This window comes from Scyliorhinus canicula, chromosome 6 (genome assembly GCF_902713615.1).
Source record: "Scyliorhinus canicula chromosome 6, sScyCan1.1, whole genome shotgun sequence".
NCBI lineage: Eukaryota > Metazoa > Chordata > Chondrichthyes > Carcharhiniformes > Scyliorhinidae > Scyliorhinus > Scyliorhinus canicula.
Window position 1 is genome coordinate 65,634,683 of NC_052151.1, and position 514,105 is coordinate 66,148,787.

Consider the following 514,105-nt stretch of genomic DNA (forward strand, 5'->3'; position numbering starts at 1 on the left):
TGACCCCATAGCGGTGTGTATTCACATGGGTGGGTGTGGGGTAATGCCCATGTGTGTGGGGGTGACATTGCCCGTGTGTGGGGGACCCACAAGCTCACTTAGAGATCGTGGCACCTTTTCAAAATGGTGGACCGATCTCCATTCAGCTCCCCATGCTGAAAAGATTTTTAAATGTGGGCTAAACCGGTGAAAAATTCCCCAGGATCCAAAAAAGTGACTTGCGTGTCATTGAATAGCAGTGGGGAACTCGGCGGCAGAGCCGGCAGGAAATACCCTGAAAAATCCACCCCAAATGAACATAGGAATCTTTCCAGTAAATTCCGCCCTATGACTTTTCAGTTTTTGCTTTTATTAAGCCAACTACTTTGATTCTAATTATATACGCATAAATCACCTCCATAAATCCTGAGCCAGGAAGCAGGATGAGAGGGACTTCATTGTCTTCAGGAGAACACGGAGAATTTGGGTTAGCACTACAAAGTACTTAACAGATTTTCATATTTTAAGTTGTACAAACTTACTGTGCTTTAAGAGTTCATTTCTTCTTGCTCTTAGCTAGTTTAATGTCCTTTGTTTTTGCTTTTCTTGTTATATATAAATTACTTGTACTTGGGTATGGAGAGGCCTACTTTGAAGTTTGTGAAGTATACAAAATTGACAATGTACTAAGTAGTGAGCAAGGTGGTCAGACGTCAGAGGGCATTTGATGAAATGGCAGATGCAATTTAATGCGGATCAGTGTGTAGTGATGTATTTTGGGCAAAAAAGCGGGCTGAATTCTCAGCTTCGTGGCTCAGGCAGTGAGAATCACGATCAGGCAGAGAATCGCACTAAATTTTTTAACATCAGTTTTGCGGCCAGCGGCGATTCCAATCCTGTACTCTGGTCCCTCACTAGTGTCGTTATCAAAGTTTGCACCCAGCACTGGTGGGTTCATGCAAAACCTTAATTTGCATGGACTTAAATTCAATTTGCGGCTTGGACACTTCATGCTCCAGGTGCCCCCCCCCCCCCCCCCCCCCCCCCCCCCCGTGATGCTCTGCCCTTCTAAGGCAGAAGTCTTGTGGATGGGAAAAGTATAATTACAAACAGGGAATGGGCACCATGGCTGCGGAGGGCAAGCAAGAGGCTTAAAAGAAATCTCTGAAAAAGCCTCAAACATTGCTGGGAGGGGAAGGGGCTGCCCCGCCCAGTAGCGGGGAACGACTTGGTGGAACATAAAGGAACAACAGTTGCTAAAGGTCAGCAGTTGTAAAGTCAGAACTGGCACTGCAAAGTTGAAACAATATCAATTTAATTTTTTGAAGTATTTTTATTCAAATTTTTAACATTCGAAATACATTACATCAGAAAAACCAACCCAACACAAAACCTCATCCCCAGTTCTCTTCTTCTCCCCCCCACCACAAATTGTCATGTGTACCGAGGTTAAAAAGTATTGTTCTGCGTACAGTCCAGGCAGATCATTCCACACATGACATAACAATAAATACACAATGTAAATACATAGACATCAGGTAAAGCACACGGAGTATAATGCGAGCCGTTCCACCTCGTGTGGAACCCCTCATTCAGCCCTCTTGGGACAAATTTCACCACCTCTAAATGCAGGGACTCCATTAGGTCTTGCAGCCACACCGAGGCACAGGGTGGAGAAGCTGACCTCCACCCTAACAAAACCTGCCTGTGAGTGATCAGCAAGGTGAAGATTAAAATATCTGCCCTCGCTCCCATCTGAAACTCCTGTAGGTCTCACACCCTGAATATGGCCCCCAGGTGACGAGACTCCAAGTCCAAATGCAAGTTGTCAAAATGGTGCTGAAAAACAACCTCCAGAATTTCCCCAACTTCGGGCAGGACCAGAACAGGATTAGATGGACCTCACCCACACCGTTCACAAATATCGTCTAACCCCTTAAACAGCCGCCTCATCCTTGACTTAATCAGGTGCACCCTTTAGCTTATCAACGCCAGCCTCACACATGAGATTGAAGCATTTACCCTCCGCAGCACCTCGCACCACAATTCCTCCTAGCACCACCCCAGCTCCTCCTCCCACTGGACCTTAACCCCCTCCAGAGACACCCTATCTTCCTCCAAAATCCTCCCATAAATTGTCGAGACAACCCCACCCTCCGACCCCATCACCGACAACACCTCAAAGAACAAAGAAAATTACAGCACAGGAACTGCTTCGGCCCTCCCAGCCTGCGCCGATCCAGACCCTTTATCTAAACCTGTCGCCTATTTTCCAAGGATCTACTTCCCTCTGTTCCCCACCCATTCATATATCTGTCCAGATGCATCTTCAATTATGCTATCGTGCCTGCCTCTACCACCTCCGCTGGCAAAGCGTTCCAGGCACCCACCACCCTCTGCGTAAAAAAAAAAAACTTTCCACGCACATCTCCCTTAAACTTTCCCCCTCTCACCTTGAAATCGTGACCCCTTGTAATTGACACCCCCACTCTTGGAAAAAGCTTGTTGCTATCCACCCTGTCCATACCTCTCATAATATTGTAGACCTCAATGAGGTCCCCCCTCAACCTCCGTCTTTCCAACGGAAACAATCCTAATCTACTCAACCTTTCTTCATAGCTAGCACCCTCCATACCAGGCAACATCCTGGTGAAACTCCTCTGCACCCACTCCAAGGCATCCACATCCTTCTGGTAATGTGGCGACAAGAACTGCACGCAGTATTCCAAATGTGGCCTAACCAAAGTCCTATACAACTGTAACATGACCTGCCGACTCTTGTACTCAATACCCCGTCCGATGAAGGCAAGCATGCTGTATGCCTTCTTGACCACTCTTATCGACCTGCACAGCCACCTTCAGGGTACAATGGACCTGAACTCCCAGATCTCTCTGTACATCAATTTTCCCCAGGGTTCTTTCATTGACCGTTTAGTCCGCTCTTGAATTGGATCTTCCAAAATGCATCACTTCGCATTTGCCTGGATTGAACTCCCAACTCTCATTTCTCTGCCCAACTCTCCAATCTATCTATATTTTACTGTATTCTGACAGTCCCCCTCACTATCTGTAACTCTGGCAATCTTAGTATCATCTGCAAACTTGCTAATCAGACCACCTATACCTTCGTCCAGATCATTTATGTATATCACAAACAACAGTGGTCCGAACACGGATCCCTATGGAACACCACTAGTCACCTTTCTCCATTTTGAGACACTCCCTTCCACCACTACTCTGTCTCCTGGTGCCCAGCCAGTTCTTTATCCATCCGGCTAGTACACCCTGAACCCTATGCGACTTCACTTTTTCCATCAACCTGCCATGGGAAACTTTATCAAACGCCTTATTGAAGTCCATGTATATGACATCTACAGCCCTTCCCTCATCAATTAACTTTGTCACTTCCTCAAAGAATTTTATTAGGTTTGTAAGACCTCCAGCAACAAGGAGGAAGGTGCTAACAAAAGTCGGAAAGGCCTTTTTCGCAAAGTCCCAAACTTGTATGTATCTAAAGCCCTCCCCCATGGGAACTCGAACTTCACCCCAAACTCCCCCAAATGTGCGAACCGCCGTTCCAATAACAAATCCTTCATCTCCATCACCCCCTTTCCTCCCGTCCCTGAAATCTCACATCCTGCCTCCCAGGCTAAAACCCATGATTCCCTCAGGTCAGCATCAATTCCAACCCTGCACCCAAAGTGCTGCCAAAATTGCCTCCATATTTTCAGCATGGCCACCACCACAAGACTCCCTGACACCTACCTGGGGTAAATGGGAGCGGCACCATTGCCAGCCTTGTAACCCCGACCCCCGACACGAACCTGACTCCATCCTCATCCACAAAGCCTCTGCCTTCCTACTACAACCCCACACCTCCGCATTTAAGAACATAAGAACTAGGAGCAGGAGTAGGCCACCTGGCCCCTCGAGCCTGCACCGCCATTCAATAAAATCATGGCTGATCTTTTTGTGGACTCAGTTCCACTAACCCGCCTGCTCACCATAATCTTTCATTCCTTTATTGTCCAGAAATCTATCTACTTTTGCCTTAAAACATTTAACAAGGTAGCCTCAACTACTTCATTGGGCAGCGAATTCCACAGATTTATGACCCTTTGGGTGAAGAAGTTCCTCCTCAACTCTGTCCTAAACCTGCTCCACCTTGTTCTGAGGCTATGCCCCCTGGTTCTAGTTTCACCCGCCAGTGGAAACAACTCCCTGTTTCTATCCTTACTATTCCCTTCATAATTTTATATGTTTCTATAAGATGCTCCCTCATTCTTCTAAATTTGCCGCTCAGTAATAGTTCGGAAGGCCCATGCCCATGACTGCCGCCCTCTCTGAAGTACCGTCTTCCTAATTGTAGCCATCTTACCTGCCCGGACAAATGACAAAATCAGCCTATGCACCTCCTTAAAGAACGTCTTCGGCAAAAAGACTGGCAGGCACTGAAATAAAAATAAAAACTGCAGCAAAATATTAATCTTCACCACCTGCACCTGATTGGCCAACGACAGGGGAAGACTATCCCACCTGAGTAGGTCTGCCTTAACTCTATTTACCAGACTAATGATGTCAATTTATAAAGGTTATCAGTGCCGTTTGTTGTAACTAGAATGTCGTAAAGTAAAGGACTGCCTGCATTCACAAATCTTTGAAGGTGGCAGGGCAATTGAGAAGGCAATTAAGAAAGCGTATGAGGGAGGACATCTGGTGGCGACAGGTGGAGGGGAAGTCGCATGCTTCTTGGCTCCTGCTTGAGGCATGCTTTTAGAAGTTTTAAAGTCTGGCCCTGGGGGCAATTTGCGAATGATTGATTGAAAGAATATACAAGGAAGGCAAAGGATGTCAAAAGGATTAAGAAAAATAGCTGTGAAGAAGGGAGGGAGTGAGTACTCGCCGTCGGGTGAGGGCCAGCCAGGGAGCTGACCAGACGGCAGAGGCTGGGCTGCTGGGTGGGGCCGCACTGTCACAGCAGAGAGGATGACTGAGGTGATGTCTTTGGAGCTGGAGAAACAGTTTGCGAAACACATGGAGGCGTAGAGGAAGGAGATGGGGATGGCTTTGAAAAGATTTTTTTTTTAAATTTAGAGTACCCAATTATTATTTTTCCAATTAAGGGGCAATTTAGCGTGGCCAATTCACCTAATCTGCACATCTTTGGGTTGTGGGGGTGAAACCCACGCAGGCACGGGGAGAATGTGCAAACTCCACACGGACAGTGACCCAGGGCCGGGATTCGAACCTGGGTCCTCAGCGCCGTAGGCAGCAATGCTAACCACTGTGCCACGTGCCGCCCTTGGCTTTGATAAAATGATGGTGGAGGAGGCAGTCGCCCAGGTGAGAGCTGTGGTGAAGACATCGGCCGAGGTGAGGGAGCAGAGCGAAAGGATGAAGGGAGTGCCATGTTGCAGCACAGTGATCTGCTCACCTTGATGGGGGATGAGCTGCGGAGGGTGGTTGAGGCCAAAAGGGGCTTCGAGAAAAGCTGGAGGACCTGGAGAATCACTCGAGAATCACTTTTGACGGACCTAAGAGGTGTGAAGGGGGGGGGGGGGGGGGGGGGGGGGGATCGATACTGGGTGAGGGTTTTTCGGGAGGAAGTGCAGGGGGGGATTCTGGGAGGGGGGGAAGGGGTTTGATATTAATAATGGATAGTGGTGGGTCAGGCTCATGGGGCTGGGCCCAGTGTTAGGACGATGGTGGATAAGAAGTGGGGGGGGGTTGTTGAGAGCCCCCGGTTAGGATAGTTACATGGAAGATGAGGGGGTTGGGTGGCCCAGTCAAGAGTTCAAGGGTGCTGGTGCACCTGAAAGGTTTGACGGCCGATGTGGTGATGCTGCAGGAGACTCACTTAAGGGTGAAGGACCAGGTGAGGTTTAGGAAGGGCTGGGTCAGCCAGGCATTTCATTTGGGATATGATGGTAGGGCTCGAGGGGTAGCGATCCTGATTAGCAAAAGAGTACGGTTCCAGATGGAGAAAGCAGTTGAAGACCAGGGAGGCAGGTATGTGATAGTGACAGGGGCATTGGAGGGGAGGCTAGTGGCGCTGGTAAGCGTGTATGGTCCCAACTGGGATGTTGTAGGATTTGTGAAGAAGGTGTGTGGGCCCACGCTGATTTAGATTCACACGAATTAATAGTGGGTGGAGACTGGAACTTGGTGCAGGAGGTAAAATTGGACAGGTCACGGCCGCGCTCACTTGTCTCATCAAGCTGGGCGAAGGCATGGCTGAACTAATGGTGCAAATGGGAGGGGTGGACCCTTGGAGGTTCCTACAAGTGGGATTACTCTCTTCTCCTCGGTCCGCAAGGTTTATTCGCGAATTGCCTTTTTTGTGGTGGGGAAGACGCTGTTGGCAGAGTTTTAAGGGGTCGGAATATTCGGCAATTGTGATATAGGATGATGTGCCGCATTGGGTGGATATGGCGTTGGAGAGGGGGCAGTACAGAGACGAGGGTGGAGATTAGATGTGGGGCTTTTGGGGGACCGAGGGTTCTGTGATAAGATTGGGAAAGTAATTGAGGAGTACCTGGTGTTTAACTGTACGGGGGAGGTTTCGCAGGCGGTGGTTTGGGAAGCTCTAAAGGCGGTGGTGAGGGGGTAGGTGATCTTGTTTAAGGCAAAGGTGGATAAGGAGGAGAGGGTGAGGCGACAAAGGGTAATAGATGAGATGCTGGAGGTAGACAGGAGGTATGCAGAAGACGGAAATCCAGCGAAGTTGGAAAGGAGGAAGGAGCTACAGGCGAGTTTTGACCGGCTGTCCACAAGGAAAGCGGTGCGCCAACTGAGGCGGGCAAGGGGAGCGGTTTACGAATATGGAAGGAAGGCAGGGCACATGTTGGCAGGTCAGCTTCGGAGGGAGGCAGCGGCGAGGGAAATTGTCCAGGTGCGGGATAGGGCAGGGAAGTTGGTGGTGGCTCGGATTAGATTAATGGAGTGTTTGAGGAGTTCTACGAGAGATTGTATGTCGGAGCCACCGGTGGTGGGGGTGGGTGGGTGGGGGGAGGGGGGGGAAGAGAACCACCGGTGTGCGGGGGAGAGAGAGAGAGAGAGGGGATCGGGAGATGCAGGAATTCCTGGATAGTTTGGAATACCCAAGGTTGGGGGGGAGGATAGGGACATATTGGAGAGGGTGATAGCGGAGCAGGAGATAAAAGATTGTGATTGGGAGAATGCAGCTGAGGAAGGTAGCCGGGCCAGATGGGTTCCAGATGGAGTATTAAACGAAATTTGAAGATAAGTTGGCCGCTAATGGTGGGGATGTTTGAGGAGGCGATAGGGAAGCGGGTGTTGCCACAGACTTTGGGGCCAGCATCGATCTCCCTATTACTCAAGAAGGATAAGGATCCGACATAATGTGGGTCGTATAGGCCCAGATCACTTTGGAATGTGGGCGCAAAGGTGTTGGCGAAGGTATTAGCGGGTAGGTTGGAGGAGTGCCTCCCAAAGGTGATGGGCGAAGATCAATCAGAGTTTGTGAAGGGGAGGCAGCTCTTTTCGAATATTAGGAGGGTATTGAACGTGGTTATGGCACCGGCGGAGGGCAGGGAGACAGAGGTGGAAGTGGCGTTGGATGCCGAGAAGGCGTTTGACCGAGTAGAGTGGGGGTATTTGATGGCCGTTCTGGAGCGGTTTGGGATTGGGCCACGATTTGTAGATTCGGTAAGGCTGCAGTACAGAGAGCCGAGGGCCAGTGTCAGCACGAATAACATGAATTCAGGATATTTTGCTCTGCACTGAGGGACCAGGCAGGGATGCCCTATGTCTCTCCTGTTGCTGGTGCTTGCGGTTGAGCCGTTGGTCATCGCGTTGAGTTTGGAGGTGTGGAAACGGATAGAGCAGGGGGAGGGGTGCGGGGAGGGTGGTGGTAGAGCATAGAATATCTTTTTATGCAGACCACTTGCTGTTGTATGTATTGGAACCGAGTGGTTCGATGGGGGCCATATTGAAGTTGCTTCGACTATTTGGGTCTTTTTCGGGATATAATAGAGGAAAGTGAATATTTTGTCGTGTCTCAGGCTGGGGTGTGGGGCGGGGGGTGGGGGGGCTACCATTCCGTATGGTGGGGACTCACTTTAGATATCTGGGGGTGCAGGTGGCACGGGATTGGGGGGGGGGCACTCTGGAGGTACAACATAACTAGTTTGGTGGGGAGGGTAAAAACAGATCCGACAAGGTGGGATGGTCTCCCTCTGTCGCTGGCAGGTTGGGTACAGGCAATTAAAATGAATATGTTGCCGCAATTTTTGTTTACTTTTCAATGCCTGCCAATGTTCCAGCCGGAGGCATTTTTTAAGGAGGTTGAAAAGATGATTACCTTGTTTATATGGGGGGGGGGGGGGGGGGGGGGGGGGGGGGGGGGGAAGGTGGCCAGGATTAGAATGGTGCTGTTACAGAGAGGACGGTAGTCAAGGGGATTGGGGTCTTCCGAATTTACTATATTATTACTGGGAGACGAACGTGGAGAAGGTGAGCGGCTGGGTTAGAGGGGGGGGGGACTTGCAGTGGGTTAGAATGGAGGAGAGTCTGTGCAGGGGTTGGGGCTGAGGGCGTTGGCAACAGCGCCACTCTCTATGACCCCGGGGTAATACTCAAGGAGTCCGGTAATAGTAGCGACATAAAAAATCTGGAGGCAGTTGCACCAACACTTTAAGCTGGGGGCGGGGTCAAGGGAAATGCCAATTTGGGGGAATCACAGATTTGAGCCAGGGAAGTGGGATGGGTGTTTTCAGAGATGGGAGGAGAAGGGGGTTAGGGCACTAAAGGATTTGTTTATAGCGGGGCCGGTTTGCGGGACTGGAGGAGCTGGGGGCAAAATATGGGTTGGGGCAGGGGGAGATGTTTAGGTATATGCAGGTCTGGGATTTTGCTAAAATGGAGATACAGAGCTTTCCGGTGGTGCCAGTCCCCACACTGCTGGAAGAGGTACTGACGACAGGGGGAATGGCGAAGGCGGTAGTGTCAGCGAATTATGGGGCGATTCTGGGAGAAGAGAAGACATCGCTGGAGGAGGATTAAGATAAAGTTGGAGGAGGAGTTGGGACAGGGTATGGAGGAAGAGTTGTGGTGTGAGGTGTTCCGGAGGGTGAACGCCTCCACTTCGTGCGCGAGGTTGGGGCTGATGCAACTGAAGGTGGTGTATAGAGCGCACCTCACAAAGGCGTGGATGAGCTGACTCTTTGAGGGGGTAGAGGATGTTTGTGAACGTTGCGGACGTTCATATGTTTTTGTCCTGTCCAAAGCAGGAAGGGTATTGGAGGGAGGTTTTCAGGGTAATTCCGAAGGTGGTACATGTGAGGCTTGTGCTGGGCCCTCTGGAGGCCATATTCGGGCTATCGGATCGGCCGGGTTTGGAAGCGGATGTGGAGGCAGATGTTGTAGCCTTCACCTCGCTGATGGCCCGAGGCGGATCCTGTTGGGGTGGAGGTCAGTCTCTCCACCCTGTGCCCTGGCGTGGTGGGGGGATCTCTTGGAGTTTTTAACACTCGAGAAGGTGAATTTGAGTTGAGGGGAAGAATGGAAGAGTTCTACAATTCATGGGCTTTGTTCATTTATGCACTTTCAAGAATTGAATGACATCGAACATGGGGGGTTTGGACTGTGTATGTTGTTGATGAATATGTAAGGGTGGATGGTGGATTCCTGATTCTTTTTCTTTGATGTTTGTATTTAAAATGTTGGGGGCTGTTTGGGGGTTGCTGGGAGGAGGGGACTGTTGGGCAGGGGATTGTCATTGTATTTGTTATTGTTGATGGTGGGTTTAAATTTGGATGAAAATATGAAAAAAGAGAATAAAAATTTCTTTAAAAAAAAGAAAGCATATGAGGGAGGGACACGGTGGCACACTGCTGCATCTGCACCGAGGACCTGGGCTCGATTCCGGCCCTGAGTCACTATCAATGTGGAGTTTGCACATTCTCCCCGTGTCGGCGTGGGTCTCACCCCCACAACCCAAAGATGTGCAGGGTAGGTCGTTTGGCCACGCTAAATTGCCCCTTCATTTGGGGAAAAAAATGGAAGCGTATGAGATACTTGGATTTGTAACCAGTGGCATTAAGTACAAAAAATAAAGAATTCATGCTAAACCTTTATGAACCTGCCTTCAAAGCAGCATTGTGACACCACACTTTCGGAATCATGTCAAGACCCTGGTATAAGACTTGATTGGGGTAACGTTACTCAAGGAGTCGCAAGCAGTTCAAGTTAAAGCAGAAACAACAGTTAAAAGTACAACATCTAACCAGAACAGACAAAAACATATGATGACCGTTGACAGGTAAGAAGGTTTATCTTTCTCCAGATTGGACAGATGAAACAGCCTGGACCCTGCAGCCCAATCTAACGACCTGAAATGAACACACTCGACAATCAACGTTCATTCTTTCATGAATTTCTCAAACTTCCACAAATTCACACACTTTTACATAACAAGTTTTACTTTTACTTGAATTTGAATGTTTTAATTTTCTCTGTACAGAAGCTAACAGTATTTTTAATTAAGCTCCCAATTGTTTTTAATTTGTTAACTTCCTCAAACTGATATTTCAATTTCTGATGTTTGCAGTCAACATCCTCCATTAACAATGGCTCAATAGTGCCTGGAACAAATGGAGCTTCCGAACTCCCCAGTGCTGCGGAATCCCCCTCAGATATTTACAAGTAAGGGTTTGCACGGCAATTGTCCAGAAGTGCAAGCTTCCTCTGGCTGGAACCATCTGAAAATGCAATTTAAATAGTAAACTTCAGATGGTTCCATAAGACGATAAGACATAGGAGCAGAATTAGGCCACTCGGCCCATCGAGTCTGCTCCGCCATTCAATCATGGCTGATATTTTTCTCATCCCCATTCTCCTGCCTTCTCTCCATAATCCCTGATCCCCTTATTAATCAAGAACCTATCTATCTCTGTCTTAAATACACTCGGTGATTTGGCCTCCACAGCCTTCTGTGGCAAAGAGTTCCACAGATTCACCACCCTCTGTCTGAAGGAATTCCTCCTCATCTCTGTTTTAAATGGTCGTCCCTTTACTCTGAGATGGTGTCCTCTGGTTCTAGTTTTTCCAACAAGTGGAAACATCCTCTCCACATCTACTCTATCCAGGCCTCGCAGTATCCGGTAAGTTTCAATAAGATTCTATCTCATCCTTCTAAACTCCAACAAGCACAGACCCAGAGTCCTCAACCATTCCTCATACGACAAGTTCTTCATTCCAGGGATCATTCTTGTGAAGCTCCTCTGGATACTTTCTAAGGCCAGCACATCCTTAGATACGGGGCCCAAAACTGCTCACAATACTCCAAATAAGGTCTGACCAGAGCCCTATATATTTTTTTTTAAATTTAGAGTACCCAATAATTTTTTCCAATTAAGGGAAAATTTAGCATGGCCAATCCACCCATCCTGCACATCTTTGGGTTGTGGGGGTGAAACCCACGCAGACACGGGGAGAATGTGCAAACTCCACACGGACAGTGACCCAGGGCCGGGATTCGAACCCGGGTCCTGAGCACCGTAGGCAGCAATGCTAACCACTGTGCCACCGTGCTGCCCTCCAGAGCCTTATACAGCCTCCGAAGTACATCCCTGGTCTTGTATTCCAGCCCTCTCAACATGAATGCTAAAATTGCATTTATTATTGCTTCTTAACTGCCGACTGAACCTAGGGTTACACCAATACTTACTTCCAAAAATGTTAAAAGAATAAAAACATCTTATAACTTCTGGGTAACCATTGTAAACATTTGTAAACACCCACTGATGACCCTCATGGGACTCCGTGCACTCCGACCCTCCCACGTGACTTCACCCCTGACTACCCCCTTGCCATGTTTTTCCTCACCACCCCTACCTGGCTGGCGTAGACCCTCTCCCTGGCACATTTCTCCCCCCCCCCCCCCCCCCCCCCCCCCCCTCCCAGACTCGACCCGTTGGCACAACTTGACCCCGCCCCACCCCCCATCCCATCCACTTATCTAAGACATGTAACTTCTCCCTGGCCTGTCAATTTCACTGGGCTCTTTAAACATAGCTACCTTGTGGCAGCTAAGGCAGTAACAAAGCGTGTGACCTCCTTGAATCTGATGCAGCTGGACCACACTGGGGCCTGCGAGGAGTCTTTCAATGCAGGACCCAAGCAGCTCCAGCTATTGGAAGTTGCAGCGCAGTTTTCAAGAACAGGTTGTGGTAGCGTAGCCCCTTTAAGGGCCGATCCTTCACAGGCCACGTGACTGGCCCGGAGGCTATGGGGATGGAGCGCACTAACATTAGCCTATCAGGCCTTTAGGCGTGGACTTGGGTGTTGGTATCGTCGGGGTACGCTCGGGGGTTGAGAGGACTGGACCTGAGGTAGTTATATTGTTCTGTATTTAAAGTTCTACTTAGTTAAATAAATCACTGTTGTGATTTTACACTGCCACACCACTTGCGACCAATGTGGCTTTAATATTTTAATACTTTTTCACTGCCAATGAAATCACGGTAGAAGATAAACAGAAAGTAATATTACTTAGTCTGCGGCCCACAAATATATAACCTCGTACAAAGCTGAGCATCTCTGGAGACTCTGGACTTTTAAGTCCTTTGATCAATTGGTGCAACTATTGAGGGACCATTGCAACTCCCAACCCTCCCATCATTATGCAGTGCTACAAATTCCATACAGCCGTTAAGAGGCCCTGGGAAAAATTGGAGGGGGATCCGAAGGGGAGGTAGAGAGCACAGAGTCTCACTCTATGCGGATGATCTGCTCCTCTATATCTCGGACCCACAAAGCAGCATGGACGGAATCATAGCGCTCCTGAAAGAGTTTGGAGCCTTCTCGGGCTACAAACTCAACATGAGCAAAAGTGAGATCTTCCCAGTACACCCGCAGGGGGGGGGGGGGGGGGGCCAGCACTAAAGGGCCTGCCGTTCAAACAAGCCCGACATAAATTCCGCTACCTGGGGATCCAAATAGCCCATGACTGGAAAGGGATCCACAAATGGAACCTCACCAGCCTGACGGAGGAAGTTAAAAAGGACCTGCAAAGATGGAACACACTCCCGCTCTCCCTCGCGGGGAGAGTCCAGACGATCAAAATGAACGTACTGCCCAGGTTCCTTTTCCTGTTTAGATCCATTCCGATCTACATCCCCAAGGCCTTTTTCAAAGCGCTGGACAAACATATCATGGCGTTCGTATGGGGGGGTAAAAATGCTAGGATCCCAAAGAAGGTCATACAAAAAACAAAATCCAGGGGGGGGCTAGCCCTCCCGAATCTACAATTCTACCACTGGGCGGCAACAGCCGAGCGAGTAAGGGGATGGATCCAGGAGCCAGAAGCCGAGTGGGTGCGTGCGGAGGAGGCCTCCTGCAAGGGAACCTCCCTCCGGGCCCTCGCCACGGCAGCACTCCCATCCCCACCCAAAAAACACTCCACCAGCCCAGTGGTGACAGCCACCCTCCAATCCTGGAACCAACTGCGGCAGCAATTTGGCCTGTATAAAATGTCGGACAAGGCTCCCATCTGCAACAACCATAGGTTCAAACCAGCACTGACTGACGCCACCTTCAAAAGGTGGAGGCAGGACGGGGGGACACTGACAGTCAGGGACCTATACACGGACGACAGGATCGCAACACTGGACGAACTGACAGAGAAATTTCAGCTAGCTGGGGGGAACGAGCTACGGTACCTGCAGCTCAAAAACTTCCTACGAAAGGAGACAAGGACGTACCCACAACCGCCACGACAGACACTATTGGAAGACCTACTGGACGCAAGTATCCTAGAGAAAGAGAACTGTAGTGACATGTATGACCGACTGGTAGACAGGGACGACACCGTACTGGACGCAACAAGAAGGAAATGGGAGGACGACCTGGGGATGGAGATAGGGTGGGGACTCTGGAGCGAAGCACTGCATAGGGTCAACTCCACCTCCACGTGCGCAAGGCTCAGCCTGACGCAACTAAAAGTGGTACATAGAGCCCACTTAACGAGAAACCGTATGAGTAGGTTCTTCCCGGAGGTGGAGGACAAATGTGAGCGGTGCCAGAGAGGCCCGGCCAACCACGCCCACATGTTCTGGTCTTGCCCCAGACTTGTGGAGTACTGGACAGCCTTCTTCGAGGCTATGTCCAAAGTGGTGGGGGTGAGGGTGGAGCCATGCCCGATAGTGGCGGTCTTCGGGGTTTCAGACCAGCCAGATCTATTCCTGGGGAGGAGGGCGGACGCCCTTGCCTTTGCCTCCCTGATTGCCCGCCGTAGAATCCTGTTTGGCTGGCGGTCAGCAACACCACCCAGAGCTGCAGACTGGCTGTCCGACCTCTCGGAATCTCTCCAAATGGAGAAAATCAAATTCGCCATCCGAGGGTCGGACGACGGCTTCCACAGAACGTGGGAGCCATTCATGCAACTGTTCCGGGACCTGTTTGTGGCCAACGTACATGAGGAAGAATAGTCGGGTGGCCAAGAACCAGGGGAAAATGGGCGGGAATCGGGGGGAAGGTAGCCGGGGGGAGGGGGGGGGGGGGATACGGGCTCGGTATGGGGGTTTGATGGCAAGCCAAGGCCCAAAACCAAACTATAAATAAATGCCTATAAACATGTGCCTCGGCCATATTGGGGAATGTAAAATATGTATGCTGGCTAAAGGGGGCGGCCACAATTATTGTTATGAAGATGCTTACCTGTAAATATTCATGTAAAATTTTTGTGTTTTCCTTTTTTTTTCTCTCTCTCTAATAACTTGTAATTTGTCATATATAAAATATGAAAACTCAATAAAAAAACATTTATAAAGAGGCCCTGGGGAAACCGTATCCACCTTTGTAGCCAGAATTCGACAGATGTTGGAACATTGTGAATTCGGTACTTTTCTCAATGATATTCTGTGTGACGGGTGGTCTGTGGGATCAACAACTTAAATATTCACAAGAAGTTGTTGGTAGAAACCAAGATATCCTTGGACAAAGCGGCTGAGTTTGCTTAACCAACTGAAAGGGCTGAACAAAGGTGAATTGCAAAGTGGGTGAACCAGTTATGGTGGGAAGTAGCAGCTTTCTCGAGGTTCCCGAAGCAAGGGAGCAGCAGAGTCAGAGAAGAGGAAAAGTGACTGGCAGTCACAAGTGTTACAGGCTTGTTACCATTGTGGGGTAAAGCATTCCCAAGTGTACGGAATTAATCTGTTTCAGAATGAATAAAAAGGCCATATACAAACCAGATGCAGAGTCAGACAATTTACTCCCCAAGTTCCCCTAAAAACGTTGGGATCTCCAGTGAACAAGCTTGCAGAAGACGCTGAAGAAAAATCAGGAAGTATGCAAGTTTAACATGGTGAGATTAAGTAAAACATCCCCATTGAGATTGCCCTTGTCATCAATGACCATCCGCTAAAGATAAAGGTTGATACCAGGGCGGCTGCCACAGTACTGGGTGAGCAAACGTTTAAATATCTGCAGGGAGGGCTGCAGCTTGTGAATCTCGGCAGTACATCAGTCACCTATACTGGGGAGGCATTGAAGATATTGGGGACGACACTCATACCAGTTTTGTAACTGCAGGAGTCAGTCCAGTTTCCATTAATCGTAATGAAAGGACAAATGCCAAGTTTCATGGCGTGGGATTGGCTGAAGAAAATTAAGTAAGTTGGCTAGAAATGTTCAGCATCATTATGAGGTTTCAAGGAACTTGTACAGAAATACCACAAGGTCTTCCAGAGAGAGTTAGGACGCATCAAAGGAGTGAAAGCAAAGATCTACATAGAGCCAGAAACAACACCCAGCTCTATAGATCCATCTTGAAATGAAAATCGCTTATTGTCACAAGTAGGCTTCAAATGAAGTTACTGTGACAAGCCCCTAGTCGCCACATTCAGACGCCTGTTTGGGGAGGCCGGTACGAGAATTGAACCGTGCTGCTGGCCTGCTTTTTAGCCTTAGCCAGCTTTTTAGCCTGAAACAGCCCCAATACCTTATTAACATCTGGGGGCTTGTGTCAAAATTTGGAGAGCTATTCCACAGACTGGTCAAGAAACTGACATAGTCATATTCACAGAATCATATCTTTCAGACACCACAATCACCATCCCTACGTAAGTCCTGTCCCATCGACAGGACAGACCCACCAGAGGTGGCGGCACAGTGGGTTTGGAGTCAGGAGGGAGTTGCCCTGGGAGTTCTCAACATAAACTCTGGACCCCATGAAATCTCATGGTAGGAGGTCAAACATGAGCAAACATCCTGCTGATTACCAGCTATCACCACACTGCCCCCCCCCCCCCCCCCCCCCCCCCCCCCCCCCCCCCCCACATGCCACACATAGCCTCGATGAGGGTGCAGCGTTGGGCCTTGTTGGCGGTATTAAGTCACCTGCCCCTACCTAAGAGCATTCCACTACCACCTGAAAGTCAGGAGATCATTCTAGCTTTAAACTTCCTGGACACCGTGTCAGTGTCTGTGGGGCCCAAACACAGCTGGGCCCAAAGCCACCCTATTTTTTTCAAAGTATACAGTCTGGCTGGCATTACGAAAAGTCTGAACAGCTGAGATCCTACTTCACTTGTCAGGCTGCATTGGCGTATGAAGACAGCATGATTCAGTGATCTTCTCACCTTGGGCCAGGGCCCCCTCCATCAAGAGCTACATAGCACCCACCCAGGGGAGACAAAGATGAAGATGTTGGCATGCATGGAGAAAACCATTGACGAACTAGGGGCAGCACGGTAGCATGGTGGTTAGCACAATTGCTTCACAGCTCCAGGGTCCCAGGTTCGATTCCGGCTTGGGTCACTGTCTGTGCGCAGTCTGCACATCCTCCCCGTGTGTGCGTGGGTTTCCTCCGGGTGCTCCGGTTTCCTCCCACAGTTACAAAGATGTGCAGGTTAGGTGGATTGGCCATGATAAATTGCCCTTAGTGTCCAAAAGTGTCCGTACCCATATGCAGAAAGACCCGGACAATATCTACGCCTGGGAAGATCAGTGCAAAATAACATTCCCGCTACACAAGTGCCGGGCAATGACCATCTCCAACAAGAGAGAATCAAACTAACTCCCTATGACATTCAAAGCCATCATAAACATTCTGGGTATTAGCATTAACCAGAACCTGAACTGAACTAACCATAGGAATACTGTGGCTTCACGAGCAGGTCAGAGACTAGGAATTCTGAGGCGAGTAGCCCATTTACTCCCTAAAGCCTGGACATCATGTTAGCCCAGGGGCTGTTTAGCACAGGGCTAAATTGCTGGCTTTGAAAGCAGACCCAGCAGGCCAGCAGCACGGTTCGATTCCCATAACAGCCTCCCCGAACAGGTGCCGGAATGTGGCGACTAGGGGCTTTTCACAGTAATTTCATTTGAAGCCTACTCGTGACAATAAGCAATTTTCATTTTCATTTGAATCAGTAACAGGAAAAGAGCAACCATGATGACATTTCGTCAAATGTTTCTGATTGCCATTTGATATAACAGGCATGATCGAACAGCCATGGTTGACCCGAAAAGCAGCTCACCGTGGCTCAGTGTGGCCGATAGAAGCCAGGAGATCCTGCTCCCAGGATCTAACTGGCTCACAATGCCTCATGGGATCTAACACGATCTCGTTAGACGTTGTGATATGAATCACTTTTTGGCAAATCTGCATATTAGAGCGAGGCTAGTATTACTTTAAAAGCAGTTTCCAGAGTCATGCGAGGTATTGGGATTTATCCCATTCACCTCCAAGACCTCAGACAAGCGTTGTTTAGTACTGGTCTCCACAAATGGGGTTCAGTCAGATTGGCATTTGTGGGGGTCTTTCAGGGGATTGGAGGCCCTGGTGCATGCCCTCTGGGCAAGGTGGTATCCTGGCACTGTTGGTGTCACCTTGGCACTGGCACCCTGGCAGTGCCACCTGGGTGCCAGCTTGGCAGTGTCAATGTGCTCAAGTGGCACTGCCACCTGGCAGGGGCATTGACAAGGTATCAGGTTGGCACTGCCAAGGTATCAAACTGGCATTTTCTGCACAATTTTCTGGCAATCGGGCCAGTGGTGCCCTACGCGGGTTTTGGGGGGTGCGATGACCTTCCCATAGTGCTTGGGGGAGGGCCGGGGTTGTTTCGGGGACTCCAGAGATCCGGATGCCATTTAAAAATGATGTCCCAATCTCTCGCTACACTGAGGAGTTCTGGCGAGCGGAGTTCCTCTATGCGTTTACCCCGCTGTGACGCCGCATCTGACCTGGCTGGCAATTTACAACGTTGTGTTTCTCGGCGTTGCGATTGTCAGGAAACACTTTGAGTTAAATCCCGTCCAACAGATATTTGAACATTGACTTTTTGTCCATGCAGTTTAGCCTGTGTCTTGTCTGCTTCCATTTCACCAATTTTCTCTTGTTAATGCCACAATCTCCCATTTTCTTCTCTTGTGTTGTCATCAGCGCTGTCTAGCACACGTTGGATACTCATTGACAATGAGATAAGTTGCACTAAAAGTACAGAAAGTGCCATTAATTCAATGTCAGGGAGGGATACTTAAGATTCTTTAATCCATATTGTTGTGAGTAAATTGAATCATTCTAAAGACATAGTCTACTATGACATTTGTTGATGCTTTTACAGTGGAACATGCTGGCTGTTGCAACACCATAGATACTGTGGATTTCTGATGCAATACAAACTTCCTGGTGTAGTTGAGAAACTAATCTTGACTAAATATGATACTGTCCATTTAATGAAGATTTTTAGAAGTCTATTTTAAGAATGTGAATACATTCCAGCTGGATTAACTACCTGTATTTAGATGTCAGAATCCAGATAGCAGAATGCAAAGACTCCATTTAGTCCACGTTATTGATTGTCGCAAAAAACCCAGCTGGTTCACTAATGTCCTATAGGGAAGGAAATCTGACCTCCTTCCTTGCCTGGCCTACATGTGACTCCCAGACCCACAGCAGTGTGGTTGTCACTTAAATGCCCTCCAAAGTGGTCGAGCAAGCCATTCAGTTGTATCAAAACCGCTGCAAAGTCGATAAAAAGGGAAAGAAACCAGACGGACCACCCAGGAAAGACCAAAGGAACTGGGTACTGCAAAGGCTATGGGCCCTGACAGTATTCTGGCAATAGTACTGAAGACTTGTGCTCCAGAACTTGCCGCATCCCCAGCCAAGCTGTTCCAGTACAGCTACAACACTGGGATCTATCCGGGGACATGTAAAATTTATGTTCTGTCCACAAATAGCAGAACAAATCCAACCTAGCGAATTACCGCCTTATCAGTCCACTCTCAAGCATCAATACAGTGATGGAAGGGGTCACCAACAGTACTATCAAGCGGTACTTATTCAGCAATAACCTGCTTCCTGACGCTCAGTTTGGGTTCCGCAAGGGTCACTCAGCTCCTGATCTCATTACAGCCTTGGTTCAAACATGGACAAAAGAGCTGAACTCCAGAAGTGAGGTGAGAGTGACTGCCCTTGACATCAAGGCAGCATTTCATCGAGTATGGCATCATGCAACCCTGGAGAAACTGGAGTTAACGGGAAACGGGGAAAACTGCCCACTGGTTGGAGTCACACTGCGCACAAAGGAAGATGGATACGGTTATTGGAGGTAAATCAGCTCAGTCCTGGGACATCATTGCAGGAGTTCCTCAGGGTCCTAGGCCGATCCATCTTCAGCTACATCATCAACGACCTTCCTTCTAACATAAGGTCAGATGTGGGAATATTCGCTGATGATTGCGCAATGTTCAGCACCATTCGTGATTCCTCAGACACCGAAGCAGTCCACATGCAAATGCACCTGGCCAATAGCCAAGCTTGAATTGACAAGTAGTAAGTAACATTCACGCCACACAAGTGCCAGGCAATGACCATATGCAATAAGAGAGAATCACACATTGCCCTTGACATTGAATGGCATTGCTATCACTGAATCCCCCACTGTCAACATCCTGCGGGTTATCATTGACCAGAAACTGAATTAGACTAGCCATATAATTACTGTGGCTACAAGAGCAGGTCAGAAGCTAGGGATCCTGCAAAGGGTAACTCACCTCCTGACTCCTCAAACCCTGTCCACCACCTATCAAGGCACAAGTCAGGCTTGTGATAGCCTACTCCCCACTTGCCTGGATGAGTAAAGCTCCAACAACACTGAAGAAGCTTGACACCATCCAGGACAAAGCAGCCCGCTTGATTGCTCCCCTTCCACAATCATTCAATCCCTCCACCACCGATGCACAGTAGCAGGAATCTCCAAGGCTGTTAGGCAGCAACTTCCAACCCATGACCACTACCATCTAGAAGGCCAAGGGCAGCAGATACCTGCTGACACCACCACATGGAGATTCCCCTCCAAGTCACTCACCACCCTGACTTGGAAATATGTTGTTCCTTCGCTGTCACTGGGTCAAAATCCTGGAATTCCTTCTCGAACAGTATACTTTCTACAGATGTCCAGGAAGGCAGCACACCGCCACCTTCTCAAGGACAATGAGGGATGGGTAACAAGTGCTGGTCTAGACAGCGAAGCCCACATCCCGTAAAAAATAATTTAAAAAGTACTTCATACCTTCTCCCTAACTAGCTTCTTTGTAAATGTAATGACGTTGCCACAGCTGTGATGAACAAACTTTTGTAAAAAAAGGAACCACTTTGAAGCAAACAACTCCTCCTGGTACAGTGCTCATGCCAGGCATTGCACAAATAAAAGTTAGCATGCCTCGTGTAACTGTACCTTTTCAGGAAGATGAGCATTAAAAGGAATTGAATGATAAAGCAAACTGCTGCCACCTGTAATCTACAAAATGTTTTACAAAAATTTGAAATGATCATTTGTTAATCGGCTTTAAGCTTCAAATGAAAACCTGACATTCTTCAGACAATGGAGTGGAACGGTCAGATATAGCTTTGCAAAAAAAAAACCTTTTGAATTGTTGACTGTTCTCAACTGTGAAGAGTCTTCGGTAATCTAGGTTTTGTGCAATGTGCCTCAATGTGCGGCTGACCCCTTGGGAGTTGAGGCGGAAACAGGTCTTGCATTTGTAAATGTTAAAGCACTACAGTGATTCCTCAAACATCTGTATCCAGAAGTTCTAATCATCTGTTCGAGCATAATTTCTATCTGCTAAGGAAATAACTTACCAGTGTGGGTTTAAGACACAGGTGCATTGCATCCTCTTGTTTATATTCCATCCTAGACTCAGTCCCAACAGACTGAAAGAGCCACTCTATGGTATCTGCAATCTACCAAGCAAATAGAATTTGCACTTATGTTTCCTTTTTAGTGTGCATCAGTTTGGTGCTATATATATTATATATAATCCCTTAATTGAGTAGAGTAAATGTTTGTTTTCTGGTCAGGCAAATGAAACATAATGACATTATGTTCAATCCACCTTACCTACACTATTACCTACTTAGTTTCAAACCAGTACAAGCACTTTCACTGTAAATTTCCTTGTGGGTTTATCACATCTCCATATAAAGTGAAAAAGAATGTTCATTTGGCCAGCATTGTAGCAACCACATGCTATATATTCGGAACAAACCAAACTGGGTGTTTCAGTTTGCCTGACCTGTCATATAAAAATTAATTGCAGGATGTTGCGAAAATGGCTTGGCTCCAAGTATTTCATGTGACATTCTATTGAGCTTAGTTTCCCCATTTCTAAATTTGCGAACTTTAAGATCACCAAGTGGTTAACAACTGTGCAACAAAGCATTTTATGATCTTCCTCACGAATCACATTTAAATATTACATTTCTCTTAAGAAAAATACAAACACTTTCTTGGCGAACCTCTGTTTATTTCCAATTAAAGTGCTCTGTTAATTTCCACTTTTAGTTGGGTCAGTCGTAGCTAATTCATTGGTATTGTAATGACTTATAATAGTATTTCTGCAGTGGAATGTGATAAAGAATTGTGATGTTCCCGATGCAAGCTGTTTAATTTCACTGGTTTGCTGTTCCATTGTAATTCAGGAAAGAGCAGTCCATTATTTAGTTACACAATGCCAGATGGAGAGTTTTTGGATGACTACTGACATGTGCCAAGCATGTTGTCTGCCTGTTGCTGTGCAAGGCTCCACTTCAGAATCTCCAGGGGGCATATTATTCTCTGCTCTGAAAATGGTCTGTGCAAGGCACTCTGTAGCACTTGCAGACAAAATAAAGAAGGCAAGTTCAAGTTGTGTGTCCCTAGGAAGTTAGCAAATAATTCCAAACGTATATGAGCTCATCCTTGTAAATAATATGATATAGGCACCATTAAATAATAAAAACATGTATTCACATTTGTGCACTTCATAGTTTAAACATCTTTCATCACAATTACTATACTGCAGTTAAACAATAAAATCAATTAAAGATGTATTCTTTAAGGTGGCAGCAGTAGTGATTCAATCTTCACACTTCAGTCTCCGTGTGGGCTTTAAAGATAGTGATGAACTAGTATTATATTTATTTCCTTAAATCTTTTTAAAATCTCTAAATTTGGCCATGGATTCACTAAAGCCAGAGAGGGAAATACAAATCTGTTCTAGCTTCTAGTGTGAGTATGATTGATACTTAACAGATTTTGGCATCCTCTTTTTAAGCATTGAGATATCGATCCCTTGTAGTAATGTTTAAACTGGACACCTAGCAATAACTAGGTTTGATTTTCTGTGTACTGCACAATTCAGCAGGAAAACAAAAATAAACAAAGGGCGCGATTCTGTTGCCTCGTTGCGCCCGGAGCTGATTCCGCTATTCACAGTGAATAGCAGGAGGGCCCCTAAATGGGTTTCGTGCCAGGCGCTGAGCCGATCACTATGCTCCTGACCCGTAGCACCAGATGTGATCTGGATCACACACTCGCTGGCCGTTAGAAGCCGGAGACCCACCGCTTCCAGGATTCACCTGCCTCACCTGCGCAACTTGTGACGGCGCAAATCAGTACTGATTTCCAAAAATGAGATGTGATGGCCATTCTGGGAAGGCTCGGAGACCATTGGAGCCCTGGGTGGTCGGGGATAGGGCAGTGGCCCAGTGCTAACCAGGTTGGCACTGCTGGGTTGGTGCCAGGGTGCCAACAGGCACTGCCAAGGGGCAGGACCTGAGGTGCGCCATGACCAGGAAAGGGGAGGGTGAAGGAGGATTCATAAAGTGGGGGTCTGAAGGGGGTGTAGTGGGGGTCTGAAGGGGGTGTAGTGGGGGTCTGAAGGGGGTGTATGTAGGGTGGGAGCGTGAATGGGTTTTTAAAAAAAAAAATCCATTTACAGGAGCGGGCGTCACTGGTGAGACCAGCATTTATTGCCCATCCCTAGCTGCCGTTCAGACATTGGTGGTGAGCTGCCTTCTTGAACTGCTGCAGAGCCTGAGGTGTAGGTACACCCACTGTGCTGTTAGGGAGGAAGTTCCAGGATTTTGATCCAGCGATAATGAAGGAATGGATTTCCAGGTCAGGGTGGTGAATGAATTGGAGGGGAACCTCCAGATGGTGGGGTTCCCAGGTATCTGCTGCTCTTGTCCTTCTAGATGGTGGTGGTTGTGGGTTGGGAAGGTGCTGCCGAAGGAACCATGGTGAGTTATTGAAGTACATCTTGTAGACGGTACACATGGTTGCCACTATTTGTCAGTGGTGGAGGGATTAAATGTTTATGGAAGCAATCAACTGGGGTGCTTTGTCCTGGGTGGTGTCAAGCTTCTTGAATGTTGTTTGTGCAAGTGGAAATTATTCCGTTACAATCTTGACTTGTACCTTTTATATAATGGAGGCTTTGGTGGGTCAGGAGGTGAATTATTCACCGTAGGACTCCTAGCCTTTGACCTACTCTGGTAGCCATAGTATTTATATGGCTAGTGCAGTTCAGTTTCTAACCACCAGGATGTTGATTGTGGGGGATTCAATGACGGTAATGCCATTGAATGTACAGGGCCGATAGTTAGATCCTCTTTTGTAGGAGATGGTCATTGCCTGGCACTTGTATGGCGTGAATATAATTTGCCACTTGTCAGCCCAAGCCTGGATATTGTCCAGGTCTTGCTGCATTTGGATGTGGACTGTTTCATTATCTAAGGAGTCACAAATCATGCTGAACATTGTGCAGTCATCTGTGAACATCCCCACTTCTGATCTTATGATGGAAGGAAGGTCATTGATGAAGCAGCTGAAGATAGTTGGACCTAGGACACTACCCTGAGGAACTCCTGTAGTGATGTCCTAGAACTGAGATTATTGACCTCCAACCACCACAACCATCTTCCTTTGTGCCAGGTACACCTCCAACCAGCAGAGCTTTCCCCCTAAATTCCACTGATTCCAGTTTTGCTGGGTCTCCTTGATGCTGTACTTAGTCAAATGCTGCCTTGATGTCAAGGGCAGTCACTCTCCCCTATTCTCTGACATTCAGCTCTTTTGTCCATGTTTGAACCAAGGCTGTAATGAAGTCAAGAGCTGAGTGACTCTGGCGGAACCCAAACTGAACGTTCATAGCAGGTTATTGCTGAGAAGTGCCGCTTGACAGCACTGTTAATGACTCCTTCCATCACTTTACTAATGGTGGAAAGCAGACTGATAGGACGGTATTTGGCTGGATTGGATTTGTTGTGTTGTGTACAGGACGTACCTGGGCAGTTTTCTACATTGCTGGGTCGATGCCAGGTGTTGTAACTGTACTGGAACAGCTTGGCGAACGGTACAGCAAATTCTGGAGTACGGTAGTACAGTGGCTAGCACAGTTGCTTCACAGCTCCAGGGTCCCAGGTTCGATTCGCAGCTTGGGTCACTGTCTGTGCGGAGTCTGCATGTTCTCCCCGTGTCTGCGTGGGTTTCCTCCGGGTGCTCCAAAGATGAGCAGGTTAGGTGGATTGGCCATGATAAATTGCCCTGAATGTCCAAAAAGGTTAGGTGGGGTTGCTGGGTTACGGGGTTAGGTAGGGTGCTCTTTCCATGGGCCGTTTCAGACTCGATGGGCTGAATGGCCTCTTCTGCATTGTAAATTCTATGACTCTATGACTATGTACTGTTGCCAGAATATTGTCAGGACCCATAGTCTTTGTATTATCCAGTCCCTTCAGCCATTTCTTGATATCACATGGAGTCATATTGGCTGAAGACTGACATCTGTGTTGCTGGGGACTTCTGGAAGAGACCGAGATGGATTATCCACCTGACAGTTCTGGCTGAAAATTGTTGCAAATGTTTTAGCCTTGTCTTTGACACAGATGTGTGGGCTCCTTCCTCCTTCATTGAGGATGGGGATATTTGTGGAGCCACCTCCTCCAGTGAGTTGTTTGTCCATCACCATTCACGACTGGATGTGGCAGGACTGCAGAGCTTAGATCTGATGCATTGGCTGTGGAATCACTTAGCTCTGTCTATTACTTGCTGTTTATGTTGTTTGGCACACAAGTAATTCTGTGTTGTAGCTTCACCAGGTTGACACCTCATTTTTAGGTATACCTGGTGTTGCTCCTGGCATGCTCTCCTGCACTCTTCAGGTTGACTCCCTGGATTGGTGGTAATGATAGAGTGGAGGATATGCTGGGCCATGAGGTTGAGTACAATTCTGCTGCTGTTGATGGCCCACAGAGCCTCATGGATGCCCAGTCTTGAGTTGCTAGATCTGTTCGAAGCCTATCCCATTTACCACGGTGGTAGCCACACAACACGATGGAGGGTATCCTCAATGTGAAGACAGGACTGTGCGGTGGTCATTTCTACCGATACTGTCATAGAATCACAGAATTTAGAGTGCAGGAGGAGGCCATTCGGCCCATCGAGTCTGCACCGGCTCTTGGAAAGAGCATCCTATTCAAGCCCATGCCTCCACCCTATCCCCGTAACCCCACTTAACCTTTTTTTTTTGGACACTAAGGGCAATTTAGCATGGCCAATCCACCTAACCTGCACATCTTTGGACTGGGAGGAAACCGGAGCACCCGGAGGAAACCCACGCAGACATGGGGAGAATGTGCAGACTCCGCACAGGCAGTGACCCAGCTGGGAATCGAACCTGGGACCCTGGAGCTGTGAAGCAATTGTGCTAACCACTGTGCTGCCCTTTCATGGACAGATGCATCTGCAGCAGGCAGTTTGGTGAGTATGTTTTTCCCTCTTGTTGGTTCCGTCACCACCTGTTGCAGTCCCAGGCTAGCAGCTATGTCCTTTTGGACCCAGCCAGCTCGGCCTGTGGTGGTACTACTGAGCAACATTTGGTGATCCGCCACCCAGAGAATATTCTGCCCCCCTTGCCGCCCTCAGTCCTTCCACCAAGTGCTATTCAACATGGAGGAGGACTCATGGAGGATTCCTTACCCATGTTTAACCTGAAGCCATGAGACTTCATGGGGTCCAGACTCGATGTTAATTCCCAGGGCAACTCCCTCCTGACTATATGCCACTGTGCTGCCACCTGCTCTGTCTGTCCTGCCGGTGAGACAGGCTATCCCCAGGAATGGTGATAGTGGTGTCTGGGGACATTGTCTATAAGGTATGATTCTGTGAGTATGACTATGTCAGGCTGTAGCTTGACTGTTCTGTGAGACGGCTCTCCCAACTTTGGCACATGCCCCCAGATGTTAGCAAGGAGGACTTTGCAGGGTTGAAATTGTCATTTCCGCTGCCTGGGTCGGTGCCAGGTGGTCCATCAGGTTTCATTCCTTTTTCATATTTACATAACTGTTAAATACAACTGAATGGCTGGTTTGCCCATTTCAAAGGGCATTAAGAGTCAACAACATTGCTGTGGGTGTGAAGTAACATGTAGGCCAGACAAGGTAAAGACGGCAGATTTCCTTCCCTAATGAACATGGGTTTTTACAACAATCTGCAATGGTTTCATGGACATCATTAGACTTTTAATTCCGGATATTTTATTGAGCCATGATGGGATTCAAATGTGGATCCCAGATTATTATCCTGGTTCTCTGGATTACTCGTCCAGCAACAATACTACGCCACCGCCTCCCTGCTATGAAGGGGGTATGAGGGTGGGGGTTATGAAAGTTGGGGCCTGGAGTTGGGGCTTGAAAGGGAGGGCGTAGCCTTGTATGTGGGGAGCCCTCAGCATCCGTCTAGTGGGGTATGCTCACTTTGGGGGGGGGGGGGGGCGGTAGGGCGATGATGTAGACATTTAGCGATGAGGAGGAGGCGGGGGGAGGTTCCCCCACAGGGGTATCGGGTTGAGGGTGTTGTCTATGTCTGTGGAAGTTGCCATGTTTGTTGGTGGGGGTGCAGGAGACCTTCAACTTAACAGGAGCCGGGCCTGCCAGAATCTTTAGTTCTCCAGAAAATATATAAGTGAGATTTTTGACTGGCAGTCTCCCCATGCTTGAAAAAAAATCTGTGTGCCATTGGTCGGGAGTCACCTCTGGGTTGGGGGGGGGGATTAGCGGCTCAGTGGCTGCATGTCCTAAATGCCATTCTCCAGTATTGTGTATACCCATAACAGGGGCAACTACAGCTGCTGCCTGTCCTACCAAACACTTCCAGGACAGAGCATTGTTCCTGGTTATATGCTGAAGGTCACCTTAACTCCCTGTAACAGTGAGCAACCTCTAGCTTCACAGCTGAAGGCTATTTAGAATAAGGAATTGGCATTGTTAGTTATGTGAGCACTTCGTAGCTCTCCAACGGTATGTTTGCTGATATTTCCTGCTGGTAGCTGCAGATGCCTGAAGGTGGTGTGTTTGTTTGCTGCTGCCTCTTTTGCTTCTGCGTCTTCTGCTTCTATGGCCTGAAGTAAGGAAAGGGAGGATGTAAGATGACCTGCTGCCAGTGCAGGAGAATGGAAAGGGATATCTTTCGCTCTTCTGACGGGCTCTGCGTTGGTGCGACTTTCTGATGCATTGTTACACTGCCCCTGAGCAACATTCCACTGATGCGAGTCTACTGCTGGGAACTGCGGAAGGGGGAAGAGCGTGACTGGTTGATTTGAATGCTGGTGACTTTATTGTACTATTGATTGTTTCGTGTTCAAAGTGCGTTTGGTTTTCCTGGTATAAGTGCACTGTTGTAATTTTGTATTTGTGCTGATGTTTTGTAGCAAAGAGGTGTGGCGCAGTGCCTTTTCCTTGTCGATTAATGGTTTGTGTAATTACTGGTTTGTGTGATATATGGACTCGTTTGTTTTCATCTTTTTGTATGAATGTACTGTTGACCATTTCTGCCACTTCTGCTGCTTCTGTGGCCTGGAGTGGGGAAAGGGAGGATGTTAAATAATTAGGGGCAGCAGGGTAGCATGGTGGTTAGCATAAATGCTTCACAGCTCCAGGGTCCCAGGTTCGATTCCCGGCTGGGTCACTGCCTGTGCGGAGTCTGCACGTCCTCCCCCTGTGTGCGTGGGTTTCCTCCGGGTGCTCCGGTTTCCTCCCACAGTCCAAAGATGTGCGGGTTAGGTGGATTGGCCATGCTAAATTGCCCGTAGTGTCCTAATAAAAGTAAGGTTAAGGGGGGGTTGTTGGGTTTCGGGTATAGGGTGGATACGTGGGTTTGAGTGGGGTGATCATGGCTCGGCACAACATTGAGGGCCGAAGGGCCTGTTCTGTGCTGTACTGTTCTATGTTCTATGTTCTATGCTACCAGTGCTGGAGAGGGGGAAGACAAGTTCTTTTTCTCTTCTGCGGTACTCTGCGTGGTGTGACTTTCCAGTTTATTCTCACAGTATTTCCCAGCGACTTTCCCTTGTTGAAAGTATACTGCTAGAGGCTGCAGGAGAGAGAGGGGTGCATTGATCCAAATGGGCAAGCTGACGAAGGTGGGAAGAAACACTTTTGCAGATTGCTGGTGACTTTATTGTATTGTTGTTTACTGTTTGATCTTTGCAGTATGTCTGGTTTTGTTTGTACAAATGTAATGTTGTAGCTTTGTGTTTGTCTTGATATTCTGTAGTGAAAAGCTATGGTGCAGTGCATTTTCCTTGTTAGATATATGGACTGTTGAGTAGTTTGTGTTCATTTTTTGTATGAAGGTACTGTTTTTTAAGCAAAATATTCTCCTACAGGTTGTGTTTCATGTTTGGTACTGCTTGTGGCTGCAAATGCCTGGAGGCTGCTGCTGTTTCCTTCTTTTTCTGTACCTTGGAGTAAGGAAAGGGAGGGGGGGGGGGGTGGTGGTGAGGTTTTTGTCTCTTCTGGAGTGCTGTGGTCAGTGTGACTTACCATTGCTTGAGGTGTCTCCTGCTGGGAGCTGCATGAGGGGGGGAGGGGGAGAGAGAAGCAGGTTGATCCAACTGAGCAACTTGATGAAGGTATTGAAGAAATGCCTTTGCAGATTACTGGTGATTTTACTGTGAGGTGTGGTAGCTCCTCCATGATGACGAGCACATTGCCGCGGGTCAAACACGCTGGATGTCGAGGCTGTTTTACTGCACATTGAACGCCAGTGGAACATGTGGATACCAGCCTTTGGCCGTATAAGAAGGGCTGTACAATGGAGGCTAATGGACCATAAACAACCAACAGCAAGGATCCTCTATTCTGTTGAGAACCTGCGAGGGTGGATACAGTGTGCTTGAACTGTTGTAGCTTTGTGTTTGTATCGATATTCTTCAGCCGAAAGATACGTGTGTGTGTGTGTGTGTATGGAATGGTGCCTTTTCCTTGTTGATTCATGGTTGGACTGTTAAGTAGTTGGTTTTTATCTCTTTGACCGTTTAATAAACAAAATATTCTCAAGTGGATACTTGTGGGTGCACGTGCCACGTCTCGGACATGTTTTATTGCATAGCATTCCAATCACGCTGTGAGGCCTGGAAACTTTGCCTGAACCGTGGGTGCATCAACACCACAGAGGCAGCAGCCAACGATCAAACACCCAAGAGCTGGGCTTCAGCACTGGGGATATCCCCACAACCAGAGGGTGAGTGTGAGGATCAGGGGAGGGCACCTGAGCAAGGTTCCCCCGAGTGTTCCTGGCAGGGTCTAGAGTCTAGGGGCTCCTGATGTGGCTGGGGTGGAGTGTGCATGGCGGGGTCTGTCATGATATGCAGACAGGCAGCTAATGAACACAGAGAACAGGTCATGACCAATGAGCAGGCAGGACACTCTGGTGGTATCTCACTATAAAAGGCACGAGGCGCTCACACTCCGCCTCTTTCCACTGATGAACATCTACAGTGTGAGGGTGTATGTACAGTATCGCACCTCCAGCACGTGGCTAAGAGCTAGTCTGGTTCAGTCAGACAGAGTAACCACACTTAGGTTAGCAGAGTCAAACTCATCGAGAACTGTGCTAATTATGCTACTGGTTCATTAAATCAGATTGAACTAACTTCAAGGTCTGGAGTATCTTTTGGTTAAAGCTGCATCCAATTGCAGCCTGTGTTATCCTGATAACACACCAGCGTCCTCCAGCACAACTGGCTTGGATGATGGCACTCTGAGAGAAGGCGGGACATGTGAGGGTTGTGATTTGAGAGTCCCAGAGTGCAAGGCCCAACTAGTTGTGGGACTCTCTCTCCTTCTCTAATTCCTTACAGCAACCAAGATAAATGGTGGTGTTGGCCCGACAGCAGCAGTGCTTGCAGTGCATCAGGGTCCAGGCAAATCGTTTCTGGCACTAACTGCAATTAAATCTGTCTCGCCACCTCAGCCGTCAGGAAGCACCCGGGAAGCCATGCTCAATACAACTTTTAGTACTTTTCCCACTAAATTACACCCAGTATATCTTAGCAGATATATAAGAAGCTGACTATAAATACTGTTAAAATTCCCAAATAATTTCTGAGTATTTTTTATTTTGGCCATGAAGATAACCATTAATTTAATACCCGAACCATTTATTGTATGTGAACAACAATAAGATCATCAGTAAACAAACGTTTTCAAATTATTAAAGCGCTCACTAATTTTTGCAATTCCGATACTTTATGAGCAGCAACTGTTAGTCGGAAGCTTATTAACCAACTGACGAAGAATGGAACCATCATCTGATTTAAAAGCTAAACCCTCTAGAGCTGGTATAATCATAGTGGCACTGCATGGACAGGAGGAGGAAAATTGTAAACATATATTTCAAATTCTTTCCATCGACATTGTATTTATTAAACACGTGTTTTTGCTTTTCCTCATTCTTGCTTTGTACAAAGTATACTCCATTCACCTGGGGAATTAGAGCAGAAGGAAGTAATGAATGTAGTACCTCATTAGTGACTCTGCATCTCCAGCCTCTGCAGAAAGGCCAACAGCCCAGCCATTTTTCACTGCTGTCTGTGCAGGACCATTGTTCACTCTAAGTGATCCTGACGTTCAATTACCAGGAAACAATTATGGCTGGTCTGCCGTTTTAGGCCACTTGTCAGCAAGGACTTTCTGCTGTCATGCCTTCTTGTGTTCTCCAATCAGTCCCGACTTGGGTGTGATCCACCCATATTAATTTCTCCATCTTTTAAACAGTTTCAGCAGCCCTGCAAGATAATGCCCCACAGAGTTTCTCCAGATAATTCTGCATAACAATTCACCAAAAATGTTTTGGGGCTAAGGCTCCGATCAAGACAAGGGGCTGAACTATCACTCAAGTTAGGAGCTGAGTCAGGAAAAATACCGACTCCACAAACCCGACTCAGGAGAAAGTCTCTCACGTTATCTGGGTGGGGGAGGGAGGTAGCGTGCCAGGCCCACCACCCTGGAAAAAAATCGCTGTTTGGAGCAGAGGCAGGCTGATTAAAAGTCTCGCTTTGAAACTCTGGGATATGTAGGAAAAAGTCTAAAACAAAAGATAGCCCTCATCCCTCACACCCAATCCCAATCATGTGCTCTCCATGCCCTCTCAAGTGCCCCCCCCATGGCCCCTCACAATTCCTCGGCATACATTTGCATATCTACCCACTCCCATTTCCCTTTCTGGCCTCCCTTCTAACCTATCCCCCTCTATTCACACCCCATGGCTCTTTCCAACCTCTATGCCATTATGTCCATCTACCACCCTATAGTCTTTTATAGCTCCTATGCCATGTTAGTGGCAACTCGTGCCAACCCATGACCCCCACCCTTTTCCTTTACATCCCCTATGACAACTTACCTTGTGTCCACCATTGGCAGATGTCAAGATCCATGCTGAGAGGAAACAAACTAATGTTCTAAGAATCTTCATTATATAAAAGTTCAATAAAAAACACTATTTAAATTCCTTCAACTACCTAATCCCTCACAAAAGCAAACATTTCCTTTCAGTATTTAATCCTCTGCAAAAGAAGCATTTGTACTCATTGCCCCACAGCAAAGACTTGGGCAGCATTTTACGGCTGTTGGGAGTCGCTTTCCCTGCCAGCAGCGCACCCCTGACCGCAGATTCCCCAATGGAAAATCCCACTGACAAGCTGCTGGAGTAGAGAATCCCGTTGACAGCGAACAACGCACTGCTGAGAAACATCTGGCTGGGATCTGGGGAATCCTGCCCTTGATAACCAGTTGGAGCAGTCAATAAAACTGTGAACTGACAGGCGCCTCACTGTAATCCTAGGTTGTGAAATCAGACATGCAGCACAAATCCTGTAACAATAATTGTCAGGTTTATGCCAACAGATCAAGTGAAATGGCAAGCACAGATTTTTAAAAAAACTGCAGACTTTAAAAGAAATTTCAATAGGGTATGACAGTTAAATGTCTTGACAGCGCCAACATGTTTATCCACTTTTTATTCACATTCATACCTATTTTTAATAATCCAAAAATAACTTGACCTCTTCCAAAGAGCACCTTAACTCTTCTGAAAGGTCCCTGAACATAGGCAAAGAGCTGCCAGCCTCTCCAAAGAGGTTGACTACCTTTCCAAAAGATGACCTGACCTCACTCTCCAAAAGGTTACCCTATATTTCCAAAAGGGTACCTTGTATCTCCAAAGAGGGAATCTCTGGGTTTAATACTCTCAGTAATAGTCACATTTGTTTAATACTCTATTACTAGCAATCACTTTTGTTTAATATCCTTTCACCAGCAGGCACAATCACTTAATATGGGCGGCACGGCGACACAGTGGTTAGCACTGTTGCCTCAAGGTGCCGAGGACCTCGATTCGTTTCTGGCCCCAGGTCACTGTCCGTGTGGAGTTTGCACCTTCTCCCCATGTCTGCATGAGTCTCACCCCAACACCCCAAACATCTGCAGGGTAGGTGGATTGGCCATGTTAAATAGACCCTTAATTGAAAACAAACATTTACTTAATACTCTCATTAGCAGTTACATTTGCTTAACATACTTTCACGAGTAGACACATTTGTTTATTACTCTATCACTAGCAGTCACATTTCATAAAATAGAATCCCTACAATGCAGAAGGAGGCCATTTGGCCCATTGGGTCTGCACCGACCCTCTCAAAGAACACCCTACCTAGGACCACAACCCACCCTACCCCCGTAACCCAATAATCCCACCTAACCTTGCGAACATTAAGGGGTAATTTATCGGTTTGTTTTACCATGTTAATGTCATTGTTTTTGTTACTGTTATAAAAATTTTCAAATACCTTAATAAAATATTATTTTTAAAAAAAAGGTAATTTATCATGGCCAATCCACCTAACCTGAGCATCTTTGGACTGTGGGAGGAAAGCGGAGCACTCGGAGGAAACACACACAGGCACGGGGAGAAAGCGCAAACTCCATACAGACAGTGACCCAAGGCACGAATTGAACCTGGGTTCCTGGTGCTGTGATGCAGCAGTGCTAACCACTGTGCCACCCCAAAATTTGTTTAATACTCTTTCACTAGCAGTCACATTTATTTAATACTTTTTCACTGGCAGTCACATTTGTTTGGTTACTCTTTCATACTTTTAGTCTTTATCTCGCAGTTACATTTGTTTCTTAGTCTTTCAATGACAGACACATTTGTTTACCCACTCACTAGCAATCACATTGTTTTTTACTCTTTTCACTGGTAGTCACGTCTGTTTTACTCCCTTTCACTCATAGTTAATGCAGAGTGTACAGTCAAGCAAAGTGTGTCATATTTCCCCCTGAGATGATTAAAAGAATGGTACCTGCCAAATATTTTCGGCAGAAACAGTAAAAACAATCAATCAATTTAGATTACAATATAAAGCATTTGAAACACGCTTCCTAGGAATGAAAACTCAAACGCATTGATATAGGTGACTTATAGTAATGATGTAAATAAAAAGTAGTGACTGGAAATCCTAAAGCATTTCAAGATATTATTTAGGATTCGACGAAAGCTATACTTTACTGTGTTGAATGGGTTTCTCCTTTTGCTTACCTACTTTGGAAAAACTGCCGTCAATATGATTATAAAATTCATATACAAAATAACGCAAGTAAATTGTACTATTCACAAGACCTTTTTATTATTTGTTCATGAAATGTGGGTGTTGCTGGCCAGTCCAGCATGTTGCCCATCACTAACTGCCCTTGAGAAGGTGGTGGTGAGCTGCCTTCTTGAACCGCTACAGTCCATGTGGTGTAGCTACACCCACAGGGCTGTTAGGGAGGGAGTTCCAAGATTTTGACACAGTGACAGTGAAGGAACGGCGATATATTTCCAGTCAGAATGAAGTGCGGCTTGGAGGGGAACTTGTAGGTTCTGGTGTTCCCATATATTAGTTGCCAGTCCTCCAAGGTGGTAGAGGTTGAGGGTTTGGAATGTGTAAGATGTTTTGTTGAGTTCCTGCAGTCGATGGTACCCTTTGCTGTCACTGTATGTTGGTAGTGGAGGGAATGCATGTTGAAGATGGTGGATGGGATGCCAATCAAGCGGGCTGCTTTGCCCTGGATGGTGTCAAGCTTCTTCAATGTTGTTGGTGCTGCACTCAACCAGGCAAGTGGAGAGGATTCCATCACACTCTTGACTAGTATCTTGTAGATGGTGGACATGTGTTGGGGGTCAGACGATGTTACCCGTTGCAGGATTCCTAGCCTCTGACCTGCTCTTATAACCACAATTAGATATGTGTTCAATTTCTGGTCAATGATAACCCACCAGGATATGGGGATTCAGTGATGGTAATAGCATTTAATGTCAAGGGGCAATGGTTCGCTTCTCTCTCCAAGTAAAACCTTCATCAAATATTTAGCATGTGCATAAGTATTATAACTTTAAAGGCAGAATGCCTGTGATTCAAGGATTTCCATCAAATACCACAGCAACATAATCTGCTTTGCAGTGCCAGGGACCCGGGTGACTGGCTTTGTGGAGTTTGCAGTTCCTCCTGTGTCTCTGTGGGTTTCCCCTGACATGCTGAGGTTTCCTCCCACAGTCCAAAGATATGGAGCTTATGTGGATTAGCCATGATAAATTGCCCTTAGTGTCCAAAGATGTACAGGTTAGGTGGGATTATGGGAAGAGGGCAGGGAAGTGGGCCCAGGTAGGGAGATCATTCAGAGGCTTGGTGCAGACTCAATGGACCAAATGGCTCCCTTCTGCACTGTAGAAATTCTATGCTTTTAATAAGTATAAAAGTGTCAGGAAAAATGTTTGAATATTATATCTTGAGCTGGTTCTGTTCAGATCAGATAGCATCTCGGGTTAATCAAGCTCTTTCACTTACATCAACATTTCTGCCAAAGATTTGAAATGACTTTCAAGAGCCTGAACAAGGGTAAATTAACAAGACAATGGCTGGGATTCTCCAAGCCTGCCGTGGCTCAGGGAATCGGAGTTGACGCCGAGGCGGCCCGCAACGCTGGTCTGATGCCGGGAAGCGATTCTCCGGTGACTGGAGGATCGCCGGCGGCTGTGTGGTCGACGTGGCGCCGGTCAGGGGCCGTTGAGAGGCCCATGTGGCGATTCTCCGCCGTCGACCGGCCGAGTTCCCGCTGGCGTGGTTCTAACATGGTTCCACCCAGCGGGAGCTCAGACCCGCGGCTACCATGGGGGGGGGGGGGGGGGGGGGGGGGGCTCCACGATGGCCAGGCCCGCGATCTGGGGCTACCGATTGGCGGGGGTGGGGGGGGGGGGGGGGCTAACCTTCTCCTGCACTTGCCCGCTGTGTGGCTCCGTCATATAGCATGGGAGCGGAATCGCTGGGCCGGGAGGCCCGCTGATGCCGACGTCAACACTTAACTGTGGTCTTAGAGGATATCGGCCAATATCTTTGTTAAACACTATAGCAAAACATGGTAGCTTTTTGTCACCTCTCCCTTTTTCGATTGCACCTCTGCGAAGCACCATGAAAAGTTTTCCTACATTCAAGTTGCTATGTAAATGCAAGTTGTTGTTGGTTTGTAAAATGGAGCACGTAGCCCCCGCCCCGTTTTACCTGACTTGTCCCTTTATTTTCCCCCATAATCTGTCCTATTTACAAGGGATGGTGCGGGTGTCAGATAGTCCACTTGCCCTTGGGCCTATCGCGACCCTTAATTTGACCCTCGGGCCTATTGCGACCCTTAATTTGACAATGTGACAATAAAAGATTACTATTATTATTATTAATTTCCAATTAACTGCTTTATTCTGCTTTTGCTGCTACCTTACCTGCAGCATGGGGAGGTCTATGTCAGATGGGTAACAGGGAATCTTTAACTGCAAGAGAGGGGGTCCTTTGGCCTCCGTTATCTGCATTAGAGGCACATTCCTAATAAACTTACACCCTCCCATTAACCCTCTCCCCCTCATTCTCATTCTGGGGCCTGCCAGCCAGGGCCCTATATCCAAGTCATACCTGAAACTTGGCCTCCATTAGCTCCTCTGATTCAGGGACCGTCTGTAGTCCCAGCAGTGGCCAGCACTGGAATATGGTGCTGCTGAGACTAAAGAGCTGCCAACCAATTGGAGTGGCCAGCAAATCTATAAGATGTCATTTTCTCCCCAGATAGGGGCAGAAATCTTACTCTTGTCTCCCCATCTAGTGTTAAATGGCTGCGGCAATCAGTGATGATGCGTTCCCTGTCGATTGTTCAGGTGGCAGGGTGGGAAACCTGCAAACCAAAAAATCCTGCCCCTAAATTTATTCTGCTTTGTTCCTGAGGCAGGCAGAAAATGATTGATCCCCATTGGCAACACTGGAGAATTCATCCACTTCCTTTGTGTCTTAATTAAGCAAAACAGAAAAGTTAAATTTTGATTGGGCACAAAGCAAAATAACGAAGCACCAGATTCATAATAAAATATATATTGCTTAAAGCATGTTCATTTTTTACTGAAAAAGATAAATAAAAGACATACAGGTATTAATACAGTGCCCACAATGTGGCAAGGGTTTCAAAAATATTTGATCGTGTACATGTGACATCATTCTTTAGCTGATATTAAGGCTAAAATGGTATTGTTTTTTCGAATAGTTACATCAAACAAAAAAAATATTAATAAATATGAAAATGAGTTTGTGATAGGTGAAAATTTTCACTCTCAGTCTTCTGAAAAGTAAATCTTAATTTATGAAAAAGTATATTCTAAGTAAATTTTAAATAACTTCCTCCAAAGATAGGTCAGTTTGTTTAAACAGAAACTGAAATTGCCATGATGTTGGAAAATCACAAATTGTCGTTATTTTATATTAAGTTACAGGGCGGCGCAGTGATTAGCACTGCTGCTTCACGGTGCCGAGGACCCGGGTTCAATCCCGGTCCCGGGTTACTGTTCATGTGGAGTTTTCAAATTCTCCCTGTGTCTGCGTGGGTCTCACCCCCACAACCCAAAAAGATATGTTGGTAGGTCAATTGGCCACGCTAAATTGTTGCTTAATTGGAAAAAAAAGAATTGGGTACTCTAAATGTATTTAAAAAAAATTATATTAAGTTATTTTAGAAGAATGAGAGCTGAAAGGAAACTCGACATATGAAATTTGCCATTGTAAAACTATTATGATGCTTTTAAAAACTGTTTATATAAATTATTCTATATCCATTGAATTTCCTGCATTACTATGAACTAGAATATAAATATTAAAACAAAGACGACCTTCAAACTGAAACACACAGAATTTAATTTAACTTCAAACACCGGAACTAAGAAATCATGAAACAAACATTAATTATGTTTGGTAAGAAGGCTTATTTAAATATAATATATACAAGATAGGCATTACCTTTATTCTGATACCAAAGGCTTATTTAAATATAATATTTTGTTTTCATTGAATAACTTCACTGCAGCTGATGCAAGCACAATACACAGTAAATGTGCTTTCCTTCAATTAAATTATCAGTCCTCCCCATAATAAACCTACTATTTTGGTATAGTATTGTTCAAGCGTTTCTTCAAGAAAATATTTACTTTATTTGGTGCTGTTAAGATCACCTCTATTAAGCTAGTACCAGCTGTGAACCAGTCAACATTTTTTGTGTTGTAAAAAGTTATTGCAACTTAGTGTAAAAGTTATAGACAGATCCATTGTTTTCAACCATGTAATTACTTTTGCAATTTGTGACATTGCTTTATTGAGGTGCTGTTCTAGTTCAGCTCAAAAGCATAATTAGTTCCTCCACTTGAACTGTGGTCTTTAACAGCTTTCTTCTTCTTTTTCTTAGATGTGGTCCTTGCATCAATTTTAGGCTCACTTTCAATGAGTATTGAAGTGGATTCAGAAGCTGTCACGCTTGATATCTGAGAGGCTACTTTCTTCTTCTTTTTCTTTTTCTGCAATGTGCTGGAAAAGAAGGCAAGTATTATTTATTAAACTTTGAGGTTTGATTTGTATATTTAGGCTGCAGGGTTTAATTTGGTTTGCGGTGTATGACAGAATTTCACAAAAATCTTTAAAAGGTGTATCAGTAAAAATAATATCCATGATTTTTGCCTTCATAATAGCCTATCATGTAAATACATTAAAAGGGCCAGGCATGGACATGGGTTCCGCCACAGCAGGCAGCCTTTACCGAGGTAAAGAAACAGCTCTCGTCTTCACGACTGCTTACCCACTTTGACCCTGCCAAACTGCTGATAGTCACCTGTGATACCTCGCCTTACAGCATCAGAGCAGTTTTGGCTCACTGAATGGACGAGGGCACGGAACGACCCATTGCCCCTTGGACTCCCGCCAGACTGAGCGAAATTATGCCCAAATCGCGAAGGAGGGTTTCACGATATTAACGGATCACAAACCCTAGGTAGAATGGGCTTTACTGTTGGTGGCTTATGGGCATGTGTTGGAACGCTGCCCTGGGATAAAGATCCCTCATGCGGACGCTCTGACTCAGCTTCCCTTGCTGACTACCTGTGAAACCTGCTTGCGCCAACATTTTATGGACATGTTGCCCATCACAGCATCCCAAATCCATGCTTGGAGCCAGGTGGACCCCCAGGTAGCCATTGTCTGGTACATAATTTTGTACAGGGCCGACCACCGCGTATTGCCTGCGTCCTGAATGTCTTCACGATGAAGATCACGGATCTCAGTGGACACGGTGGAAGAGGGACACCTGTCGTGGTCCTGACGGAGTTTTGAGGCCCCATTTTGCGGGATCTCCATAACGATCACCCTGGGGTGTCTAAAATGAAAATGGTGGCCAGGCATCGAAACCGGTATCGAAAAGCTCGCCCAGCAATGCAGCCTGTACCAGGAACACCAGACGCTTTCACCGGCTGCACGCCTCCACCGTTGGGGATGGCCATGGTGACCTTGGTTTCGGCTTCACATCGATTTTGCTGGCTCTTTCCAGGGATCGATGTTCCTGATCCCAGTTGACGCCCACTCAAAATGGATTGACGTTCACTGAATGCTTTCCACGACCTCTAAGGTCATGGTCAAATGGCTCCGACAGACGTTTAGTACACAAGGCATACCAGAGGTCCGTGTCTCAGACAATCAGATGCCGTTCAAGAGCACTGAATTTGGGATCTTTTTATAGACTAACAGGATTTGCCAAGTTTACACTACACCATATCACCCGGCATCAAATGCGTTTGCCAAGCGGGCGGTCCAGACATTCAAGCGGGGGATGCAGAAGCAGACTACGCTTTCTTTGAGATGTGCGTGGCCCGTTTCTTCTTCTGTTACAGGACTACACCGCATGCCACCATAGAGGTGGCGTCATCAGAGTTGCTCATGGGCCGGTGCCTATGCACTCGCCTGAACTTTGTGTTGCCGGATATTGGCTGGAAGTTCCGCAGTGGTCAGAATTGGATTTAGGCAGGCATACGCTCATTTGGCGTTTTTTGCCTGGCAACGCGGTGCATGTCTGAAATTTCGGTGACTCCAGCCATGGGGCAAGAATATTCTGGATCGTCGACATCGCAGAGTGTTGTGCATAGCAGGTGGAAAGGTTCAAGTACCGATGAAAGGTGTCCATTCCCTTTGGCCTGATTGAATCACTTGAGTTTCATTCAGCAGCACCTTTCAGTTCTTCAGTAAAGATAAGTTTGTCATTTAACAGGCCCTCACATGGATGCAAAAGGCAGCTTGGGGCCCATCTGAAATCAGACCCAGCATAATACTGCTCAAATGGTTAATATGATCTGAACAACATTCTTCTAATTTTGAAGTAATTCAAGGAAACTGCCTATATTTCTTAGTAAAACTGAAAGCTCTTAAGATTTGATGTGTGTTGATTTAAACTGGTGCTACTTACGGTTTCACAGGTGACTCTGTATCTGTGTCATGCTCAGAGATTAACTTGAGTTCCCCCGACTTACTGATGACTGCTGACATCTGTAGGAGAATAAGATGAGCATAAGATGTAAGAAATGAAGGGGAGGGGTACTCTTGCTGCTTTGTCTCAGCACATATGCAAAGCCACAGGCTTCCTGTACTTGGAATGTATGCAGCTTGTTTGAAAATGCTAAACCTGTCTGCCCTGATCTATCTACCCATGTGTGGTTACAATCTGTCGACCAACAGGAAAAAAAAAGAGGCCTTCTACCATTCCCATGATAGAGGAGATACCACTTTACACACTGAGGTAAAACAAACTAGTTTGTAGAGTTGCTAAGTAAACCTGAGGCCATATTCTATTTTGTGTGTGTGTGTAGATCTTCTTAACTTTTTAATGACTGGAATGGAATTTCTGTGCACAGATCAAAATGGTAAGATTTAATTTGTTTCTATTGTTTATGTTAATAAAACAAAAATTAATATCCTATGGGATTGGGCAGTTCTGTACTCCTTTTTAAAAAAATGTTTTTATTCTCCATTTTCACATTTTCCTTCAAAATTTATACCCCACCCACAGACAGTAAACGGTAACAAATACAAAATCAATCCCCTGAACAATAACAACGATCCCACCCTCCCACCACCCCAAACAACGGCCCACCTGTCAATATATGCATCCAATAAAACAAACCCTCCCACGGGAGAAATAGAAAAAGGAGTCCGGGATCGCCCATGGTCACCATAGAGTCCACTCCCCCCCCCCCCCCCCCCCCCCCCCCCCCCACCCCCCCCCCCCCCCCACCCCCCCCCCCCCGCCCCACACTCAACGCCATCCAACCTCTGAAAGAGTACCGTACATGATACCCAAGAGTTGTAAACACTCCCCTCCCCTCTCCAACTCCTCCCGTCCACTGCCTCTTGTAAAACTCATCCCACCAACCTCGGTTCATTCCCCCCAACTTTCTACCCCGGCTAGACCACTCGGACCCTATTCTGCCAGGCTCCGATGGCCGCAGCCCCTCCCCCCACCTCACTCCCGTTCACCGACCGGCTTAAACCGGCCAGCGTGGAGGCCCCCGCCCGGGTCCCTTTTGTACTCATTTCTTTTTTATATAATTCAGGCCATTCTACTTTTGAAAACAAATGTCTCTGAAATGGCCTAGCATGCCAGTCTCAAGGGCAACTATGGATGGGCGATAAATGCTGGCCTAGTCAATGGCCACCACATCCTGTAAATAAATTAAAAAGAAAATCTAAAACTAGGTGTGATAGAAACAAAAGATGCTGGAAATACTCGTCCATCTGAGAGCAGGGCAGCACGGTGGCTCAGTGGTTAGCACTGCTGCCAACGGCACTAAGGACCCGGGGGTCGATCCCGGCCCTGGGTCACTGTCCATATGGAGTTTGCACATTCTTCCCGTGTCTGTATGGGTCTCACCCCCACAACCCAAAGATGTGCAGGTTAGGTGGATTGGCCACAATAAATTTCCCCTTTATTGGAAAAAAAATAATTGGGTATTCTAAATTTATTTTAGATTTTAAAAAAAAAATTAGTCTGAGAGCATTTGTGGAGAGTAACAGGGCTGGGACCCTGTGAAACAATAGTGCTAGCCACTGCGCTACTATACACCCCAGGTTTGATTCCCAGCTTGGGTCATTGTGTGGATTCTGCACGTTCTCCCTGTGTTTGTGTGGGTTTCCTCCGGGATGGACCTCAACTCCAATGTTATAGGCATTGCTGGGATCCTTCATTGGCTGGGGTGGGGAGGGCGGGGAACACTATGACCTGCCTCCAGGAGACCTCCCTTCTCAGGGAGTTGGGGGCCAGGTCCTCGTGCACCCACAGGGAAGAGGGCCAGCAGCTGGATAGCCTGGGGCCACCCAGCCAGGTGACTCAAAACAAGTCCAGCAATTCACAATCCTCTCTGCCTGTGACCCCATCACTTCCAGCTGTATAGGGCACAGCAGGACACCCAAAGCAAGCTTGGACCCTCCAGGTCTCAGACCCTCTTGAGGATGCCAGCTATAATCAAAGATAACAGGGCCTAGCAGTCAGCAGGCTGCCTCTACCTCTGATGTCAGGAATGCACCAAGATGTAGTAATAGGGTTGGGTTGGAAAAAGGATGAAACTTTGACATCTTGGTTGTTCAATTGTTATATATATCATGCACCTTTGTAAATACATTTGACGCTCATGAGATTGGTCTTGTCATTTGAAAGCATCGTACATAGGCGTCTATGTGCCCTCTTATTGAGAAGAGAGCCAAGCTCCCACTCGGGGTTTGTCGCCCATTGTGAGACTCACATTCATGTGAGTTGTAGCTGACTTGTGATACTAATTTTACCCGTGTGGTACATCAGGGAGATAAGTCAAACCCTTTACTGAATACGTTAGTAATCTCCACTCCTTAGAAGATTGTATGGAGGTAGGCATCCTCACTAGCCTTGGAGTAGCTGCAATTGTGCCTCAAAATGAGAAAGCTGGTAGTACCACAGCACAAGACCTGCGGCCATGACAGTCTCCCCAACCATGAACGCATTTCAGTCTCCACTAAAAGTTGCTCATCAAGGTGGCGACTACTGCGTCAAGACTTTGCGCTGCTGTGTCGATTTTCACTTGCCAGATTGCACAGATACAGGATTTGCTGGTGACCTTTCCAAAGATTAAGGCCTGGTGAATAATGAGGGTTGAAGATACAAGTCTGAATTCTGAACTTACTCTTGATGTCACTGGTTGTAAAGCCTTTCAGTCCACTGGCTTGGCACTAAGGGACAGAAAGAATGTGGTTCTGTCCTGCTTCCTGCACCTTACTTCTCCTTATGGCTATCAGTGTGGCATGGCATGTCTTCCACGTCGTGGTTCTTCAATAGTCTCCTCACATGGAAGCTGATCCTCATCTCCCAATTCACTTTACTGCCCTTCCTGTTCTTTATTTTCCAAGGAGCTCTCGGCCTCCTCCATGCCTCCGTCTGATAAGGGATCCTCCTTTTGAGGTGCCAGGTTGTGAAGGGCACAATAAGTCATCGTTTGAGTGGGTACATTTTATCCTCAAGTAGCTATCCGTATAATTGCTGAGGCCGTTGAAATATATGAGGTACCTGGGAGTGATGGGAACTCCCAACATGCTTCTGATGATCACATACCAGCTGAACTTTGATGGAGTGGAACCCTTTACTATTAATGGATGTTAGAGGCTGTGCCATGGAGCTCTTAAAATCACATGTGTGCAACTGATTGCAGCCTATACTCTAGGGAAGCCTGAGATAGCCACAAATCCAAAAAATCTAGTAGCCTGGCGAGCTTCATCAAGTGTGAAGTCTTACGGTGAAGAGATTCTTTCACGTCCTTGATACAGTTATGTTCTGAGGTCTGTGAGATGATGCATTAGTCCTCTGTAGATTCCAGGAATGATCCACAGGCAAAACAATTGAGCATAGCGATGATCTTCAGGGACACCGACATGGAATACCCCCCCCAATCCATGGGGCATTACCTCCTCCAACAAAATGTGGCAGGTGTGACCACTACCTCTCTTGACAAGCATAGACATGTGTGGCATTGCCTATTGCTCACCTCCAGATAGGAAAGCTTTCTTTGGTAGGCCCTTGGTTGGGCGAGTTACATCCGTGGAATGGGTCTAACCTCCTCATCCTCTGGGTCTTGCTGGGGCTTCCCTGAACCATGGACCTGAGGCTGGCCTCCTCTCAAAGCTGTGCGAGGCAGCCCCTGGCATTTTTACTTCTTAATCAGATGACTGCCATCAAGAAGGCAGCATAGATTGCAAGCCCCATTGTTCAATCCTCCTTTTACCTATGGACCGATAGATACCACAGCTGAACGAATACTGGGAAAATGCACTCTACCTCCCACTCACAAAGTCACTGTCATGCCCTAGAGCTGCGTCTGCATGTCAAGCTTCTTGCTGATACAGCCTTGCAGCTGGGGTGCAAATACAGATCTAGATGATCAAGATGCCAACCCCGATGCTTGACATCTCAATCCTACAGAGTTTGGATGATTTATGAAATGTGCCACTTTACCAAAGGCACTCCTGCAATCTCTGATGTGGTATGCTGATCAGCTCAACTTGCACTTCAGCAATGACTGGATGTCCTTCAGCCCACTCTCCATGCCAATTGGAGAAAGCTTAGACGAGGCTTTCATTGATGATCTGTCAGACATGCAGCAGCTATGCTTCCTTTACAGCAGCCAGCATTTTCCATTTTCACATAGTTCTCTGTTAAAACTCAAATAGACAGGCTTGTGAAGTCAATGGCTCCAAATGCACCTTCTAAAGAAAGTTTCCTATTTTCTCTCAGCTCGGACTCTATTTCAATGTTGCAACTCTAAGCAATTGGAGAGGTGCCCCTTAAAAGGGCCCCTTAGTCCACCTGTGGGCTCCTCCCACACAGCCTCAGACGCCTGCTGTGCAGATAATTTTCCAGTTTTTATTTCAAACTGTGCAACAACTTTGGGGTTTCAAGATGGTGGTGCTGTATTTTTATTTTGAGACGATCCTCAACCCTTCCTGTCCCTCCAATCTTCCTGGAATATCACAACGAGCAGGTAGAGCTCCCTCCCATTATTCTCCAGCTCACCCCAGTAACCTTGGATCCCATTGTAATTGTGGTGGACATTCCAGCCCTCCTCACTGAACCCATCACTGTCCCATGTGGACCTCATCCCATCCCTTCTCAAGGCTATGTGCACAGTCACATTCAGAGGAGAACCCCACCCCATGAGAGCTTCAAACTCCCTACCCTTATTACGTTTTCCCCATTTACAGGTTGCAGGTGTCTTTCCAGGCCATGGCCAACCCATCTGTAGTCTGGTACAGAGCCAGACCAGCTCATCATCACCAACTGTAAAGCCATTAACATGTTCTGCACACCAACCTGTAACTTAGCCCAATTGAACACACGGCCCTTGACCCTCCTTGGAACAGGATTATGATGTGCGTGTCATGCATTGACCTGTAGCATCACCTGCAAAACCCCAGGATTGCCTTTAGTCTCTCACCCTGACTGAGGTGCACAAAGCCCCAGGACTACCTTTAATCTCTCTCACCTGACCTCCTGACCCCAACAATGCTATCTTTTAATGAGCTCTCCAGTTCCTTCATGACCGATCATTACACAATCTCCGCCAACCTCCCCATGAGTCGCTGTGCAACCCCGACCCTAATGTGCAAGCCTTTGCCCACCCCCACCTCCATGAATCTCTGTGCAACACATCCTTCTTTGCCACTCTAACACTCCACCCATGTACTCCAGAGTGTGCATCACTTCCCATTCAAACATTCCGATCAACGCCCTTCTATGTCTGCCCTCTGGTTTTTCACATTGAGCTCCTGCTTACCCACCTTTGGTCTTCACTCTGCCTGTCATCGTTCTCCCCTCCTCCAACCCCATCATCGTCAATTGACCTCCATGTCTTCATTATCCTACCCTCCTCCAACCCCACATCACTTATTGTGAATAAGCCCTGTCTAATTTCAACTGACGTGACACATAATTGGGAGAACGTGATTCTGGCGAGTAGCCTTGTTAATGAGTATCCATGACATGGTAATGTAGTCAAATGGTGTTCCCGACATTAATCAACAGGAAACCTGACTCGCCATCATCCCCCCCCATGAAAGTGGTGATGGGAAAATTCCAAAATGATTTCCTGTTGGCGAGATTCCAACGTTTGGCTTCTCTCTCGACTTTTCTGTCCCCATCCGCCACAAAACCCGCCAGAAAATTCCACCCAATGCTTCAGGTCGATGACCATTCATCTGTGCGGAGTCTGCACGTTCTCCCCATGTCTGTGTGGGTTTCCTCCCACAGTCCAAAGACATACAGGTTAGACGGATTGGCCATGATAAATTGCCCTTCGTGACCAAAAAAGGTTAGGATGGGTTATTGGGATAGGGTGGAACTGAGGGCTTAAGTAGGTCGGTGCAGACTCGATGGGCCAAATGGCTTCCTTCTGCACTGTATGTTCTATGTTCTAATTGGGAAAAGTCATTTTAGTAGCTTGCAAGGAAGTGAGAGCAGGGAAGGGAGGAAAAAAAACAAAAGGGTTGATGATGCAAGGCCAAAGAGAGCAATTTTAGGGGATACCTTTTCCCCACTCCCCAGGCTACAATGTCAGGGGGAATCCACCCACATTGCTGCCTGTTGCCCAGAACAATTTAATGCCGGGTGCATACTAATTGCTCTAAGACTCGAATTTTGTACCATTTTTTGGGAAGAATTCTAGGCTTCGAGAACTTCCAGCCATTGCAGTCCCTGCAACATCACTGTGAGTGCTGTATCGGCAGTTCCACCACACCAAGGACGCCAGCTAAGTCCAGGGTTTGTGCTCTCAGTAAGGGAGGGCAAGTGGTGAGAGGGTAAAGAACTTGAGATGGATGGACCTCGAATGGACCCAGGGTGCCCGCAATGGAAGATCCCATTGCACGACACCAGCCCTCGCAGCTAAAGCTACCGAGATTCCTCCATGTGGGCCCCCACTTGGGCAGGTAAAATGCTAGAGGCTGAAGGCTGAGGCCCTTAGCCACTAATTGGTCATTTATGTGTCTCAAAAGGTTCAAGGAGGGAACAGTGCTGTAAAAATGTTTTGAGATGTTGGTGGGGGACGGAGTCGTCGATTGTCCTCCTGAAGTGGAACGAGCACACAAGCCGTTGAGGAGGAAGCTGAAAGCGGGAGAGCTGCCAACGGCAATCATTGTGTGGCAGGGATAAGGAGAGGATTCTGAAGTGGGCGAAGGAGATGCGCAAGTGCATTTGGGAAGGACATACGGTCGGTATCTTCAAGTGGTGGACTGGGTTTAATAGGGTCAATGCAACCATATTCAAGAACAAGGTATGATTTGGTTGCTGTACCCTGCTCATCTGTGGGTCACGTATGGGGGGGGGGAGGAGGCAGGAGCATTACTTCGACACACCAGAGAAGGCGAGCCACGGTGGGGAGATTCGGGATGTGTTGGTTGTCTTTTGTTTGTGGCTTGGGTCTGGTTGGTAAGCCTGGATAGGCAGGGCTTTTTGTGTTTGGGATGGGGAAGGGGGAGTTACTGACGTTGAAGGGAATGTTGTGGATCAGTTGGCTCGGTGGGGGATGGTGGCGGCCATCTTGAGGCGACCCATGAGGTGGGCGGGACATGGACCTGGAGGAGCTCATTGAAATGTGGATATGGAAATGTGGAAGAGAAAAGAGTGTGGCGTTCCAAGAGCCCTCCGACCAGCCTGGTCTCTTGGAACATAATAATAATAATCGCTTATTGTCACAAGTAGGCTTTAATAAAGTTACTGTGAAAAGCCTCCAGTCGTCACATTCCGGCGCCTGGTCTCTTGGAATGTTAGGGGACTGAATGGGCCGATCATGAGGTCCCGGGTTTTCGCTCATTTGAAGAGTTTGATGGCAGATGTGGTGTTTATGCATGAGATGCATCTGAAGGTTGTGATCAGACGAGATTGAGTAAAGGGTGGGTGGGGCAGGTGTTTCATTCAGGGTTAGATATGAAGGCGGGTGTTGCGTGCTGATTTATAAGAAGGTAGCTTTTTCGGCTAGCAGCCAGGGCCGGCCCAAGGTACCGGCAACTCGGGCAGTCGCCCGGGGCGCCATGTGTTCGGGGGCGCCAGAGACTCGGGTCCCGCGCATGCGCAGTTGGGCCGGTGCCAACCAGCGCATGCGCGGTGGCCGCCCTCCCCAGGGCGCGCCCCTCCGTCCGCCCCTCCCTCCCGCGCCTCGGCCCCGCCTCGCCCCCCCCCCCCCATGGGCACTGAAATTCAGCTTGCCCGGGGCGCCAGCAACCCTAGGGCCGGCGCTGCTAGCAGCATGGTGGGTGAACAAGGGGTAGGTATGTGATGGTGAGTGAGAGGCTGGAGAGTGTGCCTGTGGTGATGGTGAACATTTATGCCCCAACTGGGATGATGTAGATTTTATGAAGAGGGTGCTGACGAAGGTTGCGGACTTTGACACGCACCGGTTGATTATGCGGGGAGATTTTAATACTGTTCTTAATCGTAGGTTGGATTGGTCATGTCCCAAGTCCTTGAAGGTGTCAACGATGGCGAGGGATTGTTGGGGGATAATGGAACGGGTGGGTTGTGTGGACCAATGACAGTTTGTGTAGGCCGAGGGTGAAGGAATTTTCATTCTTTTCATCGGGTGTATTCCCGGATCGATTGTTCTATCATGGACAAGACATTGTTGGCAGGGGTGGTTGGGATGGAGTACTCGGCGATTGTGATGTTGGATCATGCATTGCAGCTTGTGGATCTATATGTGGAGAAGTGGGGTTCCCAGTGGCTGCAGTGGAGGCTGGATGTGGGGTTGTTGGCCGATAAGGAGATTTGTGAAAAGATAGGGGTGGCCATACGAAATTATGTAGAGCTCAATAAAACTGAGTTGGTCTCTTCCACCGTGCTGTGGGAGGCGCTGAGGGCGGTAATTGGCGGGGGCGGGGGGGGGGGGGGGGGGGGGGGAGAGAGAGATCTGGACATGAGGCGGATGCTGGATGGCCTGGACGTTTTGGTGATGGAGGAGGGGAAAGGTGCAGAGATTGGGTGCCCCGATTGTCCTGGGGGAATTGATAGGGCTCATGGGTTCAATGCAGTCTGGGAACCGGCTGGGTTCCCAGCGGAATTATATAAAATGTTATAGAACTGGGGCTCCTTTTAGTGGAGAAGTTTAAAAACGCTGTTCCCTGCGATTATGCTGTCCTCGGTTGGGGGGGGGGGGGGGGGGGGGGGGGGGGGGGTTGGGTGGGGGGGGGGGGGGGGGTTGGGTGGGTGGGGTGGGGTGGGGGGTCAAGAAATTGAGATGATAGTGTCTATAGACGTGGCATTTGACTGGAATTATTTGTTCTGAGTTGCTTGGGTTTGGATTGGGCAGGGATCTGTGGATTGGATTCCGTTGCTATAAAGGGATAAAGGGTCCCCACAGTGAGTGTTCGCTCAAATAATATTAGCTTGGGGTATTTTCGCCTGCACCGGGGAACGTGGCAGGGGTGTCCTTTGTCTCCGTGGCTTTTTGCGCTGGCGACCGAGCCTTCAGCAAGGACGCTATGGGCTTCGGGGAGGTGTATTGAGAGGGAAAGTGATGGAGCTCTGGGTTTCCCTGGATGTGGGCAACCTGTTGTTTAATGTCAAGGATCTGGTAGAGCTCATGGATAGGATTATGGGGATATTGACGGAGTTGGGTCATTTTCTGGGTACAAGCTCAATATCGGAAAGAGCGAGGTTTTCCTGGTCACTGTTGGATGCAGAGAAGGGGATTGAAGAAGTTGTTTCAGCTGGTCAAGTCGCATTTCAATATTTGGGTGGTGCACAGTTGGGGTCAGTTACGTAAATTGAATTTGGCGAAGGAGGATTTTAAGAGGTGGATGTCCAACCGTTTTCGCTGGCTGGGAGGGTCCAGACAGTAAAGATGACTATTTTGCCAAAGGTTTTGTTTATTTTCCAGAACCGCCCGATTTTTGTGCCCAAATCTTGCTTTAGAAGGATGAAAAGGATGCTTTCAGAGTTTATATGAGCGGATAAGGTACCCCAGATTAGGAGGGTGTTTTTGGAGACAGACAGGCAGAAACGTGGGAGGGGGGTTGGCGCTGCTGAGCTTGCTGAATTATTACTGGGCGGCGAATGTTGAAAAGTGGGCTGTGGAGGAGAGGTCAGTGTGGGATGGATGGAGGAGGCCTAGTGTAGAGGGACAAGCTTGAGGGTACTGTTACTGGAACCTCTTCTGTTCACGCCAGCTAGGTATTCCACAAGCCCGCGGGTGGTTTCATCGCTCAGAGTGAGGAATCACTGCAGGCAATATTTTAAGATGGAGGGTATGTCATTGTCAGTACCGATCCACAGCAATCATAGATTTATACCGGCAGGGCTGGATTCCACGTTCAGGGTGTGGGAGCAAGTGGGACAGAGTGTTTTAGGGACTTGTTCTTGGGAGGTATGTTTGTGGAGTTGGGAGAGTTGGAGGAGGAGTTCCAGCTGCCGAGTGATAATGGGTTCCGTTACTTGCAGGTCAGGGGTTTTGTGAGATAGGAGTTGGTCATGTTACCGAAGTTACCACCCCTGCCGTTGGACAAAATAATTGTGTCTGAGGACGAGATAGGGGAGGTAGGATCCTGGACATATACGGGGGGTTGATGGAAAGGGAGAAGTCCTTGGTGGAAGATATAAAGTGGAAGGAGGAGCTGAGGGGTGATATTTGAGCAGGTTATAAAGTGAAGACCTGCGTAGGGCAACTTTGACATCGTGTGCGAGGGTAAGGTTCATTTAGTTTAAAGTCGTGCACAGAGTACACATGACAGTGTCGCAGATTAGATTTATTCCGGGGGAGGGGAGAAGGATTGATGCGGCAGTGCTCAAGGGATCTGGCTGATCACACTCATATTCTGGGCCTGCCTGAAGTTGGAGAAATTCTGGAAGTCCTTTACGGGAACGATATCTGAGATTCTGGGGGTAAGGGTGGCTCTGAGCCTCTGGGTGGTGATATTTGAGGTTTCGGAGGATCTGGGAGTGTAAATGGGGAGGGAAGCTGACGTGTTGGCCTTTGCCTCTCTGCTAGCCCGGAGGTGGATCTTGTTAGGGTGGCGGGGTGGGTGAGTGACTTGGTTGAATTGCTTCATTTCAAAAAGATCAAATTTGCCATTAGGGGGGGCAGAGGAGGGGTTCTTTTCAAGGTGGAGGTTGTTCATCGCTTTCTTTAAGGAATGGTAAATGTCAGCTGGAGGGGGGTAGTTGGTGCTGTTTTGTTGTGTTGTGGGTTATTTTTTTTGATATATTTGTAAAGTGGATCGGGTTGGGACATGGAAGGGCATTAGGACTATGGTTTGTGGAAAATGGTTACTTGTGTTCAGTTCTTTGTAAATAATTTGAAAATGTCTTGAATAATAAAAAATATTTTAAAAAAAAGGTAAGATGGTAGAACAGCGTGACAAACGTTTAAGATATGTCATGACTCTCAATAAAGAGATATTCCACTGAGAAAGACAAACCCTATAAGAAGGTTGAACCATCCATGGCTAACTGGAGCATAAGAACTAGGAGCAGGAGCAGACAATTCAGCCCATGGAGCCAGCTCCACCATTCAATACGATCATGGCTAATCTTTATCTCCAAGTAAATTCAAGATGGTATCAAAAGGCTCACAAAGATCAGAAGTAGGGGAGAAGATTGGTAATCTTTTAGAAACCATCAAAGGATGACTAATAAAATATTAAAGCAGGAGAAAATAGATTGTGAGTTAACTAGCAAGAAATATAAACAGACAGTAAGAACTTCTACAAGCTATAAAAAGGAAGAGAGTAGCTGAGGTAAATGTCAGCCTCTTAGAAGATGAGACTGGGAAATTAATAATTAGAGACAAGGAACTGGCAGAGACTTTGAACAAATATTTTGTACCTGTCTTTGTGGTTGATAGCCCTAAACACACCCCAACAACTGTCGAAGATCAGGAGGCAAAAGAGTAAATCAAATATGTGTGGGATTTTCCGGTTGTGCCCACCTCAAGACCAGAAATTCCCATTTGAGGTCAATGGATCTTTAAATGGTCTGCCAAATTTACTGTCCCGCTTGTGATGATTCCTGTAGTGGGCAGTACCAGAACTTGTGGATCGACAAAACGCACCAGGCAAACAAATGGGACCAAAGGCTGACTGACTAATCTGCTGGATCAGATGACCTGCATCCAAGGAGCATTAAATAAGTGGTTGCATAGATAGTGGATGTATTGGTTGTAATCTTCCAAAATTCCCTCAATTCGAATAGGTCCCTCCAGATTGGAAAACTGCAAATGGAACACCTTATCAAGAAAAAGAATGAGACAGAAAGCAGGAAACTATAGGCCAGTTAGTCTAATCATCTGACACTGGGAATATGCTGCAATCTATTATTAAGGAAGTAGTAGCAGACATTTATAAAATCATAATGCAATCAATCAAAGAGTCAACATGGTTTTGTGTAGCATTTGACAAATGTATTGGAGATCTTTGAGGATGCATCCAGCATCACTGTTTGTGGGACTTTGCTGCGTGAAAACTAGTTTCACGGTTCTCACCATTATCATGGTGACAAATGTTTCAAAAGTATTTCATTGACTTGTGCTTTGGGACATTCCAAGGCTGTGAAAGGCACTATATAAATGCAAGCTTTTTTAAAATACAGTCTTCTTGGGCAGTCCCTCAGAGTCGAGGATGACTTGCTTTCATTCTGGGGAGGTGGGTTCTGCGGTGGCTGAAATAGTCGAATCCTGGATCCACGGACTCTGCCGCAGGTTTGGCAGGTGGTGTTTGATGAGGCGAGTGGGTGGAACTCTTTGGGTACTGCGCACTCTTTCTGCTGTTTCCACTTGGTCTCTGTGCTCCACTAGAGGTGCTTGGTGCATTCGCGAAGTTGGTACGTTCCAAGGCAAGCGATTCCCACATGTCGGTGGGGATATTGAGTTTATTTAAGGAGGCTTTCAGAGTGTCCTTGTAGCATTTCCTTGCCATTGTGGAGCTCGGAGTAGAGCATTTGTTTTGGGAGTCTTGTGTTGGACACATGGGCAATGTGGCCTGTCCATCCCAGGTGGTCTAGCGTGACCAACTGGGGATATCGGCCTGGGAGAGGACGCTCACGTTGGTTTGCCTATCCTATCAGTGGATTTGCAGGATTTTGTAGAGGCAACGTTGGTGATATCTCTCCAGGGTTTGGGGTGACTGCTATACATTGTCCCGGTTTCTTATGCATACAGGAGAGCGGGGACCACGGCTGCTCTGTAGACCATGAGTTTGATGCTGGATTTGAGGTCTCTGTCTTCGAAATACTCTGTTCCTCAAGCGCACTGGCGCATTGGAGTCGATGTTGGATTTCGTCGTCAATGTCTGCTCGCACTGAGAGGAGGCTCCTGAGGTATGGGAAATGATCCACATTGTCCAAGGGCTCACCGTGGATCTTGATGGTCGGAGGACAGTTTTGTGTGGCAGGAGCGGGCTGGTAGAGAAACTTTGTTTTATAGATGTTTAGTCTGAAGCCCATTCTTTCATATGCCTCGGTGAATGCGTGAACGATGGTTTGTAGCTCGGCCTCTGAATATGCGCACGCACACACGTGTCATCAGCGTACTGCAGCTCAATGACAGAGGTTGGGGTGGTCTTGGTTCTGGCTTGGTGGCATCGGAGGTTGAACAGTTCCCAGCTTGTCCGGTAGGTTAGCTCCACTCCAGGGGGGTGCTTCAGGTTGTTGAGGTGCAGTCTTGCTGTGAGGAAGATGGAGAAAAGCGTTGGTGTAATGACGCAGTTTATGCACATACTGGGCAGTTAGTAAGGATCATGGCTTCCATATCACCATGGAGCAGGTGATGAATTTCTGTGGGCAACCGAATTGGAGGATGATGTTCCCACAATCCCTCACGGTTTATAGAGTCCAAGCTTTTGCGAGAGAGAAGACAGCCATGTACAGAGGGTGATGCTGCTCGCTGCACTTTTCCTGGATTTGTCGTGCATTGACGTTCATACCAGGGATCTGGGCTCGATTCCCGGCTTGGGTCACTGTCTGTGCGGAGTCTGCACGTTCTCCCTGTGTCTGTGTGGGTTTCCTCCGGGTGCTCCGGCTTCCTCCCACAAGTCCCGAAAGATGCGCTTGAAGGTGATTTAGAAATTCTGAATTCTCCCTCCGTGTACCCGAACAGGTGCCGGAGTGTGGCCTGGGGATTTTCACAGTAACTTCATTGCAATGTTAACGTAAGCCTATTTGTGACACTAATAAAGATTATTATGTCCATTGAGCCTCTTAATGGGTGGAAGCCGCACTGAGACTCGGGAAGGAGCATTTCAGTCACAGGAGGAGGCAGTTGAGGAAGATTATCTCGATGCCTATACTGTTTGGTGAGTTCCACAGCAGTGTTTGCTCCAAACATACAGTTAAAGCCAAATCACATGTCACCAGTTTTGGTAGGGCCTTTTCTGCCATTAGGGAAGGTCCAGAGATATGCCACGATGAACGTGCATTTCCAACTTGCCAGAGGTGGGATTTACAGGCCAAGTTTTCTGCAGTCAAATGTGGAATGGTAATATTATCCATGTGCCCTTGATAACACTTTGTGGTTGTAGATAATCTAAGAAACTCCACTTCAAGTGAATATTGATGCTTCTAATGGGAAAGGAATCCCTTTATTCTTTAAAACATAACCTGATAAAATGCTATTTTTTTGAGAAAACCCAGGAAAATAAATGGATGGATTAATTCAAAAAATGACAATCTTCAAGGTTAAGGATTGGTTTGAAGAGAAATAGTATATCCATGTAAGAGTTCAATGTGAATGAGTCCATAGATAAATGACAAGTCCTACTCAGCTCAACATAGCACAATGGAAAACATTGTTGGAATTGAGAAAATAATCTGGATTGTGCTAACAACAAAAGGATGAAGAAAATTGGTGAGTTTTTTAAAAACTCAAATGCAAGTTACAAGGCTCAGATTGTGTTTTCGGGATCCTTAAGGGGGAGGGGGAGCAGCCCCAAGTCGTGGTCCACATAGGTATCAATGACATAGGTAGGAAAAGGGATAGGGATGTAAGGCAGGAATTCAGGGAGCTAGGGTGGAAACTTAGAGCTAGAACAAACAGAGTTATTATCTCTGGGTTGTTACCCGTGCCACGTGCTAGCAAGTCGAGGAATAGGGAGAGAGAGCAGTTGAACACGTGGCTGCAGGGATGGTGCAGGAGGGAGGGTTTCAGATTCCTGGACAATTGGGGCTCATTTTGGGGTAGGTGGGACCTCTACAAACGGGATGGTCTACACCTGGACCAGAGGGGTACTAATATCCTCGGGGGGAGGTTTGCTAATGCTCTTCGGGAGGGTTTAAACTAGTTCAGCAGGGGATTGGGAACCTGAATTGTAGCTCCAGTATACAAGAAGCTGAGAGTAGTGAGGTCATGAGTAAGGTTTCAAAGTTGCAGGGGTGTACCGGCAGGAAGGAAGGTGGTCTAAAGTGCGTCTACTTCAATGCCAGGAGCATCCGGAATAAGGTGGGTGAGCTTGCGGCATGGGTTAGTACCTGGGACTTCGATGTTGTGGCCATTTCGGAGACATGGATAGAGCAGGGCGAGGAATGGTTGTTGCCGGGGTTTAGATATTTCAGTAAGTTCAGGGAAGGTGGTAAGACAGGGGGAGGGGTGGCATTGTTAGTCAAGGACAGTATTACGGTGGCTGAGAGGACATTTGATGAGGACTCGAATTCTGAGGTAATATGGGCTGAGTTAGGAAACAGGAAAGGAGAGGTCACTCTGTTAGGGGTTTTCTATAGGCCTCCGAAAAGTTCCAGAGATGTAGAGGAAAGGATTGCAAAGATGATTCTGGATAGGAGTGAAAATAACAGAGTAGTTGTTATGGGGGACTTTAACTTTCCAAATATTGACTGGAAACACTATAGTTCGAGTACTTTAGATGGATCCATTTTTGTCCAATGTGTGCAGGAGGGTTTCCTGATGCAGTATGTAGATAGGCCAACATGAGGCGAGGCCATATTGGATTTGGTACTGGGTAATGAACCAGGACAGGTGTTAGATTTGGAGGTAGGTGAGCATTTTGGTGATAGTGACCACAATTCGATTACGTTTACTTTAGTGACGGATAGGTATAAACCGCAGGGCAAGAGGTATTGCTGGGGGAAAGGCAATTATGTTGCGATGAGGCAAGACTTAGGATGCATCGCCTGGAGAGGAAAACTGCAGGAGATGGACACAGTGGAAATGTGGAGCATGTTCAAGGAACAGCTACTGCGTGTCCTTGATAAGTATGTACCTGTTAGGCAGGGAGGAAGTGGTCGAGTGAGGGAACCATGGGTTACTAAAGCAGTTGAATCATTTCTCAAGAGGAAGAAGGAGGCTTATGTGAAGATGAGACGTGATGGTTCAGTTGGGGTCGCTTGAGAGTTACAAGTTAGCTAGGAAGGCTCTAAAGAGAGAGCTAAGAAGAGCCAAGCGAGGACATGAGAAGTCTTTGGCAGGTAGGATCAAGGATAACCCTAAAGCTTTCTATAGGTATGTCAGGAATAAAAGAATGACTAAGGTAAGAGTAGGGCCAGTCAAGGACAGTGGTGGGAAGTTGTGCGTAGAGTCCGAGGAGACAGGAGAGGTGCTAAATGAGTATTTTTCGTCAGTATTCACACAGGAAAAAGACAAAGTTGTCGAGGAGAATACTGAGATACAGGCTATTAGACTAGAAAGGCTTGAGGTTCATAAGGAGGAGGTGTTAGCGATTCTGGAAAGTGTGAAAATAGATAAGTCCCCTGGGCCGGATGGGATTTATCCTAGGATTCTCTGGGAAGCTAGGGAGGAGATTGCTGAGCCTTTGGCTTTGATCTTTAAGTCATCTTTGTCTACAGGAATAGTGCCAGAGGACTGGAGGATAGCAAATGTTGTCCCCTTGTACAAGAAGGGGAGTAGAAATAACCCCGGTAACTATAGGCCAGTGAGCCTTACTTCTGTTGTGGGAAAAGTCTTGGAAAGGTTTATAAGAGATAGGATGTATAATCATCTGGAAAGGAATAATTTGATTAGAGATAGTCAACATGGTTTGTGAAGGGTAGGTCGTGCCTCACAAACCTCATTGAGTTCTTCGAGAAGGTGACCAAACAGGTGGATGAGGGTAAAGCAGTTGATGTGGTGTATATGGATTTCAGTAAAGCATTTGATAAGGTTCCCCACGGTAGGCTATTGCAGAAAATGCAGAAGCATGGGATTCAGGGTGATTTAGCAGTTTGGATCAGAAATTGGCTAGCTGATAGAAGACAAAGAGTGGTGGTTGATGGGAAATGCTCTGACTGGTGTCCAGTTACTAGTAGTGTGCCACAAGGATCTGTTTTGGGGCCGTTGCTGTTTGTCATTTTTATAAATGACCTGGAGGAGGGCGTAGAAGGATGGGTGAGTAAATTTGCAGATGACACTAAAGTCGGTGGAGTTGTGGACAGTGCAGAAGGATGTTACAAGTTACAGAGGGACATAGATAAGCTGCAGAGCTGGGCTGACAGGTGGCAAATGGAGTTTAATGCAGAAAAGTGTGAGGTGATTCATTTTGGAAGGAATAACAGAAAGGCAGAGTACTGGGCTAATGGTAAGATTCTTGGTAGTGTGGACGAGCAGAGAGATCTCGGTGTCCATGTCCATAGATCCCTGAAAGTTGCCACCCAGGTTGAGAGGGTTGTTAAGAAGACGTACGGTGTGTTAGCTTTTATTGGTAGAGGAATTGAGTTTCGGAGCCATGAGGTCATGTTGGAGTTGTACAAAACTCTGGTGTGGCCGCATTTGGAGTATTGTGTGCAGTTCTGGTCGCCACATTATAGGAAGGATGTGGAAGCATTGGAAAGGGTACAGAGGAGATTTACAAGAATGTTGCCTGGTATGGAGGGAAGATCATATGAGGAAAGGCTGAAGGACTTGAGGCTGTTTTCGTTAGAGAGAAGAAGGTTAAGAGGTGACTTAATTGAGGCATACAAGATGATCAGAGGATTAGATAGAGTGGACAGTGAGAGCCTTTTTCCTCTGATGGTGATGTCCAGCACGAGGGGAGATGGATAGAGAAATACAGCACAGAACAGGCCCTTCGACCCACGATGTTGTGCCTAACTTTTGTCCTAGGCTAATCATAGAATTTTGGACAATTTTTCATGGCCAATCCACCCAACCTGCACATCTTTGGACTGTGGGAGGAAACCGGAGTACTCGGAGGAAACCCACGCAGTCACGGGGAGGATGTGCAGACTGCACACAGACAGCGACCCAAGTCGAAATCGAACTTGGGACCCTGGAGCTGTGAAGCAATTGTGCTATCCACAATGCTACCCGTGCTGCCCTTAAGAAGTTAACCTACACTCCATTATTCTACCCTAATCCATGTACCTATCCAATAGCCGCTTGAAGGTCCCTAACGTTTCCGACTCAACTACTTCCACAGGCAGTGCATTCCATGCCCCCACTACTCTCTGGGTAAAGAACCTACCTCTGACAGCCCCTCTATATCTTCCACCATTTATCTTAAATTTATGTCCTCTTGTAATGGTGTGTTCCACCGGGGGAAAAAGTCTCTGACTGTCTACTCTATCTATTCCCCTAATCATCTTATAAACCTCTATCAAGTCGCCCCTCATCCTTCTCCGTTCTAATGAGAAAAGGCCTAGCACCCTCAACCTTTCCTCGTATGACCTACTCTCCATCCCAGGCAACATCCTGGTAAATCTCCTTTGTACCTTTTCCAAAGCTTCCACATCCTTCCTAAAATGAGGTGACCAGAACTGCACACAGTACTCCAAATGTGGCCTGACCAAGGTTTTGTACAGCTGCATCATCACCTCACGGCTCTTAAATTCAATCCCTCTGCTAATGAATGCTAGCACACCATAGGCCTTCTTCACAGCTCTATCCACTTGAGTGGCAACTTTCAAAGATCTATGAACATAGACCCCAAGATCTCTCTGCTCCTCCACATTGCCAAGAACCCTACCATTAACCCTATATTCCGCATTCATATTTGTCCTTCCAAAATGGACAACCTCACACTTGTCAGAGTTAAACTCCATCTGCCACTTCTCAGCCCAGCTCTGCATTCTATCTATGTCTCTTTGAAGCCGACAACAGCCCTCCTCACTATCCACAACTCCACCAATCTTCGTATCGTCTGCAAATTTACTGACCCACCCTTCAACTCCCTCATCCAAGTCGTTAATGAAAATCACAAACAGCAGAGGACCCAGAACTGATCCCTGCGGTACGCCACTGATAACTGGGCTCCAGGCTGAATATTTGCCATCCACCACCACTCTGTCTTCTATCGGTTAGCCAGTTTGTTATCCAACTGGCCAAAATTCCCACTATCCCATGCCTCCTTACTTTCTGCATAAGCCTACCATGGAGAACCTTATCAAATGCCTTACTAAAATCCATGTACACTACATCCACTGCTTTACCTTCATCCACATGCTTGGTCACCTCCTCAAAGAAGTCAATAAGACTTGTAAGGCAAGACCTACCCCTCACAAATCCGTGCTGACTATCCCTAATCAAGCAATGCCTTTCCAGATGCTCAGAAATCCTATCCCTCAGTACCCTTTCCATTACTTTGCCTACCACCGAAGTAAGACTAACTGGCCTGTAATTCCCAGGGTTATCCCTATTCCCTTTTTTGAACAGGGGCACGACATTCGCCACTCTCCAATCCTCTGGTACCACCCCTGTTGACAGCGAGGACGAAAAGATCATTGCCAACGGCTCTGCAATTTCATTTCTTGCTTCCCATAGAATCCTTGGATATATCCCGTCAGGCCCGGGGGACTTGTCTATCCTCAAGTTTTTCAAAACGCGCAACACATCTTCCTTCCTGACAAGTATCCCCTCAAGCTTATCAGTCTGCTTCACGCTGTCCTCTCCAACAATATGGCCCCTCTCGTTTGTAAATACTGAAGAAAAATACTTGTTCAAGACCTCTCCTATCTCTTCAGACTCAATACACAATCTCCCGCTACTGTCCTTAATCGGACCTACCCTCTCTCTAGTCATTCTCATATTTCTCACATATGTGTAAAAGGCCTTGGGGTTTTCCTTGATCCTACCCGCCAAAGATTTTTCATGCCCTCTCTTAGCTCTCCTAATCCCTTTCTTCAGTTCCCTCCTGGCTATCTTGTATCCCCCCAGCGCCCTGTCTGAACCTTGTTTCTTCAGCCTTACATAAGTCTCCTTCTTCCTCTTAACAAGGCATTCAACCTCTCTTGTCAACCAGGGTTCCCTCACTCGACCATCTCTTCCCTGCCTGACAGGGACATACATATCCAAGACACGCAGTACCTGTTCCTTGAACAAGTTCCACATTTCACTTGTGTCCTTCCCTGACAGCCTATGTTCCCAACTTCTGCACTTCAATTCTTGTCTGACAGCATTGTATTTACCCTTCCCCCAATTATAAACCTTGCCCTGTTGCACGCACCTATCCCTCTCCATAGCTTTAGATTGAGGGGAGATAGATATAGGACAGATGTCAGAGGTAGGTTCTTTACTCAGAGAGTAGTAAGGGCGTGGAATGCCCTGCCTGCAACAGTAGTGGACTCGCCAACACTAAACGCATTCAAATGGTCATTGGATAGGCATATGGACGATAAGGGAATAGTGTAGAGGGACTTTAGAGGGGTTTCACAGGACGGCGCAACATCGTGGGCCAAAGGGCCTGTACTGCGCTGTAATGTTCTATGTTCTAATGGGTTGGGATTTTCTGAAGTCCGATGCCAGAACCAGGAAACACAATTGGGCGCAGAATTGCGTGTCAGCTGAAAATAGTGGCCAGTGGCGGGTGCCAAACATAATGCCATGCCCCTCGACAGCGGCGTGAATGTGTTTACGTCGCATGCCGATGTGGTCATGCAAACGCCGTTGGCATATCATTAATGGGCACACCCCGGTTTTTTTCCGGGCCTCCCATGACTTTCTCCCACCAGGAGAAATTACCGATGGCAAAGTTCACTGGTGGTATATAAAATCGGGAAGCAGGCACGTAGCTGCTGAGGGGGAGGAGGTAGGACATGTTCTCAAAGGCGTAACTGTAGGCTGCCAGCGCTGCCAATGACTGGGGGAGACGGGGACATCTACCAGGGATGGGGTGTAGCGAGGTCTGTCCCCAGGGCCAGGATGCCGAGGCAAGGGCCATCATTGCCGTGGCCTGCAAGGCAGCCATCTTGCTGTCTACCCCACTGACCAGCCACCTTGGCCCATGGTTGTGCGGAGCAATAACGGTCGTATGTGTGCCCCCTACATGGCTGGCACAAGGAGGACGCTAGACAGGGGCCCCAGAGCATATTGCTAACACGTGGCAGGGACTGATGCTGGGGTTAGACCCCCCTCCCCCCGCATCGTTGCCAGGCACTGATGTGGCCAGCTCGACGACTGCCCACTCTCCGGCCCCACCGACCAGGTTCAACACCTTCCGTTCAGCAGCGGTCAAGGGCTGCAAGTCTGACGCCCCTCCGGACTGCTGTCTCTTCGGTTGTAGGCTGCCTTCTCCTGGAGGACAGAGGATGCAGAGTGCAAGACACTCAGATGGGGGCCATACAGGGAATCTACGGCTGATGGCCTGTGTGTGCAGAGCACCTGGCCATGGCGGCGGGTATGGCTTTTGGCATGTGGCGGGGCTATGGGTGTGGGACAGGGGTGCTGCCAGTGTTGCTGGGCTGGTTACTCATCCTGGATGTCCTGACAAGTGTGTGCAGCTTCTTGCGACACTGCTGGCCAATCATGGTGGTGGGGTCCACGGCGCCCATGGCTTCTGCCACCAGGCTGGGTTGACATCTGCGGGTGGCATCCACCTTCCTACCCTGGGAACAAGGTGCCCCGCCTCTCCTCCATGGCATCCAGCAGGGTCTCAAGCTCTGCATCGGCAAAACAGGATGCTGCTCTTCAGGGTGCCATCTTGTTGGCTGGAATGAGTGTGTGGGGAGAGTGGAGTGATTATATGCGGCTGCAGCTTGTCAGCCTCTAGAGTGCCAATCCCAGCCCTGGCAAATCAGATGCCTTCATGCATTTGAATTGCACTGGTTCCACGTGGTCCTGGTGCTTGCCCATTAATGGGTTCTGAATTGCTCCGGGACCGGCGCTGCTTTTGCCAATATAGAACACTTGCGATTCAGTCCTGGTGTCAGCACTTAGTCTCTAAATGGAGAATTCAGCTGGTGGTATCTGGAAGCTAAAAGACTATTTGATAAGCTAATTCAGAACAAACTTACATGGAAAATAGAAGCCCGTGATATTAAAGGGGCAGAGGTAACTTGTGAGGCGTGAGTAGTGGTGAACAGATGTTTTACTGACTGCAGAGGAGTATGTCTGTGGTGCCCAGGGTCGGGGTTAGAACCATTGTTTCTCTTGTTATATAAAATTGACCTGAATTATAATTTTGCAGTTTGACATCCCTAATTGCCCTTGAGGGAGCAGTTAAGAGTCAACCACATTGCTGTGGGTCTGGAGTCACATGTAGGCCAGATAAGGTAAGGATGGCAGATTTCCTTCCCTAAAGGAACCAGATGTGTTTTTATGACAATCGACAATGGTTTTATAGTCATCATTAGACTTTTAGATATTTTACTGAGTTTAAATTCCATCACCTGCCGTGGTATTAAATTCAAATTTCACCATTACATAGAACATAGAACAGTACAGCACAGAACAGGCCCTTCGCCCTCAATGTTGTGCCGAGCCATGATCACCCTACTCAAACCCACGTATCCAACCTATACCCGTACCCAACAACACCCCCCCCCCCCCCCCCCCCCCCAACCTTACTTTTTAGGACACTACGGGCAATTTAGCATGGTCAATCCACCTAACCCGCACATCTTTGGACTGTGGGAGGAAACCGGAGCACCCGGAGGAAACCCACGCACACACGGGGAGGACGTGCAGACTCCGCACAGACAGTGACCCAGCCGGGAATCGAACCTGGGACCCTGGAGCTGTGAAGCATTTATGCTAACCACCATGCTACCGTGCTGCCCCCCAACTTGCAGCCTGGATCCCCAGAGCTTTCTGAGTCCAGTGACAATACCATTACGCCACTGCCTCCCTTATAGTACTGGCTAATACAAATACCTAACTATTTTCTAATCTCTTGCTCGTCATTTATAGCAGTTATGACATTGCACTACATTAACAAAATATTATTTGAACGTTTAAAGTCATAAAAAGCTAAAATAAACTTAGAAAGCATTTTTCTAATTCATTATATGTCCATAAAATGAAAAAAATAGAAATTATTGTCCAATTACCCAGAGAGCACCAAGGTTCTGTAGTGTAGAACTGAGAGTTCCAGAATTTTAGATTACCCAATTATTTTTTCCAATTAAGGGGCAATTTAGCGTGGCCAATCCACCTACTCTGCACATTTGTGGGTTGTGGGGGCGAAACCCACGCAGACACGGGGAGAATATGCAAACTCCACACGGACAGTGACCCAGAGCCGGGATCGAACCTGGGACCTCAGCGCCGTGAGGCGGTTGTGCTAACCACTAGGCCACCGTGCTGCCCTGAGTTCCAGAATTTTAAAGCAAAATGAAGATTAAGTGAATTTTTAAATTCTAGGGTACCCAGACTATTTAAGTGCTGACAATTTCTTTCAGATATTCTTCCACCGATGTGAAAGATGTAAACACTATTGTAACATAAAAAATACAAATATAAGAGGAGTTGTGCCGAGGAGCAGTACTTACAGGGTGTGCTAGTCAGAAAATTGTGGACCCGCAGTCATTAATTTTCCATTTATCTTAATGGGTAGAAAATGTGCGGGGTTCAGATGTGCACTTTCCATGGGAGCTCTGCTCCTTAACGCGAGTGGAGAATATTATGAAACAACAGTATAGAATGGATAATTCAGTGGTTATGATCTGAAATTGTTGAACCTAATATTGACATGCAGCCAGTAAGCTGTCAAGTGCATAATTGAAAGACAAAGCTTCCGTTGAACTTCACTGGAACAATGCCTAGGTTAGAGAGGGACAGGAATTAATGCTCCTATTTTTTACTTAAAGACAGCTGGTGCTGGTAATGATACTGCTATTGTCACCTTTTGATGCTTTACTTGCCATGTTACTACCACCTTTTGTCTTGTACCACTTAATCTCCTGTTTTCCACCCTACCAGGGGCTGGTTTAGCACACTGGGCTAAATTGCTGGCTTTTAAAGCAGACCAAGGCAGGCCAGCAGCACAGTTCAATTCCCGTACCAGCCTCCCCGAACAGGCGCCGGAATGTGGCGACTAGGGGCTTTTCACAGTAACTTAATTTGAAGCCTACTCGTGACAATAAGCGATTTTCATTTCATTTTTTTTCATATCACAGGTCACCCCTCATTTTTCCCTCCCCTTCACCCTTTCCCTGATTTGAAAATTATTACACCCACTGATGCTGCCTGAACTGTTAGGTATTTAAGATTTCCAGCATTGGTGGAATTTTGTTTTTACATAACTATATTTTCTCTTTCTAAATCGCTCTATTTCAACCTCTGCTTCTACCTGGGTAGGGGTTGGGGATTTCACTTCTGTCTCTCCATCTTCAGATATGGACATAGGACTGATGACTTGTTGATGCTGCTTTACTTCTTCAGGTATTCCTGTTAAAATGGCATATATTTACAACATAATTAAGTTCCTCTTTTTAAAAGAGAGTAGGAAAAAAATCTTTTGTTATCTGTTACAGACATATTAATGAAGGAGGAAGGGTGAAAGCCAACTTACTTTCATTAGCCACATAATTTGCTGGAAAGTAGCCCTGTTTTCCATTGGCTAGGCAACCAAACCACCAGCTCGCATTATCTTTGTACAGCACTTGGATAATGTCATAACGCTGGATGGTTAGCTCATCTGATCGATTCGCTGTGTAGTCATAAAGAGCTACGACCTAAAGGAGAGATAAGACGGCCACAGTTTTATCACAACTCTGCCACAGAGAGAAACCCCTAAGACTAACTTCCTCCTGCAGCAGGGCAGCTGAAACCAAAGCTGCACTATGGTAAGACTTGAGGCTGTCTCAGGGTTTTGATGATGGGATCAGAGGTGGTGGGAACGTAGCAGGAGTTATAAGATAAAGGACTGTGGGATTCAAGAGATGGTTAAACCATTCAACACTGCAAAGATTAGTGTATAGCAGCTGCTGTTGTATTATGATCATATTAAACAATGATTGTAGCTTCACCTGCACATGTTGAGAATTTTAGCGCCAGAACTCTTGAGCCTAAAACCAACCTGCATTTTTACTACTAAATGTTTTTACATAATACCGCAGACATTTTAAATGACAAACCATATTCTCAAATTTAAAAGCACTGTTGAGAAAAAAACTGTTGTAATATGCTGGAACAGATGTCGTCATTTTCCACTGTTACTGATCAAACTGCTTTGATCAAAATATAAGAAGTTAACTCTTTGAAGATTACGGTGACATGAAATTTTAAAAACATCTTTATTTAACTTTTTCAGAGAACATCATTAAGTTAGTTTTGTGATTCTATTTGATTTATCCAACTCTACATTTCTTTAAATGTATAATTTCCTTTGCAGATGCGACCAAGTTAAAAGAAAGTGTACACTGAAAGCTGCAAAAACCATTCAGTACTCAAGTTAATTTCCAATCATAAACTGATACATTTTGGAAAGTTTGACTGGGTTTTTTTTCTGCTATTAATATCTTGTGAAGACAAGTTTGTGGCAGCTGTACATTAAATTATAAATGTGAGGAAACACTGTCATATTGAAAGTATCTGCAATATAAAAATCAGCACAATACCAAATTATCTGGAAATAGGAGGCACTTCTGACTTCAATACACAATATATTTTTTAATTTTCTTTATTTTAGTTTTAGAAAGTTCTTCTCCCACCCTCTTTCCGCACCCACAGAGTTCAAGTTATTTTCTCTTTAAGGTTCTCCCAAAACAAGCTGAGGATAGGCTGGGTACGTTGCGAATTCTCTCACGTCCGTGCCAATGCTGCTCTTAAGCTGGCTGCTTTGCGCTGTGCAGGAAAGAGGCCCATCTTTGTCGGGGAGGGGGCGACTATCTTCCAACCTCTGCCTCTTTCAACAGTAAAACCAAAATTATGTATTTATCACGAGAAAACGTGGTTTCTATTACCAGTGGCACAGGTTATTTGAAGCTAGTGGGATTAGGTAGGCAGGTCAGGTGCCCTTCATGCATCGGTGCACTTGATGGGACGAAGGGCCTCTTCTGCACTGTATTATTCTGTGATTCTATAAATAATGCACTGTCATTGTTTTTTTTTACTTTCAAAATAAATGGTTAGTAATTAACAATAGTTGAGTGGAATTCCCCTGCCGCAATCACAATTACCTTAACCACACAATACTTCTGGTAAGTAAACAAAAGCTAAATGGGAAGGTTTATTTTGGTACATTTGTTGACAAGCATTACAACTATCTAGACTATGAAAGTACTTATGTTTCTTGTTTCGGCAATTACAGTAAAAACATAAATACCAAAATTTAGTGTTTTGTGCTGACAGTATTTGGGCCCCTATCAACATAGAATCATAGAATTTACAGTGCAGAAGGGGCCATTCAGCCCATCGGGCCTGCACCGGCCCTTGGAAAAAGCACCCTTCTTAAGCCCACACCTCCACCCGTACACCCTGTAACCCCCCCCCAAACTTTTTGGGCACTAAGGGCAATTTAGCATGGCCAATCCACCTAACCGGCACATCTTTGGTCTGTAGGAGGAAACCTGAGCACCCGGAGGAAACCCATGCAGACAGGGGGGAACATGCAGATTCCACAGTGTCTCAAACCGGGAATCGAACCTGGGACCCTGGGGCTGTGAAGCAGCAGTGCTAACCACTGTGCTACTGTGCCGCCCATGACAGCATGACAAAGTTTACTAAAATTCAGCACCGACCCCACCTTTATCCACTCAGCGGTGTTCCTACTGCGAATGGAAGTGGCAGATAGGAATTCCTGAGAGAACCAGGAATAGTGTGCAGTGGCTGAAATAACTCAGCAGCAATGTTCAGAGTAGAAAGGAGGACAGAAAAAGAGGGCAAATGGATAGCGAAAGGAAGCAGATGGATGCAAGGAATGGGGCTTTAGGGTTGATCGATTTCTACTGCACAGCAAAATAATTTTGAAAGTAGAAAATGGCAACTTCAAATTTCCAGCATTTTGGAGCTGACAGGACAAAAATATCAGATCAATTAAAGTATGTTTCCATATTTTGAAATCATATCATGTCTGAAAAGGTTAAGGCAGCACGGTGGCGCAGTGAGTTAGCCCTGCAACCTCGCGGCGCCGAGGTCCCAGGTTCGATCTCGGCTCTGGGTCACTGTCCATGTGGAGTTTGCGCATTCTCCCGTGTCTGCATGGGTTTCGCCCCCACAACCCAAAAATGTGCAGGATAGGTGGATTGGCCACACTAAATTGCCCCTTAATTGGAAAAAATGAATTGGGTACTCTAAATTTATTTTTAAAAATGTCTGAAAAGGTTAATATTATGAGCGGCAATACTTGTAACATTGTTATGGTCAAATGTTATTTAAAAAATTTATTTATTAGCGGGCAGCACAGCAGGTTAGCCCTGCTGCCTCACGGCACCGAGGTCCCAGGTTCGATCCCGGCTCTGGGTCACTGTCCGTGTGGAGTTTGCGTGGGTTTCGCCCCCCTGGCCCAAAGATGTCCAGGGTAGGTGGATTGAACATGCTAAATTGCCCCTTATTGGTAAACATGAATTGGGTACTCTTAAATTTATATTTAAAAAAATGTATTTATCACATTGCCAGTTTCCCAATTAATTAACAAACTTCTGAAATCAAACAGAAAATGATAGAGACACACAATAGGCTGGCCAGCATCTATGGAGAGAGAACACATGGATTAACATTGTACTATCTGTCCTCAAGGTTACTTATCTCATTTAAATGAATGTCAGCAGTTCTCAGTCAGCGTTCCGAAACTCACACTGTGCATATATTCATTCATGAACTGCGTACATATACACTGGCTCCAAAAGCAAATTTGATTATAAGTGGGGAAACATTATCCCTCACATAACCTCACAGATGCCCGCAATGTGACAATACATTATTTCTTCATTCTTATCCTCTCTAACGTTTTGTTGTTTTCTCCCTTCACAGCCATTTCACTGGAATTAAAAAAAATAAATTTAGAGTACCCAATTAATTTTTTCTAATTAAGGGGCAATTTAGCATGGCCAATCCACCTAGATTGCATATTTTTGGGTTGTGGGAGCGAAACCCAAGCAAACATGGGGAGAATGTGTAAACTTCACACGGACAGTGACCCAGAGCCGGGATCGAACCTTGGACTTCGGTGCCATGAGGCCACAGTGTTAACCCACTGCGCCATCGTGCTGCCCCATTTCACTGGAATGTTGACCAACAACAAAAATTATCCCAGAATTCATAGCAGGAAAGACTCCTTTGCTAAATCTATATTGATACTACCTTACTTTCATAACTATCATAACACTTTTCAGCAGGAGAATACAGTAGTAGCGCAGGCGTAGTGATGTCCCAGTGATAATGAATGCATCTACTAGCTTCTGTCTGAGATTCCCAACTATTGCAGAATATGTAAGTTTGCTTCATAATGCAGCATTACGAGATCAGAAAATGTCTTATCTCAGAGGGAAAACCTGATACTGTCAATTTTCTCTGCCTGATTTAGTGTTCCAATTGAAACATCACACTGCAGCAATCCAGCTGAGTAATGTGTGTCAAGCCAAATACCAATGTGTTCACTTTCCGCAGGAAAATGCATGAGCCAGATTCACCGATTCTAAGGCCAAGTGGCGTTTTACATGGAAGGATTGGCGGTGCCCCCTCACCGATGCTGCGATCGGTGAGGGGCTAGCAACCGCGGCATGTAAAACTCCCGGTCTCCACAAAATAAACGGCTGGAGGATTGCATGCGCACAGCGACGGCAGTCGCGCCATAAAACATGGCGCCGGCTGTGCTTGGAGCCAACCTGCCAGAGTTTGTCTTCCTGGATACCATCTGGCCACTCCTCCCTCCCCCACAGAAGTCCAACCCCCCCCCGGCCAGCAGCATGGCTCCCACCCGACTGTGGCGGCACTGGACACAGTCCGCAGCCGCCACGCTGGCTTCATGTATGGCTGGGACCAGAAGTGAATCGTGCCTTTGTGAACTCGACCCATCTGGGGCAGAGTATCGGGGGAGGGCATTCAGGTGATATGCTGAGGTTGATCCAATGGCGCTCGCGCTGCGATGACACTGTTTCAGAGGGGACAGAGCATATAAAATTTGCGTCAAACAGGCATTGTCCCTGATTTTGTCGTAAAAAGGGATTTAAAATGTGATGGCATCGGAGACTCTCCGTTATAGTGGCACTTACGAGGCCTTGATTTCCATTCTTGGCTTGGGTGCATGGAGAAGGGAGAATTCCCAACTCTGGAAATTAGACCTTTAAAAATGGCTGCATGGACTTTAGGGGCGGAATTCTCCGCTCCCGCGATAAATCGGGAAGGCCGTCGTGAACTCGGCCGAGTTTCACGACGGCCGCTCCTAGCACCTAATTCACCCCCACCCGGGGGGCTAGGAGCGGCGCTCCGTAAATCACGGCCGACGGGTCTTGATGCTTGCGTCAAGGCGGCGCGCCGAGAATGACGTGACGGCAGCGCCTATGTGATGTCAGTCGCGCATGCGCAGGTTGGCCGGCTCCAGCCCGCGCATGCAAGGCTGATGTCACGACGGCTCCAACCCGTGCATGCGCGGTTGCCGTCTTCCCTTCCGCTGCCCCGCAAGACGTGGCGGCTTGATCTTGCGGGGCGGTGGAGGAGAAAGAGTGCGTCGCTTTGAGACGCCGGCCCGACGATCGGTGGGCACCGATCGCGGGCCAGTCCCCTCCCGAGCACGGCCGTGGTGCTCACTCTCCTCTCCGCCCCCCACAAGCTTCAAACGAGCATTTGCCGCCCATGTTCACGACGGCAGCGACCAGGTGTGGTTTCCGCCGTCGTGAACCGGTCGGGAACGGCAGGCCGCTCGGCCCATTCGGGCCGGAGAATCGCCGGTCGCCGGGAAAAACGGCGAGCGGCGATTCTTCCGAGCCGGGGGGGGGGGGGGGGGGGGGGGGGGGGGGGGGGGGGGGGGGGGGGTGGGAGGGAGAGAATCGCGGGGGCCGCGAGGGGGGGGCGTGTTGTGAGTCGCCCGGCCCTCCCACTATTCTCCCACCCGGCGTGGGGAGCGGAGAATTCCGTCCTAGATTTTTTGGTCTGGGGGAGAGCTAGGATTACAAATTGGGGCAGATGACCCCAGAAGAACGGAGGAGGCTGTTGGGTTTAGAAGCAGGCTAGGTGGAAGGCCTGTATGTTGGATTTGTTTATTGTCACGTGTACCGAGGTATAGTGAAAATAATTTTTCTGCGAGCAGCTCAACAGATCATTAAGTACATGGGAAGAAAAGGGAATAAAAGAAAATACATAATAGGGTAACACAAGATATACAATGTAACTGTAGAAGTGTTCAAAATCCTGAGGGGGCTGGACAGAGTTATTAAGGAAAAACTGCTTCAATTAAAAAAGGATCAAGAACAAAACGGCACATATCTAAAGTTATTTGAAAAAGAAGCAAATGTGATGTGAGAAAAAAACTTTTTGACACAATGAATGATTTGGGTCTGGAATGCACTGCCTGGATGTGTGGTAGAGGCAGGTTCAGTCTAGCTACTCAAGGGGCTTTAGATGATTATTTGAATAGAAACAATGTGCAGAGTTGCAGGGAAAAGGCAGAAGAATATCACACAGCTACAATGCTCATTCAGAGAGTTGGTGCTGACATGATGAGCCAAATGGGCTCCTTCTGCACTGTAACAATTTTTTGATTCTGTAACTCTACGCTGGGGATCCAGCAGTGTCTCAAGTTTTTGGGGGGAAATTGTTTATTGAAGTTTTCACATTTTATACACTGTACATTCTACAAGGGTATAAGCATCGGTTACAATATATAAGTCATTTCCCCCTGTATCGATCCATGCATTCCCCACCTCCTTAACTGCACCCCCATCCCCTCCTTTTGTTGTTTCAGGGTCCTTTCCTGGGTCGCTTAATATACAATAGACAGTTATCTTTTATTTACATGTGTGTAGTGTTTTCTCCTCCCTTCCCCCTTTCTGTCAATTGGCCTCACCCCCTTCTTCTCTCTCTCTCTCTCTCCCCCCCCCCCCCCTCCCCCTCCCCCCTTCCCCATCTTATTTTCAGTGCTTCCTGGGGGGGGGGGAGGGTTCCATTTCTTGTGGCCTTGTTCTAGGCCTGATTTCTGTATTGGCTGTATTCCAGCCTCCCCCACACTCCCTTGTCTGTTTCCTGCAGTCTCTTAGGCTCCCGTGTCCCCCCCCCCCCTCGCTCAATTAGCTGTTGGCCTCGAATGGGCCCTGGAACCAGTTGGTGAATGGCCTCCACGTTTTTGTGGAAGCCATCCTCTGACCCTAGGATAGCGAATTTGATCTTCTCCAGGTGGAGAAATTCCGACAGGTCTGAGAGTCATTCTGCAGCTGTGGGTGGTGCTGCTGATCACCAGCTAAGCTCGATTCTCTGGCCGGCAATTCGGGAAGCAAAGGGAAGGGCATCAGCCTTCTTCCCCATCTGGCTGGTCTGATATCCCGAAGACTGCAACTCTTGGGCAAGGCTCCACCCTCACCCCCCACAACCTTGTACTCTTAGACATTGCCTCGAAGAAGGCCATCCAAAACCCAACAAGTCTGGGGCATTCCCTAAACATGTGGGTGAGGTTGGTCTCGCCTCCCTGGCACTGCTCGCATTTGTTCTCCACCTCTGGGAGAACCTGCTCATTTGGGTTCTTGTCAGGTGTGCCCTGTGCACCACTTTCAGCTGGATGAGGCTTAGCCTTGTGCATGAGGTGGAGTTGGCCCTGCTCAGTGCTTCGCTCCAGAGTCTCCACCCTATTTCCATCCCTAGCTCTTCCTCCCATTTTTCCTGTCTTTTGTCCAGAGAGAAGCGTGCCCTTTCTAATAGTCATCGGTGCATGTCCCCGCAGTTTCCCCTACCCAGACTGTTGGTGTCCAGTAGCTCATTGTGCTTCGAGGATCGTGGGCAAGCTGTCATCTCCTTGTGGTGGAAGTTCTTCACCTGCAGGTGTCGGAGTTTGTTTCCCTTAGGTAGCTCCAGTCCTCCATCAGTTCCTCTAGGGTCACTAGTCTGTCCTCAGTGTAAAAGTCTCTGACCATCAGTCTCCCTCCGTCCTGTCTCCACCTCTTAAAAGTGGTGTCAAGCATAGCTGATGTGAACCTATGTTTTCCGCAGATGGGGACCATGGTGGACATTTCTATCAAACCAAAGTGCTGCCTCATCTGGTTCCAAGTCTGAGGGTAGCTACCACCACTGAGCTTTTTGACTGTTTTGTTGGCAGGGATGGGACCACTATCGTGGCGAGGCCCCAGAAGGTCATTCCTGTACAGGTGGTCTCCTCCATCCTCACCCATTCTGTGTCTGGGTCTTTCACCCAACCCCCCACTCCTTCTGCCGTGGCTGCCCACTGGTAGGTTCGGGAGGGCCAGGCCCCCATGTTTCTTCTTTTCTGTAAGACTTGCTTGCGGAGCCTTTGATACTTTACCCCCCAGACAAACGCCAAAAACATTTTGTCTATTGAGTTGAAAAAGGCCTTGGTATGTAGATCGGCATGGCTCTGAAAAGGACGATGAACATGGGCAGTACATTAATCTTGATCTTTTGTACCGTCCCCGCCAGGGACAGCGGGAGTCTATCCCATCTCTGTAGGTCCTTTTATTACTTCCTCTGCCAGACTGGTCAGGTTCCACTTGTGGATCCGTGTCCAGTCATCCCCAGAAAGCAGAATTTGATTTGGGCTAGTTTAAATGGTAGTCCCTCCAGCTGTACCCCTCCCCCTCTCAGGTTCACAGGAATGCTTCGCTCTTGCTCAGGTTGAGTTTGTAGTTTGAGAAGGCTCCAAACTCCCTGCTTCATGATTCCTTCCATGCCCTTTGCGGGTTTGAGATGTAGAGGAGGTCATCCGCATAGAGCGAGACCCTGTGCTTTCTGACTCCTCTTTGGATTTCCTTCCAGCTTCTCGCCCCTCTGAGGGAAATCAGCAGCAGCTTGATTGCCATTGCAAATAAGAGCAGGGGACAGCTGGCATCCCTGCCTTGCGTCTCTGTGCAGCTGCAAGTATTCAGAGCTGGTGGCGTTGGTCCCAACGCTCACCTTGGGGGCAGTGTACAGGGCTTTCAAACGAGGGGAACCCCGTCCCCAGCCCAAGCCGCCCTAGTACCTCAATGAAGTATGTCCGCTTGACTTGTCAAAGGCCTTTTCTGCGTCCAGGGAGATGATCAGCTCTGATGTTCTCTCCCTGGATGGGGTCATTATCACATTCAGCAGTCATCCGATGTTCGCCATTAGCTGTCTACCTTTAACAAAGACCGTCTGGTACTCTGGTATGCAGTTCTCGAGCCGCTAAAGCAGGGCTTTTGCGAGCATTTTTGTGTCAACATTGAGCAGTGAAATGGGTCTGTATCATCCGCATTCTGTTGGGTCTTTGTCCTTTTTGGGTATCAGCGATATGATGGCTTGCGTTACATTGGAGGCAGGGTGCCCCTCACTACCAAGTCTGCGAACATCTCCCGTATGTGTGGAGTCAGTGCCGTTGCAAATGTTCTGTAGAAGTCCACAGGGAACCTGTTGGGTCCTGGCGTCTTCTCCACCTGCATGGAGTTGATGCTGTCCATGGCCTCTCCCAGTTCTAGTGGTGCTTCCAGCCCTTTCCATCTATCGTCCCCCACGACTGGCAAATCCAGTCTGTCGAGGAACTGTTTCATCCCCGGGTTCCTGTCGGTGGGCTCAGAAGTGTACAGCCTCTGGTAGGGGGCCTCAAATGTTTCATTAATCTTTTTTGGTTCGGCTACCAGTCCGCCTCTGCTATCCTTCACTTGTGCTGTTTCACTTGTGGCTGCCTGCTTTCTCAGCCGGAGAGCCAGCAGGCGGCTAGCCTTGTCTCTGTGTTCACAGAAGGTCCCCCGTTTCTGGCAGTTGGTGCACTGCCTTCCTTAGTGAATAGCAGGTTAAAGTCCATTTGTAGCTTTTTCCTCTCCTCCAGAAGCTCTACGGTCGGGGATTGAATATCTTCTGTCGGCCTCCAGGATGGAGTCAATCAGTTGTTGCCCAGCCGCCCTCTCTTTCCTATCTCTGCGTGCCTTATACGCAATAATTTCTCCACTAATCACAGCTTTCAGTGCCTCCCAGAACGTGGAAGGTGAGACTTTCCCATTCTGGTTGTTAGTAATGTACTCGCCTATGACCTGTGATGTTTTCTGTTTTCTGGCAGAAGACCTAGTCGGCCAGGAGGGCCGTGTCCAATTACCATGTGGGGCGCTGGGCACGGCCCCACCTCCAACCTCATATCCATGTAATGAGGAGGGTGGTCGGAGATTACTATCGCGGAATATTCCACTCTGACTACCTCTGGAAGCACTGATTTCCCACTACAAAGAAGTCGATCCGGGTGTAGACCCTTTGTATACTGGCGAGAAAAATGAGAATTCCTTCTCCTCAGCGGGCATGAACCGCCATGGGTCCACTGCCCCATCTCTTCAGAAATGTTTCCAGTTCTCTGGCCACGCCTGTCGTTTTCCTCGTTCTGGGGTTTAATTTGTCCGTCAGTGGGTCTTGTACACAGTTAAAAGTCGCCCCTCATGATCAGTCCGGGATTTGCCTTTGTTTAGGGACCCTCCAAAGTGGCTGCTCGCAGTGCCATCTTCCATGTTTGAGTCCTCCCCCCCCCCCCCCCCTTGCCGTTTTGTCCTTCCAGCGGTTTTGTTTCCCCTCCCCTCACTTCCCCCCCCCCGCCCCCCGTATTCCACCATTTCTGTCTACCCCTCTGCCTCTCTCCCACTCTCTCTCCGGTGGGAGATGTGCTGCAACCCCTCAGTCTCACCCATACCTCCTGGGGCTAGCTTTTCCGCTAGAGTGGTGACCCACTCTCCCAGGGTCAATATGAACCACCCCCTACGGCCGCTCTGCTGGTATCCCTGCTATCTACTCCTCACCCTCTCCTGCGCTATGCTTCCTCCTTTCTAGAAGCTCGTTTCCCTGCCTTGGACTTTGGTCGGAGTGACCTGTGAGGGAGCCCGGTTGATCTCCAGCTGTTTGGGGACACTGTCCCTCCCCCTAGGTTGTCCATCCATTGCCTGGTGGGGTTCGCTTTTCGGGTTGCTTGTTCTTCCCGTGGGTGTTGTTTCTCTCTTTCCCCCCCCCCCCCCCCCCCCCCCCCCCAGTGCCTCCCAATGTATCCCCCAACTTGTCTGCCCCTCCCCCACAGCTAGACACTCTCTCCCTGTTGGGAGATGCGATGCAACACCCCTCTCATTCATACCTCCTGGGGCTAGCTTTCCCGTTAGTGTGGTGGCCCCCTCTCCCAGGGTCGATATGACCCCCTCCTATAGCCGCTCTGCTGGTGTCCCTACTATCTCCTCATCACCCTCTCCTGCTCTCTGGCTTCCTCCTTTCAAGGGGCTGGTTCCCCTGTTCATAGTGAGGCGATGCAGTCTGACGCAAAATGGTCCATTGATTTCCTCCACCTCCACCTCTTCGCTGCCTCTCCAAACCGTTCTTATGGATGAACCCATCAGCCTCTGCAGGGGCCATAAAATAATGTTCCCTGCCCTGATATGTTACCCAGTGCCTGGTTAGGTACAGCATCCCAAATCGGATTTTGTTTTTATATAGGACCGACTTTGTCTGGTTAAATTCCACCCTGAGCTTTGGCAGGACCGCCACAATGTCCAGGTAGACTCTAATTTGATGTCCCTCCCAGTTGCATGCCTTTGTCTGTTTGGCCCAGCGAAGGATCCTTTCCCCGTCCTGATAATTGTGCAGCTTGGCTATGACTGCTCTCGGCTCTTCCCCGCCTTGGATTTTGGTCGGAGTGACCTGTGAGGGAGCCCTGTCAATCTCTGGCAGTTTGGGGAAGCTGTCCCTCCCCACTAGGTTACCCAGCATTTGGGCCACATAGTCAGTCGGGTCCCTGCCCTTGATTCCCTCTAGCAGGCCCATTATTCAAATGTTCTGACGCCTCGACCGATTTTCTTGGTCCTCGACCTTCCCTTTCAGGCTCCCCTGGGGCGCCATCATCCCTCATCACCTTCAGTTCCTTGGTGAGGAACGTTGTCCATCCATCGCCTGGCGGGGCTCGCTTTTCAGGTTGCCGGTCTCCCTCTCTCGGGTGTGGCCACTGAGCCGCTTGCTCATCACTCTTGCCCCTTATCGCAATTCTTGCTGTCCCTGCGGCCTCTTGAGCTGCTGTTTCCTGATATTTTTCACTGTATATCTTATCGTTGAGGGTGAGGGGATGTTTTAGTCAGATTTTGCGGGCTAATTTTGGTCAAATGTTTTGTTGTCTTACGGAGGAGGGGCACCTGATGTGCAACTACTCAGCACATCCCCGTCACCAGAAGTCATTGTGTCTCAAGTTTAAAAATAAAGAACAAAACATGAAACCTAGCTTGAGCCATCAGTCATCCCCATGCCCCAATTATATGAAAGCTCCAAAACCTAGGACTTGGCTCCTCCCTCTGCAACTGGATTCTCAATTTTCTGACCCATTGACCACAATCAGTAAGAATAAACAACAACACCTTCTCCTCCTGGTCCACCCATGTCGATACTACGATCAAGAAAGCACAACAGCACCTGTACTTCCTCCGGAAACTAAGGAAATTTGGCATGTACACTGACTTTTACCAACTTTTATAGATGCACCATTGAAAGCATCCTATCTGGCTGCATCATAGCCTGGCATGGCAATTGCTCGGCCCAACACTACAAGAAACTTCAGAGAGTCGTGAACACAGCCCAGTCTATCACGAACCTACCTCCCATCCATTGACTCGATCTACACCTCCCGCTGCCTGGGGAAAGCGGGCAGCATAATCAAAGACCCCTCCCACCCGGTTTACTCACTCTTTCAACATCTTCCATCGGGCAGGCGATACAAAAGTCTGAGAACACGCACAAACAGATTCAAAAACAGCTTTTTCCCCACTGTTACCAGACTCCTAAACGACCCTCCTTTGGACTGACCTGATTAATACTACACTCCATCTGATGCCAGTGTCTGTGCATTTACATTGTGTACCCTGTGTTGCCCTATTATGTATTTTCCTTTCTTTCCATGTACTAAATGATCTGTTTGAGCTGCTCACAGAAGAATACTTTTCACTGTACTTCGGTACACGTGACAATAAACAAATCCAATCATGCCAACCAATAGCCCCTCATGCCCCATGCCAAGCTATTCCCAAGTAATCCCTATGGCCCCTCCACCTACCCCCATGTCCCCTCATAACCTTCATACTAACATATGCTCCTCCATCCCCCCATGACCCATCATATCCTCTATGCCAACTTAGTATCTAATCATGCCAAGCCAAACCCCTCCACCCTTTGGCCGAGCACTGCCATGCCAACTCATCTCGTATCCACCTCACAGGCCTCAGGGCCCATGCAGAGATTAGATAAAATAAAGTTCCACAAAATCGAAAAAATCATTCTCATTCATAAAAAGCCATTCACTACATACATTTCTTCAATTAAATAAAGCCTTATAATAAACATTTCATTAAGTGCGCAACCCCTTATAGCACTGGAATTCACAGACCTACATCAAAGAGTCTATGACCATTTGCAGCCATCAATCTAACTTACTGTGATAATAGATGGCTGTGAAATCAGTTTTGCACTATTATGGATGCACTTAGGCTTATGTTAACAGAGTGAGATAGCAAGCAATCATTTCTTTAAAATTTAAAGGCCAGGATATTTAAATGCCTTGACAGCTCATTCTCATTGGTCCCCTGAACAGGTGTTTCTGCCAGTTTTGGCAACTGATCTTGTCACATCTATGGACAGTTCTAGTGACAATAATGAATTTATGTATATTTATGCCTCCTTTGAATAATTTCAAAGGACTTGACCAACCCCAAATGGCACATGATCTCCACCAAAGGGCATCATAACCCCACCAAAGGTGTCCTGAGAGCAAATGCAAAGGGGTACTGTACCTCTCCTAAAGGGGCACCCTGGCTATTCAAATGAATCACAAAATCAAACCTCTTACCAGGTCTAAATTATACACTGTGGTTTAACATTCCAAGGCCACCAAAATCTCACTTCAGAGCAGGCACTTCAGAAAGGCCAGCTTCCTCCGTAAAACATGCAGGTGTGAAATGTGTCCTTCCACATTCCCCCCCCCCCCCCCCCCCCCCCCCCCCCCCCAACCCCACCATGAGAATGGGCTTTTCGGGGGCAGAATATACAATTTTTGGACAGTTCTGTTATTTTTCCCACAATGGAGTGGCTGTCTTATTATTTGCCCCCAAAAGTTGTATATAAACGACTAAGATAGAAACATGTGGTTTGTAAACACTTTCAATTTACTCAGGGGATCTTCAGGGACATATCCAGTTGTCTTATTTGAAGGATTCCTTACTCAGGGCTGGTTACATCTGCTTTTTTGAGATAAGGCAGATCTATCCATTAACTGACATCTTGTATCGTCAGTTTTACATTATAAAAATTATGGTCTTTTGGATTTTTACTATAGGATGCTATTTGCATATGTGGATACCGGCTATTGGCCTATTTACGGGCAAGTTCCATAACTTTGAAAGCTGTTGGTTAATTTGTGTATAAATGGAGGAGGCTCCTTTGTTACTGTGCAGCAGCTAGGAAGAGATTGCATGATATTTATTGGTCAACATTCACACAGAAAATGGGAAGAGTGACTTTATTAATCCATAAAGGATTGCAGTTATGAGGCCTGAGACAGTCAGGTCCAATTGATGGCACAAGCAGTAATAGCCTTGTGACTGGACAAAAGAATAGGCATTAAAAAAAAGTGCATTATGATTTTTATTCATAATACAAAAGATTATTGATGGTGATAAGAGACAAAGGAATGTTTTATGAGCAGGTATGAACTTGTCTGCTATTAGTAATAGTAAATTGTGGCCTTCATTTTGAAAGCAGAAAGGGCATAATTTTTCTGCAGGCTTTGGGACCCTGAGGCCAGGACCAAATGGGGGTCCTAAGCACACGTCAGGAACCAAACGAGGGGAGCTAATTAGCCACCTCTGGCTCACCATCAAATTAAGGACGGCAGGCAGGCTCCCCAGTGCTGCAGGCCCAGACTCTCAGGAGTCCCAAAGGGAGAAGTGGGTGAAACTGAGGCAAGCAGGACATCTCAAAATAGAGTTGCCCTTGTAGGCACAAATTTAAACTACAAATTCAGTGTAGTCAAACAGGCATGCCCCTCATAGTAGAGGGGAAACAGGTTCAGCATTTGATAATGATGGTCCCCTCTTTGGGGGCTGGAATGGTCCCCAGTGTCCTGCAGGAGGCCACCTCCAATAATGCCATTCCGTTGCTGCCAAAATGCCAGTGGGCCCTGTAAACTGCTGCTAATTGGAGCTTTAATTAATCCAACTCTGGGAAACTTCCCAGAAAACAGGAATGGGTCAGGATGCAGTCCCAACATGTTTCCCCTCTATTTTCCCAGTGGTACAATTCCAGTTTATGTTGGAACTGGATGGGAAGATCACAGAAAGGAACCATAGCTAAAAAGACAAACGTTTTGAATAATATCGGAAGGAACAGAGTCACAGGACTGCTAATTAATTTTAAGAAAAAACATCAGTTAAACATGAAAAAATTAGACTGTTATACAATACGCTTGTACTCTCCCCTTAATTTAACACATACACACTGATTTTGAGATTAACAGGGATTACAAAGTACATTTTAAGATACAATGGTCCCATTAACACAAAGTCCCTTTTAAGTACACCGATTGGCTGTGGTCAAATACACGCACTCTACCCTGAACCCAAGTTAGTGTCTGTGGTTTTCTCCTCAGAATCCCCAACTCCACTCCCAAAAGCACACTTTAAAATGTTCTCTCATAATAATACTGCTTTCCCTTAAGTGGTTTGCGTTCCAAAATCTAGTCCAGGTTTTCAAAAGGACAGCTTTAAACAAAGCTTCCACTCCACTTTTAACAGCATTTTACACTAACTCATGTTAGGATTTCCTTGTCTTAACAGCTGTACAAGCTAATCATAATTGCTTTAACTCTCAATTCCCAGACTGTATTAAAATTAAATCAAAAGTTTCATCTACCTCTGAAGTCTGCTATGCCACTTCAAGTCTCATTACTGCAATTGTCTCCTTCACTCTGAACAATCCCCTAGCCTCTGTTCTTTTAACTTCAAATGTCTTCAATGCTCTTTCTGTCACAATTTCCTGGTTATCTGGATTGTATCTTGTTCCTTGGGAAGCTTACATCTTTGCAACCCCCTTGTCCCTATAGGAGTGGTATGGCAGCACAGTGGTTACTACTGTTGCTTCACAGCACCAGGGACCTGGGTTCGATTCCCGGCTTGGGTCACTGTCTGGATGTTCTCTCCGTGTCTGCGTGTGTTTTCTCGGAATGCTCCAGTTTCCTCCCACAAGTCCTGAAAGTAGAGCTGTTAGGTGAATTGGAAATTCTGAATTCTCCCTCAGTGTACCCAAACAGGTGCCGTAGCGTGGCGACTAGGGAATTTTCACAATAACTTCACTGCATTGTTAATGTAAGCTCGCGTGTAACACTAATAAAGATTATTATTGTCCTGTTCAGCTTCTCCTGGCACTGTTTAGAGCTGTGATTCCCCAATGTCCTGTCTCCAGCTGCTCTGGCATCCAGTTAAAACGAAGAACAAAGAAAAGCCCTTTCCTCCAGAAAGTGGCCTCCTGTTGCTAAGCACCGACTTATTTCTATTTACCCTTCATGCCGTAACCCTCTCTAAGCACAATAGACAGTTGGAACTTAAACAACCCCAACATATACAAACACCTTTGGTTCAACATGAATCTAACTATAGGGTTTACCCTTCTAGGTACACAAACATTAAATTAAATGGACTTAAAACTATCCCTTATTTCTAATATTTACCAATACAAATATTTGTTTTCCTAACACCCAGCAACTCTCTCTCCTCCCACATCAGGCTGCACCTTTCTTTGGAATTCTGACCTAATATTTTGTGGGTGAGAATCCTGGGGCGGAATTCACCACCCCCGCCGTGGCCGGAATTCTCCGCCACCCGGGAATCGGCGGGAGCGGGTATCACGATCGGCGTGCCCCCCGCGGCGATTCTCCGGCCTGCGATGGGCCGAAGTCCCGCCGCTGCCAGACCTCTCCCGCCGGCGGGAATTAGAGCGCCTCTGGTGCCGGGGGAGTGGCGGCGCGAGTGGGCCCCCGGGGTCCTGGGGGGCGCGTGCGGGGCGATCGGACCCTGGGGGGTGCCCCCACGGTGGCCTGGCCCGCGATCAGGGCCCACCGATCGGCGGGCGGGCCAGTGCCATGGGGGCACTCTTTTTCTTCGGCCGCCGCCACGGCCTCCACCACAGCGGAGGCTGAAGAGACCCTCCCCCCCCCACCGCGCATGCGCCGGTGATGACGTCAGCGGCTGCTGACGCACCGGCGCAAGCGTGAACCGGCGAAGGCCTTTCGGCCGGCGTCAAAGGCCGTTGGCGCCATTTTTGCCGCCAGTCGCGGTGGCGCCAACCACTCAGCGCGGGCCTAGCCCCTAAAGGCGCGGAGAATTCCGCACCTTTGGGGAGGCCCGACGCCGGAGTGGTTGGTGCCACTCCGCTACACCGGGACCCCCCGCCCCGCTGGGTAGGGGAGAATCCCGGCCCTGATTCCTATTACCCTTATCTCTTCTGAAGCAACTTAAAAATAAAACAAAATTGACTTAAAACGATTAGCAATTGAATCAAATATAAGGGGAAAATGCCTCGAGATTTCCTAGAAAATAAATCCTTCAATAACTGCTGTTGGGCATATTTGCAAAACTGTACATCTATGTACCTTATACGTTTTATTTCAAAAGTGATAGAATGTTTGGTAAATCTGCTGTTTAAGTTTCAACATGAAGACCCATTATATCTTTCATATGCCTGCTTGTTTTCACATGCTGTAGGCATATTTTTTACAGTTGTTTGAATTGGCAACCTTTTAGGGTTGTGCTCCCTTTTTGAAGCAGTCGGGACAGTTTCTGGGTTAGCATACTAGACTTACCTGGTTAAAGGATAATACTAATAATAAAGTAATTTTTTTAAAGATCGTGCATCAGTAGTGCATGTCATAGAACTAGGCAATTAAGTATGTTCCTTGATCAGACAGGTACTTGTCAATGTTAATGATTACATAGTAAACTAATGATTTAGGGGAAAGTCCAACGGTAGAAAGACAAAAAAAAATCCCCGTAAGTGGCAAATGCTTACTTACAGTTTCTTCCACTGGTGCATTAGAATCAGCTTCCACTCTGATTGATGGGTTTGCACATGTCTAAAGAAAAAGAAAATTACATTAAAAAGTTGAATGCACATTGAAGCATATCACATAACTAATTTCTGGTTATCCCAGTATAATATCCTTCCTGCATTTTATAGATCATCTTCACTTTTTGGTGACTGTTTTAGCTTATTGAATGTGTTTCAATTAATCTTTTGTGCTGGAAATAATATCGCAGGATCTGATAATGCCATTAAAACATTTACTTTGTAATTAATAACATCAAAAAAACTTTTTATCCATTTTTATTCAATCATTGAATGAGAATTGTCCCTATTAATCTGGATTAAACTTTACCACTATCATCCACGCATACAAGATAGTTAATTAGAATCCTCCCCCTTCAGTCCAGAGCTGTATATAGCACATTATACATGGTGACAGTTAGAATAATTGAATTGCTGCAGCACAGGAGGTCATTTGGCCCATCATTTCGGCACTACCTCTCAATATCCCAAGGTAGAGCAAGCCTGGTAAAAGTGTCTTTACAATCCCAAGCGAGTTCTCTCTGTATCAAGTTAATGCCTGGTTTTATAGTTAGCTGTCCTGAGTTTTGTTGATTTTTTCCTTCTTCCACGACTGCTCCTTCCATGGCCTTAGCCACCTTTATATCAGCCAATAAAATGGCTAGTCATATACGGCAGGAGCGTTTTATGGATTCCTGAACCCATGCAATAGAACGTTGGCACTCACAGCCACCAGACATAGGTATTCCGGAATAGCTCTCCAACCTTTGGTTGCTGCAAGTAGGGCTTGAACCCTGTATTTTCTTAGTCAGAGGCACAATGGTGCCAAGTGTAGCCACCTGGGGTGGCCACGTCCCGATTCCAAAATGGATGCCCGCAAAGAGTACAGGGAAAATTGGCCAGCCACAGGGAAAACAAGCAGGTGCAAGGTTTCCTGTGTATTAAGATTTGCAGAACCCAGACAGAACCGAAACCAATAGCCATCTACATACTAATGAGCGATCCCCAGAAACAATCAGAAACATTGAATCAATCGGGACCAAACCAGACTCCCCGGCGCCAGCGTGAGCTAGGACAAAGGCAGGCAACGGACACATAGGGCCTGCCCAACGATCAGGGAACAGCTCCAGTATTGAAGAAATCGATAAAAACGATTGGGACATGGTCCAATTAATTGGGACCAAGTCCGGGGTCCGCCCAAAAGGGCGCAAAACCCCTGGGGACTATAAAGTAGAGTCCCCAAGTTCAGTTCGCTCTCTTGGCAGCTCTCAAAGAACTCTTGACCGTGACTCTCAGCAAGGAGAGACCTGCCTAGCAGCTTCACCAACCAAGTAAGTCTCCAGTCAACGCACGCTACGAGATAGACGCTCCTAGCTACTATTCCATGCTAGTTTGAAGCCAGCAGATTCAGAAACAGACAAAGGCCATTGTTCCTCTGACCTGGTGGGCCATTTGAAAGCTAAGTATAGGGCTTTAGTAGCAGTGATAGTTTAGTAAGTAGAGTTTTATGCACGAGTAGTGATTGACTGTGTGTATAATAAATGTGTTTTGGTTTGAAACTTACTAACTGGTGTATTGAGTTATTGATCAGCACTTGGCTTTGAACCTCGTGGTGGTATCAGAAAGATACCTGGCTAGAGCAAAGGTTATTAAAACAGAGCAATTAAGTAAAAGCATAATGAGCAACACCACTGAGTTAAATATAATAATAATCTTTATTGTTGTCACAAGTAGGCTTACAATAACACTGCAATGAAGTTCCTGCTCGTTCCTATTTGCAAGGTTCGTGAAGGAGGTGAGTAATGTTAAGCTTTGATTAATAAATAAATTCTGAGGTTTTTAGGAAGACTGCCCCTTCCACACTCAGCATGTTAGGATTAATGTTCATGTAGCTAACTGAAATCTGACTTTGAACCAGATGGAAGCTTTGTTGACTGCAGGGATGACATCCAGGGAACACCACTAAGCTAAGCAAGAGACAAAGTACAAGACAAATTGGTTTGATTTCCACTATAAACACCATGTGGGTCAGAATTGCTGCAGTGGGGTAGAGCAAGCAGCATCAGAAGATAGCAGTAAATCGAGCCGCAGCTCCACAGCGGACAAATAAATTTGTAGGAAGAATTGAGCGCCGGGAGCTATGTTTTTTTGGGGCTTGGATAACTAATCGATAAGGAGGGTAAAAAAGGTATTAAATGGAATGCATAAGGGAGTTTCTGTTGATATTCATGTGGGGGACAAATACTACATACAAATGGAGAAAGGTCTGAAATCATCAAGTGAAGTTATTACAAAAATAACATAACTTTCAGATCTCCTAGCACCCATGAAGGATGTTGCTGATAGGACTAGTAGCAATGAATGCTCCCAATTCTTGATCAGCTTCCATTCCTGGCTATTCATTCCTGCTCGGTCACACTTGTGCAGCTTTTCATTCTTGTGAATATCCTTTGCTTGACTTTCCCTCTTTGGTTTCCTTTTGTTTCTCTCTCTGTTCGTCTTTTCACTCCACCTGCCACATCACCTCCCTTTCTCTCTTTAATACATTTCCTTTCTCTCTCTGCTACTTCTTGAGAAACATTTTCATCATAGGTGCATTATTCCAGGAATCCCCCTAGAAGTGGAAGTGCTTACTCACAGAATGTACTATCACTGAAACTAAATTGAGCAGTTTCAGCTGAGAGAGAGCGAGTACGTGCCTGACTTAGCAAATGTGATATGACTCACTCCCCAAGAACAAACAGACTGATGTTGTACAACCTTAGGTTTAAGCAGTGATGGATGAGGTGGCAGCAAGCGTTTTTAACCACGTTAGATCGCATGCAATGACATGGCTAAAACCGATGATACAACACTGGCCACAAACATCCTCGGTGGTTCTTATTTTCCACACAAGTTTGTACTTCAAATGATTAATATAGAAATTCTTAAAAATATTATGTTGCAGTTACAAAAAGTAATGAAAAACGGGTTTCTTCATGTAATAGCTCAGACATGTGCCAGAGATATTCACCTTGGAGGCTCTAGATCCTGAGGAGGGGAACATGGAGCATAAGGATGCCAGTGGGGTGCAGCACAATCAGACTGAAATCCGTGAGCAACATCAAATATTGGTTTCTGGGTGTACAATCTAGGGATTTCTCTCGGGCTCAGCTTATAAAAGAAGAATGTTTGCAGAGTGTGCCATCTATGTGAACGAACGGTGGGTAGATTACCAGAGTACAAAGCAATTTCCTGGCAACCTAGTGTTCATGGCCTCGGACCTTAGAGAATTATCTAATGGCCTTGCAAATTATCCAGGAGTGTGTCAACCTCAGAAAGCTAAAATAGTCATAATTGCTCAGGCCATTGAAGCAAGCCATATTTTTCACTGATAGATTTGTGGGGTTGTGGAACATCACTGTGTTCCAGCAGCTGTATTCTCTCTGTCTGGCGGTGGGATTCTCTCTTCACGCAGCTTGTCAATGACATTTCCCATTGAAGCTACCCTAGGCCGCCGGGAAACCCGTGGGCGGAGGTGCTGCCAGCGGGAAAAGAGAATTCCAACGGCCGGAGAATTCCGGTCAGCATCTGTAAAGCCACGTGCAGTTAATGGTACCCGACACAATGGGTAAACCTACTATCTTGTCAAAGTTACGTGAGCAAGCTGCCTACTTCTCTCTGGCTTGAGAGAATACAATATAATTCCCTTCTTCTGTTGTACGGATCATCAGTCACTTCTACAAGAATTAGGAGCAGGATTAGGCCATTTGGCCCTTGAGACTTCTCTACCATTCAAGACCTGATCGTGGCCTCAACTCCACTTTCCTGCCTGTCCCCATACCCCTTAGTTCCGTTGTCAATCAATAATTTATCTAACGCAGCCTTGAATATATTCAATGACTGAGCTCCATTGCTCTCTGGGGAAGCGAATTCCACAATCTAATGACCCTCTGAGGGCAAAATGTTCTCCTCACCTGAGTCTTAATTGGGAGACCCCTAATTTTTAAATTGCGTCCTCTAGTTCGAGACTCCCTCCACCACACAAAAGGGAAACATTCTCTGAGCTTTCCCCTTGTAATGTCTCATTAGTGGGTGTCAGACTAGTAAATGTTAAAGATGTCGTCTATGCCAGTCTGGTTGGATCCCAACACAAATAACCTTACAGCCAATGATAGCTGCATCCTTTCCGTGCTCTGAACCTGCAAGAGGTTGCGGACTTCATATAACGATGTCACACACACTGTTTCTCCTAAGGTTGAGATACGGTTGCTTCCTGAAGATCCCGGGCGGTCCTGTGAGCAGCTTGTCCTCTATTGTGCTGTCACTCCTGAATCTCCCTGTCATGCTGCTGGCCAAGGAAGATGGTCACTGCAGCACCCATGAACCAAGGCTTTCGCCACACATGAAATATGACACCAGTTACAGAAAGTTAACATGAAGGTATAGCAAGCAATTAGGGAGCCTCTTGATGTGCTAATCTTTCTGACAAACAGCTGGAAGTGTTGCTATTACAAGAGGCTTTGGTCACACTACATGCAGTGTACTCTTTACTGAAGGAAAGTAATGCTAGCCTTATTTAAATCTGTTTATGGGATATGGGTGCCACTGTCAAGACCAGCATTTATTGCTCATTCCTATTGCCTTCGAGAGGTGGTGGTGGTGACCCACGCTCTTGAATCCTGAGGTGTTGTTATTTCCACAGTGCTGTTAGAGAGGGAGCTCCAGGATTTTGATCCATCTACAGTGACGGCATGTGGGGATATATTTCCAAGTCAGGATGGTGTGCGGCTTGGAGGGGAACTGCAGGTGGTGATGTTCCCATGCACCTGCTGTCCTTGGCTTTTGAGGTGGTGGAAGTAATGGGCTTGAAATGTGCTGATGAAGGAATATACTTGCCTTAAAGGGGATACAATGAAGATTCATTATATTGATTCCTTGGATTGAAGGCTGACCTTTAAGATTGAATAATTTGACCCTTCATTTCTGGAGTTTAGAAGAATGAGATGTGATCTCATTGAAATGTCTGCAGGTTTTGGCAGTACTTGTCCAAATAGATACTCAGAGGTCGTTTCTCCTGGCTTGAATCAAGACCTAAATTTCACAGTCTCAGGTTAAGGAGTCAGCTATTTAGGGCTGAGATGATAAATGTCTTTAGCAGGTTCTGATTCTTTGAAATTCTCTACCCCAGAGGACTGTGGATGCTCAGTTGGTATATTTAAGATTGAGAGCAATAAATATTTGTACATTGAGGAAAGGAGGTGAATTAGCGGTAGGGTGGGAAAGTGGAGTTGATGAGTTTTGCCATGATCTTACTGAATGGTGGAGCAGTCTTAATGGGCCTTATAGTTTACTCCTGTTCCTATTTTTTATGTTCTTATTGGAAGTGCTGTAGGGGTTACAGTGGCTGGTCGCAGATCCTGCTGCAGCCGTTTATGTAGCTGCTGTAAAGCTTCTTTAACTAGCGGGCTGGAGTTTGGGTTGCCAACTTCAGCAGGATATATTCTGGGGGTTGTCGGCAGAAAGTGTAGTGTGCCGTGGGTTGCTGAGTCCGGCACGGGGGACGGGGGGGGGGGCACAAAGTCCAAAACACCGGACACTAGATGCCGGGTGCTGACAAGCAGCTGCCTCGGATCCTGCTCTCTGGCTGCAGTCGGGCTGATTTGCTGGTTGCATTAACAGACTTTCATGTTACATCCCTGGGACCATGGCCTTGTGTCCCATACCTACTTCCTGCAGAAGTGCCAGATAACACCGCATTCACCTCGGTGCCGGGGGTAAAAAAAAACGGCATTGCAGCAAACAGCAGCGCCGAGGAGCTTAACACGTCTGTGGCCATGATGTAATGTGCTATGTCATTTAATAATAATAATAATTTTAATAATCACTTGTTGCCACAAGTAGGCTTCAATGAAGTTACTGTGAAAAGCCCCTAGTCACCACATTCCGGCGCTGTTCGGGGAGGTCAGTATGGGAATTGAACCCGTGCTGCTGCCTTGTTCTGCATTACATTACAAGCCAGCTATTTAGCCCAGTATGCTAAACCAGCCCCTCTGCTGGCCATCATGCTGGCTCTGCCGGCAGGGGAGTGCTGCCCACCTGCCTGTAAAAATATACTCTGGGTGCCGGCACGAGAGCCAATCGACTAATGGGGAATTCAATCATTTAAAATCTCCTGGACTGCTTTCAATAGCTGCCAGGAGATTGGGGCCAATACTGGGAGTCTCACGGCCATTCGTGTAGGATTGACAACCCTAGCGGGAGGGAACGCGCACACCAAGTCGAAGTGTGAGAAATAAAATCAGCAGGTAATATGGGCAGGGTTCAGAATTATGTACACAAATGCATACAGAATTAAAAAGTACAGTAAGTGACTTAAGAAGCACAAATTCATCTCAAGAACAGAAGAAATAAGAGTAGGCCTGCTCCGCCATTCAATATGAGCATGACTGATCTGATTGTAGCCTTAAGTCCACTTTCCTGCCGGTCCACTATTCGCCTCGACTTCCTTGTCAATCAAAAATCCATCTAACTGCCTTGAAAAAATGTGATGACTCAGCAGCCACTGTTCACTGAGCAAGACAATTCCAAATATTAACAACCCTCAGAGAAGAAAAGGGTATAAACAGGTTAAATGAGTGGGTAGGAAGAATAAAGGAGCTGAATATTATTTAAATGGAGAAAGACTGCAGAAAGCTGCAGCACAGAGGGATCGGGAGGTCCTCATGCATAAATCACAAAAAGTTAGCATGCAAGTTCAGCAGGTAATTGTGAAGGCAAATGGAATGTTGGATTTTGTTTCAAAGGGAATGGAGCACAAAAATAGGGGAAGCCTTGCTAAAACTACAAGGCACTAGTTAGATTTCATCTTCAATACTGTGATCAATTTTTGTCCGCCTATTTGAGGAAAGATATATTGGCATTGGAAATAGTCCGGAGAAAGTTTACCAGACTGATTCTGGGTATGGAGGGATTTTCTTATGAGGAGAGGTTAAATAGGTTGGGTCTGTGCTCATTGGAGTTTCGAAGAATGGGGTGATCTTATTTAGGCAGACAGGGTTCTCAGGGGGCTTCACACGGTAGCCGCTGAGAGGTTCCCCTTGTGGAAGGGTCTAGGACTAGAGGGCATAATCTTAGAGAAGGGGTTGCCCATTTAAGATAGAGTTGAGGAGGAGTTTCTTTACTCAGAGGGTGGTGAATGTGTACCAAGAACAAAGAACATGTATACGTACATGAATACAGCACAGGAACAGGCCCCTCCAAGCCTGCGCTGATCACATGTCCTATCTATCTAGACCAACCGCCTGTATCCTTCTATACACCGTGTGTTCATGTGCATATCCAGATAAGTCTTAAAGCTTGCTAACACATGCTTCAACCATCTCATTTGGCAGTGCATTCCAAGCCATTACCACACTCTCTGTAAAAAAGCTTCCCCCGCACATCTCCACTGAACCTTTCCCGCCTCGCCTTGAACTTGTGCCCCCTTGTAGTTGTCATTTCCGCCCTGGGAAAAAGCTTCCAACTGTTCACCCTATCTATACTCCTAATAATTTTATAAACTTCTATCAGGTCACCCCTCAGCCTCCGTCTCTATGGAGAACCATTCCAGTGTATTCAATCTCTCCTCATGGCTCAAACCCTTCATACCAGGCAACATCCTGGTAAACCTTTTCTGTACTCTCTCCAAAGCCCTTCTGGTAGTGTGGTGACCAGAATTGGACACAGTATTCCAACTGTGGCCAAACCAATCTATATAATTGTAACATAATTTTTGAGCTTTTTTATGCAATACTGCATCCTATGAAGGCAAGCATGCCATACGCTTTCTTTGCCACCATTTCCATCTGTGCTGCCACTTTTAAAGATCTGTGGACCTGCACACCCAGATCTCTCTGAGTCTCTATGCTCCTGATGGTGCTACCATTTATTTTATAGCTCCTACCTGAATTGGATCTACCAAAATGCATCACCTCGCATTTGTCCGGGTTAAATTCCAACTGCCATTTCTTTGCCCAATTTTGCAGCCTATCTATATCCTGCTGTATTCTCTGACAATCTTCATCACTATCTGCAACTCCTGAAATCTTAGTATCATCCGCAAACTTGCTTATCAGACCCACGACGTTTTCTTCCAAGTCATTTATATATATTACAAAGAGCAGATATCCCAGAACTGATCCCTCTGGAACACCACTAGTTACAGACCTCCATTTGGAAAAACACCCTTCCACTGCTACCCTCTGTCTTCTATGGCTAAGCTAGTTCTGGATCCATCCAGCTAGTTCACCCTTGACCCAGCCTGCCATGAGAGACCTTATCCAAATGCTTTACTAAAGTCCATGTAGACAACATCCATAGCCTTTTCCTCATCAATCATTTTTGTCACCTCCTCAAAAAATTCCATCAAATTAGTGAGACATGACCTCCCTCATACAAAACCATGCTGTCTGTCGCTAACACTTCCAAATATGCATAATCATATCTGACAATCTTTTCCAACAATTTCACGATCACTGATGTCAAGCTCACTGGCCTATAATTACCCAGATTATCCTTGCAACCCTTCTTAAATAACGCTACAACATTGGTTATCTTCCAATCCTCTGGGATCTCACCTGTGGCCAATGAGGACAGAAAGATTTCTGTCAGAGGCCCAGTGATTTCATCTCTTCCTTCCCTCAGTAATCTGGCATAGATGCCATCTGGCCTCAAGGATTTGTCTGCCTTAATGCTTTTTAACACACCTAACACTTCCTCCCAAGTGTTTATGGAGTTTAATGCGGAAAAGTGTGAGGTGGTTCACTTTGGAAGGAGTAACAGGAATGCAGAGTACTGGGCTAATGGCAAGATTCTTGGTAGTGTAGATGAACAGAGAGATCTCGGCATCCAGGTACATGAATCCCTGAAAGTTGCCACCCAGGTTAATAGGACTGTTAAGAAGGCATATGGTGTGCTAGCCTTTATAAGCAGGGGGATTGAGTTTCGGAACCACAAGGTCATGCTGCAGCTGTACATAACTCTGGTGCGGCCGCACCTGGAGTACTGCGTGCAGTTCTGGTCACCACATTATAGGAAGGATGTGGAAGCTTTGGAAAGGGTTCAGAGGAGATTTACTAGGATGTTGCCTGGTATGGAGGGAAGGTCTTACGAGGAAAGGCTCAGGGAATTGAGGTTGTTTTCGTTAGAGAGGAGAAGGCTGAGAGGTGACTTAATAGAGACATATAAGATAGTCAGAGGGTTAGATAGGGTTGACAGTGAGAGTCTTTTTCCTCGGATGGTGATGACCAACACGAGGGGACATAGCTTTAAATTGAGGGGTGATAGATATAAGACAGATATCAGAGGCAGTTTCTTTACTCGGAGAGTAGTCGGGGTGTGGAACGCCCTGCCTGCAACAGTAGTAGACTCGCCAACTTTAAGGGCATTTAAGTGGTCACTGGATAGACATATGGATGAAAATGGAATAGTGTAGGTCAGATAGGCTTCAGATGGTTTCACAGGTCGGCGCAACATCGAGGGCCGAAGGGCCCGTACTGCGCTGTAGCGTTCTATGTTCTATGTTTACACATCCCTCTGAGACACCACCAATCAACGTGTCCCTCTCCTTTGTGAATACCGATGCAAAATACTCATTAAGGACCTCACCTACTTCCTCTGGTTCTATACATAATTTCCCTTCTTTGTCCTCGAGTGGACCAACTCTTTCTTTTGTTCCTAACATACATACAAAATGCCTTGGGATTCTCCTTAATCCTGTCTGCCAAGGACATTTTGTGACCCTTTTTGCCCTCCTAACTACTTGCTTGTGCTCTTTTCTACTTTCCTTGTATTCCTCAAGTGCTTATCTGTTTTTAGTTGTCTGTACCTCACATATGCATCTTTTTTCTTTTTGGCAATATTCTCAATTTCCTTGGTCATCCATGGTTCCCGAATCCTGCCTTTCCTGTCCTTCCTTTTTACTGGCACATGCCTGTCCTGCATTCCCATCAACTGCTCCTTAAAAGACCCCCACATGCCAAATGTGGATTTACCCTCAAACAGCCTCTCCCAAACACCAGCCCCCAAATCCTACCTAATCTGGTTGTAGTTAACCTTCCCCCAATTTAGCACCTTAACCATAGGACAACACTCATCCTTTTCCACGAGTATCCGAAAGCTTACGGAATTGTGGTCACTGTTCACCACATGTTCTCCCACTACAACGTTGATGACCTGGCCGGGCTCGTTCCCTAGCTAGGTCCAATCTAGTCCCCTCTCTAGTAGGACTATCCCCATATTGTTCCAAAAAAACTTTCTGGACACACATAACAAATTCCTAACCTAGCCCTAAGGGATTTCCAGTCAATACGAGGAAAATTAAAGTATCCCACTACAACAACCCTATTATTTCCACATCTATCCAGAATCTGCTTACACATCTGTTCCTCAACTTTCCGTGGGCTGTTCGGAGGCCTGTAGTACACCCCATCATTGTAACTGCCCCCTTCCTGTTTCCGAGCTCTACCCACAGTGCCTTGTTACTTGATTCTTCCATGGTGTCTGCGCTCAGTACAGCTGTAATATGTTCCCTAACCAGTATTGCAACTCTCCCCTCCTCTTTTACCTTCCTCCTTGTCTCGCCTCAAACATCTATATCCTGGAATATTTAGCTGCCAGTCCTGTCCCTTTTTTAACCAAGTCTCCGTTACAGCAACCACATCCACATTCCACGCATGAATCAAGGTTTTAAGTTCATCTGTCTTACCTGTTATACTCCATACATTGAAGCAGATACACTCCAGACCTCCAGTCCCACTCCAGACCTCCAGTCCCACTGAGTTCGACCACCCCAGCCTACCCTTCCTCTTAGCCAGCCTGACCCGGGTACCATGCTCATCCCCAGTCTCTATATTTGCTGGTTTACTGTTCTGATTCCCACCCCCCTGCCAAATTAGTTTGAACCCTCCAGAACCATATTAGCAAACCTCCCAGCCAGGATATTGGTGCTCCTCCAATTTAGGTGTAACCAGTCCTTCTTGTACAGGCCCCGTCTTCCCTGGAAGACTTCCCAGTGATCCAAAAAACTGAAGCCCTCCATTCTGCAGCAGGTCTTTAGCCACGTGTTCAACTGCACTATATCCCTGTTGCTAGCCTCGCTAGCACATGACACGGGGAGTAATCCTGAGATTACTACCCTCGAGGTCTTGCTTTTTAATCTTCTACCTAGCTCCCTAAATTGCCGTTGCAGGACCTCGCTACTCTTTTTACTTATGTCATTTGTACCAATGTGGACAATGACCTCTGTCTGATTTCCCTCTCATTTTAGGATGCTTTGTACCCGCTCAGAGACATCCAGAACCCTGGAGTCCTTTACTGCAGAGGGTTGTAAAGGCTGGATCGTTAAGTGTGTTCAAGGCTGAGATAGACAGATTTTTCCTCAGTAAGAGAATCAAGGATTATGGGGATAAGGTGAGAAAGTGTAGTTGAGGATTATCATTTCAGATCAGTTGTGATCTCCTTGAATTGTGGAGCAGACACGATGAGCCAAATGACCTACTTCTGTTCCTATGTCATATAATCTATTACAGTATTGTTTGCCTTTTTTTTTCAATTTGATACCATCCTTAACTTTCTTAGTCATTCACAAATCTTTCTGGTGGTGTCTTCCTTCCTCAATGGAATGTATTTTTGTTGAAATATCTCCTTAAATGTCTCACTGTTTCTCTACCTAATTAGCCTATTTACCCAGTACACTTTAACCAATGCTGTTTTTATACCCTTATAATTGTTTTTAATTAAATTCAATACATGAGTCTTAGACTCATACTCCTCACTCTCAATCTGAATGTGAAATGTTATCATATTTCCCTATGAGGTCTTTAATCAATCCTGTTTCGTTACTCATGACTAGGTCCAAAACAACCTTTTCCCTGTAGCTTCTAGAGCCTATAGTTCCAAGAAACTCTCCCAAATACAGTCAATGAAGTCATCCCCAAGCCACCTTTGCCAATTTGACTTTTCCCACTCGATGTGAAGATTAAAGCTGCTCACGATAATTGCAGTACCTTTCTTGAACTCCCTTCATTATTTCTTGACATAGGTTTGGTCCAACTGTGTAGCTACAGCTTGGGAGTTTATAAACTCCTCCCACAGGTGACTTTTTTCCTTTTCTATTTATTGACACCCAAATCTTGATCTTTCTGGACTGATATATTTTATTAACTAAACTAAAGCATCTTCTTTTCCTTTCTTCCTGTCCTTTTGAAATATCTAATACCTTAAATATTCGGGTCTCATTCCTGGTCACCTTGCAATTGCATCTCTCCAACGGGTATCATATTGAACTCAGTTATTTCTATTTGCAGCAACAAATTATCCATCCATGGGTACAGTGTAGGAGCCATTAGACAGAAGTTAGACACAATTGGGCTTTCAATATTCCATTCTTCAGACAAGTCCGGGAAATGGAGGAAAGACAGAAAGGAGGGATTTCAGTAAGAGCGATCACGCAATGGTAAACTATGTAAAGCTGGGTTCTGATCTGGGGAGTGTGCAAAGGCCATAAGTCCAGGTTGAAACAAGATATTTTCCCACCTGCATTTCATGCCTCCAAGTAGTCCAACGCGTTATGATGCACACCTGCACAATGTAACCTGAAATCCACAATTTAAAGGGCCAATGCAGAAATTGAATCTGGAAGAGTGATGGGGTGTTGAGGTTGGATAGAGAGCAATGGCAGCACCCAGGTTAATGCTGCTTCCCTGAGTGCAGTCAAGCATATGAGGAGCATACTTTTTCCCAGCCAAGGGAAAAAGAAACCGGTCAAGAAATCATCAAGAAAATATGCTTTGAGGTGGTTGAGAAGAGCAGCAAAAGAATACTATGCAGGAAGTGGTTTAATCGCTTAACTCTGTCAGAGAAAGTGAATACATTTGTTGGTTCATCAACATCCTGTGGTGTAACCCCACCCCTTTCACTCCGTTTGATCAAGCGCCACTCCTCATACCTACTTCAGTTTCAGCAGCATCTATCCGTCTCGCTCTATTGCGTTTCTTCACCACCTCATGATTCCATCACTGTCACTCACCCAAATTTTATGCAACGTGATCCATCTACCTCACAATCATTCACCTAAAATGCATCAGTCAGGTGAAGACATGATCATCTCTAACCCATACATACGTTTAATTACGCTTGTAGGAGAAGGGAGCATTAAACACAAGGGAGAGAACTGGAGGTGACCCCCACAAATTTACAGATGCGTAGGTGTCGGCCATGGTGGTAAGTGGCACATCTTGTATTCCTCTCAACTGGGGATGGGGAGACCGGGAACTTGCAGATGCCTGGTGAAGGATTAATAATATCTCTGATGCACATGCTAATTTTACTCTGCCAATTACTGAATTATGAGTAGACTGATTATGGTAATTGCCAGTATCAACAGTTTGCTTGTTTTGAATAATTGATATCACTTTCTTTTCTCTTCGAGAGTTTTGCCAGAGACATAGGAGGATGATTCCTTGGAGGATCCCATTTTTTCTGAAGGTGCATTGTCACAGGACATATCAGCAGGCACCAATGCAAATACTTGCAGTTTGGTGGATCCAGTTAGTTAGTTATGATTTCACCTGGTGCTTCACAATTCATAAATGAGCATGAAGAGACAGCCTAACAGTCATGGAGTATCCACTTGGGTGGCCAAATGAGTCCAGGCTGGTCTTAACTACTGCCATGCATCACTGATCATCAACGTGCTGTGCTGCAGCAGTGGTAGGAGTAATGTGGCACTGGCAAAGGACATGGATGATGGTGAAAGGGAACGCGAAAGTGAAAACTCCACTTGGAAGTCTCCCACTTGTTACTCCTGCGGCCCTCCATCTTGCAACTTACCAGTGCTACCTACCTCCCAAAGAATCACAAATGTCCTTCAGGGAAGGAAATTTGGTATCTTTACTCGGTCTGGCTTATATGTCACTTCACACCCACAGCAATGTGGTGACTTTTAGCTCCCCTCTGAAATTGCCTAGCAAGCCACTCAGTTTGAGGACAATTAGGGATAAGGAAACAAATGCTGCCTAGCCAGGGATGCACACGTCCATTATTTAATTAAAAAGTGATCCGAAGCATACATTAAAGCAATTGTCATGTGGGAATGCATAAGGATATTTGACAAGATATTAAATTTCCCTATTTTAAAAATATTTTTTCAAATTTACTGCAGTGTCTTTCAAACTTTTTTGCCCAGGACCCATTTTTGCCAACCAGCCATCCTTCGGATCTCACACCAGCCGACTTTCGTGACCCACGCCGGCCGACCTTTGTGACCCACGGTGACTGACCTCTACGACCCACACTGGTTGACCTTTGTGACCCATGCCGTCTGACCTTTACGCCTCACAATTTTTACTGACCTTAAATGTGACAGATGAGCCTGCTTGTTGCTCATGATGTCACTTGCTTTGTTATTCAATGCTACATTTCTGATAATGACGTCAGCTGATGATTTACTGCATCCGTTGAAAAAAAAGAGGTTTGCCCTCGAACTCGTCATGTTTAGTCTTCAAATATCTTTGAAGTTTTTGAGGGTTTTAAACTTTCATTTGTCAGTGCCTCCCTGCACATGAACTTTGAATTCTCATTTGCAGTGGAACAATTAATAAACCCACATCTCAAGTAATCAGCTTTATGCTGCTTTGTTCCTGTTTCCAGCTTCTTCATGGGTTGTTCAGCAAAGGCCCAGGAGTTCACACCGGCACTGCTGGCAGCTGCAAAATGGAGGAATCTCTCTTGCGCCCAGAAAACATGACGTCAGCGCATGGGGAGCGTGACCTGCTCTCTGCCGCCGCTTTTGGTGGGAGGACTCAATCGTTTTCTGAAACAAACTGGCCTAGACAGCACGCTGACGTCCGGACTGTCCACCCTGCTGGGCTCTGGGCCTGTGCACTGCTTGATCCGGCACGCACGCATCCGTCCCGGCCGGCAATCTCAAAAGTCTGTTGCTGCCAGCATTTTTAAAGGCTGGTCGCGGCAGTTGGCCGTTCCTCCCACGATCGGGAACGTCGCGGCTCCCTCCCGAAACCTGCGGGTCATGAGCCTGAGTTTGAAAATCCCTCATTTACTGCACAACACCAATTCACATTAGATCCATCATATCCAGAGTCCCAACTTCCCCTTTCACTAGCTTCACGGTGACTGTCGACACATGATGGGACCCACTGGGCAACTTGATGATTCCAACACACTACTGGCCAGCCTCCCATCTTCCAAGCCCTATAGACTCAAAACTCTGTACCCTATCTTGCACCAAGTCACCTTCACCCATCACCTCTCTGCTTGCTCCAGGTTGAGCAACAGTTCAATTTTAAAATTCTCGGTCTTATTTTTGAATCCCTCCGTGGTCTCAGCCATTCTTGTCTCTATAATCTTCAGATCTATATTTCCCTGACATCTGTGCTCTGCCAGTTCTGGTCTCTTGCACATCCCCAATATTAACTGCTCAAACCACAGGTGGCCATGGCTTCAGTTGCTAAGGCCGAAGCTCTGGAATTCCCTCCTAAATCTCTCTGCCTCCACCTTACTTTACTCCTTTACAATGTGCCTTTAAATTGAAGCCAGACTTCAGGAGTCATATCTGGATGCTTTATTTCATACAAGATGTGGTGAATGCTGTGTCCACTGAAAGTTTCAATGTTGAGATCAATATACATTGTCAGGTATTAGGATCATGGAAAAGGGTTGAAGCACAGTTAGTCTTATCTAATAGCGTAACAGGTTCGAGGGGATCGAATGGCCGACTCCTCTCCTGTGAAATTCCAGCCTCTGAACACACAGCTCCGGCAATGGTGAAAGCAGGTCCATTAAGGTCTGTTGTTCATATATTTTGGATATTTCAGCCTGACGGGTGTGGGGGGAGCGGGGGAAACAGTACAATTTGAGCTCTATCTGTCCTCCACCTGATGCTCCTTGTTAATCTCTTCCATTATAACAAAGAAAGATGAGTCTCCAGAGAAGGTCCCAAATAGGGAATGCCTCAACTAATTTAATCAATGCTTTCATTTAGAATACTCCAATGCTATCTAATCTCTTTCCAATACTATTGTGACAAATTAAGTCACTGCCACCCTTGATGATTCTGTCTCAAGAGTGCGCTATATAACAATGCTTCCAGTCAGCAACCAACAGGTGTGCAATACAGAGAAACTGATATAGGAAATCATTGTCATCACTGCTCAATTTGCATGGTATTAGCTGTAAAGACACAGGCACTTTCTGTGCCCAATGCTAGTGGAAAACCCAGAGCGATATATCCAATGTGCAAAAATATTTTTACTTATGAAACTTGGACTTAACAATGCTCCTGCAACCCAGGTTGTCAGCAGCAGCTAGTGAGAAAGGTAGTTGCAGTTGCCAAATTTGTTTTTCCAAGAACACGTTCTGCCTAATGGCACTGCTACAGTTGATTTGTTGGCTTATAGCTTCCCAGTCATCTACCCACCAACAGACCAAAGAAAGAAAGCTAAAAGCATCAACAACCATGTGGTCCCCGTTATAACCTGCCTGCTTACCACTGGCTTGGGACTAATGGCAATCCCACAATCCTTAGGGAGTATGAACTTCCCCAATGAGGGAGGCAGAGAAATCATTAGCAGAATCCCTGGCCAGTATGGAACCAGCTAGAGAGGAATGAGCAGCAAGAGAGTACTGTTGTGTATATATATATGTAATTGTAAATAAATGTTATTTCTTTCTGTTCTACAAACTCATGCTGGATTCTTCGTGGCCCTCACAAAACTGGTGACGAGGGTAAAGTGGATAGCTGTCTACGCTGCTGAAGCCACCTCCTGGACTTTTGTTGGATACAGGTTAGAAGTTTTCTTTCTGTTACACCATGCCTCTGTATGGACATTTGGATGTCTTTGATGCTGCACTGAAAAGTTGGAACCAGTACGCACAACAGATGCGTTACTATTTCCGGGCAAAGAAAATCACCGAAAACGAGTGGCAGGTGGTCAGTTTGCTCACCGCCTGTGGCCTGCATACATTTGGGGTGAATAGGTCCCTTACGTTCCCAGCTGCGGCGGACACCAAGATGTTTGATGAACTTGTGACCTTAGTGGGGCGACATTTTAACCCAACTCCATACAATATAGTCCAGCGTTACCGGATTAATACCGCTGAGAGGATCCCAGGAGAATCCCTTGCAGAGTTTCTATCCAGGCAACGCAAGATTACGGAGTACTGTGACTATGGTGAGACCTTGTCAGAAATGTTACACAAACGTTTGGTTTGCGGTATTAACAAAGCGGCCACCCAGAGAAAGTTGTTAGCCGAGCCAACATTCACTTTTCAACAGGCCATTCAAATAGTATTGTCCTGAGAGTGTGCAGAACGAGGAGTGCAGGAGCTACAGGGAATGGAGGTGCACGCCTTGGGGCGCAACCCCTTCTGTCCAAAAGCATCTCCCCGCACCCCTGCGGTACCTTGGGCAAGGCGACGTCCGGATCGACGCCAGTTGCTGCTGGACGTTCCTCCCCGAAGGGAGCCTTCTCCAGAACCGATAGATGAGGAGCTATGTCAGTGTTGGACTTGTGGGCATCGACCTCGTCGCTTACGCCGTTTCTGGGGGCGCCAGCGGCACCGTCGTTCCGACAGAAACTGGGGCCAACCGAGGGCCGTACCTTCCATTTGGATGAACCTGCGACGACTATTCCCTACGACGTGGAGACGGAGGACAACTGCCTGCAGCTGCATTGTGTTGTAGCTCCCTGTGTGGCCCCCATTAAGGTGACAGTACGAGTCAATGGTCACCTGCTCGAGATGGATTTGGACACTGACGCAGCGGTCTCCGTGATAGCCCAGAGGACGTTCGACCACATCAAGCAGGGTATATAGACTCTTACATTAACCGACACACAGGCCAAGTTGGCCACCTACATGGGGGAACCATTGGACATTATAGGAACTACGATGACCCCTGTTGTTTATGGACGCCAGGAGGGCGTTTCCCACTTATCATGGTGCGCGGCCACGGGCCCAGCCTGTTGGGTTGGGACTGGTTGCACCATTTGCGACTGCATTGGCAGCACTTCGTCCAAACAGTTTCTGGAGGGTTGACGGAGGTACTAGGATGGTTCCCAGATGTATTCCAGTCCAGTTTGGGGAAAATAAAAGGGGCCGTAGCCCGTATCCAAGTCGAACCGGAGCCACGCCGCACTATTTCTGGGCGCACCCTGTGCCTTACGCCTTGCTCGAGAAGGTAGAAGGGGAGAACACTCGTTTGGAGTCCTTGGGTATTATCAGGCCCGTCCGTTTCGTTAACTGGACAGTGCTAATTGTACCTGTAATGAAGCCAGATGCCACAGTTCACTTGTGCGACTATAAACTTAGTGAATACGGCTTCCCGGCTCGACCAATATCCAATGCCTCGCGTAGAGGATCTCTACGCAAAGCTTGCAGGTGGACTGTCTTTCCCGAAATTAGATATGAGTCACGCCGACCTACAGTTGGAGCTGGACCCTGCCTCCCGGCCATATGTAACTATTAATACACACCGGGAACTGTATGAATATACACGTTTGCCCTTTGGGGTATCCTCTGCCTGCGCTATCTTTCAACGCGTCATGGAGGGACCTTGAGAGGTTTACCGCGTGTTGCTGTCGACTTAGATGACGTTTTAATTGCAGGGACATCGGAGCAGGAACATTTGGAAAATTTGGAGGCTGTACTTAGACGCTTTTCAGAGGCTGGAGTCCGTTTACATCGTACAAAATGCGTCTTTCAGGCGAAGGAAGTAGTCTACTACCTGGGTTATCGGGTGGACCGCGAAGGTTTGCACCCCGTCGCAAAGACGGTGCGCAATTCAACAGGCCCTCGCCCCGACTGACATTTTGCATCTTCGCTCTTTTCTCGGCTTCGTAAACTATTACGGGAAGTTCCTCCCCAATCTGGCAAGTACGCTGGCCCAGTTGCACCTTCTGCTAAAGAAGAATCACACCTGGGTTTGGGGTCAGCCGCAAGAAACCGCTTTCCGGCGGGTAAAACAGCTATTGTCGTCGTCTGGGTTACTAACCCACTATGATCCTGGAAAGACTTTGTTCGTCACGTGTGATGCATCCCCGTATAGTATTGGGGCCATCCTGTCCCACAAGATGGAGAACGGGGCCGAGTGGCCGATAGCTTCTGCCTCCCGCACATTGACTGCAGGGGAAAAGAAGTACGTGTAGATCGAGAAGGACGGCCTGAAGGTGGTCTTTGCGGTGAAACGCTTCCAAAGTGCTGGGCTTTGTTGCTCGCTGCTTACGAGTATTCTCTGGAGCATAAACCAGGGACCCAGATAGCAAAGGCCGAACCATTGAGCCGATTGGCTTTGTCGACCGGCCCCATGTCGACCCCCACGACCAATGAAGTGGTTGCAACCCTAAATATTATGGATTCCTTGCCTGTCACGGCATCACAGATCAGTGAGTGGACCCAGACAGAGCCAATCCTGTCAAAGGTTCGGCACATAGTCCTGTATGGTGGGCAACATAGACAGTTCTCAGGCAAGTTGCGGGCATTTTCCTCTAAGCTGTCAGAGTTTAGCATGGAAACATCGAGGGCCGAAGGGCCTGTTCTGTGCTGTACTGTTCTATGTTCTATGTTAAGACGGTATCCTCTTGTAGGGCACGCGCGTGATTGTCCTGGAAAAAGGACAGGAGCTGATCCTAAGGGACTTGCACAATGGGCATCTGGGTGTGACCAAAATGAAAATGTTGACCGGGAGTTATGTCTGGTGGCCAGGCCTCGACACCGACATTGAGAAGGTGGCCCAAAACTGCTCCATTTGCCAGGAGCATCAGAAGCTTCTGCCGGCCGCGCCCCTACATCACTGGGATTGGCCAGGGTGGTCGAGGGTGCACTTGTATGCGGATTTCGCCGGCTCTTTTGACTGGGGTAGCTCCTGCGGAACTCCTAATGGGCCAAGACTTTGTACGCCGCACTCAAGAACGGCAGGGACGTGGCCTTTGTTGGCATCGGCCGATTCGGCAGTTTGCGCCCGATGACCCAGTGTTCATTCAAAATTTTGCTGGTGGTGCCCAGTGGGTCCCTGGCGTTATCTTTCGCTGAACGGGCCCTATCCCATACCAGGTGCAATCCCAGGGTCGTCTCCAGCACAAGCATCTAGACCATGTTCGGTCCAGAAGACCGTTTCCTCCAAAGATTCGTGCCCCCGGAGATCACTTCTACAGCCGCAGAGACCAGACCCAATGGAGAGTATTCCTCACGAACTTCCTTTGGCGCCGCACTCAAAGCCTGCGCAGGTCGTTGCAGAACCACGTGGAGATAGGGGCGCTGAGATTATCTTCATAAACTGTTAATAGCAAGCATTTAAACTCATTCCATATGCTGTATGCAACAGATTAAGGAGCTCTTCTTTTCCGTTAGAGAAAGGAAACTAGGAGGCTGCATTGATATTCATTTTGTGGCAATGCCGGCGTTGGACTGGGGTGAGCACAGTAAGTCTTACAACACCAGGTTGAAGTCCAACAGGTTTGTTTCAAACACTAGCTTTCGGAGCACTGCTCCTTCCTCAGGTGAATGGAGAGGTATGTTCAAGAAACATTTATTTATTTATTTATTTATTTTAAAATTTAGATTACCCAATTATTTTTTCCAATTAAGGGGCAATTTAGCGTGGCCAATCCACCTACTCTGCACATTTTTTTGGGTTGTGGGGGCGAAACCCACGCAGACACGGGGAGAATGTGCAAACTCCACACGGACAGTGACCCAGAGTCGGGATCGAACCTGGTACCTCAGCGCTGTGAGGCGGTTCTGCTAACCACTAGGCCACTGTGTCAAGAAACATTTATAATGACAAAGTCAGAGATGCCAGACAATGCTCGGAATGCGAGCATTTGCGGGTAATCAAATCATTACAGATCCAGAGATAGGGGTAACCCCAGGTTAAAGAGGTGTGAATTGTCTCAAGCCAGGACAGTTGGTAGGATTTTGCAAGTCCAGGCCAGATGGTGGGGGGTGAATGTAATGCGACATGAATCCAAGATCTCGGTTGAGGCCGCACTCATGCGTGCGGAACTTAGCTGTAAGTTTTTGCGTTGTCGCGTGTCCTGAAGACCGCCTTGGAGAACGCTTACCCAGAGATCAGAGGCTGAATGCCCTTGACTGCTGAAGTGTTCCCCGACTGGAAGGGAACATGCCTGCCTGGCGATTGTCACACGATGCCTGTTCATTCGTTGTCGCAGTGTCTGCATGGTCTCGCCAATGTGCCACGCTTCGGGACATCCTTTCCTGCAGCTTATGAGGTAGACTACATTGGTCGAGTCGCACGAGTGTGTGCCGCGTACCTGGTGGGTGGTGTTTCCACGTGTAATGGTGGTATCCATGTCGATGATCTGGCATGTCTTGCAGAGATTGCCCTGACAGGGTTGTGTGGTGTCGTGGTCGCTGTTCTGAAGGCTGGGTAATTTGGTGCAAACAATGGTTTGTTTGAGGTTGCGCGGTTGTTTGTAGGCAAGTAGTGGGGGTGTGGGGATGACTTTGGCAAGATGTTCATCTTCATTGATGATGTGTTGAAGGCTGCGAAGAAGATGTGGTAGTTTCTCCGCCCCAGGAAAGTACTGGACGACGAAGGGTACTCTGTCAGTTGTGTCCCGTGTTTGTCTTCTGAGGAGGTCGGTGCGGTTTTTTGCTGTGGCGCGTTGGAACTGTCGATCGATGAGTCGAGCGCCATATCCCGTTCGTACGAGGGCATCTTTCAGCATCTGTAGGTGTCTGTTACGCTCCTCCTCGTCTGAGCAGATCCTGTGTATACGGAGGTCTTGTCCATAGGGGATGGCTTCTTTAATGTGTTTCGGGTGAAAGCTGGAGAAGTGGAGCATAGTGAGGTTATCGTGAGGGGCGGAGAAACTACGACATCATCTTCGCAGCCTTCAACATATCATCAATGAAGATAGCTTTCTGTGGCCCCAACAAGAAAATTACTCCAATTCCTTCTGAGACAGTAAGCCCTGGAGATTTGTTATCAATGTGTTGGAAATAAGTATTTTCTGTGCTACTTCATTCTAAGTTGTTGCAATCAAAGCTTCTCCCATTTCCACAGCCTCCTCTTTCAAGACAAAGGCAGAGAAGGAGATTGAGAAATCCTTTCCTCCAATGCAAAAGTTATCTTTTTGCAATAACTATTTTAAATGGCACGAAAAGGCTCAGAGATGCTCTGGAACAACAAACTACAAAAATCTACATCCAGACAAAAATTATCTTCAAAATGGGGGAATATCACAGAGATTTTAGCCACACAAATCTGTGTAAAATTCTGGTCAACAAGTTTTAGCTATAACACTCCCATTTTAGTTTAAAAAAATGTAAATACTGTGGCTATCAGAGCAGAGTAGAGGTAGCAAATTCAATGGGGAATAATTCACCCGCTTACTTCCCCAAAGTCTGCCTGACACCTACAAGGCTCAAGTCAGAGATTGCATGGCGTATTTTGCACTTTGCTGGATCATACAAGAGGTTGCCACTATCCAGGGCAAAGCAGTATGCTCAATTAGCACCTAACAACCACTTTAAACATGCACTCCTTCCACCATCAGTGCACAGTTGCAGCAGTATGTACCATCTACAAGATAATATTGCAGCAACTCTCCAAGGCTTCTTTCACAGCGCCTCCCAAACCTACAAGCTCGGACATCTAGAAGGCATCATCACCTTCCCGTCCCCTCCATGACACATACCATCCTGACTTTGAAACATATTGCTGTTTCTTCATTGTTGTTGGGCGAAAATCCTGGAACTCCCTCACTAACAGCACTGTGGGTGCACAAGGACTACAGCGACTCACCACAACCTTCCCAAGGACAATTATGGGTGGGTAATAAATGCTGTGCTTATGTCCCATTAACAGAAAAAAAACTAATGCTTCAAAAACACCGAAATCAGACAGTTTTAGGAAGAAAAATTCAAATCCAAATGTCCACCTCCAATTACACCATCTTGCATTCCACCCTTGCTGCAAGGGCTGATGTTTAGAGGGCTGGTGTTCAAAGGGCTGATGTTTAAATAATATATCAAATAAAGCCACATATTTAGTTTTTTTTAAAACAACACAGTAGAAATCAATCCATGCGGAATCAGTAAAAATCTAAAATATCGCATTTAATAGTAATTAAATTTGATTTATGCATCACCTTGTATTTGTGGTCCTAACGTTATCCCCTATATGGCAGTATCATGTCTGTTGCATGTCAGGAACAAAAGAATGACTCGAGTAAGATTAGGGCCAATCAAGGATAGTAGTGGAAAGTTGTGTGTGGAATCAGAGGAGATAGGGGAAGCATTAAATGGATATTTTTCGTCAGTGTTTACACTGGAGAAAGACAATGTTGTCGAGGAGAACACTCAGGTTCAGTCGACCAGGCTAGATGGAATTGAGGTTCAAAAGGAGGAGGTGTTAGCAATTTTAGAAAATGTCAAAATAGATAAGTCCCCTGGGCCAGATGGGATTTATCCTAGGATTCTCTGGGAAGCCAGGGAGGAGATTGCTGAGCCTTTGTCCTTGATCTTTATGTCGTCTTTGTCGACAGGAATAGTGCCGGAAGACTGGAGGATAGCAAATGTTGTCCCCTTGTTCAAGAAGGGGAGTAGAGACAACCCTAGTAATTATAGACCTGTGAGCCTTACTTCGGTTGTGGGTAAAATGTTGGAAAAGGTTATAAGAGATAGGGTTTATAATCATCTTGAAAAGAACAAGTTGATTAGCGATACTCAACACGGTTTTGTGAAGGGTAGGTCATGTCTCACAAACCTTATTGAGTTTTTTGAGAAGGTGACCAAACAGGTGGATCAGGGTAAAGCTGTTGATGTGGTGTATATGGATTTCAGTAAGGCGTTTGATAAGGTTCCCCACGGTAGGCTATTGCAGAAAATAAGGAAGTATGGAATTGAAGGTGATTTAGCGGTTTGGATCAGTAATTGGCTAGCTGAAAGAAGACAGAGGGTGGTGGTTGATGGCAAATGTTCATCCTGGAGTTCAGTTACTAGTGGTGTACCGCAAGGATCTGTTTTGGGGCCACTGCTGTTTGTCATTTTTATAAATGACCTGGAAGAGGGTGTAGAAGGATGGGTTAGTAAATTTGCAGATGACACGAAGGTCGGTGGAGTTGTGGATAGTGCTGAAGGATGTTATAGGATACAGAGGGACATAGATAAGCTGCAGAGCTGGGCTGAGAGGTGGCAGATGGAGTTTAATGCGGAAAAGTGTGAGGTGGTTCACTTTGGAAGGAGTAACAGGAATGCAGAGTACTGGGCTAATGGCAAGATTCTTGGTAGTGTAGATGAACAGAGAGATCTCGGCATCCAGGTACATAAATCCCTGAAAGTTGCCACCCAGGTTAATAGGGCTGTTAAGAAGGCATATGGTGTGCTAGCCTTTATAAGCAGGGGGATTGAGTTTCGGAACCACAAGGTCATGCTGCAGCTGTACATAACTCTGGTGCGGCCACACCTGGAGTACTGCGTGCAGTTCTGGTCACCACATTATAGGAAGGATGTGGAAGCTTTGGAAAGGGTTCAGAGGAGATTTACTAGGATGTTGCCTGGTATGGAGGGAAGGTCTTACGAGGAAAGGCTCAGGGAATTGAGGTTGTTTTCGTTAGAGAGGAGAAGGCTGAGAGGTGACTTAATAGAGACATATAAGATAGTCAGAGGGTTAGATAGGGTGGACAGTGAGAGTCTTTTTCCTCGGATGGTGATGACCAACACGAGGGGACATAGCTTTAAATTGAGGGGTGAGAGATATAGGACAGATGTCAGAGGCAGTTTCTTTACTCAGAGTAGTAGGGGTGTGGAACGCCCTGCCTGCAATAGTAGTAGACTCGCCAACTTTAAGGGTATTTAAGTGGTCACTGGATAGACATATGGATGAAAATGGAATAGTGTAGGTCAGATAGGCTTCAGATGGTTTCACAGGTCGGCGCAACATCGAGGGCCGAAGGGCCCGTACTGCGCTGTAGTGTTCTATGTTCTATAAAGCAGTGCATCCTCAAACTCCCCAAAAAGCAATGAAATCTGCTGCCTCCTATATATTTTCAATGCCCTTTCTCTTTCATCTTACACTGCACAATAATCATCATTCAAACAATCTGTGCAGCCCAGCTGCAGTCTTCCACCCATGTTGCTCAATAGCCGCTAGATAAGGCTGACAAACTAATTTTCTTTGATTTTTACTACATATTTCAGTGGTGTGCATCACCTTTTCTTGATAGCCCCCATCAAAAATAAAGAATTCAAGATACAGAATGTTAATCTAAATCACACGACAGCACGGTAACATGGTGGTTAGCACAATAGCTTCACAGCTCCAGGGTCCCAGGTTCGATTCCCGGCTTGGTTCACTGTCTGTGCAGAGTCTGCACGTTCTCCCAGTGTGTGCGTGGGTTTCCTCCGGGTGCTCCGGTTTCCTCCCACAGTCCAAAGATGTGCAGGTTAGGTGGATTGGCCAGGCTAAATTGCCCTTAGTGTTGGGTGGGGTTACTGGGTTATGGGGATAGGGTGGATGTGTGGGGTTGGGTAGGGTGCTCTTTCAAAGAGCCGGTGCAGACTCAATGGGCTGAATGGCCTCCTTCTGCACTGTAAATTCTATGAAAATATGTAATTATTGTGTTGTCAAGGTTGACAGCTAGAAACCTATTAATCCCTGTTCCCATGTTTAAACACTTGCGGTTTTGACACATGATTGAATGAACAAAGAAAAGGAATATAAACTCAAATGGATAATGAAAAGTTGTGTGCTGGGACAGCGTGTATCCATAAATCTGGCTCACTCCGAGGCTCAGGGTTCTCATTCACCCTCACCCACTCACACTGCCATGCATCTCACAGCAGGTAAGGGTGAGTGAGTGAGCACCCTGACTGTGGGAGTAAGTTGAACTCACACAATCTCACCCTTTTATGGCCTCATACTCATCTTTATTTAATACTCATTATTTTTTCTGCTCAGTAAGTTGTTTATTTTCAGAACTCTTTCTTAAATTCATGTAAGGCCATGTCAAACTTTATTTTTCTGACATTTGCTCATTGGCCCATTGAGTGAGAAAATGTTTTAAATGTGCCCCCCCTCCCCCCGACACCACACATGGCGAAAATGCTGGATAGGCCTGCTAAGGAACGCAGCAGAACCAAGTCCATGCTACCAGAATTGGTTCAGCTGTACAAGGGGGTAGGAGGAAGATTGCAAAAGCATCCACCATAGAAGATTTTATAGTTAGGGAAAGAGAAATATGTTTCTCTGGTTGAAGATGTCACTCCAGGATGGTATGTTGCTTGATTGGTATCAGGTTCAAGGATGCATCGCACTCTGAGGGGTGAAGGTGAACACAAGAGGTTGTGGTCCATATTGGTATCTATGGCATGAGTTGAGGTACCAAATGAATACTTTACATCTGTCTTTATCAAGGGAGGTACTACTAAAGTCTAATGAAACAGGAAGTAGTTGAGATACTGAATAGGCTAAAAGTTGATAAAAAGGATTAAAGTACGTAAATTTTGATGAGCCTTTGCAAAACACAGGTTTGGCTCAACTGAATTTTGGCTACCACAATTTAAAGAAATAAGGTACAGGATTTCACGGTTCAGGGATGACAGTCTTCAGTTACATGGGCAAATTGGAGAAGTTGGGGTTGTTCTTAAAAGGAAATTTGATAGAGGAATTCAAAATCATGATGGGGTCCGCAGAGTACCTTGGGAGCAACTGTTCTCATTGGTGGAAGGGTTGAGAACTAGAGGGCATTGATTGGTGACTGACAGAAGAACCTGAAGCAAAACGAGGGCTTAGGATCTGGAAAGCATTGTCTGAGGATGGTGGAAGCAGATTCCATTGTGACTTTCAGAAAGACCATAAGATATAGGAGCAGAATTAGGCCACTCGGCCAATCGAATCTGCTCCGCCATTCAATCATGGCTGATACTCTTCTCATCCCCATTCTCCTGCCTTCTCCCCATAACCCCTGATCCCCTTATCAATCAAGAGCCTACCTATCTCTGTTTTAAAGACACTCAGTGAATTGGCCTCCACAGCTTTCTGTGGCAGAGTTCCACAGATTCACCACCCTCTGGCTGAAGAAATTCCTCCTCATCTCTGCTTCAAAGGATCATCCCTTTAGTCTGGGATGGTGTCCTCTGGTTCTAGTTTTACATACAAGTGGAAACATCCTCTCCACGCCCACTCTTGCCAGGCCATGCAGTATCCTGTAAGTTTCAATAAGATCCCTCCTCATCCTTCCAAACTCCAACGAGTACAGACTCAGAGTCCTCAATCGTTCCTCATACGACAAACTTCATTTCAGGGACCATTCTTGTGAACCTCCTCTGGACCCTTTCCAAGGCCAGCACATCCTTCCTTAGATACGGGGCCCAAAACTGCTCACTATACTCCAAATGGGGTCTGACCAGAGCCTTTTATTGCCTCAGAAGTAAATCTCTGCTCTTGTATTCTAGCCCTCTCAAGATGAATTGGAAAACACCTCAAGAGAAAAAAATCAGAGACCTAGAAGATGGATGGAAGTCTGTTTCTGAGCTGTAACCATTCCATGATGCTGTGAGATGAAATTATGAGATTACTCAGTGGCAAATTTGGAAATTAACAGAATTATAGTTCATACCTTCTCTAGCTTGACTGATGGAGGTCTGCTAATACGATGTCCTACAGGACTGAATCCACCTAACAAAGGAAAGATTGAAAACAGTCATGCATTTTGGTGAGAAGAATAAACTTCTGTGTTTCATCATTCTTTTCCCTGTTAATTAAACAGACTTTCAATATAGTCAAAAATCAATCAATCCTTTAGTAGAAGAACACTTGGATCATACTCTTGAATCCAGAGATGTTGCACTTTGGGTCAGAGCAGCAAGAAATTAAATGCACCAGATGCTTTTCCATAACCTAGTTCAGTGTTGCAGCAATACCTGAAGTGGTTTTTGAAATAACTATGCTAATCAGAATTTTAGCACATAAAGCATTTTTCTCACCACACATTTGAGAACACTAAAAGTGTTTTTACCAGAACTTGAAGAAAATGTAAAATGCACAAATTAGAGGCAAACTTCTCGTCAATGGAAGAGTTAATCAGATAATCTGAATTTTTGATCAGCCTGATTGTTAACTCTCAAAACTCTTGCTTATTTTATGATGGGATGTTGGGCAAAATCCAATCAGATTAGATAAAATCTATAATGATGAAAGAGCTTATTTTTTCAAACAAAATTATAAACAGAAAGCCTCAGTGCAACCAGTTCATAGCCTAGTTGATGCACAATAACTGATTAACATTGGCAGCATTTATCGTCAGTGCTCCTGACATAATGGAATGGAAGAACACAGAATTGCACCTGCAATTTCCACTTATCCAGTTCCTGCCTATAGGCACCTCAGCTGTTTTGAAGAAGGGCAGGGGGTACAGGTGGAGGTCAGGTAAGAGGTAAAGAACTGCAGAGACAGAATGGTCAGAAGTTTTGGGGGGGTGGGGGGGAGAAGATGATGTTGGGGGATCAATTGGAGTCAACTCTGTCATTTTTACCACTCTTTGTAGTAAGCTTAAAAACAGACTGGCAGAGTTGCCAGAACAATTTTCCTGGTTGCCCATCTACTGCATATCGTATAGAAAACAAATAACATAAAATAACATAAAAGAGCAAAGAAAAAGAATGCCATTCCCAAGGGGGGAATTCATAGATACATACAAATTAAAAGATTAGGCCATTTGGCCTGCTCCGTTATTTGATAAGACCTTGGATGATCAGATTGTGGCCTTTCCTGTCTGTACCCTATAAAACGTACCCTTTGACCTCTTTGTCAATCAAGAATCTAACTCAGCCTTAAAAATATTAAATGCAGCTGCCAGCACTGAAGGAGACTCTATCACCACTTGGAGAGACAAGGCTTGATCAGGGTTAGTGAGCATGACTTTGTCGCAGAAGGTCATGCCCAACAAGTGTGTTGATGAGGATAGTGCAGTTGATGTATTTTATATGGATTTCGGCAAAGCCTTTGACAAGGTACCACATAGGAGACTTATAAAGAAGCCAAATGCACATGGGATTCAGGATAATTTGATAAGATAGATTCAAAATTGGCTTAGGTGTAGGAGACAGATGGCTGCTTTAATGACTGGATGACAGTGACCAGTGACGTACCACAGAGATCTGTGCTAGTTCCCCTATTATTTGCCATTTATATCAAACACATAGATGACTATGTGGGGGGTAGGATCAGTAAGTTTGCGGATGACATAAAGATTGGCCTGGTGGTTAGTAGTGCGGTTGAGTAGCTTGGGTTGCAGGAAGATGTAGATGGGATGGTCAAATGGCTAGATCAGTGGCAGATGGGATTTGACACTGAAAATGAGAGGTGATACACTTTGGAAGGAGTATTTTGACAAGGAAGTATTCAATGAACTGTATAATACCAGGAAGTTTTGAGGAATAAAGAGACCTTGGCGTGTGCATCCACAGATCTTTGAAGGCAGAAGGGCAGGTTAGTAAGGTGGTGAAAAAGACATATAGGACACTGCCTTTATCAATCAAAGCATAGGTTACAAAAGCAGGGAGGTCATGATGGAGTTGTATAGAACTTGTGAGGTCACAGCAAGAGTATTGTGTGGAATTCTGGTCGTCACATTATAGGAAGGATGTGATTGCACTGGAGGGGTGCAGAGGAGATTCACCAGGATGTTGCCTGGGATGAACATTTAAAGAGAGGTTGGATAGGCTTTTGTTGTTTTTGTTGGAGTAGCGAAAACTAAGGGGCCACGTGATCGAGGTGTACAAGATTATGAGGGGCATGGACAGGGTGGATATGGAGCAGTTGTTTCCCCTAGATGAAAGGTTAGTCATGAGGCGACACAATTTTAAGGTGAGGGGCCGGGGGTTTAAGGCGGAGTGGAGGAAAAATGTTGTTACCCAGAGGGTGGTGACGATCTGGAATGCACTATGTGGAAGAGGTTGTCTCACATCTTTTAAAAAGTACCTGGAGGAGCATTTTGCATGTCATGACATTCAAGGCTATGGACAAGGGCCGGTGAATGGAATTAAAATAAAAAAAAATAAAATAAAATTGCTTATTGTCACAAGTAGGCTTCAAATGAAATTTACTGTGAAAAGCCCCAAGTCGCCACATTCCGGCGCCTGTTCGGGGAGGCTGGTACGGGAATTGAACCGTGCTGCTGGTCTACCTTGGTCTGCTTTCAAAGCCAGCTAGGTAGGTCAGATGGTTTTCAAGTGTCAGTGCAGACTCGATGGGTCATAGGATCTCTTCTGCATTGTGTGATTCTGCACTGTTCTCTGGGAGAAGGGAATTCCACAGACTCCAATCAAAACACAGCTTTAAATGATGCTTTAATAATACAGGGAAAAAATAGCCATCCAAATATAAATAGTGACAATACAAACAATACTGAACATTAGATTTGCTTTGAAGTACAAATAGTCATTACTTGAACCACTGCCAGAAATATATTTAAAATACAAGCTATAAATGTTTTGGTTGTACCGAGGAAACACCATGCTGGATAATGCTTACTTTAGCTGATACCATTCTCAATAGCTAGCTTGAAAATCTTTTTAAAAAACTGCCTTGGGGAAAGCTGTCATGAGTCCTTACTGGGATTGAAAATTTTCAGCTGCATATCCGATACATAGGTCGATGGATGAATCAGCATTGAGGACTATAAAATGGGCTGATTTGCACAGAATGCATTCCCAGATGGCTGGAGATCACTCACCGAATCTCATCCAGCAGGTTTTTCTTCAAACAGAGAAACGCAACATGGCACATTTTCTCAAAGTGTTTTGTTTTTGCACACAGAACAATGCATGTTTTAACTTGTCGTCCTATGCAGAATACATTATAGGTTGAACATTTGTTAATTTCCCCCCTTCTCCTTATCGCTTCAACTTTTCCCAACGAGAGGATAGAATTGCCTGTAAAGCAACTGATTAGCTGATCAAAACCAACTCAATGTCATTAAATACAATGGGTGCGATTTTCCCATAAGGGAACCAAGTCCCATAGCGAATGCGTTTAGCCGAGGCCCCACATAGCCCGTTTTGTACAATGGGGAGCTCCGCTTGCTTGAAGTAGCGAGAGATCGGAATGCCATTTTTAAATGGCGTCCCGATCGCCAAGGCTGCTAAAATGATCCCTGAACTTCCTACCAGCCCAAACACACTATGGGAGGGTTCCAGGCCTCCTCCACAACGTTCCCCCCACAACATCCACGCAATTAATGCCAGTTTGGCAGTGCCAAGGCACCCTGGCATTGCTCCTGCTAGCTGCAGTGCTACCAGGGCACATTGGCTGTGCCAGACTGGCACTAAGATGCCCATGTGACACTACCAGGGTGCCCAGGTGGCACTAGCATTGCCAGGGCACCACCCGGGGGTCACAAATCCCCTGGGAGACTCCCACAAGTGCTGTTCTGTCTGGTCCCCATTTGTGGGGGACCAGTGCTGTACGGCGCCTGCCCAAGATCTCTGACGCAAAGGCGATGAACCCCAAAGCCTCAGCTACCTTGGGAATCTGCACATTAGTCAGACTAGCTGTCGCGCTTTAATATGCAGATTTGCCAAAAAGTTAATTTACATTGCAACATCTTGTGAGATCGCATTGGATGTCACGAGGCGGTGTGAGCCGGGTAGATCCTGGGAGTGGGGTCTCCCAGCTTTTATCAGCCATGATATGCCGTGGAGAGCAGCTTTTCTGGTGTCTCGTAGCCATTGGATCGCACCCAATTTAAATCTTCTGATGTAAATTGGGTAATTACTATCCTCGTTTAAAAATAACCAACAAAGGAACAACAAAACTACTACTATTTTTCCTGCCATGTGGTGCTGATTCACCATGTGCAGAGCCAAATGCCAAAACTGGAGGTTGGTGAAGAGTGGAAGATAAAAATCCTAACGGCAAAAAGAAATATTTTATATGCACACTAAACAAGAGTTGGCTTAGATAGTGGCCCACAAAGTAATGGCACAATATATGGTTGAGATGAAGTTTTGAAACCTTTTGTGGTTCATGATGTAATCAAGCTTCTTGAACTGCCCTACAACTCTAACATATTTCAAGTCAACTATTCAACTTGCTACAACCGAAATACACTTTAAAGTATTAAAGCAAGATAAATGTTAAAAAATACTGGAAAATGAAAATAAATTATTCTGAAAATAATTTATTTTGCCACTAATGTTATCTGACAAGCTTTCTATGGTAATATGGTGGAAAATTGGTCTAAATACCGTGGCTACAGGAGTCGATAAGAGACTGAGAATTCTGTGGCGAGTCACTCACCTCCTGACTCCCCAAAGTGCAAGTCAGGAATGTGATAGAATACTCTCCACTAGCCTGTGTGAGTTCAACACCAAAACTCAAGGAGCTCGACCACCATCCAGGACAAAGCAGCCAGCTTGATTGGCACCACATCTAGTACTTTAAGCATTCAGTTCCCTCCACCACCATTGTGAAATTGCATCTACAAGATGCACTGCAACAACCTGCCAAGGTTTCATTTAAAGCATCTTCCAAACTCATGATTTTTACTGCATAGAAGGGCAGTAGGCACATAGGAGCGGATTTTCTTAAAATTGGGAAGACTGCAGGTGTTTGAAAATGGCAAGCAGGACCCAGACACAGGTGCTGGCTCCCCATTTCTAACAGATCAGATTTTTTGCCGGCACGGGGAAGGGACAGGGTATAATTCACATAAGTGATAAACCCAAACTCAGCAGGACCACTTGGTAGTGATTTTAAACAGACCCCATTTTGGCTGTTACAAGGGCCTTAACCCACATTGTTGGACTGATCAAGTTTCTTGAAGGATGGATAAGGTCTGCTTAAGTGTCACAGACTGAAGTTTTTAAATGTCCTGCTCATTAAACTTAAAGAAATACAAGCCGAAGTTGTCACCGAGAATGAAAAAAAACCTCTACAGGACTACTTTGATTCAACGGCCATCTGGTATAGATTAGAAAGAGAATTGCCACCTGGTCCTGCAATTCCAATAGAATTCCTTGTTGACATTTCCCCAGAGGCTATTACGTAATTATGAATGTTTGGCCGTGTTTCAAAAGATGCAGTTCTCTCAGCATGGGGTTCTGAATCTGTTTTGATTGACAGTTTAAAGAGACTATTGAAGATTAGCGGGCTTGGATGTGTGTTCTGAATAGAACCATGCTCGAGATTTCAGGTTTAGAAGCTTTGAATGGCTTTATTGAAAGTGGAAACATTTCCCAACCAAGTGTGTAGGAGTAAGATCTGCATTAGATTCTTACAAGTTTATTTTGTTCACCTCCACATGGTTCCTGAAGTCTGCCTATGGTGGATACTGGCTAATGACTATGAAGGTGGAATAAAACTGGAGATGTTAAGATTCAAAACAGAGGTAAAAAAGCCAACATAAGTGTACTTTACCTGAATGCTCGTAGTATTCGGAATAAAGTAAATGAGTTGATGGCACAAATCATCGTAAATGACTATGATTTAGTGGCCATTTCTGAAACATGGTTAAAGGATGGTCACGACTGGGAGTTAAATATCCGAGGGTATCAAACGATTCGGAAGGACAGAGTGGATGGTAAGGGAGGTGGTGTTGCTCTGTTATTTAAGGATGACATCCAGGGCAATAGTAAGGGATGACATCGGTGCTATGGAGGATAAGGTTGAATCCATTTGGGTGGAAATCAGGAATAGTAAGGCGAAAAAGTCACTGATAGGAGTAGTCTATCGGCCACCAAATAGTAACGTTATGGTGGGGCAGGCAATAAACAAAGAAATAACTGATGCATGTAGAAATGGTACAGCAGTTATCATGGGGGATTTTAATCTACGTCGATTGGTTTAACCAGGTCGGTCAAGGCAACCTTGAGGAGGAGTTTATAGAATGTATCCACAATAGTTTCCTAGAACAGTATGTAATGGAACCTACGAGGGAACAAGCGGTCCTAGATCTTGTCCTGTGTAATGAGACAGGATTGATTCATGATCTCATAGTTAGGGATCCTCTCGGAAGGAGCGATCACAATATGGTGGAATTTAAAATACAGATGGAGGGTGAGAAAGTAAAATCAAATACTAGTGTTTTGTGTTTAAACAAAGGAGATTACAAGGGGATGAGAGAAGAACTAGCTAAGGTAGACTAGGAGCTAAGACTTTATGGTGGAACAGTTGAGGAACAGTGGAGAACCTTCCAAGCGATTTTTCACAGTGCTCAGCAAAGGTTTATACCAACAAAAAGGAAGGACGGTAGAAAGAGGGAAAATCGACCGTGGATATCTAAGGAAATAAGGGAGTGTATCAAATTGAAGGAAAAAGCATATAAAGTGGCAAAGATTGCTGGGAGATTAGAGGACTGGGAAATATTTAGGGGGCAACAGAAAGCTACTAAAAAAGCTATAAAGAAGAGTAAGATAGAGTATGAGAGTAAACTTGCTCAGAATATAAAAACAGACAGTAAAAGTTTTTACAAATATATAAAACAAAAAAGAGTGGCTAAGGTAAATATTGGTCCTTTAGAGGATGAGAAGGGAGTTTTAATAATGGGAAATGAGGAAATGGCTGAGGAACTGAACAGGTTTTTTGGGTCGGTCTTCACAGTGGAAGACACAAATAACATGCCAGCGACTGATAGAAATGAGGCTATGACAGGTGAGGACCTTGAGAGGATTGTTATCACTAAGGAGGTAGTGATGGGCAAGCTAATGGGGCTAAAGGTAGACAAATCTCCTGGCCCTGATGGAATGCATTCCAGAGTGCTAAAAGAGATGGCTAGGGAAATTGCAGATGCACTAGTGATAATTTACCGAAATTCACTAGACTCTGGGGTGGTCCCGGTGGATTGGAAATTAGCAAACGTGACACCACTGTTTAAAAAAGGAGGTAGGCAGAAAGCAGGAAATTATAGGCCAGTGAGCTTAACTTCGGTAGTAGGGAAGATGCTGGAATCTATCATCAAGGAAGAAATAGCGAGGCATCTGGATAGAAATTGTCCCATTGGGCAGACGCAGCATGGGTTCATAAAGGGCAGGTCATGCCTAACTAATTTAGTGGAATTTTTTGAGGACATTACCAGTGCAGTAGATAACGGGGAGCCGATGGATGTGGTATATCTGGATTTCCAGAAAGCCTTTGACAAGGTGCCACACAAAAGGTTGCTGCATAAGATGCATGGCATTAAGGGTAAAGTAGTAGCATGGATAGAGGATTGGTTAATTAATAGAAAGCAAAGAGTGGGGATTAATGGGTGTTTCTCTGGTTGGCAATCAGTAGCTAGTGGTGTCCCTCAGGGATCCGTGTTGGGCCCACAATTGTTCACAATTTACATAGATGATTTGGAGTTGGGGACCAAGGGCAATGTGTCCAATTTTGCAGATGACACTAAGATGAGTGGTAAAGCGAAAAGTGCAGAGGATACTGGAAGTCTGCAGAGGGATTTGGATAGGTTAAGTGAATGGGCTAGGGTCTGGCAGATGGAATACAATGTTGACAAATGTGAGGTTATCCATTTTGGTAGGAATAACAGCAAACGGGATTATTATTTAAACGATAAAATATTAAAGCATGCCGCTGTGCAGAGAGACTTGGGTGTGCTAGTGCATGAGTCACAGAAGGTTGGTTTACAGGTGCAACAGGTGATTAAGAAGGCAAATGGAATTTTGTCCTTCATTGCTAGAGGGATGGAGTTTAAGACTAGGGAGGTTATGTTGAAATTGTATAAGGTGTTAGTGAGGCCACACCTGGAGTATTGTGTTCAGTTTTGGTCGCCTTACTTGAGAAAGGACGTACTGGCACTGGAGAGTGTGCAGAGGAGATTCACTAGGTTCATCCCAGAGCTGAAGGGGTTGGATTATGAGGAGAGGTTGAGTAGACTGGGACTGTACTCATTGGAATTTAGAAGGATGAGGGGGGATCTTATAGAAACATTTAAAATTATGAAGGGAATAGATAGGATAGATGCGGCAGGTTGTTTCCACTGGCGGGTGACAGCAGAACTAGGGGACATAGCCTCAAAATAAGGGGAAGTAGATTTAGGACTGAGTTTAGGAAGAACTTCTTCACCCAAAGGGTTGTGAATCTATGGAACTCCTTGCCCAGTGAAGCAGTTGAGGCTCCTTCATTACATGTTTTTAAGGTAAAGATAGATAGTTTTTTGACGAATAAAGGGTTTAAGGGTTCTGGTGTTCGGGCCGGAAAGTGGAGCTGAGTCCACAAAAGATCAGCCATGATCTCATTGAATGGCGGAGCAGGCTCGAGGGGCCAGATGGCCTACTCCTGCTCCTAGTTCTTATAGGCAGACATGAGGCAGAGTGGTGGATGAGCAGCATGAGAGGGTGTGGAGGGCAGGTGTGGGATACGAATTGGCATGGAGACGGCATGAAGAGTTTGAGGGGCTGAGTGCTGGAGGATCTAGCAGCTTCTAAAACAATTGGGATAAAGTTCAAGAGAACCAAAACAGGCCTTTTAATAGCCCGCCTCGGTACTTATCCCTGGCTGCCCAGGATTTGCTCCTGGGATATCCCACCCTGCCTTTCCAGAGATAACTTTGGATCTAATGGGGCCTCTTATAAGAGGCTACCCACCTCAGTCGTGAAATCCGGTCTATGGGATCATGAACACCTATACATTCCCCTCCAAGATACTTACCTTCTTGGCTTGGAAATATATTGTGGTTCTTTCATCATTGCAGGAATTCCCTACCTAACACCAGTGTGGGTATACCTCACTCACATGAACTGCAACATTTCAGAAGTCGACTCACCACGAATGTCTCAAGGGCAATGAGAGGTGGGAAATCAATGGCACTCTTGCCAGCGTCATGATCACAGGAATGAATTTTTAAAAGTGCAGCAAATCTTTCAATAGCATCACAATGTATTTATATGCTTCTTGATAGATTTTAAAAGTTTATTCCATAATTTCCTTAATAAGCATAACATACCGTACCATGTTTACCTGTATTCTTCCACAAGGAATATTTCCAGTTATTGAACAGTTTATTATAAAGCTTTGCATTTTACTACAAAGAAAGAAATGCACTTTCTACAAACTACTTAGAATAAAATATTTGCCATTCACATTATAATTAATGTTGGACAACGATTTACATGCTATTGATAGGTTTGATATTTCTTGTGCTTTTGAACTATATTAAGTTTTTATTACACTATATAGGCAAGTTATTTTCTGTTTCCAATATGTATAAATTTCATTTATTTTTGCCCTTTCACTCATTTTACCTGGTGTTTCTTATTTGCATTGGCAAACTTGTTTTTGTCTCAGTTAAGGTTAACATGTTTGAAATGACATGTTGCATAACACCTTCGTTTGTTTTGTAAAAACGTTTTTGTTCGTTGTACCAAAATGATGAACATCATCTTTTGCATCAACGAGAACGGCGAGCACGGATTTCAGTTCTACCTTAAGAATTTGTTGGTCAGATGCCAATTAGTTTCCCAATTGGCGGAAGTGAAAAACTGCAATCAGAAAAAGCACAGGCCAGGTATTGAAATATTTAAATAACATAAGAAATAATAAACACAATTCTCTTTCCTTATACATAAGTAGCATAATCAGAAATCCTGTGGCAATTTCACAATTGCTTCAACAGTGGAACCAAATGATTATGAATTGATCTTGGATAGAGCACCTTCAGGGATTGTAATACATCGTACATTGCAATCAATGTTGGCCCTTGCATCAAAAATAAAATATATAAAAGTGAACTGCCAAACCCTTTGGGAAGTTTCCATAAAAGAGGTAAGGCACAAGGAACAATTAGGTGCATTTCTATTGAGAAAGAGGCGAAGGAGGAGGGAAATAATTGGGAGCTGATATTTTCCCCCGCCGGCTGCTCCTGTCACTTATCAAATTCAGAACATAAAATCACCCATCCAGCTTCTTAGTAGATAAAATGTAGACTTGGGGGGAGGGGGGGGGGGAAGAAGGAAAGGGGCGGCATGGTTAGCACTGCTGCCTCACAGCTCTAGGGACCCGGGTTCAATTATTGCCTCGGATTATTGTCTGCGTGGAGTCTGCACGTTCTCCCAGTGTGTGCGGGGTTTCCTCCGGGTGCTTCGGTTCCCTCCCACAGTCCAAAGATGTGCAGGTTAGGTGGATTGGCCATGATAAATTGCCCTTAGTGTCCAAAAAGGTGAGGTGGGGTTACGGGGATAGGGTGGAGGTGTGGGCTTAATTAGGTTGCTCTTTCCAAGGGCTGGTGCAGACTTGATGGGCCGAATGGCCTCCTCCAGCACTGTAAATTCTATGATTCTATGAACAAGAAAGGATAGAGAAAAAACTTTTAAACAAGAACATTTCAATCTTTAAATTTAAGAACTTAAGACACAGGGAACTGAGTAACAGAGTGGGTAAGAACACTTGTTCTTTTATATCTGACAGCAAAATTCAGAATTAGGTTTTGTTAACAGGTGAATGATTTTTCCTCTCAATTATTCTGTGTTTCTGTGAAAGGGTTCAAAATGAGGTTTTAGAATCTTGACTCTGATTACGAGTTGGTAAGATCCAGAGTTCAAAACTGTAATTTGATCTTAAAGGTGCAGTTCCATTCTGATAGCCAAAATAATAATTTGTGGAACAACATGTAGAAAAATAGAATATTTCTTGCGGTCTTCCTAAGTAAATACAGATATTTCAAATACCAGCCTATATCCTTATAATCCAATCTCGAATACTTCATTCACATTGCTAGCAAGCCTATGTTGTATTTTCTCTCTATATCTGTCAATTTTCTTCTTGCGCATTGGTTAAGCTCAACAGTGTAATTAATATATATTAATTATCGCAGTTTCATAGAGTTTACAGTACAGAACGAGGCCATTCAGCCCATCAAGTCTGCACCGGCCCTTGGAAAGAGCACCCCACGCCTCCACCCCACCATCCCCTTAACCCAGTAACCCCAATTAACCTTTTGGACACTAAGGGGCAATTTAGCATGGCCAATCCACCTAACCTGTACATCTTTGGACTGTGGGAGGAAACCGGAGCACCCGGAGGAAACCCACGCACACATGGGGAGAACATGGGCAGACTCCGCACAGACAGTGACCCAAGCCGCAAATCAAACCTGGGACCCTGAAGCGGTGAAGCAATTGTGCTAACCACTATGCTGCTGTGCTGGCCATTTAATGCTTTAAGTGATTTAATGCATATGCAGAAGCCACAAACCTCCTCAGTCTTGCGAGTAAGAAAGCATGTGGACTCAGCTACTTTGGTTCATTGTATATGACATTAAGCGCTAAGTGATGACAAACTGCAAAAGTGTTTGTAAACATACCAACAATGATATTCAAGAACAGCACCCAAACTAACCGCCCCCTAGCCAAGTTGTCCCAGTGCTGAAATGACACTAGCATACACCCCACAATGTGGAAATTTGATTGGCATGGCTTGGTCACAAATAAATAGGATAAATGGAATCAGGCCAATTACTCCCTATTGGCTTCCTTCTAACCCTCAGCAAAGTGATGGAAAAAACATGAATACTGTCAGACAGCACTTAATTACCAATAAGTAATTCACTGGTGATCAATTTGGGATCTGCCAGAAAAACCCAATTCACCATAGCTTTAACTCAGGCATGGATCAAAGTTGAATGCCAGGGGAGAGGTGAAATAGGATAAGTTGCTTCCCTTGACATCAAGTCAGTCAGTCATTGCAGACTCAGGACATCACTACAGAGATTCCTCAGGAAATAATCTTTGGCCTAGCTATATTCAGCAGTTTCATCAATGATCATTCCGCCAGCATAAGATCAAGAATGGGCCTATTTGTTAATGATCCCATAGTGTGCAATTCTGTTCACAACTCATTCAACAACAGCCCCTTCTGTTCATGGCTCACTCTATATGGCATTAAGGAAACATGAGGGGGTCAGTACAAAATGCCTCTGGTGCAGCTGGACCTGCCTGGTGTTAACCTGTTAGCCCTCTTCTTACTAAGAACATAAGAACTAGGAGCAGGAGTGGGCCATCTGGCCCCTCAAGCCTGCTCCGCCATTCAATAAGATCATGGCTGATCTTTTTATGGACTCAGCTCCACTTACTGTTCAAAAATCTATCTACCTTTGCCTTAAAAACATTTAACGGGATAGCCTCAACTACTTCACTGGGCAGGGAATTCCACAGATTCACGACCCTTTGGGTGAAGACGTTTGTCCTTAACTGAGTCCTAAATCTGCTTCCCCTTATTTTGAGGCTATGCCGCCTAGTTCTAGTTTCACACGCCAGTAGAACTAACCTCCCTGCTTCTATCCTATCTATTCACTTCATAATTTTATATGTTTCTATAAGATCCCCCTCATTCTTCTAAATTCCAATGAGTATAGTCCCAGCCTACTCAGTCTCTCCTCATAAGCCAATTCTCTCAACTCCGGAATCAACCCAGTGAATGTTGTCTGCACACCCTCCAGTGCCAGTACATCCTTTCTCGAGTAAGGAGACCAAAACTGCACACAGTACCCCAGGCGTAGCCTCACCAGCACCCTATACAGCTGCAACATAACCTCTCTGCTTTTAAACGCCATCCCTCTAACAATGAAGGACAAAATTCTATTTGCCTTCTTAATTACTTGCTGCACCTGAAAAAACAACTTTTTGCAATTCATGCACAAGGGCACCCAAGTCCCTCTGCACAGCAGCATGCTGCAATTTTTTAACCATTTAAATAATAGTCCATTTTGCTGTTATTCCTACCAAAATGGACAAATGGATGGCCTCACAATTACCAACATTGTTCTCCATCTTCCAAACCCGTGCCAACTCACTTAAACTATCTATATCCATCCCTCTGCAGACTTTCAGTGTCCTCTGCACACTTGGCTCTACCACTCATCTCAGTGTCATCTGCGAACTTTGACAGGCTACACTTGGCCTCCAACTCCAGATCATCTATGTAAATTGTAAACACTTGCAGAGCCAACACTGATCCCCGAGGCATAGCACTAGCCACTGATCGCCAACCAGAAAAATACCCATTTATCCCCACTCTTTGCTTCCTGTCAGTTATCCATTGCTCTATCAATGTTAATACATTACCTGTAACACCACGCACCTTTACCTTATGCAGCAGCCTTCCGTGCAGCACCTTGTCGAATGCCTTCTGGACATTCAGATCTACCACATTCACCGGTTCCCCATTGTCCACCGTGCTCAATGTCCTCAAAGAATTCCACTAAATTAGTCAAACATGATCTGTCTTTCATGAACCCATGCTGTGTCTGCCCAATGGGACAATTTCAATCCAGAAGTCTCGCTATTTCTTCCTTAATGGTAGATTTAAGCATTTTCCCCACTACAGGAGTTAAGCTCACCGGTCCATAGTTTCCCGCCTTTTGTCCACCTTTTTTCCCAATCTGCCGGAACCGCCCCAGAGTCCAACAAATGTTGGTAAATTACCACAAGTGCATTTGCTCTTTCCCCCGCCACCTCTTTTAGTACCCTGCGATGTATTCCTTCAGGACAGGAGACTTGTCTACCTTTAGCCCACCTTGCTCAACACTACCCCCTCAGTGATAATCATCATTACTAGGTCTTCATCTGCCATAGCTTCCTTGCCAACAATTATTGACATGTTATTTGTGTCTTCCACCATGAAGACCGACACAAAATACCTGTTCAATGTCTCAGCCATTTCCTCACTTCCCATTATTAAATCCCTTTCCCATCCTCTAAAGGACCAATGTTTACCTTAGCTACTCTTTTTCATTTTATATATATGTAGAAACTTGTGCTATTTGTTTTCATATTCTGAGCTAGTTTACTCTCATAATTTCTTATTTTTCTTTATATTTTTTTCGTGGATTCCTTTAAATATTTCCCAATCCTTTAATATACCACTAATCTTTGATACTTTGTATGCATTGTCTTTCAATTTGATACCTTCCTTTATTTTCTTAGATATCCATGGCTGATTATCCCTTTTCCTGCAGTCCTTTCTTTTCACTGGTACATACTTTTTCTGAGCACTATGAAAAATCATTTTGAAAGTCCTCCACTGTGACTCAATTGCTCCCAATCTACACTAGTTAACTCCTAACCCATTCCATTGTAGTCTCTTTTGTTTAAGCACAGGACACCGTTATTGGATTTTACCTTCTCACAGCTCCATCTGTATGTTAAATTTAACCATAAACGTTTGTAGTATATATAAATGCTTTGGAGGAAAATGTAACTGGTCTGATTAGTAAGTTTGCGGTTAATGGTCGCTCCTTCCGAGAGGATCCTTAACTATGAGATCATTAATTATTCCTGTCTCATTACACAGGACCACATCTCGTAGGTTTCATTACATTCCAGTCCCGGAGGACTGGAGAATAGCTAATGTTGTTCCTTTGTTTAAGAAGTGTACCAAGGATAATCCAGGGAACCATAGGCCAGTGAGCCTTACGTCAGTGGTAGGGAAATTACTGGAGAGAATTCTTCGAGACAGGATCTACTCCCAATTGGAAGCAAGTGGACGTATTAGTGAGAAGCAGCACGGTTTTGTGAAGGGGAGGTCGTGTCTCACTAACTTGATAGAGTTTTTCAATGAGGTTACAAAGATGAGTGATGCAGGTCGGGCAGTGGATGTTGTCTATATGGACTTCAGTCAGGCCTTTGACAAGGTCCCTCATGGCAGACTGGTAGAAAAGGTGAAGTCTCACGGGATCAGAGATGAGCTGGCAAGATTGATACAGAACTGGCTCGGTCATAGAAGGCAGAGAGTAGCAATTGAAGGGTGCTTTTCTAATTGGAGGGCTGTGACTAGTGGTGTTCCACAGGGTTCAGTGCTGGGACCGTCGCTGTTTGTAGTATATATAAATGCTTTGGAGGAAAATGTAACTGGTCTGATTAGTAAGTTTGCGGACGACACAAAGGTTGGTAGAATTGCGGATAACGATGAAGTCTGTCAGAGGATACAGCAGGATTTATATCATTTGGAGGCTTGGGCGGAGAGATGGCAGATGGAGTTTAATCCGGACAAATGTGAGGTAACTCATTTTGGAAGGTCTAATGCAGGTAAGGAATATACAGTGAATCCTGGAACCCTCAAGAGTATTGAAAGTCAGAGATCTAGGTGCACAGGTCCACAGGTCACTGAAAGTGGCAACACAGATGGAGAAGGTAGCCAAGAAGGCATACGGCATACTTGCCTTCATTGGCCGGGGCATTGAGTATAAAAATTAGCAAGTCATGTTGCAGCTGTATAGAACCTTAGTTAGGCCACCCTTGGAGTATAGTGTTCAATTCTGGTTGCCATACTACCAGAAGGATGTGGAGGCTTTAGAGAGGGTGCAGAAGAGATTTACCAGGATATTGCCTGGTATGGAGGGCATTAGCTGTCAGGAGAGGTTGAATAAACTTGGTTTGTTCTCACTGGAATGACGGAGGTTGAGGGGTGACCTGATCGAGGTCTACAAAATCATGAGGGGCATAGATAGAGTGGATAGTCAGAGACCGTTTCCCAGGGTAGAGGGGTCAATTACTAGTGCCATAGATTTGAGGTGCGAGGGGCAAGGTTTCGAGGAGATGTACAAGGCAAGTTTTTTTACACAGTGGGTAGTGGGTGCCTGGAACTCGCTGCGGGTGGAAGCAGGGACGATGGTGACGTTTATGCGGCATCTCGACAAATACATGAATAGGATGGGAATAGAGGGATACAGATCCCGGAAGTGTAGAAGATTTTAGTTTAGATGGGCAGCTTGGTCGGCGCAGGCTTGGCAGGCCGAAGGGCCTGCTCCTGTGCTGTACCGTTCTTTTTTCTTTGTACATACTGTTTGAGGAAACTATCGCGGATATATTCTATGAACTCCTAAAAAGCTGCCCTCGCTGAACTGGTTTGACCAAATCGACATGTAGATTAAAATCCCCCATGATAATTGCTGCACCATTTTTGCATGCATCAGTTATTTCTTTGTTTATTGCCTGTCCCACCATGATGTATTATTTGGTGGCCTATAGACTACACCTATCAGTGACCTTTTCTCTTTACTACTTCTAATTTCCACCCAAATGGATTCAACCTTTTTCACCATAGAACCTATATTATCTCTCACTACCGCCCTGATATCATCCATAAATATCAGTGATACATTTCCGTCTGTCCTTCCGAATAGTCTGATACCCCTGGATATTTAACTTCAAGTTGTGACCAACCTTCAATCACGTCTCTGTAATGGCCACTAAATCATACTCATTTGCGATCATTGTGCCGTCAACTCATTTATCTTGTTTCAAATACTACAAGCAGGTAAAGTGCCTTTATGCTAGTTTTTATATCTTCTTTTTGAATCCTACCACCTCCATTAATAACATATCCTGAGTTCTTCTTCCCTTTATCTTTTTTCAGAACTTCCCCTATTGTTGAACCCATCTTCCAACCTGCTAATCTGCTGCTTTGCTTGCCATTAACCATTTCAATTCCCGTAGTGTTACCCTTCCCTTCCCCCCCACTTGGTCGTTTGAAGTCCTTGTGACCACCTATTTCTCCTTTCCGCTAGAACACTGGTCCCAGATTGGTTCAGGTGAAGACCGCCCTATTGGTACAGCTCCCTCCTGTTCCAATACTGATGCCAATGCCCCATGAAATGAAACCCCTCTTTCCCGCACCACTCCTTTAGCCACGTGTTTACTTCTCTAATTTTCTCATCTCTGCCAATTCGCAGGTGGCTCGAATAATAATCCAGAGATTATGATCCTTGAGAACCTGCTTTTTAATTTAGTTCCTAGTGCCTGATAATCCCCCAACAGGTCCTCTTTCCTAGTCTTGCCCATATTGTTTCTCCCAACGTAGACCACAACAACTGGATCTTCCCCCTCCCACTATCTTTCAAGCAGGTCACCCTGGCACCGGGCAGGCAACATACCATGCGGGACTCTCAATACTGCTTACAAAGGATGCTATCTAAACCCCCTAATTATAGAATCCCGACAACTATGTGCCCTTTTGCTCCCTGGAAACAAGGCCGTGAATCCCCAAGGTAAGTTACTTTATACTCACCGCTCCGGCCACCGGGACTACTCCCTGGAAACAAGGCTGTGAATCCCCAAGGTAAGTTACTTTATACTCACTGCTCCGCCCTTCGAGACATGCTACTTGGAAACAAGGCCACAAATCCCCGAAGTAAGTTACTCAAACGCACCGCTCCGCCCTCTGAGACTATTCCCTGAAAACAAGGCCTTGAATCCCCTAGGTAAGTTACTTTATACTCACCACTCCGCTTTCTGAGACTCTTGCCTGGAAACAAGGCCGCGAATGCCCGAAGTAAGTTACTTTATACGCAGCCATCCGCCCTCCAAGACTGCTCCCTGGAAACAAGGCCATGAACCCTGAAGTAAGTTACTTTCTCCTCACCCCTCCACCCTCCGAGACTGCTCCTTGGAAACAAGGCCACCAATCCCCAAAGTAAGTTACTTTATACTCACCGCTCCGTCCTCCAAGACTGCTCCCTGGAAACAAGGCCCCGAATCCCAGAAGTAAGTTACTTTATTGTCATGCGAGAATACCTTTAAGAAATGGGTGTTTATAAATGGGTGTTTAAGAAATGTACCTTTAAGAAATGGGCCTGTATATAAATATCTTTAGTGAGAGTACCTTTAAGAAATGGGTGTTTATGACTGCAGTGGGTGGAGCTGGGTTGTCTGTCAGCTTTTTACTTTTGTTTTAGGCTGTTTGCTGCAGGGTGTGTTTTAGTTTAGTTTTCAGAGCTGGTTAGCTGCAGCCACAGCCAGAATGTGCATTAGTCTCCCTCTCTGTAATCTAAAGACTGTAAATCGATCCTGGTGATTTAAAACTAATAACTGCGCTCAGTAGTGACTTTAACCTGACTTTTTAAAAAGTCTTACGGATGATAAAAGGACAGCTTAAGGATTACTTAGTGTTCTATTCTTTGGGGATGGTATTTGAATGAATCGTTGCTAAGATGTTCACTGTATGTTATAAAAAGGTTAACTTGAGTTCATAGAATAAACATTGTTTTGCTTCAAAAAAATACTTTTCCATTTCTGCTGTATCACACAAGTACAGTGGGCCATGTGCTCCCCATACCACAATCTAGTAAAAGTTGTGGTCAGGTGAACTCCATGATACACTTCGGGGTTCTCTAAACCCTGGCCCATAACATTGTACTCCCTGCTCCGTCTTCGGAGACTGCCCCCTGGAAACAGGGCCGCGAATCCCCGAAGTAAGTTACTTGATACTCACCGCTCTGCCCGCCGAGACTGCTCCCTGGAAACAAGGCCGTGAATCCCTGAGATAAGTTACTTTATACTCACCGCTCCGTCCTCCAAGACTTGGCAGTGCTAGGGTGTCAGGCTGACACTGCAAAGGTGCCAGGCTGGCACCAGAAGTGCCAGGACACCACCCTGCCCCTCCTGCTGGGGGCCTCCAATTCCCTTGGAGACCCTCACGAGTGCCGTTATGTCTGGTCCCGTTTGTGGGGACCAGTACTCAACGGCACTCCAAGGTGAAGGGTTTGAATCCCAAATCCTCATACCATAAGACCATAAGACATAGGAGTGGAAGTAAGGCCATTCGGCCCATCGAGTCCGCTCCACCATTCAATCATGGTTGATATGTGGAGATCTGCGCATTAGAGGAAGGATACTGCCTTGCTCTATTATGCAGATTTGCCAAAAAGTGATGCCGCCCATTGTGGACGGGATTCTTCTTGCAACATCTAGCGAGATTGCGTTGAATCTCATGAGGTGTTGCGAGCCGGGTGGATCACAGGAGCGGGGTCTCCCGGCTTTCACGGGCCTCGCTGCGCGCAGTGAGATGCTTTTCCGGCGCAACGTGGCCGGAAGATCGCGCCCATTGTTACTTTTCAAAAATAAAACTAACAGCACTTAAACCTAGATACCACTTAATTATATCATGCACATGAAACAACGGCCAGAATTCTCCTAAGCGGGTGGGTTCGGTGGCGGTGATTGGGGGTGTGGTGGAGGGGGTGGGGGAAGAAAGAGAATCAGGTGGAAAGTTCAAAAATTTGTTTCACGCCAAAGTTAATTTACAGCGGGACCTTCCACTGGTGCCTGCCATGGCGGGTTGGAAAACCTGCCAAAGGCCAGCTTGAGCCTTGTTTGCATCCAAACATCTTTGGAACATGACTTCCGGTGGCAGCCATGAGTTAATCGGTCACACACAAGCTGGCTCCTACTTGGACGGTTCATCTTGACCTTTTCTACCCAATTAATGGGCGATCTTTGTGCAAAAGGCACCATGAATGGACGGTGTTGGTTTTTCCCCCAGAATGGACTGTCGACAGGGTATCACACCTGGAAAAAGTCGGTAAAAGCCCGAGCTCTGGAGTTAGAGGACAAACATGCTTGGGACAAAGTGGTGTGCAGATGTTGGAATAATGCCTGGGGCTGTCTGTGGAGTTCTACATGAAGGCCATGCGCAACCCTGCAGTGGGTTGGGTGTTCATCTGCAGGCGGATGTTCCAGATTAGATGTTCTGGAGGGAGTCACTCCTCCAGCCTCAATGTTCCTGAAGATTCTTCATCTTTCTCATGGGGTCAGATTGCTCCTGGAGACTATTTTCGTTTTGAGGAGGTCCATCTTTTCCTTCAATAGTGGGTGAAGAAGGCACCGGATAGGATGGCAGACTACAGTCCTGTCTTGTCACCGATTATGGTCAGGTGCCTAATTAATGATGTTGGGGCTCAGAAGATTTGGGCATGTTTTTTTTGCTAGCCACCGCAGCAGGAAAGGCTCCATGTTCCTGCCCCCACCACGGAACTTAATCTCAAAATGGGAGGAATCCACTTAATGTGATGCTAATAAAAATGCTAGGAAATCATGGTCATTTTGGCATGCGGTCATTCTGATCCACCCAATGACTCACGCATGCTTCTGGCTGTCATGAAGCGCAGTGTTGGCAAATTGGATGCAACTTTATAAATGGGCACTGAACAAGTCCATTTTCCTGTTAGTTTAATTCACAGAACAACTATTTATTAATCAAAATTTATTGGAAAATCGGAAATACAGTATAAGTGTCAAAGTGAAATGATGAGTGTCAATTGAAAAATAAGTGTGAGCGCGCGCAATGTTGCAACTTGCTTTTGGTATGTTGCCAGCCATCAGGCATCTTCCTTCCTCTAAATACTGTATTTTCTTACTTTTAGCACACACGTGGTAAATAAAGTACAGCAGATTTTGAGTCCAAAATCCTAGCTGCAGGCTGGGACCCATGTTGATAACCAAGAACCTGTTTAGAATAATAATAATCTTTATCACAAGTAGGCTTACATTAACACTGCTATGAAGTTACTGTGAAAATCACTTGTCGCCACACTCCAGCGCATGTTAAGGTACAGAGAGGGAGAACTCAAAATGTCAGGATTTCCTAACAGCACGTCGATTCTAATGCACTCCTGGCCCTGCCTCCCAACTCTGCTTTCCATAAACTTGAGAGCGCCCAAATTTCTGCTGCCCATCTCACACCAAATCCCAATCCTTACATATTGCCTTTTTCTCACTGATCTACATTGGCTTCCAATTAAGCAATGCTCAATTTAAATTTCTTGTTCTCAAATCCCTCTATCTTTATCTCTTACAGCACTACGAATCTCCAAAGTATATGAAGTCCTCCAATTCCATTGATGACTCTGCCTTTCATTGCCAAGGCCCAAGCTCTGAAATTTCCTCCCTAATCCTCCATACCGCTCTCTCACACTTTTAAAATGCTCCTTAAAACCCACCTCTTTATCCAAGTTTCTGGTGACCTGTCCTGGTGCCTCCTGGTATCACTCAAAGAAAAAAATGTGTATAATGATGCTTCTGAGAAGCATCTGAGATACTATTGAGATCATTGTATAAATATTATGGTAGTACAGTGGTTAGCACTGTTGCTTCACAGCGCCAGGGTCCCAGGATCGATTCCTGGCTGGCTTGGGTCACTGTCTGTGTGGAGTCTGCACGTTCTCCTTGTGGCTGCGTGGGTTTCCTCTGGGTGCTCCGGTTTCCTCCCACAAGTCCCGAAAGACGTGCTGTTAGACAATCTGGACATTCTGAATTCTCTCCTTGCAAACCTGAACAGGTGCCGGAATGTGGCGACTGGGATATTTTCACAGTAACTTCATTTATCTTTGATAAAGATTATCAAAATTTAAATTAAAATGTAACTGTGACCATGGGAAACCATCCTTCACAGTCAGGAGAAACCTTTGACATAGTTTACCATACAATCCGCATCCAAATCCTCTCCTGTCACCAGTTGGATGGGACTGTCCTTGCCTAGTTCAAATCTAGTCAGAGTCAGAGAATCACTTGCATTAGCTTAACTCCCATTTTTCCCATCATTACCTCTGGAGTCCCACAAAAATCAACCTTGGTCCACTTCAATTTCTCAACTACATATTGTTACTCGATGACACCATCCACAAACGCAATGGCAGATTGCATATTTATGCTGATGACCGTCCCCTCCACCTCACTATCACATCTTACAAATTTTTCAGCATCTTTGATTTGTCACATTGCTGGATGAATAGAAATTTCCTCCAATTAAATATTGAGAAGACAAAGCCATTAGGCTGGATTCTCAGTTTCAGCGGCTAAATGCCGGCTCAGACGGAGAATTGCGGGGCGTTTTACGACTTGAAATCGGCGCAAACCCTCAACGATTTTGGACACTGCCGGAGAATGGCCGGGTCCCTGGCCGCGCATGCGCACAGCGACGACCTGCAGCGGTTGTGCCGTACACCATGGCGCCGGCCGTGCGCAGACCCGACCCGGAATTCCCGACCTCACAGGCCAAGCACCATCCGCCCCCCCAGCCCTCACGGAAGCCCCCAACCAGCGGAACGGATCCCAGCCAAGTGTGGCGGCGCTGGACACAATCTGCAGCCGCCACGCCAGGTTCCCGACTGCTGAGATCACGTGTCCCCCGCGTGGCCCATTGGGGGCAGAACATTATGGGAGGGCCTGCAGATGACATACCAACGGCGTGCGACGCGTTTACACCACTTCAGAGTGGGCGTGCATGGCTGACTGGCGTCCAACCGGTGCCAGCCCCAATTTGGGCACCGGAGTAGATTCTCCGCCCGATCTCCGATTACGATATCGGCATTGGGCAACAGAGAATCCCACCCATTGACTTTAGTTCCCACTACAAATGTTGTCGTTGAGCCAATAACATCACTCCTCTCCTTGGCAACTGTTTGAGGCTGAACTACACTGTTCTTAATTTTGGTGCTGCTATTTTGATCCTGAAACGAGCATCCAACCAGCTAACCATTCCAACACCCAGAGCTTCTTCCACCTCCGTAATATTGCCTGACTTCACATTGCTTATGCATATCTCCTACTGAAATCCTCCCTCATCCATGCCTTTGTGATCTTTAGATTTGCCTTTTCCAGTGTCCTAGTCCTAGCTAGCCTCCCACCTTCTATCTTTGTTTAATTTGAGCTCATCCAAAACTCTGCTGCACATCAACAGAATCTAACCATCTTTCCTCGACATTTATTGGCATTACCATTACTGAATTCCCCACTATCAACACCTCAGGGGTTACCATTGACCAAAAATTGAACTGGACCAGCCATATAAATAGTGTGGCCATAAGAGATTAGGACTAGGAACTCGGAGGTGAGAAACTCACCTCCTGATTCCTCAAAGTCTGTCTACCATCTACAGGGCACAAGTCAGGACTATGATGGAATACTCTCCACTTGCCTGGATGAGTGCAGCTCCAACAACACTCAAGAAGCTCAACACCATCTGGAACAAAGTAGCTCCCTTGATCAGCACCCCATCCTCCAACTTAAATACTTACTCCCTTCACCACTGACGCACAGTTGCAGCAGTGTCTACCATATACAAGATGCACTGCAGTAACTTACCAAGGCTCTTCAACAGCACCGTCTAAACCCATGACCACTACCACCGAAAAGGACAAGGGCAGCAGATGCATGGGAACACCACCAACTGCAAGTTCTCCTGCATGTCACACGCCATCCTGCCTTGAAATTATATCTCAATTCCTGCAATGTCACTGAACGAAAATCCTGGAAAACACTTCCTCACAGCACTATTCCTGTACCTACACCATATGGGAGGCAGTGGTTCACGAGCTTCTCAAGGGCAATTAAGGAATAGGTTTTAAATGCTGGCCTTGCCAGCAATGCCCACATCCCATGAAAGATAGGCAGGATTCTCCATGTGAGAGACTAAGTGCAGGCGCTGGGGCTGAATGACGAGTGTTCCACGGTCCCGATGGCGTCGCCGTTCCAAGAGCAATTCAGAAACATGCTAATGGGCCAGCCCCACGCCACGTCAACTAGTGCAATTCCAACAGACGGCGACATCGTATTCTCTGCGGTTGGGTTTGGCACTGGAGAGTCTGACAAGCATGGAGCTGCATATAAGCACTCCACCCCCCAAACAGCCAAGAAGATGCAACCACGGAGAGTGGCCCCAGATTCATGGATGCCGAGATTGAGATACTGCTGGATGCCATGGAGGATAGGGGATAGTCGGCACACCCGGTTTCCCGGGGTGAGAATGAGGCTGTGAGCACCATGGGCCCCATCACAAGGACTGGGCAATACTGTTGGGAAAAGCTGCATAACCTCCTCAGGGCGACCCGGGTGAGCCACAACCTCTGTGCCCCTGAAACTACCCCCGTCCCTACACCCTGTTTAAGCTTGTGGGTTGCTGTAGAGTAACAAGAAGACAATAGTTCTGCTTCTCCACAAAACACCTTTATTTATTTGATCCAACGTCACACACAATCTCCACAAACAAATACTGTAACCCCTTTATACATCAGTGACTTGTATTGGATAATTGACATTAAATTAGTATTCAATTGGAATCCATTCCTAACACACCCCACCCGCCGGCAGCCCCATCACACCCCACCCTGTATCAGATGCCAACACCTACTGCCCGCAATAGATGGGTGACCCGCGCACACAGGCCACCAGCTAGGTACCCCCTACGCTGCTGGTCCGGTGTCTCACACTGTGCATTAGTCCAGGAGAAGGCGGCCCACAGCAGCAAAGAGAGGGAAATGTCCGGGGGTTGGGGGGCAGGGCCACTGGACCTGCGGCCCCTCATCGTTGCAGAGCAGAGGGCGTTGGACCTAGTCTGTGGGGTGGGTGAGCGGGCAGCTGCAGTCGCAGAGGACGGCGTGGGACAACCAAGTGAGCCACCAATGCGTGGCGATATCGCAATGGCACGTGAGTCACTCCTCACCCCCGCACCACGCCTTACCCATGATGTCACCATGCATCTTGTCTTTTGTCTTGTAGGATCACCACCAGACAATGTGGAACCGGCTGGTGCTGACCAGTCCCCAGCAGCAACCCCCAACTCATCGGCAACGAGACGGGCTGTCCAGAATCCCACGCTCCTAGGAGTGGATGCCGATCAAGCATGCCACTCAGACCAAAACTGAACAGATAGCGTCCGCGGCGGAGGCCTTGGGTGTGAACATATCAGCTGTGGGTCAGGATTTCCAAGGCTTGGGGTACTCTGTGGGTTGTGGTTGAGGCACAGGACAGGCAGCCATGTAACAGGTAGCCATGTACTATGGCCACATGGACATTGCTGTGGCGCTCCAGAGCATGCCCCAGTCACAACGGGCCATGGCTTCGGGCGTCGAGAGCATTGGCCTGGCGCTGGCTGACCTGAGCCAGACACAGAGGGATCATCTAGCTCAGTGTTCTTCAAATTTGGGGGTGCGACCCGCGGGTGGGTCGTGGGCGGGTGTCAGGAGGGTCGCGGAGCTGTTGTTCGCGGCACTCCCGATCTCGCAAATCCCTGCGCAGCAGCCGGCTTTTCATAACGCTGGCTGCAAGCAGCCAGGAACATGTTAAAAAAAATTTGGCGGAAGTGCGCACGATGATTGGTGCGCATGCACAAATCGGGCACAATTGCGCAGTGCGACCGCTATTTTTTTTAAAAAACGGTTGTAGCTTTTTGTTTTACAAGTTCTGTAGTGGTTTTTATTCATTTATTTTATTAATTTAATTTTTATTTTTTTCATATATTTTATTCATTTTATTTTTTTTACAAGTTTGCAGGGAGGCTTATTCAATTTTTTCATTTATTTTATTCATTTTATCTTTTTACAAGTTAGGGGCGGGGGGGGGGGGGGTTATTTGATAAAACTTTACAGGAAAAAAATTCTGAACTTTGGACAATACTTTCCGACACCGGAAGGCTTCACCTTCATCCAACAGGTTCCATTGGAGGAGCGTGTACGAGGGCCAAAGGGACCCAAAACCATTTCCTCCACTTTTCTCAGCAGCAAACAAGGTAAGAGAAAATGGTGGGTCACGCAGGTCGGCCGGTGTGGGTCGCGAAGGTCGGCTGGGTTGGGTCCCGACCAGTTAGTAAAAATGGGTGCATGGAAAAAAAGTTTGAAGAACACTGATCTAGCTGCACCCTCGACTCACTGGCGACGAGGCGGGGCCGTCCAGGCCTGCCTCATCTGGCTATGATTGACAGCTCCTGACCAATTCTAAAGCAGATAAGTTCTTTCCGCAGAGAAACAGAGGAAGTGAAAGGACTATTAGCTATTTATAAACATTGAGGTTAGGTTCAAAGCAGGATGCATTCAAGTCTGAAGCGAAATTGCAAAGAACAATCCCGAACCCGGCTGTCTGGAACTATTATCCTGTCGATTTCAACTTACTAAAAGCTTTTTCTCTTTGAAAATGAATAAAATCCTTGCAGATCAAAGGATTTGAGGGGGTTTAAAACCTTGTGATGTGGCTTTGGTTTTCTATGAAGGAACAGTTGCTGCTTTCTATACCTCTGGCTGAGGCAACAGGTCTAACAGACTGGTGAGTGGAAAAGCAGTGATTTTTCACTGTTTCTGCCTGGACAGCTCTTTAGCTTCCAGGCAGGGATGACTGATGGGGGATGGTCCCTGCTCTGGAGGAGGATGTCAACTGGATGGAGGGGGAGGGGATCTCTGGCAGAGGGGGGGATCTCTGGCAGAGGGGGGGATCTCTGGCAGAGGGGGGGAATCTCTGGCAGAGGGGGGGAATCTCTGGCAGAGGGGGGAAGCTCTGGCGGAGGGGGGGAATCGGAGCGGGGGACTCTCTGGTGGAGGGGGATCTCTGGCAGAGGGGGGAATCTCTGGCGGGGGGGGAATCTCTGGCGGGGGGGGAATCTCTGGCGGGGGGGGGAATCTCTGGCGGGGGGGGAATCTCTGGCAGAGGGGGAAATCTCTGGCGGAGGGGGGGAAATCTCTGGCGGAGGGGGGGAAATCTCTGGCGGAGGGGGGGGATCTCTGGCAGAGGGGGATCTCTGGCGGAGGGGGATCTCTGGCGGAGGGGGATCTCTGGCGGAGGGGGATCTCTGGCGGAGGGGGATCTCTGGCGGAGGGGGATCTCTGGCGGAGGGGGATCTCTGGCGGAGGGGGATCTCTGGCGGAGGGGGATCTCTGGCGGAGGGGGATCTCTGGCGGAGGGGGATCTCTGGCGGAGGGGGATCTCTGGCGGAGGGGGATCTCTGGCGGAGGGGGATCTCTGGCGGAGGGGGATCTCTGGCGGAGGGGGATCTCTGGCGGAGGGGGATCTCTGGCGGAGGGGGATCTCTGGTGGGGATGCATCGGTTCACCCTCATAAATGCGCGTGTGTGTGTGTGGGTGGGGGGGGGGGGTTGAGAGGGGGACAGGATGAGATGTCGGGGAGTAGGGTTGTTTGCTGCCAAACCTTGCTATCGGGCCACCTACTCAAAATGTATGCCATATAGAATCATGCAACGTTTACAGCACAGGAAGAGGTCAATTGAACCAGCCTGTCTGCGCTGGCCAAAAAGTGAACCATCCACCTAATCCCACATATCGGTTGATTTTCATGCAGTAAGCTTAACAGGCTGTTGTTGTACATGCTTAAATTTTTGAAAAAACACTTTCAATATTCTCTTTCCATTCATCTACAAAGTCGAATTGTTCAAGATATTGGCATCTCTTAACTACTCGAAGCAATCATAGTTCCACTGCATGCCAGAACTAATCTAGCAAATATTTTATCAATACTATATAACATTCGCCATCATTTAGTCTAATGTTCATAATTACAGTATTGTGACACACACTGTCTAGCAACAAACACAACTAGACAGATGAACTGTGCTTACGATCCAGTTGCTATCATTCAACATTCTTCATATGCATTTAGAAATTTGCAATGCAAAAACACTTCAAGCTACAGAAAATGACCAGTCATTGCTTGCATCTTAGCAGCACTTGAGTTTCAAAATATGTCATCCGTCTGTGACTAACAGTATTAAGTTTTAAAAGAAAAAAAAAATCCCTTGTTACATTCATCTAAAATATAAATTACTATGTTTCCAACGTGATCATATTTCATCTGGCAGAAAACTTGGAACATTAGGTTTTTCGAGTTTAAAGAGGGGGTAAAATACTTTAGTTTAAAACTCTAATTTAAAGTTGCACTTCATTGCAACCACTGCCTGTTATGTTTAATTCATTCTCCTTTGAGTTAGCACTTTCAGATTGTAATGACTATTCATTTGTTGATAAGACTGCCAGGAAACTACTGAGTATCAACAACCAAGAATGCCAACAGAACGTTATTTAGTTACGACAAAAGATCGGAGGAAAAAACATGCTTCGGTGTGCATGTTGTCGGGGTGCTTATTGATGATCCTTATTTTGTGTTCCATTGCAATTTTAGTTTGCAATTTCTGGAAACATGATAAACACTGCAAAGTATTGGTTAAATATTCCCACTGCTCCTCACGTTTTCACAAAATAGATTAATATTGTAATTCACTATAGGTTTAAAAATAGAAAATATTTCAAACTACCTCCCAACTGAGATGATGTGTTGGAAAGATAACCTTAGTACAGAACTACTGCATCATTTGCATCTGCAGTACAATATATTTTTGCTCTCCTTGTTAGGATATACTTATTGCTGAGTCTACTTTCATTTTGACTAAAACTGATCTGCTTCATAAAAATTCTCTGCAACAAGGATGCATATGATTCAGAGAAATCTGCTTGAAACAAAAAAGGTAAGAAATTGGCAAAAAGTGTTTCAATTCAAAACAAAACAGAAACCCACAAAAAAATGCTCTTCAGATTCACTCCAAATGCCATTTACCATGAAACCTTAAGGACAAAGCAAGTTTAAAACCCACAAACAGTTCAACTTAAGGCAAAGAGTAATACACTGCTGTCAGATAGACACTCTAGAAACAACTGAAATCCATTATGATCAGTAAAAAGCAATTGCTTTATGTTAACCCTGCAGAGACCAGCTTTGAATTTCTGATATTTGTTTCTATTTTTGCCTGCTGCACACCCATGTACTCACTTCTACCAGCTTCACAACAGCCATTTAAATACACTCTCTCAACAAGTGGATGCACCAGAACTTTCGGTGAATTTTGTCAAGTCTAATGTCTATTCAGCTCCTTAATAAACTCTCAGGCTCTTGGTCTGATGCATTCAGACTCAGGAGCTTAATGGGAATTGAGCTTTAAAACACTACATCCCATCCATTACCAAAAACAGTCTATCTCCACAACTATTCAATCAACGATTCCACTTCTACCTCATTGTCATGGGTGCTGAAATATTCAGTCATGTTTCCATGTCATTTTCAATTTATTCAACAATTTCCTTGCTGGCTTATCCACCTTCAGTCTTGCACAAACTCTAACTTGCCTAAGCCTCTGTTGCGTGTCGAGTCCCCTGTCAACCAATGCATTCAATTCATTGATAAATTCTCCACGGTTGCATCACCCATACCTCTACATTCTCCTTTATATTCTGCAGTCCTCGTTTTTCTTAAGTATCCCATTCCTGTTGTTCCACATTTGGTCGTAGAACCATGAGCTACTTTTGCCCTTTACAGGTCGCAAGATAAATAACTCCCCTACTTTTTAAAGCCTTCACAATAGCTGTATTTTCAAACATGTTTTCTATTAGTAATCTGAACTCTGCTAATATGTGTGGCTGTTCCCCTTTATGAGGTATCGTTACGGATTGATGATGTTTAAGGAGTCCTAGAAATGCAAGGTGCTGCTATTGATGAGAATATACATATTTTAACACCGATATTTTTTGATCCTCCCTTAGAACGGGAATGTGCAGAGCCACAAAATGTCATTGTTGTTCTTTCTATTCTGAGCACTATAATGGACTTTCAGAAAGGTAATCTGTGCCATCATTGACATTCAATGACCCATATGATAGGAGGCAAAATTTTGAGGGATAGATTAGTCAGAATTGAAAGAAAATTATGTGGCCACATGGGAGGGTAGATTTTTTAATTTCAAAAATGATCACTGCTTTAAAACATTTTGTCAGCCTTTTCAAAGACTGTAGGGAAAGTACAAAGCTAAGCAAAAAAGTCACGAAGTTAAGGCATTAGAACATAGAACAGTACAGCACAGAACAGGCCCTTCGGCCCTCGATGTTGTGCCGAGCAATGATCACCCTACTCAAACCCACGTGTACACCCTATACCCGTAACCCAACAACCCCCCTCCCTTAACCTCACTTTTTTTTAGGACACTACGGGCAATTTAGCATGGCCAATCCACCTAACCCGCACATCTTTGGACTGTGGGAGGAAACCCACGCACACACGGGGAGGACGTGCAGACTCCGCACAGACAGCGACCCAGCCGGGAACCGAACCTGGGACCCTGGAGCTGTGAAGCATTTATGCTAACCACCATGCTACCGTGCTGCATTAAAACATGTTCTGCTAGCAAGTGATGAAGGGATACTTATTGTTGGATTGTTGGATGACAATGTAAATGCTTTCCTCCATGAGGCAAATGTGTGGAAGCCATTACCTTACATCCTTCCCCATAAAACAGCAAGACATCACATTTGCAGAAAGTTATAGAAAGGTTGAATACTGCATGGTGTCTGCTGGACCCAGATATAAATGTAGGAGAAGATGGCATAATATAAAGATTCTAGGAACAATCGTATCAAATTGCAAGTTGATGACAGGACCAAAAGCAGGTCATTCTGCCTATTGACCCTACTCACTATTCGATTGAATCAGGACTGAGCTGCACTCAATTAACCTTCTTTTGTCCTATATCCATTGATATCTTTAAGTCTATATTTATCTCTTTCTTCAAAATATGAAATGACCCAGCATCTCAAGCCATGGGGCTGGTTTAGCTCACTGGGCTAAATCACTGGCTTTGAAAGCAGACTAAGGCAGGCCAGCAGCACGGTTCGATTCCCGTACCAGCCTCCCCGGACAGGTGCCGGAATGTGGCGACTAGGGGCTTTTCACAGTAACTTCATTTGAAGTCTACTTGTGACAATAAGCGATTTTCATTTTTCATTTGGGTGAGTTCCAGTTTTGCAGTATCCTTTGCGTAGAAAGAGGTTTCCTAATTTCTCTCCTAAATGGCCGCTTGGCCCACATTCCCTCACCATAATTTCCGTATCTTCGCCATGAATCCATCTATCTTGTTAAACACCTGATTAGATCACCCTTCAAACTTCTACATTCAAGGAAACAGAAGGTAAGTTTACCCAACCTTGAAAACTATGACAAATTCAGTGACTTGTGTGCACTATCCCTTCCAAGGCCAATATATCTTCCCTGAGTTTGGCGCCTAAAACTGAACACAGTACTCTAGATGGGGTTGAATTATTGCTTTGTGGGTGGGAAACAGGTGCCAGATTTGTTTCTGGATCCCAAAACATTGGGATTTCGGCTGGGGCACCCATTTAATTGGCATGGAGATTGTTCCCTTTACAATTAAGGGCGACAGGTGGGCACTCTAAGCTGGAGGGTTAGAGGCCTTCCAGCTTTAGAGCAGCACCTGCTGCAGTGAGTGGCAAGTAACTGAGAGGGTGTTTCATATGAAGGTGCTCTCTATCAATTAAAAAAAAATAATAATTAAAAAATAAGGAAAGCAACCAGGAGGGGAGGAGGATTGAGAAGATTCATCCAAGGGTAATCTTTGGCTGTACCCACTCGGATAGGAAGGGAAGGGCTAGAGTGCTGGTACCCCAGCGTGTTGCTGGATACCCACCTCCAAGCAGTTAATTTGCCCTATCGCATTGGTAAATTGGAGTCTGACTAGAAAATCTCAGTCAGCCTCCTTAACCTAATTAGTTTCCTGCCTGGTGGATGGCACAGAGAAGTGATCGAGTACCGGCATGTCTTATTTCCGGGCCTTGTTTGCCTTCATTCCCAACCTCAAAGATCCTATCCATGGTGACTGGTAAAGGTAAAGCTCATTTTTGAGTTGCAACTGCATTGCCTTAGCCTTTCTTGATTATTCGTACCTGTGCACAAGCTCGAGTAATTTGCATCTAAAACCCTTTATGCCTCCATAGCACACAGACGCATATCATTAAGAAAATATCGGATTTATTTTTCTCAGGTCCAAAGTGGAAATACAACCTGACACTTGTCCACCTTGAAATCCATCTGCCAGTTTTTTCCTACTCATTTAATCAAAAATGTTCCTTTTTCAAGATAAGATTCATGCTGCAAAATGCTGCAATTCAAACCCATACTATTTGTCCACCTCAAACTTTGCTGCTCTTTCATTGCACCTTGAATATCCCATATTTTTCAAAGTTGAAGCTGTAACTTACAAGGGAAAGCCTCGAGATCCTTTGGGGTATGAATTCAGTTGTCATTACTACTCTCAAATCCTATTTCCTAAACATGCTGAACAAAAGGCACAACTAATCATCAATATGATGCATTGGACAATAGTTGAGTTAGAAATAGAGCACATGGTTTTGGGTAGTTGACATGCTGTGAACCTCTACCCTTGCCACATGTTCTATATGCTACTCGAGTAACAAATGCTTCATACAAGGTCCTCAAAAAATAAATTGATCAACTTCTCTCAGAATCTAAGTAATAACAAATCACCTCTCCTAATTATTAATTGATTCTGGCAGATATTATTGGTGATACGAATGAAGATTGTTGGGATAGACCACAGAATTGTTATTAGATAACTGATAAACCACAGCGCAAGTAAAAGTATGAGCGACTTCACAAATCCCAGCAGCTCAACCCATTGAAAGTCTAACATGACAACTTTGCCTTCATTGTTCTAAAAGCCATATTTTGAATGTGATAGACATAGAATAATTAGAATTCTTCCCTAAGGTAATTTTATTTCAATGGCTGGCAATGGATTTACCAAAACCATTGACAGTAAAGACAGCAAAGTTCATACATAAAATTGTTCAAATAATGGAGTCCACGTAGCTTATACAAAATTCTTTCAAAAATGCTTTACAACTTACAGTACCTAGCTGAAACACTATTGTTCTTAGTTAAAGAAGGTGCTTTGACATCATGAAAATTGACATTTTCACTGTCTCTAAACCTTTTTCATCAATGTGATAGTAGTCAGACTACTATACTTCTGGAAGAATGCCTGTTTGGTGCGAAAGGTGTCAGAGTAGTGATTAGATTCTGGTACGATTCAACATACATTGTATTCTGGTATGATTGAACATACATTGTTAGAAACGTGAGCATCAAAAGAAACTTACAAAATAAATATGATCTGATTATCAAAAATGTTTACACAATGCAATGATATTAAAACCATTAACTGCAGTGAAGCTTTATTAAATTTACATGTGAGGGATGCAAATTATTCCATTGTCCCCATCTCTCATGAAGCAAACAAAACATCTACATGAAAGTTTTGAAAGGTACGTATTAATCTTCCGGCTGTATTCAATTTCATAACATTAATTCAATTTTTGTAAAAGACTACTATGTCATTGTGAAATGTGTATGGACAACATTCAATAAAGCATGATTCATAATTACAATACCAGAACTTTAATTTTAACAAGGCTGACTCATACAGATTTATATTTATTGTGAATTACATTACTCCTTTCTAAGCTGCTTTCTTTATTAATTAAAATAAAATCAGAATGCAAAAGCAGTGGGGCTGCATTTCATGTGCCCCCGCCAGGCATGTGTTTGGCAGGGAGGGGGGTGCGTAAAATAGTGCAGGTGACCATTAGGTCACCTTCTCACCCACCTCGAGCTCATCCCCCAGAATATGGAGAGGTGGTTGGGAGTAGAAAGCAACACTCCACCTGCCATATTTAAATAAATAATCAAGCGTCAATTGAGCTGGTTAACAAGCCAATTGATCCCAATAATACTCTGCTTACACCATAACATGGTTGGTGTGGGCAGTTTAAAAAAATCTTTTTCAAGGAGTGGGAAGAGCGTACTATCTTCTAGGATTGTCCTTTGCGCATTGGAGGGTAGCTCCGCAAGATGGCACTCCCCTTTTCTTCCTACCGCCTGCTCAACCCACATCTCCCTAAACTGCCCAAACCCTCGCTGCTCAAGATCCCTGACTTATCTGGCTCATAGACCAATGGGCCGCTTTCTAGGGGATTCTTGTAGTTCTGGCAGTGCCCACCGATGAGCTTGTGGTTCTGCTGAGACTGATGGAGCTGCTGACCAGTCGGATTTACAGGCAATTCCCGAGGGTATGACTTCCTCCCAGTAAGCGGTGGGCAGCACAGTGGGTAGCACTATTGCTTCACAGCGGCAGGGTCCCAGGTTTGATTACGGGCTTGGGTCACTGTTGCGTGGTGTCTGCATGTTCTCCCCATGTGTGCGTGGGTTTCTTCTGGGTGCTCCAGTTCCCACAAGTCCCGAAAGACACACGGTTAGGTAATTTGGACATTCTGAATTCTCCCTGTGTACCCGAGCAGGCGTCGGAATGTGGCGACGAGGGAATTTTCACAGTAACTTCATTACAGTGTTAATATAAGCCTACTTGTGACAGTAAAGATTATTATTAAGTTTCACCGTGCTCCAATTTAGCCTGCTGTAAGTATATTATGTCTAAGGAGCAAGCTGGCATGTTGCAGGTTCGTGTTTGCTTTGTTATCCAGTGGTGGGGGGAGGTGGGCAGATACTTGTAGCTGCAAATAAACTTAAACTGATACCAACTGTTATCACCATATAATTTTTGATTAATTTGCGTTTTTCTCCTCACCAGCAAAAGTTGGTCTGTGGTATGAAACATATTCTATATTTTGTTTTCTCCAAAATCGCAACACAAGAGCATTATGAAGAATGTATAATCTTTTAAGTTGAATATATACATCTATATATATTTATATATAGTTCTGTGTAAAGAAAGGTAATATGGTTTCAGTTTCATATTAGGTTGTTTTTTAAGTCTTGGTGCCTGGGAGTCTGGATAGATTTCTGTCTAAAAGGTCAAGAGTACAATTCACCCATCCTACCTGTGATGGCTTTGGTGGCTGGCGGAAGTGCAAAATCTAGCAGGAGCAACAAAGACAAAAACATGCCGGCACAAAATTACATTGCAATTCTTCTAATGATGGGTTGGTCATCCTGCTGGCTGGTGGTGCGAACTCCATTTGCATCTCATGAATGCTCATTAAAACAGGTGCCTGCCAGTATCACATCAATCCTTTCAATCTTGAATCATGCCAGAATAATATCGTGTCACTCTAAAACCCAATTGTTCAACCCTCCAAGCCATAGTGTTGCGTTGTCGCCTGCTGAAAGTAAGCGGGCAGGTACAGCAAGCAGTAAAGAAGGCAAATGGTGTGTTGGCCTTCATAGCGAGAGAATTTGAGTATAGGAATATGATGTTTTTTTTTTTTTCTTTTTTTAATACATTTTTTCCAATTAAGGAGCAATTTAGCGTGACTAATCCACCTATCCTGCACATCTTTGGGTTGTGGGGGTGAAACCCACGCAGACAAGGGGAGAATGTGCAAACTCCACACGGACAGTGACCCAGGGCCGGGATTCGAACCCGGGTCCTCAGCGCCGTAGGCAGAAATGTTAACCACTGTGCCGTGCTGCCCTGGAATAGGGATGTGTATAGGGCATTGGTGAGGCCACACCTGGAGTATTGTGTGTAGTTTTGGTGTCCTTATCCGAGGAAGGATGCCCTTGCTATGGAGGGAGTGCAACAAAGGTTTACCGGGCTAATTCCTGGGATGAATCAGCCCGGGATGAACTGACGTATGAGGAGAGAATAAATCAGTTAGGATTATAATCATCGAAGTTCAGAAGAGTTAGAGGGGATCTCATAGAAATGTATAAAATTCTAACAGGATCAGACAAAGTAGATTCAGAAAGAATGTTCCCAATGGTGCGAGTCCAGAACTAGGGTTGTATAGTTTGAGGATTGAGGCGAGGAGAAATTTCTTGGTGAATCTGTGGAATTCACTACCACAGAAAGTAGTGGAGGCCAAAACGTTGTGTAATTTCAAGAAAGAATTAGATATAGCTCGAGGCTACAGAAATCATGCAAAATTATTACTTGGGGTTCCACGACTTGGTCACCACATGCACACAAAATGCTGAAATTGCAATCTGATCCTCTTTTTATCCATCTTTATTTTCGCAGGAATTGAAATTTCTAATTTCTAGTAAGAGTTTAAGCTAAAGTTTTAAAATTTAAAATGACAGTATCAGAATACAATGGCTGAATAGATATTTGTGTCTTTTAAAATATGGGCTTACACTTCATATTTTTGACCAGATTTGTGACTTTATCAGCTGAATTTTGTATTGTGCAGCTTGACCATTTGCAGTGGCGTAATTTCTCAGAATGACTCACTATGAATCAGCTGTAGTGTAGGAATATTTTAATTTAGTTACGCATAAAACATTAAGAGGAGATATTCTATTCACCTGGTTTCGCATCTGACAATAAAGCTGTTTTAAAAGCTTATCTTTAACCTTATCAACAGAGGTCTGGAGTGCAAAGGCATTACAATTATCCAACCTTTACAATCATCACTGGTTTGGCCTTAACCGTAGAATTGTGCAGAATTCTTTAATAGCCCATATTTTAAAAGACACAAATATAATTCACTCCCACCACCACTGGAGCACACTGGCAGCCGTGTGCGCCATTTGCCAGATTTATCGCAGCAACATATTAAACAGCTTCTTCCAAACCATGACCCCTACCTAGAAGGACAAGGGCAGCAGGTGCGTAGGAACCCCAGCATCTGCAAGTTCCCTCCAAGTAATAATAATAATAGTCACTGATTGTCACAAGTAGGCTTCAATGTAGTTACTGTGAAAAGCCCCTAGTTGCCACATTCCGGCACCTGTTCGGGGAGGCTGGTACGGGAATTGAACCTTGCTGCTGGTCTTGTTCTGCATTCCAAGCCAGCTGTTTAGCCCGCTGTGCTAAACCAGCCCCATATACTTTATTCTGAAGTGAAACTATATAATTTCACTGTTGCTGTGTGAAAATCTTGGAACGAACTACAACAATGTAGTACAAGGGTCTAACACAGAAACTGTTAATGAGGAAGTACAGTACTACCCACATAGTGATGTAAGAAAGCACATGACCCAGTCCCAGGGTCGGTGTGGTGCTGGGAAGATATGTTAAGACCGAGACAAGCTTCTAGCTTGCACCCTTTACTTTATTTATGTATATAGTTACAAGTAATTAATAAAGACTTGCTGTTAACATACAGAAGGCTATGAAGATTTCTTTAACAGACACATTCCATAACCAACACTGAGTGTGACACCATAAGGACTACAGCAGTTGAAAGTAGGTGGTTCACCACCACCATCTTCTGAAGGGTAATTATATGTGGACATACATACCAGTGAAACCCACACCCACGAACAAATAAAAGGTGTGTGGCAGTAAAAAAATAAATCAAACAGTACATCCAGAATAGATCAGTTTCAGACATGAGAACTTGGCCAGCCTTCAATGACCATTCGAAATGGGTGACAGGCATCACTGTCTGCATGTGTGAGGTTGCAAAGCAGGAAAATTGCAGCATTCAGCATGAAGCAGTGATGAGGAGATCTGCCGTAAAAATATTGCACAGCACTACTGACCAAGAATCAAGGTCAGAATTTTATGTGGATGAAAATGTCGAAGCTAAATTTTAATATTTAGATCAATGTGCTAATAACTACTGTTAATCTAATATGCCTTTAAAATTACTACACATCCGTGGAACCAAGCACAGCTAGGCTGGTTGCAATTGCTGTGCCTTCAGCCTCATTGCTATGTGATAAGAAAGGCCGTTTGTGATTTTCAAACTTCCTGAAATGAAAAGGAAATGGGCAAACAACCTGAAAAGTACACATGGAGGACACAAGATATGAACCAGCGTTTTGATTATATCAGATAAATAGTGCCACAAATGTTTTATGAATTAAATCATTGGTCTGGGACGAAAGGTTTGGGGGAAAAACTGTAACTGAATAATGGGCTAACTTAAAAAAAAATGGTTGGAATACACTCAAGATATGTTCCCTCAAAAGGAAAGATAGGACAAACAAATCCATGGATGAAAAAAGGAGATAGAAATTAAAATGAAGAATGTGCTAATGATGTCAGGTGAAAAATGCCATTGAGAATCCAGAATAAATCAGAACATATTGCGGCATGGTGGTACAGTGGTTAGCACTGCTGCTTTACAGTGCCAGGGACCCGTGTTCAAGTCCAACCGTGGGTGACTGTGACCCTGAGTGTCCAGGGGTGTGCAAATTAGGTGGGGCTATGGGGTTGCGGGGACAGGGCAGGGGATTGGGGCTAGGTAGGATGCTCTTTCAGAGGGTCGGTACAGACTCGATGGGCTGAATGACCTCCTTCTGCACTGTGAGGATTCTATAATTCCAACAGAGCAAGGAAAGCCAGTTTCAGTAATTAGACAGAACTTTTTCAGCAACATAATCATCCTAAGCAGCTGATGTTTAAATATCAATCACAATTGTTGGCTAAGGTCAAAAATAATAAGGGTTAAGTAGATAGATGAGCTGGATTTTCCTCTGTTATACTGCCAGAAAATGAGATAGAAAAGCCTACGTTGCAGTTCTGCCCTGGTCTTGGCTTCCCTCCGTCTGTCTCAGCAGAGTAGTTTCCTGGTGACCCACTCACTATCCCATTACATGTAAACGAGGACAGAGAGGGAGGGTCAAGAGACATAGCTGATTTCATTATTCTCTGCCACTGATGAAGCAGCCTGTAGGTGGCAGTAGTCCCCGGGGGAGCGTTAGAATGTTTATTTTAGGAGGGTCCCAAAAGTCAGCCCTACTCTCTCTCTCTCTCCGCAGGCTCCAAACTCAAGTGTTTATCGACCATGGTACCCCCAATTTCTTTTATTAACCTACTTAACATTGATGATCTTTTGCCTTCTTGAAACGTGCTTCTTTTCGCTGGTGCTGTAGTGGGTGCCTTGCTACCTGCAATTCCATCATTGGCAGTGATGAGTTCTCACCTGACAATCCTGCTCCAGAAGACTACAAGATACAGGAGCAGAATTAGGCCATTTAGCTCATCGAGACTGCTCTGCTACTCAATCATAGTTGATATGTTTCTCATCGCCATTCTTCTGCCTTCTCACCATAACCCCGATTCCCTTTCTAAAGGGCTTTGAGCCCAAGCTCCAACTCAGGAAGCTGGATTAGATCATGATAGGATTAAAATGACAAGTCGGAGTTCTACGGTGACCAATGATGCCCATATTGCCGACTTCTGCTAATTTAAAACCACTGCTTTCTTTAAAAAAAAATCAGTCATTCAAATAGACTGTAATTTAAATGAATACAATTTTAATTAAGCAACTTTAAATCAAAAAGTACATTTTGCAAACAAACAAAAAGCAAGAGGATCTAAGAGTATTACTCAGTTCACAGCATAAATGGTAAGAAAGCAATAGGAATGGTAGTAGTAATTAAAACAACAGTAATTTTATAACTAAATAAACACACCTGCAATTTAATTCCTGAGGAGTGTTAGGAAATAGAGACAGATTAAAGTAATTTATAGTTGTTTTTGTGGGTATTAGAAGTAAGGTAAAGCTTTAGGTTTAAGCTTAATTTGTGTTTCTATATTTGTGTTTAGAGGACGGCACGATAGCACAGTGGTTAGCACTGTTGCTTCACAGCACCAGGGTTAACATAGAACATTACAGCGCAGTTCAGGCCCTTCAGCCCTCTATGTTGCCAGATTTGAATCCCAGCTTGGGTCACTGTCTGTGGCAAGTCTGCATGTTCTCCCTGTGTCTGCGTTGGTTTCCTCTGGGTGCTCCGGTTTCCTTCCACAAGTCCTGAAAGATGTGCTGTTGGATAATTTGGGCATTCTGAATTCTCCCTGTGTAACCGAACAGGCGCTGGAATGTGGCGACTAGAGGCTTTTCACAGTAATATCATTGCAGTGTAAGCCTACTTGTGACAATAAAGATTTTTTTTTTAAATTAAGTGTTAAAACCTCAGTTTAAGCTTGATGAAACTACAAGTATGCAGGTTAATTTAGATGCCTGCATTGTAATGAGGATTTTATGCCATGAAAACAAATAGATTTAATAGAAAATCTAGGCTGGTACTTAGCAACCAGTGTCATAGAGGGACAGCAAGAACTTTTGAGTTAGTGCAAGCTAGTGCCAGGAGTAGCTGGACACAAACAGGGAACTGTAGAGAGCAGATCTCCCAAAAGAACAAAGTCCCAGAAATCAGGGAGTGGGGCAACACAATGTTCCAAGAAGACAATTAAGTCAAATAACAAAGAACAGAAATCTAGTTCCTGTTCAAGAAAATTAAAGTAAAGAGCAGCGAAAGAGCTCCAAATTAAAGATACAGCTCCACAAAGTAGATTTTAAAGTCAGCTTGCATGAAGCCAGATATATAAGTTTCATCAGAAACTTGGTGACTCCTTATTGCAGGCCTATAGTTATCACAATTTTTCTAATACTTCCTTTAGTACTGGAATTGAAATAGACATTATATAATAAGTTACCCATTTCACCAATTGACTTGTAGTGGCGTGTCAATTGAAACACGCAAAGTGTTTTCTTCAAACATTTTCAACCATCACTTTTCTTTTAAAAACTAAAAGTGCAAAAGTTAACATATTTCATAGTAACAAGTTTACATATTGACAGGATTCTCCGGCCCGTGATCGCGGTCCGATAGGACGGAGATCGGGTGTCGGGGAAAAATCAGGATCAGTGCCCTCAGACGCTCTGTGGGTAGCGTGAACGATGTGTGCCGGCTTGGTGGGGGGGGGGGGGGGATGTAAATAAATGCAAATGAGTCTTAATTTCCAATTTGCATTTAGTTAGCGCTCTATGCTCTGGCCTTCCGTGATTCTCCAGTCACCGCAGCTGGGAATCACGTGGGCACAGATCATTTGTGGTCTCTGCCAGCATGGCCCTGGCTGCCCTCTTGGACTGCTACAAGGTCCATCATGAGAAGGCCACCCTGGTAGAGAACATCCGAGGGCCAACCCCTCCTCCCAACAATTCACTGCCTGCTCACGCCTCCTCTACCAGACTGACACCCCCACCCCCCCCCCCTCCCCCTCCCCCCCACAACACCCTCAGGGACCCCTGTAATAAGGGGTCCATCGAAGGATCACTGTAAAAGGGAGATCTCCCCTAGGGACCCCTGTAACTGGAAGACTGTTTCCTACTGAGCTCCCCTCCCAGAAAAGAGACCACGATCCTGAAGCTAGAGAGCAGTTCAGGCAGGGGCAGTGAGAGAAACTACAGCTTACCTTGAAGCTCTACATGTCCATTCCTCCAATGGGAATAGCTGTGATCTTCCTCTGGTCCCCACAGATCCATTAGCTGCAAGTCATCATAGCTTTCTAGTAGTGGTCTGCCATTGACAGCTTCTACAAACCATCTGCAGCTTTGATTCATTCATCTCCCTTCATGGTTCAGTGGCCTAAGTGGTGAAACCCCAATGTTTGTAAACATTGACCATATCAAGGAAAGGTAAGTGCAGTGAAATCACATGCTTAAGTGTTTGGAAAGCACTTAGTGCTTGGAATGGTTTGTAGAAGCTGTCAATTACACACCACTACTAGAAAGCTATGAATGGCTTGCAGCTATGGATCTGTGGAAACCAGATGCAGATCATAGCTGCTCTCCTTGGAGGAATGGACAAGTGGAGCTTCAAGGTAAGTGTTACAGTTGTAATTCCTCTCTCTGCCCGTTTGGACTGTTCTCTATCGTCTACAGAGGTCTCTTTTCTGGGTGAGGTGGGGTGGAAGGATGTCCATGTGGGGGGGTCCCCCAATTCCAGAGGTCCCTGTGAGGGGGTTTCTGTGCATATGGTGGGGGGGGGGGGGGGGGGGAAGAAGAGGTTCAGGGTTGATTTGCGGTGCAGAGTGCTTGCCGGCAACGGAAACTTGCTATCGGGTCTCCTGCTCAAAATGGTAGGCCGATAGTGGGATTCCCGCGTATTCCACACCATGCATAAATTTGCATGACATGGAACATTAGGTTGCTTACCGCTTTGAGCTCCCAGGGGGATCCTAAACCCGTTGCAAGTCAGCTCCGGCAGGAGAACATTTTAGTCTCCCAAACGAAGAATCCAGCCCATAATGTCCATTAGAAGTAGACAGAGCGTGGAACCCTGACTTAACACCAGTGGTGCCATTTTGAACATTAATGCACCAAGCAACACAATCTTTACCTCACACACATGCTCAGCATCAAGAAGGACCCTCACAAACTCTATTTAAGGGGTCACCAATACTATTCCCCCTAAGGCATGCAGTACATGCAAAATCTGGAACATACATTTAGAGAACAAAAGGGCTGCATGTAAACAATGCTTCCTTTAAGATGCTTTCATGCGCAGCAAGCTGAAAGAGACCTGATGTACAACCAACAGGCCACACACAGCAAACAGAAATTCAAAGGGGTTGCTAACTACTCACAGGTTGGTTGCTGGCTGATTTCTTCTGGTTGTTGCTGTTCCATTTCTTTAAGTAATTGTTGCTTTCTGTAGGTGCCCCCCAGGTCCGATTCACTTTCTGCACAACTGCTGGCAATGCAACTCACCTTTAAGACGGGCAGGCTGGCTTAAATCTGTGCTCGCAAGTTACAATATTGACTTCCTAATGTGTGCAGCCAACCAACAGTGCAGTTCCCACCGGTTGCAGGCAGGAATCATTCAAGTGAAGACAGCGTTCTGCCTGCATTCCAAAGAGCAATACAGCACAGGAATAGGCCCTTCGGCCCCCCCCAAGCCTGTACCGGTCATGATACCACCCTTCGTCAAAACCCGAAAGAACAAAGAACAATACAGCACAGGAACAGGAATTCATCCCAATCCCTACACTCATTAAAAAAAAACATTTTATTTAAGGCACTTTAAATAAACCTCTTAATAACAAAGCTAACTGCGACAACAGGTAACAACATCTCCCCCACCCTGCATCCCCACCCACCAACTGCCCCCACTCATCTCGCTGCCTCCCCGGTATCCTCCCTTCTTTTCCAACTTATTGTCCCCTCCTCCCTCCGTTGATGACTCAACACATCGCTTTTCTCAATATTTAGCTTGTATCCCCGAAAAGCGGGCAAACTCACCCAGAATCCCCATCATCATATGGGGGCCTAAATATACAACAGGAGGTCATCTGCCTAAAAAGGAACTCGGTGCCCCCCCCTCCCCCCCTGACAATCCCCCTCCAACCCCTAAGTGCCATTGCCAACGGCTCTATCACTAAGCCAAAGAGCAGCGGGGAGAGGGGCACCCCAACCTCATCCCCCGGTGTAACCCAAAGTAATCTGAACTAACCTTGATTGTCCAAATGCTCGCCTTAGGTGCCTTGGACAGAAGTCAAACCCAATCCATAAATCCCTGCCAAACCCGAACCAACCCAACACCTCAAATAGATAGGGCCATTCAACCCGATTAAACGCTTTCTCCGCGTCCATTACCAGCATTTCCACTTCTCAGAGGTCATCATAATAACATTTGGCAGCTTCTGTACATTCGACGACACCCTTTGTTGCTCGTTCTGGGTGAGTGTGCTTTACACTCAATTGGCTCTGTTTTATTCCTTAGCTCTAGAGTCGCCAGGTATCCTTATGATACCGCCATGAGGTTCAAGTTCAAGTTCAGATCAATGACTCAATACACCAGTTAGTAAGTTCAAACAAGACACGTTTATTATTACACAGTTATTTACTACTCATGCACATAATACTAAGACTAAACTGTTCCTACTACTACTAGGCCAATACTTATCTGGAATAAGGGAACTGCCGGATCAGGGAACAATGGCCTCTTGCTTTGTCCTGGATCCGCAGGCTTCCAGTTGGTGTGGACGAAAGGGGTCAGGGATGTCTATTCTCGTAGTGTGCGTTGTATGACACTTACTTGTCGGTGTAGCAATTGGCCAGGCCTCTCCTTCTCATGTCCAAGTTCCTGGAGAGCTGCTGCAAAGGTGTTCTGCTGGGAGGGCCGGCTAAGAGAGAGAGCTGGGGTCGGGGTCTCTGTCTTATACTGTTTTGTGTTTCGCGCCCATCTGGGCGGATCCTCTATAAACTTGAAATCGATTGGGTCTCTTCCTAATCGATTGATTTGAATTTCCCCAATAACGGGGCTGTTCCTCGATCACTGGGCGGTTCTTGGGGCTGTTTGTATCTTATTGTCCGGGACTCCTGCTGGCTCCGAAGAGTCTAGCTTGGCCTTTGTTATTCTTAATTGTGTCCATTGTGCCCGGGAATCACCGGGAATCGCTCAATTAATATGCGCAGCTTGTTAGTTTCTATGCTGTCTGGTTTCTTCACAGACAGAATCTACAGAGAGGTTCTGCAACCTGCTTGCCTCTCTGACGTTGTCCAATTTTCCCTGCATGCAACTCGATGTTCCATTTTATGTTGGGAAGTGGCCAGCTTCGGTGGTGACACCTTCATGAACCCCGTCTGGTCCCTGATCCTCTCCTCTCACCCTGGGCATGCAATCTTCTATCTGCGATGCCAGCACTTTGCCAACAATTTTGCATCTACGTTCAACAGCGACATTGGGTGGTTTGATCCACACTGCTCCGGGTCTCTGTCATTCTTCAAAATGAGTGACGGAGGCCTGTGACTGCTTGGTGGTGGGGGTGGTGGTTTGGGGGGGAAAAGAGAGGAACTCCCCCTCGTCATCGACTCATTATACATCCCAATTTTCAGGGGCCCCAGCTCCAACCCAAACTTTTTCTGGGAACCCATCCGGCCCCGGGGCCTTCCCCACCTGCATCACCCCGACGTAATCCATCACGTCCCTCAGCCCCATTGAATTCCAACCAATCCAAAAACCATCTCATTACCCCACCGGAGACTCAGAGTTATACAGCCTCAGTTAGACGGCCTCAAATATCCATTCACCCCCTCTGGCTCCGATACCGCTGTGCCCCTCTCATCCCTCACCCTTCCAATCTCGCTTGCTGCCGACTGCTTCCTCAACTGATGCGCATGCATCCTACTCACTTTCTCCCCATACTCATAAACTGCCCCTCTGCTCTATGCAGTTGCCAGTGGCGACCAGCCCAAACTCCATCTGGAGCCTATGCCTTTCCTTTAGTAATGCCTCATCAGGCATCACCAAATATCTTCGGTTCACTCAGAATGTCATCCACCAGCCACAGCCTCTTGGCCTGCTTCCCTCTCTCCATGTGCACCTAAATTGATATCAATTCCCTCCTTACTGCTGCTTTCAGCGTGGAGGCAGAAATCTCCCCCGAATTATTCAGTTCCACATAATTTTGGATGGCCACCCTCTCACAGAACCCCTTTTCCACCAGTAACCCCACATCCAATCTCCACTGCAGCCACTGAGCCTCCCCCTGCGCCATCTACAATCCACTCAGTGCGGCACATGGTCAGAGACCACAATCGCCGAATACTCCAATCCAACCACCCCTGCCAACAATGCCTCGTCTAAAACAAAGAAATCAATCCGGGAGTACACCTGGTGCATGTGCCGGAAGTTCGAAAACTCTTTTACCCTCGATCTCTCAAACGACAAAGAGTCCCCAGCCCCCCACCCCCACTCCATAAACCCCAAGAACCCCCTCACCGTACCCAAAACCTTTAGGGACCAAAGGGCACAACCGATCCAACCTAGGATCCAAAACCATATTTAAATCTCCCCCGATAATTAGCCGATGCGTGTCCAGGTATAGAATCTTCCCTAGAACCCACCTCAAGAGATCCACACCATCCTAATTTGGGGCATATACATTCACTATCACCCCCTCTAGCTTCCCTTTAATCATCACACAAAGTCCATCTTCAAACTCCTTAAATCTGCAAAAATGTGCAACCTTTTGACAGGGCCATTTAAACCCCGAATGTTCGACGTAAGCAACCAGCTCGAGGGGCACTCCCTGCCCAACCCCCTCGCCATCAGCCATACCCCCTCTTTAGCCAGCTGCCCCAGGTCCACACCTCGGGCCCACCCTAAGATGTCCGCCGCCATCTCCGCTTAACCAACTGGGCCACATCAACACCACCCATGTTGGCATCCCTCCCCAAACCCCCTCCCCCTCTAAATCGGATGGGAAAGGACCAAGAAATTCGACCTTGAGCGGGAGCCACCAAATATGCGATCGCTCATTCCATGGCCGCAACCGGAAGTTCCCTACACTTATTTTTGATGCCGTTCCAATTTAGCCCAGTACACATCCGAAAATGTAGCCACAGCTCAGTCGTCTGTTGAAGTATCAGTGACCAAATTGTCGACCAGGGCTTGAAATTATGATCTTTTGACTCTGAGGTGCAGTCACTGAGCTAAACTTCATTCATGAGGAAACAACTAATGAAATTTCTCAAATCTGGCCAACCAAAATTGCTCTCAAAATCATTGATCCTGATTATTTTTTTCAGTAATTGAAATTTAATTTGCACCAGGAAAAGTGTCCTGTGTCCTTGCATACCATTAGGATAAACCCCAGGATAGTATCAGTAACCTGCAGCAATCTGTCTAAATACTTTGCTAAATAAGTTTGTCTATAACATCTTTCTTTTGAGCACACTACATTTGGAATTAAAAACAGGTTGAATCCTTGAAAATCATCCTGTTTGTTTTGAAACACAATGTAGATATTATATACTATCACATCCCAGAGCAGAGCCATGGGTGCCGGGTGGAGTGGGGAGAGGTGCAAGTACACGGGAGTATTCTGATGCTCCTGTTGAATTAAAGCCTGCACTCCTGAGTGGCTTTACGCTCATGAGTCGCAGTTCTAAATAAATCAATGTAAATTAGCAGGACTGTCAGCATGAGTACTACTGGACCATTTTGCAGACCAAAATCTGCAACTTCTGGATTTGACCACAAGATCCACGCAATTCTGTCAGGTCTGAGTGAGGGACCATCATTCAACTCACACAAAAACTTCTTATAAGTTTTACCTATATTTATATTTGATTGGCAGCTCTCAATTTTATTTGTTCCAGTCATTGAAAATAATGTAATTCTTATCCTGTCATGTTTATTTTGAGCTGCATAGTCTTAGATAGGCAAAAGGATAACCGTGAATGGTCGATAACTTGGAATCGTACATCTGTCTCAATTTATTTTGCAACTTAGTGGAGTTGATTGAACTGATGGTTACTTTCTGTCTTGCACAAAGGCTTTAAGCTTGAAACTAATGAAAATTTACACTGGTTCATTGTTTCATGCTACTTATCTAGTTATTAGTTAACATTTGTTTGGCAGTATAACATGCAGTCTAAAAGAAGCAAAATACATGAACATTGTTTGATACATTGGCTGTCGACAAATTACCTTGATATTGGGTAGGTAACAGAACACACTACATTTTGTAGAGAAAGATTTTTTATTCTTTAATGGGACGTGGGTGACGCTGGTTGGGTTAGTATTTTTTGCCTATCCTACGTGCCCTTGAACTGAGTGGCTTGCTCGACATTTCAGAATAGTTAAGGGCCAACCACAGTGCTTTGGGTCTGGGGTCACACGGAGGCTACACTGGGTAAGAATGGAAGACATCCTTCCCCAAAAGGACATCAGTGGACCAGATGGATTTTTTACAACAATCGATGAAGACCAACATTCCTAATTTTCAATTCCACTAATAAATCTGAAATATACGTTTCACCAGCTGTCAAGCGTTATTTGGCCTCTGGATTACTAGTCCAGTGACATTACCACTCCATCACATTTCCACTCAAAGCTTGCCTTGGGGATGAACTTGAAATACTGAACCTGTGGAAATATCTAAAGATTGAAAGCAATCAACAAAACCAAAATCCTGCAGGTACTGACAATCTCAAATTAAAACAAAAAAATGCTAGAAATATTTAGCACATCTGTTATGGGAGAGGTGTTTTCACCAAAATGTATCATGGAGTTCAACCAACCCCCCCCCCCCCCCCCCCCCCCCGTTAATGGATTGTTGCTTTTGAAGCACACTGCTTGTTCCCTAGGTGTGGTATTACAATTATAGACACGTGGTTTTTAAAACAAAACCATGTTTATTCCATGAACTCAACTTAACCTTTTAAAATAAACATTGGATCTCTTAACACCCCTTACTTCAAAGATAACCCTGAAAATAATACAACACTACCCAATCTTGCAAACTGTTCTTTTAAACATCCAAAAGACTTCAACCCTTCAAAAATAGGAGCACAACAGGTTACATTCAATATATTTATAGTCTTTGGATTTGCAGAAATCACCAGACCAGCTCTTTTCCTTCCTGCAGCTCTCATCAAAAACACAGACACTCCCAGCTGCTCTCTCAAACTAAAAACTTCAAAATGGCTGAGCTAAAGCCCAGCTCCGCCCACACTCTGACATCACTTCATTTCTTAAAGGTACATTGCTTAAACATCCATTTCTTAAAGGCGCTCTCACATGACACCTTCCCCCCTCAAGAAAAAAAAAACCCATCAACTTCAAGATGGTTTCATTTTTCCCTTTTGCACCATCCACGAGAAATGCACACAGTAAATATACATTTTCATTTAAAGAAAACAACACAGTCAAACAGGCATAATAATAAAGTCCATTTTTCCTGTTCTTCTTCCTCCAACCGAAAACCTTCTCGATTGACAGTCTCTTTGAAGAAGAAAGTCTCTGCACGACCCATCCATTCCTCTACTCCTCCGCATTTCTCTTTTGAACCAGATACTTTAGTTCAATCTGACCACAGAGCCCCTTGCAATTCTCCAATACAGGAGTATTGGTGATCACAGCTTTCAGGCAGTCAAATGCCTGTTGAAAGTCCCCTGTCCATTGAAATTTTTTACGTTTCTTCAGCAATTCCATTAGTGGAGCAACCACTTAACAAATCTTTTGCACAAAGGTTCGATCAAATTCATTCATGCTAAGAGTTCGGATTATTTCCCTTCGTCTTGAGGGTATCTGAAATTCCACAAGGAAAGTGATTTGGGCTTCTCCAAATTCACTTTCGGCTAGGTTCATCACCAAACCCGCTTCTTGAAGTCGATTGAAGAACTCCATACGAAGTTGGAAATAAAAGCAGATTGTCCCACTTTCTCAATGCAATCCTTCAAAAGTGGGATAGGGTAAGAGTCCGTTCTTGTAACTGCATTCACCTTTCGATAGTCCACACACAACCGTTGGGTACCGTCTGGTTTAGGTACCATCACTATGCAGCTCCATTGGCTGCAACCCACTTCAATTATGCCTTTTTAAACATACTCTCAATCCCTTTGTGAACCTGTGCCAATTTTAAAGGATTAAGTCGATATGGATGTTGTTTGATCGGAACAGCATTTCCCACATCTACATCATGTACAGCCATTTTAGGTGTTCCCAATTTATCTCTACAAACTTGCCCATGTGATATCAATAACTCTTTCAGATCAGTTTGTTTTTCCTCTGGAAGGTAACTTAACAATTCATCCCAATTTTTAAGAACGTTCTCATTTTACAATTTAATTTGAGGTATCTGACATTCATAGTCATCTGGATTTGGTTCGTCACTTTGAGTTAGAATCATTAAAACCTCCTTTTTCTCTCCTTCCCTTTCAAAGTACCTTTTAAGCATATTCACATGACACACTCGGTGAGTCTTCCTTCTATCTGGTGTTTTTACCACATAATTCATTTCACTTAATTTCCTTTCAATCTGACACAAAACCTAGCTTTTAAAGGTTCACCTACCACTGGTAACAACACTAAAACCTCATCCCCACTGGCAAAACTACGAACTTTGGATTTCTTGTCTGCTACCCGTTTCATCACATTTTGTGCAACTTTCAAATATTGTCTAGCCAATTCACCTGCTCTATTTAATCATTCCCTAAAATTTGACACTTAATCCAATAGAGTAATTAACAATTTCTCACCCACCAATTTTTCCTTAATCAATTAAAGTGGTCCTCTTACCTCATGACCAAAAATTAGTTCAAAAGGACTAAATTTGGTAGACTCATTAGGTGCATCCCTAATTGTAAACAATACGAATGGGTTTCCTTTATCCCAATCCTCTGGATAATCTTGACAGTATGCCCTCAACATTGTCTTTAATGTCTGATGCCACCTTTCTAACGCTCCCTGCGATTCTGGATGGCACGCAGTTGAATAACTTTGAAGTAAAATTTGATCCTTGATCCGATTGAATTTCTGTGGGTAGTCCATATCCAGTAAAGAATTGAAATAACTCCTTCATAATCCTTTTAGCTGTAATATTACATACTGGAGTGGCCTCTGGAAACCTAGTAGACACATCCATTATAGTCAAAAGATATTGATTCCCACTTTTTGTTTTAGGAAGCGGTCCTACACAATCAATTGGGACCCTCGTAAAACGTTCCTCAAATGCTGGAATGGGTATTAAGGGCGCTGGTTTTATCACTGCTTAAGATTTCACTATCACTTGATATGTGTGACATGATTAACAAAATTTAACTACATCTTTATGTAGTCCAAGCCAATACAAATGTTTCTGGATTTTAGCTCGAGCTTTCCTTAGTCCCAAATGACCTCCCACTGGTAATGCATGTGCAACTCGCAACACCTCCTTTCTATACCCTACCGGCAATATTACTTGATGAACTTCTGCCCACTTTTCATCCGCCTGTATGTGTAAAGGTCTCCATTTTCTCATCAAGACATCACTTTTACAGTAATAACACTGTTCAGATTCCTCTTCCGTATATGCTTTCTGATATATCCGTTTTATTTCTACATCTTTCTGTTGTAACTCCGCCAATTTTCCTGAGCTAAAAATATCCGCCTCATCCTCCACCTGTTCTTGTTCTTTTTCAACCATCTGATCAAAAATAGTTTCTGATAATTGCACTTCAACTTCATCCTCACTCTTTGATTTCTCCTCTTGTCTTAACCTGTGACTTTGCGACCTTGTTACTACACAATCCGGAAAAATCCCAGGATATTCGTCCTTTAACACTTCAGTTGTCTGATTTTCCACTGGCTTATCAACCACAGTAGGCATCACTCCCACCTGCGATCCAGCTATATCATTACCCAAGATAAACTGTATTCCTGGACAAGATAGTTTCTCTATTACTCCTACTACCACTTCACCATTCTTCACTGGACTTTCCAACCGTACCTTATATAATGGAACGCTACTTCTCTCACCCTGAATTCCACATATCACCATCTTTTCTGGCAACATTCTAATCTCTTACCATTAAAGATTGACTAGCCCCTGTATCTCTTAAAATTGTGACTTCTTTACCTGCTCCTCCTGATACACATGAGTAAACTTTACCCACACAAGTAAATTCTTTAAAGACATCTGGCACCTTCTTAACAATGACTTCTTGAACAGGCTGTACAATCGTTTGCACCTCCTTCGTTTCCATTGGGCTTTCCTTTACCACTCTAACAAATCCCACTGTCTTATCCTGTTTTACCACATCAGCTTTTCCAGTGCTTTTCTTCAACCACCAAAACTGTGATTTTACATGGACTAGTTTATTACAGTGAAAACATTTGAAACTTTTCATTTCTTTTCCACCCTCCTGGATTTCTTTTTTAATCTGAGGTACACTCTCTTTATTGTCTCCCATCAGATCACCTTTACCGTTACCACTTGAGTATTTCTCATGTCTGCAGTTTCTATCCCTCACCGGCTGAAACTGATGTTGGAAACCAATCTTTGATTTATGAACTAATTCATAATCATCTGCTATTTCTGCTGCTAATCTTGCAGTTTTGACCCTCTGTTCTTCCACATGAGTTCTCACTACATCAGGAATTGAATTTTTAAACTCCTCAAAAGTACAATTTCTCGGAGAGCTTCGTACGTTTGATCTATTTTCAAAGCCCTTATCCACCTATCACAATTACTCTGTTTGAGCCTTTCAAACTCCATGTATGTTTGACCAAATTCTTTCCTTAAATTTCTAAACCTTTGTCTGTAAGCTTCAGGCACTAGCTCATATGCACTTAAGATGGATTTCTTTACCTCCTCATACGTTCCAGATACCTCCTCCGGTAGTGATGCAAACACTTCACAAGCTCTATCTACCAGCTTTGTTTTAATCAGTAATACACGCATGTCCTGTGGCCATTTCATTTGTTTAGCTACCTTCTCGTCAAACTTTGGCAATGCTTGGACATATTTAAATAGATTCCCACCAAGCCTTTGACTATGATGCTCTTTTCACTATCCTCATAACTAACATCCAACTGCACGTTTCCCTTTACGTCTGCCAATTTTAACTGATTGTCATGTTTCATGGCCATTTTCTGAAGTTCAAACTCCCTCTCTTTATCTTTTTCCCTGATCTGTATCTCCCTTTCTTTTTCTTCTGCCAGGGTTATTTCTTTTCTCCTTTCGTCTCTCTCCTTTTCTTTTTGTCTCTCTCTTTCCTCTCTCTCTCATATTCAAGCCGCTTTAAATCTTTCTCATGTTCCATTTGTTTAATTTGTAACTGAATTTTTGCCATTTCCAATGAGTCAAACTCTATCTCAGGCAACTTTAAATGCTTAACCACCGCCATAATTCCCTCATCTTTTTGCATTTTGTCAGGTAATGTTAACTGCAATGTTTTTGCCAAACCTAACAGTCTGCTTTTAGTCTCTGTCCGTAAGGTACTGCGTGTGACCATCTCCACCCACAAAAACTTCTGAGCCTTTGAAAGAGCCATTGTTCACAACGCACTCCCCACTTAAGCTAAAATACTACACCGGAAAAGCAACAATCCTTCACTGTCTTTAAGTTCACAAAAGCCAATCCAATAGATAGGCTTTTATCCCCCTCGAGCCCCAATTGTTATGGGAGAGGTGTTTTCAGAACACCAAAATGTATCATGGAGTTCAACCCCCCTTAATGGATTCTTGCTTTTGAAGCAAACGGCTTGTTCCCTAGGTGTGGTATAACAATAATGGACATGTGGTTTTTAAAACAAAATAATGTTTATTCCATGAACTCAACTTAACCTTTTAAAATAAACACTGGATCTCTTAACACGCCTTACTTCAAAGATAACCCCGAAAATAATACAACACTACCCAATCCTGCAAACTGTTCTTTTAAACATACAAAAGACTTCAACCCTTCAAAAATATGAGCACAACAGGTTACATTCAATATATTTATAGTCTTTGGATTTGCAGAAATCACCAGACCAGCTCTTTTCCTTTCTGCAGCTCTCAGCAAAAAACACAGACATTCCCAGCTGCTCTCTCAAACTCAAACTAAAAACTTCAAAATGGCTGAGCTAAAGCCCAGCTCCACCCACACTCTGACATCACTACATTTCTTAAAGGTACATTGCTTAAACATCCATTTCTTAAAGGAACTTTCACATGACACATCAGACAACAAAGAGAAGCAGGGTTGCCACTTCTGGTCAATGACGTTTCATCAAAACCCAAAATGCAATGTTATCAAAACAAAACGCATTGTATTGTTAGAGCCTCAATAAAAAGCAATGCGCTGTTGAATTACGCTCTGCTCCTTGCACCCAAACGTTCTCTCCGGCTTGCCCAGTGTGGGGCTGATGAAAATCATGGCAAATAATTCTGTACAGTATTATAGTGGTTGCAAATCAGGGCCAAATATCACTCATAAAAATGTAGCGCTCCAGCTCCATGACCTGCTGCATTTTACAAAGAGTTAGATTTATAATGCAGGACAAATACCAAACTTTCAGAAGGGAACTGTAAATTCTCAACAATGTAGTAACAAATGCAATCTTTTTCTTGTCTTTAAGATTAATTTAATAATCCAGAGTTCAGTACAAGCTTCTGCTTTGGAGTTTTTCCATCCCTTAGTATATCTATTTTAATTTACCACTAGAGTTGACAATTTAACCATTGTCACTATATATTTTAAGTAGCTGTACGTAAAACCTAATCTATAAATTTTAGGGGAGTGTGTCCTTTACCATAGTACTATACTGAAATAGAAACAAGAGTGAGCCATGTAGCTCAGAAAGCCAGTTCCGCCATGTAACTGGATCGTGGCCAATCTGTAACTTGACACATTATGTCCATCTCTGCTCCATCTCCCTTAAAGGCTTTGTGTAGCAAAAATACATCAGTTTCAGATTTAAAATCAACCTAGCATCGCCGGCCATTTGTGGAAGAGTTCCAAATTTCTACAACCCTTGGACAGTATTTTCTAATTTCAATCCTTGCTGTATGTCCCTTAGATCTTCACACAAGCACTTCCTCTTTGCAGTGGACCTGCAATAATGCACCCCTATGCATGCCTGCACTACTCAAATTAGGCGCAAATAGAAAAGTGAGCTCTATATATCATGCTCTTAGTAGAGCAAATTTTCAATACGTTCAGTCAAACTGTCTCCCCAACACATCAGTCAAAAAATAAAGGGTAAAACGTTCACCACTACTGCAACTGGCAGGTCTTTTGAGGATATAATTATCATGTTTTTCACTCAACAAGCTGAAGGTTCTAGTACTACTGCACTTTCCAATTTTGGTCCCCAATGTCATAATCAGGCACTGAAAACAGATTATAATATACCCACTTGCAGAATAAGGTGCCTTCTGCCTGATGTAATAAGATCTCTCACCTCTAGTTTCAGAGGGGTATCTCTACTACACCAGCGTCACAACTTACATTTTTCACAACAGACAGTCACTGAATTAGACTGATGGTTCCGCACAAATTTAAAGGTTTGAGCTGCGGAAACCACTGCATGAGGATCAAGTCATTACTTATTTTCCCCAGGCAATAACAGGTACAGTCATAATATTAAATGTTAAACACCAAACGTTGGGGGTAGTGATTAAATGTGTACAAACGTCGAATGTCACTTTTCATCTAAAGCGTATAACTTGCATAGGAATGGGTAGCATGGACTGAAAAGTTATTGATGAAAACAATGTGAAGGATGATCATGGGATGTGTGTTCAAATTAAGGGTCCCACCCAAAATATTGATCACCCTTAGTTTTAGATGCTGAATTACTTGCTTTATGTTTCCACAATTTTATGTGTTTGCTTCAGATTCCTATGATTAATGTTTTTGTTTAAATAATCAAGTACTGCTGTTGAATTATTGGTCAAACTACAGCTTTAATTGCGTGTAGTGTGCCATGTTAGGCACTAATTGTTCAAGGTGACATTAATATATATAGATTTTTTCTGTTATTTTAAAAATAAATTTAGAGTACCCAATTCTTTTTTGTGATCAAGGGGCAATTGTAGGATGGGTGCAGCACCCACATGAAATTTATATCTCAGCTGAACGTCCAAACATAGAATGACTCAATATACAAGTTGCACACTTAGTTAATGTGGATGATAGCTGCTTGTACCTTTAACAGAATGTATAGAGGTATTGACACGAAAAGCCCAGAACTAAAGAAGAATAGTCTGAGAGGGGCATAGGTTACAGAAAGAATGTCCTGACTCAAGTAATCAAGTACTCATATCAAGTTAGGATAATTTGCGTTGGTTTTACTTACTTGAATTACTGAAAACTAGTTGTGAAATTAAAACCTGCAAATAGTACAGCATGGGATTATATAAGTGTTCCTTATGCAGATTTTCTAGTGTTTTCAGAAAGGCAAGTAAGATGTCCAACAAGTGTTCAAAAAAATTATTTTAATTTGAACAATTTGCTGTCTCATTCCCAGGATTTCCACTGAAATTTTGACACCATGATGTCTAGTTCCTCATTTCATATATTAATAATTCCGGCCATATATTCTGCTACTGATTGCAGTATCATGTCTAAAATTTCATTTTTGAAGCCACGTTCTACAACACAAATATACCAGTATTGAATGCGATTACTTCAGTCAGCTGTTACAAACTGGGCAGTGACTGGCAAACTCTTTTACACCCCTTAATTATTCAATCCGGGATTCTTTACATAAAATTAGATTATATCACTATAAATGATTACACCCTGTATACAATTAATTTCAGAGTCAAAAGGCATGTTTTGAAATTAAACAGTTCTTGCTCAGTGTATAGCATTGTAACTTTTTAAAAAATGCTATCTTTATTATATAAACATCTACAGGCACATCTTCTTCACATCTAAATTTGAAACAGTGAAAAGCATGACCTGAAGGTCATATGAACTATTACTTTGGTATTTTGTACAGATAATTTTATCAGAAATAATATACATCATCAAAATTAATTATATTCTTAAAGGGACAGGATCTTGTAAATATTCCGATTTACTCGAGAGTAGTTTTTGGTATGTGACCTGAATATTTTCTATCCCAGGCAAGACAAGTGCATGTTTTATTTACAAAATACGTAATAAGCTATCATCAGTGGTCTGTTCAATTTCTAAGAGAAAAGCAGGCAAAAACCTGAAACTACAACCAAATTAGAAACAATACTCACCAGCCTGTGAGGTCAGCGGCTGCTGTGACAACAGTTGAGCACCCACAGTAGTTGGGAGCCTCAACTTGGAGTGTGGCGACAGTAGTGATGGTGCAGGAAGAAAGAGATTTGACCTGGCCTGCAATAGGAAAGGCAAATCAGAAACCAAAGCGCAATTTCCTGGGTTACTCGCTGACGTAATGCCTTCTGTCAGTAAATAACACCCCACTAATTCAGATTATGCCTACAGATTTGTTTCTGCTTTTTGTAAAGTTATATGCATTAGGAATTACTTTGAAATAAAAAAAACACTGATAATGAGCCACTTTCCTGACTTGATCAAAAAGCTTAAAGCTATTTTTTCCTTTCTTGATAAATGAAAATAGTTCAGGAAAGAAATTACGCACAGTCCTACACAAAGTAACATTAAATGCACTTATACAGATCAAGGATTAGGAGTGTAGCTATGCATTGATATATTTTCTTAGTGGTAACAGTCTGAATAGCAAAACTCCCACAGAAAAAAAACACTTTCTCTAAAGGAAGTCTACTGGATGCACAATCATTTTCATATCAGAGTAGATTCAGTCTGTAGAGTTACAGTAACCATGGAGAATTTTTGCATAAAGGCCCTGTAATTGTTTCTTTTATCAAACATCATCCCAACTACAATGCTCCAGTTAGCAGAAAGTATATCTCTAAACATAATTATAGATAAACAGTTAGGGATGAATACAAAATTAATCTCTATTTTGCTCCTTTCTGTTCAATTAAGTTTGGCATTACAGTTTCCTTTGAAACACGTGGACATTTAATCACAATTTTGTAAATTCACTCAAATTGTGTGAATTGCATCAAAGCAATTTCTATGCCTCACTATATGCCTTGATAAAGTCAATGTTTTTAATGTGGATTTTATACAAGTAGGAGAAATTCTGAACTTCAGAGTGTAAGTCAAACCTAACATGATACCTTATTAACAAAGTGTGGTAATACTGAAGTTCAAATGTACACCACACTAGTGATGTAAAAATATGGAAGATCCCTATAAATACACATATTAAAATAGCGTTTTTCAAACTTTTTTTTCCAGGGACCCATTTTTACCAATCGGCCCACCTTCGCGACCCACGCTGCCCGAACTTTGTGACCCACCATTTTTGCTTATCTTTAGTATAAAAATCTTTATAACATAATAATCTTTATTGTCACAAGTAGGCTTACATTAATACTGCAATGAAGTTACTGTCAAAAGCCTCCAGTCGCCACATTCCGGCGCCTGTTTGGGTACACAGGGAGAATTCAGAATGTCCAAATTGCCTGACAGTGCGACGGGTGAGCCTACTTGGTCCTCACAATCTCACTTGTTTTGTCATTCAATGTTACATTTCTGTATGGTGTCATAATATGCACACAAGTATGTGATGGTGCACAGACAGACATTGATTGACACACAGGATGACCAATGAACACACAGAACACAGCAGCCAATCACCAGGCAGGACACGGCCACTATAAAGCCAGAGGGCACTAGTTTTCCCGCTCTTCTTGGGATCCAGCCTCTGAGACAGTCAGAGCCTGTGAGCAACAACTAGAACATCCACCATGTGGTAGTAAGAAAGTCTGGTCAGGTTAGCCTCAGGTCTCCAATCAACTCAGCATAGTGTCAACCCACAGTTAAAGTATGTTTAATAGTTAAGAGTTCAATAAAATAGAGTTGCATTTATTCAAGTGTTGGAAGCCTGTCGCTCTCACTGCTATAGTAAACGTAGTCCTCGGAGATCCGGCATACCCAACACATCATATGGGTTGTTCGTCAGAGCGGGATGGCCGGCATTCTTGAAAGCCAGTCACGGCCGGTATTATTAAAAGCCGCTGACGGCCGTCGGGCACTTCCTCCAGCCACTGGGAATGCCACAACCGATCGGTCCGCGACCCTCCCGACAACCATCTGCAACCACCCATGGGTTCCGACCCTGACTTTGAAAATGACTGCTTTAGTTGGTGTGAAGATCTTTCAGAATCAAAGTGTTCTAGGGCAGCATTGTGGCGCAGTGGTTAGCACGGCTGCCTCACAGCGCTGAGGTCCCAGGTTCGATCCCGGCCCTGGGTCACTGTCTATGTCGTGTTTGGACATTCTCCCTGTGTTTGTGTGTGTTTGCCCCCACAACCCAAAGACGTGCAGGGTAAGTGGATTGGCCACGCTACATTGCCCCTTACGTGGAATAAATGAATTGGGCACTCTAAATTTATAAAAAAAAGAAACTAAGTATTCTTGTGAAGCTGCAAATCCTCCAGTAGCAAATAGTCACAAGATGGATTCTCAGGTGGACTTGGAAGATGGAATGAGTACAGTACTTTGGCTGCATTAGAAGACTTCTAGCAATGAACGTTCAGCTGTTTCTGGGGCTGGATGCTCCGCACCCACGAGCCGAAATCGCTGCTGGCGTGGGGGCGGAGACTCCATGTTCCCGCAAGAAATTGGGACTGGCGCCGGTTCACCCATCCTGCGGGCCCCGAAAAGTGGGACCTACCTGGGGCCATTGCCAGAGGCCCGCTCAGCCGTCCTCTGCCCCGACCAGCTGAAGTCCCGACGGCGTGGAACCAATGTGCTCCAGCCGGTCGGGATACTTGCGTGGCGGCCGCAGACTGGGGTGGGCGGATCGGAGGCCGGGGGCCTTATAGGTGGCCGGGGAGTGCTTGTGTGGGTGTTGAGGGTGGGGCACGCGGCCGATCAGGGCTCTTTTATGGGTTTAGTTCCGCGCTCCGAGTCCACTATGGAGCATGGTGCGGCCGCTGGAGGCTGCCGCCATGTGCATGTGCGGCTTCCGACCCGGATACTGGGTGACGACCAGTTTAGAAATCTCATAGCTGGTTCATCCTTAAAGAATGAGATACTGTGTAAACTTCACAGTTGGTTGTGAAGTACCCTTATTTCAGTCCATGCTTAACAACATATTGGCCACAGAATCGAACACTGTCCACAGTCATATGAAAGATTTTACCCACCTTAACAGGTTTTGTGGTCACTTTCACAAAATATGATCTTAATAATAATATTATAGTACAATATTACATTATACCCAAAGTCCTCATGCTTGTATTGAACATGACAACACTAAAGAATTGTAACTGAGGGCACTTTTCTTCACTGCATTAAAATAAAACTCACATTCCTCAACTGCCACGATCCATTATTCTGAATAACCAATTACTCTGTGTTTCAGGGCAAATCATCAACTTTCAATCAACAAAGGAAACTATTTTTGGACCTAAACCTGGACAAAATAGGTTGCTATCTAGAATTTTGCTCAAATGACAAAAAAAGCACAAACACAGAATCAAGTTTACCGGTATTACTAACTATAACAACACCAGGTTACCAGATTATTAGATCAATCTCTGAAATGGTGTACATAGTGCTATTATTGAACACAGTGCTGTAATTTCCTGTGAAACAGCAATAATGAATTGGGATTTCCAAACACTATCCTATCAAGTGATGGGTCAACACCTGTTAAAGACCATTTTTATCACACCGGATGAGGGCTTTCTGTTCTCTCCGTTCACAGTCCAGATCGGGTATTTTTCTTTGTTTGGACGTCTTGCAACATGCGAGATTGCATGCTACTTCCCAGTTCTTAGCCGATGGCATACATTTATAGACTGAAGAACCCACTCTGACCACAGACATTGGCACTGGGACAACAAATAGTTCCCTTCTGAGCAGCAATGGATCAATTTGTGTAAGAGAACAAATGCTGTCACCAAAAAATTGTGACAAACAAAAAGACAATGGATGGAACTTTCCGTTTTCCCCCAGCAGTGGGAATCAGGGCAGGTGGGGGCACAAAATTTGTGGATGATGGCAAAAGTCAGTTTCCTGCGAGCAGGATATTAGTTTGGAATTTATGTTCTCCTGACTTTGATAGCGGGTAAAGAAGCGGGTTTCTTGTTGATCTTGCCGAGAACTACATTTGCATCTCGTGGATGCTCATAAAAAGGGTCAACCCAGAGGAATTACATTCCCTTTTCTGAATAAGCACCCTGCCAGCGAATAATTCCAATGGTTCGTTTCCAACCATATACACGTGCCGTGCAATGGTAAGCTTCAGTTCACCAACCACTTGCGGTACGTAGATGCTTCTGGGACTTAGGGGCATGGCATTGTGTGGCAGATGGCACAGTCACCGTCAGGGTAGGTAATTGCCAGTCGTTGAAAAGTCATTGGGAAGGGATTGTGTTGGATGGTCTCAAGGGAGGGAGGGAGGGAGGGGTACTCAGATAGTCAGAGTGTATGTGACCTTGAGAAAGGGGGGGGGGGGGGCGGGGAGGAAAGAGTCATGACGACAAAGGGCACGGGGAAATCAACATTAAAGAGTTCAGGACAGAGGACAGGAATATCAAGATACACAGGAATAATGGGAAGTTGGATCATAACAGAAGGAAGGACTGAGAATTAGGAGGTGGTAACTTTGGAGGAGGTTGGAAGGAACTGGTGGGTGATAGGGAGAGACTGGAAGCTGATCACATTAATCTGATCAGCACCATGATTGCCTTCAGTGGTCAATGACACAGGTGGAAAAACAAGCTTAAAGAAAGTGATATGGGAAGGTCTCAAGACATCTAGGAGGAGTTGTGCACAACTATTTTGGGCTGATCGAGGAGGCACCTTTGATGCGAATGAGGGGAAGAAGGTCAATCACCTTTTGACACAGCTCAGGGAAGATCATCACTCTGAGGAACAAAAGCCGGGAGGGCCCCAGGACGATTCAAATGCTGACAAGGAGGCACCAAATCCACAAACATTTGAGGTGATCAAGAGTCTACAGAAGATGCTGCTCATACATGGAGATGAGTTAAAGACAGTGCCGCAGAGGCCTTTTACTTCTTTAGGGATGCGGTAGCTCATATTTGCCACGTTATCCATGAGGATCTTACACCACATGGAATGGGAGGGAATTCAATGCCGTTTGCACCCAAGATTACCACCGCACTCAACATTTTTGCCAGCAGATCTTTCCAGAGTTCCACTAGGGATCTCTATGGAATCTCTTAATAGAAAATGCATGAATACATAAGGACCAGTGCCCTTTTCCATAAATCTCACCATCACGTGCAGTTCCTCATGGATGAAGCAGCCAGGCTGCCAGAGCTTTGGAACTGTCAGGTTTTTCAGCAAGTGCAAGGTGCCATCAGCTGCACCTATGGCTCAGCACTTCCTGGCAGCAGCCTGTGAGACGAGTGAAGTGAAAAGGGTATCACTCTCTAATGTCCAACTAATCTGCGATCGCAGCAGAAAGCAGATCATGCATTTTTGTGCTCAGCACCTAGGGAGCTCTCACAGCACTTAGAACTTGAGTCACTCTGAGGGCCCTCGAGATACAGAAGGTAAGCTCCTTGATGAGAAGGGGTATTTCCTACAGAAGTGGCTAATGATATCCGTTTATCATCCACAGAGGGATACATGGAGGAGTCACACATGTCATTGGACAAGGAGGATGTGAAAGGTGATGAATTTGAAGAGGATTCAGACAAGCCTCATGAGGATGCCACTGCAGGTGCACAGCACAAAAGACATGTCTGTGACATCCTCGTAGCTACATGATTTCAGGAGGAATAAATTGAAGACAAGTTTATAGGAGTGCCATTCTCCTCAAGCTTCAACGTAAGGGAGGCAATAAAACCTTCATTGTTTTTCTCAATATCTCATGAAATGTCATCAATCTCAAAATGAGTACTCGAGAGGCATGTTACCCTCAACACCAATGATGGGGGCACCCCTAGAAGGCGCATTACTTTAGGGAGCATGGGCACTCTTGGTAATGGGATAAGCACTCCACCAGCACTTACTCTTAAGCACCATAGTGCAGTCTTTTCAGCCATGGCACAAAAAGAATGATGGGCATGGCAACCTTCAAGAGACAGAAACCTTATTATACACATCGATCCATTCATGCAAGTGTGACTGGAGCTTACCAAGGTGACTGTAAAAGGAAAACATTTGTTAATGGCTACTGCTTGACCATCTGACGATGGTACTCCAGTCGGACAGCTCCATCTCTCCAAACACCAGCTCCCACGCATGATTAATAAAGAGGACATATCCTGATACCGCGTCCCAGGGTGTCATTGGTCCAAAGATATGCAGGTTAGGTGGTTGGCCATGATAATAATAATAATCTTTATTAGTGTCACAAGTAGGCTTACATTAATACTGCAGTGAAGTTACTGTGAAAAGCCCTGAGTCATCACACTCCAGCGCCTGTGCGGGTAGACGGAGGGAGAGTTCAGAATGTCCAATTCACCTAACAGCACGTCTTTCGGGACTTGTGGGAGGAAACCAGAGCACACGTAGGAAACCCATGCAGACACGGGAGAATGGGCAGACTCTGCACAGACAGTGACCAAAGCCGGGAATCAAACCTGAGTCCCTGGCACTGTGAAGCAAGAGTGTTAACCATTGTACTACCGCGCCGCTCTTTAATAATAATAATCTTTATTGTCACAAGTAGGCTTGCATTAACACTGCGATGAAGTTATTTTGAAAAATTGCCCCGAGATGGGGTTACAGGGATAGGGCGGGATATTGGGCTTAGGTGGGGTGTGAAGGTCAGTGCAAACTCGACAGGCCGAATGCCCTCCTTCTGCACTGTAGGGATTCTATGATCAGGACACAGCAATCTGTCACATAACAGCATGAATGCAAAGCTGCAAGTTAGGGTAGCAACGTACTCACGGAGATGAATCATAATTTGATTCTTGTCAAACACTCGTGACCTTGCATTTGTTGGAAGCTTACCAAGTTTATGTCCTGCATTGCCTTGGCATCCAGGAAAGATGTGGCCCAGTTTTGACATAGCAGTTAATAATAACTTATTCCCAACTTAGATATTCATGAGCACTCACGAGATGTGCTGGACCATCATTTTCGTACGATTACATCCTTGATCTTGTCCACCTCACAAAGATCAATCCTTGCTATGAATCCTAAGACACTGATTGCACAGTCATGTAAAAAAATCCCATACTGATTGGAGTGGTTACCCCAAAGAGGGATTCCGACAAGCAATGCTAGGCTAGGCAGCAAAGTAACATTCTCATAGGTAACTCAATGGCTTTATCAGGATGAGCACACAATTCTGACATCATGCACTTACGATTCTCTAGTAAACATTTCAAACGTCACCGAGTAGAACCAACCTCCATCACTTAGTGTCAGCACGTGGAGCATCATAGAATCCACAGTGCAGAAGGAGGTCATTCGGTCCATCGAGTCTGCACCGGTCCCTAGAAAGAGCACCCTACCTAAATCCACACCTCCACCCCATCTCCGCAGCCCAGTAACTCCGCTTTATCTTTTTGGACACCAAGGGCAATTTAGCATGGCCAATCCACCTACCCTGCGCATCTTTGAACTATGGGAGGAAACCAGAACACCCTGGAGGAAACCCATGCAGACACAGGGAGAATGTGCAGACTCCGCACAGACAATGACCCAAGCCGGGAATTGTACCTGGGACCCTGGAGCGGTGAAGCAATGGTGCTAACCACTGTGAAACTAATAAAAGAGTCATGTTAAGCCTTAAAAAGCAGAGATAAATAATGGTGCAGGGACGTTATGATGCTTGACTAATACTTTTACCAAAATCTCTCAGTGATAAAACAAAGACCATTGCAAAGTGCACTTGGAGGAAAAGTCTTAAATGTGGGTTGCGATACATAGTTACAACATCCACAAAACAGACTTACCTGTGGCATCACGAGAATAATCACTGAACTTCCCATGAACAATTCTCATGAGGTCCATAATGTGAGCTGCAGATGCAAGACTTACATGTACTTGGTTCATATAGGAACTGCCTTTGTTCATGCTGCTTATGTGCAACTAAATGCAATTGACTGAGATGAGAGTGAGTGACACCTCATGGAATCGAGGACAAGATGGGAGATAATTGGGGAACAGACATAGCATCACATCCGTGAGTCAATCTGTGAAACTTAGTGTGGTATAATAGTAAAATATATTTACCAAAGTCAAGAGTACATACAATGGTTGAACACCCATGCCACTGTTGTGCATTCACAATTTCTTGATTTACTGTACACTATCGTTATGCTCAGGTACAGTCCTGACATCCCCAGCAGAAATGGAGGCAGCCTGCTAACTGCTATGTCCTGAGAGGATTTTGGCGGGGTTCCTCTGAGGGCCAGAGGCCTGAAGAGCCCCGGCCTCCGAAGAATCATCTGCTCCAGGGCAGCTGAACCTTCTTTGGCTTCACTTGCTGGGGTTCATGGTGTCATAAATGGAGGGGATTTGAATGGCAGGGCATCCTTGGAGACTCTTGGGTAAATGACCCCAGGCTGTCTGGCTGATTCTCCTTGTCCTTTTGGGTGTCCGAGGACCCCTCCCAGGCTGCTTGAGTGAGGTCGAAGTGCCCCCCCCCCCTCGCAACCCCTGTCGCTGAGCCACTACGGGAACACACACATTGCTAGAGGGATCGAGTGCAGGTTCAAGCACATATCCAACAGAAACTGCGTTCTGCTGGACCTGGATCTCCAAGATTTACCAAAGTCAAGAGTACATACAATGGTTGAATACCCATGCCACGTTGTGCATTCACAATTTCTTGATTTACCGTACACTACTGTTATGCTCAGGTACAGCCCTGACATCCCCAGCAGAAGTGGAGGCAGCCTGTCTCAATGCGCTCGTATGCTGGAGCCATGACATCAGACAGAGCAGGTGAAACAGAGCTGGGTGCCGGCTGCATCATGAGGAACCTGCAATGTTAATTTAGTGATGCCGCTCGGGAGCAACATTTAGGTGAGTAATAGGAGGTTGCTAAGGAGAGATCACTGTGGGACACCACAGGTAACGGTGGGGGAACAGGACAAGAAGCAGGCAAATACAGTCCCACCCAGCTGGACAATAGTGAATGGTGTATGAATAATTCACCTATTGGTCTGTAAATAATATGCATCAGAGAAAAAGACAGGAAAATAAGGAAATTAAGTCTTTGAAAACTAGAATGCTGAATTAAAACAGAAAATGCTGGTATGGCACAGCACGTCAGTCAGCATATGTGAAGAAACGTCAAACCAATATTATGGTTCAGGGCCTTCCTTGGAACTGTAGGTTGAAAGCTGAGTGAACACGATGATACACTACGATAATAGCACAGCGCAAAAGTGAAAGAAAAGCAGGAAATTTTGATGCATAAAGCGGAGACAACAGGGACGAGTTAAGAAAATTAAAGACAATTATTAAGGGCTGCTCAACCGTCTCTAAATTGTGAGACTACATGTTAAACTTCCTACTCTGGATGAGTAGAAATTTTGTCCAACAAAAATATAGGAAAGATGAAAGCTACTACAAACACCAGCCACCAACACAATATTTTTCTCTAGGAACGGTCTTCGATTGAACCAGACCTTTCACACTCGGTGTCATATTCTGACCACGGATAAATGCGACGAGAGGGAACAACAGACTATTCCTTTAATCCTTAACATGTCAGCCATGTCTCATTTGGTCACACTCCACTTCTGGAGTCAGAAGGTTGTGACCAATGGCAGAAGCAGGGTTCAGACGGGAAATTGGAGATCAATAAACACAAGTGGGGTGCGGGTGGTGCGAGGACCTGGACCACACTTCTCTGCTGAGTCATTATGAGGAAGACCACAGGAGGAATAGAAATATATTTTTAATTGCATGACTATGAAAGGATTACTTAAAACCTGAATAGGAATCTAACAGTGAAATTTTGAACAATATCAAAAAGACAAAAGGGCGGGATTCTCCATCCTGCCACACCAGCCGGCCAATGGGATTTCCCATTGTGGGTAGTCCCATACCGTCGGGAAATCTTCCAGCGTAGGTGCGCTGCCGGCACAATGGAGAATCCGGCCAGCGGAGAATCCAGCCCAAGATCTCTGAAAGGTAATAAAAGAAAGACATGTGTGTCATGCCCCAGTGTACTCTGAATTTTAAACCTGACCAAAATGGCTGCAAAAGATAGCTGCCCGAATGTCATCTAATTACGCTTGCAGAATGAAACCTTATCAAGAGGAAACAAGAGGAACATTCCAGACTAATGCTGAATCAATGCCTTTTCCTGAAACTAATCCAAAAACGTATTAACAAATTGAAGGATTATTCAAAGACCCCGACTGTCTCAAACTCACAACACACCAAGTGTGTTCAATATAACCGCCCACCACCATATTTGGTAAAGGACTTTGAACTTGTAAAAGGCCACATAATTAGACCACCGTGTTTTCCGTCTGCTTTACAAAGAACAAAGAAAAGTACAGCACAGGAACAGGCCCTTCGGCCCTCCAAGCCTGTGTGCCGACCATGTTGCCCATCTAAACTAAAATCTTTTACACTTCCGGGGTTTGTATCCCTCTATTCCCATCCTATTCATGTATTTGTCAAGATGCCCCTTAAACATCACTATCGTCCCTGCTTCAACCACCTCCTCCGTTAGCGAGTTCCAGGCACCCACTACTCTCTGTGTAAAAAAAAAACTTGCCTCGTACATCTCCTCTAAACCTTGCCCCTCGCACCTTAAAATTATGCCCCCTAGTAATTGACCCCTCCACCCTGGGAAAAAAAAGTCTGACCACCCACTCTGTCTATGCCCCCATTAATTTTGTAGACCTCCAGCAGGTCGCCACTCAACCTCCGTTGTTCCAGTGAGAACAAACCAAGTTTATTCAACCTCTCCTCATAGCTTATGCCCTCCATACCAGGCAACATCCTGGTAAATCTCTTCTGCACCCTCTCTAAAGCCTCCACATCCTTCTGGTAGTGTGGCGACCAGAATTGAACACTATACTCCAAGTGTGGCCTAACTAAGGTTCTATACAGCTGCAACATGACTTGCTAATTTTTATACTCAATGCCCCGGCCAATGAAGGCAAGCATGCCGTATGCCTTCTTGACTACCGTCTCCACCTGTGTTGCCCCTTTCAGTGACCTGTGGACCTGTACACCTAGACCTCTCTGACTGTCAATACTCGAGGGTTCTACCATTCACTGTATATTCCCTATCTATATTAGGCCTTCCAAAATGCATTACCTCACGTTTGTCCAGATTAAACTCCATCTGCCATCTCTCCGCCCAAGTCTCCAAATGATCCACATCCTGCTGTATCCTCTGACAGTCCTCATCACTATCCGCAATTCCACAAACCTTTGTGTCGTCCGCAAACTTACTAATCAAACTTTAAAAATCAGATGGCAGACAGGACCACAAGCCATTGAATTGGCTGCAAGCCATCAAGCCATACCTTGCAAATGGGGAATTCCAAGAGAAATACCTCCCAACCTGCTCCAATTTTGAGTTCACCTGAGAAGCACACTCATAGAAATTCAAGTATAAGAAATTTTACAACCTGCTGAGAAACCTTCACTTTAACTTAAAGACTGACTTCATCTCAGAAACTACATTCCTGCCATGAAAGATACTGAGATGATTATAAATTGGCATCTAATCATCGGCATCTAATCATTACCAGTAAAGGGAAAATATTAAACTCTCTGATACTGGTTTTAATATAGTTACTTCTAATCATTTGGCAAGAGTATTGCTGAAAAAAGAGATATCAAAGCTTTTTGTCTTGCGCTCAGCAAGAATAAGAGGAAAACAACAATTTGTACTGTATGAGAAGAGAATGCTGATTGGTGGGTAAGTGGACTCTGATTGGTGGGTAAGTGGACTCTGATTGGTGGGTAAGTGGACTCTGATTGGTGGGTAAGTGGACTCTGATTGGTGGGTAAGTGGACTCTGATTGGTGGGTAAGTGGACTCTGATTGGTGGGTAAGTGGACTCTGATTGGTGGGTAAGTGGACTCTGATTGGTGGGTAAGTGGACACTGATTGGTGGGTAAGTGGACACTGATTGGTGGGTAAGTGGACACTGATTGGTGGGTAAGTGGACACTGATTGGTGGGTAAGTGGACACTGATTGGTGGGTAAGTGGACACTGATTGGTGGGTAAGTGGACACTGATCGATTGGTTGGTAAATGGACTCTGATTGGTTGGTTGGTAAGTGGACTCTGATTGGTTGGTTGGCAAGTGGACTCTGATTGGTTGGTTGGTAAGTGGACTCTGATTGGTTGGTTGGTAAGTGGACTCTGATTGGTTGGTTGGTAAGTGGACTCCGATTGGTTGACATGATGTGGAGATGCTGGCGTTGGACTGGGGTGAGCACAGCAATAAATCTTACAACACCAGGTTAAAGTCCAACAGGTTTGTTTCAAACACTAGCTTTTGGAGCACTGCTCCTTCCTCAGGTGAATGAAGAGGTATGTTCCAGAAACACAGATATAGACAAATTCAAAGATGCCAGACAATGCTTAGAATGTGAGCATTTGCAGGTAATGAAGTCTTTACAGATCCAGAGATAGGGGTAACCCCAGGTTAAAGAGGTGTGAATTGTCTCGAGCCAGGACAGTTGTAGGATTTCGCAAGCCCATGCAGATGGTGGGGGATGAATGTAATGCAACATGAATCCCAGGTCCCGGTTGAGGCTGTATGCATGTTTGCGGAACTTGGCTATACATTTCTGCTCGGCGATTCTGCGTTGTCGCACGTCCTGAAGGCCGCCTTGGAGAACGCTTACCGGAGATCAGAGACTGAATGCCCTTGACTGCTGAAGTGTTCCCCGACTGGAAAGGAACATTCCTGCCTGGTGATTGTCGCGCGATGTCCGTTCATTCGTTGTCGCAGTGTCTGCATGGTCTCGTCAATGTACCACGCTTCGGGACATCCTTTCCTGCAGCGTATGAGGTAGACTGATTGGTTGGTAAGTGGACCCCGATTGGTTAGTAAGTGGACTCCAATTGGTTGGTAAGTGGACTGGGGTGAGCACAGTAAGAAGTCTTACAACACCAGGTTAAAGTCCAACAGGTTTATTTCGAATCACTAGCTTTCAGAGCACTGCTCCTTCCTCAGGTGAATGAAGAGGTAGGTATTCAAAGTATCGTCTCGCATCTTTGAATTTAACTATACGCATTCAAAGTATTGTCTTGCATCTTTGACTTTGTCTATACGCATTAAAAGTATCGTCTTGCATCTTTGACTTAGTCTATCTATATATATATATATATATATATATATAATATATATATATGTTTCTGGAACCTACCTCTTCATTCACCTGAGGAAGGAGCAGTGCTCCGAAAGCTAGTGATTTGAAACAAACCTGTTGGACTTTAACCTGGTGTTGCAAGACTTCTTACTTTGGTTGGTAAGTGGACTCTGATTGGTTGGTAAGTGGACTCTGATTGGTAGGTAAGTGGACTCTGATTGGTAGGTAAGTGGACCTGATTGGTAGATGCGTACCATGGGGAATACACCAGTTGATGGTGAATGACGCATAACTGCCAAGAATTATTTGAAAGTTTTAAAAAAAATAATTTTTATTGGAATTTTTTGAAAAATATATATCAACAGAACAATAATAATAATAAACACCCCCCTGCACCCGTAACAACGCATATAACAAACCCCCCCACCAAACCCAATAAACAACAAAATAAATTAACAATAAGCAAATTAACTTAAACACTATCCCCCTAAACCCCCCCCCCCCCCGGCGCTCGCACCCCCCCGTTCCCCCCCTCGCCCCCCCCTTGGTTCCCCCCCCCCCCCAACGCGGTCTCACATCTTTCCACTGCAGCAAGATCCTCCGCCGGGCTACTAGGGACGCAAAGGCCAATACATCGGCCTCATTCACCTCCTGCACTCCCGGCTCCACCCCAACCCCAAATATCGCGAGTCCCCAGCCTGGCTTGACCCTGGATCCCACCACCCTCAACACTGTCCTCGCCACCCCCTTCCAGAACTCCTCCAGTGCCGGGCATGCCCAGAACATATGGGCATGGTTCGCTGGACTCCCCGAACACCTGACGCACCTGCCTTCGCCCCCAAAGAACCTACTCATCCTGGATCCGGACATGTGGAACCGGTGCAGCACCTTAAACTGGATGAGACTAAGCCTCGCACATGAAGATGAGGAGTTCACCCTCTCCAGGGCATCCGCCCATGTCCCCTCCTCAATCTGCTCCCCCAGCTCCACCTCCCACAGCCTTCAGCTCCTCTACCGACGCCTCCCCCACCTCCTGCATTACCTGGTAGATGTCAGACACCTTCCCAACCCCAACTCACCCCCCCGAACGCACCCTATCCCTTACCCCCCGCGGGGGCAGCAAAGGGAACCCCTCCACCTGTCGCCTAGCAAACGCCTTGACCTGAAGGTAACTAAACATATTCCCCGGGGGGAGCTCAAACTTCTCCTCCAGTTCACCAAGGCTCGCGAACCTCCCGTCAATAAACAGGTCTCCCAACTTCCTAATGCCCGCCCTGTGCCACCCCAGGAACCCGCCATCCATGTTCCCTGGGACAAACCGGTAGTTCCCCCGCAGCGGGGCCTCCACCGAGCCCCCCACTTACCCCCTGTGTCGCCTTCACTGCCCCCAAATTTTGAGGGTAGCCGCCACCACCGGGCTCGTAGTGTACCTCGTTGGAGGGAGCGGCAGCGGCGCCATTACCAGTGCCTTCAGGCTCGTGCCTCCACAGGACGCCATCTCCATCTGTTTCCATGCTGCCCCCTCCCCATCCATTACCCACTTACGTACCATCGAGACGTTAGCCGCCCAATAGTACCCAGAGAGGTTGGGCAACGCCAGCCCCCCTTGAATTATTTGAAAGTTAAACCAACAAGCTTGATCCTGACTGGTCAAAGCATAGCCCTGGGAAATGAATTAGAGAATGGCACTGAAACAGGTGGAAAGAGTGAACGTTTCTTCTGTCCGCAAAGAGTAGAGTCTTATAGAACATAGAACAGTACAGCACATAACAGGCCCTTCGGCCCTCGATGTTGTGCCGAGCAATGATCACCCTACTTAAACCCACGTAACCCGTATACCCGTAACCCAACAATCCCCCCATTAACCTTACACTATGGGCAATTTAGCATGGCCAATCCACCTAACCCGCACATCTTTGGACTGTGGGAGGAAACCGGAGCACCCGGAGGAAACCCACGCACACACGGGGAGGACGTGCAGACTCCACACAGACAGTGACCCAGCCGGGAATCGAACCTGGGACCCTGGAGCTGTGAAGCATTGATGCTAACCACCATGCTACCGTGAGGCCCCCCCATGCTACCGTGAGGCCCCCTGCTACCGTGAGGCCCCCAATTATGTATTAATATATGCAACTTCCAGTACACACAAATGTGCCACATTGTGAACCTGACTGACAATCTTAAATTGGCTGTGAGTGTAACTATTAGCACACTGAGGATTATTCAGCAAATGTTGTACAATTGCAGAATGACATCCAATGTTAGACACTTGGTTTTTGACCATGGCTGTTTGGGCATGGTGTATATTTTGCCATTGTGAATAGCAGGAGGGACATGCAGCCTAGATACCTCGCATCATTATTGGCATGAAATTCATATACCACAATCCTCATTTGTGTGATAGGTAATAAAATATCTGAATTAAAAGTCTAATGATGACCATTGTCGATTGTCAGAAAAACCCATCTGGTTCAATAATGTCCTTTAGGGAAGGAAATCTGCCATCCCTACCTGGTCTGGCCTACATGTGACTCCAGACCCACAGCAATGTGGTTGACTCTTAAATGCACTCTGAAATGGCTCAGCAAGCCACTCAGTTGTATTCAACCGCCACAAAAACACAATAAAGGAATTGAACCGGACGTACCACCCAGCATCGAACCAGGCACCCGAAACAACGACGGCAAACCCAGCCCTGTCGACCCTGAAAAGTCCTCCTTATTAACATCTGGGGGCTTGTGCCAAAGTTGGGAGAGCCGTCTCACAGACCAGTCAAGCTACAGCCTGACATAGTCATACTCACAGTATCATATCTTATAGACAATGTCTCAGACACCACTATCACCATTCCTGTGTTATGCCCTGTCTCACCGGCAGGACAGACCCAACAGAGGTGGGAGCACAGTGGTATAGTCGCGAGTGAGTTGCCCTGGGAGTTAACATTGACTTTGGACCCCATGAAGTCTCATGGCTTCAAGTTAAACATAGACCTCCTGCTCATTACCATGTACTGGCCACCATCAGTTGATGAATCAACACCCCTCCATGTTGAACAGCAATTGGAGGAAGCATCGAGGGTGGCAAGGGTGCAGAATGTGCTCTGATGGACATCAATGTCCATCACCAAGAGTGGCTTGGTAGTCCCTCCACAGACTTAGCTGGCCGGGTCCTAGGGTCATAAAGGACATAACATACTTGATCTCATCCTCACCAACCTGCCTGCTGCAGATGCATCTGTCCATAACAGTTTCGGTAGAAGTAACCCGCCAAGTCCTTGAAGAGACAAAGTCCTATCTCCACATTGAGAATACCCTCCATCTGCTAAATGGGAGCACCTATCATTCTAATCCCATTTTCTAGCACTTGGTCCGTAGCCATGTATGCTATGGCATTTCAAGTGCTCATCTAAATACTTCTTGAGTGTTGAAGGTTCTCACCTCTACCACCCTTTCAGACAGTGAGTTTCAGATTCCTGCCACCCTCTGGGTGGAAATACTTTTCCTCATGTACCCTCTAAATCTCCTGGCCCTTACCTTAAATCTATGTCCGCTGGCTATGGACCCCTCTACTAAGAGGAAATATTTCTTCCTATCTACCTTTTCTATGTCCCTCACAATCTTGCACACCTCAATCATGTCCCACTCCAGCCTTCTCCAAGGAAAACGACAGCCTAACCAGCGTCTCTTCATTGCTGAAACATTCCACCCCAGGAAACATCCTGGCGAATCCCCTTTGCACCCAGTCTAGTGCAATCACATCCTTCCTATAGTGTGGCAACCAAAACTGCACAGAGTACTCTGGCTGTGACCGAACAGTGCTTTATACAATTGCATCATAACTTCCCTACTCTTATATTTTATGCCTCGGCTAATAAAGGCAAATATCCCATATGCCTTCTTAATCATCTTATCTACCTGTCTTGCTGCCTTCACAGTTCTTTGGACATATACCTCAAGGTTCCTCAGACTTCCTAGCATCCTATCAGGCATTAGTATTCCCTTGCGCTGTTACTCCTCTCAAAATGCATCACCTCACACTTTCCAGGCTTAAATTCCATTTGCCACTCTTCTGCCCACCTGACCAGCCTATCTATATCGTCCTGTAATGTAAGACTTTCCTCCTCGCCACTTACACCACTAATTTTCATGTTATCTGCAAACTTCCAGATCATACCTCCCACATTCATGCCTACACCATTTATGTACACTACAAACATCAAGGGACCCAGCACCAATCATTGTAGTCGCCCACTGGATACATCCTTCCAATCACAAAAACAACCTTGCACTTCAAGGACAATCAGAGATCGACTGGGCACTTCTCAGGGCCAAAAGTAGTGGCTTTGGGCCCATACGTGAGTTTTCTTGTTGTATGCACAAAATCATCTGATCAGGGCAGCTATTAAGATGCCTTAAAATGAAAATATCATATGGCTTTTCTTCATCTTACAGTTGTTACTACATTAAATATTCTCATCTAAACCTTCGAGTTTCATGTTATGCAAGTTTATCTTGGCACAGATTAAAGAAAATGAAGTAATCATTACACTAGAGAAAAAAAATTGCATAACTGATCACACATAAAATTTGGTGGCTGTATTAAAGGCAACCAACACTTGGGTATTTTTCACAGCGTTCCATATCACTGTCAGTAAATAAGTCACAATTTAACAAAACTACTTTCAATACAGGTCCTGGGTTGTGTAATAGTACAGATGTAAATTGTCTGTATTAGGCAAAAGGAACAAACGTTCAAAAATAGGTGCCAAGTTCTATACAGAATGTTTTGCATTTCATATTTATGTAATGCAAATGATATAAATGGCATGGATTTCCAGAAATGTAAAATTTCCATACTGAAACAATTAAGTTTGAAATCTGACAAAAAAAAACAAGATTACTACCTTTCTAAAAAAGATCACATCTGTGCTTCACCAGATCAACTGCAAACATTTGACCTTCAAGAGCTAATACTAATTTGCATAAACTTGCAAGTCAAATTTTCTGCCATTCTTTACCTATTAGCAGAGCACTGCGTTCTACTATTAGTCTTCTTACAGTTGACATTCATTGCCTGAGGGCAATACTCTTGTCTGCTCATTCAAATTATCCTGTTAATTATACTTCATAAACTTTTATAGACTGCAATTCATATAGGCCTATTATGAGAAAAACATTTCTTCGTAAAAGATATCCAAAAACAAGGTTGAACACCCAATAAAATATCATATTTCAATTACACCATTGAAACTCTAAGCCAACCATTCTAAATACATCACCTAAAGAATTTAATTCCCACATATATTAATCTTATTACCATATACATATAAATCCTTAACACACACACACATACATTTTTGAAATAAGGGCACCAATTCAAATATCAGACAATGGACTTTGGAATCCAACCAGAAATGGTGGCCGTCATCCTGGCCACCGCAGCCCTGGGGGGTGTACTGAGACTGAACGAGCAGTAGCTGCTCGGGGAGGAACCTGTAGCAGTTGAGCCTGTCCCAGAAGAACAGGAGGCAGCCGATTTGGACAGAGAACTGGCTACCTAACAATTCGAGGAGGAGGTGGGAAGGAGGTGCCGTATGAGCTCCACTGTGTACCGGCAGCGCCCGTCATTCAAGGACCTGCCGGTCCAACCATGATGTCAGAGACGCCGGCTGAGCAGGGGGACAGTGCGACATATCTCCCGGATCATGGCGCTCCTGAAACCACGGGTGTAGGTGAGAGGACACCCGCTCCCAGTGGCCGTCAAGGTGATGATCGCCATGACCTTTTACGCCATGGGGTCCTTCCAGCTACCTAGTTGGGACCTATGCAGAATCTCAGAGACTTCGGTGAACAGGTGCATCCATGCCATCATGGCTGATATACATGCCTGTTCGGCACAATATATCAAATTCAATGTGGACCTAGCCCACCACGAAGCCCGGGCAGCAGAGTTCGCCGTCATCGCCAAGATGCCCCGGGTCTAGGGGGAGAATGATGTGAAACCTATCCCCCAAGAGCACCGGCTCATGACAGGCTGGTCTTCACAAACCAAAGGGGTTCCATTCGCTGGTGTGTGACCGACACCCAGGCAGTGTGCGTGACCCCTTCATTATGGCACACTGGACGGATTCTGACACCTTCGAGGTGCATCCTCCAAGTGAGGTTTGTCTCTTGGACGATAGGGGTTATCTGCTGCAGTCGTGGCTGATTATGCCTATCCGAAGGCCACAAACCGATGCGGAGACCCGCTACAACGATGCCCATGCGGGACCAGGGGTGCGATCAAGTGGTGATTCGGCAACCTGAAGATGCAGTTCAGGTGACGGACAGGATGCAATTGGAGCAAACTCTTGGGGCTACCCCGCCACCTGGTGCTGCCAGTCTGGAGGCTCGCTTTCGTCTCAACATGGGTCTCCATGCTCGAGGCCATGGAGCACAGGGACTGCGCCACGTCCCTCCGTGACTGGCTCAGGTCAGCCAGCTCCCAGGCAATGCTGCCGATGTCCTTAGCCATAACCTGTTGTGATTAGACCAAGCTTTGGTGTGCCGGCTGCAATGCCCAGGTGGCCTGGTACATGGCTGCCTACGATCAGGCCACCCTGTCTTGGGGCTCAGCCTCCACCCGTAGGCCTTGGACATCCTGACCCATGGTCGATCCTTCGCCCCAAGGCCCCACCACAGACACCATCCGTTCGGTGTTGGCCTGGGTGGCACGCATTGTCGGCACCACCTCTTGTCCCTGCAAGTGGTTCCAGCTACACCTGCAGGCGCTGCACTGTTGCTGACAGCCCCTCAGGTAGTCCCCAGCTCTGTGTTTGCATCTCCATTATCAATGGAGCGCCCTTTCCAGAAGCCCGAGACCCGTTTGGACGGCAGCTCGTTCCTGGAGTCTGGCCGCTCTCCGGCCCCCAGGCGTTCCTTTGTCCGCAGCACGTACCTCAGCATTTAAGGCAGCATAGTAGCATGGTGGTTAGCATTATTGCTTCACAGCTCCAGGGTCCCAGGTTCGATTCCTGGCTGGGTCACTGTCTGTGCGGAGTCTGCACGTCCTCCCCGTGTGTGCGTGGGTTTCCTCCGGGTGCTCCGGTTTCCTCCCACAGTCCAAAGATGTGCGGGTTAGGTGGATTGGCCATGCTAAATTGCCCGTAGTGTCCTGAAAAATAAGGTTAAGGGGGGGTTGTTGGGTTATGGGTATAGGGTGGATACGTGGGTTTGAGTAGGGTGATCATTGCTCGGCACAACATCGAGGGCCGAAGGGCCTGTTCTGTGCTGTACTGTTCTATATTCTATGTGTGTGGTGTGCACCAGAATTGATTTTGATGATTTTTGATGTTTTGTCACGTGTATTGAGGCACTGCATACTGTCCAGATTGTTCCATGCATAAAAAAACCAGCACATACACAATGTAAATACATAGACACAGACATTGGATGAAGCAAAGGGAGTGCAACACTACTCAATAGAGGAGATGTGTGAAGAGATCATTTCAGTCCATAAGAGGATCATTCAGGAGTCTTGCGGGGACTAAGCTGTTTTTGAACCTGTTAGTGCGTGTTCTCGGACTTTTGTTACTCCTGCCCAATGGAAGAAATTAGAAGGGAGAATAAGTCGGATGGGAGGGACCTTTGATTATGCTGCCCGCTTTCCCAAGTCAGCGGGAAATGTAAACAGAATCAATAGATGAGAGGCAGGTTGGCGTGATGGACTGGGCTATATTCATGACTCTGTAGTTTCGTGCGGTCCTGGGCCGAGCAGTTGCCATACCAGGCTGCGATGCAACCAGATAGGATGCTTTCTATGGTGCATCTGTAAAAATTGGTAAGAGTTAATGTGGTCATGCCAAATTTCTTTTCCTGAGGAAGTATGGGCACTGTTGTGCTTTCTTGGTCGTAGTGTCGATGTGGGTGGACCAGGACAGATTGTTGGTGATGTGCACACCTTTGGAATTTGAAGCGTCAATCATCTCCACCTCAGAACTATTGTTGCAGACAGGAGTATGTACGATACTTCGCTTCCTGAAGTCAATGACTAGCTCCTTAGTTTTGCTGACATTGAGGGAGAGATTGTTGCCGTTACATGACACCACAAGGTTCTCTATCTCCCTCCTGTACTGTGACTCATCTATGATTGAGATCTGGCCCACTGGTGGAGATGGAATTGAGCCAAATTTTGCCACACAGTCATGTGTGTATAGGAAGTACAGCAGAGGGCTGAGTACCCAGCCTTGCTGGGCCCCGGTATTGAGGACTATCGTGGAGGAGGTGCTGTTTATCCTTAATAGTTGTGGTCTATGGGTCAGGAAGCCGAGTATCCAGTTGCAGAGGAGGAACCAAGTCTTAGGATTCCATGTTGTTGGGATGCTCCAGGAATGAGTGTAGAGCCAGGAAATTGGCGTCTGCTGTGGAGCGGTTGTAGCAGTGTACAAATTGCAATGGATTAAGGCATTCTGGGAGTATGGAGTTGACCAACCTCTCAGATCAATTCATAAAGATAGATGTCAAGGCCACTGCCAACGTTGGCTGCCTGGTTCTTCTTTGGCACCGGTATGATGTGCAGCACGGTAGCACAAGTGGCTAGCACTGTGGCTTCACAGCGCCAGGGTCACCGGTTCGATTCCCCGCTGGGTCACTGTCTGTGAGGAGTCTGCACGTTCTCCCTGTGTCTGCGTGGGTTTCCTCCAGGTGCTCCAGTTTCCTCCCACAGTACAAAGACGCGCAGGTTAGGTGGATTGGCCATGCTAAATTGCCTTTAGTGTCCAAAATGGTTAGGAGGGGTTATTGGGTTACGGGAGTAGGGTGGAAGTGAGGGCTTAAGTGGGTTGGTGCAGACTCGATGGGCCAAATGGCCTCCTTCTGCACTGTATGTTCTATGTCTATCTATCACCATACTATTTTATTCCCTTGCACTTTTTTTTAATTCATTCATGTGATTTTCACAGAAACGTCATTGCAGTGTTAATGTAGGCCTACATGTGACACTAATAAAGATTATGTGGGTGGTCACTAGCTGGGTCAGCATTTACTGCCCATCCCAATTTGCCCTTAAACTGCTCGGCCATTTCAGTGGGCATTTACAAGCCAATCACATTTGCTGTGTGTCTGGAGTCACAGGTAAGGACAGCAGATTTCCAGACATTAGTGAACCAGATGAATTTTTAAACAGTCAACTAGGGTTTCATGGTCATCATTAGATTTTTAATTCCAGTCTTTTATTGACCATCATCAGTCATGGGGAAATTTGATCTTGGGTCCCGAGAACAATCTCTGGATTGCTAGTCCAGCGACAATACCACCATGACACTGTCTAGAAAGCATTAGACATGATGCTGTGTATCTGGGAACAAATGTCGGAGTGATTTTTTCTTTGAGAAAACGATTCCCCGATGGTCAATACATGACCTGGTACCTATAGAAACTGTAAATGCATTGCTTATGGGCGGCATGGTAGCACAATGGGTAGCACTATTGCTTCACAGCTCCAGTATCCCAGATTAGATTCCCGGCTTGGGTCGCTGTCTGTGTGGAGTCTGCATGTTTCTCCCCGTATCTGTGTGGGTTTCCTTCGGGTGATCCGGTTTCCTCCCACAAGTCCCGAAAGATGTGGGGCGCGATTCTCCGCTTGCCACGCCGGGTGGGAGCATCGCGGGAAGGCCGGGCGACTCACGACACGCCGCCCTGGCACTCACCGCTCGGAGAATCGCCGCTCACCGTTTTTCACGGCGAGCAGTGATTCTCCGGCCCAGATGAGCCAACCGGCCTGACGTTCCCGACCTGTTCACGCCGGCGGCAACCACACCTGGTCGCTGCCGTCGTGACCATGGCGCCAAAGGTTCGTTTGTGGCTTGTGGGGGGCGGAGAGGAGAGTGAGCACCACGGCCGTGCTTGGGAGGGGACTGGTCCGCGATCGGTGACGACCGATCGTCGGGCCGACGTCTCCAAGGGACGCACTCTTTCCCCTCCGCCGCCCCGCAAGATCAAGCCGCCACATCTTGCGGGGCAGCGGAGGGGAAGACGGAGGGGGAGCCAGCCAACCTGCGCATGCGCGGCTGACGTCACTTAGGTGCCGCCGTCGCACCATTCTCGGCACGCTGCTTTGAAGAAAGCGTCAAGGCCCGGCGGCCGAGGTTCTCACAACGGCGCTCCTAGCCCCCTTGGGGGTGGGTGAATAGGGTGCGAGGAGCGGCCTCCGACGCCATCGTGAAACTCGGCCGAGTTCACGACGGCATTCCCAATGCCGCGCGGGAGCGGTGAATCGCGCCCGTGCGGTTAGGTGAATTGGATCTTCTGAATTCTCCCTCTGTGTACCCGAACAGGTGCTGAAATATGGTGACTAGGGGCTTTTCACAGTAACTTCATTGTTAATGTAAGCCTACTTGTGACAATAAAGATTATTATTATTATTGTCAGCACAGTGCGACCAATTAATATCAATACAACATACTGGAACTACATCAACTAACAATTATCTAAGCATTGTAACTGGGAGCCGGTGCAGACTCGATGGGCCGAATGGCCTCCTTCTGCACTAAATTCTATTCTATGATCTATGACTGCAGATGACTTTGGAGGATGATCTCAAGCGGCTCGTGGCTTTAACAGTTTCAGATGCGGATTTCACCGGCTTGGCATGGGTGGCAGATGTCTGGGTTGGCAGGTAATAGCAAGTGTCAGAGAAGGCAGGAAGAATATATCTGCCTGAAAAAGGACACAGATTTGTGTTCCATGGAACCCCCACAATTTTAATAATCTGTTGAAGCACTAATTCTTGGACAACCTGCAAGTCCCTTTGCTTACTGTAATCCACAGCCACGATGGCAACCGTTTGAGCTTGAAAAGCTTGTCCTTGTACGACTGGCAGTATAAGTTTCCATTGTAGCACTCAAAGTGAATGGTCGGTGCTGCAATGGAAGCTGCAACATCAGTCAACAGCTGCTGCACTATGGTTGAGCCCACAAGTGTGAGAATAGGCTGCCCACCACTTCTACATTGTAAAGAACAGGGTCGAAGCACTGTGCAAAGCACTGTACCAAGTTGTTACCACAAACCTTCCGATTCCTTGATATTGATTGTAAGCTTTTCAGCAGGCTTCACAACGCACTATACATTTTGTTGTATGCTCTCGGAGTCAGAAGGTTTTGGTTCCAAGTCCCACTCCAGAGATTTGAATACAAAATCTAAACTGATACTCGAGTGCAGTATGGAGCGAATACTGCACTGACAGAGGTGCTGTCTTTAAATTAGACTTTAAGCTGAGACTCTGATGTAATATCCCATGGCATATTCTGAAGAAGAGCAGGGGAGTTATTGCCAGTATCCTAGCCAGTATTTATCCTCTGTCAACATCATAACAACAGATTATTTGGTCATTACCACATTGGAACCTCGTTGCTGCTGTTTCTACATTCCAAGACTTCAAAGAACTTCACTAGTTGTAAAACACCTTGGGATGTTTGGAGGTTGTGAAACACACTATATAAATTCAAATGGTCTGTTTTTCTCCTGTAGACTTCCCCATCAAACTACTCACCTGAGTTCTCTGCAGCACACCCAGTGTGCAACCTCACTCTCTTGGAAGTTGGCAACGACACTATCCTTGCCCCCTGTGCAGTGTGCAGGCCACTTGCGCTCGGTGTCCAACAAACCTCTATGCCACCCTCGATGCAGTTCAGTATCTGCGGTAGTGGCTGAGTGTGAGGAACTGAGTGATGTTTTGATTAACAATTTCTTGCTGTTCCTCTATTGTCTGGCCATGTTGCAATTCCTGGATCTCCAGAAAGAGAAAGGTACAAGTCTAAGGTTGTGGTGCAGGAGGGGGGGAAAAGGGAGTAAGAGGCGCATGCTTCAAACAACTGCAATTTGGAAATCAGAAGAGTGTGGGATGAAGGGCAGGCGGGATGTTAAATGGAGGATTGTATATAAGACCATCATCTTTGATGGCTTCAATCCCATCGCTGGATGTAGCTTCTGCAATGTCTGTCCCATCAATGGCCAGCACCATCTCCTCCACTGGGGTTGAGATAAGCATGTGCACCTGTTTCCCACCATTGGACCACTGGAACCTGCTGGCTTCAGTTGTCCTGCAAGACACAGCATGTTATTGAGTGCCACAAATCTGTTTGTGTGTTGTGGCTGTCATGGTTGAAAACTAGCAATGTTTGCAAGTTGAGATCTGGGTGTGAGGCTTGCAGCAGTGATAAGTGGGTGAGGGTGCGGTGAATGTTATGAATTCAGATACAGGTTCTGATTGATAGAAATTGTTGGTAGGTGAATGATGGGGCTGTGGGAAATTGAGCAGTGGCTGAGGCTATTCTTGCAATTGGTAAGATATGGCACTTGAAAACATATTCATTGAGCTGTATCTCTTGCTTAAGGTCACTGAGCACCTTGTGACACTGCATCCAGGACCTTGGGAATAACCCCTGGCTTTGATCTCCATTGCTATTTTCTCCATTGCCTTTTGACATGTTTAACGGGCCTCCTGGTTTTCTTCCAGTACAGGACATCTCTCTGCTTTCCACCCACAGCACCAGTCTCCAGTGTAGCATCTGAAAACCTTGGGAGTCTGCTCCCTCTCCTCTCCTGCCATTCTTCACTGTTCCTTGGGTCAGATTCACTTCCTGCACAATGGCTAGCACCTGCTCCAAACACAATACACCTCCTTTTTAAGAGGTGCAGGTTAACTATTTAAGCACTCACAATACTCGTCCCCTGCTGATATATGCAGCTGAATGAACAGTTAGAACTGGCTGGATGCTGAAATAATTGAAATGAGCAAGCAGCTTGAAGTTACCGTGCCGCCTGCATTGCATTCAATGGGGTGCAGGTTAGTCACTCTTTATTGATTGCTATGGAATTTAGCCCCCAAAATACGTTTACACTGCAGTCTGTTCAAACAGCTTCTAATGGACGGTTGTGCAGCATAGAAATCATCATTCACTACTGAAAGTTCCATAGTTTAACAGCTGTGCAAAACTTATCATCAGTACTTACACTGTTGAAGTAGTAACTGTCCATTGAATGAAAAGTAGAATCCCATTTCATACCCAATGACATCATGGGAACCATACCTATTGAAGAACAAATGGATAAAGATGTGTTTAAAGAAGTCTGTTGTAAGGAAGTACAACACAACAGCATTGTTCTGAATAGGAGTCAGTGGGACTCGAAACATTAAAACTCGGTTTCTCTTTACATAGAATCATAGGATTTACAGTAGAGAAGGAGGCCATTCGGCTCATCGAGTCTGTACCCAAGCCCACACCCCCACCCCACCCCATCCCCACAACCCAGTAACCCCATCCAATTCTAAGGGCAATTTTGGACACCAAGGGCAATTTAGCTTGACCAATCCACCTAACCTGCACATCTTTGGACTGTGGGAGGAAACCGGAGACCCGGAGGAAACCCACGCACACACGGGGAGAACGTGCAGACTCCACAGACAGTGACCCAAGCTGGGAATCGAACCTGGGACCCTGGAGCTGTAAAGCAATTGTGCTAACCACTATGCTACCATGCTGCTCCTGACATAGATGCTGTCAGACCTGCTGAGTCTTTCTAGCGCTTTGTTTTCATTTCTCATCTCCAGCATCTGAAGTATTTTGCTATTGTTGGTCATTTGTTCTTGCAATTTGTAAACTTAAATTTAGATTCCTGCATAGAAAAATAAACTCTAGATTTCTTGACCCAGCTGTACATTCTTTCGATCTTTCACACTGCAACATTTTGATCAAGTACTGGAAATAATGCAGCCACTCAGTTGTCACTTTTATTACTCTAATTAAATAAGATGATATAGATGTTGTAACATGAAAACAGGCTATTCGGCCCACCAGTCCATAAAGACAAAATTATTTTAAATACAAATTTCAATTGCTATTTCTAGTCATCACCTTCCCTTTAATTGTTAGGCTATCTTCTTGTAATTCACTCACTCTTTTATTTTTATCTTAGCTTTTAAAAATTGCAGGTTCTATATTTTCTATAGCCTATTCCTTTAAAATAGCCGGTTTTCTTACTTTCATTTCTGTCTCCAGGACCTTCATAATATCCAAAAAGCTGGCCTCTGATTGGCCTAATAAAATGCCTCTCAAGAATAGTGTTTTCTAATTGAACAGTGAAGTGTGATTCTGATGTTAGCACACTCTTTTTAACACACTCATCTAGCACCAGTGTTGCACAAGTTGTTACATCTGTGCCAAAAGTAGACTGATCTCACCTGAATCTGACAACCTGCTCAAGGGTACTTGCAAGGGTTTAAAAATTACTGCAGCCAAAGATCACGGGGGCGGGGCGGGGGGGAGGAGAGAGGAGACACACAACTGCAAAGGCTGAAAAAATATGATTTAAAAATTCTGGAAACAAATAATAGGTGAGTCAACATCTGTACATTTACATACCTGGCTGAGAAAAATAGTGATCCATTTCTGAAGTATCCTGCTGTACTGAGTCCTAAAATAAATTAAATTCAGATTTCAATGCGGAGAAATATTTTGATATTAAATAATCATGTCAATCTATTATCATTAACAGTGCTGCATTTAATGTGAGCTTGCCACACTTTAAAAAGGAGAACTTATCTTATGCATCTATGCCCTCTGCGTATCATGTAACTGTCAAAGTATGCATTAAATTGGCAAAGTATGTATTACATTGCGTGTCCTACTTCCTTGAGTGGTTGGAATATATTCATAATCATTCTGGGGAGATGGAACTGTAATAGAAGAGTAACTGAACCAGTAATCCAGAGGCCCAGATTAATACATGGGTTCAAATCCCATCAGGGCAGCTGGTGGAATTTAAATTCCATTAGCAATTTCAATTGAGTAATTTAAAAAATCTCGAATTATAATTGATTTGTCATTAAATCCCATCTGATTCACTAATGTCCTTGAGGGAAGGAAATCAGCCATACTTACCTGGTCTGGCCCACAGCAATGTTGTTCATTCTTAAAGGCCCTCTGAAATAGCCCAGCAAGCTACTAGGTTGTCCCAAACTGCACCTGGCATTGACTTAGGCATGGGAAAAAACAAGAACCAGCCTGTTCGAAACCACAAAGTGCTCCTTATTAAGTACTGGATGCTGTCCCACAGATTAGTCAAGCAACAACCTGACAGTCATACTTAGCAGGCAATGTCCCAGACACCACCATCACCGGGTTTGTCCTGTCCTACCGGTAGGACAGGCCCAACAGTGGCGACACCATGATATACAGTCATGTGTCCTCAACATTAACTCTGCATCCCATGAAGTGACATGGTATCAGGTCAAATATAGGCAAAGAGACCTCTTGCTGATTACCACCTACCGCTCTCCCTCAACTGATGAATCAGTATTCCTCCATGTTGACTCCACTTGGAGGAAGCACCGAGAGTGACAAGGGCACAGAATGTACTCTGGTGGGAGATGTTAAGGTCCATCACCAACAGTGGCTGGCTGGCACCACTACTGACTAAGTTAATCAAGTCCTGAAGAACATATCTGACTGGACTTTTGGCGGTTGGGGAAGCAACCAATGAAAGGGAAAGAAACCTACTGAGCCTTGTTAAGAGCATAAGAAATGGGAGCAGAATTAGGCCACTCGGTCCATTGAGTCTGCTCCGCCATTCAATCATGGCTGATATTTTTCTCGTCCCCATTCTCCTGCCTTCTTCCCATAACTGGTAGATTGTTCTCAGCAATCTACCTGTTGTTGGTACATCGGTCCATGATAACATAGGTAGGAGTCTGTGTGCAAGCAAGTCCCAACTTTACACTAGGCATTGGTTCCACTGTGTTGTGTATCACTATCAATGATGGGGGAATCCAGCATATCAATGCAAAAGATAAGCATTTTCAGCTAGAAGTGCACCTTCTCATGTCCCAGATCACAGATGTCAATCTTCAGCCAATTTGGTTTAACGCCACATGATATCAAGAAACGACCGACTACAACGTAAAATATATGGGCCCTGACAACAACTTCCCGGCAATGAAAGAATGGAAAAAGCAAAATTCATTGCCTACAATATTCCTGAACAGAAAAGCCAATATATGAATAAACAGTTATGAAGTTAAAAAGTTCCCAATGTAGTAACAACCCCAATAAACAAATAATAAGGAGGCAAACAAAAAACAAGAAAATCATTCTAAAGCATTTTGAAAGTTCTTTCAGGCACCTATGTGTTTTCTCAGTTCTCCTGTGATGCGCGATGAATAAGCACAGAAACGAAGGAGTCGTCCGAATCGAAGGCTTTAAGAAGTGTGCCCAGCAGCTTGAGTACAGAAATAACATGTTGAGAAGACGGGGGGGACGGGGGGGGGGGGGGACGACGACGACAAGATTCTTGTTCATATGACTAGTGATATGGGATTATACCTCTCCAACGGCAGCTGCCCACTGGCCCGTAACTATATACAGAGATGTGTAATCACACGGCAAATTATTTACAGAGTCGTGAAAAAAAAAGGTTCATTAAAATTTCATATCAACTCGATCATCCGATCGGGGCCCTTGGACATCCTCTGCGACCTGCGGAGCTTTGTCGGAGATGTTGGAGATGCGGGCATCCATGACACCGGGAGTGATGATCCGGTCCTCGTGGAGGTTTCCACACCCCAAGACGGAGCTGGTGAGGGGGCTGTGGGGGGGGGGGGTCTAGTCCTCCAGGTGTCTCGGATGAGGGGGTTGGCGCACCAGGGAGGGGAGTGCCTGCGGGGAGCAGTTGCAGTTGGAGGGGGGTGGGTAGGGCTGGTGCCGGGGGCGATGGCAGGGATCCGGCAGGCGCTAGGTTCCGTAGGGAGACCGTGTCCTGTCGGCCATCAGGGTACTCCACATACGCGTATTGCGGGTTAGCGTGGAGCAGCTGGACCCTCTCGACCAACGGGTCCGATTTGTGCATCCGCACGTGTTTCCGGAGCAGGATAGGCCCGGGGGCAGCCTGCCAGGTTGGGAGCGGGGTCCCTGAGGAAGACTTCCTGGGGAAGAGAAGAAGACGTTCATGAGGCGTTTGATTGGTAGACGTGCAAAGTAGCGAGCGGATTGAGTGGAGGGTGTCTGGGAGGCCCTCCTGCCAGCGGGAGACTGGCAGGTTTCTGGACCGTAGGGCCAGCAGGACGGTCTTCCAGTCCGTACCGTTCTCCCTCTCGACCTGTCCGTTACCCCGGGGGTTGTAACTGGTCGTCCTGCTTGAGGCAATGCCCTTGCTGAGCAGGAATTGACGCAGTTCGTCGCTCATAAAGGAGGACCCACTATCGCTATGTATGTAAGCAGGGAATCCGAACAGGGAGAAAATGCTGTGGAGGGCTTTTATGATGGCGGTTGTGGTCATGTCAGGGCAGGAGATGGAGAACGGGAAGCGGGAGTACTCGCCAATCACGTCGAGGAAGTACGTGTTGCGGTTGGTAGAGGGGAGGGGACCTTTGTAGTCCATGCTGAGGCTTTCAAAGGGACGGGAAGCCTTTATCAGATGCGCTTTTTCGGGGCGGTAGAAGTGCGGCTTGCACTCCGCGCAGATGTGGCAGTTCCTCGTGACTGTCCTGACCTCCTCGATGGAGTAGGGCAGGTTGCGGGTCTTCACAAAATGAAAGAAGTGGGTGACCCCCAGGTGGCAGAGGTCCACGTGGAGGGCTCGGAGGCGGTCCACTTGTGCGTTGGCACAGGGGCCGCGGGACAGGGCATCGGGAGGCTCGTCGAGCTTCCCAGGACAATACAAGATGCCGTAGTTGTAGGTGGATAATTCGATCCTCCACCGCAAGATCTTGTCGTTTTTATCTTGCCCCCTCTGTGCATTGTCAAACTTGAAAGCCACCGACCGTTGGTCTGTGAGGAGGGTAAACCTCCAGCCGGCCAGATAATGCCTCCAGTGTTGCACAGCTTCTACTATGGCCTCTGCTTCCTTCTCGACCGAGGAGTGGCGGATTTCGGAAGCATGGAGGGTACGGGAGAAGAAGACCATGGGTCTGTCCGCTTGGTTGAGGGTGGCTGCCAGAGCTACATCAGACGCATCGCTCTCGACCTGGTAGGGGAGGGACTCGTCGATAGCGCGCATCGTGGCCTTTGCGATATCCGCTATGATGCGGCTGAAGGCCTGGCGGGCCTCCGTCGACTGAGGGAACATGGCTGTTTCGATGAGGGTATGGGCTTTGTCGGCGTAGTTGGGGACCCACTGGCCGTAATATGAGAAGAAGCCGAGGCAGCGCTTCAGGGCCTTGGGGCAGTGGGGGAGGGGGAGCTCCATCAGGGGGCGCATGTGTTCCGGGTCGGGGCCTATCACTCTATTTCGCACTACGTAGCCAAGGATGGCTAGGCGGTCAGTGCTGAACACGTATTTGTCCTTGTTGCAAGTCAAATTCAGGAGTTTTGCGGTTTGGAGGAATTTGCGGAGTTTGGTGTCGTGGTCCTGCTGATTGTGGCCGCAGATGGTGACATTATCGAAATACGGGAAAGTTGCCCGTAAACCGTATTGGTTGACCATTCGGTCCATCTCTCTTTGGAAGACCGAGACCCTGTTTGTGACACCGAAGGGAACCCTTAAAAGTGGTAGAGCCGCCCGTCCGCTTCGAACGCAGTGTATTTGCGATCGCTCGCGCGGATGGGGATGGGCTGGTGGTAGGCGGACTTGAGGTCCACTGTGGAGAAGACCTTGTACTGTGCGATCCTGTTGAACAGGTCGGATATACGGGGGAAGAGGGTACGCGTCCAGCTGCATAAACCTGTTGATGGTCTGACTGTAGTCTATGACCATCATATTCCTCTCCCCGGTCTTTACCACCAGCACTTGTGCTCGCCAGGGGCCGTTGCTAGCCTCGATGGCCCTTTCCTTCATAAGCCAATGGACCTCGGACCTGATGAAGATCCAGTCCTGGGCACTGTACCGTCTGCTCCTGGTGGCAAGAGGTTTGCAATCCGGGGTGAGGTTTGCAAACAAGGAGGGGGGATCGACCTTGAGAGTCGCGAGGCTGCAGACAGTGAGGGGAGGCATAGGGCCGCCAAATTTAAATGTTAGGCTCTGGAGGTTACACTGAAAGTCTAACCCCAGGCGTGCGGCCGCGCAGAGGTGGGAGAGGACGTAGAGTCTGTAATTTTAAAACTCCCTCCCCTGGACCGTGAGGTCCGCTATACAACACCCCGTGATCTCCACTGAATGGGATCCAGAGGCCAGGGCGATTTTTTGATTGACCGGGTAGACAGGGAAAGCGCAGCGTCTTACCGTGGTAGCGTGTACAAAACTCTCGGTGCTCCCGGAGTCCAGTAGGCAGGTCGTTTCATGCCCGTTGAGCAGGACCTTCGTTGTTGCCGTAGAGAGGGTGCGTGGTCGGGACTGGTCCAGAGTGACTTAAGCGAGTTGTGGCAGATAGTCGGAGTCTTCATCGGGCAGTGCGTAGTCACCCGCGGGGTCCTCTGAGCCGATCCAAGATGGCGGCGCCCATCGGTCGCACTTGGTGGGGGGTGGACAAAATGGCGGCGCCCGTCCCCCGCGCGTGGCATCGGAAGCACAAAATGGTGGCGCCCGGAGGTCGCACGTGGCGTTGGGGGATGGGGCAGCGAGGTTCGCGGGCCGCACGGGGCCCCTGGAGAGAGAGATGGGAGAGTCCCGCGGTCGCTGCCCGGGACCGCAGCGACCACCTTGGCCTGGCAGATGGACAAAAAGTGGCCTTTCTTCCCGCAGCCCTTGCAAGTTGCAGATCGGGCTGGGCAGTTGTCGGGGGTGTTTCGCCTGGCTGCAAAAAGCAGCAGGGCCCTGTGGGTTTTTTGGGGCGCCCTGCAGCGCAGGCCTGGGGGGAGTCCGAGTCCGTGGGGGAGAGAGAGGCTGAACTCCATGCTGCCCAGGGGGCCGCCGGGTGGTCGGGGGCGTATGAGCGGGCGTTTCTGTTTGCGACATCTAGGGAGGTAGTGAGGGACCGTGCCAACGTGATGCTCAAGGTTTCCCTTTCTAATAGTCTCTGGCGGATCTGTGAGGACTGCATGCCTGCAACAAAGATGTCTCGATGAGGAGTTCAGTGTGCTCAGCAGCAGACACTTGTGGGCAGCCGCATTTCCTCCCCAGTACGAGGAGGACACGGTAAAAATCGTCCAACGACTCACCAGGGATCTGCTGCCTTGTGGCCAGTAAGTGCCGAGCGTAAACCTGATTTACCGGCCGGATGAAGTGTCCTTCGAGCAGTTCCATGGCCGCGTCGTAGTCGGTCGTGTCCTCGATGAGCGTGTGGATGGTGGTGCCAACGCACGAGTGGAGGATGTGTAGCTTCTGCTCCCTCGTCGGTACGTTTTCCGCCGTACTAAGGTAGCTGTTGAAACAAGCCAGCCAGTGCTTGAATGTAGCTGCTGCATTCGCTGCGTGGGGCTGAGACGTAGACACTCCGGCTTGATGCCGAGCTCCATCCTTCAAAATCTTGTAGATTAAATTGATGCGCGATCAATAAGCACAGACACGAAGGAGTCGTCCGAATCGAAGGCTTTAACCTACAAGAAGTGTGCTCAGCAGCTTGACTACAGAAAGAACGATGGCTGTTGGGAAACACGGGTTCTTATACTCCGCCTCGTGAGCGGAGCTACCTTCATCTCGACCAATGGGAAAGCAACACTTGGGCCAATGGGCAGCGAGCCTTCTCCACCAATAGCAGCTCACACTCCCAGGTATCGTAGTACCTCTAGTCATACTATCACATCCTGGAACCACTAACAGATAGATGAAAAGTCAAAAAGGAGGCCAAGAATAAAAGAATGTGCAGGTCATATGTTGGTATTTGTGTAAATTGTCACGAGTCTGTGCTGTATTTGCAATGTAACTGGTGCATCAAGAAACTCCTTTTAAATCTGGGATGGGTGTCCAAGTTGAGAGATTTGACTCACAGACCAATTAGGGAAAAGCTTGACAGCCAATATCTCAGACTCATCCATCACCATTCTGGGAAGGAGGGACTCATCAGAGTGGGAGAAGCGTTATAGGGAGTCAACAACGATGACTTGGGGCATCGAATGTCTCGACTTCAGGGTAAGAAACACGTTGGGGATAATTTGTTACAAACTATTGTTCCTTAAACACGACTTGGAGGAGGCACAGTCGAAATCAAAGAGGCAGAATATATAAAGGGGAGGCGCCGACACAACTGTCCAGGAGGTCCTCTGTATTGAATGCTTCCACAGGCTTGCTATCATATTACCAAACGTGAATGGCCTTCAGAGGCGGCTGGCCTAATCAGAGGGCCTGCTGTAATTTCAGGTCAACAGCCTCACCAGGTGAGGCGGGTGCTGCCGAGGCAGACAACATGGATATCCTCAACTACCTGTGCAGAAGTAAACAATAAGATCTCTGAAGCCTGTAGGGCCATTGAAGTCGAGGTGGTAGAGGTGTAACCCCTCCAAAGGACTGTTAATTGACAGAACAGCAGCCTTTCACCTTCTGGCTCCAATGAGCACGGGTTCAATGGTCGCCTAGATTGAGCTGACATATGACGGGGCAACACTTGGAGGTCAGTAAAATAGTGGACCAGTGCAAAATGGCCCAAAATAGGGCCTTAATTGCATTTTAAGTCTGCGTTTCTGTATGGAGCTGACAGCTGACCCAGTTTCCAATTTGCCTTGGGAAAGTCCTGACATGGTTCCCCATCTGCCTCCAACCTTAGATTAGATTATATGGCCCACTGGGCATAGTTTCAGCAGAGTAGGGTACATAAAATATAATGGGTCGCTAGCTTCTTGCACACCCCAGACTTGTCCCCGTAATGCATCTAATGTTCGAAAAAGGGCAGGAAGGAAAGGGGTATATCCTTTGGGAGTTCCTTGTGCGTATCAGGGCAAGATCATACACCCATTTATGTGCCACCCCACCTGGTCTCCAAAATCTACCGCCCATCCCTCTTGTCCCCATCCCTATCCCAGGTGATTTTATAGAGGTGGAAGCAGGTAGCCTTTGTCATGGTATGGATCCGAAATCAAGGATAGATTCCAATAACAGGTCTTGAATTATCAGTCTTGACCAAATCTGAAATTGGTATTTATTGGTCAGGTTCAAAGAAGGGAAGTTGAAAGCCTCAAATGAAGCAATTTGGCCAATGACACTGAAGTCTGACTTCACACTGTCATGCTGGCAGTGTGGTTGCAGAAAATAGTGAAAACTATATTTAAATAAATTAGATACACAAATGAGTTAAAAATCTCTGGCATGAAATTCCTATTTTTCCATCACAATAAATGTATCACCACTCACACATTAAAACAATTGTTCTCTAAATGTATACATGTCTAACAATCTTAAGCTTCAATGTACTCGAGGTGACAATATTCCAAGACCACATCTGCTTGCATAAATCTTAATAGCCTCTGTCAATTGACACCCCCTCCCCTCCACACACACAAACAGGTGCACCATCCACAGATATTTCTGCTAATAGCACCAGCACACACGGTAATTCTCCATCTTGTTGCCCCCATAGCCTTGTTAACAATTGCTTCTATTGAAAATGTAATGCTAATTTTTTTTATGGAAAGTGGTTCATCTTGGCAGGATTCCCTGTATTACACCCACAGGGTGAATGCACCTGGGCAAAGACTTTACAAATCAGGAACACCTGGCTTTCATGAGCTTCAAAACAACAAATTCTATTAAAAATAAGAATGGCCTATTCTTCAGTATTTATGTCAGTGCTGAATAATTAAACAATTCTGCTTACTATACAACAGTGCTTCTGGTGAAATAATTAACCAGACAGCTGAAGAGCACACAGGTCTCCAATCAAGCACATTATAAATTAAAACCCCAAAATATATTTTTTTAAATGTATTATTTAATTCAAGTTCTTTTTCCTAAATCCTGTAGCACTAATTTGTCTACAACTATTACACCTTTAACCACTCCTAACTTTCTTGCTCAGTAACTTTCTTGCTCACTCTGACAGTATTTTCATTGTTTTCTTTAAACGCTTATCCAAAAGGTTACCTGCTTATTCCAATTCTTTACAACAGTACCATTACTGGAAAGTGCTTTCCAGCCTGCAAGTCAATATTCTTTTAATAATAACATTTTTAACAATAACAGTAATCTTTATTTTCACGAGTAGGCTTACATTAACACTGCAATGAAGTTACTGTAAAAATCCCCGAGTCGCCACATTCCAGCGCCTGTTCGGGTACACTGAGGGAGAATTCAGAATGTCCCAATTACCTAAAAGCACGTCATTCGGGACTTGTGGGAGGAAACCGGAGCACCCGGAGGAAATCCATGCAGACACAGGGAGAACATGCAGACTCCGCACACAGTGGCCCAAGTCGGTAATCGAACCTGGGACCCTGGCGCTGTGTAGCAACAGTGCTAACCACTGTGCTACCGTGCTGGCAGATATATAAATTACAGGCAATGATACAATATAAAATATTGCAAAATTTGTTCAATAAGCATCAGTGCTTTGTAAAACATTTTTATGCAAGCAAAATTTTCATTATAACAAACCCAACAACCAAACAACCCCAACCTATTCCCAAAATGCACCCACCGAATCCCCCCATAAATAAAACAAAACCTTAACGTAACTAAAAAGACAAACCTCCTCCCTTCCCCCCCCCCCAACAGCTGACAATAAATAGCCAGTTCCCTGAAACGATAAAAGACTGCCACCTCAAAAAGAACCCGTGCACCGACCCCCTTATGGCATACTTCATCTTCTCTTGGTGTAAAATTTCCATCAGGTCCCACAACCAAATCGAGGCCTTAGGCGGCACCGGAAACCTCCACCCACGCAGAATTAATCTCCAGGCTATTAGCGAGGCAATGGCTAAGATATCTATGCCTTATATATATATAATGGTCAACAACAGACATGGCTCTCGCTGAACACCCAAAATCCCTGACGTTGTATCAAAAAAGGAGTCCCAGAAACTAATAAGTTGGGGCGACCAAAATTCGTGTGTGTGTTAGTGTGTGATTCACCGGCCCCCTGGAGCACCGCTCACACTATCATCCACTCCAGAGAAGAATCCAGTCATATGCTCCCTAGTCAGGTGTGCCCTGTGCACCACCTTGAACTGGATCAGGCTTAATATCGCACATGAGGATGTGAAGTTGATCCTATGCAAGGCCTCATTCTACATCTCCTCCTCAAAGACCAAACCAAATTCATCCTTCCACTTCCTCTTTATCTTGTTTAGCACACTGGGCTAAATAGCTGGCTTTTAAAGGAGACCAAGGCAGGCCAGCAGCACGGTTCAATTCCCGTACAAGCCTCCCCGAACAGGCGCCGGAATGCGGCGATTAGGTGCTTTTCACAGGAACTTCATTTGAAGCCTACTTGTGACAATAAGCGATTTTTATTTCATTCATTTCATTTCACCTCTTCCAACGATCCCTGCTCCCTCGCCAACATCTACCCATAGACCTCGGCAATCTTACCCTCCCTGATTCATCCATGGACAGGACCGTGTCCAAAGCGAGAGCGACGGTTCCAGAGGCAATGAAGACAGTTCCTTGTGTAAAGAAATACGTTTCTGAAAATCCCTGGGCTCCTCTCAGGAGCTGGAACTTCTCTAATATCTAGTCTAAGCTTGTGAACCTACTCTCCAGAAACATATCCCAAAATCTCTCCAACCCCTCCCTCTTCCTTGGCCTAAACAATGAATCTAAGCCAGGCGGCACAAACGTATGGTTCCTGCAAATTGGAGCCAACAGAGACATGGTGCCCTTTTTAAAATGCTGCCTAAACTGATTCCAAACCCTCAAAGTAGTTATTACCACTGGACTAGAAGATAATCTAATAGGGGAAAAAGGGAGTGGTGCTGTAACCAGGGCCCTCAGACATGACCATCTGCACAAAGCCTCCTCCATAAAGCATCCGGACCCCCGAACCATCCCCACACCTTATCAATATTTGCTGCCCAATAATAGCATAACAGATTGGGTAATGCCAACCCCTCCGACGACCTATCGCTCTGAAAAAAATGTCTACGAATCAGAGGAGTCTTACCAACCCAAACAAAAGTAGAAATCAATTTGTTAATCCTGCAATAGAAAGCTTTGGGATGAAAGACAAGAAGACACTGAAAAAAAATCAAAAACCTCAGGAGAATATTCATCTTCACTGTCTGCACCCTTCTCTCTAAGGTCAGAGGAAGGGCCTCCTTTTCAAATTGGCCCTCACCCCATCCACCAGATTAGAAACATTAAACTTATGAAGCGAGACCCAGTCATGTACCATGCAGATTCCCAGATACAAGAAGCTAGTCTTGGTCGGACGAAATGGCAGCCTCCCCAGATCAGCTCTCCTCCCAGGGGCGGGGGTTTACCGGAAAATTCACTCTTACCCAGATTTAGCTTGTACAACGAAAAGGAGCCAAACTTCCTCAGCAACTCTTATTATCTCCCCGATATTGGAGACATGGTTCGTAATTTAGAGTAAGAGATCGTCCGTATACAAGTACACCCTATGCTTCCTCCCCGCTCTCTGTCCCCTTCCTATTGGTAGACAACCTCAAAGCAATGGCCAGTGGCTCGATTGCTAATGCAAACAGCAATGGGGACAACAGGCACTCCTGTTCTTGTACCCCTGCCCAGTTGGAAATAATACTTACACTCGCGATGGGGGTCCTGTATAAAAGTTTAATCCATGAAATAAATTTCTGCCTCAAACACCTCATTAACCTTCTCTGGGGCCGAAACTATCCTGCCACCTGAGTCCGACCTGCACTATCTTCCAGGAGGCAGCCTGCCGCCTCAGCCGGTGAGACAACAGACGACTGGCCATCTCCCCATACGCATAGAAAGTTCGCCTCAAGCAACGCAGCTGGGTCATCTCCTTACCCGGTGGCAACAACTCAAACTTCATTTGCAATTTCTTTCTGTCTGCCAATGACTCCGGCCTCAGGGCGATCAAGTACTGGCGGTCCACTTTGAGAATGGAGTCCACCAATCTCTGTCTCTCCACCTTCCCAGATTCATCCCAATGGGCTAAAAGAGATTATCTCACTCCTGACCATTGCCTTTAGGGCCTGCCAGAGCGTGGACGGGGAGACTTCCCCGTTCCTGTTGAACTTAACATAGTCCCCATTGGCAGAGAATACTCACTCACAAAAATTGTTTATCTGCAAGCAACGCCGTGTTTAGTCTCCACGGGGGTCTCTGAGAGCAGCTTGGCTCCAACATCAGGTCCACAAAATGGAGCATGATCCAACATAATGAACGCTAAGTAACCTGACCACAACCTCACCCAGGGTGAAGAGGCCTACCCACCATAAAAAAGTCAATTCGGGAGTTCTGGTGGATATGAGAAAAAAAAGGGAAACTCCTTATTCCTCAGAAACATAAACCTCACGCGTCTGCCACCATTCCACCCCCCCCCCCCCCCCCCCAAAGCTTTTCCATTAACACCAGTAACTCCTTAACCACCCCTGATGGACTCAGACTTGGAACTCAACCTTCCCAGTCTAGGGTCCAAAGCACAGTTGAAGTCCCCCCCCACCTCATAATTAACTGATGAGAATCAAGATCTGTGATAGACAACAGCATTTGTTAATGAATGTTGTGACATCCCAGTTTGGTGCATACACATTGACCAGCACCACTGGCGTGCCCGCCATGACCTATTAACTATTACATACCTCCCACCTGAGTCCGCCAATATATTGCCCTCAGAAAAAGCCACCCTCTTATAAATCATCACATTGGCAGCCCCGGTCCATACAATAAAATCCTGAGTCATATACCTGCCCCACCCATCCCTTCCACAACCTCTTTGATCCCGAATTCTCAAATGGGTCTCCTGTAAATAAAAAACGCATCCGCCTTCAAACTTCTCAACACCTGGGTCCTTTTTACTGGGTCATTTAACCTCCTCACATTCCAGCTTATCAACCAGTTTGGGGGGGGCACAGCTGGAGTATTATGTGCAGTTCTGGTCGCCACATTATAGGAAATATGTGATTGCGCTGGAGGGGGTGCGCAGGAGATTCACAGGATGTTGCTTGGGATGGAACATTTAAATTGTGAAGAGCGGTGGGATAGGCTTGGGATTTTTTTGCTGTAGCAGAGAAGACTGAGGGGCAACCTATGTACACGATTATAAGGGGCATGGACATGGCGGATAGAGAGCAGTATTCTTCTTTGTTGAAGGGTCAGTCACGAGGTGGGGACACAAGTTCAATGTGAGGGGCAGGAGGTTTGGGGGGGGGGGGGTGTGAGGGAAAGCCTTTTTACCCAGAGGGTGGTGACAGTCTGGAATGCACTTCCCGGGAGGCTAGTAGAGGCGGGTTGCCTCACATCCTTTAAAAAGTACCTGGCACATCATAACATTCAGGGCTATGGGCCAAGTGCTGACAAATGGGACTGGGTAGGTAGGTCAGGTGCTTTCCATATGTCCATGCAGACTCAATGAGCCAAAGGACCTCTTCTGCACTGTATTTTTTCTGTGGTTCTGTGGGAGGTCTTATTCCAATAAATTACAAACAAAAAACATCTCCCATAGCGGGAGCCACCCTCTGTGCGACTGCTCACCACATCGCCACCACCGGAAGTCACTATAAGCATCGGTGTTGATTTCAGTCACCTATATTGCCATTTTGTGCCACGAGGGCGGCTATAAAAATACAAGATATTTTTATAATACTGAATTATAAATAATTACATTAAATTTTTTTAGACCAATTTGTATTCATCAAGTGTTTATAGATAGTGGTATAGCCAAATGGAAGCAATTTGCATTAGTCGAGGCATAATGGTAATGTTACTATCCAATAATTTTTTTAAAAAATGAGGTCACCATTCCCCTTTCCCCTCCTCTGGCTTCCGGTGATGCAATCCTCTGTCGGTTCTGATTCAATGAGCACCCACACTCCATGAGTCTGTCTTAGGCAAAGAATACTGACTAATGGTATATTTTCAAACTTAAAAACACTTTACCCAGCCTTCCAGGCATACTTTATGTTCTAATTGAAATGATTGCGAATGACCCTTTGTTGCAATGAACATTACGATAAAGTGTTCATTTTTGATTGCGGTTTCATAAATGGTACATACCATGACGGAGTCCAGTTTTTGTTTGACTTTTTGCACTTTCATAGATATCCTGGATGAATGATTAATTGAAGAAAATGAAGCATCATATATAGTGCTGCTGTCAAAAGTACTACTATCAAAAGTGCTGCTAAAAATCTTGGGTCCTTTTGGTGTAGATGTAGATCCAGACTTCAGATTTGCTTTGCAAACTTCTTTCATAGTCTCAGCTTCTATTTGAGCAACTAATCGACAAGGGAGGAAAAAGAAAGTCATTTACATAAAACATAATTCTATGCTGTTTTAAACATTGCAATATAAAATTGAATGTGTCTGCTTTGTGTGGTTACATTTGTAGAAAAAATAGATTAATATCTAATTTACAGTAATGAAATTGGGTAAGTTTCAAGAGGAATGGAAATACCCTTTACCACAACAAAGACAGAAAATATGGGCCGTAACTTCCTTGGAGTGGCAATCAGTGTCAGATTGCCATTCTTAGCAATACTTACGCAAAGTTTCTTCTGTGACTGTGTCGCCTGACCTACCAACTCAGGCCGGGCGAGATGATCCAGTCAGCGCACTTGTCTCTGAAGCCCAGCATCACAATCCAGGAGATCGGGAAGGAGGTGGTGGCAGGGGATTGGAGGATGAAGTGGGATCCAATCAGGTTGGGGATGGAGGAGGAGGAGGGGGAAGAAGAGAATCACAACAGGAATCCAGGAATACCTTCTGGGAGGGACGTTGGAAGGGTGGAAGAAGTGCCTGCCGATATTGGTTAGGGGCTGGTGAGGTGGCGCAAAGAGTTCTGTTGGGGAGCGGAGAAAGAGTTTTGTGGTGCGGGAGGGGTTGGTCTGGTCTTTACTATAGTTACCCAGAAGTTGGAGAGGATTTAATTCTTCTAATTTTTCCTGGGTAACTTTGTATAGCACAGCTGGAACCATCCAAAGTTTGCAATTTAAATTACATTTTCAGATTGTTCCCAGCAAAGGGCAATTGCCCAGAGGAATTGAGCATTTCTGGGCAACTGTCATGCAAACCCTTACACCTTTGAAGTTCCGAGAAGGTTCCTCAGTGCTTCTTTGGGATACGCTGGGGAGCTCAGAAGTCACAGCCTACAGTTACATCACAGAAACAATTTTATAACCACTCATATTTTGTTCACTACAGATTATTATAATAATAATCTTTATTATTGTCACAAGTAGGCTTACATTAACACTGCAATGAAGTTACTGAGAAAATCCCCTAGTCGCCACATTACGGCGTGTTTTGGGCACACAGAGGGAGAATTCAGAATGTCCAATTCACCACACAGACAGTGACCCAAGTGGGAATTGAATCTAGGACCCTGGCGTTGTGAAGCAACAGTGTTAACCACTATGTCACTGTGGTTTTGATGCTTTTTCATAAGTTGTCTCTTTTTCAAACTTAATTGTTTTTGTGAGTAAATTTAGTCAGCATACATCATGTTACTGTTAGGGGCTGGTTTAGGACAGGGCTAAATCACTGGCTTTTAAAGCAGACCAAGGCAGGCCAGCAGTACGGTTCAATTCCCGTACCAGCCTCCCCGAACAGGTGCCGGAATTTGGCGACGAGGGGTTTTTCACAGTAACTTCATTTGAAGCCTACTTGTGACAGTAAGCGATTTTCATTTCATATCAGGGCAGGCAGATCTAGGTTGCCCCTAATTTGTTCCCGAGATCCTCCAGCTAGTGTCCTAGGCCGAACCTTTATTCAGCTGCTTCATCAACTACGTCCTTTCCATCATAAGGTCAGAAGTGGGGGTGTTCGCATATCACTGCACAATGTCAGCACCATTCGCGACTCCTCAGACAATGAAGCAGTCGATGTCCAAATGCAGCAAGACCTGGACAATATCCAGGCTTGGGGTGACAAGTGGCAAGTTACATTCGTACCTCACAAAAGCCAGGCAATGATCATCTCCTACAAGAGAGGATTTAACCATCGCCCATGACGTTCAATGGCATTACCATCACTGAAACGCCCACAATCAACATTCTGGGGGTTACCATTGATCAGAAACTGAACTGGACTAACCATATTAATACTGTGGCTACCAGAGTAGGTCCAAAGCTTACGCTGAGGAACTCACCTCCTGACCGCCCCAAAGCCTGCCCACCATCCACAAGGCACAAGTCAGAATACTCTCCACTTGCCTGGTTGAGTGCAGCTCCAACAACACTCAAGAAGCTCAACACCATCCAGAACAAAGCAGTCTTCTTGATTGCTACCCCTTCAACAAACATTCAATCCCTCCACCACCGACGAACAGTGGCAACCATGTGCACAATCTACAAGATGCACTGCAGTAACTCGCCATGATTCCTCAGGCAGCACTTTCTAAACCCATGGCCATGACCATCTAGAAGGACAAGAGCAGCAGAGATACCTGGAACCACACCAGCGAGAGTTCCCCTCTCAGTCACTCACCACCCTGACTTGGAAATATATGGCCGTTCCTTCACTGTAGCTGGGCAACATCCTGGAACTCCCTCCCTAACACCTACACCTCAGGTTTGCAGCCGTTTAAAAATGCCAGCATTAAAACAAATGCTGGCCTAATCAGTGACGCCCACGTCCCATAAATGAATTTAAAAAGAAACAGCCTAGAACAGATGAACAAATTCCACTAAATTATTGCTCCTGCTGACAGTTTGCAAAATAACACTGTAAATGACATTGTAAACAAAGAGGGCACTTCTGGACAGAGAAGTCTTTGTGGTTAATAAATAATATCCCCAAGAAAAAAAGCTGCAAATGATAGGCAAATTAGCAACTTCTGTTGTTGCATTGCAAATGAAAAACATTAGAATATTTTCTGACACAACACTGGATGCCTTGTCAAGAAAGGCAATAATTTGTAATCTACTGGTGAGAAATAGCAATACCTCATGGGCAGAAGCATCACACCTGCATGTTTTATAGCAGTCTTGATTGAGCTCATTGTTTTTCAGACAAAATCCCCCCTCCCCAGTCTACATTAATTGCTCTGAAGTGGAGATGGTCAATAGCTTTAAGTTCCTGGGGGTCACCATCACCAACAGTCTGTCCTGGTCTACTCATGTTGATGCAACAGTCAATAGAGCCTAACAACTTCCCTACTTCCTACGGAAGCTGAAGAAATTCTGCATGTCTGCATCGACTCTCACAAACTTCTACAGATGTGCGATAGAGTATCCTATCCGGCAGCATCACAGATTGGTATGGCAACTGCTCGGTTCAAGATCGTAAGAAACTGCAGAGTGTGGTGAACTCAGCCCAATGCATCACACAAGCTTGCCACCCTCCCATTGATTCTGTCTACACCTCCCGCTGCCTCAGGAAGGCAGACAGCATTGTCAGAGACCCCTCACACCCAGGCTTTACCCTCTTCCAGACCCTTCCATCAGGCAGAAGATACAGAAGTCTGAAGACCCACACATCCAGACATAAGAACAGCTTCTTCCCCACAGCTACCAGATTCCTCAATGACTCTCCCTTGGACTTATCTATTCCCTGTAAGAACACTATTCACAACACCCTATGCTGCTCTTGTTTGGCTCTTGTTCCACACTGTAACCAATCACTATTTATTGATGTACTATTTGTCAATGTACTCTGTCGATTATTCTTTTGTCTACTTTGTACGTACTGTGTACGTTCCCTTGGACACAGAAAAATACTTTTCACTGTACTTCGGTACATGTAATATCCATCAATCAATAATAGCACGGTATCACAGTGGTTAACACTGTTGCTTCACAGCTCCCAGGGTCCCAGGTTCGAATCCCGGCTTGGGTCACTGTCTGTGCGGAGTCTGCACGTTCTCCCAGTGTGTGCGTGGGTTTCCTCCCACAGTCCAAAGATGTGCATGGCCATGCTAAATTTTCCTTTGTGTCCAAAAAGGTTAGGTGGGGTTACTGGGTTAGGGTGGAGGTGTGGGCTTAAATAGGGTGCTCTTTCCAAGTGCCGATGCAGACTTGATGGGCCGAATGGCCTCCTTCTGCACTGTAAATTCTACGATTCTATGATTATTCAAATATAGGATCTACAAAAGTTACTGGTTTGAGATCTGTCCTTACCTCCATTTAACCTACAATCACCCATGAGTTGACTTGTAATTATCTTTTGAATTGAGTCCTCCATGTAAAGTAAAATGGAGGTGGGGTGGTTGGAGAATGACAACACAGAACTTGACACTTTTTAAGATCTGATGCATTAAGGATTCACATGACTTTTTTCCCTACAAAGAGGCCTCCCCAAGCTAATGCATCAGATCTTTTTGACAGAGAAGTCAGGCAGTAAACCATTACAGCAAATACAGATACTTCTATTTAGACTATTATCTATTTACTGAATGGCCATAAATTAGGAGAGGGGATTGTACAACCAGACCTAGGTGTCCTCGTACACCAGTCACTGAAGGTAAACATGCAGGTACAGCAGGCGGTAAAGGCGGCAAATTATATAGAAGAAAAGTACAGCTCAGGAACAGGCCCTTCGGCCCTCCAAACCTGTGCCGATCACGATATAAACTACATCCAGAGCCCTTCTCACATCAATTTTCTTTGTCATTTATTCAAAAAAGGTGTTGGCTTTCATAGCAAGAGTAATCGAGTACAGGAGCGGGGATGCCTTGCTGCAATTATACAGGGACTTTGTGAGGCCACACCTGGAATATTGTCTGTGGAATGGTGTTCTTGCTCTAGAGGGAGTGCAGCGAAGATTTACCAGATTGATTCCTGGGATGAAGGGACTGACGTCATGAGAAGAGATTGAATCGGTTAGGATTGAATTGGCTGGAGTTCAGGAGAATGAGAGGGCGATCTCATAGAAACCTATACAATTCTAACAGGACGAGAGAAGGTAGAGCAGGAAGGATGTTCCCGGTGGTGGGTGTGTCCGGAACCAGAGGTCACAGTTTGAGGCTAGGGGTAGACCATTGAGGAAAGAGATGAGGAGAAATTTCTTCACCCAGAGAGCGGTTAGCCTTTAGAATTCATGAGCCCAGGAAGTAGTTGAGACCGCATGATATGTTGCCTGCCCGCTGCCAGGGTGACCGGCTTATTGGAAGGGGAGGATCCAGTTGTTGTGGTCCACATTGGGAAAAACAACATAGGCAAAGACTTGGAAAGAGGACCCTTTGGGGGATTATCAGACACTAGGAGCTAAATTAAAAAACAGGTCCTCAAGGATCATAATCTCTGGATTATTACTCGAGCCATCTGCGAATTGGCAGAGATGAGAAAATTAGAGAAGTAAACACGTGGCTAAAGGAGTGGTGCGGGAAAGAGGGGTTTCATTTCATGGGGCATTGGCATCAGTATTGGAACAGGAGTGAGCTGTACCATTGGGGCGGTCTCCAACGGGATGAGGCTATTGAGTTGAATGATCAGCCATGATCATAATGAATGGCAGAGCACGCTCAAAGGGCTGAATGGCCCCCTCCTGCTCCTATGTTCTATGTTTCTATCGTGCAGAAAAGGTGCAATAACTGTACATAACTTTGTTTGTTCTTAATTCCAACATTTGTATATCATCTCAAAGAATGCTCCAGCAATATTCATGAGGAGAAAACAGGAATTAATCTTAGACTAGATAATGCATTTGGATTAAACAATTATCTGTCAGAGCTTTGGTGTTCCTTGGTTGAAGGATCCAAGCTATATGCTTGGTGAAAGTATTTGAGCTAGGCAGCAGCCTTGCCTTGCAATTCTCTTCAGTCAACCATGATGACATGGATATAAATCTACCAACTATTTTGCAAATTTCTGCTGGGAAATAATGATGCCAAAATAATCCAATTCATAAAACACAAAAGGTATACACAGTGCAAATAAATTTTGCTCTGTCACAGAATGGGTCAAAACTGGGTCAAAAATATGATCATGTGTTTCATAATTGCTTCTCTTCCTAATTATGTCAGAAATTACTATTGAGAAAATACATCCTATTGTCACACTCAGAGTGGAATGTAGAGTCAGATCTCGAGGTTACTCAAGAGATCTCCAATAAACCTAATGCAACCAGTGCTGGTTGCATAGAACCTTGCTAGGCAACCTCTACCTCACTCTTGAAGATACAATTCTATGATATCAGCTTCTATTCCTCGAGTCTGGTGGCTGTGGTGCAGGCTGGTGACAGGCTCAACTATGCTTTCACCAACATTGATGGCATTTTCTATGGGCACAGATGACTGTAAATGTCCTTGCACACTTGCAATATTTAAAGCCGGGGGTGGAATTTTCCATTTTCTACACAGAATCCTGGTTGAGGTGAGAAAACTGGCGCAAAGCTCGCAGCCGCACAGCCAGCTTTTTTTGCCAAATAATGTAGCAGTCTTTGCAGAAGAAATCTGCAACGTAGCCCATGCCGCCACGCTAGCAATGCAGGATCAGAAAAAGGCAGCAGCCGGGAATCCGAGATTTGGGTGACTGGTTTCCGTTTTAAAAGAAAACAGTTGTAAACCTAGTCAACGAGGAGGGAATTCGTAATGTGGGGGAAGGATATGGCAGGGAAATCCACTAGTTATGTCAATGTATTGAAATGCAACTCCTGACCTTCCTGGGCAGGAACCTCCTTACATCATCAATGGGCAGCAGGGAAAATCGGAAAAGTCTCGCTGGCAAGATTCTCTTTTTTAGAGTCTTGCGATATTTTGCGCCCACATTATCATTTGCGCTCACAGCGAGCGCAGGTGCAAAATCGCGGCAATGGTGCTAGACATCCCAACACCAAGTTGCTAGTAAAAGGTATTTCCCAACTAGAAACATCAAGTGCAGCCGTGTTTTCACCAGAAAACAGAAGTACAAATATAAAGATTAGCAGGAATTCAGTCTGTCAATAAATTGAAAAATTTAATTTTTAATTTTATATAACCACCAACATAAAATCTGTACACCTCGACATCCTTCTCATCTCATTTTTTTATTTGACTCAAAGAATAGCAAGGACAAATTATAACTAAGGGGATAGATAATAATATAAACCCAAGGAAAGCAGCTGGAAAGCTATCACGGCACAGTAGCAGTGGTTAGCACTGTTGCATCACAGCTCCAGGGTCCAAGATTCAATTCCCGGCTTGGGTCACTGTCTGTGCGGAGTCTGCATGTTCTCCCAGTGTCTGCGTGGGTTTCCTCTGGGTGCTCCAGTTTCCTCCCACAGTCCAAAGATGTGCAAGTTAGGTCGATTGGCCATGATAAATTGCCCTTAGTGCCCAAAAAAGGTTAGGCGGGTTACTAGGTTATAGGGATAGGGTGGAGAGGTGTGGGTTTAAATAGGGTGCTCTTTCCAAGGGCCGAATGGCCTCCTTCAGCACTGTAAATTTGATGGTTCTATGTACAAGGAACCAGAAAGGACTTAGAAAGGCGACCTTTTCCAAATGAGCCAGGAGACCGTAATAAAAGACAAGAAAATCTTACCACAAATTACTAAAAACACTTGTTGAAAAGGTTTTGGCTGCTGTTGTGTGCCCCTCAACCTGTTGACCATGAACTCAATATAAGATTCAAAACAAAATTTTAAAAATATACATTTAATAACAAAAATAAACTTAATATTTCAAAAATTGAGTCTGCTCAAATTATTCTCGAGTTCAGTGGCACTGGACTTTCTGGTAAGCAAGCCCAGTGTCTTTTGCATTCCGCAGTTATTTCACACTGCCAATCTCTATTTACATGGCAGTACAATGTAGACAATCTGTTCCCTTTGTAATATGAACTGGTTCATATGTCTTTTACATGCATGTGCACTTCCCTTTTTCTAGGCAGAACGAATAAGGAGATATCAATGTAAAATCATGAATTTGGTTTACTTTACAGGATTCGGGGGCTTGATTTTATGGGATATTGCGGTTCTGCACCACCTCACCAGCTAAAAGATCAGTGGGTAGCTGCCCACATTCCAGATAGCTGCCCACAGGGATTTAGTGGTGGCAATAATGCTCATAGTTTTAAGGTGAGACTACTTCTCTTTTCCCGCGAAGAAGTCCTGCCTTACAGTGTTGCTGGCCATGTAGACCCACCAGCTCCAGCAGGAGGGCTGACAACTGCTCTGACTACAGGCAACCACACCATCTCAAGGAACCGGGTAATTCTGGGGTTGGGGGGGCTTGGCGATGAGGGGGAAGGGGGCCCACATTCACAAAGTGAGGGAGAAGGATTAAAGATGGGTGACCTTTGTGGGAGGTTACTCTAATTGGCCCCAGGAGCTCTCTCCCACCACCACTCTCTTGTGGGGACCATGAATTGGATTCAATTTGAAATTGAATTGGATTTTAAAGCAGGCAAGGAGCTGGATTAGGGGTTTGCCTCTGTCCACACTCTTGAGCTCTGGTTTTGTAACTGATAAAGTAATTTTAAAAATACCAGCAATGTGGGATAAGGACCTAAGTGGCCATTAATTGGCAACTTAAGGGACTCGATCGGTCCAGTGCCAAAGTCTCCCTTAAATCCCATTAAAATTTCAGACAGTTCAGGGTGGCAGTTAGGCAGCAGGAAAGCCGCTTGCTGGATTTTACAAACAAACATCAAATCTGTCAGTGGGGGGTGCATAAAATCCAGCCTCATGTGAGTGAAGGGGTTAGTATATCCAAGTATTTAAAATTAATCCACAACACTTGCTCTGCCAAATAAAACAAAAACCGCAAGCTACGACTATCCTGAAAGGCAGGGCGGAAGCATATTTTAAAATGTCCTTTTCGGTCTTACTGGTAGTTGTGAAAAGCTGTTTATTTATTTGATAGAACACAGTTGATTGTGGCATAAGGACAGTCACCAGCCTATAAGAATATTACCAGTTTTGGAACTTCTTTTGTTTAGCACCTTCATAAATGAAGTGGAGCTATCAATCCTAAGTACAATGGCTAAATTTGCACATAATACAAAGATAATGAAAGTAGTAGACTCCAAGGTTGATTAGAATGCACTTGAGGATTTGAAAATAGTTGGCAATTCGGGAGTCAGGTGAGAGACTGAAGTGGAAAAATGCAAAATAGATAAGGCTATAAAGCAAATTAGACCTTGGGATGCGTTACAAGTTCAATAATGAGCCAAAATTGTGGGATTATTCTGATACTTTGCAAAACAGCAACCACACAAAGAATACTGTGTCCAAAAAGGATATTGCAGCTATTAAAAGGATGCACGAGAGCTACAGCAATTATGTAATTTGGACATGTTTTCACTGAAACAGAGAAGTATGTAAGGTAATACAATTCCTATTTTTAGCACTCTAAAGGGACTAAATAACAAAGAACAATACAGCAAAGGAACTGGCCCTTCGGCCCTCCAAGCCTGTATCGGTCATGATACCAACCTTGGTCAAAACCCTCAGCACTTCTTGTGCTGTATCCCTATACCCATCCTATCCATGTATTTGTCAAGATGTCTTTTGAACGCCGTTAATGTATCGGCTTCCACAACCCTCCCAGGCAATGAGTTCCAGGCACTCACCACCCTCTGCGTAAAAAAACCAGCCTCGCACATCTCCTCTAAACTTTGCCCCACGGACTTTAAACCTATGCGCCCTGGTGACTGACCCTTCCACCTTGGGAAAGAGTGCCTGCCCATCCACTCTATGCATGCCCCTCATAACCTTGTGGACCTCTAACAGGTCACCCCTTCCCTTGCTGCAAAGCCAAAACTTCCCAAAAACGAGCAGTTTGAAAGCCTGCCAGGCTGGATTTAATCCAGCCCATTGCAGAAGAAAAAATGGCACGGGGTACACTGCACAGTAGCACATTGGTTAGCACTATTGCTTCACAGCGCCAGGGTCCCAGGTTCGATTCCCGGCTTGGATCACTGTCTGTGTGGAGTCTGCACGTTCTCCCAGTGTTTGCGTGGGTTTCCTTTGGGAGCTCTGGTTTCCTCCCACAAGTCCTGAAAGACATACTGTTAGGTGAATTGGGCATTCTGAATTCTCCCTCCGTGTACCCGAACAGGCACCAGAATGTGGTGACTAGGGGCTTTTCACAGTAACTTCATTGCAGTGTTAATGTAAGCTTACTTGTGACAATAATAAAGATTATCATTCAACCTCTGACTTTCTAATGAAAACAGTCCAAGTCTATTCAGCCTCTCCGCATAGCTCCAGACCAAGCAACATCCTGGTAACCCTTTGCTGCACCCTCTCCATAGCCTCAACATCCCTCTGGTAGTGCAGCGACCAGAATTGTGCGCAATATTCCAAATGCAGCCATACCAAGTTTCTATGCAACTCTGGCATGACTTGCCAGTTTTTATACTTGATGCCCCATCGACTGAAGGCAAATATTCCGTATACTTTCTTGATTACCGTGACTAGTTGTGTTGCCACTTTTTAAGATCTGTGGACCTGCATGCCCAGATCTCTCTGACTTTCTATATTCTTAAGAGTTTTGCGATTTAAGGTATATTTCAGCTCTATGTTAGACCTACCAAAATGCATTACCTCACATTTCTCTGGATTAAACTCCATTTGCCATTTCTCTGCCCAAGGCTCCAACCTATCTATGTCCTGCTGTATCCTGACAATCCTCAACGCTATCTGCCACTACACCAACCTTGGTGTCATCCGCAAACTTACTAATCAGACCAGCTACATTTTTCTCCAAATCGTTTATGTATACTACAAACAAGAGAGGTCCCATCACAGATCCCTGTGGAACACCACTAGTCACAACCCTTCATTCAGAAAAACACCCTTCTATTGCCACCCTTTGCCTTCTGTGACCGAGCCAGTTCTCTATCCATCTTACCACCTCACCTCTGATCCAGTGTGACTTCACCTTTTGTACCAGTCTGCCATGAGGCACCCTGTTAAAGGCTTTACTGAAGTCCATGTAAACATCCACCACCCTCCCCTCATCAATCAACTTTGACGTCACTTCAAAAAGTTTGATCAGGTTAGTGAGGCACAACCTCCCCTTCATAAAACCATGCTGTCTATCGCTTACGAGTTCATTTGTTTCCAAATGGGTATCCTGTCTCAACACTCAGCCCTGGAGGACACCACTTTCAACTCGTCTCCAGTTTGCCGGCTTGACTGGTGTCAAGTTTGGAGAACGTCTTGCCTCCTGCCAGGTTTGAAAACAGATGATCTATTCATAACAAAGGGTCAACATCTAGCTTGGAATCCTGATTAATGGCATGTTTGTAATCCCCACATATACGCACAGTACCATCACTTTTAAGAACTGGTACAATTGGAACTGCCCAGCATGAGAACTGAATGAGCTCAATGATTCCAAGCCGCTTCAACTCCTCCTCCAAAGTGTCTTTCATGGCATAAGGCACTATCCTCAGCTTGAAAAAGCGAGAAGCAGCCTGAAGATTCACAAACAATTTAACTGTAGTGCCAACGCAATGTCCCCAGTTCCTCTTTGAAAACCTCAGGATATTTCTGAATGACATCCTTTGTCACTGTTGTGTGCTTTATCTCACCCCAGTTCAACTGAATTTTCCTGAGCCAGTCACGGCCTAGTAGACTAGCGTCATGCCCTTTTACTATCAGGAGCCATGCTCTTGCTTCTTGGCTATTAAGCACAATGCTCCACAAATCCTCCAAGTAATGGTGTCGTCGGGTCACTACATGTTTGCAGGTTGATCCTTGCCAGAGTAAGGGCTGGCGGCTGCCTAGAGCCCGAAATCCTCCTGAAAGTCTCCTCTCCGATGACAGATGCAGAGGATCCTGTGCCCACCTTATTCTTAAATTTCTATCCGTCAACCTCCACTGTAGCGTAAATAGGCTCCACACAAACCTCACTCACATTGAACATATTATAAGAGTACTTCTCTTCCTGCTCTGTGTTTTCCAGGTGATGCACACCAATCTGAGCGTTCTTTGAATTTGAAATTCCCTGCCCAGCCTTTAACTTGCCAGTAGCACTCCTGCACGTTTTAGCCAACTGTCCCTTTTTGTTGGAATTTAGAGTCATATAATTCCTACAATGCAGGAGGACATTCAGCCCATCGAATGAGCACCCTACCTAGCTTCACTCCCCTGCTTTATCCCTGTAGCCCCACCTAAGCTGCACATCTTTAGATTTAAGGGGAAATGATAGCATGACCAGTTCTTTGGACTGTGGGAGGAAACAAGAGCAGCCAGAGGAAACCCACGCAGACGCGAGGAGAAAGTGCAAATTCCAGACAGTAAACCCAAGGCCGGAATTGAACCCGGGTCCCTGTCACTGTGAGGTAGCAGTGCTAACCACTGTGCAACCTATGGAATACGGCATCCCTGAACTTGCAAAGATAGCATAGTGTGTGCCTCTGCACCTGAAACATTCCACTGCATTTACCTTTTTGTTTTCTGGCTCTTTTCTTGACACACTGCACCTGCCTGTGCTCCACTATGTGCCTTTTCCATGCCCTGACAAACTTTTAGAACCTTCTTGAAAGATAGTGTTGCTTCCGCCAACAAACAACACTGTATGCTACCTTCATTAATGCCAGAGACCAACCTGTCCTGGAACATATCCTCTAGCATTACCCCAAATTCAGTGCTTGTTAAGTAATGGGTTAAGAGACATTGCAATTAGTTGTCTCATTTATGTTAAGTGTTCAATGATTGTCTCATTTATGTTAAGTGTTCAATGATTGACACTGATATGTAAAGGGGCTTCAGGTGGACTCTGGAGCTTGTGATGACCTGTAGAGTTCTGTGCAGAGTGAGTTTGAACCATTAAAGGTTCGTTGGTGAAAAAGGAGCTCAACTCTTGCCTCTTCATACCACAGCATCTAGTACATGTTAACAATGGTAGCAGAGGATGGGTGCTGTGTAAATGTGAAGACTTGAAAGATACAATTTTTCCAGATCAAACCAAGGAGTGAAAAAAAAAGGGAAACTTGGTTGAACCCAGGACAAAGATGGCTGGTTATGATTATCCTCCCCTATTTTCTGAAACGGAATCATACGACCAATGGAGAAGTGCAGTAGATATGTGGACTAAGGTGACTGCTTTAGGAAAGAGAAAACAAGGTTATGGCATTGGCTCTTTCTTTACCATATGGCAGTAAAATCCGAAACAAAGTGCTTTCAGAGCTGGAGTTGGAAGAGTTAGACTCAGAAGGAAGTCTGGCGACTTTATTACTTTATATGGACAAGATTGATAAGAAAGATGACTTGTTAAGTGCGTATGAAGCATGGTCGGATTTTGATAAGTTTCGGAAAATGGAGGATTTATCTATGGAAGAATATATAATGGAATTTGGCAGACTATATAAAAAGCTGCAGAAACACAGGCTGGAATTTCCTCAGTCTGTGTTGGCCTTTAAATTACTTGACCGTGCTAGAGTGATCAACATGGATAGGCTCCTGGTTTTGACAGGAGTTCAGTTTACGGATAACGATATCTTATTCGAACAGATGACAGCAGCTTAAAAATTTTTTTTGGGGAAACATTCGATTCCAATGGCTCTGATGACCCAGCTATAAGGCAGAATATGGAAGATACACTACTAACAGGATGGCGAAATCGTATGGCTACAAACAGGCCTCAAGACTATAAAAGAAGACTGAGACAAGGAAATTATGAAGACAGAAACCCAGTTAGAACCTACAATAGGAGGATGAACCCCAGAAATGCATGGGGCATGATACTCTCAATACCATTATGCTTTCAACTGTCCAACTCGTTATGATAGAGTATTTGAAGCGACACATGACACGGAAGAGTCAAGAGGAAAAAGACAGTGACCAGAAAGAAGGCATTGTTCTATTAACAAGCTGTTTTACGGCGGTACTGAGGGTGTTGGTTGCAGAATCTTTTAACTGTGCTGTATTGGACAGTGGCTGCACATCTACTGTGTGTGGAATTGACTGGTTAAAATGTTATCTGGACTCATTGGATGCTGAAAATCGTAACAAGGTTAAGGAATTTAAAAGTTCCACAAGTTTCAGGTTTGGGGATGATAATACTCTGAAGTCACTGAAAAGAGTGGTGATCCCTTGCAATATTGCTGGAGTGAATCATTTTATTAGCACGGATGTTGTATCAAGTGAGATACCTTTGCTTCTGAGCAGACCGTCGATGAAGAAAGCACACATGAAGCTGGATATGGAACAGGGTAAGGCAACAGGTTTTGGAAAGACGGTGGACTTACAATTTACACAGTCGGGACATTATTGTATTCCATTATTGACAAATAATGTTTCAAGTAGAGTGGTTAAGGATGTATTAATGACAGTTGATAATGCGACTTTAGCTGGTAAAAAGCTTATTGTAGTAAAACTGCATAGGCAATTTGCACATCCGTCTCCTCGGAGGCTGAAAAATGTATTAAAGGATGCAGGGGTAAGGGATGATGACTATTCTAAGCTGATAGAACAGGTTAGTGATCACTGTGAAGTTTGTAGGAAGTACAGAAGGACACCAGCACGACCGATAGTAACCCTACTATCCAGGGATTTTAATGACATTGTGGCCATGGACCTTAAGATCTGGGATAAAGCAAATAATATATTTATTTTGCATTTTGTAGATTTAGCTACCAGATTTAGTCAATCAACGATTGTACGAAGTAAAGAAAAGAGAGTAATTTTGGACAAAATTGTGGAAAAATGGATCGGGACAGGAATGGGTCCACCAGCAAAATTCTTTACGGACAATGGGGGAGAATTTGCTAATGACGAGTTTAGGGATATGTGTGAAAACATGAATATCAGAGTTATGAACACGGCTGCCGAAAGCCCGTTTAGTAATGGTGTCTGCGAAAGAAATCATGCTGTTACCGATGACATGCTTCGGAAAATTTTGGGAGATCGACCAAACTGCACGCTAAATTCAGCTTTAGCATGGGCGGTACATGCAAAGAATTCATTGCAGATGGTTGGGGGCTATAGTCCTTATCAATTACTGTTTGGTAGAAATCCTAAACTTCCCTCCATTTTGGATGACCAGCCTCCAGCTTGGGAAGGGACTACAATTAGCTCAGGTTTTGCTGAACATTTAAACGCGTTACATAGCAGTAGAAAAGCTTTTTTGGAAGCAGAAGTCTCTGAAAGAATTCGCAGAGCTTTAAGACATAATGTACGGCCATCAGATGCCGTTTTTCAAAAGAGGAAATGGTATACTATAAGAGAGACAATTCTAATGAATGGAAAGGCCTCATAGGCATAGATGGCAAAACATTTATTTTGCAACATGGTAATCAAACTGTTAGGGTACATTCATCAAGTATAATGGGTACCGATTACAAATTTTCAAATTTAGACAGAGCAGACAGACAAGACGAGGAACCAGAGTCATCTGGTACGCATGTGTTACAGAACTATGAGGACCAGTTAACTGATATAAATAGGGTTTCTGTAGAGGAACACGACACTTCTGATAAATTAGATCAGGCCATTTTTCCGAAAGGGCAACTGCCAAAGGTTGGTACAAAAGTGACATACTTGCCTGAAGGGTCTAGTCAATGGAAGGATGCAACTGTTATTAGTAGAGCAGGGAAGGCCACTGGAAAGTATAAACATTGGTTGAATGTACAGCATTCAGGGGAGGAAGTTAAGACAATGGATTGGGAAAACGAAGTTCAAAAATGGAGGGCACAGAAAGGCAGTGCTAGTTCAGATAGTACATCGGATAGTGAACAGGTTCGCAGGAAAAGGTCGAACTATTGAAAGGACATCCCGCTACAGAAGAGAAAGATCAAGCAGTAGCAGTACAGAACGAGATACCAGGCAGGAAAGGGGACGTAGTTTATCAAGATCTGGGAACAGGAGTAAGACTATGAATACTAATAGAAGTAGAAGCCCACATGCACGTGAGATTTTGGTGGCTTCAAATAAATTAGATAAAAAAGTTATCAAAGATGCTAAACAGCAAGAATTGCATAGTTGGAGTGAATTTGGGGTATACACGGAAGTGCCGGATAGGGGACAAAAAGCTCTATCCCACAGATGGATTTGTACAGAAAAGGTTCTTCCAGATGGAACTTATAAGGCAAAGGCCAGGCTTGTGGCAAGGGGATTTGAAGAAAACTTAGACAATCAGGACTTGAGGGTAGATTCACCTACAGCAGGAAAGGTTATTTTAAAAATCTTCTTGGCTCCATTAGCCACAATAGGCATGGGACTGCAAATCTATAGATATAAAAGCTGCCTTTTTGCAGGGGCATTAGCTCCAGAGAGACATTTTTCTCCGTCCTCCTAAAGAAGCAGCTAACACAGAAGGGGTACTGTGGAAGTTGAACAAATATATGGATTAAATGATGCATCTAGAGTGTGGTACTTTTCGGTATGGTCACTCTTGTTAAAGTTAGGCTGTTGCCAGTTGAAAGCAGATCCTGCAATGTTTTACTGGCACTATAAAGGAAATCTTGCTGGCATCTTCATGATGCATGTCGATGATTTTTTGTGGGGTGGGACTAGTGATTTTGAAGCTATTGTAATCTCTGGTTTGAGGAAAGAATTCAGGGTTGGAAGTCAGGCTTCCGGTGCATTTAAATATATTGGTTTGGAAATCGGACAGACTCAGTTAGGGGCAACTTTACGTCAGCAATCTTACTTGGAAAGCATCAGTCCAATAGCAATTAGTCGTGGCCGGGTTTCACAAAAAGACGCAATAGTTTCGAAGATAGAAAAAGAGCAACTGCGAAGTTTAATTGGGCAACTGAACTGGTTAGGAAGACAGACTAGACCGGACGTGAGTTTTGACGTTTTAGAGTTCAGTACAAAGGTGAATAATCCCAAAGTGGAAGACATAATAAGAGCAAATAAAGTGTTGGCCAAACTAAAAATGCAGGAGTGTGTTTTGAAGTTCCCTATTTTAGGTGATCCTAGGCATTTGAAACTAGGCATTTGAAACTCATAGTTTATAGTGATGCGTCCTATGCAAATTTATGTGATGGGGTTTCAACCGCAGGAGGTTTTATAATTTTTCTTTTGGGAAACAATGGTAAATGTTGCCCTCTTGTGTGGGAAACAAAGAAAATAAGGAGAGTGGTCAAAAGCACTTTGGCTGCTGAGACATTAAGCTTAGTGGAAGCGGTGGAGGTGGCCTTTTATATAAGTCAGATATTGACAGAAATTTTGAGATTAGAGGATTTAGGTAATATTCCTATTGACTGTCACATTGACAATAAATCTCTGTGGGAAAATGTGCACTCTATAAAAAGTGTAAATGAAAAGAGGTTACGGATAGACATCGCAAGTTTAAAGCAGATGTTGGACAGAGGGAAAATAACAAAAATTAAATGGGTTGACAGTAGCTATCAACTGTCAGACTGTTTCACGAAAAGAGGGGCTAGTTCACAGAAACTTTTAGATATCGTGAATGAAGGGCGCCTGTTTCTGTGAATGTTTTTTTTCTCTTCTACTTAAAAAAAAAAGGGGGAATCAGGTGTGTGTTTTCGTTTCTTGAAATTATATTTTTACCTAATTGTTTTTTTTCTCCAAGGAAGGGGAGACTGTTAAGTAATGGGTTAAGAGACATTGCAATTAGTTGTCTCATTTATGTTAAGTGTTCAATGATTGTCTCATTTATGTTAAGTGTTCAATGATTGACACTGATATGTAAAGGGGCTTCAGGTGGACTCTGGAGCTTGTGATGACCTGTAGAGTTCTGGGCAGAGTGAGTTTGAACCATTAAAGGTGTGTTGGTGAAAAAGGAGCTGAACTCTTGCCTCTTCATACCACGTCATCTAGCACTGTTAACAGTGCTCAGAGGTTTTTTTTTAAAAAGTATTTTTATTTAAGTTTTTAACATTTTAACATTTACAAAACATTACCACACAAAATAAAATGAACCCAGCATAAAACACCCCCCCCCCCTTCCCGCCCCTCCTCATTAACAGTTGATGGTAACTAGCTCCCCGAAATGCAGAATAAACAAACCCCATCTCTTGTGGAACACCTCATTTGCTCCTCTTAGGTCAAACTTCACCTTCTCGAAATGCAGGAACTCCATTAGATTCCCCCAGCCACGCCAAGGCACAGGGTGGAGAAGCTGACCTCTGTCCCAATGAAGCCGCTTGCAAACGATCACCAAGGCAAAGATTAAAACATCTGCTCCACTCCTGCCTACAACTGCAGTAGGTCTGGTAACCTGAATATGGCCCCTCAGGGGAGCAGGCTCCACCTGCTCCCCACCTACATCTGGGATTCCTCTGATGCACTGCGTCATATTGACAGCTTCCAGTTTGCGAGCCCCAACTGCATTCTATTCACCATGGATGTGCGATTCCTCTACACCGCCATCCCACACCAGGATGGCCTGAGAGCTCTTTGCTTCTTTCTCGAAAAGAGACACGGACAATTCCCATCCACCACCACTCTCCTCCTCCTAGCTGAACTCGTTCAATCTCTCAACTCATCTCACTTTCTCCAAATCAAAGGTGTAGCAATGGGTACCCACATGGGTCCTAGCTACGCTTGCCTTTTTATGGGGCATGTGGAACATTCCTTGTTCCAGGCCCTCTCCCACAACTCCTTTACCGATACATTGATGACTATTTTGGTGCCGCATCATGCTCTCGCCCGGACCTGGAAAAATTTGTCAACTTCGCTTCCAGTTTCCACCCCTCTATCACTTTCACCTGGTCCATCTAAGACACTTCCCTTCCCTTCCCTTCCCTTTGATCTTTTGGTCTCCATTTCCGGCAATAGACTATCCACTACAAGCCCACTGACTCCCACAGCTATCTGGACTACAGCTCTTCACACCCTACACCCTGTAAGGACTCCATCCCTTTCTCTCAACTCCTTCGCCTCCGTCGCATCTGTTCCGATGATGCCACGTTCCAAAATGGTGCTTCAAAAATGTGGTCGCTCTTCCTCAACCGTGATTTCCCACCTACAGTTGTGGACAGGGCCCTCAACAGTGTGCGGTCCATCTCCCACGCCACTATCCTCGCCCCCTCCCAGAACAAGGATAGAGATAGAGACCCACTCGTTCTCACATTTCATCCCACCAGCCTCCGTATGCAAAGCATAATCCTCCACCATTTTCAGCAACTCCAGCGTGATGCTACCACCAAACACATCTTCCCTTCACTCCCTGTCAGCATTCCGCAGAGACCGTTCCCTCCGAGACAATCTAGTCCACTCCTCCACCATACCCAGTACCTCTCCCATCACCCATGGCACCTTCCCATGCAATCGCAGAAGGTGTAACACCTGCCCCTTTACCTCCTCCATGCTTAATATCCCAGGCCCAAAACACTCATTCCAGGTTAAGCAGCGTTTCACTTGCATCTCTACCAATTTAATCTACTGCATTCACTGCTCCCAATGTGGTCTCCTCTATATCGGAGAGACCAAAGGCAGACTGGGTGATCGCTTTGCTGAGCATCTTCGGTCTGTGCGCATTCAGGACCCTGACCTCCCTGTTGCTTGCCATTTTAACAAAAGACACTGCTCCCATGCCAATGTCTGATCTTGGCCATCTGCAATGTTCCAGTGAAGCTCAACGCAAACTGGAAGAACAACATCTCATCTTCCGGTTAGGCACTCTACAGCCTTCCAGCCTGAACATCGAATTCAACAACTTCAGATGATCAGCTCTACCCCACCCCGACCCATCTGTTTTCATCCCATTTCATTTTAACTATCTTTTACCATTTATTTCTTTATAAATATATATTAAATCTCCCCGCCCCCCCAAACTTATCCACCTTTCTCCTCTTTGCTTCCCCCTTCCACCCCCCCCCCCCCCCCCCCCCCCCCCCCCCCACATTTACATTTCATCCTCTGGGGCGAAATTCTCCGACCCCTGCAGGGGGCCAGTGCCGTGGGGGCACTCTTTTTCTTCCGACGCCGCCACGGCCCCCACCATGGAGGAGGCGGAAGAGAATCTCCCAGCGCACATGCGCCAGTGGTGACGTCATCGGCAGCTTACACACCAGCGCATGCGCGAACCGGCGAAGGCCTTTCGGCCAGTCCCGGCCAGCAGGCGTCAAAGGCCGCTGGCGCCGGTTTTGGCGCGGCACCAACCACTCCGGCGTGGGCCTAGCCCCCCCCCCCCCAAAGGTGCGGAGAATTCCACACCTTTGGGAAGGCCTGACGCCGGAGTAGTTGGCGCCACTCCGCTACGCTGGGACCCCCCGCCCTGCCGGGTAGGGGAGAATCCCGGCCCAGATGTTAGTTTCTCTGCTGTTTGACCGTTCACACCTTTTGTTCCCTCTGGGGACTGCCATTAGCACTCTTTCCCCTTGGTTTCTGTGGCCATTAGCACCCGGTTTCCTTGGGTTTCTGGGGCTACGACTCATCTTTCATTCTCACTCCACAGTATAAATATTTCCCACTTTCGCTGTCTGTTAACTTTGACTCGAAACGTCAGCTCTTTTCTCTCCTTACAGACGCTGCCAGACCTGCTGAGATTTTCCAGTATTTTCACTTTCGTTTCCGATTCCAGCATCCGCAGTAATTTGCTTTTATTTATGGGGAGCAGGCTCCAGGTTCATATGTGAAACCACTGACATGGTGTTGAAGAACGAGCTCCAAAATTTCTCCAACTTCGGGCCGGACCAGAACATATGTACATGATTGGCTGCACCCCCCCCCCCCCCCCCCCCCCCCCCCACACCGCTCACAAGTATCCTCTATCACCCTCAAATAGCTGGTTCATCCTTGACTTTGTGAGGTGCCTCCTGTGTACCATCTTTAGCTGTATCAACCCTAGCCTCGCACACGAGGTTGAGGCATTCACCCTCCACTGCACATCACACCACAATCCCTCCTCCAGCGCCATCCCCAGCTCTTCCTCACACTTGGCCTCGACTCCTCCAGCAACCTCCTGGGCTGGATTCTCCGATTCTGGGGCCATGTCCCCACGTCGGCATGGCAACGGTGGCATTTTACGCCAGAAAAACTGGCGCAAAACGGCCACCGATTCCCCATGTAGCTGGGGGCTAGCAGGATGGCAATGTAGAGCACACAGCTCTAGCTGCCGATACGGCCCGGAGAATTGCCAGGACTGTAGCCACGCATGCGCACGGTTTGAAGTGGTCCTGCCACGTACATGGCGGCGGCTGCTTGCGGACCTGTGTCCCGTGAAATATTCCCCCCCTTTGGCCGGTTCGCGCACCCCAGACCACCACCCCACAGTGCCCCCAGCCCTGAATAAAGTCCCCCCCTGCCCGCGGATCGCCCTCCCTGACTGTGGCAGTGCTGGCCTGAATCTGTAGCCGCCACTCCGTGTTCCTGACGGATGAGGCCACACGTGACCACACCGTCAGGAACTCAGCCGGTCGGGGACGGAGCATCTGGGGGACGGAGGACAGTGAGACGGGCCTCAGGCAATAACCTGAAGATGTCGATACGTGGCACGACACACTTCTAGAGTATGCCTCTTTGGAGGGGGCGGTGCATCGCGAAAGCGGCGGCGCCCCCGATTTCGTCGGCACCTTGGATTTTCCAGCCAGTCGCCGAACACGATGTTGGCATCGGCGACCGGAGAATCCAGCCCCATGTCGTCTTTCAAAATTTCCCCATAGATCGTCGAGATAACCCCTCCCTCCAACCCTATTACCGACAATACCTCCAGTACTGAGGAGGAAGGTGCTACCGGAAATGTTGGAAAGATATTTTTCGCCAAGTCCAGCACCTGCATGTACCTAATACCTTCCCCACGCAAGAACCCAACCTTTGCCCTTAACTCCTCCAAATTTGCAAACCACCCATCCAAAAACAAGTCCTTCATGTCCTTCATCCCTCTTTCCTCCCATCCGGAAACCTCCCATCCTCACCGGCTCAAACCCATGATTCCCTCGGATCGTCAACGACCTCCACCCCAGCCCCTAACCTAAAATGATGCCCAAATTGCCTTATTTGCCCAGGCAAATGGAAAATCAGTCTATCCATCTCCTTTAAAAGAGCGATTCGGCAAGAAGACCGGCAGGCACTGAAAAAAAATAAAACCACGGCAAAATATTCATCTTCACCCTCTTGTGTTTGGCCTTCTGTACCTTGCTAAGGAATCCACCAAACACCTTGACTTATCCAAACCAGGATCTTTATTGAGTCTCATGTGGCAAGATAGCAATCTGTTACAGAGCATGTTGGAGTCACCATATTTCTCCAATGGAATTACATCTAGAATCGACCATTCATCTCCTGATGGCCAGATGTGTCTCCACCTATATGGGAGTCGCTGGTTACATGACCATGGCCTAGAGACTGCATGGTGTGTCTGCTGGTTGGAGGTCGCACACCAATCATTTATGATATTGCCCATAGGCATATCACCACATCCCCCTTCCTCACAAAGTATTAAGATATGTTCAAGCAACGTTGATCTGTTAAACTTTCTACAATCATGATATTTGTCTAACAAAGTAAACGAGTTTTACTAAGTTGTCTATAAACAGACTGTGCCTGGCAAGTGTTCTTCTCCTTTGCACAGATCATTTGTGCCTCTCTCATGGGATCACCTCGGTTGCCAGCCTGTTCAAAGACTGGTTCACGTGCCGACCTCGTTTCTTTTCCTCTTTGCTTTGTGCCTTTGGAAGGCCTGCGTCCATGACTGCCACACTTGTCTCACCAATCTTATTCTTTTGCGCTTCCTTGCATGATGCTGTTTGTTACTTGCCATTGTTTCCGTTGCTGGTTTGATGAGCTATCTCTCCCAGTCTTCTCCTCTTTATTTTGAGAACATGACGCTGGATGTTTTTGCGTCTCTTGCTTTAGATTTTTGCGTAGCAGCCTCTGACATAGTGCTGGTTACCGTGTGCTACGAGATCTGCAGAGTTTCTGGCATCGCATCATCTTTATGATATGACCACGCCTACTTCTGTGGCCTCACCGACCGACATGTTGGAACATCTCAGTTTCTGGTGCCTGAGTGAAGGTTGGAACTGTGGGTGCAGGTATCACCCCTTCTTGGCTCGCTGGAGCATCGCTCACTTGCTATTCGTCATTCGAAATGACAATGCTATCTGGCTGAGCCAATCCAGACACTAGGTCATCTTGGTCACACTCACAAATGTGTGAGTGGTGTGTGGAGCTTCAAAATGAAATTGTCATCAGTTCTCCCTCAGCGTCAGTCTCGGAGTCGCCTACTACTGCAACCACCAAGTTGCTGTCACCACAGTCGTCATCTATGTCTTCTCATTCATCATCGGTGTTGTCGATGGTTTGGGAGTGAAGTACAGGAACCGTTTCAAAGACCTGGAATGAGTCACCACGTACCACTGAGGCCAGTTTTTCTAATATCTGGATGATTGTTTCTGTCTGTGGCCCAGTCAACGGCTGATCTTCTTCTGTTGTATCAGCAGCTTCAATTTTTAAATGTGCCATCTCCAAATTCCCGCTCTCCATAGAATCCAGCCCGGTGTGGGCGACCCCATGACCACCTTGCCATTCCTTCCAGACCACCAGAGCAGTGCTTCTGGAGCCTTGTCAGTACTGCTGGAAAAGAGATTTGGAAGTAGTTCATGGTGGTCTTCAACTGCCTTACCTCCTATGCCACCACTTTCTGCATCATCATCGACATCGACGAGCAGATACTCGTTGCATTCGCCATCAGATTCGGCATCGTTTGCAAAGATTTCACCTAAAAAATGTAACATCACATACGGAATTATTGTTCACGCAATGGGGCGCCAAGTTCACAATCAGCCATTTGTTTGGCCACCGAAGCTTGGCTTAAGATTCTACGCTGTGGATCTTCAGTATGACTGAAGAAATTGAGGAACGATTCATTTGGTACAGTTCTTGTCGCTGTTCTTGGAGTGCTTCAACCTTTGTCCTTTGGTTTCGTTCAGATTGCTCTCATCATCACATTCTTGCCCTCCCTCCAGTCGATTGTGCAGCCTGTGGAACCGGTGATTTGTGGTTCAGCAAAGAATGATTTAAGCGGCCGCGAGTTCAACTGATATACTTTAGTGATCACCTCATTTGTGAAATACTCGTTAGGCTTGAATGTAAACTCTAGAGTGAAGCTCCACGGCTACCCATGCTCTGTCCGTTTAGCACGCACACTTTGCAGATGCTTTAATGCAGGTTTGTCACGTTTTCGTATCATGCCATTGAGCCTATGCACGTTCTTGAAGACTGTTAACCAGAATTGTGGAATGCTTACTGGCAGTTCCGTCCTCTTGTCTGATTTGTCGTCCTCCACTAGGGTTTCTTCTGAATTCTCACACACCGTGCACACTGTAATGTCTTGTACAGAGTGTTCAGCTGACCAGCCTCCTTCTTGGACACAGTCATTCGACTAGATTCAGGGATTGACATGATTTTACACCATGTACGGAATCAACGTCTGTATCTACAATATGAAAAAGTAGTGTATGCTTCATGTCTGCCATCGAGAGCCCCAGTTAGCAGACAACGAAGGTCTCCATAGTTCTTGTTCCGAAGTCTATCATCAGCCCTGACCGATCAGCGAATTTTCGCTGAAGATCGACTCACGAGGTTGGCTGTCGCTTTAGGATCAAAGTCACAACATATTAAAGAATTGTTCAGTGTCACCATCGATTTCAATTTAGATGTAAAGGACTTGGGAAAGTTCTTGCTATCTTCAGTATTCCGTAAGATTTTGTTTTCATCACTCTTGTTCGGACTTTTCTGGTTCCTCGCCATGATGAGATCGATGAAAAACTGTTCTTCGGGATTTATCTCATCAACTGCATGCACCGCTCGTGCATGGTCCATTGCAGAACGCGCAAACATTGTTTTGCAAAATGCCCGATACGGCCGCACCTGGGACAAACATTTCCAGAGGTCAGACATTGCTGTTGGGCATGTTGAGTGCCACACTTTTGGCATAAGATGGCGGCGGCAGCATCTGGGCCACTTAAAATGGTCGCCCGCACTGAGACCACGATTCTCATGACGTGCGTCACAGCACTATTGGCGCTGGCTTCTTCTTCCGAATTGGCGCCAAACGTTTTGGAGCAGAATGCGCCTATTCTCTGTGCCGCTTTCTCGCTCGCCTGCCAAATCTTCACTGCCTGTTCCAGCACCAAATCTTCCCGCGCTAAACGTTCCCAAAGCTCATCATGAGCTACACCAAAGACAATCTGATTGAGATTCAAAGACGATTTCAGGTCACCGTTGCATGACTGGGCCTTCAGCCTCAAATCTGTGACAAAACTGTTGCCAGGTCTTTGGGTACGCACACGGAACATGCATCGCTCAAAAGTTTCATTGTTTTTCGAAAACAATGTTTATCAAAGTGCCTCATCACTTCATCATATTTCTTGCGATCGTCCTCATCATCAAACGCAAACGAGTTATACCGTTCAATCGCTTGTGGACCTGCCACTCAGCAGCAACGCAATTCACCTTTCAGCTGGCTGGGCCTGTAGGCTCAGGGCTGAAACGTAAAGTTTGAACTGCTGCTTGAACAGCCGCCAGTTCTCACCTACAGTACCAGACATCTGAAGTTGGTGGGGGGGCTCTCAGTTCGTATCGAGCTTCAGCATCGTCTATTGCATTTGGTCACATCAGGTTGCAATTCACCACATTGGTCTTCAAGCCGAATGCCTAATGTTATTACTGCTGTCGCAATCTTTAAATCTTCAGTACTCGTGGTGTTTGACCTTCTGTACCTTGCAAAGGAATCCACTAAACACCTTGACTTGTCCAAACCAGGATCCTTACCGTTTCACTTTGCGGCAACTCAGGGATATAACAAAAGGGAAATCTGCAACGAGCGTTGAGGCAAGAAAACAAAATTGCTGAAAAGAAACTAGTCAATAGACACAGTGGAGATGGCGTCAAGAGTGGAGAAAGGATTCTCGGGACTGGACTCAAGTCAGGCAAAGCAGAGTTTCCAATGCGGAAGGTTTTAAAAAAAAATAACAGAACGCAACCATGAGTAAGAAGAACTACAGTTCGTAAATTGCTTAAGATTGAACTGGGCAGAATTTGGGCTGCAGGACCTGCGCATGTGACAACGTTTTTCACAGCGCCAGGGTCCCAGGTTAGATTCCGACTTGGGCCACTGCCTGTGCACAGTCTGCACGTTCTCCCCACGTCTGAGTGGGTTTTCTCCGGGTGCTCCGGTTTCCTCCTACAAGTCCAGAAAGACATGCTGTTAGGTAATTTGGACATTCTGAATTTTCCCTCTGTGTACCCGAACAGGCGCCGGAATGTGGCAACCAGGTAACTTTTCACAGTAACTTCATCGCAGTGTTAATATAAGCCTACTTGTGACAATAAAGGTTATCATTATTCTAAATGGACTGTGGGAACAGGGATTGATTAGTCTTTACAGGCCAATACTCGGGGAAAACCTCAGACCACAAGTCAGTCAAAAAGACAAGTTTCTAAGCTGCACTGTGGATAAGAAGATCGCTTGTTCCATATATACAAAATAATTATAAGGGAGGAAGTTGGATGGAGTATTGACCCTCGGAGCCAGTATCTGGAATGGCGTCAAAAATGGGCACCATAGATGCATTTGATGAAGACTGAGAGACTTGGAATTCATGAGGAGAGATATTTCAATTGCATCTCATTACAAATCAAACAGCAGAGGCCCTGAAGGTTGGAACATTTAATCTAGGGTACTGGTTTAGCTCACTGGGCTAAATTGCTGGCTTTTAAAGCAGACCAAGCAGGCCAGCAGCAACGGTTCGATTCCCGTACCAGCCTCCCCGGACAGGCGCCGGAATGTGGCGACTAGGGGCTTTTCACAGTAACTTCATTGAAGCCTACTCGTGACAATAAGCAATTTTCATTTTCATTTCATCTAGCAATGAAGATTTTAGAAGGGCATTTCTCACCTAGAAGGTTTTGATCGCAAAAAGGTTTTGGCCCCACCGCCGAGTCAGAAGAAAGGTAAAATAATTTTACCATTCTTCACGGCTTTAAGAAGTCTGCAACTTGGTGCAACACTAGCTGATTTGAAAATTATGTGAAAGGCTGAAATGTGGACTCCACAATGAAGCTTTTCAGAAATAGCTGCTTACTCAAAGCTGCTGTGGAAGTTGCTACGTCTATGGAGCTAGCAACAAAAGAAACTTTACAGGTAGGGGTTGGGAGAAGATCCACAAAATGGAGACCGTCAGAAATAATGCTGCAAGGAACAGCACAATGGCAAGCACTGCTGCCATACAGTGCAAGGGACCCAGGTTACATTCTGACCTTGGGTGGCTGTCTGTGTGGAGTTTGTACATTCTCCTAGTGTCTGTGTGGGTTCCCTCTGGGTGCTCCGGGTTCCTACCACAGTCCAAAGATGTGCAGGTTAGATTGATTGGCCATGCTAAAATGCCCCTTAAATGTCCAAAAAGAGGTTGGGTGGCATTACATGATAGGGCAGGGAGAGTGGGCCACGGTAGGCTGCTCTTTTGGGAGTCAGTGCAAATTTGATGGGCTGAATAGCCGCCTGCACTGTAAGGAATCTATCATTCTATGAACCATATCACCAATGTACACACATATGAGCTTTGACAAAGAGTCATTGGACTCGAAACATTAGCTCTTTTCTCTCCCGACAGATGCTGCCAGATCTGCTGAGGTTTTCCAGCATTTTCTCTTTCGACACACAATGAGTTGGACACTCAGCAGGGGAATGTTGGAGTAGAGAAAACAAGTACAAGAACTGTGGCATTATGGATCATATTTCTAAAGCATGCTGGGCTCAGAAAACATCACCAAGTCACCCAAAGATGTGCAAGAAAAACACATCTAAGCAGACCAGTCATGTCGATAAATTAGTAGATGAAGTTCAAGACCAGTGAAGAGAACAACTTCAGGAGCTGAAACTAGGCATCATGTTGGTGCGGGAGAATCAATGATGTTTCTGGGCATTCCCAAAACTCGATGGTAACCAAATCAAAATAGAAGTGCATACGATGTAGCTGTATATTTGATTCCAGAGACAATTTATAATCAGAAGTTGAAGCTTCTGCCTTTAAAACCATCAATGTTACCGTAAGGGTGTACACAAAAGAGATTGTACTATTAAAAGGATGCATTATGGTAAAGGTAGAAATAAATGGACAATCAGTGGGGTTGCCTCTCCACATTGTCCGTGGAAATTTTCCTTATTTTCTAGAGCCTGGTTGGCAAAAGGTAAATTCAACTGCAGAGCAGTGAATCAACTAGTGGATTCAACGAATAACCTACAGCGACTTCTGGAGAAGTGTGAAAATGTGTTTGAAGATTCACTGGACTAAAAGACAGGAGTTGAAGTGCAACTGAAAATCAATCCAAAGAGTACATCAAAATGTCTGGAAGTCAGAACCATACCAGACACCATCAAGCCAAAAGTAAAGGTTAGTCCAAGTAGGAGTAATTGAACCAGTTGCTATAAGCAATTGGGAAACACCAATAGTTCCTTTATTGAAACACGATTATTCTGTGAGAATGTATGAAGATTTTAAAACAACTATTAAGTGGTACTGTGTGCATATCACTATCACTGCTGCTGAGAGGATGATCTGTTTGCTGGACGTTTGAGGGCAGAAATTCAGTAAAATTGATCTATCACAGGCATATTTACAAATGAATGTGGCTGCAAAATGACAACCGCCACTCATTATCACGACGCACAAAGATCTGCTTCATTTGGGGCAGCACGGTAGTACAGTGGTACAGTGGTTAGCACAGTTGCTTCACAGCTCCAGGGTCCCAGGTTCGATTCCCGGCTTGGGCCACTGTCTGTGCAGAGTCTGCACGTTCTCCCCCGTGTCGGCGTGGGTTTCCTCCAGGTGCTCCCGTTTCCTCCCACAGCCCAAAGATGTGCAAGTTAGGTGGATTGGCCATAATAAATTGCCTTTGGTGTCCAAAAAGGTTAGATGGGGTAACTGAGTTACGGGGATAGGGTGGCGGCGGGGGCTTGGGTAGGGTGCTCTTTCCGAGGGCCAGTGCAGACTTGGTGGGCCGAATGGCCTCCTTGTGCACAGTAAATTCTATGATTCTATGATACAGAAGACATTTCCTCCTGGTCTTTTCCAGAGGTTGATGGATCAAATTCTGAGCGGGCTAAATGGGGTGTAATGTTATTTAGATGACATTCTCATCACAAGTTAAAGTGAACAAAAAACTTGAAGAACATGGAAATGTGTGTCAGAGTGGGTCTCACCCCCACAACCCAAAATGTGCAGGGTAGGTGGGTTGGCCACACTAAAGTTGCTCCTTAATTGGAAAAATTGGGTGCAGTAAATTTTTATTAAAAAAAGAAAAAAAAAAAGAACTTGGAAGCTTCTCTTACAAACACATAATCTCAGAGTTAAAAAGAAAAAGTGTGATTTATTCAAGACATCCATAAATTACCTGAGTCACATCATCCAATAAAGATGGCTTGCACAAGGAGCGAAAAAAGATGACAGTAACCTGACAAGTACGTCCTCAAAATGTGACACAACGGACGTCGTTTTTAGAATTGATCATTTATTATGGCAGATTTATTCCGAATTCAGCAACACGGTTGAAATCTTTGCACACTTTTATGTGGCCAACAGCTATGGCATTGGTCAGAAGAGTGCAAAAGTGTATATAATAGGGTAAAATATACCTTAAAGAAATCAGAGCTATTGGTTTATTACAATCCCAAGCTGAAGTTTCAGCTTGCTTGCGATGCATCACCATATGGGGTTTGTGCAGTTGTCTTGCACATAATGCCATCAAGAGTGGAACGACAGATAGCATTTTCTTCAAGGACTCTTACTAGCACAGAAATAAATTACACTCAGCGAGAAAAAGAGGCTTTCAGCATTATTTTCGGTGTAAGGAGGTTTCACAGCTACTTTTATGGTTAGCATTTTACTCTTTTGGGATTGCTGGGATAGGGTGGAGGTGTGGGCTTAAGTGGGGTGCTCTTTCCAAGAGCTGGTACAGACTCAACGGGTCGAATGGCCTCCTTCTGCACTGTAAATTCTATGATCTCTATGATATTAAAGGAAAATGGTATACAAAGCACACAACACGCAACGATTTGTTCAGCCATTTAAATATTCCATCAAGGGATACATTGGCAAGAAGAATGAACAAATTCCTAATGCCTTACCGGAATACTGTACTTGCAATGACACAGAGTTCGCCAGCAATGATGCTGTCCAAAAGGAAACATTCATAGGGGTGGTGTAAAGACCACCAAACTGCAGTGGCAATTTTGGGAATGGAATGGCACTAGACAGGAAATCAGAGATGCCGATGATAAAGGATCATTTGTGATCATGGAAGAATTTAATCTGTGTATAGATTGGTGAGTCAAATTAGTTATGGTACAATTGAGGAGGAATTTCTGGAGTGTATACAGGATGGTTTCTGGACCAATATGTTGAGGAACCAACAAGGGAACAGGCATTGTTGAACTGGGTGTTGTGCAATGAAAAAGGATTAGTTGGCAATCTAGTTGAGAGAATCTTTGGGATGAGTGACCATAATATGGTAGACTACTTTATCAAGGTGGGTAGTGAGGTAGTTGATTCTGAGAGCAAAGTCCTGACCCTCAATAAAGGTAACTATGATGGTATGAGGCATGAGCTGGCAATGACGGACTGGGAAACATTACTGAAAGAAAAGAAAAAAATGAAAAGAAAACAGCGGCTAGGCAATGGCAGGCATTCAAGGAACGAATAGGTGAACTCCAAAAGTTGTTTATTCCTATTTGGCACAGGAGTAGAAAGGGAACTGTGGCCAAACCATGGCTTACAAGGGAAATTAGAGATTGTATTAGATTCAAAGAAGAAGCATACAAATTAGCAAGAAAAAGCAAGAACTGAGGATTGGGAACAGTTTAAAATTCATCAAAGGGAGACCAAGGGATTGATTAAGAAGGCGAAATTTGCAAGTAAACTAGCGGGGAACATAAAAACTAACTGTAAAAGTTTCTATCAGTATGTAAAGAGAAAAAGATTAATAAAAACCTAATATAGGCCCCTTACAGTCAGAAACAGAGGAGTTCATAACAGGGAACAAAGAAATGGCGGCGGAACAAAATTCGTACGGTGCTTCGGTCTTCACATGAATAATGTACTGGAAGCTCTGAGAAGCACAAGTTTTAGTGACGAGCTGAAGGAAATTAATATTAGTAAAGAAATGGTTTTGGGGAAATTAGTGGGATTGAAGGTGCACAAATCTCCAGGGCTTCATAATCTTCATCCTCAAGTACTTCAGGAAGTGGCCCTAGAAATAGTAGATCCATTGGTGGTCATTTTCCAAAATTCTTTGGACTCTGGAATGGTTCCTACAGATTGAAGGGTGGCGAATGTAACCCCGCTATTCAAATAGGGAGATAGAGAGACAACAGGGAGCTATAGACCATTGAGCCTAATGTCAGTAGTAGGGAAGTTGTTGGATTTCATAGCACAGCATTTGGAAAGCAGTGGTGTAATCAGAGAAAGTCAGTATGGTTTTATGAAAGGAAAATCATGCTTGACAAATCCATTAGAATTCTTTGAAGATGTAGCTAGTAGAGTTGACCAGGGAGAACTGGTTGATGACTTTTACTTAGACTTTCAGAAGTCTTCGACAAGGTCTCACACAGCAGATTAATATGTAAAGTTAAAGCGCATGACATTGCGGGTAGTGTCTTGAGATGGATAGAAAGCTGGTTAGCGGACAGGAAGCAAAAAGTTGGAATAAATTAGTCCTTTTCTGATTGGCAGGCAGTGACTAGTGAGGTACCGCAGAGTTCTGTGCTAGGATCCCAACTGTTCACATTATATGTTAATGATTTGGACAAGGGAACTAAATGTATTACCTCCACATTTTCAGATGATACAAAGTTGGGTGGGAGAGTGAGCTGTGAGGAGGATGCAGAGATGCTTCAGTGGGATTTGGACATGCTGGGTGAGCACATGCATGGAAGATGCAGTATAATGTGGATGAATGTGAGGTTATCCGCTTCAGTAGCAAAAATAGGAAGGCAGATTATCTGAATTGGTCAAAATTGAGAGAGGTGGATACTCAGTGAGATCTTGGTGTCCTTATGCATCAGTCGCTGAATGTAAGCACGCAGATACAGCAGGCAGTACAAGCAGCAAATGGTATGTTGGCCTAGGAATAGAGATGTTTTACTGCAATTCGTTTGGGCATTGGTGAGGCCACACCTGGAGTATTGTGTGCAGTGTTGGCGTCCTTATCTGAGGAAGGATGCTCTGGAGTATTGTGTGCAGTTTTGGTGTCGTTATCTGAAGAAGGATGCTCTTGCTATGGAGGGAGTGCAGCAAAGGTTTACCAGGCTGATTGCTGGGATTACGGCACTATCACATGAGGGGAGACTAAATTGGTTTGGATTATATTCCTTGGAGGTGAGATGAGTGAGAAGGGATCTCATAGAAATTTACAAAATTCCAACAGATTAGACAGGGTAGATTTAGAAAGAATGTTCCCGATGGTGGGGGAGTCCAGAAATAGGGGTCATAGTTTGAGGATAAGGAGTCAACCTTTTAGGACTGAGGTGAGGACAAATTTCTCCACCCAGAGAGTGGTGAATCTATGGAATTCACCACCACAAAAAGTAATTGAGGCCAAACGTTGTGTAATTTCAAGAAGTAATTATGTGTAGCTCTTGGGGCTAAAGGGATCAAAGAATATGGGGGAGGGGGGGGGTAAGGCAGGATCAAGGTCTTGAACTTGATGAACAGCCATGATCAGAATGAGTGCCAGAGCAGGCTCGAAGGGCCGAATGGCCTCCTCCTGTTTCTATTTCCTATGTTTCTATGAAACTGAGAACAAAGATTGATCTTTTGATAAAAGCAAATTACTGCAGATGATGGAATCTGAATGAAAAATAGAAAATGGTGGAAAATCTCAGTGGGTCTGACAGCATCTGTGATTTGGAGATGCCAGCGCTGAACTGTGGTGGGCACAATAAGAAGTTTCACAATACCAGGTTAAAGTCCCACAGGTTTATTTGAAATCATAAGCTTTCGGAGAGCTGCTGCTCCATCACGTGAAGTGGAGGCAGGTTCACAAACACAGCATATATAGGAGAGACACAATTACAAGAATTATGGGTTGTAATGTGAGGATTGGTTAGAATGCGTGTCTTTATAGGTAAAGCATCTGTAGAGAGAGAACAGAGCTAATGTTTAGAGTCTGCATGACTCTTCAGTCAGAGCTTTTGATCCCACCTGATACTTCAGAGATTGTCAAATGACAATAACAAGCACAGACTGAGGAGGGAACAAAACTCTTAAAAAGTATTCAACTGAGGACAGTGACTGTTAGCCAGAAGCTACACCACAAATGAGAAATGGGTGCCTACTGTGGTCCTAGCAAACACAGGTCCAATATCATACACCATACAGACAGATGGTGAAAGAGTTTGGCAACGTCATACTGACCAACTACTACTACCTTCACAAAGTGAAATCGCTGAAACTTCTCAAGAGGTTTTTCCATTGGAAAATCTAAACAGTGATACTTCTGAATAGAGACCAAACAGACAAGTTCAGATTCTGCTTTTGACGACTTCCTAATATCCATAGCGACGGATACTGGAGTTGTTGTTGTAATGAAGCAAAGGGGTGGGGTAATTATTTATCAGAGAATATATCGTTGCTGGTGAAACATCACGTAATAGGTAATCATGTCAGCAGAGAGTGTTTGTGAAAGCTTCTGTTCCCCATCTTAGATTGTATGAACAGCTCTCCAAAAAAATTCTCATTGTAATAAAACCAAGTGTGTAGCACCTCCATATCTTTTCCCTTTGTGGCAGCTCAGAACTACAACTTCCTATTAAAGTTCCTCCCTGCGCTAACCCCGAATTCACATATTTTTCTAGTTTCTCTTTTTTACCTACGTATCACTTCTGAACTTTTAGTGTCAACGAGACACACCCTCTAAACCCTATTCATACTAAACTGATCACCAAACTTTTTTTTCATTATTTATATGTCAGGTCTCAGTTTGAACCGTTCTCTTCTTCAAATTTGCCATCATCGGTCCTCTCCTCAAAGAATCAATACTTGAACCCTCATCTCTACCTCATCTCCAGCCTCTCTGAAGTTCTTGAATATGTTAACATCTCCCAAATCCGTGCCCATCTTTCTTGGAACTTTTGTCCAAATCCCTCCAATCAGCTTACCGTTCCCTTTATTAAAATGACTCTCACCAAATTCCGAAATGACAACCACACTGACTGTGAGTAAGGTAAACTATCTCTCTTGTCCTAGCTGTAGCCTTTGACATGGTTGATTACAAAATGACAAGTGTTGTTTGGCTGGGAGGGACTATACTTACCTGGTTCTATTTTTATCCATCCTAAGATGGCCAATAAATCACCTTAATGGCTTGTCTTGTGCCTGCACCATTACCGATGGTTTCCTCTGAGGATCTATCCTTGGTCCTTCCTTTTTCTCATCAAGATACTTCCCCTGAGCAACATTATTCAAAATCATATAGTCAGTCTGACAATGTGCTGACAGCACCCAGGTCTGATTCTTCTCAGTCTCTCTTGATCCTTCTTAGATCTCTAAACTGTTGGACTGCTTATCCGACCATCTAGTATTGGATGAACAGAAGTTTCCTCCAATTCAACATTGGTAAAACAGAAGTTACTGCTTTCAGTTCCCGCCACAAGCACTGTTCCTTCCCACAGATTCCATCCCTTTCCTTGACAAATGTCTGCTGCTTTAAGGAACTGCTTGCAACCTAGGGTGTTATACTTGACTCCTTGATGAGCTTTTCTACCGCATACGCACACGATCACGAAGACCACTATACATATCTTTGGAACATCGCTTGACTTTGGGCATTTCTAAGCTTTTTCGATGCTGAAACCTTCATCCATGCCTTTGTTACCTTAAGACTCAACTGTTCCAACTCAATATTAGTCAGCTTTCTAGGTTCTTTATTGCAAACTTTAGATCATTAAAAACTCTCCTGTCTGTCTACTTACTATACCAAGTTCTGTTCACCAGTCTCCCCAGTGCTCGCTGACCTGCATTGGCTCCCAGTCAAGTAACAGCTCAATTTAAAAATTCTCATCCATATTTTCAAATCACCCACGCCTTGTTCGTCCTCATTTCTGCAATCTCCTTCAGTCCCACAGCCGCCTCGACCTCTGTATTCCACCAATTCTGGCAACTTGTGCATTCTGATTTTAATCACTCCACCATTGGTGGCTGTCTTTAGCTCCCAAAGCTCTGGCTTCCTTCCCTAAATCACTCCATGTCTCCACCTTCCTTAAAACCTAACTATTTAGCCAAGCTTTTGGTCTTTTAGCTTAACATCGCATAATAAGGCTTGGTGCCAAATGTGCAGTGCTTTGGGATACTTCATTACGTGAGAAGTGTTATACAAATGCAAGTTACGGCTGTACTAAAATATTGTGTCAACATGGTCTCTTGTTATTCCCACTGTCATTTATGTCAATTTGCTTGCTAGGCCATTTCATAGGCCAGTTAAGAATCAACCTCATTTCTCTTGGTCTGGAGTCACAGGTAGGCCAGCCTGGGTAAGAATGGTAGATTTCTTTTCCTGAAGGGCATTAGTAAGCCAGATGAGTTTTTAAGACAATTCAGTAGTTTCATGGTCAGTTACGATCTTACGGCAGTTTAATTAATTAATTAATTGCATTTTAATTCCACCAACTGCCTTCGTGGAATTTGAACTTGTGTTACTAGATTACGTGTCAAGTAACATAATTTCTACATTGTCATTCCTGGTAACTCATCAACTTCCTTGGGGCTAACAACCTCAAAGATCTTAACTGGGCCAGAGATATAAATATTGTGCCTGACAAGAACAGGCTAGAGGTTGGGAATTCTGAAGCAAGTAACACACTTCCCAACTCCCATCCACAAGGCACAAGTGTGATAGAATACTTTTCACTTGGCTGGATGAGAGCAGCTCCAACAACAAATTATCAAGAAGCTCAACACCATCCATGACAAAGCAGCCCACTTGACACCTACCCCATTCATCGCCTTTACTCCCTCCACCACTGCGTTCAGTGGCAACATTATGAACGATATACATAAGAACATAAGAACTAGGAGCAGGAGTAGGCCATCTGGCCCCTCGAGCATGCTCCGCCATTCAATTAGATCATGGCTGATCTTTTGTGGACTCAGCTCCCCTTTCTGGCCCGAACACCATAACCCTTAATCCCTTTATTCTTCAAAAAACTATCTATCTTTACTTTAAAAACATGTAATGAAGGAGCCTCAACTGCTTCACTGGGCAAGGAATTCCATAGATTCACAACCCTTTGGGTGAAGAAGTTCCTCCTAAACTCAGTCCTAAATCTACTTCCCCTTATTTTGAGGCTATGTCCCCTAGTTCTGCTGTCACCCGCCAGTGGAAACAACCTGCCCGCATCTATCCTATCTATTCCCTTCATAATTTTAAATGTTTCTATAAGATCCCCCCTCATCCTTCTAAATTCCAACGAGTACAGTCCCAGTCTACTCAACCTCTCCTCATAATCCAATCCCTTCAGCTCTGGGATTAACCTAGTGAATCTCCTCTGCACACCCTCCAGCGCCAGTACGTCCTTTCTCAAGTAAGGAGACCAAAACTGAACACAATACTCCAGGTGTGGCCGCACTAACACCTTATACAATTGCAACATAACCTCCCTAGTCTTAAACTCCATCCCTCTAGCAATGAAGGACAAAATTCCATTTGCCTTCTTAATCACCTGTTGCACTTGTAAACCAACCTTCTGTGACTCATGCACTAGCACACCCAAGTCTCTCTGAACAGCGGCATGCTTTAATATTTATTGTTTAAATAATAATCCCGTTTGCTGTTATTCCTACCAAAATGGATAACCTCACATTTGTCAACATTGTATTCCATCTGCCAGACCCGAGCCCATTCACTTAACCTATCCAAATCCCTCTGCAGACTTCCAGTATCCTCTGCACTTTTCGCTTTACCACTCATCTTAGTGTCATCTGCAAACTTGGACACATTGCCCTTGGTCCCCAACTCCAAATCATCTATGTAAATTGTGAACAATTGTGGGCCCAACACGGATCCCTGAGGGACACCACTAGCTACTGATTGCCAACCAGAGAAACACCCATTTATCCCAACTCTTTGCTTTCTATTAATTAACCAATCCTCTATCCATGCTACTACTTTACCCTTAATGCCATGCATCTTTATCTTATGCAGCAACCTTTTGTGTGGCACCTTGTCAAAGGCTTTCTGGAAATCCAGATATACCACATCCATCGGCTCCCCGTTATCTACTGCACTGGTAATGTCCTCAAAAAATTCCACTAAATTAGTTAGGCATGACCTGCCTTTTACCTGCCCAATGGGACAATTTCTATCCAGATGCCTCGCTATTTCTTCCTTGATGATAGATTCCAGCATCTTCCCTATTACCGAAGTTAAGCTCACTGGCCTATAATTTCCTGCTTTCTGCCTACCTCCTTTTTTAAACAGTGGCGTCACGTTTGCTAATTTCCAATCCACCGGGACCACCCCAGAGTCTAGTGAATTTCGGTAAATTATCACTAGTGCATCTGCAATTTCCCTAGCCATCTCTTTTAGCACTCTGGGATGCATTCCATCAGGGCCAGGAGACTTGTCTACCTTTAGCCCCATTAGCTTGCCCATCACTCCCTCCTTAGTGATAACAATCCTCTCAAGGTCCTCACCTGTCATAAGCCTCATTTCTATCAGTCGCTGGCATGTTATTTGTGTCTTCCACTGTGAAGACCGACCCAAAAAACCTGTTCAGTTCCTCAGCCATTTCCTCATTTCCCATTATTAAAACTCCCTTCTCATCCTCTAAAGGACCAATATTTACCTTAGCCACTCTTTTTTGTCTTATATATTTGTAAAAACTTTTACTGTCTGTTTTTATATTCTGAGCAAGTTTACTCTCATACACTATCTTACTCTTCTTTATAGCTTTTTTAGTAGCTTTCTGTTGCCCCCTAAAGATTTCCCAGTCCTCTAATCTCCCAGCAATCTTTGCCACTTTATATGCTTTTTCCTTCAATTTGATACTCTCCCTTATTTCCTTAGATATCCACGGTCGATTTTCCCTCTTTCTTCCGACCTTCCTTTTTGTTGGTATAAACCTTTGCTGAGCACTGTGAAAAATCGCTTGGAAGGTTCTCCACTGTTCCTCAACTGTTCCACCATAAAGTCTTAGCTCCCAGTCTACCTTAGCTAGTTCTTCTCTCATCCCCTTGTAATCTCCTTTGTTTAAACACAAAACACTAGTATTTGATTTTACTTTCTCACCCTCCATCTGTATTTTAAATTCCACCATATTGTGATCGCTCCTTCCGAGAGGATCCCTAACTATGAGATCATGAATCAATCCTGTCTCATTACAAAGGACAAGATCTAGGACCGCTTGTTCCCTCGTAGGTTCCATTACGTACTGTTCTAGGAAACTATCGCGGATACATTCTATAAACTCCTCCTCACGGTTGCCTTGACCGACCTGGTTAAACCAATCGACATGTAGATTAAAATCCCCCATGATAACTGCTGTACCATTTCTACATGCATCAGTTATTTCTTTGTTTATTGCCTGCCCCACCATCTCGTTACTATTTGGTGGCCGATAGACTACTCCTATCAGTGACTTTTTCGCCTTACTATTCCTGATTTCCACCCAAATGGATTCAACCTTATCCTCCATAGCACCGATGTCATCCCTTACTATTGCCCGGATGTCATCCTTAAATAACAGAGCAACACCACCTCCCTTACCATCCACTCTGTCCTTCCGAATAGTTTGATACCCTCGGATATTTAACTCCCAGTCGTGACCATCCTTTAACCATGTTTCAGTAATGGCCACTAAATCATAGTCATTCACAATGATTTGTGCCACCAACTCATTTACTTTATTCCGAATACTACGAGCATTCAGGTAAAGTACACTTATGTTGGTTTTTTTACCTCTGTTTTGAATCTTAACATCTCCAGTTTTATTCCTTTTGTTATTACTGGGCCTATTCACTGTGCTCCCCTCAGTCACTGTACCTTGTACTGTCGCCCTTATGGATTTCTGACTATGTCTTCTCTGCCTTGCACTTTTCCCCTTACTTCCTTTTGTTTCTGTCCCTGTTTTACTACCTTCCAACTTCCTGCATTGGTTCCCATCCCCCTGCCACCTTAGTTTAAACCCTCCCCAACAGCTCTAGAAAACACCCCCCCCCCAGGACCCCCCCTAGGACATATACAAGATGCATTGCAAAAACTCACCAAACCAAAACAGCCCAAACCCTGACTCATACCACCTCGAATGACAAGAGCAGAAAACGTATGGAAACACCAACACCTTCAAGTTCTCTCTAACCCATATACCAGCCTGACTTGGAACCATATCGCTGCACCTTCACGGTCACTGGAGGGAAAATCCAGGGACCTTCTCCCCAACAAGACTGTGGGTGACATGACACCACATGGACTGCTGCTCACCACCACCTTCTCAAGGGCAATTGGGGATGGGCAACAAATGCTGGCCGTGCCATCATAGGAAGGAAACAAAAAGTTTACTTGGAGGGTGCAGAAATATTTCTCTCTAAGCAAAGTGCTTATTACTCAATTTTTCTAAGATATGCTTGTGACATTCAATTCAATTTGACGCAGCTGCAGCCATGCACGTGAGGAAGTCTGCTGCTGTTAAGTTTTAAATAATCCAGATTGCACCTGCGTTTATGTATGCATCAACAAGAGCTGACTGTATAATATTGAACAATTTTACAATGTTTTTCACTGTCTAGTAAATGATTGGTAACTCTAAAAACAAACAGGCTGTTGAATCTCCCTTGATGATTATGAAATGCAGTATTAAACACAAATCTGGTCAAACATTTTGTTATAGATGGATTAATTCAATTTCTGTTCCAAAAAAATTAAATTTTCAACATTTTGAAAAGTTCTTTGACGATTATCTCTACATACTGTGTGGAATTTTCCCTGTTCCACTGGGGGAATTCTTTGTCCAGGCAGTATTTCTTCCAATGTAGCTCTGGAGCTTCCCAAACCCAAATATACTGCACCATAAATTCGTTTTCAGGCACGTGCTCATCCATGCATTGCTCAGCAGTCGGAGCAGAATCATAAAACGCACATAACAGGCTTTTCATTCCATCCAGTCTGTGTCAGCATTTATCTCTAAATGAATCAACGTGTCCAACCCTACATTTCTGTTTATTGACCAAGCTTTTCAATATTTCTCTTTGTCAGGCAAATATCTTTTTGTTTAAATGCAACTATGGACTGTGTTTTAGAAATAGTCTTTGGCGATATTTCCATATGCAGTAATTGGGGGAAAAAACATTTGAATGTAAGTATGCTGAAGCCTGTAACTATAAGACATTAAACACACAAAGCAAGAAAGCATCAAAATAAACTGGTTTAAAAGTTCAAGGAGCTTTGTATTTGAATATGGAAGTTCATTCGTTCATTCTCAATGTGCAGTCACAAAAACAAAGCTGCCAGCTAGCACAAAGGTTTTGACAGCAGATGGGCTAAGACAGAGATAGCGATGGGGAATAGCACCGCCAATTTTGTTTTGGTTCAGGCTAAAATCTTAGCTTTACGTCAAATAAGACGTCAAGGTGGCAAACAGTTTGATTCAACCTGAGACCGTGACCCGAGGGGAAGGTGGAATCGATGTCAATGTATAGCATTCATGTCATGGGGCCAAAGAGAACGGCTCCAGTCTTCGTTATGTTTAAGTTAAAAATTCACAACACCTCCAGCACCGAAGTCAGACAAGTGAGGTGATTATGCACAATTACTGGCAGCGAGGGTGGGTGATGTATTGAGAGTGGCAGGAGTTGTAGAACTAGTATCATCAGCTTATACACTGAACTGGACACCTTGGTTTTGCATGATGTAGCCATGGGGCAACACAAATTGTGGTGGTGGGGGGGGGAGAGACGAGGAGGGAACCAAGTATAGAAAGGTTTTATCAGTTTTAAAGGGAGAGGGCACAGCCTACATAGAACAAGCCACAAGGTGATAGTTCATCTTACTATGAATCAGAAAAGACGTCTTGGACTCAATCTGACTGTGCAAGTGATTTAAATCGGGCCCTTTGTGTTATGCCCTGCTCTCTGCAATAAAATGTCAGGGTGGTGAGAAGACTTGTATTGTATTCTGGGAGCTACAGTACACCTGCAGAGTGATAACCGAGCACTCTAAAGATTGTAATTCTTTATATTTTTAAAAGTCTTTTTAATTTAGAGGTCTGTATACAGTTATAACTAAGAAAACTAGCATTCCTGCTACATGTCTGAGAAACCTGCAAGCTCTGATGTAAAATATTTCTAAGGATTTCAAAGATAAAAAATACAATTTTATGAGTAAATTAGATGATTTTTGGTGAATTAAGTAATTTGTGTTGCTACTTATAGAATAATAATGCCAAACTAAGATTTAACATTCTTAAAAACACATGGGGCGTGATTTAAATGCGAACAAAGTCCCATAGCGATCGTGTTTACAGCCGAGAAACACAAGGCTATAAAACGCGAGTCGCATTTGAGATAAGGGACCTCAACAAGGAACGCGCCCCCGAGGCCGCTTTGTACACTGGTGATCCCCGAAGCGACCCCCAACCCCTGCCAAGCCCCAAGGCACTATGCGAGGTCCCATTTCACCCCCACTACCAAAAACAGCCACACTGGGCACCCCTGGCCTGATCGCACCAGTGCGGAAAAGGCCAACCTGGCACCTTGGCTGTGCCAACAGTAGCACTACCAGGATGCCAGTGCCAGGGTGCCCCTCTTGCCAAAGGGCCTCCGATGCCTTGGGAGATTCCATGAGTGCCATCCCTCTGGTCCGCATTGGTGGAGACCAGTACCGAACAGCACTCGTCCGAGATCTCGGAGGTGAGGGAGATAGATCGCACACTTCGGGTATCTCAGGAATCTTCACTTTAAAATGAGACTAGCTGTCTCGCTTTAATATGCAGATTTGCTATAAAGTGATCCTGCTCTCAATGGGTGGGATTTACATCAAAACTTCTCGTGAGATCCTGTTGGCTCTTGTGAGCCGGATAGGTGCTGGGAGCAGGGTCTCCCAGCTTTTATCGGCTATGCTGCGCTGAGTTGAGCTGCTTTTCAGGCACAATGTGGCCATTAAATCGTGCCCCTGGTCACAACCAATGTTTCCATATAACCTGGAAGTACCTTGGAGACCACTCAAGTTGCCTCAATTAATATAATGTGTTCGTGGCTGTTAAAAACTTAAAGTAACACAGCAAACAGAAAAAATTTGAGGGAACACTATTCAGGTATATTAATTTGAATAAAACACCACAGGAAGAATTTTAATCCCCAAAAAGAACTGGATTTTGGTCGGGTGGCCGGTATCTATGTAAAAAATTCAAAACGCATCCATCATGTCCACTTGCGGTTTTAACTGGAGCATGGGCAACCAACCCATCTACAGGAGAAAGACTGGTGATTTAAATATTTGGAGGCTGCATGCCTCAAAATTCACCAACATTTTAAATTTAACCCAGTGTGGCTGCTTTTTCCAAGCCTCGGGAAAGCCACTGATTAAAGGGAGGTGAGACCATTTGGATCCAGGAGGCAAGTGACTTTCCACTTAGCTGCTGGATCCAGATTCTCTGCTTCACCTACCACATACAATCTCCCCATAGTGACCTTTCAAATCTCGACCTTTCAAACCTCAGCTCCCGCTCAAACACACCCCCCCCCCCCCCCCACCCCCAAGAGTCCTCTGAACAACTCCTCCCCTCATTCCCAAGGCCTCTCGTCCACTTCATGCCACAGACCTCTGATCCCCTTTCATTCAACAGGCCTCCAATCTCCCCATAAGCCCTTCAGGTCTGCCCTGAGGTACCTCTGATCCTCCTATTCTCCACATTCTCTCCCCCAAAGCCCTTCCAACCTTCCCTCAACGCTCAGCCTTCTGACTGCCTGAGAACACCGATCCCTCCCTTCCTCCTCACCCCATCCCACTGTGACATAGTGCGAATAGTCAACCCACTCAATAGCCAGCCAGCCACTCAATCTGGATGGCAGTGGTCATAAAACAGACAAAATATGTTAATCAAGTCTCCCTGCTATATTCAGCGGGACCGGAGGGAAAATTATGCTTTCAGGGATCCTGACCTCAAAACAACTGATCACTAGGTCAACAGTCTGGTTAAAACTTGGCTTAAAGAGTGAGAGTCACTGCCATATTTATAAGTAATCTACCTTTCCCACAAATCATCCTTGTGCCAACAGCAACTTGTAGTCGCACGATGCCTTCAACGTAGAAGATGTCCAAGGTTCTTCCCAGAGACATAAGGGAAAAACTGGCAGCAAGCCTCAGGAGCAGTAACCATAAGTTTGGTGAAAAGCGTGAGTTTTACACTGAAAGAAAAAGAGAGAAAAGTGGGAGTTTTAAAGATAGAGCAAGAATGAGGAGAGGAAAAGATAAGCAGGCTTAGAAGAAGGAAAAGAGGAGGTAAAAGAGGTGGCAATACAAGGGAAGGGTAAAAATAAGGTAATGAAGAATGAAGGCATCGGCAACTCACATTTTGTTTCATTGGGTACTTTGATTTTTTTTCATAAGAATTAGGAGCAGGAGTAGGCAATTCAGCCCCTTAAGCCCACTTCGCCAACAGTCAATGTTCCAGCATCCACCACACTCTGGGGTAGAGAATGTCACAGGTTCTGGAGAATCTTGCACTTTTGTATCATCAGCTGTGTCTACTGACTGGCTTTGACATGGGTGAATGACAAAAAAGATTGACAAGCTTGGTCTACATTAAATGCACAATTGTCAGTGGGACTTGAATCTACAATGATACATGGATTCAAGCAATCGTGTTAAAAATATATGAATACTACTCCATCAAGTGGTAGCTTTACATACATACTTAAGATCAGGAGCTTCAAAGTTTCTATAACTGGCAATTTGACTAGTGAAACATACTTAGAACTGATCTAAGGCTAGTGGATTTAAAAAGTCAATTTTATTAATTTACTGTTTGGGACTGGCCAATCTCTGAGGCTACATTGTGCTCACAATTTTATACTGAAATAGATCTAATGCTCTAATTCCAGGTAGGGTAGCAATCCATAATAGGGCATAGTCCTTAAATTCGGTCACAAGACATTTACTTTCGTTTGCAAATATATCTGCTAAACATATCAGAGAATGTTCTTGAACGGGAGGCCATCATTTGGCCCATCATGTCTGTGCTGGGTCTTTGAAAGAGCTATTGAATTAGTGACTCACTTCCATTCTACCTAGAGCTCTGCAAATTTTTATTTTTCAACAATATATACAAATTTACCATTCAATATGTTTCCACCATCCCATCAGGAAGTGCATTCCCAACTAAGTTAAAAAAAACTACATATTTTCTGAGCATTAACTCTCTTCTTTACTGATTCACAGGATGCAGATGTTGCCAGCAAGGCCAGTATGCATTATCCATCTCTAAGGTGATGGTGGCCTATTTGAACCACTGCAGTCTATGTGGTGTAGTTATACACAAAGGATGTCAGGGAGGGAGTTCCAGGATTTTGAGCCAGCAACAGGGTCAAAGAAACAGCAATATAATTTCAAGTCAAGATGGTGTGCGACTTGGAGGGGAGCTTCAGATGTTGGTGTTCCCATGCCTCTGCTTCTCTTGTCCTTCTAGGTAGTGAAGGTGCTGCTGAAGGTACCTCAGCAAATTGGTAGAGTGCATCTTGTAGGTGATCCACACCAGTGTGTGCCGGTGGTGGAAGGAATGATTGTTTAAGGTGTTGATGGGGTGGCAATCAAGTGTTTTTTTTGTCCTGGATGGTATCAAGCTCTTGTGCTGTTGCAGCTGCTCTCATTAGGAAAGTGGAGAATATTCCATCACGCTCCTGACTTGTGCTTTGTAAATGGCGGACAGGATTTGGGCAGTCAGGAGGTGAATTACTTGCTGCAGAAGCCCAGAAATTGATGTGCAACCCTACACTGATGAAAGAAAATCAGAAAAAACTGGAACCGCTTCTGAAAACATTGGAAGGCTACATACACAAAACAGCAACTTCTGTACTGTCCAGGTGCAAATCATCTACTTTTCTTCCATGTCTCTAAGAGCAGCAGCCAAGTGATCAATCATCTATTCTGGAAGACTGCTGGGCAATTGAGGAGGGTTGGCAGCCATAACAAGCATGTGTATACAACAAAATGCACTGTCTTTGGAAGGATATTCTGAAATCACGCTTCTAGTGTTGGTTAACCCCCAAAGGACTGTATCTCCCTCGTTATGCAAGGTGGTGCACTTCATTGCATGAACAGGATACATAATACTCCTAGAAACACTCCCTGCTTCTGCTCAATTCACCACCTTGATATATTAGTCTGTTTCTATACAGAACTGAAACCTGAGCTCTCCCTGCAGCTGCATGAATCACATTTTGCCATCTTTTTTGCAGAATAGCCATTGAATTAATGGCAATTCACCACAAACTCCTGTTCTGAAAGGGGTCAATTTTTTCAAAACTATGCATCAAGGGAAGTCAGCAGAAATTGTGCGAAGTGCCGGGGAGAATACATGTTATTAAACAAAGTATTCAAAAAATTATGCTGGTGGCAATGCATTCAAGCTGCATCCCTATTCATCCTGGAAAGGTTGTGACAGGCCCCCTTCGTGAACCAATTATATAACCACTGACTGACTTGCTACAGCACTTCAGGGGAAATTAAAAATCTCCTCCTCTCTTGCCTGTTTACAGATCAGCCAGACCAGGTTGAAAAATTAGATTAATTTGCCCGAAGGGCACTGGCGAACCATTTGTCTTTGTGCAATATCCCAGTAGCTTTCATGGTCATTTTTTCTGGTGTCAGACCACACATCGCCAGACTTAAGTGTTCAGTGTTTTGATATCCAGTAGAACTGTTTATGGATTTAAAAAAACATTCAAATCGAGTCTCATGTCCCATTACACTGTCCATCCCTCATTTCCAAATTCATTCTGGCTCTTCTGATAAGTTATTTCTTCTTTATATGGCTGCGTCACTGAAACCAAGGAACGTGGGCCTCAACATTTAAAGCAGAGTCTGGGTAATTGTGCTCAAATCATCTCAAGATCCCAGATAGCACAAAGGAACATATGTAAAAGGGTAGGCGTTCAATTTGCCAAGCACCATTTGGTAAACCTCAACATCTTTCACCTTTTTCATTCCCAAATGTATGCCATTTTCCATAACTTATCATTAGCTCAGCGAATTCTACATCTGTGGTCCAACGAACCCTAATTTTCTTTTGTTGTGTACTGCCTATTCAGTTAAGTGGATGGACCTTTGCACGTTTCTGCGCAGCCACTCACTTGTTGTAACTTGAAAGGGTTAAGTTGTGCTTGACGTGGAACGTCTAGATGGTTACAGCTTAAAGCAAACACTGCTGTGATCCCCGAGTAGTATATTTCACTTTTGCATGTTCTATTATGGCCATATTCACTGCACTATCCTTTAAATGGTTTACATCTTAGTTTAAATTTTATTAATGCTCTGAAGAGCTCCCTGTTACTAAACTTCTCTTTTTTTAAATGTCTTAATCAGGTTAACCTTAACTCATAGAACATAGAACAGTACAGCACAAAACAGGCCCTTCGGCCCTCGATGTTGTGCCGAGCCATGATCACCCCACTCAAACCCACGTATCCACCCTATACCCGTAACCCAACAACTCCCCCCCCTTAACCTTACTATTAGGACACTACGGGCAATTTATCATGGCCAATCCACCTAACCCGCACATCTTTGGACTGTGGGAGGAAACCGGAGCACTCGGAGGAAACCCACGCACACACGGGGAGGACGTGCAGACTCCACACAGACAGTGACCCAGCCGGGAATCGAACCTGGGACCCTGGAGCTGTGAAGCATTTATGCTAACCACCATGCTACCGTGCTGCCCCACGGAAAACTCAGTTTTCAACACGGAAGACATGAGCGACATGCAAGTAGAGATAATAGGAAAAATGATTTACTTTAATATAAAGATACAACTTCTAGGCAGGCTTAAATTATTCAAAACAAAAACATTTCCAGGGCTAAACAATATGTCACTGGAAATTTGTCAGTCTAAGGGAATCGCTGGACATGAGGGACGCGATTCTCCGCTCCCCACGCCGGGTGGGAGAATCGCGGGAGGGCCGGGCGACTCATTTCACGCCCCCCTGGCGCCCTCCCGCGATTCTCCCACCCCCTGCTTGCAGAGTCGCCGCTCGCCGTTTTTCATGGCGATCGGCGATTCTCCGGCCCGGATGGGCCGAGCGGCCTGCCGTTAGCGACCGTTTCACGATGGCGGCAACCACACCTGGTCGCTGCCGTCGTGAACATGGGCGCCAAAGGCCCGTTTGAAGCTTGTGGGGGGCGGAGAGGGGAGGGAGCACCACAGCCGTGCTCGGGAGGGGACTGGCCCGCGGTCGGTGCCCACCGATCGTCGGGCCGGCGTCTAAAAGCGACGCACTCTTTCCCCTCCGCCGCCCCGCAAGATCAAGCCGACACATCTTGTGGGGCAGCGGAGGGGAAGACGGCCACTGCGCATGCGCGGGTTTGAGCCGTCATGACGTCAGCCGCGCATGCGCGGGTTGGAGCCTGCCAACCTGCGCATGCGCGGCTGACGTCACATAGGCGCAAGCGTCAAGGCCCGGCGGCCGAGAATAACGGAGCGCCGCTCCTATCCCACCGGGTGGGGGTGAATACGGTGAGAGGAGCGGCCTCCGAGGCCGTCGTGAAACTCGGCTGAGTTCATGATAGCGTTCCCGATTTTTCCCGGGAGCGGAGAATTCCGCCCGAGATATGCCAGTGGAAATAGGAAAAATTAAACAATTTCAAAAAGGGTAATAAAACCAACACAGACAACTACAGACTCATTAGTATGAGGCATGGACCATATCCAACGAGAGAAACTTACCATCTCCCACTAATGTTAAAAACATTACTATCCCTGAATCCTCCACTGTTAACATCCTGAGGGGGTGAGGTGCCAAGGAATTTGCATCAATTGTATCAAAAACTTGGATTAAGAAACGCAATGGACAAATTTACAAAGGGGAGTTAAGTTGCAGGAATTAAAACAGAAAGATATGGGCAAAACATGCACGTGAGCAAATGATTTTTTTGATTTAATGCTGAGAAGTGTAAATTATTTTGCATACTTAGGAAAATGGAAAAATCACAAACCGCATCAATGCTGTTGAAATAGCAAAGGAAGAAATTGGAGGAGACTTAGCATATTCAACATTCAATGTGTCCAAACAATGAAGCACCAATGCCAATACAATGCTGAACCTTTTTTTAAATTATTCTTCCATGGAATGTGAATGTCTCTGGCTACGCCAGCATTTATTGCCCATCCTTCTGAACCACTGCAGTCCATTTGGTGTAGGAACACCCACAATGCTGTTTAGGAGGCATTTCCAGGATATTGGCCCAGCAACAGTGAACCGCTGCATAACCAAAACAATAGAATACATGTATGAAGAAATCATCAAGCCCAAAAAGTGTGATATTACAACACCTTGAATACCGTGGCCAGCTCTTGGTTGCCAAGAATCAATGGAACTATTAGGTTTAAGGTGCGAGGGGCAAGGTTTAGAGATGTACGAGGTAAGTTTTTTTACACAGAGGGTAGTGGGTGCCTGGAACTCGCTGCCAGAGGAGGTGGTGGAAGCAGGGACGATAGTGACGTTTAAGGGGCATCTTGACAAATACGTGAATAGGATGGGAATAGAGGGATATGGAGCCCGGAAGTGTAGAAGATTTTAGTTTAGACGGGCAGCATGGTCGGCGCAGGCTTGGAGGGCTGAAGGGCCTGTTGCTGTGCTGTACTTTTCTTTGTTATTAAAGTTTTAGAGATAGTGCAGAGAAGTGTCCCAAGTCGAACTTCTAGGGCTGGATTTTCCAGCCCTGCTGAGGGTGACCCCCCTGTGGCGTGTTCCCCATCAGCAGAGCACACAAGCCATGCAAAGGTGTCATGTGAAAGACCCCGCCAGCAGCCAATGGCTCACAGCATCTACTCCAGGAGGGCCAGATAATGTCGCTCCTAAATTAAGACAACCGAATTACGATGAAAGACTACAGAAACTTGGTCTTTCAATCTAAAAAGAAAGAATCTGAGAGGTGATCTTAAAGAGGCATGCAAAATAGTTTTAGGACAGAATTATTATATGAAGAATATTAATGGAAACTGAATTGTGAAGGATGATAAGGGGGCATAGGTTCAAGCTAATAAAACTCAGGTTAGAAAGGAAGGGAAGAGCTTAAAACAATCACTATCACAAGAGTAAAAGCGCTGGACAAACTAATAGAGCTAAACATTGACAAGTCCCCTGGACCTGATGGTCGGCTGCAGACATAGTGAATGCATTGGCTGCAATCTTCTAAAATTCCCGAGATTCTGGAAAGATCCCAGTGGATTGAAAACCACAAATGTAAAACCTTTATTCAAAAAGGTAGGCCAGCCACAAAGCAGGAAACTCTAGGCCAGTTAGCCTAACAGCTATCATTCATTATTAAGATAGCAGTAGCAGGACATTTAGAAAATCGTGACAATCAAGCAGACTTGAAATGGTCTTATGAAATTATTTAAGTTTGTTAGTAGAGATATGACAAGTAAGATGGACAATCAGGAACCAATAGACTTGGATTTCCAAAAAGTATTCGATAAGATGCATAAAATGTTACTACACAAAATAGGTGTCGGGACAATATATTTACATGGACAAAAGGATTAGCCAAATAACAAAACAGTAAGTAGGTCATTTTCAGATTGACAAATTGTAACTAGTAGGATGCCAGAGGGATCAATGCTGACATCTCAACTACTTACAATCTGTTCTGATGACTTGGGGGAAGGGACTGAGTGTATTGTAGCTAAATTTGCGAGCGATACAAAGCTCGGTGGAGAAGCAAGGTGTGAGCAGTGCACAGAGTCTGAACAGGGATATAGACAGGTTAAGTGAGTCAGCAAATATTTGCCAGATGGTGTATAATGTGGGAAAATGGTAGGAAGCATTGTAAAGCAAAATTTTACTTGAATGGAGACCTACTACACAATGCTGGGGTACTGAGGGATTGCATACATGAATCATAGAAGGTTAGTGTGAAGGTACAGCAAGATAATTAGGAAGGCAAATGGAATATTGGCCTTTATTGCAAGAGGGTGGAGTATAAAAGTAGGAAAGACTTGCTGCAATGCACAGGGCATTAATAACATCACACCTAGAGTACTGTGTACTTCTGCTTTCCTTATTTAAGAATGGACATACTTGCATTGGAGGCAGTTCAGAGAAGGTTCATTAGGTTTATTCCTAGCATGAAGGGCTGTTTTTTGAGGAAAGGTTGCGCACTTTGGGCCTATACTATTGGAGTTTAGAACAATTAGGTGAACTTATTGAAACACTGTGCCACCGTGCAGCCCCAGGTGAGATGGACACATTTTTTAACTATAGGGGTGTCAAGGGGTATGGGGAACAGGCAAGATGGTGGAGTTGAGGCTAGGATAGGATTAGCAATCGCCTTATTGAATGGTGGAACGGGTCATAGAACATGCAGTGCATATGGAGGCCATTCGGCCCATCGAGTCTGCATCGACCCACTTAAGCCCTCACTTCCACCCTATCCCCATAACACAGTAACTCCACCTAACCTTTTTGGTCACTAAGGGCAATTTATCATGGCCAATCCACCTAACCTGCACGTCTTTAGACTGTGGGAGGAAACCGGAGCACCTGGAGGAAACCAACGCAGACACGGGGAGGACGTGCAGACTCCTCACAGAGTGACCCAGCGGGGAGTCGAACCTGGGACCCTGGCGCTGTGAAGCCACAGTGCTAGCCACTTGTGCTACTATGCTACCGTCCTCGGGGATTACTCTTGTACCTATCTCTTAATTTCATATGCAGCAACGTTGTGAGCAAACCTATAAGGGAAATCAGAACAATTTCCCCCCACTACTAATTGCTTTCAAACCAGTATAGCAGTTCTTAGATTCAGAGCAAACTAACAAAGTAGCCTAATTGTTATGGTACCAAAGGATAAATTCAGGGGTCATTATTCAAATCCCAAATAGCAAATTGGTAAACAGTTTTTTTTAAAAAATGGCAATTTGTGGACTAACTTTAGAAAATTACAATGACAGCCGCAAGATTATTGAAAACTCAAAACTAGCTCACTTGTGTGTTACTCCAGTCCACAAGTTTTCAATGTCTTCAGGGTTAAGCAAGGGATGTGGGGGGGGGGGGGGGGTTTAATATATACTGCATTACCATTGTTTCCAAATTCTCAAGAACAGATAATGAAATTCAACCTCAGATGCAACTGCTACTCCACAATTCAACTTTTCCATTTCAAAACCAGTGAACTTTGTCATGGGAAATTGACAATTCCAAATATATCTAAGCTCATTTCACTCGTGAACATTAGTTATTGGACTGAAAACCTTTACTTATCAGTATGGGTTGAATTCAGCCTGCAGAAGTGAAAGGGCAGTGCTAACACCATTGCACCACATAAGACTTGACTTAGGAGCACAAAGTTTCCACTAAAATGTATGGTATTCTTCCTCCACCCACACACAAACACAGCTTGTCTATTCCCATTCGATTTTTTTTTCCATCAACTGAATGACGTACTAACATACATAACAGAAACTGAGTTCATTTCCATAGCTGAATCATATTCAAATATGAAATTTATTGGTTGACCTACATTATATTGGTCCCGGAGCTAAACAATGCAAGTCATTCTTTGCTAGGAGTTAAGTTTTGAAACTCTAGCTGAATCTTGTGGCCAACTTTATTCTGATTACTTTATTCAGCAATTCTTTAGCAAAACACTAAGAACTTCCACGGGAATCCAAAGCGTATAGCTTGTGGTCTTGCAGTTGATTAAAAACAATTCTACAGAATAGCTACACTTTTGAAACAATACCACTTCTGAGCAAACTTAGAAATAGGTAGGCTAAAAAAAAAGCACGGTAAGCTTATACAACTAGCCCCCCCCCCCCCCCCCCCCCCCCCACCCTTCCACACACACACATGTGTTCAGGAGTACCATATTTGTAAAGTAGCTACTTTTTGTACATTATTAAGCACTGGTGTAAATTGGAGTGGACACTAAGTTATAGTTCTTCCAGATAGCAGTTCAACAATAAGCTCACCTTTCTGATCGTACACAAAGACGAGTATAGGCTGATTTGGTCCAAAAGCACAAAAAGCCACCATGTGTTCATGAGGATGAAAGGCTACATCACGGACTGCTGACATGTAATTAAGGTCAGAATACATTGCCACTTGGTCACCTACCAAAAGGAAGAAAAAGAAAGCAAGGTCTGGAATCATGGTCAACACTGATAGTCAAAAACAATCAACTGGACAGTGAACTGAAGTGATCTACAAAGGCAACAAAACATACAATAACTGAGCCTCAAATCTGGTTACTTTATTCAAATAAAACCAGAAGTGCTTTAAGAGAAGAGTTAAATTTTAAATGTAATATTTTCTTAAAAATAATTTTTAAATGATCATATTTTAGGTTAGCACGGCTGCCGCATAGTGCCAGAGACCTGGGTTTGATTCCGGTCTTAGGTGGCAGCCTGGTGTTTGCACGTTCTCTCCGTGTCTTCCAGTTTCTTCCAGGTTCTCGGGTTTCCTCCCAGTCTAAAGGTGTGCAGATTAGGTGGATTGGCCAAGCTAAAAAAAAATTGTCCCTTAGTGTTCAAAAGATATGCTAGTTAGGTGGGGTTACGGGAATGAAGCAGGGGATGGACATGGGTGGGATGCTCTTTCAGAGGGTTGGTGAAGGCTCGAAATCCTTCTGCACTGTACAGACTGTATGTATTCTTTTTAGATATTTAAAATTCAAAAATGAAAACGTGTGAACTATCAGCTTTATTTTATTGTACTCCGTTTCTGAAAAACATGTGACTCGAAAAATCAAAAGAATCAAAGTTCAAATCCTTGTTCTGTCTTGATTTAAGGGTCTTTCAAACTACGGGTCATAATCGCGGATGGGTGGCAAGTGTCGGGAGGGTCGTGAGTAATTGGTCACGGCACTCCCGATCGGGGGAGAAGCGCGCAATGGCTGTGGCTGGCTTTTAAATACGAGATGGAGTCTTCCTGCTAGAAGCAGCGGCAGAGAGCAGGACGTGCGCCCAGTATGTGAAAATGGTGGTTGGTGACGGTTGGCCGGCCTGGGTCCCAAAGATGGTCGGTTGGTAAAAGTGGGTCCCGGGAAAAAAAGCTTGAAAAACACTCCCCTAGGTCACAGCCAAGTGGTCCATCCAATCTTCTTATTGATATTTGCAGTAGTTCGATACAACTGGTTGCAAGATCACTTCAGAGAAGAGTTCAGAGTCAGTCACGTTGGTCAGTACAGAGGCCAGATCATATTAGTGGTACAGTGACAGAGTGGTTATGTTACTGGTCTAGTAATCAAGAGGACCAAACTAATGATCCAGTGACATGAGTTTGAATCCCATCTCAGCAGCTACAAAATAAAAAAATCCAGGGGTTCACTAATGTTATTAATGGGAAAGAAATCTGCCATCCTTTCCTGGTGTAGCCTATATGTTTCTCTCAGATCCACAGCAACGTACTTAACAGCTTGAGAACTGGAATTCCATTAAAATAAATCGATCTGGAATAAAAGAGCTGAATTCAGTAAAGTCACCACAAAGCTAAAACCCAACTGGTTCAATTACTACCCTGTAGATAAGGAAACCTGCTATCCTTACCCATTTGTTCAATGTTGGAGTCACCGGTAAGACCAGCATTTATTGCCTATCCCGAGGTCGGGCAAGTGGGCCTCGGTTTGGGTGCTTTATTGGAAGGACGGTGCAGACTCGATGGTCCGAATGGCCTCCTTCTGCACTGTAGGATTCTATGAAAAAAATTGCCCCTTGAAAAGGTGATGGTGGTGAGCCCCATCTCGAATGGCTTGCTAGGCTATTTCAAAGGGCAGCTAAGAATCAACTAAGTTGCTGTGGATCTGAGAATCTCATTTAGGCCGGAAATGAAAAAGGTGACAGATTTCACTCATATAATTTACAGGACAGAAACAGGTCACTTGGCCTAACAGGTCACTATTGGCTACATCAAGTGACATGCACATGCTAGTGGAAAATGCGCAGAACTCACATAGAAAAATGGGACTACATTGTGTTTCTGAACTGTCTCGTAAGCCAGAAAACAACCCAGGTCCCAAGCACTGAGGCAGCAATGATAACCGCAGTGCCATTATTAAACAAAAAATTGAATGGTTTATTTCTTCTCTGTAAATCAATGGCTCTGATGTTATCTCAATATGGCCCAGAGATATCCCTCAGAGCAGCAACTAGAGTCCCTGTGGTCCATCTGCAAAGCTGAGAATTACCTGGATAGCATTTTTACAGACACAGTCACTTCACAGCGTAGAATCACACAGACAGAGAGGGAATGGGTGACTATCAGAATATTCAAGCGAAACAGGCAGGTAGTGCAGGAATCCCCAGAGGCTATCTCGCTCTTCAGCCACTTTTTCATTTTGGATACTGGTGAGCAAAATGGTTCCTCAGAGGACTGTATGTGTGGCTTAGCTGCACAGGAGAAAGAGTGGAAGTGCTACAGTGATAGGTGATTCTATAGTTAGGGAAGAAGGCAGGTGTTTTGAGAGACTCTGTCTCTCCACACAACAGACTTGTGAGTGCAACTCCAGCTCATGGAATAAAAGGAAAAGTAGGCATTTGAATAAGAAATTGGTTGTGTGACAGTTCGTGATAAAAGGTTGTTTTTCAGGTTGAAGGAAGGTTTGTAGTGGCGTTCCCAGGGTCAGTTCTGGGACTCTTGCTCTTCCCGATATACATTAATGACCTAGATTGTGGCATTGAGAGCATAATTTCAAAATTTGTAGATGATACAAAGATTGGAAATATTGTCACCTGTAATAAGGATAGTCTTCAACTTCAAAAGGACATAGACATCTTGGTGGATGGGGCAGACAAGTGGCAGATGAAGTTCAAGGTAGAGAAATGTGAGTTAATTCATTTTGATTGGAAGAATATGGAAAGACAGCACAAAATAAAGGGAAAAACTTTAAAAAGGGTGGAGGAGCACAGGGTACATAAGTAATTGAAGATGGCAGGGCATGTTGAGAGAGCAGTTAATATAGCATATAGAACCTTAGGTTTTATTAATAGGAATAATGAGTACCGGTGTAAGGAGGTCACATTGAACTTGTATAAGACTGGTTAAGCCTCATCTAGAGTACTGCACCAGGTTCTGGGTGCCATACTTCAGGAAGGATGTGAAGGCTTTGGAGAGGATACAGCAGGATACAGTTTGGTTGGAGACTTGAGCAGAGAGATGGCAGATGGAGTGTAATCCGGACAAATGTGAGGTAATGCATTTTGGAAGGTTTAATACAGGTGGGAAATATACCTTAAATGGCAGAACCCTTACAGTATTGACAGGCAAAGGGATCTGGGTGTACAGGTCCACAGGTCACTGAAAGTGGTAACACAGGTGGAGAAGATAGTCAAGAAGGCATACGGCATGCTTGCCTTCATCAGCCAGGGCACTGAGTATAAAAATTGACAAGTCTTGCCGCAACTGTATAGAACCTTAGTTAGACCACACTTGGAATTCTTGTCGTTCAATTCTGGTCGTCACACTACCAGAAAGGTGTGGAGGCTTTGGAGAGGGTACAGAAGAGGATTACCAGGATGTTGACTGGCATGGAGGACATTAGCTATGAGGAGAGGTTGGATAAACTCAGGTTTTTTCTCACTGGAATGACGGAGGTTGAGAGGCAACTTGTTAGAAATCTACAAAATTATGAGGCGCATGGACAGAATGATAATCAGAAGCTTTTTCCCAGGGTGGAAGAGTCAATTGCTCTGAGGGCACTAAGGTGCAAGGGGCGAAGTTTAGAGGAGATGTGAGAGGGAAGTTTTTTATACAGAGGGCAGGACCTGCTGCCGGAGGAGGTAGGGGAAGCAGGTACGATAGTGATGTTAAGGGGCGGTCTTGACAAATACATGAATAGGATGGGAAAAGAGGGATACGGACATCGGAAGTGTAGAAGGTTTTAGGTTAGACGGCCAGCATGGTCGGCGCAAGCTTGAAATGAATGAAATGAAATGAAATGAAAATCGCTTATTGTCACAAGTAGGCTTCAAATGAAGTTACTATGAAAAGCCCCTAGTCGCCACATTCCGGTGCCTGTTCGGGGAGGCTGGTACGGGAATTGAACCTGCGCTGCTGGCCTTGTTCTGCTTTACAAGCCAGCTGTTTAGCCCACTGTGCTAAAAGCCAGCCCCATGGAGTGCCAAAGAGCCTGTTCTTATGCTGTACTTTTCTTTGTTCTTTGAGAGTACAGAGGAGATTCACAAGAATGATTCTGGGAATAAAGAATTTTAACTACGAGGTTAGATTGGTTGAGACTGTTTTCTTGGGGGAAAAAGGCTGAGAAGAGGCTTAATAGAGGTACTCAAGATCCTTAGGAGTATGGACAGGGTAAATAGTGAGAAATTGTATCTACTTAAGGGGGCATCAAGAACTAGAGGCGCCCATTAAAAATAATTGACAAAAAGAGTAAAGGTGATGTGAGGATATGGAGGCATATTCAACCAAGGTAATCGAAAGGGAATTGGATTGCTATCTGAAAAGAAAGAATGTGCAAGGTATATAACATAAGGCAGGGGAGTGGGTCTGGGTAGAATCGCTTTGAGAGCCAGTGCAGGTTTGATGGGCCGTACGGCCTACTTCTTCACTGTAAAAATTCTGTGTTTCTACTGAGTCTTATTTATTGTAAGAAATGCCACAGACCATACCCAACCATTTCCAGGTGGGAGAATGAAACACTAACAATTCTCAGTTTCAATTTCTCTGAATTGGAGCTCTTATCATGCCTCACGATCGAAGTTCCCCAATTCTAACATTTGCTCAGTTCTTATACAAGATCTATTTTGGGTAATGATCTATTTTGTCCTTTGAATGACGGTGACATTCTGCATATGTAGTGCAGATGGGTGAGGGGTGGAGAGAGGAGTCAGGGGGGTGGAAAGAGGAGTGGGGAGGTGTAGAGAGGAGTGGGGGAGGTGTAGAGAGGAGTGGGGGAGGTGTAGAGAGGGGTGGGGGAGGTGTAGAGAGGGGTGGGGGAGGTATAGAGAGGAGTGGGGGAGGTGTAGAGAGGAGTGGGGGAGGTGTAGAGAGGAGTGGGGGAGGTGTAGAGAGGAGTGGGGCGTGTAGAGAGATGTGCAGGGTAGAGAGAGATGTGTGGAGGTCGACTGAGGCCTGGGGGCTGGAGAGAGAGGAGCGGGGCTGGAGAGAGAGGAGTGGGGCTGGAGAGAGAGGATTGGGGCTGGAGAGAGAGGAGTGGGGCTGGAGAGAAAGGAGTGGTGGAGAAGTGTTGCGGAGAAGAGTGGGGGGAGAGAGGAGTGTGGGGGTGATGAGAAGAGGGGGGTTTGGAGAGAGGACTGGGGGGGTGGAGAGAGTAGTGGGGGGTGGAGATAGGAGTGGGGGGGTGGAGAGAGGAATGAGGGGTAGGGAACAAATAACAATAAAGTCAAGAATGTATCACTAACATACAGTAGAATAGAATAGAATAGAGAAATACAGCACAGAACAGGCCCTTCGGCCCACGATGTTGCGCCGAACTATTGTCCCAGGTTAATCATAGAATTTTGGACAATTTGTCATGGCCAATCCACCCAACCTGCACATCTTTGGACCGTGGGAGGAAACCGGAGTACCCGGAGGAAACCCACGCAGTCACGGGGAGGATGTGCAGACTCCACACAGACAGCGACCCAAGTCGAAATCGAACTTGGGACCCTGGAGCTGTGAAGCAATTGTGCTATCCACAATGCTACCGTGCTGCCCTTAAGAAGTTAACCTACACTCCCTTATTCTACCCTAATCCAAGTACCTATCCAATAGCCGTTTGAAGGTCCATAAATTTTCCGACTCAACTACTACCACAGGCAGTGCATTCCATGCCCCCACTACTCTCTGGGTAAAGAACCTACCTCTGACATCCCCTCTATATCTTCCACCATTTATCTTAAATTTATGTCCCCTTGTAATGGTGTGTTCCACCCGGGGAAAAAGTCTCTGACTATCTACTCTATCTATTCCCCTGATCATCTTATAAACCTCTATCAAGTCGCCCCTCATCCTTCTCCGTTCCAATGAGAAAAGGCCCAGCACCCTCAATCTTTCCTCGTATGACCTACTCTCCATTCCAGGCAACATCCTGGTAAATCTCCTCTGCACCTTTTCCAAAGCTTCCACATCCTTCCTAAAATGAGGTGACCAGAACTGCACACAGTACTCCAAATGTGGCCTGACCAAGGTTTTGTACAGCTGCATCATCACCTCACGGCTCTTAAATTCAATCCCTCTGCTAATGAACGCTAGCACACCATAGGCCTTCTTCACAGCTCTATCCACTTGAGTGGCAACTTTCAAAGAACAATGAACATAGACCCCAAGATCTCTCTGCTCCTCCACATTGCCAAGAACCCTACCATTAACCCTGTATTCCGCATTCAGATTTGTCCTTCCAAAATGGACAACCTCACACTTGTCAGGGTTAAACTCCATCTGCCACTTCTCAGCCCAGCTCTGCATTCTATCTATGTCTCTTTGAAGCCGACAACAGCCCTCCTCACTATCCACAACTCCACCAATCTTCGTATCATCTGCAAATTTACTGACCCACCCTTCCACTCCCTCATCCAAGTCGTTAATGAAAATCACAAACAGCAGAGGACCCAGAACTGATCCCTGCGGTACGCCACTGATAACTGGGCTCCAGGCTGAATATTTGCCATCCACCACAACTCTCTGTCTTCTATCGGTTAGCCAGTACTAGTCCTTCTCCTGAGAAGTTCCAGATAGTCATGTAAAGGGAGCCCTCAGCATATTCGTGAATAGCTTCAAAAACTTGGCAAAGATTAAGGGCGCGATTCTCCCCAAATCCGGCGTGCCGTGAAACTGGCCGTGTTTCACGCCAGCCTCGGAGCTCCGTCCCGGGACCCGATTCTCCCCCCTGGGCGGGGCTAGTATCGGGGCCGGGGGAATCACGGCGACGCGGAGTTAGCGAACGTCGCTAACTCCGCCCGCCAAGAGTCACGGCGGCTGATGCGCACGATGACGTCAGCCGCTCATGCGCGGGTTGGACAGCTCCAACCCGCGCATGCGCGGATGATGTCATCATGCAGACTCATCAAACCCGCGCATGCGGGGGCCGTCATGCCCCTCAGCCGCCCCGTGGACTGATCCTGCGGGGCGGCGGAAGAACAAATAGTGCACGGGTATCGGACCCGCTGCCCGCGATTGGTGCCCACCGATCGCAGGCCCATGTCACCCATGACAATTAGTGCCTTGGTTGTCCGGGACGAGCACTTTGCGGCCGTTTTCACGAACGATGAAAGCAGGTGTGATTGCGGCTGTGAAAACGGCCGTAAACTCCGCGGTATTTGGTCCATCGGCCTGCGGAGAATCGCTGTTCACCGTAAAAAACGGCGAGCAGCGATTCGTATCGGAGGGCGGCCGGAGGGGGGAGAATAGCGGGAGGCCGTGAAAATTGTCGGGAAGGCCCTCCCGCTATTCTCCGACCCGTCGTGGGCAGCAGAGAATCGCGCCATTAGTGAATGGCTGAACTTTTGTTGCTTCCAATGTAATAAACCAAAGAAGGAAAGGACAGAATAAATTCAAGTTGAATGGCAAACTCAATTGAATATCATATGCCTTATAAAGGGTTATGGTTTTACATTGACCAATTCTGTTTTTATTGTAGCAGGCTCTGGGACATCTTAACTGTTCGCAAAGAAGTCAATGAACAGCTGCCATCTCTGGGCAAACCCCTCCACAGACCCTCTCAAGGCAAACTTTATCTTCTCCAGCCGAAGAAACTCTGCCAGGTCACTCACCCACACACCCGGTTTCGGCAGCCCCAAGTCCCTCCATTCCAGTAAGATCCGTCTCCGGGCTACCAGTGAGGCAAAGGCCAAGACATCGGCCTCTCTCGCTCCCTGGACTCCAAGGTTTACTGACACTCCAAGGATCGCCAGGACTCAGGATTACCTAGGCCTTCAAGACCTCCGACATAACATCGGCAAACCCCTGTCAGAATCCCCCAAGCTTCGGACAGGCCCACAACATGTGGACATGATTCGCAGGCCCACCCGCGCACTGCCCCCACCTATCCTCCACTCCTTCAAAAAACCTGCTCATCCTGGCCCTGTGGACCACCTTGAACTGTGTACGGCTAAGCCTAGCACACAAGGAGGATGCGCTCACTCTCCTCAGAGCCTTCTCCCAAACCCCAGCCTCCACCTCCCTCCCCAACTCTTCCTCCCACTTACGCTTCACTACCCCTATCAGGGCTCCCTCCTAATCCATCAACTCCTTATAAATGTCTGACACTTTACCCTCTCCTACCCGTTTTTGACACCACCTTGTCCTGTAGGCTCTGGGGTGGCAGGTGAGGAAAGGATGGTACCTGCTTCTTGATAAAATCCCTCACCTGCAAATACCGGAACCCATTCACGACAAGCAACTCAAATTCCTCCACCAACCCCTCCAAGGTTGGAAAGCTACCCCCAACGAATAGGTCCCCAAACCGCTCAAAGCCCACCAGTTGCCACCCCTCAAACCACATCCAGCCTCCCGGAGCAAACCTATGAATCCCGCAAATGGGTGCCCAACTGAGGCCCCCTCCACCCTTGGGTGCTGCTGCCACTGTTCCCACATCCTCAGAGCCGCCAGCACTACCGGGCTTGTGGAGTACCTGGCCGGCGAGAATGGTAAAGGCGCCGTAAACAGTGCACCGAAACTCCAGTCTTTATAAGATGGCTGCCTCCATCCGTTCCCATACCGACCCCTCCCCCAATACCCACTTCCTAACCATGACTCTATTCGCCGCCCAGTAATCATTCATCAAATTTGGGAGAGCTAATATCCCACCCGACCCCATTCCAGCAGCACCTGTGGGGCTTTACCAGCCCAAACAAACCACAAAATCAGTGCATTCACCCTCCTAAATGAAGATCGGGAGATTCTGGAACACAAACAAGAACCTGCGGAGGACCATCATCTTCACTGATTGCACCCATCCCGCCAGCCACAGCGGGAGCACATCCCACCTTCTAAAATCCCCCTTCATCTGTTCCACCAACCGCGCTAGATTCAACTGCTCCGGATCCTTACCCTCTTTAAAATTAAGGAGATCGAAGCCTACGATAATGTCGGGGGGAGCACCCCCTACTCCCTCGCCTCATTGAGCGCCCTTACCATCAGGAGCACCAAGTTCCCCAAACCTTTTTGTAGAATTCCACCGGGAACCCTTCGGGGCCCGGGGCTTTCCCCGCCTGCATCACCCCCATAGCCTCCACCACCGCCTCCACCAGCCCAATTGGGGCTCCCAATCCCCCCACCAAGTCTCAGCAAGTCTGGCAGCATCTGTAGGGAGAGAAAAGAGCTGACGTTTCGAGTCCGATGACTCTTTGTCAAAGCGAACAGACAGAGAAAGTTGGAAATATTTATACTGTGGAGTAGGAACGAAAGGTGAGTCATAGCCACAGAAACCCAGGGAAACCTGGTGCTAATGGCCACAGATACTAAGGGGAAAGAGTGTAAATGGCAGTCCCCAGAGAGGACAAAAGATGCGAACGGTCAAACAACAGGGAAACTAACATCAGAGGATAGACTGTAGATGTGGGGGGAGGGGAAGGGGAAAGCAAAGAGGATAAAGATGCAGGAAAGGTGGATAAGATTGAGGGGGGGGGGTGAAATTACATGTAAATTAAGAAAGAAAGAAATGGTAAAAGACAGTTAAAATGATGCACCAATATCCTACTTGCCTTTTCTCTGTGCTCATAGACCACCCCTTTAGCTTTCCTCAACTACCCTACTGCCATACCTGTGGATATCAGTCCAAACACCATCTGAAGTTTCTGTCACTCCCTCAACAACCCCGCCTCCAGAGCCTCCGAATACCTCTTATCCACTTGCAAAATCTCCTCCACTAGCCTCGCCATCTCCACCCATCTCTATGCGCCTGTATTGAAATAAACTCCCCCCATACTACTGCCTTCAGTGCTTCCCACAATGTGGCGTCCATGTCATTCAGCTCCCCATTATCCCCCACTAGCAGCCCTCACCCGCTCACACGCCTCCTCGTCTGCCAACAGCCCCACATCCAACCTCTACGATGTGTCCCTCCCACCCCCCGATTTCCCTGCAAGTCCACCCAAAATAGGGTGTTATTCAAAACCACTATTGCAGAGCACTCTGAACCAACCACCCACGCCAACAGCATCCTGTCCAACACAAAACAGTCGATTCGGCAGTACACCCTATGCACATGGGAGAAAAATGAGAATTCCTTCACTCTTGGCCCACAAAATCTCCACTGCTCCACTCCCTCGTGCGCTCCATAAACCCCCTGTTCCCTCGCCACCGCCGACACCCTCCCCGACCTTGGGCTCGGCCGATCCAACTTCAGCTCCAGAACCATGTTAAACCCCCGCCCAGTTATCCGCCCGTGCAAGTCTAGGTCCAGGGTCTTCCTCCGCACCTGCCTCATAAATTTACATCGTCAAAGTTCGGAGCATAAACAGTCACCAACACCATCGGCATCCCGTCCAATTTCCCACTCACCATAACATACCTCCCCCCGGAGTCCGCAAGGATTAGTGGGAAGCCAGAGGATTGGGAATTATTTAAAAGCGAGCAGAGAACAACTAAAAAAGCAATAATAGGAGAGAAGATAAAATATGAGTACAAGCTAGCTAGTAATATAAAAGAAGATAGGAAGAGTTTCTTTCAATATATAAAAGGTAAGAGAGAGGCAAAAATAGACTTTGGACCATTGGAAAACGTGGCTGGAGAAGTGGACCATTGGAAAACGTGGGTGGAGAAGTAATAATAGAAAACAAAGAAATGGCAGGCAAACTGAATAGTTACATTGCATCAGTCTTCACGGTGGAAGACTTCACCAGTGGGTTGCCAGAGCTCCAAGAGAATCAGGGAGCAGAGGTGAGTACAGTGGCCATCACTAAGGAGATGATTCTGGGGAAACTGAAAGGTCTGAAGGTGGATAAGTCACCTGGACCGGATGGACTACACCCCAGGGTCCTAAAAGAGATAGCTAAGGAAATTGTGGAGGCATTTGTGGTGATCATTCAGGAATCACTGGAGGCAGGAAGGGTCCCAGAGGACTGGAAAGTGGCTAATGTAACACCACTGTTTAAGAAAGGAGGGAGGCAGAAGATGGGAAATTATAGGCCGGCTAGGTCATTGGTAAGATTTTAGAGTCTGTTATTAAAGATGAGACTGTGAAGTAGTTTGATGTGCATTGTAAAATAGGACTGAGTCAACACGGCTTTGTCAAAGGGAGGTCATGTCGGACAAATCTGTTAAGAGTTCTTTGAGGAGGTAACAAGGAAGTTAGACAAAGGAAAACCAGTGGACGTGATTTATTTAGATTTCCGGAAGGCCTTTGACAAGGTGCCACATAGCAGACGGTTAAATAGGTTAAAAGCCCATGGTGTTAAGGGTAAGATCCTGGCATGGATAGAGGATTGGCTGACTGGCAGAAGGCAGAGAGCGGGGATAAAGGGGTCTTTTTCAGGATGGTAGACGGTGACTAGTGTTTGCCTTAGGGATCTGTGCTGGGACCACAACATTTCACAATATACATTAATGATCTGGAAGAAGGAACTGAAGGCATTGTTGCTACGTTTGCAGATGATACAAAGATCTGCAGAGGGACAGGTAGTATTGAGGAAGCAAGGGGGCTGCAGAACGATTTGGACAAGCTGGGGGAGTGGGCAGCGAAGTGCCAAATGAAATACAATGTGGAAAAGTGTGAGGTTATGCACTTTGGAAGGAGGAATTTAGGCATAGACTATTTTCTAAATGGGGAAATGCTTAGGAAATCAGAAGACACTTGGGAGTCCTTGTTCACGATTCTCTTAAGGTTAATGTGCAGGTTCAGTTGGCAGTTAAGAAGGCAAATGCAATATTAGCATTCATGTCAAGAGGGCTAGAATATAAGACCAGGGATGTACTTCTGAGGCTATATAAGGCACAGGTCAGACCCCGTTTGGAGTATTATGAGCAGTTTTGGGCCCCGTATCTAAGGGAGGGTGCACTGGCCTTGGAAATTGTCCAGAGAAGGTTCACAAGAATGATCCCTGGAATGAAGAACTTGTCGTATGAGGAACGTTTGAGGACTCTGGGTCTGTACTCATTGGACTTTAGAAGGATGAGAGGGGATCTTATTGAAACTTACAGGATACGGTGGCGCCTGGATAGAGGGGACGTGGAGAGGATGTTTCCACTTGTAGGAAAAACTAGAACCAGAGGACACCATCTCAGACTAAAGGGACAATCCTTTAAAACTCAGATGAGGAGGAATTTCTTCAGCAAGAGGGTGGTAAATCTGTGGAACTCTTTGCCGCAGAAGGCTGTGAAGGCTAAGTCACTGAGTGTTTTTAAGACAGAGATAGATAGGTTCTTGATTAATAAGGGGATCAGGGGTTATGGGGAGAAGGCAGGAGAATGGGGATGAGAAAATATCAGCCATGACTGAATGGCGGTAACAGCTGAATCATACCCGTCTCTGAATTCCAAACATAACAAATCCCATCTTCACTGCCAGAAAAAAGAAATGTTCCACAGGGCGTGAATGTACTGTACAGCTGCTCACGGTAATTTGTAGCCCCTGTATATTTCTTTGCAGCAAATCTAGAAAATAAGTAAGAAATATGAAAAATGGGAATCACAACTGACTGGAGAAGAAATACATGAAAACTCACAAGGACCCATAATAATAAGCATTTCTAATTATACATTTCAACACCATTATATTCATGCTGTACCTCCGACAAAGATCAGTGCTTGGGCCCCAGTTATTCAGAAGTTACATCAATTATTTGGGTGTTTCCAAATTTGCTGATGACACAAAACTTCCCGAACACTGCGTGCGAGCAGGCAAGGCAGCGCGGGGTGGGGCGGGGCACGCGGGGAACACGGCGTGGGGCGGGGAACACGGCGTGGGGCGGGGAACACGGCGCGGGGCGGGGAACACGGCGCGGGGAACACGGCGCGGGGAACACGGCGCGGGGAACACGGCGCGGGGAACACGGCGCGGGGCGGGGAACACGGCGCGGGGAACACGGCGCGGGGAACACGGCGCGGGGAACACGGCGCGGGGAACACGGCGCGGGGAACACGGCGCGGGGCGGGGAACACGGCGCGGGGCGGGGAACACGGCGCGGGGCGGGGAACACGGCGCGGGGCGGGGAACACGGCGCGGGGCGGGGAACACGGCGCGGGGCGGGGAACACGGCGCGGGGCGGGGAACACGGCGCGGGGCGGGGAACACGGCGCGGGGCGGGGAACACGGCGCGGGGCGGGGAACACGGCGCGGGGCGGGGAACACGGCGCGGGGCGGGGAACACGGCGCGGGGAACACGGCGCGGGGCGGGGAACACGGCGCGGGGAACACGGCGCGGGGAACACGGCGCGGGGAACACGGCGCGGGGCGGGGAACACGGCGCGGGGCGGGGAACACGGCGCGGGGCGGGGAACACGGCGCGGGGCGGGGAACACGGCGCGGGGCGGGGAACACGGCGCGGGGCGGGGAACAGGGCGCGGGGCGGGGAACAGGGCGCGGGGCGGGGAACACGGCGCACAAGTGTCGGAGACATCTTGTGAGTCTGAGACCATGGCCGGCAGTGTGGTGGTCAAACAGTAGAGGAAGGGTGGTGCACGTAGAGAAGTGAAAATTAACGTGATAGTAATAGGCCAGGTGTTCAATTATCCCATGAATTTTGCAGGTTGCCTTTTCCATGCCAGGGTTAAAGACAGCACCTCACGATTGGAGACTCACTTGGGAGGGGGGTTAAGAGTCCACTTGTAATGGTCCACTCAAGAACCCACAACGCGAGTCAAACTAATAATGATGTTCTGTGGAGAAAGTATGAGTACTTGCCATCCAAATTAAAATGCTGAACGTCAAAGGAAAGTGGAGTTAAGGTAGAAGACAGTCATGATCATGTTGAATGATGGAGCAGAATTGAGGAGTCATTTGGTTTACTCCTGCTCCCATTTCTTCTGCTCCTTTGTTATCTATATGCGGCCTCTCTGATATTATTCAAAAACAAAGCATTTTTCAAACATACACAAGCAACCCCCAATTCTACATCACCAGAACTTTGCACAACCAGTCTAAACTTTCAGACTGCTTGGCTGACATTCAATTCTGGATGAGCAGAAATTTCCTCCAACTAAATGCAGGGATGACCAGATCCAGATACAAATTATTCTGTAACCAGACTCACATCCCCCTTGCAAATATCTGTTGGCGAACCAAACTGTTTGCAAACTTGTTGTCACATTTGAACCATGATGAATTGTTTAAAGTACCCAATTCATTTTTTCCAATTAAGGTGCAATTTAGCGTGGCCAATCCACCTCGCTGGCACATTTTTGGGCGAAACCCACACAGACATGGGGGAGAATGTGCAAACTTCACACGGACAGTGACCCAGGGCCAGGATCGAACCTGGGACCTTGGCGCCGTGAGGCCACAGTGCTAACCCACTGCACCACGGTGCTGCCCTCAAGATGAGTTTTTAACCCAGGCCCGGACTCCGCCCTGTCTCAGTTCATCTGCTTTTATCTATGCTTTTGTTCCGTCCCTAGTTGACTATTCCAATGCACGGATGGCAGGGCCTGCCACATTCTATCCTCTGTGAACCTTAGAGAATTCAAAATTCTTACTTGCACCAAGTCTCATTCACCCAATAACGCTTTGCGCAAAGACCTACACTGGTTCCCATATAACCAACGGAGATTTTAAAATTTCTGTTCATGCCTTCAAAACCCTCCACAGTCTCACCCTTCGGTATCTGCAATTCCCCATATCTGTCCTCTTGAGCACCCCCAATTTGAATCACTCTACCAATGGTGGCTGCAGAGGTCATCAAAGGCTAAACATTTCCTCGCAGGGCTGTCTTTTCCTGTTCCACAAAGGATGCAAAAAAAAAAAGCACTTAACCTTCCGGGCGCAAGTCAGTCTCAAAATATACTGTGGGAAGCTTATTTAAGTATGTTAATGAAGTTCCTGGATTCTCCAAGTTGGGACACAAACTCCTCGTTACCTGCCACCATAAACTTGACAGTAGGTGCATGTGTGTCAGGTTTGGGTCATGATATTTTAAGATTTAGTAACTTACACTCTTAGGTCCATCACTCTCAGAGTGCTGTCTCTGGCATGAATTAGTAGACGTCTGCCATTTGGATGAACTTCCAGATGATTTATAGGAACACCTTTTAGATCATTCTGCATTATATTCTGTAAAGAAGTTTTTTTTTGTTTTAAAAATAATTTTTATTCAAATTTTCACAAAAAAGAAAACAATAACAGAAAATTCTAAGAACAAAAAAAACAAGAACCTCTCCCTGCCGTAAACACAAAAGAGAAACAATAAATTAACGCCCGTCATTGGCAAAAAACAGATATTCAACCCAAAACAAAAACAAAGAGACAAACCTCCCCCCCCCCCCCCGGGTTGCTGCTGCTGCTGACCTTTTGTTTTTACCGATCTGCCAGCAGATTTAGGAATGGTTGCCATCTCCTGAAAAACCCCAGCACTGAACCCCTTAGGGCAAATTTCACCCTCTCCAATTTAATAAACCCCGCCATATCGTTGACCCAGGCCTCCACGCTTGGGGGCCTCGCATCCTTCCACTGAAGAAGAATCCTCCGCCGGGCTACTAGGGATGCAAAGGCCAGAACACCGGCCTCTTTCGCCTCCTGCACTCCTGGCTCCACTGCAACCCCAAATATTGCGAGTCACCAGCCTGGATTGACCCTGGATCCTACCACCCTCGATACTGTGCTTGCTACACCCTTCCAAAATTCCCCCAGCGCTGGGCATGCCCAGAACATGGTTTGCTGGGTTCCCATAGCACCTAATACACCTGTCCTCGGTCCCAAAAAGCCGGCTCATCCTTGTCCCGGTCATATGAGCCCTAAGCAGTACCTTAAACTCTATGAGGCTAAGCCTCGCACACGAAGAGGAGGAGTTCACCCTTCCTAGGGCATCCGCCCACGTCCCTTCCTCAATCTCCTCACTCAGCTCCTCCTCCCATTTATCTTTCAGCTCCTCCACCAAAGCCTCGTCTACCTCCTGCATCACCTGGTACACTTCCGAGATCCTCCCCTCTCCAACCAATACCCCCGAGAGCACCCTGTCCTGGACCCCACGCGGCGGCAGCAGGGGGAAGGAACCCCGCCACCTGCCGCCTGACAAACGCCCTTACTTGCATGTACCTAAAGGTGTTCCCCGGGGGGAGCCTGAACTTCCCTTCCAGCTCACCCAGGCTCGCAAAATTCCAGTCTATGAACAGGTCCCCCAGCCTCCTGACACCTGCCCTGTGCCAACTCAGGAACCCGCCATCAATTCTCTCCAGAACAAACCGGTGGTTCCCCCGTATCAGGCACCCCATCGAGGCCCCCACCTCCCCCCTGTGCCGCCTCCATTGCCCCCAAATCTTGAGGGTAGCTGCCACCACCGGGCTCGTGGTATACCTCGTCGGAGGGAGCGGCAGCGACGCCGTTGCAAGCGCTTCCAGGCTCGTACCCACACAGGATGCCATCTCCAGCCTCTTCCATGCCGCCCCCTCCCTGTCCATTACCCACTCACGCACCATCGCTGCGTTGGCAGCCCAATAATACCGACAGAGGTTGGGCAACGCCAGTCCTCCCCCATCCCTGCCCCGCTCCAAGAACACCCGTCTGACCCTTGGAGTCCCGTGTGCCCACACAAACCCCGTAATGCTCCTGTTAACCCGCCTGAAAAAGGCCTTCGGGATAAGGATGGGGAGGCACTGGAACAGGAACAGAAACCTCGGGAGCACCGTCATCTTGACTGACTGCACCCTACCCCACCTCTTAAACTCCTCCTCCATTTGCTCCACCAGCCTTGTGATGTTTAGCTTATGCAAGGCCCCCCCAGCTAACTGGCCACCTGAACCCCCAAGTACCTGAAGCTCCTCTCCGCTCTTTTCAGTGGGAGCCTCCCAATCCCCCCCTCCTGGTCCCCCGGGTGTACCACAAACAGCTCGCTTTTCCCAAAGTTAAGCTTATACCCTGAGAAATCCCCAAATTCCCAGAGAATCCCCATCACCACCGGCATTCCCCCCACCGGGTCCGCCACATACAACAATAGGTAAACCGCATAGAGCGACACTCGGTGCTCCTCCCCACCCCGGACCAGCCCCCTCCAATACCCGGACCAGCCCCCTCCAATACTCCGACTCCCTCAGCACCATCGCCAGGGGTTCAATTGCCAGCACAAAAAGTAGGGGGGACAGGGGACACCCCTGCCTCGTCCCTCGGTATAGTCGAAAATACTCGACCTCCTCTTATTCATGGCCACACTCGCCATCGGGGCCTCACCCAACTGACAAACCCCTCCCCAAACCCGACCCTTTCCAGCACCTCCCACAAGTACCCCCACTTGACCCTATCAAAGGCCTTCTCCGCATCTAGCGCCACCACTATCTCCGCCTCCCCTTCCACCGCCGGCATCATAATAATGTTCAAGAGCCTCCGTATATTAGTGTTCAGCTGCCTCCTTCACAAACCCCGTTTGATCCTCGTGGATAATCTGCGGCACACAATCTTCTATCCTCGTGGCTAAGATCTTTGCCAACAACTTGGCGTCCACATTCAGGAGTGAGATCGACCTGTATGACCCACACTGCAGGGGATCCTTGTCTTGCTTAAGGATCAAGGAGATGAGCGCCCGAGACATTGTCAGGGGCAAAGCCCCCCCCTCCCCTCGTTGAAGGTCCTAACCAACAGGGGGCCCAGCAGGTCTGCATACACCTTGTGCAATTCAACCGGGAACCCATCCGGCCCCGGCGCCTTCCCCGACTGCATGATCCCTATCCCTTTAACCAGCTCCTCAAGCTCAACTGGCGCCCCCAGACCCTCCACCCATCCCTCCTCCACCCTCGGGAATCTCAGCCGGTCCAAAAAGCGCCCCATCCCCCCCTTCTCCGCCGGAGATTCAGACCGATATAGTCTCTCATAAAAGTCCCTGAAGACCCCATTAATGTCTATCCCCCTCCGCACCACATTTCCTCCCCGGTCCTTAACTCCACCAATCTCCCTAGCCGCATCCCGCTTACGGAGATGGTGTGCCAGCATCCTACTCGCCTTCTCCCCATACTCGTACACTGCACCCTGAGCCTTTCTCCATTGAGCCTCCGCCTTTCTGGTGGTCAACAAGTCGAACTCAGCACGAAGGCTGCGCCGCTCCCTCAGTCCCTCCTCCGAGGCCTCCGCGTACCTCCTGTCCACCCTCACCATCTCCCCCACCAATCTCTCCCTTATTCTCTGCTCCCCTCTTTCCCTGTGGGCCCGAATGGAGATCAACTCCCCCCGAACCACCGCCTTCAGCGCTTCCCAGACCGTCCCCACTCGGACCTCCCCATTATCGTTGGCCTCCAGGTACCTCTCGATGCATCCTCGAACCCGCCTCCTCACATCCTCGTCCGCCAGCAGCCCCACCTCCAAGCGCACAAAGGCCGCTGGTCCCTCTCCTCCCCCAGCTCGAGGTCCACCCAATGTGGGACATGGTCAGAAATGGCTATCGCCGAGTACCCAGCGTCTACTACCCCCGCAATCAGCGCCCTACGCAAAACAAAGAAGTCGATCCGGGAGTAGGCCTTATGCACATAGGAGAAATATGAAAATTCCCTGGCCCTCGGCCTCGCGAACCTCCAAGGATCCACCCCTCCCATCTGGTCCATAAACCCCATCAGCACCTTAGCCGCCACAGGCCTCCTAACCATCCTGGAACTGGATCGATCCAGTGGCGGATCCAGCACCGTGTTGAAATCCCCCCCCATTATCAGGCCCCCCACCTCCAAATCTGGAATCCGGCCCAACATGCGCCGCATGAAACCCGCATCATCCCAATTCGGGGCATATACATTGACCAGTACCACCTGCTCCCCTTGCAGCTTGCCGCTCACCATCACGTACCTCCCGCCGCTGTCTGCCACCACACTCGACGCCTCAAACGACACCCACTTCCCCACCAGGATTGCCACCCCCGGTTTTTTGCATCCAGTCCCGAATGAAACACTTGGCCCACCCACCCCTTCCTCAACCTGGCCTGATCCGCCACCTTCAGGTGCATCTCCTGAAGCATAGCCACGTCCGCCTTCAGCCCCCTCAGGTGCGCAAATACGCGGGTCCGTTTGACCGGCCCATTCAGTCCCCTCACATTCCAGGTGATCAGCCGGATCGGAGGGCCACCGTCGACTAGCCATCACCCTTCCGGAGTCCGCCACGTGCCCCGCACCCCCCGCTCAGCCCGTTCCCCACAGCGACAGACCGCCATCCTGATCCCCTCTGCACGCTCCAGCTCCTTCTTGGCCATTCCAGCAGCAACCCGGTATCCCCACCACTCTTCCCCCCCCCCCTCCCCAAAGCTAGGGCCCCCCCCCAGCTGCGCTATTCTGTAAAGAAGTTTGATTATTATTTTAAATACATTGTAACTACCCAACCTTCACAACATTTTGTAAATAAATTTGCTACATCAAGGAAAAATGTAATCAAATCAAAATTTATAATATACTGAGATCTTCTCATCTCACCTGTATGATGATACCATATTACAAGATACAAATTTTAAAATTCTAGCAATCACAATTGTCTTTTATATTTCAGCTTTCATATAGAAAATGGCCCCAGTTACTTCAGAGGAGAAACTCAAATGGGTGTCAAGACTTTGGGAATGTTAAAATGGATACCTGAAAAGTTTTGCCCTAGAAATGGGTTTGGAAGGTTATCTTTACAATTGGATAGGGAGGTTAAAAAGTCAGAGGAAGTTTCAACGGCAGCCATTTTTAAAAGCCGGGTTCCTGGAGCTGGGAATTCTCCCTATTCTGCGCACCTGACTCAAACGCAAATCAGACCATTGTTAATCAAATAATTAACCCTTTGTGACAGTTGCGGCTTACAACTTTCAAAGATTTTGAAATATCTGATACTTCCTCAGAATAGACCTATTTCTCAGGAAGTTGTCAATCAATTTGTCAGGTAGGCACTTTGTTGATATTTAATGTGTACTCATCATCATCAATCAGGATATGTTGTATTTACTTAACACAGATGAAGAATTACTTGAGATTTCCAGGGAGGGGTTTCCATTAGATTTCTACAATGCAGATCATAAAATATAGAAGTAGTTACCACTTATCAACAAATTGATGATTGCTTTTGTATTGAAAGCTTTGGTTTATTATAATCCAGACACAATAATTATTTCAAGGTGTGAACTGCAGAGCAGTTGAATTCCCCCTGGTTACTGTACCTCGGCAATATTCCACTGCTGAACTAACGTTTCCTGCGAGCTTTGATTTACAAAAGTGCTCCAAATAATGATGAGTCCTGAATTGTCTCCCGAGAACATGCGTAGTCCTGTTCAACAAAAAAACACCCTTAATAGCTTTTAAAAACCACCCAAAAATAATCAAGTTACATTTTTTAATGCTGTTGTAATACTGACACCCAGTGTACAATAGTGATGAAAAAACTATGCTGTAATATACAAACCACAGATTTAAACATAAAATTTAGATTTTGCATATTAAAAAAACCCAGAATGGATCCCTGGTAGAAGTATCAAGGCAACCAACCAGTTCTGGCTCCTGGGCATTGCACTCCCAGCCACTGTTTAATAGCTTGAATCTCAGTATTGACAATAGTTCATGTTCATTCATGTTAAGGCAGATTACTTTAAGCAAAAATAACAACTGAACATTTGGAATACCAAATTCATTTTCATTCCCTGCCATTAACTCAGCAAACTTATCACTAACCCACCCCAGCTCCTCAGCCATTTGCACAGACCGATTCAGACCACATGAAATTGTCATATCCTGTTTGACCCCACATTGCTACACGCCGAACCATCTTTTCCCTTCTCAGAAAACCGAAGTGAAATGTTTGGTCAGGATTGGCTCTCAGGCCTACTTCCTGTCGTAGCTTCTAGTTGTGCTGCAGTAATGTTTGTGACATTTATGCCTCAACTTCTTTGGGTTTCTGGAACTCTTATTCTTTGTTTCTCTTAAAAAGGTAACATTTCCTTGAATTACACACAGTTGAAAATATTGTGAACAATTGCTGAGGTTTTGAAACGATAAGACAGCTACCCTTCTTTAATGCATTCTGCATTAAAACTATTTCTTACAGCTATTTTTTTCTCAAGTCCACCTTCTGCTAAACCATCACTCTGGATCGCTGACCATCTTTTTAATGGTTGCAATCATATAAACATATTTAAATTTATAGAATTACTTTGCAAATAGTTATAGAAACAGAAAATAGGAGCAGGAGGCCCTTCGGCCCTGCTCTGTCATTCATTAGGATTATGGCTGATCATCCACCTCAATAGCCTAATCCCGCTTTACCTCCATATGCTTTGATCCCCTTTGTCCTAGATAATGTATCTAACTGCTTTTTGAAAACATGCAATGTTTTAGCCTCAACTAATTCCTGTGGTAACGGATTCCACAGGCCGACCAGTCTGGGATATTAAATCTTTCCTCATCGCTGTCCTAAATGGTCTATCCCGTATCCTCAGACTGTGACCCCTGGTTCTGGACACACCCACCATCAGGAACATCCTTCTTGCGTCTACCCTGTCTAATAATGATAATCTTTATTGTCACAAGTAGGCTGACATTAACACTGCAATTAAGTTACCGTGAAAAGCCCCTAGACGCCATATTCCAGCACCTGTTCAGGTACACGGAAGGAGAATTCAGAATGTCCAAATTACCTAACGGCACCGGGACTTGTGGAGCAGAGGAAACCCACACAGCCACAGAGAGAACGTGCAGACTCTGCACAGTGACCCAAGCTGGGAATCGAACCTGGGACATCCTGACACTGAAACAACAGTGCTAACCACTGCTACCGTGCCACCCAATAAACTTGTTTGAATTTTATAGGTTTTTAGGAGATCCACCTCATCCTTCTGAACTCCAGTGAATGCAATCCAAAGTGATTCAATCTCTTATAAGTTAGTCCCGCCATCCCAGGAATCAGTCTGGTAAAACTTCGCTACACTCCCTCTAGAGGAAGAACATCCTTCCTCAGAGAAGGAAACCAAAACTGCACACAATATTCCAGGTGTGGCCTCAGCAAGGCCCGGTGTAATTGCAGCAAGACATCCCTGCTCCAATTCTTGAATCCTCTTGCAATGAAGGCCAACATACATAGAACATAGAATAGTACAGCACAGAACAGGCCCTTCGGCCCTCGATGTTGTGCCGAGCAATGATCACCCTATTCAAACCCACGTATGCACCCTATACCAGTAACCCAACAACCCCCCCCCCCTTAACCTTACTTTTTAGGACACTACGGGCAATTTAGCATGGCCAATCCACCTAACCTGCACATCTTTGGACTGTGGGAGGAAACCGGAGCACCCGGAGGAAACCCACGCACACACGGGGAGGACGTGCAGACTCCGCACAGACAGTGACCCAGCCAGAAATCGAACCTGGGACCCTGGAGCTGTGAAGCATTTATGCTAACCACCATGCTGCCCACTAATACCATTTGCATTCTTTTATCTGCAGGCTTACCTTCATTAACTGGTGTACGACGACACCAAGGTCTTGTTGCACATTCCTCTCGCCTAATTTATGGCCGTTCAAATAATAGTCTGCCTTCTCGTTTTGCTACTAAAGTGGATAACCTCGCATTTCTCTAAATTATACTGCTTCTGCCATTCATTTGGCCATTCACTCAACTTGTCCAAATCACACTGAAGGATCTCTGCATCCTCCTCATGGTTCATCCTCCCACATAACTCCGCAAAACTGGAGATATTACATTTTGTTCCCTCATCTAAATCATTAATATATATATAGCTGTGGTCCGAGCACCGTCCCTGAGGTACCCCACTCGTAACTGTCTGCCAATTTGAAAAAGAGCTGTTAATTCCTACTCTTTTGTTTCCTATTTTCTACCCATCTCAATAACTACCCCTAATCCCATGCGCTTTAATTTTACACACTAATCTCTTATGAGCGACTTTGTCAAAAGCCTTCTGAAAGTCCAAATATACCATATCCACTGGTGCCCCCTCATCAATTCTACGAGTGACATCCTCAAAGAATTCCAGTAGATTTGTCAAGCATGATTGCTCCTTCATAAATCGATGCTGAGTCTGTCCAATCTTGCCATTGTTTTCCAAGTGATCTGCTTTAAAATCTTTGATAATGGATTTTAGAATTTTCCCCAATACTAATGTCAGGCTTACTGATTTCACTCGACCTCCCTTTTTAAATAATGAGGTTGCATTAGCTATCCTCCAATCTGCAGAAACTGTTCCAGAGTCTATAGAATTCTGGAAGATGACCTCCATGCATCCACTATTTCTAGAGCTACTTCCTTAAATTCTCTTGGATGTAGATTATCAGGTCTTGGGGATTTATCAGCCTTCAATCCCATCAATTTTCCCAACACCATTTCTCCACTGATATTGATCTCCTTCAGTTCCCCCCTCTCACTAAGCCCTGCGTTCCCCAACATTTCTGGTACCTGATTTGTAACCTTATTTGTGAATACAGAACCAAAGTATGTGTTTAGTTGCTCAACAATTTCTATAATACATTCCCCTGTTTCTGACTATAAGAGCTCAAATTTGTCTTCACCAATCTTTTTCTCTTTGCATACCTATGGAAACATTCAGCCGTTTTTTATGTTCCCTGCAAGCTTACTCTCATACTCTATTTTCCCTTTCTTAATCAATCCCTTGGTCCTTCTTTGCTGAATTCTATCTTGCTCCCAATCCTCAGACCTGTTGTTTTTCTTGGCCAATTTGTATGCTTCTTCCTTGGATCAAATACCATCTCTAATTTCCCTCGTCAGCCCTGCATTGGCCACCTTTCCTGTTTCTTTTGTGCCAGACAGGAATAAACAATTATTGCAGCTCCCCATGCTCTCCTTGAATGTTTGCTATTATCTATCCACCATCATCCCTTTAAGTAACATTTCCCAATCTATCACAGCCAACATGCACCTCATACCATCGTATTTTCCTTAATTAAGATTCAGGATCCGTGTCTTCACTCTCAATCTTGAAATTATGGTTGCTCATCCCCAAGAGGTCCCTCACAGCTAGATTGCCAATGATTCCGTTCTCATTACACCGTACCTAGTCTAGGATGGCCTGCTCTCTAGTTGGTTCCTCAACGTATTGGTCCAGAAAACTATCCCTTACACACTCCAGAAATTCCTCCTCTGTGGTATTGTGGATAATTTGATTTGTCCAATCTATATGCAGATTAAAATCACCCATAATTACAGATGTTCCTTTATCATATGTGTTTCTAATTTCCTGTTTCATGCCATTGCTAACATCACCACTGCAGTTTGGGGGTCTATATACGACGCCCACAAATATGTTTTGCCCCATTGTGTTTCTCAGCTCTAGCCATAGATTCTACATTCGCAGAGCTAATATCCTTCCTCACTATTGCGCTAACTTCCTCTTTAACCAGCACAGCCACTCCACCGCCTTACTCATACACCTGGATATTCAGTTCCCATCCTTGGTCACCCTGCAGCCATGTTTCCATAATCCCAATTATATTATATAATAATAATCGCTTATTGTCACAAGTAGGCTTCAATGTAGTTACTGTGAAAAGCCCCTAGTCGCCACATTCCGCCATCTGTTTGGGGAGGTTGGTACGGGAATTGAACCCACACTGCTGGCATTGCTCTGCATTACAAGTCAGCTGTTTAGCCCACTATGCTAAACCAGCCCCGAATAATAATCGTTATTGTCACAAGTCGGCTTCAAAGATGTTACTGTAAAAAGCCCCTAGTCGCCACATTCCGCCGCCTGTTCAGGGAGACTGGTATGGGAATTAAACCTGCACTGCTGGCATTGTTCTGCATTACAAGTCAGCTGTTTAGCCCACTGTGCTAAACCAACCCCTAAATCATACTCGTTTACGTCTATTTGCGCTATTAATTCATCCGCTTTATTGCAAATGCTCCGCGTGTTAAGGCACAAAGCCTTTAAGCATGTCTTTTTAACATACTTGTCTGCTCCCAATATGTTTTATTGTGGCCCTGTTTGAATTAGGCCCTTGGTATCTATGCCTATCAACTTTCCTTATTCTCCTTTCTGTCTTTTGTTCTTGGCCTTGTTTCCTCCTCCTCCTCTCACTCCTTGCATAGGTTCCCATCCCCCTGCCATTTCAGTTTAAACCAGTTCAGCAGATACTCCCTCTACGACATCAGTCCCAGTCCTGCCCAGGCCTAACCCGTCCAGTTTGTACTGGTCCCATCTCCCCCAGAACCGGTCCCAATGTCCCTGGAATCTGAAACCCTCCTCCTCGCACCGTCACTTCAGCCACATATTCATCTGATCTATCCTACTATTTCTACTCTGACTAGCATGAGGCACTGGTAGATAATGCTGAGATCAGTACCTTTGAGGTCCGACTTACCAACTTTCTTCTTAACTTGCTATATTCTGCTTTTAGGAACTCATTCATTTTTTTACCAATGCCGTTTGTACCGTGACCACTGGCTGCTCCCCCTCCCCCTCCCGAATGTCCAGCAACCGCTCCGAGACATCCTTGACCCTAACATCAGGGAGGCAACATACCATCCCGGAGTCTCGTCTTTTTTTCCAATTAAAGGACAATTTAGCCTACCTTGCACATCTTTGGGTTGTAGGGGTGAGACCCACGCAGACATGGGGAAAATGTGCAAACTCCACACGGACAATGACCTGGGGACAGTATCGAACCCAGGTCTTCAGCACCGTGACTGGAATCACGTTTGCGGCCACAGAAATGCCCATCTATTCCCCTTACAATTGCACCCCATATAACTATTGCACTCACACACTTTTCACTCCTCCCTTCTGAATTTGGCTGTTGCTGCTTTCCAGAGAGATCATTCCCCACAAATATCCAAAATAGTATATCTGTCTTGCAGGGGAATGGCCACAGGAGATTCCTGCACTGCCTGACTGGTTCTCTTGCTGTGCCTGGTGGTCACCCATTCCCTCCCTGCCTGTGGAGTCTGAGCCTGTGGTGTGACCACCTCTCAACATTCTCTGCCTCGGGGCTGTTCTAGTGTCCCCAGCCATCACTCCTACTCCGAAATCCGGACACAAATTGCTTTTCACAAAAATGCAAATTTAGCAAAATACCAAGCACCATAAATCAATTTTAGACTCATCAGGCATCTGCTATTGATAGTTTCCTCCTTGTGTAAAGTTTGAATTTATTTGTAAAATAGTACATTTCCAACTGTGTACTAACATGTAAATGGGGAAAAGGACTCACAGTAGGAAATATGGCTGAAGAGAAATGATCCCAGAAACATTTCAACACAGATACAGGTTATAATTTAAAGATACTAAGTGGAATATGAAAGACGGAGTATGAGTTGATGCTTGCCTTTTATCTTGAACACAGAAAGAGTTTTACAACAATTAACAATGATCCTTTATTGTAACTTGATTTAATATAAATGGAGTGGGACTCATTACTTTATCTTAAATTAAAAATATTAACAATAATTGTTGCATTGATTAATATTTCTGAAGTGCAATTGCATTGGTTCATGATGCAGAGCGAGGCCAGCAGTGTGGGTTCAATTTCCGAACCGGCTGAGGTTATTCATGAAAGCCACGCATTCTCAACCTTGCCTTTCGCCTGTGGTGTGGTGATCCTAAATCACCACCAGTCAGCTTTTCTCCTCAAAGGACAAAACAGCCTATGGTCAAATGGGACTATGGCAACTTTACCTTACCTTCACCAAACTGCATTTATGAAGCACCTTTAAAATTGCAAAACATTGCAAGATGCTTCAGATGAGGATTGTCAAACAGAAATTTGACACCAGACTACACAAAGAAACGTTAGGAGAGGAATCATATCAGACTTTATCATGGCACGGTGGCACAGTGGTGAGCACTGCTGCCTCACAGCACCAGGAATCCGGGTTTGATTCTGACCTCGGGTGACTGTGAAGTTTGCACATTCTCCCAGTGTGTGCGTGGGTTTCCTCCAGTGCTCCGGTTTCCTCCCAGTCCAAAGATGTGCAGGTTGGTTGAATTGGCCATGCTAATGATGCTCAAAGGTTAGGGGGTTTACCGGGATAGGGGCAGGGGATTGGGCCTAGGTAGGTGCGCTATCAATGCAACGGCCAGTGCAGACACGACGGGCCGAATGTCATCCTTCTGCACTATAAGGATTCTATGAAATTCTACGAAAAAATAGATAAGGAGCAACTTAAAAGGAGGAGGACGTTTAGAAGACAATTCTACAATTTAGGCAACTGAAGGCACAGCTGTCAATGGTATAGAGATTAAAATTGAGAACGTGTAACAGATCAGAATTGGAAAAGCACAGAGATTTCAAAGGGTTACGGAATGAAATAGGTTACAGAGATAGGCCATGGAAGATTCAAAAACATTAATGAGGATTTTAAAATCAAGGTGCTGCCGGGTCAGGAGTTAACGTAGGTCATTGGGTGGATGGGAATTGGCGATCTTCTGCAGTAATTCCTTTGATACTGCAAATCCATACCAGATAGCTTCCATAAGTTTCCAAAATGCAGTGGCTGTCAGCACCATGACTGGGGTAGAGATGATGAAAAGGACAGCTACAAACTTCAGTTGCTGTGTCCTTTTTTTCTGTTTTGGTGGACATCTTGCACAAAAGATGATCACCTGTCTCCTCAGTATCAGCCGTGACTCAATAGGTAACATGCTTGCCTGAGTCAGAAGAATGTGTATTTGAGTCAGCATGGTGGCACAGTGGTTAACACTGTTGCCTCATAGAGCCAGGAACCGGGATTCGATTCTGACCTCGTCTGCATGGGTTTCCTCCGGCAGTCTAAAGTTGTGCGGGTTAGGTGGATTGGCCATGCTAAATTGCCCCCGCTAAATTGCCCCCAAATGTCCAAAAGGTTAGGTGGGGTTTCAGGGATAGGGCGGGGGATTGGGTTGCTCTTTCAGAGGGTCGGTGCAGACTCGGGTCGAATGGCCTCCTTCTGCACTGTAGGGATTCTATGATTGCAACTCCACACAAACAAAATCAAGGCTGACACACCAGTCAGAGACCCAGTCTATCTTCTTGGGGGGGCAAAAAAAAACCCATGCCAATATTTCGAAGAAAAGCAGGGAAGTTACCCTTGGTGTTAAAATAGGAGGTGCTGGAAAAACTCAGCTGGTCTGACAGCATCGGTGGAGAGAGAAACAGAGTTAACACTTTGAATTTGGGAGGAGAGTCATATTCAACTCAAAACATTAACTGTTTTTCTCCCCGCAGATGCTGACGGACCAGCTGAGTTTCTGCAATACTTGCTATTTTTAAGACTTCCAGCACCCACAGTATTTTTTATTTCTCCTAATAATGTGCTTGAAGATCTGCTTTGTTTATTTTCAATCCCATCTTCAGCCATAACTGTGCCTGAGCTCCGACACAAAGAGCATCATGGCCTCCTGTTATGTCGATCCTGAGGACGACGACAGTCACCTATGAACACAAAATTTCATTTAATTGACTTTGAAGAACGCACATAAGAATTGGAATTGTTAAGTAGAATTGCTGAACATGTGGAAAAGCAAATTATTACAGAAGAATACAATACTTATATATACTTCAACACCATGTTAGATATCACATATTAACAAAAAACTTAATACATAAAAAATGTTTCATAAAAAATGCCACACTCACCAGAATTAGTGGAGTCAGGAGTAGCATCAATGGTGGAATATCATGAAAAACTCATTCTTTGGTCCATCTTGGGGATGTTGCTGTCCAGCAATGTTTCTTGTTTGTTTTTTTTCCACAACTATGAATTTTGTTTTTCTCTTAGCTATATTTTACAGATTTATTATGCATTTCCAACAGGCCTTAGCTGTTACAAGGCTTCTGAAACTTTGGTTATCCTTTTAGCAGTAATTTATCAACCACGTTAACAGCCTGAATTGAATGTGGTTTTAGTGCCTAGAAATGTTGCAATTTCATAAATTAAGATAACTTTAAAAACATTGTGGAAAATTTGTATTTCCGCCCATTATATTGTCTCAAAGCTGGTTTCTTTGGCTTAATGGTTCTGTGAATCACAGAATCATAGAGTTTACAGTGCAGGAGGAGGCCATTCGGTCCATCGAGTATACACCAGCCCTATTGCCGTAATTCAGTAACCCCGCCTAACATTTTTGGACATTAAGGGGCAATCTAGCAAGCATGTCCAATCCACTTAACCTACACATCTTTGGACTGTGAGAAGAAACCGGAGCACCCGGAGGAAACCCACGCAGACATGGGGAGAACGTGCAAACTCCACACAGACTGTGACCCAAGCCGAGAATCGAACCTGGGACCCTGGAGCTGTGAAGCAACTGTGCTAATCACTGTGCTATCATGCTGCCCACAAGTGGAGTGGGAAGAAAAAGAAGTAGTTTTCACAGGCAAGACGAGGCTTTAAATAAAGGCAATGGAGTGTTGTGCAAATATCTTCATTCTTCATCAGTGAAACCCCCATTGCTGTTGCAGTGAATGGTAAATCAAACAGGTGCAATGAAAACAAACCTCAAATATTGTTCTGTTCGCTACAGGACAGCAGCTCCAAGTGTTCCACTATACTGGAAAAGTAATAGGCACTATTACTTCAAAATTTATTTATTTTTATAAACTAATTAATCATCCATGTAGAGTCAGAATTGCGTGCTGTAGCTGTATTCATTTTGGAAAGCAGCAGTGATGGGGAGGGGTCAGAATAATGCAAGTTGCAAAAGGAGGATATGAAAGTGAGAAAGAAGGGGAAGAGTTAACAGGGGAACAGGGTAAAGAAGGATGGATTTTGGTGATCGCTGCAAAGGCAGTGAAACTACCTCAACAGGAGCAATTTTTTTCTGCACGGGATAAAATAAGGAAGCACCCACCAACATATCTCAATGGGGGAGAGGAGGACTCTGGGTGGAAGAGGGCCTGTTCAGTAAGAAGGGAAAGAAGGCATTACAATGGCTGTCCAACAATTAACCTTAGTAGGCAGGCAGTAACATTGCCCAGGTGGGTGCTAGTTGTGGATGAGGGAGTCATGGATGTTTTGGTGCCACTCAGCTTGAGGTAGGGTGTTAGCACAGAGACGCAGTAGGAGTCTTCATACCTATGAAATCCTTTTTTAAAAAAAATCTTTTTATTGGCTTTACATATATTTATATACATTACATTTTTCTTGCCCGCGCTAATTTGCTTTATTTTACAGAGAGATTTGTTTTGTCCTTCATTTGACTAACTGTACATACATTTTGCTGACCACTGGATTGGTCTGTGATACCCCCCTTCCTCCCCCACCCCCACATTGGTTTCAGCACCCTTCCTCTTCTCTTGTGGTTTCCCCATCTCCCCCATCTCCCCCCCCCCCGGGTTGCAAAGCCCTTTGGTTCTTCATCTTTTCTTTTTCCCTGGTTTACTCCTCGTTGATGGCCACGAACAGGCTTTGGAACAGGCCGATGAACTGCCCCCAAGTATCCACAAAGCTTTCCTCTGACCCTCGGATGGCGTACTTAATCTTCTCCAGGTGGAGAAATTCTGAGGTCAGCGAGCCAGTCTGCAGCTTTGGGTGGTGCTGCCGATCGCCAGCCGAGCAGGATTCTCCGGCGTGCGATTAGGGAAGCAAAAGCAAGGGCGTTGGCCCCCTTCCCCATGTGTAGCTCTGGCAGCTCCGATACCCCGAAGATTGCCACTATTGGGCATGGCTTCATCCTCACCCCCACAACCTTGGACACTGCCTCGGAGAAGGCTGTCCACAACCCAGCTAGCTTGGGGCAAGCCCAAAACATGTGGGTGTGGTTGGCCGGGCCCCTCTGGTACCGTTCACATTGGTCCTCCTCCTCCGGGAAGAACCTGCTCATTCGGGTTCTGGTCAGGTGCGCTCTGTGCACCACTTTGAGCTGCATTAGGCTTAACCTTGCTCAAGGAGGAGGTGGAGCTCACCCTGCTCAGTGCTTCGCTCCAGAGTCCCCATCCTACCTCCGTCCCCAGTTTGTCCTCTCATTTTTGTCTGGTCGCGTCTGGTGTTCGGGTTCTATCCAGTAGCTGTCCGTATATTTTCCCACATAGACCCCCCTTCTTGCTGCTTGTGTCTATCAAGTCCTCTAGTAGTGTGCTTTCTGGGGCCCCAGGGTACCCTACTGTCTCTTTGCGGAGGAAGTGTTTTATTTGGAGGTGTCTCCATTCCTGTCCTCTTCCACTTCCTTGTCAGTTTGTCCAGTGTCGCCAGTCTACGCCCTACGTAGAAGACTCGACCGTCAATGTGACCCTGTCCCGGCTCCATCTTTTGAAGGTGGTATCTAGCATGGCTGGGGGGAATCTGTGATTGCCGCAGATGGGGGCCATAAGGGACATTTTGGTTATCCCGAAGTGCTGTCTCAACTGGGTCACATTCTCAGTGGTAATCAATGGCAGGGGTTAACCACAAAATGTTCAATGATCTCACGAGTGGTCAACTTCAGTGAATGCTCAAGTGCCATATCCCAATAACTGCAAATACTATTCAATGCGCTACATTATCACTCAACTGCCAACAATCTTTATTAACAGACTCAGCTAAAATTCATGATTGCAATGCATCCACGCACACTTAGCACTGGCTGCAAGCCCCAACCACATCACACAATTTGTGCATGCTGCCAGCTATTTATCTACTACAGCCACATCATCCAAGCAGATTGTACCACAACTCACTCACACATTTCCCTCTCCCTTGTAGGACAAGATGGTGCTTATCTGGAGGCAGGAGGAGTTAATTTGCAGAGCACAAATGATCAAAAAGAGATGGTGCTTACCATCATTCAAGAGGCCATTGCCAAGGCCCTACCAAGCGGCAGGGCATTGAAAATGACAATATGCCTGTAACAGACTCTATTTCTCACTTCCCACAATCTCTTCTGATTTACAAATTACAGATGAAGCATTCACCTTTTGATATAGAAGACAAGATAGTGATGAAGAAGCAACGCTGTCATCAATTTCACATTTGCAGTTACCAGCTCCAGTAATGACACTTTTCACAATTTAGGGGATAGCACAGAAATTTGGATCTGCACTTGGAGAGACACTGGGCACAAGTGGCCGACAGTTGTGCAGATGTCAACACGCTAAAAGACACTGCATAATAGTTCTGTGAATGACATTTCAATGGGACAGTTTGCGAAAAAGGCTGACGGGCATGCGCAATGATATGCTTAGTGCATTGATAGGTCTGTCAGAAAACCTGTGTCCAGTGCCAACCTTGCGCAGACCCTTAAGAGCTTTGAGCCTATCCAATGGAAGCAGTAGCCAATTCAAATAGCACAATTTCAGACCCAACAACAATCCAGCATTTGATGATCGATGTCTCAGCTTCCACTGTCGCACAAGTAGAAGTCAGTCAATGAATGGATGCTGCAATGGAAGCTCAGACTTCAAAAAAGGTCAGCTTTCGGCCTTGTGAGCTCAACTACTGCAATCATGATGGGGGATTGCATTGAGCAGCTTTCAGGGTGTTACAGCATTCCATCCTCCAGCAGATTATGAGGATTGCTGAGGCATCAACTTGGGTGAATGAGGAGCAAACCCCGTTATCCTCTCTCTGGATAGCAACATGCTCCTCCCATACCTGCTACTCTACCAGTGTCCGTCAGCCAGACTGTTGTCATCCATGCTGAGGTTGTACAGTATAAACTTGGCCTTCCAATCATCCTTCAAGGCTATTTTCAGTCTCCCCATTGTAAGACACTAGCCATCTACCTTCCATGCTGCAGCCCTTAGGATTGCACTGTCCAGAAGCACTACAACAGGCAACGATACGCAAAGGCTCATAGACTCATTAAAGGAATTCGCAATGTAATTTCATGTTTTAATGAAACATGGATATAAATTTGGTTTAGGATATTTATTTTTGGTGGATTTGATTTTTAGATTGCGGCCAAGCCGATGCTGCAATGGTCAGTGAAAGAGGTCAGGTAAGGCAGGCATCGTCAAACGCGGGGGCGCGACCCGCGGGTGGGTCGAGGGCTGATGTCGAGGGTCACAGAGCCGTCCATCGCGGCGGTCCCGATCGCGCAAATGTGCGCGTAACAGCCGGCTGTTAATAACGCCGGCTACAAGCGGCCTTCAAAACGGCCACGAACATGTAAAAAAATGCAGCTGCACTGCGCATGTGTGCCAGATCATCGTCGCGCATGCACATGATCGGGCACACATGCGCAGTGCGGCCGTTTTTTTTAAGCGGTCGCAGCTTTTTGTTTTACAAGGTCGCGGGGGTTTTTATTTATTTATTTTATTCATTTAATTTTTATTTTTTTCATTTATTGTATTCATTTTATTTTTATTTACAAGTTCAGGGGGGTTTTATTTGATAATATCTCAAAGGAACAAAATGCAGAACTTTGGACAAATGGAGACTCCATACTTTCCGACACCGGAAGACTTCCCCTTCAACCAACAGGTTCCATTGGAGGAATGTGCATGAGGGCCAAAGGGCCCCAAAACCATTTCCTCGGGCGGAATTCTCCGCAACCGGAAAAAAATCGGCAAAGCCGTCGTGAACTCGGCCGAGTTTCATGACGGCTCCCCACAGCCCCATTCCCGAGCGATTCAGACACCGCTCCTAGCGGGGCCGCGGGAATCACGTGGGCGATGACGCGAGAATGGTGCGACGCCCGAATGACGCCGCTCCGCGTTGTGAAAAGGCGCGGGCGACCAGGTCAGCAGACTGAGGATGACGGAGCTACGGAGGGCCGCGCCGAGGTTCACCGAAAGTGACATAGAGACCCTCCTAGATGCCGTGGAGCAGCGGAGGAACATCATCTGCCCTAGAAAAGAGCATCACCACCCTGCCAGTGTCGTGCGACGGGCCTGGCGTGAGGTGGGCACGGCAGTGAGTGCTTGTAGCCAACTGGGGTGGCCCCTGCCCAACACAAAATGGAAGATTAAAAAGAATGCAGGGAAAATGGACATGTTGCAAAAGCAAGCAGCCTGCAAAAGAGCTTGTGTATTCTGACTGCTGCAGAAACCAGACAGCACTGTGAAAGAAAACAAGTTAGCATACTAATGAGGCGATACCGGGTGATTCCCAGGTACAATGGAAACAAGTTAACTCAAATCGCTACAGTGAATAGAAGGCCAGACTTCTCGGCGCCAAGAGAAGTCCAAAACAATAAGCCCCAAGAACCGCCCAGTGATCGAAGGACTGCCCTGTTATTGGGGAATTCAAATCAATCGATTGGGAAGAGACCCAATCGATTGCGAGTGTATAGAGGGTCCGCCCAGGTGGGCGCAAGACCCTGGGAGAGGTATAAGACAGAGACCCCGACCCCAGCTCTCTCTCTCTCTGCCAGCCTCTCCTTGACCAGCTCTCTCAGCCGGCCCTCCCAATAAGAACACCTTTGTAGCAGCTCTCGAACTTAACCACGGAGAGGAGTGGCCTGGACAGCAGCAGCCACCAAGTAAGTGTCATACAACGCACGCTACGAGAGTAGACACTCCTGACCCCCTTTAGCCCATAACTACTGGAAGCCTGTGGACCCAGTGCAGAGCAAGAGACCATTGATCCCTGATCCGGCAGTCCCCTTATCCAGATAAGTATTTGGCCTATTAGTGGTAGGATTAGCCTTGTCTTATAGTTTTATATGCATGATTAGTAGATTACTGTATTATAATAAACATGACTTGCTTGAACTTACTAACTGGTGTGTGGAGTTATTGATTTGAACTTGAAACTTGTGGCGGTATCTTAACAATACCTGGCGACTCCAAAGCTAAGGAACAAAACAGAGCCAAATTGAGTGTAAAGCACACTCACCCAGAACGAGCAACAGTGCTGTGGGGCACACCCCTCGGTCTGGCGAGCAATGCCGGAAGAAGCATCACGACCTTACCAGGGCTGTCGGGGTAAGTGGCAAGAGGGTGCCCCCGGGTCACAACACCCCCCCCTCCCCCCAAGTCCCTCATCACCCACCTCCCCGCCGGGCACGAGGGGGAGGGGAGGGGGGGGCGAGAGTGAGTGGAGCGTGGTTACCAAAGTTGTCACAGACCCACATGAGCGCTGCGACCCCCTGGAGATATGCCATGGTTTAACTGCAACTTTCCCCCCAACCTGTGCCAATATCTGAACAGCCTGCTGATACCTGCCGAATTGTAATGATCTATCTATGCCCCCCCCAACAGGACAAGACTGTGCACAACAACCGGGAGCGCAACAAGGCCAGAGGGGGTTCTCCCATAATGCATCCCCTGACCGCCTTTGAGCAGAGGGCTCTGGACCTTGCTGGGGGACCTGCCACCCGAGAGGTTGCGCAATGCAAGGTTTGCGGTGCAGAACCAAGTGAGACAATCCTGCATAACAACCCCCCCCCCCCCCCAGCCGTTCCTCTCTGCCCTCACATTCAGCCCACTGGACCCCCCCCCCCCCCCCCCCCCATCCTCTCTGCCCTCACACTCAGCCCTCTGGAGACCCCATCCTCTCTGCCCTCATTCTCAGCCCACTGAACTCCCCCATCCTCTCTGCCCTCACACTCAGCCCACTGAACTCCCCCATCTTCTCTCACCTCACACAGCCCACTGGACCCCCCCCCCCCACCCTCTCTGCCCTCACACTCAGCCAACTGGACCCTCCCATCCTCTCTGCCCTCACACGCAGCCCACTGTACCCCCCATCCTCTCTCTCCCCTCACACAGCCCACTGAACCCCCCCATCCTCTCTCCCCTCACACTCAGCCCACTGGACCATCCAACGCCCGGCCGAGCGTGTCTAAACAACCCCGTCTTATTCTGTTCCCTAGGGCGTGCTGACGAACACCCAGGGACGTCTGATGCCACACCCAGCCGGAGAACCGGCAGCACCACCACACCCAGGGCCGCACGCCAGAGGGTGGCAGGACTTCACCCAGGAGGGCCATCCTCCCAACCCGGGACCTTCAAGCATGACGCACACACGGCGACACAGTCAGCAGGGTCAAATGAGGGAGAAGAGTAAATGGGCCGCGTGCAGCCTGCCGCCAGAAATGAATGGCAGAGCCGATGCATTTTGAAACCCAGGGACACAATGAGGGCCGTCTTCCAGCAGCTGCAGATGCAGTTAGAGGAGTCGAACCGCGTCCAGGAGCAGGGAGTGGTGCCACTCATGGCAGCCACCCAGGCCAACACCGCACGGGTGGCATCCGCGGTCGAGGCAATGGGTGAAACAGTTTCGGCCATGGGTCAGGTTATGCAAGACGTTGGACTTCACGTGCACGCGTCATCCCTGGCCCTGGACAGGGTTGCCCTCTCACAGGCAGCAATGCGCCAGAGCCAACATGACATTGCCGGCGTCCTGCGGGGCTTGGCCGGGTCTCAGCAGGTCATGGCCCAGTCGCAGCAGTCAGTCGCGGAGAGCATCAACAGCCTGACGCACGTGCTGGATGGCGTCGCGCACTCACAGGTTGAGATCGCACTCTCCCTGGCGGGAATGTCTAACTCCTTGGGCTCCGTCTCTACGAACCTTCGGACCCTGGTGCAGACCGTTGCAGGCCTCCCGGACTGGCAGCGCCAGGTGTCGGTGGTGCGACGGGGCACCTCTCCGCTCGTACCTCCGTCCCACAGTGAGGCCCGGGGGCCACCGGGCTCCCCGAGGGAGGTGGAGGAACCGGGGCCCGTCCCATTAACTCCATCACAGGACGTCCCGGAACGCTCGGCCTCCCCCCGTCCCATCCCTGGTGCATCGGGTGGGCAGCGGGCAGAGCAGGGTGGCACCACGTCATCCGAAACGCCCGTGGAGTAGCCTGGCCCATCAAGGCCGGGTCGCCCCAGGAAACGAGTGCCGACGGGGAGACATGTCGCAGGGGATGATTCTCAGCAGTCCGCCTCCACTGTTGTGTGTTGACCATCTGTGCGATGCAGGTGGTTGAGTTGGTGTTCGGCGGGGATGTCGCGCGCAGTGCGTGAATCTGGCTGCCACCAACGCGTCGTGTGCCCGCTGTCCTAGCCGGTGCCATCGTGCAGACTCCTGGACATCACCAGCACCCGGGTCCTGTCTGCGTGCTGCGCCTGCAGCTCCACCGACCTCCTCCACCTCCTCCTCCGTGTTGGTACCACTGCCACAGGCTTCTCCCTCCGCCTCCTCCAGCAGGGCATCTCCCCTCCGTATTGCTATGTTGTGCAGCGCACAGCAGGCCACAACAATGCAAGCCACCCTCTCAGGCTGGTACTGCAGGGCCCTTCCGGAGCGGTCAAGGCACCTGAATTGCATTTTCAGCAATCCGAAGCAGCGCTCCACCGCACCCCTGGTTGATGCATGGGCATCATTGTATCGGGTTTCCGCGTTGGTCTGAGGCCTCCGTATAGGCGTCATCAGCCACGACCTCAGTGGATAACCCCTGTCGCCCAGCAACCATCCCCACAGCCGGGAGGGCCGTCCCTCAAACATTGCAGGGATGTAACGACTGTGCAAGAATGAACGCATCATGCACGCTCCCTGGAAACCTTGCGCACACGTGCATGATCCTCATGTGGGAGTCGCATACCACTTGGACATTCATGGAGTATGTCCCCCTCCTGTTTGTGAACACCTCCCTGTCACCTGCAGGCGGGCGCATGGGGATGTGAACACAATCGATTGCCCCCTGCACCATCGGTATCCCGGCCACTCTGGCAAATCCACGGGCTCGTGAATCTTGACTTGCTCGGTCCTCGGGAAAGGTGATGTAGCGATCGGCGATGGCATAGAGGGCGTTGGTCACATTCCGGATGCACCTGTGCACCGATGACTGGGAGATCCCGGAGCGGTCCCCGCTCGGAGACTGGAAGGAACCGGTTGCATAAAAGTTCAGTGCAACCGTCACCTTGACGGCAACCGGGATCACGTGTCCTCCTCTCCTTACACGTGGGGCGAGGTGCGACACGAGTTGGCAGATAAGTGTCACCGTCTCTCTGCTCAACCGGAGTCTCCTCCTGCAGGTGATGTCCGGCATTGTCTGGAATGAGATCCGGGGACAGTAAACCCTAGGCCTCGGTCGTCGCCTCTGGCGCCTTGGTTCCACCATCAATGCCTCCTCCTCCTCACCCCCCATGCTGCTCGACGACGGGCAACTCCTCGGGCATTCCCTGCGCTCCTGCAGCTGGCCCTGCATCCACTGCGGGATGTGGCTGTGGACGCTTCTCCATCTCCAACTGCAGTGCAGCGGCCCCAACCACTGCACTGAACATGGCTGTTCTGTTTGCATACATTTTGCTCTCCTACAGAAGGGCGGTGGGGGCAGAGAAACGAAATGTTAGACGGAGGTTATTCCACACCTCGGCATCCGCCTGCCACGGGACACGGCCACCCTAATCCCTGGTCACTTTCTGCATCCAACGGGCAGTTAACAACACGTCCTTCTCACCGGGGCGTCAGTGTCCTGTGGCCATAAGCCACAGGGCAACCAGCGGCCGTGTCCTCGTGACCGTCATGCCATTGCAGGTCGGCTGACATGTTGCATCCGGGGGTGGACGAGCCCATCCACTCCCCCACTACTTGCGCTCCCCCCCTCCCACTTGTCCCTCTACTTCTCCCTCCCCCTCTCGTCCCTCTCCCCGCCACTTGTCCCTCTCCCTCGTCCTCTTCCCCCCCCCACTTGTCCCTCTCCCTCGTCCACTTCCCCCCCCCACACTTGTCCCTCCCCCCTTGTCCCTTTCCCTCCCCCCTCTCCCTCCCACTTGTCCCTCTCCCTCCCCCCTTGTCCCTCTCCCTCCCCCCTTGTCCCTCTCCCTCCCCCCTCTCCCTGTCCTTCTCCCCGGCCCCCTTCCTCTCCCCCCCTCCCACTTGTCCGTCTCCCCCCTCCCACTTGTCCCTCTTCCCCCCCAACCACCACCACTGGCCACAGCCTTGTCTTGGATGCCTTCCCCAGTTTGCGGCAATGGTCCGCTAACCTGCTAACTCCTCGTCAGCCAGCACGACTGGCTGGCAACTTTTCTAAGCAGGTGTGATTGGCGACGGGACTTTGGCCCATCCGGGCCGGAGAATAGCGGGGGTGCTGGAGAGTCGCCATTGTGCCTCCGTCGGGGGACTCTCCGTGGATTTCCGCGGGCATGCCGACCATGGACATTTGGCCGGTAGGGAGAATAGCGGGAGCTCGTCGGACCGGCGTCGCGGGAAACAACGGCGTGGCCTGCTATTCTCCCACCCTTCGTGGTTGCAGAGAATTGCGCCCCTCCTTTTTTGTCAGCAGCAAACAAGCTAAGAGAAAATGGTGGGTCACGCAGGTCGGCCAGCGTGGGTCTCGAAGGTCGGCCGGGTTGGGTCCCGAAGATTGGCTGGTTGGTAAAAATGGGTGCCCGGAAAAAAAGTTTGAAGAACACCGAGGTAAGGTGTAGTAGGCTTGTTCATGAAATAGGAATTGGAGCTGTGTTTACTGGTATCGCACTCGGGTGAGTTCTTCACGGACAACCTGACCATAAAAGATTTGTCTAGATTTCCATTCCGTTTCTCCTTCTCAGCTACTCGTCGTACTGTATAGATAAAATAGAGACAATAGAAGGTGTAGGTCATTTGGCCCTTCAAAACCTGCTCCGCTATTGAAGACGATCATGGCTGGTCCTTTAATTCAATGCTATAATCCCGCGCTTTCCCCATACCTCTTGATTCACGTGCGGAACTTGGATGTGGTTGTTGTAAAGGAGACATGGTTAAAAAACGGACAGGACTGACAGCTAAATATTCCAGGATACAGATGTTTTAGGCGAGACAGGGAGGAGGGTAAAAGAGGTGGGGGAGTTGCAATACTGGTTAGGGAACATATTACAGCTGTACAGAGGGAGGACACTATGGAAAAATCAATAACGAGGCATTGTGGGTACAGATCAAAAACAGGAAGGAGGCAGTCACTATGTGGGGGTGTACTACAGGCCTCCGAAGTTGACGAACGGATATATAAGCAGATTCTGGATAGATGTAGAAATAATAGGGTTGTTGTAGTGGGAGACTTAATTTTCCTCATATTGTCTGGAAATCCCTTAGGGCTAGGGGTCTGGATGGTAACGAATTTGTTAAAGGCGTCCACCAAGGTTTGTGGAACAATATGTGGATAGCCGGACTAGAGAAGGGGCTATATTGGCCCTAGTACTAGGGAACAAGCCCAGCCAGCTCATCAACCTTGTAGTGGGAGAACATGTGACGAACAGTGACCACAATTCCGTAACCTTTCAGATACTCATGGAAAAGGACGAGTGTTGTCCTACGGTTAAGATGCTATATTGGGGGAAGGCTAACTACAACCAGATTAGGTAGGATTTAGAGGCTTTTGTTTGGGAGATGCTGTTTGAGAGTAAATCCACATTTGGCATGCGGGAGTCTTTTAAGGAGCAGTTGATGGGAGTGCAGGACAGGCATGTGCCGGTAATAATAACAATAATAATAATTGCTTATTGTCACAAGTAAGCTTCAATGAAGTTACTGTGAAAAGCCCCTAGTCACCACATTCTGCCGCCTGTTTGGAGAGGCCGGTACGGGAATTGAACCCACACTGCTGCCTTGTTCTGCATTGAAAGTCAGCTATTTAGCCCACTGTGCTAAACCAGCCCCAGTAAAACGAAGGACAGGAAAGGCAGGATTCGGGGACCATGGATGACCAGGGAAATTGAGAATCTTGTAAAACTGAAAAAAGATGCATATGTGAGGTACAGGCAACTAAAAACAGGAAAAGCACTTGAGGAATACAAGGATAGTAGAAAAGAGCTCAAGCAGGGATTTAGGAGGGCAAAAAGGGTCACAAAAAGTTCTTGGCAGACAGGATTAAGGAGAATCCCAAGGCATTTTATACATATATTAGGAACAAGAGGGTAGAGAGAGAAAGAGTTGGCACACTCAAGGACAAAGGAGGGAAATTATGTATAGAACCAGAGGAGGTAGGTGAGGTCCTTAATGAGTATCTTGCATCGGTATTCACAAAGGAGGGACATGCTGATTGGTGGTGTCTCAGAGAGATGTGCAAACACTTTAGATCAGGTCGTTAATTCGAGGGAGGAAGTGTTAGGTGTGTTAAAAAGCATTAAGGTGACAAATCCCCAGGGCGAGATGGCATCTATCCCAGATTTCTGAGGGAAACAAGAGGTGAAATTGCTGGGCCTCTGACTGAAATCTTTTCTGTCCTCATTGGCTATCCTCCAACCCTCTGGCATCTCATCTGTGGCCAACGTTGTACTGTTATTTAAGAAAGGTTGCAAAGGTAATCCGGGTAATTATAGGCCAGTGAGCTTGACGTCAGTGATAGAGGAATTCTCCAAATGTCCCCTTGGACATGGTGGGCTCAGCCGGCGGCCCTGGACTGGGAAAGAAAGTCCCAATGATCGGCCCTGCACTGCTCCATATTACCCGTCCATAAGGTCGCCCTAATACTTGATCACCCCCAACCCCCCCCCCCCCCCCCCCCAGCCGCCGCACAAGAGTCCCGACAGCCGATACGTGGCTAGATCCACGCCGTCGGGAACTTGGCCAGTAGCACGTGGAGAATCACCTCTGTCAATGGCCTCCTACCCGCGCCGCGCAGATCGACAAAACATGATTTATATGTGCCACACATTAAGCTTGTTGGCAAAATTGAAGCCTGTTGATGATCGCAGCATGGATAGAAAATTGGCAAATCTATTGAAAACAAAGTTGTGGTGAACTGCTGTTTTTCAGATTGGCAAGATAGTACAGTGGAATTTCCCTGCGTTCAGTACTAGGACAACTGCTGCTTTGATACAGGGTACAATTTCATCTCTCCCAACAGATAACACAAAACCTGAAGTGTAGAAACAGTGAAGAAGATAGTAATACATTCAAGAGAACTGAGACAGGTTGGTGAAACGGGCAGGCGCTTGGGTAGATGAAATTCAACGTGAAGGGATACATTTTGACAAGAAGACTGTGAAAACAATACATGCTAAACAGCACAATTTTAAAAAGGTGTAAGAGGGGAGTGAGACCTGGGGGGTGTTTGTGCTCAAATATTTGAAGATGGCAAAATAGGTTTACAAAGCAGTTAATAAAGCAGTTAATAAAGCAAACTGAAGTGTAGAATACAAAAGCCAGGAAGATATCCTAAACCTACCATATTGTAGCTCAACCGGACTATTGAGTCCTATTGGGGGCACCACACTTCAGAAGGACAGGAAGAACATGAAGGTATTGGAGAGGGAATGAAGAGATTCATTAGAATGGTTCCAGAGATGAGGATACAGTTACGTGGCTAGACTGGAGAAGCTGGGTTTGTTCTCTTTAAAGCTGAACTGCTACATGGCTGAAGGGTCAATAACCAAAGGTCACAGATTCAAAGCTGATTGTCAAAAATAACGCAGTAACAACAAGAGAAAAGACTTTGCTTGTGTAAGGAATGGTTAGGATTTTGAGTGCACAGCCTGCTGGGTAATGAATATAGATTCAAATGTCGTTTCAAAGCAGAATTTGATAAATACATGAAGAAGAAATAATTATGGAGAAATAGGTCAAAAGTGAGTTAGTTGCTCAAACAGGATTACTCACAGAAAGAATGTGCACAGAATATGAGCTAAAAGTCCTCCTTCTGCGCTGTACCATTCGGCCATTCTGTAATTATTTGTTTCCACGAGGTAAGAGTCACACCAGGAACAGAAGAGCGATTGAAAAGCTTGTACAATTCTCGAGAGAGTTTAGTGGAAAAAAATGTCCTAAAGAAGATTCTCAGTGTCGAGGAAGGAGTTTTGGAGAAATGAAATGAAAATCACTTATTGTTACAAGTAGGTTTCAATGAAGTTACTGTGAAAAGCCCCTAGTCACCACATTCCGCCACCTTTTCGGGGAGGCTGGTACGGGAATTGAACCGTGCTGCTGGCCTGCCTGGGTCTGCTTTCAAAGTAGGCGATTTAGCCCTGTGCTAAACAGCCCCGTCGCCTAGTGGGACTCTTGTTTCAGGGTGTGAGATGAAGGGGGAGGCGAGTGGTATAGTGGTTTAGAATCAAGATTTCTATACTTACAGTTGCACTACATGTATCACCACAAAATTTCTGAACTATTTTGGGGATGGATAGCAAGGACTTAGCAGGAATGTAGGAAGGTCCATCTTCTAGTCCAGTATATTAATGGGGTAGAGGAGTGGGACACGCCTGGATCCAAGCATTAAGGTGCTGATTTTATAGAGTTCATTGAAAATATTTAGCTCAAAAAGTTCCAACGGCGAAAATGGGGAAGGAGTCAATACTTACGGCACAAATCATCAGCTGGTGTTACACAGAAATAGGAGGGAGTTAGCCATAACTAACTTGAAAAGCACTAATGAAGTCAACAGGGGATGGCATAGAAGCGGCGGAAAAAAGGCCCGAAAGATGATGCTCTTGCATTCTGAGAAGTATCTGTAACATACCGTAACATTTATCCGAGGCAAAACAATTTAGTGCTGCGGTATGTTTGCATGTTTTTCATTTATGAAAGCAGTTGCTGGTCCTATTCTGCCAATATCAATTTAAAGCAGAATCAGATCCATTGGTGGGTAGCCTGCCACGTGATATTAGTTCAAAGGCTAAGCAAAGACAGAAGACTTGAGCACAGCACCACCTATAGGCAGAACTGCAACTAAATCGCTGATATATTAGAAAATAAATTTATTTTTATTACTACAACATTTTCATTATAACTGACAAATTCTTGTGGAAGACAGGTGTGTAAAATGTGCGGCCGGACCAGTGAACCATGTCCACATGTTCTGGTTCGTGTCCAAAACTTAGGGGATATTGGCAGGGGTTTGTGGACGTCATGTCCTGAGTATTGAAAACAAGGATGGCAATGAGTCCAGAGGTGGCAATTTTTGGGGTGTCAGAAGATCCGGGAGTCCAGGAGGAGAAAGAAGCAGATGTTCTGGCCTTTGCCTCCCTAGTAGCCCGGAGACGGATATTATTAGCTTGGAAGGTCTCAAAGCCCCCGAAGTCAGAGGCCTGGTTAACCGACATGACGAGCTTTCTCGGCCTGGAGAAGATTAAGTTCGCCTTGAGAGGGTCAGCGCTAGGGTTCGCCTGGAGGTGGCAACCATTCATCGACTTCTTTGCGGAGAATTCATCGTCAGCGGGGGGGCTAGGGTAGCATAGAATTAGGGGTTAAATAGGCAGGTCTTGGAGGGACGGGAGTGGGTGTTTGCACTGTTTATTGTTCTTTGTTTTATACTGTTGTTGCTTATAATGCCAAAAATACCTCTTTAAAATTGTTTGTTAAAAAAAAAACGAACAAACCCACCAACAATACAACCCCAACCCGATCCTGTCCCTCAACTACACCCAGCCCGAACTCCCTCCATCCCGTTGAAGACAACAAAACCGTAGCAAACCATTTTTTGGGGGGGGGGGGAGAGACACGACGGTGGCACTGTGGTTAAGCACTGGTACCCCACAGCACCAGGGACCCGGGTTTGATTCCAGTCTCAGGTGGCTATATGGAGTTTGCACATTCTCCACGTGTGTGCGTGGGTTTCCTCCGGGAACACCAGTTTCCTCCCACAGTCCAAAGATGTGCAGGTTAGGTGGATTGGCTATGCTAAATTGCCCCCAGGTGGGGTTACGGGGATAGGGTAGGGGATTGATCATCCAAAATGCATCACCTCGCATTTGTCCGGATTAAACTCCCATCTGCTATTTCTGTGCCCAAGTCTCCTGTTGTATCCTCTGACAATCCTCGGCACTATCAGCAATTGTGCCAATCTCTGTCTCATCTACAAACTTACAAATCAGACCACCCATCTTTTCCTCCAGATCATTTAGATATACTACAACCAACAGAGGTCCCAGCATTGATCCCTGCGGAACACCACTAGCTACACATCTCCATTCTGAAAAACACTCTCCCACCGCTGCTCTCTGTCATCTATAAACAAGCCAGTTCTGGAGGGGGCTGGAGGAGGGCTTTAGGACGTGGCAGCGGGCAGGGATTGAGAGATTTGGGTATCTTGGGTTTCCCGAGCCTGGAGGAGCTAGAGGAGGAGTTTGAGTTACCGGGTGGGAATGGATTCCGGTACCTGCATGGGTGCGATTTTGTCCGGAGGCAAGTTCCAAGCTTTCCTCGCCTCCCCCTTAGGGGACTACAGGATAAGGTGATGTCTAGAACAGGGGTTGGGGAGGGGAGGATCTCGGAAATATATAAGGAACTGAAATATATAAGTAAGTCAGGCTATGGGACAAGGCCCGGAGAAAAGTCAATGCATCCTCGTCGTGTGCCAGGCTCAAGCCTGATCCAGTTCAAGGTGGTCCACGGGGCTCATATGACTCATATGGGCAGCAGGGTAGCATGGTGGTTAGCATAAATGCTTCACAGCTCCAGGGTCCCAGGTTCGATTCCCGGCTGGGTCACTGTCTGTGTGGAGTCTGCACATCCTCCCCCTGTGTGCGTGGATTTCCTCCGGGTGCTCCGGTTTCCTCCCACAGTCCAAAGATGTGCGGGTTAGGTGGATTGGCCATGCTAAATTGCCCGTAGTGTCCTAATAAAAGTAAGGTTAAGGGGGGGGTTGTTGGGTTACGGGTATAGGGTGGATACATGGGTTTGAGTAGGGTGATCATGGCTCGGCACAACATTGAGGGCCGAAGGGCCTGTTCTGTGCTGTACTGTTCTATGTTCTATGACTGTGGCCCGGAAGAGTACGTTTTTTGAGGAGGACGACGACAGATGTGAGCAGTACATATGTTTTGGGCTTGTCTGAAAATTAGAGGTTTTGGCAGGGATTCTCAGACGTCATATCAGAGGTCATGGAAGGGAGGGTGACTTCGAGTCCAGAGGTGGCAATATTTGGAGTGTTGGAAGATCTGGAGGCCAAGGAGGGGAGAGAGGCCGACGCTTTGGCCTTTACTTTCCTGGTGGCCCGGAGACGGATTTTAATGCACTCGAGGGACTCTGAGCCACCAAAGTTGGGGATGTGGGTCAGTGACATGACAGGGTTTCTTAGGCTGGAGAAGATTAAATTCACCTTAGGGGGCTCATTACAGGGGTTCGCTCGGAGGTGACAGCCATTCATCGACTTCTTTAAGGAAATCTGACCGTCAGCGGGGGGGGGGGGCACGGAAGTGAAGAATAAGAGCAGGGAATCTAATAAATGGGTAGCTAGGAGTTAGGACAGTGGGAAGTTGGGTATGTTATTGTGGGATTTTTGCGTGTGCTGGACTGCTCTGCTGATTAGAATGTTAAAATGTAAGAATTATATAAAATATTTTCTAAAAAAAAAAGCCAGTTCTGTATCCATTGAGGCAACCCACCCCAAATTCCATGTGATTTTAGTTTTTTTGTACCATGTGGGACCTTGTCAAACGCCTTACTAAAGTCCACTGAAACTGCACCAACAGCCCTTCCCTCATCAAATTTCTTTGTCACCTCTTCAAAAAACTCAATTAAGTTGGTGAGACATGACCTTCCTGTACAAAACCATGCTGCCCATCACTAACTAGTCCATTTCCCACCAAATGTACATATATCCTGTCCCTCAGTATCTTTTTCAAAATCTTCCCCACCACTGATGTCAGACTTACGGACCTATAATTTGCTGGGTTATCCCTGCTTCTTTTCTTAAACAAGAGAACAACATTGGCTATTCTCCAGTCCTCTGGAACCTCGCCTGTGGTCAAAGAGGATGGGAAAATATTTGCTAAGGCCCCAGCTATTTCTCCCCTTGCCTCCCGCAGTAACCTTGGAAAGATCCCATCCGCCCTTGGGGGACATGTCTACCTTAATGCAATTTAGGATCTCCACATTTCATCCTTTGATATATTGATGTTTTCATACGTTCACATACCAATCCCTGACCTCAACATCCGTCATGTCCTTCTCCCTGGTGAATATTGATACAAAGTACTCATTAAGGGTTTCACACATTTCCTGTGGTTCCACGCATAACTTTCCTCCATTGTCCTTGAGTGGGCCTACTCTTTCTCTTGCTACCCTCTTGCTCCTAATATGTGCATTAAAAGCCTTGCGATTCTCCTTGACCATGTTTGCTAAAGATGCTTCCTTTTTCCTTTTGATTAAACTTACAATTTCCCTTCTTATCCATGGTTTACGAATCCTGCCATTTCTATCCTTCATTTTTCCAGGGCATGCCTGTCCTGAACTACAATCAACTGGCCTTTAAAAACCTCCCACTTGTCAGAGGTGGACTTATCCTCAAATAGCCGCTCCCAATCCACATTCCCCAGTTCCTGTCTAATTTGGATGTAATTAACCCTTGCCCATTTAAGCACGCTCACTCCGCGGGCCACTCTTGTCCTTATCCACGACTATTCGAAATCTTACGGAATTATGGTCCTTAAGCCCAAAATGCTCCCCCACCGAAGCATTAATCACCTGACCTGGCTCATTCTCCAATACCAAGTCTAGTATGGCCCCTCCCTGGCTGGGTTGTCAACGTACTGTATCAAAAAGTCCTCCTGGGCACCTCTAACAAATTGTTCTCCATCCAAGCCCCTGGCTGTAAAGGATTCTCAGTCAATATAGGGAAGTTAAAGTCACCCATCACAACTACCCAGTCTTTTTCACACCTTTTCAGTATCTGACTACAATTGCTCCTCTGTCTCCTGCAGGCTGTTGAGTGGTCTACTGTACACTCCCAACATTGTGATTACACCCTTCTTATTCCTGCACTCCACCCATTATGCCTCACTACAAGATCCCTCCAATGTGCCCTCCTTCAACACAACAGTGATCTGCTCCCTAATCAGCAATGCAACTCCCCCACCTCTTTTGTTTCCCCTTCTGTCCCGTCTAAAACAACAATATTCCGGAATGTTAAGCTGCGTGTCCCGTCTCTCCTTTAACTATGCCTCCGTAATTGCAATCACATCATAGTTCCATGCAGTAACCCAGGCTCTCAGTTCATCGGTTTTACCTGTTATACTTCTTGCATTGAAGCAAACGCACTCCAGTTCCGCTGAGCCCTGCAGCTTCCCTCTGCGCTATGTTTATCTCAGTCTCCCATTTTTCCCTAGTCTCTACATTTACTGGCCTGCTGTTTCGGTTCCCACCACCCTTTCACACTAATTTAAACCCGAGATCTTACTCTTCCCTAGTTCACCCATGGCCAGAGCCCTGTTCATAAGAGAGGGCGATGGCACCAGAGGAAATGAAGGGAGCACCTTGCGCAAAAAATCACACACCTGCAAGTATCTAAATACATTCCCCCTCAGGAACTGAAACCACTCCAGCAGTTTGTCTAGGTCGGCGATCCTACCCTAAAAAAACATATCTCTAAACCTCTCCAGCCTTCCCTTCTCCCATGCTTTAAACGTTGAGTGGGCGGCACAGTAGCTAGCACTGTTGCTTCACAACGCCAGGATCAACTCCCAGCTTCGTTTACTGTCTGTGCGGAGTCTGCACATTCTCCCCGTGTCTCGGTGGGTTTCCTCCAGGTGCTCCGGCTTCCTCCCACAATCCCGAATACGTGCTGTTAGGTCATTTGGACATTCTGAATTCTCCCTGTGTGTACACGAACTAGCGCTGGACTGTGGCGTGTGGGGGCTTTTCACAGTAACTTCATTGGAGTGTTAATGTAAGCCTACTTGTGACAATAAAGATTATTATTATAAAAGTCAAATGGCACACACCCTGTGGTTGCTACAGATCGAAGCTAGAAGAGACATGGAACCCAGTTTATAATGTTGTCTAAACTGATTCCAAGTCCACAAGGTAGCGATCTCCACTGGATTAGAAGAAAATCTAGCCGGAGAAAAAGGAAGTGGTGCTGTAACCAGAGCCCTTAGACTAGACCCCTTGCTCGAAACCTCCTCCATTCGCCCCAGATAGATCTCAGATCTTCAAACCACCCCCCCACCTTATCAATGTTCACCGCCCAGTAATAACAAAACAGATTGGGTAAAGCTAACCCCCACCCACCAATTGCCTGTCCCTCTACGAAAACGTCCCTCACACCCAAATCTTACCCTCCCATGCAAAAGTAGAAATCAACTTGTTAACCCTGCAAAAAAAGGCGGCAGCACGGTGGCCTAGTGGTTAGCACAACCGCCTCACGGCGCTGAGGTCCCAGGTTCGATCCCGGCCCTGGGTCACTGTCCGTGTGGAGTTTGCACATTCTCCCCGTGTCTGCGTGGGTTTCGCCCCCACAACCCAAAAATGTGCACAATAGGTGGATTGGCCACGCTAAATTGCCCCTTAATTGGAAAAAATAATTGGGTAATCTAAATTAAAAAAAAAAACCCTGCAAAAAAAGAAAATCTTGCAAAGAAAGACTGGGAGACACTGGAACAAAAACAAAAACCTCAGCATGATATTCATCTTCACTGTCTATCCTTCCTGCTAGGGCCAGAGGGAAGACATCCCACCTTTTCTTCACCCCGCCCACCAGACCAGAAAAGTTGTCTTTGAAGTGTGGGCCAATCTTGGTCAACCTGAATATACAAATAGCGAAAGCTAGTCTTGGCTGAACAAAACGGCAGCCTCCGCATACCTCTGGTTTGCTCTCAGAGCAGGGCAACAAGACAATATTCAAAAACCTCCCGATATTAACTGACAACTGCCGGCCCTTCCGAAAGCCAGTCTGCTCCTCCGAAATCATCTCCGGTAGACAGGGTTGCCAACACCATTGCCAATTTATCAGTGTTTAACAACGATAGGATCCACATTACATGGGATCCTTGTCCTTCTTCTGGATCAAGGAAATCAACGTCTGTGTCAACGTGGGTGGCAACACCCTTCCAAGATATGGAATCATTGAACATATAGCAAAAGCGGGTCCAGCTGCCACAGAATCAGAATTACAGAATAATACAATGTAGAAAATGCCTTTCAGCCCATTGAGTCTGTACCGATGCATGAAAATCACCTGATGTGCCTACCATTTGCCAGCACTTGGCCCAGGTACTTTTTTAAATGATGTGAGGCAACCCCCCTCTACCACCCTCCCAGGCTGTGCATTGCAGACTGTTACACTGTTTGAGTAAAAACGTTTTAGCTCAAATCCCCCTCCATAAACCTCCTGCCACTTACCTTGAACTTGTGTCCCCTCGCAAATGATCCTTCAACTGAAGCAAACAGCTGCCATCTATCCACCCTGTCCATGCCCCGCAATCTTGCACACCTCGATTAGGTCACCCCTCAATCTTCTCTGCTTCAGTGAAAATAACCCAAGCCTATCCAACCTCTCTTTATAACTTAAATGTTCCATTTCAGGCAACATTCTGGTGAATCGCCTTGGCAACCCCTTAGTGCAATCATATCATTCCTATAATGTGGCGAGCAGGGCTGCACACAGTACTCCAGCTGTGGCCTCACCAAAGTTCTCCACAACTCCAACATAACCTCCCTGCTTTTGTAATCAGTGCCTCGATTGATAAAGGCAAGTGTACCATATGCCTTTTTCACCACCCTATTAACCTGCCCTTCTGACTTCAGAGATCTATGGACATAAAAGCCAAGGTCTCTTTGTTCCTCCGATCTTCCCAGTGTCAGCAAACTGTTTATAAAATTCAATGGGGAACCCATCCAGTCCCGGCACCTTACCCATCTGCATTAACCCAATACATCTCACAAGATCTTCCAGCCCAATCGGCGCCTCTACCTTCTGCCTTTCCTCCTGCTCCACCTCGAGGAAGGTAAACCATCCAAAAAATGTCTCATTGATGATTTCCCAAATTGAGGCTCTGATCCATACATCTCACGATAGAAAGCCTCAAACACCTTAGGCACCTGAAGAAACAACCTCACCAACTGAGTCCCTGACCTGTATTATCCGCCGGGAAGCTGTCTGCTGCCTCAACTGGTGAGCCAGTAGGTGGCTGGCCTTCTCCCCATATTCGTAGAAAGTCCCCCTCGAATGATGCAACCCCCTTGTCAACAACTCAAACTCCATTTGCAACTTCTTTCTGTTTATCAGTAATTCCCGCATTGGGGCAATTGAGTACTGGGGACCCACCTCGAGAATGGAGTCCACTAGCTTCTATCTCTCTACCTTCTCTGATTTATCTCTATGCGCCTTAAACAAAATTATCTCCCACCTAACCACCGCCTTCAGCGCCTCCCAGAGCATGGACAGTGAGACCGCCTCATTCTTGCTAAAATTAACATACTCCCCAATAGCAGAGGATACTCACTCACAAAATTTCTTATCCATTTGCAGCGTCGTGTCCAGTCTCCACTTGGGTCTCCAAGAGCGCCAGGCTCCAACAACAAATCCACAAAATGCGGACCATGATCCAACTTAACGATCGCCGAGTAAGCCACCCTCTTCACCCCCAAGAGAAGAGACCTACCCACCGCAAAGGAATCTATTCAGGAGTAGACGCGGTGGACCCCCCACCAATCTGTTCCATGAACAACAATAACTCCTTCACCACCTCTGATGGACTCCGGGACTTGACCTACGGGTTCGGATACCCCCATCCTCACCCAGTAATTAGCTAGCCATGACTTCCCAATTCAGTGCATACACATCCACCAGCACCAATGGTGGGCCTGCCAATAACCACGGTTATATATCTCCCTCCTTAGTCCGCTAGTATACTGCCCGCAGAAAAAAAAACACCCTCTTCTCAAGTAACACCACAACCCCCGCGCCTTACAATCCAGGCCCGAGAGGTACACCTGCCCCATCCATCCCCTCGGCAGTCTCGTTTGATCCTTAATTCTAAAATGGGTCTCCAGTAAAAATACACACAACTATCTTCAAACCTCTGTAGTGCCCAAACATCAGGGATATTTTTACTGGGGCTTTTAACCCTCTCCCATTCCAGGTTATTAATCGGATCGGGGGCTTCCAGCCCAGTGCCCAGCAGACCCCTCGCGCCCCTCCACAAATCATACCCCACTGTGAGGCAACTCAGGAGTGCCTCAAGCTGCACCAGCTCCAGGCCCACTCAAGATGGCCGCCATACCCACCATAAAGCCAGCCCAAGAACCAACGAATTGTCAATGTTAGCAATCTTATGCCACCCTCTCTTCCCCACCCCAGAAACCAAGCAAATAACCAATCAACCCCACCCCCCACCTTAATCCCCAAGCCAGACAAAAAGCTTTATCATAAAAGAAAGTCCCACATGGGAACAAGCTGCAGACATCCCCCTTCTCCGCTCCTGTTTACTAGCTTTACCACTAGCAGGGTGATCCCCACACAGGGAAAGGATCAAAGTCAACACAATATATCAACGATCAATCCCGCCGCCCAAACCAAACTTTAATAGAGAACCCTGGAGGAAAAGGAAACAATAAGCATTTCCCCCTCCACCAAAATACAATGCTCAACAGTACAATCTCTACGGTAGCAGTAGTTAGCATTGTTGCTTCACAGCGCCAGGGTCCCAGGTTCAATTCCTGGCTTGGCTCATTGTCTGTGTACGTTCTCTGTGTTTCCTCCGGGTGCTCCAGTTTCCTCCTACAAGTCCCGAAAGACATGCTGTTAGGTGAATTAGAAATTTTGAATTCTCCCTCTGTGTACCCAAACAGGCGCCGGAGTATGGGAACTCAGGACTTTTCACAGTAACTTTATTGCAGTGTTAATATAAGCCTACTTGTGACAATAAAGATTCTTATTATTATAATGCCCAACCTCATTCCTTACAAACACCACTGACAAGGCCAGGCACAATCCCAAATCCTCCCCCACAATACAAAGATCCCCTACCACATGCAAGATCAGATCGAGTTAACCTTAACAAACAACAAACTCCATGGTCCTCAATCATTTTAGTTCACCCCCAGACATGCCTCCTGGCAAATTTGTTCGAATCTTCCAGCGCGTCAAAGTACTAATCTCTGTCCTGGAATGTTACCCGAAGACGAGCCGGGTAGCCAGGTACACCACATTAAACCACATGTTGTTCTTATACAAAGAACAAAGAAAATTACAGCACAGGAACAGGCCCTTTGGCCCTCCCAGCCTGCGCCAATCCAGATCCTTTACCTAAACCTGTCACTAATTTTCCAAGGTCTACTTTCCTCTGTTCCCCGCCCGTTCATATATCTGCCTAGATGCATCTTAAATGATGCTATCGTGCCCACCTCTATCACCTCCGCTGGCAAAGCGTTCCAGGCACCCACCACCCTCTGTGTAAAAAACATCCCACGCATATCTCCCTTAAACTTTCCCCCTCTCACTTTGAAATCGTGACCCCTTGTAATTGACACCCTCAATCTTGGAAAAAGCTTGTTGCTGTCCACCCTTGTCCATACCTCTCATAATTTTGTAGACCTCAATCAGGTTCCCCCCTCAACCTCCGTCTTTCCAACGAAAACAATCCTAATCTACTCAACCTTTCTTCATAGCTAGCACCCTCCATACATCCACATCCTTCTGGTAATGTGGCGACCAGAACTGCTGTGTGGCCTTGGCCTTATTAAACGGCTTATGCCTTTGTGACTGATCTGTCCCAAGATCTTGGTATGGCATGACCATCCCATCTACAGTCCTGATGATCCTTTGCCCACCTCAGATCACGCTCCTTATTTGGGTAATAATGGAACCAGTCTATGACTGCCCGAGGTGGCTCCCCGATCTGGGCTTCTGCCTCAGCAATCTATGGGCACGATCCAACTCAGGAGGGGTTGAAAAGACCCCCCTCCCCACCAACTTTCCAAACATCTTCGTTGTACAGCCCATAGGGGGTCCTCCAGCAGCCCGATGGTCCGTACGTTATGCTGCCTGGAGCGGTTCTTCGCCAGATCGTCCAATGAGGCAATCTGATCACTCTGATCAGAACGTGGCACCTCAAGGTTTTGAATTGTCTCATTCCATCCGCCGGTCCAACATCTCCATGGTCGCCCAGATTGGGGCCAAAGCCTCCTCCATTGTCTTCTTTAGATCCTCAATTATCTTCCGCAGCTGCTTCCGAAATTCATCGGCCAGAAAGCTAACCAACTTCTCGGTCGTCCATTGAGAGGCCCCAGCCTCAACAGAAGCCACCGCCGCCATGTTATCCCCTGCTGGGGCTCTAAGGGCTCCAGACTCCATCAACCAACTTCTTGTAATTACTTCTGCTCAATATTATACAAACAGGAGGGGGGATCTTACTCACACAAACTGTTCCCGTTTCCTCACCCCTGAAAAAGAAATCACCCGTACATCGGGCAGAAAGGGACGAAAACAGAGTGCCCTGCCGGGAGTCACCACGTGTGCAACCACTCAGCATGTCACCGCTACCAGAAGTCATTGATACATTTCTAATGGGCATTCCCGTGGACAATATCTGACACAACAGCTTTTAATGTATTCGGAAATCTGATTTTGCAACTCTTTTATTATTTTTAATATATACCAGATATAAAACAAAAGACCTTCAAAATAATGGCAAGATCCATGCCTCATAACTTTCAAAAAGCTATATGACAAGTTATGTAGTTACGTTTTGCTTGTTTATACAAATATAATGTAGTAATTACTAAACTAACCTTCAGCATCAAAACAAAGTACGTTAATGAAGCTCTTGTGCCCATCAAGTTCCTGGAGTAACTGACCATTCGCTTCATTCACATTTATATCCCAGACACGGATTATAGAGTCATAGCCTCCTGTAACTACAAGATACTGCACAAACGGATGATATTTTGCAGTATAGATAAATGAAGGATGTGGAAGGATCTTTTCAGCTGGGCTCTGATAGTTTTCTGTATTCCAAACCCTAAAAACAGTAAACACAACACGGTAAAGTTTGTTTGATCTTTTCTAAAACAACTCACCTAATAGGTTTCATGAGCATCCAGTACTTAGAATGCTCATATTACGAAACAACATTTAGCAGTTGGACAAATTTTACAAATCACATAAATACACAAAAACTGTTGAAATATTTCAAAGACCTATAGGTATTAGAGTTTCCTGTAACTACCTCCACAGTAATGAGCTGGCATCAACAATACCAACCAGTTATTACTATACATTCACCACATTTCAAATTTCAATCTTACCTACTGTACAGGAACAGCCGAGCATATCTCTGTACTAATCAGTTATTCTAGATTACTTACTCCAAGAATGAGGTCCTAGAGCATCAAATAGCAATACTCTGAAATTATGTTAAATATAACATTTTTTAAAAGAAGAATGCTGACCTTCTCAACTCTCAAGGTGCAACATCTACACATAGCAGGCACCAACTTTCCTCACAGGATCAACTAGATGGTGATCCAGAATGGGAAACATGGTGAATTTAACCCTTCCACCCTAAAGGCAAGGCCAACTGAAAGCACTGTTTCATGTTGCAGTATTATTCCACGAACATGGTAGCCCAACAGTACCTCATCCGAGTGCACATGTGCGAGCCAAGCAGTGAACAAAAGTGGTCTGCTTAATCAGAGAACAGAGATGGGCATGTTATGTCCAGGCCTCATCACTCAGCATCTAGACATTCTCATTCCCAGCTGGAATTGCTAAATATTGATTAGAAGCTGTAACCCTGTTGATTTTAGGTGTGTATTTTCACCAGGAAGCAGCAGCAAGACGAACTGCAATTCTCTGATGCCACCCTTGTTGAGACAAGCCAGGTCAGAATAGGCAAATATCAGAACTGGGACCAACCTGGTCTGAAAGACTCAGTTCTGTATCATGCAATGCATTTACTCACTGAGCCACCGGATTACTTGTATAAATGAAAAATAGACACATTAAATATTCATTTAATCAAATTTCTGTTTACAGCCTGTTGCATTCGAAAGTATGATGCAAATGTGCCGAAGCACAATACTACTAGATATCTAGAAATTAAAGCTACATAAAAAGTTATGCCTCAATTAGCAGAAGCCTTCATATTAATATTAACTTCCTCAGTGATGAATGTTTGCTCATAAATATTTATTCATAATTACATAGATTTATACTATGTCTATTGTGATAATTCAAAGCACTGGCCAAACTGGCATTAATTCAGGGATGCTGCCGAGAATCATGGTCAATGGAAAAGATCTAACCGTGACTCCTCGAGCAAGTCTTTTGGCAATATGATGGGAAGAAGTGCTATCACCCACCTGGAATCGGCCAGTCAAAATTATGCAAATGCAGTTACAAACAATCTCTAAATCAAACTCCATTTCACCATTAAAACTTGAGATAACATACATCTTTTGTAAACCCGATTTTCTGGTTTGAAAACAGAGTCAATATCAAAGCTAAACCCGGCTGCCAGTCCAACATCCTGGAGTCTTGGGTGGGGGAGAAAAAGGTTTAGACTGCCATTTCAAACCATGCATTGGTATTTGCTTAAAAAAAGTCTTATTTCTGAAGCATGACTCCTGACACAGATAAGTTACTTTTTATGTGCCAATCTGAATCCAGGGTTATCAAAAACATGCTGTGTGTTGAATTACAGAATCACAGAATAATACAGCACAGAAGAGGCTCTTCGGCCCATGAGTCTGCACCGGCACATGAAAAACACCTGACTTGCTGACCTAATCCCATTTGTCAGCCCTTGGCCCATAGCCTTGAATGTTGTGATGTGTTCTCCAGTTACTTTTTAAAAGGATGTGAGCACCCACCTCTGCACCCTCCCAGACAGTGCATTCCAGACCGTCACCACTCTCTGGGTAAAATAGTTTTTCCTCAAATCCCCCCTAAACCTCCTGTCCCTCACCTTGAACTTGTGTCCGCTTGTAACTGATTCTTCAACCAAGGAGAACAGCTGCTCCCTATCTATCCTGTCCTCATAATCTTATATACCTGGATCAGGTCGTCCCTCAATCTTCTCTGCTCCAGCGAAAACAACCCAAGCCTATCCAACCTCTCTTCATAACTTAAATGCTCTATCCCAGGTAACATCCGGGTGAATTGCCTCTGCACCCCCTCCAGTGCAATAACATCCTTCCTATATTGTGGCATCCAGAATTGCACACAGTACTTCAGTGTACCTGAAAAGGCGCCAGAGTGTGGTAACTAGGGAATTTTCATAGTAACTTTATTGCGGTGTTAATTAAGCCTACTTGTGACAAAGATTATTTTAAAGATTATTTTTTCTTCTCCCCAGAAAAGCTGAGGGTATTGCATTCTTGGAACTACAAAGAACCTGAATGAATGAATCTACAGAGAAGACCATGACAGGCTCCAAACAGAGACTTTAACCTGCAAGCTTGCTGTGAAGAAAGATATGCTGAAAACCATAATCTGAAACAATGATATAAATATTATTTATATATATATATGTATGTAGAGGGTGAGGGCAAGTTAAGGTGGGGAATTAGATAATAGTTAACCAGTTGTATTTGCTGCGCATTTCATTATAAATAAACAGTAATTGTGTTGACATTTACAAACCTGTTGACTGTAATTATTGAGTAGTTAAGGGCCAAAGACTTCAGGTATTTTTCTAAGAATTATTGGTTAATTCACTTGTGTTGTGACTCCGGACAAGTGGGGCTAGAATTGAACACGCATTACCCAGGATGTCATAACACCGCCAAGATATAGCCAAGTTTAACCACACACAGCATGTTCAGACAAACAGCAAACAAATCTATTGATGGCTACATGGACGAGATACCCAGGGCTGACCAATATCAATGATATCGTAAGCAGGAATGGAGTTAATGTTTTTAAGTAAAGGGAGGGCAGTAAAATTGTCAAGAGAAAAAAGTGCCAATTATTTGGTTTAAATTTAAATTTATTCTACAAATAGTAAATTAATTTGAAACTAGCACTCACCTTACTGTACCATCTGATGATGCTGATAGAAGAGTTTTATCATCATTCGACCAACAAAGAGAGTAAACAATGTTAAAATGTCCATTGAATTCTCCTAATAGATGTCCAGAAGGAATTTCATAAACTAAATCAATAGACATAAAGGCGCAAATTAGTCTGGAATGATTAAATTACCAACTTTTTCTCACTTATTTTTAACTACATGTATGCAATTTCTTATTTTTTTAATTTAATAGATTTAAATTTTTTTTTACAAATATCACTACAAATAATAAAAGAAAATAATCAATGCAAAACAGGTACAGTACAGACCAAGAATTATTGCAAACATAGGAACAACCAAGACAGGATGAACTTTGAACAACAGACTTGAGGAACTAGTGCCTCCTGTTTTGATACTGGGTCAATCCAAAAACAGATTCAGGGGGAAAGGAGGATAAGGCCATACGAGTACGAAAGGAGGTTTTCTGGCCAGCCATGGCGGGCACCAGTGGAAGACCCCACTGTAAATTCACACTGGCATGAAACCATTTCTGGGATTCCTGCCATATTCCGAGAATTACGTCCAATTTTTCTCAGGAAAAAAAAATGCAAGTATAATGGAGATCATCGAAATATAAAAAGGTTATCTGATGAGGCTAGATATTTCTGATGAAGATCTGATGGAAGTTGGATCTTTCTATAACCACGTAAAGAGCATGTAGAACTATTTTTTGAAAATTAGTTTGTGCCATTTGGTGAAACTACTGTAAATATAAAAATGGTTGTGAATGGGATATGGAGCTAAATGATATTGGGGATGAATTCACCGCTTCCTGAAGCCAGCAACTAGAATTGTGATTAACAGCGGGTATTGCAAAAAACGCGATTTGCTCCCGGCTGCGATTCCGACGCCATGCTGTCTGTGTTAGTGACGTTCGCACCCACGCCCCGCGGGCCCATGCAGAATCATCATTTGCACGGATTTAGACTTCCTGCGGTGTAATGTTGGGGAAAAACAAGGTGTCTTCGGTGATCAAAACAAATAGATTATTGAGAGCCAAGATAAATGACCTAGAAAATTGGTCCAGGAGGCAAAATATTCAGATTGTGCGGTTGCCAGAGGAGATGAAGAGCCCAACGACCATGGAGTACCTTTTGGGCATATTCGGCAAGATGGTGGGTATGGCTATATTCACATCACCTCCTGAGTTGGACCAAGCCCATCATACATTTCAGCCAAGGCCTTGTCCTGAAGATGCGGTGATAGTGATGCTCCACAGCTTCAAGAAGGAGAAGGTTTTGCGATGGGCAAAGGAGCACTGCGATTGGGATTGTCACTCCATTAGGTTCCATTAGGACTTGGGTGCGGAGCTAGTGAAGAAGAGGGCCACGTTCAGTGGAGTCAAGGCTGTCCTGCATAAGAATGGAGTCCGGTTTAGTGTGGTCTACTCAGCTCGGCTCAGAGCTAATTTTGAGACAAAATTCTATTTCTTCGACAAGCCAGGAGAGGTGAACTTTTTCATTAAAAGACAGAAGTTGGGCATGGTGTGAATGTTTTTTTACCGGTTCTGTCAACAGGCATGTTGAATTGTTCCATTGTTGGGGTTTCATGCTTGTTCTGGATTTTTTGTTCTTGTTGGCGTTGAGTTCTTATAGTTCTTGGTTAGATTTGGGGGTTTTACACAATGGGAGTTTTGATTGTTGTGATAACATATAGCTTATATATATGTATAATATATATATGGAGCGACTAACGATTTAGCTAATGGGAGCGGTTTTGAAGGGTTCGCTGCAGCTCATTCTCGTAGTTTTTTTTATAGATAAGCCTGGAATTTTTGTTTTGTTTAGCTTTGTTGGACATGGGTTTTAATAGTTTTTGTTTGCCTTGCTTGTATTTGCACTTGGGTGTGGTTGTATTCAAGGATGATGACGTTGAAAGGAGGGGTAGGGGAGTGGGGGTAGTTTGAAGATGGTGTCTGTAGATCTTTCTTTGTCTAGTCCTTTGACTTGGTTTGATGGCATTTGGGTCTCTCCCTTTTTGCTTCTTCACTCTTGCTAATTCTCACCTATAATGAAATGGCCATTCCGGTCAGCACACGATGCTGCCAAACTTCTTCCATCATGAGAAAATTCGATAAAGAAGCATCCTATCTGTCCTCCCCGAAATGACAGCAAAAGATGGTTAGGAATACGACAGACCTAAAAGGAAGGCAGCCAAGTTGTAAATTTTACATGTTAGCATTATCATTACACTTCTACACTTTGTATAAGGTAACTTCTAAGAAGTTTGCAAGAGGCTTCAGAAGAATAAAATCTATTTTTTTTTAAATGAACAAAATTTCTAAATGGAAGTAATGTTTTACTTTGGGCAACAGTGAATCTTCTCGCCCATTTTATATCTTTCCTGATTTTTATTTCTATTCAGTCACAGCACAGGTTAAGCAAGCTTCTTTACCTGTCCAGGTAGTCTGACCCATTTCAAAATATCCAACTTTTGGTATTCTACAGCTGATGAAACACCTCTCTCCACCAACTCGGTTTGAAGCCTATTGTATGAAATAGTGCCCTGTTCTCGTTGAATAACTATCATGGAACGTACAGAAGGATTCACCTATAAGAGATACAACAACATAAAGAACTTGCCGTTTTACAGAGTGCCTTTCACAACCTCAGGACATCCTTATTTCACTAGTCTCGTCACTGTTATAACTTGGAAATTTATTGAGGATGCTCTGAAGGTAAATGCAGGTATCAGAGAATCCTTAGAGTGCAGAAGGAGGCCATTCAGCCCATCGGGTCTGCACCGTGCCTTAGAAAGAGCACCCTACTTAAGCCCACACCTCCACCTGTAAACCCAGTAACCCCATCTAACCTTTTTGGACACTAAGGGCAATTTAGCATGGCCAATCCACCTAACCTGCACATCTTTGGATTGTGGGAGGAAACCAGAGCACCCGGAGGAAACCCACTCAGACACGGGGAGAATGTCACCCAGTCACCCAAGGCCGGAATTGAACCCAGGTCCCTGGAGCTGTGAAGCAGCAGTTTTAACCCCAGTGCCGTATATTGGGGGAACCTGGCTGGCAAGCCCCACTGACGGTGTGAGGGGGTTAGGTGACCAGGTTTGAGAAAGTGGGAGAGAAGGTCAAGTGGAAAGGTATGACTCAGGTTGGGGGGTAAATTCTGATGGATGAAGGGACCTCCAAGGAGGTATCAACCTTTCCCAATACCAGCCTGCAGAGCTACAGTGCCAGCCAACCCACGTTTTGCCTATAAATTAGCCACTTAAGTGCCTCAATAGGCTCATGGACGAAGGGGCTGCCTGACATCTCCACCGTAAAATGTGAGATGGGTCAGTGTGGTGGGTGGGTAGATGGCGGGAGGCCAACTTGTTGCATTTATGAGACCCCCCCCCCTTCAAATCTGCCAGCGAGGGACCATAAAGATCCAGTGTTAAAAGATAATTAACATAAAATGACCAGTTGCCAAGAAAGTTTACTTTTGCCTACAACTGCTGTAATATCACTGTACTCCAATCTGTGCTGGCCTGAGACCATACCCAAATTTGACGTAGTGCCTTGTGATTACTCCGAACTCCGGTCATTTCAATGGTCTGGTTATTTTTGGGATGGGGGTTGCTTCTCTTCCTTTTCAGGTGCACATCCTGCATGATGGAAAGCCTCCCAGCCCAATACTATGACCAGCACCACTTTGGTAGTTGCATGCAGGAAAAATGCATGTTGAAATCCAGCATTGCACCCCTCATTGTCCGCCCCATAACACCAACTCTGGTTTGGCTGTACCGTGGTACAAACACTGATCAAAATCTAATATTGTAGAAACACTAACAGGGAGAGATTCATTTGAGAGAAAACAAAGTGAAATCCCTTCAAGGTTTAAATTAACCAAAACATTGGCAGTAACACAATAGTGAGCTATAATTCAGATTCGTGAATCAGTATATTTTCTGGCTTATGCTTGAATGATGCATCGCCTTTTCCTCCTAATATAATCAAATTCTAGACCCAAGTTTTCCTGAGTAAAAAAACACAAAAGAAAATCATAGCCATATAAATTTAACTCACAGCATGTGATTTTGTCTTGCATATTTTGTTTATATGCCCATCAAAAATACTCTTTCCAAAGAATGTAATTTTGTGACTATCTTTTTAAAAATTCTTCCATATAAAATTCTGTTTTACTCAATTCCTCATTTAAGAAAGGTTGTTTGATTTTTTTTTAAGGTTTGAAGAAGCAATTCACAGTTCCAGAAAATGTAGTGTGTGCACAGGCTTTTGAAGTTTCTTAATTTAGACTCACATTTTGAGGTAGCCTTAAGCCTTTCACTGTAACGTACAAAGTTGAAGGGTATTGATTCCAAGGGCGTTTCTTCCACCATTCAAATACTTCGATGGAATTGGAAAGCTTCTTGATTTTTGCAGGTGGATAATACAACTGTAGACGCAGTTTCCGATCAATATTCAACACTCCGTTAGCACCTACCAACTATTTAATGACAATAGAAATGCTTGTGTTTATAAGTGACGCATGTTAACTGAAGCATCTGTGTTTCCAGTATTCATTGAACAAAATTTTATAATATCATACAATATTTTTCTAAGGACAAATAAAACAACTACAAACATAGACAATGGCAATAGCTCCAAATTCCTGAGGATCCACCTTGCATGCCCTGGGCCCGAGACTGTATCAGATTGCAGAAAAGAAGAAAAACACCATTCTTTAATACCTGGTTTGAAAAAAAAACAGCAGGTTAACCCCTGGACAAGATAAATCAATCCCCACTGGGAAAAATTACCTCAATTGGGAACACTGGTTCTGAACTGGCATGCCTTCTCAGCGAAGTCCCGGAATTCTCCACCCCTTCAACACACCTCCCCAAAATGGAGAGTGCGGGTGGGAAGGGAAAGAGGAATTTCGGCCTCCTGCAAAAACTTAAAAAGGCCATGATAAACTGGGTTGAATCCAGATTTAATCTAGTCCTCCCAGATGAAATCATCCCACCCCAAATCTTCATCCTCAGGAATTTAAGGGCCAATGGGTATATTTTCACCTGTAACTAGGTAAAGAAACAAAATCCCTTCCTGAACTGCCATTTTATATGATTATTTCAGTTTTTTAAACATTTCAATAGAAAAAAAGATTTTTTTGAAAAAAATGTTCCATTATATAGTATTACATAGCAGTAAAGTTATTTAGTTGTGATGAACAAGAAAATCTTATCCAGGAGGGAAAAGGTTTTATTTATTTTTTCCACAAGATGCGGGTATCGCTGGCAAGATCATTTATTTGCCATCCCCAATTGCCCAGAAGGTGATGGTGAGGCACCATCCTGAACTGCTTCAGTCCACCTGGTGTTGGTACGCTCACAGTGATGTTAAGGAAGGGAGGACCAGGACTTTAACCCAGTGATAGTGAAAGAAAGGCTATATAATTCCAAGCCAGGATGGTGTGTGGGTTAGAGGGGAACATCCTGATGGTGTTGTTTCGATGTATCTGTTTTCCTTAATCTTCTTTTTGGTAGAGGTCATGGGTTTGGAAGGTATTGTCGAAGTAGCCTTGGTGACTTAGATGGTATACACTACTATCAGAGTCATGGTGGAGAGAGTGAATATTTCATGCTGATTTGAATCTATTTTTTTACTGCAATCCACCAACAGTACATGTAGCTAGATGTGATAATGTAGCAATGTAGAATCATTGGAGGTTTAGTCTTCAAATCCCAACATTTCTAAGTGGGAAATTGAATTAGTTAGACTCAGGGTTGAGACCAGGAAAGAAAAAGATATAAACCCAATGGTTCACTAATGCTGTTCAGGGAAAGGTGAACACTACCTTCACATGGTCTGGCCTACAGATGTACTGCATAACTCTTAACATCGCAAAGCAAGTCACTAAAACAACAGAAGACCATAGCTTCTCAGGGAAGTTATAGAACACCAATTCCAGCACCCAAATCTTGAGAACAAACTTCTAAAAAAAGAGAAATTCTAAAGAAGAGAAAATCTAAAAAAAAAGTATTACATATTATGGTCAAAATGCCTGTTTGCATCCACTTGTTCAGTCTCTCAAATGAAGAGCAAATAATTTCAGATTCACCCAGTGCAAGTCTCTGTGAGAAGGAGAACACAATCAAAGAAGATGATTGTCAGCAAGATGAAAGAGAAATTATTTTAGTCTTTGTGCTCAAGTGTACCGCTGACTTTGGGCTTAGCTAAATCTTCCAGTTTGGTCTAGGGCAGGCACGTGAAGGCAGAAATATGGCAGCACTGGGGCACAATGGCCATCCCTAATTGCCCAGAAGGTGATGGTGAGCTACCATCCTGAACTGCTTCAGTCCACCTTTTTACATAACACAAATGAGAATTTTGTTATATCATAGAATCCCTACAGAGCAGACGGAAACCATTTGGCCCATTGAATCTGCACCGTCCACCTTGAGTTTCAGGATTTTAACCTAGCAATAGCGAAAGACGGCCACACAATTCCAAGTCAGGGTGGTGTGTGGGTTAGAGGCGCTTCCCAGTGCCAAGGGCCTGGGTTCGACTCCAACCTCGGGTGACTGTCAGTATGGAGTTTGCACTTTCGTCCTGTGTCTGTGTGGGTTTCCTCCTGGTGCTTCAGTTTCCTCCCAAAGTCCAAAGATGTGCAGGTTAGGTGGATTGGCCATACTAAATTGGCCCCAGGTGGGGTTACGGGAATAGTGTGGGGTTTGGGCCCAATTAGGGTGCTCGTTCAGGGGGTCGGTTTGCGTATACATTGGTGGCTTAGATCTTGGCTGTAGGCAATACTGCAGTTATGATCTTTGGGATAGTGCTGTGGAGTGGCAAAAGCGGAATGCAACGCATGCAGCATTGCTTCGATTTCAGCAGCCAAAGAGGATGCTCCCTTTCATTTTGCGTACACAGAATCTCCTTTCCTCGAAGTGGCATCATTCTTAATCTAATTAAGCTGTGAATAATTATTAAAAATTCAGACTGGAAAAGGGAATGCTATTTACACAGAGTCAGGTATTATGAAGCACAAGTTAAATCAGAACTGACTATGTTAGAAACAAAAACCTGCTAAGATCTTGCAAATATTGCAGACAATCCTTGCATTATGCTTCAGAATATGGCTATGTCCATAACACTTTACCTTTAGAAATGCCCAGGCTATTTTCCGCCAACCACCTTCACTACTTTGAGTTGCATAGTTGACTCTGGCTTCATCCATACTTACAAATTCAAGGATCTGTACAAGCATCAAAATATCTGATTAGAGCTTCGAACAAACTAAAACAAATAATGCAAAATATCTAACTCAGAATTGCTCTAAAATACAACTCTAAAATAAAACTCACTAAGATTTTCCACTTGGTCTCACTCCAGGGCAGATTAGACACTTGTGTGATAAAAGCCTAAATATTTATTTTCATAACTTCATTTTTCATTACACAGAAAAGATATTATGTGATAGTTTCTCATCTACGCTCTCAGCAGGTACTTGACCAACTGCAATGTATGGGAAGTGTACTGTAACTATGAGGGGGGAGACGATCTTCTGTGCCTTAACGGGTCTTACACCTGAATAAAGAGGTGGCAGAAGGAGTGCAGCTGCAGGCTTTCCAAGTCTACAGCTGTTCCTCCTACATACTAGTCTGTCCACAGACCTTTTGGATTCTGCTGGGAGGGGGAGACAAATTTTCATTCCGGTTTCCATCAGCCTAACCCCTGGGTGGCCCTATAGAATTTCCAGTTCATACAGCATCACAGATCCTAATGCCAGGATTATCCAGGTATCAGTATACTGACCAACAATGGAGCTACATTGAAAAGAATCTACAGTAGAAGGATAGGAACACTCCATTCTGTATCACTTAAACATTAAAATGGGTCTGTGCTTTCTTCAGCTTCTGCTTAAATTATTCTATCTTGGGGAAATCTGGAAATTCCAGGGCAGTGAAGTGGAGGTGAACATATGGTGCAATGTACCTCAATCCCTTTTTCCACTTACCGACCCTGAAAGTAAACGTTGTCAAGGCACAATGATATGGAAAATCTCTTGTTATCCGTCAGTTAAATTTGCATGATGTGCAATCGTAACTGATTAAATCTGCAGTTAAAATTTTTAAATAAATTTACCTCCATAATCAGAAGTGGGGCTTGGTATTTAGGACGTGCAAAATTGTGAATTCAGCAAAACAAAAGGAAAACAAACACTGCACTAATGTTTTCAATGGAAATTCGACATTTCAGGTCTATCTCTAACTTTGATCAGCATGCATGCATTTAAATTAAACTAATTTGGAACATTCAAAAAAAGTTGCTCAGCTCATTCCAAAATATACAACTGTATCCCACTCATCTAGGTCTAGTTAGCATATAAAAAAGTTAAGATGATAAGAGTGCAGAATTGGTATGCAGGATCCAACCAAAATATTTGATACCTCAAAAAACAGAAGGCTACAAGGTGAATCCATTAATCCTTGAAGGAAGTAACCAAATCGCTCGTTGAAGATAATTTGCTCCTCCCATGCTGGAATTGGTGACTTTTCTTTCCTAAAATCGAACGGCTGTGTCATGATGGGAAGGATGTGCTCCACGTTCTCTTGCTCATAATATGAAGTGACAGGTCGATTGCTATCAACATGAAAGAATTAGAATGACAAAAGGAGGAAATGTTCCCAAAAGTTTTAAATCTCCAAGAATTTTTTTATTCCAGCAAGGTTTTGTATAATAAATTGAAAGGGCACGATTCAACTAATTGGGAACAAAATCCCCCCGCAAGAGCATTTAGCTACGTGTTTCCCAGCGATCACTGCGCCGAGAAATACACGGCTATACAACGCGACTCTCGCTGTGTAAGGGGCCTCAGTGGGGAACACACTACCGAGGCCGCACCTAGCTCCATTTTCTCCACTGAGGAGATCTGCTCGAGAGAGTTGGGAACACTATTTTTAAATGGGGTCCCGATCTACGAGGCCGCCGAAGCACCCAGCCGTGACCACCCTCCCCCCCACCCAAATATGCTATGGGAGGATCCCTGGCAACCCCTCCCCCACCCCAACATCCCCCTCCAACACCCACACAGGGCTCCCCTAGCCCGATCACGCGGGCAAACATGCCAGTTTGTACCTGGGCAGTGCCAACCTGCTACCCTGGCAGTGCCCAAGCCAATGCTACCTGAGCATCTTGGCAGTGCCAGGCTGGTACCCAGGTAGCACTTCCAGGGTGCCATGCTGGCAGCACCAGGGTGTCCAGGTGGCACCGGCAGCACCAGGGCACCACCCTGCTCAAAGGGCACGTAGCCAGGGGTCTCCAATCACCTGGGAAACCCCCACGAGTACGTTCGGTCTGGTCCCTGTTTGTGGGGACCAATACCAAATGCCGCTCCCCCGAGGTTTGCAAGACAAAGGAGATAAGTCCCAAAGCCTCAGGTACCTCAGGATTAAAGTGAGGCTAGATGTCTCGCTTTAATATGCAAATTTACTAAAAAGTGATGCCGTACATAATGGGCGGGACTTACATAGCATTGTCTCACAAGATCGTATTGGATCTAATGAGGTGTTGCGAGCCGGATAGATCCCCGGAGTAGGGTCTCCTGGCTTTTATCGTCACGCTGCACCACAAAGCACTGCTTTTCAGTCGCAGTGTGGCCATTGGATCACGTCCAAAGCTTTTTTTTAAACAAATGGGGCCCATCAGTTTCAAAGATTTAAACAATGAATAAGGTCAAGCTTTAAATTGATTTATGAGAACATCATTAGTTCCTTGCCCACGCGAACTATACTTGTTTTATTCACGCTTCAATTTATGTTGACCCAGGAGGTTACTTTCTTTAAAAATAAGCAATGCTAGTGCACTGCGGATTTCTGATTTCTGCATCAGTCACATATCAAAATCAATAGCTTTCAAGGCATACAGCTTTTGATCTTTATCAACACTACATTCTGTAAAAGCAATTTGAGTTAACCAGTATGATTCTGACATTATCAGAGCCAAGAGCAAAAAGCAAAAGTTAATTTAAAGTTAGCATATGAATGCTAAGCGAAGTCAGAAAGTATCAGACTCTAACGGCAAACGTTCAAACACCCTTATGGATATAAAGCTGTGCTGGATGATTGGAAGGTTGCAAAATATTAACACCCGTTCAGAAATAAAAGAAAGAAATAAACACCGGATATGTATAAACAGATCAATTCATACCAAGTTGGGTGGGAGGGTGAGCTGTGAAGAGGATCCAGAGATACTTCAGCAGGATTTGGACAGGCTGAGTAAGTGAGTACATGCATGGCAGCTGCAGTATAATGTGGATAAATGTGAGGTTATCCACTTTGGTAGCAAAAATAGGAAAGCAGATTATTATTTGAATGGGTGTAAATTGAGAGAGGTGGATACTCAGAGAGACCTGGGTGTAATTGTGCATCAGTCACTGAAAGTAAGCACGCAGGTACAGCAGGCAGTAAAGAAGGCAAATGGTATGTTGGCCTTCAAAGCAAGAGAATTTGAGTATAGGAATAGGGGCTGGATTCTCCGTTGGCGAGATTCTCCGTTTCGGTGGCAGCGCACTCACTCCGGATTTCCCGAATGGCGTGCTGGCTCCCACAATGGGAAACCCCATTGGCCGGCTGCTAGCTCGGGGAATCCTGCTGTTGGCTGGGGCGTGCCGCACCAGAGAACGGGTGGCAGGACGGAGAATCCCACCCAGGATTCTATCTGCAATTGTATAGAGCATTGGTGAGGCCACGCCTGTAGTGTGCAGTTTTGATGTCTCTTTCTGATTGTTTTTGCTAAAGAGGGAGTGCAGCGAAGGTTTAGCAGGTTGATTCCGGGGATGGCAGGACTGTCATATGAGTTGGCCGGAGTCTAGGTCGGGGATTTCTGCCATGGTCGTTTTTATAAATCTACGTCATCCCAATTGGAAATAGGAAAGCAGATTATTATTTGAATGGGTGTAAATTGAGAGAGGTGGATACTCAGAGAGACCTGGGTGTAATTGTGGCCCTTCCAGGACACTTTGATCATTATATATTGTCCCTCCCCAAGGGCTGGCACAGTAGTCGAAGCTGTAAAGGTCATCTTTTTACTAAATAGGATGGCCACACACCCTGACACTCGTGCTGTAGCACACTTGGTAGTTCTGCCCTATCCAGCTCTTTCTTACGCTCAGGCTTTTAAGATGGGTGAAGACTCTGGATCTTTTCACCGGGCCATTTAGACCCCTCACGTTCCAGGTGAGTAACCTGATTGGGGATTTCTGTCCATCCTGCGGAGCCAGCCATACTTACCATGTGGACGTGCCCCTGCACCCCGGGGTTTCCCAGTGCTTGTGGGCCATCCAAGATGTCCACCATTGTCTTTATTCTGGCTGCCTCCTGGTGCAACTGTTGTAACAAGCATTCTACCCTATCCCCCCACCCTCCCCCTACCTAATTTCTAAAGCCCCCAAAGCCCATGCCCATTGCCCCAGGAGTCCTCCCATCCCAGTATCCCTATTTCTTTCCCCTCTTGCCTCCCTCTCCTTTTCCCTTCTCCCCATCCTTCCCCCTGTAGCCACCTGGGGTGGCCACATCCCAATTACAAAATGGACGCTTGCAGAGAATGAAGGGAAAAATGGACAATGCTGAGAAAGCAAGCCAATGCAAGGTTTGTCTGTTGATTGGAGTTTGCAGCTCCCAGACAAGACCGATACTGCAAAGCCATTAGCATACTAATGAGCTATCTCCAGGGACAAAAGAGAAACATTTAAGCAAACAATACCAAAGCAGACACCCCGGCGCCAGTGGAGACTAAAAAAGCAGGCCAACTGTTACCTAGGGCCCACCCAGCGATCAGGCAGCCACCCCTTTATTGGAGAAAATCAATACCGATGATTAGGATATGGTCCAATTAATTGGGGCCAAGTTCAAGGCCCGCCCAAAAACGCACCAAGCCCCTTTGGGGTATAAGAGGAAGCCCCCAAGAGAGAATCATTCTTCTTGGCCTTGGTTCTCAGCAGCGAGAGACCTGCCTAGCAGCTGCACCAGACAAGTAAGTCCAAAGTCAACGCACGCTACGAGATAGATGCTCCTAGCTACTATGCTATACAAGTTGGATGCCAGCAGCCTCAGAACCAGACAACGGCCATTGTTCCTCTGACTGAGTGGGTGCCCGAAGCTAAGTATAGGCTTTTAGTAGTAGTGATAGTTTAGTTAGTAGAGTTTGTGCATGAGTATAATTGACTGTGTGTAAATAAATGAGTATTGATTTTTGAACTTACTAACTGGTGTAGCGAGACTTTGATCAGTATTCGGTTTTGAACCTTGTGGCGGTATCGAAAAGATACCTGCCGACTCTTGAGCAAGCATAATTAGAATTAAGGACGGCGACCATATTAACCGTCATAAACAGAGCCAATTAAGGAGATAGCATAACGAGCAACATGTTCTGGCGACATCTGACGGGACGCGACTTAGAAGTGGCCTCACCACTCCGAGAGAACCCAGATTTGAATTAGAAATCCAATTGGAAGCAGGCAGGGTTGCCCCCTGTCCCCCTTGTTGTTTGCACTGGCAATCGAGCCGCTGGCGATGGCATTGAGAGATTCAGAGAGGTGGAGAGGCTTGGTGCGAGGTGGAGAGGAACATAGGGTGTCGTTGTATGCCGACGACCTGTTACTGTATGTGGCGGACCCGGTGGGAGGGATGCCGGGAGTGATGGAGTTACTAGCCGAGTTTGGGACCTTCTCAGGTTATAAATTAAACTTAGGCAAAAGCGAGGTGTTTGTGGTGCACCCTGGAGACCAGGAGGAAGGAATTGGTAGGCTCCCGCTTAGGCGGGCAGGGGAGAGCTTTAGGTACCTGGGGGTGCAAGTGGCCAGGGACTGGGGGACTCTCCACAAGCATAACTTTACCAGGCTGGTAGATCAGATGGAGGAGGAGTTCAGGAGGTGGGACGTGCTGCCATTGTCGTTGGCGGGGAGGGTGCAGTCCGTCAAAATGACAGTGCTTCCGAGGTTCTTGTTCCTTTTTCAGTGCCTGCCCATATTTATCCCCAGGGCCTTCTTTAGGAGAATGACTAGCAGTATTCTGAGTTTTGTGTGGGCACATGGGACTCCGAGAGTGAGGAGGGTGTTCCTGGAGCGAGGAAGGGATGGAGGTGGGCTGGCACTGCCCAACCTTCTGGGGTACTATTGGGCAGCCAATGTGTCAATGGTGCGTAAATGGGTGATGGAGGGGGGAGGGGCGGCGTGGAAAAGAATGGAGATGGCGTCATGTAGAGGTACGAGCCTGGGTGCCATGGTAACGGCACCGTTGCCGCTCTCCCCTAAGAGGTTTACCACGAGCCCGGTGGTGGCAGCGACCCTAAGAATCTGGGAACAATGGAGACGGCATCGGGGGGAAACAGGGGGCTCGATGGAGGCTCCACTGGGTGGCAACCATCGGTTCATCCCGGGGAACACGGATGGGGGATTCAGGGGGTGGCAAAGGGCGGGCATCAGCAAATTGAGGGACCTGTTTATTGGCGGGAGGTTTGCGGGCCTGGGGGAACTGGAAGATAAATTTGGCCTTCCCCAGGGGAACATGTTCAGATACCTGCAGGTAAAGGCGTTTGCTAGGCGACAGGTAGAGGGATTCCCTTTGCTGCCCTCGCAGGGGACGATGGACAGAGTGCTTTCGGGGGTGTGGGTAGGAGAGGGGAAGGTGTCTGACATCTATAAGGTAATGCAGGAGGTGGAGGAGTCGTCAGTGGAGGAGCTGAAGGCTAAATGGGAGGAGGAACTCGGGGAGCAGATAGAGGACGGGACTTGGGCGGATGCCTTGGAGAGAGTCAACTCTTCCTCCTCATGTGCGAGGCTTAGTCTCATCCAATTTAAGGTGCTGCACCGGGTCCACATGTCCGGGACTAGGATGAGTAGGTTCTTCGGGGGTGCGGACAGGTGCACCAGATGTTCGGGGAGTCCTGCGAACCACGCCCATATGTTCTGGGCATGCCCAGCACTGGAAGAATTCTGGAAGGGGGTGGCGGGGACGGTGTCGAGGGTGGTTGGATCCAGGGTCAAACCAGGGTGGGGACTCGCGATTTTTGGAGTTGCGGTAGAGCCGGGAGTGCAGGAGGCGAAAGAGGCCGGTGTCCTGGCCTTTGCGTCCCTAGTAGCCCGTCGAAGGATTCTGTTACAATGGAAGGATGCAAGGCCCCCAAGTGTGGAGACCTGGATCAGTGACATGGCGGGATTTACAAAATTGGAAAAGGTCAAATTTGCCCTGAGAGGATCAATACAAGGGTTCTATAAACGATGGCAGCCTTTTCTGGACTTCCTGGCTCAGAGATAGGTAACTGGGCTAATAGCAGCAGCAACCCGGGGGGGGGTGCATTATTGTAGTGTTTATTCTGTAACTTTATAGTGTGTTAATTTGCGTTGTTGTTAAAATGCTGGGTTGTTCATGGGGATGGGGCGAATGTATATGATTGTTAATATTATTGTTATTTTCGGTATTTTACTAAGGTGCGTCAATGTTGTATAAAATCAAAATTTCTCAATAAAAATTATTTAAAAAAAAGAAATCCAATTGGAAACAGAAAAACCACAAGTGTTTGAGCAATACTGATCAAGCCTCCAGAATTCGGAAGTGTGTTAATGCATGCGTACTAACAGGGATAGAAGGTAAACCCGAGAGATTTTGTTGCGTAAAACTGTCGGGAGTTTTGAAGGCCGGAAATTAGCGTAAGCCATACCCGTGTCTACATCACCGCGTTGTCACCCGCTGTTCCAAATTTAGTAGAGAACACAGATAGGAAAAATGGCAATGAAGGCAATGGAACGCCTTAGGAACCCCCAGGAATTCGAGGTTGCAGCAACGAGTAGAGTAGGTCAGTGTTCCATTGATGTGGAGATGCCGGCGTTGGACTGGGGTGAGCACAGTAAGAAGTCTTACAACACCAGGTTAAAGTCCAACAGGTTTGTTTCAAACACGAGCTTTCGGAGCGCATTCACCTGAGGAAGGAGCTGCGCTCCGAAAGCTCGTGTTTGGAACAAACCTGTTGGACTTTAACCTGGTGTTGTAAGACTTCTTACTGTGTCCCGTTTGGGAAGAGGAAATCAGGAAATATCTCAAAGGGAAAGGATGGCCTCTTTGGAGTGAATTCTGCATTAATGAGGAAACAGGTCCCGGGAGTATAGGACATACTTGGTGGGAGAAACTGACAGAGATACACAAGAAGAGCTTGGGAAAAGCTTGCAAGCCGATGGCAATCGTGTCACGTTCGGCACAATTGTGAGGCACAGAGGAGGTCGTTCAGATGCTCCGTAGAGAGATAGAAGAGAGAGATAGAACCAGTGAGGGTGACGCGAGTGAGATTGAGAAGGAGAACAGAGATTTGAGAGAGAAGCTAGCAGCAAAGGACAGAGAGGTGGATGATGCCAAGAGGGCACACCAGTCTTGTCTCGCGCACTTAAGTAGCTTCCAGACGCAGTACGAAAAGGCCTACCAGGACACACAATGTGCGGTCTTGGTAAGACAGGAAACCGAGCAGCAGGTAGAAACATTGCAGAAACAGTGCAATGATTTGAAAGCAGCCCTACGAGCACTCCATTCTTCCACTGTAGCCACCTGGGGTGGCCACTGCCCAACACAAAATGGAAGATTGCAAGGAATGCAGGGAAAATGGACATGTTGTAAAGCAAGCAGCTTGCAAAGCGATTGTATATTGGGACGACTGCAGAATCCAGTTTTGACTGTTGCAGAAACCAGACAGCACTGTGAAAAGAAACAAGTTAACATACTAATGAGGCGATACTGGGCGATCCCCAGATACAATGGAAACAAGTTAAACACAGATCGACACATTCTATGGAAGGCCAGACCCTTTGGCGCCAGAGGAGCCCAAAACAATAAGTCCCAAGAACTGCCCCAGCGACCGAGGAACTGCCCCATGATTGGGGGGTTTCAAACATATCGATTGGGAAGAGACCCAATTGATTCCAAGCAGGTAAAAGAGTCCGTCCAAAGGGGCGCGGATCCCCTGGGACCTATAAAAGAAAGGTCCCACACATGGTTCAGTCTCTTGTCTCCTGGCTCCTGTCTCCCGATCCAGCCTTCGGACAGCAGCCACCAACAAGTAAGTGCCTCCCAACGACCGCTACCAGAGATAGGAACTCCTGACCCCCTTTTTAATTGATACCAACCTGAAGTCTGCAGACCAGAGCAGAGCAAGAGGCCTTGTTCCCTGACCCAGCAGTTCCTTCGAGATAAGTATTAGTTGTTTAGCGGTAGGAATAAGTTTAATCCTTTTAGCGTGTGCATGGGTAGTTATTATAATTGTATTATAATAAACTCTAGTTGTTTGGACTTACTAATTGGTATACAGTTTTATTGCTTTGAACTTCACCTTGAAGCTTGTGGCGGTGTCTTAACGACACCTTGCGACTCCAGAGCTTAGAACAGAAACAGAGCCAAATTGAGTGTTCAGCACACTCACACAGAAGTCACAACACCACAACGGAACAAAGGCAGAGCTCCGTAGACCACGCAAAGTGCCGGAAGCAAATTGCAGAATTGCAATCCCTGCTTTCAGAGCAAAATGGATTTCAGAGTACATTCGGACTCCAATTAGATCAGGAAAACGGCCCCGATTGGCAGGAATTAAATGAAACGGCCCATAGATACGTACATGGAGCATGTACACAGGAGAAGCCCCAGAAAAGGAGAGCACCCCAACCCCCTACTGAACAGGCAGAACATACCCCCATGAACCCTGTAACCACACACCGCAGGGCCGCAGCAGAAGGAGAAGCAGATTTTCTGTACACAACCCCCTTAACCGTGACCCAATTACAGGACCCGTGTGGAAAAATTACACTGTTACTCCCCACTTCAGACCCCCACCAATTTTTCGCGAAGGTTAAACAGCAGGCCACCATGTACGGCCTGGACGAGAAGGAGCAAGTGAAGCTCACAGTTTTAAGCCTCGACCCTTCAGTCGTGGCAGCCCTTCCCGGCCCACAGAATGTAGGAGGAGGCACACTCCAAGAGATGTACACAGCGATCCTTGATGCGATCGGCTACAACAGAGGAGACCCGGTAGAAGGCCTAAACAAGAGTAGGCAAAAGAAAACAGAGCACCCCACAGCGTTTGCTGGCCGTTTGTAGATACACTTCACAGCAGTTTTTGTAGAGTTAGCCTGTGCCCATTCATCCGCAGATAACATGGCCAAATGGACTCGAATCCTGGTCTCTCATGGAACAGAGGCAGGACAGAGAGCTTGCACAAATTACGACCCTTCAGATGAGGCCCACAATGAGAAATGGGTTTTGAAAAGGTTGCCCCGCGCTTGGGAGCAATCCGTTCACAACAAAACCGCATTTATCAGACCCGAGGAAGAGCAGGCAGATGCAGACAGGCATCCAGCTAAGGCGCACCAGAACCCCGCATGGGTAAATGAGGGCAGGAACAGCCCACCCCAGCCCAAATCACATGAGTGTTACAACTATGGACAGTTAGGACACTTTGCACAAGAGTGCAACACGCCACAGAAACAGCAGAGAGTCCAACAGACAGGCACCCTAAATAGGAAAAAGCCTATTCATAGCTTTAGCGCCCGTTCAGACCATGGAGACATGAACGGCACTAACTGACGATGTTCGGGATCCCCAACTTGGGTCTGCGACACCCTTTGGGATAAGTCCAGGCGACCGGTCATAGCAGGCAAAGTCCGGGGGCAGCCCGTAGAATTTCTTTGGGACACAGGAGGGTCCCGCACCACACTCAACTCCTCCACAATGTTTCAGAGGGACACATGGCCCACAACAGACACCATTACACTCAGCGGCTTTACATGTCACTTACAACAGGAACACATCACAGCCCGCATAGCGATACAGATAGGCAACATCACTACCAAGCACCCCGTAATTTTAGTTGATCTGCCCACACAGCAGAACATATCTTAGCGATTGATTTCATGAGCTCCCACAACCTTTCCTTTGATCCAGTTAACAAATGTGTTTGGAGAATGGCGAGTACGAGAATAGAATTAGCTCAGTAGGAGACTTCTGGTTCGACCCTCGAACCATTAGTCCAGACGGACAGGTTAGGGCAGTCCTGCAAGAACACAAAGCAGCATTTGCACAGCACAAGCACGACTGTGGCAGAATGGCTGACTCTGTGCAGATTACAGGTCCTGACCCCAGACGCAGCACGGATTTCCCCAGGAAGCAGAGGGAAAAATCTCAAAAGTAATAGATAGTTTACTAGACCAAGGCGTACTGAGATCAGTAGCCTCCACAAACAATGCACCAATTTGGCCTGTCAGGAAACCGGATGGATCATGGCGACTGACCATTGATTCCCGGGAACTGAACAAAGTAACCCTAACAACAGCCCCCACCGTAGCAACGAGTCCCGAGACATGCTCAAATAGGGACTCCAGTCAAAATTCTTTTCAGTTTTGGACATTAGCAATGGCTTTTGATCCATTCCATTGGCTAAAGCGTGCCAGTATAAATTCACTTTCACATTTAAAGGACAGCAGTACACGTGGATGTGCCTTCCACAAGGCTTCCACAACTCCCCCTCCATTTTCCACCGACAGCTGGCAAATGGTTTAGCTAAATTTTCCCACCCCGAATATCTGGTCCAGTATGTAGACGACTTGCTACGACAGACAGACACAAAGGCAGAGCATATTTCGCTTCTCGCAGAACTCCTAGGACTCCTGAAAGAAATTGGTTGTAAGGTAAATCCCAAAAAGGCCCAGATTTTGAAAGAAAAAGTGATTTACTTGGGTACAGTAATCACTCATGGTAAACGTTAGATCGAGCAAAAAAGAATTGACTCGATAGTCAAATTGCCCCTTCCCCACAATGTCTCAGCCCTCCGGTCATTTCTAGGACTGGTTGGCTACAGCCGAAATCATATTGACTGTTTCGCCACGAAAGCAGCGTGGACTATCTGAACTTCTCAAGAAGCAGGCACCTTGGGAATGGCTCCCACAGCATACGGATGCCGTGGATGCCTTAAAAAGAGCACTCAGCACAGCACAGAATACTACAGGTCCCAGATCCACTTTCCCCGTACACTATCGAAATAGCAAGCACCGACCGAACCCTTTCGGCCGTGCTCCTCCAGGAACGCCATGACCAATTACGACCATGGAATACGCCTCACGCATTTTAGACCCTGTCGAGCAAGGATTTTCTGCCTGTGAAAGGCACCTGCTTGCAGTTTTCTGGCCAGTACAATACTTAGCAATACAATAACAGGACTCAACCCAATCACCATCCTCACTGAACACACCCCAACACAGCTATTGTTAGACGGCCGACTTAAAGATGGAACAGTCAGCCAAATCCGCGCAGCCCGTTGGACCCTTCTTTTACAGGGACGGGACATTACAGTTAAACGAACAAGGACCCACACTTTCCTTGCCGATAATTTACAGTACCCAGGCACCCCTCATGAATGTGAGACCATCGCCACAAAACACAACACAGGCCCATTTATTCCGAAGACACCTCCCAGGAAAATAGGTAGTACACCCCAGAGACCTCAGCCCATAGACACGTGCGCACCCCTGAAGATTTATGTGGATGGCTCCTCCACAGTTTTTTTGGAATGGAAAAAGAACAGGTTGCGGAATTTATGTAGAGGACGCGCAGGTACGCGCCCTAGAAGAGATTTCCCGAAAGTTGCCAGGACACTTAGTCTCGCAGGCAGCAGAACTGGCAGCGATAGCATATATAGCAGACCACCCCGACTCGTTCCTGACCCCAGCAGACATCTATTCGGACAACTTGTATGTCTGTAATAGTCTCACGGAATTCCTACCCCTGTGGAAAACAAGAGGATTTGTTTCCGCAGACAGAAAACCCCTACCCCATTACTCCGCCATATTTTAGAGAAGGCAAAAGACAAACAATATGGAATTATTAAAGTTCGTAGTCATCACCGTTCTTCCCCCCCGGTAAGGTTAAAGAAGATGCCCTAGTGAAGGCAGGTTCCAGGCATGGTTATTTTTGGAACCCCCCCGCCGAACACGCAGTTCAGGTCTCACAGACCAACATACAGGATTTAGCTCAGGCTCAGAAAGAGGATGAGAAGCTCAGGGAGATTTTAACGGGAACCTTCCCAGCCCCTTATGACAAGTTTAAGAATTCTATAACCACACACGACGGTGTGATTCTGAAGGACAGCATTTATGTAGTACCAAGGCAGGACACGAACCAGATCATTTGTCAGTTCCATGACAATCATGGACACCAAGGAATTGAACCCACCTCAGACCGCTCTGCGGGTGGCTAAATTTAAAAGCCGACGTCACCCACTACATAGAGAATTGCTTGATCTGTGCCCAGCACAATCTGGACAGATATGCAAAAAAGGCTCAACTTAGTCATACCCGCCCCGTTAACGGCCCCTGGACTAATCTCCAGATAGAATTCATAGGACCCCTACCCCCTTGCAGAAACGGATACAAGTATGTGTTGGTGGTCATCGACACCTTCACAAAATGGGTGGAGGCTTTTCTATCACGAACCAATACAGCATAGACAACCACAAAAATCCTAACCCACCATATCTTTTCAAGATGGGGACTCCCCTGCAGTATAGAGTCCGATCATTTCACAGGACGAGTTATGAAAAACGTCTTCACAATTTTCATAATAACACAAAAGTTTCATATTGCATACTACCCCCAGTCAAGCGGTATTAGAGAGGATGAACTGAACATTAAAAGCCACCCTCAGGAAAATGGTACAGCAAAATAACAGCACCTGGGATTCAGTTCTCCCATTTGCGTTAATGTTTTTAAGAAACACTGTATCCACGTCCACAGGACACCTCCCCCCACACTCTCATGACCGGACGCCCCATGAAAGGGACAGAATATTTATTCGGTTTAGATTTGACCAGCCCTGCAGACACAGCCCTCACACACAAAAACGCTGTACAGCAGCTAGTAGAGAACGCTAAGGCAGCCCAACTCGTAGCATCTGAAAGACTGGGAACACGGAAGAAACAGAGCAAGGCTTCTTTCGATAAGACAGTGCACACCACTGAATTTGCAGTAGGGCAGCAAGTGATGCTTTCCCTATACAACCCAAGTTCATTCCTTTCCCCAAAATTCTCAGGACCGTATTCCATTTCGGACAAAGTCAGCCCTTCGGTATACAAGATCACATATCCCAATGGAAAGTCTGCGTGGTTTCACATAAACCAGCTCAAGGCTCGCAGAATAGCCATACACACCACATTCTGCTCGCAGATGAGCATGCCACGCCCACAGATGACGCATTCCTACCCTCCCCCAGCCAGTCCAGCCCGTCCTCAGACACAACTTCAACTCCGCCCCCAGAGACTCGACTCCGCCTCTCCCCGCCCCCAACCAGCACGACAGCGACAATGATTGTGACAGCACTGATGACAGCTACAGCACACCATGTTATGACTATCCCCCTGTACCAGGCCCCACTCCCAGTGATTCCGAGCATGATTCTAGTGACCCCCTAGAAATCACATACATAAAAGCCCCTGACCCAGACCCACCGCCCGACGATTATGCACTGAACCCCAACAATTCCAAACTTGACACACAATTCTGGCACCGAGACTATTCGTTCAGGCTCATCCGGAACGACGCGATGGACCCCAATTCGCCCCACGCAGCTTTGGCAAAGTTAATCCAGTCGAGAGTATGGCAGCCAGTAAAGATGATGACATTGAGTCTGACTCCCACCAAACTAATCCCTTTGCGACTCTGTTCGGTACCGAAAACTGAGGTGTCCAGATGATGGTAAAAAGGAACCGATAGAGAAATACGGTGTCCTTTCTGATGGAACCTGCACCAAGTTTGTTGCATGTTTGTTTGTGTTACTGTTAAGTGTTGATTGTTTAGAATTTGCATGTTTTCACGGCCCTACGCCACCATTCCTTTAACGCCCCCGGCAGTTAATGGAACAAGTTTGTCCACGGACAACCGACTAGTTTGTCCGCAGAAACCTCTGAGACCTTGAAAGTTTGCCCAGACACCATTTCGTTACTGCTCTTCTGATTCGAGAGAGAAGAGGCATTACTGCAACCCCCACAACGACCACATTCATACCCATTCATGCCGGTTGCTCAGGCAGTGGAGAAACGGCACTGGTCCCCGCCCTGCCTGAAGAAACCCCCTCTGGTCAGCTACGCTCGGGTAGAGCACATGCGGCACTGATCACCGTCCTACCTGAGGAATCCATCCATTTCTTACCCGTCACAGCTCATACGCACCTCATTTTGGCTCTTTTAGTTCGAAAATATTTTGTTTGTTTTACGGCAACCCTTAGGTTGCTCTCCACATGCTATTTACATCCTCAAACATTGGGATGGTAAACCGCACAGGCTGCAAGATGGCTCGCACTGTGTCAGTATTTTTTCTAGAATGTCTTGTCCATCAATTTGTTTTTTTTTTAAATGAGGGTGTCACAGATGGTGACCAATTATAAAGGGTAATTGGCAATAAAGGACAGACAGAACTTAAGCAAGATAACATCAGGTATTATGCTTGTGTTCACAGAACTCCGGAAACTCAAGGACTACAAGAAGAAAAGAAAGATGAAGACCACCTCCATCTTTGTCACATGGATCTTAGCGGGATCCCTTCGGTTGCGCGCGGACGCTAACCCACTCACCCCCACCCCTCAGGCCGTCAATGATTCCGTTCCCTGCAATACACAGAGCCCAGAAACAGTTAACAATACCCTGACCTGGTGTGATACGTTTATCACTTGGTATTCACTTTCATATGTTGTAGAAGCACTCTTAGCACTGGCGATACTTTGCAGTGTCGTACAGACCATCAGAATGAGAAAATGGCGAAAGAGAGCCTACCGCTCTCGCACCCCGGTATACAGATTTAGGTCCCCTATTTTCGGATTTCACCAGACCCCCGAACCCATTGACATGAATTAAAGAGCATCCGTTTCTTTGTGTGTGTGTTGTTTGTCTCAATAAAGAAGTGTAATCTCTGTGCTTGACTGCCAAGCCAGAGGAATTTGTGTGCTGCTATTTTGTACAGTTTAAGATGCTAGAATATTTTTGGATTGCTTAAGTGCGAATAGTTTATTGAGAATAGTTAGAGGTTCCAGTTTTTTTAATTTTGTAATGCATGCCTTAATGCATTTCATAGTATAGGGCAGTGTAGAGCCTAGTCATGGGTGCTCCACTTGGTCAGAGAATGAAGACGACGCGGTAATGTGATCCTTCACGATTCGCGTTGAGGATCACAAGGGGGGAGTGTAGCCACCTGGGGTGGCCACGTCCCGATTACAAAATGGACAATGCTGAGAAAGCAAGCCATGCAAGGTTTGTCTGTTGATTGGAGTTTGCAGCTCCCAGACAAGACCGTACTGCAAAGCCATTAGCATACTAATAAGCTATCTCCGGGGACAAAAGAGAAACATTTAAGCAAACAATACCAAATCAGACACCCCGGCGCCAGTGGAGACTGAAACAAAAGCAGGCCAACGGTCACCTAGGGCCCGCCCAGCGATCAGGCAGTCACCCCTTTATTGGAGAAAATCAATACCGATGACTAGGATATGGTCCAATTAATTGGGGCCAAGTTCAAGGCCCGCCCAAAGGTGCGCGAAGCCCCTTTGGGGTATAAGAGGAAGCCCCCAAGAGAGAATCATTCTTCTTGGACTTGGCTCTCAGCAGCGAGAGACCTGCCTAGCAGCTGCACCAGACAAGTAAGTCCAAAGTCAACGCACGCTATAAGATAGATGCTCCTAGCTACTATGCTTTACAAGTTCGATGCCAGCAGCCTCAGAACCGGACAACGGCCATTGTTCCTCTGACTGAGTGGGCACCCGAAGCTAAGTATAGGCTTTTAGTAGTAGTGATAGTTTAGTTAGTAGAGTTTGTGCATGAGTATAATTGACTGTGTGTAAATAAATGAGTATTGATTTTTGAACTTACTAACTGGTGTAGCGAGTCTTTGATCAGTATTCGGTTTTGAACATTGTGGCGGTATCGAAAAGATACCTGGCGACTCTTGAGCAAGCATAATTAGAATTAAGGACAGCGACCATATTAACCGTCATAAACAGAGCCAATTAAGGAGAGAGCATAACGATCGACACCCCCGATTGTTTGTTTTGTCCTCACATCTTGCAGGTGCTCCCTCCCTTTCGGGAGCTGCGCTGCGCCCCCCGCCCTTCTCTTACTTAAATGCATTAGCATACTCACCAGTGTGGTGGCTCACCCCTGGGAGCAGTTCTACAAGTTACCATGAAAAGCCCTTAGTCGCCACATTCCGGTTCCTATTCGGGTACACGGCGGGAGATTCTGGCAGAAGGTAGTGAATTTGTGGAACTCACTGCCCCATTGTGTGGTGAGTCTGAATCATTAAGAGATTTCAAGAAGGAGATAGATATATTTCTGATTTTAAAAAAGGGTTAAAGGGATATGGGGAACAGGCAGAGAGGTGGATTTGAGACCAGGAAGAGATCAGCCATGATATGATTGAATGCTGAAGCAGGTTTGAAGGGCTGAATTGCCTACTTCTGCTCCTAATTCCTATGTTCCTCCGCCAGTTTTGATCTCCCACCCTCCCCTCCACCCCTGTTTTCACTTTGGTGCACCTCTGCCGTCGCCTCCTCCTCTCCTCTTTCCCCCCCACCCCTCACCCAGGACATGCAAGTGCTCAGTCCAGAGAATGAAGAAACAATGTTAATGGTCCATATATGTCCGTTATTGCTGTCTTCCCAGTCTGTTCTTCTGGATGAACACGTCTGCATCCTCCAGCGTGTTAAAATAATGTTCCTTATTGTCTATTGTTACCCAGAGTCTTTCCAGATTCAGCATTCCGAAGTGCACTTTTTTTTTAAAATAAAGCCTAGCGCTTGGCCAGGTCAGCCCCAATGTCCTGATAGATGCAAATTGTATGCGCTTCTCATCTGCAGGACCGCGTGCTTCTCATGCAGTTCAGAAATCGCTCCTTATTTGGTATTGATAAAGTTTTGCAATAATCACCCATGTAGATTTTCCGGCTTTGGGCCTTTGCCGGAGCTGTGGGCCTGGTTTACCTCTGCAGGCGTGGGATGCTTTCCTGCCTCAACCGGCTTTCCAGCATCTGCACAACGTACTCCGTCGGGTTTCTGCCCTCGGGTAGTCCACCAATCCTTTGTTCCTGGCGAGACCCATTTTCCTGATCTTCCACTTTCCCCTTGAGCGCTCTCAGGGTTTTGCAACTTCTGCCTTGAATGAGGCAAAACGATTGCTCTGGTTGGTGGCCGCTTTCTCCAGTTCCCGCACTGTTGCCTCCTGGACCTCCAGCCTCTGCTCCGTTCTTTCCAGCGCCTCTTTGAAAAGGGCCCAACATGATTTCTATGGCCACCCCCATGGCCGACATGACGTCGTCCTTGATGGACTCTGTATTTTTGGAGCTCGTGTAAGGAGCTCCATCCACTGCCATGTCAGTGGACAGGCCATCATTCACGCTGATGATCCCACTCAGTCCACCATGCTCTTCTCTGCTTTGCTTGTCTGAATCTTCCTTTCCTCTCATTTTTGCTGCTCTTACTATTTTTCAAGCTCCGTGGCTGGTTTGGAGGGCATTTCCTCAGGTGGTTGTTTTTGGGGGCGGGGGGGGTTTCTTGTTTTGGTGTCTGATTTCTAGGTTAAAAGGGTCTAAATTGAAGTTTCCAACAGAGGAGCCATCTTTCGTGCAACTGTTCAGCACATCACCACCAACAAGAGTATTTTTATATGCTTTTATATTCAAGCAGTGCACTGACCAGTATGTGTGCACACCTGATGCTTGCACTGTAACCACTGCAAAATACTCACTGCAGCAGCACAGCAGAAAGCCAGACCTTGCCCCGAAGACTACGCTGACAGAAAAATATTGCATTTTTAATGGAACAAAAAAAAACCACTTTCTTTTCCTGTAATTCAAATACTTATTCTAAAGGGGATTATTAAGGTTTGCTAGACAAATGATTCACTGCGGTAAAAGGGAATCAAAGTAAAACTTTATCCCACTCCCACAACAAATTCATAGGGAAGGAGGGAGGAACATTGAAGCAGACAGTAGAAATTGCTTTAAGAGGCAACTAGATCCATTTTTAAAGATAAATGGCATTATTGGATGAGATGAGAAGGCATTTAAGGGAGTACTGTCAAATGAAAATGCAGACACCAAATGGAACATTTGGCCTTCATCCTGGCGACTAGGGGCTTTTCACAGTAACTTCATTGAAGCCTACTCGTGACAATAAGTGATTTTCATTTAATCTTAAAAATGATGTTGAATTTGCTATTAACCGATGACCTAATCATGTTCAATGTATACACTGAAGGCAATTTTAGTGTAACCCAATTTGTTTTGCAATTTTTCACTTCAGCCAACATGAAGTACTTGATACAGATTACAAAAGCAGAACAAAGTACAAACGCACCTCATTCTACTAGTTTGTAGTAACAAATACAACTCTGAATGGCAGCAGCAGCTTGACTTAGCTGATTGCATTCACACTGCTGAAGGACAGGAGTCCAACCCTGCTCTCGACTTTATCCGCTATATTAACAGTGTAACCCCAAGGGAATGCTGCAATTTCAGATATGCTTCTTTGGATGAAACATTAAACTGATAACTCTGTCTTCTTGGCTTTGTAGCATATTAAAGATTACATGAAACCACTAAGTAGCAGGTTCTCCACCAATCCTGGCTGAAAATTCTGCCTCAACTGACAGAACTACAAAACAGGAGGCAGTGGCATAGTGGTATTATCGCTGGACTAGTAATCCAGAGGCCCTGGGACATGCTCTAGGAACCCGGGTTCAAAGGCCACCAGGGCAGATGGTGGAATTTGAATTCAATAGAAATCTAGAATTAAAAATCTAATGATGGCCATGAAACCATTGTTGGTTGTCGCAAAAACCCATCTGGTTCACTAATGTCCTTTGGGGAAGGGAATCTGTCATCCTTACCTAGTCTGGCCTACATGTGACTCCAGACCCATAGCAATGGGGTTGACTCTTAAATGGCCTCAGAGATGGGCAATAAATTTTGGCCTGGCCAGCGATGCCCCTATCCCATGAATGAATAAAGAAAAATCACTATAGCATACAAAGCTACAGACCAAGTGCTAGAAAATGGGACTAGAATAGATGGCCGGCCAGGACACAATGGGCCAAAGGGCCTCTTTCTGTGCTGTAAAACTCTGATTCTATATCCTTTATTTTGCTGCATGAAAGTCCCTGGGCTGGATTCTCTGTTGGTGGGATCCTCCGTTTCGCCAGCAGTCCACTCACGCTCACGGATTTCCCGAGTGGTGCCCACAATGGGAAATCCCATTGGCCACTGCCGGGACGGAGGATCCAGCTGTCTGCGGGGGGTGCGCTACACGAGAAAGCAGAAAATCCCGACTCCAACCTTTCTAAGTATCTGAAAGGTTTTGGAGCACTTCACAAAAACGCAAGGTGCTATATAAATACAACATCAGCTCTCGCTGTTAATTTAACACTTTTATTTGCATAACCTTGCAGATTTACTCAGACCAATAGCTATGACACACATATCAGTGTCTGTAGAGTCAGTTACCCAAGTTAGTCTTTCAAAACATGGATCACCAGTTAGACGTAATGCCTATTAATACAAACTATAGTATTACCACAGACAAATGTTACTCACATATTTGAAAATCATTCCTGTAATATTGAGCATCTTTATTGGCTTGTGGTTTTGCAAAATATTGCGTGCATAGTATTCAAAGTAAGCATGAGAGAATTGCAAAATGACTATGTATCTATGTTTGGTTACAAAGTATGGCCTTACATTGCAGATGACCAATTTGCAAAATAAATTTTGTTGATGCAATAGTTAAGGGATGGTCCAAGCGAGTTAGAGGATAGAATAGACACCATGTCTCGCATTCCAATCTGCATTTACTTCTCATCAGAATACTTTAGAAATGTGTCAAGTGCAAAACATGATGCACATTTATTGGAATTGAGGGGGGGAAATAAATAGTCCGGACTAGAGTGTCACTAATTATAGGTTAGCACACACAGTAACTCATACACTAACTACTACACTAATGCATTTCATGGTCAAACAAAGAGTTTCTTTAATCTAAACATCAAACTTATTTAATCTAGAATGCACATTTCTAATTTGAAGTGTGTGACATAGAGAACGCTGGAGTATATTTTATATGCTTCCACCAAGACAACCAATTTGACCTCCCTCTGTCCTTCATTTCTGTTTTAGTCTCTTGCATCGTTAATTTTTGTTTCATTTTGAAAAAGTCTTCAACTCACATTTAAAAACAATTTGAGGATAAAGGGCATAATTCCCTTGCATATGATAAAAAAGACTTCCCCAAGAGCCCCATACATTTATCTTAAAAGAAAAATTCATTTCTGTCACTACAAAATGTAAGAAAGAGGTTTCACCATTGGTCACTGAACTAGTTCAAGGTCTTATGCTACAATTGACCATAGCTTCCCTTTAACAAAGATCAGCAATTGTTCATGAATTTGATCACTTTTAAGTAAGTACTATGAGAAGCAAGTGTATATGAACCTTGATTCAGTACAAGACTGGGTTTAGTTATGATGCCCCCTGCAGACAAATGGTCTCACAAAACATGATGTGGAGATGCCGGCGTTGGACTGGGGTGACCACAGCAAGAAGACTTACAACACCAGGTTAAAATCCAACAGGTTTGTTTCAAACACTAGCCTCATTCACCTGAGGAAGGAGCAGAGCTCCGAAAGCTAGTGTTTGAAACAAACCTGTTGGACTTTAACCTGGTGTTGTAAGACTTCTTACTGTGCTCACAGAATGTGCCATTGAGACTCGAGTATAAAAAACAGAAATTTGCAGGAGATAACAAAGGGAGATACCAAGCAATAAACATGGGGAAGACATTTATGGATCTCACATGAGAGAATGTATAACAGAATAACAAGGACTCAACAAAAAAATTCAATCTAGTAGTTCAAACATATCTCCAAAGTTGTCCAGAAGCTTACCACACTTACAAAAGCAAATCTGGAAACCCTGAACTTCCTTGCTCTAGTCACCCCTCCAAGTCACCCCCACCAGCCTCACCTCACAACACCCTAACATCCCACCCAGCCTGACAACCGCCTCCCCTCGCAAGACCCAACCCTAACTCCTCCCCCATTGACACAACCCTCCCAACCAGATAAAATACCATGTATTTACCTTCTCCCTGCCTGCCAATTTCACTTGGCCCTTTAAACCTCCCTGCAGTAAAAAAAAGCGGGAGGTGGGGGAGTTACCTCAGAGTTCACTGCAGTTGCACCGCACTAGGGCCTGCGGGGACATTTTCGCTGAAGGTACCGAGCAGCTCCAACCAGTAGAGGTTTGAACAAAGTTTTCTGGAACAAGTAAACGAGCTTTAAACTTTTGGAATGCCTGCGGGCCATGATTTTTCACCCAACTTACGGTCCAAAGTTAACTTTCGAGGCCTGTGATGACCTTAGACCTGAAACATTAAGTCTGCTTCTCCCTCCATATGTGCGGCCGAACCGGAGTATTTCCAGCATTTTCTGTTTTTATTTTATTGCCCCTGTTGTGCTAAAGTATTCGTTATATCAGGGTCTGATAAACACTTTCCACTTCCCATTGGCAGGGGTGCTGGCATAGCCTTGAAGACATTTTAGTTCATGATCATTTGAGATTGGGTAAACCTAATAGCTGAAACCACTGTGACTACTGTGGTAAGCCTATCTATATTGTCTCCAGGACAGGTGACTAAACTGTTCAAAAGCCAGTTGGGCCCTTTCATTTAATAAATGGTTCAATGTAGACATCAGGGCCCGTAGGCAATTTTAACTCAGGCCGGAGTGGGGAAGCTATTAGAATTTTACTTACCGGCTGAAACAAGTCAGGGGAGGATTGAAATCTGAAGAGATAGTGAAAGCTTTTTTTTTTAATTATGAAAGATTTTTTTAAAAATTCTGTGTGAAAATCGAAACCCTTCTTAACCAAGTGCAGGTTGGTGGCTAGAACAAAGAACAAAGAAAATTACAGCACAGGAACAGGTCCTTCGGCCCTCCTAGCCTGCGCCGATCCAGATCCTTTATCTAAACCTGTCTCCTATTTTCCAAGGTCTACTTCCTCTGTTCCCACCCATTCATATACCTGTCTAGATGCTTATTAAATGATGCTATCGTGCCCGCCTCTACCACCTCCGCTGGTAAAGCATTCCAGGCACCCACCACCCTCTGCGTAAAAAACTTTCCTCGCACATCTCCCTTAAACTTTCCCCCTCTCACGTTGAAATCGTGACCCCTTGTAACTGACACCCCCACTCTTGGGAAAAGCTTGTTGCTATCCACCCTGTCCATACCTCTCATAATTTTGTAGACCTCAATCAGGTCCCCCCTCAACCTCCGTCTTTCCAACGAAAATAATCCTAATCTACTCAACCTTTCTTCATAGCTAGCATCCTCCATACCAGGCAACATCCTGGTGAACCTCCTCTGCACCCTCTCCAAGGCATCCACATCCTTCTGGTAATGTGGCGACCAGAACTGCACGCAGTATTCCAAATGTGGCCGAACCAAAGTCCTGTACAACTGTAACATGACCTGCCAACTCTTGTACTCCATACCCCGTCCGATGAAGGCAAGCATGAAAATGAAATGAAAATCGCTTATTGTCACGAGTAGGCTTCAATGAAGTTACTGTGAAAAGCCCCTAGTCGCCACATTCCGGCGCCTGTCCGGGGAGGCTGGTACGGGAATCGAACCGTGCTGCTGGCCTGCTTGAAAAGCCAGCGATTTAGCCAAGTGAGCTAAACCAGCCCCTATATGCTGTATGCCTTCTTGAGCACTCTATCAACCTGCATTGCCATCTTCAGGGTACAATGGATCTGAACTCCCAGATCTCTCTGCACATCAATTTTCCCCAAGACCCTTCCATTGACCATATAGTCCGCTCTTGAATTTGATCTTCCAAAATGCATCACCTCGCATTTGCCTGGCTTGAACTCCATCTGCCATTTCTCTGCCCAACTCTCCACTCTATCTATATTTTGTTGTATTCTCTGACAGTCCTCCTCGCTATCTGCAACTCCACCAATCTTAGTATCATCCGCAAACTTGCTAATCAGACCATCTATACCTTCCTCCAGGTCATTTATGTAGATCACAAACAACAGTGGTCCGAGCACGGATCCCTGTGGAACACCACTAGTCACCCTTCTCCATTTTGAGACACTCCCTTCCACCACTACTCTCTGTCTCCTGTTGCCCAGCCAGTTCTTTATCCATCTAGCTAGTACACCCTGAACCCCATACGACTTCTCTTTTTCCATCAACCTGCCATGGGAAACCTTATCAAACGCCTTACTAAAGTCCATGTATACGACATCTACAGCCCTTCCCTCATCAATTAACTTTGTCACTTCCTCAAAGAATTCTATTAGGTTTGTAAGACATGACCTTCCCTGCACAAAACCATGCTGCCTATCACTGATACGTCTATTTTCTTCCAGATGTGAATAGATCCTATCCCTCAGTATCTTCTCCAACAGTTTGCCTACCACTGACATCAAGCTCACAGGTCTATAATTCCCTGGATTATCCCTGCTACCCTTCTTAAACAAAGGGACAACATTAGCAATTCTCCAGTCCTCCGGGACCTCACCCGTGCTCAAGGATGCTGCAAAGATATCTGTTAAAGCCCCAGCTATTTCGACCCTCGCTTCCCTCAGTAACCTGGGATAGATCCCATCCGGTCCTGGGGACTTGTCCACCTTAATGTCTTTTAGAATACCCAAAACTTCCCCCTTCCGTATGACAACTTGATCGAGAGTATTTAAACATCCACCCCTAGCCTCAACATCCGTCTTGTCCCTCTCCTTTGTGAATACCGATGCAAAGTACTCATTAAGAATCTCACCCATTTCCTCTGAGTCCACGCATAAATTCCCTCTTTTGTCTTTGAGTGGGCCAATCCTTTCTCTAGTTACCCTCTTGCTCCTTACATACGAATAAAATGCTTTGGGATTTTCCTTCAACCCTGTTAGCCAAAGATATTTCATGACCCCTTTTAGCCCTCTTTATTGCGCGTTTGAGATTCGTCCTACTTTCCCGATATTCCTCCAAAGCTTCATCAGTTTTGAGTTGCCTCGATCCTATGTATGCTTCCTTTTTCATCTTAGCTAGTCTCACAATTTCACCTGTCATCCATGGTTCCCTAATCTTGCCATTTCTATCTTTCATTTTCACAGAAGGCTGGCAATTTTCCTTTACCCATTCCCATTAGGTGATCCAATAATATGTTAATGAGGTCTGTGAATTAGAACAGCTCGTGTTCACCATTTTCTGATTAACTTGATCATAAGCCACTAAAAAGCATTTCTCTGGGCAGCATGGTGATGCAGTGGTTAGCACTGCTGCCTCATAACGGCGAGGCCCAGGTTCCATCCCGGCTCTGGGTCACTGTCCGTGTGGAGTTTGCACATTCTCCCAGTGTTTGCATGGGTTTCACCCCCACAACCTAAAGATGTGCAGGGTAGGTGGATTGGTCATGCTAAATTGTTCCTTAATTGGAAGGAATGAATTGGGTACTCTAAATTTATCTTTAAAAAGCAGTTCTACGTTTTTATCGCAATGACACATGGACATGTGCCCATGGTCTGCAAACATGTGCTAGATATAAAACTTTAAAGAAATAGATGGAAAACTATTAACACACTCACACGGATAATCTCACTAATTTCAAAAAGTACAATACCAGACAAACAAATTTAAAGCCTCATCTTTCAATGTGACTTACTTGCTCATCAATTATTTTGTAAACTTAAGTAATTGTACACCATCCTCCCATAGCCACAAAGTTGCAGTTATAAAACACCTTTAACGTAAGACAATGTCCCAAGGTGCTTCATAGAAGCATAATGAAACGCAACATAACCAGTTAATCAAAGGTGATAATTCGCACTCGTGGTACAAGTCCTCCCCCCTTCTAGGTGGGTTTTTAATTAACGGTTTCAATTATGGCGCTTTTACCGCAGTTAGTTTAAAACATCAAACGGCAGAAACAATGGCACACAACTGAATCTGACACCCTCAGTACGGTACGGAAAGAGTGGTGCAACATGAGAGTTGCCAACTTTCGAATAAGACACCGCGGTGGATTCCCCATTTGGGAGACTATGGGCTGGATTCTCCGTTTTTGGGACTAAGTCCCCACGCCGTCGTGAAAACTGTGGTCTTTTATACGAGGAAAACTGGCATCAAAAGGCCACTGATTCCCCGTTTTGCTGGGGGTTAGCAGGCAGCCGTCATAGAGCTCGCAGTTCCAGCTGGCGATACGGCCCCCAGCACTTCCAGGTCTGAGATCGCACATGCGCACGACGGCGGCCTGCAGCGCCCGCGTCGTGCTCCGTGGCAGACTCAGCCCGCGGACCTGGAGCGGCAAAGTAGTACCCCGCATCGGCCGCTTGCGCACCCCGGACCGCCCGCACACATTGACCCCAGCCCCGAATGAAGCCCCTGCTGCCCGGCGAGCGGCCCTCCCCCGACCGTGGCGGCCACAGACCGAGTCCGTAGCCACCAGGCGAGGATCCACGGTGGGACCATGAGAGTCCCACACCGTCGGGAATTCGGCTGGTCGGGGACGGAGCATTTTGGGATGGGTACAGGCAATGGCCTGAGGCAGTGGATACTCGCCGTGGCGTACTCCACAAGCACGGCTATTTTCAGGGGCAGAGAATTTAAAAACCGGCGCCACTTCCAATTTAGCCGCCAAATGGGATTCTCCAGCTCATCACCGAACGCGATTCCAGCGTGGAGAATCTATGTTCTCCCGCTAGAGGAGAATTGAACCGTTTCACGTTCCCCCTGGGAGCGCAACCCGGGATGTAATTCCGTATCCCCTGACACAAATTTATGCCTGGCGAGGAATACAAGGGTTCCCGCTATCAGGCCGCCATTTGAGCAGGATAGTTGATCACGAAACTCCGTGGCCGTTCATGCCACCCCCCATGCACCACAAATCAGTCCCACACCCCAAGTACATGGGTAACGCAACCGCCCCCACCAAACCGCTCACAAGGAGTTTCCCACCAAAGAACCCCTGAAATAGGTAGACAACCTCCCGAACCCTGTAATGGGGTGACCCACCTCCCCAGGGGCCCCTGTAATAGGAAGATTCCCCCCACATACCCCCAATCGTGGGCCGCTGTAATGGGGTGACCCCGCGACCTGTCTTGCAGGACCCCTGGAGATTCCTCCCCCCCACCCCACCCGGGACCCCTGTAATAGGGAGTTCCCCCTCCACTCCCTGGGACCGCTGTAATAGGGAGATTACCGCGCCCCCACCCCCCCATCCCCAAACTCCCCTGCAGTAGGGAGACCCAACCCCCACTCCCCAGGACCCCTATAATCAGGAGATAACCCCACACTCCAGGGACCTCTGTATTGGGAGATTCACCCCCTCCCCCCCACACACTCCCCGGGGACACCTGTAAGATGGAAATCCCCCCACTCCACTCCTCTGGACCCCTGTAATGGGGAGATCCCCCCCACCCCCGAACGCTCCACAGGACCCCTATAATAGGGAGATCCCCCTCACACCACAGGACCCCTGTAATAGGCAGATTCCCCCCTCCGGGACCCCTGATAGGGAGACACCCCCTCCCCCATTCCCTGGGACCCCTGGAACAGGGAGATCCCCCCTCCCCCCACCACTCTCTGGGACCCCGGAATAGGGAGATTCTCCCCCCCCCCCACCACACACTCCTCAGGACCCCTGTAATAGGGAGTTCCCCACTCCCCCTCTTCGGGACCCCTGTAATAGGGAGGGGACTCCTGTAATAGGGAGATCCCCCCCCCCCACACACACTCCCCAGGGACACCTGTAATAGGGAGATCCCGCCCCCGCCCCACCCCACCCCGAACACTCCCCGAGGACCCTTGTCATAGGGAGATTTCACCCCACGACTCCCCGGGGGCACCTGTAAGCTCGAAATCCCCCCACCCCACACCACAGGACCCCTGGAATAGGGAGATTCCCCCCCCTCCCCGAACACTCCCCCAGAGGACCACTGAAATAAGGAGATTCCCCCCCCCCTCCACGACTCCCGGGACCACTGTAATAGGGAACTTCCACCTCCCTCTTCAGGACCCCTGAAATAGGGAAATCCTCTCCCCCCCCACCTTCGGGACTCCTGAAATGGGGAAATGCCCCCCCCCTCTTTGGGACCCCTGAAATAGGGAGATTCTCCCCCCCCATTCGCTGGGACCGCTGTAATAGGGAGATTATCCCCCCCCAACTCCCCTAGATCCCTGTAATAGAGAGACCCAATCCTCAAACCCCGGGGACCCCTGTAATGAAAAGCTTCCCCCTCCTCCCTCTTCGGGACCCCTGAATAGGGAAATTTCCCCCTCCCGTTCTTCAGGACCCCCCGAATAGGGAAAATCCCCCCCCCCCCCCCGCCTCAGCACCCCAAAATAGAATTCCCCCTCCCTCTTCTGCACCCCTGAAATAGGGAGATTCCCCTCCAAACCCCTGTAATTCGACCACCCCTGCCCAGAGACCCCTGTAACAGGGAGAGTCTCCGCTGCCCTAAGACCCCTGTAATAGGGACCCCCCCGGGATCTCCTAACTGACCCCCTAACTAAAGCAACCCCCCAGAGACACCTTAACTGAAGGGATCCCCCACTGAGACCCTAAAACTAAATGGACCCCCTACTGAGTCCCCCCCCTAACTAAAGGGGACCCACACAGGGATTCCCCTTCCCCCCCTCATTCCCCCCAGAAAAGAGACCCCTGAATGGAAGGAAGAGAATAGTCCACACATAGGCAGTGAAAATAATTACAGCCAGAAATCTTTCTAGTGGTGGGCTGTGATTGACAGCTTCCACAAACCAACTACATCCTTGATGCATTCAATGGACCAGAAACCCCAAAGTTTACAAACATTGGCCACATCAAAGAGAGGTAAGCGTGTGTGGCGGGGTCCTGTAGTCAGGGTGTTTTTGTGAGAGGATATCTCCAATTAGTGGGTCCCTCCAAGTTCCTCCCCCCCCCCCCCCCCCCCCCAGGGGTCCTTCCACGGGTGTTCCTTCAGTTAGCGAATTCAGGAGGGGGGTGGGGGCTGTTCTCCCTATTCACTGGGTCCCGGGGGCAGAGAATTCTATCTATTCATGGAGTCTGCCGACGATCCCAATTTCCCGATTTTGCACTGCATTGTGGACCCTGATATCAGCATCGGGCGATGGAGAATCCAGCCCATTAACTCAAGCCCTTTGCCGTGACAAATCATTTAGAATTTGCATAGCTCAATTTGAAGTGCAAACAGTCAAACTGGTGTCAAGGCCAATACGTATCCCTTGACGAACAACATCAAAACAGATTTACTCAACATTTATCTCTTTGCTGTGTGTTGGTCTTTACGACGCAGAAATCGGTAGCCTTGCGTCCCAACATTACATCAGTGACCTATTTTCAAAAATAATTTAAAATAATTTGGGACATCCTGATAATCCAAAATTCTCTCAATAAAACCCCTTCCTTTAGCTGCTTAAGTTGCATTAATGTTTCATGCCATCTTAGAAATGTATATTGTTTATCCTGTAATTATAAATTATATAAAAGACATCTTTGCATTCTGAATCACTAACTCAATTTGTTATGCATCGTTTGACTGAGCAGACTTTTTCAGCCTTGAATCTTACCTGTGCTCTTTCTTTATATATTTCCCTGACACTTCATCAACAACATGGACTTTGACTGAGGGGTGGGATGTCAGAATATCTGTTTTCAATAGGTCTGCTTTGTGGATATATACACCGAGAACCAGATTTTCATCAGTCAAATACTTTGATTTCTGCTGCTGAAGTTCAGTCTCTAACTCAGGAGCGGTTTCTTCACCTTTATGATAGCCTTGGATTATCTCTTCTTTCATCGCCATTTCCTCTGTTACTGCTGCTGCTGCTAGCATGGAGAGATATCATTACTGCAATTACATTTTTTTAAATACCTCTTTCTGAAAGTTACATTAGGGTACCCAAATTGATATACTTTCTTTCCAGTTTAATCCCTCTTCCCAATAGCAAAGCGGATATTATAAACATGTGAAGCATGCACTTATCTCACTTCTGTAATGCTGCACAATGAATGATCCAGGTGTCAATATTCAAGTAAATAATATTCAAGTAAATTGGAATAAAAATGTGTTATAACCCCATTTTTGCCAGGCATGATTATTTTTTTTCTTTTTAGCAACTGGTGAAATACTCCATAAGAATAGAGCTCCAAAATGTACTGCTGTAAGTGGGTCAAAATCCTGGAACTCCCTTCCTAACAGTACTGTGGATGTACCTACATCAGAGAGACCGCAACAGTTCAAAAAGGCATCTCACTACCACCTTCCGAAAGGCAATGAGGGATGGTCAAAAGCATCGTCGATTTGTGAAAGGGAAATTAATGTTTCGCGGAATTCTTCGAGGATGTAACTAGCAGAGTTGATGAAGGGGAATCAGTCGATGTGGTTCATTTGGAATTTCAAAAGGCTTTCGACATTGTCCCACATAAGAGATTAGCAGGTAATTTAAAGTGCTTGGGATTAGGGGTAATGTATTGAGATGAATAGAAAACTGGTTAGCAAACAGGAAACAAAGAGCAGGAACAAACGGATATTTTTCCAAATGTGGACAGTGACTCTTGGGGTACTGCAGGGATTGGTGCTGGGACTCCAGCTATTCAGAATGTATTTTCGTGATTTAGATGAGGAAACAAAATGCAAATTTGCAAATGACAAAGCTGGAAGGGTGAGCTGAGGAGAGTGCAGATCCTCCAGTGTGATTTGGACAAGTTGAGTGCGTGGATAAATTCATGGAAGATGCAGCATAATTTGGGAGAAATATGAGGCTATCCACTTTGAATGACCATTAATTAGGAGAGGAGACCTTGGTGTCCTCATACACCATACGCTGAAGGCAAGCATGCAGGTGCAGCAGGCAGTTAAGGTGGCAAATGTACTTCATAACAAAAGGATTAGAGTACATGAGCAGGGATGTCTTGGTACGGCCAGACCTGGAATAGTGTGTACAGTTTTGGTCTCCTTATCTGAGGAAGGGAGTTCTTGCTACAGAGGAGTGCAGAGAAGGTTCACCAGACTGATTCGTGGCAAGACTGTGTGAAGAGAACTTGAATCGGTGTATTCACTGGAGTTCAGAAGAATGAGGGCAATCTCAGAAACTAGCTTAGAAAAGGTAGCTGAAAAAAGGATATTCCGATGGTGGGGGTCACAGTCTGAGGATATGGGGTAGACCATTTAAGGCTGAGGCGAGGAGAAATTTCTTCACCCAGAGAGTTGTCAGCCTGTGGAATTCGTTATCACAGAAAACAGTTGACACCAAAAACACTGTTTTCAAGGAGCAATTTGATATAACACTTGGAGCGAAGGGGGTCAAAGGATATTGGGCAGGGGTGAGGAGAAGAGAGAGAGGAGGCCAGACTACTGAGTTTGATGATCGGCCATGAGCATAATGAATGGTAGAGCTGGTTCAAAAGGCTGAATGGCCTCCTCATGCTCGTATTTTCTATGTTTCTATGACTCCCACACCCAAAACCTGCATTTCCAGTAGTTGACAAGAACAAGTCTCCTGCACTTTTAAAAACAGTAAAGTTTTTGGCACAGAGAAATATTCCAGCATGCTTCAGAGGTTAAAGACAGTGGGAATTGAGTCGGAGAGGATGAATGAATAATGTGGAGATGTGTTTTGAGAAAGCTTTTTACATTCTAACTTTAAAGAGGCAAAGGGAATTAAAGAAGACTTTTCCAAAGAGCAGAGCTGAGGTCAGTCCATCGGTTCTCTGAAATAAAAACAGAAAATTCCAGGTCTGGCAGCATCCGTTGAGAGAGAAATGGAGTTAACATTTCAAGTCTAATACCGAAATGTTAATTCAGTTTCATCTTTCACAGATGCTGCCAGACCTGCGGAGTTGTTCCAGCACTTGGTTTTTATTTCAGATCTCTAGCACCTGCTGTATTTCACCTTTATTCCACTGTTTTTCTTATGTTGCTTGGCAGCATGTCCGCTCATCCAGGGCTGGATGAGCCACAACTTCCTCCAGTTAAACACTGGGAAAGTCATGGCCTCGTAATCTCCAAGTCTCTTTCCTCGAGGATGTTGGTGTCCTTCTTCTACCTATTTATGTTTCAGTACAGTATTGTTACGTATTTGTCTCACAAATGTTTTCTAATGTTACGTCTTACTAATTTCTTACTAATGTTTTCACCTCTTTTGCCGTTTTGATGTATTTACCTACGTGCCCATTGCTCTTGTTTCCCAGCAATGTCAGTTTCTGCCCTCATGTGCCTTTTAATTCCAATTTCCTTTGTCCCAAATCTGTTCTATGTTCTATGTTCTCTCATTGTCCTTCAATTTTCTTTCTCTTTTTATCCACTCGCTCAATCTGCTCCTCTGGTCTATCAATTTGCCTTTCTGACTGTACCCTTAAAATTCATGTCTGTCTTCCCTAATTTTTTTCTTCTTCATCCCCTCACTCACGACAATGCTTTTGTCTCCTATTTTCAACTGTACCTTTCTATAATATTGCAGGTAAACTGATCATAGCTTTAGAGGAGCAACTGCAGGAAAAAGAAAACCCTTGAATAGGCCATGAAACAGATAATTGTTGGCCTGCACATCACTACACAGTTTTGAAAGGTTCTCTGTGAGGAAGAGAGAGCAGTAAAGGGCTGGGGAGTAGTGGAATGATAGAGCAGCAGAATTGGTGAGGTGACAAGAAACAAGACAATCCAGGGTAATTAAACCAAAAGAGAGGAACAAGACACTAAAAAATTAAAATTTACATGAAGTTACACAAGTTTTCCTGCTAACATGCAATTACGGAAAACTGAAATCCATACTTAGATGACTGAAAAATAACTTTAAAATGTTGTGCTGCAGCTCCAACAAGTGGCCAGCTCCCATAACTGCTTGCAAAGTGTTTTTTAAAACAACTATTATCAGTGCAGCTCTGCAGCTAGTGGATGACATCACACTTAATCCAAAGACGGATAGGGTTGCGACATCTTTGACATTTAAACCACCTATCACACCCTCACCTCTAGGCATGGGTATTGTAGGTAAATGCGGGCACTATTATGAGGAGATTTTCTTACAATTGATGTGGGGTTTTCATTGCATTGTCCACCACATATAATTAATTATGTAATACACAGAGGGAACTGTCAATTTGCTGGATGGAAAATCTCGTAAACACATGGTAATTGCGACACCTACTGGTGCTCGTTTAGTGAATATATTTCCTTTTAATTGCATCTGCGTAAAATAAAGACTTAGCTCGATAATGAAAGTTCCAAATTGTCAAATGTGTTGCACATTTGTCCAGCTGAAGTTGTCTGTTCAAACCAAAACAATTGAATTCACCTCTGTAAACAGTTCTGCAAATCCAATATCAATTATCTAGTAATATAACAAGTGAAATCTGTCTTTAGTTTGATCATTTTATCAGAAAAGCTTCTTTTAAAAAAAGCACAAATAAAACATTAATTTAATGGCACTGAATTTAGTACTTAAAAAAGGAAAAGTTATCTAAAAACAGGGACATATTCATTAGGGTGCACAATAATTTTACAATAAAGAAATGAGTTTTCTTTAAACACTCATTCGATTCAATTCCAACTAGAGTGGCAAGTTTTAGCGCTGAATTTTATGATATCCTGAAAGTTTTCAGGACCTCAATGCTGTCTATTCAACTGTTCACAATGATCTGAAGCTAAGATACATCAAGATTTTTTTTAAATGCTAAGAAGTGGATCTTGTGGAGGAAGACCTAAATTTGTTTTCACTAAGGAGGATGCTGCCAGTAAAGGACGATGCAGTAAACACAAATAATGAATGAAATATGCAATAAATATAGTGTGCTTCCAATTTTCTGTACGGAAAATCTCACCAACACATGATAATAGCAACAGATTGGCATTATAAAGGAGCAGGTAGGCGAGACATCATTATGGACATGGTTAAAAATTGGCAGTGTTGTTGCCATGGAGAATCTACCAGTTAATAGTGACATAATTCGAAAAATTAAGCCAATATCATAGAATCTACGGCACGGAGACAGACTGGTCCATTCCAACCAAAAAGTCCATCTAAGCTAACCCCATTTGCCTGCATCTGGTCCATATCCCTCTAATGATAATTATTTCAGTGGGGCTGCCCAATGTACACATCCAGAGCAAAAAATCATTTCTGGAGTTATTTTGCACAAAAAAAAACTGGTGTATGAGTTGGTCAGAGCTTTGTTGGTTTTGGAGGGCCATCAGTACCAGTAGTGATGGGAAATACATTGTGCAGTACAGTGCATTAAACTGCTTTCCAAATCACATTTCACAATACCAGCAATCAAAGAAACATTGACCATGACCAAAATAGCCCAATTCTTTTTCATTTTGACTTGGGCAAACCACTTTGTTCAGCTCTCCGAAAACATAGCGAATGAATAATAAATGAGTAATCGCCTTTCACGTTAACAGAGGATATAATCAGGTGCAATGTAAAATGGGTGGTCAATTTGGTATCACTTTCATTGGGCAATTAACTTTAAATTGTCCCATTTATGAATGTTTTTAAAAAATATACTGTAAACGTAGACAAATGAAAGGAAGCACAAGGACCAGATTTCCAAAATGAGGTTGTGAATCTGATACCCAGATAATTTCCGGCTCTCGATCCCACACTGTCACTGTCACTCACGCAACACTAATTTTAACTGCAAATATCCTAATTGGGCTGGAGGTGGGCTCGATGCCCAACTGGTGGCACTGAACTTCTCCAGGAGGCAGGAGCTTCCAGCAGAGTGGGAGTGGCAAAAGTAATTTCATTTCATTTCAATAGCAGCTCTGATGGGGCTGCAGCGACTACGGTCTTGCTCAAAAAAAGCAGGCAATTCTTGAGGATCAACAGTGCTAACTCAAATGAAATTGGCCACACTGTCAAAATAAAGGTAATGTGCACATACACGCTGGTGTAAGATCCATCAGGCACAGTTACTTTACATCAAATAATAACAAACATTCAGGTCTTCCTGCAGTAAACCTGACAACTCTTTCTAACATATACCAGGCAGTTGAGTTCACCCAATTGGTAATAGAATCCCATCCTTGCCTTCCCCGGCCCTTTAACAAGCAAATTTCTCATTTCTTCCTTCTCTTTGAAAATCAAGGTGTTTACCAAGAAGCATTGGGATCCAGAGGTGCTTTTGGGAATTGGATGTTTAAATCTCGTCTGCACCCTGTTGGCAACTGAAAATTCTGCCCAAAGTTTCAGCATCAAACATTTCTTAGTTGGCACTGTATTAACAACTGCATTGTTAAACATGGACGGAGCTTAGTATACACAACAGTATGTACTGCAACAGTGCAACACTTCTATTTCACACATTAGCTATTCTTGTACCCTCTCCAAGAGAAATTGCTAATTTTGATGTAATTAATGCCAAACGGAGGCACATTTAGGCTATGGAACTTTAGAAACTCAGTGGAAACTGCCGCAATTTATAGGATTCTCAGTGCCAGCAGCAGGAGATGCTGAATCGGTAAGTTTGGGCTAAACCTGATCTCAACCTCAGATGAAAAGGTCATGAGGTATCCAACGCACCAGTCAGTTACTCCTTAAGCACATGATCAACTAGACCTCTCAATTCTGGACTTTGGAAGTGTAACATTCTTTATTCTCCTCGTCTCCCTCCTCTTCCCCACTTTCCAAAATCCCCAACATTGAGTTGCAACTGGTCCAAGCTGCTATTACCACTTCAAATCATTTACATGTCATACAATTTAGTTTTGTTCTTTCTGAAATTACAGAAATCATTTTTCAAATGGAAAAAATGCTCTCATAATGAAATATCAAGTATATAGTTACATCTAAAATAAATACTGCACTATGTTCTACATCACAGGTTTGATATCCCTCTATAAATGAAATTTAACTTACCATTTTTTGTACCTTTTTTAGTTTTCTTGGTCTTCTTTTTTCTTGCTGTTTGTTGTTTTTCCTTTTCCCACTCTTTTTTTTCATTGTTCATCTCTTCTAATGCAGAAACCAATTTTCTATGAGGAATCATCTCTTTACTTTTAGTTTCATCCCGGCTATTCACCAACTCTGAAAGATGCATTTCACTTGGGCAGAAGACGACAAAAGGGTGTTTTAAAAATAAATAAAATTTGACTTTTTTTGAAAACGCATGTCCTTCTTGAATAATATCACAGAATCCCTACAGTGCCGATGGAGGCCATTCGGCTCATCAAGTCTGCATCGACCCAAGGAAAGCACACTCTACCTAGACCCACACCTCCACCCTATTCCCATAACCCAGTAACCCCATCTAACCTTTTGGACACTAGGGGGCAATTTTAGCATAGCCAATCCACCTAACCTGCACATCTTTGGACTGTGGAAGGAAACTGGAGAACCCGGAGGAAACCCACGCAGACATGAGGGTAAAGTGCAAACTCCACACAGTCACCCGAAGTCGGAAGTAAACCCGGGTCCTGGCGCTGTGAAGGCAGCAGTACTAAACACTGTGCCACCGTGCCGCCCGAAATGGAGTGCCCAAATTGAGTACACAAATATTTGTAAATTTATTTTCTACACAAACCATTTTCAACTGAACTGTGAAATAGTTATTCATCTTCAATTCCCATACTGTTGTTGCAAAAGAAGTGATTCTTGCATGTATAGTTCAGTACTTTGTAGCGATCTTTGATTCAGTAAAGATATCATTTCTTTGGAAGGTTTGATTGTAAAGAACGATGGGTTTTATTACAATCCCAGACTAGACCCAACAGTTGCGAGGATACCTGATTGAAACCCCAATATTTTGTTTAATTTGTAGAACTGTGGGGAAAGGATACTTCACTCCAAGAGTGGTTTCATGCACAAATAGAGATACGGAATATTAAAACAAACTTTAATATCATAAAGAAAATACCTTAACAATGAAATGAAACAATAATTCCTAACTGCTATCTTCTATCTCCACTCAAGCAAAATCTATCGCAGGTCACAATCCACTTTTAAATACAGTTAGCAGACCCAGGAATACTTGCTGTAAAGAGATGTCTTGGATAAACTGCTGTGTGAGAGATCCTTCAGGAACCAGCTTGCAGATTCTTGTTTCCATGAAACTACAGTTTACCCTGCCATCCTTTTCAGAAACCGTTGTCCTGTTCACAGGCAAAATCTTTAAAATTCAACTGCTCTGAGAGACACTGCTGGTCTATTCATGGACAGATCAAGACGGAACCCCAAAACCCAACAGCCCCTGGCTCCTCCCATTAACAACATCATCTTACTAAAGCTAAACGCAATGGGTGGGATTCTTTGGTCTCTGATGCCGTAATTGTGTTTGGCGATCGGCCGGAGAAAATCCATGTTGGTGCCGAAATCAGGTGCGGCGCCGCTTTTGCGATGCTCCGCCCTTCCAAACAGCGTACTCGAGGAGTACACCGCCGCCATAGGGACAGCCTCAGGCCATCAGCTGAGGCCCTCCCCACGATGCTCTTCCCCGGATGGACCGAGTTCCCGTTGTGTCGGTCGCGTGTGGTATTTATTTTCGGGAACTGCGGACTAAGTCCAGCGCCGCCACAGTTGGGGGGAGCCGATCCAAGGGCGAGGGGGGTTCTTTGGCAGGGGTTGGGGGCACTGGCCAAAGGGGGTCACTATTTGGCAGGCCGGGTCCGCCTGCGGCCACGCCATGTTGCACGGCGTGGCCGCTGTAGGCTGTGCCATGCCCATGCGCGGCCACGGACCCAGCAATTCTGCGGCTGTATCCGCAGCTACAATGGCTTTGTGCCACTGCAACAGCCTTTATTTTGCAAAATCACATTGCTAAGTGTTCTCATTCTTACCTTGTTTCCTTCTCATTTGTCAACGGTAACGCTTTTGGCGGTTTCAGTTTGTCCAGTTGCTTGGTTAATATTGAAGTGACACGTGAAAATGTTTCTCGTGAACGCATCCTGATATTCTCCGTTTTCTTTTTGCCACCTGCTGCATCTCTGGCACCTCCTGCATCTCTGGCACCTCCTGCATCTCTGGCACCTCCTGCATCTCTGGCACCTGCTGCATCTCTGGCACCTCCTGCATCTCTGGCACCTCCTGCATCTCTGGCACCTCTGGCACCTCCTGCATCTCTGGCACCTCCTGCATCTCTGGCACCTCCTGCATCTCTGGCATCTCTGGCACCTCCTGCATCTCTGGCAGCTATATGCTGCTGATAAGCTTGGATTAGGGAATCCACATCCTCTCCAAAATCACTCTTTCGCACATTCTCAGTTTGGTCTTCTACTCCAGAAGTCCGTTTTGACCTCTTTTCCTTTGATTTTTGCAGAGTTGTTACAGATTCTGGAGCAGCCGCTTCCTCTACGAAAGGATTTTCTTCAGTTACCATTTTCTTTTTCTTGTTTTTGTTTTTTTTTGGGGGGGTTTCATCTTCACCGAGCTCATCATTGTTAACTTTTTCTGCCACGGAGGTCCTTTCATTCAGCTTGTTTTTTGAGAAGCGGGGACTTTGTTCCTCTGGGTTGTACGTGTTATTTAAAATAGTTTTGTCATCTTCATTATCCTTATCCAGACCAAGTTTATTCCTCAATTTTTCAAGCTAGACAAAATTAAAAACAAAACGATTTTATACCAATTCATAACAACGTGTCAAGACCATGCACAACATTAGCCCCACAGTTATATTATTTACTTCCCTTTGACGTGATTCACCGTGGGGAGTCGCCTTTTGGTAGTCATCTGTCAATTTCCGTATCTCTCCACTTTGAAATTACCACCTCCGTAGCCCCATTGTTTTCTCTAGGCACAAATGTAAAAGTTTTCCACCAATAGATGAATTTGCATTTCATCATTTCTCCAGATGTCCGTCTCTAATCAACTCCCTGTTTTGCTTTGCTTTTAATCTAATTTTTCCCCAATTCTTAACACTTAATATTTACCATGAGTGTCTCCATGGGAGATCAATATTATAAACAGCTTCTATTTGGGATTGAGGTGCCCCACAATGACACATCTGGTAATGCAAATTTGGAACCAAATCAATCACCAGTTAATCTGTCACCTAAACCCAGGCAGATCAACAGTACCATAGGATATACAAACGATGAGCAGCCTGGAAGTGTAGAACTGGGGTGGCTGATGCTTCCCATTCAACTGCAGATTACCCTAGAGGCAAAATCCCTTGTGGATCATGTTTGGAAAGGCAGCAGGAAACCTAAAAACAGTAATTCATTTCTTGGAGTTCTTGTGGTGCAGTACCCCTGCCTCTGAACCAGAAGCCCCAGGTTCGAGTCCCGCCCCAGGACTTGCCTGGCCATAACTGGGTCAAATAGGTTGAGTGTGTCATAGAATCGCAGAATTTACTGTGCAGAAGGAGGCCATTCGGCCCATTGAGTCTTCACTGGCCCTTGAAAGAGCACTCTACTTAATCCCATGCTCCACCCTATCCCCGTAATCCAGTAACCCCACATAACCTTTGGAAACTAAGAGGCAATTTAGCGTAGCCAATCCACCTAATTTTTTTTTAATAAAATCTATTTATTAGCATTTTCCAAATTATATACATTGCCGTTAGTTTTCACTTGTTGTACAGTACAAAAAGGGGAAAGGGAAGAGACAGCTAACATTACAACTACAACAGTTGGAGGTATGGGCCGGAGGTTTCTGGCCGTACACTGGCGACGGGATTTTCTGGTCCCGCCGCATTGCACCTCCCGCCCACAGGTTTCTCAACGGCATGGGGTGGCTTCAGTGGGAATTCAGATTGACAGCAGAAAGAGCAGAGAATCCCGCTGCCAGAGCATGGCGCGCCGCCTCCTGCTGCCGAGAAACACATGGCTGGGATGCCGGATACACCTGCCAATAGGCCGAGATTCTCCGATCCACGTTCCCCCCGTCACCGCTGCCAGCGAGAACGGAGCATTTGGCACTCAGACAAAACTCCATTCATTGCAGCCAGACCGGAGAATCCCACCGATGTGAATGAACGGAGAACTCCAGCCAATGTCTCCAAAAAGAAGCAGCCGCCTTTTACCTACGCTGAATCTGAAGAATATTTCCCAGATGTCTCCACATTAACCTGGATGTGTTAAATATTTGCTGGATTTAGCTCTTTGAGTTACTTAAAATTAGATATTGTTTGGGAAAAGGGCTGATCAGAGTACAGGTAACATAGATAGTTGGAGACCAAGTGATAGTTTATGTAAAATGATGTGTGTATAGTCATCATTATACATCAGTGTCATAGTGTATTATAGTGCTTCTTGTCGTGTGTGTTTCTGTTTTTTCTTTAAGTTAATAAATATTCCTTATTAATTGTTCCAACAACAACAAAAAATAGCCCCACAGTTCAAAAATCAGCATTCATTATTTTACCTTCTCTTCTATATCAATCCCACCACCCTGGTTGCAAACTTCAAGCCCAGTAGCATTTCAAAATTCTCATCATTTTCAAATCCCTCCACAGTCTAGTACAGTAACTCTGCAACCTCCTCCAGGCACGGGCAAGTGCACGGGGTGGGATGGGGGGAAGAGAGAGAGAGAGAGAGAGAGAGAGAGAGAGAGGGCGCTTGCTGGGGCGGGCAAGTAGCCGGTCGCTGGGAGGCGGGCAAGTAGCCGGTCGCTGGGAGGCGGCCAAGCAGCCGGTCGCTGGGAGGCGGCCAAGCAGCCGGTCGCTGGGAGGCGGCCAAGCAGCCGGTCGCTGGGAGGCGGCCAAGCAGCCGGTCGCTGGGAGGCGGCCAAGCAGCCGGTCGCTGGGAGGCGGCCAAGCAGCCGGTCGCTGGGAGGCGGCCAAGCAGCCGGTCGCTGGGAGGCGGCCAAGCAGCCGGTCGCTGGGAGGCGGCCAAGCAGCCGGTCGCTGGGAGGCGGCCAAGCAGCCGGTCGCTGGGAGGCGGCCAAGCAGCCGGTCGCTGGGAGGCGGCCAAGCAGCCGGTCGCTGGGAGGCGGCCAAGCAGCCGGTCGCTGGGGGGGCGGCCAAACAGCCGGTCGCTGGGGGGGGGCGGCCAAGTAGCCGGTCGCTGGGAGGCGGCCAAGCAGCCGGTCGCTGGGAGGCGGCCAAGCAGCCGGTCGCTGGGAGGCGGCCAAGCAGCCGGTCGCTGGGAGGCGGCCAAGCAGCCGGTCGCTGGGAGGCGGCCAAGCAGCCGGTCGCTGGGAGGCGGCCAAGCAGCCGGTCGCTGGGAGGCGGCCAAGCAGCCGGTCGCTGGGAGGCGGCCAAGCAGCCGGTCGCTGGGAGGCGGCCAAGCAGCCGGTCGCTGGGAGGCGGCCAAGCAGCCGGTCGCTGGGAGGCGGCCAAGCAGCCGGTCGCTGGGAGGCGGCCAAGCAGCCGGTCGCTGGGAGGCGGGCAAGTAGCCGGTCGCTGGGAGGCGGACAAGCAGCCGGTCGCTGGGAGGCGGCCAAGCAGCCGGTCGCTGGGAGGCGGCCAAGCAGCCGGTCGCTGGGAGGCGGACAAGCAGCCGGTCGCTGGGAGGCGGCCAAGCAGCCGGTCGCTGGGAGGCGGCCAAGCAGCCGGTCGCTGGGAGGCGGCCAAGCAGCCGGTCGCTGGGAGGCGGGCAAGTAGCCGGTCGCATGGAGGCGGACAAGCAGCCGGTCACTGGGGGACGGGCTAGCACTCGGTCGCGGGGGGCGGGCTAGCACTGCAGAGGCTACTGAAACACTGCACCTGATAAGCAACTTTAAAATACTTTTGGGCGCGACCACGAGCATAAAAGCAAGCAAGCCGAATCAGACAATGACACAGTTCAATCAATACTCACCACAATATTTTCTTGTGAAGGTGCACTTTTTTTTCTGGATTTCTTTTTCTCGACAGCTAAACCAGAATAGCTTTTGAACACCTCTTCAAACTGAGCTTTAGTCTTTGCTTTGGCTTCACTTTCTCCTAAAACATAAGCCACAATTGGTCAAAACAATCCAAGGGCCAATTTAGGGACTAGCAATCGATGTTTTACAGGCACTGCGATTCATACGAGTTTGGACAGGGCTGTTGTAGGACCCTTCGTGAGCTGCAGCAGTTCAAGTTGCAGGTTCATCTTGTAGGTGGTATATGCAGTTTACACTGTGCATCAGTGGCGCAGGAGTCAATGTTTAATGTGGTGGGAGGGGTGTCAGTCAAGCGGGCCACTGTGTTTATCGAGGGTTGTTGGAGCTGCACTCATCCAGGCAAGTGGAGAGTATTCCATCACATTCCTGACTTGTGCCTTGTAGATGGTGGACAGCCTTTAGGGAGTCAGGGATGGAGTTGTACGTCACAGAATGGCTCTAACTGCTCTTGTAGCCATAGCCAACTCAGTTTCTGCTCAGGGCTTCAGCATACAAATGCCATTGAATGTCAAGGGGATATCATACAATTTACAGCGCATCAGGCGGCCATTCGGCCCATCGACTCTGCACAGCCCTTAGAAAGAGCACCCTACCCAAGCCCACATCATCACTCTGTCCCTGTAACCCAGTAATCCTACCACCTTTTTGGGCACGAAGGGTAATTTAGCATGGCCAATCCACTTAACCTGCACACCTTTGGACTGTGGGTGGAAACCGGAGCACCCGGAGGAAACCCACGCAGACACAGGGAGAACGTGCAGACTCCGCATAGACAGTGACCCAAGCCGGGAATTGAACCTGGGACCCTGGAGCTGTGAAGCAACAGTGCTAACCACTGATACCGTGCTGCCCTATGGTTAGATTCTCTCTTGTTGGAGATGGCCATTGCCTGACATTAGTGTGGCGTGATATTGGGTGCGATCCAACAGCCACGCAGCACCAGAAAAGCAGTGCACCACGCCCAGCAGGGCTGTTAAAAGACAGGAGACCACGCTCCTGGGATCTATCTAGCTCGCAACGCCTCGCGCGTTTCAACGCAATCTACCGAGATGCTGTGATGTGAACCCGCCCACAATGGGCAGATCACCTTTTAGCAAATCCTCAGAGACCTCGGGCGAGTACTGTTCAGCACTGGTTCCCACAAATGGGGACCACACATTACGGCACTTGTGGGGGTCTCCCAGGGGATTGGAGGCCCTCAGCTGCATGCTCTTTGGGCAGGGCAGCGCCCTGGCATTGCTGGTTCTACTTGGATACCCTGGCAGTGCCAGCCTGGCACCCTGGCAGTCACCTGGGTGCCAACCTAGCACTGCAAAGGTGCCTAGGTGGCACTGCCAGCTGGCATGGGCACTGAGTGCCCAGAAACACGCGGCTAAACACTCTCACAAGGGGACTTTGTTCCCTTTTGGGAGAATTCATGCCTATTATTTTCCACTTCTCAGCCCAAGCCTGAATGTTGTCCAGATCTTGCTGCATTTGGAAATAAACTGCTTGTGTACCCGAGGAGTTGTGAATGGTGCTGAACATTGTCCAATCATCAGCCAATATGATGGAGGGAAGACCATTGACGAAGCAGCTGAAGATAATTGAGACTAGGCGACTACCCCGCAGAACTCCTGCAGTGACACCATGGAATTTAGTAGATTGACTTCCAATAACCATAACTATACTGCTTTGCGCTAGATATGACTCCAACTAGCATAAAGTTTTCACATAATCACAGAATTGTTACAGTACAGTAGGAGGCCATTTGGCCCATTGTGTCTGCACCGGCTCTGCAAACAGAGCAAGATGACTTCCCCCTTATCCCCATTGACTTTGGTTTTGCTAGGGCTCCTCGCAGCCACACTCGGTCAAATGCTGGCTGATGTCAAGGGCAGTCACTCTCACCTCACGAGTTCAGCTCTTTTGTCCATGTTTGAACCAAGATTTTAATGAGGTTTGGACCAAGATTATCATGAAGTCAGGATCTGAGTGCCCTGGTGGAACACAAACTAAGCAGTGAGTCGGTTATCACTGGTAAGAGCCACTTCATAGCACTGTCAGCACAATTTTCCCTCACTATGTTGATGATAGTTGTAGACTGCTGGAGCAGTAACTGGCCGGGTTGGATTTGTCCTGCTTTTTATGGACAGGACATACTGGGGCAATTTTTCACATTTATTAAAGGGCATGGACAAAGGAATCTCTGGGGAATCTGCACCTTCAAGACTATCGTGAACCAAGGTCAGGAAGTTCTGTAGCAGTGAACCATTCGAATGAAAATTGTTTTCAGGAACTTTGGATGGAATACAGCTGCTGGTGATTGTGATTCGAAGGCTTAATCAATAGAATGGGAAGATGGGGACTCCTACATACTAGACACTTGAATTAGAGAACCTTTGAACTGCACGTAGTGTCGTCACATGTCTATGGGGAGAGATGCAGGTGCTCGAGATTGCGTAAAATGCATCTTTGTTGTATTATCTATTTAAAGTGAATTTTACCATTTTATTTAAAGGTCATACTTCTGTTAATTCATGTTTAACTTACATTAAATGAAAGTAAAAGTTACAAAAAAGTGTGAAATCTTTCTTCTTTAGTGGTCGTTTGATAATCTTGCGTTTGCCATTCCCTCTGGGGATAATAATAAAATTGGTTGAGCCCCCAGAGACTAAAATTGATTCATTATAACTTTCCAGGATTTGTTTTTGCTACATTGCATGGGGAAATTAACATGAATATCCTTGGCGCCTCTTCCTTGGGGAGGTAATTTGGTAAATGGGGAGGCAGTGGCTTGGTAATCCAGAGACCCAGGATAATGCTCTTTGGACATAAATTCTAATCCCACCAGGGCAGATGGGAAAATTTGAATTCAATAAAAATCTGGAATTGAAAATCTTGCGATAACCAATTGCCAACTGTTGTAAAAACCCATCCAGTTCACTAATATCTTTTGGGAAGGAAATCTGTCATTTTTACCTGGTATGGTCTGCATGTCACTCCAGATCCACAGGAATGTGGTCGACTCTTAAAGGCCCAGGGGAATAGGCAATAAATGCTGGCCCAGCCAGCGACGCCCACGCACCATGAATAGAAAAACATTTTTAACATGGTAATTTTGGTTTAAGTTTTCACCATGGGGTTGGTTACAAAGGTGAGTGCATAAAGTATCAACCCAGTTTGATTCAAAAGCTGAAAATTCACCTAAGTCAAGAACCAAAGGGCCAGAGAATGCAAGTGTATAAATTATAAAAAAGTTAAATTACAGTAGAGATGCCATTCTGAGGCTGGGGCCAAAAATTTGTGTTAGGACAGAGCACAGAGAGCTTTACTCTGCATCTGAATTGGGAGCCATTGCGATGAATACGGAGTACTGAAGTGTTGCATTTTCCAGCACAAATATCCTTTAATCTGATGTGTGCAATATGCACAAAAAATTAACCGTTCTTCATTGAAGCCTGTTTCGCTATCAAGCACATTCTTTTTCCAAGAACTACAAATGCTGAAAATCCGTTTAAAATGTTTTCTCCGGAGAAATTCACGGACATGCAGTATTTCCAGCATTTTGTTGTAATTTCTTCACACCTTTCCCCCCACCCCCCACTCCAGACACTGACCGAAATATGTTTTCATTTCAAATGTCTAGCGTATTTTCCTATCAAAACCAAGAAAGTTGTGTCCATATCAAACCTGCTGGCATCTTCCTGAAGAACGTGGAGATTTTCCTTATTTATTGTTTTTGTTGAAAACCTTCAGCTGATAGTCAACCTAAAAACAAGTAAAAGAAAGGAGCAATGTAAGGCACTAAAGTAAATGGTTTTGTGCATGCAGGATCGCAGGAACAGGAGTAGACCATTTAGCCCATCGAGCCTGCTCCACCATTCAATACGATCATGGCTGATTGGACATTTCAATACTTTTTAACATTTTACATAATTGGTAATCAGAAATCTATCAATCTCTACCTTAAACATACTCAATGACTGAGCTTCCACTGCCCTCTGGTGAAGAGAACTTCAAAGATTCACAACCCTCTGTATAATGAAATTTATCTTCATCTCGTTCCTAAGTGGCTTCCCCCTTGTTCTGAACTTCCCAACAGGGGGAAACATCTTATCTGCATCTACCCTGTCTATTCTTTCAAGTATTTTGTAGCTGTCAATGAGATCACCTCTCATTCTTCGAAACTCCAGGGAATACGGGCCCAGTTTGTTCAATCTTTAATTTGATTTATTGTCACGTGTAATGAGGTACAGTGAAACGTATTGTTCTGCCTACAGTCCAGATCGTTCCATACACGAACAAACATAGGACAGACAATAGGTACACAATGTAAATACGTAGGCACAACTCTCTTTTAGTTTCTTACGGACTTGAGCCAAGCACCGTTCCAGGCTGTGATGCAGCCAGATAGAATGCTTTCAATTGTGCATCTGTAAACGTCGGTCAGAGTCAATGTGGACATGCCAAATTTCCTTTGCTTCCTGAGGAAGTATAGATGCGGTTGTGATTTCTTGGTCATGGCGTCGACGTGGGTGGACCAGGCTAATGTGCACACCTAGGAATTTAAAGCTGTCAACCATCTCCACATTGGCACCATTGATGCACAGTGTTGGGTAAGATATTTTGCTTCCTGAACTCAATGACCAGCTCCTTAAATTTTGCTGAAGTTGAGGGAGAGATTGTTATCATTACACCACTCCACTAGGTTCTCTATCTCTCCCCTGTGCTCTAACTCATCGCTGTTTGTGATCCGACCCACTACGTTTGTGTCAACAGCAAACCTGTAGATGGAGTTGGAGCCAAATTTTGCGAATCTCTCTTCATAAGAGAGACCCGTCATCCCCAGAACGAGTCTGGTGAAACTTCGCTGCATTCCCTTTATGGTAATAATATTCTTTTTGCGGTAAGGGGACCAAAACTGCTCAGCACTGCTCCAGGTATGGTCTAATCAAGCTTCTACCCAATTGAAGCAAGACTTCACTACTTCTGTACTCAAACCCTCATGATAAAGGCTAACATTCCATTAGCATTTCTAATAACTTGCTGCACCAGCATGTTAGCCTTCAGTGCTTTATGAACAAGGACTTTACACTTTCTAATTTCTTGCCATTTCGGAAAAACTCTGCATATCTGTTCCTCTACCAAAGTTGATTGCCTCACATTTTTCCACATGATGTTCCATCTGTCATATTCTTGCCCACTCATTAAGTCAATCCAAATCCTCCTGCAGCCACTTTACATCTTCCTCACAGCATATATTCACGCCTAGCTTTGTATGATCCGCAAACTTGGAAATAATTGTCCAAGTGTCTATTTATCACATCCTTTATAATAGATTCTAACATTTTCCCTACCACTGATGTAAAGCTAACAAATCTGTAGTTCCCTGTTTTCTTTCCCCCTCCCTTCTTAAATAGGAACCATTCCTGAATCTAGTTATTGGGCAGCAACAATATTCAGTGAGGAAACTTATCACTTATCAAATTGTTGCTATGATGTCAGGGTAATTGCCTTCCAGCCTACCCACACCGAAGGAAACAAGAGATACTGATGAACCAGGAGTAATGCCGAAAGCATTTATACTATGCCAATGCAATTCTTTTTTACAAGCAAGCTGCAACATTCTCTGATACTTCTAATCATGCTACCACATGCTTTCAACTGGGTACAATTTCTTGTGACAAAAAGTTTCCTTGTTTAGCATTAGTTCTGACTTTGTTTTTAGCTGTTTTATAACCAGAGCAGAATATACCCAAAGATTTTTCACTCTTATATTAAAAGAAAGCAAGCCGATCTCAAAGATCCCTTGTTACATTGCACAACTGCATACAAATTCACTGACATGCTGCCACTACATGTAAATATTTTGAAAGTGTGCCTATGACCCATTAAGAGGAGACAACATATCCTCACTGGGGAGTAGGAGGGAGAGGAAATTCCACAGCAATAACTTTAGTGCAAATTGAACATGTTACAGAGTGTCATTTTGAGTACTATAAGCCTATGTAATTGTTTTACTGGCATCTGTTGAGGGTTCTAAGCATGTGCGAGTTTTGGGCAGGATTTTTCAGTCTGCAAGAGGTGGCTTGTTCCTTTACGAAAACTCCTGTTTTCACTCTCGCTACTATTCTGCTGAGTTACTGTTGTTGCACTTTGTTATTTATTTATATAAAGTTCTTTCTTCTGAAAAAACGTATTTGACTACCTTATTTGTGGTCTCAAGTTACATAATCTTTATTAGTGTCACAAGTAGGCTTACATCATCAGTGCAATGAAGTTACTGTGAAAATTACCTAGTCACCATTTCCTTTGCTGAATTCTAAACTGCTCCCAATCCACAGGTCTACTGTTTAAGGGCATGCAGCATGGCGGCGCAGTGGTTAGCACAGCTGCCTCACGGCGCCGAGGTCCCAGGTTCGATCCCGGCAATGATCTCAAAATTACTGCCAGTGCCTTCATTTAGATTCAGGACCCTAGTCTCAGAATCAACGACGTCACTCCCATCTTGGTGAAGAATTCTATCGTATTATGGTTAGGTGGGGGCATATCACAATCAAATTGCAAATTATTCCTTTCTCATTACGCAATACCCAGTCTCGGATGGCCTGTTTTCTAGTTGGTTCCTCAACATATTGGTCCAGTAAACCATCCCATATACACTCCAGGAATTCCTCCTCTACAGTATAGTTTGCCCAATCTATATGCAGATTAAAGTCACCCAATAATTAAAGATGTTCCTTTATCACATGCTACCGAAGCAGTTGAGGGCAAATCATTGTATGTTTTTAAGGAGTTAGATATACCTCTTGGGACTTGAGGGATCAAAGGATAGGAGGGTCAGTTTTTGTGCAGTGTGTGCAGGAGGGTTTTCTGACACAGTATGTAGACAGGCCAACAAGGGGCGAGGCCACATTGGATTTGGTACTGGGTAATGAACCCAGCCAGGTGTTAGATTTAGATGTAGGTGAGCACTTTGGTGATAGTGATCACAACTCGGTTATGTTTACTTTAGCAATGGGCAGGGATAGGTATATACCGCAAGGCAAGAATTATAGCTGGGGGAAAGGCAATTATGATGCTATTCGGCAAGATTTAGGATGTATAGGATGGGGAAGAAAACTGCAGGGGATGGGTACAATCGAAATGTGGAGCTTTTTCTAGGAACAGCTACTGCGTGTCCTTGATAAGTATGTAGCTGTCAGGCAGGGAGGAAGTTGTCGAGCAAGGGAACCGTGGTTTACTAAGGAAGTTGAAGCACTTGTCAAGAGGAAGAAGAAGGCTTATGTTAGGATGAGACATGAAGGCTCAGTTAGGGCACTTGAGAGTTACAAGTTAGCCAGGAAGGACCTAAAGGGAGAGTTAAGAAGAGCGAGGAGAGGACACGAAAAGTCGTTGGCGGATAGGATCAAGGAAAACCCTAACGCTTTCTATAGGTATATCAGGAACAAAAGAATGACTAGAGTAAGATTAGGGCCAATCAAGGATAGTAGTGGAAAGTTGTGTGTGGAATCAGAGGAGATAGGGGAAGCGTTAAATGGATATTTTTTGTCAGTGTTTACACTGGAGAAAGACAATGTTGTTGAGGAGAACACTCAGGTTCAGTCGACCAGGCTAGATGGAATTGAGGTTCAAAAGGAGGTGGTGTTAGCAATTTTGGAAAATGTCAAAATACATAAGTCCCCTGGGCCAGATGGGATTTATCCTAGGATTCTCTGGGAAGCCAGGGAGGAGATTGCAGAGACTTTGTCCTTGATCTTTATGTCGTCTTTGACAGGAATAGTGCCGGAAGACTGGAGGATAGCAAATGTTGTCCCCTTGTTCAAGAAGGGGAGTAGAGACAACCCTGGTAATTATAGACCTGTGAGCCTTACTTCGGTTGTGGGTAAAATGTTGGAAAAGGTTATAAGAGATAGGGTTTATAATCATCTTGAAAAGAACAAGTTGATTAGCGATAGTCAACACGGTTTTGTGAAGGGTAGGTCATGCCTCACAAACCTTATTGAGTTTTTTGAGAAGGTGACCAAACAGGTGGATCAGGGTAAAGCTGTTGATGTGGTGTATATGGATTTCAGTAAGGCGTTTGATAAGGTTCCCCACGGTAGGCTATTGCAGAAAATAAGGAAGTATGGAATTGAAGGTGATTTAGCGGTTTGGATCAGTAATTGGCTAGCTGAAAGAAGACAGAGGGTGGTGGTTGATGGCAAATGTTCATCCTGGAGTTCAGTTACTAGTGGTGTACCGCAAGGATCTGTTTTGGGGCCACTGCTGTTTGTCATTTTTATAAATGACCTGGAAGAGGGTGTAGAAGGATGGGTTAGTAAATTTGCAGATGACACGAAGGTCGGTGGAGTTGTGGATAATGCTAAAGGATGTTATAGGATACAGAGGGACATAGATAAGCTGCAGAGCTGGGCTGAGAGGTGGCAGATGGAGTTTAATGCGGAAAAGTGTGAGGTGGTTCACTTTGGAAGGAGTAACAGGAATGCAGAGTACTGGGCTAATGGCAAGATTCTTGGTAGTGTAGATGAACAGAGAGATCTCGGCATCCAGGTACATAAATCCCTGAAAGTTGCCACCCAGGTTAATAGGGCTGTTAAGAAGGCATATGGTGTGCTAGCCTTTATAAGCAGGGGGATTGAGTTTCGGAACCACAAGGTCATGCTGCAGCTGTACACAACTCTGGTGCGGCCGCACCTGGAGTACTGCGTGCAGTTCTGGTCACCACATTATAGGAAGGATGTGGAAGCTTTGGAAAGGGTTCAGAGGAGATTTACTAGGATGTTGCCTGGTATGGAGGGAAGGTCTTACGAGGAAAGGCTCAGGGAATTGAGGTTGTTTTCGTTAGAGAGGAGAAGGCTGAGAGGTGACTTAATAGAGACATAGAACATAGAATGATACAGCGCAGTACAGGCCCTTCGGCCCTCGATGTTGCACCGACATGGAAAAAATCTAAAGGCCATCTAACCTACACTATGCCCTTATCATCCATATGCTTATCCAATAAATTTTTAAATGCCCTCAATGTTGGCGTGTTCACTACTGTTGCAGGTAGGGCATTCCACGGCCTCACCACTCTTTGCGTAAAAAACCCACCTCTGACCTCTGTCCTATATCTATTACCCCTCAATTTAAGGCTATGTCCCCTCGTGCTAGCCACCTCCATCCGCGGGAGAAGGCTCTCGCTGTCCACCCCATCTAACCCTCTGATCATTTTGTATGCCTCTATTAAGTCACCTCTTAACCTTCTTCTCTCTAACGAAAACAACCTCAAGTCCATCAGCCTTTCCTCATAAGGTTTTCCCTCCATACCAGGCAACATCCTGGTAAATCTCCTCTGCACCCGTTCCAAAGCTTCCACGTCCTTCCTATAATGAGGCGACCAGAACTGTACGCAATACTCCAAATGCGGCCGTACTAGAGTTTTGTACAACTGCAACATGACCTCATGGCTCCGGAACTCAATCCCTCTACCAATAAAGGCCAACACACCATAGGCCTTCTTCACAACCCTATCAACCTGGGTGGCAACTTTCAGGGATCTATGTACATGGACACCGAGATCCCTCTGCTCATCCACACTACCAAGAATTTTACCATTAGCCAAATATTCCGCATTTCTGTTATTCTTTCCAAAGTGAATCACCTCACACTTCTCCACATTAAACTCCATTTGCCACCTCTCAGCCCAGCTCTGCAGCTTATCTATGTCCCTCTGTAACCTGCAACATCCTTCCGCACTGTCTACAACTCCACCGACTTTAGTGTCGTCTGCAAATTTACTCACCCATCCTTCTGCGCCCTCCTCTAGGTCATTTATAAAAATGACAAACAGCAACGGCCCCAGAACAGATCCTTGTGGTACGCCACTCGTAACTGAACTCCATTCTGAACATTTCCCATCAACTACCACTCTCTGTCTTCTTTCAACTAGCCAATTTCTGATCCACATCTCTAAATCACCCTCAATCCCCAGCCTCCGTATTTTCTGCAATAGCCGACCGTGGGGAACCTTATCAAACGCTTTACTGAAATCCATATACACCACATCAACTGCTCTACCCTCGTCTACCTGTTCAGTCACCTTCTCAAAGAACTCGATAAGGTTTGTGAGGCATGACCTACCCTTCACAAAACCATGCTGACTGTCCCTAATCATATTATTCCTATCTAGATGATTATAAATCGTATCTTTTATAATCCTCTCCAAGACTTTACCCACCACAGACGTTAGGCTCACCGGCCTATAGTTACCGGGGTTATCTCTACTCCCCTTCTTGAACAAAGGGACCACATTTGCTATCCTCCAGTCCTCTGGCACTATTCCTGTAGCCAATGATGACCTAAAAATCAAAGCCAAAGGCTCAGCAATCTCTTCCCTGGCTTCCCAGAGAATCCTAGGATAAATCCCATCCGGCCCCGGGGACTTATCTATTTTCACCTTGTCCAGAATTGCCAACACTTCTTCCCTACGCACCTCAATGCCATCTATTCCTACAGCCTGGGTCTCAGCATTCTCCTCCACAATATTATCTTTTTCTTGAGTGAATACTGACGAAAAGTATTCATTTAGTATCTCGCTTATCTCCTCAGCCTCCACACACAACTTCCCACCACTGTCCTTGACTGGCCCTACTCTTACCCTAGTCATTCTTTTATTCCTGACATACCTATAGAAAGCTTTTGGGTTTTCCTTGATCCTACCTGCCAAAGACTTCTCATGTCCCCTCCTTGCTCATCTCAGCTCTCTCTTTAGATCCTTCCTCGCTTCCTTGTAACTATCAAGCGCCCCAACTGAAACTTCACGCCTCATCTTCACATAGGCCTCCTTCTTCCTCTTAACAAGAGATTCCACTTCTTTGGTAAACCACGGTTCCCTCGCTCGACCCCTTCCTCCCTGCCTGACTGGTACGTACTTATCAAGAACATGCAATAGCTGTTCCTTGAACAAGCTCCACATATCCAGTGTGCCCAACCCTTGCAGCCTACTTCTCCAACCAACACATCCTAAGTCATGTCTAATGGCATCATAATTGCCCTTCCCCCAGCTATAACTCTTGCCCTGTGAGGTATACTTATCCCTTTCCATCACTAACGTAAAGGCCACCGAATTGTGGTCACTGTTTCCAAAGTGCTCACCTACCTCCAGATCTAACACCTGGCCTGGTTCATTACCCAAAACCAAATCCAATGTGGCCTCGCCTCTTGTTGGCCTGTCAACATATTGTGTCAGGAAACCCTCCTGCACACATTGTACAAAGAATGACCCATCTAATGTACTCGAACTATATCTTTTCCAGTCAATATTTGGAAAGTTAAAGTCTCCCATAACAACTACCCTGTTACTTTCGCTCTTTTCCAGAATCATCTTCGCCATCCTTTCCTCTACATCCCTAGAACTATTAGGTGGCCTATAGAAAACTCCCAACAGGAGTGACCTCTCCTTTCCTGTTTCTAACCTCAGCCCATACTACCTCAGAAGAAGAGTCCCCATCTAGCATCCTTTCCGCCACCGTAATACTGTCCTTGACTAGCAGTGCCACACCTCCCCCTCTTTTGCCCCCTTCTCTGAGCTTACTAAAACACCTAAACCCCGGAACCTGCAACAACCATTCCTGTCCCTGCTCTATCCATGTCTCTGAAATGGCCACAACATCGAAGTCCCAGGTACCAACCCATGCTGCCAGTTCCCCTACCTTATTTCGTATACTCCTGGCATTGAAGTAGACACACTTCAAACCACCTACCTGAACACTGGCACCCTCCTGCGAAGTCAAATCTGTGCTCCTGACCTCTATACTCTCAATCTCCCGTACCCCAAAACTACAATCCAGGTTCCCATGCCCCTGCTGAATTAGTTTAAACCCCCCCAAAGAGCACTAACAAATCTCCCCCCCAGGATATTGGTACCCCTCAGGTTCAGATGTAGACCATCCTGTCTATACAGGTCCCACCTTCCCCAGAAAGAGCCCCAGTTATCCAGAAATCTGAATCCCTCCCGCCTGCACCATCCCTGTAGCCACGTGTTTAATTGCTCTCTCTCCCTATTCCTTATCTCACTATCACGTGGCACGGGCAACAACCCAGAGATAACAATTCTGTTTGTTCTCGCTCTGAGCTTCCATCCTAGCTCCCTAAAGGCCTGCCTGACATCCTTGTCCCCTTTCCTACCTATGTCGTTAGTGCCAATATGGACTACGACTTGGGGCTGCTCCCCCTCCCCCTTAAGGACCCGGAAAACACGATCCGAGACATCACTTACCCTTGCACCTGGGAGGCAACATACCAAACGTGAGTCTCTCTCGCTCCCACAAAATCTCCTATCTGTGCCCCTGACTATTGAGTCCCCAATTACTAATGTTCTACTCCTTTCCCCCCTTCCCTTCTGAGCAACAGGGACAGACTCCGTGCCAGAGGCCCGTACCCCATGGCTTACCCCTGGTAAGTCGTCCCCCCCACAAGTATCCAAAACGGAGACATATAAGATAGTCAGAGATTTAGATAGGGTGGACAGGGAGAGTTTTTTTCCTCAGATGGTGATAACCAACACGAGGGGACATAGCTTTAAATTGAGGGGTGATAGATATAGGACAGATATCAGAGGCAGTTTCTTTACTCAGAGAGTAGTAGGGGTGTGGAACGCCCTGCCTGCAACAGTAGTAGACTCGCCAACTTTAAGGGCATTTAAGTGGTCACTGGATAGACATATGGATGAAAATGGAATAGTGTAGGTCAGATAGGCTTCAGATGGTTTCACAGGTCGGCGCAACATCGAGGGCCGAAGGGCGCGTACTGCGCTGTAGTGTTCTATGTTCTATGTTCTAGGAGGGGGAAAGCGGGAACAAGTTACTGAGTTAGATGATCAGCCATGATCATAATGAATGGCAGAGCAGGCTTGAAGGTCCAAATGGCGTACTTCTGTTCTCTATTTTCTATGTTTCTATCTTTTGTTTCTTGTCTTTTGATAAACATCATTAGTTGTTGTTACCGTGTATATTCATATTTAGCTGCCGTTGGTTCTGATTCTTTTCCGTTACTGCTATTTTGATGTTTAGCTCGATGCTCCTTCTTTTGAGTCCATATTGTATTTTAAACTTTTGTTATTTTTGGATATTAAAGATTAATTTTCACAACGCATTTTGACTATTTTTTTGTGGTCACGTTGTCACATATTTTTGACAATGAGAATAAAAAAGTTCAAGTTTCAGCATGTTCAAAATGAAGTTTTGCCAAAGTTTCTGATGGAAGACAAGTTAGCAACACCATGGCTATGTTTGGGTCCATCAAGACTGATTGTTGAAAGTTGGAACATTTTTTCTTGGCAAATGGAATTGCAGAAAAGTCTAGAAAGTGCTCAATTCTCCCGAGTGTGTGTTTGGGGCAAAGACTTACAAGCTAGTGAGAGATTTAGCTACCAGAGGGAATTTCATTTGCAGACTTAGTTACACTCATTCGGAATCACCATAATCCTAAACCCTCAGTAATTGTACAACGTTTCAAATTCTGTAGTCATTTTCGGATGACGGGATAGTCTGTAGCTAACTTTGTTTTGAATCGTGCCAGCTCCATAAACATTGAGAGCTTGGGGCAGTTTTGGAAGACATGCTTTGGGACAGACTAGTTTGTGGCATTAACAAGGATAGCATTCAGCAATATTTGTTGGAAGAAGCCACAATTACTTTTAAGAAGGCTCTAGATATTTATCAGGGCATGGAAGCGGCTGCCAATAATGCTAAATATATTCAGGCGGCCAATGGTGGTACGCAGGCAGGTGCACTGCATCAAATAGAAAAAGGTGCTGCAAGTAAAAAGGTGAAAACAGTCAAGTGTTTTAGGTGTGAAAGGTCACACTGCGAATCGTTTTCAGTTTATGGACACTGTTTGTCACCAATGCAACAAGAAATTACATTTAGCGAAGAAGTGCCAGGGTGTGAAGAGAAAGTTGAAGGCTGAGCAGGCAACTTCAAATGCAAGGAAGCCTCAGTGGACTGTGCATCACTTGGAAAGCTCATACCAGGCAGAGGAGCACTACAACATGTTTAATATGAATGACGGGAGTGCAGAGCCTATTTATGCTACAGAGGAGGTTGATGGACAGAAAATCAAGATGGAGGTGCATTGGTCATCAATGGGGATACCTGAGGAGATTTTAACTGTGCCCTAGAGCAGAGGATGGATAGGTCGAGCCCCAGGTAAATGGGTAGGATATGAATGGCAAGGGAGGTGGGGGGAGGTTATGGAGAGGATGGGTATGGTGGATCCATGCGCTTTCAGAACCTAGGGGAAGGGAGTGTTCCTTCTTTTCACACGTCTATAAGGTGTATTCAAGGATTGATTACTTTGTAGTGAGTCAGGAGATTTTGGTTGGGGTGGAGAGGGTAGAGTGTGCGGGGATAGCTTTCTCGGACCATGCGCGCCCCACTGGCTGGAGATTCGGTTTAGATCGGGACGAGAGCAGAGACAGGGATGGAGGTTTGACTTGGGGTTGTTGGTGGATGGAGGTTTTTGTGATAAGGTGCGGGCGGTGATTAAGGAGTATGGGGAGGTGTCGGCGGCCATTTTGTGGGAAGCACTGAAAGCAGTGGTGCGGGGGAAATGATTTTGTTTAAGGCTCATGCGGATAGGGAAAGGAGGGAGGAACACGAGTGAGATAATGGAGGTGGACAGGGTATATTTGAGGGTGCTCACCACGGAGGGATTGGAGAAAAAGAAAAGGTTGCAGGGACAGTTGACAGGCTGACAACAGGGAAGGTGGTAGGGCAACTGCGTAGGGCAAGAAAAGTGCAATACGAGTATGGGGAGGAGGCAAACCGCATGCTGGTGCACTAGCTGCAGAGGCAGGTTATACCCAGGGAAATATTGAAGATACTGACTGGGGCTGGGGATGTGGTGTTGGAGCCAGGGAGTATAATGAAATGAAATGAAATGAAATGAAAATGAAAATCGCTTATTGTCACGAGTAGGCTACAATGAAGTTACGCCACATTCCGGCGCCTGTTCGGGGAGGCTGGTACGGGAATCGAACCGTGCTGCTGGCCTGCTTGGTCTGCTTTAAACGCCAGCGATTTAGCTGAGTGAGCTAAACCAGCCCCATTGAGCTAAACCAGCCCCGTTTAGGGAGTACTAGGCATTTAGGGAGTACTACCAGAAACTTTACAAGGTGGACCTGTGGGAAGAGGAGGGGGACATGGGGCGGTTTATGGACAAGGTGGAATTTCCCCAGGTGGAGGAAGCAAAGAGGCAGGCATTGGAAGACCCCCTGGGACTGAGGGAGGTGCTGGATAGTATCAGGGGTATGAAGTTGCGGAAGGCCCTTGGGCCGGATGGGTACCCGGCGGAATTTAATAAGGAATGTGCAACAGACCTGGCACCACGTCTGTTGGGGACGTCTAATGAATCACTGGAGAAGGGGGAGTTGCCGGAGACGATGACGCAGACAGTAATCACACTAATCCCAAAAAAGGGGAAGGACCCGGTGGAATGTGGGTCGTATCACTATTGAACATGGATGTGAAAGTATTAGCCGAGTTGTTGGCGTGGAAGATGGAGGATTGTGTCCCGGGGTGGTTGCAGAAGATCAAACAGGCTTCGTGAAGGGCAGGCACTCGCGAGTAATATAAGACGGCTGTTGAATGAGATGATGAATCCGTCAGGGGCTCTGGTACCGGAGGTGGTGGTGTCCATGGACGCAGAGAAGGCATTTGATTGGGTGGAGTGGCGATACTTGTTCACAGCTTTGGGAAGGTTTCACTTTGGGCCGGGATTTGTGGCATGGGCATGGTTGCTGTATGTGGCACCAAGGGCAACTGCGAGAACTAATGATACGAGTTCACGAAGCTTTGACTTACACAGGGCTAAGAGGCAGGGGTGTCTCACTGTCGCCGTTTGCGCTGGCCATAGAGCCGTTGGCGATGGCTCTTAGGTGGTCGGCGGAGTGGTTGGGGATTATGAGGGGACAGAGGGAGCATCTGGTGACGCTCTATGCCGATGACCTCTTGCTGTATGTTTCGGATCCATTGGAGAGTATGGGAAGGATTATGGGCCTGCTGGCGTTTGGGGGGTTCTCGGGGTACAAACTAAATGTAGGGAAAAGCGAGGTTTTCCAAGTGAATGAGCTGGGACAGCGGGCTAATTTAGAGGGGGGATGCCATTTACGGTAGCAAGGGATAGGTTTAGGTATTTGGGGATTCAGGTAGTGAGGGAATGGACAGGGCCCCATAACAAAGCTGATGGAGGAGGCAAGGGAAGATCTTAAGAGGTGGGATACACTGCACTTGACGTTAGTGGGTCCAAGTGGAGAAAATGAATATTCTGCCGAGGTTCTTGTTTATCTTTCAAGCTCTCCCGATTTTTATACCAAAGGCCTTTTTTCGGAAATTGAACACAATCATTTCAAACTTTGTATGGGCAGGGAAGGTGCCGAGGGTGGGGAGGACTCTGCTACAGAAGCAGAGGCAGCAGGGGGGTTTGGCAATGCCAAACTTGCTTCATTATTAGTGGGCGGCAAATGTGGATAAGATGTGGCGGTGGTGGGCAGGAGAAGGGGTAGAGTGGGTTAGGCTGGAGGAGGAATGTTGTAAGGGGTCTAGTTTAAGGGCTATGTGATGGCAGCATGGCCAATGGCTCAGAGTGGGTAATAAGGGAGCCCAGTGGTGCAGTCCACGGTGAAGATATAGAATCAGTTGGGGAGGCATTTTAGGGTGGAAGGGATGTCGGTGTTAACGCCGCTGTGTGAGAATCATGAGTTTGAGCCGCGCGGGTGGGGGAGGAGGGAATAAAGAAGGTGGAGGGAAGTGGGGCTGGTCAAGGTGAAGAACCTGTATTTGGAGGAAGGATTCGCTAGTCTGGAGGAGCTAAGGGAGAGGGTAGAGCTGCTGAGGGGGAGTGAGTTCAGGTATCTGCAGGTTAGGGACTTTGCGCAAAAAGGTCTGGAGGGGGTTTCCTAGGATGCCCGGACACACTCTGCTGCAGCGACTGCTGCGTCCGGAAGGAGATGGAAGAATTGGGGATATATACAAGGGAGGCGAGCCGGTGGTGAAGATCAAGGAGAAATGGGAAGCAGAGTTGAGAGGGGAGGTCAATTCGGGAGTATGGAGTGAGGTATTGCGTCGGGTAAACGGGACCTCCCCCTGTACAAGAATGAGCCTGTTACAGTTTAAGGTGATGCACAGGGTGCATATGACTCAGGAGAAAATAAGCGGGTTCTTTCAGGGGGTAGCAGATGAGTGTGAAAGGTGTGGGCAGGGGCCAGCTAATCACGTGCACATGTTTTGGGCTTGTGAAAAATTGGGAAGATTCTGGGCGGGAGTGTTCACGGTCTTAGCCAGGATAGTGGAGGAGGAGGTGGATCCGGATCTTTTGGTGGCCATGCTTGGGTTTCAGAGAAACCGGAGCTCATGGAGAAAAGGAAGGCCGATGCAGTGTCCTTCGCCTCTCTGATTGTATAATGGAGTGGCGGTCAGCATCGCCACGGGGGCTAGTGGCTTGGTTGGGTGACCTGTACGACTTCCTGCGGTTGGAGAAGATAAAGTATGAGTTCCGACGGCTCTGCAGGGGGGTTTGAGAAAAGGTTGGGGATGTTTGTGAACGTGTTTGAGGATCTGTTTCTCGCATGTGTGTGTGTGTGTGGGGGGGGGGGGGGGGGAGAGAAAGGGGAAAAAATCTGTACAGACTGTATAGTGATTGCTGGGAAGTATGTCTCCCAGGGTGTTTATTTGCCGTAATCTGTTTTGATACATGTTTTTAATAAAAATACTTTTTTTTTAATCAATGGGGATACCTTCATGAAGCTTTGAGGCTCTAAGCAGGCCTCACTGAGGCAGGAATCAACCTTAGGACATACATTGGCAAGTCTATACCATTGCATGGAATATAACAGCCAAGAAGCAAGAGCACGGCTCCTGGTAGTAAAAGGGCATGGCCTAGTCTATCAGGGCGTGATTGGCTCTGGAAAATTCAGTTCACCTGGGGTGAGGTAAAGCACACAACAGTGACAGACTATGTAATTCAGAAATATCATGAGGCTTTCAAAGACAAGCTGGGAACGTTGCGTAGCTCTACCGTTCAATTTTTTGTCGATCCTCAGGCTACTACTTGCTTTTTCAAACTGAGGACAGTGCCCTGCACTGTGAAAAGCAAAGTGGAAGACAAGTTGTAGTGGCTGCAAAGGCACGGAATCATTGAGCCCATTCAGTTTTCACATTCGGCAGCTCCAATTGTTCCTGTTCTTAAAAGCGATGGTATTGTGCATATATATGGGGATTACAAACTTACCATTAATCAGGTTTCCAAGTTGAATGCTTACCCATTTCTACAGGTAAAAAATCAACAAGTATCAACAACTCTTACTGAGGAAGACCATCAATACACACAGGATTATTCAATTATAATTGTTTGGTTTTTGGCATATCCTCAAGTCCAGTGATCTTCCAAAGGACGGTGAACAACCTGTTACAAGGCATTCCTCAAGTTGCAATCTACCTGATGGCATTTTAAAAACTGTTAAGACTGAGAGGAGCGCTTCAGCAGCCTGGATCGAGTTTTAAAAAGGTTTTCCAAGGCAGGACTGCATCTGAAGCAGAGCAAGTGCACTTTTCAGGCACCAAATGTGGAGTTTCCAGGCTACAGAATGGCTGCTCAAAATTATCTCTTTTAGAAAGCAATGTTCAAGCGATGAAGGAAGCTCTGGAGCCCAGGAATGTGGCTGAGATCAGGACATTTGTAGGTTTGATAAACTATTATGGAAAGATTTTTCCAGGCCTGTCTAGTGTTGGCTGCACAAAGAAACAAAATGGAAGTGGGAGTCTGCACAGAAGGGGGCTTTCAAAGATGTGAAAGCGCTGCTGCAATTGAAAAATCTGCTTATCCATTTTGATTTCGACAGGGAACTTATTCTGTCATGTGATGCATCACCCTATGGTGTAGGGCATGGGTACTTTTTAATGTAATGAAGGATGTGTCTGAAAAACCCATTGGTTTTGCCTCTAGAACGCTGAAAAAGGTTGAAAAAGGATATTCACAGTTGGAAAAGAAGATCTAGCTATAATTTTTGCAGTAAAAAGATTCCCTCAGTACCTCAATTATCGTTCGTTCACCATATGTACTGACCACAAGCCATTGGTGAGCCTTTTCAACATGTCTTAATGTATCCTTCCCATGGCCTCAGCAAGAATACAGCGCTGGGCATTTACAATTATCAATGTATCAGCACAGGGCAGAGAAGGACAATGCTAATGTGGACGTGTTAAATTGTCTCCCTTTGCCGATTTTCCAACCCAGGCATTGTGTCCTCCCAAAATGATTTTCTTACTAGAGACTTTCCCAATCTCCAGTGAGTGCTAAATAAATTAAGCAGTGGTCGGAAAGGGATCCTATTCTGTCACAAGTTAAAAGATTTCTGATGCAAGTAGGGCCATCTATCATAGACGATGATGGAGTGAAACCTTACATGAGGCACAAAAACGAGTTAAGTGTGCAGGATGGTTGCATACTGGGATAGAGAATGGTCATTTCACTACCTGGTCATTCGCAAGCAATGGATGAAATTCATGAGGCTCATCCAAGTGCCTCTCGAAAGAAAATTTGATTTGATTTGACTTTGTCATATGTACCGAAGTACAGTAAAAATTATTTTTCTGCAGCCAAGGGAACGTACACAGTACGCACATAGACAAAAAAAAGATAATCGACAGAAAACATTGACAAATTGTACATCGACAAACAGTGATTTGTTACAATGCGGAACAAGGGGCCAAACAAAGCAAATACTTGTGCAAGAGCAGCATAGAACGTTGTTCTTACAGGGAACAGATCAATCCAAGGCAGAGTCGTTGAGGAGTCTAGTAGCTGTGGGGAAGAAGCTGTTCCTATGTCTGGATATGCGGGTCTTCAGACTTCTGTACCTTGTGCCTGATGGAATGGTCGGGAAGAAGGCAATGCCTGTGTGGGAGGATTCGTTGAAAATGCTATCTTCCTTCCTGAGGCAGCGGTTGTATGTTTGGTGGTCTAATATGGCCCAGGATTTGGAGAACAAGTGAAATCCTGCTTTGCATGTCAATCTAACCAGTGCATGGCACCACTAACACCATTATATTCTTGGGAGAGGCCTGATGATCCTTGGTTGAGAATTAATGTGGATTTTGCAGGTCCTTTTGTGGTCACATGTTTCTTGTCATCATGGATACACATCCTAAGTGGTTACAAGTATACTTCGTAAGCAACATTACAGCTCCCAGTACCATAGAGAAACCAAACTAAGTGTTTGCAACTCGTGGGTTATTGGATCTCTCGTTTCTGATTATGGTACAACAGTTCCGAGCGAGTTGTTCCAAGATGTTGTGCAAAGGAGTGGAATACGCCGTGTGCATACCTCGCCTTTTCATCCAGCTTCAAATGGTTTTGCAGAGCGAGCTGTTCAGACATTGAAGGACGGATTGAAGAGGATGATAGGTGATACTTTCGGTACCAAGCTCTCGAGGTTCTTATTTCAGTATCGTATTTCACCAAACAACTACGGGGCTCTAACTAGCTGAATTACTGATGGGTAGGAGACTGAAATCTCACCTGGATCTGCTACATCCAGATGTCAAAGCTTAAGTGGGAAGGAGGTGAGGAAAGCGGAAGGAGAGCCCTGATTATCATGCTGAGGAGAGATGCTTTAACCCGAATGATTGTGATATTAGAAATTTTGGCAGTAACCAGCGTTGGCTACCTGAAGTTATTCTTAACTGAAGTGGTCATTGGCAGTGAAGTTGAACAATGGAAGAGTTGTTCGCGGGCACCGAGATCATATCCGTCTGCACCATGACTCAGAGACAGCAAAAGTTCCAGATAACATAACAGAAGGAAATGCTGCTGTGGAAATTCAACATAAAGTGGCCCCTGTTGTACCAGGACTTCCAGTGGACTCTACTTTAGGAGAGGGACACTCATGTACAGATACTCAACCTACTCCTGCACCCACAGGTTCAGCTGAACCAAGTCAAACAACATCAGAGTTGACAGAGTCACCAGTGGTACTGCGAAGTAGTCGCAAAGCACCCAAAAGACTGACATATAATTAAGGCATTAGTTTCACTGCATTTCTGACTTTAAGTGGGTTGAAATTTATGCGGGGAAGTGTTTCAGAGTGTTATTATTATGCATCTTATTTAAATCCATTGCTGATGTCATCACTAAGTGCTGTGACATAATTAGTTGTTGTTACCTGTATATAGTAACAGTATTTAACTGTTGTTAGTTCTGATTCTATTCCGTTCTATTATTTCGATGTTTCGCTAGTTGCTCCAGTTTTAGAGTCCATAATCTAATATATAAAAATAACCAAGTTTAAAACTAAGATTAACTTTTACAACCCATTTCAACTACCTTTTGGCGGTCAAGTTACCATACATATAAAATCATAGAATCCCTACAGTACAGGAGGCAATTTGGCCCATCGAATCTGTACCGACCCACTGAAAGAGCCCCTCTACCTAAGCCAACACTGGTCCCATGCCCGTAAACCCACCCAACCCGCACATCTTTTGGACACTAAGGAGCAATTTTAGCATGGCCAATCCACCTAACCTGCACATCTTTGGACTGTGGGAGGAAACTAGAGCACCCGGAGGAAACCCACGCAGACACAGGGAGAACTTGCATACACCACACTGACAGTCACCCGAGGCCAGAATTGAACCAGGGTGCCTGAAGCTGTGAGGCAGTAGTGCTAACCACTGTGCCACCCCATCTTCAAGGTGATGCAGCAATTTACTTCTGCCTCTTTCAAATTAGCACACTGCATTTGTTGCTCACAATGTGGTCAGCTCTAAATTAGGAACACCAAATGCAGACTGGATGACCGCTTTGCGAGCCCCTCCATTCGATATGTAAATATGGTCCAGAGCTTCCAGTCGTCATTTTAATTCTTCACCTTGTTCTTGACCTTTTTGTGCCCTTTTAGAATCAACACTAAGTTCAACTATTGTAGACCTAGTATATTTTATTTTTCTTGGCTGGTTTTATGTCCCCCATTCTTAGCTCTCTTTTTCCTTTCAGTTGGCAGCTCTTTACAATTGTCATTTACATCTCCTCTTGACAGATCTGTTGGCTGTGATCCTCCAACCTTGTTGCACCCTCGCTCAAGCGAATTGAGGCTGGCGAATACCTGGAGATGCCAGAAATTAGAACCACGCCAGGCACCAAATAGCTTGTGATTCAACCGGCCCACTCCTGTAGGCGAAATCGAGATCTCACCGTAGCATGGCAAGAAACCAATTATTGCCACTTAATCCCTATTTACATACAATTAAGGGGAGCTACCCCATATCCAACGGCCTCCTGTCATTCATCCGTCTCCCCAGCAAGTGGTCACTCTGGTGCCGATTAGTAATCCTTATCAAACACATGAACTTGTCGAAAGGGCTTCTGCGGAAGCGTGCGGGTGCGTTGCCATCTTTGCTCACAGGCAAAGAGCCCTGGGGCACTGGGCCTGCCACCCCAATACTTGGCGGGGGGTGGCGGACCCTCGGCTGGTTGTGGGGGACCCTCCGCAGGGGTGGCCCACCACCATGCCAACCCCTGGATCATATGTATCCATTCTGGGGGCAACCCTTGTCCCTGCCCATCTGCCCCACCGACCGCCGAGGCCTCTGGCCATGCAGCTGAAGGCTATTGCTAATGGGGAATTTGTAGTCTGACCCCTAGGCTGAGTGCTCACTCACACATCACCTGCGTGCGGTGTGCCCAGGGAGGGGGTGAATGCCTGGAGAGATGGGCCAAAGGTTCGGAGCCGACCCACATTGCAGAAGAAAGTAAGAGAGGCAACATACTGGCTGTGCACAAGGGTGTCTATTGTGTTATACAATTCCCCACATCTTCAGGATGCCAAAGCATGGCTCGATCACGCCCCTGGTAGTGGCATGGGTGTCATTGTAACGGTTCTCACGTCGATCTGTGGCCTCCAATTAGGCATCATCAGCCACGACTGTAGCGGGTAACCCCTGTCGCCCAAGAGGCAGCCCCTCACCTGGGGGGCACCTTGAAGATGTCAGGAACTGTTGAGTGTGCCAGGATAAAGGCATCGTGCACACTGCCCAGGTATCAGGCACAGACCTGCATGATGTGCAGCTCACGGTCACACACCAGCTGCATGTTCATCGAGTGGAATCCCTTTCGGTTTGTGAAGTCAGTGTGTCATGGGCCTGTGCTCGTAGGGGGACATGCATCCCATCGATCACCTCCTGGTCTGGGGCATCCCGGCGATGGCAGCGAACCCCGTTGTCCCGGCATCCTGGTAGGCTTGTTCCACATTGAATTGGATATATTTTGCCAAGCAGGCACACAGGGCCTCCATTAAAGTGCGGATGCACCTGTGCAACAAGGTCTACGAGATCGCAGACAGGTCCCCATTCGGACCTGGAAGGGCCCCATGGCTTAAAAATTCAGAGAGACCGTCATCTGGGAGGACACCCGCTCCCATACTCCTGCGGTTCCAGGTGCGCGATGATCCTGCAGATATGTCGCACAGTCCCCCTGCTCAGCCGGAGATTTTGCCAGCAGGCCTGTTCCGGCAGGTCCTCAAAAGGCGGGCGCTGCCAGTACATACGAGGCAGAGCCTCCTTCCCACCTTCTCCTCGGCTTGTTGGGCGGCCAGCTCTCCATCCTCACCGGCTGCCTCCTGTTCCTTGGGGCAGGCTCTGCTGCGACACGTTCCTTACCCAAGCACTCCTGCTGGTACAGCCTCAGTGCATCCACCAGGACTGCGGCAACTAGGATAAAGGCTTTTAAGGAATGGGTCATGAAACATTCCAATTAGATGTCTCATTGATCCAATAATTGGCACTGATATGTAAAGAGGCTACAGGTAGCCTTTGGGGCACGTGATGTGATGATAGAGTTTGGTGCTGAGTATGTTCAAAGAAAAATAAAGGCATTTGGGAAAAGGAGCAGATATTGAGCCTTTACTCAACAGCAGCCAGAGGCCAACAATGGTAGCAGAGGATGGTTGCTGTGTAAATGTAAAGGGTTGAAAGATACTTTTCCAGGGGAAAAAAAATTCTGCATCAACCAAGGAGTGAGTGAGAAAAAAAAGAAAATATGGCTGGATCTTGGATAAAGATGACTATCCACCATTATTTTCTGAAAGGGGATTGTATGACCAATGGAGAAGTGCAGTTGTTATGTGGACTAAGGTAACTGCCTTGGGAAAGAGGAAACAAGGTATGGCAATAGCTCTTTCTCTACCTTATGAGTAAAATCCAAAGCAATGTGTTCTCTGAACTGGAATTGGAACAATTAGACTCAGAAGAAAATCTGGAGACCCTATTATGTTTTATGGATAAGATTTATCAAAAGGATGACTTGTTAAGTGCTTATGAAGCCTGGTCAGAATGCGATAGATTCCACAAAAACCGAGTATATCTCTATTGAGCACTACATAATGGAACTTAGCAGACTATACAGAAGGCTGCACAAACACCGCCTGGAATTTCCACAATCTGTGTTGACATTAATGTTACTGGACTGTGCTAGAGTGTCCAATATGGATAGGCTCCTGGTTTTGACAGGAGTTAAGTTTGCGGATAATGATACCTTATTCGATCAGATGTTCGAGGCCTGAAAGAAGTTCCTGGGGAGACATTCAATTCCTATGGCTCTTATGTCACAAATAGGTCAGCCTGCAATAAAGCAGACTATGGAAGATACACTACTAACAGGATGGTGAGATCCTACGGCTACATAGAACACAACAGCGCAGTACAGGCCCTTCGGCCCTCGATGTTGCGCCGACCTGTGAAACCACTCTAAAGCACATCTACACTATTCCCTTATCGTCCATATGTCTATCCAATGACTATCTGAATGCGTTTAGTGTTGGCGAGTCCACTACTGTTGCAGGCAGGGCATTCCACGCCCTTACTACTCTGAGTAAAGAACCTACCTCTGACATCTGTCCCATATCTATCTCCCCTCAATTTAAAGCTATGTCCCCTCATGCTAGACATCACCATCCGAGGAAAAAGGCTCTCACTGTCCACCCTATCTAATCCTCTGATCATCTTGTATGCCTCAATTAAGTCACCTATAGAGCATAAACTCGTAACAAGCTACGAGCAGATTGTTACGAGAATATGGAAGGAGATTGGGACCTGGACATTATGAGGACAGAAACCCATTTAAAACCTACAATAGGAGGAGGGACATGGAGAATGGAAATAGAAAAATGAACCCCAGAAATGATAAATCGATGTTTTCGGTGTGACTCTCAATACCATTATGCTTTCAGCTGCCGAACACATTATAATAGTGTTTGAAGCTACACATGACACGGAAGAGTCAGAAGAGGAAAAAGATAGTGACCAAAAAGAAGCCATTGTCCTATTAACAAGCAGTTTTACACCGGTATTGAGGGTGTTGGTTGCCGAATCCTTCAATTGTGTTGTATTGGACAGTGGCTACACATCTACTGTGTGTGGAATTGACTGGTTAAAATGTTACCTGGACTCTTTGAATGCTGAAAATCGTAACAAGGTTAAGGAATTTGGAAGTTCCACAAGTTTCAGGTTTGGGGATGATAATACTCTGAAGTCGCTGAAAAGAGTGGTGATCCCTTGCAATATTGCCAGAGTGAATCATTTCATTAGCACGGATGATGTATCAAGTGAAGATACCTTTGCTACTGAGCAGACCGTTGATGAAGAAAGCGCACATGAAACTGGATATGGAACAGGATAAGGCAAAGAGTTTTTGGAAAGACGGCGGAATTACAATTTACACAGTCGGGACACAATTGTATTCCATTACTGACAAATAATATTTCAGGTGCAGTTGTTAAGGATGTGTTATTGGTACCAGGAAATAGGACTTTAGCTGATAAAAAGCTTGTATTAAAACAGCATCGGCAATTTGCGGATCCATCTCCTCGGAGGCTGAAACATTCATTAAAGGATGCAGGGGGAAGGGATGAAGACTATACTAAGCTGATACAACAGGTTAGTGATCGCTGTGAGGTTTGTAGGAAGTACAGAAGGACACCATCACTACCGATAGTAACCCTACCTTTGGACAGGAATTTTAACGATATTGTGGCCATGGACCTTAAGATCTGGTATAAAGCTAACAATATATTTATTTTGCATTTTGTAGATTTAGCAACCAGATTTAGTCAATCAACCATTGTACGAAGGAAAGAAGAGAGTAATCCTGGATGAGATCGTGGAAAACTGGATAGGGACAGGAATGGCGCACCGGCAAAATTCCTTACAGACAACGGGGAGAATTTGCTAATGATGAATTTCGGGAAATGTGTGAAAATGTAAATATCACAGTTATAAATACAGCTGCGGAAAGCCCATTTAGCAATGGTGCGTGTGAAAGAAATCATGCAGTAATAGATGGCATGCTCCGGAAAATTTTGGCAGATAGACCAAATTGCAAGTTAAATTCAGCCTTTGCATAGGCAGTACATGCTAAGAAACCATCGCAGCTGGTTGGGGGCTATAGTCCCAATCAATTAATTAGTGTTTGGTAGAAATCCTAAAATTCCATCCATTTTGGATGACCAGTCTTCAGCTTGGGAAAGGACTACAAATTAGCTCTGCCTTTGCTGAGCATTTAAATTACATAGCAGTAGAAAAGTTTTTTTGGAAGCAAAAGTCTCTAAAAGAATTCACAGAACTTTAAGGTATAATGTACTGCCATCAAATACCGTTTTTAAGCAAGGGGGCATAGTATACTATAAGAGAGACAATTTTAATGAATGGAAAAGCCCAGGAAAGATCATAGGCATAGATGGCAAAACAATTATTTTGCAACATGGCAATCAGACTGTTAGGGTACATTCATCAAGGATAATGGGTGCAAACTACAAATTTTCAAGTTTAGACAGAGCAGACAGACACGACGAGGAACCAGGATCATCTGGTAGACACGTGTTTCAGAACTATGAGGGCCAGTTAACTGATATAGACAGGGTTTCTGTAGAGGAACACAACACTTCTGATGAATTAGAATAGGCCATTTTTCCAAAAGGACAACTGCCAAAAGTTGGTACAAAAGTGACATACTTGCCTGAAGGGTCTAGTAAACGAAACTGTTATTAGTAGAGCATGGAAGGCCACTGGAAAGGAGAAACACTGGTGAATGTACAGCGTACAGGGGAGGGTGTCAAGACAATGGATTGGGAACACGAAGTTCAAAAATGGAGGGCACAGAAACGCAGTGCCAGTTCAGATAGTACATCGGCTAGTGAACAGGTTCACAGGAAAAGGTAAAGAACTATTGAAAGGACATCCCACAGCAGAAGGGAAAGATCAAACAGTAGCAGTACAGAACAAGATACTAGGAGGGATAGGGGATGTAGTTTGTCAAGCTCTTGGAACATGGGTAAGACTATGAATGCTATTAGGAGTAGAAGCCCACATGCACGTGAGATTTTGGTGGCTTCCAATAAATTAGATGAAAAAGTTATCAAAGATGCCAAACAGCAAGAACTGCTGGAGTATAGTTGGAGTGAATGAGGGGCTGGTTTAGCACAGGGCTAAATCGCTGGCTTAGAAAGCAGTCCACGGCAGGCCAGCAGCCCGGTTCAATTCCCGTACCAGCCTCCCCGAACAGGCGCCAGAATATGGTGACTAGGGGCTTTTCACATTAACTTCATTTGAAGCCTACACGTCACAATAAGTGATTTTCATTTCATTTCATTTGGAGTATACATGGAAGTACCGTATAGGGGACAAAGAGCTCTATCCCAGATGGATTTGCACGGAAAACATTCTTTCAGATGGAACTTATAAGGAAAAGGCCAGGCTTGTGGCAAGGGGATTTGAAGAAAACTTAGAAGATCAGGATTTAAGGGTAGATTCACCGAAGGCAGGAAAGGTTATTTTAAAGATCTTCTTGACTTTATTACCCACAAAGACATGGGAATGCAAATCAATAGATATAAAAGCTGCCTCTTTGCAGGAGGTTTTATAATTCTACAAGAAGTGTCAAAGAGAAAAGGCGGAGGATAGACATCGCAAGTTTGAAGCAAATGGTGGACAGAGGGGAGATAGCAAAAATTAAATGGGTCGACAGTAGCTATCAATTATCCGACTGTTTAAAGAAAAGAGGGGCTAGAAAAGAGGGGCTAGGGGCTGGTTTAGCACACTCGGCTAAATCACTGGCTTTTTAAAGCAGGCCAAGGCAGGCCAGCAGTACGGTTCAATTCCCGTACCAGCCTCCCCGAACAGGCGTCGGAATGTGGCGACTAGGGGCTTTTCACAGTAACTTCATTGAAGCCTACTCGTGACAATAAGTGATTTTTCATTTCATAGTTCACAGAAAGTTTTGGATGTTGTTAATGTTTCTGTTACTGTTTTTTTTCCTTCAAAAAAAAAAGGGGGGGGAAATTGTGTGTGTTTTTGAGTTTCTTGAAATTTTGTTTTCACCAAATTAGTTTTTTTCTCCAAGGAAGGGGAGACTGTTAAGGAATGGGTTAAGAAACATTCCAATTAGATACTCATTGATACAATGATTGGCCCTGATATGTAAAGAGGCTACAGGTGGCCTTTGGGCATGTGATGTGATGATAGAGTTTGGTGCTGAGTGTGTTCAAGGAAAAATAAAGGTGTTTGGGAAAAGGAGGCGATCTCTTGACTCTTTACTCAACAGCAGCCAGAGGCCAACAAAGGCCACCATCCCTGGTTGGATTCCAAAGTCCATGGTCTGCAGGGGAAGAATGGTGCATACCCCCATGCCCAACAGGCTACACATTGGCCCCGGCCTGCACTGCAGCCCCTGCCCCACATGTTTCTCAGTGGTGCGCGCAAGATGACTGTCCTGTAGGCCGCGACAATGTCGGTCCATGCCTGGACACCGCATCTGCCCCACCCCCGGTCTCGTCTTCAGTTTCAGCTTCTTAAAGAAAACAGTAAATTCCAGAAGGAAAAATTGCACAGAAAATCCATCAGTTTAATATTTCAGGAATATAGCCTTCATCAAAACCAGAAATTTTAAACACCTCATTAAATGTGCAACAAAATAAAGGGGGTGGGGATGGGGAGATGGTAGGAAAGAAAAAGAAACCAGTTATGCTGCTTCCTGCTGCAAGAAAGCAATTAATGGGTTAAGTGCCACAATCAGGTGCAGAGCGGTTGAATGGCTCCACTCTTCCCTCTCCTCAACTGACTGCAACAGGTTGTTTTGGAAAGGATATACCTGCCAATTCAGTGATTGTTTAACTGTTTACACGCTGTGATCATAAAGAACCAATTGGTGAGATTTTCTGATAGAAGTAAAATAAAATATACAGCAGGTGCACATGCGCACACACTTGAAGTTCATGTGTGAACGCCAATAGATTACAGTCCAGAGAAATAAAGGCGTATATGGTCTATCTACAGTCAAGTCTGTAGTTGGTGATGCGGCTGGCTTGAGGCTGAATTTGGTGCTCTTTGCAACTTTGCTTTGGAGGTCCCAATGCTTCCGATTTAGATGCCAGTTTTGGCTATTCTCCTAGAGACAGAAGTGCTAGGTTGAATTATTTTTTAAAATTTTGTTTGCAGCAGGGGCATCCCTGGTTTGTCACAGTCAGCTTGCAAGGTGGGTTGGAGAGAGAGGGAGGAAGGAGGAAGTCCACACAGGCCTTCTCTTGTCAGCATCTCAGCTGCTTATCCTCTTACTACAGAGAACGTATAAATTTAAACAAAGAAATGGAAGGTCTCTCAGATGACTGTCACTCATTGATTCAAACATGGTCAAGTCTAGGGTATTCTCCCTTGTAACGTGGTTCATGACTGGAAATCCTCTCTATCAGCCAGTGTCCCACTGTTCAAGTCACAGGGTTTAACATATTCCCATTGTAGCTTGATGAGCTCATGTCTGGGAACACCACTTCCCCTTGTTGGATATCCCAGATGATTGTCTTGAAGCCTTGCGAATGAGGACCGGATAGGTGGCTTACTCAAATTCTGGTGTGGCCATTGATTGTTTTTTGTAGATAAGGTTTCTCCAGCTCAGTGGGTTAGAAATACAGCAATACAAATTGCATAGCCATCTTTGTAGTGAACCCAAATCATACTCTTAGCCTGTTTTAAAAAGTCTGAGTTCAGTTTTCTAGCTGGTATTTTTAAAATCCTCAGTTGGCATTGAAGCATGTGTCTGTGACAACAGTTTACAAACCACAAGAACAAACCTATACATTGATGGATGGTGTAAGGAGGAAGGGTAGGAAAAAAAAAGAGGTAGAAAGCCAATACTGTGAATGAGACAGGAAGTTGAAGTGGTACCCCAAAGGAAACTTATCATACTTTGGAACAGAACAGCAAAGCAGTCGCTAAGGTATTTTTAGTCTGTCCGGCAAAGATAGCACACTTTAAGCTAGAAATGTGGTATAGTCAGATTTGAAGTACATACAAATTTGAGCATCACATGAAAATAGTGGGGCCCTGTACAGTTGGTGGTGGCTACCTGCTTTTATTATCTTATACATGGTGCATCAGGGGCAACTTTACCCGTGGAATTCTAGACTGCTTAAAATTGAACCTCGGCGTTACTCATCATCAGAGAAACTATGGCAGTGTTTCTTCCTCTATTTGCCAAAAATACTAGGAGGCAAACTCAGCAGCCAATTCTCACAAAGTCCCACGATAAAGCAGATGAATATCCAGTCTGCAATCATGTTGAATAAGGGAGAAACATTAGATTGAACACCAGACTTCAAAACACTTGACCTTCAATTTCCACCTTAGCAAGCAGACAGTGCCTTGTTTTAAAGAACAAAGGAAAAACAGACAGTCGCATCTTTAGAAAAAAAAGGTTCAGCGGTTTGTACAGATATCATTCATGCACAACTTGGGCAAAAAAGTAGCTAATTAAAAAATTACAAACTAAATTATTCAGTTTTCAGGAAGAAAGTGCACAATATTCTTGGATTTTCCATTTCTGTGCACAAACATCAAATGTGTAATTGTTAGAAACTAAATTAGACTATTTATTATTAATAGTAATAATATTTATTAGTGTCACAAGTAGGCTTACATTCGCAATGAAGTTACTGTGAAAAGCTCCTAGTCACCACACTCCGGTGCCTGTTCGGGTACACTGAGGAAGAATTCAGAATGTCCAATTCACCTAATAAGCACGTTTTTCGGGACTAGGAGGAGGAAACCGGAGCACCCAGAGGAAATCCACGCAGACACGGGGAGAATGTGCAGACTACGCAGACAGTGACCCAAGTGGGAATTGAACCCGGGAGCCTGGCACTGTGAAGCAATAGTGCTAACCATTGTGCTACCATGCTGCCATTATTCAATTAGCCCATGGGTGAGTTGGCCATCTGATATTTCGCTCCCCCGCCCAGTAAAACACCATGAGGTGGGCGGGTATGGAACAGGCACAGCATCACTGGCATGACACCCAAATTTACGCTTTCCCCCGCGTCAACGAGTGGGCTGCTCAACATCACCGCATCGGCAGTAAAACACCCATGGGGTGTACAGGTAGGCAACAGGCAGTGTCACTGGCATGGAGCCCACTTTTACATGTCTCCCCTGCCTGTCACCCCACCCAAAATGTATTTGAGTAAGGGATGGCACATGGCGCAGTGGTTAGCACTGTGATTACGGTGCTGAGAACCCAGGTTCAAATCCCGGCCTGGGTTACTGTCCGTGTGGAGTTTGCACATTCTCCCCGTGCCTGCGTGCGTTTCACCCCCACAACCCAAAGATGTGCTGGTTAAGTGGATTGGCCATGCTAAATTGCCCCTTAATTGGAAAAGGAAATAAAGGGGCTGTTTAGCACACTGGGCTAAATCGCTGGCTTTGAAAGCAGACCAAGCAGGCCAGCAGCACGGTTCGATTCCCGTAACAGCCTCCCCGAACAGGCGCAGGAATGTGGCGACTAGGGGCTTTTCACAGTAACTTCATTGAAGTCTACTTGTGACAATAAGCGATTTTCATTTTCATTTTTTCATTTCATTGGTACTCTAAATTTCTAAATTTATATATTTTTAAAAATGTGCTTGAGGAAGATTCCGGCCTGTGTGCGCATATGGTTGTGTTCACACTTTTTCTTTCGGCTTCTCCCATTTTACTTGGGATCGCCACAATGCTGGTTGATCCTCTTCTCCACCTCCTTCTGTTAGTAACTACTCTTCCTCCAATCCCACTGCACTCACGACTTTCACTGCATTTTGCCATCTGGTCATCAAGCCTTTCTCTTCTTCCTGGCAGCTACATGACCATCACTCTACTCACCACATTCCTTTTCTCTCTCCTGTAATAAATTACCATACCATTTCAATCTCTTTTTTTAATATAATTTTTATTGGAATTTTTTACAGAAAATATAAAACATAACGACAAACAATGAAATGCAACAAAATAACCCATAATAACTGTGACACCCCCAGGCCGTATTGACGCATGTATCCCATCCCACACCCCCCCAACCCCAATGAACAACAAAAGAACTTAAAAATATATTAAAATTAAATAAACAAACATAGTCATTCTCCGCCCCACCCCCCCCCCCCCCTTTCCCTTTTCCCTCCCCCTTTCTCCCCTCCCCCCCCGGGTTGCTGCTGCCACTGTCCCTGTACCCTATCATTGAGCCAGAAAGTCGAGAAAAGGTTGCCACCGCCTAAAGAACCCTTGTACCGACCCTCTCAGGGCGAATTTGACCTTCTCCAGCTTAATGAAACCCACCAGTCATTGATCCAGGTCTCCGCGCTTGGGGGCCTCGCATCCTTCCATTGTAGCAAGATCCTTCGCCGGGCTACTAGGGACGCAAAGGCCAGCACACCGGCCTCTTTCGCCTCCTGCACTCCCGGCTCCACCCCAACCCCAAAAATCGCGAGTCCCCATCCTGGCTTGACACTGGATCCCACCACCCTCGACACCGTCCTCGCCACCCCCTTCCAGAACTCCTCCAGTGCCGGGCATGCCCAGAACATATGGGCATGGTTCGCTGGGCTCCCCGAGCACGTGACACACCTGTCTTCACCCCCAAAGAACCTACTCATCCTCGTCCCAGTCATGTGGGCCCTATGCAGCACCTTGAAGTGTATGAGGCTAAGCCGCGCACACGAGGAGGAAGAATTAACCCTCTCCAGAGCATCAGCCCATGTCCCGTCTTCGATCTGTTCCCCCAGTTCCCCCTCCCACTTAGCTTTCAGCTCCTCTACTGACGCCTCCTCCGCCTCCTGCATAACCTTGTAGATATCAGATATCTTCCCCTCTCCGACCCAGACCCCTGAGAGCACCCTGTCGCTCACCCCCCTCGCGGGAAGCGAAGGGAATCCCTCCACCTGCCGCCTAGCAAATGCCTTTACCTGCAGATACCTGAACATGTTCCCCGGGGGAGCCCAAATTTCTCCTCCAACTCCCGCAGACTCGCAAACCTCCCATCAATAAACAGGTCCCTCAGCTGTCTGATGCCCGCTCTGTGCCAACCCTGAAATCCCCCATCAATGTTCCCCGGGACGAACCTACGGTTCCCCCTTAACGGAGCCTCCATCGAGCCCCCCACTTCTCCCCTATGTCGCCTCCACTGCCCCCAAATCTTGAGGGTAGCCGCCACCACCGGACTCGTGGTATACCTCGTAGGAGGGAGCGGCCACGGCACCGTTACCAGGGCCCCCAGGCTTGTATCTCTACAGGACGCCCTCTCCATCCGTTTCCATGCTGCCCCCTCCATTACCCACTTGCGCACCATTGACACATTGGCCGCCCAATAATACCCCGAGAGATTGGGTAACGCCAGTCCCCCCCCATCTCTACCCCGCTCCAAGAAGACCCTCTTCACCCTCGGGGTCCCATGCGCCCAAACAAAGCTCATGATGCTGCTAGTCACCCTTCTAAAAAAGGCCCTAGGGATAAAGATGGGCAAACACTGAAAAAGGAACAAGAACCTCGGGAGAACCGTCATTTTGACGGACTGCATTCTACCCGCCAACGATAGCGGCACCATGTCCCACCTTTTAAATTCCTCCTCCATCTGCTCCACCAGCCTGGTAAAATTAAGCTTATGGAGAGTCCCCCAACTCCTGGCCACCTGCACCCCCAGGTATCTGAAACTCTTCACTGCCCTCTTAAATGGGAGTCTCCCAATTCCCTCCTCCTGATCACCTGGGTGTACTACAAATACCTCACTCTTGCCTAAATTTAACTTATAGCCCGAGGAGCCCCCAAATTCCGCTAACAGCTCCATCAACCCCGGCATTCCCCCCTCTGGATCCGCCACATACAACAGATGGTCGTCCGTATACAGTGATACACAATGTTCCTCCCCACCCCGCACCAGGCCCCTCCATCTCCCTGACTCCCTCAACTCCATAGCCAAAGGTTCAATCGCCAGTGCAAAGAGTAAGGGGGACAGGGGGCACACCTGCCTGGTCCCACGGTAGAGCCTAAAGTACTCCGATCTCCTTCCATTGGTAACTACACTTGCCATCGGAGCCGCGTAGAGCAGCCTTACCCATTTGATGAATCCCTCCCCGAATCCGAACCGCTCCAGCACCTCCAACAGGTACTCCCACTCAACTCTATCAAACGCTTTCTCCGCATCCAGCGCCACCACTATCTCAGCCTCCCCCTCCACTGCCGGCATCATAATAACATTTAGCAGTCTCCGCACATTCGTGTTGAGCTGCCGTCCCTTGACAAATCCTGTCTGATCCTCGTGTATCACCCCTGGCACACAGTCCTCTATCCTGGTGGCCAGGATCTTCGCCAGCAACTTAGCGTCAACATTGAGGAGCGAGATAGGCCTGTATGATCCACACTGCAAGGGGTCCTTATCCCGCTTCAGGATCAGAGAGATCAGTGCCCGCGACATCGTCGGGGGGCAAAGCCCCCCCCCCCCCTCCCATGCCTCACTGAAGGCTCGCACCAACAGGGGGCCCACCAGATCCGCATACTTTTTATAAAATGCCACCGGGAACCCGGCGCCTTACCTGACTGCATTTGTCCAATCCCCCTGACTAGCTCCTCCAACTCTATCAGCGCCCCCAGCCCCTCTACCAGCTCCTCTTGAACCCTTGGGAAACATAGCCTGTTCATGAAGCTCTCCATCCCCCCTCTCCCCATCGGAGGTTCTGACCGGTACAGTTCCTCGTAGAAGTCCCTAAAGACCCCATTTACTTCTGTCCCCTTCTGCACTACAATCCCACCCCTATCCGTCACTCCACCAATTTCCCTAGCCGCATCCCGCCTGCGGAGCTGATGCGCCAACATCCTGCTCGCCTTCTCCCTATACTCATATACCGCGCCCTGCGACCTCCTCCACTGTGTCTCTGCCTTTCTGGTGGTCAACAAGTCACATTTGGCCTGCAAACTACGCCGTTCCCCCAGCAACCCCTCCTCCGGTGCCTCTGCGTATCTCCTGTCCACATCCAGGAGCTCCCTCACCAGTCTCTCCCTCTCCTTCCTCTCTCTCCTTTCCCTATGGGCCCAGATGGAGATCAGCTCCCCCCGGATCACTGCTTTCAGAGCCTCCCAGACCATCCCCACCCGGACCTCCCCCGTGTCGTTGGTATCCAGATACCCCTCAATACTTCCCCGGACCCTCCTACACACCTCCTCATCAGCCAGCATCCCCACATCCAGGCACCAGAGCGGGCGCTGGTCCCGCGCCTCCCCCATCTTCAGATCAACCAAGTGCGGAGCATGGTCTGAAATCACTATGGCCGAATACTCTGCATCCTGCACCTTCGGGATCAATCCCCTGCTCAGGACGAAAAAATCTATTCGGGAATAGACCCTATGGACATGGGAGAAAAAGGAATACTCCCGCGCTCTCGGCCTCTCAAACCTCCAGGGATCACCCCTCCCATCTGGTTCATAAACCCCCTCAGCACTTTGGCTGCCGCCGGTCTCCTACCCGTCCTTGAACTGGACTGGTCCAGTGGGGGATCCAGCACTGTGTTAAAGTTTCCCCCCATGATCAGGCCCCCTGCCTCCAGGTCCGGAATGTGGCCCAACAAGCGCCTTATGAAGCCGGCATCATCCCAATTCGGGGCATATACATTAACCAGAACCACCTTCTCTCCCTGCAGCCTACCCTTCACCATAATATATCTGCCCTCCTTGTCCGACACCACCTCAGCCGCCTCGAACGCCACCCTCTTCCCCACCAGAATCGCCACCCCCCGGTTCTTCGCGTCCAATCCTGAGTGAAAAACCTGCCCCACCCACCCCTTCCTCAGACGAAACTGGTCCGCCACCTTCAAGTGGGTCTCCTGGAGCATAGCCACGTCCGCCTTCAGCCCCTTCAGATGAGAAAATACCCTAGTTCTCTTAACCGGCCCATTCAGCCCCCTCACCTTCCAGGTAATCAGCCGGATCAGAGGGCAACCTGCCCCTCTCACCCGCTGGCTAGCCATAGCTTATCGACTGCTCGCCCCAGGCCAGCTCGCCCCGCCTGACCCGTTCCCCATGGCGATAACGCCTCTCCTCTACCCCCCCCCGGCCCACACCAGCTCCTTCCTGGCCATTCCAGCATATCCCCCCCCCCACCCCCCCAGGCTAGGACATCTCCTAGCCGCGACGCACCCTCCATGGTACTTCCGTGAGTCAGCTGACTTCTGCTGACCCGGCAGCTCCCACCAAAACCCATCTCCTCCCGGCATGGGGTCATCCCCCTCTTGCCACACCTCCTTGGCACCGCTTCAGCGGGGGAAAGAAAACCAATGAAGGCCACGCCCCCACCTCCAGCTCCGCCCCCCCGTCCCGCAGCGCTGACATCCAGAGGAAAGCCCGCTTTCACACTGCCACACCCCACCCTTCTGACGCAGCTCCTCAAAATCCAGTTTCACCCCAACCCCCAGCCCCGTTCAGAAGAGAACATATAAAGCACATACCCCAACGTTCCCCACATACCCCATACCCATACCCAACAGACAAACCCACCCGGAAACAGAGCAAAAAGAAAACCAGCATAAAAATAACACCTGTCAAAATTGAAGAACAGCAACAGCGAAAACAGCAACGGCCATAGTGTGTCCCCAGACCCTAGCTCGAGTCCAGCTTCTCCGCCTGTACAAAGGCCCACGCCTCCTCCGGGGACTCGAAGTAGTGGTGCCGGACCTTATATGTCACCCACAGACGCGCAGGCTGCAGCATTCCAAATCTGACCAGCTTGGCATGCAGCACCGCCTTCGTCCGGTTGAACCCGGCCCGCCGCTTTGCCACCTCCGCACTCCAGTCCTGGTAGATTCGCACCACCGAATTCTCCCACTTGCTGCTCCTCTCTTTCTTGGCCCAGCGCAGCACACACTCCCGGTCACTAAATCGATGGAACCGCACCAGCATCGCCCGCGGGGGTTCATTTGCCTTAGGCCTCCTGGCCAGCACTCTATGAGCTCCCTCAAGCTCCAGGGGCAAATGGAAGGACCCCGCTCCCATCAACGAGCTCAACATCGTGGTCACGTACGACGGGAGATCCGACCCCTCCAGCCCCTCCACCAGGCCCAGGATCCTCAAATTCTTTTGCCTCGTGCGAACGTCCAGCTCCTCCAAGTGGTCTTGCAACTTCTTGTGAAGTGCCTCGTGCAACTCCACTTTCCCCACGAGGACCACGGCCTCCTCCTCCCCCTCAGCGGCCTGCTGCTGCAACTCCCGGATAGACACCTCCTGTGCCGCCTGGGTCCTAAGCAGCTTGTTTGTAGTTGCATTCAGGGAGTCCAGCAACTCAGCCTTCAGCTCCGCAAAACAGCGCAGAAGAGAGGCCTGCTGCTCCTGCGCCCACTTCCACCAGTCCTCGGGTTTCCCGCCGGCCGCCATTTTTTTCTTTCTTCCCCTGCTTTTCTTGGGGAGCTGCTGCAGCTTTTTCCTTTGCCCCACTCCGGGTGAGCACCATAAATTATGGGGAATGCTCTTCTAGACACCTTCCCCCACTGGGATTCGTCGGGACAGTGTCAACTGCTGCTAGAATTCAGCTTTCATAAAGGCCCTCAAGTCAGTTTGAGACCTATAAGCTGGCCCTTCCCCCGCCTGCCTGCTTGCAGAGGCTTTTGTTTGCTGCTGCTTCCGCCCAATCTTGCACTGTTTCTGTGGGTCTGATAACCAAGAAACATCCTATTCCTGGGGGAAAGTACTCCTCGAACATTCACCTACGGCTTTTCATCGAAATTCCAACCCATGCCGCCCAAAAAAAGAGCTCTTTTCTGTAACCTTGGGCAGGAGCTGCCTCTGTGTGCACACTCACTCCATGCTGCACACCGGAAGTCCCCTTACCATTTCAATCTCATCGCCACTTTCTTCGATGCTTCCACAATTTTCACTGACCCCCGATGTACTGATTCCTGATCTTGTCCTTTCTGTCACTCCACACATCCATCTCAGCATTTGCAGCTCAATGTTCAGTCCTTGATCCTCTCTTCTTGATGTTTCCCCAAGTTCCTGCACAATATAACATGGCCAGTTTCACAACTGTCCTCTAGAGCCTTCCTTTTAGTTTTGGCAATACTTTTCTATCACATAACAGCCCACTGCGCTTCTTCCCATCAATCCAACCAGAGCTAATCCATTGATTAATTTCTATACTTCCATTACCATGACCCTATGTACTTCAAACCATTCACTTGCTCCAAGTCTTCTCCCATAATACACCTTCAACTCTGACCCTCTTTCCTATGTTCAAACTGACAATCCATTTACTGGGTTTTTGTCTCCTAATCTCCATACTCTTGTCTTCCGGTGCTTTTCTCCAGTTACTCCAGACACTCAGTCATGGTTTCATCTGACTTGTGGTGATGTCATGTAAGCAGAGGTCGCACGTGGGGAAGTTCCTACTCGAAGTTTTGGATTTTTAAAAAACTTTAATGCCCGGTCCCAGGGGCAATTTTTGAATAAATCGGTGTGGGAAGATATTGTGATGTCAAAGGCCCAGAAGAAGAACGGCGGAAAGGAGGGGGCGTACAAAAATCCACTGTCAAGTGAGCCGATGTCTCAGGAGGAAAAAAAGATGGCGGGGGAAGGAGCACAATGTGGCGCCACTCCCTTCACGGTGGATTCTCTGATCAAACTTATGTCCGGATAATTTGAAAGGCTGTTCAACAAGCATATGGAGGTGATGCGAAGGGAAATGATGGCTGTGATGAAAACGTGGGTGGAGGAGTCAATTGCCCCGGTAAAGGCGGCTGTGTCGAAGAATGCAGCCAAGATAAGAGAACAAGGAGAGAAGTTGAAAAGGATGGAGGAGGCTATGTCGCAGCATAGCGACCAGATCACTTTGATGGGTAAGGAGTTGGGGAGGGTAGTGGAGGCAAATAAAGGACTCAAAGCTAAGGTGGAGGACCTGGAGAACAGGTCAAAGAGGTCAAATCTTCGGATCATGGGTCTGCCGGAGGAGGTGGAGAGCCCACGAACGCCTGAATACTTTGCAAAGATGCTGGCGGAGTTGATGGAGGAGGGGGAAGAACCCTCCCGATACGAGCTGGACAGGGCACATTGGTCGTTAAGGCCGAAGCCGAAAGCAAATGAGCCGCCAAGAGCAGTTATACTTCGCTTCCATAAGTATCGTACCAAGGAAAAGGTCCCAAACTGGGTGAAGCAAAGGCAAGGGGTGAAATGGGAGGGTGCTGCTGGTATACGAATTTACCAAGATTTGATGATGGACTTGGCAAAAAGGCGGGCGGCTTTCAGACGGGTGAAGGTGACACTCTACAACAAAAGCGTTCAGTTTGGAGTGGTCTATTCCGCCAAGTTGAAGGTGACGTACAACTCTAAGGATCTCTACTTTGGAATGGTGAAGGCAGCGGAGGCGTTCGTGGAGGTCGAAGAATTGGGACTGAAATGTGATGGAATTGGATATGAGGTCTGAACTGAGGGGAAGGGGGCTGGGCTTAGTCTTTGCTTTTTGTTTATGGTGTTTTACATTTCTGTACTGGGTGGTGAGAATGTAGGGGTCTTGGGGTTGGTTGTATATGGGAGGGTTGTTATAGGTGCTTGGGGAATATGCACACCAGCTTTGGTGGGGGTGTTTTTTATTTCCTGGGATTGGTTACAGGAGGAGGGTTTGGGAGGAGGTGGGTTCGGGTAGTTGCCCCCACACAAGCAAACAGAGTGTGGCTACTGAATGGAAGTCTGGTGGGGGAGGGGGTCGCAGCTATCGAAGTATCGAAGTCTGGTTGAGCAAGTTTCGCTGGGCCTGGGAGGCATTGGGGGGGGGGAAGAGTGATATAGGGTTGCGGGGGGTTTGGGGGGTGGTGGTATTCGACGCCAACAAAAGGATGGGACAGGTTAGGCCTGAGAGGAAGGACCCAGGGCTATGATGATGGTTGGATGGTTGATAGGAAGAGCAGGGGATGAGAGGCCCCCAGTCAGAATAGTAACATAGAACGTGACGGGGTTGGGGGACCGGTGAAGAGATTGAAGGTTTCACTGATTTGAAGAGCCTAAAGGCTGATGTAGTGATGCTACAGGAGACACATCTGAGGGTGAAAGATCAGGTGTGAGGCTTAGGAAGGAATGGGCGAGTCACACTCTGGGTTTGACAGTAGGGCTCGGGGCATGGCGGTACTGGTACGCAAGAGGGCACGGTTCCAGATGGAGAAAGTGGTGGTGGATCTGGGGGGCACATACATAGTAGTGACGAATGCACTGGAGGATAGGTTGGCGCTTTAGTGAGCGCACAAGGTCCCAACTGGAACGATGCCGGGGCGGGGCGGGGCGGATCTATGATGGTTCCTACATGCAGGAGGTAGGGAGAATTCTCTTTTTCTCCCCAGTACACAAGGTGTACTCAAGAATTGACTTCTTCGTGGTGGGAAGGGCACTATTGGCTGGGATTCAGAGATCTGTCAATGGTGATTTTGGATCATGCCCCGCACTGGATAGATGTGGTACTGGAAAAGGGGGTAGCTCAGAGGTCGGGGTGGGGAATGGATGTGGGGTTACTAGCAGACAGGAGCTTCTGTGAGAAGATTGGGAAGGTGATCGAGGAGTATGTGATGGTTAATTGTACAGTGGAGGTCTCGCAATCGGTGGTCTGGGAGGCTTTGCAGGCGATAGTAAGGGGGGAGGTAATTTCATTCAAAGAACAAAACAGCACAGGAACAGGCCCTACTGCCCTCCAGGCCTGCGCCGATCAGGTGTCCTATCTAGACCAACCACCTGTATCCTTCTGTACCCCGTCTATTCATGTGCCTATCCAGACAAGTCTTAAGGTCACTATCGTATCTGCCTCAACCACCTCAATTGGCAGTGCATCCAGGCCACCACTACCCTCTGTGTAAAAAAAACTGTCACCGCACATCGCCAACGAACCTGGCCCCCCTTCACCTTGAACTTGTGCCCCCGTGTAATTGTCATTTCCGGCCTGGGCAAAAGCCTCCAATTGTTCACCCTATCTATACCCCTAATAATTTTACAAACTTCTATCAGGTCGCCCCTCAGCCTCCGCCTGTCTAGGGAGAACAATCCCAGTTTATTCAATCTCTCCTCATGGCTCATACCCTCCATACCAGGCAACAGCCTGGTAAACCTTTTCTGTACTCTCTCCAGAGCCTCCAAGTCCTTCTGGTAGTGTGGTGACCAGAATTGGACACAGTATTCCAAATGTGGCCTAACCAACGTTCTATATAACTAACATAATTTTCGAACTTTTATACTCAATAACCCGTCCTATGAAGGCAAGCATGCCATATGCTTTCTTTGCCACCATTTCCACCTGCGCTGCCATTTTTCAGGATCTATGGAGCTGCATGCCCAGATCTCTGTGTGTCTATGCTCCTGATGGCTCTGCCATTTATTTTATAGCACCCATCTTAATTGGATCTCCCAAAATGCATCACCTTGCATTTGTCCAGATTAAATTCCATCTGCCATTTCTCTGCCCAATTTTGCAGCCTATCTATACTGTTGTATTCTCTGACAATCTTCATCACTATCCGGAACGCCTGCAATCTTAGTATCATCCGCAAACTTGCTAATCGGAGCCGCTATGTTTTCCTCAAAGTCATTTATATATATTACAAAGAGCGTAGAGGTCCCAGTACTGATCCCTGCAGAACACCACTAGTTACAGATCTCCATTCGGAAAAACTCTCTTCCATTGCTACCCCATGTCTTCTATGGCCAAGCCAGTTCTGAATCCATCCAGCTAGTTCACCCCTGACCCCATGTGATTTAATCATTTTTTGCACCAGCCTGTCATTAGGGACCTTATCAAATGCTTTACTAAAGTCCATGTAGACAACATTCACAGCCCTGCCCTCGTCAATCATTTTTTGTCACCTCCTCAAACAATTCAATTAAATTAGTGAGACATCAACTCCCTCATACAAAACCATGTTGTCTGTCACTAATAAGGCTAAGGTAGACAGGGTGGAGGGGAAGAATGCCAAAGACTGATAGAGGAGATTTTGGAGGTAAATGGGAAGTTTGCTGAGCGCACTCCTGGTTAAGAGGAAGGAGCTACAAGTGAGGTTCGATCAGCTGTCTACGGGGAAAGCGGTACGTCAGCTAAGAAAGATAAAAGAAGCGGTTTACGAGTATTGGGAGAAGGCAGGATGCATGCTGGCTGGCGAACTTCGAAGCAAACCTCTGAAGCAACTCCATTATACCCCTCATTGATACCGTCGACTCCGAGACGTATAGGAACAGATCACCTGCACATAGATACACCCTATGTTCTACCCCACCTCTTACTATCCCTTTCCACAATCCCAAGCTCCTTAGAGCAATGGCCAAGGATTCTGTAGCCAATGCAAACAGAAGGGGGGACATAGTGCATCCGTCTCATACCCCGATGCAATGCGAAATACCCAGAGTTCAAATTATTCGTTAGCACACTTGCCTTTCGTTCCTTGAATAGCAGCCGTCTCATGCCCCAAACGTTCCCCGTAGACAGCTGCTCCGGGAGATAGTGGAGAGGGAGATAGTTCGGATACGGAATAAGTTGGGGAAGTTGGTGACGGCTCTGGAGCAGATTAATTTAATGAAGTATTTGAAGAATTTTAGAGGGATCTATGTAGGTCGGAGCCACCATAGAAGGAACGGGAAATGAGGGAGTTATTGGATGGGTGAGAATACCTGAGGTTGGGAGAGGAGGATAGGGTGGGCTTGGAGGAGCCAGTGAGGGTGCAAGAGGTGAAGGAGGAAATTGGGAAAATGCAGGTAAGGAAGGTGGTGGGGCCACCGAGTCGAATTTTATAAGAAATTTAAAGACAAGCTGGCTCCACTGATGGTGGGTGTGTTTGAAGACGCGATGAACAGGGGTACCTTGCCACAAACAATTGGGCAGGCTTCCATCTCGTGTAGACCCATTTCTCTGCTGAATGTAGATGCCAGAATTTTGGAAAGGTGTTAGCGGTTAAGGCTGGAGGGGTGTCTCCCGAAGGTGATCGGGAAGGACCAGACGGGGTTCATGAAGAGAAGGCAGTTGTTTTCAAACGCGAGGAGGTTGCTGAATGTGGTCTGCTCTCCAGCAAAAGGGAGACAAGTGATGGTGGCTCTGGATGCGGAGAAGACATTCACTCGGGTAGAATGGAATTGTCTGATGGCAGTATTGGAGGGGTTTGGGATCGGGCCAAAGTTTGGGCCATTAGTGCGGCTGCTATTTAAAGAACCAAAGGCAAGTGTGCGTACGATTAATTTGAACTCTGGGTATTTCGCATTGCATTGGGGTACCAGGTACAGGCTGTCAAAATATGTGTTGCTTTGGTTCTTTTTCTGTTCCAGTGTCTGCCAGTCTTTCTACCTAAATCGTTCTTCAAGGGGTTGGATACATTGATCTCTTCGTTCATTTGGGGTAGGGTGGGGAATTTCCAGGATTACAGAGGGGAAGGCGAAATGGGGGAAACTAGGCCTCATGAACTTGCTTTACTATTATTGGGTGGCAAGTGATGAGGAGGTGAGAGGATGGTGTAAGGGGTCGAGATTGCGGGCAAGCACATCTGCACCGCTCCCAATGGCACCAGGAAGGTATTCGGGGTGTCAGGTGGTGGTGGCCACACTGATTTGGAGGCAATTTAGGCTGCACTTTAAAGTGAGGGCTGGGTTGGGGGGAGGGGGGGGGGAAGGGGGGGGGAAGGGGGGGAGGGGGGGGGAGGGGGGGGGGGAAGGGGGGGGGAAGGGGGGGAGGGGGGGGAAGGGGGGGAGGGGGGGGAAGGGGGGGAGGGGGGGGAAGGGGGGGAGGGGGGGGGGAAGGGGGGGGAGGGGGGGGAAGGGGGGGGAGGGGGGGGAAGGGGGGGAGGGGGGGGAAGGGGGGGAGGGGGGGGAAAGGGGGGGAGGGGGGGGAGGGGGGGGAAGGGGGGGGAGGGGGGGGAAGGGGGGGGAGGGGGGGGAAGGGGGGGAGGGGGGGAAGGGGGGGAGGGGGGGGAAGGGGGGGAGGGGGGGAAGGGGGGGAGGGGGGGGAGGGGGGGAGGGGGGGGAAGGGGGGGAGGGGGGGGGAGGGGGGGGGGAAGGGGGGGAGGGGGGGGGAAAAAGGGGGGGAGGGGGGGGGGGAAAGGGGGGGAAAGGGGGGGGGAAGGGGGGGGAGGGGGGGGGGAAAGGGGGGGGGGAGGGGGGGAAAGGGGGGGGAGGGGGGGGAAAGGGGGGGGAGAGGGGGGGGGGGAGAGGGGGGGAGGGGGGGAGGGGGGGGAGGGGGGGGAGGGGGGGAGGAAAGGGGGGGGAGGGGGGGGAAAGGGGGGGGAGAGGGGGGGTGGGGGGGGGGAGGGGGGGGGAGGGGGGGGGGGAGGAGGGGGGGGAGGGGGGGGGGGGAGGGGGGGGAGGGGGGGGGAGGGGTGCCAATTAGGGAGAAATCATGGTTTTGGGCCAGGAAGGATGGTCACGGTTTAGGGTTTTGAGAAGAAGGGTATTAGTGAAATGAAAGATTTGTTCCTTGGGGACGATTCGCAAGTCTAGAAGAGTTGGGAAAGAAATATGGATTGACACAGAGGGGTTTAGGTACGTGCAGGTGCGGGACTTCACAAGGAAGGTGTTCCCGACCTTCCCTGTAGTGCCGGCCCCTTCATTGTTGGAGGAAGTCTTGTCAGCGGGGGGACTGGAGAGGGGAGTCATCTCGGCGATTTACGGGAGGATCCTGGAGGAGGACGGAATGTCCATGGAGGGGTTTAAGATATGGGAAGTGGAGTTGGGGATGGTCCTAGAAGTGGGACTGTGGTGTGAGGTGCTGCGGAGGGTGAATGCCTCGATTTTTTGTGCGAGGTTGAGGCTGATAAAGCTCAAGGTAGTGCATAGGGCACACCTCACTAAGTCAAGGATGAGCCAGCTGTTCAGAGGCCCTCGCACATCGCTCACAGGTATCCTGATGGGGTGGAGGATAGCTGTGAACAATGTGGGAGGGGCCCTGCAAATCATGTTCACATGTTTTGGTCCTGTGCAAAACTGGAAAATTTTTGAAGGTCGATATTCAGGACAATTTGAGGGATCTTACATGTGGATGTGAAGCCCAGCCCCGTAGAAGATGGTGTCGCACCATCACAAGCTGCAGGCAGGCATGGGGGCAAATGTCTTAGCCTTTGCAAATCACAAGGGCACAGATGCCAAGCATTTTGGTGCCAATATTCAAAGGAAGGGAGAAATTCAACATTGCAAAAAACCACCTTGGAATTAAACTCCATGTGCACATTCTGACATACTGATTTTCTTCATGATTTTAGATGGCAAAATTATTCTAGTTATTGTGCCCTGAAGCAATATATATTCATAAAGATCTTAAATGAAGTCTACCTGTACTCTCAAGTATTCTGTCTTACCTTGTAGGTGTCCTGTGAGTACTAAAAACTAGTTTTTCCCAGAGAGGCTCATCAGCTTCAGTTAAATAAATGTTGGACGATAGAAGTTGCTGCCTAGAAAACAGATAATAACTATGTCAACACTGGTAGCCATGATGTGAAGATGCCAGCGTTGGACTGGGGTGAGCACAGTAAGAAGTCTTACAACACTAGGTTAAAGTCCAACAGGTTTGTTTCGAATCACTAGCTTTCGGAGCACTGGCCCTTCCTCAGGTGAATGAAGAGGTGGTTTCCAGAAACATACATACATACATATATATATATATATATATACTGTATAGACAAAGTCAAAGGTGTAATACGGTATTTTGAATGCAAGTCTTTGCAGGTAATTAAGTCTTTACAGATCCAGAGAGGGGTAATCACAGGTTAAAGAGGTGTGAATTGTCTCATGCCAGATTTAATTATCTGTAAAGACTCACATTCAAATTATTGTATTGCATCTTTGACTTTGTCTATATGCGTGTTTCTGGAACCCATCTCTTTATTCACCTGAGGAAGGAGCAGTGCTCCAAAAGCTTGTGATTCAAAACAAACCTGTTGGACTTTAACCTGGTGTTGTAAGACTTACTATATCAACACTGTTTTAGCTAACTGCACTAATTTCATTGGAATTATTTCATGAAAACTTCCAAAAGATAGGCAAATATGCTACACTTGTGTATACTAATTAATTAACATGGCAATATTTAAAAGTGTTATTGTTCCTATTCCACTTTTTCAGGTGATGTTGCTCCACAATTGTTGCTCGTTTGTGTTGCTGTTGTTGAGCTCAGTGCATTTTAAGTGATAAAACAGGTCCTGCATTAAAACCAGGTGTTGCGGGAGATACCCATTCCAACATGAGGAGAATCAGGCGCCAAAAGAGGAGGCTGCACAGGCGGCAGGCAGCACTCACCTGATGCTGGCAGAATGCAGACCCTCTCTCACCATGGGCAAGGTTTAGGCTCCGGGAGACGCACTCGGCCCCGCCCCGCTCTGTTTGAAACGGCGGCCTAGCAACGCCGGCACCGCCTCACGCCATGACAACAAGGCCGACTCCGAGCACCGAGCGAGAAACCAATGGCGCGGATTGCTGACCTGGGAGGGAGTGGCGAGGCGCGGCTGTGAAGCCGGGCTGGACTCAGTGAGGTTCCTGGTATTCCCGGTGCCGGTATTCCCGCTGCGCGCGACTGTGGCAACCAGAGGAGGGCAGCTCCAAGTGCGTCACAGGCGCCCTGGCCGCGCCTGCGCCCAGCACAAACTCCACGCCCCTGCCATTTCCCCCTGCTGGTCGCAGCTGGCAATTACAGCACCCCGACCCGACAGGGCAGCGAGGAATCCCAGTCCATTCAGGGAGGTACGAAGTTCAGGTAGTTCCCAGTTCATTCAGGTAGATGCACTGGGTCACCGAGGCAAGGGAATACACAATGAACGGTAGGACGCTAGAAAGGGCCAGGAAGACCTTAGGGTGCATGGAGGCAGCGGGACAGGTAGATAAAGTGGTTCAGAGAATAGAATCATAGGATTCCTGCAGTGCAGAAGGGGGCCATTCGGCCCATCGAGTCTGACAATCTGAAAGAGCACCATACTTTGGCCCCATCCCTGTAACTCTAGCCCAAACCTTTTTGATCATTAACTGTCAATTTATCATGGCCTATCCAGCTACCCTGCACATCTTTGCATTGTGGGAGGAAACTGGAACACCCAGAGGAAACCCACACAGACACGGGGAGAACGTGCAAACGCCATACACACAATCACCCGAGGCTGCAATTGAACCCAGGTCCCTTGCGCTGTGAGGCAGAAGTGCTAACCACTGTGCCACTATCCCGCCCCTAAAAAGACATATGGGATACTTTACTTTGTCAGCATTGAATATAAGAGAAGGAAAATTATGATGGAACTGTATAAAATGCTTGTTAGGCCACAGCCAGAGTACTGTGTGCAGTTCTGGTCACCACACTGTAGGAAATTTGTGATTGCACGAGAGAGGGTACAGAGGCGACTCAGCAGGATGTTACTTGGGCTGGAGTGTTTCAGCTATGAAGAAAGGCTGGGATTGTTTTCCTGATAGCAGAGAAGGCAGAAGGGGGATCTCATTTAGGTGTATAAAATTATGAGGGACAGAGATAGGGTAGATAGGAAATAACTTTTCCCCTCAGTAAAGGGGTCAATAACCAGGTGGCCAGTGGCGTGCAGAGGTCTGGTGATGCCTGGGGCAAATCTTGATTGTATGCCCCAAAGACTCAAGTATAAGGCCTAATATACTGAGAAATATTATGAGAAAGGAAAACATTTTGAATATAACTTCCCGTACCAGCCTCCTGAACAGGCGCCGGAATGTGGCGACTAGGGGCTTTTCACAGTAACTTCAGTGAAGCCTACTTGTGACAATAAGTGATTTTCATTTCAATGTAGATGATGTTCTAAACCGTTGTGTGCAGAGAGCAGTGAATGGTCTCTCACCTGTATGAACTCACTGATGTCTCCGCAGGATGGATGGCTGAGTGAATCCCCTCCCACACACACTGCAGATGAACGGCGTCTTCCCGGAATGAACTCTCTGGTGTGTCAGCAGGTTGGTTAATTGAGAGAATCTCTTCCCACACACAGAGCAGGTGAACAGCCTCTCCCCAGAGTGAACTCGCTGGTGTGTCAGCAGTTGGGGTGAATGACTGAATCCCTAATCACACTCAGAACTGAGGGAGTGCTGCACTGTCAGAACAGCCTTCTTTCAAATAAGTTGTTAAACTGAGGCTCTGTCTGTCCCTATTAGGTGGATGTTGAAGATCCCACAGCCACTATTTTGAAGAAGAGCAGGGGAGTTACCCCCGTGTCCTGGTCAATACTAGGGGCTTTTCACAGTAACTTCATTTGAAGCCTACTTATGAAATGAAAATCGCTTATTGTCACATTCCGCATTCGCCACATTCCAGCGCCTGTTTGGGGAGGCTGTTACAGGAATCGAATCGTGCTGCTGGCTTGCCTTGGTCTGCTTTCAAAGCCAGCAATGTAGCCCTGTGCTAAACAGCCCCTGACAATAAGCGATTTTCATTTCATTTCATGTGTCAAACTGAGGGAGCAAAGGATGTCAATATTTTTAAGAGAGAGACCTGGGCCAAGCTTTCCAGAGTCTGAACCCTCCCTGGATTCACTTCCTTTCCCTTCAGTTGCTGCAAGTGACCAATTGATGGTCAGAATGAAAAAAGAAATGGAAAGGGGGAGAAAAGAAAGTGTTTTACTCACAGTTGTTGGAGACAGGAGGAAGATTCCGTCGGTGTGAAAGCTCAATTATCACTCACACAAAGCCCGCGCTCTGATTGGCTGGAGAACCCAGTCCCTCCGGTCCTCAATCTTTTTTCATTGGTCAACATCTCAGCAAGCAGATCAGGGGGCGGGGCCTTTCCCTGCATGTGAGGAGCTCTGATTGGCTGGAGAACCCAGTCCCTCCGGTCCTCAATCTTTTTTCATTGGTCAACATCTCAGCACGCAGATCAGGGGGCGGGGCCTTTCCCTGCATGTGAGGAGCTCTGATTGGCTGGAGAACCACAGTCCCTCCGGTCCTCAATCTTTTTTCATTGGTCAACATCTCAGCACGCAGATCAGGGGGTGGGCCCTTTCCCTGCATGTGAGGAGCTCTGATTGGCTGGAGAACCACAGTCCCTCCGGTCCTCAATCTTTTTTCATTGGTCAACATCTCAGCACGCAGATCAGGGGGCGGGGCCTTTCCCTGCATGTGAGGAGCTCCCCCTCCCTTGGACATGCGCAGTCCCGGGCCGCCCGCACGCGCGGCGGATAGAGCCGTTTCCCCACCGCGGGTGAGTCTGGGAGCGCAGTCACCTCACCCTGACACAAGGTACATGTCGGTAGTCACTGGATTTGATTGTGACGCCCCCCCGCCCCCCCTTAGCAAAACAATTTGTTAAATTCAGGTGGAAAAATTTAGGCATCTGGGTGACATTGGGGAGAGCAATAGCCTCTGATTGATGCCCCCATCCAATGGATGCCCGGGGCCAATGCACCGTCGGCCCCCCCCTCTGCACGCCACTGCAGGTGGCATAGATTAAGGAGCAGGAGATTTAGAGGGGATGTGATGAAAAGTTTTTTCACCCAAAGGGTGGTGGGAATCTAAAATTCACTGTCTGAAGGGGAGGTAGAGGCGGAAACCCTCACATTCAAGACGCATTTAAATGAGCACGAAACACCGTAGCATACAAGGCGACCATGTGCTGGGAAATGGGATTAGAATAGATTAATGTTTGATGGCCAGCGCAGACATGATGGGCCGAAGAGTCTCTTTGTGCTGTAAACCTCTGTGACTCTAATGTTGCTTTCTGTAGAGGTTGGGAAGGAACTTCCCCATTCATGGGCGCAATTTACCAGCTGCGTTCTGCCGGAATTAGGACGGGACGAAACTGAAAGATCCTGGGAGAGGCCCATCCTGGGATTCCAACAGTTGTTGCACCTCGCGAGATCTAACCTGATCTCGCAAGATATTGCGAGCTGGATCCTACCCACAATGGGGGGGGGGGGGGGGGGGGGCGGATCCAGACTGGCAGAGTTAGGTGAGTTTAGAAATTCACTTAACTATCCCGTCACCAGATCAAACCGGCTCCCGGGATCGAATCCTCTTTCCAAGGAGACTGCAGCTGGATACCGTTTAGCACTAGCCCCACCAATGGGGACAAGGTGAAACAGTCCTTGGCTGGTCTCCCAGGTGGTGCTAGCCTGGCATTGCCAGGGTGCGCCCAAGTGGCATTGACAGGCTGGCATGGGCACTAGCAGGATGCCCAGCTGGCAGTGCCAAACTGGCATTTTGTTTGCACCAGGGATTGAGCCCGGTGGTGACCAGCCTGTATGACGTGGGGTGCGGGGAGGGCAAGAAACCCCATACAGGTGGCTGGGGCGTTGGGGAGAATCTGGGGCGCATCTAATGGTCTGGAGATCGAGACGCCATTTTTTCTTCCTGCCCTGAGGAGCTCCACTGTGCAGGAAATTACGCTAAGTGCAGACTCAGGAAGGCATTCCCTGGCGAGGCGTGAAAACAAAACAGAGTGTCATTAAATAGCAGGCTCGCTCTCAGCAATCCCATCCAGAACGGTCTCTGTTTTATATTGGTTAGATCGCAGCTCATGTCTTTTGATCTAAAAATGTTCAATTTTCTGTCATTGGTGTATTTAGTAAAAGCTTTTCTAATATTGTGATTAATGATGAAAGTTTAGTACAGATGATTCTTCAGTACATTTCATTGATGCTCTTTGCTGGGGATAGAACATTACAGCGCAGTACAGGCCCTTCAGCCCTCGATGTTGCGCCAACCTGTGAAACCACTCTAAAGCCCATCTACACTATTCCCTTATCATCCTGTAGCCACCTGGGGTGGCCGCGTCCCAATTCCAAAATGGATACTCGCAAAGAGTGCAGGGAAAAATGGACAGCACTAGAAAAACAAGCAGGTGCAAAGTTTCCTGTGGATTGGAACTTGCAGAACCCAGACAGAACTGAAACTACAAGCCATTAGCATAGTAATGAGCTATCTCCGGGGACAAAAAGAAACATTGAAACAATCGGTACCAGGACAGACTCCCCGGCGCCAGTGGAGACTAAAACAAAGGCAGGCCAACGGTTACCTAGAGCCCGCCCAACGATCGAACAACTCCGGTATTGGAGAGAATCGATACAAACGATTGGGACATGGTCCAATTAATTGGGACCAAGTCCAGGGTTTGCCCAGAAGGGCGCAAAACCTCTTGGGGTATAAAGCAGAGTCCCCAAGGTCAGTGCGCTCTCTTACTTTCTCCATCTTCACCTTGGCCTTTGGCTCTCAGCGACGAGAGGCCCGCCAAGCACCAGCCAAGTAAGTCTAAGGTCAATGCACGCTACGAGATAGACGCTCCTAGCTACTATTCTATACCAGATCGAAGCCAGCAGTATCAGAACTGGACAACGGCCATTGTTCCTCTGACTGAGTGGGCACTCAAAGCTAAGTATAGGCTTTTAGTAGTAGTTGTAGTTTAGTGAGTAGGGTATGTGCATGAGTAATAATTGACTGTGTGTAAATAAATGTGCATTGATTTCAAACTTGCTAACTGGCGTATCGAGTCATTGATCAGTATTCGGCTTTGAACCCTGTGGTGGTATCAGAAAGATGCCTGGCGATTCTTGAGCAAAGGTAATTAAAACAGAGCAAATTAAGGGAAAGCATAACGAGCAACATTTACTGGCGACTCCGCCGGGACTCGACTTAGAAGTGGCCCCACCACTCCGAGAGAATGCAATAATTTGAATTAGAAATCCAATTGGAAACAGAAGAACCACAAGTGTTTAAGCAGTACTGATCAATCCTCCAGAATTCGGAAGTGTGTTAATGCATGCGTACTAACAGGGATATAAGTTAAACCTGAGAGATTTTGTTGCGTAAAACTTTCGGGAGTTTTGTAGGCCGAAAATTAGTGTAAGCCGTACCCGTGTTTACATCACCGCTTTATCACCTCCTGTTCTAAATTTAATAGAGAACCCAGTAACCACCGTTCTTCCTCACCTGGAAATGTTAAAGCAGACATTCTAGCAAAGGCAGGTTCTAGACATGGTTATTTTTGGAACCCCCTGAAAGCGCCCCAGTACACGCAGTTCAGGTCTCACAGACCAACATACAGGATTTGGCCCAGGCACAGAAATAGGGCGAGAAGCTCAGGGAAGTTTTAAACAGAATCTTTCCAGCCCCTTATGACAAATTTAGGAATTCCATGACCACACATGACGGTGTGATTCTTAAAGACAGCCTTTATGTAGTTCCAGAGCAGGATAGGAACCAACTCTTTTGTTTGTTCCATGGACATCAGGGAATTGAACCCACTTTAGTCCACCTCAGACCGCTTGTTGGTGGCCAAATTTAAAAGCAGACGTAACACACTACGTTGAGAATTGCTTGATCTGTGCCCAGAACAATCCGGAAAGATACGCAAAGAAGGCTCAACTTAACCACACCCGCCCCGTTAATGGCCCATGGACTATCCTCCAGATAGACTTCATAGGACCCCTACCCCCTGCAGAAACGGATATAAGTATGTGTTGGTGGTCATCGACACCTTCACAAAATGGGTGGAAGCATTTCCATCGCGCACTAATACGGCAAAGACCACAGCCAAAATACTAACCCACCACATCTTTACAAGATGGGGACTCCCCGGTAGCATAGAGTCCAATCAAGGCTCCCATTTTACAGGATGAGTTAAGAAAAACGTCCTCAGAATTTTTGGAATTACTCAAAAGTTTCGAGCAACATTTACAGGCGACTCCGCCGGGACTCGACTTAGAAGTGGCCCCACCACTCCGAGAGAATGCAATAATTTGAATTAGAAATCCCATTGGAAACAGAAGAACCACAAGAGTTTAAGCAGTACTGATCAATCCTCCAGAATTCGGAAGTGTGTTAATGCATGCGTACTAACAGGGATATAAGTTAAACCTGAGAGATTTTGTTGCGTAAAACTGTCGGGAGTTTTGTAGGCCGGAAATTAGTGTAAGCCGTACCCGTGTTTACATCACCGCTTTATCACCTCCTGTTCCAAATTTAATAGAGAACCCAGATATAGGAAAAATGGCAATGAAGGCAATGGAACGCCTTATGAACCCACATGAATTCGAGGTCGCAGCGACCAGCAGAGTAGGACAGTGTCCCGTTTGGGAAGATGAAATAAGGAAGTACCTCAAAGGGAAAGGATGGCCCCTTTGGAGCGAATTTTGCGCGAATGAAGAAACAGGTCCCGGGACTATAGGACATACTTGGTGGGAGAACCTGTCAGAGATTCACAAGAGCAGCTTGGGAAACGCTTGCAAGCCGATGGCAATCGTGTCCTGTCTGGCACGATTGCGAGGCACAGAGGAGGTCGTTAGGACGCTCCGTAGAGAGATAGAGGAGAGAGATAGAACGAGTAAGGTAGATGTGAGCGAGATAGAAAGAGAGAACAGAGAGTTAAGAGGGAAGTTAGCAGCAAAAGACAGAGAGGTGGATGATGCCAAGAGGGCACACCAGTCTTATCTGGCGCACTTAAGCAGCTTCCAGACCCAGTATGACAAGGCCTACCAGGACACACAAAGTGCCTTCTTGGTAAGACAAGAAACAGAACAGCAGGTGGAGGCATTGCAGAAACAATGCAATGACTTAAAAGCAGCCGTACGAGCACTCCATGCTTCCACAACGGAACAAAGGCAGAGCTAGGTAGACCACGCAAAGTGCCGGAAGCAAATTGCAGAATTGCAATCCCTGCTTTCAGTTCAGAATGGGCTTTCAGAGCACATTCGGACCCCAACTAGATCAGGAAAACGGCCCCGATTGGCAGGAATTAAACGAAACAGCCCATAGATATGTACATGGAGCATGTGCGCAGGAGAAGCCCTAGAAAAGGAGAGCACCCCAACCCTTCACCAAACAGGCAACACACACCCCCATGAATCTGGTAACCACACCCCGCAGGGCCGCAGCAGGAGACACGGATTTCCTGTATACAACCCCCTTAACCGTGACCCAATTACGGGATGCGTGCGAGAAAATCACACCGTTCCTCCCCACTTCAGACCCCCACCAATTTTTCGCGAAGGTTAAACAGCAGGCCACCATGTACGGCCTGGACGAGAGAGAGCAGGTAAAGCTCACAGTTTTGAGCCTCGATCCTTCAATCGTAGCAGCCCTTCCCGGCCCACAGAATGTAGGAGGAGGCACCCTAGCAGAGATGCACACAGCGATCCTTGATGCGATCGGCTATAACAGAAGAGACCCTGTAGAAGGCCTGAATAGATGCAGACAAAAGAAGACCGAGCACCCCACAGCGTTTGCTGGACGCTTGTGGATTCATTTCACTGCAGATTTTGGAGAATTAGCCCGTGCCCATTTGTCCCCAGATAACATGGCAAAATGGACTCGAATCTTGATCTCTTATGCCACAGAGGCAGGACAGAGAGCTTGCACGAATTATGACCCCTCAGATGAGGCCCACAATGAGAAATGGGTTTTGAAAAGGTTGTCCCGCGCTTGGGAACAATCCGTTCAGAACAAGACCAATTTTAGGAAACCCGAGGAAGAGCAGGCAGATGCAGATATGCATACAGTTAAAGTGCACCAGAACTCCGCATGGATAAATGAGAGTAGAAACAGCCCACCCTAGCCCAAATCGCAGGAGTGTTACAACTGTGGTCAGTTAGGACACTTTGCACGAGAGTGCAACGCCCCACAGAAACCACAGAGAGCCCAACAGACAGGCACCCTAAATAGGAATAGGGCAATACCTATTCATAGTGTTAGCGCCCGTTCAGACCAGGGAGACATGAACGGCACAGACTGATGGTGTTCGGGCTCCCCAACTTGGGTCTGTGACACCCTTTGGGATAAGTCCGGCCGACCAGTCGTAGCAGGCAAAGTACGGGGTCAGCCCGTTGAATTTCTTTGGGACACAGGAGGGTCCCGCACCACACTCAATTCCTCCACGATGTTTCAGAGGGACACATGGCCCACAACAGACACCATCACCCTCAGCGGCTTTACAGGCCACTTACAGCAGGGACACATCACAGCCCCTGTATCCATACAAATCGGCAATATAACAACCAAGCACCCCATAGTGTTAGTTGATCTACCCCACACAGCTGAACACATTTTAGGAATCGACTTTATGAGCTCCCACAACCTTTCATTTGATCCAGTCAACAAATGTGTCTGGAGAATGGCAAAAGCAGCATGAGCCCCCGCCACGCTCACAGTAGGAGAATTTGCAAAAAGGATCAGCTCAGTTGGAGACTACTGGTCTGACCCGAGAACAATTAGTGCAGATAAACAGGTTAGGGCAGTCCTGCAAGAACACAAAGCAGCATTTGCACAGCACAAGCACGACTGTGGCAGAATGGCTGGCTCTGTGCAGATTACAGGTCCTGACCCCAGATCCCAGAAACAGTACGGATTTCCCCAGGAAGCAGAGGGATGAGTCTCGAAAGTGATAGACACCTTGTTAGAACAGGGCGTACTGAGATCAGTACCCTCCACTAATAATGCCCCGATTTGGCCCGTCAGGAAACCCGATGGATCATGGCGACTGACCATTGATTACCGGGAACTGAACAAAGTAACCCCAGCAGCAGCCCCTACCGTAACCACAAGTCCCAAGACCATGCTCAAGCAGGGACTCCAGTCACGATTCTTTACGGTTTTGGACATTAGTAATGGCTTCTGGTCCATTCCATTGGCTAAAGCGGGCTAGTACAAATTTGCCTTCACTTTTCAAGGACAGTAGCATACGTGGACGTGCCTTCCACAAGGCTTCCACAACTCCCCCTCCATTTTCCACCAACAGCTGGCAAATGGATTAGCTAAATTTTCCCGCCCCGAATGTCTGGTCCAGTATGGAGACGACTTGCTACGACAGACAGACACAAAGGCAGAGCATGTTTCGCTTCTAGCAGAACTCCTAGGACTCCTAAAAGAAAAGTAAGGTTAACCCCAAAAAGGCCCAGATTTTGGAAGAAAAAGTGATATACTTGGGAACAGTTATCATGCATGGTAATTGCGAGATTGAGCAGAAAAGGATTGACTCGATTGTCAAATTGCCCCTTCCCAACAATGTCTCAGCCCTCCGGTCGTTTTTAGGACTGGTTGGCTACTGCCGAAACCACATCGACGGCTTCGCCACTAAAGCAGCGCCCCTATCCGAACTTCTTAAGAAAAAGACACCTTGGGAATGGCTTCCGCAGCATACAGATGCCGTGGATGCTTTAAAAAGAGCACTCAGCACAGCCCCCGCACTACAGGTCCCAGACCCACTTACCCCGTACGCTATCAAAGTAGCAAGCACTGACCGAACCCTTTCGGCCGTGCTCCTCCAGGAACGGCCCGTGGCATACGCATCCCGAGTATTAGACCCTGTCGAGCAAGGATTTTCTGCCTGTGAAAGGCACCTGCTTGCAGTTTTTTGGGCAGTACAGTACTTTTCATACATTACAGGACTCAACCCCATCACCATCCTCACAGAACACACCGCAACACAGCTATTATTAGACGGCCGACTTCAAGATGGCACAGTCAGCCAAATCCGAGCAGCCCGTTGGACCCTTCTTTTACAGGGATGGGACATCACAGTTAAAAGAACAAAGACACACACTTTCCTCGCGGACAATTTACAGTACCCAGGCTCCCCTCATGAATGTGAGATTATCTCCACACAGCACAACACTGGCCCATTCATTCCAAAAACACCTCCCAGGAAGATAGGTAGTTCACCCCAGAGACCCCAGCACACAGACACTTGCGCACCCCTGAAAATCTATGTGGATGGCTCCTCCACAGTTTTAGACAGCAAACGCATAACGGGATGCAGTATTTATGTAGAGGACGCGCTGGGAAGCGCCCTAGAAGAGATTTCCCTAAAGTTGCCAGGACACTTAGGCTCGCAGGCAGCAGAACTGGCAGCAATAGTTACATAGTAGACCACCCCGATTCGCTCCCCACCCCAGCAGACATCTACTCAGACAGCCTGTATGTCTGTAATAGCTTAACCGAATTACTACCCCTGTGGGAGACAAGAGGATTTGGTCCGCAGATGGAAAACCCCTACCATCAGCCCCATTACTCCGCCATATTTTAAAGCAGGCAAAGGACAGGAAATACGGCATTGTAAAAGTTTGCAGTAACCATCGTTCTTCCCCACCTGGAAATGTTAAAGCAGACGCCCTAGCAAAGGCAGGTTCTAGACATGGTTATTTTTGGAACCCCCCTGAAAGCGCCCAAGTACACGCAGTTCAGGTCTCACAGACCAACATACAGGATTTGGCCCAGGCACAGAAATAGGACGAGAAGCTCAGGGAAGTTTTAAACGGAACCTTCCCAGCCCCTTATGACAAATTTAGGAATTCCATGACCACACATGACGGTGTGATTCTTAAAGACAGCCTTTATGTAGTTCCAGAGCAGGATAGGAACCAACTCTTTTGTTTGTTCCATGGACATCAGGGAATTGAACCCACTTTAGCCCACCTCAGACCGCTCTGTTGGTGGCCCAATTTGAAAGCCGACGTAACACACTACGTTGAGAATTGCTTGATCTGTGCCCAGAACAATCCGGAAAGACACGCAAAGAAGGCTCAACTTAGCCACACCCGCCCCGTTAATGGCCCATGCACTAACCTCCAGATAGACTTCATAGGACCCCTACCCCCTTGCAGAAACGGATATAAGTATGTGTTGGTGGTCATCGACACCTTCACAAAATGGGTAGAAGCATTTCCATCGCGCACTAATACGGCAAAGACCACAGCCAAAATACTAACCCACCACATCTTTACAAGATGGGGACTCCCCCGTAGCATAGAGTCCGACCAAGGCTCCCATTTTACAGGATGAGTTAAGAAAAACGTCCTCAGAATTTTTGGAATTACTCAAAAGTTTCATATCGCGCACCACCCCCAGTCAAGTGGTATTGTCGATCGCATGAATAGGACACTAAAATCCACCCTTAGGAAAATGGTTCAGCAGAACAATAGCACCTGGGACTCAGTTCTCCCATTTGCATTGATGTTTTTACGAAACACGATATCCACGTCCACAGGGTACACTCCCCACACTCTCATGACCGGGCGCCCCATGAAAGGAACGGAATATTTATTAGTTTTAGATTTGACCAGCCCCGCAGTGACAGCCCTCACACACGAAAACACTGTACAGCAGTTGATAGCACATGTGAAGGCGGCCCAACTCACAGCCGCTGTGAGAATGGGCACAAGGAAAGAAAAAGCAAGGCTTGTTTCGATAAGACAATGCATGCCACTGTGTTTGAAGTAGGGCAGCAAGTAATGCTTTCCCTTTACAACCCCAGCACATTCCTGTCACCTAAGTACTCAGGTCCGTACTCCATTTCGGACAAAGTAAGCCCCTCTGTGTACAAAATACAATGCCCTAATGGAAAGTCTGCGTGGTTTCACATAAACCAGCTTAAGGCTTATGGCTCGCAGAACAACCACACACACAGTATAGTACACTACCCCATAGTACACAGAGCCCAGTAACAGTCAACAGTACCCCGACCTGGTGTGATAAGTTTATCACTTGGTATTCCCTCTCGTATGTCGTTGAAGCACTTTTAGCACTGGTGATACTTTGCAGTATTGTGCAGACCATTCGAATGAAGAAATGGCGAAGGAGAGCCTACCGCTCTCGCACCCCGGTATACAGAATTAGATCCCCTATTTTCGGTTTCCACCAGGCCCCCGAACTCTGTGTTTGACTGCCAAACCAGAGACATTTGAATGCTGCTATTTTTGTACAGTTAAGATGTTAGTATATTTTTGAATTGTTTGAGTGAGGATACTTTATTGAGAATAGTTAGAGATTCCAGTTTTTTTATTTTGTAATGCATGTCCTTAATGACATAGCGCCCCCATAGAATTTTGATGATGTGTGTATGAAAAATTGTTTAGTTAAAGATATGTTGCATACTTAGGGTCAGAGTAGGGCCTAGTCATGGGTGCCCGCTTGGTCAGGGAACGAAGATATCGCAGTAGTGTGATCCTTCATGCTTCGCGTTGAGGATCACAAGGAGGGAGTGTAGCCACCTGGGGTGGCGACGTCCAGATTCCAAAATGGATACTCGCAAAGAGTGCAGGGAAAAATGGACAGCACTAGAAAAACAAGCAGGTGCAAGGTTTCCTGTGGATTGGAACTTGCAGAACTGAAACTACAAGCCATTAGCATAGTAATGAGCTATCTCCGGGGACAAAAAGAAACATTGAAACAATCGGTACCAGGACAGACTCCCCGGCGCCAGTGGAGACTAAAACAAAGGCAGGCCAACGGTTACCTAAAGCCCGCCCAACGATCAGGGAACGACCCCGTTATTGGAGAGAATCGATACAAACGATTGGGATATGGTCCAATTAATTGGGACCAAGTCCAGGGTCCGCCCAGAAGGGCGCGAAACCTCTTGGGGTATAAAGCAGAGTCCCCAAGGTCAGTGCGCTCTCTTACTTTCTCCATCTTCACCTTGGCATTTGGCTCTCAGCGACAAGAGGCCCGCCAAGCACCAGCCAAGTAAGTCTAAGGTCAACGCACGCTACGAGATAGGCGCTCCAAGCTACTATTTTATACCAGTTCGAAGCCAGCAGGATCAGAACCGGACAACGGCCATTGTTCCTCTGACTGAGTGGGCCACTCGAAGCTAAGTATAGGCTTTTAGTAGTAGTTGTAGTTTAGTGAGTAGGGTATGTGCATGAGTAATAATTGACTGTGTGTGTAAATAAATGTGCATTGATTTCAAACTTACTAACTGGTGTATCGAGTCATTGATCAGTATTCGGCTTTGAACCCTGTGGTGGTATCAGAATGATACCTGGCGACTCGTGAGCAAAGGTAATTAAAACAGAGCAAATTAAGGGAAAGCATAACGAGCAACAATCCATATGTTTATCCAATGACCATTTGAATGCGTTTAGCGTTGGTGAGTCCACTACTGTTGCAGGCAGGGCATTCCATGCCCTTACTACTCTCTGAGTAAAGAACCTACCTCTGACATCTGTCCTATATCTATCTCCCCTCAATTTAAAGCTATGTCCCCTCGTGCTAGACATCACCATCCGAGGAAAAAGGCTCTCACTGTCCACCCTATCTAATCCTCTGATCATCTTGTATGCCTCAGTTAAGTCACCTATAGAACATAAACTCGTTGCAAGGTTTTTGCTGAATGAATGTTCTATTGTGTGTTATATTATGTTGCCATTGAAACAAATGAAAAGTCATTGACCTGAAACATTAACTTTTCTCACCACAGATGCTGCCAGATCTTCTAAGTATTTCCATCATTTTCTATTCACATTTCAGATTTCCTGCCTCTGTTGTATGTTGCCTTTGTGACCAATAAGATTACACTGCTTCTCCATTGTTGTTCCAATATGCATCACTTCGCAATTACCTGCATTAAATTACATCTGCCTCGTTTGAGTCTATGTCCTCCTGAAATCTATCTTGCTTAGTATTTACTATATTATTAAGATTTGTATCATCTACAAGCTTCAAAATTATACTTCCTATGCACAAGTCCAGGTATTAAACAAGAAAAGCAACAGCACTAATATCAATCCAACTACATACTTCTCTCCAGTCAGAAAAATGACCATTCACCATTCTGTACCTCCGATCATTTTTCTGTTTGCAGATCTAAGTTATTACCACACATTTAATACCTTGGACTTTTATTTCTGAATAAGTCTATTGTGTGGTCCTTTGTCATATGCCTAGGGGAGCACGGTAGCATAGCGGTTAGAACTGTTGCTTCCAGGGACCCGGGTTCAATTCCCGGCTTGGGTCACTGTCTGATCGGGGTCGGCACATTCTCCCAGTGTCTACGTGGTTTCCTCCGGGTGCTCCAGTTTCCTCCCACAAGTCCCGGAAGACGTGCTTCTTAGGTGAACTGAACATTCTGAGTTTTCCCTTAGTGTACCCGAACAGGCGCTGGAGTGTGGTGACCAGGGGATTTTCACAGTGATTTCATTGCAGTGCTAATGTAAGCCTACTTGTGACACTAATAAAGATTATTATCATTATTATTTTGAATGTCCATATTGGACACCTCATGTGCCTTTGGGAGGGCGGGGGGGGGGGGGGTGGGGGGGGGGGGGGGGAGCGGGGAGCTATACTTTATGTGGAGTAGTGGCCCCTTTAAGAACTAGGATCTGATTTCTTGTTAAAAAACAGATGGGTTCCATTGAATCATCATGGGACCAGGTTGTCTAGGAGGTAAATAATAGAACATAAAAGGGTCAACAAGTTAGTTATAGGGGGAGTAGGTTCCCAGGGCCAATTCTTGGTTCAAACAGTTTGAGAATTTCAATTCAGCTAAGGTGAAGTAAACATCTTTTTCAACATAATTTGGTTGAAATTCTGGGTGTCAGGAAAGAAAGTTAAACCTCTTGTTAATTGAAGGACTTTATTAACAGGGAGTTGACTTTATGGTCTAGCCAAGCTGAGGAGAGAACGAGAGTTTTAGATACAAAATTCCACAGTTAAAGAATATTAGGACTTGGAGAGTTAATACCTGAGGTGGCTATGTTTAAGACACCAGGGACACCTATACTGAACGAAGAGTTTGCAACCTTACAATAGTTGGAGAAGATCTGAAGGGACAACCTTTCCAGAACTAAATGGAAGGCCTAAGAAATCTCAGCCTATATACAAATCATTGATACAATATCCAGAGTCCAAACGTCCAAGTTTTGATAGATATCTGGTATAAGAATTTGGAGTGTTCAAGTCCAATAGATATAGAAGGGCAGTAGAGACCCAACTGAAATGTTTTATTTCTCCACAGGATGAAGACATTGTTGACTGAACCAGCACTTATTGCTCATCCTTAAATGCTCTTGAGATGGTGCTGCTGAGCTTGTTTCTTGAACCACTGCAGTCCATTCTATGTAGATGTAGTGCTGTTAGGAAAGGAGTTGCAGGATTTTGGCTCAGCGACAATGAAGGAATAGCAATATAGTTCCAAGTCAGGACTATGTGACTTGGAGAGGAACGTGCAGGTGGGGTGTTCCCATGCATCAGTTACCCTTGTCCTTCAAGGTGGTTGAGGTCACGTGTTTGGAAGGTGCGGTTGAAGGAGCCTTGTGTTTCTGCAGTGCATCTTGTAGATGGTACACACAGCAGCCACGGTGCATCAGCTGTAGGGGAGTGAATGTTTATTAACAATAATAATAATCTTTATAATAATAATAATCTTTATTGTCACAAGTAGGCTTACATTAACACTGCAGTGAAGTTACTGAGAAAAGCCCGAGTGCCACATTCCGGCGCCTGTTCGGGTACACAGAAGGAGAATTCAGAATGTCCAATTCACCTAATAAGCACATCTTTTGGGACTTGTGGGAGGAAACCCACGCAGACACAGGGAAAACGTGCAGACTGCACGGACTGACCCAAACCAGGAATCAAACCTGGGACCCCGGCGCTGTGAAGCAACAGTGCTAACCACTTTACTTCCTTGCTACCGGGTGGTAGATGGGGCTCCAGTCAAGTGCACTGCCTTGTCCTGAATGGTATAGAGCTTTTGAGGGTTGTTGGAGTGGCACTCATCCAGACAAGTGGAGATTGGACATGTTCTCTTGCGTTTTTAAAAATTCAGTTTTACCGGGTGTGAGCTTCACTGGCCATTTGTTGCTCATCCCTAATTAGAACCCTTCTCCCCACCGTTCTGCTCCACCCACCTCTGTGAGCAGCTTGTCATCTTATTTGCAGCCTTTTTTTCATCTGTGTCATGCTGCAACCGAAGGGGCCTGCTGCTGTAGCCACCATTACTGGCAGCATGTGGCCACAGCCCTTCTCTACATGCAGCCCCACTCCCTGCAGATTTTACTAATTGTAGGCAGCCCCTCAAAACATCCAAAACTTCCACAAACTCAAACTGAACCGGCAGAAATGTTTCAACAACAAACCTGGCCGTTGTTGGTAGGAAGTGCTTCATGCAGCTGAACGCGTTTAATAGAGAGTACTAACTTGAGTGGCAAGGTCCAAAAGGGTAATACTGACATCCAGTCAGCATTATACAGTGAGAAATGTCATTATCTGAATACGCTGCATAATCGGTGCACACTCTTCACGCAAGGGCTGACACTCGCCAAGATGGCATTTTCCACAAACTGCACCGGAAGTGGCACCTTAACAATTTTGGTTCTAAAACAGCACTCATGGCACCAAAACTAATGGTGCTGCAGAGCCCAATTTTGCAGCCTTTAACTTTTGCTTGCATTAAAATTTTTAAAGTGCAGGCATTCCAGGGATTTTGCTTAACATTGTTAAACTTTACCTTGAGGTTGGATTCAATTGTTTATTCTGTATCGTTTATTGGGATTTAATGTTTCAGCCAGCTTTGGGTGGAAATTTTCCCCTTTATCCATTTCCTCTGGAAATGCGGCAGAAACCCTTCAACTTGCTACGCAAACCCTATTTCCTGTCTCTGGCAGCCTCTCCAGTGCATTAAGGACAAGAAAATGTCTTCAGGCAGCTGTGAAGAAGAGTCTGACGGACAAATAGATGCTGCCAGACCTGCTGCATTTTTCCAGTATTTTCTGTTTTTATTTGCTTCATGCAATTGATTTAATGAATGCCAGTACATCATTGATTTACCCTCCCGTGAGTCATACCTGTTTACAGCATGGAAACAGGCCCTTCGGCCCAGCTTGTCCATGCCGCCCAGTTTCTATCACTAAGCTAGTCCCACTTGCCAGCATTTGGCCCATATCCATTTATACCCACCCTGCCCATGTAACTGTCAAACTGCTTCCTAAAGGAAAAAATTGTACCCACCTCTACCACTGCCTCTGGCAGCCTGTGGTGCTCACCACCCTCTGTGAAGAAATTTCCCCCCTGGTCTCTTTTGTATCTGTCCCGTCTCACCTTAAACCTATGCCCTCTAGTTCTAGACTCCTCTACCTTTGGGGAAAGATGTTGACTATCTACCTTATCTGTGCTCCTCATTATTTTATAGACCTCTATCAGCTCATCCCTAAGCCTCATACGTTCCAGGGAAAAAAGTCCCAGTCTATCCAGGCTCTCCTTATAACTCAGACCATCAAGTCCTGGTAGCATCCTCGTAAATCTCTTCTGCACTCTTTCCAGTTTAACAATATGCTTCCTATAATAGGATGACCAGAACTGGACACCGTATTCCATATGGGGTCTTACCAATGTCTTGTACAACTTCAACAAGACGTCCTAACTCCTGTATTCAATATTCTGACCAATCAAACCTAGCATGCTGGATGCCTTCTTCACCACCCTGTCCACCTGTGACTCCACCTTCAAGGAGCTATGAACCTGTATTTCTGTATCTCTTTGTTTTGTAACTCTCCCCATCTCCCTACCATTAACTGACTAGGTCCTGCCCTGCTTTGATCTACCAAAATGCATCACCTCACATTTATCTAAATTAAACTCCATCTGCCATTCATCGGCCCACTGACCCAATTGTTCAAGATCCTGTTGTAATCTTTTATAACCTTCTTCACTGTCCACTATGCCACCAATCTTGGTGTCATCTGCAAATTTACTAACCATGCCTCCTTCCTACATTCTCATCCAAATAATTAATATCTATAACAAATAAAAGTGGACCCAACACCGATCCCTGAGGCACTCTGCTGGTCACTGGCCTCCAGTTTGAAAAATAATCCTCCACAACCACCCTTTGGCTGCGGTAGCCAAGCCAATTTTGTATCCAATTGGCTACCTTACCCTGGATTCTGTGAGACAACGTTTTGCTCCAATATACCATGGGGTACCTTGTCAAAAGCCTTGCTAAAGTTCCAGTAGACAACGTCGACCACACTGCATTCATCTACCTCCTTGGTTACCCTTTCAAAAAACTCAATCAAATTTGTGAGACATGACTATCCCCTCAGAATACCTTCCAAAAACTTACCCATTTTAGAAGTAAGGCTCACTGGTCTGTAATTCCCAGGCTTATCCCTGCAGTCCTTCTTAAATAATGGCACAACATTTGCTCCCCTCCAATCTTCAGGCCCCTCTCCTGTGGCTGTCGATGATTTAAATATCTCAGCCAGGCGGCCGGCAATTTCCTCCCTAGCCTCCCACAAAGTCCTGGGATACATTTCATCAGGTCCCGTGGATTTATCTATCTTGATGCGCTTTATATCTCCAGCACCTCCTTCTCCGTTGTATGTACACTCCTCAATACATCACTTTTTATTTCCCCAATTTCCCTAACATTCGTGCCTTTCTCAACAGTAAATACTGCGAAGAAATATTAATTTAGGACCTCTCCCATCCCTTATGGATCCACACATTGATGACCTTGTTTATCCTTAAGAAGCCCTAGCCTCTCCCGAGTCACACTTTTGCCCTTTATGTATCTGTAAAAGTGGGAGGTTCTACATCAATATTTCCTGATTCCCAAAAGATAATTAAGTAAAATCCTTGAATGTTCATCTCTATTATTCAAATCCTGTCTCGGTGATGTGCAAGTATGAGATCACCTTTCTCAGTCTCAGCATCACAAGAACCATCATGTCCTGTGGATCATTGCAAGTTATACTGAAACCTCAGGTCTTCAATCCCATTTCCAATTAGCTATTGTCCAATAGTTGACTCAGTATTTATTTATTTAATTAGCTGAGGTTTTCAGATATTTCACAACTCTGTTTGAAGGTTTTTTCCATTTAATCTCTATACTCACTCAAGGCTTGTTAATTTGAACTCTTCTTTCAGTCCAAGTTTAAAAACCCTAACTTTCATATACATTAACATTTGAAAAATCCTAAATCGCATCCTCCCATTAATTTTACTGCCGCAAAAATTAGATTTAGCTTTGTGACACCAAGGCAGCATAATATTCAACACTGTTCTTCATTTAATTCTCCCAATTCATTTTTGAAGGTACTTTGTCAAAAATAACAACCTATTTTAGAAATAGTGACCGGTGGTATATGGAATAAGTTGAAGAATGAGATTGTTGTATTTACCAATTTTATTGAAGGAGTGGACGGTGTTGCTTTTGGCTCAGTTGGAAGCACTCTTGTCTCTGAATCAGGAAAAGTTGTGGGATGGAGCTCCACTCCAGAGACACAAACTCATCTATGCTGCTAATTCACTGCAGGGCGATGCATTTTGCTATCTGTCAGATCAAACTCAGGCCATGGCAGCTCCCACATCTTAACATAAAGGATTCCATGGCATGATTCAAAATAAAACAGGGGAATTCGCCCTGTCTTCCAACCATAGTTTATCCCTCAGGCAATGGAAATGAAAGTCTGCAGCGATATTTAACAGTCGCTGTAATGCATTTTAAACTCTCATCCAAAACCAAAATTAATTCAATGGGGGTCATGGTAAATTGCCTCAAAGGATTAAAAATGGTTTGCTTATGGTTTGCAGCAGGATAAAATGGAGTGAGAGACAATGGGCTAGATTCTCCGTTCCTGAGGCTAAGTGCCGGTGCCAACGGAGGATCCGTGGTGTTTCACGACTGGAAAATCGGCACAAAATCCTCATCAATTCTGGTACAGGTGAGGGGCTAGTACCGGCGCCGTGTGAAATACCCATGGAACGCGCGGAAAACGGTCAGAGAATAGCCGGGTCCTGGGCCGCGCATGCGCAGGGCTGACAAGCTGCAGCCGCGCACATCTACAAACCCCACACATGCTCTGGTCACACTGGGAAAAATGGCTCCAGCCATGCTGGACCGTGTACCTGTCCACCCCGACCCCATAGCCCACCTTTCTGGCCACCCTCCACTTCTCCCCACAGCCATGGAAAAGCCCACCCGGCCAGCGGCACGGATCTCGGCCGAGTGTGGCGATGCTGGATACTGTCTGCAGCCGGCGCTGGGTTCCCGACCGCTGGGACCACACATGGCCCGTGCCGTTGGGAACTCAGCCCATCGGAGGCAGAACATCGCGGGAGGGCCCGATAATTATATGGAGACCGAGTTGTGACTGCGCACGGCCCGATGACGCCGATTTGGAGGGAGCGGAGCATTGCGAACTGGCGTCCAACCGGCGCCGGCGCCAATTCCGGCGTCGGGAGCCATTCTCAGCCCGATCGCCGATCTCGATTTTGGGTTTGGGCTATGGAGAATCGCGCCCAATGTTTGTCAGAATCCTGCTCTGGCTTCCCTTCAGTTAGTATAATTTGGAGGAGAATACTTTCTGTAATATAAAATGTCCTGTTGCCACTAGCCTATCTGGCCATTTATCAAGCATAAAGGAGATAAACAACACCGGAAGAGATCTGGAGCAATTGTATAATGGAATGGAAGATGAATTTGAATATGCATAAATAGTAAATACTTATGTCAATATAGTTCTTCTATTGTAGTAAATGTTCTGAGTCAATTAACATGGGATAATTGAATTTCCTTTGTATGCCAGGTGTCACAAGAAGTGTGATCTCTGAAGCACAAATCATAAAACATGGATTGGGAACAATATTTTTAAAATATAGCAAATCTCCGTGGCATTCCTTATAGTAAATACAAGATGACTTTGAGTGAGAGCACCTTGCCATTGGAAAAAAAATGGAAAGAGTTTGGTGGGAGAAGTTCTCACAGATTGTACTGTGTGACTCTGGATCAGTTCCTGGAAAATAAATAAATTAATAGATTAAGGGCCAGATTTTTCTGTGAGCAAGGAACAAATGGCTCCATCTGTTCTTCAGACTTGCTTTGCCTGAAGACTTTCCGTAGCATTTTACATGGTGTATTGCTGCCAGCAGTATCTGCTCGAGCATCTGGGATCCGTGAGAACAGAACAAGCAACTGCACATCTCCTTAACCATTCAGATTGAAGAATTATTAATGAGCAGCACAGTGCCTGAACCAGGAAGTGTTTGAAAAAAAAGGGTTGGATTGTGAACAAGACATAAAAGGGACAGAAAGGAAAAGTACAAACTTTTATAAATCTCCAACAATAATTAAAAACTGAGGGAACGCGATTCCACACTTGCAAAAGGTAATTTTCGGTGCAGAGGCGTCCTTTGGCAGGAATTAAGATTCATCATGTTATTGAAAGGGTACTTACATGGGAACAGACGTTTTGCGGAGAAATTAGTTTGTACCCATAACATCAGTACAGAAACCTTACACTATTCAACACATTTAAATGGGGCCCAACAATCAAGTGTCATTTTCCTACAGGCAATGGAGGAACAGAACATTTTGACTTCATGATTTTCATATTTTTTGACTGCACATGTGCAATTGAAAAAATAGCTGTCAAATTTGTGCGTAATTGATATGAGTTGTTAACCTCCTTAGCCAGTCACAGCAAAGTCCAATTAATGTTTCCCCAAGTGCTGGCAACAGATAAATAAGAAATACTTAATACTGCTATTTAATATTCACCATTTTCAGGTGTCATGTTCCAGGATGAAAATCTATGACCTTTGGCATCAAGCTCGAGACAGTCCTGAATTACAAATAATGCCTAATTATATATGGACATTCATAGCCACCCAAGGAATTCACACATCCCCTTGTTTAATGATGGAGCATCAATAAAAGAACTACAGCATTCCAACTGACTTTTACCCTGTACTAAATGTGGTGAATGTAACTTAGTAATTCACACTGTATTTACCAATACCATTGTAAGCGCAGTAGCGTTATCCAACCACTAGGGGGAGTAGCTCTGGGAATGCTCAGGAGTTTGTACAGGGCTCCACCCTTGGCTCCGCTCACGACTCCTCCCCCTGGACTACTGTATAAATACCCTTGTCCAGAGCCAGCCTGCAGTTCATCGAGAGTTCAACGGGTAACAGGCTGGCTCTGTAGTAAGTAGATTAAAACCACTGTTCATATCTTAAAGCTTGTGTCTAGTGAATTGATGGTTCCATCAATTTAATCTACTTAAGAACAGTCAGGATCGATCATGGAATCAGCCCTCAAGCCTGGACGCCTGGAACTCGACCCACAGGATGCAGAGGCAAAATAAATCTTCTCCCACTGGCTGCGGTGCTTTAAGGCCTACCTGGCAGAAGCGAGCACAGCCGAAACAACAGAGGAACAGAAGTTAAGTCTACTGCACGCGAGGGTGAGCCATAGAATCTCTACGCAACTAAACTCGGCCGGTTCATATACTGCAGCGCTAGCGATACTCGATAAGATGTATGTAAGGCCCATTAACGAAGTTTACGCACACCATGTGTTCACAACTCGCCACCAGCGGCCTACAGAATCACTCGCCAAATTTTTAAGAGAGCTCAATAATCTATCAAATGACTGTAACTATCAAGCGGTTACCGTGGCTGAACATAGAGAACTTGCTGTACGCAATGTTTTTGTAGCGGGCCTCAGGTCTAATTGTGCGCGCCAATGACTGCTGGAAAAGGGGGCCAAAGACTTAGAAACAACTGCGGAAATTGCTACCACGATGGAGGTCTCCTTCCGCAGCCTCACCTCGTTCCCCGCGGACCCCGCGAGCCAATCATGGGCCCCTGACCAGCGACTCCCCCAGGCCTGTGCTACGCGGCCGCCCAGCTACTATGCTGCCCCAGCCAGCCACTATGCTGCTCCAGCCAGCCACTATGCTGCTCCAGCCTGCCATTTCTGCGGCCAGAATCAGCACCCGCGGCAGCACTGCCCGGCCCACAACGCGACCTGCAGCAGCTGCGGGCAAAAGGCCACTACGCGAGAGTGTGCCTCGCAATAAGGGCCCCAGCTTCCAAATCCCCAGCGGCACGAAGTAATCGCTCCCCACACACTCAGGCCCGCGGGGCCCGAAACGCTGCGGCCTATGCCCCGACCCCTCCCGCCACGTGCGATCCATGGGGGCCGCCATCTTGGCAAACCTCCACCACGCGGCCGGCCACGTGCGACTCATGGGGGCCGCCATCTTGGACGCCATCTTCCTCGCCTCCCGCCACGTGCGATCCACGGGCCCGACCCGCATCTCCACGCTCGGACAACTCATCGGAAGAGTACGACCTCCCCGGGCGCTCATCACGCGGCCTGCAACTTGGCGCAGTCACCCTGGATCAATCACGCCTGAAGCATCTGCGAAATTCGATGGCAGAGGTCCAAATCGACGGGTAAAACACGCCATGCTTTTTCGACTCCAGGAGCACTGAGAGCTTCATACACCCAGACCTGGTAAGACGCTGTTCGCTCCCCGTTTTCCCCGTGCGGCAAACTATCTCGCTCGCTTCAGGCTCCCATTCTGTCCATATCCAGGGGCGCACCGCCGCGACACTCACAATCCGAGGCGCTAGCTACTCAAAATTTCAACTCTACGTTTTGCCCGACCTCTGCGCGCCACTCTTATTAGGCCTAGATTTTCAGTGTAACCTTAAGAGCCTCACCCTCAGCTTCGGCAGACCCCTGCCCCCACTCACGATCTGCAGCCTCGCTACGCTGCGAATCTCCCCCCTCCTCTCTTCGCCAATCTCACAAAGGACTGTAAACCCGTAGCCACTCGTAGCAGGCGATACAGCCTGCAGGATAGGGTATTTATCAGATCAGAGGTCCAAAGGCTTCTCAGTGAGGGGATTATAGAGGCCAGCAATAGTCCCTGGAGAGCTCAGGTGGTGGTCGTCAAGACTGGGGAAAAACTCCGCATGGTTGTCGACTATAGTCAGACCACAAATAGATTTACGCTCCTCGACGCGTATCCCCTCCCCAGGATTGCAGACATGGTAAATCAGATCGCCCAGTATCGGCTCTTTTCCACGGTGGATCTGAAGTCTGCATACCACCAGCTCCCAATCCGCCCGGAGGACCGCCACTACACGGCATTCGAGGCCGATGGCCGCCTCTTCCATTTCCTCCGGGTCCCCTTCGGCGTCACTAAAGGGGTCTCGGTGTTCCAACGAGCAATGGACCGAATGGTGGACCAGTACGGGCTGCGGGCCACGTTTCTGTACTTGGACAATGTCACCATCTGCGGCTATGACCAGCAGGACCACGACGCCAACCTCCACCGTTTTTTCCAGACGGCACAGAAATTAAACATCACCTACAACAAAGAGAAATGCGTTTTCCGCACAAACAGACTGGCCATCCTCGGCTACGTCGTGGAAAACGGAGTCCTGGGCCCAGACCCGGACCGTATGCGCCCCCTCTTAGAACTCCCCCTCCCCCATTGCCCCAAGGACCCTCAAACGGTGCTTGGGCTTCTTCTCCTACTACGCCCAGTGGGTCCCTCAATATGCGGACAAAGCCCGCCCACTCTTCAAGGCCACACGATTTCCCCTGTCAGCTGAGGCACAACTGCATCAAGGAGGACATCGCCAAAGCGGCCATGCGGGCGGTGGATGAATCCACTCTATTCCAGGTAGAGAGCGATGCCTCAGAGGTAGCTCTTGCAGCCACACTAAATCAGGCAGGGAGACCAGTTGCATTTTTCTCCCATACACTCTCCGCTTCAGAACTCCAACACTCCTCAGTCGGGAAAGAAGCACAAGCCATTGTGGAGGCTATTCGTTACTGGAGGCACCACCTCGCAGGTAGGAGGTTCACCCTCATCACCGACCAAAGATCGGTTGCCTTTATGTTTGATAACTCGCAAAAGGGCAGAATAAAAATTGATAAAATTCTTCGGTGGAGGATCGAACTCTCCACCTATAGCTACGATATTAAGTAACGACCCGGGAAGCTCAACGAGCCTCCGGATGCCCTATCCCACAGGACATGCACCAGTGCGCAGATTGACCCACTGAAAGTCATCCACAACGACCTCTGCCACCCGGGGGTCACCCGGCTCGCCCACTACATCAGAGCCCGAAACCTGCTTTCTCCAACGAGGAGGTAAAAGCGGTCACCAGGGACTGCCCGATCTGTGCGGAGTGCAAACCGCACTTCTATAGACCAGACAGGGCCCACCTGGTCAAGGCTTCTGGGCCCTTTGCATGCCTCGCGATTGATTTCAAAGGGCCACTCCCCTCAACTAACAAGAACGTTTACTTTCTAAACGTCGTGGATGAGTTCTCCCGTTTCCAATTTGCTATCCCGTGCCCCGACATGACCTCTCACACAGTCATTAGGGCCCTGCATAGCATCTTCACCCTGTTTGGTTTCCCCAGCTACGTGCACAGCGACCGGGTTCGTCCTTCATGAGCGACGAGCTGCGTCAGTACCTGCTCGACAAGGGCATTGCCTCAAGCAGGACTACCAGCTACAACCCCAGGGGGAACGGGCAGGTGGAGAGGGAGAACGCGACGGTCTGGAAGACCATCCTACTGACCCTCCAGTCTAGAAAGCTCCAAGTCTCCCAGTGGCAGGAAGTCCTCCCAGACGCGCTCCACGCTATTAGGTCCCTCTTATGCACAGCGACCAATCAGACCCCTCACGAGAGGCTCTTCATTTTTTCCAGGGGTACTACCACGGGGGTCTCACTTCCGGCATGGCTGAGGACACCGGGCCCGGTACTCCTGAGGAAACACGTCAGGGCACACAAAACCGACCCCCTTGTTGAGAAGGTGCGCCTGCTCCTCTCCAACCCCCAGTACGCCTTCGCGAGTTCCCTGACGGCCGTCAGGACACAGTATCCCTCCGTGATCGGGCACCGGCCGGATCCAGCGCCCCCTCTACCCCCATAGAAGGACCCCTCACCCTACACCCCATGCTGCCGCCCCCTCGCGCTTCCGAGCCCACGAGCTCGCCCCACCAGTTCCGTTCACCCGCGCCGATCAGTCCCCAGCGCCCCCAGTCCCCAGTTGAACCAGAAGAGTATGAAGCTTGGACACAACCCTCCCTGGAGTCCGCCATCGTACCCCAGCACAAGACACCCATCCAGCCACTGCAAGAGGCTGCAACCCCGGTGCTCCGCAGATCACAGCGGACAGTTCGACCACCGGACAGACTTACTTTGTAAACCATCACACCCGCCGGACTTGATTTTTTTGCAAGGGGTGAATGTGGTGAATGTAACTTAGTAATTCACACTGTATTTACCAATACCATTGTAAGCGCAGTAGCGTTATCCGACCACTAGGGGAGTAGCTCTGGGAATGCTCAGGAGTTTGTACAGGGCTCCACCCTCGACTCCTCCCCCTGGACTACTGTATAAATACCCTTGTCCAGAGCCAGCCTGCAGTTCATCAAGAGTGCAACGGGTAACAGGCTGGCTCTGTAGTAAGTAGATTAAAACCACTGTTCATATCTTAAAGCTCGTGTCTAGTGAATTGATGGTTCCATCACTAAAGAAACAGCAGCACTAACTGTGTATTAGGTGATTTAAACAAATTAATTCAAGGAGCTTGGCGCTGGGTGCAAAGGTATAAATGACAGGAGGCCTTTGAGCAATAGGTCTAAATGCTGAGGGCTTTCAAGATGGAGCCAACCAGGGCTGGTCAGACAAAGATCAATGCCACGTTCCAGAGTCCACGGTTCTCACCTCAACTTCCTCCAAATGTCAGAGAGATAATGTAAACGGTGATTGTGAATGTCTCGCGAGGCCATCACGTACCTATACGGTCTGCTGTAGGGTGACCTGCAGCCCTGGAATTCACACGGAACAAACCCAATGCTTGTGGCTTTGAAGTGACAGCGGCATTAAACTTCCGTGCCAGTGACTCCTTTTCGTGCTCCATCGGGGACATATGCAACTTCTCTGAGGTAGCCACAAATTGCTGCATCAAAGAAGTGGCAAATCCCCTGTTTAAGGAGACTGGAGAATTTATACAATACTGGAAGGAATCAGAGTGTCCTGTGAGAAGATCGGTGGTCTTTGAAGTCTTTGCAGGTTTTACACAAGAGCTAGGGCTTATCGATTTCACACATGTGGCGCTCAGGGCCCCCTGTGACGAGCCTGCGTTCCTGATCAACAGAAAAGGTTCCATTCCTTTAATGTGTAATTGACATATGCTCCAGGACTGTGCTCATTATGCCTACTTTCTATGCCATCCCATGTTCCACAAAATTTCAAAGCCCCTGCACATCTGCAGGAATGGATTCTCGGTGACAGTTATTATCTACTGACTGCTCACTTTAGTGAAGCACCTTCAAACTCCAGCCAAGAGTGGTGTAATGAATATCATGGATCAACATGGAAAATGGATGAGCAAACTACCAACTTTTTGAAACTGTTTGGACTAGATTAGGCTCCAGCATGAGAAGCAAGGGTGATGGAAAGACGCAAGGGAGGCCCTTGAGTTCCTCATTCACACCAGGATGCAGCAGGCATGATGTATTTGACAATCATTGTGCTTTAGACCTTTCACCCATGGAACCTGGTGACATGTCCTCCCAAGTGTAACTCGCCATCGTCTGTCAACAATCTCCCCTCCCCACCCCCAATGCTTGCCACCCCAACCATGAAAAGGTGACCTTGTTACTTATTCTGCAGATGCACATCTAACCAAGGGACGATACTAAAACCATTCAACACATGAAGAAATGAAAAAAGATTGTTAAATCTTACACTACCATAAAAGATCATAAAATGGTTGAACTCCATTGCCAGCCTGATGTTAGGAAAACAAAGGTAGTTTAAAGGGATCTAAAGATGTAGTTTTAAGTAGATTTGATTTAATGTTTCTGTGCCTGGAAGAGTAAAACCTATAGTTAGATTTATGCTCGAAGCTGGGGGTTAGTAAAGGTGGCACCTGTAAGGGAGACGGCTTTTGCACTATGTTTATAAATTCATGTACATTGTTATTTTGTTGTAAAACCATAAATACCTCAATAAAATGTTTATTAAAAAAAGATTTATGCTCGACAGAGATGTTTGCATGTATGGGGGTTGGTTAAGTTCTAACTGTGACTCTATTGTGCTTGGACCATAAGGCCATAAGATATGGGAGCAGAATTAGGCCATTCTGCCCATCGAGTCTGCTCTGCCATTCAATCATGGCTGATATTTTTCTCATCCCCATTCTCCTGTCTTCTCCCCATAACCCCTGATCCCCTTATTAAATATCTATCTATCTCTGTCTTAAAAACAGTCAGTGATTTAACCTCCACAGCCTTCTGCACAATGAGTTCCACAGATTCACCACCCTCTGGCTAAAGAAATTCCTCCTCATCTCAGGTTTAAGGGAGTGGAAACCGGAGCAATAGGCCAGAAGGTGAAATAACTGAGGGGGAATCTGGAGAAAAGGGCCAGTAAGACTCGGAGAAAGAGCAGGCAGGGAGACGTTGCTGAATACAACGGGACTGGTGGTCTAAAGTGTATTTGTTTCAATATAAGAAGTATAACAGGTAAGGCAGATGAACTTAGAGCTTGGATTAGTACTTGGAACTATGATGTTGCCATTACAGAGACTTGGTTGAGAGAGTGACGATTGGTAGCTAAACGATCTAGGATTCAGATGATTCAGGCAGTTTAGAGGGGGATGTAAATTGGGTGGAGAGTTTCACTACTGGTTAAGGAGAATATCACAGCTGTATTGCAGGAGGAGACCTCAGAGGGCTCATGCATTGAGGCAATATGGGTAGAGCTCAGGAATAGGAAGGGTGCAGTCACAATGTTGGGGGTTTACTCCCAACAGTCAGTGGGAGATAGAGGAGCAGATATTATGGCAGATTTTGGAAAGGTGTAAAAGCAACAGGGTTGTTGTGATGGGTGATTTCAACTTCCCCTATATTGACTGGGACTCACTTAGTGTTAGGGGTATGGAGGGGCAGAATTTGTAAAGAGCATCCAGGTGGGCTTCTTGAAACAATATGTAGATAATCCAACTAGGGAAGGGGCAGTACTGGACCTGGTATTGGGGAATGAGCCCGGTCAGGTGGTCAAAATTTCAGTATGGGAGCATTTCGGAAACAGTGACCATAATTCAGTAAGTTTTAAGGTACTGTTGGATAAAGATGAGTAGTCCTCGGGTGAAGGTACTAAATTGGGGGAAGGCTAATTATATCAATATTAGGCAGGAACTGGAGATTCTAGATTGGGGGCGGTTGATTAAGGATAAATCAACATCTGGCATGTGGAAGGCTTTCAAATGTCAGTCGATAGGAATTCAGGACCGGCATGTTCCTGTGAGGAAGAAGGATAAGTATGGGAAGTTTTGGGAACCTTGGATAACGAGGGATATTGTGAGCCTAGTCCAAAAGAAAAGGGAAGCAGTTGTGAGGGCTAGAAGGCTGGGAACAGACGAAGCCCAAGAGGAATATAGGAAAGTATAAAGAAACTTAAGCAAGGAGTCAGGAGGGCTAAAAGGTACCATGAAAAGCCATTGGCAAACAGGATTAAGGAAAATCCCTAGGCTTTTTATACGAATACAAAGAGCAAGAGAGTAGCCAGGGAAAGGGTTGGCTCACTCAAGGACAAGGGAGGGAATCTATGCCTGGAGCTGGAGGAAATGGGTGGGGTACTAAATGAGTACTTTGAATCAGTATTCACCAAAGAGAATGACTTGGCGGATGGAGAGTCTGGGGAAGGGTGTGTCGATAGTCTGGGTCACATTGAGATCAAAAAGGAGGAGGTATTGGGTGTTTTGAAAAACATTAGATAAGGTCCCAGGGCCTGATGGGATCTACCCCAGAATACTGTCAGAGGCAAGGGAGGAAATTGCTGGGGCCTTGACAGAAATCTTTGTATCCTTACTGACTACAGGTGAGGTCCCACAGGATTAGAGAATAGCCAATGTTGTTCCTTTGTTTAAGAATGGTAGTAAGGATAATCCAGGAAATTACAGGCTGGTGAGCCTTTCGTCAGTGGTCGGGAAATTATAGGAGAGGAATCTTCGAGACAGCATTTACCCCCCATGTGGATGTATTAGCGAGAGGCAGCACGGTTTTGTGAATGAGAGGTCGTGTCTCACTAACTTGATTGGGTTTTTCGAGGAAGTGATGAAGATGATTGATGAAGGTAGGGCAGTGGATGTTGTCTACAAGGCTCTCATGACAGACTGATACAGAAGGTGAAATCACACATGATCAGAGGTGAACTGGCAAGTTGGATACAGAACTGTCTTGGTCACAGAAGATAGAGGGTAGCAGTGGAAGGGTGCTTTTCTGAATGTGGGCCTGTGACTAGTGGTGTTCCGCAGGGATCAGTGTTTGGGCCTTTGCTGTTTGTAGTATATAGAAATGATTTGGAGGAAAATGTAACTGGTCTGATTAGTAAGTTTCCGAACGCAAAAGAGATTGGTGGAATTGCGGATAGCAATGAAGACTGTCAGGGGATACAGCAGGATATAATCATAGAATTTCTAGTGCAGAAGGAGGACATTCGGCCCATCGAGTCTGCACCGGCTCTTGGAAAGAGCACCCTACCCAAGCCCACACCCTATCCCCGTAACCCAGTAACCCCACCGAACCTTCTTGAACACTAAGGACAATTTAGCATTGCCAATCCACCTAACCCGCACATCTTTGGACATAGATCGGGTTGGGGTTGAGATTTAAAAGAACATAAGAACTAGGAGCAGGAGTAGACCATCTGGCCCCTCGAGCCTGCTCCGCCATTCAATGAGATCATGGCTGATCTTTTGTGGACCCAGCTCCACTTTCCGGCCCGAACACCATAACCCTTACTCCCTTTATTCTTCAAAAAACTATCTATCTCTATCTTAAAAACATTTAATGAAAGAGTCTCAACTGCTTCACTGGGCAAGGAATTCCATAGATTCACAACCCTTTGGGTGAAGAAGTTCCTCCTAAACTAAGTCCTAAATCTACTTCCCCTTATTTTGAGGCTATGTCCCCTAGTTCTGCTTTCACCCGCCAGTGGAAACAACCTGCCCGCATCTATCCTATCTATTCCCTTCATAATTTTATATGTTTCTATAAGATCCCCCCTCATCCTTCTAAATTCCAACGAGTACAGTCCCAGTCTACTCAACCTCTCCTCATAATCCAACCCCTTCAGCTCTGGGATTAACCTAGTGAATCTCCTCTGCACACCCTCCAGCGCCAGTACGTCCTTTCTCAAGTAAGGAGCTGAAAACTGAACACAATACTCCAGGTGTGGCCTCACTAACACGTTATACAATTGCAGCATAACCTCCCTAGTCTTAAACTCCATCCCTCTAGCAATGAAGGACAAAATTCCATTAGCCTTCTTAATCACCTGTTGTACCTCCAAATCAACTTTTTGCGACTCATGCACCAGCACACCCAGGTCTCTCTGCACAGCCCACACCCTATCCACATTTAAATGATAATCCCTTTTGCTGTTATTCCTACCAAAATGGATAACCTCACATTTGTCAACATTGTATTCCATCTGCCAGACCCTAGCCAATTCACTTAACCAATCCAAATCCCTCTGCAGACTTCCAGTATCCTCTGCACTTTTGCTTTACCACTCATTCATCTTAGTGTCGTCTGCAAACTTGGACACATTGCACTTGGTCCCCAACTCCAAATCATCTATGTAAATTGTGAACAATTCTGGGCCCAACACTGATCCCTGAGGGACACCACTAGCTACTGATTGCCAACCAGAGAAACACCCATTAATCCCAACTCTTTGCTTTCTATTAATTAACCAATCCTCGATCCATGCGACTACTTTACCCTTAATGCCATGCATCTTTATCTTATGCAGCAACCTTTTGTGTGCCACCTTGTCAAAGGCTTTCTGGAAATCCAGATATACCACATCCATTGGCTCCCCGTTATCTACCGCACTGGTAATATCCTCAAAAAATTCCACTAAATTAGTTAGGCATGACCTGCCCTTTATGAATCCATGCTGTGTCTGCCCAATGGGACAATTTCCATCCAGATGCCTTGCTATTTCTTCCTTGATGATAGATTCCAGCATCTTCCCTACTACCGATGTTAAGCTCACTGGCCTATAATTAACCGATTTCTGCCTACCTCCTTTTTTAAACAGTGGTGTCATGTTTGCTCATTTCCAATCCGCGGGACCACCCCAGAGTCTAGTGAATTTTGGTAAATTATCACTAGTGCATTTGCAATTTCCCTAGCCATCTCTTTTAGCACTCTGGGATGCATTCCATCAGGGCCAGAAGACTTGTCTACCTTTATCCCCATTAGCTTGCCCATCACTTCCTCTTTAGTGATAGCAATCCTCTCAAGGTCCTCGCCTGTCATAGCCTCATTTCTATCAGTCACTGGCATGTTATTTGTGTCTTCCACTGTGAAGACCGACCCAAAAAAACCTGTTCAGTTCCTCAGCCATTTCCTCATCTCCCATTATTAAATCTCCCTTCTCATCCTCAAAAGGACCAATATTTACCTTAGCCACTCTTTTTTGTTTTATATATTTGTAGAAACTTTTACTATCTGTTTTTATATTCTGAGCAAGTTTACTCTCATAATTTATCTTACTCTTCTTTATAGCTTTTTTAAGTAGCTTTCTGTTGCCTCCTAAAGATTTCCCAGTCCTCTAGTCTCCCACTAATCTTTGCCACTTTGTATGCTTTTTCCTTCAATTTGATACTCTCCCTTATTTCCTTAGGTATCCACGTTCGATTTTCCCTCTTTCTACCGTCCTTCCTTTTTGTTGGTATAAACCTTTGCTGAGCACTGTGAAAAATCGCTTGGAAGGTTCTCCACTGTTCCTCAACTGTTTCACCATAAAGTCTTTGCTCCCAGTCTACCTTAGCTAGTTCTTCTCTCATCCCATTGTAATCTCCTTTGTTTAAGCACAAAACACTAGTGTTTGAGAATACCTTCTCACCCTCCATCTTATATTAAATCCCACCATATTGTGATCACTCCTTCCGAGAGGATCCCTAACTATGAGACCATTAATCAATCCTGTCTCATTATACAGGACCAAATCTAGGACCGCTTGTTCCCTCATATCCTTCATCCTATATACTGTTCTAGGAAACTATCGTGGATACATTCTATAAACTCCTCCTCAAGGCTGCCTTGACCGACCTGGTTAAACCAATCGTCAGGTAGATTAAAATCCCCCGTGATAACTGCTGTACCATTTCTACATGCATCAGTTATTTCTTTGTTTATTGCCTGCCCCACCATAATGTTACTATTTGGTGGCCCATAGACTACTCCTATCAATGACTTTTTCACCTTACTATTCCTGATTTCCACCCAAATGGATTCAACCTTATCCTCCATAGCACCAATGTCATCACTTACTATTGCCCGGATGTCATCCTTAAATAACAGAGCTACACCACCTCCCTTATCATCCACTCTGTCCTCCGAATAGTTTGATACCCTCGTATATTTAGGTTAGATAAACTCGTTTTTTTCTCTCACTGGAACAATGGAAGTTGAGGGGCGACCTGATAGAAATCTGTAAAGTTATGAGGGGCATGGACAGAGTGGATAGTCAGGAGCTTTTTCTCAGGGTGGAAGAGTCAATTACTAAGGGATGTAGGTTTAAGGTGCGAGGGGCAAAGTTTAGAGGAGATGTGCGAGGAACATTTTTTTAAGCAGAGGGTAGAGGTTGCCTGGAACACGCTGCAGGAGGTGGTGGTGGAAGCAGGTACAATCGTGATGTTTAAGGGGCATCTTGACAAATACATGAATAGGATGGGATTAGAGGGATACGGACCCTGGAAGTGTAGAAGTTTTTAGATTAGACGGGCAGCATGGTCGGTGCAGGTTTGGAGGGCCAAAGGGCCTGTTCCTGTGCACTACCTTTCTTTGTTCTTTGTAAAGGATTGTCTCTTCAGTTTGAGGCTGTGCCCTCGGGTTCTAGACTCCTACTAGTGGAAACATCTTTCCCACGTCTACACTATCTAGGCCTCTCTGTACCCTGTAAGTTTCAATAGGGTCTCCCATATCTTTCTAAACTCCATCGAGTATAGACCTAGAGTCCTCACTGCTCCTTATATGACAAGCCCTTCATTCCAGGGATCATTCTTGTGAATCTCCTCTGGACCCCTTCCAAGGTCACCACATCCTTCCTTGGATACGGGGCCAAAAACTGTTCACAATATTCCAAATGGGGTCTGATCAGAGCCTTGTACAGCCTCAGCAGTACACCTCTGCCCTTGTGTTCTAACTCTATCGAAATTAATGCTAACATTCTGCACTGTAAATTCTATGATACTATTGCATTTGCCTTCCTAACTGCTGACTGAACCTGCATGTTAACCTTAAGTGAATTCTGAACCAGGACTCCTAAGTCATACAGACCTCTCAGGGTATTTTCTCCTTTGCAATTCCTCAACTCTATCCACACAGAATCTATGCCTTGAGACCCTATATCGCTTTTTGCGATCAATTTAATTTAATTTTTTTACTAACAATGAAACCCCACCCCCTCTGCCCATCTGCCTGTCTTTTCTTTTTTTTTAAATAAATTTTATTGAAAAATTTTGAATTTACACAACAACATCAAACCATACTAAAATACCAGCGATAACAGTAATAACAACAATCATAAACCTTCGCCCCTCCTCAATGAACAACCCAACATATTAACTACGACTTAAGTTAACCCAGTGTTAAGTTACATAACCATAGCGAAAAAAAATATAGAAACTATAGTTAGGAACACCCCCCTTGCCCCCCCTCCCTTGCCCCCCCCCCCCCTTGCCCCCCCCTCCCCCCCCCCCCCCCCCCCCCCCCCAACCCGGGTTGCTGCTGCTATTGACCAAGATACCTATCTTTGAGCCAGGAAGTCCAGAAAAGGCTGCCACCGTTTATAGAACCCTTGTATTAATCCTCTCAGGGCAAATTTAACCCTTTCCAACTTTATAAATCCCGCCATGTCATTGACCCAGGTCTCCACGCTTGGGGGCCTTGCATCCTTCCATTGTAACAGAATCCTTCGACGGGCTACTAGGGACGCAAAGGCCAGGACACCGGCCTCTTTCGCCTCCTGCACTCCCGGCTCCACCGCAACTCCAAAAATCGCGAGTCCCCACCCTGGATTGACCCTGGATCCAACCACCCTCGACACCGTCCTCGCCACCCCCTTCCAGAATTCTTCCAGTGCCGGATATGCCCAGAACATATGGGCATGATTCGCTGGACTCCCCGAACACCTGGTGCACCTGTCCTCACCCCCAAAGAACCTACTCATCCTAGTCCCGAACATGTGGGCTCGGTGCAGCACCTTAAATTGGATGAGGCTAATCCTCGCACATGAAGAGGAAGAGTTGACTCTCTCCAAGGCATCCGCCCAAGTCCCGTCCTCTATCTGCTCCCCCAGTTCCCCCTCCCATTTAGCCTTCAGCTCCTCCACTGACGACTCCTCCACCTCCTGCATTACCTTATAGATGTCAGACGCCTTCCCCTCTCCGACCCACACCCCCGAAAGCACTCTGTCCATCGCCCCCCGCGAGGGCAGCAAAGGGAATCCCTCTACCTGTCGCCCAGCAAACGCCTTTACCTGCAAGTATCTGAACATGTTCCCTTGGGGAAGCCCAAATTTATCTTCCAGTTCCCCCAGGCCAGCAAACCGCCTGCCAATAAACAGGTCCCTCAATTTACTGATGCCCACCCTTTGCCACCCCCTAAATCCCCCATCCTTGTTCCCCGGGATGAACCGATGATTGCCACCCAGTGGAGCCTCCATCGAGCCCCCTGTTTCCCCCCTATGCCGTCTCCACTGTCCCCAGATTCTTAGGGTCGCCGCCACCACCGGGCTCGTGGTAAACCTCTTAGGGGAGAGCGGCAACGGCGCCGTTACCATGGCACCCAGGCTCGTACCTCTACATGACGCCATCTCCATTCTTTTCCACGCCGCCCCTCCCCCCTCCATCACCCATTTACGCACCATTGACACATTGGCCACCCAATAGTACCCCAAAAGGTTGGGCAGCGCCAGCCCGCCTCTATCCCTCCCTCGCTCCAGGAAAACCCTCTTCACTCTCGGAGTCCCATGTGCCCACACAAAGCTCAAGATACTGCTAGTCACTCTCCAAAAGAAGGCCCTGGGGACAAAGATGGTCAGGCACTGAAAGAGGAACAAGAACCTCGGAAGCACCGTCATTTTGACGGACTGTACCCTCCCCGCCAACGGCAATGGCAGCATGTCCCACCTCTTGAACTCCTCCTCCATTTGATCTACAAGTTTGGTGAAATTACGTTTGTGAAGAGTCCCCCAGTCCCTGGCCACCTGCACCCCCAGGTACCTAAAACTCTCCCCTGCCCACCTAAGCGGGAGCCTACCAATTCCTTCCTCCTGGTCTCCAGGGTGCACCACAAACACCTCACTCTTGCCTAAATTTAGTTTATAACCTGAAAAGGTCCCAAACTCAGCTAGCACCCCCGTCATCCCTCCCACCGGGTCCGCCACATACAGTAACAGGTCATCAGCATACAACGACACCCTATGTTCCTCCCCACCTCGCACTAAACCTCTCCACCCCTCAACGCCATCGCCAGCGGCTCGATTGCCAATGCAAACAACAAGGAAGACAGGGGGCAACCCTGCCTGGTCCCTCGGTAAAGCCGGAAGTACTCCGACCTCCTCCCATTCGTGGCCACGCACGCCATCGGGGCCTCATATAGCAGCCTCACCCATCTAATAAACCCTTCACCAAATCCAAACCTACCCAACACCTCCCATAGGTACCCCCACTCCACTCTATCGAAGGCCTTCTCCGCATCCAGCGCCACCACTATCTCTGCCTCCCCCTCAATCGCCGGCATCATGATGACATTCAACAATCTCCGCACATTCGTGTTCAGCTGCCTTCCCTTCACAAAACCTGTCTGGTCCTCGTGTACAACCCCTGGCACACAGTCCTCTATCCTGGTGGCCAGGATTGTTGCCAGCACCTTAGCATCCACGTTGAGGAGAGATATGGGCCTGTATGAACCACACTGCTAGGGGTCCTTATCCCTCTTTAAGATTAACGAGATCAGCGACCGCGACATCGTCGGGGGCAAAGTCCCCCCTTCCCATGCTTCATTAAGTGTCCGCACCAGCAAGGGACCCACTAGGTCCACAAACTTTTTATAAAATTCCACCGGGAACCCATCCGGCCCCGGTGCCTTCCCTGACTGCATCTGCCCAATCCCCTTAACTAGCTCCTCCAGCTCAATCGGCGCAGCCAACCCCTCCACCTGCTCCTCCTGCACCTTCGGGAAAGAAAGCCCGTCGAGGAACCTCTTCATTCCCCTCCTGTCCCCCGTTGGCTCCGACCGGTACAGTTCCCCGTAAAAGTCCTTGAAGACCTCATTCACCTCTACCCCCTTCCGCACCACATTCCTACTCTTGTCTCCCACTCCAGCAATTTCTTTTGCCGCATCCCGCTTTCGGAGCTGATGAGCCAGCATCCTACTCGCCTTTTCACCATGTTCGTACACTGCCCCTTGTGCCTTCCTCCACTGTGCCTCCGCCTTTCTAGTGGTCAGCAAATCAAATTTAGCCTGCAGGCTGCGCCTCTCCCCCAACAGTCCCTCCTCTGGTGCCTCTGCATACCTCCTGTCTACCTCCAGCATCCTTCCCACCAGTCTATCCCTCTCACTCCTCTCGCTCCTCTCCCTGTGTGCCCGGATGGATATCAGCTCCCCACGAATCACTGCTTTCAGGGCTTCCCAGACCACCCCCACCTGAACCTCCCCCGTATCACTCACCTCGAGGTACCCCTCAATACTTGCCTGGACCCTCCTACACAAATGTGAGGTTATCCATTTTGGTAGGAATAACAGCAAACGGGATTATTATTTAAACGATAAAATATTAAAGCATGCCGCTGTTCAGAGAGACTTGGGTGTGCTAGTGCATGAGTCACAGAAGGTTGGTTTACAAGTGCAACAGGTGATTAAGAAGGCAAATGGAATTTTGTCCTTCATTGCTAGAGGGATGGAGTTTAAGACTAGGGAGGTTATGTTGCAATTGTATAAGGTGTTAGTGCGGCCACACCTGGAGTATTGTGTTCAGTTTTGGTCTCCTTACTTGAGAAAGGACGTACTGGCGCTGGAGGGTGTGCAGAGGAGATTCACTAGGTTAATCCCAGAGCTGAAGGGGTTGGATTATGAGGAGAGGTTGAGTAGACTGGGACTGTACTCGTTGGAATTTAGAAGGATGAGGGGGGATCTTATAGAAACATTTAAAATTATGAAGGGAATAGATAGGATAGATGCGGGCAGGTTGTTTCCACTGGCGGGTGACAGCAGAACTAGGGGGCATAGCCTCAAAATAAGGGGAAGTAGATTTAGGACTGAGTTTAGGAGGAACTTCTTCACCCAAAGGGTTGTGAATCTATGGAATTCCTTGCCCAGTGAAGCAGTTGAGGCTCCTTCATTACATGTTTTTAAGGTAAAGATAGATAGTTTTTTGAAGAATAAAGGGATTAAGGGTTATGGTGTTCGGGCCGGAAAGTGGAGCTGAGTCCACAAAAGATCAGCCATGATCTAATTGAATGGCGGAGCAGGCTCGAGGGGCCAGATGGCCTACTCCTGCTCCTAGTTCTTATGTTCTTATGTTCTTATGTACACACCTCCTGCTCCGCCAAAACCCCACATCCAACCGCCACAACGGGCGCTGGTCCCGCACCTCTCCCATCTCCAACTCCATCCAATGTGGAGCGTTGTCGGAGATTGCAATGGCCGAATACTCGGCCTCCTCCACTCTCGGAATCAGTCCCCTACTCACCACGAAGAAGTCTATCCGAGAGTAGACTCTATGTACGTGGGAGAAGAAAGAGTACTCACGTGCCCTCGGCCTCACAAACTTCCATGGATCCACCCCACCCATCTGGTCCATAAACCCTCTCAGTACCTTGGCCGCCACCGGCCTCCTACCCGTCCTAGAGCTGGACCGATCCAGTGAAGGATTCAACACCATATTGAAGCCCCCCCCCCCATGATCAGACCCGTCCCAACATACGCCTCATAAAGCCCGCGTCGTCCCAATTTGGGGCATACACACTAGCAAGTACCACCTTCTCTCCTTGTAGCCTGCCCCTAACCATAACATACCTACCCCCCTTATCCGCCACCACCTCTGATGCCTCAGACGACACATTTTCCCCACCAGAATCGCCACTCCCCGGTTCTTCACATCCAACCCAGAGTGGAAAACCTGCCCCACCCATCCCTTCCTCAGACGGACCTGGTCCGCCACCTTCAGGTGCGTCTCCTGAAGCATTGCCACATCTACCTTTAGCCCCCTCAGATGGGCAAGTACCCTCGAACGCTTCACCGGCCCATTCAATCCTCTCGCATTCCAGGTGACCAACCGGATCAGAGGGCGTCCCGCCCCCCTCCCCCGTCGACTAGCCATAGCCCATCGACTGCCCGCCACAGGCCAGCACCCCCTGCCCGACCCAGTCCCCACAGCGACAACACCTCACCTCTGTCCCCCCGGCCCCCACCAGCTCCTTCCTGACCCTGCCAGCAGCAACCCGGTATTCCCCTTCCCCCCCCCCCCTCCCCCCCCCAGGCTAGGAACCCTCCTAGCCGCGCACCGTCCTCCATTGTACTTCCGTGGGTCAGCTAACTTCTGCTGACCCCGGAAACTCCCGCCAATAACCCGACCCCTCCCAAAGTGGGATCATCCCCCATCCTATCCCTCCTCCAGGCACCGCTCCAGCGCGGAGAAGAACCAGTTAAGGCCCCGCCTCCCCCCGTCATCGTCTCCACCCCCCAGCCCTGCAGCGCGGGAAACCAGAGGAAAGCCCGCGCTTTAGCACTGCCCCACCACACCCTTCTGACGCAGCGCCCAAATACCAGCCCCACTCCATACTCCCAACCTGACATAGAATACAACAAACCCCCCCAACCCTCCCTGCAAGATACAAAACTCAAACAATTACCCACAGCAAAAAACATAACAGAACAACACCCCCATAAATAACCATATCAAAATTGTAAAAGTACAGAAAAAGAGAACACAGCAACAGCAGAATCCAGCAATAAAGTATTACAACCGACCCCGCAACCCCCAACCCCTAGTTCAAGTCCAGTTTCTCCGTCCGCACAAAGGCCCACGCCTCCTCTGGGGAATCGAAATAATAATGCCAGTCCAAATAAGTTACCCACAGGCGCGCAGGCTGCAACATTCCGAACTTAATCTTCTTCTTGTAAAGCACCTCTTTCGTCCGATTAAACCCGGACCGCCGCCTAGCCACCTCTGCACTCCAATCCTGGTAGATCCGTACTACCCCATTCTCCCAGTTGCTGCTCTTCACCTTCTTGGCCCAGCGCAGCACACACTCCCGATCACTGAACCGGTGGAACCTCACCAGCACCGCACGCGGGGGTTCATTCTCCTTAGGCCTCCTGGCCAGTACTCTGTGTGCTCCCTCCAGCTCCAAGGACAGATGGAAAGACCCGGCCCCCACTAGCGAGTTCAGCATCGCAGCCATGTAGGCTGCCAGGTCCGACCCCTCCAGCCCCTCCGCAAGGCCCAAGATCCGCAGATTTTTCCGCCTCATGCTGTGATCAAGCTCCTCGAAGCATTCCTGCCACTTCTTGTGGAGTGCCTCGTGTCCCTCCACCTTACTCACGAGGATCCCGACCTCTTCCTCTCGTTCAGTGGCCTGCGTCTGCAACTCCTTGATGGCAGCACCCTGGGTCGTCTGAATCTCCGAGAGCCTTTTGTTCGTTTCCTGCAGAGAGCTCAGTACCTCAGCCTTGAAATCTGCAAAACAGCGCAGGAGAGCAGCTTGTTGCTCCAGGGCCCACTGCTTCCACTCCTCTGGAGCTCCGCCGGCCGCCATCTTGGATTCCTTCCCCCATTTTTTCTGGGGAGCTGTTGCCGTTTTTTTCCCCCTTTCCACTCCGAGTTCGAGTCATGAACTGCGGGGAAAGTCGATCAGCACACCTTCTCTCACCGGGAGACGTCGAAAAATTTCCGTTTTGGGCTCTAAAAAGAGCCGAAAAGTCCGTTTGAAACGGGAGCTCCCAAATGTGCGGCTTCCTACGTCATCGCCGCCACCGGAAGTCCCTGCCTGTCTTTTCGATAGGGCACATATCCTTGGATATTTAGATCCCAGCCCTGATCCCCTTGCAGCCACGTCTCTGTGCTGCCCACAACATTGTACCCGCCAATTTCAATATACGCAACAAGCTCATTTACCTTGCTTCGTATACAGCGTGCATTTGAATACAACACTCTCAGTCCTGCGTAAACTGACACCCACTTCTCATAGTTGTCACCTTATATGCTGCTCCTGAAGTTAGGTTCCTGCCGCTTTCCATACTCAGTGTTATATTACTTGTTCTGGAAACTTTACTAACCTCTCCTAAGCCATGCATTTACCCCTTTAATCTTATTCACCCTGTGCCAAATAGCTTGTGGCTCAGTAGTAATTTGGAGATTATTACCTTTTTGGTTCTGCTTTTTAATTTAGTCCCTAGCTGCTCATATTCCCTCAGCAGAACATCTATCCTTCATCTACCTTTGTCGTTGGTACCTCCATGGACCATGACAATTGGATCTTTTCTCTCCCACTCCCTTGGGACAGCACGGTAGCATAGTGGTCAGCACAGTTGCTTCACAGCTCCAGGGTCCCAGGTTCGATTCCCGGCTTGGGTCACTGTCTGTGCGGAGACTGCACGTTCTCCCCGTGGCTGTGTGGGATTCCTTCGGGTTATCCAGTTTCCTCCCACAGTCCAAAGATGTGCAGGTCAGGTGGATAGGTCATGCTAAATTGCCCTTGGTGTCCAAAAAGGTTAGGTGGGGTTACTGGGTTACGGAGATGGGGTGGAGGTATGGGCTTGGGTAGGGTGCTCTTTCCAAGGGCCGATGCAGACTCGCTGGGCCAAATAGCCTCCTTCTGCACTGTAAATTCTATGATTCTATAATTTTTCTGCAGCCCAGATGAGATACCCCAAACCCGAGGACCAGGTAGGCAATGCAACCATCGAGACTTTTGGTTTTCGTCACAGAGGACAGTTTCTATCCCTCTAACTGTACTATCATGATTACGATGACACTTCTTTTCTCTTCCCCAATCTGAATGGGGTACCACGGTGCTGCCCACAGTCCCTGCACTCATCCACACAGGGAGCAAGAATCCTGAACCTGTTGGACAAGATGTGGAGATGCCGGCGTTGAACTGGGGTGAGCACAATAGGAAGTCTTACAACACCAGGTTAAAGCCCAACAGGTTTGTTTCAAACAGATTTGAAACAAACTTGTTGGACTTTAACCTGGTGTTGTAAAACTTCTTACTGTTGGACAAGGACAAGGGCAGAGGCTCCTGCAACCTTACCTCCTGGCTCCCTCTACCTAACTCACTCAGAGCCACACCCTCCTGTCCGTGCCACTGGCTGAATTCAAGGTAGCTAATCTAAGGGGTGTGACTGCCTCATGAAACACAGCGTCCGGGTAACTCTCCCCCTCCATGATGTGTCGCAGCATCCAAAGTTCAGAGTGGAGAGTGTATTTGACCACAGCCATCTTGCGTGTTTAAAGGGACATTGTGTTCCTGAGACCGTTGTAGCTTTGCCATCAGTCATAACCTTACAATCTGTGTAATTGTGAAGCTACGGGGTGGGGGGGGGGGGGGGGGGGGCATAAAGAAGCAGTGTATCATAATCCAATTTTTTCATGTTTAATACATGTTTTTTTCTTGTTAAAGCTAATTTGTGCTCCTGTGACTCTGTTCCTTCATGGTTTATAAAGGTTAAGGTCTTTTGAGCCAGGGTTCCATTCTGGAATCTGTTTCTGCAGTTATAACATTAATTCGGATCTTAACACTCGCAATGTGCTCTTTCATACGTTTAAGAATGTTACAATGTAGTGCAGTTATGGTGGAGGCAGGCTACTGAATGCGATGCCTCATTGCCTGAGATAATCTTGGCGGCTGTCCTCTGGTTACCCAAGGTCTGGGAGGCGCCATCATGCCAAGGGGTTCCTGCACAGATGCAAGTACATCCTCTTCGTTCAAAAACACTGGCAGCACCGGGGTTACAGGCCAAGGGGCAGAGGAACTGCTGCTCGCTCTTGGATCACCCTGACAGGAGCTCCCAGAAGTAGCAGACTGGCAGACACCCCCTCCCTCACTCCCCCTCCCTTGCATTCCTGATGACTTGAGGAGGAAGGACACCTGAAGGATGTCCAGATTTCAGATTCCCTCTCGCCTAGTCACAGCGGTGACAGTGGCCTAGCGCTATTGTCATTGGGCTAGTAATCCAGAGCCCAGGGTAATGCCCTCAGGATCCGCATTTAAATCCCACCCTGGCAGATGGTGAATTCTGAATTCAATAAAAATCTGGAATTAAAAGTCAAATGATGACCATGAAACCATTATTATAGAAACTCATCTGGTTCATTAATGTTCTTCAGGGAAGGAAATCTGCCAACCTTACCCGATCTGGCCTACATGGGATTCCAGATCCACAGCAGTGTGATTCTTAAATGGCCGAGCAAACCACTCAGTTCACCGGCAATTAAGAATGGGTAATATACTGGCCTGGCCAGTGATGCCCATATCCCATGAAAGAATAGTAAAAAAAAGTGCATAGAGATCATGACCAGAACAAAGGAATACAGGCCCAAGCACATATTCGGCAATGACTGAGTGGCCTGCTCAATTTGGCTCTGCATGACGGTTGCCAATTTCTCCTTGGAGGAAGAATTGTACTTGCATGTCTGAGACATGGCCGAGATGGACTCCTCCATCATCCACGCATAGATTTGCATAGCCTCTGATAACTCAGCCAGATGTACCCTTGCCTCTGCTGCATCTGTAGAAGGTTTCTTGCGGCTGCAACCGGAGGCCTGTCACCAGCCTGAAGCTTAGCAAATTGGTCACATGTCTAACAGTCTAAGCCATTGAAGTGAGATGCAAAACAGGTTGCTGGGTGATTAGGCTGGATTTGATCCATGATATTGGGAGAAAATTAGGATCCTGAGCCCACATGTGCCAAGAACAATATCAACAGTGCAATCTTCCCAGAGACGGCATTCTAGTTGGCTGCGTCCGCATTCATTGGTCAACTAAGGAGAGCGGGAAGGTTCTTTCTGCTACTGGCCCAATTAGAGGGTCTGCAGTTCAACATCCTGTGAGGGGTGGCTGCTGTTGAGGCAGATCAGTATGGGGGATGGCATCTCAATATAGCGCCAACTTTGGAGGTGTAAATGTTAAGGTAAATTTCAGAGGGGCCAAAGGCCCCTCACAGAGGAGGGAATCCCTCCAGTGGTAGGATTTGAGCCTCAGGTGTGGCTTTTTCTGTAAACAGCCCCCTCTTGAGGAGCCTCTGGCTGGGATAGTTTCCCAGCTTGCCGCAGGGAGACTATTTTCTCAGTCCCTACCTCCAAGCGCCCCACCTCTTGGCCAGGAAAATCCCACTCACTATCTCCTTTTAGTAACTTGAGGAATGAGACGAAAATTGAAAATTAATTAATTTTAACTATGTACAAAGTTCTGCGTAAAGCAGCACCTCACTCCAAGTACAATCCTTGCTGGGAGGACTAGTCTGTCTAGTTCCTGCTTTGGGCCAACTTTTATATCAGTACATAGCGAGGCCCAGGCGTATGGCCCACTATCTGGGAAGTTCGTACTCAATGAGCTCCGTGAGAAAACAATGATGGTTTCCCCATGGACATTGTGGGGGTTATGACACTCCCATTTAACATTATTGTTGAAGAGAAATTGCACCCTATAATATCTGTGCCCCGCCGCCCCCGCTTAAAGGCTTATTTGATATTTTTCAGAAAATAAGTTACCTCTTAAAGTTGATTAAAACAGCATTGAGCCACTTTTAACATCTAAATCAAGAAAATTCAACTTACTGAGTGCTGGGGCTTATATGTTGCTACATTGTGCTTATCTTCTGCAGATAAAAGCCAGAAGCCATTGTGTAAGCAATTGTTACTGGACAGTGGCTCCACTTAGCAGGTGCCTGATAGGGGGAAAAAAATGTTAAAGTAGGAAATAACTCAAAGAGTGCACTTATTTTGATAAATGTGTTCCTATACTGGTTCATAAATTGTGTTTGGGAGTAACTTATACAAGTTTGGCTTTAAACAAAATGTACAGTCCAGTGTGTGCTGCCAAAATGTAAACCATTTGAAGCTTTTAGGAAGCTAAACGATATAAAGGGCTGTATTTCCCCCCCACCCCCCGCCGGGTGGGAGAATCGCCGGGGCGCCGCGCGATTCGCGCCACGCCGCCCCGACCCCCGCACGCGATTCTCCACCCCCCAAAACCAGCGGCACTCAGAGAATCGCTACTAATGGCGAGCGACGATTCTCCAACCCGGATGGGCCGAGCGACCGCTCCGACATGACAGGGTCCCGCCGGCGCCTTCCACCCCTGTTCGTTGCCGGTGGGAACTCTGCGGGAACGCTCGGGGGACCGGGGGGGGCGGGGGGGGGGGAAGGGGGGCACCTTCACCGGAGGGGGGCCTCCGAAGGGGTAAGGCCCGCGATCGGGGCCCACCGATCGGCGACCCGGCCTCCCTCCCCACCGGGCCTACATTCTGCCGTGGCCCTGAACACAACCGCCATATTGCGCGGGGCCGGTGCGCGTAAGAAGTTTCCCACGCATGTGCAGGATGGCGTGGCCCAACTGTGCATGTGCAGGATTAAGCTGCCCCAACTGCCCATGCGCGGGGTTGGTGCGGCGCCGATCTGGCGCCGCGTAAGGACGCTGGAGTGGCGTGAACCGCTCCAGCGCCATGCTGGCCCCCTGTGAGGGCAAGTCTGGCTGTATTCTGAGTAATACTGCAGATTTAAATTAAATTGTTTGTTTGTGGTCGTCACCACTAGTAGTGTATTACATGTATTACGGCACTGCCTGTATAGTAGAGGTACATGGGTAAATCCCTGCCTGCTGGCTCCGCCCAGTAGGTGGCATATAAGTGTGTGTGCTCGCCGGTGCTGCAGCCATTCTGGTTCCAGCTACAGGAGGCACAACATCTTTGCTCAATAAAGCCTCGAGTATTCCACTATTCTCGTCTTTGTGCTAATTGATAGTGCATCATTATTTTCAGCCATACATGAGATATTTCAGGCATGAACTATTTGCTTCTAGAATACGCCATTGTTATTATCCTGCTGTACTTCCCCAAAATGTTACCTATTGAGAAACAACTAGATGTCAGTCTGACACAGTCTTTAAAGAAAATAGAAGGTACTATCCTCTTAACCAGATGCGTAATGTAGATCAAAGGCGTTCAGTCTGTGGGATAGTTGATGAAAGGATTTCCTTTGAGGCCCAGGGTGACAGATGTAGCTGTATTCCTGTGTTGCACAGTTACAGTCTGGTTAAACTGCGCAGAAGAAAAATAACTATCGCAAACCAGTCTTACTTTGTTGACCTCTCTATTAAAACTCCTAACATTTTCATTAATTGACAACTGCCAGATTTAATGTGACAATTTAACTTTACAACACGAACAATCCTCACAATTCCTGAAACTTTTCAGCGTTCTTCACGCTGCCTTTATTTGGCAAGAGGTTGGCTGGAGATCTATAGATAAGAGGAGGCTGTGGAGGCTGGAACTCCGATAGGCCGATTTGACCACTCGGGCTGCAGCACAACCTGTGGCTACCGAAACTGAAATTAAAAGGACATGGTTATTCCATAAGTTTTGGTCGATGACTTTGACCACACTGACTGACACCCCCTGAATATGAAAAGCAGCTCCTTGTCGCAGGTATTCTGCAGAAAAGGCCTCACAGGCACGGAGTAGCTACAGTTCTGCAATTAAAGGAAAGATTGCTAAAATGTACTCAATCCCTATCAGGATAGATAGATTACCTGTGCCCCGTGGCATCTTGGGGTCTTTACGAGGCCTATATTGAAAGCTGCACATGATGTACTGGCCAGCGTTTCCTCGGGAAGCCTGGGAACGTCCTCTAGCCTAAGTACAGAGGGCGCTGGCATTAGATCCACCCACACCCCCACTCTTGCAATTTTCAGCCCCTTCTCCACAGAATGGAATACCAGTGAATTAGAGATCTGTCTGACCCTAGCCACCCCGCCACCACCCTACCGACCTCCCTCCCTCCGCTCCACTCCATCCCCTGAAGTAGTGCCTGAGATGCATGCAGCGTGAGGATGGAATGTTCGATTCCACGTCTTTCTAAGAGCTTACCAAAGATGGACCTGGTTTCAAAAGAACAGACTCGTAAAAAACCATTTTAAATATACGTTGTGTGAGTTTGATTTATACAATACAGACTTGTTGCTTATCTTTCAGCTTGTGTATTATTTAACCTGTAAACAAATATGAATAGGAGCTTTAGCCTCTCCGCAATATATTGTGATGTGGTATTTTAGGCGACAGAATGATGGACAACCTACATATTCTGCAATGAGTAATTTTCCACGATTTAGGGTTAATTTTTTGAATACAGATGTAGAAAGTAGGTCAGAGGCGAGTTGGCCTGCTTATGGAAAGAATCAAGCTGTTTGTACAACAAAGCGTGTGGGAGAAAGCTGCAACTGTAATGATTGCTCTTTTGTTCTGGAAGCTCCAACCAAGCAGTAGGAAATAGTTACTCATCAAAACTTTCAAAGATATAAGTCATTTTACTCTAAATCTGATTTATTTAATCCAGCAAATGTGACAAACTACAGACTAATGTGAACACTGATATTAAAGTAAATAAAATTGCCATGATGACCATTGACTGGTTTTACCTTTGTTAGGTTGAGCTGACTGCTGGTGATTTAACCTGAGGATCACCACACCTCAGGTGAGGGGCAAGGTTAAGAAGGCGGGGCCTTCCTGAATAAACTCAGCCAGTACGGGAATTGAGCCTATGCCATTGGACTTGCTCTGCATCACGAACCAGTTGTCCAGCCATGTAGTGTCAGTAGAGGGGGGGGGGGGGGTGGTCAAGGCCAAGTGGGAAGAGGGGTTGGGGTTGGAATTGGAGGATGGGGTATGGCACGAGGCTCTGCGGAACATGAATCTGAGGGTCTTTTTGTGCAAGGTTGGGGTTGATGAGTTGAAGGTAGTGCATAGGGTCCATCTGACTAGGTCGAGAATAAGTAGGTGTTTGCAGAAGTGGAGGATAAGTGCGCGTGTTGTGGGAGGGTCCAGTTAACCATGTGCATATTCTGGTTGTGTCCTAAACTCGTGAGATTCTGGGTCTCCTTCTCTAGTACCATGTCGGCAATTCTGCAAATGGAACCTTTAGGGGCCATATTTGGTGTGTCGGACGTGCCGGAGCTTCAGATGGGGTGGGAGCTGATGTTCTGGACTTCGTCTCGTTGGTTGCTTGGAGGCAGGTGCTGCTGGGGTGGAGGTCAGCTTCTTCGCCCAGTGCCTCAGTATGGCTGGGGGATCTTATGGAATTTCTGTATCTCAAGAAGGTCAAGTGCACCATGAGGGGGGCAACTGAGGGTTTTTTCTGTCGATGGTAGCCGTTTATTCTCTACTTTAAAGAGCTGGTCACCATTAGTTGTTAGGGAGTGAGGAGGGTGTTGGGGGTCTTTGTATTGAGGGGGAGGGGTGGGGGGATGGTTCTAGGTTGTTTGTTTTGCTTTTTATTATTATGTATAAAATTGAAAATGTTGAATAAAAATATATATTTTTAAACTAGCTGTCCAGCCAACTGAGCTGAACCGGCCTACAACACACTAAGTCAAGAACTTATAAATCTCCCGGCCCATGTCCTTTCCATGAACTCCACTTTATTTACCAATGTCCATTTCACAGTCTGCAAGATTTATCTTTGACTGCAGGAATCATAGGAACATAGGAGTTAGGAGCAGAAGTAGGCAATTCAGCCCTTTGAGCCTGCTCTGCCATTCAATCCGATCATGGTTGATCTCTTCCTGGTCTCAAAGCCACCCCCTACTTGTATATCCCCTTAACCCAATTTTTATCAGAAATATATGTGGTGGCCATCACGGAAACTTGGATAGAAGAGGGGCAGAAATGGTTGTTGGAGGTCCCTGGTTATAGATGTTTCAACAAGATTAGGGAGGATGGTAAAAGAGGTGGGGGGGGGGGGGGGGGGGGTGTCATTGTTAATTAGAGATAGTATAACAGCTGCAGAAAGGCAGTTCGAGGGGGATCTGCCTACTGAGGTAATATGGGTTGAAGTCAGAAATAGGAAAGGAGCAGTCACCTTGTTGAGAGTTTTCTATAGGCCCCCCAATAGCAGCAGAGATGTGGAGGAACAGATTGGGAAACAGATTTTGGAAAGGTGCAGAAGTCACAGGGTAGTAGTCATGGGTGACTTCAACTTCCCAAACATTGAGTGGAAACTCTTTAGATCAAATAGTTTGGATGGGGTAGTGTTTGTGCAGTGTGTCCAGGAAGCTTTTCTAACACAGTATGTAGATTGTCCGACCAGAGGGGAGGCCATATTGGATTTAGTACTTGGTAATGAACCAGGGCAGGTGATAGATTTGTTAGTGGGGGAGCATTTTGGAGGTAGTGACCACAATTCTGTGACTTTCACTTTAGTTATGGAGAGGGATAGGTGCGTGCAACAGGGCAAGGTTTACAATTGGGGGAAGGGTAAATACAATGCTGTCAGACAAGAATTGAAGTGCAGAAGTTGGGAACATAGGCTGTCAGGGAAGGAGACAAGTGAAATGTGGAACTTGTTCAAGGAACAGGTACTGCGTGTCTTTGATATGTATGTCAGGCAGGGAAGAGATGGTCGAGTGAGGGAAGCATGGTTGACAAGAGAGGTTGAATATCTTGTTAAGAGGAAGAAGGAGACTTATGTAAGGCTGAAGAAACAAGGTTCAGACAGGGCGCTGGAGGGATACAAGATAGCCAGGAGGGAACTGAAGAAAGGGATTAGGAGAGCTAAGAGAGGGCATGAAAAGTCTTTGGCAGGTAGGATCAAGGAAAGCCCCAAGGCCTTTTACACATATGTGAGAAATATGAGAATGACTAGAGCGAGGGTAGGTCTGATCAAAGACAGTAGAGGGAGATTGTGTATTGAGTCTGAAGAGATAGGAGAGGTCTTGAACAAGTATTTTTCTTCAGTATTTACAAACGAGAGGGGCCATATTGTTGGAGAGGACAGTGTGAAACAGACTGATAAGCTCGAGGAGATACTTGTCAGGAAGGAAGATGTGTTGCGCGTTTTGAAAAACTTGAGGATAGACAAGTCCCCCGGGCCTGACGGGATATATCCAAGGATTCTATGGGAAGCAAGAAATGAAATTGCAGAGCCATTGGCAATGATCTTTTCGTCCTCGCTGTCAACAGGGGTGGTACCAGAGGATTGGAGAGTGGCGAATGTCGTGCCCCTGTTCAAAAAAGGGAATAGGGATAACCCTGGGAATTACAGGCCAGTTAGTCTTACTTCGGTGGTAGGCAAAGTAATGGAAAGGGTACTGAGGGATAGGATTTCTGAGCATCTGGAAAGACACTGCTTGATTAGGGATAGTCAGTACGGATTTGTGAGGGGTAGGTCTTGCCTTACAAGTCTTATTGACTTCTTTGAGGAGGTGACCAAGCATGTGGATGAAGGTAAAGCAGTGGATGTAGTGTACATGGATTTTAGTAAGGCATTTGATAAGGTTCCCCATTGTAGGCTTGTGCAGAAAGTAAGGAGACATGGGATAGTGGGAAATTTGGCCAGTTGGATAACAAACTGGCTAACTGATAGAAGACAGAGAGTGGTGGTGGATGGCAAATATTCAGCCTGGAGCCCAGTTATCAGTGGTATACCTCAGGGATCAGTTCTGGGTCCTCTGCTGTTTGTGAATTTCATTAACGACTTGGATGAGGGAGTTGAAGGGTGGGTCAGTAAATTTGCAGATGATACGAAGATTGGTGGAGTTGTGGATAGTGAGGAGGGCTGTTGTCGGCTTCAAAGAGACATAGATAGGATGCAAAGCTGGGCTGAGAAGTGGCAGATGGAGTTTAACCCTGACAAGTGTGAGGTTGACCATTTTGGAAGGACAAATATGAATGCGGAATACAGGGTTAACGGTAGGGTTCTTGGCAATGTGGAGGAGCAGAGAGTCTATGTTCATAGATCTTTGAAAGTTGCCACTCAAGTGGATAGAGCTGTGAAGAAGGCCTATGGTGTGCTAGTGTTCATTAGCAGAGGGATTGAATTTAAGAGCCGTGAGGTGATGATGCAGCTGTTCAAAACCTTGGTCAGACCACATTTGGAGTACTGTGTGCAGTTCTGGTCGCCTCATTTTAGGAAGGATGTGGAAGCTTTGGAAAAGGTGCAAAGGAGATTTACCAGGATGTTGCCTGGGAATGGAGAGTAGGTCATACAAGGAAAGGTTGAGGGTGCTAGGCCTTTTCTCATTAGAACGGAGAAGGATGAGGGGCGACTTGATAGAGGTTTATAAGATGATCAGGGGAATAGATAGAGTAGACAGTCAGAGACTTTTTCCCCGGGTGGAACACACCATTACAAGGGGACATAAATTTAAGATAAATGGTGGAAGATATAGAGGGGATGTCAAAGGTAGGTTCTTTACCCAGGGAGTAGTGGGGGCATGGAATGCACTGCCTGTGGAAGTAGTTGAGTCGGAAAAGGTAGGGACCTTCAAGCGGCTATTGGATAGGTACATGGATTAGGGTAGAATAATAGAGTGTAGGTTAACTTCTTAAGGGCAGCACGGTAGCATTGTGGATAGCACAATTGCTTCACAGCTCCAGGGTCCCAAGTTCGATTTTGACTTGGGTCACTGTCTGTGCGGAGTCTGCACATCCTCCCCGTGTGTGCGTGGGTTTCCTCCGGGTGCTCCGGTTTCCTCCCACAGTCCAAAGATGTGCAAGTTGGGTGGATTGGCCATGAAAGATTGCCCTTAGTGTCCAAAATTCTATGATTAATCTAGGACAAAAGTTCGGCACAACATCGTGGGCCGAAGGGCCTGTTCTGTGCTGTATTTCTCAAAAAAAAAAAAAATCTCTCCCCCTCTTCAAACCATTAAATGATGCGGACTCCACCACACTATGGGGCAGCGAGTTCCACAAATTCACCACCCTCTGCGAGAAGTAGTGACTCCTGGGGCGAAATTCTCTGCAGACCGTCGTAACGCCGATTTCCGGCGAGAAAAATCGGTGTAGATGACTCCGGCGTCGGGGCCTTCTTTTAGGCCGCTATTCTCCGTTCCCGGAGGGGCCAGCAGCTGACTGACGCGATACGCGTCAGTTTCACCAGCTGCGGAAGTGGTGAGACCCGGCGTTTGGGGGGGGGGAGGAGGAGGAGAGAGACAGCCCGGCGTTTGGGGGGGGGGGGGAGGAGGAGGAGAGAGACAGACCGGCATTTTGGGGGGGGGGAGGAGGAGAGAGACAGCCCGGCGTTTGGGGGGGGGGGAGGAGGAGGAGGAGGAGAGAGACAGACCCGGCATTTGGGGGGGGTGGAGGAGGAGGAGGAGAGAGACAGACCCGGCATTTGGGGGGGGGGGGAGGAGGAGAGAGACAGACCCGGCATTTGGGGGGGGGAGGAGGAGGAGAGAGACAGACCCGGCGTTGGGGGGTTTGCGGCGTTGAGTTGAGAGGAGGGGGGGGGTTTGCGGCGTTGAGTTGAGGGGGGGGGTTTGCGGCGTTGAGTTGAGGGGGGGGTTTGCGGCGTTGAGTTGAGGGGGGGTTGCGGTGTTGAGTTGAGAGAGGGGGGCGGCGTTGGAGGGGGTGCGGCGTTGGAGGGGGGTAGGGGTGGTGAAGGGGGTAGGGGTGGTGAGGGGGGGGTTGGGGTAGGGGCAGCGGCGTGCAGAGGAGGGGGGCGACGGATGCCCGGAGCCAACGCACCGTCGCCCCCCCCTCTGCACGCCGCTGCCCCTACCCCAACCCCCTCCCCTCACCACCCCTACCCCCTTCACCACCCCTACCCCACTCCAACGCTGCACCCCCCCCCACTAACGCCGCACCCCCCCCCCCCACTAACGCCGCACCCCCCCCCTAACGGAGGAAGGAAGGGGGGGAGGAGGAAGGAAGGGGGAGGAGGAAGGGGGGGGGAGGAGGAAGGAAGGGGGGAGGAGGAAGGAAGGGGGGAGGAGGAAGGAAAGGGGGGAGGAGGAAGGAAGGGGGGGAGGAGGAGAGGGGGGGGTGTGTGGGTACCGGCCTTCAGAGGGAGGGGGACGGGGTATGGGTACCGGCGTTGAGGGGGGGGTTGTGGCGTTGCGAGAGATGGGAGGGCGGCGTTGGAGGGGGGTAGGGGTGGTGGGGAGGGGGGTAGGGGTGGTGGGGAGGGGGGTAGGGGCATTGGAGGGAGGTAGGGGTGGTGAGGGGGGGTGGTTGGGGTAGGGGGCAGCGGCGTACAGAGAGGGGGGGGCGACGGTGCGTTGGCCCCAGGCATCCGTCGCCCCCCCTCTCTGCACGCCGCTGCCCCCAAACCCCCCCCCATGCCGCAACCCACCCCCCCCGATGCCGCAACCCCCCCGATGCCGCAACCCCCCCCGCGATGCCGCAACCCCCCCGATGCCGCAACCCCCCCGATGCCGCAACCCCCCCCGATGCTGCAACCCCTCCCGATGCCGCAACCCACCCCCCCCCGATGCCGCAACCCCCCCCGATGCCGCAACCCCCCCCCGATGCCGCAAACTCCCGATGCCGCAACCCACCCCCCCCCGATGCCGCAACCCCCCCCCCCCCCGACACTGAACGGCGTGAACCATCATCAATGGTTGACGCCGTTTTAAAGCAACTGTGATTTTCGCCGACGTGACCCATGGCCACGTCGGCGGGACTTCGGCCCATCCGGGCCGGAGATTTGTGGAAACTAAAAAAAAAATGAAATCCCGTCAGCGCCAGCTGTTTTCAGAGGCTGCCAGCGGGATTTGCACAGCGCCGGTTTTTGGCCGGTCAGAGATTTAAAAACCCTGCGGGAACGGGATTAACGCCGCTGCCGGCCGATTCTCCGACCCTGCGTGGGGTCGGAGAATTTCGCCCCTCATCTCAGTTTTAAATTCACCGCCTCTAAAACCTCTATCTGTGACCTCTTGTTCTAGATTGCCCCACAAGGGGGAACATTTGGTCTACATTTACTTTATCAATTCCTTTTACTATTTTATATACCTCAATCAGATCCTCTCTAGTATAAACCCAAACTGTTTAATCTCTCCTTATAGGTCAACCCTTTCATCCCCACAATCAATCTGGTGAACCTCCTCTGAACTGCCTCCAATACCACCACATCCTTCCTCAAATAAGGAGATCAAAACTGGACACAATACTCCAGATATGGTCTCACCAACCTCCTACACAATTGCAACAACACTTCTCTACTTTTATACCCCAGTCCTTTTTCAATAAATGCTAACATTCCATTTGCCTTTCTTATTACATTATGTACCTGCATACAAACTTTATGCGATTCATGAACAAAGACACCCAGATCCCTCTGCTCAGATGCATTTGAATCTGCTTTCCATTTAGATAATAACGTGCCTGACTTTCTTTTGGCCAAAATGAATAACCTCACACTTATCCACATTAAACTCCATCTGCCAAATTTTGGCCCCATCTTCTAGCCTATCTATATCCATCTGTAAAATCTGTATCTCCTCTTTACTGGATACTTTCCCAGCTACTTTAGTATCATCCGCAAATTTTGCTGTGTTACACTCTGTCCATGCTTGCGGATCATTTATATAAATTGTAAACAGTTGAGGTCTGAGGAATGAAGCCTACGGCACCCCATTAGTTACAGTTCTCCTGACAGGGAAGGACCATTTCACCTGACCCTCTGCTTTCTGTCAGCCAGCCAATCCTCAATGAAATCTAGTACTCTACCCCAATTCCTGAGATTTTACCTTCAGGATCAGCCTTTTATGTGGCACCTTGTCAAATGCCTTCTTGAACGCTAGATGTACCATATCCACAGGTTCTTAATTATCCACCTTGCTGGTTACATCCGCAAAGAATTCAAGCATAACGTACCCTTCATAAAACCATGCTGACAATGGTGGATTGAGCTTCGTCTTTCCAGGAAATACAGGATAGATACCCCAAAACAGGGGGAGATGAGGAGCATGTACAGGGCTCCGCCCTTGGCTCCACCCATGGCTCCACCCACTACCGGAAGTATAAAGTGCTGCGGTCATGCGAGCCTGCCTTCAGTTCAGCTAGTCTCAGGCAGGCTCAGTTGTAAGTCGATTAAAGCCACTGTTTACTTCTACTCATGTCCTTGAGTGAATTGATGGTCGCATCACCATTGTAACAGGGATCCAGTCACAATAACTGTGGATGAGTTGCCTGTGAGTGAATGTTTTTGCTCTTATCCGGAGTAAAAATGATTTGCAATGAAGCATTCTCTTGGAAAAGGTGTCTTCCAAGCGCTGGAAATGTTTGCATGAATTCATAAAACGAATGGTACAATCTGACTTGCAGCAGCATCCTATTGTGGCAATTTATTGAATCCTCTCCAAGATCTTCAGACGACACTTGGCAGATCAGCAGCTAGGACAGTCAAACTTAATTCCTGATACTAATAATAATCTTTATTTTCACAGGTAGGCTTACATTAACACTGCAATGAAGTTACTGTGAAAAGCCCCTAGTCGCCACATTCCAGCGCCTGTTCGGGTACACAGAGGGAGAATTCAGAATGTCCAATTCACCTAACAGCATGTCTTTCGGAACGTCTGGTAGGAAACCGGAGCATCCGGAGGAAACCCACACAGACACAGGGAGAACATGCAGACTCCACACAGACAGTGACCCAAGCAGGGAATCAAACCTGTGACTCTGCCGCTGTGGAGCAACAGTGCTAACCCACTGTGCTACCGTGCTGCCCACTCTTACCAAGGCAGGCAATTCATGAACCGGGAACAGTAAAAATAAGCACATTCGAAGAAATATAATAACTGAAGGTCTTGTGTTCCAGCCATTATTTTACAAAAATATGGCTGATTTGAAGCCAAGTTTATGGGATTATTTCTGGTGCTGCTCAGGAACAGAAAAGAAAATCTAAACACTAGTTTTTTTTGGCCTTTCAGGCGCAAGCTGTAGCCTTTTATGGCTCAGCTGGAATAGTAAATTCCTATTATATGTGACATGACAGAGAAATTACAGCATTTATTTTTGAGCCTAAGAGAATGGAAGAGTGCCACAGTGTTGGAAAAGTAGCTTCCCGCTTTTGAATTTATTGGACAATTTTGGGTGCCTTCCACTTTTGTGTGGAATCATGCTAGACAGGAGCATGAGCTTCAGATATGGGCCAATACTTTTATAATTCAATTTCCAACCCACATTCCCTTCTTGTGAAGCACCATCTTTGGACCTTCATGTTATCAAATTATCATTTACCTGTATGTTTTTAAGTTACCTTGTATAGGATGCACATTTCTAGCCAATATATCTGGCTTCCTTTGTCATAATGTTTGGTCACCCTTTTCTGCCAGCATTTGCAATTGTAAATTGTGAGCTTAATGTTTCTCATTTAATTTTATTTGATAAATATAACATGTAGTTATGTCCTCTGCCAATTAGGTCGCTCAGTGGAACAAGTTTCTCTTCCAATTCCATTGGCATCTTATACTATATATATATTTGGTTGAATTGGTGCAATGCCACAAGATGGATAGAGACAAACTGGATTTTTATGTCCTTCTCTGCACCAAATAGAGGTGAGATGGAAAAAAAATCGATCAAGCAGCATGCCCAGAGGTCCCTCCATTTTCATCCTCAACCATTTTCACAAGGGTGGGGAAGGGAATGAGTTCCAGATTAAGAACGTAAGAACTAGGAGTAGGAGTAGGCCATCTGGCCCCTCGAGCCTTCTCCGCCATTCAATGAGATCAAGGCTGATCTTTTGTGGACTCAGCTCCACTTTCCGGCCCGAACTCCATAACCCTTAATCCCTTTATCCTTCAAAAAACTATCTATCTTTATCTTAAAAACATTTAACATGGTAGCCTCAACTGCTTCACATGGACAGCGAATTTCAGTTTTACGATTCCTTTGAGTGAAGAAGTTCCTCCTCAACCCAGCCCTAAATGTGCTCCCCCTTACTTTGAGGCTGTGCAGACTTCAGAATTGCTATCTTAACAGATGTCCAGACTAAATACATAAAAACAATGGGAAAATATTAAACATCCGGGGTTTAGGTGTTTTAGTAAGCTCAGAGAAGGGGGCAAAAGAGGGGGAGGTATGGCACTGCTAGTCAAGGACAGTATTACGGTGGCGGAAAGGATGCTAGATGGGGACTCTTCTTCCGAGGCAGTATGGGCTGAAGTTAGAAACAGGAAAGGTCACCCTGTTGTGAGTTTTCTATAGGCCACCTAATAGTTCTAGGGATGTAGAGGAAAGGATGGCGAAGATGATTCTGGAAAAGAGCGAAAGTAACAGGGTAGTTGTTATGGGAGACTTTAACTTTCCAAATATTGACTGGAAAAGATATAGTTTGAGTACATTAGATGGGTCGTTCTTTGTACAATGTGTGCAGGAGGGTTTCCTGACACAATATGTTGACAGGCCAACAAGAGGCGAGGCCACATTGGATTTGGTCTTGGGTAATGAACCAGGCTAGGTGTTAGATCTGGAGGTAGGTGAGCACTTTGGAAACAGTGTCCACAATTCGGTGACCTTTACGTTAGTGATGGAAAGGGATAAGTATACCCCGCAGGGCAAGAGTTATAGCTGGGGGAAGGGCAATTATGATGCCATTAGACATGACTTAGGATGTGTAGGTTGGAGAAGTAGGCTGCAAGGGTTGGGCACACTGGATATGTGGAGCTTGTTCAAGGAACAGCTATTGCATGTTCTTGATAAGTACGTACCAGTCAGGCAGGGAGGAAGGGGTCGAGCGAGGGAACCGTGGTTTACCAAAGAAGTGGAATCTCTTGTTAAGAGGAAGAAGGAGGCCTATGTGAAGATGAGGCGTGAAGTTTCAGTTGGGGCGCTTGATAGTTACAAGGAAGCGAGGAAGGATCTAAAGAGAGAGCTAAGACGAGCAAGGAGGGGACATGAGAAGTCTTTGGCAGGTAGGATCAAGGAAAACCCAAAAGCTTTCTATAGGTATGTCAGGAATAAAAGAATGACTAGGGTAAGAGTAGGGCCAGTCAAGGACAGTGGTGGGAAGTTGTGTGTGGAGGCTGAGGAGATAAGCGAGATACTAAATGAATACTTTTCGTCAGTATTCACTCAGGAAAAAGATAATGTTGTGTAGGAGAATGCTGAGACCCAGGCTATTAGAATAGATGGCATTGAGGTGCGTAGGGAAGAAGTGTTGGCAATTCTGGACAAGGTGAAAATAGATAAGTCCCCGGGGCCTGATGGGATTTATCCTAGGATTCTCTGGGAAGCCAGGGAAGAGATTGCTGAGCCTTTGGCTTTGATTTTTATGTCATCATTGGCTACAGGAATAGTGCCAGAGGACTGGAGGATTGCAAATGTGGTCCCTTTGTTCAAGAAGGGAAGTAGAGATAACCCCGGTAACTATAGGCCGGTGAGCCTCACGTCTGTTGTGGGTAAAGTCTTGGAGAGGATTATAAGAGATACGATTTATAATCATCTAGATAGGAATAATATGATTAGGGATAGTCAGCATGGTTTTATGAAGGGTAGGTCATGCCTCACAAACCTTATCGCGTTCTTTGAGAAGGTGACTGAACAGGTAGACGAGGGTAGAGCAGTTGATGTGCTGTATATGGATTTCAGTAAAGCGTTTGATAAGGTTCCCCACGGTCGGCTATTGCAGAAAATACGGAGGCTGGGGATTGAGGGTGATTTAGAGATGTGGATCAGAAATTGGCTAGTTGAAAGAAGACAGAGGGTGGTGGTTGATGGGAAATGTTCAGAATGGAGTTCAGTTACGAGTGGCGTACCACAAGGATCTGTTCTGGGGCCGTTGCTGTTTGTCATTTTTATAAATGACCTAGAGGAGGGCACAGAAGGTTGGGTGAGTAAATTTGCAGACGACACTAAAGTCGGTGGAGTTGTGGACAGTGTGGAAGGATGTTGCAGGTTACAGAGGGACATAGATAAGCTGCAGAGCTGGGCTGAGAGGTGGCAAATGGAGTTTAATGTAGAGAAGTGTGAGGTGATTCACTTTGGAAAGAATAACAGGAATGCGGAATATTTGGCTAATGGTAAAATTCTTAGCAGTGTGGATGAGCAGAGGGATCTCGGTGTCCATGTACATAGATCCCTGAAAGTTGCCACCCAGGTTGATAGGGTTGTGAAGAAGGCCTATGGTGTGTTGGCCTTCATTGGTAGAGGGATTGAGTTCCGGAGCCATGAGGTCATGTTGCAGCTGTACAAAACTCTGGTACGGCCGCATTTGGAGTATTGCGTACAGTTCTGGTCGCCTCATTATAGGAAGGACGTGAAAGCTTTGGAACGGGTGCAGAGGAGATTTACCAGGTTGTTGCCTGGTATGGAAGGAAAATCTTATGAGGAAAGGCTGATGGACTTGAGGTTGTTTTCGTTAGAGAGAAGAAGGTTAAGAGGTGACTTAATAGAGGCATACAAAATGATCAGAGGGTTAGATAGGCATACAAAATGATCAGAGGGTGGACAGTGAGAGCCTACTCCCGCGGATGGAGGTGGCTAGCACGAGGGGACATAGCCTTAAATTGAGGGGTAATAGATATAGGACAGACGTCAGAGGTAGGTTTTTTACGCAAAGAGTGGTGAGGCCGTGGAATGCCCTACCTGCAACAGTAGTGAGCTCGTCAACATTGAGGGCATTTAAAGGTTTATTGGATAAGCATATGGATGATAATGGCATAGTGTAGGTTAGATGGCCTTTAGTTTTTGACTTCCCATGTCGGTGCAACATCGTGGGCCGAAGGGCCTGTACTGCGCTGTATCGTTCTATGTTCTATGTTCTATTTCCACATTGTTAATATGCTACACTTTTAACAATGTGAAATGTACTCTTACCTTTTCATCCATTAGATGAACATTTGTTTGCACCTGAAGACTTTTCCACATTTCCCTAGTTCTAGATTCACCCGCCAGTGGAAACAACCAACCGCTTCTATCCTATCTATTCCCTTCATAATTTTATATGTTTCTATAAGGTCTATAAGATCCCCCCCCCCCCCCCCCCCGCCGCATTCTTCTAAATTCCAATGATTATAGCCCCAGTCTACTTAGTCTCTCCTCATAAACTAATCCTTTCAACTCCGGAATCGACCTAGTGAAAGTCCTCTGCCCACCCTCCAGTGTGGAATGCCTCAACTCCTATTAAGGAGTATTGTAGGTTCATTGGGAGTCCATCTCCAGTAAACTTTTAAACTTTCATGGCGGCGACTGGACTTTAGCAGCTGGAGGGCTTGACACCAACTGCATGGAGGCATGAACTCTGGATTGGAGGTGGGAAGAGCTTCAAAGACAAGTAAAATAGTTTTGCCTCCTGTCATAACCAGCATGGGACTTGCGTGTTGGCAACAATTAGAGTCCCTGTTAACCTTGCCAAAAACGAACTCCTCATTAAGGGGGCAGGGAACTCCAAACCATGTGTAATTACCTCTTGTATAAAGTTGGCCGGTTTTCATACCGACAGGAAGAGACGTGGCAGGGATCTTTCTTGTTGTGTGAGTAATAGTTCATCGTAATAAAACTTTGTTTCATTTAAACTACTCGGTGTGGACTTCTTTGTGGTCCATAAAACCTTTTATATAGCTCACCATTAGCATGAGTTGAATCTGTATACATTAAGGTGAGTTGTGACGGTGCTAGGATTGGAACAAGTAACTACCCATTAAACAATATGTTTGCCAAATTGTTATTTCTGAAACTCACAAGCTAAAGCAAAAGATAACATTTTAAATGTGGAAAAGTCTTCAGGTGCTAAAAATGTTCATCTAATGGATAAAAAAGGTAAGAGTACATTTCACATTGTTAAAAGTGTAGTAGTATATTAACAATGTGTAAATGTTTAATATTTTCCCATTATTGTTATGTATTCAGTCTAGACATTTGTTGAGATACCAATTCTGAAGTCTGTTTACTCAAGGAATTCTATGGGCTCTTGGCTGCATGCAACTGCCTAAATGCGTTACAAGTGGCTGACTCTATTTACACAGATGGTTTGAAGAGTCATTTTGTTTACTTATGGAGTTTTATGGGCTATTCACCAGCTTCTAACTGTTATAATAGGGCTTGTGGTTTCTGTTCATTAAGTGGATAACGGTAGAGCATAAAGTGATGAGGGAGAGGGAGTACGGTGAGGGACGTAAGGGGCATATGATGAGGACTGTGAGGGGGTGAAGGTAAGGGGCTGGGTTGACAGGCTGAGGATGAGCGAGAGGACTAAGAGGGTGTGTAAGGGGCAGGAGGTGAGGGTGAGAGCAAAAGGGTTGAGGGAGTAGGGTGAGGGGGTGGGTGCTCAACTGAATACAGATGAGCCACCGGGAGCACCAGAAGGGTGGGGACAGGCTGGTGGGATTAGCCCTGCAATCTGATTCCTATGCCTGACATGAAAATCTGGTCACGTGTCTATAGCCTGGAGTGAAATTTTCCCAGAAATCGGCAAGAGCTGATAGCGAGCGGGAAAAAGTGGCTTTGAGGCTGCTGCCAGCGATGGTGCCTTTCTCCAGAGAGAAACATCACATAGAAAGAAAAAGCATCAAGGGTAAGCACCACGGCGTATCACTATTGGGTTTGATGTGTTGGGCTGGCTGTGTCGATGTGGACTGCACTTGATGCAGTGTAGCGAGAGACAGACTTCCAACACTTGATGAGATGCAACACCATTTTATTTAACGTCTAAACTATTATACATGTTCAACTGTGGGTTGACACTATGCTGACTTGAATGGAGACCTGACACTAGCCTGACCAGACTTACTAGCTACCACATCGTCTTTGCACTGGCTAATGCTCATGAGCTCTGACTGTCTCAGAGGCTGGATCCCGAGAGAGCGGGAAAATTGGTGCCCTCTGGCTTTATAGTGGTCGTGTCCTGTCTGGTGATTGGCTGCTCTGTTCTGTGTGCTCACTGGTCATCCTGTGTATCAATCACTGGCTGTCTGCACTCCATTATATACATAGATGTATATTATGACATCTCCCCCTTTTTTTTCTACATTGTTTATGTTCAGATAATAAATATTAAGGTGTGTGTGCATGGGGGTGTGTATGTGCGTGACTATATACAAAATGTGCTAAAATGAACTTATATACATAGGAAGGTGTCGCTAGTGCAGATGAAACGGTAGAAATTATATTTACAGAGGTTAAAACGATGTGGTAACAAAATTGTGCAAATGTTCAGTCTATAAATTTAGTCTTTGTGGCGGGCGACGAATTCTCGTTGATCGCCTCAAGGGTGGATCAGGGGCCGCCTGCACTTGGATAGGCGGGACTACCGCCAATGCGGCGGATGCAGAGGTTGGCAGGATTGCTGGTAGATCGGTGGCCTCGTGGTAGGGCACGGCCCGGAGAAGCATTGTGGGAGGCGGGACATCACGGTTGGGTGGCGTGCGTGGAACTCTGCGCAGCGCCCGTCTGTTGCGTCGTAGGAAGGTGCCATCATCCATGCGGATGAGGAACAACCTCGGGGCCACTTGCTTGACCACCACAGCTGTGGCGGACCAGCCGCCGTCAGGCAGCTGTACACGAACACGATCATTTGGGACCAGCTCGGGGAGATCTGTGGCATGAGCATCGTATGCTAATTTCTGTTGGGCCCGAGACTGCTGCATCTTTTGTATGACCGTGAGATGGTCAAAGTCTGGAACATGGATGGCTGGAACCGTGGTTTGCAGAGTGCAATTCATGAGCATCTGCGCTGGAGACAACCCAGTGGACAGCGGGGTTGCTCTGTATGCCAGCATCGCCAGGTTGAAGTTGGAGCCCGAGTCTGCAGCCTTGCATAGTAATCTCTTGACGATATGGACCCCTTTCTCGGCCTTCCCGTTTGACTGCGGTTAGTGGGAGCTGGAGGTGACGTGACGAAAGTTGTATAACCGGGCAAACTCAGACCACTCCTGGCTGTAAAAACAGGGACCGTTGTCACTCATCACCGTGAGCGGTATCCCATGTCTGGCAAATGTTTCTTTGCATGCTTTAATCACTGTCTTCAACGTGAGGTCGGACAGTTTCACCACTTCGGGGTAATTGGAGAAGTAGTCGACGAGGAGGACATAGTCACGCCTCTTGGCAGGGAACAGATCGACACCGACTTTAGACCATGGGGAGGTCACTATCTCAAGTTGCTGCAGAGTTTCTTTGGGTTGAGCTGGCTGAAATGTTTGACATGTAGGGCAGTTGAGGACCGTGTTGGCAACCTCCTGGCTGATGCCCGGTCAGTAGACTGCCTCCCGAGCTCTGCGTCGACATTTCGCGACCCCCAGGTGACACTCCTGGATTTGGCCGAGCACCATAGCTCGCATGCTCAGCGGAATCACGATTCTATCGAGCTTCATAAGGATGCCGTCCACCACCGTCAGGTCGTCCTTGACGTTGTAAAACTGGGGACACTGTCCCTTCTGCCATCCATTCGTGAGGTGCTGCATCACCCGCTGGAGCAGAGGATCCCTGGCCGTTTCCTCACGAATTTGAACGACCCTCTCATCAGAGGCCGGAAGGTTGGAGGCACACAATTGCACCTGTGCATCGATTTGGCAGACAAAGTCAGTTTGCTCACACGGTGTGGTGATAGACCTGGAAAGGGCATCTGCAACAATGAGTTATTTGCCTGGCGGGTAGACAAGTTCAAAATCGTAGCCGCGTAGCTTGAGAAGGATTTGTTGTAACCGGGGTGTCATGTCGTTTAAGTCCTTCTGGATGATGTGGATTAATGACCTGTGGTCTGTCTCAACTGTAAATTTTGGGAAGCCATACACATAGTCGTGAAACTTGTCGATTCCCGTTAGGAGGCCCAGGCATTCCTTCTCAATTTGAGCGTACCGTTGCTCAGTGGGCGTCATGGCTCTGGAGGCATACGCAACTGGGGCCCAGGAGGAGGAGTCATCCCATTGGAGGAGCACCGCCCCAATACCATCCTGGCTCGCATCAGTGGATATTTTGGTCTCCTTGGTAGGATCGAAAAATGCCAGAACTGGGGCTGTGGTGAGTTTTGCCCTCAGCTCACGCCATTCTTTCTCATGAGCGGGCAGCCACTGGAATTCTGTCGACTTTCTGACGAGATGGCGGAGGGCTGTGGTGTGGGACGCCATGTTGGGACTGAACTTCCCGAGGAAGTTGAACATCCCTAGAAAGCGGAGGACCGCCTTCTTTTCCTCTGGGGTCATCATGGCGTTGATCGCCGAAATCTTGTCAGCATCTGGCCGCACGCCTTGCTGTGAGATGTGGCCACCAAGGAATTTGATTTCTATTGACCGAACGAGCACTTCGCCCTGTTGAGTCGGAGGCCATGCTCGTAGATCCTGTGGAATACCTGCTTGAGGCGATGGATGTGTCCTTGAGGAGTTGTGGACCAGATTATGACATTGTCAACATACACACGCACCCCCTCGATACCCTCCATCATCTGTTCCATGATGCGGTGAAATACCTCTGAGGCAGAGATGATGCCAAAAAGCATCCAGTTGTAGCAGTAGCGACCGAACCGGGTATTGAATGTGCACAGCTTGCGACTGGATGCATCCAGCTGCATTTGCCAGAACCCCTTGGAGGCGTCAAGCTTCGTAAAGAATTTGGCATGAGCCATCTCGCTGGTTAACTCTTCTCGTTTTGGTATCGGGTAATGTTCCCTCATGATGTTGCGGTTTAAATCTTTGGGGTCGATGCAGATTCGAAGCTCCCCTGATGGCTTTTTGACACAGACCATGGAGCTAACCCAGTCCCTGGGTTCTGTGACCTTTGTTATGATGCCCTGGTTCTGGAGGTCTTGCAACTGCTGCTTGAGTCGGTCCTTGAGGGGTGCCGGCACCCGACGCGGTGCGTGAACCACAGGGGTGGCATTTGGTTTGAGCAGGATTTTGTATCGGTATGGGAGTGTGCCCATACCTTCGAACACGCTGTGGTACTGCGTGATAATGTCATCAATTTCAGCCTGGAAATTTTCATCAGGTTAGGTCGTCGCCTGTGAGGATTACATGGTATGGACTCGCTGAACCAGGTTTAGGAGTTTGCAGGCCCGAGCACCGAGCAAGGATGCTCTGTCAGGTCCTACAATCTCAAATCACACTGTTGCTTTAAATGATTTATTAGAAACTCCGAGTTGGCATGAGCCACTGGCAGCTATGGCATTGCCATTGTAGTCGAGGAGCTGGCAGGCCGGTGGAAGAATGCTTGATCTGACGCGGATGGTGTCGAGATCGGATTTCGAGATGAGGTTCGCCGATTCGCCGGTGTCCAGTTTGAACCGGATGCGAGCCTTGTTGACTGTGAGGACTGCACATCACTCGTCATCGGGATCCACGCTGATGATCGGGAGGTGCTTCACTATCTTGGAGAGAGGCAGCAAATGCTTCGTAATGATGCCCACCCGGTATGGGGATTTGAGGCACTCAGCCTCAGGATCTGTTGGGCTGTCGGGGTCGGAGTCTGGCATGGCCTGCTGTATGGAACGGACGCTACTGCATCGTGGCTGGGATCGCTGGATGCTGGGTAGTGGAGCAGATCTGCAAAGGGCTGCGTAGTGGCCAAGCTTGCCACACTGCAGACACCGTTGTGATGTTGCCGGACATTGCCGCTTTAAATGGGCGGAGCCACAATTCGGACACGTCATGACGCCAACGTCAGCGCGTTCTGTGCGCCAACGCGCATATGCAGTGCGGTCGAACGACGTACGCACCTGCGCAGACTGTGCCTCGCCGTCCCCTCGGTCGTGGTGCGCTGGAGCCCGGGAAAAGGGCGCGAAATGGCCACTCTCGTTGATATTTAGGCCCTGCATTTGTGTGATGGCCTGCACCCGTTCCACCTTGTGGGAGGTTTGCTTTGCCGTTTCTGCCACCCTGATGTGGGAGTTCCGATTGTTAGAATGTTCGTGGAGAACGTACGTTTCTATGGCAATGGTGAGGGTGAGCTGCTAGACTTTTAGGAGCTGCTGGCGAAGGGAATCGGAGTGGACCCCGAAAACGATCTGATCCCGGATCATGGAATCAGTTGTCGAGTCATAGTTACATGACTGCGTGAGGATGCGGAGATGGGTTAAAAAGGATTGAAAAGGTTCATCCTTACCCTAAAACCTCTGCTGGAAAACGTACTGTTCAAAGCTCTCATTCAAAGAACAAAGAACAAAGAAAATTACAGCACAGGAACAGGCCCTTCGGCCCTCCCAGCCTGTGTCTACTTCCCTCTGTTCCCCACCCGTTCATATATCTGTCTAGATGCATCTTAAATGATGCTATCGTGCCTATCTCTACCACCTCCGCTGGCAAAGCGTTCCAGGCACCCACCACCCTCTGCGTAAAAAACTTTCCTCGCACACCTCCCTTAAACTTTCCCCCTCTCACCTTGAAATCGTGACCCCTTGTAATTGACACCCCCAATCTTGGAAAAAGCTTGTTGCTATCCACCCTTGTCCATACGTCTCATCATTTTGTAGACCTCAATCAGGTCCCCCCTCAACCTCCGTCTTTCCAAAGAAAACAATCCTAATCTACTCAACCTTTCTTCATAGCTAGCACCCTCCATACCAGGCAACATCCTGGTGAACCTCCTCTGCACCCTCTCTAAAGCATCCACATCCTTCTGGTAATGTGGCGACCAGAACTGCACGCAGTATTCCAAATGTGGCCTAACCAAAGTCCTATATAACTGTATAGTTGTATAGTCACCTCAATGTCGCAGTGGCTGTCGAACTTCAGCAGGACTGTTTTAAATTTTGCCTTCAGCAAATGTAAGGGAGTTGTAGATGTGGATGGCGTGGTCCCCGGCTGTGGAGAGGAATAGTGTGATCTTCCTGGCATCCGATGCGGCCTCGAGGTCGGTGTCTTCGAGATAGAGTTGGAACTTCTGTTTGAAGATCTTTCAATTTGCACCGAGGTTGCCGGCGATGTGGAGCTGCGGAGGAGGGTGGACGTTTTTCATGTCATCGGATGGCTGTTTGCTGGTCAACGCTGATTCACTCGAGGTAGGTCCGTCAATTTTCAGCATCACGACCTGGTACCATGATGTGTTGGGCTGGCTGGGTCGATGTGGACTGCACTTGATGCAGTGTAGCGAGAGACAGACCTCCAATACTTGATGAGATGCAACACGATTTTATTTAACATCTAAATTATTATACATGTTCAACTGTGGGTTGACACTATGCGGACTTGAATGGAGACCTGACACTAACCTGACCAGACTTACTAGCTACCACATGGTGTTTGCACTGGCTAGCTCACAAGCTCTGACTGTCTCAGAGGCTGGGTCCCGAGAGAGCGGGAAAACTGGTGCCCTCTGGCTTTATAGTGGTCGTGTCCTGTCCGGTGATTGGCTGCTGTGTTCTCTGTGCTTACTGGTCGTCCTGTGTGTCAATCACTGCCTGTCTGCCACTCCTTTATATACATAGATGTATATTATGACAGGGTTGGCCTCTGATTCGCCCACCCCGCCAGTGAATTGTCTATCGAGAATTGGGGCGCCATTTTTAAAGGCCCCCCAGCACAAAGGAATTCAGCCCAGAACTATCCCACTGGCACTCCCCCCGACACTTCCCTCTGGCACTGCCTTCTGGCACTGCCCCCTGACATTGCTCCCTGGTCCTGCCCAGGCACAAACCACTTCCCTCTGAGTGCTGCATTCCTGAGCTCACCTGGGAGGTCTGCTCACCAGGTGCCTGCCTGAGAAGACCCGTCGAGTGAAATTTATACCCTTCAGTAGATAACAATACCTGGCATGCCGGCTATATTTCCTTCTCCCACATGATGGCAGTATAACTTCTAAAAACCAGTCATACAGGTGGCCTGCTTTTACATGCCCCAGAGGTGTTGCTGCAATCTCTCAGCCTGTTACAACAAACAACATGGGAGATTCGTTGGAGGATCATTAGAAAAAACATGAAAACTAATGATGAGCTTCTCCATTGTCTCATTAAACGTGGCAAGTGTGTATGTGTATTGTGTGGAAGGGAGAATTTAATTCCCACACTGGGAATTAAACAGTGAGTTGATTTCAGCTGAGATGACAACAATCATCAGTGCTCTCGGATTAGGGAGAGTTTCTGCTCTTGCTCGCTGCTGATCCACTCCGCTGGATTATGTTTGTTGGTAACAGGTAAGAACACAATCTGATTTGATTGTGATTCCCTCATGAGATAATAAACTGCACAGCAAATGAGGTGAAGTTCCTCTGCAGAACCTTTGGAAATTAACTTTAATTGGGAGTCTGTGGGCCTGATTTGAAACTCTTTGTAAGTGAATGGGTTTTGACTGAGATAAAATCCCAAGTGTTTTCAAGACAGAAGAGATTGGAGGAGAAATGGAGAAACAATTCTGTAAGTGACCAAAAGGAAAGTTCAGAGAAGGATCTCCAACCAGTCTGCAGACAGGCGTAATTCTGATCAAGTGGGGATTTTGCATTTTAAAAAACAGCCTGTTTGTTCTGTACCAAACTCTGCAGCAAACAGCTATGTATTAGATCTTGATAGAAGCTAATTTCAAACCAGCACAGGTACTGTGCAAATTACCCGAGAGTCTGCAGTGTGTGCACCCTAATGTGACTTAATACAACACCTTTGAAATAAGTCAGCTTACTGGACATTTACTAATATTTTCTTGAAATTGTTGAATTATAGTGACTGGGTTATCAAATCAATCCATCTCTATAAATGCAGTAAACACAGGGAGCATTCAGTGGGTCAGACAGCACCTGTGAAGAAAGAATAAAGATTTTGGGTATCGGGCTTTGTCAGAACTGGACAGTGTTACTGATGAAGGATCAGACCATAAGGAAGTGAGTGGATCAGACTCATACACAAGAAAAGAGAAGTAATGAACCGTGAATTGAATTAGTGGACAACAGGTTGTAGTTAAATTACAGTAGTGATCATGTCGCAAGGAAGAAAGAGGCATGATGAGACAAATAAAAGCTATATACCAGATTAAGAGAATGTGTAAATATTTAAAGCAGGATAATTTCAAGCATGAAAAGACGGTAAAGTTCCAGCGGCCCAGGAGTCTGATGAATAAAAACGTCAAGTCAATACCAGAGGTGCTAACACTGTTCCAACAGTGCACTAACCCGCTCGCTCCCCCATCCCATGTTACCAGTGCTTACCGGCGAGATAAAGCCTGAAATTGTTGAAGTTAATATTGAAACCACAGAGCAAAGTGCCAGGTCGAAGGATGATCTTCATTGGGTAGGATTTTATCAGGCCGATGGGCATTGGAGAACGGGCAGGGAACCATCCTATCAGTTCCAGGGGTGAGTCCCAATGGAATCCAGCACACTGGCCAGCACCTGGCAGTAGCTGACCTGCCAATCAGAGGCCAACAACTCCTCGTGCTGCCAGCGCCAGTGGGAGTGCTGCTGGTTACTGGTGGCATTGCCCCCACATGAGGCCCAGGGTCACAGAGACCCCCCCAGGTCTGAAGTGAGTGAAGGCAGGACGGGTATTGCAAAAGGGGGAATGGGAGGTCGAAGACAAGAATGGATGTGGGGTGTCTTCCAACAACCTCAATTAGGCACAGAGTGCCTGATAGTGAAGGAACCCCCACCACCAGTCACTGGGAATCCTTCATAAGTCCCTTCCGCCGTTCCCCACCTCGAGGAGACTGATGTCTCCCCCATAACTAAGTAAGCCATGATTCCTGTCCCGTCAGGCAAAAGTCAGTGTCCATTGGAATAGTAGAGAAGGACCAGGAAAGAGAGGCAAGAGTGAGAGTGGAATGGGATATTAAAGTTGCAAGTGACAGGAAGCTAAGTGAGGGTCAAGCATGTGGCCAGAACAGTGATTTCAGCAAAGCTATCACCTAATCTGAGCCTGGACTCCTCAGTGTAAAGATCACATATTGAGCCGTGGATATGGTTAGAGGAAATTCAATTGATTACTGTAATCCAGAAAGAATTTGGGCATCTGGAATGCTGGTGTTGGAGGTGGTGAATATGCTACAAGAGGTGGGTACAAAATTGTGGTGGAAACTGGTGTGCTGTTGCTAGCCTCCATATTTTAAATGCTTATTTTACTGAAACTTGAATATAGCAGATTATTTCCAGAATAGCAGTAAATGATGGTGCAAAGTCCATTCAATTTAAAGAAGCATTTCCCTGACAGGCTTATGTGTAAAGTCGATGTCCTCCAGGAAGGCCCAGGTTCAGACCTAATTTGTTGGCATGCTTTGCCTGGCCTTGATATCCTGGGAGAGGGAAAATGATTTTGTATTCCAGTGCTTGATTATTCCAGTAATTCCAATTGGAATTTCAGGGGGGATTTCCTGGCCATCATCGCTGGTTACCCTCTGGCACTGGCCTCTTGCACTGCACCCTGCCACTGCCTCTGGAACTGGCCTCTAGTATTGCCCAGAAACTGCCCCTTTGGCACTGCCTCTGGCCCCAGCATCTTGTACTGCCCAGACACTGCCTCCGACACTGTCCTCTAGAACTGACCTTATGCACTGCCCTCTGGCACTAGCATCTTGCAGTACCCCCTGACATTGCCTCTACAACTGGCCTCTGGTGCTGCTCAGGTACTGCCCGCTGCCACTGCCCAGGCCAGGCAGCAACAGGGGACAGTGCGTGGGTAGTGCCGAGGTATGACCCTCTCCACCCCCTGAGCAATGGACTCACCTGTTTCTGTGGGAAGACTGCCAGGTGGGAGACCAGTTGTAATTCACGCAGTCTGCTCTCACACCGACATGAATGGATATTCTTACTGTGGGGGGGGGGGGGAATGAGATCTCATAATGATATGTAAATGTATCCTAACATTGAACGCCAAGATTCCTATTCTGTCACTGGCGGGGACGGGGACAAGCATGTTTGTACTTTTACATTGGCATGATACGTAAGTTGGGCCTTTCTGGAGGTTTCCCACTTCCATCGCCAAACCCACTCAAACGAAATGGGAGCGGAAAATGGAGAATCCTCCCAATTGTCACTGTTATTTTAATCATAGAATCCATAGAAGCCCTACAGTGCAGAAGGAGGCCATTCGGCCCATCGTGTGTGCATTGACCCTCTGAAAGAGCACCCTACCTAGGCCCACTGCCTCGCCCAATCCCTGAAACCCCACCTAACCTGCGCATCCTTTTGGACACTAAGGGACAATTTAGCATGACCAGTCAACCTAATCTGCACTTCTTTGGACTGTGGGAGAAAACCGGAGCACCCGGAGGAAACCCGTGCAGACATGGGGAAGACATGTAAACTCCAGACGGTCATTCAAGGCCGGAATGGAGTCTGAGTCTCTGGTGCTGTGAGGAAGCAATGGGCTACTGTGCCACCATCGGGTGGAATCCTTCCTCCATTTGGGAAAGCGAGTGGTAAAAGCAATGTTTAGCCTGCCAGTGGCAATGACGGGTTTTTGCACCATATTGTTAGGCACTTGGGGGGGGGGGGGGGTTGTGGAGAGGAGACCAGCTAGCAGGGGCATCAACCCACCATGGGAGGCGGTGGCAGCAGTAGTCAGTGCCAATGCCCTGCAGAGGAAGACAGACATCCAGTGCCGTAAAAGGGTGATCTCTTCCGACCTGCCAGGGGAAATTACTCTTCCCATCACTCAACTCTCACACTCACACACCCATCACACATCCACAGGGAGCTCACACACTGCCAGCTCAATAGACACCACCACTCGCTTTCCCACACACATCTTCATCTCCACTGCAGATCACCCCCTCATCACCTCATAGCTCCCACTCACTATTCACACATGCCAGGGTTCCTTAGCATCTGGCCTGGCATGCGTTCTGCCTATACACTCTACTCTTCATCTGTTTTCATGCAGGACAAGTGGGTTAACAATAAGAGGGAGAGATCTCAGACAGGAGGATGGATGCCCGAGGTGGAAGTCCTCTCTGAGTTTGAGGAAAGAGCCTTCCAACTGGCCGGGGAGGAATTCAACCGTTCCTGTGCCAATGGGGATGTTGGCACCAACAAAAGAAGTGAAGAGCAGAACACCATCATCTGTCACACCAAACTGACATGAGTCATGTCTCCTGTATGTGAAGGCCCCTGCCATGGACTGATGAAATCTCCCTTTTCCCATCAGGGGAGCAGCCCAAGGAGTCCACCAGCCTGTTCCAAGAAAGTTCTGTACCAGCGAAGATGTTGACATTGAAGAACCATCACAGCTTTCATTGATACCCTCCACCAACGCAGAGACACAGACCTTGGTGGGAATAAGTTTTGAAGGAGTCTCGGGGGTCACAAACTGGTGATCCACAGCAGGTTGAAGCAGGGATGTCCCAGTACTGGCACTCAGAGGTTAGCTGGAGCTCAGGATCTGGCTGAGGCTCAGTTAGATGACGTGACTCTGGACTTGGTCATGTCTCAGTTGCTAAAGATTTAAAGGCAAGGCCGGGGACATCAGGAAGGGATGTCAGCTACACTGCTCGGATTGAGAGGAAGGATGGAGTACCCACTCACCTTCGCCTGGAGCTCCCTTGCCCTTTCTCTCTCACCCTTTCTGGTGGCCTCTCTGCCCTTTGAAGAAGTGGTGCCAAGAGATGAGCTGTGCACTCAACTCTGAACTCCCCTCGGAGATGAGCAGGCCAGGTTCATGTCTTTTGAAAGCAGTCATAGAGTCATAGAATTTACAGTGCAGAAGGAGGCCATTCAGCCCATCGAGTCTTCACCGGCTCTTGGAAAGAGCACCCTACCTAGGCCCACTGCCTCGCCCAATCCCTGAAACCCCACCTAACCTGCCCAAGGTCAACAACTCCACCCTATCCCCATAACCCAGTAACCCACCAAACACTAAGGGCAATTTTGGACATTAAGGGGAATTTATCATGGCCAATCCACCTCACCTGCACATCTTTGGACTGTGGGAGGAAACCGGAGCACCCGGAGGAAACCCACGCACACACGGGGAGGATGTGCAGACTCCGCACAGACAGTGACCCAAGCCGGAATCGAACCTGGGACCCTGAAGCGATTGTGCTATCCACAATGCTGCCGTGCTGCCCCATGATTCACACCATGCAGCCATGCGTAGACTTTTGAATATGGGGTGATGATTGCTCTGGGGATGCCTGATAATGAAATATGTATTGAAATTAGGTTTCCGATTTTGCAGGGGAAGGGGGCGATTTTGGCGAGGTTTGCATCAACGTAAGACGTGATTTGGGCCTCTTGAGAAATTTTCCACTCCCGTTGCCAAAGCTGCCCAAAGAGAATGGGAATGGAAATCCCGGCCAGAGAAATAATCAGCAAAGAAGGAGGCCATTTAGCTGGTCTTTTATATTATTTTGAAAGCTGTTCTTGAAGAGTTACTTTTTTAATTGCTACAATTATAAATTTTAAATTGGGCATTCCAATGAGGATTCTTCTGTTTTGGTATTATTTGGAAGGAGAATATATCTAGTATGCCACATCACATCAGATACTTCTTAACCATACTAATGAAATGCTGATGTGAAATTCCAAAGAAAAACTACCTTTGTAGACTCCGGATCAATAGAAAGACACAGACAAAATTATGCCATCTCTTGATATCTTGTTTGTAACCAATCTCCGCCATAGGAAAGTATTGTCAGTGACTGCCAGAGTCATCATATTCTGAACCTTTATATATTTGGATTGTTTCAAGATGCCATAGCAGACATTGGCAATATCAATCAGCCCATATTTCACAGACATATTAAACAAGTGGCTGAGGTACTGTTTTCAAAGGCAGATAATATCAGCACTTTTCCCCAGCAAAAGTATAGAGTTATTCAATGTTTCATTGATGATTTCCATCCAGCCATCGGAGTTGCACACAGCCAATTGCATAAAATGCAAAAGCTTCTATTCTAAGCTGTTCGTGATTGTCAAACAAAAATCAAGCCAGTGAGTGCTCAATCCTAAACAATTATTATACCTTCAATCAAAGTAATTCACCATGTCAAGATTTTTTGATAGAAAAATCCAGAACATGTGAATTGCACCTAGGAGGCCTATGTTATCCTCTTCCACCTTGGCTCTTCCTTTCTCTAAAACTGTTAAAAGCATCAGCATCCAGGACAGATGCAGTAAAACTAAAACAGCTACTGGGTTCATTATTGAACACACAATAGTAATACACTTAAAACAATACTTCAGGGGCTAGATTCTCCGCCTTACGCTGCTGGTGGCGGAGTTCCTGATGTGGCAGAGAATCCAGCATCGGGAATAAAAGGAGTTCCCGTTTCCGCTGTTCCGGCCCCCTGTTGGCATCGGGATCGACAGACAGGGCACCATATTCTCCGGGCCCGTGTGATTCTCCAATCCCCTGGGTAGGGAATCATGTGGGCGAGAACTAGTGCTGGTCCTGACAAACATGTATTTGATGCCGTGGACCCCATAGTGGGCCAAGGGGGTAACTTTTTAAGGGAGTTGCCCCAAAGTCCATCAAAGGGCCTCCCCCCACAATGCAAGACCTGCTCATCCCACCCCCAACAGACCCCCCCCCCACTGCCCACCATCAGAGCCCCCCTAAATAATGAGACCCCCCCCAACAGAGACCTCGTAAATAAAGAGACTCTCACAGTGACTCCCTGAACTCAGAAACTCCCACAGAGACCCCCTAATTAAAGCGACCCCCAATACCCCAAAATAAAGAGACACCCAGAAACCACCTAAATAAACAGATCTCCTCGGGACCCCCTAAATAAAGACCTCGCCAGAGACCCCGCAGAAGAGAGACCTGTCAGGAAGTACCCCAGAAGAGAGACCCCATTGAAGCTAGAGAGCCAGACAAAGGCAATAGAACAAATCATTGCTTTAACACTCACCTGGGCAATACACCTTCAGGCTCAGACACAGGAAGCAGCACCTGTCAAATCCTAGAAAGAGAAAACCAGTTAGGTGGGTTTAAACCCCCTCTGTTATTTGATCTTCAGCCATTCATTCATTTCTATTTGATATTGATTTTACTAGGCTGGATTGACAGCTTCCATATGCACCCAGCTGTCAGTATTGCTCCATTCATCTCCTTTTAGGGTTGAGTAACTTTGAAGTAGTCAGCTGTGAAACTAACCACATTGTTTGTAAGCTTTGATTGACAGCTCCTGGACCACTTCAAACAGAGTTAGGTGCTGTTAGTTGGTGCAATTCAGGTGCATTTCAGCTCCAGTGGGGAGAACATAGGATGGGATTCTCTGATTGCCGATGCCAAAATCACATTCGGCGATTGAGCGGAGAACCCCTTTTGACGCCAAAATCGGGGGTAGCGCCTGTATTTGAATGCTCCACCCCCTCCAAAACGGCATCATCAGTGAGTACGTCACACGCCGTTGGGACGGCCTCAGTACGTCGCCCGAAGGCTCTCCCCCGATGCTCCGCCCCCGATGGGTCGTCTTCCCGATGGCGTGGATCACTTGTGGTCTAAGGTTTTATCAATCTTACATGGCAGCTGCGGGCTGTGTCCAGCACCACTTCAGTAGGAGGGAACCATTCCGCTGGCCAAGGGGGCTTCGACATGGGCTGGGGTGACTGGTGGGGGGTGGTCCGGGAGTGGCGAGGGGGCTACAGTGGGGCACTATCTGGCAGGCCGGGACCGCGCGCAACTGACGCCATGTTGTACCGCTGCAGGTCACCGCTGTGCGCATGCGTGGCTACGGACTCGGTAATTCTCCGTCCGTATCTGCAGGGAAAGCCGGGGGTTTTACATAGCGCGGCTATTAGCCCCCCACTGGGCAGAATGTCAGCGCGAGGTCGGCGCCGACCTTTTGGTCGTAATACTCCAGACATAGCCTCAAAATCGGAGAATCCAGCCCATAATCTTCCAAATGGAGAATCCTGCCCCAGGTGTCTGAATAGATTGGGGAGCAAACAATATAGCACTGCCAGAGCCTCCAAGGTTATTACAATTTTGTTTTTTCAAGATGTAGGTGCATCTGTCCATTACAGTGGGGGTAGGAGTGACCACTGCATAGTCCTTGTGGATACAAAGTCCCGTCTTCACATTGAGGATACCCTTCATAATGCTGTGTGCCACTACCACAGTGCTAGATGGAATAGATTTCAGATCCAGCAACTCAAAACTAGGCATCCGTGAGGTGCTGTGTGCCTTCATCTGCAGCAGAACAGTATACATTCACACTGTATAACCTCATGGCCTGTCATATCCCCCATTCTACCATGATCATCAAGGCGAGAGAACAACATTAGTTCAATGAAGAGTGCAGAAAGGCATGCCAGGAGCTGCACCGGGAATACCTAAATATGAAGTGTCAACTTGAAGCTACTACACAGGACTACTTGTGTGCCAAACAGCAGATGTAGCAAGTGATAGGCAGAACAATGTGATCCCACAACCAATGGATCAGATCTAATCTCTGCAGTCTTGTCACATCCTGTCATGAATGGTGATGGACAATTAAACAGCTAACTGGAGGAGGAGACTCCACAAATATCCCAATTCTCAATGATAGGGGACCCCAGCACAAAAGATAAGGCTGAAGTATTTGCAACCACCTTCAGCCAGAAGTGCCAAGCGGATAATCATCTCGGCCCCTTCCTAAGATTCTCTGCAGGACAGATGTCAGTTTAATTCACTCCATGTGATATCAAGAAATGGCTGAAGGCACTTGATACTGCAAAAGCTGTGGCCCAGACAACATTCTGCTAATAGTACTGAAGACTTGTGCTCCAGAATTTCTAGCCAAGCTGTTCCAGTAGAGCTACAACACTGGCATCTACCTGGCAAAATGTTATGTTCTGTCCACAAATATCAGGACAAATCCAACCCAGTGAATTACCGTTCCATCAGTATATTTTCAGCAAAGCGATGGAAAGTGTAATCAACTGCTGCAATCTAGCAGCACGTCCTCAGCCTGCTTTCTGATGCTCAGTTTGAGCTCTGCCAGAACCACTCAGCTCCTGACGTAATTACAGCCTTGGTACAAACATGGACAGAAGAGCCAAACTCAGGAGGTGAAGCTGCTTTTGACTGAACACCACCCCAAGGAGCCAGAGCAAAACTGGAGTCAATGGGAATCAGAGGAAAATCTTCCACTTGTTGGTGTCATACCTGGCACAAAGGAAGGTGGTTAAGATTGTTGGAGGTCATTCATCTCAGTCCCAGGACATCACTGCAAGAAATCCTCTGGGTAGTTTCCTCGGCTCAACCATCTTTGTCAATGACCTTCCTTCCACAGAAAGTCAGAAGTGGGGAAGTTCAATGATAATTACACAAGGGTCAGCACCATTCACAACTGCTTCGATACGGAAACATTCTGTGCCCAGATACAGCACAATTTGGACAACATTCGGGTTTAGGTTGATAAATGGCAAAACATATTTGTGCCATATAAGTGTCAGGTAATGAAGGTCCCCAACAAGAGAGAATCCCCCTAAGACATTCATTGACATTACCATTACCGAATCCCCACTATCAGCATGGTTCTCAGGTGAACTCCAAGTTTGAAATGGATGAGGAAGTCCTTCTCCCACTTTCAAGATTTGTCTGTTTAATACATTGGCTGCTTAGATGACTTGCAGCCAGTCTAATGTAACTCTGTCTGCAGAACAGCTTCTTGCTCTTATTTTGAAAACAAACTTAAAAATGGCTTCCTGACTCAGTGGCGTGTACAAGTTCAAAGTCCTTTTCTGAAAAAGGAGTTGATTACACATCCTGTGGTATCATTTGACAATGTGAAATTCACCCAGTCTAGTTTGGATGGGAATTCATCATAATACAATTGAGAGTCAATGAATCTATTCACATTCCATTCCAAGGAAGTGGCTACAGGACCAGGTCAGAGGCTGGAATTCTGCAGAGACTAACTCACCTTGTGACTCCCCAAAATCTTGATGTGGAGATGCCGGTGTTGAACTGGACTGAGCACAGTAAGAAGTCTTACAACACCAGGTTAAAGTCCAACAGGTTTGTTTCAAATCACTAACTGCAGAGCACTGCTCCTTCCTCAGGTGAATGAAGAGGTAGGTTCCAGAAACATATAGACAAATTCAAAGATGTAAGACGATACTTTGAATGCGAGCATTTGCAGGTAATTAAGTCTTTACAGATCCAGAGAGAGGGATAATCCTAGGTTAAAGAGGTGTGAATTGTCTCAAATCAGGACAGTTGGTAGGATTTCGCAAGCCCAGGCCAGATGGTGTGGGGTGAATGTAATGCGACATGAATCCAAGGTCCCGGTTGAGGCCGTACTCATGTGTACGGATCTTGGTTATAAATTTCTGCTCGGCGATTCTGTGGTGTCGCGCGTCCAGCCTTGGAGGATGCTTACCTGAAGATCAGAGGCGGAATGCCCTTGACTGCTGAAGTGTTCCCCAACTGGAAGGGAACATTCCTGCCTGGCTTCGGGTAAGCGTTCTCCAAAGTCTGTTCACCATCTATGTGACACACGTTTTGAATGCTCTCCTCTTGGCTGGATAAGTACAGCTCCAACAGCGCTCAAAGAGCTCAACAGTATCCAGGACAAAGCCACCTGTTTGATTGGCAGTCCACCCACTACCTTAAGCATTCACTCATTCCACCACCAACCCACAGTGCCAGCAATCAGAATCATCTACTGTAATCCTTCAAAAGCACCTTCCAAACCTGTGACATAGGAACACCAACAGTCATTCCTTCAGTGTTAATTGGTCAAAATCCTGGAACTCACTTCCTAACAGCACTATGGGTGTACCTACACTACATAGACTGCAGCGGTTCAAAAAGGTGGCTCAATACTACGTTCTCAAGGGAATTTAGAGATGGGCAATAAATGCTGGTTTAGCCAACAATACCCACAACCCTTGAAAGAATTAAAAAAAAAACACGAATTAGCCAAGAGAAAAACAAGAGGAAGCTGAGAAGCCAACAAAGTTTCTGAATGAACCACCCTTCCAGCAGCAGCATATTGTAGACTTTCATTGATCTGGTCTTTAAGTGCCCTCTCTACTCAAACTTGCATTCATTTTTTTTCTCATGTGTACATAAAGCAGTGGTCAAAAACAGTCTCATCTTGACTATTGCGCTAACTAACCTGCCATTGTTTCAAGTCCTTTAATCTGTTACCATATTTGAAAATCAGTTGACAGGCACCTATATATTCAACCATGCATCGGACCCATTAATTAACTAACGCACTAAGTCATGAATATGGAGGAAGGACCCAAACACACTTTTCTGGCCATAAGTGCATCCACTGCCATTTGGGAAAGGAAAAACAAAGGTTTCCATTGCTCACCCATGAAGCAGGCATTAAGCCCCTTACAAATAAAAAAAATATTTCTCAGCTGCAGTTCTTGGTATATCTCCTTGACAGGTAACTGTTTTAAGATATCTTCTGTTGTCTGCTTGAGGGAGCAGCTTAGTCTGGTGGAAGGGTCCCTCTTAGTTGGCCTACTCCTTTAAAGCAACCATGTCTTGTGTGCCACCCCCCCCCCCCCCCCCAATTTCCTCTTCTTGCTGCTACTGCTCTGCCTCCAACAGAAAGACATACACAGAAATGTCCAAAGTGAACTTCATGGTTAGAGCGCCATCACAGTAGCTAGAAAGAAATGATTCCCTACATGAAATGGCTGAAGGACTGATCGTAGAATCAATTGTTAACAGCATAACTGAGATAATATTTTCTGAATTGCATCAGTCCAAGCAAAGGTTGTGAATAGTCAAGGGTGAAGTTTGGTTTGGGGAGCAACAAGAAATTACTAGCCCGTTTAGCACCTTTCTTGTGTCCTAAAATCAGGCGGAGTATAAAACGGGATGCTAATTCATTAACATCCAACCTCTGCTGTCACCCATATAAAATTAACTTCAGCCCCCACCACAAAGCTTATGAACTTCAGCACTTCTTGGATTAAGGCATCGTGCAGATAAACCTAACATTATATTTTACAATGGCCAGTATTTTACAGGCAACACGGTGGCACAATATTTAGCACTGCTGCCTCAGTGCCAGGGACCCAGGTTCAATTCCGGCCTGTTGTTACTGTCTGAGTGGACTTTGTACGTTCTCCCGTGTCTGCCTGGGTTTCCTCCGGGTACCCTGGTTTCCTCCCACAGTCCAAAGATGTGCGGGTTAGGTGGTTTGGCCATGCTAAATTGTCCAGGGATAGGCAGTTTAGGTTATGGGGATAGGTCGGGCTGGACACTTGTGGGTGGGCAGAGTGCTCATTCCAGGGGTCAGTGCAGACCCGATGGGCCGAATGGCCTCCTTCTGCACTGCAGGGAGTCTATGGAAATAAGTGAAGCACAATTTCTGGGAGGACAACTTTTGCCCTCAATCTCTTGTCATTTGCACACGCACGCACACTTTGGAAGGAGGCCCATCTGTCACCCGCAATCAGTTCTACTAAAATTTAACATTTAGAACAGATGTAACTCTGGTGTCAAAGACTTACAGCCAGAATTACAGCCTCCAATGCTAGAGAAACAGTACTTTTCTTCCGTGAGATAATCAAAACATTACAGGCCCTGAATGCGAGGAGATTATTCCACAGGAGGAGTGTGGTGAACAACAGAATATGCTCTAGCCTTTACTTGACATTTACAAGTATAAGACTGGATTTCTTGTCTTCCTCCCCTGATATCAGGTGATAGTGAGCCAGTTAGGTTGATATATGTGGTATCCTCCACCACATCCATGGTTTTCTGCCCCGAAGTGATGATAAATAATTTTGTATGTATTTGGGTGGTTATATTTACACAGTACATTAATGGCAAGAATATATGACTGGACTTGTATCATGTCATTAACACCTTAACATTTATGGCATTCAGCATTGTACATGCAGCGGAAGAGTTTCAAAAATTAAAGTCTTGATTTCTACAGCCTCCCTGGCAACCCAATGTACAAATTATATCTGCTCTGGCAGTGAGGTATAGCAGGAGATCCAAATTAGGGTCTTCATAATAATTCCTGCTGCCTCATTAAAAGTGATGAAAGGGGCCAAGTGCACAGCATTTTAAAAAGTTTTGGGCCGGGTAAGCACCCGCTTGTCAAACAAACAGCTTGTCAATGTCGCTTGAAGTCTACCTTCCTCCTCTTGCAAACATCAAGTTGGCAAGGCTGAAATTTGTTGCCCATCCTGAGTTGCCCTTGAGAAGGTGGTGGTGAGATGCCTTGAACCCCTGCAGTCCCTATGGTGTCGGTATATCCACAGTCCTGTTAGAGGGAGGGAGTTTGGGGATTTTGACCCAGCGGCAGTGAAGGAACGGCAATATATTTCCAAGTCAAGATAGTATGTGACTTAACGGGGGGGGGGGGAACAGCCCCTACTGCAGGAGAAAATCAGATTGAATCCACCTTGACAGTGAAAACTCTTCGAGGTCAGAAGTGCAGGTCAACAGCACCGTCATCCACTTTGGCAGAGCAAAGTTGAAGATTTTTGACCCCAAATAATTTTAAAACAGCCACAATTTGACAGAAAATCCCATGTGATGTATGTACCTAGTAGAGAGAAGAAGGCCATTCAGCCCATCATGTTTGTGCCTGTTTTTTGAAAGACATTTTCAATTAGTTCCACTCTGCTGTTCTTTCTCCGGAACCCAAAGGAGATCATATTTCAACTGTTTCAAGTGTTTATTCAAGTCCATTTTGAAAGTTGCGACTGAATTTGCTTCCACCACCCTTTCAGGAAGTGCTCTCCAGATTGTAATAACCCGTTGCATATTTTTTCCCCCTAATGTGTCACTGTTCATTTTTGCCAATTACCTTAAAATTTGTGACCTTTGGTTACTGTTCTTTCTTCCACTGGAAACAGTTTCTCATCATTTATTCTATCTAAACCCTTCATGACTTTGAACATTGACTCTTAACAAATTTTACAGATGTACCATACAGATGTACCTCAACTGCTTCACTGGGCAACAAATTCCATAGATTAACAACCCTTTGGGTGAAGGGATTTAGGAGTCTTAGGACTCCTAAGATCAGTCCAAAATCTACTTCCCCTTATTTTGAGGCTATGTCCCCTAGTTCTGCTTTCACCCGCCAGTGGAAACAACCTGCCCGCATCTATTCTATCTATTCCCTTCATCATTTTATGTTTCTATAAGATCGCCCCGCATCCTTCTAAATTCCAACGAGTATAGTCCCAGTCTACTCAACCTCTCCTCGTAATCCAACCCCTTCAACTCTAGGATTAACCTAGTGAATTTCCACTGCACACCCTCCAGCGCCAGTACGTCCTTTCTCAGGTAAGGAGACCAAAACTGAACACAATACTCCAGGTGTGGCTTCACTAACACCTTATACAATTGCAGCATAACCTCCCTAGTCTTAAACTCCATCCCTCTAGCAATGAAGGACAAGACTCCATTTGCCTTCTTAATCACCTGTTGCACCTGTAAACCAACTTTCTGTGACTCATGCACTAGCACACCCAGGTCTCTCTGCACAGCTGCATGCTTTAATATTTTATCATTTAAATAATAATCTCTTTTGCTGTTATTCCTACCAAAATGGATAACCTCACATTTCTCAACATTGTAATCCATCTGCCAGACCCTAGCCCATTCACTTAACCTATCCAAATACCTCTGCACTTCCGGTATCCTCTGCACTTTTTGCTTTACCATTCATCTTAGCGTCGTCTTCAAACTTGGACACATTGCACTAGGTCCCCAACTCCAAATCATCTTTGTAAATTGTGAACAATTGTGGGCCCAACACTGATTCCTGAGGGACGCCACTAGCGAGTGATTGCCAACCAGAGAAACACCCATTAATCTCCACTTTGCTTTCTATTAATAACCAATCCTCTATCCATGCTACTACTTTACCCTTAATGCCATGCATCTTTATCTGATGCAGCAACCTTTTGTGTGCCACCTTGTCAAAAACTTTCTGGAAATGCAGATAGACCACATCCATTGGCTCCCGGTTATCTACTGCACTGGTAATGTCCTCATAAAATTCCACTAAATTAGTTAGGCACAACCTGCCCTTTATGAACCCATGCTGTGTCTGTCCAGTAGGACAATTTCCATCCAGATGCCTCACTATTTCTTCCTTGATGATAGATTCTAGCATCTTTCCCACTACTGAAGTTAAGCTAACTGGCCTATAATTACCCGCTTTCTGCCTACCCCCTTTTTTGAACAGTGGAGTCACGTTTGCTCATTTCCAATCTGCCGGGACCACCCCAGAGTCTAGTGAATTTTGGTAAATTATCACTAGTGCATTTGCAATTTCCCTAGCATCTCTTTTCGCACTCTGGGATGCATTCCATCAGGGCGAGGAGACTTCTCTACCTTTATCCCTATTAGCTTGCCCATCACTACCACCTTAGTGGTATCAATCTTCTCAAGGTCCTCACCTGTCATAGCCTCATTTCCATCAGTCACTGGCATGTTATTTGTGTCTTCCACTGTGAAGACTGACCCAAAAAACCTGTTCAGTTCCTCAGCCATTTCCTCATCTCCCATTATTAAATTTCCCTTCTCATCCTCAAAAGGACCAATATTTACCTTAGCCACTCTTTTTTGTTTTATATATTTGGAGAAACTTTTACTATCTGTTTTTATATTCTGAGCAAGTTTACTCTCATAATCTATCTTACTCTTCTTTATAGCTTTTTTTAGTAGCTTTCTGTTGCCCCCTAAAGATTTCCCAGCCCTCTAGTCTCCCACTAATCTTTGCCACTTTGTCTGCTTTTTCCTTCAATTTGATACTTTCCCTTATTTCCTCAGATATCCACGGTCGATTTCCCTCTTTCTACCGTCCTTCCTTTTTGTTGGTATAAACCTTTGTTGAGCAGTGTGAAAAATCGCTTGGAAGGTTCTCCACTGTTCCTCAACTGTTTCATCATCAAGTCTTTGCTCTCAGTCGACCTTAGCTAGCTCTTCTCTCATCCCATTGTAATCTCCTTTGTTTAAGCACAAAACACTAGTGTTTGATTTTACCTTCTCACCCTCCATCTGTATTTTAAATTCCACCATATTGTGATCGCTCCTTCTGAGAGGATCCCTAACTATGAGATCATTAATCAATCCTGTCTCATTACACAAGACCAGATCTAGGACTGCTTGTTCCCTCGTAGGTTCCATTACATACTGTGCTAGGAAACTATCGCGGATACATTCTATAAACTCCTCCTCAAGGCTGCCTTGACCGACCTGGTTAAACCAATCGACATGTAGATGAAAATCCCCCATGATAACTGCTGTATCATTTCTATATGCATCCATTCTTTCTTTGTTTATTGACTGCCCCACCATAATATTATTCTTTGGAGGCCGATAGACTACTCCTATCAGTGACTTTTTCGCCTTACTATTCCTGATTTCCACTCAAATGGATTCAACCTTATCCTTCATAGCACTGATGTCATCCCTTACGATTGCCCGGATGTCATCCTTCAATAACAGAGCTACACCACCCCCCTTATCATTCACTCTGCCCTTCCGAATAGTTTGATACCCTTGGATATTTAACTCCCAGTCGTGACCATCCTTTAACCATGTTTCAGTAATGGCCACAAAATCATGGTCATTCACAATGATTTGCGCCATCACCTCATTTATCTTATTTTGAATATTCCGAGCATTCAGGTAAAGTACACTTATGTTGGCTTTTATACCACTGTTTTTAATCTTAACACCTTGATCAGTAACCTCTCCTAAGTTATTGTTCCTCTTAACTTTTCTCCTAATTTTCCTTGTCGTTGAACCCATATCTTCATGTAACAACTTGCCGCGTCTCTTACCATTTATGTTTTTGCTTCCTGTTTTATTCTTTTTAGTATTACTGGGTCTATTCACTGAGCTCCCCTCATTCACTGTACCTTGTACTGTCGCCATTTTTGATTTTTGACTATGGCTTCTCTGCCTTACACTTCCCACCTTACTGCCTTTTGTTTCTGTCCCTGTTTTACTACCTTCCGACTTACTGCATCGGTTCCCATCCCCCTGTCACATTAGTTTAAACATTCCCCAACCGCTCCAGCAAGTAGCCCCCCCCAGGACATCAGTTCCAGTCCTGCCCAGGTGTAACCCGTCCAGTTTGTACAGGTCCCACCTCCCCCAGAACCGGTCCCAATACCCCAGGAATCTGGAACCCTCCCCCTGACACCATCCCTTCAGCCATGTATTCATCCTATATATCCTGTCATTTCTACTCTGACTAGCTTGTGGACTGAACTGATCTCTCTGTGCATCTTCTCTACTGTTGTAGCACTATACTCCATATGCTCCTGATGCCTATGTCTATGTATTTACATTGTATATTTATTGTATGTCCTATGTTTTTCATCTGTGGACTGATCTGCCTGGACTGTACGCAGAACAATACTGTACCTTTGCTCTTCGGAGAGGATCCCTAACTATGAGATCATTAATCAATCCTGTCTCATTACACAAGACCAGATCTAGGACCGCTTGTTCCCTCGTAGGTACATGTGACGATAAATCTAAATCTCACATCTCTGTCAAATTGAACCTTTTCTGCTCAAAGAAAAATAATCCCAAATTCTCCGGTATCTCCACACAGCTGAAGCTAGAGACAGGGGGGGGGGGGCATTTAATTGGGCGGAAGGGCGGAGTGTGAGTACCCTGCAGCTTTGCTGCCTCCACCCCAATTAAGTCCGAGGCGGTGCGACCTGTGGTCGACCCTCCCACTACACCACCAGTTGAGATCCTTAAGTCAATAATTAAAGACTACTTGACGGCCTCATTTCATTGCTGCTGGGAATAATCCAGCCCCAAGATGCCTGTTGCCATGAGGTGTGGAAAACCTGTAAACCTGCACCGGGTGTGGGGGGCACCTGCTTTCAAAAGCACTCAGTGCCTGATCGAGGGACCTGGCGTTGGGAAGTAGTAGTGGGATACCCTGGTGGGAGCCATGCCCAACCCCATGAAACTCTCCCAGCTTTGCTTATCGTGGCTCGGATCGCTAATTCTTGCACCAACCATCACGACCCCTGGGGCACTGCCGAACACAAGAGCTGCTGGCAACACGCGGTATAACCTCCACCTCCACCCTCAAGTTCTGAGCTTGGTTGAATTAACTCTTCCCAGCACAGGTGCATTGAGTTCATTGTGGCAAGCTCAAGGATGAAGGATGGGTGAGTAAATTTGCAGATGACACTAAAGTCGGTGGAGTTGTGGACAGTGCAGAAGGATGTTACAAGTTACAGAGGGACATAGATAAGCTGCAGAGCTGGGCTGACAGGTGGCAAATGGAGTTTAATGCAGAAAAGTGTGAGGTGATTCATTTTGGAAGGAATAACAGGAAGACCGAGTACAGGGCTAATGGTAAGATTCTTGGTAGTGTGGACGAGCAGAGAGATCTCGGTGTCCATGTCCATAGATCCCTGAAAGTTGTCACCCAGGTTGAGAGGGTTGTTAAGAAGGCGTACGGTGTGTTAGCTTTTATTGGTAGAGGAATTGAGTTTCGGAGCCATGAGGTCATGTTGCAGTTGTACAAAACTCTGGTGCGGCCGCATTTGGAGTATTGCGTGCAGTTCTGGTCGCCACATTATAGGAAGGATGTGGAAGCATTGGAAAGGGTACAGAGGAGATTTACCAGGATGTTGCCTGGTATGGAGGGAAGATCTTACGAGGAAAGGCTGAAGGACTTGAGGCTGTTTTCGTTAGAGAGAAGAAGGTTAAGAGGTGACTTAATTGAGGCATACAAGATGATCAGAGGATTAGATAGGGTGGACATTGAGAGCCTTTTTCCTCGGATGGTGATGTCCAGCACGAGGGGACATAGCTTTAAATTGAGGGGAGATAGATATTGGACAGATGTCAGAGGTAGATTCTTTACGCAGAGAGTAGTAAGGGCATGGAATGCCCTGCCTGCAACAGTAGTGGACTTACCAACACTAAACGCAATCAAATGGTCATTGGATAGGCATATGGACGATAAGGGAATAGTGTAGATTGGCTTTAAAGGGGTTTCACAGGTCGGCGCAGCATTGAGGGCCGAAGGACCTGTACTGCGCTGTAATGTTCTTTGTTCTATGGTCTATGTTAAGTTACCAGCAGTTCTGTGTGCATCATTGCAAGGGCAAGACAACAGAACACAATAAATGACAGGTCACGTGAACAGGCATCGACCTTTAGGCATTTTCTTTTCCCTGGAAAATGCTGATGCTTAAAGTCTTCAAATTGAAATTCCAAACACTATGCTGAATTGAATTCTTATGGTGCCCACCACCATGACCCTGCTTGAATTTGTACAGTCAGACTCGATGGTACAGTTTTGCATGGGTGAAGGAAGTCAAAGTGTGGACCACCGCTGGCACTTCTCCGGCCATATCCCCCAGAAATGTAATTCTCACTCATGCAGGCTACCGGAAAGGGCCTGACCCCTCAATTATGCCTATGGTTGTTTGAGCAAAGGAGATGATTATTTTACATTTCAGGGGAAGAAGAACCTGGGGGAGCTTCAGTAGTCCAGGCATTTCCCTGGTCACATCCTCACTGGTAGGGCTCATATGAACCCCTGTAGAGTCCAGATCGTGGTGTATTGCCCATAACACAAGTTCCAGATCTTGATTGTAAAACAGGAATGGGAACATCCTGCTGAGGATATTCCAATCCCTGGCCCTGCCTACTGGCTTTCACCCCCTAACCCTAACATCTTCCCATTGTTTACCTTGTATGGAGTGGATGGAAGTGCCAGAAAATACAGAAACCCCAGGTAACGAAAATAAACACGGTTTAGGCATCTGGCATTTTCAGTTCATCATTTGCAAGTGATGCAGTTTTATAGAAATTAATAGGGAAATTAATTTTTCATTATATTTATCTTTGGACACTCTTACTTTACAAGTGTTACTTGATTTAATGCTGTCACTGAGAGAAATCTCATTTAGCCGATCTAATCTGAAATCGATTTGGAAAAGGAAGTCAGCCAACAAATTATTTCAAAATGAAATAGAAAGTAGGCTTCCAATTCATTTGCATTTATCCAATATAACTTACAAATTTTTTGTTGAGGTCATTAGTTTCTCTTTAAAATGGGTTCAGTGTTGAATATTTTTATTCTGATTGTATCATTCAGCACGGTAGCACAAGTGGCTAGCAATGTAGCTTCACAGCGCCAGGGTCCCAGGTTTGATTCCCCGCTGGGTCACTTGTGCGGAGTCTGCACGTTCTCCCCGTGTCTGCGTGGGTTTCCTCCGGGTGCTCCGGTTTCCTCCCACAGTCCAAAGACGTGCAGGTTAGGTGGATTGGTCATGATAAATTGCCCATAGTGACCAAAAAGGTTAGGAGGGGTTATTGGGTTACGGGGACAGGGTGGAAGTGAGGGCTTAAATGGGTCGGTGCAGACTCGATGGGCTGAATGGCCTCCTTCTGCACTGTATGTTCTATGTTCTTTCATTCAACCTTCAAATGAAGGGAATTTGAACCAGCCACATTCAAATGAGATGTTATTCATTTAAAGTGAATGTGAGGATTTTTGAGATGGTCCCTGGTGAAGCAAATGTGCCTGCTGAAAGATCAAAAGTTCTGCAAACCAGCTGCAAGGGTTCTGTCACACAGATTCAGCAAACTGTCCTTTGCAACCACAAATGTGGCCATAAAATAACCCGAATGACGCAAATAGTTATCTGAAAGTGCCAACTGTTTCCTGCACCAAACGTAAAGGTTTTGCATTATCGCATTTTTGTTGTTGCATAAACCTTTAACATATAAAGAACAGGAGCAAGGCTAAACAGTAAAACCTTCAGTGTCTGCTTTGTCTCCATGAATATATATAATATATTATATTACATTATACATATTCATCGAGTTTACAAACAATGATTACATTTCCATAGTGTTCAGTTGATCGAGTAGGTGTCAGCAATTGGCTGTCTCCCCACAGCCCTGTGTTTTTCTTTGTGTGCACTTTTCCTTGAAAAGTACAATAGTTTTTACTCAATCACTCCCTGTGGCAAAGCATTCCATGCTCCAGTAACTCTTGTTGACAAAAACATATTCTTCTAACTTCTGTCCTTAGTGTCAGTCAGATTTCCTTGCCAGACAGAATAGTCTGTCAAGGCAATTTTCGACTGCGCTCAGGCGCTACTGACCATGGCCAAGATGGAGCCTTCAGCTGAAATACCAGACTATTTATTTTTTTATTCATTCATGGGATGTGGCCATTACTGGCGCTGGCTGGGTCAGCATTTATTGCCCATCCCCAAGCCATTTAAGAGTCAAATAGAGGCCAGACCAGGTAAGGACAACAGATTTTCTTCCCCAAAGTACATGAGTGAACCAAATGTGTTTTTACAACAATCGACAATGGTTTGATCAACAATCATTAGACTTTAAATTCCAAATTTTTATTGAATTCAAATTTCATCAACTGCCATGGCGGGATTTGAACCCGGGTCCCCAGACCATTACCCTGGGTCTCTGGATTACTAACCACTATGTCACTGCCTCCCCTTTAGCCCATGTTTTGCACAACATGCCATCTTGGTAAAAGAGTTGAAGCCAGCACCTGTGAGAGGCTGTGAGGCATTTCAATAGCTAAGGCCTCAACTGACTCCCTCTCTCCTAACAGCGACCAACTATGTTGGAATAAACACAGCATTGGTACCGATTTCAAGTATCCTTAAAGGGATACTCATCAATTCAGGTTCAATGTTGCTGGAGCTGCACTGAGGATCTCTAAAACATCAGGACACTTTCTGGGACACTTCATTATGACTTGCTCAACACTCGAGCAATATTTATTGCTGAACTTTTCTGTCGACTTCACCTAAAATGAATAAGTGCTTTGCTACCACACGTTATAGGAGTCAACAGAAGGACATGAGTTATTGGCTATGAGCAGCTTACTAGGAGTTTCCCTTGGCTTGCATGATGAATGGGAGGAGGCAAAGAAACAAAAGCTCTGCAGAAGTGAGAAGGACAGAAGGGAGCAGAGGATGAGGTGTCATCCTCCTCCCTTTAGGTACAGGACATCGCTCCTCCTCTGCACCTCTTTCCCCAAGACCTCGAGTGTCACATCTGAGAAACAGCGATCCTCGTCTTCAGAGTCTGAACCATCCTGCACCGTGCGCTGTGTGGTAGCCAGAGCATTCCTCGCCTTCAATGGAAATGCTTGTGAGGAACCAACATATGTTGCTCCATGACAATTGCATCTAGCCAGCTGTTCAATATTAAAATCGCTGGCAGCAAAGTTTATCTCAGTTCATTGCTGTTTCGAGTGCCATTTTGCCTCCAAATGGGGTCTGCAGTGCCACACACTGTTTTCCTGCAGGCTGTGCCAGATGCCATTTTTGAGAGGGAGTTGCTTTTAGCTGCAAGTATGCAAGGTAGGGAGATTGTGAAGTCAACCACTGTGTCCGCAGCCGCCGCGCTGAGTGCCCGCCGGGTGGAACCATGAGAGAACCATGCCGGTGGGAATTCGGCCAGTTGACTTTGGAGAATCGCCGCGGGGGCCTTTTTCAATGGACCCCGACTGGCGCCGTGTTGATCGCATGCACCCGCTTTGCGGCAATTCTCCGCCAACCGGAGAATCGTGGGAGCAGTGTCAGACCCAATCGCGGGATTCCGGCACGGAGGCTTGGAGAATCCCGCCCGATATCTACTCCGTGAGCGATTCTCCTCTCTAAAATTCAGTTATTTTTATTTAGCCAATGCAAAGTCCCTAAGCCAAGCAGTTCATTTGGGTCCTGCTGTGTTGAGTGCGGATAGGCCTTCATGAGTCTGTGGATTCGACATTCTTCCATGATGTAGTTCATGGTTTGCCCTCTCTTTCTCACAGGCACATAGGAGGCTGACACTAATGCCCTATCCATGGAAGTTGGCCAAGCAGGGGCCATGGCAGGTCCTGAACCTGTTAAGGGTGCACCACTCTTTCCTTGGAAGGTTAAAACCAGGAAGTTGTTGGGTTGGGTTTGAGACCAGGTACTTAATTTGTCATGTCCAATGGTCCCCATTCAGTTATCCAGGTGGAATTTGCACTTAGGTGCTGTGTGGGAGGGCTTTTCCAGATCTTCTTGATGGGAGTCATTCCTTGGGTGGCCTGAATAGGCCATCATGGACTGGCGGGTGGCGGACATTGTAAACTTTTCCTGTCATTTTGAGGGCTATTGCAAATCAGCGGATATGTGAAGGAGTGATGTTTTCCAGGACAGGGAGCCAAGGGAGTGGTGTTGAGCATAGTGTTCCAGTAATGATACACATGAATGCTACGCATAGAGCATTCAGCTGGGTGTCAACTCTGTGTGTGTGTTTGTGATGATCTTGACCAAACAAGGGCACAGTATTCTCCTCCTGAGTATGAGACTGTGAATGCTGAGGTTCGGACATTGAGCCAGATAATTTGGTAATCAGGTTGTTCCTGGACTTGACCTTGCCTGCAGTTGCTTTTAGATGTTCCCGGAAAGTCAGTGTCCTACCTACCACCAAAGAGAAAATGCTGGAAAATCTCAGCAGGTCTGGCAGTATCTTTAGGGAGAGAAAAGAGCACACATTTCGAGTCCAGATGACCCTTTATCAAAGTGTCCTATCTAAGGTCACTCCAGAATATGTTAGAGTTGGGTGGTGCTTTAACTTGTTTCCATTCATTTGGATGTTAAAATCTTTGTTGGCATTTGCATTGTAAATATGGATTAAGCTTGGCATGAGTCGCCATGTGTTTCAGTATTGTTCAAATGTTGACAAGTCCTCATTTAGGTCTGGCCCAAGATATCAGAGCCTTGAGTTGTGAGGCAGGTATCGTCAGCATATATAAATTTTCAGGAGATAGCATTTGGAAGATCATCCTTGTACAAGTTTAACAAGGTTGGAACCAATACTGGGCCTTGGGAGAGTCTATTGGTTTGTCTTTTCCATGCAATTTTTGCCTGTCCAAGGTGAACTCTGAACCTTTGATTATTCAACGGCATTCCAAAGCTTTTAGTCACTGGGAAGGCTGAGAGGAACCATGACAGCTTCAGGAGGAGGCCAGTGTGCCAAACAATGTCATAGGTAGCTGTGAGATCAAGGAACACAGCACGTTTTTTCAGGTGTTTCTGAAAGCTGTTGTCAATGTGGGTGGTCAGGGTCAGTACCTGCTCCTCTGTACTGCGGTCCATGTGGAAACGAGCTTGGTCGACACTAAGGGCTTCTTCTACAATTGAGGATATGTGCCAAAGGATGTGACATTCAAGGATTTTATATAGGACCGACAGGAGAGAGATTGGATGGTAGCTAACTGAAAATATGTCGTCTTTTCTGGGTTTTGGTATGGTGATAACATTTGCTATCCACCATTTCTTTGGAATGGTGTTTATGACCGTTGTGCAAAACTGGAGTCAGCCAGGCAAGAGCTCGGGGCCCAAGGCATTTCATAAATTCTGGCGTGATATTGTCATACCTGCTGCCTGGCCACACTGCAAACCCTGTAGGATATTCTTCAGTTCTGCAATCTCAAAGGGGATGCGGCTGATGCCTTCTTTGCTGGTGGTGTTGTGTATAAGAAACATTATTTAAGGTTTCTGAGCTTCAATAAGGACACCATGACTAAAATCTGCCACCTGCTGCAGCCCTAGCCTGGAACCTTGACTAAGTGGGAGGATGGTATTGACAATGGCTGTGAAAGTGATTGTGGTCAGGAACTTCCATGTGTCTCACTCCTTCCAGACTAGAAGAGATTATATTTAGAATATATGTATATCTTATATGCATAAGGAAGGTCAATGGGGCACTGTATTCCAAGAAATCTGAATACATTTTCACTCTCGCCAGAGAAAAGCAGGCTTTGTGAGGATTGCAGGAATTCCCAATGTGCAGGTTGCCATTACCTGCAGAAATGCCACTTTGACAGCACTGCATGTCAGCCCTGAGTAGCACCAACATCGAAGGGAATACCACTCCTACATTGTCCAGCTGGTGTGTGGCCATACTCAGCTCACTGTGCAGGTCAGTGCCTGGTATCTTGGCAACTGTCATGAAGCCTTCATTGTGTCACCTGCCTTTGAGCCACCATGACAAAGCAGAGGATGGCTAGTGGGTGATGAGCCCTATCCTTTGAGGAAATGGCTCCTGACTGTGGTGCTCAGCCCACACATCCTATATGGCTAAGAGCAACCTTTGATAAAATGGGCACCCCAGATGCTTAAACAGTGCACCTCGACCGTTCTGGGCGAGCCCCGAGGTACTTGGAGAGTGGACATCAAGATTCGTGATGGTCCACCTTATTATCAGACAATTTTATATTTTTCCAGGCCGCTACCTAGAAGCAGTTGAGGCTTCATTAACAGGTTCTTAAAATTATTAAAATTAAATGATGTAAAATGTCAACAAATATATTTATGAAAGAAACCAAAGAAATACAAAGGATTGGAAACAGCACCGAAAAGAACTAGGCAGCAGTAGTAAAGGAAGGATCAATTCCCTTAAAATCTCCACTACAGTATAGAACTTCCCTTTTCATCTACTGCAGATGGGGGAACAGAATTCGTACACATCAAATCATATTCTAAACTGATAGAAAGGCACTATGATTTATTAGCATACGTTCAATGGATATCCAGATTGAAATTAAACTGGCAGGAGAATAATTCCCAGCGGGAATCAGGATCCTGGCTTTCATTTGCATGTTCCATACTGATGATGTTGGGCCAACCAGCTAGAAAACACACTCCTGGATTTATCTTTCACAGTAACAGAAATGTTAAGAATATTGCAAGTACACATGATGAGAATCGGCCTGGATGAGCCTGCTAACTTTGGGCTCCTTCATTGCGAACTAAAAACAGGCTGTGAAGTCAGGCTAGAAAAAAAAATTGAAAAATAAAAGGATTGCTGGTCCTTCTCTTCAAGGAGTCAGCGAGGGGTCATCGGCACCCAAATGGAGGGGGTGTGTCAGCTGGATACTCCTGGGGCTTCCACCCAGGGCACTCCCAAAGGATCATACGTTGTGAGCCACCTCTGGTTGTGACCCCAGCCTCTGAAACTGCTGAGGGTGCGCCTGCCCCAGAACAGGAGACCCAAAGGAGGCTGGGTCCTCTCGGCCTTGGCCTTCCAAGAGCCAAAGTCATGAATGGGAAGAGGTCACGGTAGTCAGCAGGCTGCTTCCATCTCTGCTGTGAATGGCAGAAAAGACCCTTGATATAGTTGTAGGTTATGAAAAATGAAGCAGTATTGAATGAACACTGGTGGCAGGGGTGTACAACCAATGTATTTAGCACCTTCATAAATATATTAATTATTTCACTTCATGGGGGTTTCCTGGATTTTTCTTGCTGCTGCTTGAGTTCTTGGCAGTGTGCATTCCACCCCCTTTCTAGGGGGGGAGTAAGGCTGGGTCTGTGCTCATCCTGAAGCATGCTCTTTGCTCGGGGACATGAGTGAGAGCCATGTGTGAGAAACCTCCCACTTACATTAATCCTCTTTCCTCCACTGCCCTGTAGAATCTCCAGGAAGACATTTGCCTTATCAGGATAGATTATCAGTGTTCTGCCTCAATTGTCCCATTGAGCTGTCCTTCAGCCCCACCCACCAGATGACCCACCTCCCACTTGGAATTTCTTCTGCTGGACAAGGCCGTCAAAATCCTGATCTGCCTGAGCTTCAGGATGGTGCGCATCACCTTCCAGACAACTTTTACCCTCCTTCTGTGACCCATCCCATATCCCAATCTTCATCGTCCTGCCCCCCTTGTCCCTCCCCTGTTACCTTTACCCTCCCATTGGTTACCCTTCACCCTCCCCCATCCCCCAATACCAGCAATTCCCAACCTTTTCCTTCATGCGGACCATAAATTGCCATCAAAAGCTTTTGTGGATGACAGCATATCCAAGTTTTTAAAACATGTTTTATCTAGCCTATGGCTGACGGGAGTCAAACTTCTATATCAACGGGTAATAACAACACAATTATTTCTGATAATAATAATCTTTATTAGTGTCACAAGTAGGCTTACATTAACACTGCAATTAAGTTGGTACGACAGCTGCTCGGCCCAAGACCGCAAGAAACTTCAGAGAGTCGTGAACAGCCCAGTCCATCACACAAAGTTGCCTCCCATCCATTGACTCCATCAATACCTCCTGCTGCCTGGGGAAAGCGGACAGCATAATCAAAGACCCCTCCCACCCGGCTTATTCACTCTTCCATCGGGCAGGAGATACATAAGTCTGAGAACACGCACAAACAGACTCAAAACAGCTTCTTCCCCTCTTCCCCACTGTTACAAGATTCCTAAACGACCCTCTTATGGACTGACCTGATTAACACTACACCCCTGTATGCTTCACCCGATGGCGGTGTCTATGTATTTACATTGTGGACCTTGTGTTACCCTTTTATGTATTTTCTTCTTATTTTCTTTTCATGTACTAAATAATCTGTTTGAGCTGCTCGCAGAAAAATACTTTTCACTGTGCCTCGGTACACGTGACAATAAACAAATCCAAATCTAAGCTACTGTGAAAAACCCCTCATTGCTACATTCCGACGCCTGTTTGGGTGCACTGGGGCAGAATTCAGAATGTCCAAATTATCTAACAAGCACATCTTTCAGGATTTGTGGGAGGAAACTGGAGTACCCGGAGTGTGGTAGTCATATGAGATGTAATACGGTGAGGCTCCTCTACTACAGGTACGGGGGTAGATCCCTGCCTGCTGGCCCCGCCCAGTAGGTGGAGTATAAATGTGTGGGCTCTCCGAGCTGCAGCCATTTCGGCAGCAGCTGTGGGAGGCTCCACATCTCTGCATCATAAAGCCTCGATTACTCTCTACTCTTGTCTCATCGTAATTGATAGTGCAACAATTTATTATCCAGAGATTTTAAAACGATGGATCTCCGCATCAAGCCTGATCGCCTGCAGCTGCACCCTCAAGCAAACAATGCCAAGTCAACCTTCGCACATTGGCTAGCTTGCTTCGAGGCATACATCGGATCTGTGGCATAACCACCCTCAGAGGCACAGAAGCTCCAGATCCTCTACACGCAGCTGAGCTCAGACATCTTCCCCTCATCCGGAATGCGCCGACATATGCTGAGGTCATGGCGCAACTGAAGGAGAACTACACTCAGCAGACCAACAAAATCTACGCCTGGCACCTCCTCTCCAAGCGGCATCAACACCCCGGTGAGTCTGTGGAGGATTTCTGGCGTGCCCTGCAACTCCTAGTGAGAGACTGCGATTGCCAGGCCGTTTCGGCCGCTGAACATTCAGATCTGCCACTTAGGGACGCGTTCGTTACAGGCATAGAGTCGGCCTACATCCGCCAGCAACTCTGAGAATGTCTACCCTCGATCTCGCGGCGACCAAGAAACTAGCGCTCTCACTCACAGTCGCCTCACGCAATATACAGGCGTATGCCCCCGACTGCGCGTCCCACCCCTCCTGGACATCGTGGGCCCCACCAGCGAACACCCTACCGTGCACCCCATCAGCGACCTCCCCCAGCCACCCCAGGCCTGCGCCGCGTGGCAGCCACACAACCCCGGGGGACCCAAGTGCTACTTCTGTGGACAGTCAAAACACCCCCGACAACGCTGCCCGGCACGGAGCGCGCTCTGCAAGGCCTGCGGTAAGAAAGGACATTTTGCTGCTGTGTGCCAGGCACCTCCCATGTGCGACCCGCGGGCGCTGCCGCCATCTTCCTCACCTCAGACTACGTGCAGCCCGAGGGCGCAGCCATCTTGCTCCCCTCACAACACGTGCGGTGCGTGGGTGCCGCCATCTTGCTCGCCTCACACATGCAGCCCGTGGGCGCCGCCATCTTGCTCGCCTCAGGATCCCTGCTTGTTGGACACCTCATCGCCTGCAACCGCTGCCGACCAGCCACTTCTGGCCTCCATCACGATCGAACAGACACGACCGCACAACCTCGCAACGGCGTCGACAGTGAAGGTCGACGGGCACAAGATTTCCTGCCTTCCGGACTCCGGGAGCACTGAGAGCTTCATCCATCCCGATACAGTAAGGCGCTGCTCCCTCACGGTCCACCCCACCAACCAGAGAATCTCCCTGGCCTCCGGATCCCACTCCGTGGCGATCCGGAGGTACTGCACTGCCACCCTCACCATCCAGGGCATAGAGTTCAGCGGCTTCCGCCTCTACGTCCTCCCCAACCTCTGAGCTGCCTTGCTACTCGGCCTGTACTTCCAGTATAACCTCCAGGGCTCAACATTGAAATTTGGCGGGCCCCTACCACCCTTTACTGTCTGCGGCCTCACGACCCCTTAAGGTCGACCCATCTTCCCTTTTTGCGAACCTCACCCTGGATTGCAAACCTGTCGCCACCAGGAGCAGACGGTACAGCACCCAGGACAGGACCTTCATCAGGTCTGAGGTCTAGCGGCTGCTGCGGGAAGGTATTATCGAGGCCAGCAACAGCACCTGGAGAGCCCAAGTGGTAGTGGTGAAAACTGGGGAGAAAAACAGGATGGTCGTTGATTACAGTCAGACCATCAATCGGTACACGCAGCTCGATGCGTACCCCCTGCCACGCATATCTGATATGGTCAATCAGATTGCACAGTACCGGGTCATCTACACAGTGCATCATGGAGGAAACCCAAGCAGACACGGGTAGAACGTGTAGTCTCCGCACAGATTGTGACCCAAGCCGGGAATCAAACCTGGGACCTGTTGCACTATCAATCACGACGAGACGAGAGTAGAGAGTAATCGAGGCTTTATTACGCAGAGATGTGGAGCCTCCTGCAGCTGCTGCCGAAATGGCTGCAGCTCTGTGAGCACACATATTTATACTCCGCCTACTGGGCGGAGCCAGCAGGCAGGGATCTACCCCGTACCTGTAGTACAGGAGCCTCACCGTATTACATCTCATGTGTGATATATACAACAGTGGTGATTACCACAGGACACAAGCACTATGAAGCAACAGTGCTAGCCACTGTGCTACCGTGCACTATTAGTTTATGATGCACATTCACAAATACATTGCAGATTATATTGCATAAGGTTGTTTGTGAATCAAATTACATTGTAAATACTACTGTAACATCGATTATGATACATACAAGTTACAGGCAAGTACATATTTGTTCCCACGGATCACCTGCAGTACTCTCATGGATCACCGGGTGGTCACCGCAACTCCCTCTCATTAGTCCGTGCGCCACAGGTTTGGAACCACTGCCCTAGAACCCATCATCATTTCCCTTCCAATGCCTTCCCTCTCTACAGTGCCCAAACCTGTCACAGACCCCATGCCCATGCCTGATCCTACTCACACTCCAGAGCCATGTGAACATTCTTACCCCTATGAACAACCCTCCTGAAGGGATCTACTCCTGCCACACCTCACCCCACCACATCCCACTGCCCCCTCTCACAGTCATAATACCCTCCTACCACCAGTATCCTTGATTTAACCCCAAAGTTTCCAGCATTGACAGCACTGACCACTCCCTCTGAACAACTCCCACCCCCGTGGGGGTACCCCAGTGATGTGCAGGGGAATTCTTCTAGGAAGTTCCCACGTAAGAATTTACCCGGCAATTGCCCAAAGGTGCAAACTTCCTCTTGAGGCACAGGGCTGGAAACATCCGACAAAGTAATTTAAATTGCTAACTTCGGATGGTTCTTCGGATGCGTCTCACCCCACAACCCAAAAAGGGGTGGTGAATTGACGACACTAAATTACCCCTTAATTGGGAAAAAAATAATTTATTTTAAAAAACCTTTGGATAATTCTGACGGTTTCACCCTAATGGTTACTCTGAAAGGATTAGAGGAACAAAAAAACTTTGAACGCCAGAGTAACTGTTTCAAATACCCTGCCTTACAGGGGACACCCTCCACACACACGATCTCCCCAGGGACCCACTGCACCACCCCCAGCCCCGATACAAACCCCCCCCCCCACCCCACCTCCTGCTCCACCGCCGCCCTATCCCAGACTGACACCCCCTCTCCCGGACTGCCCTCCCTCCATCCGATCCTCACCCATTCCCCGGACTGGCCCAGCCCCTTCCCCGACTGGCCCCCCTCTCCCAGATTAATCTGCCCCTTGGGTCCGACCCCCAGCCCTTCCTTGACTGATCCACCTGGCCCAGTCTGACCACCCCTTTCTCCACTCTCTCTGATCTGACCCTACACCTCCCTGTCGCCCTCTGCGGTCTCCGATCTGACTCCCCAAAACCCTCCATCTTCTGGAGTGACCCTCCCCTCCTGGACTGACCCAGTCATTCAGCGGCCTCCCCAGTAAGTGCTCACACTGGTGTCGATTAGTACTCCTTTTGAAAAACGTAAACCTGGCATAAGAGCTTCTGTGGGGAGCCAAGGAGCGGAGTAGCCATCTTTGCTCACGGGCAAAGAGCCTAGGGCTGCTGGGCTTACCACCCCAGTCCTCGGTGGGGGGTGAGAGACCCTCGGCTGGGGGTGAGAAACCCTCCTCGGGTGGGGGAAGGTTCTGGGGGGGGCAACCGGGGAAAGGGGGGAACTATGTCAACCCATGGATCATGCGTACCCGTTCCGGAGGCAACCCTTGGCCTGCCAGTCTGCCCCAAAGACCACCTATAAGCCCCACCGACTGCTGAAGCCTCTGGCCTTGCGGTTCAAGGCTATTGCTAATCGGGAATTGTGGTTAAGTGAGCACTTCACACATGCCAAGTGGATTCCTGTGCATGGACGGACCATGTAGCATGCGGAGGTCGTTGCCTAGCATCCCACTCGCACCCTGATGCCTGGACACTGTGCTTGAACACTGCGGGAGGCAACACCCCACATGCAGCAGCCAACACCCGAACACCCAGGGGATGGGACACAGCTCCGGGAACGTGTCCATGGCGGAGGGTGGGTGAGCACTACCGGGAAAGGGGGGCGAGAGATGCCTGGAGATGGGCAAAGGGTCCAGTGGTCAGCCCGCATTGCAGAAGAAAGTGACATAGGCATAATAATGGTTGTGCAAAAAGGTGTTCAATGTGTTATACAGTACCCCACTCCCGATGTTGCCGCAACCCCCCCACCCTCCCACCCCCCTCCCCCCAGCCCCATCACCTACTACCTACTCTCCCCTCCCCCTTCCCCCAGTGCCCTCAGTGATCCTCAACGTGCTTGGCCCTCCAAGCTCCACGCTACGTCTAGGTGTTTCCTCAGGATGCACATCTGAGGTGGCACATGCTGTCGTCTTTGATGCCCCTGGCGGGCATCCTCAGGTGGTTCTGGGGCCGGAGAGCCGGGCTCATGCTTACTTGTCGTCGGTACATGCACAGCTGTGCCGCCATGTCCTGTGTGCTGACCTCGAGACATAGCCTCATCAGAAGGGTGGAACCCGGAGGGGGGGGGGGGGGGGGGGGCTGGTAGCCACCAACATCACTCCATGGGACAGGTCCAGGTTGGCACTCAGCACCCCCTCCTCCTGCTTGGTGTCCATTGGGCCCTGGGTTCACCTTGCAGTGGAGGAGCAGCTGGTTTGAGCCCCGGCTGCCCCTGTGTCATCTGGCCCTGGCAGCCCATGGCAGTGCACCATGGTCTGCACCTTCCTGTCAACGCCCTCAGCGATGCTCCTCAGTGACTGGGACATGCAATGCAGCACCTCGGCAATGCCCATCTGCAACTGGGACTTGGACAAGCTGCACAGCGCCTCCGCCTGGCCATCTGAGAGCGAGACATGTCCCGTAGGACCTCATCAAGATCAGTCTGGTACTGGGTGACATCCTTCAGCATGTCGGATGTTCTGCTGAGTCGCTCAGCCAAGGCCATCACCGATGGCACGGCTCCTTGGACACCTTCACCCGTGGTGCCGACGTCTTGCACCAGGCTTTCCACTGCAGTCGCCACCCTAGGAGTGCCATCACCCGCACCCATAGCTTCTGGGACTCCTCCAATCGGCTATGGATCTGCTGGAGTTACACTGACATTTTCCCCTGAATGTCCTGGCTGCACCTTATCGTCTCGATCAGCTCCAAGTACCTCTGAACCACAGGCTCAGCATCAGGCTGGGACCCAGCTGGGTCATGGGATCCAGCAGCCCTCTGACTGCTGTCTTGCATGGGGAGTTGAGGGGTGGATACTCCCTTGGAGGGGGTGGCGGGGAGTGGGGGGGGGGGGGAGGGGCGTTAGTGTCTTCTCACTCAAGCTGCCCTGTGTAAGTCGTTGACCTTCCTGCCCTGGAGGCCAGTCCTCCTGGTCACGCTCCCCGAGCTGAAAGCTGCTGCCACCTCATCCCAGGCAGCACTGGCTGCCTTGTGGCTGACTCTCTGGGACCCTCAGGGGAACAGGGCATCCTACCTGGCCTCCAAAGTGTCCAGCAGCCTCCCCAGGTCAGCGTCCCAGAATCTTGGGGCTGGTCTCCTCAGCGCCATTGCTGTGAGCTGGCTGGGGTTGGCTGAGCAAGTGCTGCTCGACCTTGTTCTCGGGGGGCTGGCGAGTGCGGTGCCGACAAATCAACTGGCGAACCTTCATTTGTGGCAAGAAGCCTGTGAGGCCTCATTAAGTGGACCATTACACCGTGAATTGCGATGCCAGCCTCGCTGGGCCCAGCGCTGGGAAGCTCATGGCAATTCCCGCTCGCTACCATACTTAGACATTTTTCCGGAGAATTGCACCCTCCATGTGCAAATGCAGCAAGATCTGGACAATATCCAGGCTTGGGCTGACAAGTGGCAAGTTACATTCACGCCACACAAGTACCAGACAATGACCATCTCCTACAACAGAGGATCTAACCACTGCCCCTTGACATTCAATGGCATTACCATTGCTGAATCCCCCACAATCAACATCCTGGGGGTTACCATTGATCAGAAACTTAACTGGACTAGCCATATTAATACTGTGGCTACCAGGACAGGTCAAAGGCTAGGAGTCCTACGGCAAGTAACTCACCTCTTGACCCCCCCAAAGCCTGTCCACCATCTACAGACACATGTCAGGAGTGTAATGGAAATCTCTACACTTGCCTGGATAAGTGCCAGCAGCACAGTGGGTAGCACTGTTGCTTCACAGCTCCAGGGTCCCAGGTTCGATTCCCGTCACACTCTCCCAGTGTCTGTGTGGGTTTCCTCCGGGTGCTCCGGTTTCCTCACACAAGTCCCTAAAGATGTGCTGTTAGGTGAATTGGACATTCTGAATTCTACCTCTGTGTTCCCGAACAGGCGCCGGAATGTGGCTTCTAGGGACTTTTCACAGTAACTTCATTGCAGTGTTAATGTAAGCCTACTTGTGACAATAAGGATTATTATTATTATTTAGTGCAGCTTGTCATATGAGAGTACCTTTAAGAAATGGGTGTTTATTACTGCAGTGATGTCAGAGTGTGGGTGGAGCTGGGCTGTCTGTCAGCTTTAGTTT

At 46.6% G+C, this 514,105-nt stretch overlaps 1 protein-coding gene across 8 annotated transcripts; it reads right to left on the bottom strand.

Moving 5' to 3' along the window:
• Positions 1–36,983: 36,983 nt before the first annotated feature.
• On the bottom strand, positions 36,984–412,116 carry ahi1 (Abelson helper integration site 1). Of its 8 annotated transcripts, XM_038799410.1 has the most exons (32): positions 411,775–412,105; positions 410,838–410,930; positions 403,372–403,536; positions 397,203–397,411; positions 386,379–386,477; positions 368,864–368,941; positions 365,125–365,249; positions 361,225–361,973; positions 359,309–359,493; positions 353,015–353,273; positions 324,778–324,970; positions 323,487–323,582; positions 320,649–320,834; positions 318,784–318,939; positions 318,395–318,527; positions 316,347–316,470; positions 313,106–313,335; positions 279,045–279,151; positions 273,885–274,003; positions 271,259–271,389; positions 258,813–258,953; positions 206,909–207,129; positions 193,327–193,378; positions 191,918–191,994; positions 175,683–175,760; positions 165,846–165,963; positions 109,910–109,968; positions 82,258–82,317; positions 64,654–64,816; positions 64,432–64,529; positions 40,397–40,476; positions 36,984–38,475 (listed from the first exon to the last, which is right to left on the bottom strand). In XM_038799410.1, exons 6-32 carry the CDS (start codon positions 368,871–368,873, stop codon positions 38,280–38,282), a joined length of 4,146 nt encoding a protein of 1,381 aa, XP_038655338.1. In that variant the 5' UTR covers positions 368,874–368,941; positions 386,379–386,477; positions 397,203–397,411; positions 403,372–403,536; positions 410,838–410,930; positions 411,775–412,105; the 3' UTR covers positions 36,984–38,279. The 8 variants fall into 8 exon arrangements, 7 of the variants coding, with proteins under 7 accessions (XP_038655338.1, XP_038655340.1, XP_038655342.1 ...); XM_038799412.1 differs by lacking the exons at positions 386,379–386,477; positions 397,203–397,411; positions 403,372–403,536 and having other exon boundaries at positions 411,957–412,116; XM_038799414.1 differs by lacking the exons at positions 386,379–386,477; positions 397,203–397,411; positions 403,372–403,536 and having other exon boundaries at positions 353,015–353,270.
• Positions 412,117–514,105: the final 101,989 nt, after the last annotated feature.

Bases quoted from the DNA above. Each gene is read 5' to 3' on its own strand.
- ahi1 (XM_038799412.1), bottom strand. The intron at 323,583-324,777 runs GTATCAAATATT...ATGCTTGTACAG, and splicing joins GTAGCCTTCTGTTTTTTGAG to ATCCTTGAATTTGTAAGTAT. The intron at 191,995-193,326 runs GTATGTAAATGT...GTTCTTCAATAG, and splicing joins TCACTATTTTTCTCAGCCAG to GTATGGTTCCCATGATGTCA.